This window comes from Eulemur rufifrons, chromosome 15 (assembly GCF_041146395.1).
Source record: "Eulemur rufifrons isolate Redbay chromosome 15, OSU_ERuf_1, whole genome shotgun sequence".
NCBI classification, from domain to species: Eukaryota; Metazoa; Chordata; class Mammalia; order Primates; family Lemuridae; genus Eulemur; species Eulemur rufifrons.
The window spans coordinates 14,848,341-15,393,043 of record NC_090997.1 but is presented as its reverse complement, the minus strand read 5'-3'; the positions used below and the strand labels follow the sequence as shown (position 1 = coordinate 15,393,043).

The following is a 544,703-nucleotide window of genomic DNA, read 5'->3' as shown; positions in this document are numbered from 1 at the left end:
AATAAGATTGTTATACTATATATAATTGAATAAATATTCAGGATATATAAGGAATTTCTACAAATCAATAAGAAAAAGAGAGGGATATGATCTAAGAGGAAAATGGAGAAAATGTATGAATAGAAAATTCACAAGAAAAAACAAATGGCCAAGTTAAAAAGATTTCTAACCTCACAAGTAATCAGAAAATATGTAAATGCAAATAACAATGAAATGCTACTTAAAGCTCAGGTTGGCTAAATGAAAAAGACTGACAATACCAAGTGTCAACAAAAAGATGAGGAAATACGAAATCTCATACACTGGTAGGAAATCTACTGCTGGTAGGACAGCAGTTTGATGCCATGTAATAAAGTTGAAATCTACAGAGTTCATAGGCTACAAACTCTACTTCTAGGTATATATGTTAAGAAACTCACATGTGTACAAAGTACCACATAATACATTCAATGTAGTACTTTTATGTAATAGTAAAGAATGGGAAAATATGTTTATGCTAGGAGAAAAAATAAATTATGGAATATATCCAGTCATACACAAGTAAATGTTTAACAACCAGCTCTCTGAAAAAAAAAGAAAAAAGAAAAAAGCTTTCATTTGTAGTGTTTGCTGATTTCCGTGGTGTAATATTCCCACCATGGTCAACTTTAAGCTACCAGCATAACACCATTGAATGCAGCTGGGAAGAGATGTGCATAAAGGACTCTCTCCACCCCATCACAGTGCTGCACATCTGCATACACCATCCTACTCTTGCGTGCACAGGGCATAAGAATCTTCGGTATCGGAGCAATCCTCAAGGTCTGGAGCCTACATCTCCCCACCTCAGGTCTACGACTGGCAAGGAGGCCAGTCCAGCTGTCAGAAGAGCCTTTCCTGTCACAAGAGCATTTCAGGAGGCAGAGAGAGGCTATAAAATAGGAGCTATGTCACCTGGGTGCCTGCTTCTGATGGGCAGAAGAGGTCTGTGACTGACTTCTGTTTTACCAAAGCCATCGGTGCTTGGTGGGTAAAGGAAATAGAGAGTCATCTCCTACCATTCTCTACCCGCTGAAGCCACTAATTTTTTTTTAAAAAAATAAACAAACAAAATAACTCAAACTTGCTCAACCGCTAAAATGGCTTAAGTCAGCAAATAAAATCTATACAATTTAAAACATGGGTGCGGAGGGACTTGACAAATACCAACTTAGTAAGAATAATTGGCTCTAAGAATCAGGGAGGAAAAACATAGGACACTTTTATTTCTTAAATGTATTGTTTAATTTTTCTCAAATTCTGAAACAATTATGACATAAATATTTGTTAATTCTGGAAACCAGGAAGCAGGAGCTGGTTATTTTGTTTTCCAGAGAAAAAGGCAAAGCTGTTGCTTTGGTACTGTACCCTATTAAATCTCAGGTGTCAGGATTTCAAACAGGCAGTGGTAAGACTGTTTAATTCTCTCCACCTGCCCTTGCTTCCCGCCAGATGTGCTTTGATCTTCCCCTTCCTTCTTAAACGTATCTGGACAACACACTCTAAGGATGACTTTGCAGTCAGAGGGGCAGGAATTTAAATCCCACCTCTACTATTGACAAGCTACAGTAACTTCAGAAGCAGCTCTCCATATATAGAATGGATGGGGGCCCACTTCATGGGGCTGATGCAAAGATTCAATGAGATAGCATATGTAAGCCACAGGTACCAGAAACGTAGCAAGCGCTCAATAAACTGCAGCTCTCTCTACCTAAGCACACTACCTCCTGGCAAAAGACAGGCACTAAGAACACAACTCAGCCCAGTCCTTGCTCAGCAGAACCTCCAGTGATGAGAGCAAGGGTCTTCAGCAGACATAACTTGCCCCTGATGATTTTATGATCTTGAGTGCAGGTGTTAATTAGTTACCAGTTATTTGCAATCCTAGGCACTTCTCGTCATCCCAAAGTATCAAGTGAGTAACGCTGGAGCTGTAAATCCTTGGGTTGAGGGGTTTATGACTTTGCAATCAAAAAGTGGATTATGCACTCTCCAGGCAAGGTCCATGCTTTATTTCCTATATCTGCCCCAGTGTCTGGCACATAGTAGGCAATTAGTTACTGTGTTCGGCAAAAACCAGTAAAATACAATTTTCTCTAAAGGTGTTGGATGGGGTGACTTGCTTTGATCTCAGTGAGGGCATTTTACAAACTGACCAGTTGAGAAAGTGATCTGAAACTTGGAGGACGAAAGCCATTGACGGGTAGACAATGGGAAAACCCTCCCCCGATTATTGCCAGACACTCTCCAGCCTCATAAAAGCCCAGGTCAGGACTGTTCAGGGCTGAGTTAGGAGGCTTGCAAAGTCCTCTCACCCCAAACCCTTCTCAGGATGTTCTCTGCTCTCTGCTTCCTCCTCTTTCTGCTCTCTTGCAAGATGCCAGTCTCTCCTGCTTCACTCACAGAGATATGCCTTCAACCAGCTGTCAGTTCACCTCTAACACAACAGTCCTTGCTGTTTCTCCCAGGGCAGTCGACACACTAACGGGGGTCAAAGGTGTGTAGAGCAAGAGTGGGCAGACTTTGTCTAGAAATAGTCAAAGAGAAAATATCTCAAGCTGTGTGGGCCATACAATCCCTACTGCAGCTATTTCATTCTCCTTTTGTAGCACAAAAGCAGCCATAGACAATAATGTCAGGATATGAGCATGGCTGTGTTTCAATAAAACTTTATTTACAATAACAGCCAAAGGGTCATAGTTTGCTGACCCCTGGGTTTTAGAGAATGACCCTCCCCTACTAGATGGTAGAGATTGAGATGGTGATACAATTGTAACAGAAACAGTAGCAGCAACTGACAAGTACATAGTATATTACCTACCGTAGGTCAGGCACTGTTTTAAGGATCTAAAGGGTAATTATGCATTTAATCCTCATAATAATCCTATGAAAAAGGCACCACTATTATCCCTATTTTATAGACTAAGAAACTAAGACACAGAAAAATTAAGAAAACTGCTCAAAGTCACATAGATCCTGGCCCATGCTCCTAAAATTCCACTGAGAGGCAGCTTTCTCCACCTATGACCGGCTCGTGGCAGCCAGGGGTGAGGCCTCTACCACCAAGCTGCAGCACACCCCTAGTTCTATAGGGTTCCATCGTCAACAGTTTACTAAGACCTAGTCTCTAGGGAAACAGTTCCCAAGATATGGAGTCTTTCAAAACCCTTTGAAAAGCTTGTTAAAGTACAGATTCCTTGGAGTGGAATTTGGAAATTGATTCCAGTCAAAAGATGAGGCCCAGAAATCTGCATTTTTGAGACAAGGTCTCACTCTGTTGCTGGGGCTAGAGTGCAGTGGCATCATCATAGCTCATTGCAACCTCAAACTCCTGGAATCAAGTAATCCTCCCACCTCAGCCTCCTGAGTAGCTGGGACTCCAGGCACTCACCACCGCACCCAGCTAATTTTTCTTATTTTTGTAGAGACAGAGTCTCGTTATGTTGCTCAGGGCAATCTTGAACTCCTGGGCTGAAGTGATCCTCCTGCCTCACCCTCCCAAAGTGCTTGGATTACAGGTTCGAGCCACTGGACCCCACTGGAATGTATATTTTTAATAAGCACCCCTGTGATTCTGATGCAGGTAGTCTACGGAATACACTTTGATGAACGGGGCTCTATGGAATTTGCATCAACTGGATGCTTCCAGGCCGGGTGCGCTGGCTCATGCCTGTAATCCTAGCACTCTGGGAGGCTGAGGCAGGTGGATCGTTTGAGCTTAGGAGTTCGAGACCAGCCTGAGCAAGAGTGAAACCCCGTCTCTACTAAAAGTAGAAAGAAATTATATGGGCAACTAAAAATATATAGAAAAAAATAGCCAGGCCTGGTGGTGCATGCCTGTAGTCCCAGCTACTTGGGAGGCTGAGGCAGGAGGATTGCTTGAGCCCAGGAGTTTGAGGTTGCTGTGAGCTAGGCTGATGCCATGGCACTCTAGCCTGGGCAACAGAGTGAGACTCTGTTTCAAAAAAAAAAAAAAAAAAAAAAAAAAACAGATGCTTCCACTGATTGTGGTTATTGGATACCTTCCCTCTGGCTTTTTATAAGAAAGTCAAAAAATCACAGCAGTCTTCAGTTTTCATAGTGGGGACCTATCAGTAAGAATCAGAGAGATGGTCAACACAGAAATCCACTTCAGGATGCCTCCAGAAACAGCCTCTCTGGGGTGTGGTTTGAGGACCTGTATTTTTAACAAGCTGGGGGTGATTTCTACATAGAAAACGTGAGATCCACTGCCCCTTGCAGGCAACTCGGTTTGGGACTGTGCAAAGACCAAGCCACGGGGCCAGGTAGGCGCACCAAGGGGGACGTCTTACTTAGCTGGGCACCGAGGTCCCTAACAAGCTATTCTCCAGCTGCAGGTGGGCATTCAATGGGTTTGGTTTCAGCCTTTTCTCCTTTACAGAACCCAAAGAACACAGTGTCACTCTTCTCTCGTAGTATGAGAAAGAATCAGACAAGCAGATGACTTTACTTTTTGCCAATTGTCTTCCTACTTAATGAATCCTCATAAAGTATTCGAACTGAAGCCAAGCCAGCTGAGAGTTACAAGGCTGTCCCCTGATTTCAAGAAGAGTCTCTAACCTCAGCTAATTACAGGGTTATTGCTGCCCTGGACACCGGACTGGACCATGGCATCTGGGAGAAAAAACCGAACACGTGGGCATTGTTTAGTGAAGGGAAGACACGGTTGGGCTGCTCTCGTATCTGAAAGGAAACATGATTCTGATGAAGAGGGATAGCTGTTTTCTACTATTTCTGAAGTTAGGGTCCAAGGAAACAGGCTTAAATTGAAAAAGAGTTGCTTAATTGGTAGATGTAAAGACCTTCCTGGTCATCTGAGGATTCTTGGATCCTAAAGTATTTTAAGGAAGGGAACAGTGTTAGTCATAGAAAATCGTGCCAGGCTGGGGATGAGACAAGCACAGGCAGATGACATTCCTCAGAAAGAGACGGTGGTGGAGAAAGATCGGGTGGGGCTTGGTTTGGGTATTTTTTTTTTTGTCCTAGAAAAGTCATTCAGTCAAAAGAGATCTTTTAATGAAAGCAAGATGATGGTAAGTCACACATGTAACTTGATCAAGAGAACAGGAGGTTCGGCTCTCTTAGAAAACAAATGGGATTTGTAATCCCACTTCCCTTTGAAACGGCAAAATTGTTTTTGGTACAGTGGATTCTTTTATGCGAGTGGCCAGCAGCTCTGTTCAAGGCCAATTGCATTGTCCGCCACATCAACAGGAGACTCAGTTGAAGTAACAAAGGGAAGGTGACAAGAGGGCCTGTGGGGGGTGGCATTATTGGAAATTGGAAATTCTCAGGGTAATTGGTCAAAATTGACAGAATGGCAAAGGCGGCTTCCTGAGTTTGTAGCAGGTCAGTTTATATTCACATGCTGAATCAATTTGTATATATAAGTTTACTTTCTAATCACCAATGATGGGAGTGGAAAGACCATCGTGACAGCCACCTTCTAAAACAATGCCACATATAACATACTAAGGAAGACAACTTTTCACAAACATGCAGGCAAAAATGTCAGTCACTGATGACCTCTGAATAGGTGAGTTAAGTTTCTTTACATACCAGGAAAGGAAGAAAGCTAGCCAGCCCTTAGGTTTTCGGTTTCTGGGAATAGCAGTTTGTCAACCCCTTACTGAGTTCCCCAGCTTGAATGACATTTCTTCTTAATGAAATAGTATTCATTATTCTAACAACCAGGTGATATATTAGGCACTTATTACGTGGCAGGCACTGTGTAAAATGCTTTACTTAAGAGATCTCATTTAACTCTCGTAACAGTCACATCAGGTAAGAATTGTTGCCCTCATTTTATAGAAGACTGAGCTTGGAGAGGTTAAGTATAGTGCTCAGAACATGAAAAATATCAAAATAGAGAAAATAGTTAATTATGTCTTTCTCTTCTCAGGCCAGTCTCCATTCTCAGTTGATTAGCTAGAGTGACATATTGCTGCATGTGTTCATTTATTCATGCATTCATCTGTAAAATGACACTCATTTTTATTGAGTGTCTCCTCTTTACCAGCCAGACACTGTCCCTGCCCTCACAGAGCTGAGACAGAGGTGAGCATCATGGGAGGCAACTACTCTCCAGCATTTAATGTGTCCCAAAGTAAAGGAGAATCAACAGGTAAAGAGATAAGCAAATTATGATATATTCATAGATCACAATCCTACTAGAATAAAATATACAATAGAATACTATCACCATGGAATACTACTTAGCAATAAAAATGATTGGACTATTTATACATGCAACAACATGGATGAATCTCAAAAAACATCATGCTAAGAGGCCACACACAAGACCATATGCTTTGGGATTTCACTTATTTAAGATACTAGAAAAGGCAAAACTGTAATACTATTATAGAATCCAGATCAGTGGTTTCCAGGGGCCAGGGGTTGGAGTGGAAGGAGCTTTGACTACAAAGGCAAGGGGAAATGTTTGAGGTGAAGGAAACGTCCTATGTCTTGATCGTGTTGGTGGTTACACATTGTATAAATTTGTCAAAACTCATGGAATTGTACATTTAAAATTGGTGACATTTATCGTGTGTAAGTTACACCTCAATAATGTTGACTTTTAAAAAATTAGGAACCCTGGGGGCCATATCCCACCTCTTTCACTGACCTACCAGATGACATTGGACCAAGCACTGCATCTGTGTTTTGGTTTCTTCTTTTTTAACCTTGGCTAATGAGACCTGTTCTGCCTGTCTTGTTACTAGGTCGAGAGAATTTCAAATGGGCAGGTGAAAGGCTTTGCAAGATATCAGATACTATGCAAATATGTAACTTAATTGTTATTGTTCCCTGAATGAGGACTGTTCTTTTGTGATTCTCAGAGTCCTAGAATAAATTTAATTTGATAGATTTCATAATATATTGGTTTTTGATCTTGGAAGAAGGGCAGCCTCCAAGTCTGAGCCAGGGCTTCGTAGTTCTGGGTCAGCATGTTTTAGGGAAGACCCAACCATCTGCTCTGGATTTGGAACATCGAGTGGCTGAGCAGATGGGAACAACATCTTTTGAAGCTTTCTGCCAATGACCACACATCCCTAAATAACATGTCCCTGTCCCCTGTGTGGCTGGATGAGAGACCAATGTTGAGGGCAATCTGACTAGAGTCTGGTCATGGAAAAAAATGAGCAACTGATGGTTAGCTCTGTGGTTAGAAGAGCTTCTTGATTCTCATCCAGAAACTTAGCCCCTTATTGCTGGCTGTTTTCCTGAAGAAGCAAAAATGGGTCTCAATTTTGAAAGCGATTATTTTCCCCACCAATTTTCATTTGATTTTATTTATTTTAAAGTTTCATATGCCACCAATTTCAAAACTATTCACACTAAGAAGAAACACGAGTAGCACAGATAATCCCTCTTAACATATTAACCACTCAGTCCATATCTGATCTAGGCACCAGCGTGCAATTGGGCTCATGCTGAATACTGACAGGGAAACTAAGAAGTGTATTGCACATTCCTTGTTCTCAAGGCTTTTAAATTTAACTTTTCCTGAGACCTCAGCCTCTTCATTTACTAAGTCAGGGGAAAAAAATGTTATGGCATTAAAACATGTCCATTATGGAATATTTTTATAATTTAAAAATATATTTATAATTAAAAAAGATTTTAATTTACAAACATATAAAGAAGAAAAGAAAAATCACCGTGAATGCCACTGTTGACTTATGGTCCATTTCATTCCAGTTTTTTAAATATTTATATATGCATATTTCATAATAAAATAAATATTTATCCACTTAAATTTTGAACATTAGAGCTTTCAAGGAGTCACTGAATTGGAATGCTACCTATTTTTCTAAATTATCCTTCTCAAGAGCATTCATCAGTGCTCAATCCTCCCCCAACAGGTTTTGACCAATGCAGAGCCCCACTCAAAACACTGGGGGTCCTCAAATGTCTCGCCTTTTTAACAGTCAACTGCCATGTGAGTTGTATTTAATTCATGCTAGTTTTGAGCCTGGGGCCTCGTGAAGCATATGTAATTCACACATCTCTTCATCTTGGGAGCTGTGAGAACTATTTTTCAAGTTGCATATACTCATACACAGAAAAAAAAATAGCAAATCTTTCATTAAATTAGAAAGGGTCAATTTGATTTAGAAGTTTTTATTCTATTTTCCTAATAAAACACCGTGGCCCCAAGGGGAAAAAAAAATTTTCTAGTGTGGCAGTCAATGTGTTAAAAATTAATGTTTATTAAGTTCTTCTGTATTCACAATTAATAGTTAATACAAACAACTGGAAAACACAGTAGGAAAATGCTAACTTTAGTCTCCCTATCCAGAATAACCATTGCTAGCATCTTGGTGTATGTCCTAGATTTTTCTTCCATGCTTATTTTTCTTCACAAAAGTATTAATTCCATTAACCTTCTAGCCTAGCTTGTAAATATTTCTCCATGTTGATAGACATTCTTCAACGACCTGATTTTCAGTGGCTACTTACAATTTCTCTAAGTGAATATGCTGAATTTAACTAACCAAGCATGTGCTGTGAATGCAGAGGTTGTTCCCAGTTGATTTTGCTACAGGAAATATCCTGGGATTTGCAATCTGATGTACCTCTAGTTACAGCCTTAAAACAAATTCCAAGAAGTGAATTGCTGAGTCAAAATGTATTGAGGTTTTTTTTTAAAGAAATGTAATTATAAAAGATCCCCAACTCCCCCACCCTCTGAAAGCACCTCACAGAAAGGTGAAGGCCATCTGAACTTTTTCCTGAGAATTAAAGCATTAACTCTGAGGAGGGAATCAAAGTAATCATATTATGGTTTGGTGGTTTACAAAAAACAACACAACAATGAGGAATATTAGGACTAATAACGTGGACTCAGCAATTCCCATTCTTCCAGTCTTTGTTAGATGCTGTGATACAAGCAATAACATAATTATCAAGAAGGGCAAAATGCAAGGTTCCCATAGTAGATCCTTCAAATGGGATAATAGTTATGAACACAATAGACATGACAGGTCTCTTAAAGGCAAAGGAAGTCAACTTTTGTTATCTATATGCTACATCTAGAATGCAGCCAGGTAGTTAGTACCATTATATCACTGAATCTTCACTGAAGTCCTTTGACATTTGTTATGCACTGAATGTTTGTGGCTCTTCCTTCCCTCAGATTCGTGCGTTGAAGTCCTAATCCCTAGTGGGGCTGTATTTGGAGATGGGGTCTATAAAGAAGTCATCAAGGTTGAATGAGGTCGCAGGGTGGGGCCCTGATCAGATAGAATATGTCCTTATAAGAAGAGACGACAGAGAGCATGCTCCCTCGCCATTGCCCCTCACACACACAGAGGAAAGTCCACATGAAGAAAGAGCGAGAAGGCAGTCATCTACAAACCAGAAAAAGAAGACAGCCCTAACCAGAAACTAAATTTGCTTACACCTTGATCTTGGGTGTTCCAGCCCCTAAAACTGTAAGAAAATAAATTTCTGTTGTTTAAGCCACTTGGTCTGTGGGTTTGTTTTTTTGACAGCAGTCTGAGCAGACTAATACAACATGGGTGTTATCATCACCATCTGCGTTAGAGATGAGAAAAGCTAACAGTCCATTACCAGGTCATGTAGTCCCCTCCCCAGAGGTACAGCCACCTAAAGTTTTCAGAACGTCCCTTTGCCTAATAATCTGGGCTGTGAATAAGGAGACCAACCGGGCCTAACCAGTTGTCCATCAATGCAATCGTGTTGCAAACAAATGTCAAACAAACAGGCTGGAATCAATAAGTAATCATAACTAAAACTAAATGTAATTATTATATAATTTGGGGCTACTTAATTCTATTGTAATTACATCTCACAACTGGGATATTATGGTTTCCTGACAAAAAGATGACAGAGAAGAACAAAGCCTCCATTATGCCCTTGACTTTCTTTGTTTTTGTTTTTTTAGTCTCATCAACACTTCCAAGCCAGCCAAGCATGAACTTTCTCTAATCCCTTTGCTATCAATTAAATATTCTTGCAGACACACTCTCTCTCTCTCCTGTCTCTCTCTCTCTCTTTCACACACACACACACACACACACACACACATTCACACACCTCACATACATACAAGGTTTTAGATTATGTGGCCCAATTCTTTAAAAAAATGCAGTAACACTGCTACTAACTTTTTCGGCCACCATTTATTCATCCAAACCTGCTCTTGCTCCATATTTCCTACCTCAGTTACCATCCACTCAATTGCCCCAAACCAGAAATGTAGGAGCCATTCTTGCCTCTTCATCTCACAGTAGCCAATCTCAGTAAGTTCTGCGGATCCACCTCCATCTAAACTTCCTAAACCATCTGCCTCAGACGCTTCCCCGCCTCATTGCAGGTGGACATCACCACCCCCTGCCACCAGTGCATCAGCCTCCTAACTAGCCTGCCCGCCAGTTTACTCTTATGCAGGGTGAGAAACTTCAAGAATGTTGAAGGAACACAGAACAGTAAGATATTATTAAAAGTTTCTGTATTTGCCATACTACATGTATGTATTAGTATTTCTTCTTAACACATCTCTTTGTGGTCTTTTATGTGCAATCATCATGTTAGTGCTGTTATCACGAAAGATCTTAAATTCTTAGCAGGATCTCAGATTTTTGATGTTTTATGATTTGAGGATGAGTCACTTACCTTCTTTTGAATTTTGGTTTCCTTATCTGTAAAATGATGTTACAACTTGATAATATAGTTCTCAAATTCTAAGGCTCTAGGTTGTCTTGAATAAACTTGTATACTAAGATTTTATTTGCTTTTATAATTCACTTCGGGAGATTCATTGAATAGATTGGTGAGTGTGCGCCACTGTGCTTATAGCCTTGATTAAAATCTGCTTTTCTTTGGTATTATATGTTCCACAAGAGGGCGCCCACTTTCTGACAAATTGGATATTATAGCCGTGATCATTCTCTTAAATTTCAGGTAAATCCCTGAGAGCACAGGATTATAAGCAATTCAAACCACACTTGTAACTTACTTAAATATTTCAAAAGATAATTCTTAGTATAAATTGCTTTCAAGGCTTTCAGAGAGTATCTACACAAATGGAGTGAATTGGTGATTGTTACTTATGATATTGAAGTCATGAAATATGTGACATGTGTATAGAACTAGACTTGGAGTTCTAGTCAACACTACAGAGAACACCCAATTCCGTAAAACTTACCAACTTTCAACTTAATAGCCATCTTCCTAATTATATCTGTGTGGTCTACTTCAGAGGGTTTATGGAGGTTACCGCAAAGTATATGAAAATGCAGGAGGTCATTGAGAAAAAGTCGAGACTCAGGTTGTGTGTCATATTTGTAGGGAAAAGAGGTAAAAGAAAACCATAAAAGATCCAGTTTTTCATCTTGAAATGTCTTTATTGAAATTCCCATCCAATTGATGAAAGGCAGCCACATAAATAGCACGTCCACACTCAATAACATCATACTTTATATGCTACATGGTGCCTTTACCAAAATAAGGTCATTGAGTCAAACATTTTCAATAAAAATAATGTTTTGGTATAATTATTCATAAAAGCAACAAAATACTTTGGAGAGCAAATAAACAGTTTCCAGGAAACATTCTTCTAGCCATTGAGAAAATTTGACTCAAGGATCACATTTACAGGTTTTAGGTAAATTATAACGGGGTTTGGTGAAGGAGATGGTGGTGATGAAGGGAGTGGGCCAAGTTGACAAGGACAAGGGAAGGGAAGAGAAAGGAGTTGGGAGATGGTGGGAGGGGGACAAACACACTGAGAGACCCCATAGGCAGGAAGACATTAGGTCAGCGCTTCACACACCAGACAACAGCTTCTAGGCAAGCTGGTTTTGGGGCTCAGGGAACAATACCCAAAAATGAAGGCCTCAGAAGCAAAAGTTTTTCTCTGACCTGCCCTCCTGTCTCTCAGTCCCATCCTTCCCTGAGGCTAGTCATGAAACTAGAATCCCTCTTTCCCAAGGCCGGTCATGGAAACTAGGACTCCTTTTCCTGAAAGCCAGGCTTAAAACCTAAAAATATTCAGTGTAAAACTGACCATAAAGAAATTATCTGCCCTACCTTGTTTGACTGTAGGTCACAAGACCCCCATTCCATAGAGGGCCCTACCCCATACCCAGAAGGAAGGAAAGCATGCTCAGAGAGGCCAAGAAGAATCTAGACAGACAGGCTTGCTGGGTTTCCCCACTCAGTCAATTAGCATTAGATCATATCCTTTTTGCCCAATCATATTTCTACACGGCTGTCCATACTTTGTTGAACATAAGCATAAAAATGACAATTTCCCCTGTATCTTCATTCTGACGGCTCCTTTGTATACACGTTAGTTAAATAAAGTAGTATCCCTTTTTTCCAATTAATCTAATTTTTGGAGTTGATTTTTCAGTGAAACTTCAGGGAGCCAAGGGCTTTGTCCCCTGCTGTCCACTGTATACCAGGAGGACTCAAAAAGTCACATAAAAGGCAAAGCGGCCACCCAGAAGACTGGCCAGGGCACCAAGAGAAGATGTGAGAGAGGATGTCTACAAGAAGGACTTCTAATGTGAGGTGGTAAAGTTAGTAGAAAGACTATGGGTTTCTCTTTCAATATGGGTTTCAGTGACTTTGACAACGTTAACTAATGTTTCTGAGCTTCAGTTTCTTCAACTTTAAAATGAGGATAATACTACTTACCTCTCAGTGTCATTGTGAAGATTTAATACATATAAAGCCACACATGGTGAGTATTACAAAAAACAGTATCTCTGTCATCACCAACATCATTATCCTCCTCTCCACCCACTATCATCATTTTTATCTGTGTCATCTCATATTGTTATTCTTCTAAGGCTTGGTGATGTAAGTCCTTCAGTGAATGTACCTGGCTAAAAGGCTTTTGTGCCTTCCCATGCATGGCAACTAAATTAAAATCAAGACTCTTACAAAGTTTAACATGCATCTACCTGGTGACCAAGCAATTCCACTGCTCGATGTTTACCAGAGAGACATGAAAATATGTGTAAAGAAAAAGGCATGCACCGAATGTTCATTGTAGTTTTAATTGTAATGTTCTCAAACTGGAAGCAACCCAGATGTCCATCAAGTGGTGAACTGATGAGCAAATTGTGGTATATTCGTCCAGAGAATAAGCTATTGACCCAGTCAATAACTAAGTCTCAAAAACATTAGGTTGACTGACAGAAGCCAGACACAAAAGAATGCATACTAATGATTTCTTACTAAGTTCAATAATAGAATATCTACAGGTACATCTACAGGGACAGAAATCAGAGCAGAAGTCGCACGGCAGAGGAAGGGGCGCAGAGGAGGGAGAGGGACTGGATTGGCAGGGATTGACTGGACAGGTGCGTGGAGGAAATGTCTCAGACTGTGGCAATGGTCTCACCCTGCGCAGGGTGAGGATTTCACAGTGTACACGTTACACTGTTCACTTAAGCTCTGTGCATTTGACATATGTCAGTCATACCCCGATAACGCGTCAGTTCTTTGGAAAAAGAAGACAAAACAAACATGTCTGTGCTCACAAAGTGAAGTTGAGCTACGAAGACCAAGTGTAAGGCGACATGTACAGAGGTAGCTTTCCTGACAAATGGACAGGAGCACACAGTGGTGAATGAAGCAAGAGCAACTTTCAGCAGAGTGGGCATGTCCACGGCTATTCAGGAAAACAATCAGCTGACACGGGCCGCCCAGCAAAAGGTTTCCCTCTGTGAAAGCTGACTCGTCATCAAGCACAACCAAGGCCCGTGGAAAGAGCTGACGGGGCACATCCTGAGCATTTGTCTCCTCTGCTCTCTTGACCAAGTACGTCCATCATCCGGCCACTTCCCACCCCTTTCACTGCAGCCGCTGCCGCCCAATCCGCCATCCTCTCTGGCCTCGTTAGGCAATAGCTTCAGTGACCAGTTTCCCTGCTCCCACCCTGGCCTGTTCCCAGCACGGTAGCCAGAGACACCTAGTTAAGACTCTTCAGGAATTTTCCACGATGCTTAGCACAAAATGCCCAGTGCTTGCCTTGGCCTGCACAGTCCGCGTGAACCTGCTGCTGTCTACTTCTTTACATCCTTTCCTGGGACACTCCCTGCCCCTGCGTGACCCACCCACAGTGATTCCTTACTGCAGCTCAGATATTCTACCTTGTGTCAGGTACAGGGTTCTGTACTTGCTGTGATCTCCATCTGGGACAATCCTCCTCCACAGCCTCTGGCTTTTACTTCAGTTAGGTCACTGTCCAAAGGGCCTCTCCTTAGAGACACCTTCCCTGACCTCCCTTTTAAACCAGCACCCCCAGTTACCACCTTCCCCAGTAACCTGTATGATGGTGAATTTTATATGTCAACCTGACTAGGCCACAGAGAGCCCAGATATTTGGTCAATCGGTGTTCTGGGTGTTTCTGTGTGGGTGTTTTGGGATGAGATTAGCATTGAAATCAGTAGACTGAGAAAAGCATATTGCTCTCCCAATGGGGATGGGCCTCATCCCATCAGCTGAAGGCCTGAATAGAGCAAAAAGCTGACCCTCCCCAGAGTAAGAGAGACTTCTCCTACCTGGTGGCCTTCAAACCGGAACATCAGTTCTTCCTGATTCCACAGCAATCTGCCAGCCTACAGACTCTGCCTGGGACATCAGCTCTACAGATCTGGGACTTTCTCCCCCCATAATCATGTGAGCCAATGCCCTGTAATAAATCTCATATACCATATATATAAAATAAATATTATATATATTACATAAAACATAATATGATATAATATATACAAAAATATATATCTATATATCTTATTGGTTATATATAATATGATATAATGTATAAATATAAAAATATGTATATCTATATCTCCTATTGGTTCTGTTTCTCTGGAGAACCCTAACTGATATAATGTGCTTATCACCACCTGACATACTATATATTTCCTCATTTATTTGTTTACTGCCTGTCCCCTTTGTGTAAGTTTACAAAGGCAGGAACTTGATCTTATTCTCTGTTGTAGATAAGTGCCCAGCACATTGTAGGTGCTCAGTAAATAATTGCAGAATGAATTCTACTCGAAAGATTTCTTCTACTTGAAAGGCTATTTAAGAATACATACAAGGCTTTCTCCCACAATGCCGGACATCTGGAGTAGTGATTCTCCACTTTGGTTACACATGAGAATCAATAAGAAGCTTTTATGTATTTCATTTTATGCATTTAAAACATGAATCTGAGAAGTGATCTATCAGCTTCCCCAGACAGCCAAAGAGTCCATGGTACAAAACGGCTAAGAATTACCCAGCTCAATTAAAATGGCCTGAGGACTGGAATCATGTTTTCATCTTTAGCCCCAGTACTTTATACGTTGCAGATGCACAATAAGTGTTTATTGAACAGAGTGAGAGAGGGCGAGGCCTTGGTGGGCCCCTGCTGCCCGACAGCTTGCCTTTGCTGAGCACCCTCCTGGTGCCAGGCACTGTGTAAATGCTGTACCAGCCTCGTCACTTGATTCTCACAGTAACAAGCCATTGATGAGGGTGTCATTATTCTCCCCAACTCACAGACGAGAGAACTCACCGATGAGAGGTTTAGAGTTATGTTTCGAAGTTAAGCAGTGCTCCCAAAGTGAAAGCAGTGCTCTTTGATGGGACAGCCTGACTGGGAATCCCAGCTCTCACCCGCTGGGCTGTGCTGCCTCCCTGTGGCATCTCTCCCTAGGGCCTCCAGCACTTTCCCAGGGGGTCTCCTTGCCTGTGATTTTGTTCTGTTCCAGTATGTTTGCAATGCCACTATGTCACAACCATCTTTATTTAAAGCTCTTTAGAGGCTTCTTGTTGCCCTCAGTATACCATCCAAGGACACCATACTGTGGCATTTGTGACCTGGCTTCATGCACTCTCCAGCATCATGTCCTCCCCTCCCTGTCCCAGCTTCCTCACACACACCATACTCCAGCCTTGCCCACCTTGCTCTGGTCCCCCAGACTCGGCACGCGTTCTCTGAGTTCCGGGACTCCACAAAGCAGCTCCCTGGCCTAGAGTGGACTCTCCCCTCCTCTTCTGCTTACCTCTGGCCTGCTTAACCCCGGTTTTCTGTCTGGATGCCACTTTCTCCAAGCGGCCTCCCCTGACTCCTGCAGACTGCATGATGAGCTCCAGGTAAGGGCTTCCCTTCCACACCCCATCGCCCTTTGTTGTTTTTGATGGGTTAACTTCCTGCTTTCCCACCTGGACAGGATCTGGTCTGTTTTGCCCACTTTAGGGAAGACACCTAGCACCTCCTGTAGAGCCTGGCACATGATACATGCTTAACATGTATTTATTAAGTGATTAAATAAATGAGTCATAGAGTTATGATTATGTGCTTTTAAGAACTCACCTATCCATTTGCATGAAATGTCCAGAAAAGACAAATCTATAGAGATAGAAAGATTAGTGGCTCCCAGGGGCTGAGAGCAGGAATGGGGAGTTACTGCTAATGGGCAGGAGGGATTTCTTTAGGGTGATAAAATTGTTCTAAAATTGGGTTGTGGTGGAGGTTGCACAACTATGTACTTATACTAAAAATAACTGAATTGTACACTTAAAATGAGAGCATTTTTTGGCATGTAAACTATACTTCAATAAAACTGTTACCCAAAACATAGGCATTATGCCTTCACTTTGGCCAGTTATCCTTTATTTCCACTGGGGAATTTTTTTTCCCCTAGGCCATTAAAATCTTTTACAGCAAAATGAAACAAAACAAAAACAACTCAGAATTTATTCACTCTGCCATGAGCAGAACTCCAAGTACAGTGTCCTAAAAGAGAATAAATCAAGTCCATGGCCCCCCTGCCATAGAGCTTAATTTTACTGTCTGGTTTTGTGCACATGTGTGCATATGCATGTCCTTGTTATTCCATCATATCTATTTGCTTTCATAAACCACTGCCTTTGAACTCAGCTGACAACCTTGGTTGTTTCTTTTGTCTTTCTTCATTTTGTTTTACATGCCATGTTCTTGAAACGGTAGGAAAAGAGAAAGTTCCATGGGGGTGAATGAGTGTGGGTGCAGGCACTTGAGTGCTACGAGATTGCTCCGTCTCTCAAGACCCAAGACTTATTGTCCTCAAGGTATTAGTAAACACAGTCTCTTGTCAACCTGCAAGAGTAGAGGGGTGTTATTTACCAGAAATACCTCAGATGATCCAAAACCCTATCACCATTTGTATTTCAGACTAGTTTTTCCGCCCCCGCTTTCATTTAAATACAGGTGTGTCTGCAGTTATTGGAGCCAGAATACTTTAAATAGGGAAGGCTTATTATGAAAGTGCCTAAATGTTTTGTGCCATGGGTCATTTTGGTCACCTGGTGAAGCCTATGGACCTCTTTCCAGGAAAAGAGTTTCTAAATAAAATAAAATGTAAAAGATTGCAAAGGATACCAATTTTATTAAAATTCAATTATCAAAATATTAAAATAACAATTGTGGCATAATATATTTCTTTATTAATTATTATATAACTAGACTTAAGGATAATTCTAATAGGATAATTTCCAAAAATGATGAGTGTAAATGATATTTCAAGATATCTGAGATATCATCAAAATATTTTATAATCTGAAATAATCATATTCATATAACATTAAAATACCTGAGATGTCTGTGTGCAGCAAAGCCACAGGAACTGCTAATGTATTAGAGTTTTGTTACCCACATTCACCATTGGCAGCAATACTAAATTTCATTTAGGGCTAGTAAAAATAAAGATTTTTCTCCCCAGAGAAATTCCCATACATTCTAAACTCTATGCAGTCACAGGAATGTTTGGTTTGAAAAGGATTTTAGCGGTTATATGGCTCAAGGGTTCTAAATCTAGATGGACATCATTATAATTTAGTGAATATTGAAAAAATAGAAATTCCTAAGACCTAGGCCTGACTTATTAAATTAGACTTCCGAAGTGAAATGCAGGAATCTATTTTTTTAAATAATTTCCAGACATGATTCTGATACACAGCCAATTGGGGAATCTACTAAACTAGCCCCGTATTTTCCAATAATTTCTCTACCAAGATACAACATTTAATATAAATTCCCTTTTCTACTTTCAACTCTCATAGATCTGGTGTTTTAAAAGGCTTTGTCTCACTATATGAGTTATCATTAATTCCTTCCCCCATATTAAAAAAAATGTTTAACATGTACTTTAGACATAGTAAAATTTATACTTTTAGTGTACCATACAGTCACGTAAGCACTACAACTATCAAGATAAAGAACAGTTACATCACCTTAAAAAAATTACCTGTGCCCTCCCCTCTTCTTCCCATCCCCAGTACCTGGAAACAACTGATCTGTTTTCTGCCCTTCTAGTTGTGAATTTTCCAGAATGTCTCATCAATGAGTCATACCATATGTAGCCTTTTGAAACTGACCTGTAAATTTAGCGTAATGAATTTGCGATTCACACATGTTGTATGTGTCAGTAGTTCATTCCTTTTTATTATTAAGTAATATTTTATTGTATTGCTATACAAAGTTCGTTTATCCATTCACCAGTTGAGTACATTTGGAGTGTTCCTAGTTTTTGGCAATTATGAATAAAGCCACTATAAACATTCACATGTAGGTTGCATATAAATGTAAGTTTTTATTTCACTTAAGTACAGATATAAAAGTGAGATTGCTTGGTTACATATAGTAAGTGTATATTTAACTATAAAAAACTCCTAAGCTGTTTCCCAAAGTGGCTATTTAATATATTTTTCACCAGCAAAGTATAGGAGTTCCAATTACTCTGCAGTCTCAGCACTTGGTGAGATCAACTTCAGCTTCTTTTTCTTTTTTTCTTATTCCATTCTAACAGGTATGTAGTGTATCTCATTGTCATTTTAATTTGCATTTCCCTTATGGCTAACAAGGTAGAGCACTTTTTCATGTGCTTATTTGCCATCTGTGTATTTTCTTTGGTGAATTGTCTGTTCAAATCTTTTGCCCATTTTATATATTGTTTTTATTATTGAGTTTTGAACTTTTAAAAAATATATTCTGGATGCAAGTCTTTCAACAGATAATATGCTTTGCAAAGATTTTCTTCAAATTTGTGGCTTGTCTTTTCATTTCCTTAACAGTGTCTTTTGCATAGCAGAAGGTCTTAATTCTCATTTTTTTCTAAGATAAATCATGCTTTTGGTGTCATATCTGAGACATCTTTGCCTAACTCAAAGCCACAAAGAGTTTCCCCTATGTATTTTTTTTCTATAAGTTTTTAAGTTTTATGTTTTATTTTCAAGTCTATGATCTATTATGTGTTAACTTTTATATTTGGTACAAGGTATGGATTAAGGTTCATTATTTTGCTTATGAATATCCAATTCAAACCACTCAAACAAAAAGTTCCTACATCATTTGTTGAAAAGACTTTCCTTCATTGAATTCCTTTGATGCCTTTGTGAAAAAAATATCTATTGACTGTATCTGTGTGGGTCTACTCTTTGATTTTCTATTCTGTTCCATTGATCTATGTGTTTATATTTTTGCCAATACCACACTGCCTCGGTTACTATAAGCTTTGAATTCAGGTAGTGTGATTCATTCAACATTGTTCTTTTTCTAAATTATTTTGGCTATCATAGTTCCTTTATCTTTCCTTATAAATTTTAGAATAAGCTTGTCAGTTTCTAATAAAACACCCTGATGGAAATTTGATTTGAATTGTATTGAATTTACAGAATAATTTGGGAAGAACTAAAATCTTAAAAATATTGAGTCTTCTAACAATGAGCATTTATATCTTTCCATTTATCTAGATCTTTGATTTTTTCATCAGTTTTATAGTTTTCAGTATACAGATCTTGCTCACATTTATATTTATCCCTAAGTATTTCATGTGGATTTGATGCCATTGTAAATGGTACTTTCCACATTGTTCAGTTGCCAATAGTTCATTACTAGTATATGGAAATAGGATTGAATATATATATACATATATATATATATATACACACACATGTATTGACCTTGCATCCTACAACCTTGCTAAACTCACTTATTAGTTCTAATACCTCTTTTTGCAGATTATTTAGAATTTTTAAATAGAATTTTCTAAATCATGTCATCTCTGAACAAAGATAGTTTTGTTTCTTCTTTTTCAGTCAGCATTCCTTTTATTTTTTTTTTCTTGCTTTATTGAATAAGCTAGAACCTTCAGTATAATGTGGAATAAGAATGGTGAAAGAGACGCCCTTATCCTGTTCCCAATCATAGAGGGAAAATATTCAGTCTTTCACCATTAATTATATTAGCTCTCTTAGTTCTCTTAATAGATGGCCCTTGTCAAGTAGGTTTTTCTAGCTTTCTAAGTATTTTTATTTTATTTTACTGAATTTAATCAAATGCTTTTTTCCCATCTATTGAGATGATCGTATGATTTTACAACTTTAGTCTGTTGGTAATGGCAAATTGCACTGAATGATTTCTGAATGTTGAACCAGCCTACCATTCCTGGGAAAAAACTACTTAGTTATAATGCATTATCTTTTTATATATTGCTGGATTTGATTTGTTGCATCTTGTCAAGGATTTTTGCATCTGTGTTCATGAGAAATATTGGTCTGTAGTTTTCTCATAATATTTGTATCTGATTATGTTATCAGGGTAATACTGGCTTCATAAGATGTGTTGGAAGTGTTCCCTCCTAGTCTATTTTCTGGAAGGGTGTATATAGAATTGGTATTATATTTTCCTTAACCGTTTGCTAGAATTTGCTAGTAAAGCCACCTGGGCTTGAAGTTTTCTTTCCTGGACAGTTTTTACCATAAATTCAGTTTTTAAAAATAGCTATAGAACTATTTATTTCTTATACGTGAACTTTGACAAATTGCCTCTTTGAATATATTTTCCCATGTCCTGTAAGTTGTCAAATTATAGACATAGTGTTGTTCATAGTGTTATCTTTTTAGCCTTTTAATGTTTGTAAGTTTCCCCATTTCTATTAATCAAAAAACGGTACCAAATTTGTAGTCACATAGTCAGACTAGTATAAAGAAACCAGGGTTAGTTCACTGGATTGATATAATTCTCAAGCAAAGCAAAAATTAGATGTTTGACTTAGGTCAGTCTTGTAAGAACAATTGATTTATTTTGGTCATTTTGAAATATTACTCTTTTAAGGTCCTCATTGGTATATTTGCAGCCCAGTGTCCTAATTAGCTCTAGTAACTTTTTTTCCCAGATTTTTTGGGATTTTCTATGTAGACAATCAGGTCAGCTATGAATATCATATGCATAAAAAAGAAAATTGAGATCAGAAATGTGAAGTAGTTTGCCCAAGAACATTTTGGATGAAGGTTGAGAACCAAGAACTCAGCTAAATCCAAAAGAAGGCAGCCTTAGAGATCTATAAAACAATGTGCTTAAAATATTGGCCAGGTGTGATGGCCCATGCCTATAATCCTAGCACCTTGGGAGGCTGAGGCGGGAGGATCACTTGAGGATAGGAGTTCAAGACCAGCCTGGGCAATAGCAAGACCCTGTCCCTACAAAAAAATGTTTTAAAAAATTAGCTGGATGTGGTGGCACATGCCTGTAGTCACAGTTACTCGGGAGGCTGAGCCAGGAGGATTGCTTGAGCCCAGGAGTTTGAGGTTGCAGTGAGCTATGATTGCACTTCTGCACTCTAACCTGGGTGACGGAGTGACATCCTGTCTCAAAAAAAGAAAAAAATTATTGAGCACAGCAGGTGGTTTGCAATCCTGCATTAGTAATCTATCGATTGTTTGATTCCAGACAAATGACTGCATTAAACTTCCATTTCTTTATCTGTAAAAATACTTAACTTATTAGGTCAGCATGATGTTTGAAGGGATTGATTCAAAACACCTGGCATATACATGGTCGATGCTTGGTAAGTAGAAGCTTCTGTTATTTGTCATTGCAACCACCTCAGTAACTTGGGTTAAAATTAAACTTGTGCCAGTTTCTTTCTTTCTTTCTTTCTTTTTTTTTTGAGACAGCGTCTCGCTTTGTTGCCTGGGCTAGAGTGAGTGCCGTGGCGGCAGCCTAGCTCACAGCAACCTCAAACTCCTGGGCTGAAGCGATCCTACTGCCTCAGCCTCCCGAGTAGCTGGGACTACAGGCATGTGCCACCATGCCCGGCTAATTTTTTTTTTATATATATATTTTAGTTGGCCAGATAATTTCTTTCTATTTTTAGTAGAGACGGGGTCTCGTTCTCGCTCAGACTGGTCTCGAACTCCTGACCTCGAGCGATCCACCCGCCTCGGCCTCCCAGAGTGCTAGGATTACAGGCGTGAGCCACCGCGCCCGGCCTTGTGCCAGTTTCTAAAGACTAAGCTTGGAAGACAGAAAGGTCAAATTCCTCACCCTTAATTTCTTAAATACTCCACTTAGGTTCTATGAGGATTTTTCAGTTTTGTGGTGGTGGGGGGTGGGGGGAGGGAGGAAAATCCTTCCTTACCTTCATCTAGAAAACACTCAGTGATTCCATTTCAGTGAAGAAATGTATACTGAGCTTACACGTATCTAGCACTGTGCTAAGCTCATTGGGAGAAACCAAAGAAGTATTATGTATGTAGAGCCTCTGCTTTTTACAGAGCTTAAAGCAGAACCAAGCTAAAAGTAGAGGAAAATAATATCTATGAATCAATTAAGAAGAAAGGGAACTATATTGTTATAAAGTTAATTAGAACTCAAAATAGAACTAGATAAAGTAGGCCTTGTACTCTCTGAGAAAGCTTCCTGGTGGAGGTAGACCCTGAAGGAGGAACAGGGTTTGGAGATGCAGGAGGGAAGAGGGAGAATGTCTAGCACAGACAACAGGAACCAGGGCCCAGAGTGACAGGCAGAGTAGCACATGGGTATGAGGCCAAGCTGTGAAGCCAGACCGCATAAGTCCAAGTTCCAGTTCTGTCACTTGCTGGCTGTGTGACCTGGGCAGATGACCTGACCTTATCAACCCCTATGTCCTCACTTACAATAACATCCACCTCAAAGAATCATTGGTGGACATAATAACAAGTGTTGGGAACAGCACTTGGCACATGGTGTAGCAATTACGAGGCAGCAAGCAGCCCAGCTTGGCAGGCACAAGGGGTATACAAAGAGGAGTATTAGGAAGTGAGATTAGGTTAGGGGTTTGGGATCAGATAATAAAAATTCTATAATTATTCATAACTTTTCTTTCTATATTAACTTAATTTTTAAAATCTGCCTTCTCTTTGAAAATTGTAGCCCCATCTATTCAGGACTGTTTTTGATCAAAGTGGCTTTAAGGGTCTCCTTGAGAGATTTTTTAATCCACATTTTAGTCACTTTACCTTTTGAATTTGCCTTCTCTTCACTTAGTAATTGGGGGTGTGGAATTCAGGAGTCAAGATATTATTGTCTCACAAACCAATGGTGTGATAGTAAAAGAAGATGAACTGAATCAATCATTTTAAGTATTACAGAATAATTCAGTGTGAAATATGCTATCTATTTGCATCATTTTTTGTTAGATGCTTTTATTTGCTTTCTCCCATGAAGTTTATCTTCTGGGACTTTTAAGGAAACAATGCCTGCTAAGGGAGTCTATAAGACAGAAACAGAACATAAATAGCTGGCCTTAATTCATAAGGTCAAGAAAAAAGTCAGAAAACTGGTATGAAAAAACTTTAATCATGTTTTTGGCTGAAACCAGGCTATTTGAGATTCTCTTCCAAGGAATGCTAAATAACTAGTATTGTTAAGAAAATAAATCCCACCAACCTTTTTGGTAATATAAATAGTAAACAATAATGTTGTTGCCTACATTTTTCATGTTTCTAACTAGTTGCTTTTATTTCATGGAGATATACCCTGAATGCACTGTTTTGTGGTACAGTTCTTAGAATCCACAGTAAATATTGTTTTTTTAAAATAAGATATAAAAATCTTCCATGGCCAAGAAAAGATTTCCATATAATTCAGTCACTGGCCAAAATTCAAACCTACTTTCTACGCTTAAGGGTCCTGGACATACACAATGCTACTTACCCTCTTGGTAGTATGTTGAAAGTAGCTCTGAACTAAGAGTCACGAGCTTCTGAATTAATTTTCTAGGCCTACCATAACAAAGTACCAAAAACTGGGTGGCTTAAACCAGAAATTCATTGTTTCATAGTCATGGCGGCTAGAAGTTCAAAATCAAGGTGTTGGCAGGGTTGGTTTCTTCTGAGGGCTGTGAGGAAGGGATCTGTTCCAGGCCTCTCTCCTTGGCTTGCAGATGGCCAGCTTCTCCCTGTGTCTCTTCACATCTTCTTCCTTCTGCATGTATCTCTTTTCATAAGGATACCAGTGATATTGGATTAGGGGCTGACTCTACTCCAATATGATCTTAACTAATTACATTTGCAATGACCCCATTTCCAAATAAATTCATATTCTGAGGAACTGAAGATTAGGACTTCAAATATGAATTTGGTGGGGGGCAAAATTCAACCTGTAACAGCTTGCATTGCTCATATATATTGTGTCTTCTAATATTTTCATTGTAACTTGCTGCATTTTCTGTTAGCAAATATTTATAATTGTTTTTCTAAGCAATGGGTACCTAAAGTTAGATAAGTGCCCTCAGGAGCACACAGCCTACTCTGGCCTTATTTATTTGTTGGTTCTCAGAACGAAGCACAGTGCCAAGCACAAAGCGTGACTCTATAAATATTTGGTTTCAGGCAAAAAGAAAAAAAAGGGGGAAGGAAGATTCTCCTTATTTTAGATCTTCTCTAGTGACAAAAAAGCCATTGCTTTTCATTTCCTTAATGAGTTCAAGGCTTTGCATTGGTCCAAAATTAATGATCTTACAAATGTGAATATCTTAATTTAAATATCTAGGTTGGATGTCTGTGTGAATTCATCAGGAACAACATCCTTCTTTATCTTGGTGTCTTGACAGGCTAGGTCAGAGGGTCCCAGACTTATATATGAAATCAGAATTAAATGTGATCTTAATCCAGTTCTACCTTCTGGTTTTACAGGTAAGGGTTCTTATCCCAGCATCACTGCCCACAGTCACATGGCCAGTTCCATGCTGAGTCAAGCCCAGAATGGCCTCTCTGCTCTCCCACTGCCCTTTCTATGACATGGTGCGGCCTTTACCTCCTACACTGTGTAAACAGCTAATTCCTCCCAGCCTGTGAGGTTGGGAGAGAACAGATGAGGATTGCAAATGCCACACCCTCCTCCTGCTCACATCCTCAAATCCATTGAGATTGACTGGCATCACAACAGAGGGAAGGCGGGACGTGGGGAGTTCATCTATTATTTATTACCCATGCACTTTGCCAGGGCTGAGCCTCAGCCCTGAGGCTGCATGGTGGGAAGCTCAACCTCAGGGACAGGAAAACAGGTGGGCACCTGCCTTCAGGGCTTTGATGGGCTTCAGAGAGAATACTGCCCCACAGAACTCTCCCTCAGGACTGATGCTAATACTTCCTAGCAAGCCTTTCTTCTCTGTTACATATCTGGGACACTGAAGGCTGTGAAAAACAATAAGCATCACAACAATTGACATTTAACGACCCCTTACCGTGTGGAGGACATTGTGCTAAGTACTTGACATGTGTAATCTCATTTAATCCTCACCACAATACTATGGCATAGGCACTGGTATTATTCCCAATTTACTAGAAAGTTAAGCAACCTGCCCACGGTCCCAGAGCCTGGAGGGTTAGCATTCCATCCAAGTCCAGTCCCTCTTTAAAGGCTATACAAATATCAGCCAGGTGGCCTAGGGCAAGTCACTCGACCTCTCGGAACTTCAGTTTATGGTGTCAATTGGGGATAATGATACCTGCCTTGCAGGTATGTCATGCAGACTAGATATAATGCATGTAAAGTGCTTAGCACAGAGTCTATCTATATGGCATCAAATTCTTCATACAGATAAGCTCTTTTAGTGTCCTCTTCCTGGTTATTCTCATTTACTATATACAAACTCATGGGAGAAGAAATGTGTCTCCTAATGCCTCCATAAGTATAAGTATGGAAAGAGGGCACAGTGAAGGCACTGGGAGGCCATAGGATTATGGACACAGTAAGAGACCCCCAAGGACACTTTATCCCAGTTTAGGCCAGGTCTGTCATACCAGTGGAAGACAGGTTACTACCCATGTCATAAAACTAGACAAGGGATATTTATTGAGAGCCTCACTTGACCAGTCAAGGGCATTATTCCTGGACCCCATTGGGATTCTCAGGGGAAAACTGAGCTCACTTCTACAGTAATACAATAGTCATGACATGGAGCAGTTAGACTTCACCAATGGCAGCATCTTGCATATTACTGTACATTTCATCCTCACAGCAACCCCAACAAATGGAGATTATTTTGCCTATTTCAATAGAGGAGGATGCAAACTTAAGTCTGCTTTATTTATAAGCCCGTGACCTTAAAATACTGTAAATATTAGAAAAGTCTGGTTTCAAGGGAAAAAAAAATCAATTCAACATACTATAAGTAAAGGGGAAATTTTATTATGAAAATAATATCCCACAGATTCCTGAGTAAGAAACCAGAACTAGGAATAAAAAGTTGTTGTCTATCTATTCATGGGTCTCTATCTCTCCATCTTTTGCATCAGTTTTCTTTTCCTCTTTGTAGAAGACCTCTCTACACTTTCTCAGCCCTATTGTAGAATTAGCCATTCCATACTTCTGAAGTTATCTGCTACTGGTCCAACATCTCATGAAGACTTCTTTTCAAATACCCAGAGAAGAATTCTGTTAGTTCCTCTCAAGTCAGTTGTCTTCCAGTGTTTGTTCTGGTTGGGGACAAGCAAAAACATGGCAAGCAGGATCCATCCTGTGAATTTTGGATAATGGAGAAAGGGATTGATGCTCAGGGGTAGATAAACACTAGAAAAGGTATCCTCTGTAGCTATACTGCTTTCCTATAAGATATTCAAGCATTTTTTGTTTGTTTCAGAACATTCAAACTAAGTATCGTCTGTATTAAACAAGCATTAATTGAACAATGTGTAATAATGATGTTTAGTAGCTAAAGACATTAATTTAGGCAGAGAAATCAGTGAATCTGGAATGTGAAGTAGCCAAGAAAAGTAAAACACACCAGACCAGTCTACTAGTAGCGTTTTTATATGTTGTCTGCGTTCTATAGCAGTGCTGTCTAATAGAGATAGAATGCAAATCACATGAGTAATTTCAAACATTCTAGTAGTCACATGTTTTCAAACATTCTAGTAGTCACATGATATCCAACATATTATTATTTTAACATGTAATCAATATTAAGTATTATTAATGAGACATTTTACATTTTTTTGTACTATGTCTTCAAAATTTAATGTGTATTTTACATCTCAGTTTGGATGCTATATTTTTATTGGGAGTATCTGATCCATATTTACATTTTCAGTTGAAAAAGTAGACCTATAATCATGTTCCGTTATTTTACATTCTATCTCATTAGTTATATGGGATGAAATTAAACTAATTCAAGGGTTGCTAGTTATTTCTCACTGAGCCGGTTTATTGCTCAGACTATTTCTGTGTAGAGATGATTGTGGATAAAAATGTCCATGCTGGGATTGTGGGCTCCCACCCACAAAGGAAAGAATAGCTATTAATAGAAACTGGAAGATACCTTTGTTCACTTCTTTGCTTGGTTTATGCAACAATTTTTTTTTCATAGATTGAACTGACTACATTGAATATTTTTGAGATTTTTGTTTTTACTTTTTTTTTTAACATTGAAAAAAAAAATCAGGTTCCTTAGGAGAATTCTTTCCTTGTCCTCTGAAATTCCATAATTTCAGGGGAAAGAGGGTCAGGAGATGCTGACGGTGCAAATCACTGATGACAAAATGGTAATTTTTGCGGACAGCATTTTTTAGCAAGGAAATAGACGCTATGGAGAGCAACCAGGCGACACTTTCAAACTGAACGACAGTCATGAGCTTCTCTGGCAGGAGCCCGCTGGGTAAGGGGCCATGAGTAAAATCACGCAAAGATCGCAGGCGTCTGCCAGCTCCTCTCACACTCTCCTCTGCTTGGTATTGCTGGCCCTGGTAGGGCCTTGGCTTTTCTTATTCTTTTTATTAGTGTTTCGATTCTGGGAGGGAAGAGACAGCTCCAGCTCCCTTTTCTTGGCGTCCCAGTCTCCGTCCCGCTCATCCAGCGGCAGCCCCCTCTGCAGGGCGGCGCGGCGGTGGTCCCGGCACTCGGGCTCGGCCCTAGGAAAGAAGGGGCGGCTCTGAACGCGGGGAGCAGCGGGGGCCTCTCTTCCTGCGCTGCTCACACGGGGCAGTCCGGCAGCCCAGGAGGAAGCAGGCCACGTGTGAGCATTTCCAGGTGCACACTTGGGGAGGTCTCGCACGCTAACGAAACCACTCGGAGGCAGAGAGAACTGGTGTGACCGCAGTGAGATGTTAATAGACTCAAAGACTGTCACTCGGCTTGAAGAAGATGCTAATTCTTAAAATACTCACATTTATAAAGCAACCTGCCTATGATTGGGAGGCTGTTTTCTTTTGTTTATGTTCAAGTGTATTATTCCTAATTATAAGAATGATGTATGTTCTTTGTATAAAATTTAAAAGTAGAGAAACATATAAGGAAGAAAATAAAAATCACTCGTAATTACATATGTATTATATGTATGGATGGATTATGTAAAAATATAGATAATCATAGATGGATGGATGGATAATAGATAAACAGGTAAACAGATGGACAAATAGATTATCATACACACATAGACAATGGGAAGTTTTGTCTATGAAGCCAAAGGTGAGTATGTGACTTGTTTGAAAACGTTGGTGAAAGTCACTTTGTAGAGATAAAATTTGAACCGATATGAGGACAAATGGGATTTGAGAGGCTAAGTGATGTATGGGCAGGGCAACAGCATCTTGAGTGCAAACCATTAGGAAAAGCACAGTTCATTCAAAGCACATCAAACCTGCTTCTCCCTCACTGCCCCCTCCCCAAGCTGGAAATGACCTTTCAATCTTCAGACCACAGAACGTCCCTCCTCTGCCTTGTCACTCTCTGTCTTGTATTTGTGTTATTTATGTCAACAAGTGATTTCCTCTCCCAGACAGGGAACTTCTTGATGTCCAGCACTGTACCTGACTTATCTTTACATCCTTTTTAGTATCTTACTCAATGACCTGCACATAGCAGGACCCAAAAATATTTGTTGCATGAGTGGTTTATCCCTTAGGGAGGCTGAATCAAAAGTTAAATTGTTCCAGGTGATCCCTAGGATATTCGGAAAATTATTAAATACTGTCTATGCTTCTTTTGAAATTCTCTTATGTCCTTTTTCTTCATCATCCTAGCCTTGCAGCTCACTTACTCACAATGTGAATTGTTAAGAAATTCCTTAAGTGATCTTCTTGCCTGAAGTCTGTCTTCACTTCTACCTACACAGCACCACTGGCACCTCCCGGCTACACAAGTAAATTGCTAAGGGATCTATTCCAGCTCATCGGTCCCCTGCTGAGCTCACACTCATCTGCCTGCCTGGCTCACTATGGTCACCCACCCACTCGCCTGACCTTAACCTCTATTCCTCTCTAGCGTGAATCTCTGCTTAGCCGGGCCACTCATCCCTGCACCGTCCCTCTACCTCCTCACATGTGCACACCACCTGTGTCTTCCCTCCAAATCAACAGTTTTCCTCCCTCCTCCATTAGCCGGGTCTTAGCTATCTTTCAAGGTCCAGACTAATTTCCCCTTAATCAAGGATTCTTCTTTCAAAACCTTTTGTCAGAAGGGAAGTTCCTAGTGGGAGATGCTGATAAGTAGAAATGACCGGCACATGATGTGATTGACCTTTGCTATTTTTGTCTGCTTGTCACTGCCTGGGTACTTTCCGTGGTAATAGCGCTCCCCACTATTTGCGGGGGAGCTAGGCTGAGATCATATAGCATGTTCATCCACCCACAGGTCACTAGGGAGGGGGAGAGATTACTCAGAGAAAGTCAGTAGAGGACAGCCAAGGATGGGACCATGGGGAATTTCAGCATCTAAAAGGCATGCAAGAGTAAATCATGAGATTTATTCTTAGGAAAAGCATGTAAAAAAAATCACAAGACCTGATCAGAGAGGTGAAAGGAAAACTAAAAGAGAGTAGCATCAGATAAAGCAAGGGAGAAGAGTTTCAGGAATACCAAATACTGAATTAAGTAGAGGTAAGATGTGTATTGAGAAGAGGCCATTGGCTTAGCAAGAAGGAGCTTCCTGGTAACTCGGGGGAGAGCTGATTCAGCACAAGGATGGGAAAGAAGTCTGAAAAGAGGGTGAGAGGCGAGAAACAGGAGACAATTGTGCAGATTAATGTGTAAGTAGCTTAGAAATATACGGAAGAGGAAAGATACAGCAGAAGTTAGAGGGTCCTTTAACTTTTTATGTGTTTAATAGAATCTATTTGAACATGTTCACATGCCAAAAGGAAGTGAAGGGAAGGAATAGAAAAAACTAAAAATACAGGAGAAAGAATAAAACTATAACAAAGAACACATGAATGATGGTCTTTTAGAACAGTGGTCCCCAACCTTTTTAGCACCAGGGACTGGTTTCGTGGAAGACAATTTTTCCATGGATTGGGGTCGGGGGATGGTTTGGGGATGATTCAAGTGCATCACATTTATTGTTCAGTCAAACCTCTCTGCTAATGATAATCTGCATTTGCAGCTGCTCCCCAGCACTAGCATCACCGCCTCAGCTCCACCTCAGATCATCAGGCATTAGATTCTCATAAGGAGTGTGCAACCTAGATCCCTCGCACGCGCAGTTTACAGTAGGGCTCATGCTCCTATGAGAAACAAATGCACTGCTGATCTGACAGGAGGCGGAGCTCAGGCGGCGATGTGAACTATGGGGAGCAGCTGTAAATACAGATGAAGCTTCATTCACTCGCCCACCACTCACCTCCTGCTATGTGGCCCAGTTCCTAACAGGCCACTGAGGGGTACTAGTCTGCAGCCCAGGGGTTGGGGACCACAGTTGTAGAAGACATAAAAGATTGGATCAAGGGTCCATATGGAGGAATAACACTTTTCACAGGAGGGACAGGAAGGCAAGAAGGAACCGGTATCAGTGTTTATAAAATCTATAGATGTACAGGTCAAAAAATGTATCCCCCATGGCTTCAATATTCTCTGTGAGGCAGAAGACTTAACCCTCTGAGAAGCTCAGGTGTGATGGGGAATTGTCAAGGAGAGAGTATGACAGGAAGAGAGAGCCAAGCTGCTCTGAGGGCTCTGCTAGAGGTGGAAATCATAACACTTCTGAGGATTTCCATCTACTTATTTATGGGATTGTCTCTAGCTGACCATGCACAGGAGTGGGGAAGACAGAGATTCATCGAAGGTTGGGAAGTCTGAGTTATATGCTACAAAAGGAGCAAGTGTTAGGAAATTAAGACTAGCAGGAAGAGCATGGAAGAAATAGTTTATCATGGTGTCCAGATGGCAGGGAAATTAGTAACACCTTCAGGCAGGTGATAGATTTGGAGATGAAGGAGAAGCTGGATGACAAGAGACCTGCAAAGACCTGTGTGATGACCCAGGGACTGATAAAATGCAGGGAGCTACGGTCACACAGTATGTCAGAGTTTTAAAAAGTTCAGAGAACAATGCTGATGCCGAGGTCCACAGTGGATGGAGATCATGGAACGTGGGGGATAACAGCAGAAATCGGGGAGAAGAGACAGTGTGCAAGTCAGGACTCAAGATTTTGCCTCTTTACTCCCCAAATCACCTCAATTGTGATTTTGGATATTTTTAATGTGAGGCACCTCCTTTAAGAGAAGGTCTCTTGGGTTACTTCTACAGATAACCAATCTCATCACAGGCAAAGATTTCTTTTAGTTTAACATTCTGAAGATAAGTGTATCTTGAAGTTCTTAGGAGGACATTTCACTGTCGCCCTCCTCCCTGACCAGGAACTCTCCCTGCAGATAGACTTGCTGTCTGTCTCACTTGGTTTCCAAGCTGCGATGCCCTCTCTCTGTTACTCTGCTTTTTTTGGTATGAATTACAAGTTGACCCAATCAATTTATAAATTCCTAAATTTTATTTCCATCCCTCTCAAAGATATAACTGTTTTGTACATAATCGGTACTTATTATGTCTGAATGCTCGGTAGAATGAAAAAATGAACAAATGCTAGACAAATTCCTATCTTTGGTGTGTGGATAGGTAGTGGGCTCATAGATGAACATAGAAGTTTAAAAAGATAGAAAGGTCCTGAAAAATAGAAACAGTCTAGTTCACCAGCCTCATTTTAAATATGAGGAGACTAAGGGTCAGGAAGGTCACTTGCCTTGCACAAGGCCACACAGCTAGTGTGAGACCTTTCAGAAAGCTGAAGGTCATGATTCTTGTACCACGTCCCATCTTCAGACTTGATATCTCCACTCTCTTTTCTGAGATCATTTTTGTATAATCTAAAACAATAGGTTTGGCCGGGAGCGGTGGCTCACGCCTGTAATCCTAGCACTCTGGGAGGCCGAGGTGGGCGGATCATTTGAGCTCAGGAGTTCGAGACCAGCCTGAGCAAGAGTGAGACCCCATCTCTACTAAAAATAGAAAGAAATTATATGGACAGCTAAAAATATATATAGAAAAAATTAGCCGGGCATGGTGGTGCATGCCTGTAGTCCCAGCTACTCGGGAGGCTGAGACAGGAGGATGGCTTGAGCTCAGGAGTTTGAGGTTGCTGTGAGCTAGGCTGACGCCACGGCACTCACTCTAGCCTGGGCAACAGAGTGAGACTCTGTCTCAAAAAAAAATAAATAAATAAATAAAACAATAGGTCAATATAGTTTTCACCCACAAACTCATCATTTCAATGAAAAAATTAAATAGCTCAACTAAAAAAAATCAATAAAAACAATTATCCATTGGCTGAATTTTCTCATTTCATTTTTATTGACCTGAGACCACTGTGTCAGCCAAGACCTTGATCATAGACTCTTGTTTCTCTGCCCCTTCTATAGGTGAAAGAAAAAAAAAAATTAAACTTACTTCTCCAGAAATGCCACACAGGCTTTCTGCCCATAGATCTGTGCAATCCTCTTTGGTGTGTCACCGAAGAAGTCTGGGGCGTCAATGGCCGCATGCATTGCATGGAGAGCTCTGAGTACATTCAGATGGCCTGACTCAGCTGCAAAATGAGCGGGGGTCCAGCCCACATCAGTGACCAGGCAGGGCCTGGCTCCATATTCTATCAGGAGGTGCACCACTTCCATTTGCCCTTATAAGGACCAAGAAGAAACAGGATGAGTGTAAGATAAAAATGTCTCTGGTGGCCTGAGGCCGGGGCCAACCTAGGTAACACAATAGAAGGACTCTGAAGAGCCTTTAAGGAGCCTCCAGTTTCCTGTCATCCTCCCCTCCTCCCTTCTGCCCCTTCTTACCAGGATCTCAGGGCCCTACCCTCACCCCACGAACCTTGCCCCAGCCTGAGCCTGCGCCCTCCCAGTGTTCCCTGTACTCCTCCCCTGGCCACTGCCTCAGGCCCTGCTAGGAATCTTGCTTTCTCTCCCAAGTCATACTCTACCTGCCTATTGCAAAGGCTCATTCTGCTTTTGGCAGTCTCAATGCCGACTTCAAAAAACAAACGTTTTAAGTCCCACTTACATTATAGCTAGCACAGGTTAAGAGCACAGGCCTTCTAGTCGACAGATATGAGTTCATATCCTGAGAATACCACTTGCTAACAAGTGGCACCTTGGACAAGAAACAGATGTCTGAGGCTCAGTTTCTTCATCTGTAGATTAAGGACATCACCTTGTTGAATTCTTCTGGAGTGCAAGTGAAATCACAGGCATAGAGTACACAGCGCAGTGCCCAGCACATAGCAAATGCTCACTAAAAGGCACTGTAGTATACTTTGTCCTTAGATTTTTGCAAAAATATCCCAACTAATTTCTTTGCCACCAGTCTTGCTTCCTACCAACCTATTCTCCACACAGGAGTCAAAGCAAACTGGGGGAGGGGATGGGTGCATATATACATAATGAGTGCGATGCGCACTGTCTAGGGGAGGGACACGTTTGAAGCTCTGACTCGGGGGGGGGGGGGGGGGGAGGGGCCAAGGGCAATATACGTAACCTAAACTTTTGTACCCCCACAATATGCTGAAATAAGAAAAAAAATTGTTTTGTTTCCTTCAAAAAAAAAAAAAAAAAAAGCAAGGTTGACTACAACACATTCTTACTTAATGTTCTTCAGTGGTGTTCTATGTCAAAGCCCTCACAAGCCCGTTGCCTGAGTTTTTGCCACTATCCTCCTCCATTTCTATAACTGAGCCATGTTCAGCATGGGGCATTCCATCATGAATGAGACAAAGTCCCTATTCTTCTCCATGATGTTCCATTCCTGGCAGAGCTTTAGAGAGCGAAGGATTAATATTGAGAGTGGACTATATGATAGGCACCGCACACACATTGTCTTTCTGAATCCCCACCACAGGACTCCAAGGTAGCATTCCTGCCCCCATTATAGAGATGAACAAACTGAAGCTCAGAGATGTTTAATCACTTAAGGTGCTACAATTAGTAAGTGGCGGTGTCAGGATTGAAATGTTCCATCTGGTTCCAAAGAAGTGTTCTTTCCACTCTCCTATACGGCCTGCTGACGGCTATCCTCATGAATGGTGGACTCAGAAGGATGCCTCTACCTGGGCATTGTCCACTCACCTCTGATTGCAGCCCAGTGAAGCGGGGTCCGGTCATTCCAGTCCACATCCTTGTAGTTTGGGTCACAGAGACCTTTCTTCAAAATCTTTCTCACTAAATTATAGTCCCCTGCAGCCACAGCTTGGTGGAGCTTTGTCATGTCTGACATTTTGGCCAATTCCATGACAGAAGAGAACTGTGGGAGAGACATGCCACTTGGGAAATGCTATACAATCCTTTAGTTAGTGAGTGATCCCATGGACTTCTGTGTCATTGATTTTCTTTCCCGCCTCATGACTTTGCTTCTCGGGTTGCTTCCTGTGTGTGCTCTGCTGAGTGCGTACTTAGATCTTAGCTGCTGTGGTTAGTACATGCCGGTCTCCTACCCCAAACTATTGATACATACAGAATTATGTCTAAACTCATGGGCTGGCACTCTGCTATCTGGCCTCAAACCACTTTCTGCTGCTGTTTCTGATTTCTACTTCAAAGTACCTTTACGTAGTTGTGTAATTCCATCTTAACTTTCTTATTTGTAGAATAAGTATAATCTGCCAGCGTTGTTGTGAAGATAAGTGTCAATCCACATGAAAAGTTTATACTGGATTCAGAACAGGTGCTCTGTGGAAATTATATACTATTGCTACACCAGTTGGGGAGCTAAAAAGATGCAAACATACAAATAAATAGCTAAAAATAGTTATTAATGTTATGCCATAAACCAGTAGTTCTCAAACTATAGGCTATAGACCCTTAGAGATCCCTGGGGGTCTTTCAGGGGATCCAAACTGCTTTCATTATATTAAAATGTTATTGGCCGTGTTCACTGCGTGGACAATTGTCCTGATGGTTCAAAAGAAATGGTGCAGAAAACAGCTGGTGCCTGGGCACAAAGCAGGGCAGTGACACCAAACTGGACTAGTAGTCATGCTGTTCCCACCCATGCAGAGTTAAAAAAAAAAAAAAAAAAAGCCAGTTTCATAGGAACATCCTAAATGAAACAATTAGAATTATTTTTATTAAATCTCTACGTTTGGTTATATGACTCGATAAATGTTATTTTACAATACTGTATAATGAACTGTGTCAACATTTGAAAAATATTCATCATCCCATGGACCAATATTTTCCATATTACAAGTATAGGACGTTACAAAATCAGGCATGGTAAAGAGATCCATTTGAGATAGACCAATGGATGTTAATTAAACAGCATAGAAAATGCACTGATACCATTTCAGATTCCACATTGCAACTGTAACCACACCAGACCAATCTGGCTCAACTTTTATGCAACAAAATTGTGACTTGTTTTTAGTTGCCATGGACCCCCCCCAGGTTGAAGGTCACATAACATGAGCATGCCCAGATAAACCAAGCAGGCAACCACGGGCAGAACCTCAGTGCTTAGACCAAGGAGTGGGGACTGGCCAGGCGCGGTAGCTCACGCCTGTAATCCTAGCACTCTCGGAGGCCTAGAGAGGAGGATCACTAGAAGTCAGGAGTTCGAGAGCAGCCTGAGCAAGAGTGAGACCCGTCTCTACTAAGAATAGAAAGAAATTAGCTGGACAACTAAAAATATATAGAAAAAATTAGCCAGGCATGGTGGCACATGCCTACAGTCCCAGCTACTCGGGAGGCTGAGGCAGGAGGATCGCTTGAGCCCAGGAGTTTGAGGTTGCTGTGAGCTAGGCAACTCTAGCCTGGGCAACAGAGCGAGGTGCTGTCTCAAAAAAAAAAAAAAAAGGAGTGGGGACTGAATTAAGAAGAGGACAGACACTGCGGGATAGGATCCAATCCAATCACGCATCCTGGCATCACCTCGCTGCAAGATCCAATCAGCTCACACCTCATTACCTTCTGTCTATAAATCCAGCCCAACCTCCTCGTTCAGGGACACACTGTTTTGGGAACTGTCCCTAGTGTTCTCCTTACTTGTGTCAGCTAATAAAACCGCCTTGCTATAATCAACTTGGCTGTGTCTATGGGCCTGATATCTGCCAGACACAAGGTGGCTCTCAGAATCATGGACTCCCACACTGAGATTTCACTGCTTGGTCCTAGCAGTTGCCAACAGCAGAGTCCCCAGTGTGTAGGTGGTGACCAGAAGCGGCCTGGACAGCAGCCAGGCACAGCCGTGGGCTGCAGGACAAGTGCTGGGAGCAGATGGGGTAGCAGGGGCAGAAGGTGCTACCTGGGCTACTTCTGGGAATCTCAGAGCACTAACCCACAGAGACCCAGCTCCTCAGGTACTGGCCTACAAAAACAGGGTAAGGCAGATTTGGTCTGTAGACCATAGTTTACCAACCTCCGGGGTATACAACTCATGGGGGGATCTTAGTAAAAGGCAGATTCTGACTTTGTAGGTCTGGGACGGGGCCTGAGATCCTGCATTTTTACAAGTTCCCATAGCAGCTACTAGTTCCTTCACAACGCTTTGAGTAGCGATCTCTCTTGGGCTGAAAAGTAGGGGATGGCCTGGCAGGCAGCAAGACTGGAGACCTGAGGAGGGAGTCACGATGCAGCAGTTGCTTTCAATGGAGGGGCCACATGAGAATCACCAGCAGATTTTTTAAAATACAGATGCCTGGGCCTCAGCCCAAAAGGAATCAGGATCTTTGGTGTGCAGGACCAGGGTTATACATGTTGTGTGAAGTAGGTGCTCTATGCATACTCTGTTAGGTAACAGAGAAGATAGCACAGACTGCATTTTACTTTTAAAGTATGTTTTAATAGAAAACCCTTACACTGGAGTATGTGCTCAATGATAAACTGGTAAACAAAAATACTAGAGTATTTCTAATTTGAGAATGTCACTAAAAACAAAACCATCTTTAGAATCGGCGTCTGGAAGCCTTTTTGCTTGTCTTTCATACAAGCCTTTAAGCAGGTTTACACTTCCACCAACTGCATTTGTTCCACACTTTGGTTCATACTAAGAGGATTTCACAACTGCCCATGGATGAGCTGCAATGCAAGTAGAAGTTTTCACTGGGCAGCAATATTTATTTCCAGAGAGATGAAAAAGCTGATCCTAAAAAATCATATGGAAATGCAAGGGACCCAGAATAGCCAAAACAATCTTGAAAAAGAACCAAGTTGGAGGACTCACACTTCCTGATTCCAATAAGCATGCCAGGACAATCCAACAGGAAAAGAAGAGTCTTTTCAATAAATGGTGCTGAGACAACTGGACATAATAATGAAGTTGGTTCTCTTCCTCACAAAGATCTACTACTGTGTTTTCCTCCAAGAATTTTATAGTTTTAAGTCTTCTATTTAGGTCTGTGACCCATTAATTTTTAAACATGGCACACTTGTCAAAAAACAATTGAGCATAAACGTCTGGGTTAATTCTAGACCCTCAGTTCTATTCCATTGCTCTGTATATCTGTCCTCCTGCTAGTACCACACAGTCTGGATTCCTGTAGCTTTGTAGTAAGTTTTGAAATGGGAAAATATGAGTCTGTATACCCAAGCGAATGAAAACATATGCTCATATAAAAATATGGACATGAATGTTCATAGTATTCATAATAAGCAAAAAGTGGAAACATCCCAAATGTCCATCAGTGGATTAATGTATAAATAAAATGTGAGACATCCATGTAAAGGAATATTATTTGGCAATAAAAAGGAATGAAGTGCTGATATATACTTCATGGATGAACCTTGAAACATGCTAAGTGAAAGAAGTCAGTCGCAGAAGACCACACATTGTATGCTTCCATTTATGCAAAATGCCCAGAATAGGCAAATCTATAGAGATAGAACGTATGTCTTCTCCCCATTGTTCTGCTATCCCTCTTTTGTCATATATGAAATGTCCAAATGCAATAAATGGTGCTGAGACACCATTTGGTGTGCAGGACCAGGGTTATACATGTTGTGTGAAGTAGGTGCTCTATGCATACTCTGTTAGGTAACAGAGAAGATAGCACAGACTGCATTTTACTTTTAAAGTATGTTATAATAGAAAACTCTTACACTGGAGTATGTGCTCAATGATAAACTGGTAAACAAAAATACTAGAGTATTTCTAATTTGAGAATGTCACTAAAAACAAAACCATCTTTAGGATCGGCGTCTGGAAGCCTTTTTGCTTGTCTTTCATATAAGCCTTTAAGCAGGTTTACACTTCCACCAACTGGTGGTCTGAGTTAGGCATTTTATTCCATTTCTCCTTGTGCCTATCCTTGCACTACTAAACCATGGAATTTTACTTACTATAGCTTTAATCTACTCACAAAAGACAGATACTGTGTGATTGCACTTATATGAGGTACCTAAAGTGATCAAATTTACAGAGCCAAAAAGCAGAATGATGGCTGCCAGAGGCTGGGGGAGTCTTTGATTAATAAATATAAAGGCTCAGTGTGGGATGAGAAAAAGCTCTGGAGATGGATGAGGTGATGGTTGTACAATAATGTGAAGATACTTAATGTCAATGAACTGTACACTTATTAATAAAAATGATTAAAATGGTAAAATTTATGTTATATATATTTCACCATAATAAAAGAATTCTAAGTCTGAAAAAAAAATAGAGACAGAATGTAGATTATTAGTTGCCTAAGGCTGGGTTTGGGGTGGGGAGGTGACCGCTGGTAAATACAGGATTTCTTTTTGGGGTGATGAAATGTTCTCAAATTAGATTGTGGTGGGTGCCAGTTTCACAACTCTAAAATACCCACTGAATTATACATTTTAAATGAATCCAATTTTTTGGTATGTGAATTACTTTAATACAGCTGGTTTTAAAAAATAAACCACTATCATTAGAGGCTTTCTATGAAACAAAACAATTTTTTTTTCCAGAAAATATGTGCAATTCACTAGCCCATCATTGATTGACTACTAAAATTTAGCAAACTTTCCTTTACATGAATCCTTGCTACTTTGGTTAAATTGCACTTGATTTTCTATCTTTCTGGTATATGTGTCTCAATTTGCAAAGTAGTCAGCAAATATAAGTTCTGACAAAGATGAGTGATCTGTAATAACTATAATAAACAAGAGAGAGTAATGTAGCAATACTTACTGTCTCATAGGAAACCCAAGGAGCTGTGTGCTGACAGGCCTCTGAACTGCCTGGAGTGTTGCTGTGTTCACACCATGGAAACAGACCCCTCCTTCCTCATGAAAGCCACCAATCAACTGCAGCTTCCCTAGGTGTCTGGTGGGGTGGCACTGCCTCTCTGTGTCACATCTTAACTCTTCAGCAATTCCAGTCTTCTTCTTTAGCCCAAATATGGTGGTCATTAACAGGTTCTTTCAAATAGCATTTGACGAAAACAAATTAAAATTTAAAAAATAGCCAGTGATGGCCAGTCCACATGATGCTGTGAAGGAGGTAAGGTTAGTAGCCATTTGTACATAGGAGATGTTTGACCTCCATGGAGTGGTGGAGACGGGAGACAGTGCGGGCCCTTCACGTTCAGAAACAGCTGTGAGATCTTGGACAGTTTCTTAATGTTGCAGGGCTGCTTTTTTTCTCACCAATAAAATGAAATTTTAACATCTTTTTCTTAGAGCTATTAAAGAGGATTAGCTGGAATAATTTATAAAGCACGTGGCACAGGTTGGATGCTTAAACAAAAAGAACACCCATAAAAATCCCTAGGTGCTTTCTCCTTGCCTCGTCTTTTTGCCCCTTGCTCTAAGCAAACATGTACCATATTCATGATGATGCTGATCTAAAAAGACCCTCTTTCTTCTTCCTCCTTCTCCTGTTTTCCCCCTCCCTTTCTCTTTCCCTCTCTTCCTTTATCCCTCCTCTATTTCTTTCCCTCTCTCTCTCGCTCTCTCTCTCCTTCTCCCACCCTCACTCTCCATCCATTTCTCTCCCTACCTTTCTTCCCATATATATTTACTAAATACCATATATCTGCCAGACACTGTACTGGGCCCTGTGAAGAACAAGACTCTCATTGTTCCTGTCTTCTTTGAGCTTATAGTCTAGAGAAAAAGACAACATACAAGAAAACAAATAAATGTACCCATGTAAATGCACACCCTGTGCAAGTGCCATGAACAAACAATATGCAGTGGCACAGAACCCAGGAAAGGATTATGGACAACCCAAGCAGGTGACATCTGAGCTGAGACTCGGCATAGGAGAATAAGCCACACATCTGAGGAGCTGGGAGGGTGATCTAGGCAGAGGGAGGGAAGGAGCTTGGCTTACATGAGGAATATGGAAGAGGAGGACACAGCTGGCTTACGAAGTGTGGGCAAGTAGAAGAGGATGAGATTAGTAGGGGAAAGGAATTACAGTTCAGGATCTTCTAGGAGAGTAAGGAGATCCATCTTCTAGGTAAGCTGTTTGGATTTTTATTCTAAGTGCAAAAAGTGGTTTTTGAAAGAAATTTAAACAAGGATGATGATGGTGCAACTTATATTTTCTTTAAAGGTTACTTTGGCTTTTACTTTGGAGAATGGACGGAAGGGAGATGAGCTGAAAGCTGGAAGACCACTGAGGAGGCTACTGCACAAGTCCAGACAAGAATAGAACGGTGGCTTGGAGAACTGTGGCCAGAGAGAGGAGGGAGGAAGAGAAAAGTGTCATTTGGGAGGGACTATTGACACGTGCTGTCAATGGACTAGACTTGAGTAGGGAGGGAAAAAAGGAGGCATCAAGGAGGACCATTGGGTTATTGGTTTGACGAACCTGGTGGAAGGTGGTGGCATTGGTGGTGGCAGTGACGGGTAGGGCCAGATTTGGGTGGGGGAAGCGTAGCACAAATTAGATGTTTGGATGTGTTAAGTTTGAGATACCTGTAAGGCATTCAAATCTCAAGTAGGAATCTAGAGTTCTATGACTTTTGGGCTAAAGATACATATTCTGGAGTCATCAGCATATAGATGATATTTACAGGTATAAGAATGCATAAGATAACCTAAGATAGCAGCTACAGAGAGGAGACCCAAGCCCTCAGGTCCCCAAGATCTAATAGCAAAGAAAGAATTAGCAAAGGCGATTACAAAGCACTACCAGGGAGGTATGAAGGGAACCAGGAGAACGTATCCTCGCAGAAGCCAAGGGAGAAGAGTGTGGTTAGCAGCAGCAGCCAACCATGTCAGAGAGCAGAGTTTAATGAGTGTCTATCACAAGCCAGAAAGAACGTACGTGACACCCCATCCTCATCCTCAAAGAGCTCAATATCTCATCACCGTTTCTAAGCTTCATAACAGTTCCAGTTCAGCTTGATTTCACTGAGCAAATACTTGTCGAGTAACTAGTATGTGCTGAGTGATGCAAGGGTACAAAAACAGGCCCTGCCCTCAAGGAGCTTGCCCTAAGCGACAGCTGGTGAGAAGTTGCTGCAGTTCCCATTAGCAAACTGCATGTATCTGGGGCCTTCACTTCCTTTACACCCTCTTGCATGTTGCCTTCCCCTAACAACAGGTTTCTGATATCTAAGGTCTTGATAAGCCATGAGCTGGCCAGGGAGTGAGGCAACCAAAGGGAAGGGGCCCCAGATTTCTCACAAGTCAAGAGTGAGCTACTTCATTATATTAAATGGAAGAAGAAGAAATGCCCTCCAAAAGGTTCAGAATATTATAGTCTATTCTGAATAAAAAATGTTTGATATAACACACAATGCTATATAGTAATAAAAAACAAGTAAAAATAAATATAAAAACAAGCCAAAATAAATCCTGATCTTATAAAAATATTAATTCTTTGTACTCGACAAGTAGCAGGATCTGCTACTGGGATACTCAACTTGTATGATGAATGTGTTTCAGCGCTGACTGTGTGACCTTGTGACTGGATGAATGTCAAAGATCTATGCTCCGGGGTTTCCCGCTGACCCTGTGATAGGCCACACAGGCCACTTGGGCCACCATTGATGTTTGGTCACATTGGCTCAGGTACTGGGACTAAAATCTCTGGCTGAGGTGGCTTCCATGAAACCTTTTCTCCATAGCATCAAGGCCATTTTTAGATCAGGAAGCGACTCTGGAAATAATGAGCCCCAAACTCATTTTATAGATGAGGACATTGAGAACCACTGACATTAAATTATTTACTTAAAGTAACACTGCTGCTGTGTTTTCATTCATCTCTTGCCACCTCCCCAGCCCCAGCTAAACCCAGCGTGTAGAAACAGATACCCCTGCAGGGACTGAGTAAGTGCGGGCTGGCAGCTTTGCCACCCCCTTGCATATTTCCCCATTGCTGTTGATCGCTGCTCAGGGCACTGTGATGTGATTCTCTCCTACCTCACTCCAGCTCTAAAGAAGATAATAATAACAAACACATACAGGCATTGTTCTGAGCACATTAACACACGTGAACAAATGTAATTGTGTGGGGCAGGTACAATGATTATGCCTACTTTACAGAAGAGAAAACTGAGGCCCATAGTAATCAAGTCACTTGCCTCGGGTCACAGAGCTAGTGGTTGGACAGTCCAGGTAGTTTGGTTGCAGCATCCACGTTCTTATCAACTGTGCTCCACTGCTTCCTGATGTGGTAAGTCAAAGTCACATACAAATGTTATTCAAGTTAAGACTGCTCCACCTGGGAAAGGAGCCAGTTTCAACTTCAAACCGATACTCCTGAAAGAGGCAATGCAGTGAGGTGGACAAAATGGTGACCTGGGAACTGAGAGTGGCAGGAAGGAAATGGAATATTTGTTAAATGCCTTTGTGTTTCAGGCATTGTTCTAGGTATTCTATGGATATTATCTCATCAGTCCTAACACCAAGCCTGAGCTATAGAGAGTTTGCAGGCAAGGAAACTGAGGCTCAGAGGGCTTAAGCATACTCAAAACAAGTCTCTCTACTTCCTTTTGAGAGTTCAGAGTAAGAGTACCGATCAAACTCAGTGCCTGTCTGATGGTGTTGCTATCAGAGTTCAGATCTTGAAAGGTGGTGGTGGGGTCCCAGGGTTCCCTGCATATGGGACAGGGAAGGTAAGAGTCGGGTTCCACTTGGGCTTCTGGATCATTTATTCCCCTCTGTCTATATCCATCTTGCAGGAGCTTTCTCAGGGCCTCCTAGTCAGGGAGAAGGACCTTTGTTGACATCTTGGGCCATCCCTGGATCAGACTGGAGAAGGGGAAGTGCTGGATCTAGGATGTAGCATTGCTGCCGATGAGCACAAGCTGGAGGGGTGTGCCAATCTGTAAAGACGCTTATGAAATCTTGTTCTGCAGAGTTAGGATTTCCAGGTGCACCATGTTTCTTCTAAGATGTTATTTTGCTACCAGAGACCACGTTTAGAGACATAGCTGTGGCTGTCCTCTCAGCCTCTCCTGTGTGCTGCACAACCCGGAGGTGGGTCTATGTAGCTCCTCACATACTGACTTCTGGATGGGGCTTACAGAAGTGCTCTGTATTACTGTCTTGGATGCTCACATCTCTTCCACCTAGCGGGCCTTGTCCAGACATTTCATCTTCTCTAGCCTCTCCTGTGGACCTGTTGTCCCTGGATCAGCTGACTTGAGGAGGTCCCTTTGAGGAATAAATTCACAACAAATATTTTCTGAGAATTTGATCACACATGCAAAAAAGACCATATTTCTATACAAGGAGTTATTAATCTAGTTGAGGAGGTAGATACTGCACAATAAAATGTAACTGAGACTATACTAAATGCCATAAGAGGCACTAAAGCACTTTAAGCCTGGTGTTTAGGAGGCAGTGGGTATGGTGGACATCCATTCGTCTCATCAGATCTACTCTCCATTACTCTGCACCCTGGGAGGCTGAGCTGCATGAACAGCACCCATGGGCTCCAGTGCTGCTGGCTTCCAGTGGGCTTGGACAATTTCCAGCAGGAGATCGGAGGGTGGATGGAGCACGGGGGCAGAATATTTAGTCCCTTGGCTTTCTTGGCTGGCTGCCATGGGTTTGCTGTGAAAGTCACGGCTCCTGTCAGGGGGTCTTCTCCATAGAGTTACCCTCGCCAGGTCCCAGCCACTGCTCTCTCTTCTTGCTCCTTGAAGCCCACAGGTGGTAAGGGCTCTTCGGTGTTATTTGCCCAGAGGCACTGCACTGTGTCTTGTTGAATTCCTACATTCTGCTCCCTATTTTGTCCACAGACCCTTTATTAAACACTCATCAAATAATCCAGTTTGAGCATGCTACATGCTTTCTGCCAGGCCCTGGACCCATAAAGGAGGAATTATACAGGCAAACGGGAGCCACAGCATGAAATCCAGAATGGCTGCACGTAAAGTGAGTTGAATGTGGGAGACCTGAATGAAAAGGAGGTTGCAGCCAGATCCTGGAGGGACACAAATGTCATGTCGGGATGTCTGGACTTTATTTCTCCCTGTGTGCAATGGGAAATACCGACAGTTTCTGAATGGGGAAGTGGAATGATTACAAGGCCATCACTTTTGGAGAAGTAATTCTGCCACAAGAATGTAAAATGCATACTGGGGGTGAAGGACACCCACAGAGGAAAGAGAAAGAGAATGCAAAAAAAAAAAAAATATGCATATGCTCTGACTCAGAAAATTCATTTCTAGGTGTTAATTACAAAGAAGTAATTAAAAACATGCACAGAGATTTAACTGCAAGGATAGTCGCTGAAGTACTATTGCAAAAATTAAAAATTATAAACAACCCAAATTTCCACTAACAAGGAATAAATATCACATAGCCTTTAGAAGTAATGCTGTAGATGTGGATTTATTGGCTTGATAAAATATTAGCATTATACTGCTAAATGAAAACAGAACCTTATAAAAATGACTAATAATTTCAGATATATATACACATTTATGTGGAGTAAAGCTTTTTAAAAGGATATACATTGAATTAGTAATAAACACCATTTTTCCTATAATGAGCATGCATAATTTGTATAAACAAAAGAAACATTGCATAATTGTCAAGGGTAGAGGTTTTGAGGGCCTTGATTAGCATGGTAACAGTAGGAATGGGAGGACAGATTGGATGGCATTGTGCATGTAGAACCAAATAACTCAGCAACTAGATAAAGGACCTGGGTGACTGAATCACAGCACCACTGAGAGAAACGTGGGAGGCTTGGACCTAGCACAATGCCACCTACATCTTGATTGAGGTAAGAAGGGGTGTGATCAATGATTGGGGGAAGGAAAAACGACCTGGAGCCCGGTTTGGCAAGCCAGATAGTAGAAACAAGTTACCGAATGCATACAAACAAGTCGATTGTGACATCCAGGGCTCTAGAGGCCCTAAGTAAACCATGTCCACAAAAGATATTAAGGCACTGCAAATGAGAAATGAACGCTAAGCCTAGCACTGGATAATAAATTTTGGAATTTTCTAAAATATTGAATAAAAGATTCTTTGTCTTCTTTCTACTTCAGAGATTTAGAGGCCCGGCTGTCCTGGACCTGTTGTCCTCTGGAAGTGCTTCACCTCTAAGCTCTTGGACCTCAAATTCCATCCTTTGATCATGACATTCTACCTCCCCACTTCTGTTGCTCCTCCTGAGGGAGGTTCTTTCAACTCACCCAAAACCAGTATTTTTCAGTTCTTCCTAGTTATTCATATACATATTCATATATATATGAATTATCTCTTCTATAGGTATAAATATAGATACATATGTATAATTTATATGCATGTGTTTGGGAAAAACTCAAACCATTTTTTTTGTTTGTTTGTTTGTTGGCTTTTACACCACAATAATCATTGACACAGAAGACTTCTATGACTAAATATGTAGGCATGGAGCTTCCATTCCCTTCCCAGATGTGCCACCCTCCAGGGACCTCCATATGTTCAGCTATCCAGAAGCTCCCCAAACCCTGTCTTTTTGGGTTTTTATGAAGGCTTTATCACATAGACATGATTGACAACCATGTAGAGATGTGATTGGACAAAAAGCACACGATCTAAACCCAGCAAGGCCTGTCTATAGACTTTTCTTGGCCTCTCTGTGCAGCATTCCTTCCTCTAGGATATGGGGCAGGACCCTCTCTGGAATGAAGGTCTTTTGACGCACAATCAGATTAGAGTCCTGCCTTGGGCATGTGAGAGGAGGACAGGAGAAGGTCAGAGAGAGAGAGAGAGAGAGAGAGATTGATTCTGTGTCCAGACCTGCCCTCAAAGCCCACCGCTTTTTTAGGTGTGGTATTGAATCTCCAACTTCTTCATCTGGTCATAAGGTCAAACAGAGGAAGGCCTTAGAGATCTTTGGTAGGGCATATGTATACTTTTTAAGATTAGCATTCAGGGGCCAATTTGTTTCACAGAGAATTAGTCCAAAAAGTACAGGAAAATGTTATTAAACTGATATACCTGTGTTTAAATTTCTAGGTTTAAACAAGGAACCGCTTCTTTAAAGCTATTAGTATTAGATAACCCACATGGAATGACTGTTTCCCACGCGCATAAGGCTCTGTCCTAAGCTTTTCATATGTATTTGCATTTCATTCTCACAAAGTGCCTCTGACTGACTGACTTTGTCCCCATTTTATGGATGAGTAGACTGAGAAGCAGAGATGAGGAAGAACTTGCCCAAGGTCACACTGTTTAAGTGGGAGAAACTACCTACAACCCATTCATGCCTTCTTACTGCAGAGTCCTTGGGTTCAAACTAAATAACATTTCATCTTCAGTTCTGGCCTCTCACCAAGAAACAAACCACTATTTTAAAAAAACATAGACTTTTAATAACACCACACATAGATTTCAAACTACTTTCCTTGAGTGTCTAACTGAAGCTTTAAATGAAGGTTTCTTAATTCATCACGAAGTGGAGGGACTGAGGAGAACGCATTGTAAAACGAAGGAGGGAGTTTTAGTTAAACCCCAAATAACTTTGTGTTAAACTGAACTATAAAAGGGGCCTTTCTAACACCGCTTCCCCCTCAATCCTAAGCGCTATTCCTGATTGTCCTTCATTATATTTCCACGGAAAATGACACTAGCACCGGGCAGGCCTTCCGACCTCGAGCACCGTCCACACGCCTTCTGAATGCGCATTCAGTGCGCAAAGTACTGAAACACTCAACCCACAGAGCGTTTCAGATCATAGACGGACGCGGAGTAATTTAGTGAAGTTAGAGAACATAATGAAACAAGCAAAATGGGCTTGATGTGGGGACAATTCAGCAGGGAACAGATCTGCTCAGAGTCAGGTCTGAGGGCAGGACCTGGGAACACTGCACCATCGAGGCACCATCTGGAGAGGCACCATCTGGATCCACCCGGGGTCGGGCCGCTAAGCTAACCCGCGGGGCCAGGTTGCGGGACCCGGGCCCTGGGGAGGACGCAGGGTGCGCCCGCACGCTCGGGTCGGGAGCCGCCGGGGCTGGTGGGAGGCCGGCGGTCGCATGCTCCTCCCCGGTCCCTCCTCCCGCAGCGCCGGGAGAGGGTCGGGACAGGGCGTTAAGGCCGCGCGGGGCGGGCCCAGGGCACAGCCCACCCACTCGCCGCTAGCCGGAGCTGTCCCGCTGCCCCGCGGCCACCGTGACCGCGGCTGGCCGGAGGCCCACAGTGCCGGCGACGGGGAGCATTCGGGTTTGGCGCGCTCGGGTGGCGTAGGCGCCCGGCGGAACGTGCCCAGAGACCCCGGTTCCCGCGAGCAGGTCAGCGCCAGCGCTGGGGTGAGGAGGGGCGCGGGGCTAAGCTGGAGCGGGAGGACGGGCATGGGGCGCGCTTGGCTCAGGGCACTGTCGCGCGCGCCAGGCCGGGCCCAGGAGGGCGACCGGCCGGAGTGGGCCAGCTGGAGCTGCACCGCTCTCCGGACCATTCCAGGGCTCACCGTCTCGTCCCCTCCGCCCTCAGAAACCGCTGGGATCGTTGCGCAGGGAGGGGATAGAATTCGAACCCAGTTCTCCCAAGCCTTTTCCCCGAGGAAGCAATCCTAAGAACTCGGAAGTAAGGGGCAGAATCAGGCCAGAGCGACAGGGAACACGGCGTTTTCGTATCTATAGGTCTCCTACCGGGACACACGCACACCCTCGCTTTGGAGAGCATTGCTGCTCCTGAAGCCCAGATCCGAGTAGCTCCAGTGGGGACAGATCACAGCAACACCCCTGCCGGGAGCGTCCCCCCTGCTGGCCACATAAGATCATGGCTGTTCTATTTATTCTAAGTCAGGAAGGAGCCCCGGTTTTTTTTTAAAAAGTCAAGTAATATCAGAAAACAGAGAACGTTGTCTACCTCTTCGTCTCCTGGAGCTCCTAATAGAATTTTCTATCGCGAAAAACGAAAAGTTCAGGCTTTCATTCTGGCCTGTGGTTCTTGGGATCCCTGCAGAGGTGGCGAGGGAGGAAGGAGAGGGGTGTGTCGCTCATAAACGGGAGCTTGCTACGTTTAAAGGCACACGGAGTCAGGTTTGGGAGGGACCTGTGAACAAATCAGTCTTGCACACATTACCTTTGACCCCAGTGAGAATGCTGAGCTGGGAGACTCGTGGAGGAGCAGGAGGTGGAGAATGAGTCCTCTGAGGTGCTGGCAGCCCCAAGAGGCCCAGGACCAAATCTTGGGCTGACATTGAATTTGGGGATCTGGGTAGTAAGTATCCGCCTGACCAAGAAGGAGGTGGCCTTCTGGCCAAGAGGCACTGCTGAGTTGCCAGCACCCAGGCAGGTCTCTTCCCAGAGGAGGTTCTGGTGGCCCTGCAGAAGGTGGTGAGAGCCCACTGACTTGGCATTTTCCAGCATGCCTGCTCCTTGCACGCGGGCATTGAGGGTGCTTTCCCTAAACTGCTCCTGGCCACGTGATGATGCTCTTCGTGGAACTGAGCCCTACACACTCCAGGCTGGCACCACAGCCTGTCACCACAGACTGTCACTGGCAGTTATGCCACTGAGACTGAAGGAGCAGCAGAGTGAGGAAGAATGTTAATCTGGTTCAGCCACACATTTTACAGTTGAAAAATCCTCTCTGAGGTGTGGAGGCCTTGCCCAGCACTGCGGGACTTTTCCCTGAAACAGAACCCTGGGCAGCTGGTTCCTCATTCCCTCGCCATTGTTTCTCTGTGCCCTTTGCACTTTAGTCCTGAGGAACAGGCATGGCCCCCACTGCAGTCCCTCACCCCGTCACATTTGCAGAACACAATTTATCACCCTCTGGAGGCTCTCAGCATAGAGCATTAAGAAAAGTGCAAATTGGGTACCCGAGCAACTGGAGTGGGAGCCCTGGGAATGTCAGATGGAGTTTGGGGGTCCATTTAATCTATATTCCTTTCCCTGACACTCGGCAGATGGATCTTTCCTGGAAAGGAAGGTGATCATCGGGTTATTTCTACTGTGATTCATCTTAAGCCTGTTTTTTTTTTTTTTCAAGATCCCTGATAATGAGCCTGACCAAACCCTCAAAACGTTGAGAAATTTCCATAAACGTAAAGCATTGAAGAGAAAGTATTGAGTGAAGAGAAATTGAAGGGGAACACTTTGTTCCAAAAGAACATCATTCCAGAATTCTGGGGATGCTCTGTGGCTCGAGGACATGAGCGGTGGGTTCTTACTGCCTTTCTTTATAAAGCCAGTCACCTGTTACTGTGCTCGATTTTATGGGAGTGACGCATAACACGCTAATAGAAACAGGCTAATCATTATAGGTGTGTCGTTTTTTAAATAAACTTAGTGATTGAGGAGAAAGAAAAAGTCTACTATAATAATAGGTAGTCATTGAATGAACTGGGCTGGCTGACTCCTAGTAGTAGCTATGTTCATTCACTCACTCATTCATTCATTTCAGAAAATATTTATTGTGCAGCTCCTGTGTGTCAGGCACTGAGTGGAGAGTGGTGAGTAAGATAGCTACGTCCTCTGCTGTCATAGAGCTCCCATTCTCGAAGCCAAGGCTGAGCAAGGTGAATTCATATAGTGGGAAATGTTTTGAAGGAGAACAGAAGCATATAGAGTGCTATGGTAGAGTGTTTTATGAGTGTGTGTGTGTGTGTGTGTGTGTTGCACAGGTGGGAGGGGCCCAGCGTTTTGGACTCTCTGAGAGATGGCCTTGAGATGAGACCCCAGGAAGATGGACAGACAGTTCCGGCAGAGGGAATCACAAGCACAGAAGTCCTGGTCCCAGAGACAAGTGGTTTGTTGGAGGCACAGTTGGAGGGCCAGTGTGCCTGGAGTTAGGTGAGGGAGGAGGGGAGTTCGAGGAATGAGGTTGAGGGGCATGGGCTAGGTCAGGCAGAGCCTGTAGGCCAAGCTAAACAGTTTGGATCTTATTCTAAGTGCAGTAGCAAATCAAAAGAGAGTTCAAGGCAGAGGTGTGACACACTAGATTTACATTTTTTGAGAGATTACTGAGTGCCGTGCAGAGAATGGATTATAGGGGAGGAAGAGGGGACATAAGGAAAGAGCTCCAGTTCACTGATGGTCACCTTGTGGAGGGGCAGTAGAGGGGTGTTGGCTATTTCTTGGAGGTAGCCTGGTAAGTTACTTAACGTTTCTCTGTCTCAAATTTCTCCATCTACAAAATGGGGATGACATTGCTACACCTGGCCCACTTGTTAAACCCAGTAAGTTACTGAATAGGCTCAACGGTAATGTAAGATTTTATTACTATAGTTATTTGCTAATATTGTGTCACATTGAATTCCCTGGGCTTTATTTTAAAATTTGTTCCAATAAATTTCAATCTTTTTATTTATTTTATTGCTTTCACTAAACATAATTTATTGTACATAAAAAACATTTTGTTCTGTTCAGAGCACTGGCAACCTTTAGCTAAAAGTTACCAATAAAACACAACATCATAGAATTGCGTTGAAATGAATGCTAAAATAATAGCTGGCTTAATTTTGAAAGTTGAATGTGCTCAGGTAAAATTCAAAAATAAAGTATTTGAAGCTGGAAATTGGAAATTTTTTTTTTTAATTTTTTAAAAAATTTTTAGCTAGATTAGCATTTGTCCTGGACATGGCTGTACAGGTATCTGTAGATCATTGAAAATATGTATGTGACAGCAGAATTTCAGGGGGAGGGCTATAGAGGAGAGTTGAATAGGATTCTTGCTCTCAGTGAGGCATTCTCTCTCAGAGGAAACTCTTGAACTTTTCCTAGTTGATCACTAAGTTTTAGACAGTCAGGAAGAATTTTGAAGTTGTTCATTAACTAGGGTAGGGATGCCCTTTTGAGGGACAGGACAGCTGCCACCATGAAGCAATCCTGTTTCTCTTTCCTGACTCACTTTGTGCAGCTTACTAGAAGATGCCTCTGTTTAAAGGAAGACAGGCCCTTCCTCATTTACACTGTGTGCAGTGGAAACTTCAGCTCCTTGTGGCTTAATAGTCTCTGGGTTATTTTCAGTTGCCAGAGCCCATTAATGATTTATGGGTCGGTGTGTCTGAATTTCAGCTTGAAGTGGCCAGTCTGGTAATTCAAATTACAGACAAAATGTGAGAGTCGTTCTGGAATCGACATGGTTTTTCTTTTGCCATGTCTGCTATCCTAGTGCCTTAGGGTGGCGGGGGGGAGGGAGCGATGGTTGGGACATCTTTAAGGGAGAGGTCACAGTTTCTCCTTGGAGTCACAGATCTGTTTTGTTTGACTCATAAAATGTTTAAAAATGTTGCAATCCTTTAAAAGTCAGAGAATGTTTTCTTGAAAACCATCAGAAGATCTAGTAACATGGAGCTGTGTTTCCTACATGGGAGCAGTCAACTGGAGTAGAGTGGTGGTTGCCTCCTCTTGGATGGTTAGTTTGCCACAGTCCCTGCTAGTCCTTATTCTGTTACCCAGGCCTGTTTGACTCATTTAAGTTACCTGGCTGGCCCTTGAAGACTTTTGGTTTTTAACCTCAGGTTTAGGGCTCTCTCATCCAGCCTGTCCCTCACCCTCATCTGATATAGGACTCCCTATTCCTATACCACTGCTGGTGTCCCCAGACCTGTACTTTTACTGCTCCTCTCATGAAGAAGTTAATGCTAATTGTTGAAAAGCCCCTGTTAATGGAGGTCTACGGTCTGGGTCCACATAGAGCATGTCTAGGACCTTTGAACAGAGCTGTAGCTGTCACACGCCCTCCGGGTTTTCCCCGTAGTAAACGTCCCTCATTTCTTCAGCAGCTCCTTGTGTGACTTGCTGCTGCCTTGTTCCCTCATCATGCTGGTTATTGTTGGGTTATTGTCCCTTTGTATGACTTTGCACTTGTTAAAATCCCTATAGCCCCACCAATTCAATAAGATGTGGTCTAACTGGTGCAGAATATGGTGGGAGGGTGGCCTCCCTCTCTCTAAGATGTTATACTTGTGTTACACAACCTAAGATGTCTTTAGAATTTTCTTGGCCAACCCATTATTTTTTTTTTCTTTTCTTTTTTTCTTTTTCTTTTTCTCTTTTCTTTTTTTTTTTTTTTTTTTTAACTTTTAGGGCTTATTTTCCAGTTAGATTGTCCCTGAGAGTTTATATGAGAACTGTTCAATATATAGTTTGAGAGCAACTGTTTTCAACTGAGGGGGATTTTTGCCATCTCTCCCCCAACCAGGGGACATTTGGCAATATCTGGAGACATACTTGGTTGACACAACTGGGGTGTGCTCCTGATATCTAGTGAGTAGAGGCCAGGGATGCTGTTAAACATTCGGCAGTACACAGGACAGCCCTCACAACCAAGACTCATCAGCCCACAATGTCAGTAGTGCTGAGGTTGAGAATCTTTTTTGTAGAGTCAGGGCCTAGGTTCAGATCCTGGGTTGGCTATTTCCTATCTCTGTGACCTTGGGCATGTTATTTAACCTCTCTGTCTCCATTTTCTCATCTGTATATTGAATAGACCTGAGGACTAAATGAGTTCACTTGTATAAGATGCTTAGAATGGTGGCTGGCACAGAGTAAGCTGTCATTATTGCTAACAGCTGTGTAAACACTATCATCCTTTTTGTCCTCACTTTATTCATTTTAGTTTGTACACAAGACATCAGACGAGTGAGTTGGTCAAGGTTGAGAGATGGTGCTTCATTTCTAACATTGCCCATGGGAGGTGCCCTGGTGCATTTGGATGTCTTAGGGAGCTAACAGCTCTTCCAAGACTGCCTTCCCTCTATGGCCCCATTATCATTTTTCAGACTTTTTTAGTATTTTAATCTGTACTGGGGCATATGTATCAGGTTTAATACTGCAACCCCCATTTGGAGGACATGAACATTGAGTTCCTGTCGAGGAAGAGGATCTAAGCCTATTGCTTGTTCATCCCCAGTTTGCTGTGTCCCCCAGCCTCCTCCACACCCGGTCGCTGTGGCTTGCACCTACACGGCAGACTGGGAGTAATGATGACATTCCTCTAAGGGCTCACATCCCTGTAGCAACTGCATCATCAGGGTTCCTCTTTGACAGATGAGGAAAGGGAAGCAGACAGTGGGCAAACACTTAGCCACCGTCACCAAACCAGTAAGTAGCAGATTCAGGATTCAAACCTTGGCAGCTGGAAACTAGAGCTAGATTTCTAAACCATTTTGTTATTCTACCACAAGGCAGATTTTCTCAAGGAGTATACCCATGACCTTAACCTAACCATCATGTAGCCATTTATGCATACAACTCTCAGCAGATCCAGTTAGTTACTCTTATAAGTAATGTTACATACATGGGGTATGTATGTATGTTTCTTGTGATTCTGCTGTATTTCATTTGTGTATCATTTGATAAGGGTAGGGATTGATTGTGGCTTTAGTTTTTCATAATTCAAGGATTGGTCCCCATAATTAAATTATGGGGACCAATCCTTTAAGGGTGTGGTCCCCAACCCCCGGGTGTGGCCTGGTACAGGTCCACGGCCGTTAAGAACTGGCTGTGCACTACTGCCTGAACTCCGCGCCGATACCCCCACCCATGGAAAAATTATCTTCCATGAAACCGATCCCTGGTGGCAAAAAGATTGGGGACTGCTGCTTTAAGGAGAAGCCACAATTATTCTTTAGGAAAATCATTCTTTAGAAATTTTAAGCTCACTGAAAGCCTGTGGAGAGTACCATAGCTGAGGTGTCAGTGCCAGGTTGGCCTATCTAGGCAGGAGTTGGAGGATTGAATCAAAGAGTAAGATTAGGAACTCCCAGTGTGGCAGCAACCTACCCAGTGATCTTAGATAATTTGTACCCGTTTTTGCCTTTGAACCATATATAGGGCACCAAACATCGGACATTTGCACATTGGATGTAGATAAATTCCAATTTTCAAAATTGGAAGTAGAAGCAATGAATTCTATTTTACTCGCAGCTTTTAAGTACAGTATTTGTACTTATCAATGGCTATGCTGTTAAACTACTTCCACAATAGGGAACTGTTTCTTACTTTGCTTTTTTGACCCTATCTCTTTTCTTACATTGTGAAATGATTATGCAAGAGTTGTATTTACTGTGCCCCAAATAAGAGGATTTAGACACTTCTGCAGAAGTCACTTGAGTGTTGGACATTTGAGATAATGTCCAGATTAAGTTTTGATTCCATTAGCAAATATGGTAAAGAGAATATAATGTTAATAGAGTAGGTATTATCTTTTCTCCTTTTTAGTTTCAATGTTAGCAAGTATTGAGCAGGAAATTTTTTTTGTGGATGGTTTTAAAAAGAATCATATGTCTTAGATAAAGATGAGACCTCAGAGTCCAAACGTCCATACACCCATCCCTTTTTCAGCATCCCTGGCAGGGGCCAGTTAGCAGTGTTTGAATTCTTCTCATGACAGGGAATTCTCTACCTTGTGTGGCAGAAATCACAAATGACCTAATTATCAAAACATTCTTCCTTTTAGTGTCCAGGCATCTGCCTCCTGATAGCATGTTTCAGAATGAACCAAATATTTATTCCTCATTAAACAAGGATAGAGTTGGCCCAGCATTCTCATAGACCAGAGTTTCTCAACCTCCCCATTGTTGACATTTGGGGATAGTTCTGTGTTGCGGGGGATGTCCTGTGCACTACAGAATGTGTAACAGCCTCTACCCACTACATTCCAGTAGCCTCTCCCTCTTGGTGTGACAACAAAAAATATCTCCAGGTATTGCCAGTGTCTTCTGGGGGAGTCACTACCATAGGGTGATATTCTAGCTTTATTCTCCTGCCTCCATCCTATTGTATAATAAGATATCCAAAGTAGAAGATTTTATCTTCTTCATCAATCATTCAGTCTGGTAATGCGTCAATTTTGAGATATTTAAACTACTTTCTTTGACTTTATTTGGTATTCAATTGGCCTATTATTTGTTCTTTAGTCTCATTCTGTCACTTTTTGTGCCCCATATTAGTTTTCTATTGTTGTAATAACAATTTGCTACAACCTTAGTCACTTAAAGCAATACAATTGATTATCTCACAGTTCTATAGGTCAGAAGTCTGACATGAGCTCACTGTGCTAAAATCCAGGTGTTGGCAAGGCTGTGTTCCTTCCTGGGAGAATCTGTCTCCCTACCTTTTCCAGATTCTGCAGACTACCCACATTCCTTGCCTCATGCTCCCTTCCTCCGTCTTCAAAGCCCGCCGTTTAAATGGATTTAAATAGAATGTATTATCACATCATTCAGACCTCCTTTTCTGCCATTCTCTTCCACTTTTAAGGACTGTTGTGATGACATTGTACCCACCCAGATAATCTATGATAATATCCCTATTTTAAGGTGCATTGATTAGCAGAATTAATTCCATCTGCAATCTTAATTCCCCTTTGCCATGTAACATAACATATCCCTATGTTGCAGGGTTTAGAATGTAGACATTCTTTCGTGGGGGTGGGGGCATTATTCAATCTGCCATGCGTTCTCATTCCAAAAGTTAATCAGAAAGCAACTGGCAAAGAGAGTACTGACACTTGTGAAGGAGCGTGTTCTTTTCTGACTCTTTACCAGAAACAAAAGAGCTGAGGCATACCTGCCCTAATCTCTTGCCAGGACTGGGTTTTTTACTTGGATGGTTTGTCAGCTCTTGATAGAAATTCCAGGCTTGAATCTGGACATTTCACCTATTGTTTTGGTTTGTCTTTTGTTTCAAAAATGGAAATTATGCCTGATGAGTATTTAACAGTGACAGATGGGGGAAACCAGGATTAGTGGCAGTCACGGTAGTAATATGGTGATCTCATCCGAGGTTGAAGGACAAGTAGGGAACTGTGATTTCAGTGGGAGACATGAAGTCCACAGAATAGAGGCAGGAAGGTGGTATCAACTTTTAAATGGATTTAAATAGAATATATTACTTAATGCTGTTCTCTTGATTGCCAGGATGATATTCTAAGTAGTGCTCAAGGGGTCAAAACTGAAGAAAATTATTTTTGAGCTTTACAATTTAAAAAATTATTGATTTTTAAAGTAAATATTCCCATTGATTTGCAGTATTGAAATAGAGAAAATGAAAAAGAAGAATAAAAAAATTATCTTTAATTGCTAACTATATAAAACTCTCCAAAAAAGATAAAATTTGTGAACACTTGTTCTTTCTTTATGTTTATTTTGTTGCTGCTGCTGCTTCTTGTTCTTCTCTTTCGTGTATCTGGGATCCTGGATAGTTCTCTTAATTCTCTACATGACATTTTACTTCACACTAAACATAAACACTTTTCACGATCTTAATGAAAAGGGACTTAACTGTCCCTTTTTAAATTATTTATTGGTTAAGGAATGCATTTGCTTGTAAAAAATGTGATACATAATGGGGAAAATGCCGCTAAGTCCATCACCCTTTATATATTAATTCTCTTTTTAGTATGAATTTTTACATGGCAATTTGATATATTTTTTTCAATTAACATTGCATTGTAAAGAGTTTCCTAAACCATGAAGAATTGCTTTGTAAGTATCATGTTAGTAACTGAATAAAATCCCATTGATGATATGCCCTGTCCAATACTTGTGGTGTTTCCACTGTAGATATGTGTATGTGTATGTTTGGTTCTTATAGAGCTGGAATAAATATTGTAGTGCATTAAGTTTTTGCAGTTTTATTTTCCAGTATAAGATATTTTTCTACTAATCCTAAAAATTTAATTAAGAAGTTGATTAAGGGTATGGACAATTTAAAGCTTGCCAAATTGCTCTCCTAAAATCAGTGTATTTATCCATTTATCAACCCATTGGCATTGTTGACTTTGTTTTGATAAACATTGCAGTTTTAAGACATAAGTCCTGTGTTCCTAGGCTTTTGATTTACCAGTTATTGATCTATCTGGCCAGTTACATCTTTCTCAAAGAAAATTTTATATTTTTGGATTGGCCAGTAGTGGTGGCTGTATAGTGGACTTTTATACCATTATGATTATGAAGACTGCTGTGTTAGTGCAGCCACCTTAGATTCTCCAGTTCTAAGAGAATGTCCAAAGGGTCCTACTTCTAAAATGTGAGTACATTTCTGGCTAACTCATATCTTATGGTTGAGAAAAAGGCACTTACATGTGGCAAGAGAATTTTAAGAGTTAAAAAACTTTTGATAAATTGTTCTTCTGTGTTCAGATTCAGAAGCCTCTGTGGTCATCCTCTCAGAGATCTCAATGACCATCAGAAGATAAAAGAATTCAGTGTCCAAGGAAGCCAGGGACTTGGGGCCGTTTATAGTAGTGCTTTGTTCAGAAAAGCAAGAAGAGTTGTTTTCATTGTAGTACCATGGGAAACGTTTAGCAATATTTACTTAAAATGTATGATCCTTCCATAGAGGATTGTAGTCGCTTAAAATAAAATCACATAAAACAATAAAACAGTTCATACAAGGTGTAAAGCTAGAGAAATGGATCAGAAGCCAGAGGAATGTATTGAAATGGGCTCACCAGGTACACAGAACTGTGGGAAATTTAAAAAGATGAAGGGTATTGGATTTAGGGAACGTAAATGGATAAGAAAAGATGTTCAATGTTATAAAGCAACATGTGAATTAAATGAAAAGTAATAGCATGGAGTGAGCATAGTTTGCAGGTGCTGAAGAGGCACTGGGGAAGCTGATATTACCATGAAGGGATCAGATCCCCAGAACATGGGACAGAGAGATGGTTATAGAGAGGAGAGGGTGAGCATTGGTCCAGAACCAAATCAGAGGCAAAGACGAGGGCTTCCAGAGGGAGTGTAACCCCATTGTTCTCTGTTTTCCTTGGAGAAGAATGTTTTCAGGTCTTCAATTATAAGGAATAGGAGGGCAGGTTGCAGCAGGGTCTATCTATTTAAGGAGAGACTTTAACCTGGTAAGGAGAGGTGAGCAAGGGAGTAAGGGGCTGCCATGAAATCAAAGGACACAAATATAGCTTAAGTGCTGCCGTGGGCACAGCTGTGTTCGATGAACATGTTGAGGTTCCAAACCCCCCTACTTTACATTTCCCTTAACCACCAACACACACATATGTACACATGTGCACACAGGTGTGATCAGATTAAGGACACACAGACACCATCTTGCAGTGTAGAAGTCATTCCTGTATTAATACAACAAACAGTCATGGTACATTTGGTGGGTGAAAGGCCTTCACTGCTGGGCGCATGGGGAATATCATTACCTGTGGGATAAAAGTCCCAACTCAAATGCATTGCATGCAAAGTTCCCTGTGTTCTGATCCTGACACTTGCACTTGCCTCCAGCCTCCTTCCTAACAGCTCTCTCCTAACAGCTCCTGCCGCCCATCTTACCAGTTCCTGGCTGCATCACAACACTGCTTTTGCCCCGTTTCCCCCATGTGCATTGCCTCGCTTCTTCTTCCCGTGAACCCAGGTCAGTCTGCTAACACTACGCCTCTTTCACGAGTCAGCTGGAGCATGAGCTGTCCTAGGAGGGCTTTGCATACCTTCTGGCACCACCTACCCCCAGAATCGGCCATTCCTCTTTATGCCCGCACTGAACCCACTTCTATTAAAACATCTCTTACTCCAAAATTATACTTTAAAAAAATTTATGGCTTTTTCCATGCCTTCTCAGCACTTAACCAAAGCAGGACGAAGATGCTTAGAAAGCACAAGCACTGCAAACACTACATCATCGTCATCCTCTACATGTAATTCAAGGATAATACTGTGTAAAAAAAATAAAACTCACATGTATATTGAATGAGAATAACTCATTTCTAGCTGTTTCTGATTAAAATATTTGAACTAAATTCATGGAGGCTGAAATCTTCCCGTAATTTTAGAGTCCTTGCTGCTCTGTTTCCTTACATGGGGTTTAGTGTGCCTAGAAGCCAGCCACGAGTTTAGCACCCAGTGCTTGGCACTTGGATGGTGCTTAGGAAATGTTTGACTGGATGGATTTATCAGTGGATGGCCTGGTGTGTAGGCTATTGTGGTACAATACATTGTGCAAAAAGTAAGCACCATAAGAGGGGAACAAAGACAGTGCTATGGGCTCTGTAGGGAGGGAGGCCTCTGGCGGGGAGATTGGGGGGAGTCTGAGGGGTAAGATCTCCAACCAGACTGACTGGAGAATAAGATGAGAGACAAATGTGGTGATGTGCACTTATCATAAGTTGAATGCATTCATGAAGAATCCACATTTTGTAAACCTAAGAAAAATGAACAAAAACCATCTGTGTATAATGTTAGATAAGCCTACCTGCTTAGCAAGAGGGCTCATGGTTACACTTCTCTTAAAGGCGGTGGTTTTCAACACTATTCCTTTCTGAGTGTTTGGTTTTGTTCCATCTCCCAGGTCAGGTTTATATCCCTGCCTGAACCTGCCTGCCCTTTGTGTAGCTCAGTGATTCTCAACTGGGCAATTTTACCTTCCAGGGGACACTCGACAATGTCTGGAGACATTTTTGTTTTTCATAGCTGGAGTGCGAGATACCAAGTACATGCCAAATATCTGTTTAAAAAAAGATCTGAGCCAGGCCCAGAGAAGACCTCCTTTCCAGACTGCAGGGAACCTTTGTGATCACTGTCCACTGCTCAGGACACAGCTGTCTTGCCATCAGCTTGGGGACAGTCTTGGCAAGCCACTAGCCAGAGGCAGTCAGGGAGGGCGAGGAAGTGTGTGGCACTGGGAAGGTGGAGAGAGGGGAGGGATCTCATTTGGGCCCTTCTATCACTCAGCACACTGGAGTCAAAGAAGCCCTGCCTGCTAGTCCTGCCCATGCCAAAGGCGTGCTGTGTGACCTCAGGTGGGTTGCAAAGCTTTTCTGTGTTTCATTCATCTTCATCTCCCAAAATGAAAAATGGAGCTGCTAAGTTCGTTTCTCTTTATTCCTGCTAATACTTGTAAATAATCTGCTGTAGCCTTGATTATAATTATGTGAAAGTCCCTCTCACTACAGACAAAATCACGTCTGTTTAGAAAATCTTTTTATACCAAACACACTGACTGATACACAGACACTCTTAAAATTGAGAAAATGAATACATGAACAAATGAATGAATAAGTCAGCCAATAACTAAATTATTTAGAAGATTATTACTTTTGAGGATGAGATCAGATATCACCTATGATAGGCCAGTGGAAAAACTCTAAGAAAATGATACTCTTATTCCATTGCAGCACTTTGCAAACACTACTTTCTGGGATTGGCTGTTTCAGAAGCCCCCGGGAGCTACAATGCAGATGGCCAGGCCTGCCTCCTAAGGACAGTAGGTCTGGAGTAGGTCTCAGGAATCAGTGTGTTCAAAGGCTCCCCAAGAACCTCTGTAGCTTGTGCAAGCTCAGGCTGGGAACCCATGCATGCCATTTCACCTGGCCTGCCTTCTGCCCTGCCCTACTATGTGGACTGGAGGTGATGGCCCTGGCACTGGTCTGTTAGGAAACACGGGGAGGGCAGAGCACCCCAGCCCTGCTTGGAGGACGTGGGGAAGCCCTGCCAGCAGTTGGTCTCTAACTCTTTCTGAGGTTATTGATGGGAAAAGTGTGATGAATACCAAAGAGCTGTGGGCAAGCTAACCTTTGGGTTAATGTTCCCCCAAATCACTGTTAATTCCCTTATGTGTTCTTTTTTCTCCTCTTCATCCTCAGCGATCTTCCACATGGGCTGAATGACACTCCCCTTATTCCTTCACAGGCTGTAAACATCAGAGGTGGAATTTTCTAAAGCCCTCTGCTCGTGCTCCTCTAAATACTTTATGCAGATGATGTTATTTGATGAAAAACCAAGTTGTGACAATATAACAGAGAGTTAATCGTGGAAGCTGGTGAGCGCATAGCTTGGCTTCAGGTCAACCTCTTCTATTGCTTATTTGGAAAACGCAGCAGCTATTTCTCTGGATTCATCCAGAGTCCTGTGCAGTTTCCAAGGGTCTCAACGTGTTGCTCCACATATAACATAGGACAAGAACAATGAGACTCCCATCTCTTTAGAGAATAATTTCTAACTCTTCAAGTCATCCTTTCAATCCAGAAAGCAGTTTCTGAATACCTTAGCATCATGATTGTTCTGTTCATTAATTTTAGAAAATTACAGTTTTAGAGCAAACAGAGATTGATACCACTCAGGTTGGTAAGTTTTAGTTAAAGGCAGGGACTCAGACATTCTGGATACAAGCCCTGCCTCTAGCACTTGCTAGCTGTGTGCTTCAGACAGGCCAATTAAACTCTCCTTGCTTCAATTTCCTCATCAATAGAATGGGGATAATTAAACACCCCTCACAGATTGTTTTGGTGATGATTAAATAGGATAATTTTTTCCAGGAACTGTGGAAAATGCTTGGCACATAATAAGCCTCCAAATGTTAGCAATATCATTATTCCTGTAGTGAATGACCTTTTTTTTTGAGCAACTCCTAGTGCCATTTTAAAATAAAAGACAAATTATAGTGCTACGTACTGACATGAAAAGATTTCTACGACATATTATCAAATTCAAAAGCACTTTGAATATATAATATGAAGTTTTATAAACAAATTGTAAAAGTATGTAAGTGTATATATTTATGTGTATTTGTGTTTATGTGGGTATATTGTGTATGTGCATGTATTCAAGCATAGAAATATATCTGGAAAAAAATCTTTCAGCAAGTCATTATCAGTAAAGAAACAAGGCAAGTTTTTATTTACCTTATGCTATTGTGTTTGGGTTTTTGAAATCATATATTAACTTTGTACTAAAATTAAATATAGTACTGAAATAAGATCAAATAAAATCAAACAAAATTATAGATAATCTCGAAGAGTTGCGGTATGCATACTTTTTTTCTGACCAAAATAAAGAAAAGAATAAAGATGTTGAATAAGGAAATATAGTCACTCTGCAAGTAGCCCAAGAAGCTTAGAGCTTCAGTGCCAATTTTCCCAGTTGCCTACCTGGGTTTTATAAACTGTGTGTAAGAGCTGACTGTACTACAGCTCATCTCCTCTGAAATCTTTATCTCTGGATTCCTGTTGCCCTTATAATTTGTCTTATATTGTTTCAGAATTTTAAAAAGTTCCTGCAATTTGCTTTCTCCCTGTATTATATGTGCTAGTCCTATCCCTGAAATCCAACTGTAAGTTCTTTTAGAGCAGGGATTGGGTCAACTTCTCTGGTATTTAGCACATTTGTTTCCATGGCAAAAATTATGTAGAAGGTATAAAGTATTTGCTTAATATATACCCTTTGGGAGAATGACTGCAGATGTGTTGGTAGTCAGAACAGGCCACGTTGTGCTGCAATAATGCAGTAACGACTTAACCTGGAAATTTCAGTGGCTTAACACAACGAAAGTTTATTTCCTAGTCATGAAAGGTCCTATGACTTGGTAGGGGCTCTCTATTCAGTGACTAGGCACCCAGGCTGCCTTCATCTTGAGATTCCATGACGTCACCTGTCACTTCTAAGTTTGCTGTCCTGGGGAAAGGAAGGGATGGAGAAGATGCAGTGACTCTTAAGTGTCTCAGACCACGACTGTTCAAATTTCCATTTCTCATGGGAATTAGTCCCATGGCCTCAGTCCAGCCACAAGAGAGCCCAGGAAATGTAGGGGGGCAGGTAGATACTCAAGAGTACTAATTATCTATGCCACCTTCCTATGTTATATCTTTCTGCAAAATAACTATGCCAGCTAGTTAGCGTCTTAGTATCAGTGGGACCGAATACTCACATGGATCATTAAACTTGGCTCAGTTTGGGTTAGTAACCATATGTGTTAGAAACTACTAGGATTCAGTATTTATCAACTCAACAGGCATTTACTGAGTGCCTACTGTATGCCAGGTACTAATCTAGGTCTTGAGAATACAGTAGGGAGTGGAGGGGACAATCAAATGTCCTTACACTCACAAAATCAAATTTCTAATGGAAGAAGATACACAATTAACAAGGCAAAAAAGTCTTCCTGTAAGAGGGAACATGTGCAAAGACCCCAAGGTGATGATGGTGGATTGGCGCAGAGGACCTGGTGTGTTTGGTGACTGGCAAGGTAGCAAGTGTGGGTGCAGCAGGTGTGCGAGAGGGGACAGTGGCGGGATTGGGAGTCTCCTGAGTACAGACTGCATAGTGCCTTCTGTGCTCCTTTAAGCTCTGTAGCATTGAAGCCCTTTGGGGGTTGAGAGCAGAGGAGTGACAGGATCACTCTGGCTGCTATGTTGGGGACAGACTGCAGAAGCAAGGGCAAAAGCAGGCAAAAGGGCAGGCAGACCAGTTAGAGTTTATTGCCAAAATTCAGATGAGAGATGGTGGTGGCCTGGACCATTTCCATCACCCCCAAAAGCTGGACAGATTTTAAAGGGGGAAATTGATACACAAAGACAAGCTGGTTTTTGCCAGTAAGATGTTAGCATACAGCCTAATTGTAATATAGTTTATTATTACCACAAGTCTGATATTCTGTTGTTTCATTCATTGATTCAACAAACATGTATTCAACACTGACTGCCTGCTAGGCCCTCTGTTAGGCACTTGGACAGCAAATAAGACTTGACCTCTGCTTTTCAGAAGCTTACAGTGTAGTAGGATTATAGCAACCAGCAAAACTATAATATCATTAACACCAAAAAGAACCACAGAAGCAGAAATACAATCACTGTATAATTATGATTATACAGCCAATACTTATTAACTATTTACTATGTGCTAGAAATCCTATAGATATTATGCTGATAGATGTTTGTTATAATTATTATATTTTGTTGCTGTCTTTTATAACCAAACTAGACTGTTATAAAGTTAGAAAACTAGTGACCAGAAACCTAATACAACTATCTAAAATTACTACATCTGTGCTCTACAATCCAGCATTACCAAGGATTTTGCCGCCCTAGTGCTAATCTAAAACCCAGCCCAGAAAATGCATGTTTCATTGTTTTCCAAATGTTACTAGTACTTCTGCTTCTCTGATTTGCCAGACTGTTTAAGTCGTCTTCATTGCATGTTTTTTTTTTTTCTTTTAACCATCTGCTTTGAAGGAGATTAAGCTGAAACCACTGCTCAGCTCCCAAAATGGTGGCACCCAAATTGCATGCGCTTTTCTGCCTCTGCAGCTGCCTTGCACTGGTTCATCCTTTTGACTGGCAAGACCTAAATCCTGTTGCCCATATTAAGTCATCAGGTAAGAGGTATATTTATTTGTTCAAGGCTTAAGCAGCTGCTTGGTCACCAGACTCCAAGTAGCCCCAGAGAAGCTGCACGTCTGTACTTCTTTAAACAAGTCCTCTTAAGAAATGTTCATGGAAACCCTCTGGTCCCCTGGAGTAGAGAAGAGGGCCACGCTTTTCCTCATTTTAGCTAAAACTGAAGAAGCACCTGTATTCTTCAATATCATGACTGCAGGACAGACCGGGATGCGATGTTTTGAGACACAAGCTCAGCTTGCAATCACCGTGGAGAACCTCCTCAGTGCCACCCTGCTGTCCCTCACTTTCTAACCCCCTCCTACCCTAGCACAACTGCCCTGGAGTTCACGCCAAGGCAGCCTCAAAACCTGCCTCCACAAAGGGGAGAAGAGGCAGGGGTCTGGATCAAAAGGCATGGTCCTGGTTAGTAGTGGAGGGTGGTATGAGAAGATTACAATTTAGGATATTGGGATCCAATGAGGAAACAATATCTTCTACTTAATAATGAGGACAAGTCGGGACCCTGAAATGTTCCCCTTACAGGTAAAGTTTAAAAATAAAAAGGTCTCTGGGGAAGTACCTTGAAGTTTGAATTTGCTGGAAGGGAAAGTGGTATGTTCCAGATTAGATCTGCTAAAACTCCTCTGAGGAATTCATTGTGAATTTGGCTAGCAAGAGTTAACTAACTCTGGGGAATGGATAAATAATATCAGTTGTCTGCCTTTTATGTGTACCTTTCTGTGCCAGGTACTTGATCTTCATTAACATTTCACCCTTACAACTGTCCCATTTTATAAATGAAGATCAGAGAGGGGAGTAAATTGCCTAGGCCAGAGTAGGCTTCTAAGAAGTACACCTGAAATAAACTCACCTGGCTCCAATACACCTGAAATAGACTCACCTGTATCCAATACCCAGGGTCCAATACCCAGTAGCCAATACCTGAAATAGACTCACCTGGATCCAATACCCAGGGTCCAATTCCCAATATCCAATAGCTGAAATAGACTTACCTGAATCCAACACCACCTGCCTTCCTGGAACTACTTCCTACCATTTGAGCATGGATTACCAACCTGTGTGTCAGGCCAGGTGGTTTGGTACTTCAGCCCAATGTTTCTTAAACTTTAATGGGTGCACCTTTTCTGACTTGGAGTGGAATTGGAGTGAGGCCTGAGAGCCTGCATTTCCAAGCTCCCGGTGGTGCCAGTGGTGCTGGTCCGTGGACCAGCTGAGTAGTGAGGCCTTATGCATTGACAGGTTTCATCATGGGCAGGTGCTTCACACATGAGTCACCAACGTGGAGGATGTAAATAGGCTTCTTCCCGTGACTCGAAACCTTTCTGGGCAATGCCCACAATATTGATTCAGGTGTCATACCTAACGCAGCTCCTGGAGTCTGACTGGCAGAGGCAGAGTGTGATGGAAAACACAAGAGTCTGTCCAGCAGAGTAAGAACCCCCCACCTTCCAATAGAAGGAAGGGGTGGGCAAGCTGAACGTATCAAGAAAAATGAGAGTCCGGATACATTGATATTTGGGCTCAATATCTTGACATTAAATTTGGATTCGACTGGGGTTTAGAGAGGAAGAGAACAGATAAACTGCCGGTGTGTGGAGGGGTTTTGGTACCAGAGAGAGTTTCAGGAATGGGTGATAAAAGACTGCGTGTGACAAAAGGTTTGAGAGAACAGGAGAGACCAGTGGCAGTTCAGTTAGTTCAGCTCATTTTCACAAATATTTATTGAGCACTGAATAGGTGCCAAACACTCTGTTAAAATCAGAGGATACAAAGACATGGACATGGCTCTTAAGAAATAGCCTGTGTTTAAACAAAAGATGGAAAAATGTGTTAAGTCAAAAAAAAAAAAAAAGAAAGAAATAGCCTAGTGTAGGAGGCAGCATGGAGATACATAATTTTAATATAATGTGATAAGAAGAATGATAAAAATGTATATACGGGGAATCTGTGTGCTACTGAGGATGAAATAATTATGTTTATCTGGGGAATTGGGGAAGGCTTCAGAGAAGACAGGACATTCGATCGAGGTGTTACAGGTTGAATAGGAGTTGGCCCAGGGGATTTTAAGCACAGGTAGTGACATTCACAAAGGTGCAGAGGCATCACACAGCCCAGTGTGTAGCTCAGGAGTGCTCTAGCACAGGAGGGGGATAACTTAGGGGGAAGAGACAGAAGAGTCTGAGACAATGGATGTCGACATCACAGAGGGCCTTTCCTACAGCGCCCAGGAACTTGAGATTTAACCTGTACACCTGTGAGCCTCAACATGTTTCCACCCCTGCTGGAAGGATAGGTCACATTTGTGCCTCAAGGAGCAGAGTATTTGCTTAGGAAGGCACGTGTAGACTTCAATACCTCCTATAAACTGCCCTCTAAAAAGATTCCAATACATTCCCCCTCCAAGTAAAACCACCTGCTGATAGGAGGCCATTGAAGGATTTTATTAATAATTGCCTGGTGAGATTTGTGCTTTAAAGGATGTGTTTGAAGGGGCCAAGAGCCAAGGTGGATAGGACCATTAGTAGAGATGGCAACTGCCTGGTCAAGAGACAGTGAGGGTGAAAATGAGACATTTGAGCTACAAGGTCACAGATACATTGGGGAGATAATTCTAAGCTAAAAAGAAACGTTAGAAATGGAGACTTGGTTGAATGTAGGGGGCTACTGAGAAAGGTAGGATGATTCCCAGGGGTCTGGCGTGGGACGCAGGAGATGGGGGACCCTTGAGTTGCAGGCTGTGTGGTTGGAGGGCGAGGAGGAGGAGTTGGGAAGGGGACATTTAGCTTCATTTTGGACCTTTGGCTTTGACATTTCTGTGGGAGGGACATCAGGTGGACATACCCAGTAAGAAGTTGTTAACACAAATCTGAAATGTGAGATAAAGTTCATGTTTGAAAAAAGCAGAGTTGGGAAGTCATCTTTAATACTCTAGGTAGACGTAGAAGCTGAGGGCAAGGCTGTAAGTATCAGGAGGTAATACTCCTAGGCCTCTTGGGAAAAGGCCTACGTCTACCTCTAGCTTTGTACCTTCCAAACCCCCACACAGTGCTTTGCACCCAGCAGGCCCTCAGTAATTATTGTGTATTTTACCAGTAAAGTTAAGACATGAAGGAGGCCAGGAACTATGGGCAGTAACTTGGTTCCCTTGGAATTCCTTTGCATATTAAAATCTGGAGTGTAACAGGTGACAAATAAGGTAACATTTGCCTATTTTTCAGCATGGATCAATAAAATACAAGGCCTGATGGCTGCAGCAAGCTGTGGCCAAACTAAAATCCCCAGAGGAAATGGACCTTATTCTGTTGGTTGTACAGACTTGATGTTCAATCACACTAAAGAGGTAATGCTTTGATTAAGACCACTTACCCTCACAGTTCAATGTGGACTGTAGCTACAGCCCACCGGAAGGTGTTGAAACCCGACCTTGCCCCCACCTGAGAATAACTCCGTTTGCCATTTGCTTGTTTCTTATGAAGGCATTCCCCAAGTCTTTGCTGTTGTCTGAATGAGTCATCTATAAACTATCTTCATCTTCCCCTTCCTTAATGGCCGAAGCCAGCCTGCTTCCATTTTCTTTTCGCTGAGAAAGCATATTGTTTTATTTCTGTCTTCTTTCATGACCGCATTCCATCAGCACAGCAGCTTATAAAGTTTCTACATCTCTTTGTGAACAACAGCGGTATTTGGGTCCCCACTAATGAAATATGCAAAATAGTTGCTGGAATATGTTTGAGAAGAAACTTTACTGAAAGTACATTCATTTCTTTCCTCCACAGGGCACCTTCTTGCGTTTGTATTATCCATCTCAAGATGATGATCGCCTTAACACCCCGTGGATCCCAAACAAAGAATATTTTTTTGGTCTTAGTAAATTTCTTGGAACACATTGGCTTATGGGCAAAATTTTGGCCTTCTTATTTGGTAAGATTTCTGTTGATTCTACTTTGTAGGCTCTAGTATATAAGAAAACCTTGAAAACAACAAAAATTTCAGGCAAGTAAGACCAAAGTAGATTTTCTGCAGTCTAAATTTCTCCTACGATGGCAAGGAAAGTATTTCTTAAAAGCCTGAGCAATGATAACAGAATCAAGAATTCTCATTTTATCCATTCTTCATGTGATGGGAGTGGCTGAGAACATCAGACTGGCTCTAACATCTTCCCCTGGCTGCTCTTTAGTTTTCCTTCCTGCATCCCGTGGGGGGAGCGAGAATGTGTGAGGTTCTCTGGGGTGACCACTACCCTGCACGCTATGTGCTAAAGTCAGACACAAAGAGAAAGGAAAGAGAAGCCTCCATAACTCTCCAGATCCAAAACAAAGGAGACAAAGCTAATTTCTTACTTGTCATAAATGGAGAGACTCTCCTCTCATTCCCATCACCTACCCCTGAGGGACCAGCCTCTCTCACTAAGACAGTTTGATGTGACTTCATCACCTACTTTGTATCCTAATACAGACTTTTCCTTCCTTGTGTGTTGCACCAGACACTAGTGTTGGGCTGATGTTACCTGTGTCTTCAAATTTCTCCTTCAAAACTGCCTACAACTTTGGAGATTCCTTATAAACATCTCCTTAGAGTTTTCTTAAAAACCACTTTATAAAAGAAATGATGAAAATATCATAACTACACATCTTTAGGGTGCTGAACAACTTATAAAGCACTTCCATAGCAATTGTCACATTCTGTCTTCATGACCACATCTCCATTTTCTGGATGGGAAAGTGAAACACGAGTAATTGTTAATAATAATGAGGACAATAATTGGGAAGAAGTGAAGGAAGAGAAGACAGTATCTTCCCATTTTTGAGCCTCTTACAATGTGACCGGATAGGTGCTTTACATATACTACCCAATTAAATAAAACTCCCACAAAAACCCTATGAAATAACTATCATTTCCTCAGTTTTGCAGAAGAGGGTTCTGCAGCTCAGATGGTGTGAGTAACTTGGCCAAGGTCACTAGCTAGTAAGTGATTGAGCTGCATCCAAGGCCACACTTTAGTATGAAGTCAGTGGTTTCTCCACCTTCCACTGGATCACAACCAAATCATAATGAGAGGAACCTCTGATTCTCAGATTCGGGCTCTCAGTGTAACATTCCTGAGGTTTACTGGGTAGTTTGGTTTCAGAATACTCCCTCTAAACTTTTTCCAAAACCTGGGAATGGTAATAGTAGTAGCCTTTGTGGATACAACCGTAAGTAGAAAAATCTCTCACCTTAAGTGCAGAGCTGGCAGTGGGAACTGATAACGATCCCTCAGTCTGAAGAACTGATAATTAACGATCTTTCTGTCTGAGGAAAGAATGCATGATTGGTGGGTATCTAGTAGCAGACTTTTGAATGAATTTACTATGAATCCATAAAACATGGATATAAATTCCATGGTTCAGGACTTTATGCTAAAGGAGATGTAAGTTAAATTAGCAACATTCAAGCCTGAGAAAACACTAACTGTAACCACCCACTGTTGTCTAGGTTCAATGACAACCCCTGCAAACTGGAATTCCCCTCTGAGGACTGGTGAAAAATATCCACTAATTGTTTTTTCTCATGGTCTTGGAGCATTCAGGTAATGTTTGAGAGGTTGGACAATGTTAGCTTCCTAGGGATCAATGGCTATTTTTTTTTTTTTTTTCAAAAAAGGAATAGCAGATTTTAGAATGTCATGCTGGCCTTTGTCCTGGAGGAGTTGAGATTCCTCAATAATTCACTGTGGTCTATTGGTCGACCTTAGCCCTGTCTTGTCAAGTAGATTTTTCCCTCCTACCAGCTCTTAGGGATTAGCCTCACTGCAGAGAAGAGAGGGCGATGCAGTTTTGCTTGTTGTTCTTCTGTATTATAATATTCATGCTCTCAAAACCATCCTCTGTGCAGTTCAGGTTGTCCAGAAAATGGACACCAAGATTGGATTATCTGTGAAAGCCATTTATGGAGAGAAATAGCTCTGCATGGATGGAGGAGAAGGAGCAGGAAAGGATGGGGAGAGCTCTCAGACCAGGACGCAGGTTGGACGCCTGCAAAGGAGACGGGGAAGGGAGACAGACTGGGGAAGAATAGTCAGACTGCAGCACAGTTCTCAGAAAGATTGGGGGGCCGGTGGAGGGAATGCTTGACCCCAAGTTGCTTGTCAGGAGTCCTGCCTCTCACAGGAACGGGCCTACGTTAGGACCCAGGCTGTGCCAAGTCACAGGGAGCAGCTCACAGGAAGCTTGGCTTCCACTCGGACGTGGTGATGGATCAGGACGGGCAGGGAGGGATGGGGCGTTTAGTAAGCTGTGCTCTCTGTAGCGTGTATCTGAGTAGCCATTTCCATGACAAAAACACCCTCTCCATTTCTACCGTCCTCTAACTGTCCCCCCTTCCTCTACCTCAGGAGATTGTAAGACCTTCAGAAAACAAAAGGTGGCTTTTAGCTGGGAAGAAGTGGGAGAGCACCTGCAATAAAGAATTATCTACAGCACTTTAACTGTAGTGCAGCTACTTACTTGATTTCTACTACACTAGTGATTGGCAAATTAGACTCCAAAAGCCAAATACAGTCCTCTGCCTATTTCTGTAAATAAATTTTACTGAAACATAGCTACACCCATTCATTTTTTACTTTGTCTATGGCTACTTTTGTGCTACAATGGCAGAGTTGAGTAGTTGTGACAAAGACCGTATGGCCCACAAAGCTGGAAATATTTGCTCTCTGGTTTTGACAGAAAAAGTTTGCTGATCCCTACGCTAGACCATTTCCCCCTTCTGAAGATGTCCTGTGTCTTCAGCAGAAGACATGATTCCTAGCCACTTCCTTTTTATTCTCTACGGGTATTTCCACGATATGAGAAGATTGTGTAGAATGAAGACATAGAAGGGGGTATAAATGCAGTTGCTTAGCACATGATTTTTTAACCATTGCACCCAATCCAGTCATTTAAATAACAGCTCATGTGTCACATATTCACCCTGCTTCAGATATAGCTATAAGCACTGAAGATGTATTAACTTACTTGATCCTTACCTGTGAGGTACCACACTATTATAGCATCACCTTTTTACGGACAAGGAACCAAGGCAGAGAAAAGAGAAGGACGTATCCAAGGTACACAGCTAATAAGTGGTGGAACCAGGATTCAAACTCAGTGGTCAGACTGCAGGCCCCATTCTCTTAACTACCATGCTGTATTGCTTTCCTACATATATTATTATATCTTATCAAAACTTCACAACTATCCTAAAGTAGAAGGATTTATTCTTATCCCCATTTTACAGATGATGACAAAAATTCAGTAATTACATGAAATCATATCTCTGGCAAGTGGCAGAACTAAGATGAAACGCCCCCGAATCTCAAAGGCAGTATTTGTAATCACTGCACCAATGTTTCTCAACCTCAGTACTGTTGACGTTTTGGACCAGATGATCTCTTGTTGTGGAGGATTGTCCTGTGCATTATAGGATGTTTAATGGCATTCCTCCACCCACCAGATGCCAGTGGCACCCTCCCCTGCTTCATGATAATAAAAATATTGCCAGACATTGTCAGATATCCCCTATGGGAGTAAATTACCACCCCCACTCGAGACGCACAGCTCTCCACTCTACTGCAAGACACTACCGCAGGGATGTAATGGCCTCCGTGCTCCCACTTTTATTAGTGGACCCAGCCTTGTAATCATGACGCGTAGTTGTAATGCTTCCTTATCTTTGTTTTGAAGGACAATTTATTCTGCTATTGGCATTGACCTGGCATCTCATGGGTTTATAGTTGCTGCTGTAGAACACAGGTATGTTACCTGATGGATAATAACTGGGCTCTTTAGCCAAATACAGGGAATGTGAATGCCTATAACCATGCCTCTAGCTTTCAAAGAAGTTTATAAAAAATGTTGATGGAATTTTCAACTGTGATGACATTAAAAAAAGGAAATCATGTTAGATTGTTAAGACTTTAAAAACAGCTTACATTTCTAGACTCTTTATTGCATGCCATGTACTATATGCTAAGTATTTTTCAGACACCATCTCATTTAGTCTCATAACAATCCTATGAGATGGTTACTATCTTCGTTATTCTAAGGAAGAGGAAAAGGAAAGTGAGAAAGGGTAATTTTCCCCAAGTCACACAGCTAGTAAGTGGCAGTAATGGGGATTTGGTTCCCAAAGGTGAGTTTTCAACGTGGCTAACGTTGCCTCCCAGAACCGTGCAGATAGAGCGGGCTGAGTTTACCCATAACTCTTCAACAATTAACAATAAGGTCTTGTTTCTAGAACTTTCTTTGGGTCCTCTTTAATTAAAAAAAAAAAAGAAAGTAGAGTGGAAGAAGAAAAAGAAGTCAAAAGATCAGAGGAAGTTGAGCAAAGGGTAGAGTTGAGGAACACGGGCCAGATGAGGAAGGGAGGGAGCATGTATAAGTAATGAATTTTGCTTGTGTTATAGAAATGGATCTGCATCTGCAACTTACTACTTCAAGGACCAGTCTGCTGCAGAAATAGGAAACAAGTCCTGGCTCTACTTTAGAACCCTAAAATCAGGTGATGATGTGAAATCTGAACGAAATAAACAGGTACATTGCAGTGAGAGGAGAAGTGGCTTCGTGAGTTAAAAGCATGTACAAAATGATGACATTTGCTAATGTAATTTTACGTATGGCATGGTATGCTACCTCTCCTATTTCCCATTCCCAAAAGATCTGTCCGTAGATTCTCTAAGTAATAAAATTCCCTTAATGAAATACCTGGTTCATAATCAAAACAAAGGTAAACACAAAAATCCTGGGTGATAACAGTGAATATTCGGAATTTTCTTGCATTAAAACCTCGAATTTTAGAATGCCCAAAGTGCTACAAAATAAACTAATAGATTCCCTTTCAGAGGCAATATAAAAAAATCCTACTTTTCGGAGAGGTGGAATACAATAGCATTGAGAGTACAGGCCTTGGGATCCAAGTTTCCGTTTGAATCCTGGCTCCATTGCTTTGCGGAGGGGTGATCTTAGACAAGTTCATCTTTGCACTTCCATGTTTTATCTGTCACTAAATAATGAATAATGACGGTATCTACCTTACAAGGCTATTGGGATGATTAAGTGGCATAAAACACACTGGCTGCTTCATTATCGGGGTGCCTTACGTATGTTATGGCATTTAAGCCTTCCCACGTTTCACTGGAGTAGGCATTATTACACAATAAGTGGAAATTCAGAGAGGTTAAGTAAATCATCTGAAGTCACACAGTAGGTAAGCAACAGGGCCAGGATTTGGACCAGACTATACCGATGTGCAAAGCTGATGCCTGTGTCATTATGCTTGCATGTATTCTAATCACAAACCACTTAGACATTTCCAGTTTATAACCAACCATTTTTCCCACATGCAACTCCTATACAAATTTTAAAATAATTATTGTAACTTTTTTACTTTGGTGTTTCCTTCTTCTAATAATCCTATTAGTTACGTCACAGAGCAAAGGAATGTTCCCAAGCTCTCGATTTGATTCTTGACATTGATCATGGAAAGCCAGTGAAGAATGTATTAGATTTAGAGTTTGATGTGGGACAACTGAAGGTAAGCTTTAAAAAAAAAAGGCCTTTTTTTCCCCTTGTCCTGTAGTTCTTTATTATTCTTTGTTGTCTGATTATCTGCTATATTGCAAGGTACAACATGATGAAGGGCTACAAAAAAAAAAAAAAAAAAAGGATTACAGCAGTGGGGAATGTATTAGGTTGAACTGTACATGAAATTGCCACCAGTCAGTTGTGATCCACAAAAATGGCAGTGTTGTTTGGTTCAACTTTATACCTCCAGTGGAAGTATTATAATTTCTTGGCTGACTCCTATGTGTTTTTGAGCTTGATCTTGAAAAGTTGGTCAAAAGATTTGGACAAACATTTGGGAGAGGGTGGAAGAATATCAGGCAGAGTGTACAGACAGCATGAGCAGAGACTCAGAAATGTGTGTGGCATGTAGAGTGCAGGCAGTAGAGGATGACGTCTGTTCTCCAGGTACAGTGAAGAGTTTGTTACCTGTCACCCATCTCTCTCCTGTATCCATGCCTTGGTACATGTCCCCTTGGCCCGACACACCTTTCCCCTTGACTAGCTCCCACCTAATCTTCAAGACTCCAGTTAGACATCACCTCCTCCAGGAAGCTTCCATGGATCCCACTGCCCACCCCTGGGCTGGGTTTGCTACCTGTCCTATGCGCTTCTTGGCACCCCTGCATTGTATTGCAGCATTGTATCACTTTCTTCCCGGATAGCCTGTGAGCTCACTGAAAGTGAGACTGCGGTGCCTGGCACAGAGCAGGTGCTCCATAAATACTCATGGAATGAACTAGCTAATAATCATGGGGTGGGGGGAGGCAGAACTCAGGATTAATGTCAAAGTTTCAAGTGTGGGTGACTAAGAAGACCATTAAGTTTACTTCTGAACTTTTACATACATGTTATATAAATACAAATATGTTTTATACGTATATATGGTGTATAATAGATATACATATGTGTAAGTGTATGTTCTATTTTATAAGAAATCAAGGTCCTTAAACATGCCCATGAAATGAACAATAATTGTATGATTGACAAAATTGTTTATTCTTCTAACACCATGTGAGACAGTTATGAATTTATATCATGTTTTTTCACATAGGACTCTATTGATAGGAAAAAAGTAGCAATAATTGGACATTCTTTCGGTGGAGCAACAGTTATTCAAGCTCTTAGTGAAGACCAGAGATTCAGGTAAGAGAACAAGACGGATAAAGCAAGAGGGCAGTAAATTATTGGAGGAGAGGCAGTGATAATGCATATGAGATATCATTTTTTATCAGATTCTTAGTGAAGAAGGGATCCTTTGGAGTTTCGAGTCTATTCCTTTGCTTGCATCAAGTGCTCTATATAAATTTTCCTAGGCAGAAACCATCTACTCCTGCTGTTAAAACCTCTCCCTACCCTTATATCTTTTCCCTCATTATTCTTACTTTTTTGCTCAGGGCTTACCATTTTTCCCTTAGAAATAATCTCTATATATGTTTGCTCTGTGACCTACTGATAGTAATAATAACATTGCCATCTTATAGTACTGTCAGGCTTCCCCAATAGGCAGACATTTTTTTAATTTGGTTTTTTTTTTCCCCTTCCATTTTTAAGGTGGAGCTGAATCTAAAATGACACAGTTATTTGTGTAGGAGTGAGGACCAGACCCCAGTTTTCTAAATTGTAGCAACATTTGTTTTCGTGAAGTATTTCATTGCAGACTGATGAGATCATGTAGAAACTGACTATGTAGAAAGTGGGCAGGATCAATTTGTGACATTTCACCCTGAATTTCTTAAAATGTATTTCAATGTAAGGGAATTCTCTTCTTTTATCCATTTAGCAAAAGATAGAGAAACATAGGATAAACTTAAAAAGAAAGTTGTATTTTCAAGTGATGTTTTCTTCAACACCCAGACAGTTTTTCAGGTGAAGCACCTCTAAACGTAAAGTAATGGGTCCACTGTTACTCTGAAAAAGGAATAATCCATACACTACAGAATGCACAAAGCTCTGGAAACACAGGGAAAATGCTGCATTTATTGCACTTTTTCAGATACCCCCATGGTTTTCAAGAAAGCATTACTTATTTTAAAATTTATTTTAAACAATATAACTAAAAAATAAAATTAAAAATGTTAAGGATATATATTTCTAAAGGTTGCAATTCCTAGAGGCCTTCTAAAGAAAATGGTTGTATAATTGCAGGGCTGCTACCTTAGAAAGCTAATCATATCTCCTTTCTACATTGCAGTAGAATATCTCTTGCTCCCAGCAAGATAACCCATAACAAACTGGTGTGGTGCATGCCTATTAATCCACGCATTATTAGAAGGTCCTATATGCTGGCTAGTGTGTAACCAGCCTTCTTTCCTCATTGTCAACAAATGCAGGTGTGGAATTGCCCTGGACGCATGGATGTTTCCAGTGGGTGATGAAGTCTATTCCAGAATTCCTCAGCCTCTCTTTTTTATCAACTCTGAACGGTTCCAATATTTAGATAATATCAAAAAAATGGAACAATGCTACTTGCCAGATAAAGAAAGAAAAATGATTACAATCAGGTCAGTATGAGAGACTTATTTCATCATCTGAAACAGAAACTTGAAACTTGGATAAACATCAACAGATACCATTTGGTAGCCATTAGTGAATTGCTGAGTTGGTTGTTTAGACTTCCAATAAGGAGAATATTAGATAATTCTTATTAGATAATCTCAGTTTCTGAGTACATTTAGACTTAGTCTTTTTAAAATGGAAATGTTTTAGTACTGTTAATGTATGTAGTGCATACACTAGTAATTGATAGTAGCATTATACCACATGCTACTTTTATCTAAACACCCGAACATACCTACACATTTGTAGGGGAAGTATTTCATCATTAGGCTAGGCTAGGAACTCTTTAAAAAAAAAGTCATATCATCTATTGAGACCTGCGATGTATTTACCTGTCCAGTTTCCTTAAGTACTAAGTTTGACAGCTGATATCTCTGACATTTCATTTCACTTTGACACTTCTTGTTTTATTTTTATTGTGAAAGTACATTCTACTTTTTTCAAATGCATGGTTTGGCTTGTGATTATCTTTCAAATGTTTTTTAGAGCAATTTTTGTGAAACCATGGATACGTCAAAAATTCACATTATTTTCAAATATGAGTTCCATCGTGGAATCAATGCAGTGCAGACAGCTCAAAATAACAACAAAGTGTTTGAGAATGATGTGGCTAATACACCATACGTTGATGGTTTGAGAAGTTCTGTTCCAGTGATTTTAATCATGAAAATGAGTCACGTGGGAGACCTGAGACCAAGGTGGATAATGATGAACTGAAAGCTATAGTGGAAGTGAATCCATCTCAACCTACACATGAATTAGCAGCAAGGTTTGACGTTACTATTCCAACAATATTGGACAATTTGAAACAAATTGGCAAGGTAAAGAAGCCGGATAGATGGGTTTCACATGAATCAAATGAGCGTCAGAAGAGAAATCATCTTGAAGTTTGCCTTTCTTTGCTGTCATGACATAAAGGCGATCCATTTCTACACCGAATTGTTACATGTGATGAAAAATGGATTCTTTTTGACCATCACAAGTGTTTGGCACAATGGTTGGATAAAGATGAAGTGCCGAAACACAGTCCAAAGCCAAATATTCATCAAAAAAAGCTAATGGTGTTTGGTGGTCCAGCACTGGTATTATCCACTACAGCTTCAGGAAACCTGGTCAGTTGATTACAGCGGATGTCTACTGCAACCAATTGGACAAAATGATGAGGATGCTTGCGATTAAAAAGCTGAGATCAGTCAATAGAGACAGGCCAATCCTCTTGCAAGACAATGCTCCACCACATGTGGCACAAACAACGCTGCTCAAATTACAGAGGGTGGCCTTGGAAACTCTCTGTCATCCGCTGTTTTCACCAGACCTTGCACCAACTGACTACCACTTCTTCCAGGCTTTGGACCACTTCTTGCAAAGAAAAAAATATTCAATTCTCAACAAGCTGTGGAAAATGCCTTTCATGATTTCACCACCACTTGCTCTCCAGGTTTCTTTGCTGCTGGCATAAACAAGCTACAATTAAGATGCAAAACTGTGTTGATAGTTTAGGCACACACTTTGATTAATTGTACTGCTTGTTTGAGATAAAATAAACTAAAATTGTGATTTTAAATTGGACAAATAGATCTAAGGAGATCAAACTACAAGTTTTATTTCCATGCTTTTGAATAAATAGGCCAACCAGGCCAGTATATTTCCTATACCCTAACTACAAAGATAATTTTATCAAACAATGTGATTTTTTAAATACTACATTTCTCTTTTAGGGGTTCAGTCCATCAGAATTTTGCTGACTTCACTTTTGCAACTGGCAAAATATTTGGATACATATTTTCATTAAAAGGAGATATAGATTCAAATGTAGCTATTGATCTTAGCAACAAAGCTTCATTGGCATTCTTACAAAAGCATTTAGGTAAGAAACTAATGTTCTTTCTTGATAAACCGGAGGAATCTCAGGACAAAATTTTCTATCTTAACACAACTTTAGTCCCATTTAACTGTTTCTAGTTGGTTTACAGTTGAACAAAGCAGTAAATCAATTTGAAAGCAAAACTTGAGAAAGTTCATTGTGCTGCTTTACAGACTATGTATCGTACAAAGCAAGTCTATCTGTTAAAGCTTGTAGTCTTTCTATGAAGCCTGGGGTGGACTTCCACTTGGAGGATTCTGACAGCTGGGGTCCTCCCTCCATTCTCTCATTTGCAGGCAGCTGACACAATACACCTTGCCTCTACAATCATTATATAATTTGTGTAATTTGTAATTCTGTCCCCCAACCCCCAGGTGGCAGACCAGTACTGGTCCATGGCCTGTTAGGGACCGGGTAGTAGAGCTCCACCACTCCCCGCCCCTCATCTGTGGAAAAATTGTCTTCCATGAAACTTGGGAAGGGGGGAGCACACAGCAGGAGGTGGACAAGCTGTGGGCTAGCAAGTGGAGCTTCATTTGTATTTACAGCCGCTCCCCTCCCCATTGCTCAAATCACCGCCTGACCTCCACCTCCCCTGCCACCCCCGTCTATGGAAAAATTGTCTTCCATGAAACCGGTCCCTGGTGCTAAAAAGGTTGGAGACTGCTGACCTAGAGGCACTGAAATGTTTAATGCTATCAAAAGTTTAATATGTTTATTAACATTTATGTTTTTCAGAACTTCATAAAGATTTTGATAAGTGGGACTGTCTGGTTGAAGGAGTTGATAAGAATCTTATTCCGGGGAGCAACATTAACACGACCGACCAACATGCCACTCTACAGAACTCTACGGGAATACGGAAACAGAATTAGGATTAAAAGAACTTTTTAAAAAGTCTTGGTTCAAAACTGTCTAACATTGTGCGTGTATGTGTGAGAGAGATTTTAATGTAGTTTCCCAAAGAACTCATATTTTAAAATGTAGGCTATACTATAATAGTGAGTGAGGCTTGTACTAAGATTTTTTCATTTAAATAAGAAGAAAGAATACAGAATACAAAAATCATACCAGCCTAAAATTTAATTTTACTAAGATATCTTTCTTTTACTGTCAAAGTTAAAAACTGCTTTTATATTACTTTAATAATGGACAAGTATGTTAAAAGAGGCACCATGCCCGTGAAAAATTGTTGGAATGACATAATTATTCCTTAATATATACAGTAAAAACAGATTTTATTGCCTTTTATTCTCTATTATGAACAGTACAATTGAATGTTAGCAACATGATATTCTAGGTAGAATTTGATAGCATTTCTCTCTGACTTTTGGTCATGGTAAGAAAAACTAGATCAAGCTAATATTAATAATAAAGCCGTTGTTTCAGCACAAGATTGGTGATACTGTACAATTTTGATATGATGCCTAAATGGGGATGGGACAAGGGTTAAGGATTTTGGAGACAAGGCAGAGGCAGTGGATATAGTGAGTGAGATTTGAACTAAAAAAAAATTGGCAGTTCTTTTGCATTTTCTTTAATGCTTTATCTCTGATGCATTCTACTTAACTAAAGAAAGTTGCCATTGGATTACAGCATAAAGCAGGGATTCCAGCTATAAAACATTAGTTATTCACCCTAAGTCTGTGAAGGAAAACAAAGGAAACATTCAGAATTACATTTAACTTCTTCATTTTCCAATTAAGTCTATTTAACAGATGTTTTAAATTCTATTTATAGTAGTAAAAGTAGTATTCTTTTATTTAGTATCATTTTATTATTTTATTCCATTTAATTAAATGGAGGTAAAAAGCTTAAAAATGTATAAACTTACACATCTGGGAATCATGGAAAATGACTTTTTTCCTGAGGGATATAAGAATATGCCGATCATTAGTTAAGTATATACTTTAGTCTTAGTTTGATCTTGTTCCTATGAATTTGCCATAATTAATTTAGCCTGTGTGAACAAGGATACTCAGTACTTAGTAAGCAAATCTGGTTAACTGTTTGATCTCTATCTCTTTTGCCCAGTTATTAAGTTTACTGTGTATCCTGGTTTTGTATCTCAGGCCTAGCTTAGTGGTGTAAGGTGCAGAATCGCTCATTCTGAGAAGTTTGACTTCTCTCTCCTACAGCCATTCATATTAAATTTTTCAAAATAGGGAGTTAAACTCAGCTTGAAACTGAAGGCTTTTTACAATCTGACCCTAATGCATCTTCTCTGACATTCTCTCCTGGTAATTCACAATTACATTGTCTATATGAGTGAGTCAAACTAGTCTATTCTTTATCCCAGGAATAAGTAATATATTCATCTACCTCAATTATTTTTAATGCAAAACTCTTTCCTTTCTACTTAGTGAAATTATACTCAGTATTTAAGGTTCTTAGTTTATTTCTGTTAGGTTTCAGGGTCTGATAATGTTTCATACACGTAACATCTTTTCCCCAGTCTCATTTGGCAAAGCTTCTCCTTACTCACTTTAGAAATAGATAAACATTCCAATTGTAATGATGGTCCATTCAAGAACAATTTTTTTTTTTTTTTACAATCCTTTTATGGTGGCATATGCTAATGCTGAATGGAGAAAATAAGTTCCGAAAATATCCAATAAGTTAAGGTTAAAAAAAAATCTAGCATGATACACACTTAATTTTTTCCAGGAAAAAGAAACATTTACCAAATGCCTGCTCCTTTTCAGGTACTTTAAATAAATTATGTCTAATCTTAAAAACACTGTAAAAAAGATGTAAAAATTGTTTTATTATCACCATTTTACAGATGAGGAAGATGAAGGTTCAAAGATACCCCATAACCTGCCCAGGTCATATATAGCTAAGTAGCATGTAGCTAAGATATATAGTCTGCAAAATCATGTTTAAAATCATGGGCTTTGACGCTAGATAGGTGTGGGTTTGATCAAGCCTCTGAGACTCACTAGATATCTGACCATGGGCAAGTTATTTAACTTCTCTAAAAAGCTTCAATTTTCTCACCTATAAAATGTGGATAATATTAATATGTACCTCAAAGATGATGGTTAAAATGATAAAATGTATTTAAAGTACCACTACATAAAAGGGACTGAGTGACGAATGCATAAGAGCTAACATTTACGATTACTACGCTTCCCCCAATCTCTAATTATAGAGGAGAGAAGAACCACAGATATTCAAGAATCCTATTTTCTTTTTAATAAGATGAGACCAGCATGCCATTAAGGATAAACTTTATTCAGATCTCATATCACATTAGAATACTTCCAAATTCAAACAGAATATTAGTCAGATGTTTCATTAGAACGGGAGCCAAAGTTTCAAAATCAAAACAAAAATTCTGAAGGCATTCTTGCTAACAAAGCTACCCTCCTGAGTAGCCTCGTATCATGCACTCGTCATGAACCTATACTTTTCTATTTTAATTTAAACACTGTATTCAAAAGATATCAAAATCATTTTTTTGAAATGTGAATTATGAGTTAGTAAATTGTTTAGCAAAATAAATCCTCTCGACTGATTAGAAACAATACAAAGCAGAGGAAAGACCCCAGATCGATATAGACAGCAATGCCCTTATAGATACACTGCATAGTCAACCTGAGACCTATTTCGTTTTCCACTTATAGCAAAGTGTTTGAAAATGACATCTTCTTAGGGTTACATGCCTTCAATTTCCTCAAATACTCTTTTGGTCTGGGTAAGATGCCACTTATTTAAGAGCAGCTTCTTACTGGCCACATCTATGGATCCACAGTTAAATCTACATCACCTTCAGACTCCTTATCTGAAACGAGAAGAGAAAAACCTCAAGCTGAGAAAGAAATGTAAAAACAAAAAAATTATTTTTTTGTGCTACTATGACAAATTTAATGTCCTCTATAAGGAGGGAAGGGAGACAGATCAGTATTCTAACTATTACAGTGAATTATTCCTACATAAATGTTTTTTTTTTCTTCTTTTTAGTATTTTGGTTCTCACACTGTACCTATCAAGTCTCTACAAGATTATGAAATTAGAATATTATATTTTGCTAGAATGACGCTAACAAGTCTGATAATCAATTAGTTCTTTGCTCTCTTTGATTAGTGTGTATTTTTTCACATAAAATTAAAGTCACCAAGAGCTAATTTCATCCTCAATGTGCCTCAATTCTAATACCCAACATGCTATTTATGAACAATATAAAATAACCAAGAACATCCAACAAGCTAAATCTTATGTAGATAAACTAAAACTTCAGAAATCCTAAGAGATTATTTAACAAAGATCATTTCAATATATAAGCTAATTAACACTAAGAAAATCCTTTAAAATATGAATTTATCAAACTCACCATTTAATTTTCAAGATTAATTCAATCAACAAATTTCCTATGATATATCAAGAAATCCTCCTTTTGGTTATTTATCCTCATAAGCACATTTGAACATTTTTACCTAAAGTGGTTTTTTTTCTCTCCTACTACTAACATCCAGAGAAATTAACCATTTCTGTTTGAGGGATTCAGCATAATGGTATCTCTAAGACTTGGCAATTCTGAGTGATAAAAGTTTTTTGTTTTAAAAACACAAGCTACCTTGAATTGTGGTATCATCCGATGACATGAAGTAAAGATCTTTTCCCACTGTTTGGAGTACAGCCTAACAAAAGGAAACTCTGGGTTACTACCAATTCTTTATTATAAGTACAAAATAGTTTAAATCAGAAATGGGGCCCTAGATAAATCAGAAAAAAGTAAACAATAAGAAGTATTCCCATTAAAATTATGACAATCTAATTTTATAGTGAAGAATCACCTCGAGTGCATTTTCCATTATTCAAATACTCGTTATCTGGATCTCCACTGGAGCCTTCCACACAGGGAGTGAAGTGCCCTTTCTCAATTGCGAGCTCTCAAACCCTCTGACAACTCTGGTTTTTGGTGAAGGAGGGAGGGACATCATTGTGCAACGGGCTGCTATTCAAACACATTATCAGTGGTGAGCCCCAGATCCTTTGAAGACAAGATACAGGGATATATTTCCCCTATATTCTTTTCAATGTGCCTACATGCTGTGATACAGAAACTAATTAGTGAGCTATATTCTTATGGTAAAATGAAATAGCTCAACTAAGAAAACATATACTAAAAAATTATAAGGCCGGGCGCGGTGGCTCACGCCTGTAATCCTAGCACTCTGGGAGGCCGAGGTGGGCGGATCCTTTGAGCTCAGAAGTTCGAGACCAGCCTGAGCAAGAGTGAGACCCCATCTCTACTAAAAATAGAAAGAAATTATATGGACAACTAAAATATATATATACAAAAAATTAGCCGGGCATGGTGGCGCATGCCTGTAGTCCCAGCTACTCGGGAGGCTGAGGCAGGAGGATCGCTTGAGCCCAGGAGTTTGAGGTTGCTGTGAGCTAGGATGACGCCACGGCACTCACTCTAGCCCGGGCAACAGAGTGAGACTCTGTCTCAAAAAAAAAAAAAAAAAAAATTATAAGTAGAAAGCCTCCCAGATCATAGTGACTTGATGGATCATAAAGAAATAGTCACGCATCGTACTCACAATATTCACTTTTTAAAGAAAACTAGCTCATTTGTAGGCAGGCATCTTTACCCAAGAGCTTACTCAAATTTGAGGAATCTTTAACTCCCGTTGGTAATCAAATCAAAAATTGTAAAGCTTTACTAATAAGTAGTTTCTATGTGTCTGCTAATTGGCTTAAAGCCAGAGGTAATTGTGTGTGTATATATATTATTTTATGTCCACATTAAATAGTCCTAAATAGTTTTTTCCTATTTACCACATAATAGGGTACTTTATCCAAATAGAATCCTGTATGTACATATGTATGTATTTGTCTGTGGACTCTTCACAATTAATAGATGGAGACAATCAGAATATAAAAGAAAGTTTCAGTAAATACTGATGTAAAAAAGTATATCAGGCTGTTCTTTTTGACAAGTATCCCAAAAAAGAACTAGCATAAGAAGGTGAAGAGAGATGTTCCATATTTTTAATACTAAAAATTTTAAGTGACCTAAATACCCAACACTATGAGAAATTATTTAATGCATTGTGGTTCATTAATGCCATGAAATATTACGCAGCTATCAAATTGTTTATGGCTTTCTGGTTGCGGCCAAGATGGACTAAGCTTACTGTAACCTCTCTCTCTTTCACTGACTACAACTAAAAATTCTAGACAGAATATATAAAGCAACTACCTGAGGACCCTCAAAAGTAAACAAGAATGGGAAGATTAAGGGCTAAAGTAAAAACTTGAATAGTGACTCACAACAGGGGTGAATTTTACAGGGTTTTTGGTTTTGTTCTTTCTTTATTTCTTTGTCTCCTGGTTTTGACCTTAGGGTAGGCCAAATCAAAACTGCCCAGGTGGGGAAAAATGCAAAACTCTGAGAGAAATCCCCTATATCTAGCCAGAGGATTGGGATAAAGGGCCCCCAAATGCTATAGAGCAGCAGCGGGCCCCAACCTTTTTGGCACCAGGGACTGGTTTCATGGAAGACAATGTTTCCACAGTCGGGTGGCGTGGCGGGGAGGGAGGTGGAGCTCAGGCGGTGAGGCAAGCAATGGGGAGCAGCTGTAAATATAGACAAAGCTTCGCTTGCTCCCCACAGCTCACCTCTTGCCGTGCGGTCGGTTCCTCACTCACCCTGGGGTTCAGGACTGCAGCTATGGAGTAAGGGAAGGGTAGGAAATCCCACTACTATTATATTGTGGCGGTGTTGTCGTGTTGTTTTCTCATTTTTCTTCTGGCCTTGCCCTCAGGGCAGCCCCAGTTACTGCCTGGTGACAGCAATGGCAATGCAGGTACCTAAAAATGTGAGAGAGGACCTGTCTCTCTGGCCAGTGGAATGAGGAAAAGGTCCTTGTTTATCTGAAGAGTAGGAGGAGGAGATTATTTTTGTTCTCTCTTTATCTGCTTCGCTCCACAGGCAGGCTCGGTCAAACAGAACGGCATGACAGAACCTTGAGAAAAACATATTTCTGGCCAGAGAACAGAAAAAGCGGCTATTGGGAGCTGAATAAAGGAGGATCCTAGAAGCCAAAACCATGAAGGAAATCTCAGAGAGGAAAGAAGTTGGAAATCTTTAACCCCCAATATATGAATTAATATAAGTCCCAGGATCACCCCTGAGCTATGCACATGCAGAACAGGTCCAAATAAGCACAGCAAAGTCTTTGATACCTGACTACCATATAAACCACTGACCGAGTCCCAGACTAACCTGAGTGGCTTATATACTGGGCAGACCTGAACAACACAGCAAAAGTTTTGCAAACTAAACTGATATGAGAACCACTAGCTACAGGAGACACATAACTTGTGGTATGAACCTAACCAGGATGATCATCTGCTAAAACAAAAACTTCGACATTGTCTAGATTTTAATGAGACTCAAAGTCTTATAATATTTTAAATGTCCAGGATAGAATCCAAAGTTACTCAACATATAAGAATCAGGAAAAGCTGACCATTTCTCTAAGGAAAAGACAACCATCAGGTACAAACCCTGAGATGACCACACATTGGAACTGTCAGACAAATACTGTGAAATGGAAGTTAAAGAAGCTCAACAAACCCCAAACAGGATAAACTGAAATGACCAGATACTTCATAATGGCATGGGAAGTTGCCCACTACATAGTCTTAAATGAACAACATTAAACTATAGGCCAGGCGTGGTGGCTCACGCCTGTAATCCTAGCACTCTGGGAGGCCGAGGCGGGCGGATCCTTTGAGCTCAGGAGTTTGAGACCAGCCTGAGCAAGAGTGAGACCCCATCTCTTCTAAAAATAGAAAGAAATTACATGGACAGCTAAAAAATATATATAGAAAGAATTAGCCGGGCATGGTGGTGCATGCCTGTAGTCCCAGCTACTCGGGAGGCTGTGGCAGGAGGATGGCTTGAGCCCAGGAGTTTGAGGTTGCTGTGAACTAGGCTGACCCCACGGCACTCTAGCCCGGGCAACAGAGTGAGGCTCTATCTCAAAAAAAAAAAAAAAAAAATTAAATTATATATAAAATGAAATCAATTGTGTCCAAAATATGTAGATTAAATACTTATATTCCATATAAATAAAAAAAATATGGATAAAACCAAACTGATCAACCTGTTTGTCTTTGAATGGGTATATTACAGGTTATCGTTACTTTCTTATTTTTTAATTTTGTCATATTTCCCAGATTTTCCACCTCAAACATGACTTTTATAAGAGTCATGAACACCAATCAATTTTTCATTCTGTTTAAGTGAAAATCAAGGAGTAAAACATTAATTACTGGTTTTCTCAAAGGGATACTTGGCTTAAGTCCAGAAATATTGATTTTGTTACTGCTGTTCTTAACTGTTGTTACAACATTATGATTTCCTCATTTTTTCTAATAGTCTGTTAAATCACCTTTCAAAATTAAGATCAATGCTCTCATTAATTAATTACTATTTATATAATTCCATACCTCAGATGGACCCTTATCCAATTTGGGTATGCCATTCCAGACATTCTCAGGGTTCACTATCTCCTCCATACCATTTGAAAGGTTCAAAACCTATAAGAAAGAACAGAAAATTTTAAAAATTTGGCAACTTCCAAAAACAGTAACTGACTTATGTACCATTGCTATCCTTTTTTAAAATAACATACTTCAAAAGACAATGAATATGATGTTATTAAACTTCAACCATATGTTTCAAACGCAATGCTACTTCAGTTCAACAAACATATATGGAGTATCTATGCCTGGAGATTAGGGATGGGTAAAATTTAAACCTCAAGTAATTCAAAATTTGGTAGAGAAAAGACCTCTGAGCAGATAATTATAATACAATGCAGGAAGTACAGACTTTTGCAGTAGCAGGAATAGGAATATAATACAGGTATAAAGCTATTTGGGGGGCGGGTAAGGAAGGCTTGAGGATAAAGGGAAGTTTAGAAAATAATATCAGTGAGTCAGTGAATGCTTCCTGGAAGGGCCAACAGCTATAGAAATCTTTAAAGATAAATGGGAATGAACTCGTTTGGTAATGGGATGGAATATAGGCAAAAGAGAACTGCATTATTAAATATACCAACGCAGCAAGAAAATTGTGTATATAAAAGAAGTCAAGCCAATAGATGTTCATCTAATCTGAAGTACAAAATATAAAGAATTAAGACCTATGGCTGGAGAGGTACATGTACGCTCAATCCCAGAGGGACTCCTGCATCATGTTAATGACCTTGACTTTTATATTCTAGATCAGTGGTTTGCCAATATTAATGGTAGAAGAATGCACATTCCAGAATCCTAACCCCAGAAATTCTGAATCAACAGGCCAGGCCAAGGCTCAGGAATCCACAATTTAAGAAACACATCAGGTGACTCTGGTACAGGTGGTTTTCAGATCAGAGGAGAAACACAATCGACTGGAAATCCCTAGTAAGTTTCACATAGGAATCACGTTGTCAGATTTGCATTTGACAAACTTCACGCTGGCACAGTGGACAATCAATTTAACGAAGACTAGAAGAAGTAAACCAAATAGAAGGTTATTAGAGTAATGTAGTTGTGAAATGAGGACTCAACTAAGGTAATAAGTGGCATCAGATATAAAAAGTTCCAACTAAGAGAGAATAAGTAGAAAGTGTAGAACTTGATGACTAATAGGATCTTAGGGGTAAGAAAGATAGCTGAAAGAGAGTAGGATGATTTTTTTCTTTTTTGCTAGGATTCTTATATAAGGACATTTCAAATGATTTTTGCACTACAGCAAATTACCAGGGGGAACAAGCAGGTAAATATCTGTTCAGTTGCATTCTCTGGTCTAATAAAGTTTGGTAAAACTTCCTTAACAGTCTGCAAGTACATTTTGAGATAAAGTACTTAAACTTCACTCACCCTTGTGCCTTCCTCAGCTATTTCCAAGATCTTACATTTAGACCACGTGTTTCCTTGACTTGACCAGACAACACATTTGGATCCAACAGTAAAGCCATTCAGAGTGTAGGTGTTCTGTGGCTGAGCTGCCAAATTCAATAGAGTAAGACTCAATGCATACCTCTGAATTCCTTAATGTGAGATGCACAAGCAAAGTATTTTCCTTAGTCTGCATTTACTATTCCTACATAATCAAAATCATGTAATTAGTATTGTTAGTATGTTCTACATCTAACTCCTTACTTCAATTTTATTTTTCTAGTGCCCTCTCCCCATATAATCCCCTACTGCTTTCCTAAAAAAAACCAAAAACAAACCACCATCATACGGATGTGAATCTGATTTCTAACATTGAAAATTTCTACTAAGTGCTGGTACTGTTACAACAAATGGTATTGTCTACAGTAGTTACAGCAGCCATTCCTATAGCAAAGGAGCATGCTGCAAGTGAGCAGATATTCTTATCACAAAGCTAATACTTACTATTATTAAAATGTAACAATGAGGAATAAATATCTAATGCAAGGATAATATTTAAATAAACTATGGTGTGCCCAAAGGATGGCATGCTATGCAATTAAAATATTCTGAAAGTATTTTAAGGGGATTAAAATGCAGGATTCAAAATTGTATGATAGCATAATCTGTATTTAGTTTTTAAAACTGTATATAAACAGTCATACACAAAGAACAAGAAGAAAGTATACCATGGTGTTAACAGTGGTTATCTTGGTGGTAAGAGTATGATTATTTTCATTCTCATTATTCTATTACTTTCTCTATTTTGCACAATGGTTCAAATTTAATAATATAAAAATTGACACTTAAAAAGTATAGCACTGATTATACAAAACTGAAAGTTAGCCATGTAATGTAATGATTAAGCTTCTTTAAGTAGCAAAGAAAATAGCAATAATTTATAAAAAGTTAATATAATAAATATTCTTCAAGATTTACTAACCCTTGTAAAGTGAAAAGTATCAACAAGAAAAAAAAAAGATTTACTCAAAACTTTTCTGATTAATATAGGTTCCCTAAATCTATTTTTTGTTTAAGGGTTTCTAAATGAATGGCAAATGCATGATAAAGTCTGAAAATTTCTGTTAAAATGATCCCTATTAAAAATTTATGCCTACAGTAGTGCTTGGCCATGGAACATGTTTTTTAAAACTTACCAACACATATACCCTCTTGATGATTTATTTACATTTTAAATGTGATTATCTTTTGGAGATATAGATTTTAAGCATTCTATTTTTAAACACAAAAGTGATATTTCAGCCTTTTATCGAGCATATAACATATTATTTTACATTGATTTCACAACTTATTTTCCCCAAGTTTTAAAATGCCCTTCATACAATCCAAATCTGATTCACTTCCTCAGTGTCAATTTTTCTTCCAAAAACTTAATTTTACAAATCCAGTTAAGAATTATTCTTTAAAAAAAAAAATAACAAATAAGAACTTTTGAAAGACACCATGTTAGACTTAAAAAGTGAAAGGAAAAAAATGCACATACCTGAGACATGATCTGGTAAAGCACTACTGTGCTTTCTCCCATCTCTGGATTCTTCTTCAGAGAATAAAGGCATCAGTGATGAAAGGGTGTCCCTGTTTTTATATTCCATAAAGTCTTCTTCATATATATGCATTTCAATCTGCATTTTAGAATCACAATTCTTCCCAGGGAGATGCAACGGCATCGTGTGCTGGTCATCAAAGGGTGCCACACAACCTGGCTTTCTCATGTCCTCGGCGCACAGGGATTCTTGGATTTGCTGACTAACTCTCAAAGACAAAGCATTCAGTTTGTCATCTAGAGATAGCTGGGCTGTAGGGAGTTCTAATTCTGGCTGTTTCTCGGCTTCACAGCTGAAGGGCAGCTGCACCGTGAAAGGTTCCAGGGTTGCTTCTGTGTCACAGCCCTGGGGCAGCGGTGCATTCGGTGGCTCCAGGCCCAGCTCTTCTTTTTCTTCATCCCCCACCAGAGAATGTTGCAGCTCAGTGGATTCCAGTTCTAAGAATTCTTTTGATTCATCATCAGGAGAAAGCGGCACCTCAAGTGAATTTAGTTCTAGTATCTCCTTTGTTTCACTAGCAAGTGGTAATAATGTATCAAATCCTGCAATTTGGTATTTATCCTCAAACTTTGCTTTGTCAACCAAATGGCACTCTTCTTTGCCATCCAGTACCTCAGTACCAATTTTATCTTTGCATGGGTTTTCAAAAGCTTCAAAAACTTTTTCAGTTTTGAGGTCATAGAATTTACTTGGTTTGGTTTCAATAATGTTTAATTCTTTCTCAATGCTTTCAGAGAGCTCATCTGTTGGTGGTTTCACATATAATGTTTCATCTTGCACAGCTTTGTTACTTGGTTTCTTAAGTCCCACATAAGGACTGGGGGATGCATGAGCTTCCTTTATCTCAGAGCCATTTGCTTCACAGGGAAGACTGTTCTTAATATCAATCTTAGAATACTTCTTCATTTTCTCATTGATGCTCTCACCTTTGCTTTTCAAGTCAACAATCGCTAAAGGGATATCACAAACATCCCTTTTGATTTCTAATACTGTTATTTCCAACACATCTTCTGTTACTATTTCATAAAAATAGTCATTTCCCTCTTGAGGGCATACACCTTCTGATATATTAAATCCTAAGAGGCAACATGGAAAGGCTTGCATGGGAACCAACAAAAGTTCAGAAGGAATGTTCCAGAGTGCTTTTGGGTCTACACAGTCTTCAATGTTTCCAAAGTCCACAAGCCTGACAGATACAAGATGATCTTCACAAATATTAGTGATAAGTGCCCTGTAATAGTGTCCATCTTCTCTATATCTTACTATACAAGGATCTCCAATATTCGGACATGGGATATAATTTCTCTGATCTACGACCTGTTCTCCAGCAGTTTGTACTTCTACTTCTAAATATTGAAGTTCCTCAGTATCAGCAAACTGACACCAAAAATACTCAGGTCCATCTATTACAGTGGCATAAGCTCTTACCACCTTCATTTTGGGATTATACCAGTTAAGAAATACTGAAGTGTCATTGTTTGATTTGTTAACAGACCTTGAACAGGTACTTTTAATTATTTGGGTAGAAAGTTCTATTGTTGATTTTTCCCTGAAAGCGTATCTGCTATTCATATCATCTGCTATGACCCCATGTTCATCTGCAAGAATAACTTCCCATTTGTCTTGAAATTTAACAAATTCACATGTTATTTGAGCCTCGTCAGTCCTTCGGGAAAAGAAATGCATCATTTCCTTACAGTTTATGAGGTCAGGAACCCAAAGTCCTGCTAAGGAGCAATGAAGGCATAATCCCGGTACTGCTGCATTAACTAGGTCAAGCCTACCTATTTTGCTAGTATGAACCACAGAAACATTGCCATAATCTATAAACTGTACAGAGAGTAGGTCTTTGGGCTGTTGTTCCTTGACCACAGCACGATACCATAAATTGTCTTCTGGGAAAATGGCACATACCACATCTCCTCTTTGCAAAGGTGGACCTGCATGATATTCAGGCCTTGTTTTAACATCATTCAATCTCTCTGAAAGACAATTAATTTCAGCTTCATCTTCTGTTAGTTGGACATAAAAGTCTGAAAGGTCATTTATGTGAGAAATATATACGGTTGTTTTAAAGCCAGGCATTATATTCTTCTGTGGGAACTCACGAAATTTTAGAGGCAAATCTTTATTACACGAATCTCCTATTTTTCTCTCTGAAACAGTGGCTTCTCTTGTGGCTTTCAAAGGTGGCTCAGCAAAAATTTCTTCTTTCTTTTCTGTTGTTAATGAAAAAACTTCACTATTATTTTTATTTCCTGCAGAGTCCTGATATTGAGTGACTGAGTTAGTCTTTGTTGAACTTTGTAAGCGTCTGAGCTCCTTAAATGCTGCGTTGATCTTAGGTTTGTACGGTTCTTGCAAAATTTCTACACTGCATAACTTGTTCTCTACTGATTTACTTAAATATTCTGTAGATGACAACTTCATATTCTCATTTTTTTCTTCAAGAGTTTCAGGTAAAGAGAGGAGTGCTTTACTTTCGTTTTTCCTTGTTCTACCCTTGCAACCAAGTAGCCCTAACTTCTCATTAATACTGGCATTAATTTGAATATTGTCACTATACAGTTCTATAATCAGTCTTCCATCTGGATCTTTTGCTACAACTAAAGCCTTCAATGACTTATCCAAAATAGTTTCCTGAAACCATGCGGTAACTTCTTCTGGTATATGATCAGGAATATCAGATAATGAGCATTTAACAGCTTGCATGGGCAAAAGTAAGACACTGTATGCATCACTAGGTATTGGAAGCAGATCATCACTTGTTACTACATAAATGTTCCCAAAATCAACAAAGAAGACTTTATTTGGTTCTTTCTCTATTACCATCCCCCTATACCAGTTTCCATCAGTATACCTGGCAAGGCACAAGGTTCCAGGGATCAAGGGAGATGTTTTTAAATTCAGTAAAACTTTACTTAATTGTGTAATACTACATGACAACTGGTCCAAAATATCTGCATTTCTTGCCAGCTGGCAATAAAATGTCCAAGGGTCATCAACATGTGTTATATACACTGATTCTTCACTTCCAATTTTCATATCATGTATAGAATAGTAGAACGAATGTAGCTGAACAGAGGACTCCAGAGGCTTCTGAAGTTTTACTGGTCTTGCAAATCTCTTTTCTACCAAAAAATGGCATGCACTCTGAAAGGGTGTTAGCAAATCCACAACATTAAACAGTTCTTCATCATGTATTGAGGCCAAAGCAAATATCGTGCATTTTAATTCTAGATTGTTTTGCCATGCATTACTTACAAAGTCACTAAAACCTTGTATCGCCTTTTCATCCCAAACAAAGGGATTTGGACCAGTTGGTTGAATTAAATTATAAAGACTGCATCGAAAAGCCTGAGCCTTCACCTTGAGAAACTCTTCACTAATTGAATAAATATTCTTCACAGATACCACTTCTTGGTCTCCATAATCTACAAATATTACTTTGACATGCTCTGAAGATTGTGCCCCACTAATGAGCGCTCTGGACCATTTTCCATCTACTGTTCGTTTTGCCAAACAAGCAGGCGTGGTTCCCTCATAAGGAGCAGCTGTATTTTTACAATAGTCCTGAATATTATACATTAGAGTGTTAAATCCTTGCATGTTCCTGGTCAGCTGGCACCAGAAATAGCCAGGGTTTTCAACATAAGACACTTTAACTTCTACCGTACTTCCAACTTTTAGCTCTCCTTTACAAGAAGAGTCTGGCTTAATTTCCAAGAAATTCTGTATAAGAGGAGAATAAACAGATGTTTGCTTCTCTTTATTCTGCACAACTAGTTCACTTGAAACATTTGTAACAATTGTTGCATCAGTCAAAGCTTCTGAAACAGATGTGGCTTTATTATCTCTCTTGGCTCTCTGCTCTCCTTCTACCCTCTTGGTAGAAGATATTTTGTTATTCTCAGCAGTAAAATGGTTTGAACCATGCCCTGGGGAGTGGGAATTTACTGGGATATTTTCCTTTGTTTCAAATTCCTGATATTTGGCATAACCAGCTTGAGCAATTACCTTACTAATGTTTTCTTCCCCTGTTCTTGATTCATCAAGAATCTCAATAATGTATTGATGATCCTGCTTATCAAGAATATGGATGACTAATTCTTTGTGGAGTACAGTCTTTTTAAAAAAGGAAATTGCCTCCTGGCTCCAAGTTTTTCCCAAAGGCCAGATATCTGCGAGAGTGCACCTCAGAGCCAATATTGGTAGCTGCCTAAACTGAGGAAGCAACATCCTTACATCATACCAGTCCACATTTTCTGAATTGCCTCGGTCAACTAAGAATACATCGACACTCTTGTCACCTAATCTGGTGACTATGGCCCGGTAATAGCCATTTTCTTTCCATTTGACACAGCAAAGGTCATCAGGTTCAGGTTTCAAAACGACACCATCCAGCTTACTGGCTGAGGAATAGAAACTGCACATTCTCCTCATCAGCTTGCTGAAGGTACCATTGTGTTTCCTCAACCTAATCCAAAACTCAGAAGGATTTTTAACAAACTCTACCTGGGCATCATAGAAGGCATTCATCTTTAACCTGATAGATCTTAAGGCTGAAATCTCTTCATCCACTTCTTCAGCAGGAGACTGAGACTGAGAAGCTGTTTCTGGTTCTTCCTCCTCCTCTTCCTCCTCTATTCCTTGGCTCTGAAGGAATCGGTCAGCCAAGCAACAAGACTGTACTCCAAACACACAGTTAAGATTAACCCCGTCTTCTCCATATAGGGTGACATAATACACATGCTCAAAGGAGCAATAAAATTCAATCTTTGCATTCACTGCCTGGCCCAGTATCAGAGCTTTCAGGTCGCCTACTTGTGACCGAGACCAGCCTCTCCCACCGTCCCAGAGTCCATACAAAGCACAAGGGTAGGTCACCACAGGCATTCGAAAATATTCAGGCAGCAAGTACCGAAGGCTACTACAACTCACCAACTCCTTCCTTCCATAGTCTACGTGAAGGACCTGGGCACAGCGCTGCGGCCGAAAAGTCTCAAGCAAGAGTGCCCGGTACCACCGTCCATCCAATCCACAGGATGCACACGGAGAGCCCGGCTTGTCTGGGCTCTCCTCCCTCTCCTCCCAGGTGGCACTGGTAGAGTTCTCATCCCCTGTCCCTGTGGAACCCCGGTATACTTGGGCCATGCCCTCGGAGAGGCGGTGGATCTCCTGCGAGAGGCTCCGGAGCTGGCAGTGAATGCGGTGGGGATGGCACACCTGGGTTATCACTACGGGCTCCGTCACGCCCAGCTGCAGCTGAGGATAGAAATAATCCAGGCCAGGCTGCTCTTGCTTGGGCAGGACTCTCGGGAGAACCGGGACCCCGGGGCCCACGCCAGAAGTGGCCACAGTGAGGTGGCGCTTAAGCAGTGAGTGGAAGAGGCTGTCGGGCACCTGCCGAGCCAGGCCGAGCTCCTGCATCTGCTGGACCAGACTGGGCACCTCCAGAAGGACCAGGCGATGGAGGAGCAGCACGTCTAGGACCCGCCCGTGCACCTCCTTGCCCTGAAGGTTGTTAAGGAAGTCCACGGCGCTGGGCGACCAGTGCTGTGGCTCGCCCCCGCCCGCGCCGCCGCCGCCCGCCGGCACCAGGCCGGCCAGCACGCAGCCCAGCACCTCCGAGGGCAGGTGGAAGAACTCGGGGCGCCCGGGCGCCAGCGAGCCTGCGCCGGCCGTGAGGGTGCGGCCCTCGTCCAGCAGGAAGACGCGGCTGTCCTGCGCCTGCCGGCTGACCACGCGGCAGCGGTGCCACAGGAGCCCGACCTGCACCAGGCACAGCTCTCCCGGTGAGGCCGAGGCGCCGCCCAGCGCCCACGGGCCGCGCGTGGCCGCCGCTTCCTGGATCTCCTGGCTTAGCCGCACGTACTCCTCCCGCCGCTGGCCCACCAGTCCCCATAGCTGCACCGGGATCACCTCGGGAAGCACGTCCACGAAGGACACCCGCAGGGCCAGCAAGGACCCTGGCGTCGGCAGCCCCGGCGTCGAGCACATCTCCATGGCGCAGCGCGGCCCCCTCTCCCGGAGCGGTCAGGGCCGCGCGTCCGGCCGGCGAAAGTCCCCGCGCTGCTGGAAGGAGGGTCCCACCAAACTTAGCTCAAAGGACCCGGAGAATGGGAAGGACCCCTGGCGAGGCGCCCCTTGGGAGAGGCGCCCGACGCAGGGCCTCGGGGACTAGCGCCGACTGGTGAGACCCGGCGGCCTGACCAACCGCCCACAGTTGAGCCGCCGCGCAGGCATTTGCAGCGCGCGGCGCCCCCGCTTCCGGCCGCGGGGAGTGGTCGGCGCAGGGACGAGGCCTGGGGCTGGACTAAGGAAGGCAGACGCTCCGAGGGACGCTCATGAAGCCAAGAGGTGGGAGGACTGGGTCACAACCTGCTTCTCTCTAGAGCGCCCTCGACTCTGGACGACGCAGTGCGCAGGTCTGGCAAAGGGCTATGGTGAGGACCCCACCAGAAAGTTATTTCCTCTTCGCCAACTACCAGTGATTGAGCGCTGTGTGCTAGGCGCGGTGCGCTAGGCGCGGTGCTAGCCATTGCAGTTCCCCACGAAAAGCGAGAGAAATGGAGGCGCCAACGGCCCGTTCCTAGGCGTTGAAGCCCGAACTCTGAGCGGGCCCAGGCGCTGGCCTGCTGGGGCAGAGCAATGCACTTGCGCCCCACGGGGAGGGCATGCTTTAGCTCGCCCAGTGTATCCGTGACCTCTGTTCTATGAACCTGTTTGTTCGTCTGAATTGGTAGATTCGCCATGAGGTTAAAATAAAGTTTGAAAGCATATGGCGACTGTTAATGTTTCCTTCCTCACACTTACCTGGTATGGGTTCCTTTGCCACTTTGTTGCCTAACTCTGGCATCCCACCTTTGAAGGCATTTTTTCATTTACTCAGAGCCAGTACAGAGCTGGACTCCTAAGAGGAGATCAAGAGGAATGGAATGAACGTTCCTTTAAACCCAGGTGTATCTACTATAGTGGAAGGTCTCTTGCCTTTTTTCCATCACCTAGATCTTAACTGGGATAACCCTTTAAAACTAAATTTGTCAAACGTCCAAACCTCCATTTGGAATGGAAAAGTGCAAGCAAACTATGAGACGCTCCCAGGAAATGTCCACATGAGATCTTTGTTCACTCACAAAGTTAGCCACATCCCTGAGGGCTCATCATAGTTTGCTTGTACTTTCCATTTCACTCCACGTTTTGAAATATCATTAAATACAAATACTATAAGGCATTGCTTAATATGACCCTGGCCTAACAGTGTAAATCTCAGAGTCTTCATCCTGTCCTGGTTAGAGGCTACCATGTGCTTCCAGACTGCCCTGTGTTTACTTTTTCAGGCACTTTTCACATTGTGTGGCAATTGATCACTTTGTCTCTCCACCAGCCTACAGGCTCCTTTTGGCAAAGAGCGTTTGTTGTGTTCCTGGAATCTAGCACGGAGTAGAAGCAATGAATATTTGCTGAATGAATGAATGAATTTTGATTTCTCTAAAAGCTTTGATTTTTCCCTGATGACCTCATCCTTGAAAATCTAATTCCATTTTCCAAATTTTCTCTAACTGTTTCATATTCATTATGGAAGAAAAACATTTGATTTAAAAACACCCAGCAATACCTAGCTCAAATGTCTCTTCCTCATGACTCTACTATTCACCCAGGCAGAACAGATTATTCCCTCCTTTTACATACCACTATATTATCTATTATAATTTTCAACTGTTTCTCTTTCTCCTTTCTACCATGGTATGAACATCTTCAAAGCAAGAACCCTTCTCACTTATTTTTACATCCTCAATGCCTAGCACAGTGTTGGATGGTCAGCACAAAATAAATGTTTAACAAAAGAGTAAATAAACTAACACTATGCCCTTACAGTGGAATGAAGGAGTTCATTATAAAAATGGACTAATTTATCACTTGAAATTGTTTTATCATCACATGGAATAATGAAGATTTAAGTCCATCCTCTACTTCAGGTTCAAGCAGTATAACCAAACCCTTAAAGAGACCACAGGTTTGTAGGTGGCTGTGACTTCTTTTTCTATTTAATTTGGCCTCCAACTTGCTTCCACGGCTCAGAGCCTTGATCCTAGAATGTCAGGGTATATATCATGTGGCCATGACAGGCTGAGAAGAAACCTTTCCTCCTGACCTTCCAGATGTTTCTAATGTCCCATCTCTTCTGTATCTGGAGTAGGTAGCTTTACTTTGTTCTTTCTTGCTCTGCTGCTGGACAGGGAATCGGATCGATTTAAAAAATCAGATCATTGCACTGTGAAGAGAAAATTCCTATTATCTATCTCCCCTGCTTTATTAAGCAAAATATCTTGAGTTCTATAAAGAATAAAAAATTTCCCTCCTATTAGTCTTGAGAGGCCCATGGCTTCAGAAAGGAGGGAAAAGGGATAATATCATTACTGTAATACAAATACTTAAGAAATAAAGGACAAAAGGATGAGCCAGGGATGGGATGTGTCTGAGAGGTGTTTGAAGACTGTATTTTGAGCTGTTTTAGTATTTTTTATGAAAACAAGATGCAGGAAAATTGGGAAAAACAGACAAATCACATTTATTCTATGCTGTCTTAGACTTACATATATAGAGTTCTTAGTTTTCTGCTTAGAGTTCTCCATATATAGAGAACTCTAAGCAGAAAAATAGTATACGCTTGAGTCTACAGTTTCCACACCACTAATTAGCTGTTTAAGGATGCTTAGAAAATTACTGTTCATTGAATATTTTAAAAAAATAATTCAAGTAAGAAATACCCTCTTAAGAGAATGAAAAAGCCAAGCCACAGACAAGAAATACTTGCAAACCACATGTCTGACACAGGACTTATATCTATAATATATAAACAACTCTCAAAACTCAATAGTAAAAAATTATATATATAATTTGAAAATGGGCAAAAGAAATGAAGTGACATGTCACCAAAGAGGATATACCAATGACAAAAAAGAACGTGAAAAGAGTTTCAACATGATTAGCTATTAGGGAAAAACAAATTAAAACTATGATGATATATTACTACACACCTATGAAACATTATCAGGGTCTAAGTATCCTATAACTTCGACAATGCATTTTTTCACAATTTCTACATCACTGAATGGCTTCCCTTTCCCCCCAAGTATATAAGCTACTATGCTGCTTCAGTGGCATTATTTCCAGGTCTTATTGATGCTTGAAATAATTGTTTTTTCTTTTGCTTTTCATCTTTTAATTTCTGAAATACAATCTTTTGCACCTCCCCCTCTAATTTAAAATATTTGTGGTCTTCATCAGTGTTATAATGCTGATGAGCCCTGGATTTCTTTAATGTTGATACTGCAGTATTACAAAGCAAGCAAATCATCTTATCTTTAGCAAAAACAAGATAACATTGGCTGGCCAGGTGCAGTGGGTCATGCCTGTAATCCTAGCACTCTGGGAGGCCGAAGCGAGAGGATCACTCGAGGTCAGGAGTTCAAGACTAGCCTGAGCAAGAGCAAGGCCTTGCTCTCTGCTAAAAATAGAAAGAAATTGGCCAAACAACTAAAAATACATAGAAAAAAAATAGCCAGTCGTGGTGGTGCACGCCTGTAGTCCCAGCTACTCAGGAGGCTGAGGTAGAAGGATTGCTTGAGCCCAGGAGTTTAAGGTTGCTGTGAGCTAAGTTGATGCCATGGCACTCTAGCCTGGGCAACACAGCGAGATTCTGTCTCAAAATAAATAAATAAAAGATAATATTGCAATTCCCAATCCTCAATAACAATCTGTTTTCTTCCTTCAGCGTTCTCTTGGTTTTTCTTCAATATGATGGGCTGTTAAGCAGACAGAATTAAAAAATACTGTCGAGTTGTGCAACTATTCACAAATTCCACTTCAAACAGAAACACAATGCACCATTGTCAAAAGCTGATCACAGAGTGGTGTACTTGACTCCCATAAACTCTCGCCAATCAGTCTCGTGGGGTAGTGGCACCAGTCAGGTGGGGGAAGTTAGAACTAAATCATGAGCATAGCAGCCATTGATTTAGCCCTTGTGGTTTACTAATGTTCTAATTATGCTAGTCAATGTGGGAGGATTATTTCATTGAAACTTATTTTATTCTTTCGTATTTTAAATATGTTCATTTTAAAAATAAAATATAAAAGATGAACAAAAATGTATTAATAAAAATATTTTATTATATTTACATACCATATTTTGTTTATCCATTCATCCATGAGTGGACATTTGGGTTGTTTCCACTTTTTGGCTATGTCAATAATGCTGCTATTAAAATTTCTGTGTAAATATCTGTTCAAGTCTCTGCTTTCAGTTCTTTTTGGAACATACCCAGAAGTAGAATTGCTGGATCATATGGTAGTTCTGTTTAATTTTTTCAGGAACTCTTACACTGTTTTGCGTAGCAGCTGTACTATTTTACATTCCCCCCAGCAATACCTAAGGGTTCCAGTTTCTCCCCAATCTCATCAATGCTTGTTATTTTGTTTTTTGATCATAGCCATCCTAATAGGGGTGAAATGGTGCTCATGGATTTTTACATCTATGTTCATAAGAGATATTGGTCTACAGTTTTCTTTTTATAATTGGATTTAAGCATTTTGGATAAATAAGTAACAAAAAACAATGAGATATCAAAAATGACACTGAGGTTTCTTGGCTGAACTACTGAGTATCTAGAGCAACAGAGAGTCCTGGAGAAACAGCAGATTTGAAAGGAAAGCGGAGGAAGGATTGATGCAAAAATATTGATTTAATATTGAGAAATTAGAGCTCACAAGGACTAGGGGTCATCCTTGTTGAGATTTATAGTTGGAAATTGAGAAAACATGACTAAAGCTTGAGAAATTAGTAAGAACCAGAAATATAGATAATGGTAATATCTACCATTTATTGAGTAACTATCATGTATTTGGGAATTGCCAGCCTAAGCGTGGTAGCTAACGTCACAGAAACATGTGGCTCTTTCCAGTGAGAGAGTAAAAATTAAGAAGGGAGCCAAGAACAGAACCTTGAAGAACCAAAATTTAAGGACTTGGCAGCAAAGAAACAGCTAATAGAGACTGATATACAGCAATTAAAGATAGAGGAGGAGAGCCAAGAGGCGTCAAGCTAGAACATGGTATCAAAAAAGAAGGGACTGATTCTCCAATATTTAAAGTAATTCCATTTTATTTTTGTCTTCTATCCTCAGCCAGTGAACATGTCAATCACTGTAATTTTTAGTTATCCATCCTTTTAAATCAGAGAATAACTAGGTTCACAGAGAATCCCCATAAAATAAGAATTATGGTGACAATGTATAAGCATCCTTTTGGCTGATATAAAGACCTCAAACCTGGCCTCCTAAATTAAGCCAGTTTCTAATTTCACCTGTGAAAACTACAGACTAAGATTTTTAAAAAGCTCTAAGTTTATTATTAGCAATTTAACTCCAAACCATACCAGGGCAAAACAAAACCCTTGATAACAGGCAATTAGGCACTTTTAAACATTTATTTTAAAAATCAGAATAACACACTATATTTACTCACATATATTCCTGTTTGTTACCAGATATTTTCAGCAAACAGACATCTTTAAGCATCTTCATCTGCTTTTATCAAACCTTCAAGTGGCTCCTGCTGCTGTTGACAATCACAGCAGCCTGTTGGGGGTAAAGTATGGGGAGAGAAAGATAATCATGTATCCCTCAAAACTCAGAAATAATAAAACACTTGAATGGGTAAAATGTGCATGTGTATGGGATCAGGAAGGCCAGTGATATAATTTCCATACATGCTCTAAAATGAAGAATAATGTAAACACATCACATATTTATTATTCATCTATGAATCAAATTTTATAGTATTTAAAACTATCAAATCCTAGATTTTGTAGAATAGCTATTAAACTGATGAAGATGATACATAAAATTATCATAATGATGTGTTTAAGTACACATGATCTTTTAAAAAGGAAGTTCAGCACTTAACACGGTAAAGAATCTCAAGAAATCGGAAGTGTTATTGACCCAACGTGATTATTCTGAAGGTAGGAACAAAATGAAATATGCCTGAATCATGTGTGTATAAATGTTTTTCTTCCCCCACTCCTAAAAGACTCTCATTTGAACAAATGCCTCCCAAGCGGCTCCTACTTGATGTTTATGAGGGATATAGAGATGTATTACATGGTCCTTGCTTTCAAGCAGTTCGCCCTGTATAAGGGAAACTGACATACACCTGTGTAGGAGGGAAATCAATGGGAGCAAGGAGGCACTGAAGATACTGAAAGCTTCAGAGAGGAAGTAGTGGGTGATCATTTTAGATATTAAAGTAGGATTTAACAAATGAAAATAAAGATGAATGGCTGGTTGTGGTAAGAGGAAAGTTAGGTGGAGGGAACAGAATGAACATTGCATGAGAAAAGCAGCCAAGGACAGAGCATCTCCAGGGAAATAAGCAGAGCAGTGCATTTGCAAGCAGGTAGAGTAGAGGCATGCAGTGAAAGGTAAGAGTTAGAAAGGTGAGCTGGAGTCAGATTGAGAGAGTCTTGAATATAGCATTAAAGATTTTAATTTTTATTATGTGCGTATGAAGGAAAAATTGAAGGTAAGAATGTGGGGTGACATGCCTAGAATTGCCCACAGGAAAATGACTCTGTTTCCCTATGAAGGATGGACTTCAGGGTGAGAGAGTCTAGCCATATAAGAAGCTTTTATTATATTTTAAGATCCAAACAAATTTTTTCCCAATCTTGAAATAAATTAAATCCAGAAAAAAACAAATCCCAGTGAAATTTTTAAATATAATGGTGCCCTTTAAGTATATTCAAGTTAAGATTTTAGAGTTCAATGATTTCATCTTATAAAGAAATGTAAATTCAGAGAAGTGAAGGGACTTGATTCTAGTTACACTACTGTCAGAAGTAGAACCCAAAATAGAGTAAAGATCAGTGGAGTTCAGGATCAGTCTTTTTTCCACATTACCTGTCATTCAATAATAATATATATCTGCTTGGTAATCACCTTTAGAGTCCTGCTTTAACTGGGGAGAAGAGAATTGTTTATTTTCCAAAGAATTTTTTTTAACCATCAAGTATTAAAGTTAAGCATTTTTCATACAGCAGTCCTGAAGGAATGTTTTCCTTAACAGAGAAAAACATGTGTAACTATATCAATTTTAAACAAATGTGCTTAAAACTTGACGACTAAACAGAAAAGTTCTTTTACAGTTAAATCTCCCTGAATTTTTTTATTAGTAAAGTGAAAGAAATTGCAGACTCGTCTTATATGATAGATTCTTAACATAATGAGGATAAAATTGATTGATTCATGTTTTATGTAGCTGTAATCAATTTTTCTTGAGTACCTAACAGCAAAGAAATGGTACTAATGAGAGCAGAGATTCATATAAAAGTGGAAGCCAAAGTCCTACCCACTAGTGGATTACAATCAAATAGGATTTAGAACACTTGAAAAAGATACATTATTTCTTATTGAAAGCAAACTTAAGAAATGCCATCCTTTTAATTAGAGATACATACCAATTCACTTAGATTATAAAGAACAGAGAACTGTATATAATTAAAAATAGGTATATGTACTTTTCAGTAAGAAAAAATCATTTGAGAACAGAAAAAAATGTGAAAGCAAAGCAAAAGAAGCTTAAATGTCAATATTATCAATACTAAACTGAAAAGAAATAGAGAAATATCACATAGAACAGTATTATGATAAGAAACTGAGATTGGAATTGTTAAATCTATGAGTACGGACACAAAATTACGGAAATTTTTATTCCTTTTTATTTACTGTGGATTATTTTAGAAAAGAACAAGATGATTCCAAGTTGGCAAGAACAAAGTATTATACCAAGACTAATGAATATGATTTCAAAAAAAAATTGTGAATGTGAATGGATATATGTTGGATATCCAGGATTTGATCAGATTATGGAGGGTCTTAAAGTTCAAATTAAAGCATGGTGACTCCATTCTAAAGTTTATGCTGGAAGTAATTCAGATTCATTTAAAATGTATAACACATAAAAATACCATAAAGAAAAATCTGTTTTTGGAGGACTCAAGAGCACTGGACTAGGTTGTTGTGAAGATAACATAAGACATTTACTTGGTACCTAATTAGTATACAGTAACTGTCAGTTGTAATAATCATATTAATTAGGAGATCTGTATTTTTATCCTGGCTCTGCTACTAAATAACTTATGAGCATGAACAACTCTACTTCTCTGTACCTCAGTTTCCTAAGATGCAAAATGAGGGATTGAAACCAGATAATCCCAAGGAACCATTTCAGGTTAAAAACTTCAGTTATTCATGTTGAATCAGATACCAAGGGATAGTGTCAGTACTTAAGCAATGCTTTTGTCCCAAGTCCCCCCAAATAATAAAGCTAAATCAAAATTTTCATGGTCCAGTTTGCATGTAATTATTTTGATCCAGTCTTTACTTAATTTTAAAATTACAAAACATAAAAAAAACTATTAATAATTTCCCCAAAGTGGTTCAATGCAGAACACTTGGGAATTTAAGCACATAATAATATATTAAATATATTTAACAACTCATTTACAGATTGACAAATGAAATGGAAAAGTAGACCACTGAAAGATTTGAAGAGATTAAACTTCACATTCTGCAACTAGAAAAATAAGCCACTGCATATTAATACATCACATTAAAGTATATTTTAAAGTATATGTTCCCCTCTTAAAATGGCAGTGATTATACATTAGTGCAACCACAAAGCACCTGTAAATTTTTTCTATTCAATTTCATCCATGTCCATCAGAACAAATTATTTGCTTAGCTCCAAGGTCTTTCTTGGGCTTGAGATTTTGCATTTTCCTATTTTAACAGTTACAGCTTTTACCCATAACCACAGCCATCCATCCAGAAATGCCCACTGTCTGAGGTTGGGGGAGCAGGTGCTACATAGGTGAATCTGAAGAAATCTCTTACCTTTCTAAAATAAGAATAGGGATTTGATTCAAAGATTGGAGACATAACTGTACACCGCAGACAGTTCATACTTATCACTTTTTAGGCAAGAAGCTTTGTCAAACTGAATAAGATTCAGGCTACTGAGAGTTTTAGTGTGATTTCTGAATCCATCTCTCTGTCTCTCTAGAGCCCTTAGTGTTTAGGGAAAGGAGATAAAGGATGCATGTCAGAGTGGGCTAACTTCCTCTCAGCCTTGCTTTTAAAATACCACTGAAAGGCTGATGGCCACAAAGGTGCTTTATAAAGGACATAGACAGCTGAATTTTAATCAAATAAGTTACAATTCTTATATATTAAGATTCTTTTTTTTTTTTTTTTTTTTTGAGACAGAGTCTCACTCTGTTGCCCAGGCTAGAGTGAGTGCCGTGGCGTCAGCCTAGCTCACAGCAACCTCAAACTCCTGAGCTCAAGCGATCCTCCTGTCTCAGCCTCCCGAGTAGCTGGGACTACAGGCATGCGCCACCATGCCCGGCTAATTTTTTCTATATATATTTTTAGCTGTCCATATAATTTCTTTCTATTTTTAGTAGAGATGGGGTCTCGCTCTTGCTCAGGCTGGTCTCGAACTCCTGAGCTCAAACGATCCGCCCACCTCGGCCTCCCAGAGTGCTAGGATTACAGGCGTGAGCCACCGCGCCCGGCCTATATTAAGATTCTTGAGAGCTAGTGACATATCTGAGTTGTAACGGGATATACGGGATATATAACAAGGCAAATTCTCCTCTCTGTTTTCATCAAGATTCAGAGTCTGTGGCTGTCAGGGAAAGTCATTAGCATATGCAGTGCAGTACCAACCAATTAACACAGATCTAACGAGAGGGCACTGACAGATCAGCTTCTTTCCTTGAAATCCAAACATCATCTCAACTTGATTTCTTTTTTTCACCCTCCTTGGCAAGAAAAGGAACATGAACTTCCTTCAACTCTAGAGAAACTCAAAATGTTTATTCGTAACTCATGAATTTCTATTCAGCTCCCTTTAATTTACAATATGTACACTTTAACAACAACAGAAAAATGAATTGTCAAACTTCAATTATAATACTGACATAATAGGTTAAATGTATTTCTTAAGCACTACATATATATTCTTCCACATTCCTATCGTCTACTTCAGATCTGAGATGCTGGCTCCCTCCTGGCACTCCTCCTCTAGGCAGGCTCTTCAGCACAGAATAGCATCTCAAAGGCCAAACCTTCTCGCCCAAGGTGAAAGTGGTCAGGGTTCGATTCTTCTTTAGAAAATGCTGTGCTGGGTCTCATTGGGTGGCCTTGGGGGATCCGACCAGATCACTTTTGGACAAAAAGAGGAGTCAAAGAGAACTCGGGTTTCCAGAGAAAAATAAAGTGCTGCCCCCCTATAAATCACAGTCTCTGTGGAGTACAGTGTCTTCCTAAAGAGGTAGAAATAATAGGGGGGGTGTGTTGCAGATGCCCATATTTCAATAATACTGAACACTGTATCTTTAAGGGCTTAAAATGGACTGACTCCACTCATCTCTCTGATTTTTTCATAAGTAAGCCAGAACACCAGTGACCAAGGGGTCTGAAAGATTAACCAAAGAAGTTAGTGCATATTTCAAAGCAATTATAAATATTCTACATATACGCATACATATCTTGAATGACAAAGTCATTTTGAATCTACTTAAGCTGAAAACAAATATTTTTGCATTTCACTTTGTAAAGCACTTTATAATTTACAAAGCATTTTCATGTTTTATTTATGGCAGGTTTCTCTAGACAACAATTTACAATAGAAAGGTATTACTATCCCTATTTTTTAGATGAGGACACTGAGGCTTAACAGTCAAATACCTATTAGCATGTTGTAGAGCTAGACCACAGGCTTCTGTTTTCCATCCCCAGGGTTCTTTTATGAACCATTAATGGCTAAAGGGCTAGAACTCGGGATGCCTGAATTCCAGGCTGGGCTCCTCTACATGCAGTTTGTAATATGGAGCATGTCAATAAGAAACTTAAGTACTTGAAAGCGAGGAAGGCAAAAGATTACCCTTTGAGAGTTAGGTCATTAAACCAACAACTGATGTCTCACAACATATATATAAAAATTCACATTAAATAGAGAAGAAAGCTTCCAGCTCAGAAAGGCTTGACTTTAACTTGAATGAAGGTGCAACTATATCTAAAAGAATTATAAAAGGATAAGGATTAGAAGAAGATGTAAATACTAAACATATAAACACTAAAGACACAGAGAGATATCACAGGGTAAACACTGGAACAGAGAAATGGTGCCTTGGATCTAATAACAGTTGTCTGGTTCAGTTCTGATCAATACTGATCAGAGAAGGACTCTATCATACTAGAGAAATAAACATAAGCAATCAGAATGTAAGATGTATTTGGTTAGTTTGTAAAGCAATATTTATGTCATATGTGTTTGGAAATATTGAGCATATTATATTAGTAGACTGAGAATTTATTAAATAGTAGATTTAGGAGAACATATCTTGGTTAGTTAAATGAAGACATAATTGAAATAAAGAATATAAAGATAAAGTAAAGATAAACTATATTCTTGTGACAACTAAAATGAAGTGAGCCAAGGATATAGCTGCAGTCAGATCAAGGAGGAAGAGGTCTTAGTTAAGAATGGTTTATGCAATCATTCCTAATTGCTGTAATAATCAGTCTTTTTCCTCATGTTAACAATATTATAGAAAGAGAACCATACGCAAATGAAATAAATATTAATCAGGAACTGAGCAAAGCAAGGCCATACTACCTTGGTACGGAGTTTAGTTTTGAATAAAGAAAGGGCAATAATATAGCCAAAGAACATGGGTAGTATGATAAATGGAATTAACTGATTCTCTATACAGGAGGGCATGTGGGCACTAAGATCACTTGCTGACTTTCTCACTGCCACAGTTGTGACCACTGTAAATGATTAAAGTGCATATGAACCCATGTGGATTCCTCTGATCTGTCTTTTGCCATAAAGGCTGGAAAGAAGCAGAGGCAGAGTCCTTTTCCATGCCTGTTATGGTTGAGGCTGAACACATAAGACCTCTCTTGGGTTGAAGTTCTTAAATACTAGGTTTACAAATAAGCTCTTCCTGTTGTGATTCTGTGTTTAGCAAGTAACTTTTTGATTATTACTTGGGTCCCCAAATAGCTTGAATTTAGGAGGAAACACACTGGCCCGAGGACTTGAGCATTCGGATCATTTGCCCGATGTGTTGTACGATGCGAATAAGCCAGATATTCTGGCCTGATCATCAGTTTCAACGGAATCAGCTGAGGCGAGTTCTGTATTTTTCAAGGCTGATTTACTTGGAAGTGCTGATGAGTCAGATTTCTGAACTCAACGTCACATACTATGGCAAACCAACAAGGAAATAACACGTTTGGTGGTTAGCCAGCCTGTCTCTGATAATACCCCTCTTAACTACAAACTGTCTCTTTTAAAACTTCTGTGACTAGCTGCAGGATCTTGAGCAACTCAGTATTCTGTATTATGAAGGAGCATGGGGTTGTGAGTGGAATAGACCTGCAGTCAATTCCCAGCTCTGCAACATGCTAGCTACGTAAACTTGAGCAAGCTCCTTACACTTTGAGCCATGGTTTCCTCATCCGAAAAAATGAGGGTAACACTACCTGTTTTACTAGGTTCTTATAAAAATTTTAAAATAATTAATGTATGTAGAGCTTGCATGTGTTACGTACTCTTTTTTTGTCATTTATATTATACTTCCTGAGTTTCATGTAGAAAGAGAATGGGTCAGATCAAGTGGTCTCATCCTTTGTATTTGGATATTATCCATGCCCTTCATCCCCACAACCCTGATTTTGTGTTTCAGTAATAGTCTCACCCATCCTCCTAGCCTCCCATACTAGGAACATAAAAGTGTCATTTTCTTTTTTCTGTCCCTCACCTTCCACATATAATGAGTTACTTACCTGTGGAGTTAACTATAAATCTCCCTAAAATCTATCTTCTCTCCATTTCTACAATCATCCAATGGCTAGACCACTGCTAAAACTTACTTTCTTATAACCTAGCTTTCAATGTATCTTCTATACTACTTCCAAAGTAATCTCAATGACAAACAAATCTTGGCACATTGCTCTCATGCTTAAGCAGGTGCTTGCTGACTAGAGGATGAGGACACTGACTACAGGTGACAATAGGGGCTTGCTGACTATAGGGTCACACCGAAACTATTAATACTAAGCTGGGTCCACAAGGTCCTGCCCAACCTGGTCCTTAAGTATTTCTCCAGCCTTGTCTCCTACCACCTCCCCTCTGAGGACCTATTTTCCAGACACACTGAATTTTCAAACATAACAGGCCGACACATGACACGATGCCTATGCTCATGTTGCTCCCTCATATTTCTCTTGACAAATGCCTACCAATGCTTCAAAGTCCAGATCAAATATTGGTACTGTGAAGCCTTTTGTGACTTCCCAAACACAGTTACAGCCATTTTTACTCTACTATCTGTGTTCTCAGAGTATCATTCATACCACTGGCAGAGCACTAATACAACCCCCCTTAGTAAGGCTAAGTTCTCTGGCAACAGGCTGCCTGGATTTGATACCCTGAACCACTAGTTATTATAATAATCACCTTATCCTGCTCAAGTTATTTAGACTCTTTATGCTTTTGTTTCCTCCTCTATAGAAGGATAGGATAGCAACCTACTACACAGATTATCGGGAGAATTCAATGAGTTAAGCCATAAAAGTGATTAGCAGTTTTAGCTATATATCAAGTGATTTAGTAATATTTATTATTTCTGTAATTTTAAATATGTATACGTGTAACTTCTACATCTCACTGTAAGCCCTTCTAGTGCAAAAGTTCTTATTCCTTAGCGTTACCAGCACCTCTAATAGCATTTGGTTCATGCAAGCCAAATCAAAATCTACCTTTCCAGTAAGAAAAAGCCACAGTTTTGACATAATTTTAAGGTATAATCAAGACCATCAAAAATTTTTTTAACTCTGGTACACTTTTGTATCAGATATTGCCAAGGGCTTTGGCCATTAATTTCATGTTAATAAATAAATACCTACTATCCCTTAGTGATATTTATTACCAAAGCTTCAAATACCATCTCTATACAGGCAGTGCTCAAATCTAAATCTTTATTCCTAAATTCTCTCCTAAGATTCAGACCAATGTATTAAGTTAGTCATCTAGACACCTCTACTTGGATGTCTTATGGGTATCCAAAATATCACGTATCCACTTATTTTACCCCCAAATCTTCTTACCTGCAAATGATCCCTATTTAGGAAATTATATCATTATCAGTTGGCTCAGGGCAGGAATCTGGGAATGAAGCCTGACTTTTCCTTATCTTCTCCAACCATTCCCCCGTCCCCATCCAATCAGTCATATTTCTATTTCCTTTCTACCTCCTAAATTTTTTTTTTTATCATCTGTCCCCACATCATACTCTTGTCCAAGTCACCATTATCTCTCATTTATCACTATTCCTGCTCTTTTCCCAATATACATGGCAGCCAGAATGATTTCTCTAAAAATGTGGATGATATCAGGCTGGTGCCATCACTCTTCTGGTTCATATGGCCTTCCCACACTGATGTCTGTCTCTCTCCACCAGGTCTCTGTGCCTTGGCCTGCTGGGTTTCCTTCGGTTCCCTGAACTCATCGTGCTCTCTGTCCACTCCAACTTTCCCTATAAAGAGAATGTTTCTTTCTGTTCTTTTTACCTGGCCAAGTCCTACTCATTCTTCAAATTTCAATTCAAAATCCATTCTCCAGCGAAGTTTTTGTACCTCCCAGCCTAGGCTGTACTTATTTGCTATATGTTTCTATAGCACCATGTACTCGTCCCATAACACTCATCACTTATAGCTTCTTATTCAAAGCTAAGCCCTTAGTGTAGGGCTTTGCATGGCATACTTTCTCAATTAAATATATATATATATAAATATTACATTATATATAACATTATAATATATCACGTTAATTTTTGATTGCTTGAATTTCTAAACCCATAATTCATTATTCTTTCAAATGTTTTCTAACTTACAAAAGACATGAGTCTTTGTTTTTATTTGCTATATTACTTAAATAAGTCCATCTAATTCTATATCTTAGTTCACTTCAATAAAAAATAATACCTAAACCAAATAAAAATGACATAATGGTTTCTTACTAAGCAGAGTTTTGTGGTAATAAGTATTGAAGAGTAATACAACATTTGCCATCAAAGTAACAAATTTTGTTTGAAACAGTAAAATTTTCATAGGAAAGGTCTCTACCGTAAAATTTGTATACCTCTCCCAAACTACTATATTAAAATATAACTAAATAGATTACTAAAAGTTTTACATCACAGAAAATCTATCCACCTATTCATTAGTGGATGTAACTTATTTATTTTACCTTAATCTACCAAGGAAGGAGAGGTAAAAGAAAACAAGAAAAGATTTAAAAAAGAGAGAAAGGGCCTTGATTTTGGGGCCATGCTGCAAACCAGAAGAGAAAAGGGAAAAATACTTACAGATTAAAAGTAATTTAAGTACAAAGAAAAGAAAAAAAAAGGAAGTAAAAAACCTAACTTTACCATTCTCAGCCAAGATGGTAAAAAGCCTTTATATAGACTCATGAATCCTTCACCTTGAACAGCCTGAATCAAGCAGTCTGTTGATGATTTATACAAAAGTCCCCTACAAAGAAAACAAGACAATTTTATTAAATTTCTTCTGTGTAAAAAGATGTATAAATAAAACAAAATGGTCTAAGGAAACTTACTATAAGTTAAATATTTTCTGCTAGTTTAGAACAAATAATATCTGTGGTTCTATAGATATAGTTAATTCTTTTGAGCTTAAAGATATTCTCAAGGTTGACTATTCTGATTCGTCCCATCCTTGGTCTTATACTTAGAATTCACTCCCCCTGATTTCTTCCAGAAAGAACATACTATTTTATACCAAATAAAAGTCTCCATGTTACCTGTAAGTCAGAAGCTTCTGAAGAAAGTGCTCTGTAAATTCTCGGCAGAGTATACTTTCAAAAACTCTTTGAAAACAATAAAGTCACAAGGAATACCTTGTGTCTAACTAATGTAACTGTTAATTAGCTTATTTCCCCAAACACATGGCACTTTTTCATTGGACAAAGAGCAGGTAATTGCATAAAAACAATTTTCTCATTGAACACAAAAATATCAAGAATAGACACAGGAAAGGATCTTTAAAGAACAATATTATTATAGCCACTGAAGCACATGAATATGGAAGACTTTCTATCTACCTTCCTTGTTTATCTCGTGGTTGATTCATTATTCGGCTTTTGATGACATCGGCTGGCGTTCCCAGAATAGAAGCTACTAGTCCAGAACATAAACTATAAATACAAGTAAATGAAATGGAAAGATAAGATGTAGTAGTTTCTATTTTAAGAAAGAGTATTTGATACTTAGAAAGAATACCAAATATATTATTATATATTCTTCGTAATAATGCTCTTTTAGCTTAAAATTAATGCTAAATTAATTCCTTAAAGAGGTAGAACAAAATAAAAACAAAAGGAATGTCAGTCAAACAGTATGCACTGAGCGCCTGCTGGTGCCAGGCATTCTGTCAGGGAGTGAACAGAGGAGGTGAGACCTTGTCCTCGAGGAGCTTATGCTCTACTTGGAGAGAGGTAGAGGAGAAATAAATAATTTCAGATGCTGATAAGGGCTATGAAAAAAAATGGGGAATGTGATAGGGAGAAACTGGGTGACAGGCAGTCAGGGAAAGGCTCTTGGGGTGCCAGCAGAATTGAGTGGTGGAAGGATATGCCTACGTGACGACCTGAGGGGAGAGTATTAGAAGCAGATGGCATAACACGTGCGAAAGCCCTGAGTCAGGAGTATTCTTGGTGTGTTTAAATATCTCCAAATATCATTGATTTGACATTATTAATATACTTTTGAGATTGTCTAAATAGCATAAGGAGGGTTCTAGAATTAAAAACAAGATCAGAAGCTAAATGAAATCACTATAATGTCAAGGATAATGGACATTTATAAAATTATTCTAACAGATAATTTTAAATTGTGTTACAAGGATAGTAAGGTATTGTCCCTTCCTGGCATGTCCTTCTTCTTGTCTCTGTGAAGAGCCAAAGCCCTTCAAAACTCTTATCTAACTCTACTCCTTTTGTGGGTCCTGCCAAGTGGTTATTTTTTCTCCCTCCTCCGAACCCTAGGGTAACCAGTCACTTTCTTTTAGCATTTACTGCACAGTGTTTTAATATTTGGAAAGTTCCATGGGCAGGAGTTGAGTTTACCTCTTTTGTCCCCACTGCAGGGCCCTGAACAGTGCCTTTAACATAAAAGGTGCTCAAACACATCTGTCAAACTGAATTGGAGAGTCGATCATCAGAATCTGTTCCTGGGATGGCCCCATCAAGGTGTAAATATTTGGGAGGTTTATTCTTATATATCCTGCAACTTCATGTATCTCGTATCCATTTTAACTGTAACAAACTTTAAGAAAATCACGCTTTATAAATGTACTATAACCCTTCTCTAACGGTGATATCACTAGATTCCTAATTAAAAGAGCCTAAATGTTAAAATTTATGCCAAATATGGAAGAAAAGGTAATATAGAAAAAAACCAGAAAAAGTCAAACTAAAACAATCACTTACCTTGACAAACCATGAGTCATGATATTGTCCTCCAGTGGTGTATTCAATACCAAGTAGTGTTTCACTGTATCATAAGTGGTTAAATCTGGCAATGGAAAACGAAGGTTTAACTATTCATTCATTCAACAGTAAATGTCTTTTGTGTCAACAATATGCTAGGCTTGGGGCAGGAATGTGTACCAGGATGAAAGATATTACTCTTATTTTTAAGCGGAGGAAAGCAGAGCTACAGATGGAGAGAGAGGAAAAGAGGAAGAGACATTCAACTGTATCATTTGAACACCTGCATACTGCTATGTGTAAAGTCTGCTCAACCCCTGGGCCTTTCATTATTTGAGCTGATAAATTCCTTTTTTAGCCAAAGTTAGGTTGAGTTGAGATCCTGTCACTTATAAACAAAAAGTCCTGACCGTTATTCCACACTGACCCTTTTCTACTTTTTTCTAATGACAATAAAGAGCTATGGGAGGATTTTAAACGGGGGCGGGGGGAACATCACAATGCTGGAGTTCTATAAAGACAACACACACTAAAGTACAGGGAAGTAAACTGCACTGAACCGAGAATGGATAGGTCCATTTGATCATTCACCAAACAAGTGCGTGCATTTATTTGGCACTATCATGGGAACTGCGACAAAATGAACAAACAAGTTCCTGCTCTCTGTTGGGGGATGAGACGATAAATAACGCAAACTACATGGCATTTCAGATGGTACTTGCTCTTAAAGTAAATGCTCTGAAGACAAATAAGGCAAGGAAAGGGGAGAGGGAGTGCCAGAGAGCAGGGAGGAGCAGTGTATAAGAATTTTAAGCAGGATGATCAGGGGAGGCCTCTCAATAGGTATCACTTGGGCAGAGACTAAAAGGAAGCATGAGAAAATAACCTCTGCAGATATCAAAGAGAAAGTGTCTCAGGCAAAAGAACAGTGTGTGATCTAGCCCTGAGGCAAGAGTCAGCTTGGAAGATTAGAGGAACAGCCAGAAAACTGGTCTAGCAGAAACAGAATATGAAAGAAGTAGCAGAGTCCAGATGTTAGAGAGCATCAGAAACCAGGGGAGGGTTTTGAGCAGAAGAGGGACTACCCTGGGGTACTGCTTAATAGGTTCAAATAGTTCTGTTCTGTTAAGAGTAGATGGTAAGGAGACAAGGCAGATTAGATAGGAGACTACTGAAATAATCCTGCCAAGAGATGATGATGGCTTAGATAAGGGAATTGTGGAGCCCTGGTAGGATTCTGGATAACTTCTAAAGGTAGAGAATCAACAGAATTAGCCAGAAGATTGAATATGGAGTGAGAGAAAACATCAAAGATGACTGCAAGGCTTTGAGTGTGAATAATTTAACACAGTAACTGTCATGTGAGTTGTATTTAACTCACACTAGTTTTGAGCCAGGGGCCTCATGAAGTATATATAATTCACATGTCTCTTTACTTTGGGAGCCGCGTGGTACACAGGCAACTCACGCTGCCATGCTATAGCATACATGTTACACGATGGGTGGCCCCCTGGGCAAAATCTTGCAGTTGGTTCGTGAAAATCTTACTTGTTGATATACTTATTGTTATAATTAATACTGACAATTTAATTCTAAACAATAAATTGGTTTAAATGAATAGAAATCAATAAATTTCATTTTTCTATTTATGTTTACTTTAAATTACACTTGAACCTGACAAGTTAGGAAAAACACTTTACCCTTATGAACTATTTTTCAAGTTTTCGCATTACTTTTTACATTACTAATTTTCAAGTTTTTATATTACTTTTTTATTGAAAACACACAGAAAACATAAAATAACAAATTTTTCATTAAATTAGAAAGGATCATATTGTTTTTGAAGTTCTTATTCTATTTTTGTAATAAAACACTGTGGCCCCAAGGAAAAAATTTTTTTCCAGTGTGGCCGTCAACGTGTTAAAGGACAGAGCTGTTATTTATGGAGATGGTAAAGGTGAAAACTCACAGTTTTAAAATATTTTAAATAAGATGATAGGCAATGGTGACCTTGAAAAAACCAGTTTCAAAGGCATGTGGTAGATATGGACAGACCAAAGTTAGGAGGCTTCTGTAATGGTCCAACAGAAGGGGATACAAAATACTTGGACAAAGGAGTACCTCTAGGGATGGAGAGAAGTGTATGAATTTGAGATATGTCTGAAAGATAGAGCTGACTAGACTTGGTGACTGATTGCATATAAGGTGCAAGTTAAAGGAAAGAGTCAAAAATCATGCCTAGGTTTCTGGCTTGTACAACTGAAAGGAAAGTGATGTATTTTGAGATTACAAATAATGGATAAGGAAGTGGTTTGATAGAGGAGTTTGATTTGGACACATTCAAAGTGATCTACTTGAGATATCCAAATGAAGATTCTGAGTAAATAGCTGGAACTTGGAAGAGAAATCCAGGCTGCAATAGATTTTGAAACAACAAATTGAGAAACTACAATCAGAAAGATTTCCTGAAGATCAAAATATCCACCACTATGATGTGGTAGGCTTAGATGGACTGAAATAGCAAAATAGAAAACAGATTTACTTCCTCAGATATTTAAGTGCTATATTTATGGAACCCTTGAAAATGCCATTTGTCAATTTCTTGGAATCATGTAATTGGTCTTAGAAAGGATTCTTTCATTGATTACTTCATCCATCAAATGTTTATTTACTACATATGAAGGACTGGGAAAATAAAGATGAATAACACATAGTCCTTGCCTTCAAAAGGCTCATAATCTAGTGGGAGATATAGGCAGATAGTAGCAGGCAATGAAATGAGATACAAGCAATAGTAGCAATAAACACAAGGGACTACAGAAACACATAAAAGGGCATCTAACACAACAGGATATGGAGAAAGGGATTGTGGCAGGTGCAGGAAAAGTGAATTGGCGAAGAAGAAAACTACATAGAAGAAGAAAGAGGACAAAAGGTACAAAGGGAAGAACAATGTGGTATGTATAGGTGGTGGAACCTTTCCGCTCATGACTTTCTGCTTTGCTCTTTGGAACAGAGTCAATGAATTTCTCAGTTCCCTGAAGGCACAGGCCGGATTTTGTAAACATTCTATGTCATGTTCCAAAATTTTCACTTTATTCTGTGTGTGGTAAGAAGGTAGTGGAGGGCTTTGAGGACACCAGTAACATGTTCAGATCTGTGTTTCAGATAAATCATTCTGGATACAGGGTACATGTTTGAGGATGTAGTAGGAAACCAGTTAGACAGCTGTGGCAGTGGTGTAGATGAGAGGTTTTGGTGGTTGGTATTGTAGAAATAGTCATTTTAAAGATACTAAAGTAGTAGGTATTGAAGGGTGGAAAATGGTTAAGAAGTATTTAGAAGACAGAAGACATTGGTAAGTGAATATGGGAAGTGAGGGGTAGGTATGAGTTAAGGAAACATTCAGGTTTCTAGCCCAGGGTGCTGGGATGTATAAGATGGATTATTTAGGAATAGGAGTAAGGATATAATGACTATTAGATAGTTATATATATCAGTTTTAAATTTAAAGGCAGGTCTGGACTGTGGAGGAGACCTTAGAAAAGTCTAGCCTTGTCCCCTTATTGCCACAATTTGCCTGTCCTATGAAATCCTTTTCATGCATAAAAGTAGAATAAAGTGAAAATGCTCTAAAGAAAATATTCAATTATAATATTACAACATCTATGCAGCCTATCACCAATATACATTCTTAAAAATAATAAAATAAAACTTTTCATTTACCTGACATAAGTGCTTATAATTACAATTATTAAGGCAATTACGACTTCTCAGAATTCAATAAAGTTTCCATTACCTCCCATATTCACCAGCGCTGCTCTTTGTATATTGGGCACCCAGCCTGCCCAAAGCCCACGTACTCCTCCTTCAGCTAAGATTTTTGCAAATGCATGATGCACGCCACGAAATCTAAGAAAAATAACAATAAAATGTGAAAACTCTATGTACTCCTGTGTACAGAATGAAATGTATTGGATAAATGTCACCTATAGCTGTTATAATTTGGATACAATAACATCTTATTTATCCAGAATTATTAGCAATCCATATAAGTCTAATTTCCAGATAAATTTAATAATCCTTTAGGAAAAAAGGCAACATTTGATTTAAACATTGTTAATGAAAATTTTTTATAAATTATCATCCTATTCTTCTCAGCTTATTTAACAGATTAAAATATCTTTCTTGATATTTTATATCATCAGTGCCCATATTAATGATAGGAGGAAACAGTAGTCTGATAACTCAGAGTAGTTATCAGACTTCTGGATTAATTTTACTGGTGATACAGGGGGACCTGCAAATTTTTTAATTTTACCAAAGAACATTATAAAACCATTGACTCTCACATAATCTCATAAAACAAATGATATTTTTAGACTAGTACAAAGGACAATCTTATAAGAGTTCTTAAAATTGAACAAGTTTAGCTTTATGAAAATTTACTTCGCTATCCTTATTTTGCTCATTTTTCTGTAGACAGGTGAGGAATGGTCCTAAAGCAGGAACCTACTATGGAGACCTTTAGCATAAAAGAAAAGTCTGGGCTGTATATAGTCAGAACAACCTGGACTCAGATGCTACCTTTACCACTTACTAGCTGTATGGCTTTTACTCAGCCATTACATTATCTGACTCTCACCAGAAAGATAATATGACAAATTAATTGGACATGAATAATTGTTGTTATGCTACATGGGAAGTTATAATCATGAATGATGATCATTGTAGCTAAAATGTATTAAGCACTTATTAAGTACCAAACATTTCATATACATAAGACATATTTTAATCCTGAAAACTCTATGAGGTATCTATAATATTATTTTTCCAGTTCATATGTGAGGAAACTGAGGCTTAGAATGGTCAAGGAATGTGACCATGATTACAAAGCTAAAATATGGTAAAGGCTGTCTTTGAATTCCAGGCTGTCTGATCCCAAGGTTCATGTTCTTTACTACAACATTAAATACAGTCAAACCAGAAATTTCCAATATTAGGAACAAAGAGAAGGAAAAAAAAAACACTGGGTTATCAGTGGATCCAAAAGTTGGATATTTTTGGATCCTAATAACCAGTTTTCTCCTTCTGTCCAATCAAGGCAGCATCACTTATCCCTGCTACTTATAGATGTTACAAGATGACAAAATGGGCCCTGGGATTCTGCAAACTACTTGGTTACGTCAGGGTGCTGTGCATGTTCTCCCTTTTCTGAAGGCTGAAGGGGAGCCTGGGCTGCAGCAGCCCAGCCTTATTTTTCACTGAGTTAGCTAGAGGAGGTGGGGAGTGGAGAGCAGTGGTCAGTGGTGAACTCCCAAAGATGGCCCCAAACCCTTTGCCCCTGGCTCCCCTGCAAGCCTGTAGCATTCAGAGGACTGTTCAGATCTCTTTGTACCCAGCTCAAGTCATCCTGTACTTTCCCTCTTTCCTGGGAAGGATCTATCAATCTGCAAGATTTTTCTGCTTGGAAATGGGCCAAGTTGTATTTCAGTAAATCGTTAAACATGAAGTCCTTTCAAGAAAGGCAAACTTCAATAATATAGAGTAATGTAATAGGATGATTTTATATCACAAAGCCATTATAAAAAAGTCTCTCACACACTAGGGAAAAAGAAGGCCTCAGGATCTGGAGAAATGGGACTCAATAAGGAAGTGGGAAAAATATACAAGGTTAACTTTGTTGCTACCTTCCTTTTTTCCTGGAGAAAGGGAAAGAAGGCAAGGTTGCTGGCACCAATGAGCCAGGCATGTTAACCATCATGAAAACATTTTGAGGAAGCCTCTTTTAAACATGAAAACACAGAGACCAGAAATGTTAAGCAACTTCAACAACACCAAGCCACAAAAACAAACCTGGGATTCACAACAGGGCAAATTTTAATGATCCAACTCTTTATATTAACCTACAGGAGGGGACAAGTCTAGCTGGCTTGGCTGGGAACAGCAGCAAAGAACTATGTGCACATATAATTTGTCTGGTAGAGAACGTGTACACTTCATCATGCAAAGAAAAGATCCATGCTGGTTATGGTGGCTCACACTTGTAATCCTAGCATTCTGGGAGGCTGAGGAGGGAGGATCGTTTGAGCTCAGGAGTTTGAGACCGGCCTGAGCAAGAGCGAGACTCCATCTCTACTAAAAATAGGAAGAAAGTAGCTGGACAACTAAAAGTATATAGAAAGAATTAGCCGGGCATGGTGGTGCATGCCTGTAGTCCCAGCTACTTGGGAGGCTGAGGCGGGAGGAACACTTTAACCCAGGAGTTTGAGGTTGCTGTGAGTTAGGCTGACGCCATGGCATTCTAGCCCGGGCAACAGAGTGAGACTGTATCAAAAAAAAAAAAGAAAGAAAGAAAGAAAGAAAGAAAAGATCCAGCTTAGTTCTCCTCCTAATGAATGTAACTTCCAAGTTAAAAGAATCAGAATTAATGTCTTTACTAAATATTATATGATAAATCTATTAGGTAAATGTTCAAAATACGATGGTGGCAAAGAGAAAAGGAAAGGTGTCCGTTAACTGGAGAACTTACCGCAGTGGTTTTCCTTCAAGTTTCCTCTTTCCTTCCATTTGCATCTGAACCTTCACTAGGTCGGTTGGATTGGCTAAAAATTGGCCAATAACACCAGCCATCATCCCTCCGATGACTGATTTCCTAATTGTAAAAGAAAATGCTTTTTTAAAAAGTTGCCATTAATTTTATAAATTTTATAGTGAACCAATACTGAGCTGGTACAGGCCCTAAGTAAGAGATTTAAGACAAAGTGAAGAAAAGGATAGACCCAAGTAAGTCACGGAGGAAAGTAGAGGTCTGGCTGTTTACTGATGGAAGGGTTAACGGACCACAAGGAGTTAAAGTCTGGAGTTATGGGCCTAAAAAACAGCATAGATGTAATTAGCCTAACAGACAAAGGCTGAGAAAGTCAGATTTTAAAAACTACTACTTTAGTAGTCTTCCCAGTGAAGGGGGTTTGAAAATATTTCTCTTTGAAAAAATTCTTTTCATTCCTAGACTCATCCTTCTGCCCTCTCAAAGCCAATGGTGAGCAAGACTAGACTTCGACATGCTTTGAAGCCATCTTCTTCTCTCCATTCCTGCGGCTCTTGTCTCAGGCAGACCTCCAATCACCTTTAACCAGATTATTGTAATCGTCTCTTGGGGAAAAGAGGTATTTCCTTTGCCTTTACTACAAAATAATTTGAAGAGATACAAATGGGTATCTCTTCAACAGAAAAAAGGGTCCTTCTGACCCCTACACCTTAGTGCCCCTCTACTGAAGCAATGACAATTACGAGTTTCTTCTATGCTTTCCCAGAAGTAATAATAATGGATTCACTGAAGGTTCATTATGTGTCAGGCACTGTGCTGCGTATTTTAAAAATAACATTTAATTCTCACATCAACTCTATGACATTAACACTGTCATTCCCTCTTTAGAGATGAGGAAACCAAGGCACAGAGCAGTTAAGTGACAGCCCACATCACACAACTAGTGATTGTTACAACCAAGATGTAAATCCAGATAGTCTGAGTGCAGAGGCCACAGTATTAGGCACTTTATTATGATTGATAGTTTGTGCAACACAAATGTGTCTGTGTAAGTATTCCTTTTTAAATGCACAGATGTAGAATGTCAAGTTGTATAGTGTTCTGTACTTTGTTTTCCTAATAGTGTATCTTAAAGGTTACCCCTGTCAGATCATATAGAGCTATTCCATTCATTTTAATATTTTCACAGCATTTCATTTTATGGATATACCATAATTTATTCAACTAGCATAACTTTAAACTAAGAAATCTGAACATTTACATAACATGTGCTAGATCCTGCCAAATTGCCCTCTATAGAACTTACATCAACTTGCACTTCCACCAACCTATGAGAATGCCTGTTACTCCACACAATGATAAGCATAGCACATTATGCATTTTTTTCCTCTTTGAAAATCTCATAACCACTCTCTCCTCTGTTTTTTACATGTGTCTAATTGTTTATTCATCTGTCTCTGTTTCTGTAAGTTGGTGGCAGGACTATGTCTTTTTCATTACTATAACCTCAGTATTAAGTATAAAACTGGCACACCATAATCTAATCATCTGATAAATACTTATCGACTGATTGAATGGTTCTGACTGGGTCAAAAAGACATCAAACCAACCCACCCTGAGAGTATACTTCATAGTGTAATATTTTCTTTGAACTCTTTACCTAGACTTTTCCCTTCTGGAGGAAATTCTAAAAGGCAAGGACTATTAATATTCTATTCCATCATTATTACCTCTGGGAAAGCAATTAGTATATCTTACTACCTTATAATTTTTCAAAAACAGGACCAAGAGATTTTTCCTGGAAGGTGAAGTTCTACTTACTGCCCTTTCCTTATAGTTGTGATTTGGATTTTTATTTTAACTCCAGAAAAGATATTAGGCATTTTTCTATGTTAGTCATATAAAATCTAGCTCATTCTTTCAATAGCTGTGTTGTGCTTCCTTGTATAAATATAACTTACTCAACTACTTCCAAATTGATATTTATTTATTTATTTTTAGATTTGCTACCATCAACACTGCTACAGTCAGTATCTTTGTGTACGTGTGTGTGTGCCTTTATGCACAGGTACAAGTATTTCTGAATGATTATAATCACAAAGAAGGATCTGAGTCCAAGGATTATAACTTTAAAATTTTTAACAGATAATTTATGCTACAAAAAGATTATGGTAACATACCTTTCCACTAACAGTTTGAAGTTAGTTTTAATTAATTCCCCTGATTACTGGTGAGGTTGAACATTTTTATGTGGTTAAGGAACATTTATATTTTTTTTCTTGTGAATGGCCTATTGCTATCCTTTCCTTATTTTTCATTGTGTTCTCCTTATTTTTATTTAAAGGAATCCTATGTATATTATTTATAGTAACATATGTTTTTTCTGTTTCTGTTATAAATATTACAAGCAATATGCACTTACATTCATCATCTCATCTAATCCCACAAAACAAACAGCTGATGGTAGGTATTACCTCTACGCAGAGAAAACTAAAGATAAAAAGGTAAAGCAGTTTTGCCAGGTTACACGGTAGTAGAGCAAAAATTTGAGCCCATCTCTGTTTATACATGTATATACACGTATGTCTGTATACAATGTGCAGTAAATGATCAATTATTTTGGGGTTTATATTATAATTATTTATCATTTTAAGCATATAACTTAAGGTAATTTTAGTACAAATGTATAATTTTACATAAATCTAATGGATAAACATTACAGCTTTGGGGCAATAACATATTATTTTCAAAATAAAACTTACCAAAGGGGATAATGCTTATCTTCACTTTTGCCAAATACAACCTCTCGGAGATGTTCGTAAGTGACCATTCGACCTCCAGAGTACACTGGGAAAAATAAATAAATAAATAAAAATCATTAAAAAGGCAGATTGAGCTACATGTTTAATAAAATAAGAGTACATTCTGACCTGGCCTAGTCAATCTCTAGCTGTGGCTTTCTCTCACGAGCCCTGTGATCCTGATACATGGGCTCCTTGATGTTTCTGGAGGTGGGGCATGCTCTTTTAAGTCTCAGGCTTTCCCATACACTCTCTGATCTTTCTAGAATGGATTCTCCCTTCTCTGCTTTCCTACTTCTTCCTAGTCTTTTGAGACTCAGCTCAATATGTTTTTCAGAAAGTGCTCTCTGGCCTTTTCCTTAACATATTGATTAGAAATTAACTTGTTTTTCTTCCCCATCTTTCCATCAGACCATGAGCTTCTCTAGGCAGGCTCTGTGTGTGTTTTGTTTTTGTTTTGTTTTTATTACTTCAAATGCCCTATTACATACCTTGGTGCACAGCAGACATTTTCATTGAATAAACATATATAACTTTGTTGGAGAATTTATTATATTAATGTAATATTTTCCAGTCAAGTATCAAACATGAATCTTAACTGTAAAACAATATAAGGTGGTCAACAAAATACAAATGAAAATAAGTAAAACTCAAAACAATAATGGGATGCAAAGGAGAAAATATTTAAAAAGAATGGATGACAAAATCATTACAATCAGCATAGTATTCATATAGAAAGCTTTTTTTTAATATTTCAAGACATTAGATGAAATATTTAAGATATTCAAAAAAATGTACAACATGCAAAAACAGTAACATTCTCCATGCACAATTCTGGATAGTTCTCGATGATACACTCTAATTTACTCATCTGAGGAACTTGATCTTTAAAAATATTACATCAGTATGTACTAGAACTGGGCACTTTTCTGATCAAGGGTCACTATATGCTTAAGGAAATTATATGAATATAAAGGAGAAAATGTCACAGCTTTCCTACCTCCTTTTGAAGCCAAGTTTATGTTCTCCTGCCCACAAACTAAAAACTCAACAACTCCTATTGTTGTGAGTGCCACTTTGGAAACGGAGCAGAAAAGTCTTCTCATGGCATAGTTACTACTATCTTCCTTTAAGAGTGACTAAAGATCCACATAGCAAGTTAGGTAGGCTGGGGAACTGGGGCAAAATTCACCTATGTGGCCTTTGCTCTATTGCCAGAGTCGGATTAGGCAGTGCTCCCTGCTCTCTTTCAGAGTAGTCTGGTCTCAGACGTTTGGGACAGAGATTCACAAGATTGGGCATTGTAGCAAATATATTTTAATTTTCAAAAAACATGAAAAATTTAAATCCTGTGTTTAAAGTTTCTGAAGTAGAGAAAATTATTATTCATTTTTTCTTCCAAAACTTTTGTGAAACTTTTTATTAGGGAAAATTTCAAACATATTGAAAAGTAGAGAAAATAATATATAACTCCCTCTAATCTACCATTGAGACTTATCTATTGCTAACATTTTTGCCATATTTGCTTCATTTTTTTTTTTTGCCTAATTATTTTAATGTACTTTACAGATATGACAGTTCATCCCTAAATATGTCAGTATGCATTTCTAAAACTTTAGGACAATTGGTAATCTTTCCCTTCTTAAGAGACTGTAATATTCATTTATCATATCAGTAGAGAAAAAACTAGTTGCTTTTTGGACACAGTTAAACAGAAAAGCAGAGGAGACAAACACAGAACTCATAACAAACTTACCAGCTAGAATCAAGATAAATACCTACGTGTCTGTAAATGGCGGGTGTCACTCCTTGCCAAAGCTTTAGAAAGCCTTCCTCTTGAATGATCCCTAGGGCTGTGCGCACCATGCCCCTATATGGGGCAGATTCTCTTGCACTGTCTCCCAACCGAGCAAGAGCAGCTTCTCCTTGCATTTGGAGTCGAGTTTTTGTGAGATCGAGGGGAAAGGTCGCTAACACAAAAACAAACGAAGGGAAAAACCCACAACATTCAGAGAAACAAATAAAAATCCTAAAATCATAGGACCAATATTTTACCCAGATAGGTGGCTTTCAAATTTTAGAATTTATCAGAATAAGCTAGGGAGATTTTTTTTTTTTAATTACAGATTTCCTAGCCTCATGCCTGTGGATTCTAATCCAATAGGTTGATGAGGGTTTAGAATTAGTTGATTCTCACTCACTCCCAAATTTAAGAATCATTGGACAAGAGCACCCCAGATCACCAGCAAAAAATTAAAAAGTGACAAGCCTTGGGTTCTTTTATTCAGAAATTTCAGTTTAAATCTACTTTAGTCTTTAATTTTCACTTTCCAATGGAAAATAATTTAAAGCATCCATATTCCCTGGCATCCCCTTGACTGTAGCCAGGATTGTTTAAGATCTAACTTCAGAATACTGTATATTCTTATGTACCACGATAAATGCTAGATGAAGCTGGATTCCATAATTTCATGGGTGATATTCACATACACATGAATCACTTACTTGATGTTTGAGATACAGAAGATATAATGGAGTTTACAAAGTTATCTTTTATATACAAGGGTCACACACCAGTACTCTTTCAATTAAGGCATATATTGAATTGCTTTTCCACTACTCATGGCCTCCTTATAAGTACCAAATATATTTGTAAAAAAAAAATGTTTTATTTAAATTTTGAATTGGAGATAGACCTTTTACTTTAAAACAGTTAAGCTAATGGGCCCACATATGGAAGTTCAAGCTCATGAATTTATAATATAAAATGTCCCAAATGATTGAAATAACATTCAGACAAGTTCATGAACATTAATGATATTACATAAGACTTTTCTATGATCACCACCTGATACAAAACCCTAGTATACCTTTTCTAAGAGAAAACAGAGTTGATGGCAGGAGGGAAGAGAATATTAAATCTTACCACTGATCTTCGGAAAAGTTAATATGTTGCTGATAGTTTCTCTAAAACAGAAGTAGCTTGCATATAGAAACTTCAAGCAATGTTTTATTGATATACGAAATCTGAAAAGTCTTAAGAAATAGGAGCCTCTATATTAGCACAGACTATGTTTCTCAAAATAATTTTTGTTTTCTTACAGGCACTTAAATAATTTTTCAGGTTCCTAAATGAATTTGTACTCAAAACCATCCATATTTTGATTCCCCTGCCTCCCATCCCTATGCCCCACACAATTCTCTCCATGAATTTTTAACAGGAGGAATATTCCTGTAAAGAAGCCATTGAGTCACATCAATTGAAAAAAAATGGAAATATATCTAATCATTCAGCAATCTGCTTTTAGATTTTTTTAAAAAAGTTGATGAATTTTATTTCAGTAAAAACAATGAAAAATAAAAATTCTCTATCAGCTTTGAAAGGAGAGAGAGAGAAAAATAGAGGGGCCAAAGGACAAAAATGAAAGAGTAGGGAAAAAAACAGATCATGTGCTTGCTGTGCTAGAGATACAAAATAAACTCATTTAGAATAGGATCGACTAACATTTACAAATGTACATTTACAAATGATAAGGCCTCAGAACTGTTCCTTTTTTCTTATTCTTTGTTTTAAACAGGCAAGAAAATTTATGGGTAATCTTAAATGGACAGTTAAGGCTTCACAGGGAACACATAGGCACTCTACTCACAAAACTCTTGGAATAAACACCACTTGCTCATTCAAGGGCATCGTGATTCCACTCTAGGTGGCCTCTGAAAGTTTTTCTCTGACTCGTTTAAGCAGATGTAACTGTTCTTCTTCCATATTCTATGACACCTAATAATATCTTCATTATAATAAGTATTCCATTGTAATTGTCTTTCTCTGACTATCTCCCCATCAGTCTATAAGAAGGTCAGAACTGGGTCTTTTCAACTATATATCCATAGTCCCTAGTATTGTAGGAATTATAATAATGTCTCAATTAATGGGTGTCCTGCCTTGAGTTTAGCACTTATATATTACTGACTTCTCAGAATCCTACAAGGTAAACACAGTATAGATGTGTTAAGCTCAAAGAGGTCGAGTAATGGGCAGATGTTAGAATAGAATGCTCAATAAGTGATAGGTCCTACAAGGTAGGTCCACAACTTAGACCCAAAAAACAACGACACACTGAGGTTGTGTAATAATATAAATCACAGAGATTCAATAAGGATGAAAACTGGATTGTGTTTTTAAAAAGGTCATCCTCACGAAAGGGAAAATGATTCCTATAGAGGAACGACAGCTCATGAAGCTTCTCAAAGTGCACATTCAAGAACAATGGCACATCCCTGAGGGAGGTATCAGACGAAATTAGAAGGAAAACACCTTAGAAACCTCCAATCCCTTCTCCTCTCAAAACTGGCCTTCCCCAACCCTGCAGCATCCGCTAGGCAGGCGTGGAAGAAGAGGGCGCAACCTCCCGGGATGCGCACAGCCTGGAACCGAGCCGCCCGCGCGTCCCTCCCCCAGCGCAGCGCCACGGCGACTTGCCCGGGAGGCCCTGGCGTGGGCAGCCCAGGCGTGGGCAGCCGGGTACCTAGCTCGGCCACGGTGGCCGCGCAGCCGGACAGTAGGAACTTGCTCGCTCGGGGCCATCTCTGGGCGAGCGGCAAAAGCCTCTCATCCTCCGGGACGGACATTCAGCAGCAGGACAGGACGACAACGCACCCCTCCTCGCCGGTGCACAGCGCCGCAGCTGGCCGCCACCCTGCCAGGGCGGCCCCTGTTCAACCCGCGAGTGGCCGGGCGGGAACCATTTCCCCCGTTCGGCTCGGCCCGGGAAACCCACAGCCTTCCTAGCAGTCTCAGGCTGTAGTGGTCCAGCGGCCCCCTGAAACCCGCCCCAGAGCACGAAAACAAAGCAGAACCCACTAGGCTTCTGGGAAATGTAGTCCGCCGGGCTCAGCGACTTCTCTGATTGGCTGGCATCTGGGCGCTCGCAGCGCCTCCGCCAGTCTCCATGGCAACAGCGCGTGTCCCCGCCCATCGACCCAGCGCGGCGCAGCCCTGAATTTTTTCCGCCGCGTCCAGGACTTTTAGAAGTGGAGGTGGGAGGGAGCAATGATGCAAAAATCAGCAAAAATTTGGGGCGGGGAAAGGAAGCTACAGTTTAGAAGGAGAGCTAGTTGCACAAGTTGCAGCAGAAAGTTTGGGAGGCTGGGCGGGTTCCCTAGACCCAGGAAAGGAGCCAGTGCCAAGGCAGCAGGACTTTTTCAAACTTCTGTGATTCGGCAAAGTGCTGGACAAAAATATGGAACTAATTTCCTCAACAGTGATTGCAATCCTAGGTTGCGTTGCTCTATTCTTATTCCTTCAGTGGAAGAATTTTGGTAGACCTCCGTGCATCAAAGGCTGGATTCCTTGGGTTGGAGCTGGATTTGAGTTTGGAAAAGCCCCTCTAGAATTCATAGAGAAAGCAAGAATCAAGGTATGTAGCCGTGGCAGGCGGGGTTTCCAAAGGAGATAATGTGGTTTTTTTGTTTGTTTTCTTTCTTTGGATCTCAAGTGCACTGTTGAAATAGGGGGAACATGCCTGCTATCCGGACCTAAACGATGTAGTTATTTATTAATTCCTATACTAACAGTCGGCAGCCATGACTTGTGCGAAGTTTTGCCGAAGACATGAAATATAACACAGCTTGCACCTGCCTTTTTGGAAGTAGAGACTAACAAAAGTGCTAGTTACTTCACCGAAGTTAAATTTTAAGTGTATACATATTAAGTAAATGCTTGCAGTAATTGGGAAAGACAGAAGTGTAATACAACTTAAATTTATGAAAATGAGTAATAAATTCGTATCCAAGTTGGAATTAACACGAACTTTGTAAAAATTGCTTGCAAAGTTGGTGTTTATCAATTTAACAGGCACTGTATTTTCAGCTAGTTTTGTTATTTGATAATGATGAGCTCCATTTTTATTGCATCCCAAGGAGACTAGTAATCCGTCTTGTAGTAGATGTTTTGGTCCTTAAAGTACCTTTCAAATGTCTGAGCACTTTAGGGAACAGACCTTTGTTAGCCTTTTAATTTTTATTCAATTTCCCACCAACAAGATTTTATGGGATTTGATTGTCTAATAAGTTTGTATGATATTAATCACCATTATATATTATATTAATAATACTTTCTGTGGTGACTCATTTTTCACCTAGGTTCCTATTTAGTTAGCTCCATTTGTAGAATAATTTTGTACAAAGTAGCATTATATATACCACTGATCATTTACCTTCAGAATCACTGAGATTCCAATTTCATAAAAAACTTAAGAGAATATTGAAGAGAATGAACATGAATATAAAAGTAACCTAGAATATGACACCAGAAATAAATACTGTAAAAATCTAGTGTATTTATATTATTTTGGCCTTTTTTCTATACATTTGCATACTATTCAATAAACAATAAGCTAATATTATAATATTTTGTGTGCTTTTGACTTTAACATGTGAATAATTTTCCCATATTCTTAAATATTTCTCTGAATCTTCTTTTTAATGACTACATATTATCATATGAGGATATAATAGTTTACTTAAATCTCATGAGTTGCGTATATAGGTGGCGGCCAACTTTTTTTCTTTATTTCAACCAATGCTTTAATGAGCATTCTTGCATGGGTGTGCACACACATGCATGTATGTATTGCGCGGTTGTACATTTTGCACTTATCTGATTGTTTCCTCAGGATAAATTACTAGAAATAGAATTGCCAAGTTAAAGGACTTGAGCACTTAAATTGTTTATATTAATGTGTTACCCTTGGAAAGGGATGTAACAATATACATTTTTTATTTTACTTCGAGTGTATGGAATTGTGTAGCTTTTCATATCCTGGGCTACATTAGATGTCATAATTCTTTATAACTTTTGCTAGTCTGATAGATGAAAAATGATATTTCCTTAAGAAATACTCCTTTGTCTCCCACAGCCTTCCTTAGGCATACGAAGGGTCATTGTGGTGATGGAAATATTCTGTATCTTAACCGTATCAATGTCAATAGTCTGGTTGTGATGTTGTACTATAGTTTTACAGGATGTTAATACTGGGGAAACCAGTAATGGGTACATAGGATGTCTCTGTAATATTTCTTACGATTGCATGCTAATCTACAGTTATCTCAAAATAAAAAAATTAATTAAAAAATACACAAGCATCACTTCTACAACACACTGTATGTGCTTGCCTTCATAACACTGAAGCTGCTGACATTGCACAAAATAAAAGAACAAAAGGAAAGTAAATTAAAAAAACCCACTGTTAGCAGAATTTATAACACTATGCGTGACCATTTTTCACTGTCCGGTTGTATTGCCACATGTCAGCAGTTATCTCAACTATTCAATGTGTTTGAACTTCTTGGTCTATACATGTAGCCAGGGTGTGTGTAGATATTGCAAAAGGCCACCTTCCTAATGGAAAATTAAGAATTTTCATTTTAACAAAACTTTAACAAACAATGAAAATGACTCATCTTCTAAGTGTTGATAACAAATAATTGTAGAGAGGGAATACTGGGAAGCAATGTAGGTGTCTGGATCACTACTGTGAGAAAATGGGACTTCCATGACTCTTGGGCCTACGGTTACCTGGTAGTACCCAACAGTATGTGCTCTCTTATAGGGAGAATAGAGATGACTGAAAGATACTGAAGTAGTGATGAGCATAAATGATGTTTTGAGCTATTTATAATAACTGTAATGAGATATGAAACTCTGATGGTTTGTTTTGATGATAGAGTCATGGGTAAGATTGTGGTTTGTTGCCTATGTACACAAGTGAAGAAAATGCTAAATTATAGTTAGAGGTCAATGAAAATGATGACACATTTTCCCCCAACAAGGTCATGGACCCTCTGCAATCAAAACCCTGTGCTAAACTATGTTTGCAGGCTGCTAAGAGTGATCTGATAGAGAGGGGAACATTAATGAAAGAGAGAGAAAGCACGACTGTAGAACAAAGAGAAGGCAGGAGAGCATAGGATCTGTTAATAGGACACAAGTGAAGGGATGTGAGCATTTCACAGGGGCAGCAACTTCCAACTGTGTCAACAGGAGGGAAAGCATGGAGATGGGTTCAAATATGTACCTTGCAAGATTTGGTGGTGACATGAGGCTGCTCTTACTTAATTGCCTCCATTTTTCCAGTGAGTTACAAGGCAGGGACATTATTTCAGAGAGGAAAGGGGTGGGCAAGGTGTTCAGGTAGAATAGTCATTTTGGAAAGAAAGTGAGCATATTAGAAAAGTGTACAGGATTGCAAGACATTTTTGAGTGACTATGAATTTCCTGCATAAACCAGCTAGCAACTTTTTATCTTTTTCTTGAGCAACATTGAGCTATAGGATGCTTGTAAGTCTACTAATATCTTGAAAACAGTGTTCAGATATCACAGAGTTGCTATACATTCTAATTGTTTTTGTAATTATTATTTTCTAATTATTTTATACTATAAGAAAGGAAGGTACAAATAAATAACATGATCGAAAAAACATTACATATTAAGACAGAACAAATTAAGATTAATGTAATTTAGATTTGAGTGAAACAGTCAAAATTTATAATGAATTACCAAATATAATCGTTTTTCTCTTGACTATAATTTCAGCATTGGGGTTCTTGAGGAAAACTGTCTTAATGTAACCCACAGCTTAGAAATGCTTACTAACATGATCTGTGTTTATGTGTTTTATTTCAGTATGGACCAATATTTACAGTCTTTGCTATGGGAAACAGAATGACTTTTGTTACTGAAGAAGAGGGGATTAATGTATTTCTAAAATCCAAAAATATAAATTTTGAACTAGCAGTGGAAAATACTGTCTATCGTACAGGTAAAAGATGTTTTAAGATAGCTCATTTGAAATACAACATTGAAATCCAAGAGTAGTTTTACCTAAAAATTATATACTCTCTCCTCTATCAAGAATGATGGGGGTCCATTACTTTATTCTTGAGGGAAGGTTAGAAGGGAAAAAGAATATATGATGAGTTTGTCTGGTCATTGAAAAGCCAATTATTGGCAGCCTAATACATTTAGATTTTCATTACACATATGAAAGAGGTAAGGTTACCTCACTGATGTTTTCTTTAGAAAATATGGAATCTGTATCATGCTGTAGCTCCCAATTATGGCTAACTCTGTTCTGCTGGTGTGTATACAGTGTTCCACAGGCTACAGCTCTTGGCCTGATTACATGTTACTCTGCTCCCTGAAAGTAGAATTCCACTGCTTAGTAAGCCCTTTACTATGGCATTTCCTGACATATCCCATAGGGCTGTTAAGGTAAGTAGGGGGCTTGGCTTGCCCTTGCACAAATTCTCCATCCTCAAAGACTGCAAGATTGTACTGGTCAGCATGTTTCCCATGTGGCTGTCTGTCTTCATTTCTTCCCAGGATGTGAATGTGTCTGCTGATGCCATTTGTCCTTGTGAGAATGCAGAACTGGTTCATTTTGTGCTTGATTCTTTTCTCTACTTTCATAATATTTGCACTTGCTTCTACTCCCTGTGGCTTCTTTTCTCTCTTTCTTTCTTCTTTGGTTCCTTTGCATGTAGCCTCTTGTGCATTTCTTGCTATTAAGACAAAAAAGTTTGTTTTAAAAGCTAGCAGTGATCAATAGCATGATTTTTTTTTCTTACTTCCAAGAAAATCACATGTTGGTTAAATTCTTTGACTATTTAGTGCTTCTTGATATTTGGACTATGGTTCCAGATCAAATAATACAAATATTTTGAATATTTTTGATCTGTATAGTCACATATCCCTTCAGAAAAAATACACCAACCTACCTATTGGAGGTGTATGGAAATAATCAAGTTATTTCACCTCTACTTCCCCTGGGAACTTTTGTGTTTAAATATTTGTATTTAACAGGTGAAATACGTTAATATTTACTCTTGAGCCACCTTCCAATTTTTCCCATCTATTCCCCCATCATAGAGAAGATGTATGCTCAGGAAATGTAAAAATTACTTTTAATTAACTTGAACAAAATGTAATCTACACATAATAGCATGATGAAATACAAAATAGAAAACTATTTTTTGAAAAAGTTATTTCAAAGATAATAAAATAAGATAAAAGAAAAATGTAAATAAATAAGCTAAAAAAAAAAAAACCCAAACAAACAAAAATACCTCACTTATAGTCTTGCCACCCCCCAACCTAACCAGGAGTCTATATCATGGAAGGAGCATGAACACTAGTATAAAGGAAATGGTGGGGTCAAAACTGTTCACGGGGTTAGGAAAGGCCTCCTGGTAGAAGTTATATTCAAGAAGACACTTAAGGGTAAATAGAAATTAGTAGCTTATGGGTGTGGGGGTGTGGGAGCGGGGGTGGGGGTAGAGATGGGGTGATAAAGTAGAAAATGTTCTGAGCAGACAGAACAGCTTCTGAAAATGCAGGGATATGTAAAATACTGTGTATTTTCAATATACCTGGATTTAGAGGGGGAAGAGCTGGAAATACCAGCCCTCTTAGAATCAACCATTATAGATCATCCCTTAAAGTGAATTACCCCTTAGACTTTTACTATCTCACGGTATACTTTGAATCTTTATCTACTTTTATTCACATGAGGTGATTATATGTGCTTGGAAGACTTTGGCTATAGTCCCTGGTGACCAAATAGTAGTAAAGGTATATTGACTGTATGCTTCAAAGAGTTGTTGCTTATTTTGAAAATAATTTTCTCTGTTTATAGCATCAATCCCAAAGAATATCTTTTTAACACTGCATGAAAAACTCAATGTTATAGTGAAAGGGAAAATGGGGACTGTCAATCTTTATCAATTCCCTGGGCAAGTTTCTGAAGAATTACATGAACAACTGGAGAATTTAGGCACTCATGGGACAATGGACTTGAACAACTTAGTAAGGTAAATAGATAAATAGTTGCATTGGTATGATTTCATCTTGCTTTTTTGGAATAAAGAGATTTTAAACCTTTATATTAGACTTTAAAAATTATCTGTTGGAGTAATGAAATCTGCCTAAGTAGGCTATAGAGAGATTATTTTAATGTTTTAAATTCTAAATAATGGGCAATTTTCAGTTTAGCATTTCTATTTTATGATGAGCAAATAAGCTAGTACAATTATTGTAATACATTTACAGTAATTTCTCTTTAGTCATTCCATACAATTGTGCATACTCTACATAGATTTACCTCTTATAATTGTCATGCATCCATCAGAATTTTGATAAAACATTCAATGCAATCTGTGATTATTAGAACGAGAGGACATTGACAAGACAGGGGAGAGAATGGAATCCTAAAGTGGATGACAAGGTTCCAGGAGATATTTGTGAAATTTAAAAAGAGGCAAAGGCAATGTCAATATGGGCCTCAGAACTGAGCCCCAGGGTCCTCCAAAGAGACAGGGAAGATGGGAAAGAGCAGAGAGAATCAGCCACGTTCTGAAACTTTCTGGAAAAGTTAAGGGCTAGGCAAAGGAGCTATGAGAAAAAATTTCCACAAGCGTAAGGAGATTTGGTAAATTAAAGTTACCCGAGGCATTCTTCCATCTCAGTGGAATCCTGTTCAATAGTTCTGACTCATGAAACAGAATAACATTTAACATTTTATTAAAGGTCCAGAAACTGGAGGAGGTGGGGGATGGGGAGAAGAAACAACCAAATTTAAAAATTTGCTAAAGCACGTGCAATATTCCACAACAAAACAAAGCAAATTCTTGGATATTTTGGAAACTTTGGGGAAGGAGATTCTGAAGGGATGGTAAATAAAAATTAAATAAATAATATTTAGTGTTACTAATCTAGGGCATGTTAATCTTTGATATTTTTCTTATAGCTACCACAGTAATGATTGTATTCACTTACAGTAAAATTTATTGATGATAAGTACTATATTTCAATACACAATAGTTGAATTTATGGAATCCTATGTGAAATTAGGAAATTTGGTGACTAATATTGCCCTTGATTCTTTGATTATTTTTTGTGCTGCTGTCTAAAAGCATGGACTATATCTTAGCTATTGTTATATTTGCCAAGTAAATTCTTTTTGAATTATATTGATTCAATTTATTTCTGTTTATTATCTTATATTTGTTAGGATCTAATATGCTTGCTTAGAAAGCATTTAAAAATCTTCAAATAAATAAGACCATAATTTCAGCTCTCCTTGAATTATCTAGACCATAGTAAGCAAATATTAAAACTTAACAGTGACTTTTTCCCAAGAGAATCTGTCACATATTATCTACCCCTAATATATTAATAGTACTATTAAATAATGTCCTCCTTTGTATCCTGTACCTTTCTTCTTTGGTCTTTGGGTCTGACTTGCTATGTGTTTCTGTCTTTGTAGGCATCTCCTTTATCCAGTCACAGTGAATGTGCTATTTAATAAAGGTTTGTTTCCTACAAATGAGAGGAAAATCAAAGAGTTCTATCAGCATTTTCAAGCTTATGATGAAGGTTTTGAGTATGGGTCCCAGATGCCAGAATATCTCCTAAGGTAGAGAGTTGTATAATAATTCATTGACCAAGTTACTCTGAGAAATTCATACATCCTGTCATTTCTCTGCTCTAAGTAGATACTTTAACAGCAATTTAAGTAGGAGAGAAGCTATTCCTTATGATCTATTTTTTCGGGGGGGAGTGTATGTGAATTGAGGTTAGAACTAAACAAGAGAGGTAAACTTCCTTTTTCTTATTTTGATGAGCAAAGACAGAGAGATGGGATTAAGAATTTATTTTGTGGCCTTTTATACCATTTACAGCTTATTGTTATCACATTCATTACTGCAGTGCTGCAGTTTGGATCCATGCTAAATCACCCAGTGTGAGCAGTCTCAGAGTCAGACATTAGCATCCTCATTCTCTCTGAGGAAGAAGTGGGCGTGATCAAATGTATTTCTCACAGTTGGCTCAGACAAATGTTTGCAAAGTGGTTCACATGCAACATAACTACATGATTTTTAAATTTCTTGGCAGCTTCTCTGAGTCTTACTCCATTTGGGCTGCTATAACAAAGTGCCATAGACTGCATGGCTTATAAACAACAGAAAATTATTCCTCACAGTCCTGGAGGCTGGGAGGTCTGAGATCCGGGTGCCACCATAGTTAGGTTCTGGTGAGGGTCATCTCCAAGGTTGGAGGCTCCCAACTTATCACTGTGTTCTCACATGGGGGAAGGGGCAAACAAGCTTCCATGGCCTCTTTTATAAGACATTAATGCTATTCGTGCGGGCTCCACCCTCTTGACCTAATGACCTCCCAAAGGCCCCACTTCCTTATACCGTCACGTTGGTGGTTAGGATTTTGACATATGGATATTGGCCAGGGGGACACAAATATTCAGATCTTAGCAGTCTACAATGGAGACTGGTGAGAAAAGATTAAAAAGATATATATAGAAAAATTAGCCAGGCATGGTGCGCATGGCTGTAGTCCCAGCTACTCGGGAGGCTGAAGCAGGAAGATCGCTTGAGCCCAGGAGTTTGAGGTTGCTGTGAGCTAGGCTGATGCCACCGCACTCTAGCCCAGGGCAACAGAGTGAGACTCTGTCTCAGAAAAAAAAAAAAAAAAAAGATTATAGCCAATTTGGTCCTGTTGGTCCCTGTGCTGGGTTTTCATCCTCCCACAATTTCCAACAGCCACAGTAAAAGCAGACTAAGCTAGTTGTGGCGCTGTGTGACACTGTTCTCTTATTCAGTGTCAATCCAATAGGAATCCAAACATTTATTTACAAAAGACACTAATAGGTGTTTACCTCGTTCCCTCAATTGTCCTTGTGTGCTAATGATTCAGAAGGTAGACCATTCATGAAATTCTACCTGAAAAGGAAGAAGAAATTTGGAAATTTGGAAATGTAATTCTAATTCCACAGACATTCCCTGCTTTTATGCTGTGACCTATTATTCCTACAGTGCTTTCAAATCAATTTTTACATATTTTTTTCTCATGTAGAAACTGGTCAAAATCTAAAAAATGGTTCCTAGCCCTGTTTGAAAAAAACATTCCAGATATAAAAACATACAAATCTGCAAAAGGTAATTCCATGGTAAGTACTTTTTACCTTTTGTTGCTAAAATATATGAGATGAAGATAATAATAAACTATGATTGTTAAAATATATTTTTGCCAAAAAAAGTAAGATTGATTAGATTCCATTTTTATGCCAAGCACTGTACCAGACATATTTAGATACAATATTTTATTATTACATTCTCACAACACTGAGGTAAGTATTAATCCTATTCTACCTAAGAAAAAAACTGAGACTACAAACACCAAAATAAAACACGATTCTGATATTCTTTATTGATTTATATATTATCATCAATAATGTCAACAGTGACAAATGAGAGTAATGGAAAATTAGGGAAGGAAAATAAAGCTCTACAAAGTAGACTTTATTCTTGATGCCATTCCTGCTATTGTTTGTTTCTTCAAATTCAAGGAGGTAGAATGGTATAATTTTAAAAGCAAGGCACTAGGAGTCAGTGCCTTGCATGTTATTCTAGATCTGTGGTGGTTCAAATGTGGTTCTTAGACCAACAGCATGAGCATCACCTGGGAACCACTCAATTGGGTACTCTAGGGTAGAGCCCAGCCATCTGTGGTCCAACCAGCCTTCCAGGTGGTTCTGATGCTGGCTCGTGAATGGGTCTCAGCCCTGGCTGCCTATTAGTATCACCTCTGGAGGCTTTGAAAATTATCTGCTGCCTGAGTCCACCCTCAGAGACTGGGTTTCACATGGTCTGGACTGCCTGGGCTCAAAGCTGGTCACCACTTGTGTGACCTTGGGCATAGTACCTAACCTCTTGGCCTCAGTTTCCTCACCTACCTCATAAAGTTGTGGGATTAAATGATTTAAGTTTTATAAAGTACTTAGAACATAGTAAGGACTAGATAAGAGCTTATCATTGTTGTTATTTGTAATCTTTTGGTATTTAAAGATGACATCAAAAGTTTTTGTTAGTTTTTAGTTGTACAGCAAGTGTCGTAAACAACTCTGCCTGAAACTAGAAAGAAAGATGGCCTTAGAAAAAAGGAAGATGTGAATGTTTAGGTATCTCCCTCCTGAATAAAGAGAACAGAAAGCTACCCTGAATGCCCTTCATTGACAAACTATGTTTCATCTAACATTTCTGTTTTAAAAACAACCCAGACAAACACACTTTTTTGTTTGCATTATTTTCCAGAATTTAGGGGCATGAACGTATGTGTATAAAATGTATACCCAGACAGATATGTAATCTATGGGCCTAGTAGATAGGGTTTTTAAATCCCCAGCTAAAATTCCCCACTGATAATACCTCCAGAATAACATTTATTTTTCTTACTTTGAAGACATGAGGAATTTTAAATCATAGGTATTCTAACTCCCTGTTTGAGTACAGACAGAATTTGAACTTTGCTGAGGCCAATCCAATGTTTAAGACTTTGAGAGAGAATTCAGCTTGAACATTCATGAGCAGTTTAATTTTCATATTTTGGTATATCACTTCTCTGTTTTCCTCTAGCAGTGTTTACACTGAGCTTACGTTTTTATACCCCATTGTTAAAAAAAAAGTGGGTTAAAAAGAAATTAAGAAGATTTTGTTGTCTTCTGCATAAGTAGATTTCAGTGGCCTAATGAAGCAGAAGACTGAGTAAAGTTGTCTCGTTTTTTTTAAATATGCACATTTTATCACTTAAATGTAAAATGTGATTTCTCCCATGTTATTATAGATATATATTAAACTAATATTTTCATTTAAAATTATGACTGCACCACAACATATCAAAATAACGAAATGAATCTGTAGGATTTTCATGACGTATAAACTTTGTCCTATAACAACGTGCATTGTAAGTATGTTAGAGACCAGCGGTAAATGAAATTCATATCTAAACTATTTTCAATTCTGCTGATTTATTACAACAAAAACAATAACAATGAGACATCAGCTAACATTTATGGGGTGTTTACTCTGTGCCAGGCATAGTTTACACATTTCACAAAGTAATTTCTTATTTTATTTTTCACAATAACTTTAATACCAAAAAAAACCTGGGGATTATTGAACCCAGAAAGCTGGTGAATTACAGTAGTCGATTTCTCTTGAAAAATTACATGCCTTAGTAAGTAACAGCAACGGCCTCTATTTTATCATGTGTTTTATATGCTAGTGTTTTAAAAATTATTTTCTGAGTCATAGGATCTGAAGCAAAAACTACTACATTGTGATACAATGCAGTTCTCTTAATTCCTAATAAGTCAGAATTAAGGTCTGTGTCTCCAATGAGGCAGTATAGCAGAGTGGATAAGGCTGTGGGCTCTGGAGCCAGGGCAAGGCTCATGGGATTGGATCCCAGCTCACCATCTTCAAGTTGTATGTTCATGGCAAAATTCCCTAATTCTTTGTGCTTCAGTTTCCTCATATATAGTGATGAAGGTAATAGTATCTGCTTCTTGGAGTTGTAGTGAGGATTGACATGATTTAAATACTTGTCAAGCACTTGCCCTTAGCAAGCAGTGAATAGATACTAGTTCCCATTATTTTTATCACCTAGACCTGAGTTGTTTAAGATTAAAAGTACACGAGTAACTTAATGAAAATGTTACAGTGTCTGAATTTCTTCTCCCTGATAGAGAGTGAACCATTGGCAAAGGGGAATCTGGGGAAACCTCCCCATGAAGAAATGTCTTAATGGAATTTGTATGGTGACCTGGGAGTACTCATAGTAGATGACCCTGGATGGGCCCTCCTCTGAGCTGCCACATTCAAGTCAAATGTCAATACTCTGCATGGTTTTAGAGTATTGCGGTATTTATAATATATTGCAGTTCTCTCTCTCATGGTGTAGAGGCTGAGAATCTGCATGATGTGTGGGGGTGGGGTTTCTCCTGAATGCTCCAGAGATCTGTGTTTTTATGTTGCTTACATTTTCCTAAGAGCAGAGATTTATTAAAAAGAGGACGGGGTTGGGGAAGAAAGAAAGAGATGAAAACACTGGATTTACCAATACACTTTGGCAAGGCAGAGATCCAAAGTGAATTCTGCCCTCTGAAAGGTTTTGTTTTAAGCACTTTATAGGTCTAACTAATTTAATTCTCACAACAATTCTATGATGTAGGCACTGTACTATGACCATTTTAAAGATGAGGAAACTGAGGCATAGAGAGATTAAAGTAACTTGTTCAAGTCCATCCAGCTCTTAAATATCTGAGTCAGGATTTGAACCAAGGCAGTAAGGCAGTTCAGCTCCAGAATCCATACTCTTGATTACAGTGCTGCTTGTAAGTATGTGAATCCCTGAGCATGCCTCAACTGCAAAGCCCAGGGGTGACAGGAATGATATATTTTGTCTTAAAGGAAAATGCATGATCTTTTGTTTATTAACATTCATCTTTGTCACGTAGTTACGGTTTGACAATATTTCTTTTAAACAGACATTATTTCAGGCTGTGATGGATATTGTAGAGAAGATAACAAATGAACAAAACTGTCCCAATTATGGGCTCTTAATGCTTTGGGCTTCTCTGTCTAATGCTGTTCCTGTAAGTATATTGATAAAAAATGGCTTACGTTGCTGTCTACTGTCCTTTGATTTTTTTTCCCCCTTCATTTTTCTTTCTTTCTTTCTTTTTCTTTTTCTTTTCTTTTCTTTCTTCCTTTCTTTCTTTCTTTCTTTTTTTTTTTTGATAGTCCTTTCACTTACTTATGGAGAAGAATAAAACTATAGTGGATTCAGTTGTGAGATAAAAATCAAAACTGAATACCTGGTTAGGTTGTTACACAAAGGAGGCAAAGCAGAGATCCAGAGTGAATTCTATGTAACAGCTTGAAGGAAAAGCTTGCCTTTTGAAAGGGACCAGTTGTGACAACACCTTTTTATGGAGCAGTTTCTGTGTGTCAGGCAATGTGCTTAGTATTGGTGCTGAAAAAATGAAAAAGGGTTGGTCTCAACCTTTTATTTGAGAGAGAATAGGTAAGTGGATAGTTCCAGGTAGAATCGGTCTTGAATCCAGACATATATCCAGCCATAGCTGTAGAATCTCATGGCGGTAACTTAAAATCTCTCTGCCTTCATTTCCTTATTGGTAAAAAGGGGAAAATGTACACAGAACTCCTAGTATGGTCCTAGGACTTGGGTACTCAATAAATAGTAACTCACATTTCTTCACAAAGTGCATGAAGTAAGACCAGCTGGTACCAATGAACGTTAGCTCTTTCTCTCCCTCAGACCTGTTCTGTGCACCCTTCCCGTTTGCATTACCTGACTTTTTGGTCCTGTAAGCTTCCCCATGAATGGTGCTGGTGAAATTGGCACTCTGAATACTTCTAAAGAGAGCAGAGACTTTTTTTTTTGACTGTTTCTTTTTTTTAAAGCTGTCATGAGCTAGATTAGAGCCATAAGATTTGTCTGCCACTTCATGTTCAATGCATACCAGTTTCTGGGTCAGGAGGTTCTCACGTTAGCCTAAGCTGCTACTTATATATATTATCTGAAATTAAAGGGTAACCTTTTTTTTATATATATATATATATATATATATATATATTTTTTTTTTTTTTTTTCTTTTTTACTAAACAGGAGTGCTCAACCCATTTCTAATGATAAGTGTGGTCATTTTTCTTCCTCTGTCTTATAACAAATAAAAATAAGGAAGAAGTTTTAAGTATTATTTATTTATTCTTCTTAGGCCTAGGTTGTTTTTATTTATTTATTTTTTATTTATTGTCCCAATTTCACCTACAGCTGCAGGCCTGGGTTGTTAAAGACTTTGTAATTACTGATATTCTATTTTCCCTTAACTTGTTGTAAAACTTAGTGGGTAAAGAGCAGAGATAGAAATTCTGGCCTCTCTGCCCAAATGTATGTCAGCCGGTAGAATATGTATTTCATCTGTCATGGTCGAGTAAAAATAGTTTAATCCTATTCCCTTCTCTATGTACCATTAGTGTTATTATCTGACTTTTCTTTAAATAATTTTCTTGGAAACTGATTAAGCTATAGCAAAACTGAAAAGCAAACATCAAAACAACTCCCAAAGCAGCAACAAAACAGCTACTCCTGTCAGAGGATTAATTTTCAAGATCCCACTAGAAACATCCCCCGGAAGAAAGCCACACAAAGCCCTATTGATCTGACACAGGGGAAGTCAGTTCTTTGGAATTTGTTCCTGGCACTGGTCTGAAAGGATTTAAATCATTCATTTCAGGAAGGAAGTGTCCGATGATTAGAGAAAGTTCCATCTCTCTGGCTTTTGTTGGCACTTCCAAGAGGCAGCCTGGTGTGCGGGCAGAGACCCTGGAAAGGTTAGAGTAAGGTCCAGAGCCAATTCCCAGCACTGGGTGACAGTGGGTCAATTGTTTACCTCTCCAAGCCTCAGTGTTCTCATCTGTAAAGTGGGATTAGTGTTTCCTACCTCAAAGGTTAGTTGTTTGGATTATTTTGGTAAGAAATGGAAAGTGGCTAACGTACCTGACTCAGCATAGGTGTTCAATAAATGTTAGTTTTCTTCCCTTACAAAAATTGTCTCCCCAGTTTCAGTCAATTATTACTTTTAATGACACATTAATAATGAACATAGACTATCCTGGCTTGCAAATGCTCAAATGCTCAAATGCTTGACTGCTCAGAGGCCCCTGAGTGAGAGTGTCCACTGCTGTCCTGGGTTTTGTGACCTCCATCACTGCTGAGAGAGCTGCTGAAGCCCTGCAGAGGTGTAGGTGGCGGGACCTGTCCTTTCTTGGAGCCCAGATCCACATCCTTATCTCCTCTCTCCTAATTTTGTACTCTGCCTCAAGGCCTGTGAGACTGAGAGCTCAGGCATCGGATGGGCTTGGTACCAGGTCACTGGAGGCTCCGTTATGGTTTAGGTAAACTTTGGTAGACTGGCCCAAAATGTTAATCATAATTTATGCAGTTATTTCCAGGGGAAAATCATTTCCAAATTCTAAGAAATTTCTGACTGCCAAATGAATTTTTTAGAACATTTCTCCAAACCCATCTCAAAACTGACATTTTGCCTTTTTTATCTGCTTTTTCTCTGAAGTTCTTTCTAAATACTTTCAGTTGTGATCACCCCATTCAGCTCTCAACTCCCACAACACTTGTTGTCTGTAACATGTGTTGACACTTTCACTTTCTTGTACATTTAGCTATTTTTTCTTCCTGTGTGTATTCATATCCCCAACTTAATGTGAAAGCTCTTGGGGCAGAAACTGTTATATGCATATTTGTGTGGACCATGATTGGTGGAAGACCATCTGGCATGTTATGGAGACTCGTTCAGTATTTGTCAAATCTATTTTTGAATGAATAAATTAATGATGTCGAAGAACATGCTCAATTCATCTTCTCTTCGTCACAACAAACACAGAGCTTTTTTCCTTATCCCTTCTCACCTTTGTTTTTACCTCCCAAAACAATGGAAAGGCACTGTGATAGCTGCTTCTGCAGTTCAATGAGCCAGGTGGCTCTCCTTTATTTTGCCCAGCTGTAACCATGGACTTGACCCCTTTGGCAAAATACTAATTGGTATTGCTGGGAGCGGTTTTTAACTCCTTTCCCAAATGTGGTTGCCCAAAGACCTCAAGGTCATTTGTTCTTGTTTATTGACTCAGTAATAAATATAAACTTTTTATTAACTATTCTCTCGTACCTTTTCTTATTTTTAAAAAGTGCCTTAGTTGTTAAATGTAGAAAAATAACAGATTTTTAAAAAGAGAAAGCTGTTAAGAAAAAAGAAGCATTCAAAATGGTAACAACACTATGTACAACCATTTGTAGCTTAGCTCAATTCCTTGTATTTGTCTTAAAAATAAGTATTATCCAATTTTAATGAATCTCTAAAACTATTAATATATTTAGGCACATAAAACTCTGAACCCTCTTTTTTGTAACTGAAAAATCTATGCAGCATCACTAAATTTTTTTTCTTCCAACCTGAACTCTGACTCTTTAACTAAGATGCATTGAATATGCAGTGGTTATTTAATTAAATCCAACAATTCAGCACTTTCATCTATAGATAATAGCAGAAAGGGGACCTGAGTGAGGAGACAGGATAAGAGAGCTCTCTGAGCATCTGTTTAACTGGATACTCTCTGGGGTAAATCTTTCCTAATCTAGATAATGCCCCAGAAAAACGGTCTCTGGATTTTAGGTGTCTTGGTTCTCCCCTTCACCTTGTTTGTGTAAACAGTACCATATTTGTCCTTGCACTATCAATTTAATGTCATAAAAAGGAAAACAATGAATAGTATTGAACTTGTGTGATTTGAGCCCTTTCAGACAATTGCTCTTCTTCTTTTGACCACAGAGGGGAGTATTGGGATTATTTAAAAGTGTATAATGTTACCTCATAAAAGAGACAAAAAGACTTAAGTTACACAAAGTACTGCCAGAGTCATTTCAGGACTGATTTTCCTAGATGAAACTGATTTTGCAATAAATGTTTATAGAAAATAATGAAAGGGAAATCCAAACCTCTTTCAATGATTTTATGCAGGTTTAAAAAATAGAAGCAAAAACATCTGAGTAGAAAGTTAATTTTTAAGATGTATAGCAGTATAATTTTATCTTATAATACCATAATGAGGAGAGATATGAAATAATTTTGTTTGGCCAATAGAGAAAGCATGTAAGTATACTATGTTCAATTAAGATTCCATTGTAAAATGACCTTATTTTTCAAGTTGAGTACTTCCATAATTTAGTTTATGGGGTTTTAGGTATGGTTTCCTGGGTTTATTTAAAGCAGTCATGTTTTATTTGAAGAATATAAAATTTGCTAATCCTTTTATATTTTAAGGATATTAAATCTTTAAAATGTTTTTGTTTTAGATTAATAATCTCGTGTCATAATTTGTTACTTTTGAATATTTAAGGTATGCCTATATAATATTGCATGTTGCTTATTAGTAACATAAACATTTACTTTTCTCATTTTTTAGTGAAGACAGTTTAATCTTTTTAAATAATATAGTTAAGCTATAGTGACAGAATAAAATTATAAATCTGACCTCTTACAAATATGTAACATCTCTACTGTTCATAAAATCTACTTATTATCAAAGATGCTCTTTACTAATCTTCTCTTAACGTTAATTTAAACATTGTCCTTGTTTCTTTTCTATAGTTAATACTAAATATGCTTTTGTTCACCTTCAAAGAAGTTTATATTTTTGATATATGTTTTTCTTTTTAAGGTTGCATTTTGGACACTTGCATTTATCCTTTCTCATTCCAATATCCACAAGGCCATTATGGAAGGCATATCTTCTGTGTTTGGCACAGCAGGTACTGAACCTGAGTTAAGTTACCTAAAAAGACACATCTAATAATGCATGTTTGTCACACACTGGCAAAGTGAAATGCCTATGATTTTACAGAAATTCAACATAATTCACAGTTCAACATAATTTGTTATGTGTTTCAGGACATAAATTGATCAGGTAGAATCCTAGAATTTAATTACTGTCAAGCATTTTAGAGATCATCTAGTACAACTCTCTTATTTTCCAAATGATGAAATAAGTGCTATAGTGATTGTGATTTGCCTAACTTTTGTACTTTAATATATATATGCATGTTTTTTCTTCTAATATCTTGGGTCCCCACCTCAATTGAGCTGCAAGTCCACAGTTTTGGAATTCAGGATTTTCCAGATTTTATAAAAGTAATATAGTATATCTTCCATATAATACGTAACAGCCCTAATGGGAATGTGGAGGTCAGGTAGGTTTTGCCACCAAAGGGTTATTAAAAAACAAACAAACAAAAAATAAAACCCTTACAGTTGTTAGAGATTTGGGGGATTAGGAACTGCAGATAAAGATTGTTGTCTTGAACTTTTTAGTTCAGTTGTGGGCTCTTCATTCATCATCTGTTTTTAAAAGCAGCAATAATCTCAAATGGAGAGGTCTTAACTACCTGTTTATTAAGCATAAATGGACCTGTTTGGGAAATAGATTTTTTAGAAAACTTTAATTGTCAAATTATATATTCAGATCTAAAAACAGTAAGAAATGATTTGATTTTCTGAGAAGAAAACAATATGATACTCTGGCGAAAGGTATGGTGCCAAGTAACCATTGTCCTTCCGCTCCTCCATGATTGCAGAAAATATTTTATTGGAGTTTTTTCTTTATTTTGGATTGTTGCTTTTTGAGTTAAACTAAAAAGGAAACTAGCTTTATCAACATAAATGTCTAAGCAATACTGTCTGAGCCTTGAGTGTGAATCAGCAGATGCCAGACCGTAGAAATGGTGAGTGTTAGAATCATTGAGTGCCAACAGTGCTAACAGGTTAGATTCTGGAAATACACTGGTGAATGTTAAGAGAAGACCACTCGCCTTCGTGGAGCTTGCCTATACAAGGAAAATGGAAATGGACATGCCCACGTGTCTGTAACTGGGAAAAGGGCGTGCATCCTTGATTGTCACGTATTCTCCTTTACTATTTCCTTACTAGAGTCTTTTCCTGTTTTAGGGTTATCCAAATTCATGGTCTTTAGGAAATAAAAGGTTGGAGATATGGATGGTGGGATAACGTGGGGAATCCTCTCTGACCAAAAGGGCACAACAGAAGTGTAGCATTAATCTAAATTTCCACAATGCTTGAATCTGGAACTCTTGAACACAGTAGTGGTGGAGAAAGACAAAACCTTTTCTCTTTTTCTATATTCTTGTTTATTTTCAGAACCCATTGTTCTCTTCTGACAGAAAAATGCTCCTTCAAATAGTAGCACCAGTGTAACAGCTATACTATATTGATGTTTTCAGCCAATAAGACACAGAATTGAAAACCACTTATAAAAAACATCAAACGTTTTTTAACCAGGTTTATACAGAAGCTATTTAGATCAATCCATGCATAAGATGTAGTAGCAGCTCAGAAATTTAGATGTTGTGAGAGGAGACCACAGATCTTTGGAGATTGATATTGAGATATCCATGTGTCCATACAAAGGATCCTGTCAAGGAAAGAGCATTAAAGTACATCATATTAGTCAGGGTTCTCCAGAGAAATAGAACCAGTAGGATGCAAATAAAGAGAGAGGGAGAGAGATTGCAAAAGGGACTAATAATAAGGAACTGGCTGGCGTGATTATGGAGACTGAGAAGTTCCATGATCTGCTGTCTCTGCAGGCCCTGGATAGATTAGATGATGCCCTTACATTGAGGAGGGGGATCTGCTTTCCTGAGTCCACCGATTCAAATGCTAATCTCTTATTCAGAAATACCCTTGCAGAGACACTCAGAAAAATACTTAGTCTGGGTACTCTACAGCCAATCAAGTTGACACAAAATGAACCATCACAGTAGGCATCATCCAATCCATTGAGTTTTGTTTCTCTGAAGAACTCTGAGTAAACATTCCCGTTCACATTGTGGAGGGCAGTCTGCTTTACTCCAGCTACTGATTCAAATGCTAATCTCAACCAGAAGTACCCTTACAGACATACCCAGAGACAATGTTTAGCCAAATATCTGGGCACCCCCGATCCAGTCAAATTAAACATAAAATTAATCATCACATGTGTGGAATAATAATCTGACTCGATATCACAGTTTTTCCATTCTGTGCTCTTATCTATTGCCAGGTCACCATTTTCTTCTTGGGGTTGTCCTTTGGGAAAGTCCAATTGTGTATCTCTCTAATCTCGCCACTCTCTCCTAGATCTCATCTCAAGCACTTTGGCCAACTTTCTTATGTTCATAAAATAAGTCTCAGGGTAAAAAGGTAAGACTCATACCACTTTTATGAAGGCAGTTAGTTCTTTACTTTCACAGCTGCCCCTCAGCCTACTCTCGTCTTTTCTGTTTGTTTACTTTGAAATTGGAACTTTCTTAGGGCTCCCGTATAAAGATGCTTACTTAGCCCCCATTATTTTGGGTGGTTGTTTTCACTATTCTGCTTTCTCTAGCTGATCCTGTATACTTTCCACCTTCTAATATTTCCTCAGTCTTTGTTATCTGCTTCTTCCCTTTCTTCTTTTCTAGCATTACTATGTTTTTATTCGTTAAAATTGCCCTTTTTGTTTTAATGGGACGTTGAGACAGAAGAGGGGGTAGAAATTTGTTCTTAGCCTACCATCTTGAACCATAAGTTTGTATGTACGTAACATACATCCTTTTTTTTGCATTTATATGTAATTCACATATCATAAAATTCACCTCTTTAAAGTATAAAATTTAGTAGGTTTTAGTGTATTTATGAGATTGTACAACCATCAACACTACTAGTTCCAGAACATTTTTATCACTCCTAAAAGAAACCCCATTCCCCTTAGGAGTCACTTTCCATTTTCCTGTACTCTCAGCCCCTGGCAACCACTAATCTACTTACTGTCTTTGCACATTTGCCTTTTCTAGACATTTCACATAAATGGAATCATAACGATATGTGGTCTTTTTGTTTCTGTCTTCTTTCACGTACCATAATGTTTTATTTTATATTACAATGTTTTACATTAATTGATTTTCAGGTGTTGGACCATCCTTGCAATCCTGGGATATATCCTACCTAATCATGGTGTATAATCCTCTTTCTTCATTGCTGGATTCAGTTTGCTAGTATTTTGTTGAGGAATTTTACACCTATATTAATAAGGAATATTGGCCTATAGTGATGTCTTTGTCTGGTTTTGGTATCAAGATAATTTTGGTTGTAAAGAGTAAATTTGGAAGTATTCCCTCCAATTTTTTGGAAGAGTTCATGAAGCATTGATGTTATTTCTTTAAACATATGGTAAAATTCACCAGTGAAGTGATCTGGTCCTGAGATTTTCTTTTTGAGAAGTTTTTTGATTCATTCATTCTTTTTTTTGTTACAGGTCTATTCAGATTATCTGTTTCTTCTTGAGTCAGTTTTGTAGTTTGTATCTTTTTAGGAATTTGTATATTTCATCTAGGTTATCTAATTTGTTAGCATACAATTGTTAGTATTTCCCATAATTCTTTTTATTTCTGTAAGGTCACTAGGAAAGCATATCTTTCATTTCTGATTTTACTAATTTGAGTCCTCTTTCATATTTCTTTGTCATTGTAGCTAAATATCTATGAATTTTGTTTTCAAAGAACTACCTTTTAGGTTCTGGTGATTTTGCTTGATTTTATTTCTTTCTACTGATTTTCTATTCTCTAATTTATTTCTGCTCTAATCTTTATTTACAATTTGTTTATTGATATTCTCTATTTAGTTCTTTAGACATGATTTCTTTAGTTATTTGAATATATTGAAAATATCTGATTTAAAGTCTTTGGTTAGTAAGTCCAGCATCTGGGTTTCTTCAGGGATAATTTCTATTGATTCCTTTTTTCCCTGTGAATGGTCTACACAGATAGTCCCTGACTTAACAGTAGTTTGACTTATGATTTTTTAACTTTATAATGGTATGAAAGTGATATGCATTCAATATTGTGGTTTCTTATTTCTTATTTCATGTTTCTTATGGCATGTTTTATAATTTTTTTGTTGAAAACTGGACATTTTAAAAAATATAATGTGGAAACTCTGAAAATTAGATTCTTTCCCCTCCTCAGGGTTTTTTGTTGCTGCTACTTGTTGTTCTTGTTGTTTGAATGTTTAGTAACTTTCCTTAACCAATTCTGTAATGTTTGTATTCTTTATCGTGGAGGGCCACAGAAGTCTGTGCTCAGTTAGTATAGTGATCAGCTAGTAAATGGACAGAGATTTCTTTACACCAGAATTTATATCTCCCATTCTTTGCCTAGGGGCTCCATGTGCACGCTGGAGCACACCTTCTAGCCAGGCAGTTGACAATTCTGCCTTAGCTTTCACTTCCTGCTTCTTCAAGTTTGGCCATAGGTGAGGGCTTAGGGCCTTCTCATATCTTGCCTGAGCATGAGTACAGCCTGGGCCAATGCATGGTCTTCTACATTTCCAAGAATGCACTGGATGTTTTCAAAGCCACTATCAACATCTCATTCCCTAGCCTTTTATTTTAATCTTTCTGATTTGCCTATTGTTTGCCCAGCAGTTACCTACTGCCTCAGGTAGCTGCAAAGTTAAACAGTTGTCTTTAAAGATTTTCAGTCAACACCCCTGGGGAAAAGGCTTTTCATACTGGATGAGCTTCAAGTCAGGTCAAATAAAGACAGTCTTGCAAGTAGGGTCTTCCAGGGAACTGTCAAGCTTGTCAACTAAAGGGAATTCTCTAGGAATGAGGTTTTGAAAAAGTTCCAACCCTGTTCTGCCCTATCTACTGACTAGTGTGCTGCTGATTTTCACTGTGATTGAAGACTGCTGGTTTTCAAGGCTTCTCTGTACCTATAAAGAGAGGAATGGTAACAGGGCAAGTTAATATGACATTAAGTTTGCTGTTCTTTTCAAGATTTGGCAATTTTTCTTGAATATACATTCCCTGGATTGCTACAAACCTTTGGTTAATCTCCAGCATTCTGGAAGGATTGATTCTTAGAATTTTTACCACATTTCTCAATTGCTTTTAAGGGGGGAATTTTGGGAGATCCTTACTCTGCCATTTTTGCTGACATTACCCTAAACCATAAGTTTTTAACTTTCTTTTAGAAAACTTTTGAGATTTATGTGGATTAATCCTTAATTCATCCATTCATTTACTTGGCCCCCAAACATCTTTTGGGTATTCACCATGTCAAAGCATTGAGTGGATTATCAGGACTATGAAGATGAGGAAAGTGTAGTCCATGCTCTTGAGAAAACTCATGAATAAAACGTGCTTTTTATAAAAAATGAAAGCAGGTTTAGAAGCATCCAGAAGATGTTAGGAGAGAAAAAGGAACACTTACATTGTTTCTTTGGAGACATGTACCTGCTGGTGCATGTGGTTTTCTATGTCTGGAACCCTTTCCCTTATTACTTTTGCTCATCTTCAGTCAGCTTGAATGTTATCTCCTCAGATAGATCTTCTTCTAGACTTACCCTGTGTAAAGTCACTTTCCCTAACTCTGCCCTCATCGATTCTCTAACTTGTCTCATTCTTTATTTCCTCATAAGAATTACTTTTTATTTATTAGTTTATTTATTTATTTATCCACAGTTTCCCCTGCCAGAACATAATCTCTCCAACAACAGGAATTATATCTGTCTTGGTCTCTGTCGTATCCCCAGCTGCCTAGAACCTAAAAATTGCTCAACAAATATTTTCTGAATGAGCTTAATAAACAAATATAAGAATATATGAAGAGTTTTAAGAGATGAGTATTTTGGGCTAGCCTTCATTTGCAACGCTATCACTCATCTCTCATTTGACAGTTTGTATGAAATGAGTGTTTTACATAAAGAATTTTTTGACAGTTTTCTGCACTTAATTTTTGAGTTAACAGAATCCTAGTGTTCTGTGTTCTTTTAGGTGATGGTCAGTCAGGTGGAACCACAAGAGGACATAACAGGAGAGGCATAAGCAAACAAAGTTTATTATACTCACAGGCCCTAGAGACGGGGGTAATAACTACATGCTACTTAGGGTCACAAGAAGTGCCAGGTTTTGGTCAAGTGGCAGAAGATAGCAAGAGGAAAGTCGAGGCAGGAAAAACAGAACAGGGGAGGAGTCAACAGTTTAGCATTGGCTAGTTTGAGTAATTCCTGTGCGCTTTAAGCTGAGGGGGATCCCTAGTGGCCTGCTACCTGGCCCTGGGATGATTAAGGTAGAGGAATATTGCCTCCTGAGGAACTTGGGCCAGCAGGAGGAGGTGTGGCCAGGATTGGTTAGTTTGCATATTAAAGGTAGACTCCAGGCCAAGTTCTGTGCTAGCTCAAAGAATGACTAACCCCAAGAAGGGGAGGGGTAGTCTCTTCCCAGCTGGCAAGGTTCTTTTCTTTTTTAAGATGTCATACATTTAAGAAATATTATTATCAAAAGAATTTACGTACACAAATATCATAATTTATAGAAAATTAAATACATGTATATAATACAGCCAGCCCCAGTGAATTTCTGATCGCTGCTTTGAGACACTGAGTAGTCTTAAGCCCTGTAATCTGTATGAATGGTAACAAATGCTAACATTGACCTAGGGTTTTGATCTCTATAAAGCATTTTCTTGCCTATGATTTTTATTTTGTCCCTTGATCTTGAATTAAACATACATCATCAAATAGTTGATTACCTAATAAAGAATATTTTGCTTTGCTATAGAGTTTAGGGTACAATTCCTAGAAATTAGTCACTTTGTTTTATATTTTAATTTATAAATCTCTACATATTATTTCACTCACTTGCCATGACCTCATAATGTAGCGTGGGCCGTGGGGTCAGATTGCCTGAGTCCAAATTCCCTCTGAGACACTTACAAATAATATTAATATATCCTTACTCAAGTTACCAACTTCTTTAAGCCTGTTTCCTCTTTGGGAAAATGACAAAATAGTAATACTCATCTCGTGAAGTTATTATGAAGATATAGCAAATGTAAAGTAGATAGCACAGTACCTGGCAAAATAATAGTTGCTTTATAAATTTTCACTATTGTCAAAACTAATAAACCATATCAGTTGTATGAAATATTATAATCTTCACATATCATGAAATTAGTGACTATCATAACTGAGTTTTTCTACTTCCAAACATTAGTGTTGTTTTTTGAAATAACATAGTTTTCTTGAATGTTCATAGCAATAAATGAATTATTTTTATAGCAATAAATGAATTATTTTTATAGCAATTAGATGCACTTTTGAAGGTGTTGAAATGCAGCAGCAATATAACATGAGTCTATTTATGTCTAATATTGCCCTAGGGGATAGAAATAATAGCAGCAAAAATATCTAATACTCAGCTAGCACTTACTAAATTCCAGGCCCTATTCTTAGTGCTTTCCTTATTGATTCATTTAATCCACAAATCATCCCTCCTAAATGTTACTATTTATGCCAGTTTACACGTGAGGAAAATGAAGTAGCAATTAGATAACTTACCCAAGACCACCCAGCTAGTAAATGGTAAAATAGTGATTGGAATCCAGTTTGTCTGGCATGAGAGTTGATAACACAAATTAACAAATCTCCTTGTTTTAAAATTTTACTCAGAAGCACTGAATTATGATGCTTAAATCCAATTTCTAGCTGTATTCCATTCCAAGTTGCTTCCATATTAAGCTTCCTAAAGTACAGCTGTGGCCATACTACCTGCATAATCATAAAATATTCCTAAAGTAACTCATACCCTCAAGCCTGATGGTATTGTCTGACTCACCTTTGCATGCAGAGTCACAGTTTAACCAATGTAGACTTTTGAATATTAGCTAAAACTATTCTGTATTTTCTTTCTCCTGTTTGTTACATTTATAATACTAAATGTGATTTGATTCTGATTATAAGACTTTACCCATAAGTAAACTTATAGGCTAGAAAAAATATTTTCTAAACCATGCAACTCATTTTTGATTTAGAAAATATGACCACCATATTTACAGTCCAATTGCTTTCCAAAACAATATGGTGTGTCTGCCAGGACAATAAAATTACGCAAAGAAAAAAAGGACAACTGATAATAAACCCTTTAACCAGAGATAAGATTTGTGGTTTATGTGTGCAATCATTTCTACTTGTCGTGTACATATACCTTGCTCTGACCAAGGCCCCCTGGGCACGTGGATCCCAACCCCTCTACCTCTAAGATTTTGTTCCATTCATCACCAATTCCTTGGTAGGTTCAACTCTTCTTTCTCCTCCTGCTCTTTTTCCTTCATTTGTCAGATCCTGGTACTCTGAGCTCAGCAACATCCGGGGGTCTCACAGCTCGCTCAGAATATATTCTAGAGCTTTCACATGGCCACAGAGGCTCTTTGTCATCTGACTCCTCTCTACCTCAATCACCTCATCTCTGCCCCTTCCCTCTTACTTATTTCACCCCAGCTACATTCATTCCTTCATTCAACAAATATTTGTTGTGCCCCTGTTATATGCCAGGAACTGCTTTAGGAGTTTGGAATATATGAACAAAGCAAAGATTACTTTCCTCTTGGTGCCAACATTCTGGTATAGGAGATAAGACAATTAACAATAAATGTTATGCATAAGTAAACTCTAAAAACATTGGTGATAAATGCTATGTAAAAAGAAAACAGTAAAAAGTACAGAAAATCAGGAGTGCCAGGAGTAGGGGCAGGTGGTAGTATGAAATAGATGAATCAGAGTAAACCTTGTTGGAAAGGGGAAATTTGAGCAAGGATTTCAAGGGGTTAAGAGTTAGACAAGCAGATCTAGAGGAAGAGTTGGTTGGGGTCCTGCGTTTTTCTTTGATGGCAGACTTTTTATTACTGCTTCTGTCTCGTTACTTGTTACCAATTTATTCAGGTTTTGGATTTCTTCCTGGTTCAATCTTGGTAAGTTGTGTGTGTCTAGGAATTTAACCATTTCTTCTAGGTTTTCCAATTTATTGGCATATAGTTGCTCATAGTAGTCCCTAATGATCCTTTGGATTTCAGTAGTATCAGTTGTAATGTCTCTTTTTTTCCTCTCTGATTTTATTTTTTTGGGTCGTCTCTTTTTCTTAGTCTGGTTAATTTTGTCGATTTTGCTTATTTTTTCAAAAAACCAACTTTTTGTTTACTTATGTATTTTTTTTTTTGTTTTAATTTCATTTATTCCTGCTTTGGTCTTTATTATTTCTTTCCTTCTACTAATTTTGGGTTGGGTTTGCTCGTGTTTTTCCAGTTCTTTGAAATATATCATTAGGTTGTTTACTCAAAGCTTTTCTACTTTTTTGATGTTGGCACTTACTGCTATAAACTTTCCTCTTGTTACTGCTTTTGCTGTATCCCATAGGTTTTTATATATTGTGTTTTCATTTTCATTTTTTTCAAGAAATTTTTTAATTCCCCTTTAATCTCTTCATTGACCCACTGGTCATTCAGGAGCAAATTGTTTCATTTCCATGTGTTTGTATAGTTTCCAATGTTTTTCTTGTTATTGATACCTAGTTTTATTCTGTTGCAGTCAGAGAAAATTCTTGGTATGATTTCAATTTTTTTGAAGTTTTAAAGGCTTGTTTATGGCCTCACATATGGTCTGTCCTTGAGAATGATACACAAGTCGAGGAGAAGAATGTATATTCTGTAGCTTTTGGATTAAACGTTCTATAAATATCTAATATGTTCATTTGGTCTATAGTACAGATTGTCCAATTTTTTTTTTTTTTTTATTTTCTGTCTGGATGATCTATCCAATGCTCAGAGAGGAGTGTTGAGGTCTCCAACAGTTACTGTGTTATGGTCTGTCTCTCTCTCCAGCTCTAATGATATTTGCTCTATATATCTGGGTGCTCCAGTTTGGGATGCATATATATTTAGAATTGTTATATTCTCTTGCTGAATTGACCCCTTTATCATTATATAATGACCTTCTTTGTCTCTTTTTACAATTTTTGTCTTGAAATCTATTTTATCTAATAGCAGTAAAGCTACCCCTGCTCTTTTTGGTTTCCATTTGCATGGAATATTTTTCTATCCCTTTATTTTCAGTCCATATGTGTCTTTATAGGTGAAGTGGGTTTTTTGTAGACAACATATAGTTGGATCTTGTTTTTTTCTTTTTATCCATTCGGCCACTTTATGTTTTTTGATTGGAGAATTTACTCCATTCACATTCAGTGTTATTACTGATAGGTAAGGACTTACACTGCTGCCATGTTGTTATTTGATTTCTGGTTTTTTGTGGTCCTCTCTTTCTTATTTCCTTCCTGTCTTCCTTTGTTGGTTTTCTCTGGTAGTGTGTTTTAATTTCTTGCTTTTTATTCTTTGTATATCTGTTGTAGGGTTTTTGATTTGAGGTTACCATGAGGCTTGCAAAAAACATTTTATAACCAGTTATATTAAACATATGACAACTCTGCTTACAAACAAACAAATAAACAAAGAGAAATCTTATATTATTTCTCAAAAAGTTGTAATTATTTTTGGCAGGTTTGTCTTTTAGTCTCCCTACTCAAGACATAAGTGGTTTATACACTAATTATAGCAATACAGGATCCTATGTTTGTGTTATCAGTGAGTTATATACCTTCAGATGATTTCTTAGTATTCATTAATGTCCTTTTCTTTCAGATAGAAGAACTCCTTTTTGCATTTCTTGTAGGACAAGTCTAGTGTTGAGGACATCCTTCAGCTTTCTTTTGTCTGAGAAAGTCTTTATTTCTCCTTCATGTTTTAAGGATATTTTTGCAGGACATAATATTCTAGGGCTAAGGTTTTTTTTTTTGCCTTCAGGACTTTGAATATGTCATGCCACTGTCTCCTGGCCTATAAGGTTTCAACTGAGAAGTCTGCTGCCAGATGTATTGGAGCTTGTTTATATGTTACTGTTTTTTTCTTTCTTCCCTGAGGACCTTTTCTTTATTTATGACCTTTGGGAGCTTGATTATTAAATGCCTTGAAGTAGTCTTGTTTGTATTAAATCTGCTTGGTGTTCTATGACCTTGTTGTACCTAAATATTGATAGCTTTCTCTAGGTTTGGAAAGTTCTCTGTTATTATTTCTTTGAATAAACTTTTTACCCCAGTCTCTCTCTCTACCTCCTCAATAAAGCCAATAACTTAGATTTGACTTTTTGAGGTTATTTTCTGGGTCTTGTGAGTATACTTCATTCTTTTTTGTTCTTTTTTTATTTTTTTCTTTTCTGACTGTATTTTTAAATAGCCCGTCTTCAAGCTCACTAATTCTTTCTTCTGCTTGGTCAATCCTACTGTTGAAAGACTCTGGTGCATTTCTCAGTTTGTCAGTTGAAGTCGTGTGTGTGTGTGTGGTGTGTGTGTCAATTGAATTCTTAGGCTTTGAAATTCTGCTTAATTTTTTATTATTTCAATCTCTTTCTTAAATTTTTCTGATAGACTTCTGAATTCCTTCTCTGTGTTGTCTTGAAGTTCATTGAGCTTCAGGAGAGCTATTTTGAATTCTTTGTCTGAAAGGTCACCTATCTCCATCATTCTGGGATTGGTCACTAGTACCTTATTTAGTTTGTTTGTTGGAGTCATGTTTTCATGGATGTTCTTAATGCTTGTGGATGTTCGTCAATGTCTGGGCATTAAAGAGTTAGGTATTTATTTTAATCTTCGCAGTCTGGGCTTGTTTGAACCCATCCTTCTTGAGAAGGCTTTCCAGATATTCAAAGGGAATTGAGTGTCATGAGCTAAGTCTTTGATCACTGCAGTTGTATCAGCACTAGGGGTGTCCCAAGCCCAGTAATGCTGTGACTCTTACAGACTCCTGGTTGTACGACCTTGGTTGACTTGAGTAAGACCTTGGTTGACTTGGGTAAGATACGGGTGAATTCTATGGATTACTCACTCTCTTCCCCCATTCTCTGTGCTGGGCTGCTGGAATTAGGGGAGGAGTGATGTGGGCACCCCCTGTGGCCCCCAGTGCCAGGTCACACTTGAAGCCAGCCTCTTCTCACCCAAAGCCTGTAATGACTGTTGCCTGGCTACCTCTGATGTTCATTCAAAGCCCAAGTGCTCTTTAGTCAGCAGGTGGTGAATCCTGCCAGGACTGGGTCCTTCCCTTCACGGCAGCATGTTTCCTTTTGGCCAGAAATGCCATCCAGGAACTAAGGCCTGGACTCAGGGGTTTCAGGAGTCTGCTTGTACTATATTTTACTGCAACTGGGCTGGTACTGGAGTTGCAAAACAAAGTCCTCTGAACTTTTCCCTTTCTTTTCCCCAAATGGAAGAAGACTCTCCCTGAGCCACAGTGCCTGTAGTTGGGGGAGGGGTGAAAAAGGCACTGGCTTGGCTGCTGCTGCTCGTGTCTCACTGAGTCACATGTACCCCAAGTCCACTGGCCCCGAGCCAGTGTAGCTGCAGGAATTGCTGAAGGACTGCAGCCTTTGTGGTCCAACTGCTTTACAAATTTAGTTCAGGCTCCAGCAGCCAGAGGTGAGGCTAGCCGGAACTCAGGTTTCATGGTAGACGATTTCCCTCTGGTCTGGCTGGTCTAAATGCTCTCTTGGTGGACACTGGCAGAATTCTGCCCTGTGCTGTGTTCACCTGTGCCAGGGTGGCCCCCAGTTTGAATGCACAGTCCCACAAGCACTTCACTCTCCCTCTCCCAGGCACACAGATTCTCTTTCCCCTGGGCGTGCTAGCACTACCAGCGGATGAAGGAGGGGTAGGGTAGGCAACGCAGGGTTGTCTTGTCTGCCCTCTTAACTGCCTCTTTCCTTGACATAATGTTAAAACCAGGTAATATGATTGCTCACCTGATTTTTGGTTTTCTGAAGGTGCCTGCTAGTGTGGATAGTTGATGAATTTGCTGTTCATGTGGAGGGATTATGGCCGTAGGTTTCTGTTCAGCCATCTTGCTCTGCCCCCTCTCCCTTCTTCTCTTGAGGAGCGGATGCCTAGTCCTTCCTAGTCCATCACCACGAGAACCTGCTAGATTCATGGCTTTCAGGCTTCCTCTTTCACTTGACCTTCTGCCTCCTACAGATGTTTCTGGTGTAAAAATTCCAGTGCACATTGATCACAGCAGAAAATCTGGGTAGCTGTGTCTTCCCGTCTTCATCCTACCCCCTCACACCACCACTGCGAGTACGCCTCCTTCCTGTGTCTCCACTCCTTTTCCCTAATAGCTGTGCCGTCGCTTATGGTTTTTTCTTCAAATTGATCACTCTGATTACTCTTTTTGTATTTTATCAGCAGTAATTGTTAGAGGCAAACAGCAGAACCTAACTCTAGGTGATTTAGTAAAGCTATCTATCTATCTTTCTATCTATATAAAATTTATTAAATGTTTATGAGGTAGTTCACAGAACTTCTAGGAGTGCTGGAAACCAAGGCTTGGAGGGAATCACTCTCCCAATCAGGCTGCAGACCTGGTCTGTCAAGCACAACCCTGCCACTCATGCCAAACACATTGTGGCCACTGGCACAGGATGCTGAATGTCACTGTGTCCCCAGAAATTTCATCCTGCAAAAACTGATGTTGCTGCCAAGGAAACATTTTCAGTCTCCATTTCCTTACTTCACTAACTCTTGATTCAAAGTCTGGGCATTGGTAGATCTGATTGGCAAAGTCTTATTTTCATGGTAACGTCCTAGCTTCGAGGGAGGCAAGGAAAGCAACAATCTGGCATTTTTCTGCTCCATGATGGTGGGCAAGCTTCTGTTGGAACACAGGGTTCAGATTTTGCATAGCCAAAAACTGACATATATCAAGTGTTTGTGTAAATAATATAATACATATTTTTATATATGTATGTGAGTATAAGAAATAAATATTATATATGTATATTTTTATAAATATATTTTATATGTAACTATGTATCTTTTTATAAATAGAAATATATATGTACATATTTATATATCTGTGTGTATATATACACATATACTTCTTATCTTTTCTCAGGTGAGGTGACCCTTTGCTTGCAAACTCCACGAAAGCTGACTGAGTACAGTTATATTTCCCCATATTTTTCATGATACTTCAACTTGTATGAACTATTGACAGTTTTAAAAAACAATGCAGTAATTAATTGAAACACCTATGTGCTAACCAAAACCAAGTGCTCATCCCCTTTATTTTGTTTATTTAAAAATTCACACATTTATAGTTCAATCAAATTTTGTTTTGTATGTTTTGACAAAGAACGAAAAGTTTTTTCCTAAATCTCTTCCTCTTCCTTAGGGTTTTATCTAATTTCAGTATTGTGAACATTGTTGTACACACAGAGCTGAAGGAGAAAATTAGGTTCTCCATCTTTTTACTTTAATGTTAAACTAGATATTATGGCATATATCATTTTATTTAAATATTTACATTTGCATTTCATTAACCTATTATGGTTTACTTTTTTAAAATTAAATTTTTTTTATTGCAGAGTATTACAGGGGTACAAACACTTTGGTTATATAAATTGCTTTTACACCGCCCAACAAGCATGCCCATCCCCCAGACAGTGCACATCTGTTAGGTATGGATTTACCCATCCCCTCCTCCCCCCTCCCACCTGCCTGACACCCTGTGAATGTTACTTCACATATGTGCATGTTAGTGTTGATCAATTAATACCAATTTAATGGTAAGTACATGTGGAGTTTATTTTTCTATTCTTGTGTTACTTCACTTAGAAGAATGAGCTTCAGCTCCATCCAGGATAATACAAAACTAGTTCATCGTTTTTTTTTTATGACTGAGTAGTACTCCATGGTATACATATACCACATTTTGTTAATCCACTCATGTATTGATGGGCACTTGAGTTGTTTCCAAATCTTTGCAATTGTGAATTGTGCTGCTAAAAACATTGGAGTGCATATGTCTTTTTTGTAGAATGTCTCTTTTTCCTTTGGGTAGATACCCAATGGTCTACTTTTTTATTTTAGTTAAAATATAGGAGTACATATTTAGATGCATTTTAGTTTTCTTAGCTTTGTTGTGCTTTTGTTTTCAGTATAACTACCAAAGTAATACTAGATCATAAAAAATTAATCAACAGCATAAGTACTCACATTTATGGGCAACTGACCTAAAGCAATCTGAGGCATTAATATTTAGGTCCTGTATAGACTGTATTATAAAGCAATTTTCATTTCTAACTCAGGACTCCTACCCTGAGAATCTGCCTGTCAGCAGGGGAAAATTCTATCTTAAACAAAAAGCAAGCAAATAAAAATGAACTTCAATTTTTTTCACTGGTTACATTTGGCCCTTTCCACCTGTTCTTTTTAACATAGGGCAGCATTCACAAGCACACTTTTTTTGTTAATCAGTTTTAAATTGTTTAAGAAGTTAATAAACATTTTTCTATTAATTTACAAAGAATAAGATTGATTAGTAGAAATGTACCTACATAGAAACCATTCTATCTTATATAAATGTCATGATTTGTATATCGTAAAAGGTACATACAGAATTTTCATTGGATAGAGAGCCAGAAATTGGATTCATGAATTTCAGTCCTGTCACTCACAAATTATGTGACTTTAGATAAAAGAGAACCCTTACTCAGAGCCAATCAATAATGTTTTTTGGTACCACTGCATTTTGATTTAGCAGCAATCACTATTACTGACATACTGACACTGAAGGGTGGCCAGGGTTTTTTATATGGTGACATTGACTCAGATGGCTACACCTTAGACACTGGTGAGGAAAGATTCTGTCCCTGTTTATAATTATAAACAAGTATAAAAACTAGCAAAGCAATAAGCGAGGATCAGATCCTATGGTGGTATTCTAGATAAACTCCATGTTGTCTGCCTTATTTTAATTAGTTCATTAATTTTACTTCATTGCACTTAAACATTTCCATTTATTCTTGAAACCTTATCTGTTGTTGTGCTTACACATGTTATAACTTGTATTCAGCTTCCTTCCACTTGGATGTGTCCCAGTACCATCTTGCCAACCAATAACAGCAGTCTTGGAGGACTCCATCGTGCCATATCATAGACCTGAGTCCCTTCAGCTAGCTTAAGAAACTCACTCTCATTACCCATCTCCAGCCTGTCGGGGCTCAATGGCTGATAGCCAAAGTTGTGTCCACAATAGATTCTTGGCCCCTTGTGCAGCACATGGCCCAAAATAACAAAGAAAGAGATCAATTGGCAGAGCCAAGGGCACTCTAATGGACTTACGTACAGAGGGAAGTTATTTTATTTTAAAAATTCTCTCCACTCCCACTGGTAACCTGACAGTATGTATCTAATACGGAGATTTTGGAGGCTAGAGCATATCATAAAGGAAATTTCTCAAAGAGCCTCATTTTCCTTTGCTAGCCTAGCTCTTAAAATTCTAGAATGGACCCAGGAAACAGTAAATTATGAAGCAGCTTCTCACAAACTACTTATTGTTCATCAGCCTTGAAGACCACAAGTAGATGACCTAAGAAGTATTTATAAATGCAGGAGATTTCACCCGGAACTATTCTTTTCCACCCCAAATATATAATTTTGTTACCTTCTTTTTTCTTTGGTCTTAAAGACCAGAGTGGTGTCATCTTGGAACTCAAAACTTGTGACTTTCTGGTCCACTAACCCAGCCATAAAGTCCCAGGTAAGACTTGCATGTCTGATATCTGGCCGACAAGAGATTTCCCAGGAGGCTGTGTTTCTTCCACTGTCTTCTGCCTTTAATCCCTGAGGTCGGTCTTGCGATACCTTAGCTCAAGAGATTTTGTGTAAAGTCACTCTCTCCTTTTTTATTGCCTCGCTTCAGTGGCTAAAAGAGATACTTCTGATGGCTGTAGATTATTTGATATCCCTGTTCAAATTGACAAGCTTGGAGATAGGTCGTTCTCTGGAGCTTCTCATTTTATTAAGTCTTTCACTATCTTACTTCAGTGCAGCACTGTTGATCTGCTTTATTAATTCTCTACATTTTTCATTTAGACACAGTTCTTCTTTTCAGAGAATCCTGTTGGAGCATTATTCAGGCTTTAGATAATCTATTTTCATAAACTACTAAGGTAAAAAGTTTTAAAGTCAGGCCGACATCTCTCCAGAGAACACAAGGCAAAAATTTGGAATCAGTGCACCAACTTTAAACATAAGGGGTATTTCTAGATCAAAATTTATTTTACCTTTTATTATCTACCCACTGTTGTCTTGTTCAGGCAATATTCTTTCCCTTTTATTTATTATAGATTGGACTATGTCCTTTATTCCTTGAAAAGATGTCATAATTCTGAAGCAGGTTCCATTTTGTCTTCCAGTAGATAGAGAAACTGATAATATCTTTTTTTTAATATATGAGAGAAATACTTCTGAAGATAACACAAGATATTATTTTTTTCAGAAGAGAATCTTATATGGTTGGCCTGGTATAGTGGCATCGAACTTCTTTTCAAATAGAATGGGATTTGGGATATTTTTGTATGTGCATCTGTTGATAGAAGAAAGTGAGGAAGGTCAGTCTTTCAATTCTCTTTATCTTTCATGAGATTGTAATAACCTGTTCTAAGCAGTGTTGCAGTCCTTGGTATCTTTTTCAGTCCATTGTTATCACTGCCTCTTTCATGCTCAGTCTGCTGTTAGGAATGTCAAACTGAAGCAGCTGAGCAGGGCCTACCTCCAAAAGGTTATTGCTTATACTTTTTTAATAGGAGTTTGTGTCTCTGATAGCAAAATTTTATCCTAAATCCATCAGATGCCAAAAACCCATATGTACTCCTAGAAAGTCAGAACTAGAACTGGAACCCCAGAGATGACTGTGGTGCTCAGAAGACGCTGGTGGCTAGAGGGGGAGAGTTGAAGATGTGGCATGCCAGGTTCTTGCTACAATCCCTAAACTCCCAGCATCCATATGCTCAGAGTCCACGGACAGTCTCTAGGCTTATTCTTTGGTTTTCCCAATATGTATTCACCACAAATACTTTACGCTGCTTTTTAAGCCTTCCTTCCCATTTTACATCTCTCCTTCCTATTCATTTAACTGCTATTTCTCTGGCATAAAGAAAACAGGTTGGGGCAGGACCTGTATGGAGGAAACCATAGCATTTTATAAAAACATATTTTTTTTAAAGGCAACCTAAATAAATAAAAAAGCATGCCGCATTTCTGGATGGGAAGATTTCATATCCTGAAAATGCCAACCCTTTTCAAATTACTATACATTTATGTAATTATAATGAGAATTCCAGTGGGGGTGGTGGGGATTACCTAAATGACTTAAAATTTTGAATGGAAGAATAACTGTAACTATAAATAAAAAATTATTAGAAATATAGATTAGTAAGGCCAGATTTGCCCTAATAAAGGCCAGACTTTAATAAGTTCGTAATGCTTATTATAGAACTGCTGTAAACAAAAGTGCACAATTGGCACGGGAAACACAATTGATCCATATGACCCTTATTTGTTTACCTTTTGTCAACAAAAATCAAATTCATAATCTTTTCTTTCAAAACTAAAAAAAAATCTAGGAAAAATAGCTATTTTTCTACTCTATTTCACATTTTTGAGGAAAAAGTTTCCAAACTATCTACATTCACATTGAATTAATATTCTAGAAACCTGAATGGAGAGACTCTACCCATAAAGAATTTATAGGGAACAGCAGTGAAGTAAAAGACATTTAACTTCATTGCTACCATCTACTTTGTAATCTTTCACCTACTCTCACCCTCTTTTCCTTAAATTTTTTTATAATTTGACTTAATATTTTTCTCACAGATATTATATCTTACAAAACGTGTAAAATAATGCACATGTACAATAACAAAAGAGGTCAATGTTTTGTAAGAAAGAAAACCCAAATAGTATATCTCTTTTCTCTGTTAAAGAAATATTTGGGAGGTAATATAGAATATTGATTTTCATATTGATTTTTTTTTTTTTGAGACACGGTCACACTCTGTCACCCAGGCTGAAGTGCAGTGACACAGTCATAGCTCACTGAAGCCTCGAATTCCTGGGCTCAAGGGATCCTTCTACCTCAGCTTCTTGAGTAGCTGGGACTACAGGTGCACACCGTCATACCTAGCTAATTTTTTTTTATTTTTTCTAGAGACAGAGTCTCGCTATGTTGCCAAAGCTGGCCTTGAACTCTTGGCTTCAAGCAATCCTCCCTTCTCGGCCTCCAAAAGCACTAGGACTATAGGCATGAGCTACTGCACCTGGCCTTGAATTTTTGAAGAGTCTCAGCATAGTAAGCTTACCATTTGCTTGAAATGATAGCAGAAACTTTGTGTTTTCAGGAAGGCTGGAAATCTTTTACATATGTATCCTCACCTCAGGAGCTTCCCTGAGTGGGTGGGACCTTCCTTCATATTCAAAGGTTTCTGTGAGCTATCTGAATGAGGTAACAAGACATAAACTGATCTCCATTCTACTCTTTTTTTAATTAATCAACTTTTTTGTTGTTGTCATTGGGAAAATCACATTTACTCCTTAATTATTTTAGGTGCACAATAAATTCCTATTCTGTGTCTTCAGATGACATAAATCTCATCGCCCCCTACCAAATGCAGAAGGATCTCGCCAAAAAGAGGGAGGAAAGTAGGGAGAAAGAAAAAAGCAAGGAAGTAGTGAGGAAACAAAGAGGAGAAGGGGAAGGACTAGGGGACTGGAAGACTGTCTTTAATGGTAGGCTGGATTTTTAAAAAGCTCAACTCTCCTACACAAAGCAAAACCTCTGTGTTATTCCTTAGGCCTCCTCTCCATTGCTCTGTCCCTTCTTAAAAGCAAAGAAGCCCCTCCCTTTTTTTGATACACTCTTTTGAAACTTCCTTGTTGCTTTCACATCTGCATTATAAATTCAGTTAAATCTGGTTTTTCCTATTTAAAGAAATTTGGTTGTGTGCTCTTTGTCTGGTCTGATCTTACAGCTCATGCTACCTGGGGAAGGTCTAGCCCAAAGCATTATCAGCTACGTTAGGAAAAGACTGTGTCTTTATTATACTGAAAAATTAAGTCCCTCGTAATTTTTCCCTGGTTTAACCAATTTAGTTCTGTGACCTCATATATTCATTAATTATTTGATCATTTTTTTCTCTTCCTGTCATTGCTACTTCTTTTTCTCAATTCTCTATAACCCTGTTCTAGGCATTTCTCTCGCTATCTCTTAGTCCTTAGGAATAGAGGGAAATAAATGTTTAGAGAAGGAAAAGGACATCAGGGTCTTTATCCAACACTTAAAATTAATTTTCCCTTCTAACACTCAACAATCAGTTTCACAATATTTCTTTTTAAAATTGAAAGAATAATTGCAAAAAAGGGTTTATTGTTTTCCCCATTTGGGAAACAAATCAACAAACAAATATCCATCTCACTAAAAATTCCCACAAATCTGTAACCAGTCTATTCTTACTACCTATAAATAACTGTTACAGAGTTATTTATATAAAGTCAATTTAAATGTGTTATCTACTTCAGGACGTTGTATCCAGTGTTATTCTATTTGAGATGTGCTAACCTTTCTCAGTAAATATAGGTTTCTTCTGAAAAGAAAACATCCATTTTGTAAATATAAGAGAATATTTCTGAAATAAAATAGACATGTGATTTTTAAGAATGGAATTCTTGAACATTACTTATATTGAAGTTTTAAAAATGCCTGAAATGAAGGAAGGGATGTAAGATGTTCCTTCCCCTCCCTGTCTCCCAAATACTGTAAATTTTTATTTGCTGTTTCTCTTTAGCTTTATTCTCTAAAAACTTATTTTTTTTTTCCAGGAGCTTATCTTGAGGTCTCTGGTTGAGTAAATAGGGCAGAAATTTAAGTAGTTTTCTGCTCCTCTTCTCTGGCAGCAATTGATATTGCATCATTATTTTTGTAGAAGTTGTAGAAAAGCTATATTTCTTCTAAGCTGTCACACAATTTTCTGAAATGACAGTCTAAAGTACATGCTAACTTTTTATTATTTGATTTTGCTTTTCAAAGAACTCATTATCGTAAAGTTCAGAAAGTACATTTTTTTGACCAAATTTTGGTAGGAGCCATTGCTAAAGGTTATTTATTGTATCACTTTGTTTTTCAAATGTTATCTCATATGTTTTTATGCCAGGTTCATTCCTCTTCATGCCCACTATGACCTTTTGCACACACTTCAACTTTCAATATTTTAAACAAGCTGTTCTGTGAACATGCAAGATAACCTCTCTGAAGGGAAGCTTGCCTCATGACAGGAGCACACGGAATTGAGAATCCATGCTTTCAAAATCCAGGAAAGAGTTGGCGGACCATGTAGGGATGTAATCTCAATTTTCACGGGATTTTATTATTTGCTTTTCTTCCTCTTTCCACACGTCTCTCAGCAGAATTGACAGTTGTCTTTCATTTGTGGGGAAGCACAGAGGCTTCCTCAGTATTCAGCCCCACTTTGCAGTCCCACCTTCTGATTCAGTCTCCTCAAAATTATGTCTCAAGAGGCCTGTGACTCAGCAAATGCCTACATTCCGCTGCTTTCGGTCAAAGCGTGGATATTTGCCCAAAGTTATTAGTTAAATCTTTATGTAATGTTATTTCAAAACTATAGAAACAATTTTTATATATCTTTACTTACTGTGTCTGTCTGTATGGATGTATGTATATGTCTGTGTGTGTGTGTGTGTGTGTGTATATGTGTGTAAGGAGGAAGGGCTTGAAATAGTAAGGAACCGGAGGAGACATCTCTCAAGGAAGGACTTCCTTTAGTGATTCTATTTGACTCATGTTCCTTTTTTAAGTCCAAGAAATCATATTTTTATGATTAATTTTGGAATTTAAGTTAGTTTTCTTTCTGCCTGGGCAACTCCTACCCATTCTTCCAGGCTTAGTTGAAATTTCAGCCCGAGGCCAGAAGGGATGAACTCCACTGACACCTGAATCCTCTCCTATGAAACTTGTATTATAGGTACCTAAATCCAGATACTGTTTTATATCCTTGTGTCCAAGATCCTTTGCGACCGTGGCTTTGTCTTTCTTGTTCCTTTCTTCTCTTTGGGAAAGCAGTGTGGCATAGTAGCAAGGGTGAGGGCTTTCCGTGTAGACAGATGTAGGTTTGAAGGCTGCTCTGACACTTTCAAGCTTACCTCCTGTGACACATCAACTGATCTGAGGCTTGATTAGCTGGCAGGTAGCTATGAGGAATAAATGAGGTGATCCAAAATATTTGTGATATTAGGTGGTCAGTAAGTTAGTTATTGTTATTTTCTTCCTATCTGTTACAGCACCTATGCTTGGGCTAGTGAATAACAGATACATAGCAAATTTACATTGAGTGAATCAATAACTGAAGTCCTAAAATGTTACTAACAAATATAATTTATGGTTATTGTGTCATAATGTTTATCATCATGAATGTGTAATCCCCAAACTATATATAATATTTTAGAAATAGTTTTTGCTAGTTCAGAATGCAAGAATCATCCTTGATTTTATTTGGTTTTAAATACCCTAAGATTTGATTTTATTGCATTTATGCCAAGAGTTAAAACAGATGGTTTCTGAATTTTAGCCCAAATCACCCATAGTTTCTTTCCTCGTCTGTCTTCTGTACTGGTCTCAGCCCCGTTAGGCTAGAGCCCTTTTCATAATTACCTTGGCATTCTTCCAAGTGGAGCCTTCTAATTTTAGAGTCACAATGATGGAAGAACAAACCACAGATGTGCATTGAAATATGCACAGTATGGGTACAGAGCTATTTCTAAGAGTCATAATAAAAAGGTCTTTTATCCTAAATATGTTGTTTGAAAACTTAGTATATTTCCTTTTCTTTTTCTTTGTCTCATCCAAGAATACTGCTTTATTTTTCCCATGTCACGCTGGGACTTGAGAAACTAAAAATATTTTATCAAAACATTTATTTTCCAAGTATAGTCTACGTCTCTCATACATTTATAGGTCGTAAGTTTAAATATTTTCAACTCAAAACAAGTTTTTGTTTCTGCATTATGTAATACAAAACGTTTTTGTACTTTATAATTCAATTAGTCTAATAAGAAAACTTAATATAAAAACTTTTTTTCCCGAAAGAAGATCAAAAACATCACCATTACTAGAATTCAGACTTTTTCAGGGCCCGAATTATGCCTGCCTTATAATAGCAGGGTCACTTTGGAATCTCTCAGATCTGATTTCAAACACTGACTGTTGGTTGCCACTTATCCTTGGTCAAGTAGAAAAATATTTCTTTCTGTATCGTACAGCTGCAGTAAAATAAAATGGAAAAACAAAATAGAAGGATTATTTGGTGAATTTGCCTAACGTAGATGCTCTAAGTATGTATTTAGAGACAGCAAACTTTTTTGAAAGGCAAGATTAAGAATCTAAATTGTAGGTTACTGCTAATTTATCTCTAATGTCCATTTGCCAAGGGCCCCAACTTGCTGGGGCCACTTGGTTTTCAAGATAAAAGTGAAATTGCTGTGCACTCCATCTCAGATTTCTAAGAATCTTTGGAAGGAGAAATGGGAGAGGCGGCAAGAGGTAGAGACTTTATGTGTCCTCTAGCTTTCTCCTCCTTCCTGGTTCCTGCCTTTGTTGATTTCTCAATTTCCGCACTCTTTTCCCTTCTGCACGTTCTGCCTCTTTTCTGCACTGTGTTGCCTCACTGGACATCACCCAGATATTTATTTCCCCAAGTGTTAAATTTGAGTATTATCTGGTTTATTAAAATATTAGAAATATGGGATAAGGAGAGGGAAAATTACATTGCAGACAGAAACAACTTAAAATTAAAAATCCTGAGTGCCAGAAAATTTTCCTTGACTTTCTACTAGATTGTCAGTCCCTTGCCATGTACCTGAGCCCTCTCTCTCTTCTTCTCAGAAATCTCCAGTCGTGTCTTCTTTACCTCACAGACTCTAGACGCCCCAGTTCCCTTCCACTTCCTGTGCGGAGCCACTGACTCTCCCTTTGTCTCACCATGGACATTTAGGGTTTCTACCCAGGGGTTCATCTTCTACTATATGCCATTAGGCAGTAGTTTTCTTTTTTCTTTTCTTTTCTTTTTCTTTCTTTTTCTTTTTTTTTTTTTTTTTTTAATTGAGACAGGGTCTTGCTCTGTCACACAGGCTGGAGAGCAGTGACGTCATCATAACTCACAGCAACCTCAAACTCTTGGGCTCAAGCGATCCTTCTTGCCTCAGCCTCCCCAGTAGCTGGCACTACAGGTGTGCACCACCACACCTGGCTAATTTTTCTATTTTTTTTGTAAAGACAGCAGCTCGCTATGTTGTTCAGGCTGGTCTTGAACTCCTAGGCTCGAGCGATCCTCCTGCCTCAGCCTCCCAAAGTGCTAGGATTACAGACGTGAACCCCTGCACCAGGCCGGCAGAGGTTTCCTTTCTTTCTTTTCTCAAGTACATTCTAAAAGAATTTTGTATCCCCTCGTACCCTTTTAAGTTGATATCTAGTATTTGTTATCCTATGTTTAAATAATTGCCAAGGATGTCATTCCCGATATATTGTCTACATGCTCTTAGTCTATTTAAAATATTTAAGTATCAAAACTTGAAGATTTAGTGCATTCAGTTATGAAAAATGTCTGCCATATAACCTAATTCCCAAAGCCAGTCCTTATGATCAAACTAACCAACCAATTCACCTTATCTTCTGCCAGAAAAAAGATGTCTTAATTTTTTGAATTCAAATAAACATGTTAATATATGTTGCTGTGACACTATCTCATTTTTGAATTCTGATTTTAAGATAGTCAAGTGGACAAACATGGAAACAAATATATGGTTTTGTGAGCAAGGACTCAAATAGATGGAATAAGACATATCTGTTTTCAATATTTTTTTCCTGTGCCTGTTTTAGTCAAGGGCTTTTCCCTTAGGCTCCATGTGTTACCTAATTGCCCTTTTGTTTGGTACCCAAGAGATGTTTATACCTCTTCTGAGGGAAAATGCACTAGAATAAAAATCAAGATGGCTGAGGGAGGCAATGCATTCTATCGTAAAGTGAGGAAAAGGTGATTTGTATTAGGAGAGGTAAGGAAAGAGAATTAGACCATAGCCTTTTCTTAGAGCAGTTTTACAGAAGAGTAAATATGCAAGTTGCGTATCAGGAAATTGATTTCCTTAACATTATTTTTTCCCATGTGCCCTCTGTGTATGTGAAGATAATTTGAAGACCATTATAGTGTATTCTGAACAAGACATTTCTTTTCCTGAGAGATAGTCTATATTTTCCTTCTAAAATAACCATATTTTATGGGGTTTATTTAGATACTCTGCTAGGCATTCTGTACTTGCCTTGCTAAACAATATGTACGGTGAAGACCACATAGACTCTATAGTATTGTAAAATTCAAACACTGGAGTAAAACCTGGACTTCTGAGCATAGGAGGTACAATGAGGAACAAACCAGTAGCGTGTCCCCTTAGTGCCCCTTAGACAGGGACAAACTTTTTTTGTATAAAGTCAGATAGTAAGTATTTTAGGCTTCATGGAACATAAGGTCTCTGTTCCCACTATTCAGCTCAGCTATTATAATGTGAAAACAGCCATAGACAGGATGTAAACAAATGAGTGTTAACTGTTTTCTAATAAAACTTTATTTATAAAATCAGGACGGTGAGCTACCTGTTGACCATAATTTGCCAACACGTGCCCTTAGGTATAGCCTTACCTGGGCAGGAGGAGAATAGGGCCCAGTATTTATAGGTACCTATAAGCTCAAGCCAATGATCTCCAGAAGGCACATTGGCATTCCTGTTCAGGTGAAGATAATACCTATGTAGCTATAAAAATGATATAATTTTGAACTCTTTCCGAAATCCTGGCCAATTAAAAATTAAATCACAGTTAATCATCACATTATCTAGTTTTATGGTCATAAGAAGAAATGAAACTTCTTTCCCGTCTTATCTGTTCAGTCTAATAAAAGCTAGTGGCTTTCAATGTCAATATATCCACTTAGGATTTCTAATTCATATCATAATTTTTATACTTTAAGTACATTTACCTTCATTTTATACAATAGAAGAGATAATTTTAGAACTGTACTAATAACTGCATTAAACTTAGAGTATTTAATAAAGAAAATCCAAGAATATCTTCTACTTATTTTAGTCTAGCACTCCGGTTCTTAAAGTGTGGTCCCGGGACCAGCAGCAGCAATGTCACCTGGGAACTTGCCAGAAATACAGATCCTTGGGCCCCATTGCAAATCTGTTGAATCAGCAACTTTGGGCGCCCTGCAATCTGTGTTTTAGCAAGCCTTCCAGGTGATGCTCATACATACTTAATGTCTGAGAACCACTGGTCTAGTATTAGGTCATCAAATATGAAATGTCCGATTTTAAATCAAAAGTTTGGTTTATTATCTCTCAAACAAGAAGCACTACAATTAATCAAAGTATGCACCTAAACTATCAACACAGTTTTGCCATCTTAACAGTAGCTTGAAGAAGCAGCGAAGAAGCCTAGAGAGCGAGTGATGATGAAATTGCATAAAGCATTTTCCACAGCTGGTTAAGAATTGAATATTTTTCCTTGCAAGAAGTGGTCCAAAACCTGGAAGAAGTAGTAGTCAGTTGGTACAAGGTCTGGTGAATATGGTGGATGACAGTGAGTTCCAAGTCCAGCCTCTGTAGTTTGAGCAGCATTGTTTGTGTGACATGTGGTCGAGTGTCATTTTGCAAGAGGATTGGCCTGTCTCTATTGACCAATCTCAGCTGCTTGATCGAAAGCATCCTCATCATCTCATCCAACTGGGTACAGTAGACATCCACTGTAATCGACTGACCAGATTTCATGAAGCTGTACTGGGTAATACCAGTGCTGGACCACCAAACAGACACCATTAGCTTTTTTTTAATGAATATTCGGTTTTGGACTGTGTTTCAGCACTTCATCTTTATCCAACCATTGTGCCAAATGCTGGTGATTGTTAAAAAGAATCCATTTTTCATCACATGTGATAATATGGTGTAGAGATGGTTCACCTTTGTGTCGTGACAGCAAAGAAAGGCAAGCTTCGAGACGGCTTCTCTTCTGACGCTCATTTAATTCATGAATCTATCCAACTTCTTTACATTGCCAGTTTATTTCAAATGGTCCAATATTGTTGGAATAGTAACATCAAACCTTGCTGCTAATTCATGCTAGGTTAAAATGGATTCGCTTCCACTGTAGCTTTCAGTTCATCATTATCCACCTTGGTCTCAGCTCGCCCATGTGGCTCATTTTGAAGATTAAAATCACCAGAATGGAACTTCTCAAACCATCAATGTATGCTGTGTACATTAGCCATATCCTTCCCAAACACTTTGTTGATATTTTGAGCTGTCTGCACTGCATTAGTTCCATGACGGAACTCATATTTGAAAATAACACACGTTTTTTGCATATCCATGGTTTCACAAAATTGCTCAAAAAAAAAAAAATTAAAAGATAATCACAAGCCAAACCCTGCATTTGAAAGAATGAGGATGTACCTTCACAATAAAAATGAAACAAGAAGTGTCAAAGTGAAATGTTAGAGATATCAACTGTCAAACTCAGTACTTAAGGAAACCGGACATTTCGTACTTAATAACCTAATATCATACAAGGTTTTTACTAAATGCTTTCTTACTTAAAGATTCTTACATTCTCCCTCAGAAATGTCTTTCAGATTTGACTTCTTCTCTGCATACCTCCCATTGCTCCTACACAAACTAAAAGCTTAATTGATCTCATCTTCTACCATTTTAAACATTCATTCATTCAATAAAAACATATGGAGTGCCCACTCTATGCCAGGTGCTATGTTAGATACTGGACATACATCAATGAATAGAAGGAACAAGATTCTGAAAAACATGTAATCACATCCTATTTGGTGGAGCTGAACAATTAACAATGAGCCAAATTATTTTATATATTAATAGGAACTATAAAGATGTAAAATGGCATGACAGTGATCAGGGGGAGGCTAGCTGGAGTGGTCAGGAAGGATTCCCTGAGAAGGAGATATTTTAGCTGAAGCCTTAAGTGTAAGAGAGAGCCAGTCTTTCAAATAGTTGGAAAAGGCAGAGGAAATAATAATAATAATGGGTAACATTTACTGAGTTTTTTCATGTGCCAATTACAGTTGTAAGAGCTTTATATGTGTTAACTCTTTTAATCCTGAAAACAACCCTATATGGCAGATACTTTCAATATTTCCATTTTATAGGTGAGCAAACTGAGGCACAGAGATGTTGGATAATTTAGTAGGTCATAAATGAGATTAGAGGGAGAGAGAGGACTTTATTTGCCAAAGTGAGAATTTTGAATTTAATTCTAAATGGCATTGAAAATGCCATTCAGGGGCCCTATAGAGGGTGCTGACTTGGGCTGATTTGCACAGGGAATGTTAGAAGAGCCAGATGGGAACAAGGAGCACAATGGAGGCTGTACCGTGGACCAGGTGAGAAATGTTGGGGGCTTGTACAATGGACAAATGTTGGTAGCTGTGGAGATGGAGTGATATACATGGTAGTAGGGTTTAGTTTGTGGATAAAGACAAGTTCTGGTGGTTAAGGAAGTAAAAGGGAAAGGGAGGATAAAGGAAAGCTGTTTCTCTACTCACCACACTTATGATCCCCCCGTATGGGTCTTCCACATCAAGCAATTCTCTAATTCTCTTCACACACCAACTAGGTGTCCTAGAATTTAATTCAATTCTGACACTGACTACCTGAAGTTAGCATAGACCCCACAGGTTAAGAGCTAATTCCCACAAGACTACCCCTACTTCAGACATCAATCAAAAGTAGTGGGTTTTCAGGCAGGGTGTGGTGGCTAATGCCTGTAATCCTAGCACTTTGGGAGGCCAAGGCAGGAGGATCGCTTGAAGTCAGAACTTCGAGACCAGCTTGGATCCTGTCTCTACAAAAAATTAGGTGGGCATGGTGGTGTGCTTCTATATTCCTGGCTACTGGGGAGGCTGAGGCAGGAGGACTGCCTGAACCCAAGAGCGTGAGGTTGCAGTGAGCTATGATGATATCACTGCACTCTAGCTTGGGCAACAGAGCAAGGTCCTGCCTCCAGAAAAAAAAAAAAAAAAAAAAAAAGTAGTGAGCCTCTAGGTTACCCAGGCTTCTGTCCAACTTGGCTGCAAATCGGGGGATTTTCACAACCACCTCCTCAGGTTCGATAATTTGCTATAATGCCTCACAGAAGTCAGGGAAACGCTTTACTTACTATTACCAGTTTATTATAAAGGATATTTTTTAAACTATACACATGAATGGCCAGATGAAGTACATAGGGCGAGGTCTGGAAGGGTCGGGAGGGCAGAAATTTCTTTCCCTGAAGTTGGGGTGTGTTGCCCTCCCAGCACATGAATGGGTTCACCAACCCAGAAGCCCTTTGAACCCCCTTGTTTAGAGTCTCCATGGAAGCCCCATTACAAAGGCATGGTTGATTAAAGCACTGGCCGTTGGTGATTAACCCAATCCCCAACCCGTCTCCCTCCCCAGAGGTTGGAGGCTGGGGCTGAAATTTCTAACCCTCTCAGCACATGGTTAGTTCCGCTGACAATTAGCCCCCATCCTCCAAGAGTCACTTCATTAGTATAAAGTCATAGATGACTCTTAGGTTTTGGGCTTGAGCAACTGGGCAAACGTTGTTACCATTTTCTGTGATGTCGAGATCGAGGGAAAAAACGCTTTATTTCAGCAGGGAAAATGAAGAGTTCTGTGTTGGTCAATGTGTGTTCTGAGGTGCTTTTTAAACATGCAAACAGAGCCATCAAGAGGCCAGTTGGATGAAAATAATCTGGAACTCAAGGAAGGTGATCAAGGCAGAAGATATAATTCTGGGCGTCACCAGTCCATTGACAGTATTTTACAAAAAAAGGTTTGTTTGAATCCCCCAGGGGGAGAAGGTAGATAGAGAAGAGCGGAGGGCCCCAAACTGAAACTCGGCACTCCTGTGGCACTTTCAGAGGTTGAATAGAGGGAAAGGAGCCTCCTGTCGTCATCTCTGGCTTCTGCTCCTGTGAGCAGACTGGGACCTCAGTGGAACATCTTCAGAGGGAGAGTGGATCCATTTCCAGCCCAGCAAGAACCAAGTGTGACAGCTTGTTCACACCTTCATCCACAGTTGATTAGGCATTTTCTGCATGGACTCTATTGCACGCCGAATTCCTGTTATCCAAACATGCCCTTTATTTTTGTGTATCTGATTTTTTCTTCAGATTTTATTTCTTCTGAAAAGCCTCTCTGATACCTCTCTTGCCATTTGATCACGGTCACCACTGTGCTCCCATAGTGAGTTGCACACTTTAATGTGATAGCACCTATCACATGTTAATTGCTTTTAGTTGCCTATAGGCCCAGCTACTCTGGAGGCTGAGGCAGGAGTATCACTTGCACCCAGGAGTTGGAGGTTGGAGGTTGCAGTGAGCTATGATGATGCCACAGCACTCTAACCCAGGCGATAGAGCAAGACCCTGTCCCGCTCCCCCCCCCCCCCCCCCCCGCCACCAAAAAAAAAGGCTTCAGGAAAAAGAATAGCTTTATTAGCTATGGAGCAAAAGTAGGTTAGGAAGGTGTGGTTTCTAAAGAGTCATTATTAAATTCATGCTAATCATGGTAATAATAATAACATAAATAGACATCACCTTGTATTGAACAGTCACCACATGCTAGATGCTGCCCTAAGTATGTGTGCCATTCATAAACTAATCCACAAATTGGAACGTCAGAATTTCTCATTTTAACACTATCTGGACAAAGTACTTATCTTTTTTCCAATCTTAGAATTTATAGTCTTTTTGAGGGTAAAGAGGGCCAAAACTTAAATTTCTTGTCTTTCCTGGAATGCTTAGCATTTTTGCTCTCCACTAAATACCAAATAAATATTTGTTTATTTGATTGAGTAATGATATCTGTTGCATATGCAAAAATCTCAGTCACTTTTCAAATAAAGAATTTCTAATTCTAACCATGGCTATCCTAAATTATTTTTCTGAATTAGCTTAGCAAATATTGGGGTAGTTTGGGAAAAATGTAAAGTATGTAAAATTTTTGGTGCCACTGTCTTTCCATGGTGTACTAAGGTAGTTTTCAGCTGGTAGTCCTTTCTCTGGTTCTTGAAAGCTGCTTGTAGATTAGGCTGCATGCATGAAAGACAACAGCATGTGCTGGTAATGCTCAAATTTAAACCAGGGTTTGCTTTTTTGGAGGATTGCCTCAGAATCCATAGCCATTATATGGGTAGTTATCTTTTATGTTCTTGTTAAATAGCTAATGATTTGCTTATGTGGTTAATGGGAGAAGACAGATTCCATGGCCAAAAACGTCTGGGAATATTGGCGTAAATAGCTGTCTTTACTTCAGGATTTCTCAAAGCCTGCAATGCACTAATGTGTCCAGTGAATCACCAGTAGCATTTAGGGTTTCCCATGGCTGGCCATAGAACCCTCTTGCCCCTCCTAACATTTGACATCTTTCAAATATTTCATAGAACACAATTTGGAAAAACTATGCTATTTAGGTTGTGAAGATGCAGAAGGCAAACCTACTATTTTCCAATAATTGTTACAGGAAAGCAAAAGCACACATTTTGTGGGACTATGTCTGTTAAGGGTAAAACAAAAATCCTATAAGGACACTTGTTTCCTTTTAATGTTAGATCAGTTAGGTCTGAGCAAATAAGCAGAAGGTCTTAATTTAATAGAGAATAGTGCTGTATATCACTGTTTCATCATTGAAGTGTTCACCCTCCCTCAGCCCAAGACAGCAAGTCTCCAAATTCTCTAGTCTCCACATTTTACAAATGATGTTGAGGACCATCTGTATTATGGCATTAGTGCATCTCTCACTGTTCCATCACACATATCCCACCTTGTAGGCAAACTAGACCTGTTGCCATTTTCTGAATATATGCATGCTTTCTGCCATCTTCCTTTTGTTTTACCTCTTTCCTTTGTCTAGAATATCCACCCATTCATCTCCCCGTGTTGGAGTTAAACCATGTGTTCATTTGATAACATATTTATTTAGATCGTCTCTATGCTAGGAGCAAATTATACTTGTAGTTTGATAGAAATATTCTCATAGAATATTTTCCTTTTCCTTTGGTTGGACATAAACCCTACCTGCTTTTAACTACCTTTGAATATTTCCCATCTCACAGAATGGTTTCCTTGCCTGTATGGCATACTTTAACTGTAGCTTGTCCCTTACCTCCTGCTAGACTAAGCGTATTGCGAGCAAGAGCTGTGCCTTCATCATGGTAACCCTGGTAGAGCCTACCCCAGCTCCAGGTCCCCATTTGGTACTCAAGAATCTGTTGAATTGATTCTGAATTGAAGTTGAATAGACTGCACAGGCACCCCATGCGTAGGATTAATATACCCTGGTTCTCAGCCTCCACTAACCAAACATGCTTGCTTCTGATTCCTCGGGAATTCTACCTGTGCTGACAGACAAGATCTTCCAGGCAGCACCCAACCAGCCCTCTCCTGCAGAATGGGCTTGCTTCAGAACAAGCCTCATCTAGAGTCGGAGAGCTACATGGCCAGACACCCTGTGTTCCATTTTCACCCACTTATTCCCAATATAGTCACAACGCAAACGTGGAAGGGAGAAATGAGTTGACTTAATTAAACTGACAATATTGTTGCCTTTTATTAAATGATTTCAAAACCAAATTGAAAGCTGAGTCGTTTTAAGTAATTTACAAAATGCACACATTTTACTTGAAATACCATGAACTGAACTGTCTGATTTGACTGAAAATCCCGACTGTACTTTGGATGGTATAAAGATTGACCCGCAATCCTTTTTCAGGTGTCTTCGGTATACATTTTAGATGAAGTATGCACATCACATTAGGAAGGTTTGCTGCACCTGTGTTTAGAGGGCATGCTCACCATTCCAGCTGAGATACACGTGCCCCATTGTACCTTTCCTAATGTTCTTTTTCGGCCTTTTGAAATGAATGATTAAAAACAAAAACAGAAACAAATCAGCAGGTAAAATGTAGAAGAAGAAAGCCAGGTGTCTTCTCATATCTGTTTCTTTGTGCTTTTGATGCCAATCTTTTATTGCTTTTCCTTTAAGTAGAATCATAACTTGGACAAGAAAGAATGAGAGAGTGAAACTTGAACACCTTTCTGACAGGCCTGCCTTAGACATTTGATAGCCAGAGGACTGAGAACTGAAGTTGAATACTGATCCATCACTTTACAGTAATCAACATTGGCTTACTTTTTCATGCCATGCATTTTATCTCCTTAAGAGGAAAGTGATAAAGAAAAAGAGGCAATAAATGACTCAACTTGGTATGCAAAAAGTAACTTTAATAGTAACACTGCTTGCTGTCAGAGGCCATATGTAACCTATGTTGATGAGCTTACATGAAATCACTTTCTGGCCTGTTTAATCCATCTTTTGCCCCCCACATTAAAAAAAAAATTCTTTTTACAGGCAAAGATAAGATTAAAGTATCTGAAGATGAATTGGAGAAACTCCTTCTAATCAAATGGTGTGTTTTGGAAACCATTCGTTTAAGAGCCCCTGGTGTCATTACTAGAAAAGTGATGAAGCCAGTTAAAATTTTGGTAAGCTTTGGTTTTGTTTTTAAATAGTCAACCTTCTAGGGGGAAAAAAAGTACATATTTTGCTTATATATAAATACATATATTGATTGGCATATTATTGATTTCATTTATAACTAGTTTATTTTTTAATTGACAAATAAAAATTTTATATATTTGTTTTGTACAACAGGTTATTTTGAAACACATACATTGTGGAATGGCTAAATCTAGCTAGTTAACATACGCATTATCTCATGTACTTATTGTTTTTGTGGTGAGAACACTTGAAATCTACTCTCAGTGATTTTCAAGAATACAATATATTGTTATTAATAATAGTCACCATGTTGTACAATAGATCTCTTGACTTATTTCCCCTAACTGAAATTTTGTATCCTTTGACTAAAATCTTCCCAAGTACCACCCCCTACCTCCAGACCCTGATAATCTTTCTGTGCCTGGCTTATTTCATTTAATGTTATGTTCACCAAGTTCATCCATGTTGTTACAAATGACAGGATTTCCTTTTTTTAAAGAATGAATGGTACTTTATTATGTAAATATACCACATTTTCTTTATCCATTCATTTATTGATGGACACTTAGGTTGATTCCATATCTTGGCTATTGTGAATAGTGCTGCAGTGAACATGGGAGGGCAGATACCTCTTTGACATTTCATTTTCTTTGGATATATATTCAGTGGTGGGATTTCTGGATCATATTTTAGTTCTATTGCTAATTTTTTGAGGAACCTTCCACACTGTTTTCCGTATGACTGTACTAATTTACATTCCCACCAACAGTGTGCGAGGGTTTTTTTTTCCTACACATCTTCTTCAACATTTGTTATCTTTTGTCTTTTTGATAATAGCCATTCTACCAGGTGTGAGGTGATATCTTACTATGGTTTTAGTTTGCATTTCCCTGACGATAAGTGATGTTGAGCATTGTTTTATATACCTGTTGGCTATTATCATGTCTTCTTTTGAGAAATTTTCATTCAGATCCTTTGCCTATTTTTTGACAAGTTTGTTTTCACACTATTGAGTTTTTTCAGTTCCTTATATATTTTGGTTATTAATTCTTTATCAGAGGTATGGTTTGCAAATATGTTCTCCCATTAGGTTGTCTTCACTCTGTTGATTGTTTCTTTTGCTATGCAAAAGCTTTTTAGTTTTTTGTTATCCCATTTGTTTATTTTTGTACTTGTTGCCTGTGCTTTTGGGTTTATATCCAAAAAATTCTTGCCCAGACCAATGTCATGGAGCTATTCCCTTATATTTTCTTCTAGTAATCTTATAGTTCCAGATCTTACTTTTAATTCTTTAATTTATTTTGCATTGATTTTTGTATATGGTGTGACATAAGGGTCTAATTTTATTCTTCTGCATGTGGATATCCAGTTTTCCCAGAGCCATTTATTGAAGAGACTGTCCTTTCTCCATCTCATGTTCTTGGCACTTTTGTCAAAACTTAATTGACTATAAATGTGTGAATTTATTTCTGGGCTCTCTACTCTGTTGGTTTATGTGTGTATTTATGCCAGTGACATGCTGTTTTGATTATTATAGCTTTGTAGTATATTTTGAAGTCAGATACTATGATGCCTCCAGCTTTGTTCAGCTTTGTTCTTTTTGCTCAAGATTGGGGTCTTTTGTGAATCCATATAAATTTTAAGATTGTTTTTTCTATTTCTATGAGAAGTGTTATTGGAATTTTGATAGTATATGTTGTTATATAATTCCTCAAATTCCATTAAGCACTAAGTGACCTGGAACAAATTACTAATAAGAATTATATATCCCGCAGTCATAGCTTTGAAGAAATTTTAAAAAAGAAAAAAAATTTTAATTTGTTACAGAAATAGATTTTCTTCCCAGATCCAAACCAAAATATATTTCAGATTGCAAACCTTAGGTACATGCCACTTTCCAACCAACATAATACACTTCTTCTGGATTGTTGTGTTCCTTTTGACTTCTGCTCTCCTCACTCTCAATATTCCTATGCCATTCATTTACTTTTTTGCTTTATTATACTTACACTCTAACACTTCTTCCTTCAAATAGATGCTACCTGGTAAGTGTATCCTCTTGCCACACTTGCCACACTGTAATCATCCTCTTACTTTTCTTTTGTCTTTCTTGCCACCTGGAATCTATCTTCTGTGCCCCCCCCCCTTTTTTCCCTTGCAGTGCAGAGGTTTTCCTTTGCAGATGTTAGTTGCATGGTTACTTCATTTTTCTTTTCATTTGAGGACCCTTGAAGATGGCTTAGTTAATTTTTTCCTTCTTCGTATTTTGATTTTACCATAAGGTGTTGGCACAAATGTATTTGCTTTTCAGTATAGAATTTCTATGCAACTCACTTGTTTGCTGATCAAGCTGCAACGCTGGTCCTGGTACAGTCGCTCTGTGTCCTACCACTCCATACGACACCTGAAACCCTACTCCAACCTTAAGTGAGGAGCTTTTAGAGGGGCTTTTAGCCACATATCTTTGTCAGGATTAAATTCTAAAAAAAGGAGTTGTAATTTTTCTTGGGGCTATGAACATGTCATATTTTGTGAAAAGTAATTTTGCTTATTTGACAACTCTACCAGAAGAGAGACCCATGCTCAAACACATGCACGCACATGTACACTCTTGCATGCGCAAACTTCATACAACCTCTTAACCATACTACAACAACCATCTAACATTCTCTTTGTATGACATCAATATAGAAACCCATGTTTCACCATAGGGTCAATATGTCACTTAAAAAAATATTTTAACATTAATTCTTCACTTTTCATGTATTGAGAGAGTTTTTGTATTTTAATGGCCACATAGTAGTCCGTTTTGTTGATAGCATAAATAATTTGCTAGTTATTTGCATCTTTGTGCATAGTACGTTTTCTTTTCTAATGCTTATCCTTGAATTATGTTTTAGTAGTAGATTACCAGTCAAAAGATATACACACATTTATGATTCACTAAATATAACCTTACAAGACCAAACTATTTTATAGAGCCAACCACTCTGGATTCCTAGTAAAAATTTTTGTGATAAAAAATAATAAAATTTCTAAAACAATTCAAGAAATCACTTAAAAAATTAATAATCTCTTACCACCAAGTATTTACACCCACATTTTCTTCCTAGAGAACATGAGGCTTAAATCTATATAGGCTCCTTCCAAGTTTTAGCAGCTGATTATGGCCATCTCATCACAGTGACTGAGCAACCCCAGAACCATGCACTCAGGCTACCATCTTCCAAACATGTTCTAGGATTTTCTTTCATTTTTTTTCAAAATATCTTTTTAATATTTATAAAAGATGCATTGTTTCCTGTACTTACTGTTTCTTTGATAAATAAAATAAACGCAGCCTTTCCTCTAGGGAGGCCAAAACTAATCACTATGAAGTTTTCCTTGCAACATTGAGACTTTAACTTTCAAAATAATAATTTTGCACAGTTTTTTCTTCTTGTTTTATAAGTAAAACGTGATATTGATGGAATGTAAAAGAAACTATAAAAAGAATCTAAGAGAGAAATTAAAAATTACCTAAAATTTTACAAGTCAGAGATACTCACTGTAAACATTTTGGTATTATAATTTCAGATTTTTTTTCCTATAATTTATGCATTTTTAAAAAATTCAGTTGGAATTATACTATGCTAATTGTTTGGTAACCTGCTTTTATTTTATTTAATGATTAAGAAAAGTTTTCTACATCAATAAAATGTATCTACACAATTTTGAATTGCAGCAGATTATCTAATATACAGATAAAGTATAAATTTTTAAACCAGTTCCCTATTCTTAAATACATATATGGCTTCCATTATTATAAACACTGTGAAGATGAACATTGTTATTGCTAAATCTTTGTATACATTATTAATTATTTCCTCAAATTCATGGAATTTGGTTTTTTTAAGATTGATATGTTTTTGAAAACGGGGAATGTCTTTGTGGAACTAAAGTTTACTAATATGTTCTCAGAAATTTGGATTTTAAAACACATTTCACATGGACTCATCTATGTTGAGTAGTAACAGAGGCTCATATTTTCTCTCCTATTGGACAACTGGTCAAAGTTCCTTGCTGTGAATGCTACAAATGTTTTATCACCATCCTTAGGTGGTTTGAATAGGGTCTCTCTGTTTATTTTTGCTTTTGTAGACTTTCCTTTCCATATTCTTTGGAATACATTAAGTTGGACCCTCTTTGTTTTCTTTGATTTACACCATTTCTCTTTATCTTTATTATGCCATTTTTCCAAAACTCTCAATTTCTACCTGTATTTTCTTTTCAGGACTTTATATTTTTGGTACAAAGTTGATCTCCAAGAATATCCAAAAAAGAATAACAAGAAAGCATTGGAAAAAATAAGTAATTATGGGCTATTAATTATCTTCTGGAGGTGTTAAAACATATTATAAAACTACAAGAATTTAAGACGTATGATATTGGTATCAGATCAGATGTTCGGATCAATTGAATAGACTGGACCAATAACAAAGAAACAAACCTTCTTGTACATACAAATTTAATATAGGATAAATTAATCTTTATAAATCAATGAAGAGAAAACAGATTACTATGTGGTTAGAAATGACCAACTAAAAGTGAGTATTTTTTAAACTTCTAAAGCAGAAGTTCTTAAACTTTTTAGTCACAGAATCCTTTACACTCTTCAGAATTATTGAGGATCCTAAAGCGCTTTTGTCTATGTGGATTAAGTCTATTACTATTTGCTGTATTAGAAATTAAAGCTGGCCGGGCGCGGTGGCTCACGCCTGTAATCCTAGCACTCTGGGAGGCCGAGGTGGGCGGATCGTTTGAGCTCAGGAGTTCGAGACCAGCCTGAGCAAGAGCGAGACCCCACCTCTACTAAAAATAGAAAGAAATTATATGGACAGCTAAAAATATATAGAGAAAAAATTAGCCGGGCATGGTGGCGCATGCCTGTAGTCCCAGCTACTCAGGAGGCTGAGACAGGAGGATCGCTTGAGCTCAGGAGTTTGAGGTTGCTGTGAGCTAGGCTGACGCCACGGCACTCACTCTAGCCTGGGCAACAGAGTGAGACTCTGTCTCAAAAAAAAAAAAAAAAAAAAAAGAAATTAAAGCTGAGAAATTGTTAAAATATTTATTTAGTAAGTAATTGAAAATGACAAGAAACATCTTACATGTTAACATAATAGCATGGTTTTATAAAAAATAGCCAAATTTTCCAAAACAAATGAAAATAGTATAAGAATAGCATCATTGTAAGTTTTTACAAATCTCCTTAAAGTCTTGCTAATAGAAGATATCTAGATTTTGCAATCAGTCTGTTGTGATAGATTGTTTTCATTAATGGAAATGAAGAAAATCCAGCCCTACATAGACCTGCAACTGGAAAACAGAACAGTATTTTAATAAACTTTTCAGATATTTGTGGTTATTCTTTGATAGACACATTAACAAATGATAGTTTCTTAAAGATTATTGCAATCTAAAAATATATCCATATTTTTTTTTACTCAGTTACATTAAAATCCATTGGTCTCTCCTATTCTTTGAATGAGTCTTTTACCCAGGAATGATTTTTGACCTATATGTTTCCCTGAAAAGGTCTTGGGGACTCCCACAGGTCCTTAGACCATCCTTGAGAGTACCTTTTGTAAAAAGAAAAGAGTTGACCCAAGCCTAGGATTAATCAATGAAATCTATTCAAAGAAAATGAACGGATTTGAATGTACCATGTCAAAATTTAATGTCTTTTAAAAAAATAACTCAAATGTAAACCAAAATTAAGAAAAAAATGTCAATATAATTACAACACAGGGGTAAATAATTTTAATATTTAAAGAACTCATACAGATCAATAAGTAAAGTACTAATATCACATAGATTAATGCGGGCAGGACATAAGCACAAAAGTTTATAGGATAAAATAACTTAACATGGAAACATTCTCAGCAAAGACATAAAAATTTAAATGACAACCTAAAATAACTGATTAAAAATGTCAGATTAGCAGATAAAATGGCAATGAAATGACATTCTCATAAATTATAGTTAGAAACAATTTGCTACAAAATTTGAGGAAATGGTTGAACAACATTTATATTAGCCTTAAAATATCCATGTCCTGTGTCTTTTTTTATATTAAAAATTTTTTGATTTGTACAAATTTATGGGGTACATGAGAAATTTTGTTACACATATATAGAATGTTTAGTGATCAGGTCAGGGTATTCAAGGTGTCCATTACCTGAGTACAGTACATTCTTAAGTCTAGTCGTTGTATTCTGCTATCAAACACTGAATTTATTCCTTCTGTCTTTGCTGTATGTTTGTACCCTTTATCCCACTTCTTTTCATCCTCCCCACTACCACTCACTTGTTCCAGTCTCTATTATCTATTTTTCCATTCTCTATCACCATGTGTTAAAATTTGTTATTTCTTGAGAATATGTAATTTTTATCCTTTTGTGCCTGGCTTATTTCACTTAAGATAATGACCTCTACTTCTATTCATGTTGCTGCAAATGACATAATTTCATTCTTTTTAATGGCTGAATAGTATTCCGTTGTGTATATATACCTCATTTTCTTTATCCATTCATCTTGATGGATACTTAGGTTGAGTCCATCTCTTTCTTATTGTGCATAGTGCTTTAATAAACATGCAAATGCAGGTATCACTTTGATATATTGATTTCTTTTCCTTTGGGTAAATACCCAGTAGTGGGATTGCTGGATCAAATGGCAATTCTATTTTTAGATTTTTGAGAAATTTCTATACTGTTTTCCATAGTGGCTGTAAATTTCCACCAACAGTGTATAAGAGTTCTGTTTTCTCTGCATCCTTGCCAACATCTGTTATTTTTTGTCTTTTTAGTAATAGCCATTCTGACTGGGGAAAGATGATATCTCATTCTGGTTTTAATTTTCATTTCTTTGATGATTAATAATGTTGAGCATTTTTTCATATACCTGTTAGCCATTTGTATCTCTTCTTTTGTGAAATATCCATTCATGTCATTTGCCTTCTTTGCGTGGGATTCTTTGGTTTTTTTATGTTGAGTTGTTTGAGTTCCTTCTATATTTTGGATATTAGTCCCCTGTCAGACGAGTAATTTGCAAATATTTTTTCCCATTCAACAGGTTGGAGTTTATTAGGAGTTATCTAATAAAATATCTTCCCCTCATAAAGTTGGTGGCTGTCTAGTGATCACACAACTTGGGAGATCTCTTTGCCCTATGGTTCCTGAACATGGTGACGAAAGGGAGACTTTATGAATTGGTTTTTAGTTCTTAGGATAGTTTATGAATCACGAGAACCTATTGTAACATAAATCGGAGAGGATAATATGGGCTCTGCTGCTTGAGGAAACACACTGCTTATCCTCAGTCTCATAACCACTATGACTGCAAACACAAACCAGCCAAGTAAACGTATATTTGCTTTTTCCTATGTCTTCCTGACCAGGCGTCTTCAAATTTTTCTCCCCTAATAGCTGCTTCTGGACTTTAAAAAAAAAAAAAATCAAAAAAGGATCCACTGCCCCTTCCGTGACATCATCATCAGTGTCCCCATGGGTAGGACACCCACTGCCCCTGTCTTCAGTACTACCAAGGTCATTGCCCCTTCTCAGAGTTGGATTTTTCTGTTTTACGATCTGGGGATCCACTGTGTTTCTGTCATCAAGAACACTTGCTACAAACCCCAATATCAAACATCAAAGCTGCATTAGAATAGACCAATACTAGTTTCTAAGATTTTGACATTTCACTAGTATTTCCCTCTATGTAACCAATATATATGTATATGTAAGTAATAACCAGAATTAGAAATCAGACATCGCCTAAGTTGAAAATTGGAAAGGCCTGTCCAATATAAAGTTATATTTTCTTGCCATCAATTATAAAATGGTGTAAGCCTTCACCACAATATAATTGTGGCATTATTTCTTATGACCCAAACTCTCCTTAAAGCATATTTCAAAAAAATGACTTGGAATTGATTTTTTTCTATCATAGAATTACATCATTCCTTCTGGCGACTTGTTGATGTTGTCTCCGTTTTGGCTACATAGAAACCCAAAGTATTTTCCTGAACCTGAACTGTTCAAACCCGTAAGTTATGTCTTGCAATATACAGTATGCTTTTTATGCCAAAAGTATGAATTCAGAAATTAACTAGGACTAAAGCATTAAGCGGTCATTTTTCTCTAGTAACTAAGTACAAAATTTGCTAGAGGGTATAGATTAGATTTGCAACGCAGACAGTACAACATTCACAAACCAGATAGAAAAGTGTTTGGAATAAACTTCCCCAACTTTAAAACAAATTTTATATGAAATCAGAGGGCATGTTAAGGTAAATATACCTAGTTCTGACAGAAGACTTATTTCATATTCCTCAGGCAGTTGCTTCTGTTGGTTTCCAAGGAGTACAAAAAATAAAAATAAAGCAAATTAAAACCATGATCTTCTATTTCTTAGGTTTGGGAAGTTATAGGGCTAAACAGAATCTTAAGAGGTCATTTAGTCCACTCTCTGCCTTTAGCTAAAACTGTCAAAAGTGGCATCCAGATGTATTAATTCTGCATCCCAACCTTTCTCCAACAGGCAGGGCTGTGGGTACCTTATTACTAAATTTATTACCAAGAGCAATTTTATGATGGAGCCTGAGACATTATTATAAATAATCTTTCTCTTCTTAGGTCAATTCTGTGGTTGATTTACATTATCATTTACATTTACCACTTAGCAGAATTCTTTTTAAACCTTTTTATTTATAAGTTCATGTTCCAGTAACACAATTGTGTCTGATATTAATAACAAGTTGGAAAAAATTACCAACAACCCTGCAACTTTATACGCAAGGATTAGCTGTACAAGATCATTTTTAGCCTAGAGAAATAAAGTTAAGCTTATTTATATAAGGCTGATTTGGAAAAAAAAAAAAATGTTTTCTTCCCACAGGAACGTTGGAAAAAGGCAAATTTAAAGAAGCACGCTTTCTTGGACTGTTTCATGGCATTTGGAAATGGGAAGTCCCAGTGTCCTGGAAGGTCAGTGAGACAGCTGGGCCATATTTATTCAAAACGTCTACAGAAAGACGATGGCTCAGAGGGGGAAAGCTTTGGCTTAATCCCTTCTTTTCTTCGTTATCAAACTGCAGGGAAATCCAGGAAAGTGCATTTTGTCTGATTGGCCCTCAGTGTTGTGCAGTGTCTTTGTGGGAATGTCTACAGTGGCTTCTGGTTAGGAGACCTCATGAAAAGAAAATATTGTACTTGCAGATACCTGATAAAAACTGGGTTTATGGCTCAAATGCTGAGCTTTTATATGAGGATAATTGGAAGTGGTTTGAATGCTAACTTTTGCAAAAACAAAGATAGAATAATATTCCTTTACAACATTATCATGGGCATTTTTTGGCATGACAGAACATCTTTAGCTTGGAGCATAGCGGCACCTTTCTGGATGGTTTTTGTTTATTGAAGTCAGTTTGGTTTTGTAAAAACTTTCCTTTGATACCTCTTATAGTTAAATTAATCTGTCACCCAGGATTCCTCTTCAGTGTGGTGCCCTGTCCTTCTGCAAGTGTTCATTATTTAATGAAAGTTATTTTTACGTTTATCTGTTCAAGCAGAAAAATGTTTTTTTTTTTATTTTTCTATTTGTTTTATTTTTTTTTCCCTTTTTTTTTATTTATTTTTTTTTTTTTATTTCATCTTGTTATGGAGGATACAGAATTGCAGGTTACATATGTTGCTCCTGTACCGCCTTTCCCCCCAAGAGAAAAATGTTTTGAACTTCTCACCTGTGCCAGGCAGCACGATGAGAACACTGTGGAAGATGGACATGGTGCCTGACTTATAGAATTTACATTAAGTATGTCCCGTGTCTTTGTTGGGGATGATTTACTTGGGGAATTATCTATACCTATTTGTGACAAAATCTCATTCAATGAATGTACAAATTCTTTAAATTCTTATATCTGAAAAATTACAGTTTTTTTATTTAAGAAGTCAATCATCTTCATTATTTAAACAGTAATACCGTCCATATTTGCAATTATTACTCCACTGCATTCATTTTATCCCTCTTTTTGTGTGTGTTTTAGAGCATCAGTATACTCTTAGTAATTTACACTTCTCCCAAAATGGCATTAGGTAGTCTTAGCCAATCATGGAAATTTTACCCTCCTCTTTAGAAGTTATTCTAGAAACCTAAGCCTGAGCAAATTGTTGCCTTGTGTTTCTTTGGAGATAACTATATGTCCTGGGGTAGATAGTTGACCTAAATTGGCCAATCAGACTGAAAGGAGATTTTTCTTTCATGGTTAGGGGAGAGGCCCCCTTCATCCAGTCCCATTGGATGTGAACAGGGAAGTATATGCTCCCTGTAGTTACTAGCATCAAGTTCAAAAGGAACAAGCCTTAAGCTGGTGCAGAGTCTGTGGATGGCAGACCAGAGATATGGGAAGAACATGGGTCTATGTAGTATCATTGTGTCACTGAGTTCCTTAGTTTTGAGGAGTTCATCTACGTGCTGTTATGTTAGATAATAAATGCCCTTATTTTTAATACAGTTTTAGTTGGGAGTTCCATTGGTTTGAGCTGAAAACATGCTGACATATCCACCATAAAACCCTGAAGTTGAACATTGTAATTGTCAGATACTTTAAGAGCATAGTGTAACACACAACAGCAATAACAATGAAAACCCATCATGCTCCTCTGCCTCTCATTATTTTCACTTTGGAGAAGCAGTTCTTAAGCCAGTAATAAATTCATTGTTTTTGTCACCTGCTAAGTATCAATGTCTTAAGAGTAGCTCCTCTAAAAACAACAAATGTTACTTTTTTCAGGTCCCTTTATGTATATTCCCAATAGCAACTAAAAAATTTATTATAATCGTCTTTGACATTGAGCTAGAAGTATTTTAAACCAAGAACTCAAATATTTTACAACACAGCATATGGTATGGGCCATTAGTCAAGGATTATCTGATAACTTTTGTTTCTAATAGGGGCTATTATACCTTCCATGATAACTTTTGAGAGTAATAGACATTTTTTGAGTTTGAAAGTGATGGGTACAATAAAAGTGACCATGTTGCTGCAATTCAACCAGCAGTATCTCATTTAGACTTAAACTATATATTTTTAGAATGTACTGAGCTCTTAACAATATGCAAGGTAGTATCCTGGGTACTGAGGGGGCTTTGGACATGAGTAAGACATGTTCTCAGCCCTTCTGAAATGACAACTTAGTGGGGGCAAAGAAGACATCGAGCTGATAAATAGCTACAGGGATTGCAGGATGAGAGATGCCCAAGCACCATAGTATAGTGATTCCAGGGAGAGGGTACTTCTGGTCAGGGTGATCTTAGAAGACTTCCTGGGGAAAGTAGCCTTTGAAGGGCTGGAAGAAGTTTTAGCTTGAGGCAACAGAATGAGCAAAGGGTCATTAAGTACAGAGTTATGTATCTTATGGATTTATGGTTTTCCTGTTATTGGGACAAGATTACAGATAGTGATGATAAGTAAGAATGAAAACATAGATTGGCCTAATTGGGAATCCCCCTCAATACCTGGTTTAGGAGTTTATATTCAGTTCAAGTGGCACCCATAATATATGAAAAGGTTGGGGTAGAATGGATTAGTGTGGGGCATGACTTGGGTCATGTGGTTATGCTAATATTCCATGTAAGAGACATGGAGTGGTAGAATCTACCAGATTTGGAAGATGATTAGAAATGGGGATCACTTGAGAAGAATAATTTAAGGTAAACTCTGACTTTGAATCTAGGTGACTGGAAGAGATGGTGGAAATAGAGAAATCAGAAATAGGAGCAAGTTTGGGGGCAAGATCTTAAGTTTTCCTTTGAAAACTCTGAGTCTGATGTGTGGCAAAATTCTATTCTATAACCAGAATCTATAGGTTAAATATGAATGTTGAATACATATGACCTGTTAAAAAAAAAAAAAAAAAAACAAACCTTTAAGTCTGGTTTTCTATTAAGTTTCTATTTTAAAAAGTCCTTAATTTTTCTGTTACTTAAACAGCCAACTCATAACACATTTTGTTTTTAAAGAGAGACAAAATAGAAAATTGTTCAGGAAATGACTTCATTTTAGACAGTATATACCAAGATATATAGTACACCTAGAAATTGAATCCCATAAATCCTTAGTGTAATCCCACCAAAACTGCACCCATTATTAATTTGTATACCAAGAGCCAATTTATTTTCTCATGTACCAACTACTCAGTGAGTCAGTGAAAGTTGCCTATAATGCAGCTGGCAATCAAAATTTGTCATGAACACATACTCTTATGGCCTCACAGCTGTCACTTCTTGGAGTTCAGGCCACTGAGGTGATAGGAGAGACCCTCTCACAAGTAAACGCAGAAAGTTTTGCTGAGTTAAGTTAGTAAACATTTGGTGCTGCCATCGGCTACCAACCAAAAATTAGAATGGAAGAACTGTAGTTCCTCCTCCTAATGGTAGGCTTTCTGAAAATAGGTTTAGAGGAGGAACTCCTTGCTAGGTACTTCCCTGTAGCACAGGAAGGGAAGTCTTCCTTGTAAATCTATTACTGGAGAAGTCTGGTGGTCTTACAGAAAAAGCAGGAAAAACCAGCACAAACTGTCAGACTTTTGCAGAAATAGTAGCTTGTAAAATGAGGAGTCTCATTATAGTGGACCAGTCTCATCTTAAACTATGAGATTTAAAGGGAGGAATAAGAGAGGGGATTTTAAGTGCTGAGGAAAACTTCTTTGTGTGGGTGTCTCTGAGAATTGATGATCTTAGCACAAAGGGACTTGCTTCCTATACCTACGTGCTGAAATGTACACCTAAGCCAACAAGCTTGATTTTCCTTAGTTCCCATTCCTGCAAGAGGGTGCTTGGTTGGGTGTGTCATTGTACAAATTGATATGGGTTAAATTCTTGTGTGAAACAACAACCCTGATCTTTGGCAAGATTAACTGGCTTACAAAGACATGCTTGGATAAGAAGAGGGTGTAATAAGAGTAAGGCTGCAATACTTGAAAGGTAGGGATGAAGCATGAATTTCTCAGAAATAGAAACTGTAATTTCTACTTTTTTTGTGTGTTTGGGTCTTTCACGTATCCTAGGACAGTGCTAGGCCACAAACTCATGGACTTGTCTTGAATAATAATGAAAATCACACAGCTATTAGAAAACTAATTAAAAGCATAGGTCCAGCAAATAGTAGATTAGGTAGTAGCAGTATTCAACCTAACAAACATCTCTTCAGCAACTGGTATTAAAATGATTATTCTTTCACTTAATAACCATTATCAAGTGTATGCGATGTGTCAGGTTACGGTTCTCAGAGTTACCTTGAAAAAAAAAATCAGATGAAGCCCTTTCCCCCAAGGAGCTTTACGTTCTAACTCCAGTCACTTTGTTAAAGACTGGGGAGATTCAAAGACAAATAACATTTCTGAATTGATTATAATGTGGTTTGGGAAATGAAACATAGCAACATGAAAAACAAGCCCCACTTAACAGCTTAAGATGGCACATGAGCAATGCCAAGGACTTGTGTATATAATAACCACCACAGAAATTCAAAGGAAGAGGGATTAGAGAAGGCCTTTGATCTAGATGGAAATAATCAATAAACACCATAGAAGAAATCACAGCTTTCCTGAGGTACAGTGATATCAAACTTTGACAGAATAAAACAAAAATTAAGTGTTCATAGGAATGTAATAAACCTATATGCTGATGATAGTAAGGCAACTATATATTTGGGATCTGTAATGCTTTGAGCACATTTGTTTCTATATGTTCATGTTAAATATAATGTAATTTTAATGCTTGTACCTTATTCAGTAAGGTATCTTTGCACAATCTTGTATTTGAGAAGCATTATAAGTAGCTTTCTCTCTTTTATACTTAGAAATAGCTGATTGCTTTTAAGGAGTGAACAAGTTCAAATCCCCATGGATTTAATGACAAGTTGAAAATCCATTTTATTCTGATGAATTTGTTACATGAACAAATGCATCTCCTCAACTCCAGTTGCTATATATAATTAGATGAACCCTATTTACTTGTTAAGTAAAATTATTTCCTAACATTTTCACTACAGTGTGCATATGTCCTGAAGAATATATTCAAGCGAGTTAGGAATGAGGACGAAAAAGGTTAATGTGGTTAATTCCAAGACGCTGAACCAGCCTGCTAGAATCCTTTAGTAATTTTTAGCCATGCTTCTCTTTTCTTACTGATATACTAGGGATCAGTGACTTGCTCAAAGGAATAAAGAAACCATTAGTAAAATTGCAGTCATTAATTTCCTGGCCATTTCATTTTCATACTTCATTATAAGGCTAAGATTTAAGTCTGTCAAGAACTGAAAAAAACAATTCAAGAGTGATTCTTCATACTTAGGCCAAAGTGCTTCTGAAACAAAACATGTTCATTTCTGAGCAAAAATTTCAGAAAGGATACCCTTTTCCTTTTATTTACAAAATGTATCTCCAGTCTCTTTGTTGTGCACAAAATACCTGGACAGGAGGATATGTGTGTATGGAAAAAAAGAAAGGACACGTAGCGCTGGGTATCTTCTTCTTCTTCTTCTTCTTCTTCTTCTTCTTCTTCTTCTTCTTCTTCTTCTCCTCCTTCTTCTTCTTCTCCTTCTTCCTTCTTCCTTCTTCCCTCTTTTTTGTTGTTTTTATTCCCCCATGGGCTTTCTCACTTCATCAAACTGAATGCTCTTTAAGAAGTTAAGTGTTTTCAGTGTTCAGAAAAAGTATTTTGTTCATAGGAAAAGAATACTGGAATTAAAACTGTACTATATCACAATATTGCCCATAGGTTATTATCTCCTCATCATCTAATACCTTCTTCTTTCTTTCTGATAACCCTAATTTTTATTTGGAGATCCATAGGATTGTGTGGTGCTGATTCTACCCTCAGCTCTATAGGGATGGAGTACTTCCCTAACCAACCAGCACATTCTATTCCTCTCCCCTCCCTCCCTTCCCATAGTGATTGGTTTAGATGTTGGCAGATGTTTTGAGCAGAACAATTAACTACCAGGGTTTCTGTTGAGAATTCTAGATCAAAAATAATCATTTTCTCCAGGATTTAAATAAAGGCATTTGGCCCCAGAAACTGTTGGCAGCTATTTTGAGACTATAAGAACAGACAATATTAGTATGAAGTTGACAACACAGAACAGAGCAGAAGAGGGAAACTGGCTTCATGGTAATATCACTGCACTACTGGAGTGATTTCTTCCTTAGGCCAACACTAGATTTTTTCAGTTACGTAAAGCAGTGCATTCCCATAAGTATAGAAACCAGTCCAATGTGTGTTTTCTGTAACTTATAAACAGAGGCATCATAAGTAATATAATTTCCTCAAAAGTGAATTTTTTATCACGGGAATTATTGAATTCCATGAAATATTGTAGTAGCATATACTAACCACATCATTTAATAGCTTTTTAAAAAGAGTTGGGTTTTGTTTACTTTGAGTATATCACAAAACAAGACTGATCATGCCTGTATCTCAGACACTGATGCCACCCATTGCCATAGTGAATTTGCCTGTGCCCCAGGACCAGTGAATTTGCCTGTGCCACAGAAGTTTTGCTCACCCCTGAACCCAGAACCCTGGCTCTGTTGCTGTTCTGAGCACCTGTGCCCTGAATATCAGCACCACTGCTGCTACAAAAGTGCCTGAGCCCTGGAACACAGTGCTTCCGTGGCTACCAGCATGCCCATGTAACAGATCCGGCACCAAGGAAAATCCCTTTGGCTAGGACTTCTTCCCAAATCCTAAGAGGACCTAAGGAAAAGAATAACAGGAGGACCACAGAAGGCTTTGATGCTGAAGACCCCAAAACCCCTTACCACCACTGTTGCCACCAGAGACATCTACATGTCAGGTCACTAAGGACCTCTGCAGTCCTGCTGACATTGACGTCAGCTGACAGAGCTACACACCCCATATACTCAGAAACCTCACACTTACCCACAAGTGAAAGTCTTTCCCCACCAAAGTTAGTCCTTAAATATTGAAGAGGTGATGGCTTCCTCAAATATGCAGTTATCATTGCAAGGCCACAGGAAACACACACAAAAAAAATAAACAAGGAAACATGACACCACCAAAGGAACAGTGACCTGCCCCAAAGAAATGGAGATCTAATTGCCTGAAAAAGAATTCAAAATAATTATTCTAAGGAAGTTCAGTGAAATATAGAGAATAAAGATAGATAACTCAATAATATCAATTATTGAATATATGAATAAAACAAGAAGTTCAACAAAGGGAAATGATAAAAAGGAAACAAAAGGAATTCTGGAGCTGAAGAATACAGGGAATGAAATGAAAAATTCAGTAGAGAATTTCAACAGCAGACTCAATCAAGCAGAAGAAAGAATCTCTGAACTTGAAGACAAGTCTTTTGAAATTATTCAGTCTGAAGAGAAAAAAAGAAGAAAGAATGGAAAACAGTAAAGAAAGCCTGTGGAACTTGTGGGACACTATTAACTGAACCAATATATGCATTATAGAAGACTCAGAAGGAGGAGGGAGAAAGAGGAAGAAAGCTTATTTAAAAAAACAATGGCTGAAAATTTTCCAAACCTTAGGAGAAATATGGACATCCAGACCTATGAAGCTCAAATGCTCCCAAACAGGCTTAACCCAAAGAGGACTCAGTTGAATATCCATCCAAATATATAGTCAAATATAGAATACTCTAATACAGTAATGGTGGTATATAAAACACTTTTAATGCTAGCAGAAAAAGTTAAAATACGAAAGTATTAAAAATATAGCTACAGTATTTTGTTAAGAGATACACAATATAAAAAGCAGTAAATTGTGGCATCAAAAACATAAAATGTGTTGGTGAGGAGAGGTAAAAGTATAGAGTTTGTGTATGTAATTGAAGGGAAATTGTGTGCACACTAGGATACCTCAACTGGTAGAGTGGAAGACTGGTTTTATCAGGTTGAAATACACTGTTATAACTATGAGATGTTTTCTTTAAGCCTTATGGTAACCACAAAGCAAAAACCTACAGTAGATACACAAGAGATAAAGAAAATTGAATTAAAGCCTACCATGACAAAAATTATCAGCTCACAAAAGAAGACAGCAAGAGAGGAATAAAGAAAAAAGGGAACTACAAAACAGTCAGAAAATTTTCACAAAATGTCAATAGTAAGTCCTTACCTATCAAAAGTTACTTTAAATGTAAATGGATTAAATTATCCAATAAAAAGACACAGAATGCTGAATTGATTAAAAAAAGAAGATGATGACCCAAATTTATGCTGCCTATAAGAGACTCACTTTAGCTTCAAGGATACACATAGGCTAACAGTGAAAGGATAGAAAAAGATATTCCATCCAAATGCAAACCAAAAGAGTACAGGTAGCTGTAATTATGTCAAACAAAATAGACTTTAAGTCACACACTGTAAAAGAGAAAAAGAAGGTCATTATATAATGATAAAGGGATCAATTTATTAAGAGGCTATAACAATTGTAAATATATATGGATCCAGCATCACAGCGCGTAACATATAAAGCAAATATTAATAGATCTGAAGGGAGAAATAAACAGCAATACAATAATGGTAGGGGATTTCAGTACCCCATTTTCAACAATAGATTGATCATACACACAAAATCAGTAAAGAAACATTAGGAATCAATTATATTTAAGAACAAATGGACCTAACATATATGTATAGAACATTTCATCCAGAAGCAGCAGAATACATATTCTTCACAAGTACACATGGAACATTCTCCAGAATAAATTATATAATGGGCTACAAAAAAGTCTTAAAAATTTTAGGAAGGTTAAAATCATACCAAGCACTTTTTCTAACATTAATGATATGAAATTAGAAATCAGTAACAGGAATAAAACTGGAAAATTCACAAATATATGGAAATTAAACAACACATACTGATCAAAAGGTCAAAGAAGAAATCAAAAAAGAAATTTAAAAATGCCTTAAGACAAATGAAAATGGAAATACAACATACTAAAATTTATGGGATGCAGAAAAATCAGTTTTTAAGAAGAAAGTGTATGTGATAAACACCTACATAACAAAAAAAGATAGATCTCAAATGAACAACCTGACTTTACACTTCAAGGAACTAGAAAAAGAAGCACAAATGAAGCACAAAGTTAGCAGAGTTATGGAAATAAAGATCAAACCAGAAATAAATTAGAGAGATAATAGAAAAATAACAGAAAAAATCCACAGAACAGAATTGGTTTTTTTAAAAAGATAAACAAAGTTAGAATGCCTTTAGGTTGACTAAGGAAAAAAGAGAGAAGACAAATAAATAAAATCAGAAATGGAAGAAGAGACATTACAACTGATAGTACAGAAATGCATAGGATCATAAGAGAATATTGTGTACAATTATATGCAATAACTTGGATAACCTAGAAAAAATGAATAGATTTCTAGAAACATACAACCTACCAAGACTGACTCATGAAGAAATATAAAATATGGACAGACAAATAAATAAGGAGATTGAATCAATAATCAAGTGTCTCATCAAAGAAAATCCCAGAACCTGATTGTTTCCCTGCTGAATTTTACAAAATGTTTAAATATGAACTAAAGCAATCCTTTTCAAATTATTCCAAAAAATTAAAGAGTAGCGAATATTTCTAAATTCACTTTACAAGGACAGCATTACCCTGATATCAGAGCCAGACAGGACACTACCGAAAACTAAACTACAGTTCAATATTCCTGATGAACATAGATACAAACATTCTCAACAAAATGCTAGCAAATTGAGTTAAACAACACATTAAAAGGATCATACATGTAGTGAGATTTGTAAGGTTTTTTGGAGTGGCCAGCGCCAGAGAAAGAAAGATGAGCAGAGTTGAAAGGGATAAGTAAAGAGGCTTTATTGGGGCGCTCCTGGGTGGGGGTAACGCGTCCCAAGAGAGGGACCCGGGCGAGCCTCACGGGACCCACGGAGTGGGACCGGAGAAGCCGCCCAGCCCAGAAGTCTGAGTGGGTTTATATAGGTTCTTAGGGCTGGGGGATGGGAGCTTCTTCAGCTAGCAGATGTTGGCGTGAGGAGTAAGGAATTTCTCTGTTTCAGTTTTGGGGTGGGTATTGAGGGATAGGAGGGGCTTCTTCTTTTTTCATTAGGGAAGGGAGGGGTACCTGCCACCAGCCTTACAAGATTTACCCCTGGGATGCAAGGAGATGGTTCAACCTATGCAAATTAAGAAATGTGATGTATCACATTAACAGAATGAAGGACAAATATTATATGATCATCTCAAGAGATGCAGAAAAAAATTGGCAAAATAAACATCTTTTCATGATAAAAATGCTCAACACATTGGGTATAGAAAGAATGTACCTCAACATAATAAAGGCCATATATGACAAGGCCACAGCTAACATTATACTTAATGGTGAGAAACTGAAAGCTTTTCCTCGATGATCACAAACAAAACAAAGATGCCCACTCTTGCTACTTCTGTTCCATCTAGTACTGGAAGTTATAGCCAGAGCAATTAGGGAAAGAAAGAAATAAAATGAATCCAAATTGGAAAGAAAGAAGTAAAATTATCTCTGTTCAAGATGATATGATCTTATATGTAGAAAGCCTTGAAGATTCCACAATAAAAAAATCCAGTTAGAGCTAATAAATGAATTCAACAAAGTAGCAAGATACAAAATCAACCCACAAAAATCAGTTGCATTTCTATACACTAACAATGTACAAGTTGACAAGGAAACTATGAAAACAATTCCATTTATGGTAGCATCAAAAATAAGAAAATACTTAGGAATTAGCCAAACCAAGAAGGTTTAAGACTTATATAATGAAAACTACAAAACATTGTTGAAAGCAATTAAAGAAGACATAAATAAATGGACACATATCCCATGTTTATGGATTGGAAGACTTACTATTGTTAAGATGTCAATGCTACCCACAGCAATCTGCAGATTCATTGTAATCCTTGTCAAAATCCCAATGATGTTTTTTGCAGAAATAGAAAAACCCATTCTAAAATTCCTGTGAATTTCAAGGGACCCCAAGTAGCCAAAACAATCTTGAAAATGAACAAAGCTAGAGGGCTCACACTTCTGATTTCAAAACTTAAATACAAAGCTGCAGTTTTCAAAAATAATGTGGCACTGGCATCAAGATAGAATATATAAACCAATGGAATAGAATAGAGAACCCAGAAATAAGTCCACACATATATGGTAAAATTACTTTTGACAAGGTGCTAAGACCATTCAGTAGGAAAAGGGCAATCTTTTCAACAAATGGCACTGGAAAAACTAGATATCCATATGCAAAAGAATGATGTTGGATCCTTACCTGACACCATATACAAAAATTAACTCAAAATGGAATCAAAACCTAATGTAAGACCTAAAACTATAAAACTATTAAAGTAGAGCAAAAGCTTCATGACATTGGATTTGGCAATGATTTTCAGATATGACACCAAAGGCAAGTCAACAGGAGAAAAATAAATTGGAGTTCATGAAAATTTAAAAATTTTGTGCATCAAAAGACAGTATCAATAGAGTAAAAGGGCAACCCACCAAATGGAAGAAAATATTTGCAAATTATATATCTGAAAAGGTGTTAGTATACAAAATGTAAAAGAACTTCTAAAACTCAACAACAAAACAAGCAATTCAAAAATGAATAAGGGACTTGAATAGACATTTCTTGAGAGAAGACATACAAATGGCCAATACACATGAAAAGATGCTCAGCATCATTAATCACTAGGTAAATGCACATCAGAACTACAATGAGATACCACCTCTTACCTGTGAAAGTTGAGTATACAAAATAAAGTCATTTATGTCATACCCAATTAAAATGGAGTCAAGAAGTCATGGGGAAAAGGTTGCATATAGTTGTTTCAAAAAACTGTCTCACAGTCCCAATACAAAAGTGCTAGGGCCTATAACTCCAAGATTACAAGTCCGCCTAGCAACTGCTGATACCCCCCAGCTCTTGCATTCATAAGACACTGCTAACACCGATGAACTTTCTCTGGAAACAACTTTCATAACCTTCTCTTTTCCCAATAAAATCCTAACTTTTTCCTTTGTTCTCCAGACATACCAGAGGCCACCCTGGTCTGTGCGTATGTCCCAGATTGCAATTCTATTCCTTATATATTCCAATAAAACCTCTTGCTTGGAGAGTCATCTCTATATATTTTTATTTCAAGTTGGCATACTGATTAGGGTGGCTACTATCAACAAACCAGAAACAAAAAGTGTTAGTGAGGATGTGGAGAAATTGGAACCCTTGTGCATGTTGGTAGGAATGTCAAATGGTACAGCTGCTATGGAAAACAGTATGGCAGTCCCTCAAAAAATTAAAAATAGAATTACCATATGATCCCACAATTCTACTTCTGGGTATATAGCCAAAGAAAATGACGTGAGTATCTTGAAGAAATATTTACACTCACATGTTCACTGCAGCATTATTCACAATAGCCAAGATGTGAAAACAACCTGTCGGTTGATGGACAAATAGATAAAGAAAATGTGATGCACCCACACACACACACAGAGGAATATTTTTCAGCCTTAAGAAAAAGGAAATCCTGCCATTTGCCACACCATGGATAAACCTGGAAGACATTATACCAAGTGAAATAAGCCAGACACAAAAAGACAAATACTGCATAAGATCATTTATATGTGGAATCAAAGAAGGTTGAACTCATTGAAACAGAATAGAATGGTGGTTAACAGGAGCTGGGAGGGTGGGGGTAATCGGGAGATATTGGTCAAAGGGTTCACACTTTCAGTTATAAGGTGAGTAAGTTCTGGAAACCTAAGCATGGCAACTATAGTTAATAACAATGTATACTTGAAATTTGCTAAGAGAATAGATTTTAAGTGTTCTCACCACACACACACAAGAGTAACTATGTGAGGTGATGGATATGTTAATTAGCTTGATTTTGGTAATCATTTCACAAAATATATGTATCACAATGTATATCAAATCATCATATTGTATACCTTAAATATATACAATTTTTATTTGTCAATTATACCTCAATAAGCTGGAAATAAAATAAACCATGAGATAATTTCTATTTGGTGAGTACTTAAACTTAATGAAGTCAGTACTATTCCTTTGCCTTTTTTCCTAAATAACGAAGGTTTAAAAAGAGGTACCCAAATTTCTAGCTAGTAGGTCATACATATGGAAGTTTTACTTCTAGGAGGAGTGACTGTAGGATCACCATTAGAACAATCTTGGCTGCAAATCTGGAACATAGTGGCCTCAGAGCATGCACCCCTTGGAGGAGCCAGTTTTAATCTTCCCAATGAAACAGAAAACAATATCTCAAATTACGAAGAGCTGAGGTTCTCCAGTTCTTTCTTCTTTGCTTTCCCACCTGCTATCTCATCTCCTTTTCCACCTTTAAATATGTCCTATTCTCTTCTATTTTTCACGTTTTCTTCTTTTCCTCCTCATCTAACTTACCCTTATCCCATTCTTCTCTTCCCATTTTTTTTTTATTTAACATAAAGCATCTGTCTTCTCACTCTACCAGGTTATGCCCTCACCGTTATTTCCAATCAAAAGTTTGGTACCCAGCCATTGTGTTTCATGTATAACTGTGATAGTCTTTGCAATTTTGACATTGTATGCTAAAATTGAAAGGTTTAATAAACTACATCTGCTAACATGTTTTTCCCCCTTTTCTCCTTGTCAACTTTCTTTAGATCAGCGATTAACATTACCTGGAAACTTGTAATAATGCAAATTCTGGGGCCCTGTCCTGGACCTCCTGAATCAGAAACTTTGGGAGTGGGGCCCAGCAATCCGTATTTTAAAAAGCCCTCCAGGTGATTCTGATGCACACTAAAGTTTGAGAACTACGAGTCTAGATTATTTTGCCTACTGCCATCAAATTGATTTTATTTTCCTAAAAGATTTCTTAGGAGGATGGGGTTGTGGGAAAAGTCCTTCCCCTTTAACTTGAATAGTAGCGCTTCAATGAATGATGCCTGTGAAAGTGTATGCTGCCTTCTCTGAATTCCAGGGCAAGATCATTCTATTTTCATAAGCTGCAGCTGGTAGCAACTAGGAAGAGCCCCTGATCCTGGCATCGGTGACAGTTTTCCAGCCCATGCTGGCATTGCCTGCAATGACTTCTAGGAGGGAAAAGAGGGAGGGAGGTTTTCTCTTTAAAAGTGACAGAGAGATTCAGTCTCAAAACCAAGACTTCCAAAACTCAAATCATTAATTTCCCCCATCCTAGCATTTCTTCAGTACTCTCTATTTCTTTTAGATGTGTCATTATTCTCTTAGACACCTGGGTTTTTGGAATTATCCTTTACTCCTCCCTCCTGGCCTTCCGTGTCCCTTCCCTCCTCCTACACCAGCTCTGCATTGGCTCAGCATCAGGTAGTGCCTGACCCTTCCCCCTGGCTCTATTATCTCTTCTTTCAGTCTGTCTTGTTCACTAAATACGGATTCATTTTCCTTGAATAATAATGTCTCCTTGTCACTCTCTTGTTAAGACTTGACACCACTGCCTGCTGTCCAAGCTCATTAGCCTAGAACTCTGGGCTCTTCATCATGTGACACCAGCTGTACCTCTCTGAACATCTGAGAATGCCCTCCCCAGGGGGTCTACTTGCTGACCCCTAACTCCAGAGCGTCCATTCCTCCCCTTGCTTGTGCTGTCTGCTGGCTCTGGAATGTCCTCAACACAGTCTACTTATTTAAAGCCTGTCCTGCCCTCAGGGTCTAGCTCAAGTTTCACCTCCATGTAAGTCACTCCAGTTTTATAACATTCCCTCCAGACCACAAATTTTGTTTCCCTTGTTTCCACCTTCACTTAATATTGTTACCTTATACTGTTACCTTAAGCTGCTACCTTTCTGTCTCTCCATGTGCCTTTACTAGCAGTGTGTTTTGTAGGACTTTGTGTTCTTAATGCCTGTGTAGCATTCCTTGAACAAATATTTATCTAAAAATGGGGAAAATATACAAGTACTAAGTATTTCAGAAATTTTCAGCATGTTTATATTTTAATTAGGTTTATTTGTAGACATGTAATGTTGTTCTTGTAAGTGTAAAAAATGTTATAAATACTGTGCCTCATTATTTTCACTGTTTTGACAATAGGAAGTATTAAGAAAACATTACTCACACAAACATAGCTCAGCTTGCTTCTAAAGAACTTATGTAAAAATACAAATTTATGAGCCTATTGTCTTTGATATAAAAAGCTTTTAATATCACACACAGGTATGTATATGTCAGTTTCTGGTATTTTAGACATTCAACAAAATTCAATAACATAGTGAAGGCTTAAAAAACAAAACTTTAGTGGCTGGGCACAGCGGCTCACACCTATAATCCCAGCATTTTGGGAGGCTGAGGTGGAAGGATTGCTTGACGCCAGGAATTTGAGACCAGCCTGGGCAACATAGCGAGAGCCCATTTCTACAAAAATTTAAAAATTAGCTGGGTGTGATGGTGCATGCCTGTAGTCCTAGCTACTCAGGAGGCTGAGATAGGAGGATTGCTTGAGCCCAGGAGTTTGAGGCTGCTGTGAGCTATAATCACCCCACTGCACTCCAGCATGGGTGACAGAACAAGACCCTGTCTCTAATAAAAAAATTTAAAAAACTTTAGTGAATAATTCAAGTAATTCTACTAGAGTACCCAAATATTTGGGTTTATATAAAATAAGATTTTCAGCACGTTTTTATTATTGTATTAGTAATTCATTTTTTTCTTTAATATATCAAAATGTTGAGAAGTAATACTCAATGGTATATTAATATTAACTCTATTTTAGTATCTGATATTAATTTAGTAAGTAAACTAATAATACTAAAAATAGAAGAAAATAGTTAAGCCTTACTAATTGAAAATACATAGTATGAGTCGATCAAAACCCTAAATAATAGTTTATCTTTAAGGAAAATGCACTTTTATCATTTTTAAAAGCATCACAGCAACTAAAATTAGTTAATGAAGGCTGCTTTATAGATTGTAGAAGAAAACTATTTTAATAAATTGATAAATATTATTCCTAATTATTCTTTTGAATTTTTCTATCATTCCTTTTTTTTCTCATTCTACTTTATAGATTTCTTCTAATACATATTTTACTTGAAAGTCTTAAAAGTTTATTTATTTTAAATGAGTAAAAATTGTATGTAATCATGGTATGCAGCATGGTGTTTTGATATATGTGTATGTTGTGGAATGGCTAGATCAAGCTATTTAACATGTGCATTATCTCACATACTTATTTTTTGTGGGAAGAACACTTAAAACCTACTCTCTTAGCAGTTTTCAAATACACAATATATTGTTATTAACTGTAGTCACCATGACATACAGTAGATCTCTTGAACTCAGTCCTCCTATCTAACTGAAATTTTGTGTCCTTTGAGTAACATCTCCCCAATCCTCCAACCCCCAGCCTTTGGTAGCCCCTATTTCTAATTATGATTGCGTACCTGACTTTTGGTTCTTCTGAATAGGCGTGCTTGAGTGGATAGTGGTTAAATTAGGTGTTCGTGCAGAGGGACCTGAGGTTTCTATTCAGCCAACTTGCTCACCCACTTCACCTTTCCCATTTCTAATTGTTTCTAGTCAGTGTATACGTGGTCTTCCTAAAATTGTGCTCTTAGCTTACGAACTTTGGTCTTGCTTACCTTGCTCATTGGCTTAGCAAACCCTTTTAGTGATAGGGAAACCCTTTTACTGAGAGCCTCCTGTGTGTAATAATGCTTAAAGGAACCTTGTTTTCACATATAGCTGTCACTTTTCAATAGGTACAGTCTATTCACTGGCTCTGCAGCACTTTCAGGATCAAAATCCCTATGCTGTCACGTGGCACATTGAAACCCCTCCATGAGTCACTCCTCTTGCCTGTCCAGCTCCATCTCTCAGCACCTCACCTCTGCGTGGGGTAAATAACTTGTGGGCCCCTAGGGGTTCCAGGGCCCCTTCTCAGTCTGTGCCTTGGAGCAGGTTATTCCTCTGCCTAGGGTACCTTCTTCACTAGCACGGCCCCCCTCGCTGCCCTTCCAAATCGCTGACTGTCTTCACTGTTGGTTGCAGTGTCGGTGTGCAGACTGGAAGAGTGCCAGGTCCTTTATCCCAGGGTGCTGAGCTCAGAGCAGTGGGAAGTCACTACTCTGGCCTATGACAAGCTAATGTTAGAGAAGGGCTTAAAACGATAATAAAATAGGATTTGCTTGGATAAAATAAGGAACCAACAGAACTGTTCTATAATTCACAATAAAATTAGCCAGTATTTTTCTAGTGCTGCCAAGTAAACACTGACCATGAGGAAGTCACTGCTGATTCTCCTGAACCCACAGTGTCAGCTTGGTTATCTGAAAGAGGGGCATCGTCTAATTTACTTGTAGGAAGGGAGTTAAGTGCTGAGAAGTGGTTGTTTAAGTTGGAACTTTATGTCTAATTTCACATGTTGGTACTTTTTACCACCTTTTCCTTTTGATAGGGTGGCTTTTACCTTCCATGAAACGCTTTCTTCATGGAGCGTCAGAGGCACCACCTTCTTTTTGTTATTCTTCCCTTCTGGCTACTTCTCCTCCATCTCCTTTCCTGACCCCCACATTTTGGAGTATCCCAGGGCTCTCTCCTCAGATTCTTTATCTTTTCTATTTAACTCACTCCCTAAGTGATCTCATACCGTCCCATGGCTTTAAATAATTGTCTGAATAATGGTGACGCCCATATTTATATCCTTTATATCTCCAGCCTGAGTGAATCCTTTCTAAACACTAGGCTCATTTACTGGGCTTCCATTCGCCATCTCCATTGGATGTCTAGAAGGCACTTGCTTGTAGAAACCTTTACTTAACAAGTCCAAAACTGGGCTCCAGATTACAATTCCCTCAGTCTACTCTTCCTTCCCCATTGCTGAGGTAAATAACAGCTGTATCCTTGCATTTCCTCAAGTCAAGAACTTTGGAGTCATCCTAACTCCCTTATGTTCTTTACATCTATAGTGCAAACCATCCTACAGAGTATCTCCAGACTCGAACTATGGCTCACAAATATTTCTCCCATCCTACTCCAAGTCACCACTTTCTGTTGTCTGGAAAACTGTAATGTCTTCCTAATCCGTCTTCATCCCTATCACTCTATATTTTGTTCTCAAAGTAGCAGACGATTCTTTCAGAATTTGTCATATCGTTTAAAACCATTCAATTAGTTCCCATCTCACAGAATACAATGAGATCTCTAACATGCCCCCACAAGGCTCTCTATATCACTAGAATATTTCTCTGGCATTCCCCTCTCTTGACCATTTCTAGTAACACAAGCCTGCTGTTGTTCCTCATTGTCCTACCTCTGGGTTTTTATACCTTTGAATTCTTCTCCATGGAATACTGTATCCCAGGTATTCACTGCGGCTCACCCTCTTACTTTATTCCATTGTCTGCTAAAATGTCACCTCATCCCAGAGGCCTTTCTTATCTAAAATATTTTAGCCCACACCTCCATCGTTCCCTTTCTCTTTGTCTTATTTATTATATTATTAATACTAGTTTGTATTCTACTGGAGTTTAAGCTTCATAAGAACATGAATGTTGTCTTTGTTTACTGGGGTAACTTCAGTGTTAGAAGCATACAAAGCACATAAAAAGACACAATAAATATTGAATGAATGAATGAATAAATGAATGGAGATCTTATTTTATTGTAAGAACTCCTGGTGTGTAATCTAAATATCAGTTCACTGTTCCCATAAAAGTCACTCGCTGACATTCAAACTAAAAGAAAAAGAAAAGTCACTCCCTTTCAGGAGGAGAAGGGAGAAAAGACAGCAATGTGACATTCACGTCCTAGTTACCCATTCGGAATTTGACCCTTGGTGTTCTGCAACCTTTGCTGTACTCCGGCTCCTCCACCTGCTGCCACCCACCTCGCTAAAGATTGGAGGCTGCTGCTCACACCACCGCGGGCAGCGCAGCAGGGTGAAAGTGAGGCCACTCCTGCGTCCTGCCATTTTAGCACTTCTTTAGTCTCCACTGCGCCATCACACAAGGCAGTGCCAGTGCATCAGTTCTGACTGAGTTTTTTTTTTACAGAATAGATAGGGAAATATTAAAATTGTACATGAGCTATTTCTTTTCCATAGTCCCAGAGAAAAGTATTTAAGTTGAGCACTTCACAGAAAGTCACTTATTCCTAACCTTACGTGCCTTTACATGGCACTGTGCTTGTCTCTTTTACAAAATAGCCACAGCCTCATCCCTCCCCTGAGAAGATGATTTCACTCCAAGACCCATCTCCCTTTCTCCACGAGTACATCTCTCAAAGTCTGCGTATAGGATAACATCGTAGCTTTCAGCAGGACTGTCCATGGGTGTCCTTGGGTCTTGAGTTCCTCCAAACAGTCCATGGTGGACACAGGCACACATGTCCTTAAGATCTGTCCAAATGTTAATTCTTCGAATTCTCTGTTGAATGGTTGACTGTCATTTCAACATCTCTCTCCCTTTCACATCTCCCAAAGATAATCGTTTTTCCCTAATACATGGTATAATCTAAATCCTTAAGGAGGAAATTAAATATTTGCTGCAGATTATCCAAGCTGGCCTCTTTCACAGTGGAGTTAGTGCATTATTATAAAGAACCTATTAACTACTTTTCTTTATACCTTGATGGTTTATTTTTTTCTTTCAACACTTTAAACATACTGTTCATTGTCTGCTGGCTTACATAGTTTCTAATGAAAAGTCTGCGTTATCTTTTAATTTTGTTGTTCTTTTTTTATTGTGTCTTCTTTCTCTGGCTACTTTAAAATGTTTTCCTTTATGACTGTTTTTTAGAAATTTGATTATGATTTGCTTGGCATGGTTTTCTTTGTTTCCTTTGCTTGGCATTCATTGAGCTTCTTGGATTTGTAAATTATAGTTTTCAAAAATTTGAAAATGTTTCCTTAAATTCCTTGAAATATTTCCTTAAAATATTTTCCTGCTTGCCCATCCATATCTCCAATTACATTTATGTTAGGCTGCTTTATACTATTTTATAGATCACTGACACTCTGTTCATTTCGTTTACAGTCTTGTTATTCTATGTACTTCATTTTAAATGTTTACCATTGTTATGTTAATTAAATTCCATGATCTTTTCTTTTGCAGTATCTTATCATCTGTTAACCCCATCCAGTATATTTTTTATTTAAGGTATATATTTTTGTTGCTAGAAGGTCAGTTTGGTTATTTTTTTATATCTTCTACTTCTCTCCTCATCATGCTGTTTTCTTCTACCTTTTTGAACATTTGGAGTATATTTAATTAACAGTTCCCAGTATCCATCATCTCTGAGCCTGTTTTTTTGAACAGATTTTCTTACTTTTGAGTCACATTTTCTTATCTCTTCTAGGCCTGGTAATTTTTGAGTAGATGCAAGATGTAAGTGTCATGGATGCTGGCTTTTATGGTATTCTTTTAGTTTTAGACTTTATTACGGCATGTGGTTAGTTGCTTAGAAAAACAAGTTTTCAAAATTTGTTTTAAGCTTTATTAAGGTACTTCCAGAGCGGTATTTAACATAAGATAATATAATACCACTGCTAAGGCAATACCCTTTTAAGGACTCTGTGCAGTGCTCCGTGTGCTAAAAGGTCTTTACACTCTTTCTTGTGGGAACACAAACTTCCACGTCTTGTGTGAGCTGTGGGGCTTATTCAGGTTACTGCTCTTTGACTTTCTTTTCATCATCCTTTTCCAACCTCTGTAATTTCTTCTCACACATGCAGAGATCAGTACTCTGCCAAATATTCAAAAAGACCCGTGTTTAGATCGCTGGAGTACTTTTGCTCTCTCTCTCTGTGAAACTCCCTCGTCTCTGATATTCTCTCCTACAAATTCTAGTCTCTTTTAGCTTGCTTGAACTTTGATCGCCGTCTCCTTAATTAACACTGTCAGGTCTTGGTGGGTTTTCCCTTCCTTGCACTGTGGCCAAGAAACTGTCCTAGGCAGTAAACTAAAGCAATCATAGGATTCACCTCGTTTTCTTTCCTTTCACTTGGGGATCTTTGTCCTACACGGTAGATTTTGCCTGGTTTGGGGGTTATTTAAGGAAGAGGATAACACTGACTTTTGGTACTTTATCATGGCCAGGAATGGAGGTTCTAGTTTGTTAAAACTTTGACAAAATCTTAGTTGTGAGAAATTCTGAACCTGCACACAAATTAGCAAAATTGCTTTTTCTTAGAATCACTGCTTAATTTGATCTGAATCAGTAAATATTGGGTGTGTCCTATTTCATAGACGTTGATACTCTCTTGGAACAAATTATCTTTAGCATTTACCAGAACATAGGATTAAATTTTGCACTATAAATATTGCAGAAGAATTGATGTGGTATTCAAGTGGGTTATAACAACACCTGGAGTACTCCAGGTTTCATTTGAAATAAAATATAGTTAAGATGTTTCAAGAACACCAGTGGGAGAAAAAATCTAATTATTTTATATGAACATCAGATTGTTCAGGGTCATTCATTCACTCATCCAAGCAACAAACATTGAGGATTCAAAGATGAATAAGACATGGTTCCTGCTTTTTGTGAAGACTGTAGTCTATAAGGGGAGACAGATGTTCAAATTCCTAATTGCAATATAATAGGATATAGCAGGATTATGGGTTAAGAACATTAGTTGAGAGATATTTAAAGTGCCACAGAAACAAAGGTAGAAAGGTCAGGAAATTTAATCTGTTTTATGGAAGGCATCACCTTCCATTGTCTATTCATTTATTCAATGAACATTATTAGGCATCATTGTGCACCATGCTAAGGCCAAACAATACAGTTTGTGCTGTAGGAGAGAGATGGCTAATGAGCAATCACAATTCAGTGCAGGAGGATCTACAGCTGAGATGTGAACAGGAAACCAGAGAAATGGAGAGGACAGGCACCTCAGCCCAGAGGCGAGCCATGAGGGAATGTTTCCAGGAGACTGAGCCTCAGACAGGCTAGGGGCTTATAGAACATTGTCATTCCGGAAATGTCATGTAATAGAGTGTGGCAAGAGCATGTATGTCACGTGGGGCTCTGGGAGAGAGGAGGTTGCAGAGGTAAGTCGGGGATGGATCTGCAAGGGCTGGCTGCCTTCTGCTATGGTGTTTGGAAAGGAATGGGAAGCATGGAAAGATCCTGCTTATGTGTATGTGTGTGTAAAATAAGGAAACAGTGATGGTATATGTTTTAGAAAGTTTATTCCAGTGGTGGAGTGGAGGATAGATTGGAGGAAAGTGAAACTGGAAGCAAGAGACCAATATGGAAGCTAAAATGATGAAGTAATCTAGGCAATAATTTAAGAACTACACCAAGGGAGTAGTGCAGGGACTGAAGACAGAGGATATAGGGAGGGATTGGAGAATTATTTAGGAGATCAACAAAAGGCCCTGGTGCCTAGCTGAATGTGAAGTGTGATTGAGAGGATTGAGAATTGATGACTCCCAGTTTTCTGGCCCGTTGGACTAATTGTATTCAATAAGAGCTATGAATCTTAAAGGGGTTACCTACCCTGCAGAGAGATCAAAACAACCCATGGGATACAACAAAAAATAGCAGAATTTCATTTATACTTTTCTTGGTTTTTTAGTTTCTATTTGTATATGTCATAGAAAGTAGGCAATAAACTGGTCACTAGTATGCATACATATTACCCAGCTATTAGAAATAATGGCGATATGGCATCTCTTTGGTTCTCCTGGAGAGAGCTGGAACCCATTCTATTAAGTGAAGTATCCCAAGAATGGAAAAATAAGCACCACATGTACTCACCAGCAAACTGGTTTCCCTGAGTGCACATTTGGGAATAACACCAATTGGGTATCGGACAGAGGTGGGGGCTGGGGAGAAGGGATGGGTGTATACCTACTTGATGAGTGCGATGCGCACTGCCTGGGGAATGGACACGCTTGAAGTTCTGACTGGGGGGGATGGGGTGGGGGGAGGGGATGGGTGCATACCTACATGATGAGTGCGATGTGCACTGTCTAGGGAATGGACACAACTGAAGCTCAGACTCAGGGGGATGGGGAGGCATGGGCAATGTATATAACCTGAACTTTTGTACCCCCATAATGAGCTGAAATAAAAAATATATATATAAATAAATATCAATATATTGTAGGGTATATATTTTATTTTTATTTAATATCAAATATTTTATTATCAGGGGTGTGTGATCAAAAAGCTTGGGCACTCTTGAGACAAGGATTACAAAAGGTAGAGGAGATTTGGAGGTTTGGGGAACGAGGTGCCCATAGGACATTCAGGCAGTAATTTTCAGTGGGTACTGGAGTCTAGACCCAGGCAGGACTGTCCAATAGAGCTTTCTGTTTTCGTGGAAATGTTTTAAATATGCACTGTCTAATGTGGTAGCCAGGAACTACATATGACTATTAAGCACTTGAAATATAGCTAGTGCAACTTTTTATTTTGTTTATTTAATTAAATAGCCACAGTGTTGGAAAGCATAGTTCTAAAACTTAGGGAAGAACTTTCATTTATTGAGTGCTTTCACTGGCGAAGCATTTTACATACATTTTAAAGCAATTTAATCATTATAACTACCCTGTGGAGTGGTGGTATTAATAAAGAACAGTATGTTCTTACTCTGTCCTTTTAATAGTAAAAGATTATATTGCAAAGAAGAGTATTGTGAGACAAGTAACAAATGTGAGAAGTCATGTGTGCTCATTCTGCCTGTCAGAATGGGGCTTTAATTGCACAAAGCCCCTGACTGAGTGACAATGTGCATCTCTCTGGAGGGATGCTTTGAAGAAGAAGAAGGACAGAGCCCACAGCCCCTACATCTCTTTACCTGAGTAACTATATTCTTAAAAGAATATAACAGATAAATGACCCTGGTCCTTGCCTTTTCTTACACATAAGATACTGTCTGCCAAGGTTAGTGGTTATGCCCTTGCAAACTCTAACCAGATACACTCTTATACCTAAACCTTGATGTGATTCTGCTTTAATGTATCTTCTGAGCAGATGTGATGTGATTTTGCACAAACTGAACCTCCACCACCGGTATAAAATGTGAGCTGAAATACTATTTTGGAAGAGTCTGACAGAACTTCTCTGAAAGACTCCTCTTGGGCTGGAGCCTTGGTCTATGGTCCTCAGTAAGACTTCTGAATAAAACTAACTTTAATTCTTTGAAAGCTTTGACATTTTTTTTTTTCATTCAGTCAGCAGTATATTTTCTCTGAAATATGTACACTTTCTAGATATTCTCTGTGGGTAGATATTTATGCATCTTTTGCAATCAATCAAGTAACAATTTTATATTTTTCTTTCAGGTGGTTTGCTCTGTTAGAGATTCAAATATGTATTATCTTAATGCTTTACAAATATGACTGTAGTCTTCTGGACCCATTACCAAAACAGGCAAGTATTTTCAGAATTTTGAATTTCATGATGACTTTCAAATTTGACATAAACTCTAGCCCCTTGGTTTCAATTACTAGAGATGAGCTAACTGATTTCCTCACTTAGGCCTGATCTCAACAGGTGCCTTAGATAGAACCAGATTGAGAAGATACTTGGTCCTCTTAATTCAGGATCTAATCTATGTGTCCCGTCACCACCTGGCCAACATCTAATAGCAGTGTTTCCACCACTCCCAATGTTAGGAGCTCTTCAATTAATTTACTAGTTTGGACCCTTTTCTCTGGGTTAAATAAATGTGGCCTTGACTTTGGCCTTGTTTCCTTAGAAAGGAATGTTTGTAGGTCCAAAAGTGAACCATCGGTTTTGGATGCAAGTCATAGCGTTTGGTCCATTTGGAAAGCAAGCAATGGTGTGGAAGAAAACTAACTCAACAATAAAAATAGTGAACAGAAATGAAGAGGCTTTATTCCTACCACTGACCATTGAATATCCCAATCATTTAATTCCTCTGTAGGTCTGTTCTACTAGACCAGTGGCTCTCAAACTGACATAAGCATAAGGGTCAGCGGGGAACTTGGTAGAACACAGACTGCTGGGCCCCATCCCTAGACTTCCTGATCCAGTAGGAACTGGGGAGGCTTTTGAATTTGCATTTCTAACAATTTCCAGGTGCTGCTGCTGCTGCTGTTAGTCTGGGGGCCACACTTTGAGGACCACTGTTGTGAGAAATAAGGGGAAGTTCAATTGAATTCCAAATGTTGAGAAGTAATTTTGAAAACTGGATAAAAAGTGTTATGAATATTAAAACTGAGGCTGAAGCTCAGAAATTAAGCATTGCAATCTCAGGGCTACTCATACAGCATTTTATGCTTTGATTTACTCTTGATATAATAAGGCTAATGAATGGAGGGTTAAGTAAAACTCTTGGGTGACATTTCAGTAGAAATTATGTAAGTATGTTAGTGACAGAAAATATGTTACTCACAAATATGCACATTTCAGCACTTTCCCTTAATTTCTTTTGCACTTCTATTTTGAGTGCAAGTAATTATCACTGATGAAGAGCTCTCAGAACTCACAATGAAAGGGAACACAAAACACCCTTCACAAAGGTTTTTGGCTTATTGTTGGCAAAGTAAACATTAGGGCCAGACTTTATAGATAAATACTAGTTCCTGGTCCATCAAGTTAGATGGCACGATTTTACCCAGGACTGACTCAACATCCTACAATTCTCCCACCGTTGTCCAGCAGGAGGTCACAGGGATGCCTTTTCAGATTAGAAGGATGATATTTGTCAAAACCGTGGAGATCAGTAATTTTGACCAACTCCTTTGGCAAGATTTTTCCTAGTACTTTCTTCCTAAGAATTCTATTAACTGTATTTAATTACTTATACTATTTTATATACATCTTACATATGTTTTCACACTACTAAGAACATTTTTTTAAAAGAAATGTTATCTCAGTTTGTAAAAAAACACAAGTGAATTCCTGTGATCTCAGCATTTTATTTCACAATTCTTCTAGGAAGAGATCAGTTGAAATTATTTAATTATTGGGCTTGTTTTAATAAATCGTGAAATGAGGTGCTCAAAAAATAACAGGAAATAACCTTCAAATAAACAGACTTCTCTAGGAAATTGAGGGGATGGGTTGTCAAAGCATGTTCTGAGAAGTCAGTGGACTTGGAAACCAACTCCCCCAAAGGAATTGACTTGCTGTGGTAGAAAAAATTAAATCCTAGAATCCCCAATTTTAATTTTGCAACAGCCCAGTGTCTTATTTTGCCTCAAAGGGTCTTTAAGAAATTAATTTGGTGTCAGTTCTTTCCCATTATGAACCAAACAATACAGAAATACTACGAACCTTTTAAGGACCGGTGATTGGGCAGCAGTGTTCTGATGCTGGCAGTGGACACTATTCCATTTCGAGCATTCATGAAAAGACACCTTCAGTTCTCTTGCAAAAGCAAGCACGGTTTGGTTAACATAGTGGGTTTTTATTTGGTTGGTTGGTTGGTTGGTTTTGTTTCATTTTACCTTTTGGGGGATCATAGATTCTTAGAAAATCTCACAAAACTTATAGATCCCCTCTCTAGAAAAGTACGTATTTCTTTATACACACAAAATTGTGTATGCAATTTTGTTGGGATCACGAGAACCCTGCAACTCATTCTAACAACTCTCCTAAGAATCTCCTTGCTAGGGAGCCCATTCTGTGCCCTGTTGCATTCAAACCTGAAAACAGACTGATGATCTAAATGGGATCCACCTCCTCTCTCCTCATTCCTCCTCTCCCTCCAACCTTCAAGATTGACAGAACAGGCTGCTTTTCTTTTTCAAGCCGCCAAGCCTCAAAAATCTTTGTATTATTTACTGTAGGCTAACCTCCCCTCATCCCCACACAGATTCATCCCTCATTCCTAACTAGAGAGAAAAAAAATCAGAACATTTGGAACCCACAAAATATCCTTTTGGAAAGTCTTGGTCATAAGTGCACTGTAACAGTGGTTCATATCACCAACTCCACGTAGTTTTTAAACACCTATATTATATGGCATAGAGATCTCACTCAGCAATTATAAATGAAGTGTCACAGCTTTGGGGCCAGAAATGTAAAAGAGCCTTATTTGTGCTATCCTCTTTAGCCAGAAGGTGGAAGGCAGGCCCATAGCCTTGAGGCGTGTGAAGCTGTGAAGAGATTGTTATTAGAATAAGAGACTTTCCTCCTTTTCTGCTCCTTGAATGGAAGACTAAACTTGATGCTTGACTTTGTGAAATTCATTGATACACACACTTCCCAACCTTAAAAACTTGAACTCTGTACCTCTTAGGGAAAATTACAATTGAATAAACCTTAGGTCTATTAACTGTTGGCGTATGTCTCTTAATTTCTGTATTTCTTGGCATTTTTTTGTTTTCAGAGTTCTCTCCATTTGGTGGGTGTCCCCCAGCCAGAAGGGCAATGCCGAATTGAATATAAACAGAGAATATGACATCTGCTGGGCCTCAAGAGGGCCAGGGCCTTCTGGAGGAGTGACGTCACCCCCATCCGCTAAGCTGGCAGCGCCTAGGCCTGCGCTCTGCTAAAACATGCTGCTTCACTTTGTTTTAGGGCTTAAAGAAAATGTTCAAATGCTGCAGTGTTTGGTGTCTTCAACAGTATACCAGAATCTGATATCACTCTCAGTGATATAGAGACCTGAATATGTGCTTTAGAGAAAATGTTTAATTGATTTAAAAAAAGCATTTTTGAAGAAATTGGGTTTTATGCATAAATATATTAAAACTTTAAATAGAAATAATGTCATTTGGGTGAAAATCTTAGCACACTAAATTCACTGTGAAGGCAACGTACTTAAATTTCTATTTTGAAAAGACAAAGTCTTAGATTCTAAAAAAATTATTAAATCATGAAATGATTTCTAGAGAGTTTCTATTTTTCTCATTATGATTCTCAACTACCATTTGGAATTCTTAAGCTAAAATAATTCTTTATTGTAAACATGTCTGATGCTAAAAATATGAATGCTAAAAGTGTAAATAAAATGATATTTTCTGAGACCTGTGAGGATAAAGATCATGTCTTACGCTGATTTCTGCATCCCATTATGCCCGGGGTAGCACCTTCTCTACAAGGCATATTCAATAAATGCATGTTGATTGATATATTGATTTGTATTTTAATTAAGGTGAAAACAGTCATTTGACTCAAGGTGTTTGCAGTTATAGTTTGGCAGAGATAATATTTGTGCTAATATGTAGAAATACAAATACAATGATGTGCCAAGGCAAATAAATGCAGTGGAATCCATTACTTAAGACTCAATGTGAAATATTTACCATGAAACCTAGAAGAGAAATCCTATCATGTTCAGGGGAAACATATGACACTAATAACAGAGTCAACAGTGATGTCATGATTTATCCTCCAGTATTCAATGCTGCTTGCCTCTTTCAGTTCATAGTAAGTAAGCTTTGTAGTGCATGTTGTTCCTCTCTGGCGTGTTTGCTTCCCTGTGCTAGAATTATCCCATGGGGTTGATAATGATTGCTTAGTCATCCATTTCCTACCAACAAGCACATGACTCCCTGGGAGAAAATTAAGTACTTTGAGGTGCATTAACTCTTCCAAACTACCGTAGTGATTCTGAAGCTCAGCTCGCAGCTCATCACTTAGCTTAGCAGGCTCAGGGATCCGGAATCCGAGGGGCTGCAGAAGCAGTGTACAAGTACACGACTGCTCTGAGAGCCGCAGATCATAACCTGGCCGGTTCTACTAAATATGGCAGGTGTGTTCTGCAGGAAGGCTTGTCCTCCCACACAGCCAAGATTCACAGTGAAGTGCTCTATTTGCCTATCATGTCCACTTCAGCTAAATTTGCAGTCACTCAGAGCTAGTGTTCATCTGTTTATTTTTGCTTAGTAAGGATGAATGTTGGCTGAAAATGTTATGCACTTTAAAAAAGAATGCAGACACAGGAGATCTGTGGAGCTTTGGAATAATGACTAGTTAAGAAAAATATACTTGGAGGTCCCGTATTTCTTTTTATTTCCCTAGCCTGGGGGTTTATATTACATGTAAATATACATTCAGAATACATTCTCAGCTATTAACTGGAATTTTCCTAAAAGCAGAGCCCGAGACAGGACTTGTGTGCAGATAGTTTATTTGGGAGGTTTTACCAGGCAGCAGAAGTGAGGGATTAGGGAAAGAATAAGCCGCTATTAGGGGTGTGTTATTGAGGAAAATGTTGTAGCATTGGGGGCTCAATTTCCCCTTGATCACCTGAGAAGCATATACAGTGCCCCCCATAATTATCCACCTGAGGGGTAGGAAGTAGGAGCAGTTACTGACTTATCCTGTCCTCCACTCATTGATGATTACCCCTGGGGAGGTTAACTCACGTCCAAGCTACACTTGTGTGTGAACTGAGCAAATGTTCGTGGTGTCAGAGAAGCTCTGGGACAGTCAGTGCAAATGAGTCTGAGCTTTCACTGAATTGTTGAATTCTGGGAAATCAGAGTTAGGCTGAGGGTCAATCCTATTTCCATCCCTGTGTTCCCAAACCTGTGTGTTCTAGCTCTTGGGGCATCCTAGCTAATGGGGACAATGCTGGCCATCACAATGACAATGAAATTTCAACACGAGTTTTGGAAGGAACATTCACATGATAGCAGACACATAATGTGTGCTGTAGAACAGAATCCCAACCCCACAGGTATCCCTAAGACAGCACCTTAGCTGCCGCCAGACGATAAGGTAATGTCAATGAGCTCATATTCATGGCTCATTATTGAACTTTTTTTCTCAGAACACCTGTGTTCTGAGATGAGGTGAGAAAAAGCCCATGTTGGAATAGCGGGCATTTTGTAAAACCTCTCATAGTGTTGTCGTGGAAAGCCCTGCAATTAGGACCCATTTTATTATACATGCTGACTTGACCTCTGAAGCCGAGAGGGCTTCAAGTGACATGACAACAAGCTCCCCTCCTTGCTCTGCTCCCACACATAAGGTCCCCTGGCCAAGCAGCTCTGCTTTTCAAGGAAACCAGGCACAGTTTCTGCTTTGTCTCTCAGTAATGGGTTTCAGTTCTCTGCCAGCTCATGGGATTATTCAAACAGGCTAGTCACATGCTCAAGTGGAAACCAGAGGTCATCCTATCCTTTTGATACTACAAAGCCGGCTCCCTACCCCCTGGTTGTTCACTGTGTTCCTGAGTGAAACTCCTATGTGGCCCTATGTGACATATGATGTCCTTCTCCCCCCAGGCTGTGAGTGTATATGATTAATAATCTGCCGTCTGTCTCACGTATCCTGCGTCAGGTATTGTAAGTTCAGCCATCTCCATAACATAAAGCCAGAATCCCTCCCTCACCAAACAGATAAATAAGAAGTGATTAAAATTATTGTGGGCAGAAGCACTGTAGGCAGTAAAAGCAAGCATACATCAGAAGTAGGTGTTAATTCCAGAAAGGATAAATTGCTGCTCTCTTCAGTGTAGAAGAGTTCCAAGTGGCTAGCCCTTCCCTTGAAAGATGGTATCATATTTAGGGCTCAGCATTGCTCTCTGCTCCTTGAAGCTCATGCATTTAGCAGTGGCAGTGACTGTATCAGCTTTGGTAAGAGCATAGCCTGCATCTCTTTGATCGTGGATACAGCATTCATGGGTTCCCTGAGGAAGCAGTGGAGCGGTGGTAGAGAGATAACTACTGGGTGCATCATCCTGTCCTGGTTGTTGAGAACACTCCTTGCAGTGGCCGATCTCTGCTGGACGTTAATGTGAGAGATAAAGCTCCATATGCTTTGTGCTCACTCCCATAAGTCCCTCCACATCTTTGTCTCTGATATTTCAAATCTGACCAAACAGCCAAGCCATTTGTCACTGCCTAAGAGTCTATGTACATTCACACCTCCACACAAAGGAGATGGCCAAGTGTACTGTTCAAATCTCTGCCCAGTGGAGACTTTCCTCTCACCACTGTCCTTTGGGAACACTCTTGAATGTAGCTGAGTAGAGTAGAAGTCCATTTTCAGCTTGCTCCAACATACTAAGCTAACTTATATGTCAACCCAAGATTTTTCCTCCTCTGTCATCTGGTCACACCCAACAGGTCAAGGTGTAAATTGAGAGAGATGTGTCAGTGTAATAGGGGTGACCTGTTTCTGTAACTTACTGATGCTTTCTGGACATGCTCAGACCTGATCCCAAATGTACTATTTTTGTTGTATGATCCCAGGGACTTGAACATCCATCCATGGGCCCACCACCACCCATGGTCATAGTGCTTAAAGTGGAATCAGAGCTCAAAGATGCCACCAGTAAGCTGGCAGTGGGAATACTCCCACTTCCAGATGGTGATCTTCAAGGCTATGTCCTTGCAGGGTGGTTCTGCATGGAGGCACAACATGGCAGAGTCCTTGCTTGGACAGACCTCAAGGAAGTACTCTGATGTTAACGGCTCATCAAGGTCCAGGTAGAAGCTGTTGAAATTGTAGCCCTGCACAATCTTGGGTGAGAGGTTGTCAAAGGTGTAGTAGGTCTGGTTGTACATTTTCCACTTAAAGCCTGTGTTAACATAGTTGAGTGACAGACTTGTAGTTGCAAAAGCAGTATGCTGAAGAGGGGGCAGCAGGAAAGAGATAGACAGGGAACATACTCTGAACAGGTTTGCCTATGAATGGCAGAAAAGGGAGAATAATGTCTGGGAGGGAATGTAGGAGGACTTCTCTTTCCTTCCTCCCTTTCTTCCTTGTTTCCTTTCTTCCTTCATTCCTTCCTTCCATCCTTCTTCCCTCCCTCCTTTTTCTTTCTTTCTTTTTTCTTTCATACAGAAGGGACACCATCATGTTTCAATGTTCACAGGAATAATCCTGTTGAGAGAGAGAGATATTCTAATAACAGGCAAGATATAAGATAATTTTTTGTGCAAGATCTCTCAGATGGGAAGTATTGGGAATGAGAGCCCAAATACAGGAATTTATTATAGATAGGAGGTGGGAAAGCTACATCTTTCACCTTAAAGAAGCAAAGAGAAAGGAATCAGAGTAGGTGCAATAACAGAAAATTCTTATTTGTTGTGTTTTATTTGCCCTGTGAAGAGGACGGTAACTTTTTTTTTTCTGAGAGTGAGGAAATAAAGAAGTGGGGTCAGTAGTGAGGAGAAAGGGGATATTTTGTAAGGACATATCATTATGAAAAGAGAAAAAAATCTTATCAGGAAAATAATTATAGGTAGCACCAAGAACACAGCCGAGGTTGGAGACCAACAATTTTTAAGGACTCTATGTTAGTCCTAATAGACGAATTATACTTCAGTAACAACTCCTCAGCATCAGTAACTTAAAACAATGCAGAGTTGTTTCTTTGTATGCCACGTAGCTATCTCAGGTTGGAAAGAGCTCTGCTCTATGTGTTGTCCCTCATGGATTTAGGCTGATGCAGCCTCTGCCATTTAGACCATCACCAGCCAAAATAAATCACACAGTGCTGCCAACTTCATGGGGGTGGTCTCAAAGCAAGAGAACCAGAATACCTATGAACTGAACTAAAAACTAACATCATAGTTTTGTGTTTGAATTCTCTAGGACATTTCATCAATCTGTAGTAAAGGTGGAAATGTTGGTTAATGCAAATTGTGATTTTGACCATTGGATTGGATAAATGAGTGGCAAGAGAGATAAATGTTGTCAAAGATAAACTATGAAGTATCAGGTGGAAAGGGAAGAAAGTGAAGGGAGAAGGTCTGATAAGAAGAAATAGTCAGTTGGAGGGCTAGGTTCTGTTGATGCTTAAAAGTGTAATGGGTGTAGTGGGAATAAATGAGAGAGCTGGGAGGGTAGAAGGCTGTGGCCAGAAGATAAACTGTCTCAATTTAAAAATTCAAGGACAAACAGCAGTGAGATGATAACGTTCAAGGTGGGAGTATGAGGGATGGCTGCAGTGGTGGTTAGGTGAAGAGAATGAAATTCTGATTGTAGTTTTGATTATATTTTAATACAAATGTGAGATCACCTATACTGCAGAACATTTTTGTGAAGATAAGTCATAGTGGCACTTGTGGTAGTAGAAGTTAACCCTCCTTCTCCTTATCCGAGGGAAAGAAATTGGCATATATTATTTAATTTTTACTTAACTGCCTGAAACAGAAAAGAATTCATGTGTTTACGGGACAGAATTGCAGAAGTCATTGGCAGTGCCATTGGAATTAAAGCAAAAAATGGGGAAGGAAAGGCCATTAAAATTTAAATTAGTGTAAGCATTAAGTCAGAGCTTGCACTGATTTAGAGGCTGATGAGGAAAATTGCAAAAGATGTAAACAAATGGAAAAATGTATCATGCTCCTGGATTGGCAGAATCAACATTGTTAAAATGTCCCTACTACCCAAAATGATTTACAGATTCAGTGAAATCCCCATCAAAATACCAATGTCATATTTCGCAGATCTAGAAAAAATAATTCTACACTTCGTTTGGAACCAGAAAAGAGCCTGAATAGCCAAAGCAAACTTAAGCAAAAGGAACAAATCTGGAGGCATCACTTTACCAGGCTTTACGCTATATTACAAGGCTACAGTAACCAAAACATCATGGTACTGACACAAAAATGGAGACATATGCCAATGGAATAGAAGACTGAACCCAGGTATAAAACCATCCATATATTGCCATCTGATCTTTGACAAAGTAGACAGCAATATACACTGGGGAAAAGAATCCCTATTCAATACATAGTGCTGGGAAAATTGGATAGCCACGTGTAGAAGATTGAAACAGGATTTATATCTCTCACCATTCACTAAAATTAATTCAAGATGGATAATCTTGACATGAAATCATAAGACTTCTCAAAGAGAATGTTGGAAAAACTCTTTTAGATATAGGCCAAGGCAAAGAATTTATGAAGAAGACCCCAACGGCAATCACAGCAACAACAAAAATAAATAAGTGGGACTTGATTAAATTAAAAAGCTTCTGCACAACCAAGGAAACAATCAACAGAGCAAATAGACAACCTACAGAATAGGAGAAAATATTTACATGCTATACATCTCATAAAGGACTAATAACCAGAATATACAAAGAACTTAAGCAAATTAGCAAGAAAAAATCAAAGAACCCCATTAAAAAGTGGGCAAAACACTTTTCAAAAGAAGATAGACTGATGGTCAATAAACATATAAAAAAATGCTCAATGTCACTAATAATCAGAGAAATGCAAATAAAAACCACAATGAGATATCACCTAACCCCAGTGAGAATGGCTTTTATCAAAAAGTCCCAAAACAATACATCCTGGTGTGGATGTGGACAGAAAGGAATACTTAAACATTGTTGGTGTGACTGAAAACTAGTGCAACCCCTATGGAGAATAGTATGGAGATTCCTCAAAGAACTAAAAGTAGACCTAGCATTTGATCCAGAAATCCCACTACTGAGTATTTACCCAAAAGAAAACAAGTCATTTTATGAAAAAGACACTTGCACTTGAATGTTTATTGCAGCACAACTCACAATTGCAAAGATGTGGAATCAAGTCCATTAATACATGAGTGGATTAATAAAATGTGGTATATTTATACCATGGAGTACTACTCAGCCATAAAAAATGAATTAATACCTTTTGCAAAAATCTGGATGGAACTGGAGACCATTCTCCTAAGTGAAGTATTGCAAGAATGGAAAAACAACCACATGTATTCACTATTAAACTGGAACTAACTGATCATCACTCATGTGCACAGATGGAAGTAAAACTCAGCATAAATCATGCAGGTAGACGAGGGGGAAGGAGGTGATTGGGTGAAATCATACCTAATGAGTACAATGTACACTATCTGAGTGATGGACACATTTATGACTTTGACTCAAGCAGTACGAAAGCAATCCATGCATCCAAAACATTTGTACCCCCATAAGATTCTGAAAGAAAATAAGCTAAAACACTTGATGAAAATAGGATCACACGTTTAAAAAAATGAATTGTCCACAGTTGCTTAACTTTTTAAGTGGAGTTCTGGCTAAGTATTTTGCTACAACGAAGGACCCTGGACAGCACTGGCAAATGAGATGAAAGTGAGACTTCTGCTACCAGGGCCCCACCACACCTCTTAACGAAGCAGTTCAGGAGCCTGTGATCGTCTCTGTGAGTATTGCGACTGGATGTGGACCACAATGCCCAGCTTTCACCAGCACAATATCTTTTGCTTTTAAAAAGTTTTTTTGTACAAATGTCTCCATCTTTCTCCATTGATACTGGGTTTGAGTAACTAAAATTAACTCGTTAAAGCTGTGTCATTAGTTTTAAAACCTTATTTTTTGGCATTTTAATAAGTGGCCACAGGTGGTTATTAACAAGGGTACAGCTTGTATAAAACCATTTGTTTTCTTGACAAAATGCCTATTACTTTCTAGAAAATAATAATGCGCCCTGTTATCATTTGAGCAGCAACTATGGGCCAGGTACTTGGCTAAGCTCATTTCATACCACTGCTTATTTAAATCTCATAATAATCCAATGAGTTAGCTTTGTTTCTATTGTTATCCCTGTTTTATAAATGAAAGAATTGGATCTTGGAGAGACTGAGTAACTCATCTGAGGTCACATGACGTGTAAGTGGCAGAGGCAGGGTTTGCACTCAGGGACTCTGGCTCCAGGATATGTCCTCATAACATTAAACAGCACTGCATCTTTCTTAAAGAGAAAAGACTGTCTCCAAGGACAGCACCTTGTTGTCACCATAAGCTACACTTTTGGTTCTTTCTTAACTCTTAAGAAAAAAAGAGGTTAGTTTGTTAGCTGGGCACAATGGTGTAGGCTTATAGTCCCAGCTACTCAGGAAGGTAAGGCAGGAGGATCCCTTGAGCTCAAGAATTCAAATCCAGCCTGGGCAACACAGTGAGACCCCCATCTCTAAAAAAAATTTTTAAGTGGTTTGTTTGTTGTGTAGACTACCTTAAAAAGGGAAGAGAAAAAGGAGTCCTGTTGTATGCTCCTCAGGGTTTCTTTCTCTTTAGCTTTCTTCTCCAGAGCCACCACCCACCACCCACCCACCTGCCACCAAAGAACTGTGCAATAGACTGGCCTAAAACAAGACCTACTGGACGTGGGAAGGAGACATTCTCTGTTAAAAATACATCTTTTTAGTAAGAACATATAAGTAAAAATGTTGAACAAATGGTATAAATTTGAATGCTATATTATAGCATACATTGAGTCTATTAACAGCAATTGGCTTTTTTTTTTTTTTTTTTTGGACTAGTGTTCTACTTTGTTCCTTCACAAAAATAGTCCTGGTCAGTAGAGTCACAACAAGCTAGAGGGTGAGGAAGACTTATAGATTTTCACTTCTAGTGGACACAAAAACTAGAAAAATACAGAATAGCCCTATTTTGAGCTTTGTCTTCAGATGACTTGGAATTTGGGGAGGAATTATGAAAAAGAGACCTAGAAAAGGAGAAATGAAGTCTGCTTCACAATGCATGTGAATTCTCCTGTGATTTTGTTGTTGTTGTTGTTGAAGACAAGCATGTATAGAATCACAATACATAATTAGAGATACCAGCCTAACATTATGGCCTTACTGTGCACTAATGAAGCTAAAATCTAAGTAGGAGAAGTGTCACGTTATGAGACCCTGTAGGGTGTTTAGTGATTGGTGAAGACAACCTTCTGGGTGAGATTATTTAAGTGAATAGTCCACTGAGGACAAAAAAAAAAAAATGGAACTTATGAGTAAATTTCCAACTTCTATTGGCAGCAAGACTTTTCTTCCTGACATACTCATTTATAGATTCTCAATTAAAAAAAAGCACATAAAGGCTGATAAGATCCATTCAGTGATTTTTATGTTCATTATAGACTATACTTCAGTGTTAGCAGAACTGATTACACCCCTCTGCCGAGTCCTAGGGGTCAAAGAAGCACATTTTGAAAGACACTGGACTAGATAAGCTCTGTGTGGCAGAGACATTGGTGCCTCTGAATGGCAGGTGCTTCCTCATATTCTTGGAACTTTGACAGTTATGCCGGGTCATGTGACTAGTTGGGGCCAATGAGCTGTAAGTAGAGGTGACTGTGTCAATCCCAAGCTGAAATGTGGATTTATGGATATAAAGAGACCTTATTCCCTTCTTCCTGTGAGGCCGTAACGAGGGAGTTATGTCACAACATGAAGGCACAGCCTCCGTCAGCCTGGGTCCCTGAGTGAGAGGAAAAGTCCTCTCTCACAACCCACGCCGGACATATACTGTGAAAGAGAGACGCTGATGTTTGCTAACCCAGCATAAACTAGCCGACCTGAACAATCTTGGAAATGACATTTTCTGGTTTCTGTTCTTTTTCTATGCCCTTAGTCCTCTTTTCTCTAATCTGACTTCATTTAGAAGTCAGATTTAGAGGAATAAACAGTTCCAGCATGCTGAACACACCAGCTCAAGGGTGTCAATGTGATTCTACTAAAATGATTTCATGTATATGCTATGCAATAATGTTTTCTAAAGTCATAACATAATATTGCAGTCAAAATTATATGTTGGCTGTTGCACTCTGTTTTCTGAGAAATCGACTGGTTTATTAAATAGAAAAGAATTCCCACATGAAATAATTCCTAAGTGAGTCCCATAGATTATTAACCCATGTAAGGAGACATTCAATAACAACAACAAAAAAACATTAACTCATTCCTTTTCAATCTGTCAACTGGCTACTGTGTATTTAACTAATTTGATTCATAGAGTGCATGAAACATTTTCCATCTTGTCTAATGTAATATTCTTTATCTGGTTATTAACATGAAACTAACCATGGTAGAACTAATTTAGCAGAGCTTATTTTCCTCCACTTTTAAAAGTGAAGAAAATAAAAATTCAAAATAGGAAAAACTTTCTATTTGATATCTAGGTGTTCTGTTGAAAATAGGAGGTAGGGCAGTAACTGTAGTATAGCCGAAAGAATATTGGTTGCGTTATGGGAAGACTCAAGTTCAAATTCTAGCACGGACATTTAGCTTCAGATGATAGTGAGCCAATCACTTTAGTTCTGTGAGTCTCAGTTTCTTCACATATTAAATGAGCATAATACAATCTTAATTCAAAAGACTATTGGGTAGGACAACTGGATATCCACAAGCAAAAGAATTAAATTGGACTCCAACCTTACACCATATTATAAAAATAAACTCAAAAAAAAAAAAAAAGAACTAAAGACACTGGTTTCTTATATACACACCAAAAATATAAGCAACCAAATAGATAAGCTGGATGTCAACAAAATTAAACACTTTCATGCTTCAAAGGACACCATTAAGAATGTGAAAGGACAAACCAAAGGATGGGATAAAACTTCTGTGAATCACAAATCATATATCTGAATACGGACTTGTACCTAGTATTTTATATATATGCATATAATAAGGAATTATTCTGGCTGGGCGCAGTGGCTCATGCCTGTAATCCTAGCACTTTGGGAGGCCAAGGCTGGAGGATCACTTGAGCTCAGGAGTTCAAGACCAGCCTAAGCAAGAGTGAGACCCCATATCCACTAAAAATAGAAAAATTAGCCAGGCAGTCGTGATTTGTGCATGCAGTCCTGCTACTCAGGAGGCTGAGGCAGGAGGATCACTTGAGCCCAGGAGTTTGAGGTTGCAGTGAACTATGATGACACCACTGTACTCTACCCAGGGTGACAGAGCAAGATTCTGTCTCAAAAAAAAAAACAGAATTATTCCAACTCAATATTCAACTCTATAATAAGGAGGCAAGTAACCCAATTTAAAAAAAAAATAGGCAAAGTATCCAAATAGACAATTCTCCAAAGAAAATATACAAATAGCCAATAAGCACATCACATGGAAAGATGCTCAACATAATTAGTTACCGGGGTATTGTAAAGTAAAACTATAATGAGATACCACTTCATATCCACTTGGATGGCCATCATCCAAAAGACAGATAGTAATAAGTGCTGGTGAGGATATGGTGACACTGGAATCCTCATATGTTGATATAAATGTAAAATGATGCAATTGCTTTTGAAAACAGTTTGGCAGTTCCTCAAATGGTTAAGAAGAAATACTATATGATCCAGAAAGTTCATTACTAGGTCTGTCTCAAGAAAATTGTAAACAAGTGTTTGAACAAAAATATTTACACAAATATTTATATTAATATCAGCATTATTCATAATAAGCAAAAAGTAAAAAGAAGCCAGGTGTCCACCAACAGACAAATGGACAGATAAAATGTGGTGTATCTACACAATGGAATAGTATTTGGCAATAAAAAGAAATAAAGGGCAGTGTATGGGAAATCTCTGTACATTCCTCTCGATTTTGCTGGGAACCTAAAATTTCTCTAAAAATAAAGTCAATTAAAAAAAGAAGTAATGTGCTGATAAATGCTACAACATGAGTAAACCTTGAAAACATTATGCTAAGTGAAAGAAGCCACATACAAAGGACCATATATTATATGATTCCATTTATATGAAATATCCAGAAAAGGTAAATCTGCAAAGAGAGAAAGTAGATTGGTAATTGACTACATCTCTGGAGGATGAAATGATTGAGTGGGTAACAGCTGGGGCATATGGTTTCTTTTGGGGGGGCAATAAAATTTTTTGGCTTTGATATATGTATATAGTGTGACAATTGCCACAATCAAGTTAATTAACACAGCCATCACCTCACATAGTTACCTCAGGTTTTTATGTTGGTTTGTTTGTGAGTGTGTGTGTGTGTGTGTGTGTGTGTTGACAACATTTAAGATCTACTCTCTTAGCAATTAACGGTGGTTTCCAGGGACTAGGGAATGGGGAGAATAGGGAGATATGGGTCAAAAGATATAAATTTTCAGTAATAAGATGAATAAATTCTGGAGATCCAATGTACAACATGGTGATTATAGTTAATAATACTGGATTGTTTACTTGAAATTTGCAATGAAAATGTTTTAAATTGATTGTGGTCATGGTTGCACAACTCTGTGAATATACTAAAGGCCATTGAATCTTGCATGTTAAATGAGTGAATTATATGGCACGTCAATTATATCTCCATAAAGCTGTTTAAAAAGGTTGTGGTGAAGAATAAGCAATGTAGTAAGTATGCTCTTATGATACAAGACAGATGTGCAAAAATTATAACGTTTAAAATATTCTATAAAGCATCACAGTTCCTGTTTCTGAGTCCTGTCCTTTTGGGCCAGCTGCAAATTCTCTGAGTAACTAATTCTGAGGGCCCCTCTCCTTCCCAGAATCACAATAGAATTAGGGATGTTACCTGGTGCCTAGAAAGAGGGAGCAGTGCCTCCCTTTGCCAGTGTTTCAAGTCTGCCTCTGGCATCACTGCTGTCCACTGAAATCCCATGATGCCCTGTGGGTTCTGGGCCTTACTCAGCACAGGTAGGAACCCTGGAGCCTATGTTCCCTCTGTCCCAACTCCTTTGGTCTCACAGCTCCATCAGACCTTTCAGGACTCTGGTCTCCAAGGCTCAGCCATCTCACCCCTGGCCAGTCTAGTGGAGGCTCTTTGAAATCTAGGGAGAATCTCTCTTTGCTCCCTCCTTCTCCAAGCTTCACTGTGATGTCCTAGAAACTCAATGCTCCTTATTTTTTAAAAGTTGGTCTTGATGACTCATAAAACCCACAGCCTATCTAAATTACAAGACAGAAATGGATTAAACTTGAAATGTTCCCAGAAAGTAATAGAAATAGTTAATCCCATTCCTCCAGTGCAGCAGAGAACAAACAAAACAATTAAATTGCTGTATTAGAGCATTCTGAATGAAGGTTTATATATCCTGACCTAGTGAGGCCATGAGTTAAAGATATTAATAAGTTAATACTAAACGTTGATTCTTACTTTGTGTTTGGCATGGTATAAGTACATGCTTTACCTTTCTCCTTTCAAGAACAAATAAGAACCATACTTATAAGGAAATAATGATTTTGGTCCTCAGTTTCAAGAAACATGACAAACTGATTCATAAAATAAGCATTCTGAAATTGTTTACAATATTGAGTGACTTTAGGTAAGAAAGCAGGGATTCTTATTTTCTCGTTGCCTACATGAGTAGAAACAGACAATATTTTTTTATTTTTCAATATATTTCTTCATCAGAAGAAATAGAAGCAGATTTTTCACTAAAGACAGCTCTAGGACAATGTTCTTCTTTGTGACACTCAACAGAGACTAGATACTCTCCTGTTGAGAGAGCCCAGGAGAAAGAAGGGAGGCCTCCTTCCTGGACTAAATAGTGGGGCTAAAGGAAAACACTCTCAACCACATTCCTGTAGCACAGCGGAGCCACACCGTATGGACTTTTTCCTCTGTAACACAACAAGGCTGGGTTAGACTAAAGGAGCTCGAAGACCCTCTACATGTCTCTCATCCTATGATTGCTAAACACACATGGTTGTGCAAAAATATTGCATCAGTGGGTGTCCATTGAAGGCAGAATTTGTGGGGTTAAGAAATCACTGTTATAGGTCTTTCTGCATCTTTTGTCATGAAGAGGATGAAGAGTGAAGCAGCTCAAAGCAGTGGAAAGAACACTGAATTCAGACCCAAACCTCTCCATCCTAACTCTGGCTCATCCAGAACTAGCTTGTTTCTACTTCACCTCTCAGCCTATAAAACAGGGATGCCTGCTACCTCGCCCTACTGTTTAGATCAAATCACTTTGGAAACTCTGTTGCCTATCAAATGTCATACGGTTGTAAGATGTAATAGTGATTAAGAACATTTCTGGATCAAATTCCCAGCCCCTCATATTTCCTTGTAAATCAAAGTCCGTATTCACTACAGCTCTCTCAGCACTGTCAGACCCAGGAAACTTCCAGCTGTCATTTTTTTGGAAAGCTATTTGTAGCTGGAAGCACTGCCACTCTGCTTTTCCTGTCCTGGACATCCTGATTCTCAGTCATAGTTTTAGATGAACAAGCTTCTTATCTGAGATTTAGATATTTCACATTCTCCTAAGCCAGTTTGCTATGAATAACTTCAGTTCTTTTCTAACTACATTTTTAGAGGTCGCTAGTTCCTCTGCTGTCTGCTGTGGAGGAGGCCACAATGAATCTTGGAACTGCTTTTTCCATGAAAATGCTCTTTTGGGGGAGAACCAGATCAAAACTAAACATAAATGATGAAAGTGGTGGTTTAGTCCCCAAGTTACATTTTCAGCATTCTTTTCCCATGCTGTGTGAATTTGTCATCTGGCCAAAAGGGGGGGAGGGAAACAAGTAAAAAAATAAAATTAAAGCAAGGCATTACCCCCCCATAGGTCAGGGTCTGAAACATAAATGGACTAAACTTCATAAAAATGTCTCTAGGTGAGCCTCAGAACCACAATCTATTAATTTCTAAGACTCTATACATTGAGATTTGGCTGGGCTCTTTCTGTGTCATAATGTGTCATTCAAGGTGGCTTCATGGAAAGCCAGAGACTATGTTTGAAAACATTCGTTCATTCATTCATTTATTCATCATCTGCAATGAACAAAGAGAGTGTCAGGCCCTGAGTTGAAAGAGGGAGAGACAGAAAGTGTGCCCTGCCCTCAAGGATGTCCCTATTAATGGAGGCTTTAGACTATATCCCTCCCAAGAGACCTTCTAACATCACGTATCTATTACAACTTTTTGAGGGAGGTTTGAACATTATCTCCATTTTTCAAAAGAGGAAACTGAGGCAAGAGAGATTGGGTGACTTGCCTAAAGTCACACAAGTAGTAGACGGTGAGTCAGGGTTCAATTCAGGCATTTTTGCTGCAGAATCTGTGCTCTTAACTTTGCCTTTGCCTCCCTTTGACAGTCACTGTCAGTGCTCTGCCCCCAAGGCGTGAGTCAGACAGATATTTCAGACACTATAATACATTAAAATCTTTCAAATTCCCACATCTCTAAACTCTAAGTAGGCAATTATCTCTTCTAGTAATTTCTAAGCCCAAACATATTTGAGACTTTATAAATATCATGGAGCGGCATTGTCCACCCGGAGGGTGATTTAGTGCACTTTTAGGTTTTACTTTAAAAATCTGTTTTCTCTATGTGTTTTCATACTTTCTACACTGTCATCAGTAACACATTTAATATAATCAGGAAAAAGAGACAAACAGTAATAAGAAGCATTCACTTTGTCTAGCTTGTTAGTCATGTAATCTAGATTCTTCAGTGATTTCACTCTGAAAATATCTGCTGAATTCCATCGACATTCCATTATCTCACAGGACCAAGTTCACAGCTGTGAATTGACATGTAGGAGATGGCAAGTGAAGCAGATGCTACAGAATTTGGATATATTTCCAACAAAACAGCCACCACTAGGCAACAACTAGTGTTTATAATGCTTGATAGTATAGTTGGGGGGAAAAGAGACCATTCAACCTTCCACACATTCTTTAAGACAAATAGTTGCTATGAAATATTGCCATTACTAGAATATTTCGGCTCACTGCCTGCTTCCCTTCTCAATATTCATTCATTATGCCCACCAACACACACACACGTTTCTGGGACTTTCTAAAATATGGGGCACACATCCCTCTCATAAGATTATATGAATAAAATTAAATATGGAAAATACAGCACAAACATCATTAAACACAGAAGATGCTGAAATAAATAAAATATGAGAGTGGCTGAAGAGTTGTGTCACCCATGAGTGCTGGGCGTCAGATCCACACCTTCCAGAATCCAGAGACAGAACTATCATCTGAGTGTGCCCTCAGCTCTTTTCAATGTCACCGCCCACATCTTCTTTCATGCTGGAAAGACAAAAGTAGAAACTGCAGACCCTTTCCTTTGTGCCTTTTCCCTCTCATACAGTGACACTTTCTTCTGTCTCTGGTTTTTCTTTGTTGAGCAAGGAGCCTTTTCTAATCTCTTGAGGTCTCCAGAAACTTTTTCACCATAATGGCTTTCTTTGCCTCTTGGAAATATGGCAGCATTATATTTCCCAGCCTCCTTTGCAGTTAGGGGTGGTCATGAGACTGGGTTCTGACCAATAGAATGTGGGCAAAAGTGATGTATATGACTTCTAGGCCTGGCCCACAAAAAAAGATTTAAAAACCTTCTGTGTACCACTCTGCTTTCTTCTTCCATCTACCAGCAGGATTCAGGGAATCAGTGAGTAGCTCTGAGGCCCCAGGGGATGGTGGAACAACAGATGGACAAAGCGTGGGTCCCGGAATGACTGTATGGAGAAGGGTCATCTCCTCCCAGCACAACCCACATTGAAATGTAAAGATAGTAAATAATAAACTTTTACAACATTAGGTCACTAAAACTTGGAGGTTGTTAGTTCCAGCAGATAGCTTACCCTGTATGTTTACATAAGAGCTGTATAATATAATTTAAGTGCTGTGTTGTCCTTCAGATCAGATTTAAATAAGCTTCAACATCACTTAAAAAATATTAATACTTCGGTTACTATGCCATGAAGAAAACTAAACTGAGTTTTCTCGGTTTGGAGCACAAATACCATAAAGTGAAATGAAACCAAATTAATCTAGACCAGTTTAAAAATTTGACTTGATTTACTATAGTTCATCCATCAATAAATGGCGTGTGGTGAAATATCTTTATTTGTCTTCCAAAATTTTATGTCCTGTTTATATGGGTCTTCAAGTGTTTTGTCCCAGCGAGCTTGTTTTGTAATTCTGAGCTCCTTCGGAAAGTAGCTTCATATTTAATATGTCATGTTTCATTGTTGCTAAGCATCCATTTGGTGCAAATTAATAACAACATAAGCACTAACTTCAAAAGCCATCAACAGGATGGGACTGGGAAGGGGGGTGCTAGCATTACTGCCCTTGGACTTGAAAAAACCAGGAGGTTTCATATGTGAATCTGTACAACAGGTTTTTTCTTTTCTGTTTTGGCTTCCGCTCTGGTAAATAAGAAAGTAAGAGTGCAAAATGGTGATTGTTAAGTGCCCAGAGGTTGATTAGCCCTTCTCTAATACTCACGGTAGGAAAAGGCTCATCTGCAGAAGAGAAGAGCCTGGCAGGTTTAGAAGGATGGTAGATCCAGGACTGAGCTGACTGCAGCATGAAAGGAAAAGAAATGACTCACCATAGTCCCATTAGGCACCGGAACCTGCAAGTGAAGCCGGGGGTCAGTTATTGAAGGGGAGACAAAGATGAAGCAATGGAGGAGTGAGTTCAAGCTTAACAAAGATATGTCTGACCATGGTGATAGTTTAGGGAGAATCTCAGGCTGAAATTGTGTAGCCATGAGAATCCCAAGCCAGAAGGCTCGCCCGGACCGTTAAGCTCCATCCTGCCAGCTTGATGGGTCCTGAGGGCTTCTGAGTGTTGTGACTGGTAGACATGCAGGTGGTGGAGGATAAGGGAGTTATTAACAACTCACACAAGGCAAGTCCAACCTGGCGGAAGCAAAGCTCACATGGAGATCACACCTACTGATTGATAAACAGGCAACACGCTGATTTCATCCTGTGCCTACAGAAAGGAAAGCTGGTGTGGCAGTTGAGCACAGGAAATGTACAGGGCTCACAAGGGCGGGGCCTGGGACAGTAAGTTGCCTCATCTCTGGTCCCTGCCTGTGGCTGGTGGAAGGTATTGATGGAGTAGAGCTGAGCATCTTCCCACACTGGTCTGGCTCCCCTCCCAGTTCCTTCCAGATCGTGCTGCCTCCTCTTTTCTCTTTTCCCTGTGACCTTTCTTCGTTATTGCCCCTTCATCTTTTTCCTCCTTCTGCTAGAGACTCTTTTTCTAATGGAGGGATTGGAGGGAACAGAAGTCTTTCTATTTCTCAAGTTTTATTTTTCTCTCATTTCATTGATTAAGGCAAATCACATGCCAGCCCATTACCAGTGTGGTGAGCACTATGGCCATCTTTTAGGGAACAGCTTTCATCCTACCAGGCCCTCCTTCTCACTCGTCTGCTGTGGGCAGGACTGGACCTGCGGACTGGTGGTCGGCCCATTTACTCCAGATGGAGGGATTAAGAAGGCAGAGAGAAAGGCATTTGATTTGAGGCTGGAAAGAAATATTGTAGCCAGGTGCAAACTTCAGGAAGATTTTGGCCTCAGTGAGGAATGTGAAAAGAAGGCCCATTTGTAAACTTTGGCAGAATATTTAGATTCTTAGTAAGTATTAATTCATAAAATTTAGTTAATAAATGAGCTACTGGTTTAATCAAGTTAACTTAAAAGAGAGAATTTTTACTGGCTCATTATATGCAATAGAAACTTTGAGCCTTAGTTTTATAGATTTCGGTGGAAATCACAGCAGAAAGCAATAATGAAATCTTTGGGGAAAAGTGTATTCAATGAGTAAGGAGTCCCCATAATTACCCAGACTTTAGCAAATATGATTTGAATGTCAGTTAAAGAGTTTCAGTCTATCTTTAAAAGGAATCTGCTCTTTCTTATTGTTGTTGCTGGTGGTTGTTTTTTGTTTATGTTACTGCTGTTCCTCCTCTTCTTCTTCCTCCTCATTTTCCTGCCCCTCTTCCTTCACTCCTCCTCTTTCTCCTCCTCCCTTTCCTTCCCTCCTCCTCTTCTTTTCCTCTTTCTCTTCTTTCCCTTGCTGCTCCCTTCTCCCCTTCATTCTCCTCCTCCTCCTCCCCTTCCTCCTCTTCCTTTTTTTTCTTCCTCCTCCTCTTTTCTTTCCTTCTTCCTTATTATTCTTTTCCTCATCACTATTTATTCTGCCACTTTTTAATTTATTTGGGTGTTTTTTCCAGTTCTCAAGGGATTCTTTCAAACATACCTTTTTAGTACTGAAAATATACACCAATGGAGTCAATCAGGATCACATTTGATTGTATATAATGGAAAAATCCAAAGTAACAGTGATGTAAACATACAAGGGCTCATTATCCCACATTAAAGGAGTCAGAGTTACACAGTCCAGGACTGGTTCGACACGTCATAGTGTCATCAAACTGACACACAGAAGGGCAAAGAGACCTGATAAGGTCATACATTAAGTTAGTGGCAAAAATTGGACTGCTGGAAAACAAGACAAATTTTGCAACCTGAACAATGGAACTCCAAATGATTTCTAAATTTAGCTCATTTTGAACTTGCTGTTATTCTCCTTATCTTCTCTTTTCTTTGATTCCTTTCAAATCCTTTGACGTTTTTATCTTCCCTTTGCAGCACCAACATAATGAAATACACCACTTGGTCTCATTGACCAGTAAGACAGTAGGTGTCAGAAATACAGAAGTCACTACCCTTGAGGTGGTGCAGTCACCTGCTGAGGGCCCTGACAAGATCTGTGGGAGGTACTAAGATGCATTGCCCAGAGCTTGGAAAGGGAGCATATTTATGCAAAACCCAGTTAGAGAAACTTCTCACTATTACAAAATGCAAGAAGCCCATTGACTTAAGTCATTTTTTGGTGCTCCTGGCTTTTTCCCTATCAATAACTATTGGGCTATACTAATATCACAAGTAGGCAGAGGGTGTGGAAGAAAAGGATGTGGGCTTTGATTTCAGATCTACTGGACTTATATTCAGATACAATGTATCTACTAGTGTCTTGTGAAAGGAATTTCCATAACCTCACTTCCATCATGTGTTAAATGGAGGTAACTGTCTCCACTCTGCAGGGTGGTTGTCAGGATTCAATGAAACAAGATACACGACCTTTTGGGGCCTTCAATTTTAAACAAATGACTACAAACTACAAAACAACCCAAGTCATATGAATATTCATATTTGCAAAATTAGATAAATTAGTTACTGATAATTTGAATTTTAAATAATAACCACAATGGTTTAAAATATTCTATCTGCAAAGGGAACACAAAGTCTCCTTTAATTTTTAAGAAATCTAATACACAAGCAATTCAAGGGGTGAACTGACATCTTACTCACTGTTGCATCTAGAACTAGAATGGTTTGGGGTCATGGTAAGTATTCAGTAAATATTTGTTGAATGAATGAATACATATATTAATGAAACTGCTTCCTATTCTATATGTGCTTGGCACCATAGTAGCTGCTGGAAATATAAGATCCAACTTTCATGAATCTTAGATTCTAAGTCTAGACAAACCAATAAAATGATTTCAAATAATGGTTAAGTGCAACGAGGAAAATTAAACAGGATTATATAATAAAAATTGGCCCAAGGAATATAAAGAGGGCAAAATGAGCTTTATATTAGATGGTCAGAGAAGACCTCAGTGACAGGAAAGAGCCAGTCATGGAAAGTTCTAGATTAGTTGAAGATTCCTCAACAAGTACTGTCTAACAATAGAAATCAATTTAGCTTATTTTGAAAGCATTTCCTTCAGTTATTACCTAATCACAGGGTCTACAATTGGAGATGCAGCTCCCATCCTGGATCCTACAAAACTTGGAAATCCTGAGACTTTAGGGTCTCCAAGGAACTAACTTTGAAATTTTTTATAGGGGGCAGTATTTTCTAAAAGATGTCCCAGAAAACATAAGATGGTTATTTATAGTACATGCACTCCTCAAAAAAAAATTCTTTTGTCAAAATACACTTGGGAACCAGTCCATGAACACTGGTATATTAAAGTCTGGGAGAAGTTCTGAAGCAGAGTAACACATATTACATGTATTCCAACGTTTTCTTGACATTTTAAAAATTTCATTTTTTTCCCTGTCTCTGTACACTTAATAACATCAGTTTGGGATGTCATACACTTAATAACAGTTTGGGAAATACTGTTACAGTATAAAAGATGAAGCTTTGGCACAAAGGGAAAAGGAAAAAGATAATCCTTTGACAATAATCCTTGCAATTACAAAATGGACTATTTATACAAACTGACCAGAAACTTAAAATAATTTCTAGATATAATACTGGAGGTTTTCAAAGTTGTTCTGCTCTAACAGTGGGATGTATTTGGGTTTCCTCTATTTTTTTTCTTCCTAAGAGTTAGCAACAGTCAAGCAGATCTGTGTTTTATTTTGTCTTGTTTTGTTTTGTTGGTATAAGGCAAGCAGTGGGATGTGGCAGAAACTTCCTGACCTTGAACATGTAAACACCACACTTAGCTCCATCACTCCATCACTTACTAGAGATGATTTTAGGCAAATTACTCAAACTCTCCAAACTTCACTTTTCTCGTCTGCAAATGAGGGTTGTAATAGACATATCCTACTTTTTGGAGGACAAGTCAAGCTGGCGTAAGGAGCTTGGAGGAGAGTATTATTCTAGCTCCTTTCTGAAATGTTTGCTTGGGGACTATATATTTTTCCCTCTCAAAGTCTTTTTAATCCCCCACTGGAGATTCAGTGGGAAAAACAGAATGTTTACTGTTTGTTTCTACAACAATGACTCATGGAGTGTTTATTTACTGAATCAATTAGTGAAGAAGCAAATTTAGTGTCCCGTGTCATAGATGTGAAACAAGCTATTCAGTCAATGCCATGTACGATATCTGACATTCCGAGCCAGGGTTTATCCAGATACTTTCCTTTGCTGTCTCACTCAAACCAAGCTAACAGGAATCCCTGGCCAATGAAAGAGTCTCTCCCTAGCTCCCTAAAATGTTTTGAAGATGTAAAAAAAATCTCAGCAAGTAATGGCTGAATTCATCACATCAGCTGTATAATAATAACCATGGACAGTCTCCAGCTGTTGTTCCCACCACAGTACCATGGAGAGGAGTCAGCCTGCCTAGGTCTTAGATGATTACACTGTTTCCAGTGGACCACACACAACCAAATGCAACAACAATGTAACTTTGGCAATAACTGATTAAGTTAAGAACACCCTTTTAGATGATTGTTTAACAAAAATATTTTTAGGCCTCCGAGAACATCCATGAAGGATTTTAAGCCCGATTGCACACAGCACTGCCATATCACACAATGTTCTAAGTTCTCAGGAATGGCCTCATGAGTCATTCCTAATATTAACCCAAAGTTGAACTGGTGGTGTGTCCTTTTGGTTTGATTGTTTAGTTTTAATCTTAATGTTGACTTTAGAGCTGTGGAATATAAAAGTGGAACCATACTACTGGCATGCAGAGAGGGAAGCTGTGCATCATGGGAACTAGGGGAGCTGGGCATTCCACTGCACATCTCCCTTCCAGGACGCTTTGCCTCCTGAGAGAAAATGAGTTCAGTTGTTTAATGCATTCTGTTTCATCATAATACTACAGGAAAAATAAGTCATGATCACAGTAGGAAGAATCCCAGACTCCAGAGGCCAGAGACTTGGGTTCTGGTGTTGATTCTGCCACTTACCTACCTTAGGCAAGTCACTCCCTGAGTTTTACTTTGCTCCTCTGTAAAATGATGATTTCATAGATTATTTTTAAGACGTCTTCTAGTTTTCTGATTCTATCATAATCCAAAATCCATGAATTTCTCTCTGTTTTCTAATTTGTCAAGATGTTTAGGTGTCTTATTGTTATGCTACTTCATCAGCAGTGTGCTTTCTGTTAAGTCTTTTACAAGAAAGCCCAGTTATTCCAGCATCTCCAGGGCTTCTGCAGGAGTATCGAGAGACGTTAGTTAGTGTTCATGATGGTAAAGGCAAAACCCCCTTTTCCTGGATCACAAAGATCACCAGTGTTGGTGTTTTTTTTTTTTTTTCTATTCCTACTGCAGGCATGACACTGAGTTCCAATTCCTGGCAAAAGTAAACTTGATCAGTAATTGGTGGCTCTTTCATCAATCAAAATTGTCTTTTACTGTCTTTGTGACCTGAACAATATGCCAGGCATTACTGGGACAGTGAGAGAAATTAAAGACTTTGTCTCTATTATTGAGGTCTTCATCTTTCAGCTAGAGCGGAAAGGCTTGTGCAGAGAACTCGATGATAACATAGACAAGGAGATAGCACGGGTGATCAATTGCGTGGGATTGAAAATAAGTGCAGGAAGACTCCTGTAAGGGAGAGGTTATTGTGGAAAAAATGATTTGGGCAATGCTTCATGGAGAAATTGCTAAACTATGAATAGTGGGAAGAATTAGGTTGGAAATAGCGGATATAATAATGATTGAGGAAAGTCATAAGGAAAAAACTACGAAAAGGCTATGGGTAGGAGACACTGGTTTGCTATTATCTTCTCATCTTGTGAACTGAACCCTGACAAACAGTGGCTCTGAGGACAAAGTACAATCTGCTAGGCAGACATCCAAGAGTGAAGAACTCTCCTGAAACAAAAGGGGAGGGGAATTCACACAGGAAGGTACAATTCTGTCTGAGATTAAAAACTTCAGTGATTCACTGGACTTTCCATTAGCAATTGTAATAGTTGAGTTTATCCCAGGGCCCAAGGAACTTTCAGGTTATAAGAGAAATCCTATTGGCTGCTCTTGCCCGGTTCAAGTTAAGTCTCTTAGACAATGTAGGTTTTTTGTTTGTTTGTTTGTTTTTCCCCTGGGCATGTAGGTTAGTATCCACACCTTCTTTTAGTATCTGAAGATAGTTCAAGTCCCATGAGTCAAGAAAAGTACCAGTCATAGTAATTTTTTTCAAGCTAGAAGGGACACCGAGATTACCAAGGTCTTCATATGGGAGAATAAGGCTCAGAATTGAGGTGACTTATCCAAGGTCATCACAACCATTTACATACGAGAACTTGGGTTACTATCAAGTTCTTTTAATAAAAAATATTGATAGTATTTTTCCTATCCCTCTGTCATAATGTTAAAATGCTTTCCTGATCCTGTCCTAAACATAACTATTTTTTAGCATCTCATGTGTACCCAAATTCTTATGTCCTTAGATACTAATCTGAAAAAAAATTACACAAAGAATATATTTCTTGTGGAACCAATTTTTAAAAATACAGATAAGCACAGAAAGGAAAAATTAAAGTCATCTGCAATTCTGTTCCTAGAGAAAACCATGGGTATATATTCCGTATGTTCCTTTTATACATTATAAACATATTTTAATCTAAAAATGGGATTTTACTATTTTATTATGTGCTATTTTTTCATGTAATAGTTGAAAGCAAGTTTTCATGTGAATGCCTACACTTCTACAGCCTCATTCTTGACTCTGAAAAAAGGAGTTGGAGCCATTCCTGGTGAATGGCTTAAACCCATTCCACAAAATGCAAAGTTTCTCCAAAACTACTGACCTTGCTTGAAAAAAATGCATTTGGCTGTGGATATACAGAAATGTGAAGCTCTTCCCCGTTTAAAATCTGATGGTATTATCAACTCCTATTTTAAGCTTGTTTATGGAACTAGAATAATACCGAACATAGATATATAAAGGTGATTACAGCAGTTCAAATTTGACCTTTGAAAAATCTTTCCCTGTATAAACAAAGTCTGGAATGTTTTAAAACCTCTAAGCTAGTCAATTTCTTTTTTTATTTATCATAAACCCGAGTCAACAAGGAATGTCCATTATATTTAAAGAGTAGGAAATGAAAATGCCTTGGTTCCTTAACCATGTATAAAGGAGAAGTCTTTGGACACCACGGGTTCCTTGCTTCAAACACTCATGGCTCTGCTGGACTCTCAGGGCCCAGCAAACCCGGCCCACCCTACATCCCACCTGACTTCTCTGCACTGGTAGATCTACTCCTTCAGTTCTGCTCAGGCTGTTTCTTCACTGTCCCACACCCATTCTGATCTCATTCCCACTTCCATATTTTTATACTGATAAGGTTTTCCATCCTCTCCTTTTCCACCCCCAACCTTATTTCCAGGCCCAACTTCCCAGTTCCCCCAGTGAAGCCCTCCTGGTGAATCATCCCACACCTTATACCTTTCTCTGGAACTCGCTGGCTCTGAAAGTAAGCCTGGTGTGGGGTAGCATGTCTACGTTTTCTGTTCCTGGGTTTGTATCTCCTCTAAGCCTGCTGGGTCCTTTTGGCAGAGGCTGTGTTTTAGCTTTCATTTATCTTTTGCACAGCACTGGGTGCATATTACACATTAAATACTCAGGAAATGTTTGCTGAGTTATGAATGATTGAGGGAGGGAGGAGAATCCTATTTCTGCCTGTTTCTTCTTAGTTGTTAGACCTTGGAAAAGTTCCTTAACCTCTGAGATTCTTTCCACTCCTGGGAATAAAGTGAAACCACCAACCCTATATGGTTGTCATAAAAGAGAAATAGATTCATTGTGAGGGGCATGGGATACAAATGGACTCAACAAATGACAGCCACCATCAGAATGATCAGTGGGCTGCTTTCACTTTATTAAAGGCCAACAAAACTGACATATGACCCAGACCCTGAAATTGTTATAAATCCTAACCCTCAGGACTATGTCCCAGCATTCTCAAAAGTAAATATATATACTTATATATAGTATGTGTACATATACTTACATATAAGTTTATATATAGTATATTTATAACGTATAGTATATATAAAAGATGGCTTTATATATATATGTTGTTGCCATAGCCCATAGCCTACTCCTCAAACTGGAAATAAGTATGTTCCCTTAAATATTCTAGACTTTCTTTGCCCCTAAACTTTATACTCACACACACACATATTTTCATATCTGTGTAAATATTCTTGTGTTCTACACAGTTTGAATGGTATATATTTATGCATGTGTTATATGCTCACATGAAGATAAGTGTACATAATTATACATAGCATTATACAGCATATATCTAACTCAGTGAAAACTTTTTGGTTGCAAGTGACATTAACGCACTCAGACTGACTTTAAGAGAAAAAAGGAAAATCTTGGATCAGGTAGGTATCTATATTAGGATGAGATTTAGCCACATATCATCTTAAATTTTACAGAATAATTTTTTAAACAAAATATGAATATATTTTTCTATCATATAAGAGAAGTCCTGAAATAGGCAGTGGCAGTGTCCCCAGGGCATCAGGGAGGGAGGTTCCTCCCTGTTGCTTCACCATCATGAGCACAAAAAGTTCCACAAAAAGTTAAAAGTGGAGCCACATGATTCAGTCATCCACTTCTAAGTATATGAATGAAACTAAATGAAAGAAACGAAATCAGTATCTTGAAGAGGTATCTGCACCTCCCATATTCATTATGGTATTATTCACCATAGCCAAGATATGGAATGGAATGGAATCAACCTAAGCGTACATCAACAGATGAATGCATCAAGAAAATGTGATATACAAATATAAATATAGAGAGTGTAATATTATTCAACCTTAATAAAAAGAAGGAAATTCTGCCATGTGTAACAACATGGATGATCTGGAGAACATTATGCAAAGTAAAATAAGTCAGATATAGAAAGACAAATACAACATGAGATTGCTTATATGTGGAATCTAAAAAAGTTGAACTAATATATGCAGAGAGTACAATAGTAGTTGCCGAGAGCTGGGGGCAGGGGAAGCGAAGAGATGTTGGCCAAAGGGTACAAATTTACAATTATGAGACAAATAAGTTCTGGGGCTCTAATGTACAGCATGGTAACTATAGTTATATACTGTATTGTATACTTTAAATTTGCTGATGGGATAGATCTTAAATGTTCTCCCTATAACAAAATGGTAACTACGTGAGGGGATGGATATATTATCAATAACTAGCTCGGTTGTGATAATCATTTCACAATGTATACATATACCAAATCATCACTTTGTTCACCTTAAATAAATCATCATTTTGTTCAACAGTTTTTATTTGTTGATTATACCTCATTAGAGGTGGGAAGGAAGAAAACATGTGTCTGTTAGATATATAGAAAAATAGATGATGGATATATGTAAAGACAGATAGATACATAGATAGATGGATACACAATCAGGTAGATGGGGGCAGAGAGAGATGGGGAGGGAGAGAGAAAGTTCTATAAATGAGCATTCTGTCTTCTCAGGGAAACTGTAAACTAAACATTCAAAGTATATGAGTGGACTGCCTAATCCACATTAAGTTAAGGCTGGTTAAGAGAGAGAGAACTAAAACTAAATACACTAAAATCAACAATAGTGGGTACCTCTGAATGGTAAGGTTATGGTGATCTTTGTTTTCTTCATGCTTTTCCGTGTGTTCTAATCTTTCTGATTTCTTTGGTAATGAACAGAAATTTGTTATATATATTTATATGTGAATATATGTATTTAAAATCAGATCAGACCCACAGTCTACTCATCTCAGGCAACTGAATTTATCTAGGGCACCAAGGGCTGTATGTAACAGTCCTGCAGTTTTGGATGAGACAGTGCCCAGACTGGCAATTATTTTTGCACTAGAAAATTTTAGTGGCAAATGGCTCACTGGGATGGTATCCATCATAGAACAATTGGGCAGCTATATGCAGAGAAAACTTCTATATCAGTTTTAAGATATATGTTAAAGCTGTTTTTTAAAAAAATTTAATCTTTTTCTTTGAATAATAAATAATGAATGTCCTGTTTTGAAAGCCCAGTTGCCATCAACAGCCATGAGATTTATCTAACCTTCTTTCCCTACAGTGACCTCTCTGGTTTCTGTGGCCAAGTCTCAGCCTCCTCCTCCTGAAGGTCCCTGGACACCCCCCCATGTCCTCCTCCTCTGACCCTGAAGCACTTACATTTGGAACTTGGCATCCACTGCTCTGTGATGTTCATTGCCTTTTTATAGCTGAGTGTTCTGCTTCTCAGAGAAATTATAAGCTAAGTACCCAGGATATATGAGTGGATTGCCTGACCAACGTTAGGTTATGGCTGGTTCCAGGTCAAAAGACTTTAACCAAAAAATTGAAGCAGAGAACAGAGGGGTCCACATCTTCCTATGGTAGGACAGTGCAAGCAGATACAGCCAAGTGGCGACTTCTTACTTCATTAAGCCCTGACACCAAAGTGGTTCAGAGCACAGGTCTGAAACCCAGCTGCCTGGCTCTGTGGAAGCAGTCTCTGCCTCAGTTTCCTCATATGTAAAATGAAGATAATAACACTGTTCATGTCAAAGAGTCTATGTGAGAATTAAATCAAATTAATCATGTAAAGCTCTTAGAATAATGTCCAGCCCTCAATAAATATTAGTTGTTAGTTCTTATTATAAAGAATAGTATGGTTTTTTTCTCATTGTAAAAGTAACTCAGATAATTTAGAAAATTTATATGAGGAAAACAAGGAATTAAAAATCTCCCATATTCTCAAGTTTCAGATATAAAATTCTTAATTATAATTGTTGTTAATATTCTGATTTTTTCAGTTTGATTATCTGTCTTCTTTTCTGTATTATTCATATATATTTTAGCTCTTTTTACCAAAAAAAGACATCATATCATATAGAACTTTATAGCTTGTTTTTTGTACTTACAATATGGTGAACATTTTTCATGTAATTAAGTCTTTATATGAACATTTATAAATGTTCTAGAATTATTTGGAAAACAACTAAACCAACAAGGGCAGATTTGGCAGTTTGAAGTATTAAATGTCTTTCAAATGAGTCAATAAAGAGAATGAAAACATGAGAATAATGTAATTTTCTATTCTAAATATCCAAACAGTAAAATTAGGAAATGTCAAGAGATTGTGTATAGAGCTTTTAAAGTACTAAAAATAGTATTTAGAACGTTTACAAATCTGGCCATGTTCTTCTTTTAGGAGGAATTTGATTACTTAATTTTATAAAATAAAGTATTAAATTATTTTTCCTCATTTTTAATTTCATGTATATTTATAGAAAAAGAAATAGTTGTACTTTATTCCAAGACCAAAAAGATTTTGAACTCGTGCTTTAAATAGTTTTACAAATTTAGCCATGATCCGACCATGCAAATGTGTTCCTCCGGCTCTTAGGGAGTCTGAGACCAACCCAGCTCAGGTTTGCTCTTGCCAGGCGAGGGAGTGGACAGTCAGTCGCCCACCACAGAGGAAGCGCTTCTGAGGGGCATCTGCCAGGGAGGGAGAGCATGGTGTGGATGACCCTATGGAGAAGGGTGGCACCAACGGGTTGAAACACCCATGGTGTGGATTTCGGCTCCACGCACCTCTCAGGAGCCATGCGCATGGGGTCCAATCCTGCCGCTTTACCAACTCTGTAACCTCAGACGAGTCATTACGTTGTGGGTGCCTCAGTTTCCTCCCGATTGTACCTCCCTCATAGAGTTCAGTGAATGACACTGGGCTACGTGTAAAGCGCTTGGAACAAGGCTGGCATACTCTGAGTATGCACTCAATGAAGGTTAACACTGTCATATCAACATCAATTATTCATTATTACTGTTTTTATGATTTTCCGAGGCTCAGACCTCCTTGCTCAGCTCTGACGATTATCCCTAGATGAAAAAGGAAGTCAGCAGGTAGGGAGGTCCTACCTAGGCCATCTCCAGGTGTGTGTGTCAGGGGAGAGACCTGAAGAAAAGCAGCTTGCACTGACACCTCCCATGCAAGCCCCTGCCTTCTGTTGAACACTTATGTGGGCTCCCCTGGAAATTAAAATTAGAATACCTTAAATGGCAAAAGACGATTGCCTGTTATGGAAAGAAGGTTTGTGTTCCCCTCAAAATTTGTATGTTGAAGCCCTAACTCCCAATGTGGTGCTATTTGGGTGTGGGACCTTTGTGAAGCAGGTTGAGATGAGGTCATGAGAATGGGAACCCCATGGTGGGATTAGTGTCTTCACAAGAAGAAGAGAGCCCTCGCCAGAACCCAGTGATGCTGGTACCCTGATCTCAGACTTCCTGGCCTCTAGCACTGTGAGAAATAGACTTCTGTTGTGTAAGCCACTACGGCATTTTGTTCCGGCAGCCCAGGGGACTAAGACAGTGCCTAGACCTACTGGGGTATGCAGATGAAGCAAAGGATTTTATTCACACCAACTCCTTGAGCGTCTTCTCACGTTGCCTCCCTGAGTCATTTCCTAGCAGCCCGGATCCTTGAAAATACCCCCACTTTCTGCACCCTGGGATACAGAGGACGGAGGATGTTTCAGCTGAGGGAAGGAGCCAGGTAAAGGGCAAGAGGCCTGATATTCCAATTTCCTGCAGAAAAAAAAATATATGGGAGATATTATATGTAACATATATGGGAGAGTTATATAAAAAACATCAAAATATGCTAGAAATGTCAACATTGATGAAATCAGCTACTTAAATTCTAATCCATAAATCAAATGAATTTACACTTTGGTCATGTGAAAAGTGCATATTTTGTGTGGAGACTATGTTCAAGACATACGTGGCCTTTCTCCCATACTTTGATGATACTGCTGTCAGAATATTTGTATGTGTTCAGTGCTTCCCCTGAAAAATTGCTTAGACTGGAGGCAGGTGTTAGCAAGGGCCGCTCATATTTGGCTCACTTCCTCCCATCTGAAGGGGAACGCACTGAGGACTCATTGGGGACCTTTGAGATGTGTGCCCAAGTGAGGACACACTACCTGACTACAGGACCAAATACCTTAAAAATATAAGGTTCTAGGGATTACATTTAAATAAGGAAATGAAATCAGCATTCTGACCATTGGAGCAAATTCCCAGTGCTATCTAAGCCTGGGCATTATTGTTTTCTCGGCTGTACTGATGCTCTAACCTCTCGTTTAACAGAATGTGAGCTCTCTGAGCCCTGACCCCAAAGGTGTGTTGAGAGCATTTCCGGGCTTCTATGCAGATATGGTTCATGTACCTTGAGCTGATTTTGATATCTGGAAGATCTCACAATGGAAGATTACTTTGGGGAAACTGAGGCATATTAACCATTTGGGGAAACTGAGGCAGATTAACCATTGGCAGTCTTGCTTCTTCTCTCTTCCTGAAGGCTGACTGGCATTAACTTTCCCTGTCTTTATAGCCTGCACTTGGATGGCTGTCATCTATCCTGAGCCTCGTCAGAAGAAGACAGGACCCCTGGGTCTCAAGGGCACATGGAGGTTGCCTGACCTAAACTTCGACCTGCAATAGGCCGCCATATGGTTTCTGCATGAAGACTTCTCATAAAAGTAGAACTTTCCAATGCATAAAGCAGCCCACTGTTGGATAAATTGGTATTTTTTTTAAATCCCTCTTTCATGTCAAAGTGGAGTCTCCCTGGTACCTTCCCTGCTTTCTGCATTGACACTGGATAAGCAGTGCCTTGACCCATTTTGTATGTCCCAGTGCTGAAGACAGCTATCACGTGTCTCTTGGGTTTTTCTAAAGAAGTCCAAGCTAAAAATGTCCATTTTCTCTCAACTGTTCCTCATATAACTGGACTTCTAGATTCCTTCTATGTTGGTTTCCCAGCAGCAAACACTTTCTAGTTTATTATTTTCTCCAGTAAAATGTAGAGGATGTTCCAGCTGAGGCCTGACCCATGCCAAGCACTGCGAGGTTCCTGCTCCCAGTGATCTGTTAGGGTTTTGTTTTGTTTTGTTTTGTTTTCTAGCTGCTGTGTCATGGACTTGGCTCACACTGAGCCCGACTTCAATAAAACCCTTGGATCTTTTCACAGGACTCCGGCCAAGCCACAACTCCTCCCACAATATTTGTGGAATTGATACTTTTAAAAATAACATTCACATTTTCTCATATGATAAAAGCAATACACAATAATTGTAAGAAATTTAGAAAACGCTGTTAGGTACACAGTTTTAAAAATCAGCAACAATCCTGCTATCCGGAGGGATCTGCAGCTGATACTTCGGTGATTATCAGGGGTAGCGAACTGAAATACCAGCAGGGGCCAGACAGGTGTGATAAATGAATGAAGAAGGCTAGAGGATGGGTGGGGGGGCGGCAGGCGGGGTATGGGCAGGCATGTCACCCAGTAAAGATGCCAGTCATTATTCAGCTCCTGGTTATCTATCTATTGCTCTCTAGAAGTGAAGGCTCCAAAAAGCTAACAACAGATATTCTACATTTTTTTCAAGAGACACTATCAATGCACCATTTTATGAGAAACCTCCTTATTTAGCATTGCCATTGAGTTTATGTTGACCAAGGAATTCTTGTCTTTAGATCTGCCTGGGTCCTCAAGCTGCTAGTAGCATGGCCCCTCTCGTGTATACACTTCCACCTTGTTTTCTCTCTTCTCTCCATCTCTCAGCAAAAATGGGCTCACCCTCTATATTGTGTAACAACTGGCCATGACTTGTGATTGCCAGGGTTAACTTTGCACAACCGACTGCTGCTTTTTGGACCCCCTTTCATTGTCTCTCCACCTCTTTCCTGTCCTCCACACACCTTGCTCACTTCCGCTGCAGAGCCTGTGCTGGGTTAGATCCCTATCTGAGCTTCACTCCCTTTTCACATCCATCGCCCCATGATTTGGTCCAAAACACTCCCCTTTTTGCTGTACTCACCACTCTCAGGCTGTGGAAAAGCTCAGCCTTCACAGTCCAAACGGCACATGTTCAAACCCAGCTCTGCTCTTTCCTAGCAGTACAACCCGGAGGAAAATTGCTTTGACCTCTCTGAAACATAGTTTCCACAGCCATAATGTTGGAAATCATGACACTTACCTTGAAAAATAGTTTAGAGGAGTAATAATAATCTATGTGAAGTATCTAGGGAAATCATAGCTGTTGTGACAATATTATACTTGGTTTTAATAATCTATGAGTGCTTATAATTGTTCTCCCCAACTTGATTGGGAAATAGTAGCCACCTTGAAATATTCATTGACTAAATGAATACATTTTAAAAATGAGTAAATGAATAAATAAAAAATCTACAAGCAGGCTGGAGGATACGAGTTATTCTTAGAGATATAAGGAAGCACTCCAAACTGAGAAAGGAAGAAAAGGGCTTACACTAAGTAACTGTTTCTTTCCTATCTGACGCTGACTTTTTATGTTCCAAAGAAATGTTAGCATCAAAACAAGTGTCTCCTCAAACTGGTATTGGTCTTACTCATTAATTACTAAATAGCTTGTGAACTCTGTGATTTTTCAAGTATGTTGGAAACAAAATTCTCAACTCAGCCTTCTTGGAAATGTTTTATCTTACTAGAGACTTGTCCCTAACTTATCTAGTGGCCAACCTTTCCATGAACACCTAAAAATATACACATTGGAGTGCCAGCTTCCAGAGAGGTGCTTGCCTTGCTCTGCCCACTGGAAGCTCTGCCCAAGCCCTGAAGCCAGGAAATGCTACAGGATCTCTAAGGGTGTTCTCTAGAATGAATAGATATTTTTTAAATTAATGGATAGACCAAAAAAATGTTCAATGGAAAGGGATAAAAATATCTTTTATTCACCCCCTTCTTCCTGTCTGTACTTTACTAGCTATATAACCCTGTTCAAAATGAGTTTAATATCTCTGAAACTTAGTATCCTCACCTATAATCCTGGGAATAATGACACCTACCTCTCACTCTCTGTGACTTCCAATATTAGTTAGGTTGCTTTTGGCTTTAGGTGAAAGAAAATCTGACTAAAAGTAACTTAAACAATAAAGGCATTTATTATCTCACACAAAAAAGTGTCCAGAGACAGATGGTTGAGCAGCTTGTTGGTGTCTGGGCTCTAAGGCAGCTCTCTGTGGTTCTCTGGGCTACTTCCATGGTCCTACAATGGCAGTCATCACACCCCCTTGTGACAGCACAGCATTCAACATGGGAAGAAAAAGGCTCTCCCCATAGAATTTTGTTTAATTTAAGGAGGAAAAGCTTTCCTGAAACTAACAGCAGATTTCCCCTCAAGTTCCACTGGCCAGACTTCAACCACATACCCATGCCTACACTAGGACAGAAGAAGGGATTGTTATGATTGGTTTATACCAATCATGGTTTATCCTCTGGGGCTGGAGGAAAGAGTGCCCCTCCCTGAGCACCTTGTATCCCTATATCTGAACAAAATAGGGCGTTGAACATCTAGGAAAAAGAGGAAGTGGTCATTGAATAATAGTGATGCTATTATATATTGCAGGCTAGCCATGTGCCAAGCACTGTTCTAGGGACATTATGTATGTGAATGCCTTATAACATATGTCTATGAGGTAGGTGCTGTTGTTCACATTTTACAGATAAGGAAACACAGCACTGAGAGGTTAAATCAATTTCCCAGTGTCACATAGGTAGCAAGCTGATGAGCAGAAAGGCCAGGATTTAAATCCAAGCAGACTGGCTCCAAAGCCTACGTGATTAAGCCCTAATCTGCGCCAGCCTCCCCCACTGGGGTTTGCCCCCCTCTCCACTTGGCAAAGACAGTCCTGGACTCTTCAAAGTAAAGTCTTAGATATGTGAAATGAGTCCTTGAAAACTGGATAAGTACTTGACAGTGGTTGCCAGGGCACATACCTAGTGGATAATTTCTAATGATAACATTGATAATGCAATGCCTATAAAAACCCAATTTTTTTTTTCACAGAATTAGAAAAAAAACCTTAAAATTCATATGGAACCAAAAAACAGCATGAATAGCCAAAGCAATCCTAAGCAAGAAAAAATCTGAGGGCATCACTTTACCTAACTTCAAATTATATTATACTTCAAGGCAATAGTAAACAAAACAGCATGGTACTGGCATAAAAGTAGATGCTTAGATCAATGGAACAGAATAAAGAACCCAGAAATAAAGCCAAATACCTACAACCAACTGATCTTCAACAAAGCAGACAAAAGCATACACTGGGTGGGGAAAGGACACCCTATTCAATAATGGTACTGGGCACATTGGATAGCCACATGCAGAAGAATGAAACTAGATCCTTATCTCCCACCACACATAAATATTAACTCAAGATGGATAAAATACTTAAATGTAAGACCTGAAACCATAAAAATATTAGAAGAAAACCTAGAAAAAACAATCCTCGACATTGGCCAAGGTAAAGAATTTATGACTAAGATCCCAAAAGCAAATACAATAAAAACAAAAATAAATAATAATTAACTAAAAGGCTTATGCATATCAAAAGATATAATCAACAGAGTAAACAGACAACCTACAGAATGGGAGAAAATATTTGCAAGCTATACATCTGACAAAGGCCTAATATCCACAATCTATAAGGAACTCAAACAAATCAGCAATAAAAAACAAATAACGCCATTAAAAATGTGTACAAAACCTTTTTTGTGAACATTTTTCAAAAGAAAAGAAGCAAATAGCCAACAAACATGAAAAACTACTTAACATCACTAATCATTAGAGAAATGAAAATTAAAATGACAATGAGAAACCAACAGATTCTGGTGCAGATACAGTGAAAAGGCAATACTTACACACTGCTGGTGGGAGTATAAATTAGTACAACCTCTATGGAAAACAGCCTGGAGATTTTTCAATAAAAATAAAAGTGGATCTAACATTGGATCCAGCAATCCCATTACTGGGGATCTACTCAAAGGAAAAGAAGTCATTTTATAAAAAAGACACCTGCACCTGTATGTTTATTGCAGCACAATTCACAATTGCAAAGATATGGAACCAACCTAAGTGTCCACCAGCTGATGAGTGGATAAAGAAAATGTGGCATGTGTCTATATAATGGAATACTACTCAGATATTAAAGAGAATGAAATAATGTCTTTTGTAGCAATTTGGATGGAACTGGAGGCCATTATCCTAAGTGAAGTAACCCAGGAACAAAAAACCAAATACCACATGTACTCACTTATAAGGGAGCAAAGCAATGAGTATGCATGGTCATACAGAGTGACTTGATGGATATTGGAGACCTAGAAATGGGGAAGGAGGGCAAGGGGTACAGGAAGAAAATTTACCTATTGGATAAAATGTAATATACCCATCACTATTCAGGTGATGGGTATATTAAAAGCCTACACTTCATTGCTATGCAATTCATCCATGTAACATAAAACCATTTGTATCCCTAAACCTAGTAACAATAAAAATAAACAAATAATAAAACCTACCTATTGTAGGCCAGGGGTCCTTATGACATCATCTCATCTGATCATTATAACAGCCAGCAAGGGTACTATCCTTTCCCCATTTTAAAATAGAAAATGAGGCTCAATTAACTTGCCCAAGGAGGTGAGAACCTAGATTTAATCTCAATTTTGCTTGATTCCAACATCCATGTTCTATTTCCTGTACCCCTCAGCCTATTTTATAAGGTAATAAATGAATAAAGTTTATATTTACATTAGTCAGGAATCAGCAGCTCCAGTGTAGAGGGAATGCCACTACCGAAATACCGACCAGGCAGAGTAAGAGCCTAAGGAGGCAGGAATTGTGGAGCTGTGTTAATTAATTAACCAGAGGATGTAATCATGGATTAAAAGGGTATTTATGTAGTCGATCCTTAATTTAAGGCTGACAAAAGGTTTTTTCTACTTCTGTTAAGACATTTATTACATTCTACCCAGTTTATAGTAAGTTAGTTGGTGCCCTGTTCTCACTTTGACACTCTAAGTTCCCTGAGGACCAAGCCATTTTTCCCTTCTCTCTTGATTTTCCACAGTGTCTAGCACAACTTTGTAGTTGTTACATGCTCAAAAACTACCTATGGCATTTTTTAAAATAACATTTTAGTTTTGGAATAATTTTAGATTTACTGCAATGTCACAATGGTCCAGGGAGTTCCTGCACACTCTTCACTCAGTTTTCCTCGTTAACGTTCTACATAACCTACATACATTTGTCAAAAGTAAGAACTTAACACTGGTTCTTAGTTAACTAAAGTGCAGACTTTATTCAGACGTCACCAGTTTTTCCACTAACACCCTTTTCTGTTCCAGGATCCAATCTAGGCTATCACGTTACACAGCATGTGTAGCATTTTATTTTGAAGATCTTTCGTTACTTTAAGTGTCTAAAGGCGGTAAGAAAGGAATCATATATGTATATACAGTTCTTGTGTATAAATAAAAATAATCTTAAAAATAGCCAGCATTTACTCAGCTCTTACTATGCAGCAGCCACAATTCTGAGAGGTTTATATGTATTATTCCATTTTTTTCTCCCAAAATTCTATGAGGCAGGTATTATTATTAGCTGCATTTTAAGGATAAGAAAGTAAGGTGGGAGGCATTCGTGTTTCTTAGCCAGTAGATGCCATAATTAGAACCCAGACAGTCAGATACGTTATATCTAAACGTACCATTTTAGAATAAGTTGCAAAGATGTGAAAGGATTATAAAGTGGCTTTTTTACCTACTGTGTCACAGTGAAAGGTAAGACTGGGAAGTTGCTATTCTTTTCAGACTGATTTTTCAGGGGTTTTGGTTTTCCTTCCACCTTGTATGAATAGAGGAAGGACAGCATGCAGGGGCCGTGTGATTTTGCTAAGACAGAACTGAAGGTCCTGACACTTTCTCTCAAACTCCCTTCCTGTCTCATGTACTGGAGTGTCACGTCCAAGCCTGGGATATAAATGATAAATGAATGTGGTTGGTCATCATTTTTCCCTATCATAAACCTTGCCCAAGTACTCTCACGCTGGAAGAGCAGAGGTGTTGAAAGAAAGAATGGCGGGACTGGCAGAATACCACGGGGAGGCTCAAAGGGCAGGCTGGCTTCTCCCTGGTGCAGAACGTTCTCAGCTGCAGCCACTCAAGCTCCATTTAATCTACGATGGGAAAACTAATAAAATATTAGCCATGAACAACAACAACAACAACAAATTCTTCAAATGCGCAGAACTAATCTAGTATCCTTTGAGCTCATAATTTTTCTCTTTCCTCTTACTATTCAACACAATAGTCTATAGAATCACTTCTCATTTGAAAATTCCTGTTGTGAGCAAAGAGATTTATTGTCGTAGGTTTATAGCTATGGCTAGTGGCTGATAAATTATTGCATAAATGAGCTCTCTTTTTTTTTTTTTTATTAATTATGGCAGCAGGGCCAAGGAGTTAAAAGGAGAATGACAGGCTGTAAAAATAGCTCATAACAAGATTCATCCATCCATTTGTTACTCATTCAACAAACAACACTGAATCCCTATATGTGCCAGACACGGGCCATGTCCCCTCTATCTATTAATAGAAGGGAAGAGAGACGTGAAACTAAATCATCAATCTAGTGTTATCATTCCCCTATAAGAAATATCTACATACAGGGCTTTACAAATTGTCTGTCACAACCCGTAAGTGTCATCTAAATTAATTCTGCAAGTTGCAGAAAGCAATACATGAAAATAGAACAATGTAATGTTGGAAATATCTGAGTTCATCTCACATACTAAATAAAAGTATTCTTTCATGAAACTTTCGTTTCAGCAATATATAGGTTGCATGTGTGTGTGTAGGAGAGAGAGAGACAGCGAAATATATTTCTTAGCATGGATTTTAGTTACAGAAGCTTTCAACAGCTTTGTTCTGATCTGCAGTCAGGAAACAAAGGTGGAAGTGGGGAATCTCCCTCTGGAATGGGAAGAGGAAGACAGGAAGAATCTCCACGATGCTTGAGTTGAGTCTTGAGTAATGGCTCTCACCAGGTAGATTATAAGATGAAGACATTCTAAACTAACAACAGAATGGGAAAGGCACAAAGAGACCCACAGCCTGGCATATCATGAACACTACAAGTTCTGCCTTTCTCCTGAAATCTGAGAGCTAACGAGGCTCCCGGCCTATATAGTCAGAGAGCCAGAGAGAATTGCTACCCTGCCTGTGCCTGAGAACAGAACTTTTCAAATTTAACGTGCCCACGAATCACCTGGGGATCTTGTTAAAACGTGCGATCTGATGCAGGAGGTCTAAGGTGGTCCTGACACTGCATTCTATCAAGTGCCCAGGTGAGGCTGATCCAGGCGGGACTGCACTTTGAGAATCAAGGCCTATTCTTATAGAATAAGAATGAATTGTTTCCAGTGTTCTGATTTTGTCCTTGGGATGTATAGGATCCCTGTGATGTAGGCAGCCTTCTGGTGTGTGGGAACACGGGGAGTTGCAGGACCAGGTAAAAATGCTGACAGTCACTGAATACTATTAATACCACCTGGCAGGTGCTGTTTTAAGTCCGTTATGGGTAGGTTCTCATTGGAAACTATAAAAAGACTAAAATGCAGGCACTAATATTATCCAATTTTGTATATAAGGAAACTGAGTAATTTCCTTGAGGTCATAGGACATGGTAGAGCAAGAATTCAAATCTCAGATTCTTACCAGTAGAGGTATACTGGGGCTGTTTGAGTGATTGGGGCTGCGGTACATTCAGTTCTTTTTGGGGGGGCATATTTGCCCATTCTCTCCCCAGTTTTTTCTACTACAAATGGGAGTATAAGTGCTTACTAAACAAAGTGGAAGTAATTAACACATACTTCACTAGGTTGTTCTGATGGTTATATAAATAATGCATGTAAAACACTTAGCATTGTGTCTGACAATGGGAGGCCTATAAAACATTATCATTTAGATTAAATTGTTGGTTCTGAGACAGGAAATGTTGGAAGTTCTAGAATCAGACTTCCTTTTTCTCCCCACCCTAAACAATTCTCCAGTATTCTTACATAGTTAGCTAGGAAGATGTCAGCAGGGCTTGGGCGATGATTTTTGTTGTATATTGTTTGGGATAATTTTTGCTTTTGTTTTGTTTGTTTGGGTTTGGCTTTGGGTTGTCTTTAAGGGAGTGGAAGCGAAAGTTTCTTTTCTTATCCTGACTAGAGAACTGAATTCCATTTAAGATATGTGGCAGTGGAAACTAATTGCACCTTCTTGAAGTTCCTGATGCCAACTCCAGGCATGTCCTCAGCACATTACAGGGACATATTAGTCTAACAGTTGAAATGGAGTGCCTGGCTTTAAATTCTGTCAGATACCACCAATGCAAATTCATAACTGGTTGCTAGTAACCTCATTTTGTCATTCCTTTCCTCTAGAAAGTATTACCTTTAGGGTAGTCCTATCAAAGAAAATATATTTTGCTCTTAGTCTATAATGGTACATGTTAAGATTAAGTGTACTGATTCCATTGAAAAGTTTCTTTCTGAAATAACTTCAAATTCTCCTAGATTCTTTTATTCCTTTCCTCTTTTTTCCTTCCATACCAAAATTCTGATAAATTATTATTATTAATATTATTATTTTGCCACATCCATCCTTAACTTGCTGTGTGCCAAGAAATGTCTCATTGAGTACAGGACTTAAACTTACTGAGCTACTGCCCAGATGAAGTTGGCTTTGGGGGAAGAAGAATTGAATGAAATAAAATTTAACTTAAGAATGAAATGAAACTGTAACATACTAGCCTTGGTGTGTCTTTGGGCCTGAGTGAGATGAAGTTTCAGTATTTTGGAGAATAGTTAGCTGACTGGCAAATCTTTTCACCAGGAAGTAGAGGGAACTATTGTTATTCAATTTTATATTATTAGATCTAGAAAACACTGTTATAGGTTATATAAACTACTCCCCTTCCCCAACATTTTACAAATGAGAAAACTGAGGCCCAGGGAAGTTAGTTTGATGTCACACAGCTAATTAATTGATAGCCAAGGAAAACTAGACATTTCATTTTCTTTTCCACTTTATCGGTGCAGTTTTATTTATGCCACTTATTCCACATTCATCTCTAAACTAATATACTAGTAAACTAGGAAACGTGGTCGCTGTTGCTCTGAAGTTGAGACCACCAATTGTGTAATGTTTCCAAACTTCAGGTAAGGGGATATCAGAGATTAGGGTATAGAATTTTTGGTGATCTATTCCTGATCTGTGGAACTCTGAGCTACAGGTCTGGGGCAGCTCCTGACTGTACAAGTGAAGGGAAGAAAGGTTTCATTGGAACCCAAGTAGTCTTCCTTGAACAGCAAGTCTCTCTGTGATGTGACCAGTAGCCACCAAGTGAGTGAGTGTGCGTGTCTGTGTGTGTGTATGTGTGTGTTTTGAGGGAGGGAGGAAAACCAAGGCATGTCCCTGATGCTGGCGCAGCGCAGTCTTGCAGAGAAAGCACAGTGCTCCCATAACCCCCAGCTCCAAGTTGGGTGGGTCTCAGGCACATTTCCCATGGACATCCCTGTAGCCTATCTGAAATGCTATTTCAGAGACAGAGTGTTCTAAATCAGGTTTTGTATCTTGGCAGAGGAATGGAACCCTCTTTTCTAATATTACTTCTGTGGGAAAGTGTTTTCTGAGCTCCAAACAACTCAACTTACAAAAGCATTTTTGGAATATGACCCATTTATATGCTGAGGACTGCCTGTTCCAGGGGGAAAACAAGCTTCCCATGTGTAGCTTGGTGGAACCAACTGCAGGCATTTCTTATATTGATCTTATTCAGGAAATATTATATAAGGTGCTTGAAATCTGCTGCACATTCAAGCTTTGTTCCTGGAAGTGCTGTCTACAGGGTAAGCAGCTCCCCCATGGGGTTGAATTTAAGGATCAAAAGAGCCCCCAATTTTCCCTCGATGCCCTCAACTTGGTCTAATCAAGCTATCTGAAATTGTCAGTGCCAATTAAGGCAGGAGTTCCATATGTGCAGAATCAGGATGTTGAGCACAACTATTTCTTAAACGCAGATTCTTCTTTCTATTTTCACTTTTTAAAATACAGATTCCCAGACTCTTATTAGGTAAGTGAAAGATGGGATTCTATAACCTGTATTTTTTTAAAGCTCTCCAGACAATTCTGATCAAGTTACTTCTGCATCAAGATATTTATTGATTCACTGATCAATTAATTTAATTGTTCTTTCTTTCATCATATACCTAAGCTTGTTCATTGCAACGTAGATACTGGGAGCTGGTGATAGAAAGACAAGAAAACCACATGCATCATGAGGGAAAAAAGTGATATGGGAGCTTCTGACTGATGAGATTTGAGTGATTGGAATCGCAAGTCTTTCCAGAAGCATTTATTTGAGAGGTAACAGCTGAGTAGTAGAGCATCCACATTCTTGAACTACACAGCCTAGATTCAAAGCCCAACGCTACTCTTTTCCAGCTTGGAACCACTGTCAGGTTGTTTAAACTTTCTGTATCTCAGTTTTCTCATCTGTAAAATGAAGGTAATCTTAGTACCTACCTCAGAGGACTGTTTTGAAGATTAAATATGCTGATGTAGGTAAAATCTTAGCACAGTGGTCTCAAGCTCTAGCTTGCGTCAGAATCCCCTGGAAATCTTGGTAAAACAGGTTTCTGGGTCCCCACCCCAAGTTTCTGAGTCAATAGACCTAGGACAGCCCTGAGAATTTGCATTTCTAACAATTTCCCAGGCAGAGGGAACTGCCAGTACATGGCAAGGAAGACAGAAAGCAGAGCACAGGAACAAGAAGAGGGAGATGCTGGTGGAGAAACAGGATGGACTATGGCCCCTAGAGTCTGAAGAGCCTGGCCCCATTTAAGCATAGATGTTATCTAAGAGTAACCAGAGATCCTATTATCAGCCATTAGCACCTCAGCTCAAATTATCAGAGTAGTCTGTCAGCTTGTCAAATCCTGGAGGAATCTGACTCATGCCTTGATTTTGATGGCCCCAGTAGGTCGGTGTTCCTTCTTTGGAAAATCAGCCCACACCAGTGAGTCACAGGCATCTGTGGGCGCTCAGTATAATGCAGACCCCTGTCGTGGGACCTGCAGATTCGTGATCACACCTGGAATCGCCTATCTGCATTTGCATACTCAGACTCCCAATCCATCCCCAAACACATCTTGCTTTTATCTGCAGACTTAAAACAATGCAATAACATCAAATGGCTTACAATATTGTACTTATCTATTTTTCTATGAATGTTTTCCATGCTTGGAAGCACAAAAAACTTATCTGTATACACGTTTTCCACTCCATAAACTGTCAGAAGAACATTAAAAACAAAACACAACATATTCATCTTTTTGGTTTGCTTGTTTGGTGATTTTCCCCCCTTTTGGACAAATCAAGTAATTTATAAGTTTTACTTTAGTAAACAATTTCTGAATTGTGGCTCCTTGCAAATTTTTGTATCTATGAAAGAAACACAGGTCACCTTAGCTGCCCTGTGGCTGTTCCTGTGCATGTCATTCTACTAGCACTTTAACTGTACTAATTTACACACTCAAGACACTCCTAGCCAAGTAAGATCCAATATGGCAGCAGTGGCTTTCATCCTGGCATGGGGAACATGGGCCACTGTGAAGGGAGGTTGGAGTATTTTGGGCCTGGCATGCTATACCAAAAGGAAAAAGAGAAATCAGACAGGCAGTTTTCCTTTGCCATCTGAACAATAATAAGGATGTGTCATGATAAAAGGAAGAGGGAGAGTCACACACAGGGAAATTGCTCTTACTGCTACATCAAAATTGAAGGAGGAGGTGGAGGTTGGCGGTGTGGAGAAATCATATAATGGGAGAAAATGCTCTGGTAGGTAGAATTTACAGGCAGAAAACCCAGTGACTGCAGCTTCTTTACCAACAATAGCTTTAGCCTAGCTTCATTCCTCCTGACTTATGTTACTGAAAGTTCAGCACTTGTCCCAAGGCTGCAGCAGAATGAGGACAAGTAGTTTGAGGAGAAGGAAAGAGAAGTTTATTACTTTGCCGGCAAAGAAGGAAAATGGCAAACTATCACCTCAAAATCCAAATTCCTGTTCATAAGAAGAAATACAGAGTTTATAAAGGGTGGGCCCTCAGTTCTAGGCTATTGCTGTTTAACTACAAGTAATGATTCTAATCGTCCCATTTCTGCTGAAGACAAAGCCTGTGACCTCCGTCTGCCTGGGAGGCCCACCCAGACCTCTGCCGGCCAGGTGTTGGGATAGAGCCACAGTTTAGCTGAGCTATCTCCTGTAACACGAAGAACAAAAGACATTCCCCTGCCCCTCCTGACCACCTCTCTGAGGCAAGGATGCAGGCCTCAGTTCCCAAAAAGAGTGGGGGAAGTTTTAAAGAGACAGAAAACATCTTTTGCTGTTTTTTTTTTTTTCTAGGCCATTCCCTCTGTTACAATTATAGATAAGATTTATTAACACACTCAAGCAAGGAATTACCCCTGCTTTCTACACATCCAATTGAGAGCAAAGCACTTCTTCCTTGAACTCTACCCCAAATCACTTAAGACAAATTCAAATCTGATAGTAAGTCCTTTCTGATATCCTCTTACCATGATGCCCCACCATCCTCATGGTGTATGTTCACATAAAAAAAGAGAAAAAAAAAGAAACATATATCTTTTGCATATGGCATTACAACTAATCTGAATCTATTAGGAACATCCTGAAATTTAGATAGGCTACAGGGTACTTTCCTAGTAGTAAATGTGACACCAGGTGGGTCAGCTTAATATAGGAAAACAATCAACTACTTGACTGAAACTCAGAAGACTGTACTTTTAGCCTGAGTTTGCCACAAACCATCACTTTGATCTTGGAAAAGCCATATTCCCTGAGCCTAAATTCTCTATCAACAGTTAAACATTTATTGAAAACCTATTCCATACCACATAGTAGGATAAGTTGCTAATTCCATTCCTCAAGTAATTTGCAAATAATATAATGTGGGAAGCATTATATTGAGCAAGGCAAAAAATAAAAATAAAATTAAAATTAAAAAAATTAAAAAGCACTAAAGAAGCACTGAGAAGGAAGGCCTAACTCATCCCGCATAGTCACTGAAAATGTCTTCTTTTCTTTCTTTCATTTTTTTTTTTTTTTTGACAGGGTCTCATCCTGTTGTCCAAGCTGGAGTACAGTGGTGAAATCATAGCTCACTGTAACCTCCAGTTCCTGAGCTCAAGTGATCCTCCTGCTTCAACCTCCCAGATAGCTAGTACTACAGGGGCATGCCACCATGTCCGGCTAATTTTTTTTATTTTGGGTAGAGACAGGGTCTGTCTATGTTGACCATGCTGGCCTTGAACTCCTGGCCTCAACTGATTCTCTTGCCTCAGCCTCCCAAAGTGCTGGGATTACAGGTGTGAGCTACTGCGCCTGGCTGTTAGCTGCATTTTCTTATGCACAAGAGACCCCAGCGTCTCAAACCAGGCTACTTAGATTCTACTCTGGCTCAATTTACCAGGGTTGGACAATTTATTTGTGCCTTGGTTTCTTGATCTGTAAAATGGAAATAATAATTGTACCTATCTCATCAGGTATTATCCAGATTACATTAATTTATATATACAACCTGCAGAAAACATTGACTGGCAGTTAGTAACCACTCAAAAAACATATTTAATATTGTTGTGATTATTTCTGATAGTAATAATAGATAATCTGCAAATTTTCTGACAAATCCAAACCCCTATAATTTCTTCTAGTGAGGAAACAAATAGTCTAAAGTCCTCTCTTTGAAATATCTGAGTACGTATCTTTGGAAAACATAAAATCCCTCAAGGGTCACAAGTAACTTTTAATAAAATCTATATTTTATTAATTTTTTAAATTAATTTTCCTCTAAGTCAAGAATAATGAAGCAGGCAAACCTACAAGAAAGATATTTCACTCAAAATTATAAGTTCCATAAGAGCAAGAACTTTTTCTTATTCATTGCTGTATCCCTAGCACCCACAGCAATATCTAACACATAGTGGATAATCAACAAATATTTGTTGAATGAATAAATGAATGTTTGGCATATAAAGACAAATACATATTTGTATTCTTTTCTGTTACTTTGAACTTTCTGTAAATAAAGAGTTCTGATTTAATAGAGTAATTCTCAACCTATTTTCTCCCATAGACCTAAGAGATGATGTACTTATATTAATAATGTCAATTACAAGAGCATTTAGATCCAACTCAGAGTAGGAGGGCAAAGGAGGAGAAGCAGGGATATCTTGGGAACATATTACAATCACAGGAGGGAATATGTATTGTGGAGCAGTCCCGAGGGATTCAGATTCATTCATAGTAAGACCTCCAACTGCCCTTTGACAATCACTGACATTGATGGAAGTCTCAAGTGGTGATCCCCAAGCTCCAATTGCGTTCAATTTTATCAATGACTTGGATAAAGATATAGGCAGCATACTTAGAAAATTTGTCAATGACACAAATCTGGATAGGATAACAGATATTTAACACACTGAAGGAAAAAATTAAAATCTGAAAGATCTCAGCTTGTGAGATCATAGGATCATTCTAACAAGAAGAAAATATTTACAAAAGACATGTCTAAGAAAGAACTATTATCCAAAATATAAAAGTAACTCTTAAAACAATAACAGTAGGAAAGAAGAACAATAACAAGAAAATAAACAACCTGATTTAAAAGTGGGCAAAAGATATGAACAGACACTTCACCAAAGAACATACACAGATAACAAATAAGCATATAAAAAAGTTCTCCACATTATGTTAATAGAGATCTTCAAATTAAAACAACAAGATACGTGCCTATTAAAATGGTGAAAATTCAAAACACTGACAACACCAAATACTGGCAAGGATGTGGAGCAACAGTAACTCTCATTCATTGCCGGGGGGCATGCCAAATGGTATAGCTATTTTGGCAGACTGTTCGGTAGTTTCTTTCAAAACTAAATATACTCATACCATGTGATGCAGTAATCACACTCCCTAATATTTACCCAAACAAGTTGAAAATTCATGTAGTCACACAAAAATTGCACACAGATGTTTAGAGCAGATTTTTCATAATTGCCCAAACTTGGATGAACCTAAGTTGTCTTTAGTAGGAAAATGGATAAATAAACTATGGTACATCCAGACAATAGAATATTATTCAGCAAAATATTCAGTGCTAAAAAGAAATGAGCTATTGAGCCATGAGAAGACCATGGAAGAAACTTACATGCATATTATCAAGTGAAAGAAGCTAATCTGAAATGATTGTATGATCTCAAGTATATGACATTCTGGAAAAGGCAAAATTATGGAGGCAGTTAAAAGATCAGGGGTTATCAGAGGTTAGTGGGGAATGGGGGCTCCATCAGTAGAGCACAATGGATTTTTAGGGCAGTGAAGCTATGCTGTATGCTGCTATAATGGTGGATACATGTCTTTATACACTTGTCAAAATTCCAAATATGTACAACACCAAGAGTGAACCCTAATGTAAACTATGGACTTTGGTTGATAATGATGTGTCCATGTAGGTTCATCCATTGTAACAAACGTACTACTCTTGTGTGGGACTTTGATAGTGGGGGAGGCTGTGTTCATGCGGTGTCAGGAAGTATATGGAAACTCTCTGTACTTTCTGCTCAACTTTTCTATGAACCTGTAACTTCTCTAAAAAATAAAATTTATTTTAAAAAATAAGCAAAGGACTTGAATAGACCTTTCCCCAAAGAAGACATACAAGTGTCCAGTAAAAACATGAAAAAATATTCAACATCATCTGTCATCAGGGAAATTCAAATTAAAATCACAATGCGATACCGCTTTGCACCATTAGAATGGCTATAATTTTTTTAAAAGGAAAATAAAAAGCATTGGAGATGATATGGAGAAATTGGAACCCTCATACATGGCTGACGAGAATGTAAAATGGTACAGCTATAGTTTGGCAGTTCATCAAAAAGTTAAACATAAAATTACCATAATGACCCAGCACTTCCAATCCCAGTAGATGGCCAAGAGAATTGAACACAGGTGTTCAAAAAGAAAAAAAAAACCTTGTACATGAGTGTTCATAGAAGCATTATTCATAACAGCCAAATGTCTATCAACTGATGAAGGTATAAAAAATATGATATACCTGTACAATAAAATATTATTCAGGCATGAAAAGGAATGGAGTACTGACACATGCTACACCATGAATGGACCTTGAAAACACACTAAGGGAAAGAAACCAGACACAAGAGGTCACATATTATATGGGTCCATGTATATAAAATATTCAGAATAGGCAAATCCAGAAAGACAGAAATCAGATTAATGGAATTGGTGTAGAGGTAGGGAATGGGGAGTGACTGTTTAGTGGGTGTGGAGTTTTGTTGGGGAAGTGATGAAAATGTAGAATCTGAGTGATGATGCTTGTACAATATTGTGTATGTACTAAAAACTACTGAATTGTACACTTTAAAATGATTAAAATGGTGAATTTTATGTTACGTGAATTTTACTTCAATTTAAAAAATTTTTTAAAAGTTGAAACTAATGACATGAGAAAGTATTTACTCATAAAAACCAGTCAAATACAATGTGTATAATAATTCAAGTTTATTAGAAATAAAGCAGTTATCTATTGATAATTATATTAATAGATGCATGTAACCTTGTAAAATCAAGTTGCCTTGGGAGCCAGTTTCAGGAAAGTGTTACAAACAGCTGTAGAAATAAAACAGTAATCTAGTCTCAAAATGATAGAAAAGTATTTTTAAAAAACTAAATTTTATTGTGTATGTTTGAGGTTTACAACATGATATTATAGGATACATATAGAGAGTAGAATAGTTACTATAGTGAAGCACATTAACTTATCTATTATCTTATAGTTACTTTTTTGTGACAAGAACAGCTAAACTCTATTTAACAAAAATCCCTAATACAATTTTATTAACTTTAGTCCTCATGTTATACATTAGATCTCTAGACTTGTTCATCCTACATATCTGTTATTGTGTATGTTTGACCTATATCTCCCCATTTCCTCTCCCCACCCCACCACCCATGGTAACCACTATTCTTGACCTCCATGTATTTGAGATCCTTTTTTTTTTTTTTATATTCTATGTATAAGTGAGATAATGCAATATTTTTCTTTCTGTGTCGGGCTTATTTTACCTTGTATAATATCCTCCAGATCCATACATGTCCTACTAATGGCAGGATCTTCTTTTTTAACACTGAATAATATTCCATTGTGTGTGTGTGTATATATAGATAGATAGATAGATAGATATAGCACATTTTGTTTATCCATTCATCTGTCAATGGGCATTTAGGTTGTTTCCATATCTTGGCTATTATGAATAATGCTGCCATGAACATGGGAGAACAGATATCTTTATGAGGTAGTGATTTCATTCCTTCGGGTATATAACCAGAAGAGGGATTGCTGGATCATATGGTAGTTCCATTTTTAATTTCTTTAGAAACCTACAAACTGTTTTACATAATAGCTGTACCAATTACATTCCCACCAACAGTGCACTAAGGTGCCCTTTTTCCCATAGCCTTGGTAACATTTGTTATTGCTTGTGTTTTTGAGAATAGCCATCTGCATATAGTGAGGTGATACCCCAGAGTGGTTTTAATTTGCATTTTCCTTATGATTAGTGAGGTTGGACACCTAGAAAATAATTTTTAATCTTATAATCCCTTAAAATGTTAAAAGAAGTTTACATTAATAATGTAATATATAGCATTGAGAGGCAATCTGTTTAGTAGGGGCTTCAATGACAGATTGTCTGTATTTGAATTCATCTCTTCCACGTGTTAGCTTGGCAAGTCATTTATTTAATCTTCCTGTGACTTCTTTTCTATAGGATAATTATAGTATCTACCTAATAAATTTGCTGTGAGGGTTAAGTGAGTTAAAGTATAAAAGTTGCTTGGCATGGAGCCTAGCCTATAGTAAGTGCTTAATAAATACTAGCAAAGGAAACTTATAATCTTTTTTAACTTTTATGCTTAATTATTATGAGAACATAGTAGTTGTAGATCTTTACAGGGTACATGTGATGTTTTGATACAGGCATACAATGTGAATTAATCAAATCAGGGCAACTGGGGTATCAGTCACCTTAGGCATTTATCATTTCTTTGTGTTAGGAACATTCCAGTTCCACTCTTTCGGTTATTTTAAAGTATACCCTGAGGGGAGGGAGCCAAGATGGCCAAATAGAGACATGGCTTGTTGGACTGTGCTGGCTGAAGGGTAAAAGGTTGGACTGAGGAGAGAAGAGATCAGTTGCAGCTCAGATGTGGATCACAGGGAGAGACAGCAGAGATGTCCGGGGACCCCACTGAGAAGGGTTGCAAAGCTGAGAAGGAGGAAAAGAGAAAAGAGAGGACAGTGGCACAGACTGAATCCAGTGAGGCCTGGAGGCCAGTGAAAGGGTAAGAGGGGGGCTCCCCTCCCCCACTTGGGTGACTTCAGTGAGCAGGACACAAAACTCTAACCCCCAGGAGAGTGCCACAAGAGACCAGAGGGCTGGCGTTCTTATGCCTAGACACCTCCTCTGTACCTCCTCCATTCCTGGCACCATAGAAAGTAATTGTGGCTCATGCCAGCTTGCAGCCACGGCCCCTCTCCCCAATAGCAACTTTGAGTATGCTCTGTGCTGCAAAATCTGTTTCTCTGCAGTGGGGGCATATTAACGGCTGAGCCTGCCACTGAGAGTGATGCCTCAGCCGTGGCATTTTGAGAGATTGCCCACTGGTGGCTTGGACAGAAGGGCAGGATTGGTGCCCCTAGAATACAAGAGCAGTGCAGGGAAATCATGGCCCCTCCCCCAAATAGCAACTACAAAAGTGCTTGGTGCTGAGAAGCCTGTTTCTCTGCAGCGAGGGTAGGTTCCTGGCCAAGCCTGACACTGGGAGAAGAGCTGCTGCAGCAGCATTTTGTGGGATCACCTGTTGGTGGCTTAGACAGGTAGACAGGACCTGGTGTCCCCAGGACACGAGAGTGGTGCAGGGAGATCACAGTCTCTCCCTCCCATAGTAATCATGAGAGTGCTCAGTGTGGAGAGGCCTATTTCACTGAGGAGAGGGCTTGTTCCTGGCAGATCCTGCCACTGAGAGCAGAGCCACCACAGTGGCATAACCCAAGAGGTTCATCAAACCTCCTAAAGCACCCTAAAGGCAACTCAGAACCAGAACTCCTCTCCCTGGCATGGTCAGGGACTGATCTTCTGGGACATAGAGACAGGTCCATAAGCCAGTCTTAGCACTCTCAGCTATAGATTGAGAGGCCAGATGAGAAGGAATCAGTAAAAGAGCTCCAGAAATACAAAAAACCAAAGTGAAAGGACGTGCCCAAAAGAAAACAATAACTCCTTACCAATGGATACCAACCTAAACAAAAAGATCAAAATGACAGATGAAGAATTTTGAACATGGATTGTAAGGAAGCTCAATGAAATACAAGAGAAAATAGAAACCCAACACTAAGAAATCACAAAAATAATGTAGAAAATGTATTAAAAATTCTCTAAAGAAATCAAATTATTAAAGAAAAACAAACAGAACTTCTGGAAATGAAAAATTCATTCAAGGAATTACAAATTCATGGAATTACAAAGGCTTTCAAGTGAAAAGCCTTAAGAATAGGCTAGATCAGGCAGAAGAAAGAATTTTAGAGTTTGAAGATAACAACTTTGAGTTAAACAAGTCAGTCACAGAAAAAGAAGAGGAGTGAACAAAGCCTTCAAGAAATGTGGGATTATATAAAGAGACCAAACATAAGAATCATATGCATCCCTGAGGATGAAGAAAATACACAAGGGTTGAAAAATCTATATGAAGTAATAATCAAGGAAAATTTTTCTGGCCTTGCTGGAAATCTAGATATCCAGATACAATAAGTCCAAAGGACTCCTGGGAGATTCATTGCAAACAGGAAGACACCACAACACATAGTCATCAGACTGGCCAAAGTAAACACAAAAGAAGCACTGATATGAGCAGTAAGACAAAAAAAAATAAAAAATAAAAAAAATAATCAGGCAACTTACAAATGAAAACCTACCAGACTAACTGCAGACTTCTCAGCTGAGGCCTTACAAGCCAGAAGAGACTGGAACCTCATTCTCAGTCTTCTCAAACAGAATAATGGCCAACCTAGAATTCTGTATCCCAAAAAACTAAGTGTCTTATGTAAGGAAGAAACAAAGGCCTTCTTAGACGAGAAAACACTGAGGGAATTTGTCAAGACCAGACCTACCCTGCAAGAAATACTCAGAACTGCATTACACACAGATCAACACAATAAATACCTACCAGAGTAAAATCACCCAAAAGGTAAAGGTCAGAGCCCAGATACCAAAATGGCTCAAGAGGTGAAACAACAATAAAGTTCTACTCAACAGGAAGAACAGAAATTCACCCACCCTACTTATCAATTTTCTCAATAAATGTGAATGGCTTAAACTTCCCACTCTAAAAGACATAGGCTGGCTGAATGGATAAAAAAAATATAAGTCAAGTATCTGCTGTCTCCAAGAAACACATCTAACCCGTAAGGACTCATTCAGACTCAAGGTGAAGGGCTGGGACACAATATTCCATGAAAACGAAAACCAAAAGAAAGCTGGTGCAGCCATTATGATATCAGATAAAATAGACTTCAAATCAACAAAAGTAAAGAAAGAAAAAGGTGGTCATTATATAATAGTAAAGGGAAAAATTCAACAAAGAGACATACAATTGTAAATATTTATGCACCTAACAGGAGCACCCATAAAGAAAACCCTACTTGATCTAAACAAAATGATAAACAGCAGTACTGTAATAGCTGGGAACTCCAACACCCGCTGACAGAATGGGACAGATCCTCCAAAGAGAACATAAAGAAACAATGGACTTAAACAGAATTCTAGAACAAATGGGCCTAACAGACATTTATAGAACATTCTACCTAAAACCATTGAGTATGCATTCTTCTCATCAGCTCTTGGAAAATGCTCTAAGGCTGATGACATCCTAGGCCACAAAACATATCTCAACAAATTTTGAAAAATAGAAATTATACCATGTATCTTCTCAGACCACAGTGAAATAAAATTAGAAATCAACTCCAACAGAAAGACTCATCTACACAGAAAGTCATGGAAACTAAACAACCTACTGCTAAATGATACCTGGGTCAAGGAGGAAATTAAGATGGAAATCAAAAGAGTCTTTGAACTAAATGATAAAGGGGACACAAGTCATCAAAATCTATGGAATACAGCTAAAGCAGTCCTGAGAGGAAAATTCATAGATCTAAATGCCTACATCTAAAAGACAGACCACAAATCAATAATTTAATGAATCATCTCAAGGAAGTGGAAAAGGATGAGCAAACCAATCCTAAACCCAGCAGAAGAAAAGAAATAACCCAGATCAGAGCAGAACTAAATGAAATCGTTAACAAAAGAATTACATAGAACATTAATGAAACAAAAAGTTGGTTCTTTGAAAAGATAAACAAAATTGACAGGCCCCTCACTAGATTAACCAGAAGCAGAAAAGAAAGGACTCTAATAAGCTCAATCAAAAATGAAAAAGGAGAAATCACAACTGATACCATGGAAATATAAAATATTATCTCTGAATACTATAAACATCTCTGTGCACATAAACTGGAAAATGTGAAAGAAATGAACAAATTCTTGGAAACACACAACTTCCCTAGGCTCAATCAGGAAGAAATAAAATTCCTCAAGAGATCAATATTAAGTATCAAAATTAAAGCAGCAATAAAAAATCTTCCCCCAAAATTTCCCTGACCAGATGGTTTCACACTCAAATTTTACCAGACTTTCAAAGAAAAACTGGTTCCTGTACTGCAGAAATTATTCCATAACATCAAGAAGGAAGGAATGAGCCCCAAACTTGTTCTATGAAGCCAATATTGCCTTGATACCAAAGCCAGGAAAGGATACAATAAAAAAAGAAAACTATAGGCCAATATCCCTTATGAATATATATGCAAATATTCTCAATAAAATACTAGCAAACTGAATTCAGTTTCATACCAAAAAAATAATTTCAGCCTCACCATGGCCAAGGAGGCTTCATACAAGAGATGCAAGTATGGTTCAACATGTACAAATCTATAAATGTAATTCACCACATAAATGGAAACAAAAACAAAGACCATATGATTCTCTCAATAGATGCAGAAAAAAAATTGACAAAACCCAGCATCCTTTTATGATAAGAACACTTAACACAATAGGCACAGATGGGACTAACCTCAAAATTACAAAAGCCATATATGACAAACCCACAGCCAACATCATACTGAATGGTGAAAAATTGAAAGCTTTCACACTTAGAACTGGAACCAGACAAGGTTGCCGACTATCACTACTTCTCTTCAATATAGTGCTAGAAGTCCTAGCTAGAGTTATCAGACAAGAGAAGGAAATCAAGGGCAACCAAATGGGGAAAGAAGAGGTCAAACTATCACTCTTTGCTGATGATATGATCTTATATCTACAAAATCCCAAAGACTCTGCTAAGAGACTCCTGGAATTGATAAACAAATTCAGCAACGTTTCAGGTTACAAAATCAATGTACACAAATCAGTAACATTCAGATACGCCAACAACTGTCAAACTGAGAATCATATCAAAGATTCAATACTTTTCACAATAGCAACAAAGAAAATAAAATACCTGGGAATATATTTAACTAAGGAGGTGAATGACCTCTACAGGGAGAACTAGGAAACACTGAGGAAGGAAATAGCAGAGGCCATAAACAGATGGAAAAACATCATGCTCATGGATTAGCAGAATCAACATTGTTAAAATGTCTGTATTACTCAAAGTGATTTTCAGATTCAGTGTAATCCCTATTAAAATACCAACATCATTTTTCACAGATCTAAGAAAAATAGTTCTTCACTTCGTATGGAACCAGAAAAGACCTCAAATAGTCAAAGCAAACTTAAGCAATAAGAACAAATCAGGAGGCATCACTTTACCAAACTTCAAGCTATATTACAAAGCTACCATAACCCAAACAGCATGGTACTTGCACAAAAACAGAGACATAAACCTATAGATCAGAACAGAGAACCCTGATATAAAACCAGCCTCATATTGCCATCTGATCTTTGACAAAGCAGACAAAAAAATACAATGGGGAAAAGAATCTCTATGCAATAAATGGTCCTGGGAAAATTGGATAGACACATGTAGAAGACTGAAATGTGAACCATACCTCTCAGCACTCACAAAAATTAATTCATGATGGATAATAGACTTAAACCTAAGACATGAAACTATGAGAATTCTAGAAAAAAAAAATGTTGGAAAAACTCTTTTAGATATTGGCCTAGGCAAAGAATTTATGAAGAAGACCCCAAAGGTAATCACAGCAACAACAAAATCAAATGGAATAACGAGATTTGATTAAACTAAAAAGCTTCTGTAGAGCCAAGGAAACAATCAATAGAGTGAATAGATAACCTACAGAATGGGAAAAAATATTTGCATGCTATACATCCAATAAAGGGCTGATAACCAGAATCTATAAAGAACTCAAATAAATAAACAAAAAAAAATCAAACAACCCTGTTTCGGCTGCTTATCACTCCTGAGCTTGGTAGAGAAGGAATGAATAATTACTCGAAACAAGGGGATAGGCCAAAGTCTGAAGGAGAAAATGGTCTCTTCAGCTAAGTTCCTCCCGTATTTATTTCCAAGGACAACTGCAAAGGGTCAGGGCCATTTGCTAATTTCTTTGATAACTTCCATACAGGTCAGCTGTTTTCAGCTGACCTTTGCACTCAGCAAACAAGCAGCTTTGGGCAGGCGTTTTCACCTGACCCTTCATTCACTCTGCTCACGTTCCATCCATTCATCCATCCATCCTTTCTTCTAAGCCCAGCTCCCACACAACCCCTTTAAAAAGTGGGCAAAAGACATGAACAGAACCTTTTCAAAAGAAGATAGACTATAATGGCCAAGAAACATATGAAAAAAATGTTCAATGCCTCTAATCATCAGGGAAATGCAAATGAAAACCAGAATGAGAAAGCACCTAACTCCAGTGAGAATGGCTTTTATCAAAAACTCCCAAAACAACAAATGCTGGCATGGATGTGAAGAGAAAGGAAGCCTTACACACTGTTGGTGAAACTGCAAACTAGTACAACCTCTATGGAAAGTAGTATGGAGATACCTCACCTCAAAGAACTAAAAGTAGATCTCCCATTTGATTCAGCAATCCCACTATTGAGTATATAACCAAAGGAAAAAAAGACATTTTATCAAAAAAACACTTGCACTAGACTGTTTATTGTAGCACAATTCACAATCTCAAAGATGTGACATCAACCCAAGTGCCCATCAGTACATGAGTAGATTAAAAAATGTGGTCTATGTTTACTATGGAGTACTATGCAGCCATAAAAAATGATGAACTAATACCTTTTGTAACAACCTGGGTGGAACTGGAGACCATTCTTCTAAGCGCAGTATTGCAAGAATGGAAAAACAAACACCATATGTACTCACTATTAAATTGTAACTAATCGATCAACAGCATGTACATATATGGTAGTAAAACTCAACGGAAACCAAATAAGTGGGGATGGTTAGGAGGGGACGGGTAAATTTACACCCAACGGGTACAATACACGCTACCTCGATGATGGGCACACTTATAACATTGACTCAAACTGCACAAGAGCAAATCATGTAATCAAAACATTTGAACTCTGCTAATATTCTAAAATAAAAAATGTGAAAGATAAAAAATGAAATATATCCTAACTTGTTGATTATAGTCACTTTGTTGTGCTATCAAATATTGTTCATTCTATCTAGTTATCAAACTATATTTTTGCACCCATATTTGCACCCCCACTTTATTCCCCCTCCCTGCTACCCATCCCAGTCTCTGGTAACCATCATTCTACTTTCTGTCTCCATGAGATCAGTTGAAACTTCTAATCTTGTTTACCATTATCCTTAATATTAGCTACCCTCTAGTACTCCTTCAGGTCCTCAAATTCCACTCCAAACTGAGCCCACCCCCCAGAACTATTTTCCTCTATTTTCTTTTTGCCATTAACATTTGCTTTGCTAGTAACATTTTGTTCTTTCCAAGATAAACCACACGAGGCTGGTTTGGTCTCTCTTCATTCTCTCTCATTTTTTATTCTCCATTCTTCACACAAACTAACAAACCCAGAATTTCCCTTAGCAGTAAAAGCAGGAATGCGTGGGTGTGAGAACCCAGAAAAAGCATCTAGAAAAGTAAAAATACTATATCTGGTGGTAGGAATATGGCCATCTTCACTTCTGTAACAGCTAACATATATTGAGTGTCGCTGCGTGGTATTGTGCTAAGTGCTTTACATATATTAGCTCTTTTAATTTTCACATTAAATCTTGCTTTTTTCCAACTTTTAAAAATTTCTACAATGAATATATTACTTCTACAAGCAGAAAATTTTATTTGGAAATGTATATTCACAAAATAAATAAACCCTGTTAAAGTGAAAGTCATCAGATTGGATGAAGATTCTAGGAACGCCTGCAAGTAAGATGTTTAGAGCTAAGGATGTTTTACCTGGAAAGGGGAAGGGGAACATGGAGTTACACATCCTAGCTGTCTTCCCGTATTCAAAAGATAGTCACTTGGAAGAGGAATCAGACTTGGTCTCTCTGGCTTTAAAAAGTGAGCTAGAACCAATGAGAGAAAATTCTAGGGAGGTAAGTTTTTGCTCAATGTAAGACTATTTTTATCCCCAACAGTAATTCATCTAAATCAACGAATATTTATGGGTTTATGCATCCAGAAGAAGGTTGGACATGGAGAAGTCTAAGGTCATTTTTGACTCTGAAATTCTGTTTTAATTTGTATTAATGCAGATTAACCAGAGAGAAGAGCCAAGGTCTACCTTTGTCGTAAAATTTAAAAAAGGATGTGAGTCTATATCAACCTTGGAAAAAACAATGTAGTGTCTGGGTAACTAAATAAATGTAAAGCTTATGGATTGCTTCAATGCAATTGTAATATTGTTATGACGAAACAGAAAGGCAGAATCAGCAAAAAGAAACGGCCTGTGTTGCAATTAGAAAGATAATAGGACACAAAACTGATTTAAATCTGTTATTTACTTCCTCCCTTAGGTGGTCTGCACCCCTCTTCCTTTAATTTCCCCCACTTTCTCTACAATAATCTTTTGCATAATTGACATTCGCTAGCCATGAGACTCAGCCCTGTTCATACCTGTGATGCTGTAAGCCACAGGCTTCCTCGCCCCTCTGAATTGCAATTGCTTTTTTTTTTTTTTTTTTTTAAATTTTGTAAAGCTGAGACTTCAGCCGGGGTCAACTTTGTTGAGCAACAGATCTACCCTAGATTCTGCTTCACCTTCAGCCCCGCTTGCTGTACTGCTGTATGATAGTGGCCTCCCACTCCTGGTGTCACGGGCTCTCACACAATAGGAGTCCTTGAAGCCGGAGCCCTTCTGTCCCCAGGTCTGATGGCTGCGAATCCTGGCAAAGCTGTGAAGCCCGCGCAGGGAGGGCACCTTCAGCGCCCCGGGCTGGGCCGGGCGCAGGGCCCCAGCCAGAGGGCGCCAGCGCCTACCAAGCTCAGGAGCCCAGCAGGGGCTCCCCGACACGTCCTCGGTTAGCCGGAGTCGGGGGCTCCCTCCTCTTGCAAGAAGAGCCTCTCTCCCAGTACTCCCCACCGGCAGTTTGCTTCTCTGCCAGCTTCTTCCTGGCTGTGGCTGCCCACTCACTCTTGGCTTCAGAATCGGCCCCCTCCGCACCTCGACCCCCAAGGAGGCCCCCACCCCAGCTACGACCCCAAGGAGCCTCTCCCCGCTGGGGCCGGGGCCCCTGCCGACTGGCTCCCGCGTTCTGTCCCCAAAGGGTTCTAGCCGCTCCCCAGCACCTGGAGTGGAGGCGGGGGTGTGTGGGACTGAGGGCCGGGTGAGAGCCCGGGAGGTGGGGTGGGTGGGGGACCGGGAAGGGCACGGGGTCAGGAGGGAGGAGATGAGAGGAGGCCAGACAGGGGCTTTCGGTTTCCCGGGGTCTGATTGGAGGTTGGCCCGATGAGTCGGAGCTGGGGACGCGCCCATCTCCGCTGGCTTCTGCTAGAGCCGCCGGCTGGGCCCCTCCCCGGAGCCGCTTTGTCCCGGGTGACGGCGGCGGAGGTTGCGGGGAGGAGCGGGGAGGAGGCAGAGACCCGCGGGAGCACGGACCGGAGACCAGGAGGCGGGGCGCGCCGCGCACTGCCCCACGCCCAGGCCCGCGGGCACCGCGCCCGCCCCCACACGCGCTCGCACCGGCTGGCAGGTGAGCAGGCAGCGCCGCGCCCGCAGTCGCCGGCCCCCGCTGACCGCCCGAGCCGCCGCCTCCGCCTGCACCGGCCCATCGCGGACGCCCAGCAGGTCGGTTATGTAACCGCGCCGGCCCCGCTCGCCCCTGCACCCTGTCCCGCCAGGGCTGAGCGCGGTGTCCTGGTCGTGCCAGGGGACCGCGGCGGGGGGCGGGCAAACCAGGCCGGGTCTGGGAGCTGAGTAGGGGCGGCGTGGAGGTGTGGTGGGGTGCCTCCTGATCCAGCGGTCAGTCCCGGTGGCGGCCGTGGGGACAGAGGTGTCCCAAGACCCCCCTCTAGGGGGCGCGGGTCTCAAGGAGCCCCTTCCCCATTCCTAGTGGCCCAAGGGTTCGCCTTCCCAGTAGCAGCAGCAGGTGCATGAGCGAAGAAGCGAGACTGACGCCTGTGATCCCTGGAACTGAGGCTTAGACAGGGAGTAAAGGAGGCTGACTGGACGCAGAAAGCAAAGGAGAAAACGGAGAGACCCCCTTTCTTCCTAGTGCTTAACCGAAAGCGCTGCGGAGGGGGAAGGTGCTTTGAGGTGCAGCGGGCTGCAAATTGTCCTGCTTGGGATTAGCGGGCTTGGGTCATCTAAAAATAACTTCAAGTTTGAAAAGTGAAATGGACGGGAGCGCAGTGTGCCGGGTTCGTCCTGCCTGTGGGATGCTTCGCTCCAGAAGTCACCAGAGGGAACGGGCAAATCCCAGCTGCCTGATCCCTCAGCTGCCTCCCCGTCTCGCTGGTTTCCAGGGTGCGTTGGTTTGACTTTTAGTTAATGATTTATTCTTCAAGGCACTGCGGTCTCTTTCTTATCCCAAAATGAATTATAACAGTGCCTCATGCTTTGAATCTTTCCTGTTTGTTACATTGGAATAGAGGTGTTCAATGGACATCTGAGTCCACTGTCAAAGCAATTTTTTTTAAAGTCTGAGTTTAGTAAAAACAAAAAAGTTTCTGGGCTCCGTTTAATATGCAGTCCCACAATTTTCCACAGTTGAAGAGCAAAGGGTGTTACGGCATTCCAGCTCACACTTCTCCCTTCCTTCAGCCAGAATCTCACTTACCCTATCATACAGAAGGGAGGCTTTAAGGCAAATAGGATGTTTTAAACAATGCAACTCAACTTTCACGCCTTCATGGTCCTTTGTTACACCAACTTCAAAACGTAGAACAGATGTGACACAGGCACAGGGCAGCACTTGCTGACTGGCCCCCTCCATTCTGGGAGGACACTGAAGTTGGAAATGCCCCGGAAGCTGGGAAGGATCAAGAGGCAGGTCAGCCCTGACTGTGGAACCGGGCAGGGGAGTGAACATTTGGCTGCTTTTCAGTCTACTCATTGATTTTCTTTAGCCTTGGAGCTATTATATGAAGTACGATCAGTCATTGAGTTCAATTAGTCTAAAATGTGAGTTGCACATTGCTTTCAAATCCACTGCAATCGCATCAGCATTTATTGAGTACCTACTACCTGAGTCCAGGATTTTGTGAGGGAAAGTGCCCTCAGCCAAAGCTACAGGATTCCAAGAGCCTTCAAAATACCTAGTGTTTGCAGGTCCTGCAGATTCCATCTAAATCTGGGAGGATGGGACTCTCTCTCCGGTGATGAACATTTAACAGACATAAGTGGGAACTTGAGAGCATTCTCATTTGCAAGTGCACATCACACTCTTTTAAAAACCACTTGCATAATCATTTGCAGATAGTCATATATGTTACAGAAACTAGCATTCTCTTTGTTGAAACCAACCTTGACGGTCACTGAGGTCTCATTTTCTTATTGCTTTTGCTTTCTGTACCATCTACTCAAAATTGATTCAACAGTCATTTGTTAAGTGCCTATTGTGTGCTATGTAGGCCCTGTGCCAGAGGCTAAAAGAATGAGGTCTGTGCCTCCCAGAAGTCAATCTAGCAGAAAAGAGGGATAAGAAGATAAATGAGAATGATTCAACATGGTGAGTATTTAATGGAGATAGGAATAAGTTCAGTGGGAGCCAAGGGACAGAAGAGTGGAAGGAATATGGGAGAGTTTTCAGAAGAGTTCACATTTGAACTGGATCCCAGTAGGTGGTAGGAATTCTCTAGAGAAGGGCTAGGGGCTCCACATTGAAGGAACAGCATACTCACATGGCAGAAAGGTCACATTCAAAGGACGCCTAAATGTTCTGACGTAAGGGGGTGGCAGGAGAGTCTTAGAGAGGTTGCAGTGAGCCTGGGTTGTGAATATACTCTGCCAAGGAAGAGAAACCATGCAGCCTTTAATGGGAGAAATGATTTAATCTAACTTATATTTTGCAAAAGTGGCTTTGGAGGGAGTGAGGAGGTGGGATTGCAGAGAGTAATGAGCTCAGATTTTAGAACATTGGAATGGTCAAGGCAAAAAAAGAAAAAAAAAAAAAACATAAAATGAAATGTGCCTGAACCAGATGGCATGGGGGCAAGAGATCCACAGAGAGCCATTTCAGAGGGAAAATCAGTGGTGCTTGGTCACCAAGGGGGCGGTGGTACTGAAGGAAAAGGTTAGATGTCTAGGTGGATGTTCAGGCTTTTAACTGAGTTGAGGAGTAAATGAGAAAGAGCAGGTTTGAGAAAGATAGCAAATTTTTATTTTGAACAACCACATGAAAATGCTCAGTAGGCACTTTTATTTTCAAAGGTGATTTCTTTATTCCTGGTGCTAATCTTCTACTGATCTCACTTGCCTTCATTCCTGAAACTATCTAGGGCTGCCTTTGGAGAAGAGGGAGGTGAACTTGATAGTGGGAAGTTGTCTCTGACTTTATCCCCAAAAGTGAAAGTATGAACTCAGTTATTTGAACTACTACAGTGGTAATAGTAATAATAATGATAGTAATAATGTCTACCATTTATTCAATGCTGAGCACAAAGAAGTTAAAACTGTACTATCACATTTGATCCTCCCATCAACTTTATGAGGCAGGTGCTATATTATGCTCACATAATTAACAATAAAGCCAAGACAAAGAGAGGATGACTTGTCTAGGTCACAATTAGTGAGAGGTGCAGCCAAGGTTGAAGCCCAGGCTGTGATCAACATTCTGAATGGCCAGTATGAATTAATATGCCAAAACAATTCCCATTTAACCTGGAATGTTTTTTTTATCCTAGGTTTGAATATTTGTGGCTGATGCCATAAAGGAGAATTGGACTGAGTCAGGAGTTCTGGCTTTTAACTGGGCTCTGCACCTGATTTGCTGTGTGACTTTCATCTCAGACTTTAGTTATTTTAAATCTGTGTATTAGTGGGAGAAGAGTTTGGTCAGGTGCCCTCTCAGGAGTCCTGGCATTCTGAAGTCCTGCTGTCTTGCCTCAAATTCTACTGCTAGCACTATTGATTTGGTTAAGATTGTACCTGTCTGGTCACTTTTAGAATATGAACACCTCCAAGAGGATTAACTCAAATGGGTGGCTTGTCCTTAACAGGTTGGTGTCATCTAGTCCATCATACAGAGCTAATGGGGGTTCCTGATGTTGGGGGAGCCCAGTTCAGGAAGAGGAGCCCTGCATGAGCACTAAAGTAGAGGAATCTCTCTGGTCACTAATCACTGTCTTTACTTTAGACATGTTACTTAAATGCTATAAAAGTTTCCTCCTCTCTGTAAAACTGGAGTGATTAAGACACATGTTGTAAGGTTGGTGTAAGGATTAAGCCGGGCACTACACATAAGCCAGCATCGTTGAAGATGATCAGGGAATGGAGGTCTCCATGCCTTTCCCCCTGAGTAGCAGACATGTTGAAAGAGTGCTTCTGAAGACAGACTTCCCTACTGCATACTTTTGATAGGGGCCACCCCTTAGTTGAGTATCATCTATCTATCTAAGAAAGATGTACATATTGGTAATATGAAAACACACACAACCTTACATGTCTTTCAACGCATGAACCTCTCAAGTATACATTAATAAATTACCCTCTTAAATATAAAGAAGCTTCAACATCTCAGAACACAGAGGTTTTAATTCTTTTGCCAGCTTATAAGGAGGCCAAGATTGCTGTAAAGAAATAGTATCACCTAGGAGGAATTCTCTCATTATGGCTTAGAACATAGGGGGGTGGAATGGCTTCCTATTCCATGTGTCTTTGTGCACACACTTGCGTTTCTATTTTCCTGAAGGGCTTCTTGCCTTTGCCTGTAAAACGTTCCCTGTCCTTGTGTCTTTTCGCTTGTTCCCAACTGTCAGGTGTCACATATTGTAGGTTAAATTAATCTTGTTGAGAAATTTTTTTTAAAAAGGTGGAAGCAGCTTTAAACTCAACTGAAACTGTTTTTAAATCCCTTAAAAAAATAATAAAGTGTGTGACCATGAATGGTACTTTCTAGAAATTAAAGAAATGCTTCCAAAAATAGCACAAACTTCCTGCAGTTCAGAATGCCCACAAAAATATTTTCTATAGTAGGGATGAGAAGGGTCTTATTTTCTTATCTGATCTCTGATACTCAACGTACTTTAAAATGAGGCATGGAATGTCGGGCTCCTAAGCTTTGGAATGTCTGCATAACAACACCTTTTAATGGTAGCTATCGAACAAAAGAATTGTACAATTTTACATCTGGGTCCTAGTTTTTATTACTGTTGCCTTAGTTCTTTGTGGGAATAACTGCTTTAGTGTTTCATGTAATTGAGCTTTGCCTGCTACAAAATATTATTAGGAAGTTCTTTGAGGCCATGGGCCTTGCCTTAATGCTTCTCTTACAGTGTTGAGAATGATGTATAACAAGCATGGACTTGGCATCAAAAGGTCTGGATTCCAATCCTGGTGCTGTCACTTCCCAGCTATGTGACCTTGAGCTTCCCATTGACCTAACAGTCATAGGAACTGGCATTTGTTGAATGCTGCCCCTGTTCCGGACACTTTGCTCAGCACCCTGTATACATTATCTCATTTAATCCTTACAACTACTCCACGAGGGGGGTGTTATCATCACTGTTTACAGATGACCACACCCTGAGGATCAGGGAGTATAAGCCACTCAGTGCCCGGTCTCTGAGTTGCAATTTTTTTACCTGTACAATTAGGAAAATAATACTTAATCTCCCCACCTTTCAGAGGTGTGAAGGTGACATGCTCTGTGTTCATGAATGTGCACTGAAAAATGGAATGCTCTGCGCACATGTCAAGGACGACTGTCACAATAGGGACCTCCCAGAAGATCAGCTGTAGTTGGGCCTGGTGTAGTACCATGGCAGTGAGGGGAGAGAGCTCCACTGTATATAAAATACAATTGTATAATATGTTAATAATACTGTATTTCCTTGGCCTGTTCTTTGGTACCCTTTCGTTTTCTTTAAAGAATATTTGTTGTCAGTAGCAAGTGTGAGCTGGACCAGACCAGGGCAGGCCAGGATGAGCAGATCAGGACATGAAACTGGGTCTAACTGGTGAAGGGGAAGGAGACCATGGTTTGCAGAGAAGAGGGACCTGCCAGGGGGGTGTTTTAGTATAAACGGAGAAGGCTAAAGATCAAAGCCTAAAAGGATAGGCATGATGTGGAGTGCAAGAAGTCATCACCAGGGTTTACACCAAGTGTGACTGACAGACAGGACATAGGTCTGCTCAAGAAAGGTAGAAATATTTCCCAGTGTCTGATGAGGTCTGTCTATTCAGCAGGAAAATTAGAGACCCTCTGCCATGATTTTTTAGTGTTTTTTTCTTTTTTTTTTTTGACATATGTACTTTCTATAAAAATTTTGGAAAATGCAGGGAAGTATAAAAAGAAAATTAAAATCACACATATTACCATGAGTAAAGGATAATTACTATTAACATTTTGGTGTATTTCTTTTCAGTCTTTTTTTTCCAATATGCATATCTTTATAGAATTGGGATCATAACTGTATAGAACTTTGCATCCTATGTATGTCACCAAACATTTTAAATAACTTTTCATGTGAGGTCAATAATCTTTTGAACATGGTTTTCAATAGCTGCATAGCATTCTCCTGTATACTTTTACCATAATTCATTTATACTCTCCCCTAGTGTTGAACATTCAGATAGTTTCCAATTATTCAAAATATCATAAATAATACTTTGATAAACATCTTTGAGCACAATCTTTTTCTATGTTTTGGATTATTCCCCTAGGATAGGTTGTTAAAAGTGGAATTATTGGCTCAAATAGATGGACATTCTTAAGGCTTTCTCTATATATTCACGTTGCTTTTGATTGCTTTTCCAGGAGGTTGTACTAATTAACATTCCCACAAGCAGTGGATGAGAATGCGGGTCTCTGTCCTGCTTCTAAGCACTCTTTTTGGTGAAGATAAGGGCTGGATATTATTAGTGTTTTTCAGAGATAACACCCACTCTGGAAATATTCATGCATAAGGATAGGTTCAAGGAGGTTAGGCTTTCTTTTGGGGCATTGAGGATGGGTAGGTGGGGACCTAGTAGATTTAACATGCATTAGGGTTTGTGTGAAAGTTGATTTTCGTGGATTAGCTTCTCTCCTGATGGTTCTGTTATCAGCAGCCTGGCACACGGATGCAGTGGCCTGAGTGAGGCCTGACTGTTGACAGCTGTCATCGCAGCCTGTCGAGCTGCTAAGGGTGGTTTAAAATATTACTAAGTAGAAAAAGCAATCTCTGGTTAAGTGGGAACTGGTTCAGTTTGCTTCCTCTGGCTCCTTTGTTCAGCAAAACAGAGTTTTCAAATCCTGAAAATGTTGACAGCAAATATGGGCATTTATTTGCATTAGTCTTATTGTTGCTTAGTTGGTTTTGGCTGGCTCCCCTTCCACTTTTGGGCAAACTTCAGTCGGGCACGTCTTTTTTTACCTTCCACTCAGTGAGACACAATGCAGAGTAGGCCAGTTTGAATAAATAACTAGGATAACCAGTTAGAATCTTCTTAAAAATCTTAATGGTCTTGAGTGGTCAAGAATATCCAATTCCTAAATGGTCATTCTGGAATTTTTAATTGATGACTAATCAAATTAGTCTTTCCAAAAAAGGTCTCTGCATTCTCTATTAGGCTACCCTATTAACTACAGTATTTGATTGTATTGACCAATTTATTGAGGTAAACAGCCAATTTGAATTATTTTCCCCATAAAATTATCTGAAAGATTAATACAATTTATTTTTTATTTTGACTTCTGTAACTATTAAAGCTAAAAGCCCAGTCAGTACCTGACTAAGACAAATCAATGTTCAATTTATACTCCTCTTTTTTTTTTTTTTTTTTTTTTTTGAGACAGAGTCTTACTCTGTTGCCCCAGCTAGAGTGCTGTGGTGTCAGCCTAGCTCACAGCAACCTCAAACTCCTGGGCTCAAGCAATCTTCCTGCCTCACCCTCCCAAGTAGCTGGGACTACAGGAATGTGCCACCGCACCTGTCTAATTTTTTCTCTATGTAGTTGCCCGGCTAAGTTTTTCTATTTTCAGTGGAGATGGGGGGTCTTACTCTTGCTCAGGCTGGTCTCGAACTCCTGACTTCAAGCGATCCTCCTGCCTTGGCCTTCCAGAGTGCTAGGACTACAGGCGTGAGCCACCATGCCCAGCCTTATATTTCTCTTTTGAGGTTTAATAATTTTTCAAGAGAGAAGGTATCTGCACATGAAGTTTGAAATAGAAGACGGTAAATTCGGATAAGTTAATGGTAGTTCAAACAAAATTCTGTTTGTTCAAGAGCAAAATCTCTTAGCCTTGACAAGTGAAAACAAAGTACTAATTCATGAATATGTTAATTTTTCCTGCTGTGGGCATTAATGATACTCATTTGATCTTTTATGTTGTACAAACGACGATTTATTTTAAAAAGGGTTAAATTTTATTCAGGGAAGATATTCAGCAACTGGCATATCACAAAATGTGTTTATTTGGTATCCTTTATTTTATGATTTCTATATCTCTTGGTGATTTCTGTTCAACACACAGCTGTTGTTTAGCATTAAACTTCAGATTTGACAAGGGGACATTTAGGTGAAGCTCTGAGTTGAAATATTTGCTCCCTCAGATTTTCAAGGGCTTATCCTCTGACCTCGTGTCTAAGTGCCTCAGCACATGAAGACTCCATGGGAATTTTTGGCTTGTATCCTGGACTTTGGTTTGGTTTCAGCCTCCTGAGATGTCATGGATGGGGGGGAGAGGAGAATTCCTTCTCATTCTGTTTCCAACCCTACTGGGCTGTCTGGTGTCTTTTGTTCTGGAAGGTTAGGAAGGCTTTCACAGCCCCCACATGTGGGTAGACCAATTTGGAAAGGTCAGCTCCAGGTGGAGGTGAGACTGAATGGGAAACCTGAAGAGCCCCCCCTCCACTCCCCTGAATCCAAATTACCTTAATTCAAGCCAACAACTGCTTCAGTTAGCCTGTATGTAAACTGCTCAGATGATTAAAGTGGAAACTGGGGACATTGAAAAATTTAGGCTGGCTCTAGATGGGCCCAGTTATGTTCTAGTGAAATCATGAATAGCTTACCTGGGACATAAGGCTGTCCATAGTGGCCCTGTGGGGAAACCCAGGTGTGTGGTCTCACCTGGGTGGCCCTCTGCTCCTTCCTGCTTCTGTTTATTAACCTAACCAGCTCCCAGGAGGCCCTATGGCAAGCACTGAAGGGAATGACCATGTCAGTATGTTGGAAGGACCTTTAGGGTCTCCCAGTGTAGAAATCCCCAAATGTGGTAGCTCCTCGTGATGTTTCTAGTTTTGTTTTTTAAAATAGCTCCTAAAAATGTCACAGTTATACAAGTATAACTGTATGTATCAAAAAGGCTTCTGTCTTGGGTGATGAGAACCAAACATATGCTGCACTCTCAGTGTCTCTTTTTACCCTTCATTCAACCTCTTCCTCTTGGCTCAACCATTATGATGTCTTCACTGCCACTCCTGGCTATTGTCTTACAATTCAAGCCAAGGTGTGATATTATGAGAAGGTTATTTTATCTGAACAAAATTAGAAATATCTTAATGGATATGCATGAAAACCAATCCTAGGTATTTTTATGACAGTATAAATTTCAAGGGCATGTCTTACAGGAAAGAAAATCCAAAGAATAATAAAGGTTAGAGATCTTTAGCTAACTGGTGTTCAGGACCCATTTCTGTATATCCGGGAGCCTAACATTCTGGATGTCCCATCAGATCACAAGGGCATCCCTCCACCCCTCAATTTCCCCCATTGACCATGATTCTCTTTGAATTATTCCATTTCTGGAGACATGAGCCCAGATCATGGCAGAATCTGCCTATGACTGTTCAGGGACTTTCTCTTTAGCTTCTGTCTCCATTCTTCTTCTCACACCTCATCCCAGTGATCCTAAGGCTTGGAAAAGCTAAACTCATGCCTCCTCTTCTCAAAAGAATGGAAAAATGAAGACAAAGATGTAGACATTCTTCTTCCTCCAAGAAAGAGGAGTGATGTTCAGATGTTAGAATCTAAACAGTTAACTGAAGGATAATTTTTTAGCAGTAAAAAAAAATAACCTAGTAGTCATTTGAGGCCAGTTAATGAGCATCTAACCTTGATTCATTATCTAGAAATGGTTCATTATCTAGTTTGGTGACAGCTCATCACTAAGAGAATAGGTTTTTTTTTTTTTCCAAATATTTTTTTATTCAGTTTTAACTATTCTTTTTTTGATCAGGCCAGTCCTTTTAGTGATTTTCCAAAGTATCAACAAAATTATGCCTCTTCTTTCTTTGGACTTTTATTATATGCATCCTTTATAGTATCCTAATCATTACTTAAACACACCATTTTTATACCTCTTTCCTCATCCTAGGATTGGTAATGGTTTATTTTTAAGACAATATGCTAATATGATGAAGTTATTCTTACATTGTAGGATTTCTGTCAGTCATGTCTGTTGTCAATCATGGCAAATGTAAATGCTGCCAAATATACACATTTGTTTTCCTAATTGCGAATTGACTTTTTATGGCTACTTATTAGACAACCCCAGGAGACCAATAGTAATAATTGAGACACAGCTGCTAGAGACCAGATATTATTTCTTCAGCTTCCTATTCTAATAAATAATGAACCACCACGTTGTTTATAAATAAATCAAAAGTCTTTGTAATAAATAACAAACTAAGAAGCAATTGCATACAATTTGCAGAAATAGAGTTATAGAAACGCTAGATATAATAATAATCAGAATGAGAATTGTTTTATCAATGAGAACCAATTTAGAGAACACTGCAACTGTATAAAATTATAATTGGACACTCTCTCATCTGTTTCTTGAAATTCTAGTCTTCCTTCAAATTCCATCTCCTCTATATTTTCTCAATTCCTATGCCGTCAAAGGAGCCATTATTCTTTGTTGAACCTATATGTATGGCACATACATAGTCTAACCTATAAATTCTATTTACTCATGTATTTCATTAATTCATTTACCCCTACCATGAACCAAATACTGTGCTAGCCACTAGGATATAAAAACCAGTAGAATGTAATTCCCACCTTTAGTGAAATTAGAGCCCAGTAGACTTTAAGCATCTTACTTGTTTACCTACATGTCCCCTTAGACAGTAAGTGCCCTAAGGATGAAAACCCTGCTGACTCATTTATTCAGCCTGGCCCTGGCTGCAATCATCACATGGCTTGCCATTGGTGGGCACTCAGCTGGTGGCAAAATGAACTACCCATTATATCCATTCTATTAATAAATAATTCAGGAACACCACCTTGAAGATATCCACACCTTTAAATGTCTTTAAAGCCTTTGTTCTCCTTACACAATTGTTAACTATAAAAATAAGTAACTCTACATTAGGTTTGCCTACTTTCACTTTGTGTGCGTGAATAGGCCTCTTCTTTCCAGAATATCACCTAATATCACATCTCTATTACGTAACAAAGCACCAAATATGATTGATAGCATATGAATTTCCTGCAGGCAGGCATGTGAAAGGCTTCTTCTGTGTCAAATTCAAATTATTTTGAAGTGCTTCTGTTTTGGTAAAACAGTGTATCCTTTCCTCTTTTGTGAAACTTGGAGGTAAAGCAACCAAGTAGGAATAACTGTGGGTATTTATTGAGCACCTATTGAGCACCAGGCACTGGGCTAAGGACTTTCCACGTGTTGTCACACATAGTCTTCTCAAACCCTATGAGGTAGGTTCTATTTTTATCCCAATGTTATAGATAAGGAGCCTGAGGCTCAGGGAGGTTGAGTCACTTGCTTATGGTTGTACAGGTAATAAATGGGGAAGCCAGGGCCCACCAATGGTCTCTGTCTTCACAGCCCTCCATGCCTTGTCACAGTGATTTGTGACAGATTTGCAGAGGCATTTGGGAGGGGAAGGCACAGGACTTCCATAGGGTGACTCTTAAATTTTGCTGTTTTTATTTCAGTGCTAATCTAAACTCATATTAGCATATTCTGGGTCATCCAGATGCCCACTTTGTAATGAATAATGCTGCTGCATGTTTGTGTTACATGAATTTGTGTTGTTTATTTACAATCAAGTTGGTGCCAATGCTATTTTAGTTGCCATGGGTTTATGGGAATGAACAGTGGACTTATTATGTAACTAGCCTCAAGTGAAGACCATGCGACTGTGTGGTCCACTGGTCCAGTGAATACTATGTTTTCCTACCAATGAGGAAATGGTGGGGAGGGCACTACTGTGTGGAGGTGGCAGGAGCATTCTCAACTCCAAAACACCTACATTGTAGTTTTCAGGATCACTGACATCATAATGAGGATGGAGGGTGACTTTTAGTAAAAGATCATCATCTGAATGATGTTATTAATCTGAATTGAATTGGTGATACAATTTTGTTTAGAACATTTAGAACATTTAGCGGGCGTTTGATGGTTTTAGAGGAGATGAAACTATAACTTAGTTTTATGTTTGTACATATTTAAGTGTCATCACAATAAAAACTGCTTAAGTCAAAAATTTAGAGGGGAAGCAGTATCATTTTTTCCCCTAAAGTAGTCCATACATTTTTCAAAATTGAGCCTACTGAATTATTCTGCAATACATAATGAAAACCTTCCACTAAAAAATGCCCCCACACCCACTAGGGGACTGGCCTGTCCACTCTAAGTCTTTCTTGAGGGATAAAACGTTGACATTTTCTGTCAACCTGTAAATATTATCTGGGACGGTTAAGGTCTGACCTTGGGTGAAACTCTCCTTTGCTGTGGTTCTCTGGTGCACCTCTGACTAGCCCTGTCAATCAAGGTGCTTTTAGATTCTTTGTCCCTCCTTGTCCTGATTCTGATAACTGACAGTTGTGTATGCACATCACCCATGGTTATAATCATTTCCTTATCACCACCGTAAAGATTTGTGAATTTGGGCTAGGAAGTAGCACCAGCTCCACCTAAACAGAAAAGATAATGATGGTGCATTAGAATTTTAAAAGCTTCTGGTTTAAAAGGTCTCTGAGTCTGTCCAAAATGACATTAGTTACTTTTGACTAAAGAAAAAGCAAGCCCTTGTTAAATGCAGACACTCAGAGAGGAGGTGATACCTGATGGCATATTTATCCTTAGCTCTTTGGTATTGCTTATGATTAATTCCTTGTAAGACTTTGGGGCATTAGAATAGAGGACAGTGAGTTCTGACGGAAAGACAGGAGAGGCTAATTTTATAGCCTGTGGACATCTAGGGGTGGGAAGCTGGGAAGTAAAGGCTGGTGTAAGGCAGTGCCAACCTTGGGTAGCCTAGGGCCATCCTGTAAAAGAGGGGACTTTTTTTTTTTCTTCTGTGTATAACTCACTGTCCTCCACTTACTCAAAATTTTAATAAAGTTTTTCTATTTTAATAAAATGTATAGAAATGTGCTATATGTGTTTATTATTATTATCATTATGATTATTTCCTGACAGCCTGCTCGGTGCAGAGAGAATACTGTAGGGTTCACAGAGTGGAGAATCCACAGGGCTGGGCTTTCGTCCTGGGTCAGCTGTGATTTCCCTGTGAGGGATGGGGCCTTTCCTTAGCAACCTTTGGGTTTCCTAGTTTATGTCAGTAAGGGGTTGGGCAAAATAATCACTGAAGTTGCTCTCAGCTCTTTAATCCATTATATATTCTAGTCTTTGCAATAGATCATTATAGTATCCTTAGAGCTTGTGTTTCATGAAAATGACCACTGGTAGTTATTATCATTATTATTTTAATGCTTATCTTCAAAGTCGGGGCTGTTCTGAAGCAGGGACTGTGGGAATTCTTACTTTTGTCATCTCTAATGATAGAGGTATTCAGTAGCTTTTCAGGACATCCTCAGGAAGAGCTTGAACCACCAGCTCATCAAGCATTTCCATATACTTAGAGTTAGCCACTTTATGGTAGGAGCTGTTCCGTTCCTTTCTCTGGGCTTATTTTTAACTTTCTTCTGCAAGGGTGCTCCCATCCTAAGGATAGCATGATAGATAGGTTCTACTTCTCAGCCAGGTCTTTACCTGACTGAAGGGAGAAAAAGATAGTACCGATTTTGTAGGAATTGTTAACTTTACCTTATTTTCATACTTTGTTACAGTTCTGAGTCCGTTGTTTGGCAAATCTCTTCAGTAGAGAATATTTGTATTAATTAGGTAACACTTATCTAGATCTTACATGCAAGGTGTTACTTTAAGGCTTTTGGCGATAACTCAACATTTGATCCTCAAGGCATCTTCATCCACATTTGACAGATGAGGAAACTGAGGCACAAAGAAGTTAAATAACCTGCCCAAGGACACACAGCTGAGAAGTGGCACAGCCGCAGTTCAAAAGCAGACAGCAGCACTCAGCATCTGTGGTTTTAACACTATTTGATACTAGCTTTTATGTGTGTTACACAAAAATGTTATGGACTCAATTTTATCATTTTAATAAATTGAGCCTTGGAGAGCTCACCAATAATTTTATCAGAAAAGGGATCTACTCATATTTTTGCCCCTCCCTCCTTTCCTGTTTTTGACTTTCTGTGTCTGGTAAATAAGCTATTAGGAACCAAGAGAGTCCATGTAGCATTAAGTACCAGAGTTGGAAGGGAGAAGGGAAGGATTCTACAGGACACAGAAGAGTTACCAGATGAAGACAAACACAGAGTGAGGTTCAGAAGGGTGCCGAAGGCCGGAGTTTCTGTCCCCGTGGAGGTGGGGTGTGTCACCCGTGGAAGTGTTCAGCCACCTGGAAATGCTCCAAATCTTGTCCTTTTATGTTTTTATGGAAGATCCATCATTCGGGTCTGATTGACTACATCATCGACCATTGGTGATCAACTCAGCCTTCAGCCTCTGTCCCCTCCCTGGAAGGTGGGTGGTGGGTGCTGAACCTTTCAACTCTCCAGTCACATGGTTCGTTTTCCTGGCATGGCAGCCAGTCCTCCATCTTGTGGTTATCTAGGGGCTTTCCAAAAAATCCCCTTATTAACATAAACTAAGGTGTGGTTGAAAAGGACTTGTTACGAATAACAGAAGACACTTTCACCTTTATCACTCTGGAGCTGTTCCAGCCGTTTCAGAAACCTAGGATGAAGGACCAAATATTTTAACAAAAGATACTTCTATTGCTCCTATCACTCTAATCACTTAGGCAATCACAAGGGTCTCAGGAGCTGTGAGCCAGGAACCTTGGACGAATACCAAAATATATGTTCCTTATTATATCACAATACCACAGCATGATACCAAGCACCGTCCACCTTCAGGATTCAATCTGCGAGGCTGGCATTTGGTGACTCACCACTAAGTCCTCCATGACTGAGCATCTTGCACGTGAGAAGCACTCATGAGGTATTATTAGAATTTTTGGATAGATTAGATGACTGCTAATAGCATTTCAATTATGTTATTAATATTCACTGGGTTGTTTTCTACCTAATCATTAAAATAATGTTTCATAGCTTCACGGATTATTTGTTTGACTTTATGCATTCCAATGTACCAAAAAATGTTGGGATTTTTTTCCCCCTCATTATTTTGGGCTGGCAAGATGGAAAGATCAAGATTCAGGGGATCTTCATTCTAGCCCTGATTCTGCTATTCCAGCTATAAGGCCCTGAGCAACTGAGCCTTAGTTTCCTACTTTGTAAAATGGGCATTACAGTAAGTTCCCTGTGATCTCATAAGGTGTGGGGGTCAGGGGGCACAAGAGCTTTGGTGACGGCAGATGGAAAGTGTTATTGTTTTCAGCATCACCCACCAGCAATTTCTCATTATCCACTCCTCGTTCTTTACCAACATCACTTAGCTCGTCTTTATGTCTCATCTTTGGCTTCCAATTTTAAAATGGAGTTAATGAGAACACTTGTTAGATGAACACTAGAAAAGAGAAAGAAGACCCCTTTTGGAGATTGATGACATCCCCACTGGACTCCAAAAGCTATGAAGGCAGGGATCACGGCCGTTCACTTTGCTTCGTTTTTGTCCGTCAAGCACATGGTAGGCCCTCAATAATTGTTTGTTGAATGAGTAAACATAACTCCCAACCTCCAGTATGAGATCAGAGAGTCAAGTAGCCAATTGGCTCTCCACAGGGCTGGAAGCAACAGTCATCATCGGACCTCAGAGAGAGTGTAGTGTTTCAACTACTCTGCGTTAACGTAATTACAGAAACCACCCTGCGCAAAAGGAGAGAAGTGATGAGAGTGAAATGAATTTGAAATTGAAATAGCTAAGGAATGTCTGAGTTACAGTTTTTCTGCTCATGTGGAGAAACATGGAGCCTTGAAAATCACCCTTCACTTCTCTTCCAGTGGCTGGACACTGCCGAAGCCGGGAGGAGCAGCTCGGCTTCCTGTGACCTGCTTCTGTCTCCTTCCCACAGAAGGACTTTCCTCCCCGAGTCCTCCCTGTTTCTGTCTCCTTCCCACAGAATCACATGCCTCCCCACATCCCCCCTGCAATGGGCATAGCAATTTACTGCCTACCTTAAGTTGGAAATAAAATTGATGCTCCGTATTGTCAAGAAAATAGTCAACCTGGGCAGAACATGACTTTCAACTACCTGAAGCTTGCTCAAGTGGGCATTTCTGGAAAAGAGCAGAGAGATTCTCTGACAACCTTCTGATGGTGTTTTACTCTTGGTTTCTGTTGTGGAAGTAGAGGAAGGCAACGTTCAGCTGTTAGGAGACTTCTTTCCTCCTTAACTAGTAGTCAGAGAGCCTTAGGAGAGTCTGCAGCCAGGTGCAGAAGGACCTCACCCTCAATCTGATTTCCAAGTGACCAGGGACCAATGGGTGGTCACTGACCTCTCTCTATGATGTGTACTGGTTCTCGGGGATGAAATGTGGGCCCAAAAGGTGTTCATCCCACACCCAGGATGAGTAATTTACCTTGGAGTTAAACATCTTCGGTATCTTCTCTGTTGCCTGGCTGAGCACTGGGGAATGCGGTGGGGAGGGGCACAGAGAGATTTGACAGGGGCCTCTTCTTGTCAGGATACGGATTGAGTAGAGGTAAAGAAATATTTAGAACAAAAATACTTGGAAGATAATGATACTGGGGGAAATGCTCAAGCCAAGAGCTACCCTGCACTCTCAGGCGGGTCGTGAGATACTCAACGCTGAACGACACAAATGCTTGTTGGGGCTGCCTGAGGATTTTTTGAATATTGCTTTAACTTCAACTGTAATGAAATAAAGCAGTTTCAGATATTTACCTGGACTAAGAGGAAAACATTTCAAGAGCTTCTGGGAGATCCTTTTACAGAAGAACAGCAAACTCATTTTATCTCGTATTTGTCAACAATAGAACACTGTCACAAAATACCTCAATTTGGAAATCCCCAACAAAGCCTAAAAGAACTTCCTGATTTATGAGAAAAAAAAATCTGAGTATTAAAACAATAAGACAGATGATGTTCACCTAGAGAAAAATAAGCCTTGACTTTTTCCTAAGAATGTGGCAGGACATTGGCGTATCACTTCTTGAAAGTTCTACAGCTCTGCTGCCTATGTTTGTTTCCCAGCTACTCACTCCTTAATCCTGTTCCATTTATCTTTTGCTCCTCCTCTTTGAAACTGCACTTTTGAAGGTTGAGGAACTCCAATATGGAATAATATTCAAAAGTTAAAATACTATCTCTGTTTTATAAATTTAGTCTCATTCCTTTCATGAGGGATTATGTAAAGAGTCCCCTTAAAGAACAACATTACAGAAAAAAGTGGTTTAATATCTATGGATATTTATAATAAATTATTCAGACCTGAATGGTAACCAGCGGTCTTTTCTTATCCAGTCCATGGCCCGGGGATTGGGGACCGCAAATCTATGATATCCTCCTCTCTCCTGAATTCTGGACTCATGGAACCACCTGTTGATTACTTAGATAAATATAGGAGTCTTCGACTTAACATGTCCTAAACTGAACTTCTATTTCCATCTCTCCAAACTTGCTCCTCCCACAGTCTACTCCCTCTTAGTAAATGGCAGCTTTGTTGCTTCTAGGTACTCGGGCCAAAACCTTGGCATTACCCTTGAGTCTTCTCCTATAGCATATCTAATCCATCAACAAATATTGTCAGTACATTAAAAATACTCAGACTCCTACTGCTTCTCATTATTTCTGCTGCTACCTCTTCAGTCTGTATCACCATCATCTCCTGCCTGTATTACTGCAGTAGTTTCATAACAGCTCCCCTACTTCCATTCTTGTTCCATTGATCTATTCTCCAAATACCAGCCAGATAAATTATTTTAAAACGTAAGTCCATTCAGAATCCTCCAGTGGGGTCCCATCTCAGAGAAAAGCTAAGTCCTTCCCACAGCCTGTAAGACCACATGTCCTGGCCTCTTGTTTTCCCTCCAAACTTATTTCATACACTCTCTTCCTTATTGGCCTCCCTTCTTCCTCACTGATCAGAGAAAGAGTCCTGACCAGCCATATATAAAATAGCAAATGCCCTATACAACCACACTACATGGGTTTTCATGGACTGATAGAAATACTCTGAAAGGTATCTGTGCCTTCCAGTGAAGAGGAGAATGAAGGGAGGTGAGTTTACCAGGAGGGAAGCCAATGAAGACTGAGAGCCACGCATGGTGAAGGCAGACTTCATCCTCTCCACGTCTAAGCCAAGGGCAAACCATGTTTATGTGCTCAGTTAGACTAGCTTTCCTTTTCTCTTGTCTTAAGTACTTCCCAAGTCATCTTTTTTAGGACTCATTCCCTTTAGGTTATTAAATATGCAATGTCCAATTTCCAATCAAAAGTCTGGTTTATTACATCTCATCAAAGTATACACCTGAACTATCAACATAGTTTTGCCATCATAATGGTAGCTTGTTTATGCCAGTAATGAAGAAGCCTGGAGAGCAAGTGGCAATGAAATCGCAAAAGATGTTTTCCATAGCTTGTTGAGAATTGAATGTTTTTCCTTGCAAGAAGTGGTCCAAAGCCTGGAAGAAGTGGTAGTCAGTTGGTGCAAGGTCTGTTGAATACAGATGGATAACAGAGAGTTTCCAAGTCCAGCCTCTGTAGTTTGAGCAGCATTGTTTGTGCCACATGTGGTCAAGATTTGTATTGCAAGAGGTTTGGCCTGTCTCTGTTGATCAATCTCAGCTTCTTAATCACAAGCATCCTCATCATTTCATCCAAATGGTTGCAGTAGACATCCACTGTAATCCATCGACCAGGTTTCCTGAAGCTTTAGTGGAGAATACCAGTGCTGGACCACCAAACAGACACCATTAGCTTTTTTTGATGAATACTTGGCTTTGAACTGTGTTTTGGCACTTCATCTTTATTCAATCATTGTGCCAAATGCTTGCAATTATCAAAAAGAATCCATTTTTTATCAAACGTAACAATTCGGTGTAGAAATGGATCGCCTTTGGTTGTGACAGCAAAGAAAGTTAAACTTCAAGACATTTCTCTTCTGATGCTCATTTAATTCATGCAGAACCCATCTATCCAGCTTCTTTACCTTGCCGATTTGTTTCAAATGGTCCAATATTGTTGGAATAGTAACATCAAACCTTGCTGCTAATTCATGCTTAGGTTGAGAAGGATTCACTTCCACTACAGCTTTCAGCTCATCATTATCCACGTTGGTCTCAGGTCACCTACCTCCCTCATTTCCAAGATTAGTATCATCAGAATGGAACTTCTCAAACCATTGACATACCATGTGTTCATTAGCCACATCCTTCCCAAACACTGTGTTGATATTTTGAGCTGTCTGCACTGCATTGGTTCCATGATGGAACTCATATTCAAAAATACCTTATCCATAGTTTCACAAAAATTGCTCTGAAAAATATTTTTTGACAATCACAAGCCAAACCATGCATTTGAAAGACTGAGGATGTACCTTCACAATAAAAATAAAACAAGAAGTGTCAAAGTGAAATGTCAGTGATATCAATTGTCAAACTTGGTACTTAAGGAAATCGGACATTTTATACTTAATAACCTAATACTATTCAGAGTACTTGTACATTATAAGTGAAAAGGTAATAGTTCTGTTTGAGAGAAGAAGAATAATAAAACCAATTTTAAGAAAATGAGAAACAGTAAGTGAACTAGTGGAGAGAGGGTAAATAAAGAACTGGCTTGATTTATGTAATGAGCATTTTTGAGCATCTGCTATGTGCCAGACACTGTCATCTGAAAGGTAGGACTATTAGGTAACTGTATAAAGAGACAAATAGCCATAATCCCTCAAAAAGACAGGCAAGCCTAAAATAATGTTTCTTGTCCTTCCTACCAGCCAGTCCTGGCACTGAGCTAGGTTTTAGGAATGCAGTGGTGAACACTGATCTCTGACGTCTTCATCAGGAGCTTCGATTTTGTTGGCTGTTTTTCCAGTTAAACATATGGGGTGGTGATTAGAAAAACAAGAAGGTGAAAGCACATCCAAGGTCATGTTGGAGTTCTGGGCGGGCCCTTCACACTGTTCTTGTTGTGTTTGTCAGGAGTCTGTAGGCTGCAGTAGTGAAGCCACCATCTTGATTCTTAGTTATCATGATGTCCACCGTGATGGTTTCAGCTCATTAAAGTTATAAGTTGTCTTAGTCTGCTTTGTGCAGCTCTAACAAAATACCTGAGACTGAGCAACTTATAAAGAGCAGAAATTAATTTTCTCACAGTTCTGAAGGCTGGGAAGTCCAAGATCAAGGTGTCAGCATGTTTGGTTGTCTGGTGAGGGCTGCTCTCTGCTTCCAAGATGGCACCTTGTTGCTATGTCCTCCAGAGAGAGGAGCACTTCGTCCCCACATGGCAGAAGGCATGCAAGCCCATTGTTACATGAAGCGTCTTTTATAAGGACCTTAATCCCATCCACGAGGGGTGGAGCCCTCATGACCTAGTCACTTCTTAAAGGCTCCATCTCTTAATACCAGCGCATTGGCCATTAGGTTTCAACACCTGGATATTGGAGGGGACACATTCAAACCACAGCACAAGTGTTCCATCTGCTCTACTGGACAAGTAGAAGGATGATATACATCCTCTTCCCACCTCATTTTTAGCATGGTCTTTTGTGTAAAGCAGTACAGAGTCCAGGACAGTTAAGTTATAAGACTAGTTCTCAAAAGGTGGATTAGTGACTATGCTCAGTCTCTCTTCCCAGACCTTCTGTGGGTCTTCTCAAGAAACCTTAGTTCCATCCTCCACAAGCCCTGGCCCCTGATCAGTTGCTGGAGGGGGTGAGAGACCAGGTGAGCTGGTATCAGTTTCAGTAGGCCAGGAGGGACTTGAATAAAGGTTTCAGTTTGTTTTTTTCTAGGCTAAAATCTGGGTCAGCTCTTTCTTGTAAACAACACATGGCACCAGAAGTGGGAGACTAATTATGAATCATCCTGAATTGTGACTTTCTGACAATGGAGAGGGAGACTAGGAGTCATTTACACAACTGCCCAGCCTGTGTCAGTGTCTCAGGTGGGGCCCCTGGCTGAACAGGCCAAGGGAAGACAGCTCCCTCTGGACAGGAGGTTGCAGTGCAGAAGTCCAATCAGCATTTGCTTCTGTAGGATATTTGCTTCTAAAGGATATTACAATTGTAGACATGAGAGACAGAGAGAGGGAATAGAAACTGTCTTCAGCCAAAGGATATTAAAAAAAAAAAAAAAGGAAGGATTTTAAAAGTGACCTGAAGCAGCCAGGGCAGCCACTTACTTTCAGATGAAGAGCGCATTGTGCTAGCAATGAAAGGTAAGGAAGACAGGATGAGAACACTCAGCCTTCTGGATTCAACACAGCAGGAGACAATGAGAATCTGTGAGACTCAGGAAGTCACTGAGGTGAGACAGTAGTAATCAAAGGTGAGAGCAAGGCTCTGGGACAGCTTTTAGTAATGAGAGAGAGAGAGAGAAAGAGAGAGAGGGAGTAGCTGTGGGTAGAGTTTGGTGGTGTTACATGCCATTTGTCTCACCAGCACGGGGAACCAGGAACCTTGCTGGGTGCCAGCCATTACAGGAAGAAGCAAGAATGCTCAACATATGGGAGGAGATGTAAAAACGTCAATAAATGAGTTCATGTTGCCAAATGTTGTAAATAACAACACATGTGCAGACAGGAGGGCAGAAGGGAGGAGCCGGGCAGCGCTTCCTGGCTGGAGGATGCTTTGTTGGTGTTGGCAAGGCTGGCTGGCTGCGGTGGGGTCCGAGCCTTCCTGTCAAGTATCCTGAGCCTCTAGTGGGGTCCCTGCAGCATTTTTATCTAAGCTAGAAAATGGTGCTGAAAGGAATGAGGACTGTAAGTAAAACTGAAGCACGGGACTTGTGTTAGAAAGCTAATTCAGGTTACGCTTTGATTGAAAATGGGCTGATAAAACTAAGGCATTTAAACAGCAGTTCTGATTCTTATCCTAAAGTCATGTCAAACCCTGGATCTAATACAAATTATGCCTTTCCTAGAAAGTGAAGCGATTACTGGAGAACAGATAAGTAGTTAAAGGTGCAAGCTGCAGTCAGATTAACAGGTGCAAGTGATTAGAGCAAATGCTGACATTTCATGAGTGACTTTGGCTGCTGGGCTCTGGGCTAAATTCTTTACCAAGATTATCTCATTTGGATCTCTCAATAGTCCCAATTTATAGCCATGGAAACTGAGGCTTAGTGGGTGAAACTAACTTGCCTAAAAGCACAAAGTAAAATTGTTGTGGAAGGAAGATTCAGACCAGACTCCAGGGCCAGCTGCAACTATCACTCCTTCTTCTCCCAACCGACAGTCACAAATGGATAGGGAGCTGGGGTTTAAATCTGGGTCTGTCTGACTTCAAATGCTCTTGCATTTCTCACTGTGGAAGGAGGATCTCTTCTAAAGAGCTGAAGAATAGAGTGCCCAAGGGGAATTTTGGGATTTGGGGTCAGGGGAGGGAGAAGAATCGTAAGGTATGCAACATTTAATCCATGCAACAACCCCACAAAGTCAGTACTGTATGGTCCCCACATTACATACAGTGCCCTGAGATGTTCAGGAACACATCCGAGGTCACACAGCTAGAAAGTGGCAGTGCCAAAATTCAAACCTGACAGACCAACTTGAAAGTCCACACCTGACTACTCTACTCTACCACATCTCCATAGATAAAAGAGAGGAAGAGCTCCTGTGTCGTGTGCAAAGATGGTTGGAGAGTTGTTCTGGGAGAACTAAGGTGGTTAATACTAATAATGGTTCACATTTATTGAGCACTCATGGTGTGTTCCAGTCATTATTCTAAGTGCCGTGCATGCGTTAAATGTCAAATCCTCAACACAGCAACGCTCCCTATTACCCCTACTTTATAAGTGAGAAGACTGAACACAGAGATTGCATGGCTTGCCCAAGGCAAGTTGAAGAGGTGAGAGTCAAATTCAGAACTCCTTGCAATCTATTCAATGCAGGGAATGTCAGTGGCTACCTTCTAAGTGTAAGGTCCTGTTTAGTAGCTACAAGGGTTATACAGGTGGCTAAGACCCAGCTCCTGCCCTGAACGCTGGGTGCAAGGTAAGAATAAATAAGTACAAAGAGAGACAAAACAGAGTAGGTGTCCTGAGGGGTACAAACACAGGACAACCGCAGTCAGTGATAGGGGGATCTAATCTCAGCCAGGCTAGGCTCAGAGTGGGGCATAAAGGCAGTGACCCCAAACATGGCTTTGAGTACGAGGGGATGTTGATAGGTAGGTTGATGGCCAAGGCTGCACCGCTGTCTATAAGTTAGATACAGGTAAAGCCCTTAGGACAGAGTCAGCACTCGAGGATTGCTGCTGTTATTTTAATTGTTGACAGAGCTGGAACTTGAAGCTGACACCTGTGATTGTTTTCCCAGCACTGATGAGGCCATAGATGAGTCTAGGTAGGAAAACTGTCATCTTGTGGCTGTCCTGGTTCACTGGGCTCATGAACTGTTTTCATTTAATTTGGTAGATCTTAGGGAGTTATGGAAGATTTTTAATGTGGAAATGACATGAACATGTAGCTGTATTTCAGGGAAAAATTAGCATACTGTATGCTGAGTGTTGAGATAGGAGTATTTCTTCTTCCGCCTTCCTTTCCCCCTCAAATTAAAGGGACCTTACCTTAAGTTCTCCATCACCTACCAGTCCTATCAGAGGGAGTGTGACCTGCCCCCTTGGCCTCCTACTGAGTCTGAGCAGCCCTCCACCCCCCAGGCAGCCTCCTAGTCCATCTATTCTTTTCTCCTGGAAGGAGGTCTGAATAGCACAGACCCTTTTTGGCTGGAGTTTTCCTCAAAGCTGTAGTGTCTCTCACTCCTTGCCTTTTTTTCTTTTTACTCTGTTTCTCCCCAGCGCTCCGTGACCCATCCGAGAGCTGAAGGTGAAGGATGACAGGATAAATCTGATTTTGGCTACCATAGCAACCTTCACCTGTTTTGCTGCTCACTTTTGAAGTGCCACCCTCCTGTGAAAAGTTATTTTGCATATAATTGCTTGGCTCATCCAGAGGCTTTGGGCTTTCTTTTCGTTTCTTTTAAGCAATAATGAAAGGATGGTCTTCTGCCTCCAGGAGGGCTCCTGAACACATCTTCCCCAGTGGGGCTAGTGTTCTCTACTATATAGGGAACTTATCTCTGTTCACGCTTTTGTTTCTAAGAAAAATGCAGCCAGAGATGGTCAGTTTACAAATGACTCAGCTTTAAAATTTTAAAATTTCAAGTTCTACTGAAATTAACCCATGAACTGTCCAGACTACTACCCATTCATGAAGACTGTACCAGATATCTTCATTTGATCCCAAAGAGCCTCTCTCCACCCTGTCCCACCCTGCACTGTGGCCCTGTGCCCCAGAGCCAAGCCCATGTTCTCCATGTCCATGGCTCCTTTGTTTTCTGGCTTCCAGTTGGGTTTGACGAATGGGAGGTGCCAGCAGGAGATCAGAGAAACAGGGCAAGGTGGGGATATTTATTCTTCCGGTACCCTCTTTGTGGTGCCACCATGGATTGATCCCATTCCTCAATGGAAGATCTGTCAGGGGGCCACTCCACACAGCCCTCTGTTCTCTCCATATTTTCCAGAATCTCTCCAGGTTCTGGAAACCCCACACCTCGTCAGGTCTAGGGAGAACTCTAGCCCAGGCTTTTGCACTACCTGTTGTGGTTTCCCTATACCCTGCCCACACCTTTGTAAACAGTCCCTTTATTAAACTCTTTTCAAATTATCGAATTTGAGCGTGCCATCTGTTTCCTGCTGGGACCTTGACTAATACAATGTCCCAACCTCTTCTGCTTTGGGCGAGTGCTTATTTTGTTTAATAAATCTATGAGTCATTGTAGGTCATTCTTTGTAGAAGCAGATTTTTCTGTCTTTAGGAACAACTTCCTCACTCTCCTACCCCTCATAAAAGGTGGTGTCTCTTTTCAGTGACTCTCTTATCTTGCAGGAAACCTGTTTGAAACACATTTTCTTAGTGTCAGTTAGGTTTGTGGGAATGGAATACAAATGCCCTCCCTGCTTGTTCCATATGACCCTGGGTAAATGTGAGGTTCTTCCTTCCCTTTTTATTATGTTCATTGAAAGAAAACACAGGATCTGCAAATCCTTTTGGGAGACCATGAATATTAAGACCCTACAGGTACACAGACATTATGATGGGCAAGTTTGTTGTCATCACTGATGTAGAGTCTAGTGCAAAGGAAGAAGATGGAAATGACTCACTTTTTTAAACTCCATGAAAATTAATGAGATGCTGATTCCATAGGGAATTGAAGTAATTGAATTATTGTCTAGTGGGAGATTAAGATAGAACAGTGACTCCAGAAGGTGTCCTGAAGAGAGCCATGAATGAGGAATGTGGATGATTTCCTTTGAAAACCATGAGTTGGAAACTGCATGCTCCTGATTCTTTCAAGACCAATCCCAAATGGTATAAAGAATAGCATGAGGTTCACACAGCTCTGCAGGTGTGAAATTCTGCAGCTGAATTATATAGGTTCCATTATATTTCAGAAAGAGCTCTAATGGGTTTCTATGGAGTGTAGCCTAAGAATATCATGTCTCTCCTTTGTATCTCAGGATGCCTGGTATGGTTTGTTGTTACTAATATTATACTTCAATCTCCCTGTAAGACGGACAAAAATAAGCAAAAGGCCTGTCTTATCCCTAGGAGGATCTCTATATTAAAATACCAAAAGGGTGAATCAAAAGGACCTCACCTATAAGGCCAGACCAAAAATGAAACCTGAGGATATAATTTAATTGTAAAATTATTATTATATTTTATACATAATTTTCTCCTAATGAGCTCATTTTGTCCCAGATATCATTAAAGAATCACTTAGTTTTAGAGATGAAAGAATTTTAAATACTGTGAAACTGAAAGTTTAGGTTTCTACTCTTTAAAATTTTGAATTGGGTGCATTTAACCTTATATTCAACTTTATTTACTTATTTATTTATTTTTAGAGATGAAGTCTCACTTTGTCACCCAGGCTGGAGTGCAGTGGCATGAGCATGGCTAACTGCAGCCTTGAACTCCTGGGCTCAAGTGATCCTCCTGCCTCAGTCTCCCACTGAGACTATACGCATGAGGCTCCCAGCTAACCTGATATTCAACTTTAAAAGAGCTATAGGCATTTCTTATTTACTACTTATTAATGCAACATTGTATTCCCAGATTTTATCATTAATATTCAAGCTGACATTGTCCTCTTTAAATTCTTCTAAACTAACAAATCTCCCATAATCCATTTACTTGTTTTTCAATCAAGACTGAACTTGAAGTCAGAATGAATAATTCATTAATCATTTTCATTTATCCTGTTTCCTTATTTATCCTCCTCAACCGGCCATAACTTGGAATCAAGGCATATGTTTTTCTATCTGTTGCCCTTATTGCAAAAAGATTTATATATTTCTGTTCTTAAATTTTAAAAGCTAAAGAGTTGAATCTTTAACATTATTTTTGTCTCAGAAAAAATAAATTTAAATGTTAGTTGCTTTTTGTATGTCTTGCTCATTTTTCTTCTATTGTGGATTGTTATTTTCTGTTAAAAAAAATTCTTGCCTTCTAATTTGAGTAACTTGGGTGAGGAAAAATTCATGCAGGTTACATTATAAGCATCCAAATTGAAGGTTTAAACACTGGAGAAAGCTTTTGTTAAAAGTTCTAATTTCTCCTTTCTTGAGTATCTTTAAGCCCATAGATAAACATCTGTCTTTTTCTTGTGTATTTTCTTCCAATCATGGAAAGGTAAAATTCTCAAAGAGCCCTTAAAGGAAACATCAGCCACCCATCTGGGACATCTGCTATGTGAAGCTTACTTATTGGATAGCTCCAATGCAAGGAGTTCACTAAGACATGAATGAGGCAGGACATTCTGTTGTAACCGGAATTTTTAAAAGATTAATGGCTCCTTATATTAAATTAAAACTTTTTCCCCGGTTTGACTTCTATTATACTTTCTTACACAAAAATTCTATTTTCTCTTTCAGAATTTGAAGGCAATCATGATTTTGCTCAAGACTTATTTCCTATACTTCCTTATGCTGTTTCTTCCCATGCCCCTGTCTCTTAGATGACATGAATTTGAGCCCCTCTGTGGGACTGAATTGTTTCCTCTGGAGGAATTCCAGTGTTTCTGTAGTGCATGGTACCCAGAATTGGCCATGATGTTCTCTCAGTGTTGAGGGGACTCGAGATGAATTTATCACCCCCCCCCCACCCCCCGCTCCCCTTCTGGTCACACATCACACGACTGAGTGACTTTATCTGCTAGTATAAGGATCTCCATGGATGTTTACTACTTTATTTTTTTTTCCCATGGCTCCTCAGTTGTTCTCATTTGTGATTAACCCCCTCCTTTCAGACCCAGTTTAAGGCTTTCTAGACCAGAACTCACGTGGGCAAATTCATGGCTCCCCATTCTCCTGAGTTACACTTGATTTCTAAAAAGCTGGAATTTTTTTAGGATTCTGCAATTCAGAAATCTGACTCTCATGCACATTGATAACTCTGTGATAATGATGATATCCAACAGAACTGGATACCTCCTTACGGTCTCTCCCCTGGGTTTAATCATACCATATAATTGTTTGTTAGGAATGAAATCAGGGAGTTTTGGAAAGATTGATTCCCTTATGTAGAAACTCAGTAACTATCATCCAAGTTTATTGGGGGAGAGGGAACGTATTCACTTATACACAAAACAAACATTTATTTAGTGGCTACTTCTGTCAGAAGGATAGGTATCTGTAAGTTTCAGGTGGCTAGTCTTCCGAGTAGGAAGAATACTGTCTTCCTTTTAGGTCTTTTACCATTTAATTAATAAATGCTATCAGGTTATTTGAAAATCTTGAATGAAAATTATTTTCATATATTAGCAAAATCATGAAATGGTGCAAATTATCCTCTCTTAGGCTTCCTACTCCATTAAAATGAGTCAAATTCAATCATATTCTCATTGTCCCTAACTTTTTAATATTTAAATAAAACTGTCATTTTGTTGTTGGTAGTGTTTTTTTCAGGGGGGTGGTTTTATTTATTTTTTTAAATTATCTTCCTTTGCCTTACAAATATTTTTCCATCTTAATGGGGTCTCCAACCAAACTCCCAACAAATATTCAGGCAGCTTTGCTGCTTGTTTCTCACTGTAAGGACCTGGGCTTCACCCTCATGGACATACACTGGAAATTTGAAAATTGTTCACACACTCAACAGTAGGAGACAATGGCCACTTCTGTAGTGCTAGGTTCCTCTGCCATTGACTTGATTGATAAGCCTAAAAGTAGTAATAAATACCTTTCATTCATGTTATTTTGGGGGCTTCAGAAGACTTTAATGTAGACCTGTAAGGTAGACAAGGCCATGCTATTTTTTCATTTTTCCAACAAGAAATCCACATCCCAGAAGTCCCCCTACTTACAGCAAAAAGCTGGCATTGAGGCGTTCCCTTGGGTCTCATACCAGTATTTCATACAGATGTTTCTTCTCTGCGTCTAGAGAAGTTTTGAGATTGTCCTATAGGAGGCTTTGTATTGTAATAGTGGATAGTGGTTTTTCTTTTCCAGATGCATGTGACGGTGGAAATTTCTGCTTTCCAAATGTCAAACAACAGGAGAATGATTAAATAAATTATGCCAGATCCATACACTGAGATACAATGTGGCTATGAAAATTAATGTTTTCAAAGAATATGTAATCATATGGGGGACTGCTCTTGATTACATCAGTGTTGCAAGCAAGAAGTGGGAACTAAACAGTAGGATCCTAATTTTGTTTAAAAATTTTTACATGTAAAAAAAACCCTGGAACTAAATATACCAAAATGTTAGCAGGAGTTTACTCTGGATAGTAGGATTATATATTACTTTATTTTCTTCTTTATACATTCCTGAATTTCTAGTTTTTTTTTTAGTGAACCCATGTAATTAAAAACATAAATGCTATTTTTCCTGTACCCTACAGATTTTTTATTTTAGCGAGAGGAATTTTTTGAGTGATTCTTCCTTTCATTTATACAATTACATTTGATAAACCAAACCTTACATTTAGATGAGAGGATTGTTTCATTATTAGTCTATACAATTGAAATAATATTATTTCAATGATAATAGTATTATTAGTGTGTATTTCAGTAATAATAGTATCATTATTAGTGCATACATTTTAAGTTGGCCGTTATAACCCGTTTGCTAGTCTGTTATTTCCAGAAAATGACTTCTTTTTACGTAAGTCATTAATTCAGCCAAACATCATTTCGAAGATACACAGATGAAGATAGTCCAAGTTCTGCTCTAAAGAAATACCAGTCTGGGTTGAGATGTAGACTAGTAAGTGAGTCACACCAGTGGAAGATGATGTCGTGAGAAGGCTATGCAGGGTGCTCAGGGAGCTCAGAGAAAGAACACAGCATCCAAGGGCCATGGGTGAGGCTGGAAAGTCCTGCCGGACGAGTTGTCTCTGAGCCGAAGGCAGCTCTGCCCTGATGACCAACCTCAGCTTTAGCGATAAGGACACCAACATGTACAATGGTTGCCTCAAAGTTTTCTTACAATAGTTAAGAATTTTGAAACTATTAATAATGTAAAAAGACAAACCAGTTAACTTGGGCTCTGGGGCCTTTACATTTCTTTATTAGGAAGTTCTTTTAATCTTCAGAGTTCTCCTTTCTTTCTGTTTATTTGGGTTTACCAAGGCAAAGTTGACACTAAAGCATAATTGCCTTGCTCTGAGATTGTCATAATGATGGTTTTATAGTATTTCATATTCTGTGTCCTTTTAGATAGTGGTTAACACTGATTTTGATTGCTTCCTGTGTCATTCCTCTGCCTCCCCCTACACTGCTGAGGGAGGCAGAGGGATGTTTCTGTTCCCATTTTGTAAGGCTTGGCTCAGCCACAGGGTGATCACTTGGCTTCTCCAAATTATGAGGTGAGTCAGTAATGGAACTGGAAAGAGAAATTAGGGCTCCTTTGTTCAAAGCTCTGACTTCTAAAGTATTTCTCCATATAAGTAGAATAGGGTGTTTGCCAAAAATGCATTCACCCCTTAAATCTTTACTGAAAGTAATGAGCTTAAAATAAAGTCTCACGAAGATAATCATTTTGTTGCAGCTTAGAACAGAAATTAAGGCTATTTGAGTAGATTAAAATAAGTCCTGAGTGAGGCTTAATATTTGGTCTATTTAATTAATTTGTTCAGCAATGGATTTGAGTTTCTTTTTGGAAAAAGAATAATTGAAATATTCTCAGAACACAGCTAAGACCATTTTGGAATCAGTTTTGATTCATCTAAAAATTTTTAAATAATAGGGACAGAATTCAAAATAAAATCAGAATTGTACTTAATATCTATTTTTCATGCTATTGGGTGATTATGATTTCATTATCAAAAAGTTTTCCTGGCATTATTTGATGAAAATAATACTGTTTTGATGCCTTTAGTAATCATATTTACTAGTAAAATAAGGTACTCTAATAACAATAAATGATAGTCATCATGTATTTTACAGTAAAATATCTGAAACAACAGTATACATCAATATAAAAGAAAATAAATGCATATAAGTGTTTTATTGAAGATGTCTAGCAGTTGAATTTCCATTATATTAATATTATAAGATGTTTTCTTTCTAATTGAAAATATTCATACATTTTGGAATATGTATTCTAAACTTACAGAATAAAACATGTACCATAATTTTATATAAAATAAATATTTTGTTGATGTGAATGCAGAAAATCTTGCACTAGAGTTTTAAGAACTTTAGAATATAGGAATGGATTTATTATATTTTATATAGAATAAAATTTTTATCTGCCACAATTACAGTGATTTGCTTTTAGAGTTATTACTCAAATTTTTTAATTTTTAGCTCCTGTCTCAATCAGGCCTAAGATTTTATATGTAATGCATTACTGCTTATCAAACTCTCATGGGGGCTTTTCTAGGAAAAATGAAAACAAAAGATAAAACCTCATCACCATGATACATTCACAGTTCAAGAGGTATAAGCAGAAACTCATATTTTGCTGGGAAATCCAGAATTTGTGTCTAACTAAACTTCATGAAGGCAGAGTGATGTTCAGCGGTGCCCATCTTTCTGTCCTTTACTCTGAGGCTCTGTGACTGTGGGATTGAAGAAAATGGAGCTTCCTGAAGATGACTTGGCAGCCCTGTCATAAGTGTCAGTCTAGCCTGTGTAACTGCGCACAAGGGATCTCACCCTCTGGGCTTCTAACTATTGAGCTTTGAGGAATATAGGCATGAAATAGATTTAAAAAAAAAAAAAAAGTAGATACCATCCTTGAAATATCTGGGGTGACTAACAAAATCCACTAAATTATATAACAGTATCAAAAAATGGAAAAACTCTATAGTTCCGTAAATTATGAATATAAGGTATGAGAAACTAATAGAAGGATTGAACATGGCTAAGATAAAATTAATACTAGAAAGCTTCATGGGGGCTCTGAGGGAGAGGAATCTATATACCATGGATTAGTCAAGATAGATCCTGATTTTTCAGGATCTAGACTTGGTTCACAAATCACTTGAAATAATTATCCTAAGCAAAACTGGGAATATATGTGGGGGGTGTGTATGTATTTTCATTGTGGATAAACTATTAACTATTAGAGTTACTATAATCAGGATTCAGGTGATGATGAAGTAGATCATACTTCCCTATAGATTTCTACTAGTTTTGATCTGCTTCAGTCCTATGATATAGGAGAGTCAGCTCTGTCACCAACCTCCCTGGGTTTGAATCCTAGCCCTGCCATTTTGTCAGTGACCTTGTAAAAGTTGCTGAATTGCTTTGTTCCTCTGTCTTCCCATCTGTAAAATGGGGATAATATGGTAATGCCGTCATAGACTACTGTGGAGATTAAATAGGTTAAAGTATGAAAATCATTTAGAACATTGCCTGGAACTCCATATCTGATAGGCAATATTAGTAGTGCTGATGGTGGTGATCTCCAACGCCTATCCTTGGGTTTATGGTTTGTTTGTTTTATCATAGCACTTACTGGATTCTTGCCCAGAAGCAGAGCTGTATGGTGAATTCTGATTTGGAGATCAAGGAGACAATGTGAACTTGCTGGGTCTTCTCCCTTCCAATATTCTCTGCTTTCCCCCTAATCACACTCCCCTGTGCTGCCCCAGAGAGTCCGAAACTGTGACCCGAATGCCTAGTTTTAAGGAAGTTGTTCTGCTGTAACACGTGTCTGTCTTTGTATCCTCAGGAATGAGGGGAGAATCATACTTCATCGGAATGAGGAGCCCGGGGCAGCAGGGGCACATTCCAGAAGATGGAGGACTTTTCTTACTCTGCTGCATAGACAGAGACTGGGCTGTCACTCGGTGCCTTGCAGAAGAAGCCTTCCAAGCAATTACCGACTTCAATGACCTTCCCAACTCGTTGTTTGCATGCAATGTTCACCAGTCAGTGTTCGAAGGAGAGGAGAGCAAGGTAAGAAGTCTCCTTTGTTCCTGAAACATGGGAAGATGTGGCATTATCTCAACATAATCCTGTTGTGCATTTGTGGTTGATGTTTTGAAGTTTTTTGACATGTTTAATTGGCTCTGTTTTTGGCGTGCGTAGCAGGATGAAAAAAGCCTGTTCTATTATCAGCTAACATTGGAAATTCACCTGACAAGGTTGTAGATGAGACTGTGTTGAATTAAATTGAGTCCTCTGTGACTTGTAAGTCTGTCTAACAAAACAAGTGGTGTTAAGAATATGGATTGTAAGAAATACCCCTTGGACTAGGAAGCTTAAACTCCTGAAAGTTTCTGTTTCCCCTATTCTGCCAAAAACATAATTTGCCTTTCTCAGAACAGCACAAGCTCTCTTTCACCCCTACCTGCAGTTTGATGAATGTTCTAAAAATGGCTTTTTAAGTAGTTATTACAAGTCTCTCACTAGTTATTACAGAGAGTAAGTTGGTTGGTATTTGAGTCCTTCTTTGCTCAGTGCTACTGTGGTGGTATTGCTGTGTGTGTGTTGTAAGAATTCAAATGACAGTAGTAAATCCTTGATTTGAAATGATTGGGGAATGAGGCTCTCTATGTATAAACATTTCTCAGCTTCCCATTTTAAGAAACAAACTTAGTGTAAATGTTCTTGGCAATCGCAGTAAATATTCCATTTGGAGATCTTTCCAAAGTTTATTTCAGATTTCTCTGATCTTTTAAATGGGATTTCTGAATGGATCAAACCTTCCCTCATGGATAGAGGTTCCTAACTGTAAATATCCACTATTACACTGTGTTAGGAAACATGCATGAAATTTGGGAGGGGGAAACGCCTTTTTCTCAACCAAATTATGTAGCTATGTGTGCTATATAAGAGTAAGATTTATGGTTGCTATTTCACAAATTTTAGCTCTTTCTGCCAATTGCTGAAGTCCAAACTTTTTTGTCTGAGCACAATTACTGGAAATCTAATTTCTGGATTTATTGATTTTCTAAACAATCCTGATAGCCACAGAGAAAACTATCTCAGAGGATTAGGAATTATTTCAAGCTATTTAAAGATATTTTTATAACAATATTATTTTGGAGTTGAACAATTAAAATGATGGGCTGAAAATAGCTTTAAAAGCAAGGAATTATATATAATTAGAACCTTCAGTGCTGTGATCACCAGACTATTTAAAGTAAGAAAGTGGCACATGCCAGTTTCTTCTTTGAAAGAAACTGGGCAATTTTGTTCTTGGATTAGATCCAGGTTATCATAGATTATAATTTACTCAGGGCAAGTAGTTTCCCCTGAAATATACCTGCCATAAACTATTAAGCAAGGGTGCATGTTTTCTCATTTTATCATGTGTTTACCTAAACATCACAATTAAAAGGATTTTCCTTCAAGGTTTAATGGGGGTTTTGATTCTTTCCAGACTATGTATTTCCCAGTAGATCAAAACAGTAAGACCTAGGAAGGTGCTGATCTCATTTAGGAGTGCTCTCAAGAATAGCTGATCAACTCAACCAGAACTGGGGACACAGGAGGATAGAGGGCTGGGGAGAGTTCATGGGGGTCTGCCCACATCTATTTTGATAGTTGATATGTGATTGAATCATAGATTGTATAATATTCTCATCTAATTCGTATAGTTGGTGCATTGCAGCATGAGAAATAGTATTCGGTTTTAAAAGGACCTTGATAAAAATATTGAGGCAAAATAAACAAGATGTAGTTCAATGGAACCAGTTTCAAATTATTTAGATGACATTTTTATAGCCAAGAAGGTAAATTTTATAATTGGCCAAAGTCTATGCAGTTAAAATTATTAAATCAGACAGAAATTCTTCAAACTGTGCTACAATTTGCAATTTTAGAGTCCCCATTCCTAGAGTGCCTCTAGGATATAAAATAATATGATATAGATTCAGTTTTGATTTAATTGTGTATCCATGGTTTAAACGTGACAAAGCAGGATAATCAGATACCAGATAATCAGATACCAGATCACTGGGAATTTAGGAAAAAAAGCATTTTTCTTGAAGGTCCAGAACTTCATAGTCTTCCCTTTCACCTGCATTTTTTTCTATTATGTTAATAAAGTCACTTGTCTTGTATCCCATTCTCTCAGGATATTCTTTCCACAAGGTTCAGATTTCATGAATCTGAACCGTGAAGTCTGACGGTGGGTATCTTTCCCAAAGGGTGGACATTTTAGCCACTGGTCTAAGTTGGGAGCTATTTTTAGGCAGAGGGGAAAGAAGAAAGAAGTGTTTCCGGCACCTCTTGTATTTGCCTTTGGGCAGGGCTGGCCATGGTCATTGTCTTTATTTTTGGTTTTGGGAAGATGTATTCAGCAGCCTGGAATTATATTAGGAGGATGAGATATCAGAAATGATGCTTAACCTTCATTTCTAAGGTCCAGGTGGGTAGGTGGTTTTCATATATAACTTGTTTTGGCAGAGTTATTTATTTATTTTTTGTCACAAACTACTTCCGAATCATTGTGTCCTGATATTGATGGATTTGAGTTTAGCTTACGTCTTGCAATTTTTATAAAGTATATATTTTAACTTCCTTAGTTGGATAGGAATTATAGCTTTTGCTTTCTGACTGTCATGAATAAATCTTGCAGAAATCTATTCTCTATTTTCCCACACGTCTGAAATACTTTTCTTAAGCCCTTTTCCTTTTTGAGGAAATTTGGAGGATACTGAATTGGACTGCTGATAATGTAGATAATAGCTCAGGATATGATCTATGTTTGTTTCTGCTTATTAAAGTGATAAATATTCTGATAGGCTCGTTTGTGCTGCTTTATTTAAATTCTAAGTTCCGACACTTAAAGTACATTTTTTAAATAGCTTTGTGAAGTCCGTGATGTTCACTCCAATTTTCAGTTAGGCAGAATTCTGTGAGGTTGTATTTTGATTTGATGCTTTTGCGATGAGCGAGCACATACCTCAGAGTGGCTTGTTGTGGTCCAGATGGTTGAGATTTGTTTATATAACACAAAGGAGAACTGGAGCTGGAGGAAATTGGCATCTGAAACCAATAAATGCAGATTGCTATTTGCATGCTACAGCTTGAAGTATAAATATTTTTCTATGAAACACATTTAGAACTGAGATTTGTACAGCATCAAACACCTAGAAGTTACTAGGGTTCATTTCCCTTTGGACTGCTCTTCTAGATGTCCCCTTCTGGATTTAGCTGGACTATAGAAGTCGTCTTGAGACAGGTGAGGCTGGAGAGGGTGTTCTTCCAGCTGCCTGTGTCTATGCTGAAGATAGATAAAGGTCTCCTTGATAAGATGTTGGCACTTACTGGTCACTAAACGAGAACAGTGAAACAGCCAGTATGAACTATTTAGCCAAATTCATTTGAATAGAGAGAAGCCTGAAAGGTGTCTTTATAATGGCCTCCAAAATATGAGTCTATTCAGTTTAATAATAATAATCATAGCAGTAGCAGGCACCTATATAGCGCATAGTGAGGTGCCAGGTGCTTTTTCAAGTGCTTTATAAACATCGGGTCCTTTAATTGTCATGACAACCCCATAGTATCTTTCTGCCTCTCCAACTGCTGGGCACATGGCAGGATTGTATTCCCTGGACCCCACTAGCTAGTTCTGTCCTGTATACGCCAAGCATTCAATTACCAATATTGTGCCCTGAAGGATGTTCCTTTTTATCTGCTAAGGAAACTGGCATTGTGCCAGGTAGTGCCTGCTTGGACACTTTGGGTCTTGGAGTGAAGACTATGATGATACGGGGCAGAATCCTGGCCAACCTGTGACGACATGTAATGCATCAAGAAAAAACAAACAAACGAATGAAAAACTTTTGTTACTTTAGGTCGCTGGGGTTTGGGGGTCTGTTATTATAGTGTAAGTTAGTCCATCTAGGTTGATACAGTAAGTATCATAATCCCCATTTGTCAGATGAGGACACTGAGGCATGAGACTTTGCCCATGGTCCCAAAGCTAGCAGTGACTGATCTGTGATTCAAATCTAGGTTACCAAGCTATAGGATCCATGCCCTTGAACATTATGCAATGCTGCCTCTTGATGTACAAATATTTCATGAAAATAGGTACAACATTTGTCTCTGGGGATGCAATGGTGAATAAAATAGGTTTAAACTCATTTAACTTACAATCTACCATGAGAGATCAATTCAAAATAAGCAAACAAGGAACATAATAAATGCTGACAGTGATACAAATCAAAAGGGCATTTAACATATTTTCAACTGCATTCATTGCCTTACACACACGCTCATACACATGCTCACTCACAAACATATGCATGGGCTGGTTTGTTTTTAAATAAGGGGAAATTTATGCCACCATTAAAGAGTATCTTCTACCAAAATGGGCATGAGGCCAGAGACCTGGCTCTACTGGTCTCTCAGTCTCTGTGCTTCTCAGAAATGGATCATTTCAATGCATTGCAAGTGGCTAACATGATTCTAATATTCAAAGGTATATATTTCCATTCAACATGGCCACTACATATGAACTAATTCCTTTTTCTGGAGCTCAGCTGAGGAAACACTGATCTAGTATAACACTGTAGGCATTATGAAGGCATCCTAAAGGATTTTCCGAGCTAAATCTGATTATTTGTAGTTTTTACTTTATTCCCCAGGTAAGCGTTACCCCCACTCTAGTTTGTAGGGGAATATGGATGTTCACTTTGTACTTTACAACTGCAGTTCCACAATCCAGTATTTGTGGTACTGAAATCTGAAATGTCTGAAAACTGAAAACTTTCTCATAATCCATTTAGAGACAAAACCTCACTTTGTTCAAAATCTGACTTGAACTGATAAGAAGTTCTTTATAGTATGAATATTCATCCTTTTTTCTGCAGGAATATTCCTGTCTTTAATTGCCAGGGGCTGCCCCAGAACTTACTGGAGCATTACGCAACATGAGGCGTATGCATTACATTTCCAAATTCCAAAATTCAGAACCTCAAACACATCAGGCCCCAAGGGTTTTAGGCAGTGTTTTGTAGTTATGTAAAGTATGAAAATGAACCTACATCCCATGTTCAAAAAGAAGAATGAATTCATTCCTGAAACCTGAAATGCCATCAAGATGAGCAATTAAATGTATTTTGCCCATAAGATGTTCATGTCTATTATTTCAGTTTTTTTTTGAACAATTTATTTTTTAATTGACAAATATAATTGTATGTATTTATTTTGTACAACATGTTTTGAAATATGTACACATTGTGTAAGGGCTAACTAACTAATTAACATATACATAACCTCACATTCTTATCAGTTTTCTGGGGCAAACACTTAAAATCGACCTTCTGAACAATTTTAAAAAAATGCAGTATATTGTCTTTAACTAAAGTCACCATGTTTTACAATAGGTCTCTTAAACTCATTCCTCCTGTCTAAACAAAACTTTGTATCCTTTGATCAACATCTTCCCACCCCCTTCCCCAGACCCTGGTAACTACCATTGTACTCTGCTTCTATGAGTTTAACTTTTTCAGATTCTACATGTAAATGAGGTCATGTGGTATTTGTCTTTCTGTGCCTGGCATATTTCACTTAACATAATATCCTCCAGGTTCAATCCATGTTGTCACAAATGTCAGGATTTCCTTTTTTAAGGCTGAATAGTATTCCACTGTGTATATACACCACATTTTCTTTATCCATTCACCTGATGATGGACACTTAGGTCGATTCTACATCTTGGCTATTGTGAATAATGCTGCAGTGAATATGAGAGTGCAGATATCTATTCGACATACTGGTTTCATTTTCTTTGGATATATACCCGGTAGTGGAATTGCTGGATCATAAGGTAGTTGTATTTTCAAATTTTTTGTGGAACCTCCATACCGTTTTCCATAATGGTTGTACCAATTTACATTTACACTAACAATGTGCAAGGGTTCCCTTTTCTCTACATCCTTACCAACACTTAGTATCTTTCATCTTTTCATGATAGCCATCCTAACAGATCTGAAGTGATTTCTCTTTGTGGTACTGGCCTAATGATTAGTGATATTGAGCATTTTTTCATATACCTCTTGGTCATTTGTATGTCTTTTCTTGAGAACTGTCTTTTCAGGTCCTTTGACCATTTATTTTTTAATCAGGTTATTTGTTTTCTTGCTGTTGAGTTGAGTTCTTTATATATTTTGAGTGTTAGCCCCTTGTAAGATTTGCACATATTTTCTCTCATTCCATAGGTTATACCTTCACTCAGTTTTTTAATGGAGTCTATAGGATTTTCTAAACATAAGACCATGTCATCTGCAAACAAGTTCAGTTTGACTTCCTTCTTTCCAACTTGGATGACTTTTATTTCTTTCTCTTGCCTAATTGCTTTTATTTCTTTCTCTTTTGCAATTGCTTCCAGTACTATGTTGAATAGATGTGGTGAGAGTAGTCATCCTTGTCTTGTTCCTGATCTTAGAGAAACTTTGTTCACTTTTTCATCACTGAGTATGATGCTCACTGCGAGTTTGTCATATATGGCCTTTATTGTGTTGAGGCACATTCCTTTCACATCTAATTTGTTGACAATTTTTATCATGAAAGGATGTTGAATTTTGTCAAATGCTTTTTCTGCATCTTTTGAGATGACCATATGGTATTTACCCTTCATTCTGTTAATGTGGTGTATCACATTTATAGATTAGTGTTTGTTAAATCATCCTTGCCTTCCTGTGATAAATCCCACTTGATTGTGGTTAACAATTTTTTCAATGTGCTATTGAGTTTAGTTTGCTGAGGAGTTTTGCATATCTTTTCATTAGGGATATTGGCTTGTAATATTCTTTTCTTATAGTGCCCTTGCACTGCTGGCCATGTAAAATGTAGTTGGAAGTGTTCTCTTTTCTTCAATTTTTTGGAAGAGTTTGAGATGGATAGGTATTAGTTCTTTAAGTGTTTGGTGAAATTCAGCAGTGAAGCCATTAGGTCCTGGGCTTTTCTTTAATAGCAGCATTTTTATTACTGATTCAATTTTCTTCCTTAGTATTGGTCTGTTCTGATTTTCTTTTTTTCTTCAGGATTCAGTCTTGGGTATGTTGTATGTGTCTAGAAATTTATCTGTTTCTCTAAATTATACAACTTGTTGGCCTATATTTGTTTATAATAATCTCTTAGGATTGTATGTATTTCTGTGATATCAGTTGTAATGTCTCCTCTTTCATTTCTGATTTTATTTATTTGAATCTTCTCTCATTTTCCTTTGTTTAGCTAGAGACCTGTTGATTTTGTTTATCTTTTCAAAAAACTCTCCGTTTTGTTGATCTTTTTAATTTTTCTAGTCTCTCTTTTATTTATTTATCCTCTGCTCTTAATAATTTCTTTCATTTTACTTAACTTTGGGCTTAATTTGTTCTTCTCTTTTTAATTCCCATGATATAACATAAGGTTTTTAATTTGAGATACTTTTTTCTTTTTTGATGTGGTATATATTGCTGTAACATTTCTTTTTTTTTTCCATTTTATTTATTTATTTTTTTAAATTTTTATTTATTTATTTATTTTTATTTCAGCTTATTATGAGGGTACAAAAGTTCAGGTTATATATATTGCCCATGTCCCACCCATCCCCCCGAGTCAGAACTTCAAGCGTGTCCATTCCCCAGACAGTGCGCATTGCACTCATCATGTAGTTATACCCCCATCCCCTCCCCTCAACCCCCATCCCCCCGAGTCAGAACATTCAAGCGTGACCATTCCCCAGATGGTGCGCAACGCATTCATCATGTAGGTATACACCCATCCCCTCTCCCCACCCCCCACCTCAGTCCAATACCCAATTGGTATTATTCCCAAACGTGCACTTAGGTGATGATCAGGGAAACCAATTTGCTGGTGAGTACATGTGGTGCTTGTTTTTCCATTCTTGGGATACTTCACTTAATAGAATGGGTTCCAACTCTATCCAGGAGAACAAAAGGGATTCTATATCACTGTTATTTCTTATAGCTGAGTAATACTCCATGGTATACATATACCACAATTTACTAATCTACTCATGAATTGATGGGCATTTGGGTTGTTTCCGCATCTTTGCAATTGTGAATTGTGCTGCTATAAACATTTGGGTACAGGTGTCTTTTTTATAGAATGACTTTTGTTCATTTGAGTAGATGTCCAATAATGGGATTGCTGGATCGAATGGTAGGTCTACTTGAATCTGTTTAAGGTATCTCCATATTACTTTCCACAGGGATTGCACTAGTTTGCAGTCCCACCAGCAGTGTATGAGTGTTCCTGTCTCTCCGCATCCACGCCAACATGTGTTCTTTTGGGACTTTTTGATAAAGGCCATTCTCACTGGAGTTAAGTGATATCTCATTGTGGTTTTGATTTGCATTTCCCTGATGATTATGGATGTTGAGCATTTTTTCATATGTTTGTTAGCCATTCTTATATCTTCTTTTGAAAAAAATGTCTATTCATGTCGTTTGCCCACTTTTTGATAAGGTTGTTTGATTTTTTCTTACTGATTTTCCTGAGTTTTAAATAGATTCTTGTTATCAGTCCTTTATCTGATGTGTAGTATGCAAAATTTTTTCCCCATTCTGTAGGTTGTCTGTTTATTCTCGTGACTGTTTCTTTGGCTGTGCAGAAGCTTTTTAATTTAATCAGGTCCCATTCATTTATTTTTGTTGTTGCTGTGATTGCCTTAGGGGTCTTCTTCATAAATTCTTTGCCTAGGCCAATGTCTGTAAGAGTCTTTCCTACATTCTCTTCTAGAATTCTAATCGTTTCACACCCTCGTCTTAGAACTGCTTTTGCTACATCCCATGGTATGTTATGAGTCTATTTTCATTTGTCTCAAGATATTTTTAAATTTCTTCTTTGACCCATTGGTTGTTTAGGAGCACTTTGTTTAATTTAAATGTATTTGTGAATTTTCCAAAATTCCTTCTCTTATTATATATTTTCTAGTTTCATACCATTGTGTTTGAAAAAGATAATTGATATGATTTCAATCTTCTTAAATTTGTTCAGATTTGTTTTGTGGCCTAACATGATCTATTCTGGAGAATGTTCTTTGTGCACTTGATGAGATGTATATTCTGCTGCTGTTGGATTGAATGTTTCATATATGTCTTTTAGGTCCATTTGTTCTAATGGGTAGTTTAATTTCAATATTTACTTGTTGATCTTCTGTCTGGATGCCCTGCCCACTGCTAAAAGTGAGGTATTTAGGTCCCATACTGTTATTGTATTATAGTCTACCTCTCCCTACAGATCTATTAATATTTGCTTTATATTTTTAAGTGCTCCAATGTTGGGTACATGTATATTTATTTATAGCCTCTTGATAGATTTGCCCCTTTATCATTATATAATGATCTTCTTTGTGTCTTTTGACATTTTTTGACTCAAAGTCTATCTTATCCAATATAAGTATAGCTATCTTTGCTCTCTTTTGATTTTCATTTATATAAAACATCTTTTTCCCTCCCTTAACTTACATTCTATTTGTATCGTTAAGGGTGGAGTGAGTCTATTGTAGGCAGCATATAGTTAGGTCTTGTTTTTGTTTTGTTAAATCCATTCAATCACTGTCTTTTGATTGGAACAATTAATCCATTTACATCCAAGGTAATTATTGATAGGTAAGGACTTATAATTGCCATTCTGTTAATTGTTTTCTGGTTGTTTTAAAGATCTTTTGTTTATTTCTTCCTCTCTTTCTATGAGACAAATTATGACTAGATTTTTTTTTTGTTGTTCTAATGGTATGCTTTGATTCCTTACTTTTTTATGTTCTTTGTACCTACTATAGGTTTTTGATTTGTGATTATCATAGACTTACATAAAATATCTTATTATAATAGGCTATGTTAATCTGGTAACAACTGTGATCACTTAAAAAAACTGAACATTTGTACTTCCCTCCCCACATTTTATGTCTTTGATGTAACAGTTTACCTCTTTTTACATTATTTATCCCTTAATAAATTATTGTAGGTATTATAATTTTTAATAGTTTTTAATCTTAATACTAAAGATATAATGATTTATACACCACCGTTACAGTATTAGAGTATTCTGAATTTGACCTTGTATTAGCTTTAACCAGTGAAGTTTATACTTTCATATGTGTTTGTGTTACTAATTAGCATCGTTTTCTTTTAGCTTGAAGATTTCCTTTAGCATTTTTTATATGATAGGTCTAGAGGTGATAAACTCCCTCAGCTTTTCTTGTCTGGGAAAGTCTTTTTCTCTCCTTCCTTTCTGAAGGGCAGTTTTGATGGATAAACATTCATGGTTGGAACTTTTTTTTCTTTTCGTTGCTTTAACTGTATCATCCTACTCTCTTCTGTAAGCTGTCTGCTGAGAAGTCTGCTGTTAGCTTTATTGGAACTCCATTATATGTGATGTGCTTTTTTTCTGCTTTCTCTTTATCTTTAATTTTTGGCAGTTTGATTATAATATGTCTTGGCATAGTTTTATTTGGATTGAATCTGAATGAAGACCTTACTGTACCTGAGTATTTATACCTTTCCCTAGATTTGGAAAATTTTCTGCTACTATTTCCTTAAATGAGTTTTCTGCCCCTGTATCTCTCTCTTCTCCTTTTTCTAACTTTATAATTTGAATATTTGCTCTTTTGATGCTGTTTCATAAGTCCCATAAGCATTCTGCCTTCCTTTTCACTCTTTTTAATTTTTTTCCTCTGGCTGCATATTGTTAAATAACCTGTTTTTGAGCTCACAGATTCTTTCTTTTGCTTGATCAATTCTGTTGTTGACAATCTTTACTGTATTTTTCATTTTGATCATTATATTTTCCACCTCCAGAATTTCTGGGGAGGGGGTGTGTAATTTCAATATCTATATCTCTGTTAAATGTCTCATTTTGGTTGTTTATTGTTTTTCTGATTTTGTTGAATTGTTTCTCTGTATTTAAAGTTGGCAAGGTTCCTTAAAACAATTATTTTTAACTCTTTGTCAGGCAGTTCATAAATCTCCATTTTTACAGTGGTAACTGGTACTTTATTTTGTTCCTTTGGTGATGTCATTTCCCTGATTCTTCTTGATCCTCGTGGCTGTGCATTGGGTCTGTGCATTTGAAGAAATAGGGATTTATTCCAGTCTTTGTAGACTGGCTTTGTCCAGAGAAGTCCTTTATTAGTCAGCTCATCCAGAGATTCTGGGCAGCTTGTCTGCCATGGTCTATGAGTGGGCTTGTTGCTAGAATCCTCAGGTAGGCTAGCCTGGTGCCTAGATCAGCAGGGAGGCAGACATGGTGCTTGGGTCCATGAGGTTGGGCCTGGAGCCTGAATTTACTGGAGTGGACCTGTTGATTAGGTCTAGCAGGGTGGACTGGGAGCCTGGGTCCACGAAGACCGGTTTAGAATCTGAATCCATAGAAGCTATCCCAAATCCTGGGTTCACAGGGCCTGGCCCTGCACTAAGGTGGTTCTTGGCTCTGAGTCTATAGGGCCTGGCAAGATGCTGATATGGGCCTGGTCCCTAGGCTCAATCAGATGTGCCTGTAGTCTGAGTCCACAGGGGATGGCTAAGCATTGGAGTAATCCTGAAGCTAGAATCTATGCAGTAGTCCAGGGGTCTCGGTCCATGGGCCTGACCTGGCACTGGGGTCTATTGAAGTACGCCCAGACTTTGGTTCTACTGGAGCCTGTATCCACTAAAACTAGCCTAGGGCCTGGGGCTGGCCTGGTAATAGGACAAGTATAGGTCCTGGATCTGTAGGACCCATCCTGAAGGTTGGGTATGTGGGTGCTGGCCTGGGTCCTGGGCCTATGGGGGCTGCCTTGGTATACCTGGGGCCACAGGGATAGTCCTGTAGCCTAGTTCTGTGAGGGCCATCCTGGAACTGGGGTCATCTGGGATGGGCTTGGCCCCTGGCCCCTGCTGGAGCAGACCTGGACCATGGATCTGCTAGAACATGGGGCTGTCCTGGAGGGTGGGGCTACAGGGACCAGCCTGGCACTGGTTAAGCCCTGGAGCCTGAGTCTGTGGGTGCCAGTCTGGTGACTGAGGCAAGGGGTGCCAACCTGGCAAAGGGGTGGTCCTGAACCCCAGGGCCATGTGGGCCAACCTGGCTCTGGGCTGGTCTGGAACCTGAGGTAGCCCTGGCGTCTGGAGCCACAGGGGCTGGCCTGATGACTAGAGCCATAGGGGGCTCACGTCTATTGGAAATAAAGGACACATTGAAGCCAAGATGAGCATTGTGCATTGATATATCTGTGTGGACTTCTCCAAGCCAAACTCTGACACTTGCTGAGTCTCTACAGTTGAAAGCCTTTGACCTGCTGTCACTACTTGTGCTGTTTCCAGCCCTTCACCCTTGCTCCTGACTAATGGTCTGGTCTGGGTCCATAGGAGAGTCTCCTAGCTCACCAGGTAGATAGTTAATGCTCCATGCACACATTAGTCTTGTCTCAGGGAACATATTGTAAAACCTTTTGTATCAACCATCCACACATATTTGGCTTCTTTTCATTTGCATTTTCCTCTCGAGACCCTGAAGTCCTTGAAGGCAGACAAAATTTGTATTATAAGTTGTATTTATAGCACCTTGCACAGAGCCTGACACACAGTAGGTGCTCAGTCAATATTGAGTTGAACTTCTACTTTAACAGTGATCAAATTAAGATGCAGAGAGATGGATTTCCCAGGATTGGCTGATAATTTAGAGATAGGGGAAAGCGTAGAGTCCAGTTCATTACCCACCATGTCTCACTGTCTCTGAATTCCACTGTGGAAAACAGGTTCTGGAGGCAAAGTTGGCTATCCATCAGCATGAAATTTCAGGTAAAAGAATATAAGGCAGAAAGAACTCAGGTGATTCAACAACAAGACTCAAGTCAAGTGTAAATACATTGAATCCAAATCACTCTGGTAGGTAACATGTGACACTTGTGAATAAACCTGTTTTATATGTCAATTTATAGTTATGTGATGTTTAAAGTGGCTAGAGGTGACTGACTCAGTAAGCCAAGTGAGTAAAAAATCAAAAGTGTCTTAAGCACATTTGTTTTCATAGCTACTCCCAGGAGAAGAAAAGGGAGAGGAAGAAAAAGAGACAAAAGGTAGTGGTGAAAACTGACATCTGGTGCTTGGAAGATCTTAGAAAACATATATTGGGGATGATTTAAGGCCGGTTAAAAATTTCACACTAACGATAGATAGCAACAGATGAACACAAAGATAATTATTGTAGTTTAAATATTACTGAATATAGGTTGAAAAATGAAGTAAACTATGGCAGGAAAATTATGACCAGGTATCAGTTTTGAATATTAAAGCAGGGAATAGTTAAATTGGACATCAGATATTTAAGGAATACTTAGGAGTTTCACTGTTTCTCTTGTGTTCATTCCTTATAGGTAAATGTGACCTTCACAGTTGCGTTTGTTTTTTTAAAGAATGTTTAAAGTGTAAAAATATAGTGCCGATCATTGTACTCCATAGGTTAGTTCTGTTTTCTTTTTTCTTTGAACAGTGACTAGGAACCATAATTAGTCACTGCTGATCACTTGGGAGCACCTGCCAGATGAGAGGCCCAGTGTGGGGCAGATTTGAGAGCTGCTGTATGACATTCCCTGGAACCTTAACTTTTCTTGAAGTGATGAAAATATATTTAGTGTCTTGCCTCTCCACAGTACTGAGTGACCCCCTGGGGCCCGAGAGCCTGACAAGCTACTCTAAATATCCCACTTAACTACTGGAAATAATGGAGGCAGCGGAAAGAATTAAACCCGATGCACACAGAATTGAGAGTATTCGATTTCTGTGCCAAAGAGTGGGTGAACACATATTCTTGATGACACCTGGTGAAAAACAACTGCCATGTTCCATTTAGTCTGTGGTAATATTAAAGAGGGGCAGAGAGCTTCTCCCCAGCTTATGGAAAAATAAAGGAATGGAATTCACTTCATGTGGTTTCCATCAGAGCTGCTTCTAGCCTTTAAGTGACTCTTTGAATTATTAAAAGGTGCCCCTATGAGCAGAAGCAGTCTTAGGATACACTACCTGGGGTAAGGAAGGGGACTGTAAAAATGGCGCCCTGTTCTCTGGTCTGATGGGGTGGATGCAGCCCTGGGCAGGAATGGATGGCCTGGCTGGTGGAAGACAGGCCAGATTTCATCCCCCTGGCCCAGGAGCCCTTAAGCAGTGCACAAAGGCACAGCCATCATGGTGCCCTGGTTAAAATGAGAGAATTTTGAATTATTTCAAATTTAAAAAATACGTAAATGCAAAGATACCTATTGAGTTCTGTTGTCTCAGAACATTTCTTCTTAAGAGGCAATTTCAGCGATGGAGCCCAGGGATAGGATAATTTTTATTATTATTATTTTCCTCAGTCTCAACAGCTGAAAGTGGCATGGACTTCACCCTGCCTTTCTTAGCTTCCCCTGATTCTGGTCTCAGTTTGGTGGTCATGAGATTCTTGATTGACTCAGAGATAACCAGAGAAAGTCTGAGAGTTTTGATGTGAACTTTACAACTCCACCAAGGTAACCATCACAGCAGGCCTGACATGTAGCTCCATGGATGAGGTCAGTGTGATAGAGATGGGTTGAGAGCCAACTCCGTTAATAACATGCGATATTTACTCTGTGAGAGTGAGGTTATCAGTGTGCTGCACAGGTTTCCTTATTACCAGCTCACTGATAATTTTATGCATACAGTGCTCAGCCTAAGGAGAATAAGTATATAGGAACAGAACACAGGTAGTTTATTTTTTTTTAAGCTTGATCAGTATCTGGTAATGTTTTGGTAATGTTCAGTTGTACTGGGAATGTTGTATCATACAGCATCATTATCATTTTAAACATAAACACGGTATTCTCTATCAGTATTTTGAGAGGGAGACTCACTGATCAGATACGTGACACAGTTAAGATTTTCATCTAGCATGTTGAAATGTCATACCTCATACTTTGTTCAAAACCTACATTCCGCCCCTGCCAAATTTGTAGCTATTATTAACTCCAAATTATTTAATATACTATGCTATTTATACATGGAGTGCACTGCGTAATATGATGGTCACATTCTAACTGGAGGTTGGTAGAGCAGGCTCATCATACTTCTGTGTCCCACGTGTCTAACACATCTATCTGGACACGATGTGGGCACTAAGGCAGGCAGAAGAGCCCAGAGAAAGGGCTTTGGATTCACGACCACTTGGGTTCACATCCTGCCTGGGCTATGTACTAGGTGTGTCATCTTGGCCAACACCTCTTTTATAAGATGGAGTTAACAATACCTTCTGTGATTAAATGAGGTGCAGTGGGCAGAAGAGGGAGCACAATGTTTACCTTCTTGGTAAACACTGGTTCCCTTCCTCGTTCTCCTTCATTCCCCTCTCTATGACCCAAATCTGTGACTATCTATCCCTGGTTCAAGGAAAGAAGGAAGGAGTGTTTCTAAAAACCAGGTGCTTTTCTAAAAACATGTAGACCTAGATAATACATGTGCTGTGGAAATTGGAAGGAAGACGTAGGCAGATCCTTGTAGAATTATAACAAAGTTGTGCTTTTATATCAAAGCCTTGGGCTTTAAGGAAGTTTAATCTCAGTCTTTACCATGTGAAAAGTGTTTCTGCATCTGTTGTGGGGTACTTGTTCACTGCTCCCCACATAATGTTCATTTGATACTTTCCTTTTAGAGCTAGTGCCAGGAAAATTTTGTTTCCTCTGGAGAACTGGTATTTTTTCTCACTAGGAGAATTATGTAATTTATGTGTTTCTCTTTTTCCCTGGCCTCTAGGAAGCTCAAATTAAAAATTAACACTCACATAGCAAGTCTATTCTTACTGGTCTTGATATTTTATTTCCCTTGTATTAACCTAATTATGTAATGTAAGACATTTACCTGAATTAGGTCATCAAACTTTGCTCATATTTTGATGAGGACTTTAACAATCATCTTTTAACATGGAAAGTGGCTGCCAGTGGTCATTAAGGATGTATTTTGCAGATGTTTTTAAATTCCATTGTGAGTAGGAACAAAATCACCCAATTTAGTAGATTATGTGATATTTTTAGAATAACATGCATGCAAACATTTTTTTACCATAACTGATATTATTTAGAAGAATAGATTTTAAATATCTTCAAATAAAAAGTATAACTTGGCAATCACAATCAATAATAATATCTTCCACGAACATGCACGATCTAGGTCTACATGTTTTTAGAAAAGCACTGGGTGGTTTATACCTTAAGTTTGAATCTTAAATCCAATCATTATTCTAATATTGATTTGTGATAAAATTAACACATATAACCCATTTGAATATATGTATATTTACATTTGTCCTTATCATAAATCAGTCTGATTTTGAACTCTAAAGGCTTAGAGCCCAATTATTTCATGGGAAGATGCTGTAATTTCAATACCTGACAGTTAAGAGTTTTATGCTTTCCCTCAAATAGATGATTTTCTTCCTTGGTATTATGTTCTATCAAGCTGCAAAACTTGGAACAGAAGTCCACTTAAAAATCATCACTGTGTAGCTGAAGTTCAAGGCTTTGCAAGGAGCATAAGAGAGGAAAGGAGTTTGGCTCTTCAGTTAGTGTCTTTTGAAAATTTCAGGGAACAAGTCTTTAGGGTCAGAAATCTGGCACTGCTGGCCAGTTTTCATTAAATTTGCTTCTTACAGATAGTCTTGTTCTAAATGTGGGAGTAAGGAGGGTCTGGACGTGGTAATCTAGAAAGGAGAGGAGAAAGTCTGTACACATTGGCTTCTCAGCCACGGCTTTGCCCAGCTTCCTGTGGACAACTGAGATTTCAACCTCAGTGAGGCTGTCTTTCCTCCTCAGACATTTCCAAATTCACATATCTAAGTGGGTACAGTCCTTTTCAAAGGGACTCCTCTTTTGGCATCACTGACAGCACATTCTTTGCAATAGTTTGAGGACTGCAAGGTTTTTGTATTTAGGGTAGTTTTGAATCTGTGGAAACAAGCCATTTAGAGTTAAGTACGGTGACTCAAGTTGGTAACCTACCCAAGTAAAATAACTTTTAATTAAAAGCAACATGCACAGAAACACCATAATGAGAAATAGCTACAAAATAATAAGAAAGATTTTCATTGGCAGCTTGGGAACTGACTTTTGAGAATTCCAAAAATGCACAGGGAAAGCATTGCTACAAGAACATATTTTTGAAAAAGAAATAGTTGTACATGTGAAACCTAATGTTTTCCATCAGATGCAGTTTTTCTTTATTATGCTTTATTTATAATGCATCCAGCTTTGACTGTCAGACCCATGTTTCTCGCTTTGTTTTTAGCTAAATAGAGCAAGCCTTAAGAACAACAACAACAAAAAAAATAGATGGGCTCTGTGGTGTGAGGAACATCCAGTCGCCAGGTATCTCCTACAGTGCTCTAGAATCTCTTGGAACTTAAAAGCTATTTGCTGATTAACAGTATTCTTTTTAATGAACATACCCCCTAGGAGATATTATATTCTCAGATATACCTGAAATATATCCTAAGATATACAATATAAGCACCCAGGGAAGAACGGTGACTCCTAAATACACTAACCAGGGGAAAGAATATCGCAGCAATCAATTGATCAATCCAGCCATCAATTGTTTAATAATTATCAAAACTCTGCCATGTCCCAAGTATTGCTCTTGGCACTGGGAGTACAAAGATGAATGAGATGCAAACCCTCATGTAGCTTATTGTTTACTGGGGTCTGATAATTATAGCACAAGTTAGGTGAAATGAGCGATCGGGGTGGATAGAGCATATAGAGAATGGGCACCTAAGCGGGGAGAGAGAAGGCTCTGGAATTTTTTTTCTATAGAGACTGTATCATGTACAGAGCAAGCAGGGAGGGGGGCTCAGTGCTTGGCAGCCTCTTTGCTCATGGAGGTCAGTGTGTTCGTTGTTCAGCTCCTCTCGCTTCCCCCTGGCATGGATGTGTGTCCTCACCCTCTTCTTGGTGAACTCGACAGCCCTCTTGTCCTTGGCGACCTTGAGCAGCCCCATGGTGTGGTGCTTATGTGGGGTGAAGCCACACACTTCTTGGATGGTGTCCCACTTAAACTTGGCGTGGTTGGTGAGGTGCCCACTGTGGCAGCTGGGACTTGGCCTGTTCATGGTGCTGGTCACCGTGTGGCCCTTGTTGAGGCCCATGGCTGTGGAGCAGCATGGAGCCACGGCCGCTGCTCTTCAGTGGCTGTGTTGCAGGAGCTCTGGGGTGTGTTTTTGTTCCAGACCCTGCACCTGTACACAGTCTCCAAATGGGCCCATCCCGTGCCATGAGATGTGCTAGCTGCGGGCCACTTGAGGCCAGGATTTTTCAGGCCCTCCTCTTGTGTAATCAGCATTGTTGTCCTATCGCACAGGACCCGTTTTGGAAGGATGACTGATGAGTGAGGGTGGCAGGGAAAGAGCTGCTACCTTTGGCAAGGGCTGCTTCTCCAACAAGCAAACCCAGCCACGGTGACAGGCGATGCACGGATGGAACATTTTTATCTGCGACCCACGTGTCCTAATTTTCTCCTTCAGCGTGTGAAATTTTTGCTTTCCTCAGAAGGTGAGCTGTGAGCTTGCTTATTTTAAAAACTGCAACCTGTGAGGAGAGAGGGTGTTCTTTGACAACATTACATCATTGAAGCTTCTAGGTGTTGAGTCATCATTATTTTTAGGCAGCTCCATGCTTTTTTTGGTTTTCTAAGAATAGACCCTGTGTCTGGACTCTACAGAAAGTCACCTCGGTAAAGATCCTGTCACCACTCAGCAGCTGGGATAGAATGCCTTCTTAATGTCTGGGTTCAAGGCACATGTTTTGGAATTTTACCTCCAAACATTCTGCCTGTTTAGGTTTTCTGTAGTCAACATGATGGCTTTGCCAGGTGCTGTCATCTGGAGCTGTTTAACCCTTTGTCAAATGTACTTATTGCTGTAAACAATAAAAACAACTATAACAGCAACAAAGTTCAAAGCCCTCGCTAGTAATGGGCTCCTTATTGTCTGTACTCAGTGTCCATTTGGTTTGTGATCACCTTTGTCGGTGACTTTGCCCAATTGTTAAACATTTCAAGACATACATTCATGCCTGTGTTTTATTAAGCAACTCCATATCTCTCACGGTTGGATATGGGGTAGGGGGTGATGTTGTTGGAATCTATGCAGGATCAACTAAAAGCATCCAAAACAAATGTTATCATACCCTGTTAAACTAAATAAGCATATAAATTGTAAACTGAGTTTGAACTTGATGACAGGGCATTAAAAAGGATGGAGCAAGCCTAGAAATGGAACTTCATGGGTCAATGTGGAGGCTGGTTCTCCCATTGCCCACTCGGAGCGTATGCCCAAATATGATCAATTTGTTTTATGTGGCACTTTTAAGCCCATAGAAGTACTAATGTTTTGTGAGCATAACCAAACACTTTTCTAACTGCAGTATAAATGGAGGAAGCATATGCTTGGAATAAAATGAGATAGCTGTTTAATATTCCACCATAGTACGTCTTTTGTGTCTGCAGGTGACAGAAGAACTGTCACGTGATCTGTGTCTCAGTGTGACCAAAAGGACCCGTGCACACTGGGAGGCTGAGCTTGGCTCTGAGTATGGTACTCTGGAAGGGTTGGTTCTGCTTTTACCCTTTAAGTGCTCAAACCTCGTCCCCGCCCACGTCCTTTTTTTCTCCACTTTTGTCTCTAATTAGGGAAATGATACAGCATGGTGACTATAAGAGAGGGCTCTAGCATCTATCAATCCAAGTCTGAAACCAATTTTCACTGCTTAATAGTTGTGTGACCATAGGCAGTTTATTTAACCTTTCCAAACTTTAGTTTCCACACCTGTAAAAGAGCATCAAGAAAAAAGTATTTACCTCATAGAGTTCCTGTGAGGACCTAAATGATAGAACCCAGGTGCCTTGATCATAGGAACTGCACATGCTGGCTAGCGATGATGATCATTTCTGCCCTCCAGTCTGATCTTTTGCATTTTGCATCATTTGAAACTCATGGGCCTCTTTTGCTTTCCTTACCTATGGTTGCTGCACAGCTCACCAAAGAGTAGCACACTGGTCGGTTCCCACTGTCTGTTCTCACTACCCTCAGAAGAACAGCTAAATCGAGATGGGGGCCGAGTGATAAGCCAGATGACCACCTTTTGAAACCTGGACAAATACATTTATTTACAAGAGCCAGTCCAGGGGAAAGTCCTTTCTCTGTCTCTCCTGTGTATAGTAAGTATCTTGGATAGCCACACATTTCTCTCTCTCTTTTTTTTAATTTTAAAATATTACCGGGGTACAAATGTTTGGTTACATAAATTGCTTTTGCACTATTTGGGTCAAACTTATAGGTGTGCCCATCACACAGATAGTGTGCATTGTACCCGTCCCCTCCTCCCCCGCCCACCTGTTTGATTTCTGATGAATGTTATTTCTATATGTGCACATAAGTGTTGATGGATTAGTTCCAGTTTAATGGTACGTACATTTGGTGCTTGTTTTTCCATTCTTGTGATACTTCATTCAGAAGAATGGGCTCCGGTTCCATCCAAGTTAATATAAGAGGTATTAATTCACCGTTTTTTATGGCTGGATATTACTCTGTGGTATACATATACCACATTTTATTAATCCACTCATGGATTGATGGGCACTTGGGTTGTTTGCATATCTTTGAAATTGTGAATTGTGCTGCTATAAACATTCAAGTGCAGGTGTCTTTTTTATAGCATGTCTTTTTTTCCTTTGGTTAAATACTCAGTAGTGGAATTGCTGGATCAAATGGTAGTTCTACTTTTAGTTCTTTGAGGTATCCCCATACTGCTTTCCATAGCGGTTGTACTAGTTTGCAGTCCCATCAACAGTGTATGAGTGTTCTTATCTCTCCGCATCCACGCCAGCATTTATTGTTTTGGGACTTTCTGATAAAAGCCATACTCACTGGAGTTAAGTGTTATCTCATTGTAGTTTTGATTTGCATTTCCCTGATGATTAGAGATGTTGAGCATTATTTCATGTTTTTTGGTCATTAGTCTATCTTAAAGAGGATAGCTACATATGTCTTTACTGCACCAGTGAATTGCCATTCTCCTGTCTTCATCCCCCCAGTGCTCACTAGAATGCTCTGGTTTCCTTTATATTGAGTGTAAAGTTATAAAGACTAATTATCGTCATTTGGCAATCCCATTCATATTCTTCCAAGTGAAGCCTGATCATGTATTGGACTTATGTTACAGTTGGAACAGCATCCTTAGAAGTTTTCTGAAAAGACAGGTCAATTTTTCCTTCTTATTTTGCTTTTCATTCTAACTTCCGATCAGTTTCTAAAGAAAACTGAATTGGTTGACCAAGCCTTCTTTGTGAGTAATTAAAGGCACTTCAAATTTTAATTTTGGGAAACAAAAGTCTACTGAACACAAGATGCTTTTCTCTGCTGGTGTTTCATCCTTGCTAGTGGCAAATTTTGAGCATGTGTTAATTGTGATTGGCAACTTAAACAGGTCTAATTACTTTAGAAGGAATTAACATTTACATTAGAAAGAGAAGGTACATGAGAACAGAGCCTTTTAAAATCTGAATATGATTTTTTTGTATTCATTAAGCACTTTAAGAGTTTTACTTAGAAGATTCTTCACTTAATCCAAGCTAATTTTTCTGAAGACATGGCATGGGCAACGGCAGAATAGCCAGATGAAAAGTGACATTTCTCTGGAAGAGGATTTGAATTCATAAGAATGACTTTATTTATTACACTTAAATATTTCAAATGATTAAAGAAGCGATTTAAAGAAAATAATAATAAACAAATGAAATAAATTAATTAATTAAAAATAATTCTTTAGAGATTCCTATATAATCGGTATAGACAGAATAATAGCTAATGCCATAAATGGTAACCTTTCAAAATCTCCTTTGGCACAGGTTGTCATTTGTGTGCAATACTAATTATTGCTGGGCACAAAGTGCGAGGATTTATATTCCGACCTATATAGAAATGTCATCATTAATAAATAATGCATTGCAACAACATATTTAATTATCAGAGACTTTGTTGCCAGGAATAGAAATAAAATGAGAGGCATAGACCTCTCATGGCATGATCTCTTCAGGGTTTCTCAACTTCAGAACTATTGACATTTTGGGCTGATAATTCTTTGTGTGGGGGCTGCCCTGTGTGTTATAGGATGGTTACTAGCATCCCTGGCCTCCACCTGCTAGAAGACAATAGTATCACCCTGTTCCGGGTTATTATAACCAAAAATGTCCCTAGACGTTGCCAGATGTCCCCTGGGGGGCACAATCACCGTGGTTGACAATCACTGGCCTAGTTGATAGTTTTGAACCACAGATTAGAGGAGTTGCCTCAGTATTTCTTAATGCCTATTGTGGGAGCTCATCTTACTGGATGAGACTCTCCCAGGGTGGGTCTCTGGAAGCAGCCCTAAAAAAAGAAGAAATATTATAATAAACTTATAATCCAGTTCTTTACATCTCATTCTGAGTTCTTTTCTTCCCTACATTCCTAATGAGGAGGCTAAAATTCTTCAAGTTCTGTCTTTATAAGCTTCTTTGGGGGCAGTCTCTGCTTAGTGCCATGGTGGCTCTCTGAATAGTCCTTCCTTGTTGCCAAAAATACTGTCTTGTAAAATCTCCCGAGAGTGTTTCTCCACAGGCCTCAGGGGACCCATTCTTGAGCTGGCTTCACAAACTCCTCCCCCTCCACTGACCCCACACACAGGACACCAGAAATTGCGGATTCAGGCCAATGAAGTTTTGTTCCGAAAGACTTGGTTCACTGAGTTATTACTGGACTAAGCACTAACGTGGTTAGGCTCAATGCTTTTATCATCTTGGTGGTATTTGGTATCCCAGCAAGAGCAACTGTCTTTGTCAGGTATGTAGTGTGAATGAGGCCTGAAGAAAGGTGACACCAGGATAAAGGCTAATGAGCACCCTGGTCAGTTGGAGGAAATTTTAAAGGACTGAAGTTTGATTAATGACCATATAGAATCACAGGGAAGTCTCGTGTCAGGTTTTTCTAGGTGGCCTGTGTTATTAGTGCCATTTTGTAGTTATACCCAGCAATACGTTGAAGTGGGCTTTTACCAGCTCAGCCAATGGTGTGCAGTATTTAAAAGCCTGGCTTAAAATTGGCCACGGGAGTATTTACACCGTGGAAATGAGCAAACTCTATAAATCAGACTTGTTTGTTTACCAAGAGTATTAGCTTCCTATCACTTTTGGAAAAAATGACCACAAACTTAGTGGCTTAAAGCAACACGAATTTATTATCTCAGAGTTCTGGAGGTTGGAAGTCCTAAAATCAAGGTGTCACCAGTGCCGTGTTCCTTCTGGAGTCTCTTGGGGAGAATCCGTTTCCTTGTCTTTTCCAGCTTCTAGAGTTGTCTGTATTCCTTGACTCACAGCGCCTTCCTCCAGCTTCAAAGCCTGCACTGCAGTGCGTATCTTCAACTCTCTCTCTCGTCACACCTCCCTCTCTGACCCTGATCCTTCTACCTGCTTTCCTAAGTAGTGTGATTATATTGGGCCCACCTGGATAATCCAGGCTAATCTCCTCATCCTAAAGTCCTTAACGTAATTGGATCTGCAGTGTCCCTTTTGTCATGTAAGTTAACATATTGACAGGTTTCAGGGATCAGGACACAGATATCGTTGGGGTGATTGCATTATTCTGTCTACCACACCTCGAGCGTTGCTAACCAGTGTACCACGGCTTACACTATGCTGTATAGTGGAGATTCTCTGGATTTGGGAGTAGTGGCCAATCTGAGGACTGCATATGGATCACACCTTTCCTCTTCCACAGTTTCTATCCCACCCCATGATTTCAGCATTCTAAAAAAGAACGCTAAAATCTAGTATTATGTCCCTGATTATTATTGTTGTAACCTAATTTTTTATGACATACAGAGGTACAGAAGTTAGTTACTCACCCAAAGCCATGCAGAGCGTGCTCATAAAATTTTTATTGGTGAGGCTTCCCCACCACCACCACCACCACCACCACCACCACCAAGCTAAAATAACACATGTACTTAAAAATCAGGGACAATTTTGCTCAAAATGTTACAAAAACATTCCTAGGTTTTCCGGTTTGTAATAAACTTCTTTACTATTGGTAGAGCGGAATGAAATATACATCCCACTTTCTCATGAGTAGGTGGTAAAGCCTCAAAATTAGATGAGGCCCCTCAACCAAGTTGTTTATTATGACAAATAAGGATTCGTGAATTGCTAATATCTTCAGGATGTATTAATTGCTTAATTATGATGTCAGTTGACAGTCAATGCACATGGTGGCCAAGTTTGCTGGTAATTGGTTATTTTCATGTTTCATGTTTAGAAACAGCATTGTTTCTAAAGACATTGATGGCTTTTGATGCAGCACACAAAATAAGTAGCATTAGATAGAATAAAGCTTACACAAAATAGTTATTATGGTAAATTAGACCTTCATAAGCTGATATAAAATGCAGTTAAAGTTTGTAACTGCAGCTTATAAATTACCTTAAAGAACAGTGTGTAATTCATTAATAGGAAAATGGGGCATCAGTAACAGAATTTACTATAAGCCTTCTACCTCAGTCATGACATTTTCGTCTCCATGTTTGATAGTCCATATATCTAACTTTGAACAGGATTGCCATGATTTTGACATATAAATGTACAGGTGTAGTTTATAATGCAGAATCAGTAAACCTCAGGGTCCCCCCCCATTTTAATTTGAAATGAAATAAAATTGTTCTAATACTGTGAAGGCAGAAATTCCTCATAGTGCTAATCCCTCTTTTAAATATCAGATGGAATACTGATCCATGTAAACCAATGAATACTCTATAGCATGTTTTTTTTTTTTTCTTTCTAACTTTAATTTTTGAATAAATGATAAATGTTAGGTTAAAATGAAAGAAGGCCAGTTAATAAATGGTTTGTTGTGGTTTTATTTATGTGAAGACTTTTATGTGTGTACTTCCTGTGGATTTAGAGAACAATTTTAATAGTGCCACATGAGTCCTTTGGATCATCTCTAGAAACAAATATTTCTAAATTGTTCTAATACCTGAGAACACCATGAAAGCATTAAAATCACCTTCTGCATTCCTTGTAGTTGAGTGCTAACCAGGACAATGAGTTGATTTTCTTTGATTGTTTTTCCCTGAGTGAATTTATTAAGGACTGATATGTATTAAATGATTACTGTGGTATAGTGTTTTGTTTTTTTTTTCCCTCTAGAGGGTCTCATTAGCACTTAAAAGCAAGTTTTTAAAATTAAAATAGAAATCTTGTATGATATGTTAAATTCAACCAGGGAAATAAAAGTGTATACATACATACACACACAAACACACACACAATGCCGAGAAGATAATGAGAAGAAATCATTTAGTTGTTGCTTGAACTTTCCAGCAGAAAGTTCCTCCAAGCGCTCCTCCTGCTTGCATATTCTGCTTCTGTCTTCATTCATTAATTATTTACACCACCATATTCTTCTCTGCCAGAGATCATTTTCCTGATTGATAGCATCTGGAGCTCTCTATACAAAAGTATTTTAAAGGCTGTATCAGGGAAAATCATTTTTTTCTTTCTCCTCCTCCCTCAATTTTTAATAACTCTTAGAACCTACGGCTAATAGCCTCCCTTAGTTCCCTTCCTTGCCGGTTGTTTCTTATTTTATATTCTTGATACAGATGTGCTGGGAATTTGCTATGGCACATCCCTTTGAAGAAAGCAATCTTTTATTTCTCAGTGAGAATGAACAAAAATGAAGTCATACCTATTGGGTGATGGAGGGCTGCAACTCCAAACTCCCTATGAGAAGGCAAATTAGAGAACTTGGAGGATTGAATTAAACTCTAAATGTGAGTGCATTCTCACTCTCATATTCCTTTTATCTCTCTCTTCATTCTTCTCCTAAGCAATTTCACCCAAGCTTTTAATTGCTACCTATATACTATTAATAATAACTATTAATACGAACATCCAATCCCTGATCTAAACCAGCCTCTCTGAGTAGGCATCTGACATCTCTTTCCGATGTCTCATGAGGCAGCAACTCATCAAGTTCAAAACTGGACTCTAGCTCTTTCCTGCTAGGCAGGTCTCCTTCCAGTGTTCGCTAACTCTTAAACTGAACTACCCTATACTCACTTCTGCAAATCAGAAACCCCTTTTCTGCCTCCCCTACACCATCTATAGCTAGTCCTGATGAGGTTACCTCCAAAAATCTCCCCTATGTGACCATTCTCTTTTTCCTCCCGCTCCAAGCTTCAGAAATCTCTCATCTGGACGATTGCCATTGCCTCTGTCCTGGTCACCAACTGGTCCACTCTTGCTGTCCTCCGATCCATTTCACTTTGTAGACTGAATGCTTTGGTTCTTAGGTTTCGAAGCTCAAATCTGATGTGTGTAAAACCCACCGAAGGTTTCCAGTTCCTTTCAGGGTAAAGGTCAGTGTGCTTAGCCTGGCCCTCAAGAACCACCCTCCTCAAAGCTTTTCCCTCACGTCGTAGCCCTGGGTCCTCTGCATGCAGCCACACTAACCTTCTCTACTTCTCTCAGTTTACAGGTGTTGTGGTGTCCCCAGGGCCTTTGCATGTGCTGTTTCTTCTGCCAGCTTCTGCCATATACACCCCTATCCTCACCCCTCCTGTGCCAGCACCAGACCTTGTTAGTTCCTCTTTCACAGAGCTCTACTTTCACAGAGCTTTGCTCATTTCCTTCAGAGTGCTCATCTCAGCATGCCTGATCCATTTCTTTATGGGATTGTTCATTAAAATCATCACATTAGACTCTAGGGTGCACGAGAGCAGGAATGTATCTGCCTTACCAACCATTCTCCAGCACCTAGCACAGTGTCTGGCATATACATCTGTTGCAGAAATGAATGTGTGATACCTTTTATTGGCTCCTCTAGAGCCTACTTGTATTGATAGAGACATTTCACATGAAACCCATTTATTTCTTTCAGGAATTAAAACTTGGATTAATCTCAAGATAATATTTTCCTTCTGCAGTGTAATAACAGAAAACTCTGAAACGGGCTCTGCAGTCTGCCAAGAGCTTTACGAGTCATTTCATTTGACCCTTCTAGCAATGTGTGAGGTAAAAGACTTGAAGTTCTCCAGTAATTTGCCGATATTCACATAGGTCTGTCATACTCAGGACTTGAATCTATATGTCTTTTGGCTCCAAGTTCAGATGCCTCCATTGTTGTGCTAAGCTACCTCTTGAAAGGCAAGGCCAGAGTTTACCCCATAGAAGTGTTTTTACAGTTCTGTCATTCATTTATACTTAGCATACTGTGCTCCCCTGTATTAAATGGGATACTTAGGTGTAGTTCTATAACAGAGCTGGGTTTCCATAATCCTGGATCTTCCTATTGGCTCCTACCACTCACACCGTGGTTTATCTTTTAAAATAATTATACCTATAATTTATATCAAAGTATAAGCTTTTACTTAATTGATTGCCTGATATTATCTCTGAGGCTGGGGTCATCTGCATTTACCTTCTAAATACTTTTGTTCTTTTTTGTTTGGAGATGACACACTGACCATGTGAATTTACCCACTCTCATTCTTAACAGTAAAGATACAATAAGGCATGATGTGCATGGTAGAGGAGAGGAGAGAGAAGGAATCACCTGTCCAGAGGTTTCAACACATTTTGAGAAGAAAGCAGATGGAGGGATGGTAACTGATTCAGTAGAGTAGAGGCAGCTATCAGCGAAAGGGCCTCCATGAGGGACAACTTACTAAAAAGCAAGCCCACAGAAGTTCTGAGAGCTCTGGGTGTCAGGTGCAGGGAAGGTCAGATACAGGGAAGGTCAGGTACAGGGAAGGAAAGGTACAGAGAAGGTGAGCTGCAGGAAAGAGGGAGATAAAGTGAAAGTTGAACCACCCTTTCTTGTCTTGGGCCCTGAATATCCACAGCTTGGTGATTACTTTCCGGGCCAGAGAGTGAAGATTCTTCTCTGGAAATTGCAAACTGTTGCTCCAGAGAAAAATGCCAGTCAGATCATTTATTTATTCATTTAGTCAACAATTTTTTTTGGTGGAGGGGATGGGGTTTCACTCTGTTGCCCAGACTGGAGTGCAGTGGTGCAATCACAGCAAGCTCCAACTCCCAGGCTCAAGCAATCCTCCCAGCTCAGTCACCCGAATATCTAGGACTGCAAGCACATACCACCATGCCTGGCTAATTTTTAATTTTATTTTTTTGTAGAGATGGATTCTTGCTATGTTGCCCAGGTTAGTCTCAAACTCCTGGGCTCAAGCAGTCCTTCTGCCTTACCTCCCAAAGTGCTGAAATTACAGGCATGAGCCACCATGCCTGACCTTCATCAACAAATATTTATTGAGTTCCGACTATGTTCTAGTCATTGTTCAAAGTACTATGAGTAAGACGTAAACTATACCATAACTCATGGAGTTTACCTTCTAGTGGAGAGAGATGATGAATACATAAAGACATGTTAATACATAATATGATTTTCAATGGGGATAAATGCTCCCAGTTGGGTATGGAGAGAGACCCTTTCCTTGCATCGCTGTTCTCCTCTTCAGTCAGGGAGTAAAAATCTTTGCCCAAACCACGCCCCTATCCCCAGGGGGCCTCTACTTACCTCTCAGTGGCCAGTACTTCTATACAATAGATGCAAAGGAGGTTGGAAAAACAAGCACCTATCAAAAAGGAATGGGATAGCCAGGCCCAGCTTAGCCCTAGCAGATTTATCCTGTAGCTCAGTTGTGTTCTCGAGTAATTCAGGGCTCTTTTTAAGGGGGAAGAAAGGAATGGCTTATGTGGAATCAACAGATAATGTCTGCCATGAACTTGTGCTTGGATTGCTTGCAATTTTGAATTGTCCATTTGTTGGGTTCTCTCATTTCTCTGAAAATCCAGAGCCATAGATCAATAGATCTATATTGGTTGTAGATCAGTATAGACACATTGCATTCAAGGTCATGTGTCTTGGAATCTGGGTTGAAGAAGTAGGATATTAGAAAGCATGCAGAATATATACTGTTGTATTCATCTAATGGGTATGTCATCCTTTATTTACAAAATACGCATTTTTACCCAGTCCTGATATATACCAAGCCCTTGAGAAACAATGTAATGAAAAATAATTGTTAATAATTATTGACTTCTTACCATGTGCCTGCCACTATTTTAATTATTTTACACGTATAATCTCATTTAACTTTAATAACAATGCAATGGGGGAAGGTCCTACTATTTATCCCTATGTACTAATGAGGAAATCGAGGGTCAATAACTAGTCCAAGGCCATGTAGGGATGTGGCCCTAACGAGTCTGGCTCTAAAGCCCATGCACACAACCAGTAAGCTGGACTACTGAGAAAGACAAGTAGCAATTCTATGGCATGCTAAATGAACAAGGTAGTAGCTGATAATGTGGTTTAAAAAAGGCATTAACTGTATAATTTTTGTAATTATTTATTTAATTTCCACGAAATTTTGGGTTGCATGATTCATTTCTAAATTCAAGTTATTCAAAACATTTTAAATTATTTCAGGGGCTCAGGAAACCATCCTGGTAATAGAGTCCCCCCTAACCCTTCTAATAAGACTCTTCCTTCCATAATATTCCCAGTGATCCTACATGGGAGGGATCATGGATTGTTTCTCCATTCCATTTAGAGAAGTGACTTTCCCAAGGTTACATAGTGAATAAGTGGTGGCAAAAGGACTCACACACACAGCTTTGCTAACTCATACCCTTTGCTTTACTTGTTCAAAGTCTGTCAGAGTTCAAGTCCCATCTCTACCACTTACTGTGTGACCCTGAGCAAGTTACTTAACCTCTCTGTGCTTCAGTTTCCTCATTTATAAAGAATATGAGAATAGATAAGTGTGAAGATTGAATGAAATAAATTGCATAAAGTACATAGGATGTGACCTGTTTACACAGTAGGTATTCAATAAGCAGTATCTCCTTGTGCTATCCACAGATTTATTTATTTTCTTTTTCCTTCCAGGATGCTAGATGGGTTTTGTACTGAGGAGGAATTTTAGCTTTCCATTCTGAGCTTTAGAGCTCATTCATTTACCTGTAAATATTTGCATAGGTAGCTGCTCTTCTTATTCAAGACTGTCTATGAATTATAGAAGGTTCAGCTGCCTACTGTATTCCCATACAGAGTAATTAAAGTGATAGGTACTAAAAGTGGTAAAACTGATTGTCTTTTAAAAAACTGCTTGGTGATGAAAAGAACTATAGTTACAAAAAGAATCCTGTTGTCTTTAGTAACAATTATCTTATAGCAATATGGAAAATAAAACTTAGAGAGGTCTTTTAAGCATAGGGAAATGCAATTATGAAATAATTTTATCTATGTTTAGAAACACTCTGAAGAATTTTATTCATTTAAAATAGCAATAAAATAACAATAACATTTCTGTGGGAAGGAAATGTAACATACCGTTAAAAGAAGTAATCAGTCTCTATCGGAACCAACTTCCAGAGTTCAAGCTAATGCTAAGTGAACTACTGAGAAATAGTTAATGTATAATCTCTACTTGAGAAGTAAATTTTATTTCATAAGGATGGCTGTGCTTCTGAAGATCAAGAATTAAAGTTTTGATATATGCTTGTATTTTTAAAGTTGAGTAGGCATATAAATGTATGACTCAAGAAACTAATCATAGGTATTCACACTTTATATAGTTCAAACTGTAATTTAACTTTTTTCAGCTTCTGATTGTAGAAATTAAGCAAGAAGACATCAGCAGGGGTAAAGAATAAAAATATCTTTTCTTAAAAGCTGTCACCAGTCTAAATATATTTTCAATAGAGCACAGTTGTCAAAGTATAGTCTGAGGACCCCTGAGGGTTGCCAAGACCCCATTAGGGGTCTGCAGGGCCAACCACAATGCTAAGACATTTTGACCTTTTTCGCTCACATTCTTGCACAAGTGAGCAGTGGAGTTTTCTAGAGGATGTGTGATGTGGGATGATGCCATCACTCTGAGGACAAATGGAAGGTGCTTGTGTGGATTCTTATTTTAAAATATTGTTCTCCTTTTTAATACGGTAAACATAGACCGATAAAATCCACACAAACAGAAGCCCTTTGGTGTCCTCAGTGATTTTTAAAAGTATGATAGGTCCCTAAAACCAAAAAGTTTGAGAACCACTGCTCTAGATAAAGATAGTTTCTGACAGATGAGGGGATCATTTTGCAAATGCTGCTGACATGCAGATAGTTAAATATTGGGAATTTAGAAGTTTAGTTTGCTTTGTCAGGATCATTACTTGATACGTATCATATAATTATTTGTTCCTGGATGTTGTATCATTCTCCCTGGCTAGAACAACAGCTCTGCGAGGGTCAGGGCTTTTGACTGCTTTATTCACCACTGTATCCCACTGTATACAATAGTATCCAGTGGGCCCCAATATGTATTTGTTGACTGCATTGATTTAAATTCAAAATATTGAAATATTACTAGCTGTTTACTATGTGCTAATCTCATTATGTACATTGCCTATAATATTCCCGGCATCCCTGTGTAAAAGGTCCTGTTGTTCTCTCCATTCTGTTTAGGGAAGTGAAGTAACTTGCCCCAGGTCACATGGCAAGTCTGGGGCAGCCAAAGGACTTACACACAGGTCTGCTGGCCTCATTGCCATTGCCGTCTCTCTGCCTGGACAGCTCTGGCACATTGGCCCCTGATTAGGGCTAGGTACATAGGGATGTGTGTATGTATCGCAAAACTAAAGAGTTCCGTACAGAGAGGCCAACTCCTTTAGGAAGACAACAGCAATACATTCTAGGTGCAGGTGGCAGGCAGGATCTAGTGTCAAGGAGGTCAGGGTCACAGAAGCAGCACTGGAGGGTGGATTGGTACAGAGTCCATGACCAAGGCAGGCCACTTTCTGTCTTGTTTTATGCCCTTTGCTTGGGAGGCAGGACATTATAGTGATTAAGAAGGGAAGACCCTGGAGGTTGCCTGCTGAGATTTGAGTCCCACTTCTACTCCTTGTTTGCTGTGTAACCTCAGCCGAGTTGCTTAAGCTTTCTGTGCTTTAGTTTTCTCACATGTAAAGTGAGTGTGATGATGATAGTCCCACCTACCTTGTGAGATTGTTTTGAGATTAAATTAACTAATATATGGCTCTTAAGATAGTGCTTTGCACTTAGTAAGTTCTGCATAAGTCTATGTAAGTGTGAGAAATTTTTTTATCGGAGATTGTCTGGGGCCCATAAAAGTTGATTGTGAGTGAAAGGGAGGAACCCAGGTTCCAGCAGCATCAGAGGCAGGGCTATTGGAAGGATGTTGCAGAGTGGGTAGCTGGCCCACTCTGGAACCAGACTCTCGCCACTAATTGGCTGTACTATCAAAAAGGTACCTTCCCTTTTTGTACCTTAGCTTCCTCCTTTGGAAAATAGAGAAGATAAGAGTGCTCACCTCATTGAATTATGTGAAATAGTGAGTTAATGAATATAAACCATTTAGAAAAGCACCTGAACCACAGTAGGTGCAATACCCAATATAGTTCATACTGCATAATCAACTTATGCCTTCAGTCACTAGAGAAGGAAGTTCAGTATAATCTCAAAAATCAATCAAGGAGGTGGCAAAAACTGTAGCTGTCTAAGACAATAGAATTTTAAATAAGGTAATTCAATTACAGTGACAATAATGAAACAGTAAGGCACCCACAATTGAATTAGAAAACGTATGAGGAAGTAGATAAAAAATATATAAACAAGTAGATTTAAAAATGTATAAGGAGGGGCCAGGCATGGTGGCTCTTGCCTGTAATCCTAGCACTCTGGGAGGCCAAGGTGGGAGGATCTCTAGAGGTCAGGAGTTCAAGACCAGCCTGAGAAAGAATGAGACCCCATCTCTACTAAGAATAGAAAAAATTAGCAGGACATGGTGGCACACACCTGTAGTCCCAGCTACTCGGGAGGCTGAGAAAGGAGGGCCGCTTGAGTTCAGGAGTTTGAGGTTGCTGTGAGCTATGATGACACCATGGCATTCTAGCCCAGGTGACAGAGCAAGACTCTGTCTCAGAAAAAAAAAAAAAAAGTATAAGGAGGGTACTTGAGTACTGATTGCAGAGAGGAAGGGTCGGTCTTGCCCTTTGGCCAGTGGCTCCATAGTACACCGAGGACGAGAAAGGGCTCAGCTAGAGCTGTGGATAAAAGGCCAGGTCTTCAGTTGGAGGAGAAAGAGCTTGGTCTCCTCTTGTCTCTTTTCCTTTCTTTTATGTCTTTTTCTTTCCCTTCTCCCCGACAAGACTGAAAACTGTCAAACACAAACGCTATAGTGCTGATCATCTGGAGACCGGGGTTCTAGTCTCGGCCTGGTCTGCCGTAACCCACAGCGTGACCCTAGACAAGCCCCTTGACCTCTTGGGACCCCCGTCTCCTCCTTTGGCAGTAAGAAGGCCACATTATTTTAAGTTCCTTCTTAGGCTGATTCTGGGAATTAAACTATCCAGAAATACGAGGACTTTCTGGAATGAAATTAGGAATTCAGATGGTCTAGCACGGATGCTTAGACCCACTCCTTCAGCCAGGCACTAGGCAACCGCAGTGAAACATCTGGACATCCCCGGGAACCAAGGTCCTCTGAATCCTCCGGCCTGGCAGCCTGGCCGTCTGTGTGGCCCTAGAGTAATGCAAACTCACCCAGAAGTCGCTTACCTTGACATAGTCATCATTCCCTGTGAAAAATGCCCTTGAGAGCTTCGTTTATCCTCTTCACCTCCTCATCGGTAGCACTGTGCTAATGTTCCTGTTATTCATCATGCTTTAAAATTAGCTTCTTAATCCTCTTAATATTTTCAACTTCTCTGCCTTGAGATATGCACCCAGCCTGAACTTGGTTGTGTGCAGCCTTTGTACAGCATATAAATAACAAGAATAGATTGTTCCCATATCCTTGGCTTCTTCACCAATTAAGTGCTTTTACTCATTGCTCTTATTTTTGTTCTTGGTGGAATAAACCTGAATTTTGTCAACTAAGTTTAGCTTTGAAAGTCAGTGGTTTATTATTTATCTCCATTCACTTAGACATCAGAGCCTTTTTCAGTCTTTGACTGGAGTGTGTTCTCCTTCATCAGGAACAGCATCCATCTTCTGTGAGGCTTTGGCTCATCTATTTTTCCTTTTATTGGCATTTCTTTCTTCTTTACTCTCTGTCTTAGTCTGTTTGTGTTGCTATAAAGGAATACCTGAGACTGGGCAATTTATAAAGAAAAGAGAATTTTGGCTCACAGTTCTGCAGGCTGTACAAGAAGCATGGTGCCAGCATCTGCTTCTGGGGAGGGCTTCAGGAAGCTTCCACTCGTGGTGGGAGGTGAAAGGGTACCAGCATGTGCAGAGATCACATGGTGAGAGAGGAGGCGAGAGAGAGAGAGAGAGAGAGAGAGAGAGAGAAAGGTGCTAGACTCTTATTAACAAGCAGTTCTTGGGAAAACTCTCATAGGAACTAATAGAGGGAGAACTCAGTCAGGTCCCCGACCCCAACTCCCAGGGAGGTCATTGATCTATTCATGAGGGATCTGCCCTCATGACCCAGACACCTCCTGTTAAGCCCCACCTCCAACACTGGGGATCAAATTTCAACATAAGATTTGGAGAGGTCAAACAAACCAAACTATAGAACTCCCTAAGGAATCTATCCCCATGCTCCTTTACTTAGCTCACTTCTTATTTCTAAATAAGTCTCTTCCTTGGAAATTGTATTCACTAACAGCTTCATAGCTCCTTTAGACAGATGACTTTTATATTTTGATATTTAGATTGTTTATCTATCAGCTAGTTACTTCCATCATTCATTAGCCATGTATCAAGCACCTGTTATGAATTGTCTTGTACTGTTCTGGTGCTAAGGATATAAAGATAGGTGAATTTCTCTACCTTCAAATAATTCTAATAGAGTCTAATTGAAGTGACAGACACAGAGTCAGGTAATGCCAGCCCAATATAACATCTGCTAAAATAGAGTATTAAACAAACTGCTTTGGGAACCTAGAGAAGTAGGTAAGTAACTCTGTGATGGCTAGCAAGGAAAGGCTTCCTGGAAGAGAGCACATTGGAGTTGGGTATCAACGGTTGAATAGGAGTTTGAGTTGTGATAGCGCCCAACTTCCTACTGTTCTGTTTACTCTGATATTCTGGTGTCACCACGAATTCAAAATGTTAGAAGTCAAATTCTTCCTCTTTCTCCCTAAATTACTTCACCCACTTGACTTTACTGTTTCATTATTCCCCAATCATCCGGGGAATACATTTTCAGCATTTTTGTCTCTTTCCTCTCTTTTGTCCCTACAGTCAGACACGAAGACATCTATATTCTTCCTTCTTTTTGTTCAGTTGTTCCCACTGCCCTGGTCACTTCATACTCTGCCACCTCCTGTCTGGGTTATTACAGTCGACTCCTAGCTGATTAATCTGGCTAAATTTACTTTCCCTGATTAATCTGTTTTGTACCTCATTGCCACATTAATCTTTTTTGAACATGAATTTGATTTTGTCACTCACCTACTGAGAAATAATGGCACACTGACATTTGTTCGATGCTTAGAAGGTTTGTGAAGCACTTTTCTTTATGTTATCTCACTTAATTATCAAAACAAGCTTGTAAAAGAAACACTGTACCTTCCTGAATATCTTCTAAATTTACAATCCAGTAGATTATGAGCTCCAGGAAATCAGGAATGACATTTTGTTAATCTCAGCATCCCCCAGTGCTTAGCACAGTGCTGGTTCATAAATGATGTCTAATATGTATTGTATTATGTTTTTGTTCCCCCTCTGGTGTCTGTACATCTGCATGGGCCCAGTAAAAAATTAGTTGTTCAGAAGACATTAAAATTGAATTATAAAAAAAGACAGGACAGTTTTCCTAAATATTTCACATGCTTATGCTGTTATTCTACACCCTGCTCAGCCATGAAAGAATCACTTCTCTATGCTGTGATTGCTGCTGTTTCTGAACAGCTCCAAAGCCTCAAGATTCCTAATAGATTCTTACCATTTGGTGCTATGTAGATACAGAACCGCTCCTTGTAAATGGCTTTCCTTAATTATGCAACCAAGACCTGTGCGCTCGGTAGTCTGTTTGTATTATTCTTAAAATCAGACTCAATTTAATTTTCTTGCATGGATTTCAGTGATGTTATGATGATTAAATTATTTGTATAAATGCTCTAGTCTTTCAAGTTTTTCTTTTTAATGTAGGAGTTCTGTGGCTTATCTGTATTCTTTGTTTATCTACCTGTCTTAACTCCTGAATTTATAAGAAAACTGGTTATAGAAGGAATAATATAGAAAACATTTAAAAATATTAATGAAGTAAAATAATTTAAATCTGCCCTGTGAGAATTTGAAATTTTTAAACCTGGCAACGCAGTGAAAAGGATTTGGCTACTCTTGTCAGGCAGAACCAATTTGCATAAAAAGACTAAGTGACTTTTTTGGTTGTTATTGTTTTTATGCAACCATAGAACATAATCTATCCTGAATTTTAAAAGGCAGTTTGCTGACACGAAGAATACGATGAACCAGCAAACTATTTAGAAATGTGCTTGACTTTGCAATAACAACTTATGCTCTTTCTCAGCCAAAATGGTTTGAAGCAGCGAAGCGTTCTTTCCAAGAGTTCCTGCTGCCATCTGCTGGTTCTTGTAGTTCAGCAGCGAACTTCTAAATGGAGAACGTGGTTCATGAAGATGTGATTTTCAGGAAAAACAAATATATTTTGTAATTTTACTACGTTTTTAAAATTGACATAAATACTAAAATGAGATTAAGTAAACAACTTATTTAGAAAAATCTCTTTTTATAGAATCTTGGACATAAATTTAACACAGGGACTGATCATGGGTCCTAGGAAAAGTCTTAGCTTCCGTTTAGAACACGTACTTCCATGGGTAAAATCAGGTTGTTTGAAGCTGAGGTAGATTTCAAGTGAATCAGGCCCCAAACTCAGCACTCTGTGTGTGGATGAGGGAGAAGTTGGGACAGTGGAGGGAGGAGGGTCCTCGGTGAGGAGAGACAGGTAGGTTAGGCCTTCTAAGCCAGGGGTTCTCAAACTCTAGCTGTATCAGAAGCACCTGGAAGGCCTGTTTGAACAAAGATTGTTGGGCCTCACCCAGTGATATGCTGGTAAATTCTTCACAACTGGATCGTTGGAAAAAAGACCCTGATTTGTAGCATTTGCTGATTTCCATGCTGTAAATGCCCCCACTGTGGCTGGTCTCAAGCTATCAACATGGCGTCACCCGACGTGGAGTTGAGCAGAGATGCACGGTAGCCCACCATCATGCAGCTCCTACCCCACACCTACAGTAGATGCACGTAAACTCACGAGCACAGAGAATAATGAAATGAAGCACTTTTTAAAAGGCAGTGTTGAACTTTGAATACTTAATTTAATTTATTTACTTGCAAGTTTATAAAATTTAAGTTTTAGTGATGGTTGTATTTAACAACCAGCTTGTAAAATTCCTGGAAATTTAACAGTCGGTTTCCCAGAGTGGGTAGGAGCTGGCTCCCAGCCCAGGACGGGCTCCCCGCGTAGAGTGTCTGGATGGATTCGGTGGGTCCTGGGACACTGAAGCTGGTGAGATGAGAACGATGGAGAAAGAGGTCCATGCGGTCACCAGGGTGTTTGCAAGGCACTGATTGGAATGGTGGAATACGGAATCTGAATTCTATAAGGAATTGAGGATGTGGGCTTGGCTCCTTTGATTCTGGATAGTGGAAGAGCGAGAGCCTTAATGGTTGGAGAGCAAAATGAAGTGTAAGGATTGTTGGAAAGGTCAGAGAGAGGAATCCTTGAAGTGTTTACTTTAAAAACTCAGGTTATTTTTCTCTGATTTCATCATAATTAACATTAGTCAGCTAAGATATTAAGATATTTTGTTGAGATAATGCTAAATTACTATATTTTCATAATTTTCGTTTCTTGAAGTTCAAGTAAGGATCATGATAAGAAATTTTCTCACATATAATTAATGTCAAATGACATACAAAACAAGGCTGGGATTTGTGTGAGAGAGCACTGGCGTTAGCACTACACAGTTGGATTTGAGTGTCAGATTGTTTCTTTAATAGCTGTGTGACTTCAGGCAGAACAAAAATCTCTCTGAGCCTCAGTTTTCTTATCAGTGAAATGGGTCTAATAGTTTCTGCAATGAAGCGTTAGAAGAATTAATTGTGTATGTAAATCACCTGGTATAGTGCCTGGCTCTTAGGAAATGGCAGCTTTATTCTGGTAGCATTAGACCTTGAATACAAGTACTTAGGAAAGAGTTTTAGCTTGTTTCTCTTAAATACGCTACCCCCAAATGAAACTGAATATGTTGGATTATGTCAAAAAATTATATATATACACATACATGTGTATATATAAGGAATCAGAGAAAATTGGTGCATCAGTATTTTACCTACCCTGGCACCTGTGATGGATTGGGGAACAGAGACTTCAGAAAATGGCCAGAGGGATTAATGACAACTGAATGGGAGATGGAATTTTCCCTGTAGTTCTTGGTTATCCTAAAGGAACGTCTTCTTTCCCTTTGCCCAAATTGATATGACCCTCCATTGGTTTTATGAAACTAAATTTTAATCTGAGTTCATTTCCATAATCTTTCTTCATCAATTTGTTTCTACCTTTTTAATCAGGAGGCTTAGAAACAAATCAGAGCTCTTAAAGAAGAAATCTTACGTGAGAGCTCTTTGAGGTAAGATATGCAAATGAAAACACCAATGAGATATTGTGTTTATCTCTCAAATATGCAAAGTGAATGAAAGTAATAATAGGGGAGAACATCTTTGCATGAAGGGTTATAAATTGGTCTGATCTTTCTGGAAAATGGTTTGATAATACAACAAGAGTCATAAAAGTGCCCATATGTTTGACACAGCAATTCCTGATCTAAGCATATAGTCTAAGGAAATAGTAAAGCAGTATTGGACAAATATTTAGGAACAAATATATTCATTGCAATGAAAGTAGCAAAAGAACTAAAAATGAGATTAAAAGTCTAGCAATGAGAGAATGGTTTAAAAATGATGGGTATATCCATACAATGACAAATGCTATAAGACTAGATTTTTTAAAAATAAGATGTGAACCTAAATGTTTTGCATAATCCCAGTTCTATAAATAATAAGCACCAAAAAATTTACTGGAAGATCTATCAAAACCATTAACCATTGTTATTTCAGTACAGTAAAAACATCAGATAATTTTTATTTTGTCCTTTTTTAAAAACCTCTCTATTTTCCAAATATTCTACAATAACAATGTTTATTTTTATATTAAAAACAAAACTTTCAGACACTGATTATAATGGTGGAATATGGAATCTGAATTTTATAAGGAATTGAGGATGTGGGATTGGTTAAACTTATGGAGAAAAAGGAACCATACTAGATCCTTCCACTTTTGACCCTCTCACTCCTTACTCCCAACAACTGGATTTCTGCCATCCCTGCACTGCTAGAACTGCTCCTTTAGAAGGAATTGGTGGTTTACATGGTCAACTCCAATGGCCTCTTCTCAAGCCCTCAGCTTACTTAATTTCTGCATCATCTAACGCAAGTAATTGCCTCTTTATTCTTTTTTAATAGCAGCTTCACTGAGATACAATTCCTATGCAGCCAGCCCTCAGTATCTGTGGGCTCTGAATCCATGGATCCAACCAATATGGATTGAAAATATTTTCAACACATGGATGGTTTTGTCTATATTGAACAAGTACAGACCTTTTTCTTGTCGTTATTATCTAAACAATATAGTATAACAACTGTTTACATAGCATTTATGTTGTATTAGGTGCTATAAGTATTGTAGCAATGATTTAAAGCATGCGAGAAGATGTACGTAGGATATGCAAATACTACATTTTATATCGAGGACTTGAGCGTCCGTGGATTTTGATATCCATGGGGGGTCCTGGAACCAATCCCTCATGGATGCTGGAGGACAAATGTATATTAAAATTCACTCTTTTAAAATGTATAATCACTGTTTTATCCTTGAAATGCTCATCTTTTTAAACTTCTGTGGCTGGGGCACTACCCTGGTTTATTAATTCATTTTTTAAAAAATAGTTATTATGTGTGACCTATTGCACTACTATTTCTCCTCCTAACTCTCCTTCTTAGTCTTCTCTGCTAAGTCCTCTTCCTCTACCCAGTCCTCAAATATCAACATCCTTCAACTCTATTCCTCTGTTCCCCCGCTAGTTTGTCTGTGCAAATGGTTCTCAGTCACCTTACCTGGGATGGCTCCCGAATCCATTCACTCACATGTACTGTTACTGCCCGAAAGCTCACAGGTCTGAGTCTGCAACTGAACTTACACTCTGTGTCCCCTGTGTACAGCTTCATTCCTGTTTTTTCCCCTTCTGTATTCCTCATCTTATTTTTAGTGTCACAGTCCTGAAAGTCAATCATGTAGCAGTTTTACACATTCGATTCAGAGTATTTTCTTGTACCACCCTGTCTTTTGAGGGTGTCTTACTGATTTTAAATATCTTGATCCTGTATCTTGAACCCATTCCTACAACCAGTACTTTGGTTTTGCCCTCACCAGCTCTGCACTTCTCATGTAGATAGTGCAGTGGCATCTGGCGTCCTGTCTCTATCCTCCACAGTTGCCAGAGCCATCTTCCTTGTGGTAGCCCTGATTATATCACTCTTCTGCTCTAAAACCTTTCTACAGAATAAAGCTCAAACCCTTTGGCTCAATAATCAAAGACATGCCTGATCTAGCCCCAACCTGCCTTTCCAGGCCTGTGTACCACTGTGGAGCCCTGTGATACCCGTGCAGTCCTGCAGCATTAGAGGATGTGCAATCCATAGACATGTCCCTTTCACTGGTGCATTTATTTCCATCATTTACTTTCTCCTCTTTCTCTCCTAATTAAAATATGGGCCATCATATTAGTCACAGTTCTCTAGGAAACAGAAGCTATAGGATGAATACATATGTGTGTATGTGTGTGTGTGTGTGTGTGTGTGTGTGTATAGAGAGAGAGAGAGAGAGATTTGTTTTAAGGAATTGGCTCATGGGATTGTGGAGGTTGGCAAGTCCAAAACCTGTGGGGTATGCCAGCAGCTATAGACCCAGGAAGAATTGCAGTTCTACTCCAAGGGCAGTCTGCTGGCAGAATTTCCTCTTCCTTTGGGGAAGTCAATCTTTTTGCTATTAAGGCCTTCAACTGACTGGATGCCCAAAGTCTACTGGTTTAAGTACCAGTCTCATCTTAAAAAATACCTTCACAAAAACATCTAGGATGGTGTTTTACCAAATATCTGAGTACTGTGAGCTAGTCAAGTTGACACATAAACTTAACCATCACAGCCATCTGTCAAGACTAGTTCAAAAGACCCAGCTTCAGAGAAGTTCTCTGTCATTTCTTTTTTTTCTTTTTTGGCAGAGACTGGGGTCTCACTGTGTTTCCCAGGCTGGTCTCAAACTCCTGTCCTCAAGCAGTTCTCCCATCTCGGCCTCCCAAAGTGCTGAGATTATAGGTGTTAGCCACTGTGCCCAGCCTCTGTCATTTCTCTAACCACCTCTAACCTTCCCACCTTTGCACTCCCATACCCATTGGTCTGGAAACTTTGATCACGTACCACACTCTCTAAGGCCTTTGCAATTTGTGTCCATCTGTCTCCCACTTATACTAATGGCAGTGATGACGCCTCATTTATCGTTGAATAATTCATGATATCTGCATAGGGTTCTATGCAAAATAGATACTTAATAAATATATTTAGAATAGAAAATTAATTTTAAGAGTCCCATTTACAGGACCTCAGTCTCCTGACTGGCCAACACATTGGCATTTTAATCACTAACTTATCCCTAGTACTGAAGTTCGGAGTCTCCGCCAATTGGCAGGTCACTCCTGCCTCCTTGCCATCTTTTAATACCTCTAAAATGTTGTTAAATCTAAACAAGCACTTTATTACTCATTCTGAGGGCCAGGTGGTGGGGGCTCCTGGCCTTGGTATCAGAGCGAAACTGATAGGGTAGAAAACTCTAGGACTAGTCACCTAGCTTTGTCTTGGCCCCATTCCTCACTCCATTCCACCAGTGGTATCAGGGAGCACTTCTCCCATTCAAGGAAGCCCCGTGTGTCAGTGCACTAGGGGTTGGTTTGCCCAGTTTAGTGAGTAGGAGTAGTTCATAACTGTGTGTTCTGCTCTGTAACCATAAAGAGACTTCATTGCCCAGGACTTTCCCATGTGAGCATCCTCGGCAGATAGCAAAGACATCAGGCAGGAATATTCGGTGTTCACCACTGGAGTCAGCTCTGATCTAAGGGATCCATAAACCCATAGGAAATCTTGTATTTTTAAGATCATATATTCTTAAAGGCTTTTTTTAAACCCAAAGTCAAAGAAACTCATATACATGAAATTGCATTTATACTATTGTTCCATCCTAATGATTTCCTTCAATGATATCTTCCAAATGAGCTAATCCACAAATATCAAGAGAACTTAACTGCACAACAGAATTGGAGGGAATTTTACATTAAAAAAATCTTGGCAGAAAATCTTTCAACAGAACTGCCTGCAGTTCCTAACTTAATTAGCCTAATTAATAGATTTAAGTACCAACTAATTATCATCGTGTTTCCAGGATGTAATCTGTTCTTTAAAAGACACACACTTCTGCTCTTGTTTTATTTTCATTCAGTTTGTCTCTGAGAACCTTCCATCAAATGCTGCCTCAGGTTTCAAATGCTGCTTCTGTCCTCCTAGGTTGAATTTTTTTTTAATATAATAAATTTTTTTATTTCTCTTTTTCTATTTATAAATTCCTGCCAGTATCAGGGAAGGTGCTTTTCTTCAGTAGAAGTTAAATCTTCAGTGCTACCCAGTTTATTCATTGTATCTTCTAATATTACAGCAACAATTTTTGTTAAATAGAATTATTTTTAATATGAAGAAAAGAGATGAAAAGTAAACATAAGAACCCAAAGTTAAGAGATTGTTTCATAATTCATTCTTGCCTCATTTGGCTCTAAGTTAACTAGAAATTTGAAAAGAAATGCCTAAAATTAAGTGGACTGAATAACTTGATCAGCTTCTCTTGATAACTGCGTGGGCTAAATTTGAATCAAGGGAATGAGTTGTAACATCAGCTGGGTGTGGAAAGGGCTTGGTAATGGACTAGAAAAAGCCCAAGTTTTTTTCCCATTCTCTTGAGCTCTTAAGCTGCTCATTGATAACATAAGACTTAGCAATTCTTGAATGCCTCAGGTCCTTTAGCATAGACCTCCTCCCTTTATATGTCCTCACTACGCTCCTTATCATCTTAAAGATAGTGGCCCACCATTATAATTACTTTCTTCAGAATGCCCTGAATATTCTTGAAATCTTTATTGCACTTTCTTGGAAGAGGCCTCCCCTGGCTTAATCCAGTTATCTGCCTACATGGGTCTGACCCTGAACAGTTGCACAAGAGGACACACCTGGCTGGCCGTTCTCATTTACATTCAATATAACAAATCACAATTGAACATTAAATACTGCCTGACATTCCTACTGTAGAGGTTCACTTCTTCGTTCTCCAAAATGATTGCTTCGCACTTTGGCATTGTCCAAACCCAGTCTCAGATGATGACATTGCCTTCGTTCAGAATACAGAAATAAGCAGAAACTCTCTTCACCCTCATCTTCCCACCACTAAGTCTGCAGCCCAATGTCACGTTAACGTGCACCCTCTGCCCTCCTCCTCTGGCAGGGGCTGTCGTTCTCTCTGCTCCTAGCAAAGGCCTGATGCCTCCCCTGGGCTCAGAGTCACAACCCTTCTTGCCTCCCAAATTCTTCGTGCCTACGGTGAGCCGTCTCTTCTACATGGTGAATTGCTTTCTCTCCCCTATGTCATCCCTGTCAGCATGTGAAGGTACCTCCAACTTTAAAACAAAACAAAACAGTCCCATCCCTTCCCTGTGTCTCCTTCCAACTAGTTTTCTTATCCACTTCACTGAAAATCTTGAAAAAGTTTTCTGTAATCACCGTCTCTGCACCTTACACTGATTCCTCAACCCACCCCAATCAGGCTTCCCTCCCTGATCTTCCACTAAGACAGTTCTTGCCAAAGCAATCAGATCATGACCTTCATGTCGCCAGGCCAGTAGTCATCTTTTTATGTCCTTATCCTTCTTGACCGCTCAATACTTGACCAAATTAACCAACACTTCCTTCTCAAACTCTTGACTTCCATGACACTGTGATCTCTATTCTCTCCTTCCTCACTGATGACTTCTTCTCAATGTCCTATTCTCCTACTTTTCCTCTGCTGAATTTGGAGTGGCTTTGTGGGCAGGTCATTGTCCACCTTCTGTTTTCTGTTTATACATCTTCCATAGCTGATCTCATTCAGCCCCGTAGTTTAATGCCATCTCAATCCCAGTGACCCCTTCCATCTCTACCTCTAGTCTCAACTATACCTTAGAACTCCAGACTCACTGATTTAATTGTCTACTAAACATTCCCATGTAAGTTGGAACTTTTCCTTCTCAAACTTAACAAAGACAAAACGGATTTCTCTATACCCACCAGAAAGCTTGTTTGCTCTACCCCATCTCAGGAAATGCTTCCCCCACCCTCTGAGTTACTCAAGCCAAAAATCTAGAAAATATTTGTTATTTCCCCCTTTCCTTCTCCTTAATTTATAATCCATGTGCAAGTCCTGTGAGATCTACCTCTTAAGAAATCCTGGAATGGACTTCTTCACTCTGTCTCCACCACTGCCATTTTGGATCAAGCCTCCATCCTGTCTTGCCTGCAGTAGTCCCTGGCTGGTATTCCTCCTTCCTCTGCTGGGCTGTCTACCCAGGCTCTTCACAGCAGCCGGAGAGACCTTTATAAAACACAGACCTGATGATTATGTCAATTCTTTAAAGCTCCCAAATCACTTCCCGTCATACTTAGAGTACAATTTGAACTCCTACTCTGATCATGTCCTGCCAATCTCTCAAGCCTCCTCTCCTACTCTTCTCCTTGCCCATTATGTTTCCATAACAAAAATCTCTTTTTTTGTTCTTTGAACCAGTTGCTCTTTTTTCCTGGAATACCCTTCCTCTTGATCTTTATAGAATTAGATTCTTCTTTTAATTCAGATTTTAGCTTCAATATCTCACCCTTAGAGATGCAACTGATTCTAACATCCCTCCTTCTTCATCTTCTACTTGGCAATGATCTGATTTAAAAAAAAATAGCTTATCTTATCAATTGGTTGGTGGGTTGGTTGATTCATTTCTCTTTCTCCCAAAAAGCTTCATGAGAGAAGAACCTTGTCTACACTGTTTTCTGCTCTATTCCCTGTGCCTCTGACCATTTTGTTGATGGATGAATAAATAAGCCAATACACAGAAATGAGAATGTTCTCAGAAGACTTAGCAACGGTCAATAAAAAAATGGTTTGATACAAGAAACAATGAAAACTATACCAGCGTCTTACATGTTAGGTTCAAGAGCTTAAAATTCATAAAGTAACAACAATAATACGTCATTTTGAATTACTGAGTAAGTGGGGGAGGGGGTTGATATGATGAAAACCACCCTGAAATAGCTGTTTGCATTCTGGAAGCTTAAATGTAATTTAATATTTTCCCTGTCATAGCGGAAGGGCCAAAGAACAATGAAATGTCCTAAGCAGAAACCATGAACTGACGTAACCCACAAATGAAATTATCAGCCCTTAAAAAATTGAGAATTTATTGTTCTACAATTTCTAAAAATTTTTCCTGTAACTTTGTTTGCTCCCTGTTGCAACCATCAGCTTGTTGAACATCAGAGTGGGTTGAACATCAGGTGCAGGTACCTGAGCAGAGCTTCTTACCTATACTGTCTCTTGAAGGGTGTCCAGAAAGATGCCACTGTCCTGAAGGAGGAGTGGGGGCCCAGTGATGGCCCACTGCTTCCTGGCTGATTGTCTTTCTAAGGGCAGACCCACCGTTGTTCCTGGGTTGACTGAGTCACTCACATACTTCTTGAACATGCTGCACGTTGCAGGCACTACACTAGGCACTGCTGCTGCCTTTGCTTCCTGTCCAGTTGCTTCATCTTCTTCAGCCTCCCAGCCACTGTCACCTTTGAGACAACTTTGTCCCTGAGCAAGGGCTTCAGTATGTAATATGTTTCCAAACTAAAAATATGCCCAAGACTATAATTTAATTCATTGATTATTTATGGAGGTGGCTGTTCGTGGCCTGTATTGATCAGTACTTTCTTGCAATAAGCTTTTCATTTAGCTGTGTGGAGTTGATTGATCAATTCCACCAGCGTTTCTTTAGTAAGTGCCAGGCACTGAGTGAAATTCATGGATGCGGAGAGCAAAAGGAGTCTGTTTTTGCTTTCTGTAACTAAAGTCTAGTGCGGAAAATCGTGTTTCCCCTTAACTTCTAACCAGCTATCTTTTGAACACTAGGGGATGAGCCGACTCCTACACTGAAAAACTAGGGCAGATCCAGCAGATCATTGCAGTCTTTGGAGACAGGCAGACTTGGGTTCAAAACCCAGCTCTGCCACGCAGTAACTGTGTGACCATTGCAATACTTCAACATCTCTGACCCTTGGTCCTTCAAATATCAGGAAAGTTAGAACGTAGGAAAATTACACAGAATAAGTGTTCAATAAATAATAGCTAATATTGAAATAAGAAATAACTGTTATTTAATATTCTTATCTAAATATCAGAAGGTCAAGGGTTCTTTAAACAGACAACATGGGACATAAATGAGTATTAATAAAATTATAACAAACCCCTTTTAGTGCTTGTTTGTTGGGTTGCTATGTATGTATGGAGGCAATTATGTCTGTAATTTAGGTCTTCTGAGGTTTTCACTTACCATTATATATAGTAAGTAGAATGCTGCAATGCAGTTAATGGGAACTTCAAATGACTAAGGACTTTGCTGAACATCCTATTTTTTTTTATTTCATCTTATTATTATGGGGGATACAGAATTGCAGGTTACATACGTTGCCCATTTAAACCCTGTCAGCACTGTACCAAAGTGAGGTTTTGGCCCCTCGAATAAATGCTGTGGGGAAAGCCCTGCTTCCCTCCACTCTGCTCTTCACCACCTTCCAATCTCTCCAACACCAGCCTTTGCAGAAAGCAACACTGTTTCCTGATATACCAGGGAAAACACTCAAAATCTACTCAGGGCCCTGCTCTCTTCATGCAACCTAGTCTGGCTTATTACTATGGATGGTTTTTTAAATCTTTTAATCCTAGTCTATGACTAAGTGAGAATCGTAGAACTCTATACTGTAGTTTGAGCCATCGCCTGGGCTCAGCCGATCACTTTGTCATTTGAAAACTTGAGCTATTATATATGGCAGAGGGGGGTGCCAGGCAAATACTGGATAGTAGGATAATATTGTGGTTTATTATATATATGGGTCAGAGGCTTGGTGCTGGAAACCGTTTACCTACATTAAAAATCTATCTCACCTAAAGCAAAGCTATAACAAGCAATAGAAAACACATTCTTTCCAAATTCACCAGACAGCTTAAAACTTGCCTTTAGTTGGCCTGAGCCCGATATGTTTTCTTAGGTATCATATCCTACATCAGGATGCAAGCTGCTGGACAGTTTCTAAACATTAAAAACTCCAACAGAAATGCACAGCTCAGTTAGTTCAGTGGAAGGGTTCTGGTGACAGCTTTGCCACAGATGGTAGCCTTAGACTCATTATTTAAAAATCCCAATCTTAGTTTCGTTGCTTGTTAAATGATCATAGCAGTGAAGTGGAAGAGAGTTATTATAGCTTCTCGGAGCTCCTATTCATTGACACCTACCACGAGCCAAGTATCTCTCTATGAACGTTTTATTTTATTGTGACAAAATACACATATCGTAAAATTTACCACTTTAACCATTTTTAAGTATACGGGTCAGTGGCATTAAATATGTCCACCTTGTTGTGCAATAATCACCATCACTCACTCACCTGCAGAACTTTTTCATCTTCCCAGACTGAAATTCTGCACCCATTAAGCAGTGACTCCCCATCCCCCCATGGCCCTATGCCCTGGAAACCACTGTTATATTTTCTTTCTCTGTAAATTTAACTATTCTAGGCACCACATATAAGTTGAATTATATGATACTTGTCCTTTTGTGTCTGGCCTGTGCACTTAAAAATTTCTTCAGGGGCCGGGCGCGGTGGCTCACGCCTGTAATCCTAGCACTCTGGGAGGCCGAGGTGGGCGGATCGTTTGAGCTCAGGAGTTCGAGACCAGCCTGAGCAAGAGCGAGACCCCACCTCTACTAAAAATAGAAAGAAATTATATGAACAGCTAAAAATATATATATAGAAAAAAATTAGCCGGGCATGGTGGCGCATGCCTGTAGTCCCAGCTACTCGGGAGGCTGAGACAGGAGGATCGCTTGAGCTCAGGAGTTTGAGGTTGCTGTGAGCTAGGCTGATGCCACGGCACTCACTCTAGCCTGGGCAACAGAGTGAGACTCTGTCTCAAAAAAAAAAAAAAAAAAAAAAAAAAAAAAATTTCTTCAGGGTTCATCCATGTTGAGCATGTGTCAGAGCCTCCTTCCTCTTAAGGCTGAGTAATGTTCCATTGTATGCATGTGCCACACTGTGCCTGTGCATTTGTCCCCTGGATGGAATCTGTATACTCTAAAATGGGCTATTATATGTGATCTTCCCTGGAACAATAAGCTCTTCTCTTACTATGTGATATTTGAAGTAAATTGGGGCTTCAGAGGCTAAGGTACTTGTTCAAGGTCACATGGCTGAGAAATGAGTGGCTGATGGGCAAACTGAGCCCCGCCTCTCCCCGACGCCCGTGATTTCCCGGCTGCGCTCAGCTTCCTGCACGCACCAGCTACCCTTCCGTCTCTTGTGAGGATAACCAAAATCATGGAGGAGAAAGGATTTTGAAATTGATAAATAGCTTAAGATTATATCATCTTGTTAACGCTGAGTATTTTCCAAATAACATCATTAATTAATGTGCTTTTGAATAGTTCAAAGGAGATTTTTTCACAAAAGAATAAAATCCTATTTCCTACAGGCTGTTGTTATGGGTCAGCTTCTTATCTGAAACCTCACCTGAACTAGGCATTCAGCAAATATTAGAGTGCTGCAGTAACAGGCAGAAGGTTCCCATTTTAAGATCTGGTCTGTTTGCAGATGTAGTTGTGTAACTATTTCTCAGACATGCTTTTATGCCTTGTGGCCAGAAGGTGGAGACAGATAATGTCAAATACTTCATGTGCTGTTCCCTCTGGGCTGGATTTTTCTCACCCAATACTGTTCAGCTTTTTTAGCATGTCCTTCAAATATGCCATTGAGAATAGAGTCTATTATTGATATGCACTAGTGAATGTCCTCTGGAGATTCAGAACTGATAGGAAAGAGAGAGAAACAGACAAACAGACATAAAAGGGGATTTATTAGGGAAACTGGCTCATGTGATTGTGGAGGCTGAGAAGTCTCAACTTCGGCAGCAGTTCAATTCATGTATTCAATTGACTTCTTATGTTTGTAAGCTGGAGACCTTGGGGTGCTAAAAGCATGACTCAGTCCAAGTCCGAAGGCCCCAGAACCAGAAAAGGTGATGTTGTAACTCTTAGTCTAAGGTCAAAGGCCTGAGGACCTGGGGAGCTGCTGGTGCAAGTCCCAGAGTCCAAAGGCCAGAAACATTAGAGTTCTCATTGTCTAAGGGCAGGAGAAGAAGAGTGTTTCAGCTCTAGGAGCAAGAGAAGGAAAGGAAATTGCCCTTCCTCTGACTTTTTGTTTTATCTAGGCCATCAGCCAATTGGAAGGTGCCTGCCCACATTGGTGAGGGCACACCTTCCTTACCGAGCATACTGATTCAATGGAATCATATCTTTCAGATGAGGATTAAAAAATAATAATGATAAGCCTACTGGTTCAAATGCCAGTCTTTTCCAGAAACACTCTCGCTGACATACCCAGGAATAATTCCTTACCAGCTATCTGAGCATCCCTTAATTCAGTCAAGTTGACACCTAAAATTAGCCATCACATAATATATCTCACGTCAATCACATATGTCAACACTTTGATCAAAAGTATTTTAGAAACTTTTACATAGAAAAAAATTCAAAGAATTTATGAGAGAAGGGATAGAAAAATATTGGCATAGTTCCTGGCACACAACCGGCAGTCTATAAATAATGAAAGAAAGAATGAATGAATGGTGTATTAAAGAGCCTATTATAGGTGAACTGATATTGGAAGAAATGATCTGGTACTTTCACGGCTGTAAACTGCAGTCCACCTTTCTTGGCCTCTACTCTCTTGACAGTGTGGAATGAACATGTAGAGTCTAGTTGTGTACACCTACAGTATGCGTATTAGAACTATAACACCACAGAAATCAATATATGAATTTAATTGCTGCTCAAGTTGATTAAGTGGCATTTAGAGCTTATGAAGGAATTAAGAAACCTTTGAAAAGTGAATAATAATGTAAAAACATTCTGTTAAAATATTTCTGATTTCATTATATAACTCTTGTACTTACTAAATGTGATTTTTAGTTAGTGCATTCATATACACTTGTACAATTGCATACACAAGAAAGTTAATCTAAAGGACTCTGGTTGGATGAGAACCTTGAGAAATCATTTCACACCATTCCCTTTCTTTGCATAGAATTTTATATATATATATGAGATATATATATGAGATATATATGAGATATATGAGATATATATGATATACATGATATATATGATATATATGAGATATATATAATATACATGATATATATGATATATATATCATCTCCTCTGTTCCTGAAGACTCCCAAAGGAAAGACAACTTTCTTCTTCAAATAAATCAGCATAAAGGGAATTGATTTTATTAGTATAATTTGAAAAGACATCTTAGATAGTAGCAAATGGTCTTGGTTTGGGTTTTTGAAGTTTGCTATTTCCCTGTGAAATTTATTGACTCTGAAATGCCGCCCAGGACCTAGGATTTTATTTAATGATTGGCCCTTCCTTATCTCCTCCTTGACCCTGACATATAAGTGCACAGGAGTAAACATGACCCCAGGCATCCTTAGGAGGATGGCATTTTTCTTGGCCGAACTATCTCCCGTTGGAAAAAGCAACAACAAAACAGGTAGAAATTTTTATTTCATTAAAGAGCCTCTGACCAATCCTTTTTGTATTCCTTAGGGGATAAGGAATAAGGAATAAGGCAGAGGCCAAGGAGCCGGGCCCCATCTCCTCATGGGCTGGCAGCTTTCCTCTGTTTTGTACCCTAATCTTGGTCACTGCACTAAGACTCCTAGTGGCAGTACCAGCATCAATCTTTCACCATTACTGGAAAACAGGAACAGTGCTGGGAACATTCAAGTTCTACATGCTTTATTCCTAGCAGCAGTGTAGAGAATCTTCTATATGCAGAGGGCAACATATCCATCTCTTCTTTTGCAATAGAGGGAGGCCAGGCTGAAGTACTTAGCTAATTAGTCCGCAGCATCCAAAGCAGGACAGAGAGAACCTGTGCTGCAGTCTGAGCAGCTCCCGGTTGCTACAGCAGGTTGCCACAAAGAGCCTGCAGTCATCACAGCCTTTTAGCTCCGTATTGAATGACTCTAAACATGTAAACAGGGACATGGGCAAAATTATGTAGAGCTGAGCAGTGTGAGGCCCCCTGCGGGAAAGTAATAGCATTGTCAAAGGACTTTAGAAGGCTCTCTCCTAGAGGTATCTGATGGAGGCAGCCTCGGGAACATAAAACATTTGTGATTCTGGAAGGACTCTGAGCAGAAAATCCTCAAAGTTGTTTTGTAAACAGCTTCCTTCCTGAAAGAATAATCATGGATTTTGAAATTATCTATACCTCAACATATTGATGACCCTGAAAAATTAAAGCGGCTTCTTTCCAGATGAGCAATTTCAGTGCTGGCTAGCATTTGAACCTCCAGCTACTTGTTTTGTTTATAATCCTTCGGGACCTGCCAAGGTTTTAATTTTTATGTCGTCCTCAATCAATCTTTTTCTTTTTTCTCTCTCTTTCTTTAGAGGTATACTTCTAAAGATCTGCCTCTCTAAAAGATTAGGTAATCTTACCTTTATTTTTATTTAGTATTAAATTATTCATACATCTGAAATTCTCTTCCCTTGAAGAGGTACTTTGATCTCTCTGTGGGCCAATGATTCTAAACCTCATCTTCATCACACTCATTCAATAAATGGTGCTGGGAAAATTGTATAGCCACACACAGAAGAATGAAACAGGATCCCTATCTCTTGCCATCTACAAAAATTAACTCAAGATGGATTAAAGACCTAAATGTAAGACCTGAAACCATAAAAATTCTGGAAGAAATCATAGGCAAAACTCTCCTAGACATCGGCCTAGGCAAAGAATTTATGACTAAGACCCCAAAGGCAAATATAGCAACAACAAAAATAAATAAATAAGATGATTAAATTAAAGTTTCTGCATAGCAAAGAAAATAATCAACAGAGTAAATAGACAACCTACAGAATGGGAGAAAATATTCACAAACTATACATCTACAAAGGGCTAATATCCAGAATCTACAAGGAACTCAAACAACTCAGCAAGCAAAAACCAAATAACCCCATTAAAAAGTGGGCAAAAGACATGAACAGAGTTTTTTCAAAAAAAGATATATAAGTGGCCAACAGACATATGAAAAAATGTTCAACATCACTAATCATCAGGGAAGTGCAAATTAAAACCATGATGAGATACCACTTTACCCCTATCAGAATGGCTATTATTAAAAAATAAAAAAACAATAGATGTTGGCATGTTGCGGTGAAAAAGGAATGCTTATAACTGTTGGTGGGACTGTAAATTAGCACAACCTCTATGGAGAACAGTATGGAGATTCCTCAAATAACTAAAAGTAGACCTAGCATTCTATCCAGCAATCCCGCTACAGGATATCTACCCGAAGGTAAAGAAGTCATTGCATCAAAAAGACACCTGAACTCGAATGTTTATTGCAGCACAATTCACAATTGGATAAAGAAAATGTCGCATATATATACCATGGCGTACTACTCAGCCATAAAAAAGGAATGAAATAACGTCATTTGCAGCAACTGGAACTGAAGAACATTATCCTTAGTGAAGTATCTTAGGAATGGAAAAACAAACACCACTTGTTCTCACAAATAAGTGGGAGGTAAACAATGGGTACTTATGGTCATAAAATGGTGTAAAGGACATTGGAAACTAAGAAGGGAGGAGGGTGGGAGAGGAGTGGGGGATAAAACTTACCTATCGTGTACAATGTATACTATTCTGGTGACGGGCACACTAAAAGCTTTGATTTTAGCATTATATAATTCATCCATCTAACAAGAACTCCTGGACCCCCTAATATTTTGAAATAAAAATTATAAAACAAAGGGAAAAAAAAAAACACAGATTGCCAGTCCCCACCCCAGGGGATATGATTGAGTAGGGCGTGAACATTTGCACGTCTAGCAAGTTCTCCAGATGCTGATTCTGAAGTTGCTGGTCCAGGGACCACACTTTGAAAACCACAGCTGTGGGCCAAAGTATGGGCTTCCAAACTTGAACATAAAACCATCATGATAACTTGCCTAAATACAAATTTCCTTACTTTGTCACAAAATAGGATATCGACTTACACAAAATAAAGATGGTATACAATTACGAATTTTGAAATGGATTCCCTTCTCTCAACCCCATCTATATATTTTATATCCTTATCCTTCAAGATGTGCTCCCTCCATGACACAGTTGCCCACGGTCAAGGGAGCTCATTCATGCTTCCAAACAGTGTGTTCTTCTGCTCTTACTACTGCTATTTGAACATTTTAAAGATGAAGGCTTTGCCTGACTCGTCTTGGAATTCTTCTTGGGGACTTAGGCAACTGTTTAAAAATGTTTAAATCACCACTTTCTCATGAGAAATAAAGACTTCATTTGCAGTAAGATATTCGTATGAGTGGTTGCTACCTGTATAGCAAAGATGTTTTTAAAAATAGCAGTGTGTACTGCTATTAACCCTGGACTGCCTTAGCTTTGTACCTTGTTTCTTCTCAATGTAATTACACGGAAGGTACTAACCGGGGACTCTCCTTGTGTTCTGTTCTGTTTGCTGAACTTAATCTCCTTTGGTGCCCACCCCTCTTCTCTACCCCCATGCCAGGCTGTGGCTACTTTACCGCATAGTTCAGTGATGGGAGCTGACTGGGAAAATAGTCCCCGAATGCCTTCCAGGAACTGAAATACAATAAGAGTCTTATATCCAAGCCTCAGCAGCTCAGACTTCGGGGTGTTAGAGTCAACTTAGAGGTCTCTGTCACCTTTATTAGACAAAGTCTGGAGGGACCCCATTTGGGGGTAGTTGTTGCGGAATCTCCCAGCACCTCGTTGTGTGCCTGGTCTCCAACTGAAATACTAGAATTGTTATCTTGTCTAAGTTTTTTGCCTTACCATCTGATACTTGTCTAAGTTTTTGTAGCATAAAGTAATGAGAATAAACCATAGAATGTCAGGAATTACTGGGCTGTGTTTACAGTGAAAGGTCCCGGACACTTTATAGCTAAGCCATTCAAGGAAATAGCCTCTAGAAGCACAAAATGTCTTTCAGCCAACTTATGTTAAAGCAAAGGGTTTCTGAAAAGCAGGGTGATGAGACCTGTTTCTCATTTTGAGTTATTTGTAAGCATAAAAAAAAAAAAAAGAGCTGACAGAACCTTTGCTTTAAATTGCCCTAAAACTCAAATAACTGTCCTGGGTCTCTGATCAAAATCGTTAATGCTGTGAAGGCTGAGCAATCAGTGAGGGATGAGCCAGAGATTTTTTGCTTTGAAAAACACATTTGAAGCCTAAGAAAGAAGTGAAAACAAAACAAAAAATGAAAACAGACCAAAGAATTTAAATAGATTTGGAGGAGTGACTTTATTTGGGAAAATTAGATAATATATCTATTTATTACATTGAATATGCATGGAGACCCTTTAATTAAGTTCCCCAAACCTGTTATAAGATGGCAGTGTATTTGCAGATTACAATTTGTTGAGAGGCCACATTTTATTGCAAAATGGTTTGCGTTCAGCTATTGTTTCCTCTTTGCAATACACCTAGGAAAACATAATTAGTTTTCTTCAGAAGAAAGAATTACCCCAAATTTTGGAAACTGCTTTTACCGTGGTATGTAGAGGAAGAAATAAGAACTGTGGCACAGTCATATATGGGTTATTTCCTTTTTCTATAGATTTCCATGGGGAAGATGACATAGCAATGTGTTAATAAATCTGCTGAGGGTCATACAAATCAGATTTCCTGGACTCTGGCCTTCATTTGTCTACCAGGTTAGCATTTTTCCTCTTTGGAAACATTTAGCTTCCAACAATCGGTTTTACATTTAAAACAACAATTTGTATTACATTTTAAAAGGAATTGGTAAATACAAAATCAATATATTTAGTACATACCAAAAAATGCACTTCTAAACTGTATCAAAGGAATACATATTTTGTGGTTTCTATTCAATTTCTAGAATAATTTTTATTCCAATTCACATTTAAGAATGCAATATGTAACTAGTAAGGTACTCTAGACCTGACTTGGAGATGAATGTTAACAAGAGTAGGATTTAAAAACAACTTTAATAAGAAGGTACTCAATAACATAAACAAAATATATTTAGGTACTTATTTTACCTATAACAAATTACTTTTATACAGCACCATAGTTGTAAACATTTGGTGGTTATGAAATTACAAAGATTAACATATCAAGCCATTATGGTCTGTGATCAAAAGAGTACTCGTTTCCCTCTTCAAAATCACCTGTTCTAAGCTTCCACACCCCCCACCCTACCTCCACGATACAGATGAACACTCTGTAATTATCCAAGGAGGTTTTGGTAAAACTTTTTTTGATAAAACTTTTTTTAAAAAACTATTAATAACTCACTTTGTGTGGAGATTTATTTTAAACAGTGGGAGCAGGTTAAGGGTAGCTAGGAATGGAAAATATTTTCTAGAGTCCATCCTTCATTGGCACATTCTACTAACCTGAATCTAGCCAACAGGCTTTAAAAAACCTAAACACCCAAGGTCAAGAATCATGCAACAGTTTTGGCTTGCAGAGTTATTTTTTTATTACATATAACATAGCAAGCAAGTAAGTGTTTACACACAACACACACACACACACACACACTTATACACATGTATATATGCTTCCCTGGACATACAACACAGCAATATTTTTTAAATAGCACATAAGTGCCCAGTGACTCATGTCAGTTGTTAAGCTGAATCTAGCTCTTTCAGGTTTCTGTTTCTTATATTTAAACTTCTGTTGCTTCAGTTTTCCAGATGTATGCATTCTTAATATTAAGTGGCAACATTACCTGTTTTCCCAAATAACAAGCACTATTTTCTAGAAATGTCGCATGCATTTATTTATATGTACCTCTGCACACATTCTCAGACATCCTGTGCTGGTATTTTTCCTGCTGACCTGCCTTAATAGGGGTTTTGCATCCTTAGGCTGAGATCATAAGCTACGTGATGGAGCCTCTGCCCTGCCTTTCACAAACTTCCTCTTCCTGGAGCTTCACTGGCTGCACTGGGGGAATTTCAGGTAGTTTCCACCTCATTATGAAGGGAGAAGCTCAACTGTCTTATTTCTCTGGGGCTCTCATGGAAATGAAAGGAAAGCACTTGGTTTTACTGTTAGTGTTTTCATTGCCCAGTGGGTTACTATATTTATGGTTTAGAATTAGTTTGCCACGTAACTAAAGATGTACTGACAGTTGTGAAGGATTTAGAAAGCTTCAGGGAAATGTGAGGGTTGAAATTAAATTAGCAGGCCAGGCGTGGTGGCTCACGCCTATAATCCTAGCACTCTGGGAGGCCAAGGTGGGAGGATCACTTGAGGTCAGGAGTTCAAGACCAGCCTGAGCAAGAGTGAGACCCTGTCTCTACTAAAAAAATAGAAAAAATTAGCCAGGTGTGGTGATGCACACCTGTAGTCCCAGCTACTCGGGAGGCTGAGGCAGGAGGATTGCTTGAGCCCAGGAGTTTGAGGTTGTTGTGAGCTAGGCTGACGCCACAGCACTCCAGCCCGGGCAACAGAGCAAGACTCTGTCTCAAAATAAATAAATAAATAAATAAATAAAAATAGAAATTAAGTTAGCCCTAGCTACCTCCACCCTCCATCTGTACAGTTTACAAGTTACCTCAAAACAGACTTGAACATACTCAAATTGAGGGGCACCTTGGGCTAGCCCCTCTTATTGTATAAAGTCGAGCAGACACACTTTCTTCTGGGGAAAGGGTTTGGATCTTTTGCTGTGCTTTTTTACTCTTTAAATATCTCAATTGCTTTGATAATTAGAGCTCTGAAGAGGATTCTTTGGATGCACAGTGAATTCAAGGATACTGTGTGGGGAAGACACCCAGATCTCTACCGTCTCACCCAAATTCAAACTGTAAGGAGACTCCTGTGTGCTCTCACAAAGACTCAGTGGTGGAGCTCAGCACAAGGTCCCCAGAAAAAGGCAGAAGGAGACAAGAGGATGGACTGGTCCCTGCCCAAGTTGGAAGGACAGAGAGGGACAGGTGCTTCTGGGTCCACGAGGTTCTGATCCAAACCTATGAGTAAACTTGTGCTCCAGGAAAGGATTTTGTGAGTGAACAGAAGAAACAGTAACTTTATCAGAATGTTCAACCCACTGTGGACATTGAGCAACTTGACTGAGGCTAACTGACCTCTAGGAACATGACTGTACTTTGTACCATCTGGATTATACTAGACTGGTGGTTCTCAGAATTTAGTGTGTATGAGAATCACTAGGAAACTTCCTTAAAAACTACCCAGACCTATGTCCTTTCCCAGAGCTTCTAATATATTGTCCTGGAATGGAGCCCAGAAATACACGTTTAGCAACTTTTACAGGTGTTTCTCATTCGGGTAGTCTGTGGAGGGTGTATTTTAAGAAGCACCTTCCTGCCATAAGGAACAGAGACCAAGGCAGAGAGCAGCCAATCTTTTCTTAGAGATTTTAGGACTATCAATGGTACCGCCTTTTACCCTGCTGCTGTTGGGTAGTGGCCACTGGAGCTCTGGGCCAGGTCTCTCCCACCTGGGATTTCTGGGCCAGTGGAGCAGATGCTGATGCTGGGGAGGGGACAAGGAAAAGAGCCACAAAAAGTATCAGAAGTCTGGGACTAATGAGAGACACTGATTGGTAGGCAGGGCTGTGTGCCTTCACCTCTAAGGACAACCAGCAGTGTCTCCCCGGTGTTCAGTCTCTGGTCCAAGACAAATGGTGGTTTGAGGAAACAGGCTGAGGGAGGGGCTGGGGAATGAGCTTTCCAGGAAGCCTGGATCAGGTGGGCTTGAGTAAGTGCAAAGGAGAGAGGAAGATCACATCAGGCAGAGAAATTGGAGAGACCTGGGTTCTCCCTCCACCCCACAGTAGAAGTGATCATCTGCACGGGCAAGGCAGAGGAGGAGGAATCCAGTTTGGGACAGAGTACAGGAATGTGGGAAACCAAAGACTAGAGGTAGAAACCAGAGGTGAGATCCAGAGCCTGGAGGATTCTGTAGATATAGGACGTTTGTTTCTGGTTTCCCACATTCTTAAGCGAGGTGATCATGTGTGGGATATAGGAGTGCTGAGCCGCATCACGGATCCCATGTACAGGAAAGTTCACTTTACACTTACTCTTGTGTATCTGACTGCCCCAAAGATCTATCCACCCATAACCTGTGAAGGTGACCTTATTTGGAAAAAGGTTCATTGCAGATGTAATTAAGGTAAAGATCTCAAGGTAAGATCGTCCTGGATTAGGGTGACCCCTAAATCTAGTAACTAGTGTGTTGTCCTGAGAAGAGATGAGTAGAGAAGTGGAGAAACACAGACGAGAAGGTGATATGGAAACGGAGGCAGAGGTTGGAGTGATGCATCTACAAGCCAAGGAACACCAAGGATTGCTGGCAGCCACCAGGGGAAAAGGGAGAAGGGTGAGGCCTGGAAGAATTCTCCCCTCAGGTTTCCAGAAAGAACCAACCCTGCTGCCACCTTGATTTCAGACTTCAGCCTCCAGAACCATGAGAGGATATGTTTTTATTGTCCTAAACCACCAAATTTGTAGTCATTGATTCAGGAAGCCCAGAGAAACTAGCCCACCTCACCTTCGATGCCCACCACCCCCCCATTACAAGTTTAGGCTACCTGGCACTCTCCTTTGAAAATACAAATGCCTCCGGGAAAACGAAGTGCTTATTAGCCATTCAAAGCAACTTCCATTAATTTAAAATAGTTTTCCCCCAATGACCTAGGAAATAGAAATAGTTGTGATTATTGGGGATTGGAGGAGGAAGATCAGAGAACTTGGACTTAAACATTTCCGCTTTAGTCCTATTTTGTTACTAGCTGTTTTACTGTGGGAAAGGTATTTAACTTCTCTGAAACTTAGTTTCAACATCTATAAAATTTGAATTATAATGCTCATTTAACAAGCAGTTGTAATATGAAGCTGAAGATCAGCTGTGTGAGGTGCTTTGTAAATTTGGGGGGCTTATGAGTGTATGAGAGTGTTTATTTTGCAGCAGAGAATACTTGTAGAGGGGAGATTTGCTTAGGTGTGGGGAAGAGGTGGGTGGAATGAAGAAGAAGGCAAAAGCTGAGAGACTGAAACCGCTGCGGTAAAATGTTCCCTCGTCTAATGAAAGGAGAAGGAAACACTCGTGTTTTAAAATGTCCTCTTATTCCCAGGACACATAGTTATTCCTGGTCCAGGGACATTTTATTTTATTTTATTGCTGTTGTTTTTTTAAGGCTGGTCAAGTGAAGCAGTGGGAGTAAAGGAACAAAGGAATCTGTAACTGGTTGTGATCAATTAGTTGTAAACACCACTGCACTCAGACCAACCAAGGGACATTTTATATTAGAAGGGCTTTGGTCAACTGGTCAGAGAGCCTAACACAATTTTTAATATAAAATATGTGTTTGAGGTTCCAAATAATCAATTTAGCAACAAACTCTTGGAACACGCTCCACTTATCTGTTGGTGACATCCTGTTAAGAAGTTCAGTGCACAAGATTAAATGACATCTAAGTGCCCTGAAAGAGTTTATGTAGCTTCCGAAGGTACTTTATCCATGCTTAGGAAACAGTGTTGGTTCTAGAACAGTGTTTCTCAAACTTGAGGAATGTGCAGACACTGTGAAAAGGAAAAAGATTTTCGACAACTTCAGTTGATTTAGTATTTTTAACAGTAAGCTGCTTAAATGAGTACAACACAAAACTAAATAGGCACACACTCCCTACACTTACTGCTTTTATATATCTATACGACCAAAACAAATGTACAAATTAAATACAGTAAACACTAAAAACAAACACTGTAAAACACCGATTAATTCAGTGTGACTGATGATACGCTTTGCTAAAGTTAACTCCCCGATCACACTGTGGCTTGGGTACTGACAGCTGAGGGCACGTTGTGTTGAGTTTGGCATGCCTGGCATTCTCTACAACTTTCTCTACTGGAAATTCAGCAAGCCTTCATTTATGCAGTGGGCTGTCGCCTTTATTAGCCAGGAATACATTGTCTGCTACATTTAGCTCTCTTTTTTCTCATGGATCCTTAAGAATTAGAGCAGTAGTGCTTGCCAACCTGGCAGGCATTAAAAATAAATGCGAATATGGGCAGTAGCCATCTCTGATATCCTACTGTGATCGTGCAGACGATGCAGAACGTGGCTGTTTGGTCAGTTTGGGAATGTTACATAAATAAAGTCATACTAGAGTATTTATTGTCAAACACAGTAGCTTCAGCAGACCTAGATGTTAGATTACTGTTTACTATTTGGCTACCAAGATGGTTGTTACGGGGATAAGAGTAGATGTCCCTTTGAAACCATGAAAACAAACAAACAAGCCCTGGAAGACAGAAATGTATTCTATTTACTTTAGCATCTCTAGCATCATGGGTAATATTCATAATTTTTAACAATGCTTATGGAACAATTACTGACCAAGCAGAATAGACACCAGCTGCACATTTCCAGCACAGCCATGCTAGCGGGCACAGCTGGATCTCAACCCTGCCCGGCACCTAGCACACTGCCAGGCAAACAGTAGGTGATAAATAAATGTCTTTTGAATGCATGAGGTGTATCCATCCTCCTTTATGGGTCCTCTGCCCTCATCTCTGAGCCTGTAGCTCTTCTCACAGGGAAGCAAGAGTAGGTCCTGCAGAGTTCTGAGCACCGGTCTATTGATAACACACCCGAGGGCAGCGGCCCTCAGCGTTCAGCACTGGAATAAAGAATCCACCCTGTGCTTGGTCCCATTGCTTCCACATACCTTACATTCACTCTTCTGTTGTCAATAAATATGATTCTAGAGTTATGGTCAAGACTCAGACAAGAAAAATACGAAAAGATTACAGAATTCAATCAGGTGGCAGAGATATTAGTTGAATCTAATTAAGGGGTGAAAAAAATGAGCTGCAACTTGGGTAAAGGTGCAGAATTCCATCTACCTAAATTAGGTGATAAAATGTTGAAATAAGGTTATGATAAAAATTGGTAGAAGATGAAACTTGAACTATATTCTAGGATGTGTGTCGTGAAGGTTTGTGAAACTAAATTCCAGCTGGAAGAAACAGGCATGGAGTTCGCTGCTGACACAGAACTCAACAATTGGAAAGGGGGCAGCTTATTCACCTAGAATTTGGGGAGAATCAGCTTTGAGATGGGTAGTGCCCAGATCTCATATTTTGGTATCGAATTTGACAGATAAATAAGAGTATCCCAGTCCCGATATGTGACCTAGGTGATGTGGCACCATTGATAGGGTAAATGTTTCTACCTGGATTGGGAAGGGGACTTTACAACCCATGGAAGCAGAGAGATGATAAAATGAGCCCACCCTTGTAGCCTTAATGCTTTTCTGCTGTGTTTAGGAATGCATCTCATAATCATTAGTTTTATTTGTGGTTATTCGTTATTAAAGGTTTTTGAAACAATCTGACATATTAGAGCAATTAGCCTGACAAATTAGCCTTGAGATTTTGATTTGAAATGGGTAATTAATATTACATGTGTTATTTTATTTTGAAAGGAGTAAAAGAATTTGATTACATTTGTAAATTGGTTTTGGGTATTTAAGAGAGCAGGCTTGGACATACAAATCATTCCCTCCTTCAGATGAAACATTTCTTCATCTGGTTCTTGGGACTCTGCCTCACTCCTGGCTCCCCCTTGCTCCTTTGTTGATTTCTCCTCTTTTCCCCAACATCAAGTTGAAGTGCCCAGGACTTAGCTTTGGACCTTATCTTTTCTTCCTCTCCAATCCCATCCCATCTCATGGCTTTAAACACCATAGATGCCCTGATGACTCCCTGCATGTTTCTGGCCCAGGTGGTTCCCCTGAACTCCCGACTGGGATCTCCATCTGTTATTGACATGCCTACTTCGTGTCAAGGTATCTCAAACTTGACATGTCAAAAGCCAAATTCATAATCTGTCCCTATCACTACCCCTGGCAACTTATTTCTCTTAAGTCTTCCCCATCTCAGGAAATAGAAACTCTTCCCTCTGGTTGCTCAGGTTAAAAATTTTGTAGTGATCTACTAGTACTGTTCCATGGTGGGCAGGTCTATGCAAACCTACTCCCAAAGTCCGAGGAAGCTAAAAGGCCAAAGAAAGAGGCAGACATATCCAGTTTCTCAGAATGAAACATTTAATAGGGACTTAGGAACAGAAGCCATGTCTTGGGTGGCAGCAAACCAAATGGTGGGTCTCTGTGTCATTGCCCCCCAGCCCCAGGGCTTATCTGCCACAGGGCAGGAATGTGTAGGACAATCGAAGTCAACCCCTCGGGGCAAGGCAAGAATGCTACGTGAAGCTGCTTAAGGACAGGATTTGTGGTCAAGGTTTTTTTGACCTAAGGGACAGGATTTATGGGAGCAGTAGATAAAATAGAAATCTTAGAGGCATTCCCAGAACAGGGGTTAATCAGAAGTCAGTATGGCGGATTAACATCCATAATGGAGTTGATTTAACCTCCACAGGTACTCATGTCTTTTATTACAGTGTCCATCAATAAATTCATTTAGTGCTTCCTTCAAAATATACGATTCCTTCTTTTTTTCCCTATCTCCACTGCTTCCACCCTGGTTGCGCCAAGCCACTATCATCTCTCACCTGTATTATTGCAACAGACTATTAATTGGTCTTCCTTCTTTGCCCTGAGCTCCACAGAGCAGTGAGAGGGATTGTTAAAAGGTAAGGCAGCTCTTGTTTCCCCTTTGCTCAAAACCCTCTAATCACTGCCATCTCATTAAGGGCAAAAGCAGAAGGCCTTACAATAGCCCACAAGGCCCATGTGATACACTTTTTATATAGAAAATTTAAAAGGTAAAAAAAAATAGAGGGCATGAAGAAAAGTTATAGCAATATCTCTGTCAGGGAAGAACTTCTATTTATATATTAAGATCCTGAGAAGTTGCTAAGACATCACCCATGAGAAGTCTTCAACAGGAGACTTCTGAATGCCCTGCCTTTTGGACCAGTTCTTTATCATTCTACCATGTTCAATAATGACAGCTCTCTCCACTTCTATTCCTCTAGCATGCCCAGCCACATTTTAAACTCGTAAGTCACAAATGCAGAACTGGCAGAGGCAGTAATGAAAGGTAATTCAGGACTTACTCAGCACATCTTAGTTCACGCAAATGCCAAATCACAGGAGCACCTCTGACGTCTCTCAGTTAAGACCTTCGTACAAAGACCTTATTTCAGCACCTTTTTGTCCAGATTTACTGCTGCTGAAGAATAGAGTTCTTGAATTCTAGGGTGCTTAGCACCTGTCCAGGGCTTAAATCCGATCACAGCTAATGACATCACAGTATCACTTCTTGACCACAGGAGAGAAGCATTAGCTGTAGTTAGAACAATGCGTTCTTTTGAATAGACACGGCTGGGCATTGTCACAAAGGATGAGCCTGGAGGGCTGACTGCTGCTCAGCTTTCAAACATCGTCATTTTTCAGCTTCATCATTGCTTTGGCATTCAGACTGGAAATCACAGGCCCAAGGGCATAAGTGTCCACAGCACTTGGACACCTTCTATTACCTGGTAGAGAAATGGAGCAGGGTTTGTTGCTATTAATGTCAAAGGTTCTTGTTTACACTCTAAACATTTGCTGCAAGTGTTGGTCAGGTTGGCAGTGGCAGGCAGAGTCGGAGAGGGTAGGGGGAAGCAGCACCCTTGGTAGAATGGCAAGCAAGCAGGCAGATGGAAGAGAAAACAGAGGGGGCTCCAGGAAGTAAGAGAAAAAGCTGTAGGTGGGTGGCCATTCTACGGAGCAGTGGGTACCAGAGAAGGCAGGTAACAGAAGGGAGAAGTGGGAGCCTAGGAAAATGAATAATATAGGGTAAAAGTATTGCATGCTAAATAAAGTCATCAATTCCTCTGTGGGCAATGAGAGCATTAAGAAAATGGTGTGTACCATACCATTCATTATCCATAAGAAATTTCCTTTGGGGTAGAAGGTCTGACAGAGTGGGAGTGGTTATCATTTTTATTGAACATTTACTACATCCCACTCCCCATGGTGAGTGCTTCATTTGCATTGTCTCAGTGAATTCTTACAGCACCATGAGTCAGTAATATTATCCCCATATCACAGGAATAAAAACTGAGGCTCAGAGAAGTTAAATAACTTGCCCATAGCTACTTTGAGCCTTGGCTTTAAATTCATGGACTCCAACTCCAAAACCACACATTTAAACAGTATACTAAACGTTAATCATACATAAACACTTAAAAAATATGGGGAAGAACTTAAAGGTGGTCTGGTTTTGTTTTAAAATTCCAGTCTCTGGACTATTTCAGGCCCGTAATGAAATATTTGATGGTCTGTTGCAAAATTTAAAAAGTACGGCCAATGTTAGGAAATTTTCATATAACCAAATTTACTTAACCCAAAGGACTTTTTGTTCTGATACTATGTTATTCTTTCTTTGTAGGTCCCTAAGAAATGACCTTTATTTAGTGAAATGATGTTAATGTAGTTAGTAGGTTTTCTGTTAGTGTACTTAGAAATATAAAAACTCGGCAACCCTATGTTGGCACCTACCATTTTTTAATTAATATTTGTTTATAAAATCCGAAGCTCTTGGAACCACTGATTCAGTTCCACCTCCAAGTCAGCAATTCTCCACAACTGTCCCAAAAGATGGCCAAGCAGGTTTTGTTTTTAACATTTCCAGTGACAGAGTTCACTACTTTTTGATTGAGCCCAGGCTGCGTTGGGAGAAAATTCCTCCTTTTATTGAGTTATAATCTGTCTTTATCTAATTAACACAGCAACAAAGAATACTTATATTCCAGTAGGAAAAATGTGTGAGTTCCATCCTTCCACTGTCAGAAACTGTTTTCTTTGCTTACTCGTCACTGGCTCTCTGCCTTGTCTGTGAAGTGTCAGCTTCATGAGGGCAGTGGCCTTATCCCAGTATCCAGGAGAGTGCTTGGCGTGGAATAGGTGGACAATTGATATTTGTGAAATGAGTAAATGAGCACTTTGTGAACAGCAGACATTATTCAATAAATATTTAATAAGTTTAATAAGGCTAATTCATTTTCTACATGGAGGTGCTTCAGATATTTAAATGTTTGAAGTCAGCTCTCATGTCCTCAGGAAGTCTTCTTTCTTGTTCCAGATGAGGGCTGATCAGTCCCTTGACTTGCTTTCCCTGTGATACAGCTTTCCTGCTCGTGGGGGTCCTCCTCTGCGTCTGCTCCCTGAAACTGAAGACTTAGCCATGGTCAACCCCAGAGGAGCTATCTCCTCTCTGGATTTAATAACATGGCTTAAGGCTACATTTTTTTAAGTCACATCACCTGGTTGCCTATTAAATTTGTAATTGATGGCATTTTATACATCTTTGTGCCATCTCTGTCAGGCAAAAATCTCCGCCATTTGGCAAAACTTGACATTGATCCTCTTTACAGCACATCTTGACTTTAACCTATCGTTTAGCTTAAATAAAGCTTTATAAATCTTGATTTTTCTTTCATTCTTTCATTCAGCCTATCATTGCTGGGCATCTACTGTGTGCCAGGCCCCAGCTTCTAGCCTTCCCTCCTGGCACCTTTGTGTCGCCGGTGACTATAATAAACACACTCTGTGTTGCCATCCCACTGACCTGCTACAATCCTCCAAGTTGTCATTTCTACTAATCAATAATGTGTGATGGGTAGTTTAATCAGCTATGAATCCCCTAACTTCCACTATCATCCAGCCTACAGCGGACCCTAGGGTAGAATAGAGTCATGGTTCATGGTTTTGCTAGCTCTTGCTCTCAAGATTTGAAATATAGCTCTGGGGAGCACAGCGCAGATTGTCCACTAAAGGAGGAAATAAGTGGCAATGTCCTCTGCTACTCATGGCAGCCCCTAAGCAAAGATTCCTGCCTTATATGTGTGCAGCTTCCAATAAACCAAGCCAGGCACCCTAACTCCTCCCAGACACTGGGCTGAGCACATCACTCCTGGCTCCCCGTCCTAGCCCTGTCCCTCTGCCTAACAGCTGCGGTGAAGCAGCAACATGTTTTGAGAGCTCATTATGTGCCAGACATTTTCCTTTCACGATCTCAATCAGTCCTCATAACAGCTTCATGACATGTAGCTACTATTACAATCTGAATTTCACTAATGGGGAAACTGAGGCACGGGGCAGTTGTATAACTTGCCCAAGTCCCAGAGTTAGGGAAAGTGAAGCTGGGATATGAACCGGGCTGCTTGACCCACAGAACACACCTCTCCCTTGTGACACAGGAACTGCATTTTCCAGACCTGACTGATTTGCCTCAACTTCCTTTGTTTGCCCAGGCATGCCTTGAAATACCCTGATCCCCACTGCCACTCATTGGGCTGCTGTGACATCCAGATAGTCTGCTGGGCACTTTGCATTCATTCTCTCACTCAGCCTCGTACAGGGGAGTCATTATCTCCATTTTATGTGTCAGGAAACTGAGAGAGAAAGCAACTTTCCCGAGATGAACATACTATCAAAAATGACTCTCCAGGTCCCAATTTCACTCTGATCTTCCTACTTCTTGATTCCCATTGTGAAGTTATTCCCAATATTCTGCTTATAGCATTCTTTTATAGTCCAAGTAATCCTACAGAAATGAGGTTAATGTGACTCAACTGGAGTTTTGTAAAGCAGTGAAAGTTTGTAGTAATCACAGTTTGTAGTAGTTACAGTTTGCTTGCTTGATTGATTTTTAATAATAACAGGTAACTAGTGGAACGGAAATGCATTATGTAAAAAGTAAAAGAAGATAGAAAAGTTCCCAATGTTACATTCCATAGAGAACCGACTTACACTTATGTTTCATGCAAAGCAAAGTAAAAAGACTTTGGATTTTGTATTTGGAAAGGCTCAGCCTTGGATTTTGAATCTGTAGTAAAAAGACCACAAGTACAATGGGAACAATATCCCACTCAGATAGTATATTTGGTGCTCCATTCATCTATGGGATATAGACCATTAATAACTGTGAACAAAGTTGTCAGATGGGACTTGGAACAATTTCAGAATCAGTGGCACAAACTTCACCATCTCTTCCCAGCCTGGATTCTCTTCAAGATTCTTCTGCTTCAAGAAAAATAATTCTCTGATACTAAACACCTTGAAAATCAATCTCCTCTTGTTTTCTTTCCTGTGATTATATGAAAATCATTTTGCTTGTGACATCATGCAAACATTTAATATTTAAATATTTTAACTGGGATTATTTCAAAGAAAGTAACCTGGTGAATTTTCAGGGTTTTTTTTTTTTCGGTCTCAAATAGTGATGTTATTTCTTCCCCATTTCTCTTTGTTCTTGTTATTTCATTAGATAAAGGATCATCACTGAGGTGAGTGTTTGGCAAAACTGCTTTTTATTATGTGAGAGAGGAATTTTGCCAGCATCTCCTTAGCCCCCATTCCAAAGTGGTCTAACATGGCAGTTAGAGGCTCTTTGGAAATCTCACTATCGACTTGAAACACCTCTCCATCAGAACTCAGCAACCTGCTTGAAGGCCTGGCTCTTGGCCGCGGTGGAGACAGTAGGTAGGGGACATGGATGAGCAGCCCAAGGAAGGCTATAAGGCCACTGTCACTGTATTTTCTTTGTATTCACAAGCCACATAGAATAAGCAGCTCCAGAACACCTGTCTAACAGTCCAGCAAACACTTACTTGTGTCTGCAGGGTACTAAGTAAGCACTGATAGTACTGGGAGTGCAGAGAGGACCAGCACATGACCTAGCCCTGGAGGAGCTGATGGCCAAGAGGGGATGCTGGTGCCCAAGCAGGTGATGTCACTATCATCAGTATTGTAGGAGCATCGATCATGGCCTGAAGTTCTGGGGGCCCTTCCTGGAGGAGGTAATTCCTTAGCTGAGTCTGGAAGAATAAACAGGAAAGAGGAGAAGGACATTCTAGTGAGAGGGAACAGCATGAAGAAGACAAGGAGGCCTAAAACAGCAGGTTGTACACAGGTAGCTGCAAAAAATCTGCCATCACCAGAGTGTAAAGGAGGAGCCAGGAGTGATGGGAGATCAAACCACAGCTCACAGCAAACCTCTGATGGACTCTAGACTTTACCCTGTGGTCACAAGGAGCCTTTGAACTTTTTTTTTTTTTTTTTAAATAATTAGGATAGTTATTTGCCTGACCTCAGTGTTCTGGCTCTTTTTCCCTCCAAAGTTGCCCAGGGATTACCATGTAATTTTCTGCCTCTAGACTTTTGATTCATTTACATGTCTTCATAGGTTTGCATTTCAACTTCTAACCTAATTGGACTCTGCCCCTTTCAGCCTGAATATTATGTATAGTGATAGAAAGATGCGGATTTGGAGCAGGGTGATGGCGCGTCATCTCTCTTGTGCAGTTCCTCGGCATCCTGTAGGATGCCGCTTGCTCTCCGCTGGGCTACCCAGGTCCCTCTTGCACATCTCTGCCTCTCCGGCATTTTCCTAGGGCTGGAGTCGTCCTCCTGTGTTTGCATCGACTTTAAAATTGTTTGAAGCACAGTGGCTGGTGAAAAGAGCATAAGCCTTGAAATCAAGTAGGCCTAGAGGCTCTTTTTATGATTTTTAAAAACTTTTTATCGTGGAAAATTTCAAACATGAACAAAGTAAACAGAATAAGGATAAGGAGCCTCTCATAGCCATCACCCGGCTTCTACGATGATCTGAGTTCTGCCATTCCTGTGTCACTCATAACTCCACTCTCTTTCCATGTTCCACTAGGTTTTTGTTTTTGTTTTTTCTTTTTCTTTTACACTGCAAGGTAAAATTTACATACATTGCAATGTATAATCTTAACTGTATAATTTTGACAAATATATGCAGCTGTGTGTCCCATACCCCTTTCACTACAGAAAACATTTCCATTTCTCCAGAAAGGTCCCTTGTATCACTTCCAAGCCATCTTCTCCTCCCCCAGACACAAGCACACTTTTGACATACTTCACCTTAGGTAAGTTTTAACTGTTCTAGAATTTCACGTAAATGGAATCACGCGGTACGTCCTATTTTTGTGCAAGGCTCCATTTTTGTTCAGCGTTTTGGCTTTGACTTTCTATTCTTTGTATCTATCGGCTGTTGGATGAGTTATGTAGCCTCTTTGAGACCCAGTTCCCTTCTCTAGAAACTGGAAGAATAACGGAAATAAAAGTCAACAAAAATTAAATGGGCCTTAGGATAATGGAAATGTCTTCTCTAACCCAAATTGTGTTTCACCTGAGATGTGGGAATATGAACACCATCAAGATTTACTTCTCATCTGAAAGAATATTCCATTTGCTAATGTTCTACTGATAATGGCTAGTCTTCAAGTGTGATAACTGGATGTGTACAATATATTGGTAAGGGTTCAGTCAGAAAAAGAGATCTTATACCAGGCAGTGCAATAGAAGGAATTTAATACTGCAAACAAATTAAAAGTTCCTGGAAGAGCTGAGAAGCCCAACAGTCAATGGGGAAGCAAATGAGAGATTAACAACAGCAGGAAGCCACCCATGCCCCTTGGGCTGGAGGGCTGTGGGGAAGAGAGAATGTTCCCAGAGCCCAGCGGCAGCAAGGGCCACTGGTAGGTGCTAGAACCTCAAGGAGGCTGCTGGGAACATGGAGGAGATGCAGCCACTGCCAGGGATAACTCCTGGCTGGGGGAGGAGTGTGTGGAGTTAGACCCCGTCCTTCCTCCTGCACCCAGTCTCCTGCTAACACATCCAGTGTCCGGGGAGCCTGGGAAACAGCAGCAGGAGTCAGTGGACCACAGAACAGAGTGGGGGAAGGCAAAGATCAATGAGTAAATGATTATTAAAAAAAAAGATACATACACAGAAATAGTCAAGAAAATTGAACTCAATAATAATTAGCATGTGAGATAATTCTTACCTTCTTGAATGGTGCTAACAGAACTCTATGTGATGATGGAACTATTCTCTATCTGTGCTGTCCAGTATGGTAGCCACTAGCCACCGGTGACAATTGAGCACTTGAAATGTGGCTGGTGCAGCTGAGGAACTGAATTTTTAAATGTTTCATTTTAAATAATTTGAATTTAAATAAATGGCTTATGCCATATTGCGGCCTGTAGAACATCATCAATTCATCGATAATTCATATGTAGATTTCGGCAAACATTCTATGAGCACTTAGCACGACACAGATACCATATGAGAAGCCGAGCATGTCCTGATGACTAGAATTATGCTTCTAATCTTCATATCTTTCTTGTCCAACAAAAAAAGATTAGAGAAGTAGTATCAGAAGAGCTATCTCTCTTAGGAGGAATAAAGGCTGGGGAAAGAGGGAACAGAAAATTGCCTACCTATCTGCCTTTACCTACGCTGTTCCTGACTCCTGGATACCCTTCCTTCTCCACTTCTGTCATTCCAGTTACCCAAATTCTACTTGTCCTTCAAGGCACACTTTCAATGCCTCTTCCCTCTTCCTACACTCTTCCCCTAACCCTTCCCACGTTGCTCCTCCCAGCATCCATGCACTCACCACGCCCACTGCCCAGGCTGCACGAATCTCTCCCTTCCTTTGAATTCCCTTGGTGTTTAATCTCCACCCTCATCCCTTTTATTACTTTCTCCTTTATGTTGACTTTCTTCATCTAAATTTATGTCTCTCTCTTACTAGACTGTAGACTGCTACCTAAGGGAAGGATTTAAGTTGGTTCTGTGCTTTGTCCCATACAATATTTAGCACCAAGTACTGCATATAATAGATTCTTTGTACTGTTTGAAAGCTGTGCTGGGGAATGAGTCTTCAACGTCTGCACTTGTAGCTATCTATTGGGTGCGCAAACTACCCCACAAACCAAGGGCTACCATCTATGGATGAGCAAATTACCCTACAAGCTGAAGGTCGCCATCTAGTGGCCGTAGCAAGTAACTTCATGCTGGACCGGTCAAGGACAAAGGTTTGTTTTTCTCAGGCTACGGTTTCCAGGAAGCAATTACAATTTTAAAAATTTACTTTCCATTCCCATTCTAAACACAGAGTATTCTAGTCATCTACATTAAATTTTGTCTTGACCTAACATTCTAGATCTAGACTAATTTCTATGTGATCTCATTTTACTTAAAAAACACAGAAATCTTATAAAAACACAAGATAACTATCACAGTATTTAAACCAAATCATGCACTGGAGCACTTTTATTAATAGAACCACCCGAGATATGCAGTGTGGTTTTTCTAAACTCACCTGGAGTTTGTTTTGCTGGGTTTGCACAGTTTGCACATGTGCCACTGTATTTGGTTGAGTTCCGTGAAGTACAAATCGAATTATTTTTATTCTCCTGGGAATTGTGATTTTTCTATCGTTCAAGGAGGAATATTTCTGTCCCAACGTGGCTTCTTGAGAGTTCCAGGACTTGATTGAATGTGGTTTCCGTTATTACTCAACAGAGAGAGTAGCGGGAAGACGAGCATCACACTTCGATTGAGAGCTCTTACCCTGTGCAAAGTACTGACCTAGGCAGTGTTCTGGGTACTGAACAAAGAGCAATTGTTCAGTACTCTCAATAACCCTATGAGAAAACACCTATTAGCATTCCCATTCTACAGATGTGCAAATCATAGCACACAGAAGTTAAAGGAATTATTCAAGCGGTAAATAACTACCAGAAGACGAGATGGGATTCTAGTCCTCAGGCAGTCTGATGCCTCCCACAGTGGCACATACAAATTGGAAACCATGAAAGGGAAGGCGTGTTATATTACTTAGGGACCAGTTTTTCAATTGCCAGATAACCCCTTGTGTTCTGAGTATGACGGTGCTTCTAAGAGCTTTTGATCTATGGACATAATGGAAACCACAGGCCCAGGTGAATGTAAGCCAGTGCCTCTGGGGGGCTGTTTACCCTGTGGCCAGTTGCTCCAGCCAGGAAGTCCTTGAAGGCATGGCTTTGCCAGAGAAGGTAAAAAGTGCCAGAATGGGTTTGGGTAGAACAGGTCTACGCTATCACCTCTGATCCAAAGTGAGCAAGTAGGACAGGATGCAGTGACCACAGCTAAAATTTAAGCATTGGGCTATGGCCAAAATAGAGAGGAGAATTTCTATATGGACTAAGCCTTCTCTGGGGAGACTTTTTAATAGTAACAATAGCCTTTGTAGTAAACTAATTGTGAATAAAACTCTTTGCCTAGGGGAGCCAGAATGTCTAGTGGGATTACTGTTTGAAGGCTCCATACCCTAAAACACAACTCAGCTTGTACTTCTGTTCTCTGCCTGGGTTTGTAAAAGGGAAGACAGCTCATCTCCTGTTCATTCTCAGTGGATCCGTGAATTGTCATGTGTGCCCTCAGCTTATAGCATCTGATTTCAGGAACTGGGAAAACAAACCGTGGATAAGAGAACTGAGCTAGAAGAACAGTGCTTAGAGCTGAAAGCTGATGCCCAGAGAAGCTAACGTGACTTGCCCAAGGTCACACAGTTAATTAGTGGTGGAGCTGGGATTAAAATTCAGGTTTCCTGATTCTTCCTTCAAGGATGTTTCCATTGTATCATCTGTCTCCCCAGATTGTTCTTTTTGTTGTTCATAGCACAGAAATCCGAATGGCAGAACATATCATGTATTTTTCAACATTATTTACATCTTTGCTGGAATGAGATGGGGTAGGGAATATAAAAATGCATTCATATATGTACTTCCCTGAATGTGTCAGTCTGTTTGCATGTTGTCTGATTGAGAACGTGACTCTGGGTCTCCCAGAGACAGGAAACCGGAGATAGATAACATTGTGAGTTTGTTCTTCCCATAGAGCTTTTGTAGGCACAGAGGTGCCATTTCACATTTTGAATTTATTTACTTTCTCTTATTATAGAGCATTGATCTGCTAATTAACATTTGTTCCATTTAATAATGATGTTATTTTATTCTCATATAAAAATTTTATTAAAAATCTGCATAATTATCCTACAAAATGAAAAGGGAAGGTAGAATCAATCCCCATGTTGAAGACTGGAAGTCAAATTAATAAGAAATTATGCATCACAGCTAGTAACAAGGACTCAGGTCTCTTTACTCTTAGCCCAGTGTTTATTCTTGAACCTCTCTAGTAGTGGTTCTCAGCTTGCAGTAGGTTTTTAGAATCCTCTGGAAGACTTGCTAAGCACAGATTGCTAGGCCCTCCCCTCCAGAGCCTCTGAATCAATACACCTGGAGTGGGGTCTGAGAATTTGCATTTCTAACATGTTCCAGGTGATTCTGATGCTGCTGGTCTGGGGACCCACTTTGAGAATCACTAATCTACAGCTTTGCCAAAACATCTTTGAACATTTGGCAGGTAATCAATCCCTCATCTGCAATACTGAAATCCCCAAAGCTCTGAAAGCTGAACCATTTTTTCCTAAAGATTGGTACAAGCTCATTTGGCAGCAGAGCCTGACCTGAACTGAGGTGAGACTATTTATAGTCTTTCTTGGTCCCTTGGTGTGACTGTTCATACAGTTTGCTGCAGAAGCGTCAATGTGTTGGATTACAGGGGGTTCCCCAGACCTTTCTGGTGGGGGGTTGTTTTACAACAGATACACTGTAATTCCTTTTGGAATCTGAAAAACTCTGATATCTAAAACATATCTAATGCCAAAGATTTCAGATAAGGGACTGTAAATTTGTACTAACCTGACAAAAGGGATTGTGTTCTTTGCTTTTGATGCTGCAAAAAAAAAAAAAAAAAAAAAAGCCATTTTTAAGTAGCCACAAAAGTGTATACATTTGAACTCAATCTATGCCTTTTGAGACATCTTTTTGGATGATTTTTCAAAAGCTCTGTCCTTCAGCTGCAGAAATGCTGAACTGCACGAAAAAGTGTTGAGTGGTCCTTCCCAGGTTACCTGGGCAAATCCCAAGGACACAGTGATGTGAAATGAATATTTCCTGAAGGTCAGTCACATTTACTAGGGATGTGGTCAAGAAATGACATTCACACTCTTGACCATGCTCCCCGCAAAGCTTTGATTCTGCACCTGGGGATGAGATGCCATGAAGACTGCAGATGGAGGGATTGAGGGAAGGAGAAGAAAGCTTAGTATTTTTATTTAATAATGAGTCAGGCTTAAATCATGAGATGATTGTTCATCTCCGCCAACATCATTTCATTTAAATGAGAATGCTTCTTAGAGCTATTACAAAACCATCAAAAGCATATTCATCAGGAAACACTAACACATATTATGACTGGATTACATGAAATTGCCTGGGCTAAAATGAGTTACAGAGAAAAAATATTTTAAAAACGTTCCCAATTCATTTAACTGGAGGGAGCATGCCATTTTGTGTTCACTTCCTAGAATTGTTGAGGTTCACTGCCTTTGAACTGGTGTAGCCGTGTTCCCTAATGCTTTCAAAACCCTCACTCCTGGATGGTGCTTCAGAGACCCAGAGCACTTAATCACTTTCAGAAATTGGTATGTCACGTGCAGAGAGTGACTTGCCTAGAAAGAGTCAGACCTTCCTTCCCAACAGCAAAGAGGCTCTTTGTTTCTCATGTTAGAGGCCCAGCAGATTTTATGTTCCCACATATTCAGCAAACTCCCTCCATCCCCACCCCAGGAGACCTAATTTCTCCCAGCTTTATAATTCTCACTCATCTGCCTTCTATTTTCTAGATCCATAGACACTCCTCAACTAGGACCAGAACTCATTTGATTGACTAATCATATCAAATGTATACAGCTTCTTGTGTCCCCATTTGGCTACAGTACTCTGGGAGTCCTGTTTTGCATAGTAGGCTATTATTCTATTCAAATAATTTGATTCAATGTGCATGTGAGGTTCAAAACCCTCTAGATGGACCAAAAGCATAATCTATCCAAATTTCCAAAAACAGTAACTCTCTGAATCCATCAGTACCTCAAGCCAATTAGTTTGCCAAATATCTCCTCAAAATTTATGCCAACTTCGTTCTTAAGAAATTTCTGTTCTGGATTTAGTGTCTGCAGTGAGGAACAAGAAGGTTACAGTAGATACTCTATAGTTAAAACACTGCTTAGCAGGGCTTCTGTAGCATCAATTTGTACACTCCATAACCATAGCAGCATCCTGGTCCATGGGACTAGTTCCCCTAAGTCTTCTGCAGTGTATAACATGCACAACTGAATGTTGCAGCTCTTTTTAGTGTCTCACATTATAAAAGAATACAGGGCTTGCTGAACCATCATCAGGTCCATGCATGTCAAGATGTATGGGATTTACAAAAATCTCAAACTATTAATATGCTGATGAACCCTGCATTTCTCTCTGGACAGGATCACTACGCCAGAAGACCAGATCTCAAGCTCAAGCAGTAGAATAATGACAATAACACCTACCATCTTTTGAGTGGCTTAGGCATTGGGCCAGGTATTCAATAGCTTTGCTGAGCAGCCTCTAGCTCAAGTTGAGTAATGGTTTACTCAAATTACTCAAGCTGAGTAGTGCTTTTTAAGCTGTCTTTCATCACATTCTGTTCCCTTTCTCCTGTTTACTGACTCATAAGAAGCTGTTTATAAATGACAAGCCTTGACTATTTATCAACAAATCACGAAAACCATAACATCTGTGCTATGCATCTCAGCCTCTCTGAACTGGCACCATGATTAGCAAATGAATGGCCATCATCTTAATTGCAAGAAATTAGCTAATCAATCAGCAAATATTTAGTTAGTGCCTACTGTATGCAGCTGCTATGATAGATACTGTGGGATACAAATAATTGTGAGAGCAGCTGACATTGTCTGGTGCTTATGTATTATGCATGCAGTGATCTTTTAATCCTGCAACAAGTTTTTGAGGTCACTGTCATTGTCTGTATTTTGTAGATGAGGAAACAGGTACACAGGGGATAGCATCACCCAACTTGATGTAATTAATAAGTGTTTTCATGTGGGTTTGAACTCAGGTCTTTCTGACTCCACATTTTGCACTCTGACCCCTATGTTTCTTTCCTCCCTGACCTCCCAGGCTGGTCAAGATTTAGCCTCCATCTTTATAATTTGTACCATAAAGGACTGATACTATTTTAAATAAAGTAGATGCAAATGCTTTCTACTTTAAAAGCAGGAAGTAATAACCTTATTTAAGCCAGCTAAATAGTATCAGTAGCACAAATAGGGAGGGACCTCAAGAAGCAATCTATTTAGAACTCAGGAAAATCAGCAAGAAAAAATCAAACAACCCTATCAAAAACTGGGCAAAGGACATGAATAGAAATTTTTCAAAAGAAGACAGAAGAATGGCCAACAAACATATGAAAAAATGCTCAACATCTCTAATCATCAGGGAACTACAAATCAAAACCACAATGAGATATCACTTATCTCCTGTGAGAATGGTGTTTATCAAAAAGTCCCAAAACAATAAATGTTGGCATGGATGCGGAGAGATAGGAATACTCATACACTGCTGGTGGGACTGCAAACTAGTGCAACCTCTGTGGAAAGCAATATGGAGATAAACACACACAAGTAGACCTACCATTTGATCCAGCAATCCCATTATTGGACATCTACCCAAAAGAACAAAAGACATTCTATAAAAAAGACATCTGCACTAGAATGTTTATAGAAGCACAATTCACAATTGCAAAGATGTGGAAACAACCCAAGTGCCCATCAATTCATGAGTGGATTAATAAAATGTGGTATATGTATACCATGGAGTACTACTCAGCTATAAGAAACAATGGTGATATAGCACCTCTTGTATTTTCCTGGATAGAGCTGGAACCCATTCTACTAAGTGAAGTATCCCAAGAATGGAAAAATAAGCACCACAGGTACTCACCATCAGATTGGTTTCACTGATCATCACCTAAGAGCACATTTAGGAATAACATTAATCAGGTGTCAGGCAGATGTTGGGGGGGAGGGGATGGGTGTATACATACATAATGAGTGCGATGCGCACAGTCTAGGGGATGGACACACTTGAAGCTCTGATTCGGGGGAGGGGGGAGGGAGGGGCAAGGGCAATATACATACCCTAAAGTTTTGTACCCCATAATATGCCGAAATAAAAAAAAAATTTAGCCAGGCATAGTAGCACATGCACGTAGTCTCAGCTATTTGGGAGACTGAGGCAGGAGGATCATTTGAGAAAAAAAAAAAAGAAGTAGCCGTCTGCTCTGTTAGCTAACATCTGCCAGAAAAAGGCAGCTGTATCCTTGGCTTTTTCAGTTGGTTAATGATAAATAACTCCGTACACCAAGTCCCTTGTTCTTTTACTTAGGGCCACACTTCACAGCTGACTCACCCTGGTATTTCCACTGGGAATTATGCTCCCTTTATTTGTTCACATAAGAAAGTATTATCGAAGTTTCCCAACTGCCAGGATGGGGCACTGCCCACGCCCACTCTGACCGTCTTCCAAGTTAAAGCTGCTTCCAGTAGGCTCTTTGGAGACGGTCTATGGGGTCTTGATTAAATTCTTGAAGCAGTGCTTGAGAGGCATGCAGGCTTCCCTTGGGCACACCAGCGACTTTAGGAGCGGGTTTCCCTGGGCGTCCAGCGGGGAGAAAGCATGTTTTGGACCCTCCATTTTCCCTTTTCACTCTGGCTGAAAGGAGGCTCCTAGCCCAGTCTTAATAATGGCATCAGTCCTTATGGTCTGGTCACCCCAGCTTTTAGTTCTCTAGTTCCATTTCATTATCAATACTCTAGATGGGGTTTGGGAAGAAACAAGGAATAGATTTTTATTAGATAAGCATTTATTGGGTGTTGACTCTGTGCTAGGTATTTTATTTTTATTTTATTTTTTTTGTGCTAGGTATTTTAAAGTGGGGTGTGGGGAGGGGCAACGATGTTCATGCAGAGTTGAGTTCGATGTGGGATCACAGCGAATCATGAAATAGTGCGCTCATAAATCACGACAGCCAAAGCAGACTGTGTCTGGTACCTTGTTGGGGACATAACCAAAAAGTTCTGGATTGCAGAAAGGAAGAGGCATGGAATCACCTCTGAAAGTAACTGGTACATATTCCAGGCAGCATGTGGCATTTGAGTTGACATTGGACAATGAAAAGGAATTCAGAGGTGAGATGCAAAGGAAGATACAGCAGAGGGACCATGTGCAATGTCATGAACAGAGATTGGCAAACTGCAGCTTGAGGGCTGAATCTGTCCCGTAGCCTCATTGTGCATGGTCTAGGAGCTAAGAATGATTAGTACGTTTTTCAATGATTGGGGGAAAAAAAATCAGAAGTGTATTTCATGACTTTTGAAAATTATATGAAATTCAAGTTTCTGTTTTCATAAACAAAGTTGTATCAGAACAGAGCCACAGCCATCCTTTTATGTGCCGTCTACGGTTGCTTCTGTGCTATGACAGAGTTGTGTAGTAGTGACAGAGACCGCATGGCCTGCAAAGCCTGCAATACTGACTCCCTGTCCTCTTATAGAAAAAATTTTGCTGACCCCTGACACAAAAGCATAAATATAGAGGCTCATTTTCCTGGAATGGCAAATTGGCTGACAAAATTGGTGCATGGGGCAGAGAAAATGCTGGAAAGGTAAACCAAGGCAGCATTCAAGAGGGTTTCAAGAGGCCTGTTGGACTTTGGTTTAAAGTGAGGGTTACCACTGGAGGATTCTGAGCAGGGGAAAGATGTGATCCCAGGGAATAAACATGATCATATCTGGGGAGAAAACACTAGAGGCTAAGAGAGGGCAGGATTGGAAGAGGAGGCCAAGTGTAAGTGACAAGTGTAGGAAGAATATTTCTCCACCAGCTTTATTTTCCAAGTAACCCTGTGGGAACGTTCATGGAATCTCATATATTGAACTTTAAAGTGTGAGTAACAGAAGTGGGATATTTTTTCCTCCCTTGCCAGCAAAGGTGTTTTCTTCCATCTTTCTGCAACTGAGCTATTTCAAAAATATGCACTGCATTGCTATGTCTTCAAAATCGTATGCTTAACAAATATGACTTGATAAAGAAAATGCTGGGCTGTGTAGAGCCAGCAGAAGCAGGCTTGATGAGTTTATGTTTAAAATAGGAAGGCTGAAATTTTCACATTGGTTTTATTTATTTTCATTTGTCAAAATGTAGGCTTCTTTAAAGTGTTAGACCTATGGAATCTAGAAATCACTTTTTACCAGATCCCAGATTCACAGGGCTGCAAATAGTTGTGAGTGTTTCGTCTGTCAGCCTCATATTTTAACCATTCATTTGTATAACAAATATCAAACATCACAATATTAATATAATTATATTAGACACTGTAGAATAGGCTACTAAAGAAATATATTAAAAAAATGATTTTCTGTTCAAGGGCAAGAGAGAAATATTAACATAATAGTGTAAAATAGAAGTTGATTGTGTTGCACAGAAAAGAGGGAGGAAGCAATCAGAGAGGTCTAAAATGGAGTCTAGGAAGATGGAAAGATTTGTTTACTGTGAAAATCCAGGTGGAAGTATTCTGGCAGGAGGCATTGCATGTGAAAAATAAAAGGGCTTTTGATGTAATAGGTGCTGGGTGAGCCATAGCAGGTTGTGGACTGTGCACGTAACCAACAATTTAATAAATGTGTTCTGTGGACTAAGCGCTGTGCTATACTATGGGGAAATCAACATGGACAAGACATGGTCCCTGCCCTAAAGGAGCAGAGCTATAAAATCTCTTAGAGGAAATGTACAGTTAAATACAAGGGCTGTCTGGAAAGTATCCAGCCGTGTAAACTGTTCTCATTATATGAACAATGGCTGGATATTTTCCAGGTAGCCCTCGTAAGTGCAGTATACACTGAGGTCTATAAATCAGGCAATATCAAAGTGCTGGGTTGACATGGTGGAAGTAGTTTTAAGAATGTTTTTTGATGACATCTGTTGGCTGCAACATTAGGGGATCAATTATCCCCTTCAAGACTTCCCCTGAAGCCTCCAGGACAGGTCTGGGGGTGGTTGCAGGGGGGCGGGAGAGGGAGACAGGTGTAGGGCTGGAAGACAGAGACAGAGACTGATTCATCTTCTCATATATCAATAAGTAATCTTCATTGGTTAATTACTTAAAAATAAAAATGTGGGGGCAAAGTATTGATACCTTTCCCCCTGATTAAGGACTAACTAATTCTTACTTTGTGGAAAATAAAATACCAACCCAATAAAACCAGGAGATTCTCAGGTTTTATGTTTCTTAGCCCTGTAGCTTAACTTTAGTTTATCTGCCAGCAAGCATACTTCCTATCAAACAACAAAAATAATTAGCAGTAATTCCTTAGAAACCCAGAGAAAGCAATCTTCATGACAAAACACTGAATTTTCCGTCGACCTTACTGTAGCTTACTGCTGGGATGTGTCCGTGGCTCTGATTTACAGAGTGAATCCTGACCTAGCAATAGGATGCTGACCCCAGCCCCTCTATTCACTTGGAATGTGATTTGAGAAAGGGACTTCCTTTCTCTGAGACTCATTTTCCTTCGACTTCATGATCTCTAATTCCCCTTCCAGATCTGAAATATCATTTTGTTTTTATTTTCCTGTACCATATCCTTGGGACAAATGTTATTTTCCTTATTTTACAAATGGAACAAATGAGATTTCTGATAAAGGATCCAGCAGGATGTTGGCAGAGACTTATAACAACTTAGCGTTTCTTTTGACGGCTGGTAGTTGGCATGTCTTTTGGGGAGTTGTTTTCTGGGCTGGCAAATGACCAGGGGAGTCTGGGGCAGGTTTTGCTCCCAACTGGAAGGGCTCTACCTGTAGGTGTAACACACCAAATCCTTGGCCTCATTTTGCAGACGCCAAGACCCAAAAACAATTGACAAGGGCACTTTCTGGACTAGCACATTTCAAATAATTCTGAGCACATAGCGATTTATATGACACGTGGGGCCTAGAGATCTTGTCTAGGAAAAGGAATCCTTTAGAATTTATGACTTTGTGGTAGAGGGATGATTGGAGAAGATAAGAGTCCCTTAGTTGATCTTGGTTTATGTCCACAACTCTTAGTTTGGGAGCTGTGACAACCCGTGGTTACAGGCTGCTTGGGCAACATGCTTCATCTCTAAGCTTCAATTTCCTTGTCTGTAATTTGGGGAAATAATACCTAGCTCATAGAATTGTTGCAATGTTTAAATTTCAATGTCTAGCACAGAGCCTGGCACAAATGAAGTGCTCAATAAAAGATAGTTGCTTCTGCTATTGCCACGATGACCAGCTTGTTCCATTCCATCTGTTCTGCATCTCCAGGCCCAGCTGACTGCTAGGAAACACGATTACTGCAGCCATGGACTAGTCCTCAGCATTATATTTTCCCCGGGTACTAAGAAACAACCTTGGGCATGCTGCCCGGAAGATCATTCTCCCTTTGGTTGCATTCCATGTAGTTCCTGCAAATTAAGTTTCCATTAGCGTGGAAAGGGGTCTCTGTCCAACCCCAGTTCTAGGCCATGTAGATGACAGTTCAGTCCATTTGGTTTTTATTCAACACATGTTTAAAAACATGTTTATTGAATATCTGTATTCTGTTCCCTGTTGATGAGATTCAAGAGATCAACGCTAGATCTTCATGATAGACTCAAATGCTATTTGTATAGGAACTGCAGTCAAAAAAAGAGGAACAACTTTAAACATTGCAACTGTATTGGACATTGTCAGTTGCCCACCACCCACTCTCCTTCTCTTTCTAAGAGAACCCTATTTTTTTCAGGTATGTCCACTGTTCCCAGGTTTAGTCCATGTGCCTCTGGAAAGCCAACGGCATCTTGACACCTGATTAGTCTAAGAATAATCCTGTCCCTCTTGTCAGTGATTGGCTGACCATGGGCAATTGGGCTTCAAGTTATATAAACAAAGCAATCTATATACGGTTCATACCAGCTTCAGTTTTCTGTTATTTGAAGCCAGAAGTATCCTGATACCCCTGCTTAGCATGAATCAATTCTGTTTATAAATGTAAAGGAGTTTTGCACTTAGCGTTTTTATTCCTCTCACAAGTTGCTCTCAATATTGAGTGGTGAATGGCTGTTGAGTAGAACAGGCCTGGAGGTGCTGTGAGATAGGATGGCGGGAGCCTGACACGGAGGCACAGGTGCGGCCGGAAGACCTGTGCTCATACAGGTGGCACCTGACAGGTATTATGTGATGTAACTTAAAATCTTATATAGCTTGGGACAAGGAGTAGGAAAAAATAGTATCATTTGTTAGTGTAGAATTTTCCTGCCTCTCTCTACCTCTCTACTTACCCCTGAGGCGGTGGAGTGACATAGCTGAGTGGTAAATTTGGGAAGAAAAAGTAGACATACATAGCTCAGTGCATCATTTTCTTCTTCCTCTTGGGATTGAACCTGCCTACAGGAAGCAGGAATTCTCTCCTATGTCTGAGCCTCCCCCTACCCCCCCCCCCCACCCACTGTGCCTCTCACCTGGACACGCCCATCATGGAAAAGTCTACCCTGGCCCAGCTTTGCTGGTAATCGGATGAGTAAGTCTGGCCAGCCATCCCCTACCCTCAATTTGGCCCTCACACTAAGCTAGCTCTATAATTAATAAAGGTAACATTTTGGCTGCTATTTTTGCTTGTTTTGTTCCCCAAATTGTTTAGAACTAAGGCTATTTTTTGGACCCTCAACAGAGTTGGTTGATTCTCATTATAAATAGGGAATTATCAGAAATCACTGCCTAGGGTGAAAACACTGTAAGAGTCATGCATCACTAACCAGAATGTTACAGTCAGTCTCAACTTGCATCTGTTCCTTTCCATCTTTAGTCTAAATTAATTCTTAGCCATTTAGGTCATAGGTCCTTTGAGAAGGTGATGAACACTATGGGCCCCCTCCCGGGAAAAATGCACATACACACTATACAGTGTCAGGGTATACACAGTCCCTCCTTGCCCCCTAAAATCTACCCACATAACTTATGGATCCTTGTATCTCAGGTTACGACCTCTGAGTTAAATACCCGGAAGATAGCTCCCTGAACACTGAGTATAAATTGAAGAGAGAAGCCTGCAAAGGACAGGAGTGTGATGCTGACTGAAGGTGACTTCTCGTGGTGCCCTGGGCAAGTACATCCAGTGAGGAGCCTACAGTATGCACTGGATTTGGGAGTGCTGCAAAGGTGAAAGGTCAGGGCATCCATCAATTAAAATTCCAGCAGGGAACAAAATCACTCAGAAGATCTAAACAAAGAGCCTTTAATGAAGACACCACCTGCTGAAGTGCAGGCAGAGTGAAGACAACAAACCAGGGGGTTGGGCATCCAGAGATTGGCAACAGCTGGAAAGGCTTTGCAGCCCGTGGGCTGCAGGAGGGGAGGGAATATAGTGTCACCAGGCCTAGTGAGAGCTGGGATGGTCTACCAGGAGGAAGCTGGAGTCACACAGGAATGCAAAAAGACCCCTGACTCTTTCCCTGCCCACTGGTCTCCTGCTGGTGCCTCCCATTAGCTGAATTTAACTAGAAGCCAGAAGACAGGGCACTGGGGTGGGGGAGGGGTGCATTCCAGAGTGCAGATTCCTGGGACCCAGAGCAGGACAGAGAAGGGTAGAGAGTGAATATAGAAGGCACTCAGAGAATACCCAGTGCACACATAGGGGATCAGGCAAAACTGAAGAAACAGCAAGGTTAGGGGTCTGAATGGTGCACCTGGGTGCAGAGGAGGCCTGGTGGATGCTCAGCCAAGGTGTTATATATAGATTAGATGCTGAGAAGGAAAGTACAGAGGAAAGTCATCGAACGTGGAAGAACAAAGTCCTCAGAGGGCAGGGAGTTTAGACTAGAACTCGCCAGGGAAGAGTGCTCTAACCTCCTGGGCAGCCAGGTAGAAACTGAGGCCCACTATGGTCAGTTAACAGCTGTTAACAGCAGGCCCAAGATCACCCGCCCCTGTGCGGTTACAGTGGGCTTCCACGGCCAGCCAAGCAGAGCTAAAGCAGTGTTCACCAAGCCCTCTGGACTGCTTGCTGTCAGGCTGTGGGACACCCAATCCTTTAAGATTCCAAGTGTTGGTCATTTCTTTTGGTTTGGACAGATGGCAGACTGGAGGAGATGAAAGGAAAAGCCAGTGGAAAAGTGACTAGCTGCTCTTGCCTTTAGAAAACAAAAGATTCATAGTTTGTTTTCCAATTTTAATCTGCACAACATGAATGACTTAAAACCATTTCTATCTAAGAACTGAGTTTTATGTCAGTGACTTATTTTTATCACTTATTTGATGCATTGCTACCTTTAGAAGCATTTCTTCTCTAAGCCTTAAATAAATATATGAAATGGAAGATGTCCTGCAATTGCAAATGTAGCAAACTAGTACAGTCATGTGCTGCATAACGATGTTTCTGTCAACAGCGGACAGCATGTGCAATGGTGGTCCCATAATGTTATAACAGAACTGAAAAATTCCTACTGCCTGGTGATGGCATAGTCATCCTAGTGTTGTAGCACGAGACACTACTCATGTGTTTGTGATGCTGGTATAAACAAACCTGCTTTGCCAGCCGTATAAAAGTGTAGGACATAAAGTGTGTACAGTACCATAATACTTGGTAATAAATGACTAGATTACTGGTTTATGTATTTATTTTATTATATTTCTAATCACAATTTTAAGGTATACTCCTTCTACTTATAAGGAAAAAAAAGATGTAAAACAGTCTCAGGAATGTCCTGCAAGAGATATTCCAGAAGAAGGCATCATTATCATAGGAGATGACAGTTCCATGTGTGTTATTGCCCCTCAAGACCTACCAGTGGGGCAAGATGTGGAGCGGAAGACAGTGATATTGATGATCCTGACCCTGTGTAGGCCTAGGCTAATGTGTGTGCTTGCGTCTTAGTTTTTAACAAAGAAGATTTAAAAAGTAAAATAAAGAATAAAAACTTTTAAAAATAGAAATAAGCTTATAGAATAAGAATATAAAGAAAACATTTTTGTACAGCAATGCGATGTGTTTAAGCTGTGTTACAACAAGAGTTAAAAAAGTTTCACAAAGTTAAAAAGTTTATAACGTTAAAAAGTTATAGTAAGCTAATTTATTATGGAAGAAGGAAAAATATTTTTTAATAAATTTAGTGTAGCCTACATGTATAATACACAGCCAGAAGTGTTTATAAAGTTTACAACAGTGTACAGTAATGTCCTAGGCTTTCACCTTCACTCACCACTCACTCACTGACCCACCCAGAGCAACTTCCAGTCCTGCAAGCTCCGTTCATGGTAGGTGCTCCATACAGGTGTACATTTCTTTATCTTTTGTACTGTACTTTTACTATACTAAACTATGTTTAGATAAAGAAATACTTACCATCATTTAGATATAGATACCATAGTGGTATAATTGCCTGCAGTATTCAGGACAGTAACACACTAGGCTATACCATATAGCCTAGACGTGTAGAGGCTGTACCATCGAGGTTTGTGGAAGTGTGCTCTATGATGTTTGCACAGGGACAAAATGCCTAATGAGACACTTCTTAGAGCATACCCCATTATTAAGCAGTGCATGACTGTGTGTTTAATGCTGGTAGGGGAGAGCAATGTATATTTTTGTGACTTGTCTAAGCAGAGCTGTAGTATTGGGGCTCGAAAGCTCAGCATGCAGAGTCGGTTGCTTGGACATATGCTACCACAAAGGTATTAATAGTATAGTGCAACAGTAAAGCACATGGAGCTATTATTTCCTAAAATTTTAAAATGGAAACACCACTTTGCAGAAAAGTATGTATAAGAAGTAAACTCTCAGTCACTGTCTGTTTTTGTACATCAAGGTTCATTGGAACAGAGACTCACCCATTCATTTATATATCATCTATGGCTGCCTTTGCCCTATAATGGTGAAGTTGAGTAGTTGCCACAGAGACAATATGCTCCACAACACCTAAAATAATTACTGTCTGGCTTTTTACAGAAAAAGTTTGCCAACCCTGGCTCTAGGCTGAAAGATAAACAGATCCTAAATGATACAGCTGGCTATTATATGCAATTTAGAGCAAACAATAGAGAAAAGTTTGTTGGAGCCAGTTGAATTTGAAGAGGAATTTAGGAGAATGCAAACCAAGAAATACTTTTTTAAATTATAATTTTCCTCACATACACATATTTCAAAATACTAGACTTAATTGCCATCCATGCAAACAAAAATGAAAAATTAAACATAGCATTCAAAGAAAAGTAGGGGAGAAAAACATCAGCATGCATGTAATTTATTTTTATAATCTTAAAATCTGAGATGATATGTATTTCAAGAATAAGAAAAATTAAGTCAATAATAAAAATCCTCCTACTTAGTTTAAAAGATGGTATGTGGAGATTATCTGTTACCATTGATAAGAGATCCAGCAGTATGAAAAAGAAAAGAAAAGAATGACTCTCCATCTTGACTGAAAATAATAGGTCAGCATAATTAAATGATCTAACTTGATCTTGAACTGACATTTCAAATTCATCTTACCCAGCCAAGCCTTTGAAGTTCCACTGTGGCATAATTTTAATACTGGGGCTTTCAAGAGCTTTCTAAATAGGCCAACATCTCTTATAATCTTTAGGCTGCCACTGGATATTTAGGATATTTGTTGGGAAGAGCAGGTGTTCTTTTGAACCTTCTCCTTTGAAAAACAAAAACAAAAAACAAACAGTAATTCCACCTGATGGTGTAATATGACAAGCCTAGAATTATCAATGGCTTATGAAGAAAAATAACCAAATGGAATGCACTCTTGATGGGACTTTTCAGTCCATTCAGTCAGGACTTTTTCATTTCTTACACCATCTTTAAACCATAACAATAATAATTTACATGTTGAGATGGTGGCTTTTCTCCAACTGGGACACCCCCTTGTGATATAAACAGAAGTCCCCTTACATGTTGTACTTAAATGTGTATGTACTTCCATAATGATTGGACCATCAGCCAGGAGACATATATCCAAGGTAACTAAAAAGAAAAGAAAAGAGACAATTCCTTCCAGTGGGCGTGGAGGTGGGCTGATGTTATGGAAAAAAATTATTCATGACACTTGTCAAAGACAGTAAGAAAGACTTCACTCAAGTGGTGATTACTGTGATAGATACAGGAACCACTGCAGTGGGGTCTTGCAGTTGGGGAGAGCGACCGGGATCAACTCTGAATACACCATGGGGGATATTCAGTGGGAATTCATAGCTAAGGAGAAGGGTAGAAATCCATGGATGGAACATTAGAGAGAGGGAGGAATTCTGGCTAAACCGACCTAACCGATTCTTGCTAAAGGCAAGCCAGGGTGATCAGACACGCCTGAAAGGGATGGTGGAAGAAGGATGTCTGGATACTTCAAGCAGCTTGAATTTAGGAATTTTTGCTTGAAAAAGTTTTACATTTCATATTAAGTTCAGAAAATAGGAAAGAAAAGAAAGTGGGCTTCTTGGAGCAGTAGCCAAAGGTGCACATTGAGAAGGAAACACACTGTATTGATTCTAGGTGATTGCTTTGGCCCTAGGACATAGTTATAATCCCAGACTCTTGAATCAAATGACCCAAGTTCAAATCCTGGCTTGACACATTCTAGCTGTATAATCTTGAGCAATTTACTTAAGCACCCCGAACCTCATTTCTTTATGCATAAACTGGGAACAGTAATAGTACCAACCTGGGGTGGTTGTTCTGAAAGTTAAGTCAAATATTGCAAGCAGAGCACCTAGCTAGCACAATGCCCAACACAGAGAAAGTCATCAATACTGTTAGCATCATCTAACATGTGCTTATGTATAGCCTGTACTCTGGGCTTCCTTAAACTGTAGTCAACCAGTCATTCACCCATCAAACAACTAGCTATGTGCAACATCTCTGATGACTTCCAATTAAGGAAGGGAAGTGAAGAACAATTAAATATGGGGAGCTTAAGGCAGAGAATTTTAGCCTATAAAGTGAGATCTTAAATTCTTAGATAAGGAAGTAGAAAGAGATCATTAGGAGAAGTTGACAGTTTCCTGTTGAGGTTCACCAGGATTTTGTCAAGTGCCTTGTAGCAAAAATTTAAAAAATGCTTAAGATTCTTATCTGTATTTAGACAAACCAGTGCTGTGGGCGCTGGGCTGGTGGGTTGACAGAAGGTGCCTCCTGGGAGGAGTTGTGGGGGTGGCCTGCCTTCTGTGCCCACCAGCCCAGCGCCCACAGCTTAGCTCACAGCTCTTTGGGGAAGGAGAAGCTGTAGACACTGAAGAAGCTGATTTTATGGGAGAATGTTCCTTCACACATACACATACACACACACACTCACACGCACACACACACACACACACACACACACTCTCTCACATAACATTGTGCAACAATGAACAAAAACTCTTGCCTTCGTGTAGATTACATAGTAATCAAGGAAGTCAGACCAGAAATAAATGTGTACTATGTAAGACTGTGATAAATGCCAAGGAGAAAAATAAGCCAGCAAAGGGATAGGAAATATCATGGTGGGATAAGGATTGCCATTGTAGGAACCGTGGCCAGGGAGGGCTTCATGGAGAAGGTGACATTTGAGTAAAGACATGTAGGAGATGAGGGAGCAGTTCACGTGGGTGCTTGCAGACTGAGTGTTCCAGGCAGAGGGAACAGGCTGGAGAGTAGCTGGCAGGTTCAAAGAACAGTAAGAAGGCCAGTGTGGCTTGTGCAGAGTGAGCGATGAGGTCATTTCTTCCCAGAACCTTGGCATGCCAAAGACTCCAGGAAACCTGGGGTCTTCCTGCCTCTGAGGGTCAGCAGTTTGGGAAGCACATGGTGATAGCACCTTTGGCAGGGGCATCAGAACTCTCTGGGTGGGTGCCACTGGCAGGTACCCTCCAGGGACACTAATGGGTAGGTTTGTGAGATAATGTCTAGAATCTCCGGCCAAACTGGGTGAGGCTAAGCAGGCAGTTCAAGTTCAAGTTCCCCTAAGCACCTGGAAGTGAGTTTGGGCCACTCAGTTACCCACAGGCTTGTGAGTGTTGGACAACCTGGACATATATCAGATTATGCAATTGACTGCTAACCCTGTCTATTAATTTCAAAGATCAGTTTGCCTTTTCAAGCCTTTCTTCTTTCCTTATCTGTGTATTTTTGGAAGTGACGTTGAAAAGGCCAGGCCAATTGTGGTTGTAATATCACAATAAAATCAAGAAGGAAATCTACATTGTGCAAGTGTGATCTGCTTTGGCATGTCACACCTTGGTCCCTCACCCTTTTATTTGGTTCTCTGTGAAGGTTAACCAACATAAAGGGAAGAGATTTATGAAATAAGCCTATATACTGTAGGAAAAAATTGTGAAACACTTTGAAATGAACCAAAAAAATGATAGGGTGTCTTCAGTGAACACTAGGAGTTGTCTAACATACCCTTCCAGGTTATCTGATTCCATGGGGTCTCTAGGTCTTTCTGAGCTATTTTAAGATTCAGTGAATTTTTTTCTGGTGCAGATTCAATTTTTCTTCCTACGCTACTATGAAAGAAGCCAGTTTTTCATGTATTAACCAAATTCATTTCAACATTCCTAATGGCCTACATTTGTGTCTGCTTTTTGGACTCTCCTTTAACTTGGTTTTAATAACTTACTCATTCCTTTATTAATTAATGAGGTAAATAAAACCTTTCATTTTATATTTCATGAGAACATGATTTTACATTTTAAAAATACTTATCTTTTAACCATACTTTATAATTATACATCTATATAACCTAAATGATAGAGAAAATCCCCAAAGATAATAAACAAATCACAAAATTAAATCTAGTCATTTTCCTGCTGCACTAAGTCACTCGTTTCTGTGGTTTCAGGGGTGAGCTCTCAGATGGTTTCATAACTAAGAGGATATAAATAATAAATTATATGTCATACCCATCCTTTCAGCTAAATTTCTATTCATGTGTCTTTAGAATTTTCTTTTTGCATTTCAGTGTTTTTAATTGATTATCTTAGCTTTTTTCCCTCTGTGTGTGTGTGTGTGTGTGTGTGTTTACCAGTCACACAGAATTAACTTAGTTTCTTGATGTGATCATGGTTTAGCTTTTTTCTTGTAAGAACAATGTGTTACGCTGAAATTCATTTAATTGAAAATTTGAAGGTAGAAATGATGTGTTTCTCTCCAAAGTCCCTAAAGGTACTAGATTGCTCAAGTATCATGCATTATACTACAGTCTTCTGCTCAGCCAACTCATACTACCACATGTTATAGAACCTAGATATATGATCTATAATACATGCAAGAAGGGAAAGTCAAATGAACAGCACAGACACTGGTAGTGTTCTTCACTATTCTAAAAAAATGACGAATTCTTCACTTCTGCAGTTTGGTTCTCATAGCAATTTGAATTTCCTACTCCTTCCCACTTTATGCTACTGGATTTCTTTTTCTGAGAGAATTCATTAGTCTCTTATTTCAAAAAGGCATACTTCTTATCACATGCCATTGAATAGGAGGCCAATTCCTCAAAAAGTGTCCATTTTAAAAGCCTTAATTGCTGCATCACACAACAGGGGTACCAGGTATAAGAAATAAATGATTGGTCAAAATCTGCAAATCATCAGTGCCTTATACCCTGATAGGAAGAGTAGGTTAAAGCAGGCTTCGTTGGGTTTTCCATGGGTATACATGACAGTAGGGTGCCACGAATACATTTTGGCATAAAGAAATGTATTTCTCCCTTTAAAGGAGGAAATTACTGCAAAGTAAATTGTCTTCTCTCTGTGATAATTAAGAAATTATCAGCTGGGTCCATGCGTGATCATCCTGTCTTTCCTAAGATTATTTGGACTTGTCCTCTGAAAGCCAAGTTATAGTTAGAGAAGGGAAAAAATATGAAATACAGTTAGAGAAGGAAATGCAGAGCAATGATATAATCAAATTGCTCGTGTACATATAGGCTCTAACAAAGGAAATGCTCAACCTCCTGCATAAAGCGTTTGGGGTAATGTAAGGTTGCCACATCTTTGAAGATTTATTTGGTTTCTCATCCCATTGATTAACATTTTCTTAAAGTGAATACATGACTTGCCTTATAATGAAGGGGAAATCGTGTGGCATTTACAATTTGCAGAAAATTCTGGTTGGTCTATTTATTTTCTCTAAAATAAATCTATGTTACTTGGATTCACTCCTCTAGAGCAGGAAAAAAAAAAGATCATAATTTTTTTCCCTATTTAAGCATAAATCTGTTAGTCTCTTAGGTTCCAGAAATGGGTGAACATCCGTGGCATGTGTATTGTCACTATCCTAAGTTGGGCTCATGGCAAATGTCACTTTTCAACCATGGTGCTGTTTGATGCTAGACCGTAGAATCCTTCTGAACACAGTAGTCTGTATGAATTTATCAGAGTTGGTTTGTGAGATGAAACTTGTTTCCAATTCCAAGGCTTGAATCAAGATTTAAGTTTCAAATCCCTTGCCTATTGATGTTTTTCTCTGTCTCTTAAAACTTTATCTCTGCTGAAATCCTCTAAACCGTGATGATAGGTGTTTGAAAATATCTAATCCAGCTAAAGAAAAATGACCATGGGATTAACCATAAACCCCTCTTTAGGCACCAGTAGTATCCCAAATCTTTCTAATCTCTGAAATAAAACCTTTAGCAGCAGGAACTCTATAATAGCAAACAACCTCCTGGCATCGCTTCTGCCAAGAAAATTCAAACTTATCCAAATATCAATATCTAAATATCCAAATATCAATAAATCTAGGTGTCACTTCACCCTATGAAAAATGGGCCCCCAGTTCTTAAATAAATCATGCTATAAAAAGTGTTTATTTACCAAACTTAAAAAAAGATCATGCCCTTTCATTAAGCAGACATGGCATTTTGTTTAACTACAATCTGGATATATGTTCAGGTTCCCTTGGTTAAGTCAAGAGCCCAAGGCAGCATCCACATAACTTTTAAATCACTTGTCCAATCTGTTATTTCAGATAATAGCAATAGACAAATTCGTTTTTTTCCTAAAGACAACAGAAAACAAACAAACAAAACCCAGAGGATTGAATTTTTTATGTTTTACCTGGAGTTGTAGCATTGTGGAAACCCAATGTGAACTGTAAGTCAGGGAGCCAGGCTGAAACCTGTAGAGCTCTCTATTAATTAAAAGTCAAGCTCCTATCAAATCGCTCCCTGTTCCTTTATATTCCTACAGACTGTCCATCTCCAGCTACTCCCTTTGGCTCCTTGTCCACAGAGATTTCAGCTTATTCCACTTTGATTTCCAGTCTCATTACAGGTACCCCCTCCTTTCTCTCACCCTTCCCCCAGGCTAGAGTTCTCCCCTTCACTTCTTATGTTCTGGGCCTATTGTGCAGCCAAATTGATTTTCACTTTACCATGTCAGGGCTGCAATCCATATGGAGCCTCTAGAAGCACAGAGGTGTTTGGGAAACACTGGCATTGGTTTGGAACAACATCTAGCCTAAAGCCACTTTGTGATTTAAGGAGCATCCAGATGTTTTGACATAAAACCCTCTTGCTGTGTATGGTTGGATTGTTTTTCTGAAAATCCAAGTCAAGTTTTACACACCCATGGGGGTAAGGGGGAGGCCTGCTGGTTATACCATCATTCTTCAAACACCACCGTACAAAATTCATGAGCATTTTAAAACATACATTAGAACAATATTTAAGAGTCTGGTTCTCCCTCCATTATCAACAGGTAAGCCACCTTTCTAGATTCTTCCCTACTGCAGCAAGGTGAAACTTCATCAGATCAAACCAATACAGATTTTGGTTCATTTGGCTATGGGGGGGCCAAACAGATGGTTGATTTACCAGTTAAAAACAAAATGTTGCCGTTGTTTTTGTACTTTGTAAGCCCAACCTCTGCTCCCTTTTATCCTTGAGTTCTTAGAACAAGGATGTCTTCTTCAAAGTAGTTCCTCGGCAAGTTTTTTGTCTCCCTCTCTTATTTACATCAATCAGCCTGAAGACTCTTAGAACAAATTTTAAAAAATTAAAAAAAATACATCAAACTCTCTTTAAACCCAGGTCTCCTAAGACCTTGGTATAAGAAGTGTGGTTCACGGACCCACAGCACCTGCATTACCTGGAGCTGATCTGAAGTGCAGACTCATGGGCCCTATCCCAGCATTTGCATTTTGGCAAGATCCCCTGGGGGAATCTTATCACATTAAAGTTGGAGAAACACTAGATGTAGGAAGGCTAGCGATTTTCCAGAGTCTGTTAGTAGGTAAAAGAAAGAGTTCAGACTTGTGTGTGGCATGAAGGGCAAGAGAGAGAGTGGAAAGTGCCTGGGCTTTGGAGGCAGACACACCCAGATTCAGATCCTGGGTCGTGTTTCTCTAGCTCTGGGAATTTAGATAAATGATTTGAGATTTCACTGTAGCATCTGTATATGGTAACTTATCAAACTCTTTTTTTCTGGTGAGAATTATTAATAAATAGGATATTCTCACCCAGGGCTAATGCTTAACACATGTTAATCTCCTCATCCATCACCTACCATGTGCCTCTTCTTCATTCTTGATGTTTTTGTCTTTTGAGCATCCCAAGTCATTCAGAGCGTGATTATGTGCTTTTTACATATTCAGACGTGGTTTCAACGTTTCTAAATATATATGTCCAGAAAAAATAATATAAATAACCCAGTTCATAAAAATATAAATAGTTTAAAGATATTGATGAAATACACTGGAGAGTTCTGATAGAATTGGAAAGAAATTATTGATGAAATCAGCACATGCTCCAATATTTCTGCCTTCCTGTGACTTAAGTCACAAATAGCTCTAGGCTTTAGGCCAAATGTTGACAGAGATGAAGCCTATCTTTGCTGTCTTCTCACTTCTCAGGCCATCATCATCTTTGCATTTCAGAGCCCAATCACTGCCTCTATATCACACTTCCGCTGTCCAGAAGCTGCTTGGGGGGCTGATTCTGACAGCCCTGGGCTATTATTTTTCTCCATCTGATTATTTCTCACCAGCAAAAATTACTTGTTCTTAATTCTGTACTGGCCGATGTCAAAGTCAGGTGCTCATTATGCCTTAGGGCAGTGGTTTCCAGAATATGATTTCTGATCACCCATAGCATCCGCTGGAACTTGTTAGACGTGCAAATTCCCATTCCCTACGCTAGATAGACCTGAAGAATCAAAACCTCCAGGGAGAGTGCCCAGAAGTTTGTGTTTTAATAAGCCCTCCAGATGATTCTGGTGTCCTCAGGCATGGGAACCCACTGCATTAGAACTAACTGGAAGAGACTGTGGGACTGTAAACACAGCAGGACTTTCCAGCTGTAATAATCCCCTAGACATCACCTGGTTTAGTGGTTCTCCACCATGGCTGCACATTGGAATCACCTGACAGTTTTAAAAGCTACTGATGTTTAGGTCTCACCCCTGGAGATTAGGATTTCATGGGCCTGGGGTGTAGCCTGGGCATTAGGATTTCTCTCATCCCCCAGGTGATTCTAAAGCACAGCTGGAGCTGAGAACCGCTGATCAAGACCACCCCTGGCAGCATATTCAAATCACTGGGAGCTCTATTGATACCACAGTACCCATACCTGGACTCTATCCAAAACCAATTAAAACCAAATCTCATGGGGCCTGATCATTTGTAGATTGTAAAAAGTCATCTTCCCTGATACACGAGGAAGTAGAGAATCATTTGTCAAGTTTAATGCCCTTGCTTTATAGATGAGGAAACGTCAAAAACTCCTCCGCAAAAGTCCATGCTCAGGGGTCAGTGCCTGCTGATGTTCCTACTCCTCCTGGGCATTCACAGTTAAACTGGGGACATGTCAAACAAGGCTAGAGAAGCTGGAGAGGGGGAGAATCCCAGGTTCTTCATAGCCTTCGGAGATACATGGGGACTTGGCACCTTCCCCCACTAAGCTAAGTGTCTTCCCTTCCTCTGCCTCCATCCTGCCCTGAGCGAGCTGCCACAGGGAAGCCCTTATAAATTGTGCTCATGATAGTTAGTGGGCAGGAGCCCCCAAACACACAATATGATCATTTCTGGATCATATTTTCCATTGATTTGATACATTTTGTTTTACCCCATAGGATTTACACAAGTAGGAGAAAGGATTTCTGCAACAGGGTCTAATGCGGCTTTAAAATGCCACAACCATCGTTCGTAGGACCACAAAAGTGTTTTTGCCTAGATAAATGTCATCCTAGACCTAGGGCATCACCGGGATTATAACGTTATTGAATTTTCCATCTGCACCTCTAATTTGCATGTTGTAAAAATAAACTAAAGATTTTATACAAAAATTAGTTCTGAGGTGACCGGATAGATTTTTCCAGTTCACATTAAGCCAGTGTGTCCTCTGCTGAGGGAAAGGAAAGATAATATCTTGCCTGGAAGCTGGAAGAGACATCACCTGCATCTCTCCCTGCCCCGGACAAGGTGAAAGCAGAACTGCACTGAATAAATGTTTCCTTGTCCTCGCTGCCTCTTTATGTTGTCTTCAGATCCCAAGCAATTTGCAATTCCCATTGCTAACTCCTGCCAGGGTTTTGGTACCCAAGTTAAAAAGTTCTTATGAACATTTAAAACCATCCCACTTCAACACTTACTAGCTGTGTGACATTGAACATATCAACCTCTCTGGGCTTCTGCTTCCGAATCTCTAAAACAGGGAGAACACTAGCATTTCCATTATAGAGTTCTTGGGCAGACTGCATGAGTGGTCATGAATTTTAAAGCACTAGGGCCTGGCCCGCAGTGAGCAATATATAAATGTGTGATGTTTTATTGCTGTCAAACACATTTCCTATTGCCGTCTTCTCCAAACATATGGAAAACAACTGACCAGTAGTGGCCCCTTCACTAAAAAATAAAACAGGAAACCTATTCTATATTACAATCATTAACTAAATGTTACTGGTTAGTAACTAACCCCGCAACTAGAGACCTAGTTTCCATTTCATTAATTATCTTAATGATTCTTTGGATCATCTCTAAATTTCCATATGAATTTTAATGGCATAATCAGAAGCAGGCACTTTTTTGGGGTCTGATTAATGTCTGTGCTAGTGGGAAACTCCAGATCTAGCCCTCTGAACTCCAGATTTAGTTGCCTGAGGTTTGTCTTCTGCTAGGGTGGCCAACCATCCTGGTTTGCCTGGAACTGAGGGCTAACAGTTTTTCACCTGCCTCCAGCCCGTGGCCAGCTGGGCCCTCATTTCTTGGCAGAGGCAGCTTAGCGTGGCAGCCTGCTCTACTAAAGATCCTTAATACCGAGGTGCCCAAATACCTGGCAATGACCAGCCCACATAGCAAGAGAAGGTCAAATTCACTACAACAGAATGACAAGAACTGAATGGGCGAAGACTGGCCTCAGGAAGAAAATATGGGGAAAACAGGAGTGTTCTCTCTAATTATCTAGCTTTTGAACTTAGATCCCTTAACCCATCTGAGTTTCAGTTTTCTTATTTGGTAAAATGGGTATAAGATAACGTTCATGTCACAGGGCAGGTGAGAGGACTGATCTGGACAACGTATAAGGAAGCAACATGTGTTCCTCTGTGAGCGCTCATTGCAGACAGGTCCCGAGTTAGAATCCCATTTCTCCCATTTCCTCATTTCTTTGGCCTTTGGCAAATCTCCTTCCCTCTCAGAATCTCCCTTTTCTCATGAATGAAAACGGGAATCACAGCATCTCCCTGGCAGAGCTGCTCCAGCCCACCTGAGGCCCAGACCTGTGCAGGTACTCATGTTCGCCATGCCTCAGCCCTGGCCACACGGATTGCATCTATATTTGAGAGGAGGTATTTCCCCCAGGAGATTTCTAGTGGGCTGGAAAAGAAGTTCTCAGCCTTGGATGCGCATTAGAATCATTTGAGGAAACTTAGGAAAAAATACCACAACATAGGACAGGCTTCATTCCAGAACAAGGAAATCCAAATCTCAGGCGGTAGCCCTGGTATCACTTTTTTAAGTTTTCACTGGATCCTTTTGTAGTTCCTAAGTGTGATGATTGGGTTTTCACACTCACGTGTGAGACGTGCCTCCCTCAAACCTCGTTAAGATATTGGCATATGACCGGTCTGACGTGAGAGGGAAGAAAAAGCTTTCATGGGCTGGAGGGAGGGCGCACCGCTGCCCCAAAGAGCAGGCATCAAGAGAGGCAGCGACTGCATTGGCTCCAGTCCCATATGTGAAGATCAGAGGAGGAATCCTAGTCACACCCTAGCCTTTTGTATCTGCCAGTTCAGCCCACTGATGTGTGAAGAGGAGCTTAGGCTGCTCCCTATTCTCCATGCATTCCACTTCTTCAGTAAGACACCAACTCATTGACTCAGTTTCCAAAAGCACCTTGTGAAGGAAGAAGGCCTTTTCTTCACCCCAGGATGGCTCATACCTGCGTCTTTATGAACAGATGTTCTGAAATTACCCTGTAACCTCCCCCTTCCTAAGGACACCCTTTGGAGGCACCAGCTGGGTCCGTAGGAAGGGCTCGACCAGCCCAGACACGGAGCAGCACTCTGACCTCTCGGCTGCTCAGGCCAGGCCTGGAAATATTCATATTAATTCCTCACTTTGATTTTCAAGCAATTTAACCAGAGGACTTTCTTAGGGTGGATCCACCTCAATCAGTCCAGGCTTCATGGGAGCCACAACTTGTTGCTCAACACTTTTTTCATCCTCTGCCTTCTTTGGCACTCTCGAAAGTGACTAGTTTCTTAGGTAACCCAGTGAACAATGGAAATGGTAAAATTGAACATTTTCCAAAGCTTTCTCAAAGGCTGGCCACTTTGTGATACTGGGCTTTGGGTGACATGTTGACTATTTGGAGAATCAGTGATTTTCAAAGAATTTTAGGCTGTAAGGTGGAGTGGGCCTTGGTTTAATCATGACCTCTTAGCAGTGGTCCCCAACCAGGAAACGTTTTCATGGAAGACGATTTTTCCACGGACCGAGGGCAGGGGGTGGGGGGGATGGTTCTGGGATGATTCAAGCACATTACATTTATTGTGTACTTTATTTATATTATTACTACATTGTAATAGATAATGAAATAATTATACAACTCACCATAGGCTGGGGACCCCTATCTTAAAGGGAAAGAGGCCACGGACATCATTACAAACAACTTATAAAAGAGGATGTCAAGGGCTGCCATGGGGAAGCTGCTAGCCTGAGTGGCTGGCCTGATTGACTGGTGGAGCCAGAGCCTCATTCCTGGCCTCCTGTTCAGGGTCCAGAGTGGCTTCGGCTAAACAACGCAGCCTCTATTAAAGGCCTTCTAAAACTTACTAGGGATCCAGGAGCCACTTGTTTCTGTGTCTTCCTATGGGAGAAGACACTGTAGCTTCATCATATTCTCAATGTGGTCTTTGATCCAAAATAGGTAAATAAGCAGTTTTCAAGCCCTTTGAAATATAAGTTTACTTTAAGATTCTATTCATAATAATTAGTAGACATGTTTGTGGGGCATTAAAGAGATAATTATTATATTACTGTGCCAATTCTGTGAGTCAAAAGTATGACATGTTGAGTAATTATTAAAGTCTTTATGCCATAATGTGTTGTATTTCTGCCACGATGAACAATTGCTGGGAAATTCTCAGGGCTAGCTAACTAGATTCCAATACAATCTAGTAGTTATTTACAAAGTTAACATAACATTCCACCTGACACATGTATAATCTTTCCCCTGAGAAGTCTCTACATCTCCTAGAGTATTAGAAAATTCATAATAAATATTTTGGTCAGTAAGTGAAATGTGCTTTATTACTATTAATATAGTAAGCTATGCATGAGGAGATTGTGACACATTTAAACATTGGGTGGCTAGTTGGATGAGATCAGGGACTATCTACCTTGGCCTCACTCTGCTATCACCCAGAAGGTTTAAAAAACACTGATTCTAGAGTCCTACCCCTGGAGATTCTGATTTAATTGGTCCAGAGTATGGTCTGTGCACCAGCATTTCTTAAAACTTTTTATTTTGAAGTAATTATAGACTTCACAGGCAGTTGCAGAGATAATACAGAGAGGTCCCTTGTACCCTCTCCCCAACTTTCCCCAGTGGTAATATCTCATGTAACTATAGCCCAACATCACAGCCAAGAAATGGATACGGAAATAATAATGTTAACTAGAAGACCACAGAACTTACTTAGATTTCACCAGTTTGAGCTTCAGGACTTTTTAAAGCTCCCCAGGAGATTGTGCTAAATAGTCAGTGCTGGAAACCTCTGCCCAAAGTGCTCTTTAAGTTTCCTTCTAACCATGATTCAGGGATTCTGTACACACATAGTAAAACAACAACACATAGTACATATATACACATGTGTGCAAGTGTAGACTATATCATACATACACATCGTAAAAACTTGAGACTTTCAATAACAGATTACAGGGTTAAAGTGACTGACATTTAAAAGCAAACTTAACTGCCGGAAAACTGCACTTCACGATTGTACAAACTATATCCTGGTTTAGATCCTATGTCAAACAAAAGATGTCTGCCATACCCGAGAAAGTAAACTGGGGTTTATGACTCCCAGAATTAAAGTCCATATCGTTAGTGAGAAGAAAATTCCGTGGGTTTTTTAAATGTCATTTATAGACACAATTTGGGTTTTAAAGTCTGATAACATGGTAAGATACTTCTTGCATGAATAATTATGTATATAAAACTCCCATTTATCATGCTCCAAATGCATGTAAACAGCTGCTGTTCTCTGTAAATAAATCAGTGTTTCCTCCTCTGCCACCTGGGAAATTAAACACTGTCCTGGGCAAATTTCCATACTTTTTCTCTTTAAAAGGAGTTGAAGTAGGTATTAATCAGGGAAGCAGTGGAAGTAATGAATAACCCTTACATGTTATCCTAGCGTCTCCTCTCCGATATTAATGGTGAGGTTAAATAGGGACATTTGTAACCATAACAATCTCCATGCTGAACTTGAGTCAGGGTACAAAAACTTGCCCTCACCTTATACAAAAAGTACATTTCTCCATAGTTGGGATGAAACTTTCATCAAGATAATGGAGAAAACTTGTCTATAGTCTTCTGGGATTTATTTACTAAGGGTTGTCTGTTCATGATCCATCAGATTCCATCTGTTCCCACCTGCACTGTATCTATGCACCCATATTGTAAGATCCTTGAGATATTCAGAAAGCAGAACATGCCTGGAAGTTTCAGGTGTTGAACGGGTGACCCTTGTCTCCAGAGGCCTCCCCGGACTCCCTTTCTCCATGTCTTCTTCCTTTTCAGTGACAGAGCCTCTTTCTCCCTGATCCCTCCAAGGTACTCAGTGTCCCCAGGTTACCCTGACAACTTCCTGTTCCTGGCCGGGAGCCTGGATCTCCCAGGGGAATTTTACTTGGATGAGTCCCATAAAGTTATAGAGCACAGCGAATGTTTGAGTCAGAGTTTTGAGAATATTCTTTCCACTTACCATTCTGGGCAGAGGTTCGGGTTTGGAATGGCATTTACAGGAGCCCAGCAAAGCTGCTGATGTCCCTGGGGAGGGGCTACTGTAGCCTCCTCCTCCTGGTTAGGTAACTTCCCTGCTCTGGTCGCGGACTCCTGCAGTCAGTCCTGGGAAGGGAAGGAGGACAGGATGGGGTGGAGGGAAAGAGGCCATTCCCAGAGATTTTGGTACAAATAATCATTCTCTTCTCTTTATTCCATCTATTGATTTTTTTTTAAACTTAATTAGCTGTGAACTCGTAGAACTCTGAGTCATTTGGACATGTTGATTATCATAGATTAACCAGGTTAAAACAACAATATTTTGGGTGTTCACCACATCAAGTCTTTGCTGTGTGTAGAGAAGATGATAGACTAATTAGCACGATTTCAGAGATCCCAGGAGAGGCCTCCCTGAGAATTTCCTTAGCCCACTGGGGGAGTGCCTTAATGGAACACCTTAATGTACACCTTTGTGCTCATGGCTTACACTGGGGGGGAGCTGTTGGAATCCATCTATATTCTGAGATAGGTAACATTATTTTAAAGGTAAGATTCCTACATGTACAGCTTAATAGGAGGTATCTGACCTTTCTAGAAGCAAGCATTGAACCAGGGGGAGAGGTAAAGGGCAAAGATCACTCTAAGTGCACTGAGTTCCTAAGTACATAGGGAACTCTGGGGGCTGCAGCCACAGGAAAATGTCACCCTCCTCTCAATGTCCTGGCTTTCCAACTACCCCACCCTAATTATAAAAATAAACAATCTAAAACTGTGGTCCCCAAGCCCCAGGCTGAGGCCTGGTATGGGTCCATGGCCTGTTAGGAACTGGGCCACTCATTACTGCCTAAGCTCTACGCTCCCCTCAACCCTCCACCACATCCATGGAAAAACTGTCTTCCATGAAATCCATCTCTGGTGCCAAAAGGGTTGGGAACCGCTGATCTAACCCATCAGCTCCTTGGACCGTCTAGGATTGCATGCAGGTGTACTTTGTTTTGTTCATCCATCATTGCCAGTGCTATTTATTATCTGGGTTTCACTGAATCACTTATTTTCCTGCCCGCGAGCTGGCCTATTTTGCCAGCTTGGCGATGTGTGCTGTTGACTAGAGGAGCTATTAAGTTTCTCACCTGCGTATCTTATGAGAGCTGCGGCTAGAAGATAAAGCTCCTTGGAGTGTGGAGCATCGGTATGCGAGAGAATTTCAAGGACGTGGCTTCCTTCAAACCCCTGCCACAGAGTCTAGATTGGAATCAGAATGAAACCTCCACACTAGCTGCCCTTGTAGGTTTCAGCAGTCCACCACAAGACAAATTCCAGGCTTGAAACATTTTGACTAGGATGCTAGATCATTAACAGGTTCTATGTGCCGAATTAAAACTCAGATATCACAAAGAAATGCCTGAAAGGGAACAGAAAGCTTCAGCTGTGAATTGTCAAGTGCTGGAAGGATTCTGTACGCTGGAAACAGCTGACAGTAGCTAGCCAGGGTGTAAGAAATGAGCTTTGGGGCCAAACCTAGCTGGGTTAATATCCTGGCCTCATTTACCTCATTTGGGTGACTCTAGGAGAGTGCTTAAACCTCTGCATTGTATTTAGTATTTAATAACTCCACTGCCAAGTATTGATCCTACAGATATACTGATAATAACTAGGATGTATGCCAGGCCCTTTTTGGGTCACTTTACCTATGTTAGCTCCTTTAAGCCTCCCAAGAATCCTAGAAGGCAATACTATTACTACTCACAGGAAACTGAGGCACACAGAGGATGACTTGCCCAAGGTCAGGTCAGTATTCTCGTAAGAGGCAGTGTAGTACATCCATGGTTAAGTGGATGGACTCTAGTCAAACTTTTTGGGTTTGACTCCCAGCTCTACTGTTAACTAGCTGTGTAAAGGGCTTAGAATAGTGTCTGATACATAAAAACTCCTAAGTCGTATTTTACTCTACGGGAAATAGAATCGTTCCTCCTGTTATGGATGCAGGCAGCGTCTGCTGATTTCCAAGTAATTTCTAATTGCAGAAACAAGAGCTGTTTCTACTCAATTCCTTCAGCAGCAATGACTCCTATATATCCTTTTCAGTGGCTTTATTCAGCCCCTAGCTTGCCTCAGCATGTAAAGAATTAGATCAGTTTTACCATTTCTATTCTTGGAATAGAGAGTCGAATGCCCAGAAATAATGTGATTTATATCAGATGGTTCTCCTCAATTGCTGTGTCTCCAGGATCACTCACTCCTCTCCCACTGTGCAGCTCGTGGATTTGCCTGCCCCAGACCCGGAAGGACCTGTCTCCATCATGACGCAGCCCCTCCACCGTCTACTCTCCAGACACGTCTGTCTGGTCTTCTCATAAACCAAGCAAAGTCTCTTACATCAACCATTGCCCTGGAAGAGAATCTAGAAATTAGATATACACAATACAATACATTATCCCTTGGTCTTGTTTATATCAGGTTTTTGCTCCAATTTCTAGCTCTCCTTGACTTCATTATTCATCAGATATTTATTGAGGGGCTACTATGTGCCATACACTTTTACAGATGGGGCAGATGCAGCCTGGAAGCAACCACTGATGTTCCTGCCCTTGTGGATCTTACATTCTAATAGAGAAAACCCATGAAACAGTAAATAAATATATGATGTGATAGGTGGTTATAAGTCCCATTGGGAGAAATAATGCAGGGTGAGGCATCAGCGAGTGGGCTGATGGCGTCACGTGGGGGGCCGGGGCCAGATGAAGAAGGTTGTTACAGCCCACAATGAAAATTTGGGATCTTGTTCTCAGTGTAATAGGAAGCCACTGGGAGACTGAGGGCAGGGAATGATGTGAACCGATTGGCTTTTTAAAAGGCGTATTGTCCTGGCTTCTGTGTGGGAATAGATGGTATGGAAACCAGAGGGGAAAGTGGGAAAGTAGTCAGGAGGCTCTGGCATCAGTCCAGGCGAGAGAAGATGGCAGTCTGAACCAGGGCGATATAGGGGAAGAGGCCAGAATGGTCAGGTCTGAGACAGACTTGGACAGTTCAGAGACCAGGACTTGCGGATGGGTTGGATGTGAGTGGGAGAAAAGAGAAGAACCAAGGAAGACTCCAGGGTGAACAGTGCTGCCCCTCCCTGAGACGGACATTTGCTCACTTGTGCTATCTGTGGATAGCTTGCTTTCCTACTGGATTTAAAATTCCTTTGAGATCAGGAATTCTTAGCTATTCTGTTGTCCTCTCGTCTTTTTCTTCTCTTGCTAGAGACTCTCATGCTATTTACGTGTAGTAAGTGCACAAAAAAGGCTGTGGAACAAGTAAGTATAATGTATAAGATGTTTATTAGTGAATAAATGTCCCTAAACTTTAACATTTGTTCTGGATTTGCTGTCTGGCTTAGGGAAAATGGCTCACTTTCTGACTCAGTTGTCCTGTTGTGAAATAGGATTCATCATGCCTTCGGAATGGAAATGCAGTTATCTACATACTTAATGGTGGGTGGCAAACAGCTTGGGGATGTGGGATGGACAGTCCTCAGTTATATGCAGTCACGGAGAAAGCAGAATGGGAATAATTTGGGGAAAATGTCTTCCTGAGGTGTCATTTAATATCATGCATGTCAGACTTGGAAGGCGTGTTGTCCCCACCCGCTCATGCCACCGGCAGACACTGCGGACTGTTCTCCCCTGGGAGGTCTGGAAATGGCCTCAGAGCCTTTCTCACCGTAGCATGCCAAGGTGCCGCTCCTGCCTGACCCAATCCCCTCCTCTGACAGTGGAGGAAATTACAGCCCAGAGATAATAAATGACCGTTAAGTTCAGCGAGCAGTGGGGACAAAACCAGAGCCTGAACCTGAAACCTGATTCCCAGTGACAGAATGATCAGGCCTCCAGCAGCAGGTTCTGCTGATGTGACCATGTGACAATGCGAGGGGAGGAGGCTGTAGGGGCAGGAAAAGGGTGGGCGGGAGTGGGGCTCCAGGGTCAGCAGGGAGGCAGGGAAGCTCCTCAGAACCCAGAACCGGCTTGGAAGAGAGAGGGGGCCCGAAGCCCACTGCCTCAGTGGGTGTTTCCTGTACCGCAGACAGAAGGCTGGCTATCGTCTAGCATTTTTGGTTCTTATGACAATTTAAGGATGAAGGTCATACGCGATTAAATCATGGAAGCTGTGATCTGACATACTAATCCTGCTCTTGATTGTGGATTTCCCCCCTTTATTAAATACTTGAAGAATTCAAAAGCACTCTCTCATTGCCTGCTGAATCTGGGTTCAGTCACCTTAGATACGCCGCAGAATGGCTGTTTAACTTCCTCAACACAGAAAGTGACACTACCTTTATTTCAGTTGTTTTACTAGAGGCGCCATCGCTGGAAATCCAGTCTTTATTGTTAAAAAATGATGGCGGCTTCAATTTAAATCACAATATAGTATTCTGCTCAGGTCCTACACATGGCCAAGCTATCCCCTCCAGACTTTGAACAATAAAAGGTCTTGCTTATTTATTCTCACAGAGGCTTGATTTACTCATTAATATGCCAAGAAAGAAATACGGCTTTTGTTCTCTGAACAAGTTTCTGGTAAACAGGTAATCTCTTAGTGAGTCAACCCAAATGTTGGATGTGAGAATGATCTTTACGCTGAACTTTCCCCTGGTTGAAACCTGGACATTTTGAACAATGACTCGTTTTCTTTTCTTTCTTTTTTTTTTTTTTTTTTGCCAGAATTCTTTGATAGACCATTAAGCATTTCTATGAAGTTAATAATTCTAATTTTAGCAGGTTGTCTTACCTGGAGATTTTAGTGAATTAGAATATTTTAGATAACAAGGAAAATATTATTAAAATTAAGATAAGAAAAATTCATCTCCTTATAAAATACATGGAAGATACTTATCCATTATGTTTTTGTTGAGATTGTTAATAGTATATTTTTAAACATAATTTTGAATACTTTACATTTGAATTTATGGCTTAACCCAGAGTAAATCTGGGCTCTCAGGCCTAAAAGCAGTGACTCAGGCTGAAGAATTACCATATACCTAACACCAATGCCATTTTCCTCATGTTGTGACCTAATGTGAAGGGTGTGGTATTGGGAGGAGGGTGATAAAGATTCTGGGCATAATTCTGTCACTAACTTGATGCACGTCCACCCAGGAGGAGACGGAACTCAATTTTCCCATCTGTCAAATGCAGGTACAGGATCGATTAATTTCAAATATTCTCCAGAGAAATATCATTGTGTGAACTATGGAATTGTATTATCCAAATTTTTCTTTAAACAACTGATTGGGATTTTTTCCACCATTATTAAAGTGACACAATTACATTGCAAATGATTTGGAAAATACAAAAGAAAAAAAGAAAAGCAAAATTACTGGCATCACTCCAATGCAAAACTACTAATATTTTGGTGCATTTCTTTACAGGTTTTTTATATGTATGTGTGTTACATATAATAATGGGATCTGACTATATTCATAATTTACTAAAAGTATGTCTTTTTCCATGACATTAATTCCTTTGAGAATATACTTTTAATAGATGCATAATATCTCATCCCATAGATTTATCATAATTTATTTAATTCATCCCTAATGACTGGACAAATATTTTATTAGCATTTTTTACTATTATAATTCTTGCACATGAATATTTATCTACATTGCTATTGATTTGTTTGAAGATATTTCTACATTTATTACCAGTGAAAGAGTATGCATTTATTTTAATGTCTTTATCAAATTTTGACATCAGGATTATGCTACCCTCATAAAATGAGTTGGGAAGTGTTTCTTCTTTCTTTGTTTCCTGAAAGAGTTTGCAAAATTGGTGCATAATTCATTGATATTACATTCTCCTACTTTTCAATATAGATATTTAAAGCTATAAGTTTCCCTTGGAGCACTGTTTTAGCTGGATCCCACAGATTTTGATATATTGTTTCATTATAATATGATTTAAAATATTTTTTTAAATTTCCTTTTAGATTTCTTATGTGAAGAGTAAAGTTTTATTTCCAAATGCCTGTGGTTTCTAGATTTCTTATTTTTATTGATTTTTAACTTAATTCCCTTGTGACCAGAGAATATATTTTTTATCAGCGATTATCAACATTTTTGGTCATACCACCTTTGCACCATTAAAAATTATTGAAAACCTCAAGAGCCTTTTTTATGTGGATTACATAATTTTTATTTACCATATTAGAAATTAAAGCTGAGAGATTTGAAAAAGTCAACTTATATTAAAATAGCATGTTAATACAAATAACATTATTCTGGAAACAGCTATATGTTCTAAAACAAACAAAAAAATAGTAAAAAGAATGACAAACCTTTTTAATGTCTGACTTGATTCAAAAACAACTGGATTTTCACATTTGCTTCTTCACTCAATCTGTTGTGCTATCATATGTCACTCAGTCTCTGGAAAATTCCGCTGTGCACTCATGAAAGAATGAGCATGAAAAAGGTAAATAATGTCTCACTGTTTTGAAAATAGTTTTGAACTTGTGGACCTCCTGAAAATGTTTCAGGGACCCCCATAGGTTCCCTGGATCATGTTTTGGGAAATGCTGATTTGCATGATTTTTCAGTCTTTTTCAATCCATTGAGACTTGTTATACAGTCCAATATATACTCTATCATGGCAAATGTACATCTGAAAAAAATGTACATCCTGCAGTTGTTGGATACAGTGTTTTATAAATGTCAATTACATCAAGTTGGTTTGTAGAGTTGTTCAAATCTTCTTTATCTTTGATTTTTAATTTTTTTATCAATTTCTGAGAGGCTAGTGTTAAAATATCCAACTGTGATTGTAGATCTGTATTTCTCTCTTTAGTTCTGTCAAATTCTGCTTCATGTATTTTGCATTTTTGTTATTAGGTGCATTCACATGCAAGATTATTAGATTAATATTTTCTTGATTTGAAAATTATAAAATATTTATATCTTTATCTCTGGTGATTCTCTTTGTCTTAAAGTCTACTTTGATAATATAGACACACTAAGTTTTTTCTTATGTTTACTATTTGCATGGTTTATATTTTACTAATTTTTACTTTTAATCAGTCCATGTCTTTAGATTCAAAAATATGTTTATATATGTTAATATTTACATAGATATTGTATATATTATACAATATTTTATCACTTAAGTATCTCTATTAATATATATATTAGAGAGAGAGAGAATGAGAAAGATTCTTGTTTTTTATCCAATCTGATAATTTCTGCCTTTTAATTAAAATGTTTACAATCCATTTACATTTAAAGTAATTATCAATATGGTTGAGTTTAAGTCTATCATTTGGTATTTGTTTTCTTCTTGTTCCATCTGGTCTGTATTCCTTTCTTTCTCCTTTTCTGCCTTCTTCTGGGTAAATTTTTTTTTTTTTTTTTTTTTGTCCCTTCTTTGGACTTTTTAGCTAGCCCTTTGTTATTTTTTAATGGTTGCTCTAGTCTCGAGACTACAATAGACATCTTTAACATGTCATAGTTTACCTTTAACTGCTATTATGTTACTTCACAAAGGGAGAATGTCACAACGGTATAATTTCATCCACCCCCCATATTTGTGCTCTTAGTGTCACATATTTTATTTGTACATATGCTGTAAGCCTCACAATTCATTATTATTATTTTGCTTTGAATGATTGATAGTCTTTTAAAGAATTTTAAAATAAATATAATAAGAAGGTCCTGTCTATTCACTCATGAAATTACCCCTCTGGTACTCTTCATCTCTTCCATCACTCTTGGTTTCCATTGGGTATTATTCCCTTCAGTCTAAAGAGTACTTTAAAAAAAAAATTATTTCTAGTAGTTCAGATGTAGAATAGGTGATTTCTTTCAGCTTGTTTTTTTCCTGTTGAAAATATTTATTTTGTCTTTACATTGTTTCATAACGTTATTGAGGCACAAATTAAATATCATGAAATCTATCCATGGTAAGTATACAATTCAATGATTACTAGTAAGTTTGAAGAATTGTACAACCATCATCACAATCCAGTTTTAGAATAATTTCATTCCCTAAAAGGTCCCTCATGCCCTTTTGTAGGCAATTACCTTTTTCACTCCCAGTTTAGAGCAACCATTTTTCTACTTTCATGGACATTTCATGTAAATGGAATCTTGCAATCTGTGGTCCTTTGCTTCTTTTAGCATAATGTTTTTGAGGTTCACCCATATTATAGCATGTCTATAGTTTATTCCTGTTTATTGGTGAATATAGTAAGTATCTCATTGTATGAATAAACTACATTTTGATTATCTATTCACCAGGTGATGGGCATTTGTATTTGTTTCTACATTTTGGCTGTTATAGTAGTGCTGCTGTGAACGTTTACAAGTCTTTGTGTCAACCAAAATATGTCTTCATTTTTCTTGCGTAGATACCTAGTAGTGGAATTCCTGGGTCATATGTTAAAATTATGTTTAATTTTTTAAGATACTATCAAACCGTTTTCTAAAGCATCTGCACCATTTTACATTCTCACCGGAAATATATGAGAGTTTGGCTCCATATTCAAAGGTCAACTTTTACTAGATATAGAAATCTGGGTTGATAGTTTATCTTTTTTCTTTCTTGACTTCAAATGTGATGTTTTATTGTATCCTGGCCACCGTTGTTTCTCATAAGAAGTCAGTCATAATTCTAATTGTTGTTCTTCTGTATGTAATGCTTTTTTCTTTTCCTGCTTTTTAATATTTTCTCTTTAATTTTGAATTTTAGGAGTTTATGACACATCTAGGTGTGGTTATCTCGGGGTTTGGTGACCTTCTTGGATTTATACATTGATATCTTTAATTAATTTGAGGAAACTCTTGGCTATTATTTCTTCGTATATTAATATTTCTTCTGCATCACACTCTCTCCCTTCTACTTTTAGGACACTAATTATACATATTTAGAATATTTCATGTTGTCCCACAGATCCCTTTTTCTCTATTTTAAGGTTGATCTAAAGTATTGGTTCTACAGACTTGCTTTTTGGCTGTGAATCTTGGGATTCTAATCCACTATTCTAGCCCACATGAAACCATGAAAGTTTTCTATGAGTTCATCTGGTTTCTCCTTAGACCTGTCTATGGTGGTTCTTCTTTCTCTCCCAACTACACCAAGGATGAAAGTAAACATATACATCTTCCCTCATGGGAAGGGCTCATTGCTTTATATCATTTAGTTCCTTTAGGTTTCTCTTTCATCAGCTTTGGGGGCGAGGTGTTAAAAAAAAATCTACGTTTGTATAGTTTGAATGGCTAATTCTTGTTGAGAGAGTTGTACAATGGTTCCTGTAACTTTCTACATTTAAATGAAAGTGGAAGTCTCTCTCTCTCTCTCTCTCTCTCTCTCTCTGTTTTAAGGCTCTTGTGTTCTAGAAAGGCTGTTCCAAGTTACATTTTCCCCAACAGGATATTGAAAGGTGCATTTATGTTCCACTAAAAATAACAACAAAAATGATTTAAATGCATATCTCAGAGCCATGCTTATTAAAAACTTCCTCCTTGATAAGCTGATTTATGATTCCACTGGGATTCTACATCTTTTTCCACCTTGCCTTCCATATCGGGTGTCCCAGTGACACCACACAAGGAAATCTGCAGCCAAAGGTACAATATTAATACTTTTATAGAGAATTTCTCTCAAGACTCTTTCTTCTTACCTATTCCTGTGCCAAGGCTGGCTCACCTGGAAAGTAACCTGATAGTATCTTTATTCTCTTGAGCCCAGAGCCAGTCTTCCATAGCCAGATTTTTTGACACCTGACCACTATGGAACCACTCCAAAGACACAGGAATATCTCAAAGAAAAAGTGTGATTCCTCAAAGCTCCAGAATTTCTGAATGTGCCCCCCATACCCAACAAGACGCCCCCAACCCAGATCCCAACATAAGTGATGTGAATCAGCCTGCCATTTTATACCAGGAACTGCCCTTTTGTGCATTTCCATGTGGCTTCTTACCTTTCCTTCTTCACTTTCTTCTGTTCTAGCTTTGTGATTTACCATAACTCCTCCCTGAAAAAAAAAAAAGAGTAAATTAAAGAAGACACAAGATTGACATTTACATTTATACATGCCTTTTAAGGATGGCCCTCAAGTGGTTAGAAATATAGAGCAAGTCAATTGATGTCCCTACCTGTCATTTTTAGGCAGGTGGATTTTCTTACAGTGCAGGGCATTAGCAGTTGGCAGCTTGACAACATCCAGAGATAGAATATATTTCTAATTATTTCTGATTTATGTTTTTTAACATAATGCTGCTGATTTATTTATTTGAATTCTTACCAGTCATAATCAATGTCTATTACTAATTCAGCTTTTTAAAGAATTATGAACTTTACTACAAAATGTTTTCTGACCTCATTCATTTTACCTTTTTGGCTTTCCTGTTCTTTTCTCAAGCTCCATTTTCTCCCTTGGTCTCTGTCTTGACACATGCTACATATCAAACAATGATATGGCTACATGCTCATTTGCTAACTTAAGACGTGCAAATTATATTTTAAATAAAAAGTTTTCCCTTGAGGATTCATTCAAGGATTAAATCCTCTTGCTTCTGGTTCTGTCCCCATTTGGCTTTTGATTCTATATGAGATTGGATTTTGCATTCACAACAACATACTTCAACACATGCACACATACACACACGAGCTGTATTAATTAAGGTCATGCTGTCTGCTGTACCAGATATACCCTAAAATCTCAAGGGCTTACCAGGGAAGAGGCTTATTTCCCACTCATGTAATACCCCATTGACAGTGTGATGAAAGAGGAGGTTGGGGGAAATAGGTGTGTCCTCCACACAGTCATTCAGAGACTTTGGCTGACAGAGGCTCTGCCAGCTTGAGCACTTCACTCTCAAGGTCAGTTTGAAGAATAGAAATGAGGACCCTAAAGGGGGTTCTTATGGCTGAAAGTAGCATACCTTTTTTCTGTTCCCACTCCCTTGGCCAGAACTCAGTCGCAGAACTCAGTCACTTGAGCCTGGTCACACTGATTGGGAAAGCACTTTTCAGAAACAACTCTATGCTACACAGGGAGGTGGACACTCAGTCATCTCTCTTTACACATAGAAATACATCTGAGGCTTCATGGTTATGCTTCTTAGTTCTTCCAGTATAAATCTCCTGGAGTCTCAACGCTTGAGGAATTAAGAAGTAGGGTAGTGGAGTAGGAAACTTCATGCTAAGCACCAAAGACTAAAGCATATGGTGCTGTTCCTAGGGTAGAAATAGCTCAGAAATAATCTGTCCATGAAAGGAGGTGAGGATGGTATGAGCTGGTCTTGTCATTCACTCATGCATTTATCAGACATCATCTTTATTATTTACTTTATGCCAGCAAGTGCTGAGGATATGCAGACAAACATAGCATTTAAACCATCCAGTGAAGGAAGAGCTACAGTGGATTTATGTGCATTATGTATGTGGAAGTAACGTACGTTATTTTAGTGGAGAAGGATGGCCGTCGGTTAAGGTAGCCTGGGAAATTCCCAGAACAGTCTCAGAGGCCTATTTTCTTGTTGGATTTCTAGCATTTCTTTTCTACAATCCTTTTCATATATGAAGCCCCTGGTTCCAACTTTGTGCTCTACTCTCATGGACAGTAATGTGAGCATATTTACTTAGTGCAAAGATCCCTCTAGCCACAAATTGCTTGCAGAATGGATTAAAACAAAGTGAAATTGGAGGCAGGGAGAGTCAGTTTCCAAAGGAGCAAAATTTAAATTCCTACCCATAACTCACAAAGCTCTCATAGGCCACTGTCTAACAGTCTAGTCCATGGCTTCCTACTCCTAACCCCCAATGCCACCCGGGCAGTTCTACAGTATTGGGCTATTCATAGCTTTTCATACTATAGTACCTCATCCCGTGCCCCTGCACACACATACAATGTCATCTCTCCACTTGTCTGCCCAATTATTAATAGAAAACTATTAATAAAATGCCAATTACTTTTCAAGGTCCAGCAAAATGCAGCTTCTTTAGCGAAACCTTCTTAATTCCCTTCCCCACACTAAACTCCTTCTCCTATGCTCATACTACACTTTGTATTCACATCTTTTATGGCAAATATAGCATATTATATTACATTATATCACATCACATCACATCATATTAAATTGTAATTTTTCATTCCCTTTTACCAAGACCTCCTTGAAAAAAGGAATCGTGACTTGTCATCTTTCTATGAACAGTGCCTAGTTTTATACTAAGCACATAGTATATTTAATAAATAGTCATTGTGTGGATGGATGGATGAATGGGTGGATGGAGTCCAGTTGTAGGAAACAACCCAAGCAAAGTAGAGGGCTTTTAATAATATGGCATGTAAGAGAAGCTCAGTTTGTTTGGAGAATAGGCTGTGTGCAGAGGAGCAGTTGGAAAGACATAGTTGGAGAGGTAGATTGATAGCACGGTATGAAGAAACCCTTTAAATAACTTTTCATTCTACCCACAATGAAAAAGCAATGAAGGTATTTGAGCCAGGGGAGTGATTTGATCAGAACTAGTTCACACAAAGACAAATCTGGAGGTACTGAGTCAGAGATAGGACGGGCAGGGAAGCAGAGTGACTAGGAGACTGAGAGTGGACCTTTGTTACTTCTGAGCTTCCCCACATCCTGACACACTTTCTACATTGGGGAAATCTCTATGGTGGGGTGACCACCTGCCACAAAGAGCCCATGAAGACTAAAATCTCCCTAACCAGGTTTTCTGGCAGTTGAGGTTGGGGCACATGACTCGGGCTTGACCAACTGGACACCACACCCAGAACTTTCACTCCAGGGAGTATGATGCAAAGTCACAGGGGCAGTTAGAGATCATTATAGCTGCAATGGAAGAGTGATCAGTCCAGCAGTTGGGGGCTTCCAGTGGTGGTGTCCTAGCTGCACTGTTGTCTATAGCATCCCCTGGACTATTGTCTGCTGTATCTTAGACCTTCTTGGTCCCTACCTAGTTTCTGTACAAGATTCTTGTACATTCTGTAAGAGCCATCTGATAATCCCCAATATATTATATTTCTGCTAGTTAGCCAAAGACAGTTCTGTCATTTTTATCCACGAGCTCTGACAGGTATAAGAATTGAAACAGTGGTGGACATTGGTCCTGCCCAGCATCCATTCCCCTCCTAACCCAGATTTTGACTTGCATCTCCTTCCGTTCCTATGCAACTCATGGACTTCAAGGAAAACTGATACCACTCTTCAGTCTAGGGGTGTGTCCAAGTTGGCAAAAGCCAATCAGTACATTCCCTACCCCAGCCACAGTCATGTTCAGATGTGAACAGGTGACCTAAATGTTTCAGTTTTGGAATAAATAAAAGCAGAGATTACTACTGGCAGCCATCTTGGGCATCAGCTTTAGAATGACTCTGACCTTCAGGAGACAGAGCCAGAGAACTCAAGCTCTATGATAACTTCATTGAGCCTCTGGACCAACCAGCCCTGGACCCCAGTCAAGCAATGGATGGCCAAAATAAGAAATAAAAGATGACTGAAGCTATGATACAGGGTGACTGGGGTGGGAGGTGTTGTTATAATCAAAACAAGGAAGAGAGTAGGCTTGGTGAGAAGATTAGATGTTCAGGTCCAAAAATGGTACAGTTGCTTTTCCAAAAGTATTTTTGTACTTTCAAATTCTTTAAATTCAAATAAAGAGTAAGACTCACCAAATAATTCCACATGTTTACACCTCAAGCTAAAATGTGGGCATTTAAAAAAGAGTAAAAATAGCTGCAAAGAAGGAATTCTGTTCTTAGGCTTGTGCGTTGTTTTTCTCACACTAGATTTTAACATGAGAAGGAGAGCAGTGGTAGGGTGAAGAGGGATGTTTCTAGAGTGTGACTAGTCAGAATTATAACAGTATTGCAATCATGTCCTTCCCTATTTAGTACCAGTAAAGACAATTATCTATTATCACTGTAAGCAGCAATCTCAGTTTTTATCCTTCTCCTTTTTTGCTTTTTTTTTTTGTTAATGTAAAGATTGATGATATTAGCTAGAGATTGAAATGAACAAATGTGTATGCATATCTTATCATCATGGTTGTATAAAACTGATCACAATTTACTTTGTTACTTATATAACTAAATTATTTCAGATAAAGGTACCACAGTCTACCCAGGCTTAGAACTTTAGAATCTCCTTCACACATTTCTCCCTGCCTTATTTTGCTACCTCAGACCTGCTTCCCTCATCACTTCATTCCCCATCCCTAAGCCATTATCTTGACAGCCAAAATTGTTTAATTCCAAGGTTTCACATTCTATTTGCATGGTGTTTCTCACACCCATTCCTCTTCTTATATTACAATTGCATCTCCATAATCTAGCCCCTTATTGCCTCTGGGGAGAGTTTTGGAATCACCAACATTTACGATCCTTCTCCACTCCAGTTTGACCTAATATACAGATCTTTTCATAAGCCTTTATACACTGTACCTTACTAAGTGAAATATACTCACTTTTTGCCCTGACATTCAAAATCCTCATCTATGTGGCCACAACCCTCCCTTCCAATCTTATTATAACCTGCCATTGCCATGCTCAGACTTTCCATTCTAACTAAATGAGCTGTCTGCTGGGCTTTAAACAAGCCCTAACTCTGCTAAGACCTTGATCCGTCTTAGTTCTGCCCAGCATCCGTATCAAATTCCCTTCTCTTTCACTGAAGCCTTTCTTGACTCTGTCAGTAGATGGGACCTTTCATCTTGTTAACAAAATCATCAAGAGACCTGCAAAAGAAGGAAAAAGGAGAAAACTTTATTTTCAGATCAGGGAATGGGGAACGTAACCTCCAGGGGAACCATAAACATGTGTTCCACCCAAGGGAAGGAAACAGTGGCATTTAAGCCTTCCCCAGTTTGTTTTACATGTATATTCATCAGGTTGGGGGAATGTCTATGAATATTTATGAAGAAAGTGTGGGGCATGCACAGAGAGTTGACGTATATGTGACATACATCCCATGTTCACTTTGGAGCAAGGTTTTAACATTAAAATGTGGTAGAATTCAGCTCTTTGTGTCAAAAGGTGAACTATAAGGCACCAAGACATTTTGTATGCAGTCTCTGTAAGTGGGCTGGAACTGGCTTAGGGTCTGTAGCTTTTTATCAGGAGTGTTTGTAAGGCTGGTCTCCTAACTAGTCAGTGCTTATGGCAGGACCCTCAAGGCAGGGGTGTTCCCAATTCACTGGTGTCAGTTGGGCAATGTTTCTCTAGAACAGATTTCTACCTAGCTGCAGGAGGAAAACTTTATGGCAGTTAACAAACCTTGTATTAGTAGTAGTTAGCAATGCAGGGATATGTGACCAGTCCTTTTCCCTGCTGTGGCTGCTTAGTTTTCTCTCGAGGGTCTCATCTGAGTCATAGAGTCTATCTCATCTGTCAGCTGGGAGTGCAATGTTGACAATCTCTTTAAGGAACTTGCCCTATCCCTGGCACCATCTTCCCCTTGGAGATTAGACTTTGAAACCTTAACTATATAGTACCTTCCTTTCTGTCTGTGACAACCACCTCCTCCAGTCTAGTCACTGAGTTCTCTTTTATATTTCTACAGTGTCTACAGCATTGCTCATTGCTACTTAAAGAATTCAGTAAAAAAATTTAGCCAAGTTTATTTCTATCCTGCTGAAGTTACTTTGAGATGCCAATTTCCTTCCCTCCTACCTTTGCTGATTTCCAATCCAACCTTCACATCATCGCTGGAATTCTTTCCAAAGTGCAGATGCATTCATATTCTCTCTTCCAGAATGTTAACATTTGTATAGCAGAGAAGTTTAGAGTTCATGCTCTGGAGACAAGCCATTTGGATTTAATCTAGTTCAACCACTGTCTAGCTATCTGACTTTGGACAAATTATTTCATCTCTAAATGGGGACTACTGTGAAGTTTCAATACCTTAATGCCATGAATGTTTCTAGAATGCCTTCACCGAGTTAGCCCTAAGAAAATGATAGCGTGATAGGATGATAAATTCCAAGTTTCAACAGAGGCACTATAAAATAATAAACATGACAGAGGTAGATATAACACCAAAATGCAAATGTTCAAAGCAGGTGGCCCAAAAACTATTTTGAAAGCTCTAAACCCTGAAAGGGAGATTAGCAAGATGAAAGGGATGGAGATGGAAAGAAGATTCTGTGCTCAAGTTTTCTTTGCAGAAATCCATGCTGGGACTCCTGCTGTTCCCTCCAGAGGGAGGTTTGGGATGATGCCAGTTCCCTCCCCTCAGGACTGATTGGGAAGAGGAGGGACCTTCCACTCCATGAGCCATTTGGTGACCTTAATATCTAGTTCCCGATGACTGAGTCCTACTTTATTGTCCTCTGTTATTTAATCTAGGGCTGTCAGTGACTGTGCTTTGGCCAAGGCTGTTTTTTGTTGGCATTGGTTGGGATAATACTAGAATATTAAAATAACCAAGGAAAGAGTCGAATAACGAGACCCATGGAAGGGCAGGGTGCCACTGGCCTCCAGAGCAACTGAAAATGAAGATTCTGATGTGTCTAGAATTTCCTTTTTCCACATTTCTTTCTGCTTCTGACTGAATTTAGCTTCATGCAAAGGCAAGGGTGAAAAACACGCCAGCAACAGTCCCAACCTTCTGGCACCGCAGGGCACGGTGCTCTTGACCCAGTTTGGGTTTGTAAAATCCTCGTGCGAGGTCTGCTTGGCCTGGTCTGGTCAGGGCCTCCTTCAACCAATCCAGTGTGGGAGGGGGAGCAGGAGCTGTTCCCCCAGAACATGATGCCCAGAGACGGGGTGCTGAGTGAACACCCCATTTATTTTCATCCCTGTAATTTTTCAAGTGTGTCAGCTTCTTATCACAGTGCTGCCCAGGGTGACTGTACCATCTGATTCTGATATTGAGGATGAAAAGGGGGAAATATGTCTTTCTAAAGAATGAATCAAGGCAGAGAGAAGACCCTTGGACCAGGGGAGGAAGGTAAGGCAGACAAGAAATGACAGTGGCTTCTTAGGAGTGCCACTCACGGATCAGCTGTGAGTGAGATATCTGTGAGGTCTCCACAGAAGTAGGTGCTAACCGGGCAGTGGCAGAATAAAGACAGTCCCTGAGTCTGCCCAAGGGTATCGCAGCTGCCATTCAGCACGGCCCTTCCGCAGACTGGGGGAAGGGGGATTGCATTTTGTGTCCTTCTCCTTTCTCAGCATCGCTCTTACTTCTCATGGGCCTCCCCTGCCTCCATGTCACCATCCCCATGGCCCCATGACCTGAGTCACCTTCCTTTGCCTCGACCTCCCTTCTCAGGTCCACTCTCTTTTATAGGGACTTACTTTATAGACTTAGTCCTCAGTGGTACCTGTTCTCAGCTGGCTTTCAGAGCACAGGAATTCCACTCATTCATTTGTTCCTTCATCCAGCACAAGCACTGAACCCTGACTGCACGGCAGGCCCTGTTGTGGGCACTTGGGGATACAGCAGTGGACAGAACAAAGGATCCCTGTCCTCGTGCAGCTGACATTCCCATGGGGGAGATAGATAGCAACTATGCAAATAAATATATGGTGTCCCTTAGTGGTAAGTGCTTGGAAGAAAAATAAAGCAGGCCAAGGAGACAGTGAGAGGGATGCTACTCAGGTAGGCAGAGCAGGGCAGGCCTCTCGAGGAGGGGCATTTGAGCTGAATGCTGTGGAAGGGTGGGCCCTGCTAAGATGGGGGAAATAGTGTTCTAGGCAGAGGGAACACCAAGCACAAAAGCCCTACAGTGAGAAGGTGTTTGGCGTGTGATGAATAGACCAAAGTGAGTTATCATAGAAGAAGAAATACAAATGACTTGTAGCCATATGAACAAACACTCCAGTTTGCTCTTAGTAAGAGTAATGCAAACTAAAAAACTCATTGAGAACTGTAGTGTGTGTTTAGGAGTTCTTGCTTGTTAGTGTCAGAACCAAAATCTAAATTAGCTGGAGAAAAGATAGGGAGGCATTGATTGGGAAAATGCTGGATGGGTTCACATGTGGAAATATCCTTATGTGTGCCTATAGGAAGAGAAATGCAAATCAGAGCTTCATTGAGATAACCACATCTTACCCACCAGATGGGCAAATGTCCAATACATTCTGCAACACATGCTGTGGGGAAACAAACTTTCTCATAAATTGCTGGTGGGAAAGCAAATTGGTGCAATTCCTATGATGGACAATTTGGAGCTAGCAAAATTATATATGCATTTGCCTTTTAAGCCAGCATATCCACTTTTAAAATCTACTCTGAAGATATAATGGCAAAATATGAAAAAGGCATGAGCACAATCTATCCTTTGCTGCATTATTTAATATAGCAAACAACTGGAAATAACCTAAATGCCCACCAGTAGGGAACTAGTCACCCCAAATTTGGTAAATTCATATAGTGGAATACAAAATAGCTGTAAAAAAGAAAAGGACAATGTCTACATATTACTAATAGATACATCTCCAGGGTCATGTTTTTTAGTGATAAAAGCAAGACACAGAAAAGTGTGCAAAGTATGCTATCATTTATCTAAAAAAGGAAGGGAAAAAATATACATATATGTTAGAATGTTTTTAAATGAGAGAAAGGATAAACAGTAAGGATGTGTGGAAGGAAGAGAGGGAATGTGGTTGAGGACCCAGGAATAGGAGGTAGACTTCTTTGTGTATTTGTAATTTTGACTTTTGAACCATGTAAATATTTTATATAATTATAAAACAAAATTAACTATAAAGGAAATGCAATCCTTGAGAATCAAAAGTAAAATGAAACAAATGAAGCTAACTTGATATCTAGTTGGCGGACTGGAGAAACTATTCTAAATGACTATAAAACATAATAATTTGTGCACCTTTTTTGAGATATACCCTAAAGACAGAAAGAACTAGAAAAAAATCTGAAACTCTTTCTGGTAGCGTTAATATTGTGATCCTGAGGCTATTGCGCATGTAGAATAGAATAAGTCAACCCAACTCATTGCAGAGAGCACCTCTAAGTATAGAGATTGTGATCTTAAAATATGTTAAGATACTAAATGGAACCAGGGTTCCTTGGAGAAATGCCTGACTCCTTATCTAAGGCAGGAAATGAACAAGACGAGCCTGGAACATCTTGTCATACCAGAAGTTGAGGCAGCTCTCAAAGACTGGGGATTGTCAAAGGACTCGGGAGCCAACCTGATAAGACTCCCACTAGCCAAAGATGGGCAATTTGGGCATCACTAAGGTAAAACTACAATGGATGGAAACCCATCAGATATGTTTAATCCATGAGTTCCTAATGTTATTTTAAAAAGAAAAAAAAATCTCAATGATCTTCTTTGGAGGATAATAGAGAAGCAAGTCATTAAAAAAATTAATTAATAAGGGAAAAGAATCAAGAGTTTATTTTGCCTGTCTTACAAAAACTCTGGCTTAGGGTAACTCAATAGTAGATGAGAACTACCTCTTAATGAACTATTCCGTGAATAAACGAATATTCCGTGAATAAACGAAGAAGGAATATCATCATTTTGCTACTCCTAATGAATGAATGCACATAGGCAATGAGCACAAAAGGCACTAATGTCACAACAGACAGACAGCCAGACACTGTGTACTCACTGGTAGCGGTACACAGCTCCATGTAGGAAGAAGGCTCACCAACCCTGAATCTCTTAAACCTCAGGATATAACAAATGACCTACGTACAACAGAGAAATCAGTTAAATTACACGATAGGGAGTACATCAAGAACATCCAGACTGGGGGAAGTTCCAGAGGACAAGTAACATGGTTTCATCACCAACAACAAACTGCAGGGAAGGAACAGAGAAGAGATGGAGGAGAACTCCATAGATTAAAAGAGACATGAGAGAGACAATGGTTTGGATCCCAATTTAAGAAAGGAAGTTGTTAAAGAGGAAAGAAGAAAGAGACAGGACACCGGGATGGGACCCAGGAGGTGGGGTGAAGGATGGGAGATGAGAGGACATCGTAGCACAGTTGGAGAAATGTGAGCACTGGCAGGACACTTGGTGATACCTGCAATTAGTCTTGCTTTCTGAGGTGTGCGATGCTAGATATTGTGATTTCAAAAGAGGAATCCTTTGTCTTTTAGAGATACACCATGAAATATTTATAGATGAAATGACATGTCAGGCATCTGCTTGAAAATAATCTGGAGGGAGTATGGAAATGGGTGGGGACAGGAAGCAGTAGTTCTCAGACTTGAGTTTGCATCAGAATCACCTGGAGTGTTTGTTAAAATACAGATACTGGCCTCACCTTCAGAGTGTCAGATTCAGTCTTAGGTGGGGCCCAGGAATCTGCCTTTCTAACAAGTTCCAAGTGATGCTGATGCTATTGGCCTGGGGACCACACTCTGAGCACCACTGGCAGAGAGGAAGCAAGATTGGCCCCATGTTAATTATTCTTGCACCTGAGTTAGTGGGTATATGAAGGCTCATTTTTGTATTCTCTCTATTTCTAAGTATGTCTAAAATTCTCTATAATAAACATTAAAAACAAACTTAATGATCCAGAAGGACAGACAGAAGGAGCAAAGCCTTTGACAGCCCATAGCTGTAATGGGAACTTCTATGCTCATTAGCAAAACAGATTTGGCGGCTGCTGCCACAGCCACCTCTGGGATTGGAAGGTGCACATGTCCTCCTGCCCAGGTGGAGGTGAGTGCATCATCTCAGCTGTCAATCCTTTCACAGAATTGCCTTGCCTGAGAGTAGGGGAGATGGCCTCTGTCCAAGGGGGTCTGTACATATTGTATCCTTTTCCTCAATGTGGTCCTTCATTGGAAGAGCAGTGGTTTGGATGAATCCCAAGAGTTTCTGGATCCTTCAGCCGGAAAGGACAATCCTGAGCAGATCTGTGCCAGGACTCAGCAGTCAGGGATCTGAGGGTATCGCAAAACTCACATGGTCTTGCATCCCCCTGCAAGACCTCCTGGCAACTCTTAGGTCAAGAAGAGGAGGCACCTCTGTTGGTGTGAGTCCCTCTGCTTGCCTTTTCAGAGCTATTCATGGATGTATGCATTCATCCTTCGGATATTTCTCAGAGTACCTCCTAAGTGTCAGGCATTCTTCTGGCCCCTGGGCACATAGCAGGGAACAGAACAGGCCAAAACCTCTGCTTTTATGGAGATTAAGTTCTAGTTGAGTAGCCAAGCAACAGAAAAATAAAGAAATAAATGAACAGGATAATTTCAGGTAGTATAAAGTGCTATGACTAAAGTTAAAATGAAGATGCCAGGATAGTGATTGACTCTGTGTGTGTGTGTGTGTGTGTGTGTGTGTGTGTTTATGCACATGCACAAATATTTTATTTTAGCTGACTGGGGAAGACTTTTCCAAGGAGATGTTGTCTGAAATGAGATCTAGATGGGAAGAAGGAGCAAGCCATGAGAGATCTGGATAATTTCAGACAGCGAGAATAGAAAGTGCAAAGGGCCCAAAGTGAGAAAGAGCTTGGCTATTTTATTTTATTTTATTTCTTTTTTGTTTTTTGCCACTGGGGCTGAGACATCAAGAGTAAAGGTGAGAATGGTATGGGATGGAGAGGGAGACTAGTCAGAGGCCAGTGTTTATAGGGCCTTATGACCATTAGCAGGGGTGTGTCCATACTCCAGACACCCCCAAGGCGGCCAGTCATCCCCCAGCTATGAAGAGCACATTCTCTCTAGAGAAACAAGACACTATTTTAACAGGGAAGCCCCCTAGGGTCTCTGGTCTATAGGAAAATGGCCATATTGTATAGACAATTGAATTGTATTATCTAAGCAATTTGTTGAACCAGCCTATTAAAAACCTCATAATTTTATTTCAGAGTCACTGACAAGTTCCTTTGCCCCACAAACCGTCTGCTCTTGATGCCTGTAAATCCACCCTAAAAACACTATTTACTCAACTTAAGATTCTCTCCCCTATTAAAATACGGATTCTTCTGGAATGGATAATACTATGAGTTCATAGTCATTCATTGCTAATATACATGAGCTGAGAACTGTGTCCTTGAAAAGATATTTTAAGGGAGGAAAGCATAAAGTTCGTGGGTGCCTGAGTAGCAGGAAGGAATCTCTAGGGCAGAATCAAATCAGAAAGGGAAGGCTGAGGATGTGTCAGAAAAAACTGCCTAGTTTACAATTTGGAGTAGGGCTTTTCTTCCTGGATAAACTAATGTCATCTGGCCAAGACTTGTCACAACAAGCCTTTTTTCTTGAAATAGCACATGTGTATCCTTAACAGCTTTTTGCTAAACACAAAGTGTGAAATAATTCATAGAGCCCTTAAATAAACAGAGGATGATCAGAACGTGTTGCTCCTACTGTTGCTCCTTGATCGTCTCTGGACGGCCACGGTGGACTTTACCTGGATGGATGAACCACCACCGCTAAGGCGTAACGTGTATATGAGCGTGAAACAGCAATGAGCTGGAACAGCCACGGTGAACAGATTATACACACCTCTTCCCAACTTTGCATCCAGTGACTTCACATTGATTGCCTGAAATCAGCCATGATGAGAATATTTATGCCACAGAAATCAACGAATGCTACAGATTGGAATTTTTCTTTTCAGGGAGCTGATTGTTAGATATTTACCAGCATGCCTCTGCTGTGAAACTTAAAAAGCAAATTTTAGGATATGCCATGGCATGCGAAAAGAATATTCATTTCCTTGTTTTGCCTCTTGAGCAGATGCCAGTGGTATTCAAAGTCTTATTCATTTTCATATGCACTTTACATTTTAGCTACATTTATGCATGTAAAGACCCCATTTACCTTTTCAAAAGCTTTGCCTGGCACTCCATGGTTGGCAAGATAGATGCTAAGGGCCCTCAGGTTTTGCATCATCTGGCTCTTGCTGCCTTGTCTATTTGAGGCCCCAGTCAAATCTAACCCTCATTGTGTATTGCTCCCAAATACCTTATTCTTTCATTCCTCTGGCCATTTCTAGTCTTCTCTTCCCTAGCTGGAAGGGAAGAGAATATCCTCTCACTTCCCTGCCCACCAGAGTCATGCCCATGTTTCAAGTTCAGAGCAGAGGTCTTGTCCTCCTCCTCGATGTCCATCTGCCGCTCTAACGTGGTATCTAACATTCAGCATCCATTGCTCTTTCTCCAGTGCTCCCACCAAGCACAGTCTATACCTCTCCAGCCACCATCATCACTGCCTTGTAATCAGTGTTTGCTCCATGTCTCATCTCCTCCCCTGCATTTTAAGCCCCTTGAAGATAGTGCAGTTTATTCTTTCATCATTTTATCCTTAAGAGCATCTGGTGCAGAACTTTGCACATAGTCTTCACTCAGTAAGTGTTAATTGAATTGTATGCATATATGACTTCATGTTCCCCACAGTGCCCTGGACAACATAGTAGGTGCCACTTAAGCACACACACACACACGCCTGTATACACCCACACAATTTCATCAGTCTAAATACTTGTATTTGTGGACTGATTACCTTTTGCATGGAAAATACCTTCTTGAAGGTAAACACTGGCCTCAGATGTGGTCCAATGAGGACCAACTGCAAAACTTCTACCCTCAGTCTGAAATGTCACCTTTCTCTTCTGCATGTAAAATTGGAAGGCTTTGTCCAAGCATGTGTTAGAAAAGTAGCAATCCATTATAAATTATGATGTTTCACTCACCACTGAAGATGCAACAGACCTCCTACTCAGAATAGATCCTGGTACAATGTTGGTGAGTTTTACTGGGACTTGTCTAACTAATGATAAAACAAAAACCAATCTGGAATTTTTCCTTTGCTCACTGGTACTGTGAAAGGCTATTCCTGTTTGGTTGATTTATTCATTAAACAAATATCATCTTCTTGTGTCAGGCACTCTGCTAAAGGTTCAAGATATAAAGGTGAATTGTCCCTGGCCCTGCACTTCAGGGATTCACAATCAGGAAAAGGGACGTGTTCAGAGTCTCAGGCGATGTAGAGCCCTAGGGATCTGACAATGACCCACATCAGTGAGTTTGTCCATTAGACCCAGCCATCTGTCCCCGCGCGAGACATTTTCTGTAACTCCTTTTCACAGACCGCTTTCGGTTTGAATGACCTTGGAGACGGCCTGAAATCCCGAGCTTGGAAGGGTGCTTTTAGACTTACTGGTCTGCACTTATGCGCTTCAAATAGAATTTCCACAAACCTCTAATTATCTCCTCTTACCATGCTGCCTAAATGACTGACGACCAGCTCTTTAGTCACTTCAAGAACGGATTTCTATTCAGCCCATGCCCGGGATGCATTAGGATGCCCAGAACATGTGTGGCTGCTCTGAGTGGCACAGAGCAATTAACAGGAGCCAAGCAATTTGCAAAATGCCTCAACTTCCTGCTCATCTCTGAGGCAGAAAATTGTCAAACCTTAACCTCAGGAGGCTCATCTGCAGAATTACACCTCCCCCCTCCCTCCATCAAAGCAGAACCTCCTCTGGTGTCAGGTTCCCCGCCACTCCCCCCCCCCTTTTTGCAAACATAAGCACTCGGCTGCAACAACAGGGATGACTCAGTTCCTAGCTAACGCTGCCTGAATTGATTTAGTCTGAGTTCAGATTTAGCACATAATCATGTTCAATTTGCTCCACTGCACTGCCTAGAGATAAAAGGCTTGGAGAAAAAAAAAATAGCTTCAGCTTGTGTCAGTCTTTGTGGTGATGTCATTGCCATGAGCGAGCCGGGCCGTTCGTTACTCTGCTGTGCTGCCTCAGACGCCAGGGCTGCGTGCGGGCTCCGGGAGCCCCAGCCTCCAGCTGTCCCCAGAGCAAGGCAGCCCCCGGGCCTGGCCACTGCAATATCATTCTGGAGGCTCTTCCCTTCACTCACAACTCTGAGGTTGCCTAACTCTCTATTAAAAATTCAGAAGGGGGAATGCCAGCCCCTAGCATGGACTGTGATGTTTCCACTCTGGTTGCCTGTGTGGTGGATGTCGAGGTCTTTACCAATCAGGAGGTTAAGGTATGCACCTGCAATCCTATTTCTCATTGTTGCTGTTACTGAAGCTGCTTGGCAGAGCCTTTTTAGTGTAAGGAAATAGGACTTTGGTTAATAGTTTTCAGCTCAAAGTCTGTGCTAGAAATGCGTGCGGTGAGTGCATGGCTACGTTGCATAGAATAAGTTAGAAGAGGGAACAGCATATTATTTTTGAATGTGATAAGGTTTGCCATTGTCTGTTTTTTCTTGTCTTTTCTATTCTGTAATCCCCGGTCAGTTCTTTCCCAGTAGACATGTTTTCATATTCTCTTATGTTTGTTCATAAGGAGAATTTGCCAGTCCTTACTGTTGAGTGGGGTTTTGAATCAATGATGAAATGAAGAAAGCGCACATAATAAACGGCGCATCCAGGACACCCAGACAGTGGGACAATAACCTCTTCCTGGCATGTCACTTAAATAGCCTGCGATGTGGTCTTCAAATTGAACAAAAGCTGCCCTACAGATGGCAGTTTCAATCTCCAGCTCTCTGGAAATTGAAGTTGGTGAGCAGCTGCCTAAATTTTCTTTGTCAGCCAAAGGAAGCAAGTCATTTTCCTTGAATAGTTGTCCATAAAGAAAGTTCAGGCATAAATGAATTTTGCATCTTAAGACTTCGCATTACACACACTGGTCCTCGCTGATTGCCTGCAGCAGTTGTTGAATTGTCATAGGTAATTGTCCTCTGGTGATATTCATTCTCTTTTTTTCTATTCGGTTTCATACGATGAAAAAGATTTCACACTTATAAAATGGGAATGTTTATTTCTTCCCTTGATTTAATAAAAGAAGCTTCTTATTTAAACAGTTCACACACGTACACAGAAGGACAGTTGTTTGTTGTGTGGCAGGAGGAATAAAAGGGGAATTACGTTGCATAATCATTTACCGTCTGTGCCTTCATCTTTCCTTAAAGGAAGTCCCTGAATTCCTTATTGTTGGGTGCACAGGTGACACCCTGGTGTCTCGCAGGTGGGGATTTATGTGCCACTAGCATAATGCATGGCTATGTCATTCCTGATTGCGGCTTTTAACAATCTTTTGAAATGGATTCAATAATCTAGTTTCTTGTTCTTGCATATTTTAAGTCTGTGGCCCTGTATTTACTAATTCTTGTGCCCGTGCTGTGGAAGTGTCTACCACCTGTCACATGAAGGTTCAGAAAATAAGAATAGAAAGGTTTGGTATTGCCTGTGGTTGCATCTAGAATGGAAACATGCACGCAGAGACCCACGGTCCTGCCAGTTGTACCTGCCAAAAGCACTCCCAGAAGAGAGAGCAGTCCTCAAAGCCCCTCCAGTTTAAAGCCAACTTAGAGTCCAGTGTGGGTAACTGGGCAAACAGGCATCTTCCAGCAACCACTGGAACAGGATTTCTTACATGGAGAGTAAAACTTCCCAGTTCCCTACTGTCCTCCACAGTTCTCTGTTGTTTACAGTCTTACCTTGAGAATGTCATAAGATACTCTAAACTTCTGTGGTTTAAGAAACAATAGTGAGAAAATGTGTATTAGAGATCTGCAATGTGCCAGGCATTGTGCTTATATAGGAAAGAGTTTAAAATGTGCTTATATGATATATTTATCAATGGCATAGGCATAAAAATAACCACTTGCCCAAGATTTCTTAAAGACGGAGAATTAAGGGGATGCAGCATTCTTACGGCTGGTTATATTTGAGTGGTTGGGATGGCTTCATGGAAAAAATGGTACTTGAACTTAAAGATGGGTAGATTTTATACAGCAAAAGGGAAGGGTTACCATTTTGCAGTCTAGTGAGTCAACCCTTTTCACTGCAGTAGGTTCTCTGGGAGAGATTAGAGGAAGCAGGGAAAGGAGGTGAGTCAGGGCCAGATTATGAGCAGCTGATGCTGTTCCTCATCAATTTCTGGGATTTTTCAGGGAAGACTCCCACCAGAAAGGTGCATTACATGTCCTTACTGTTCATAGCTCTGAATCCTGATGGATTTGTTTCTTTTGGATGGGCAACCTGGTCCTTCTGTGCCTTAGTTATCTTATCTGTAATGTGGGGATAGGAGTAATTCCTATTTTATTGGTTTAGTAGAAGGATTAAAGAAAATTGTACATGTGGAGTAATGAACACAGTGCCTGACTCATATTTAGTGCTCAGTAAATGTTAGCTGTCACCATCATCATCATTGTCATCCTTTTAGACATTCTCTGCAGGTGATAGGTTACTTTTGCCAGTTTATTGGGGAATGTCCTAACTCCAGCTGAGTTTACAACAGCAATCCAGGCCCCAGAAAGTGTTTTCCCTCCCACTCCACCCCTAAAACACACACACACACACACACACACACACACACGCAGACACACCCTAGCCACCTAGAAACCATGGCCTTCCATTTCAGACTTAAATCATTTAATGTAAAGCAGTGACATTATTATTAAGCAGAAATCTACTTTGTGCTTTTTAAAATGAGGGAAAAATGAGTGAATGAAGGTGGGCCAAAGAGGTGTGTTACAAAAACGTACATGCTCCTTGTTCAAAACTGACCATAATTTATTGTCATGAAGTAAGATTCAAATGTAAAATTCTGGGCACCAAACAGAGTTTCCCCAAGGGTAGTCGTCTTCCTCATTAATTGCTAATAACAGATAAACTGTGCAGCCAGGAGTTCCTTTCTTCAAAGTCTTTATTTGCTGTCAGAGAAAAGGGAGGCATGTAATGAGCATCATACCTGCCTGCATCCAGCTCACTTGATCTCAGGCTTGTTCATTTTTTTTTTTTTTTAACAGACCTGCCCTTTGTACAGGTAGCCCCCATGGGAAAGCAGCCACCTCAGGGAGAAGCAAGCAGCCACCGCTTCACCAGCACTGTGGTTTATTTGAAAGGGATGGGGGCATATGCAAATCCAGTTTCTCATAATGAGGTAGAAAGCCTCATCCTCCAAGGTGGGTCTCAGACAGTTGCATCAGGGCCCTTCAGATGCCAATTTCCTAAATTTTGTCAAAGGTCCTAGAGCCATAGTACTATAATAAAAAGAGGGGAAAACCAGACAGATGGAGTTCTGCCATATTTGTCTTTCTCCAGAAATTTCACTGGTGGTGTCAGGAACCTAGCTGTCTGTTTTGTAGCATGAGAGTAGTCAGAAAGATCTAGAAATTCGAAGCACTCGAGAGAAGGAAAATCATAGGACAAACTGCAGAGTTTGTGCATGTATGATTGTGCAAGGTTGATTTTCTCCAGTGTTCTCCTATTTCTCAAAATAGTCTTCCCAATCCACAAGGAGCCAAACCTTTGGGAAAATGAAAGAGATCCAAAGATGGGTAGTGAAATTTACATTTCACTTTAGTCCAGTGGTTCTTAAACCTGATTGCACATTGGTATACCCTGGAGAGCTTTTAAAAATATTGGTTCTGCCCAGGCCCCACGCCCAGAACTTTTAACATAACTTGGTCTGAATGGAGCCCAGGCATCTTAGAGACCCAGCAACTTATCTCTTCTAGCCACAGACAGGTATAGGTGAGGTCAGCCAAGAATTGTGTAGAGTAACCTCTGCTTAAACACTTTGATCCTTATCTCCCAAATGAAGACTTGATGCATGCAGTCTTAGAAGCAATATCTCAGAGCTGTCAGAAATGTTGAGTCTCACCCGACACTTCTTGACCAGTTCACCACACCTGCAGTTTCTCCACCTGATTCTGAGCCAACAGTAAATGCTCTGCTCTTCTGCTAGCAGCGATGGGCAGCCTTCTCAGAGCTGGAGCAGAGCACCCCTACTCCTGCAGGGGACATCCAAACCTGGGGCTCCTTCTTCTCTGCAGTAGTGGCTTCCTGCACAGAGGAAGGAGTAGGTACCTGATTCATGTCCCAGGTGTCCAGCCTTGTCTCTGTGGGCATCCGTATAGGAGACAGAAGACTCACAAAGCTCCCCTCTGCACTTTAGAACAGGCAGGAAACGTGACAAGTCTTACAAGAAGTGTAGAAGTTTCAAAGACCCTTAACGCTTACGAGATTTGTTCCTTCATTCATTCAAAATTTGTGCGGAGCACTTTTAATGCTCTGTTCACTACGAGTTGGGCAAGACAGAGATCCCTGCCCACATGAAGCATACACTCTAACGTGGGAGGCAGACAATGAACTAGTAGACACAGAAACATACTCTGTGATTTCAGGTAGTGATGAGAGCTATGAAGAAGAACACAGCAGAAGGAGGGATGACGTGTTGTTGGGGAAGAATGGTCACTTTTGAATAGACTGCTAGTGGAAGCATCTCTGGGGAGGTGACAGTTTATTAAATGTCATTGTTCCAATGTCATTCAGAGATCTAAATGAAGTGAGAGAGCTATGTATAAATCTTAGGAAAAATCATTCCATGTAGAGGGAATAGTAGGTGGAAAGAGACACCATCATATCTATTCTTACCCACCTCCCCCTTTATTTAACCTGTTTTAATCATTTATTCATTTAGGTACCTGCCGAGACTGTCACCGTCTTGTGCTATAATTCATTTTTTTAAGGATGTGCCTTTTCAGAAAATTGTATTTAACCTAATTCCTTCATGCTACATTATAAGCCCAATGGCTCTCTTGGAGGAACAGAGAAATATATTAACAAGTAGACGTTTTCTGCATAGTATTTCTTCGTGTTCTTGGAATCTAAGGGTTGCCACAGGCCAGATCTTTTCTCTCCTGAAAGGCCAAGTCCTTTTTAAGGTTACTCTTCAGTCCTATTTTTTCTCCTCTGCTTTTCAGAATTTCCCAATATCCTCCCAATCCGTGTGACCTTGGACAAGTTTCTTAACCTTTCTGGACACGTGAAAATCCTGCTGAGAAGAATCCTCTGCTGCTTTGTGCATTTTATTTTCCTTTTTATACATTAGTATCTGGGGCTGACTCACAGTCTGTTTGTGTCTTATTGTTGTGTGAGTTATAAAAGACCAGCGCATTGTGGCCACTGAGAACAATGAAATCTCTGTCATTGGAACCACTGGAAATTGCAAATCACTTGTTTTGTTTGGTGAGAATGGTAGGAGGGAAGGATGGGGCAGAGTTGGTAGGATACACTTTGTACTCTGCTTTGGGGAGAGACAAGTGACATAAATGAATACGTGGGTATTGGGTGTCGGGAATTGTTTTAGAAGAGAAACTTCTGGGTGTTTGTCAGGAAAACTGGTTGAGTTTCATGTCATTTCTTAAGGCTTTTGTGAGTGCTAGGCTAAGGATTTGGGTGTAACCATAACTCTATGGCTCTGTAGAACACTAAGGCTCTTTCAGAACCTTCAAAAACTATTGTGTCCACTCAGTCACTTAGAAGAGTTTGAGTTGTATATGATTTAATTTTCAGGAATTGAAAACCCTCGAGAGATATTTAAAATAACCAACTTCGGTGACCAAAATGTTAAGTTAACTGAAATGTTCATTCCCTATTCAATGATTATAATGGTAACCAATATTTTGTTACACATCTCCCAACCACCTTTAGTTTATGAAAATGAAAAGAGAGTGGGAGGAGGGATGGCATGTGTATAACAAGGTCTAACCCTCTAGCAAACAAAAGCTTGCTATTTCTCTGATAAAATCATGGACTAGAATTGAGGCCATTTTGAAAATAAATGAATTAATGCAAAACTGAAAGTTAAAATTAATTATCCCTGAAAAAAAAATATTTTAGGAAACTTAACATTCTTAAATATGCAATACTGAGCATTTTCTTGCCTCTGAAGAAAGTAGCAAACATCTTTCAGAGAGTGGGGAGAAATGACTTTATGCAAGTGATGGATGCTTCCTGACAATGTTAAGAGGCAGATTTCTCAGCCCCCTTTCACGTTAGGGAAAGACGTAGATCGTTTTCAACTAATGACATTGTTGAGCAAGAAAGTCAACTAAAAACTTGTTTATCTGTTTAAAAAGTCTTTTAACTGTTGGGGAGTAACTGATACACTGACAGTTGCTACCTCCAACCTGAGTGTCAGATTTATTAAAAAATAAAACAAAACACAGCATCTTCATTAAAATTGTTCTCCTAAAGAAACATTTTGTGCAAAACTCTGAGTACCATTTGCATCCTCAGTGATTCTGTTTTAGTACAACTATAAGTAATTTATAATGACCTGTTTAGGCATTTTCTGATGAAGCTTAGAATTTGACACATAAGAAAGAAAATGATACTTGAAACATTTATAATCACTTTACGTGTTTAGATTGTAAGTTTAATAGGCTTCACAGACATTGCGATTTTGTGGTGAATAGCCCAGCTTTCCAAGGAAGTCATAAACTTTCCGGCCACACGTGACCTAGAATTTCCTTATGGAAAGGGACTGTATCCCTTCCCAGCTCTGAATCTAAGCTTATTCCAAAATACAATTTTAAAAACACTTGGAGAGAGAATTTCAAATGGGGATTTCAAGCAGATACAAAGTTACATTTTCTCCATTTTATCTGGAGTGGAGAATTTATCTTTAAAGTATTTGAAAATAAAATGTCTACCAAGTTAAAGCTTCCCTAGAAAATATTCAATATATGTGCTTTCATATTCTTTTTGGATAAGTGTATCTGAGGAAAGCATGTGTGTGTGTTTTGCACACATACACAAATGTATACGTATATACTGTATATTTCTTTTATTTTTCACCCTCCACGACCCCTGGAAGGTTTTTCTTGATGCTCTACCTATTCTGCAATGGTATATCAAACCAGTTATTAGAAACTGCATGCTCCTAACCATGTCAAGGGATTAAGAGCCCAAAGAAGGTTCCTGGCCAAAAAGTTGAACAGAAGCCCAGAGACTTGTTAAAAAATTCCTCTGGGGGGAAAAAACTAGGAAACTAATTGTCTTTTGTTTTTATTGTTATATACCAAAGGGATGTTTATATCCTTACAGTCTAGTAGTACAACAATTACTCTCACCAGAATCTAACGTACAACTATGAACTGTGAACATTTTTAGAACAGGTTTACAAAAAGGTCTCAACCCTTTAGCTTCCAGAAAGATGACCTTAACAAATATCTACCCTTCTATTAGATTGGACTATAGATCAACTTTCATCTCCCCAAACAGCATCTTCCTTAGTATTCTATTTCTCCCGACAATAGGGTAGTCTGCTGCTTAGTCGTAAGATTTTCCCCCCATCTCTGGTGGTTCTACAGGAATGTGTGAGCAGTGTTCATGTTGTCCCCCAAACATTTAACCTCAGGTGACCATGTGCTACGTTGAGTATTAAACATCCTACATGATGACAAATGTAAACCCCAGAGATATTTGTCTTCATAGATCAATGTTATATGTTACCAAGATGGACAATTAAAAAAATTCTAACTATTCTTCCCATTCACTAAATACTTCTAAGTACCAGGCACACGGCACACAACAGGTACTCCCTATAATCCCCGTAATAGCCCAAAGCATCAGTTTTTCTGCCCCATTATAAAAAGGTTCCTGATGTTCAGAGAAATTAAATTTTTACACAAGATCACACAGCTATTAATTGACAAAAGTGGGACTCAAAATGTTCATTCCACTACTGAAATATCCCTGAGGATTAATTAATAAGCCATTAATCAATTGAGCTGTAGATCTTGGAGGATAAGACATTGAACCGACATGTACTATTTCCTCTGGTCTTCAAAACACTGTTTTTGTCTTATATGAGGCGCCTCTTATACGAGGTGGTATACTACTTTTACATAAATCAGCAGTTGAGATCATTTTAGTTTTTCTCGATAAATCTAACGTTGTGGCAATTGTAGGCATAGCATCTGTTCTGGGTATTCCTTTAGGATCTATTTCAAAATCTAATTATGCCATCTAGTTGGGGAAAAAATTGCTAGAAAACGCAGGGGCTCACCAAGAACTTGATACACCTGCTTTGACAGCTCCTCTCTACTTCTTTGCTTATGGCACTGAGCACTTGCCATCGACTCGGTGACGGGTGATCTGTGAAGAATTGTGGAGCAGAGACGGTAGAAGCAATAATAATGACACTTTACTTTTGAACAGTGCATTCCAAATTATACAACACTCAGCTTTTTCACAAGAAGCCTCCAAGGTAAACAAAACCACACAACTCATACGGTAGAAACTTGGACTGGAATTTTGTTCATGGCAGAACACAAGTTCTCTTGGTATATTATTATAGCGTGCATCAATAGAGCATCTAATAGAATCGATTTCATCTTCTTTGACTTCACTGTGCCTTTAGGTATTGACTAAGAAAAGCATCTCAGACTACCTTTCCTAGAACAGGATACATAAGCACTGAGCAAACTTAAAAATAGCAACAATGTATTGATCACTTACTATTTGTCAAGCACTAAACAAGCGCCTTCATTCACTCATTCATTCATCCATCCATCAAATATGTATTGAGTGCCTTCCATAGGCAACGCCTCAGACTAGGCTGTGCAGACACAGAGATGAATAGTCCCGTTGGATACGAAAGCCTCTGCAGGGCTGGCCTGTATTCCACTCAGTTCCATTTGCCCCCAAAAGGACGATGCTGTTTTGACCCTGAAGAGCCCTCCTTTGCTGACATAGGGTATGTGAGAAGGAAGCAAGCCCAGCTTCCAGAGTCAGACATGCTGGTTAGAATCCTCTATGAGCCACTTGGCCACTTATTAACAGTGTGGCCTTGACCAAAGAACCTTTCCGCTCTGTGCCTCAGTTTCCTCAACTACAAAATGACAAAAATAATGGTGTCTACCTCACAGGTTGGTGGTGAGGCTAAGTACGTTTGAGTATGCAAAAAAACTTAACATAGTGACTGGCAGACAGAACATGCACAAGCTATGTTATACTCATCATCATAATCATGGTTATCATTAGTAGACTTCTTACGTGGAGTTTTGAGTTTTCTCGCCAGAGCACTCTACCTTTTTTGCCTCTCATTATATCAGACTCTTCCCCTGCAGTTTTCAACTTGTCTTTGCACAAGGGCAGCAGTGCCCTCACCTTAGGGACACCTGAGGTGACAGAACCATGGAGTGGGAAGTGATTGGCTCAGCATGGGAGTGAGGAACTACAGGCTCAGACAGGGGGCAGGGATGCTGCAGTTTTTCTCAGGATGTGTCTCTTCCCTTGTTTTTGATTTTCTTGTCTGTTCCAAACCTCCCTGAGTAAGGATCCCCTTTAGAGTAGGAGGCAGCAGGAATTGAGGGGTCTGGGTGTGCAGGAAGTGTCCGTATTCTGAAGGGGGTGTCATGAAATGAAGCCTCAAGGAAGTTGCTGATGTTGACTGAGTTAATGGAAAGGGAAGCAGCCTGCATGGAAAAGCAGGTGTAGACCCCTTACCCACCCTGCCAGAATTCAGAGACTCAGGGTCTCCCACTGCATTCAATAAAGCCCAGTCCTTGCTATTGTCTCCAAGGCCCATCACACTTTGCTGACCTCATCTCCTCCACGTCTTTCTACCTTTCACTCGGCCCTGACCCCCCTCGCCCTGCCCGTGCCAAGCATCCCTCTGACCTTACCTTTGCTGTGCCCTCTGCCTGGAATGCTCTTCCTCCTGGCGGCGTCCACCTGGCCTCCCTCCTCACCTATCATAGAGCTGTTCCTTGACCACCAAATCTAAAATAGCACAGCCTGCTGGCCACTCTCCACCCCTCCCCTTGCCGTGTCATTCAGCACAATCACAAGGTGACCTATTGTGTATTCGTGTATCCGCTCATTGTCTGTCTCCCCCCACCAGAATGCAAGCTTCATGAGGGCAGGGGCTTTTTTCTGTGTCCGCTGCTGAGTCCACTTCTGAGTCCCTAGAGACTGGCATGTGGTGACATGGAGAAAATAAGCGTTGACAAATGAATGATAGAGTCCAATGCTCAGTACCCTAGAATGTGCTGTTAGGCCACCTTCTTTGAAAAGGATAGCCTAGATTTTCAGATCCAAAGCCAGTTTTAATAAGCATTCATAGGGAGAGGTGTGCATGGCAGGATACAGAGGTTTTAAGGCAAAATGCCCATTAAGGAAAAGAGAGGTTGAGCTCAGAACCCATTTCTTCAAAATATATTTAAACACCTCTCTCTGAGCAGAAATTTTAAATGGAGTTACAGACTGTTTTCACCACTGTCATGCTAAACTATAATTGTAATGCTTACAATATTGACCTTCGTTTTCCATTTCTAGTTTAAAACTGTGGAGATAGGTAGAAATTAGATTAATTACTCAAGCTGAGTTCAATTGCTTTTTTGCTGAATAGGCATCTTGCCCTAAAAAAAACCCTCCATATTGTGCCATGTACACCTCCCTCTAACTGCTTATTAGTGTGTACCATACAACTGGCAAACAATTCTGATACTTAAAAGCAAAAATTGAACAAAAAGCCCTACTATTCATTGCCTGAATAAATAAGCAGTAGACCTGAGTTATTAATGAAAGAGATAACAGATGGTATGTTTTATATTCTCACTTTATAAGGAAGTGCTCCATTTGCAGTGCTCAGCAAATAATATTCTATATTTAAACAACTCTTAGCATCTTATTAACAATGAACATTTATGTTGCCTCGGAAGACTTGAACTCTTTGAGCAAATGCTTCCTCATGACACTGCTTTGACATAGTCAGGTAGTATCATTCTGTCAATGAGAAATTTCGGCCAGAAGCGTTCCCTAAATTATGTAACAAATCAATAAAAGATTAAAGTTTGCTCATTTTTATTTCACATTCTTATTGCAGAGTTCTTGAAGGTGGAACCAAGAAGCGATTGTTGTAATGGTATGATGGAAAGCAACTTGGTCTTCAGAGGCAGAAAAACCTGAGTTCATGATAGCTTTTATTTATGACTTTCCTCATATATAAAAAGAAGATAACAATTTAGGTTAAAGGCTGTTAGGATGTAGGCGATCAGTGAATAGGAGCCCTTGTTACTGATGCCTTTGTATAGCATTCATTAGGCATCCACCGAGCACTCAGTAAGTGATAGGTGCTGCTTCCCTGCATAGGAATTCAGGAATGAGAGGCATGCCTCCTGCCCTCAAGGCGTTCCGAGGCTGGTGGAGGACTGAAGGTAACTAAATACTTAGAGATTAGAAAATGCTGTGTTCTGAGTAAGCGCAGTGCACTATGGAAGCCTGAAAGAGGGTGGTTTGGAAGGATGAGGGAAGGCTTCCCCCAAGGAGGTAATTCTTGAGTTCCTGCTTGGTAGGTTAAGTAGGTGTTCACCAGGTAAAGGAAAGATGGGAAAAGAAGGAGCCTGCACCAAAGCAGAAATGCCAGGGAGAGTGGTGAATTCTAGGAGGGAGCGCCCTTGTGGATGTGGGATTATATAGAAGCCAGGGTCACATTGCGCAGGGGGTTGGACTTGATGCTCAAGTCCAGGGCGATTGGGCCATGGGCAGCATCTTCAGCAGAGGAGTGGCCCATCCATCTAGTCTGGCTGCACGTCCTCTCTGGTTGCGTCATGAGCTGTGGCTGTACCAAGGCCAACATGCCAAGAGGGGAGCAGAGAGGGGGCGGCCACAGCATCCCAGCCAGACAGGATGAGGGTCTGCCAGACTTGGCCACAGAGTTCCAGTATCCTTGAATCATGTTGACTGCCTTCTAGTTATTCCTCTTTCTTTTCTTTTTAAAGAGGAAAGAAGTCAAAATAGAAAAGAAATCATCTTGAGGATGTTGATTAGGTTGTCATTCAACAAGGTCAAGGTTTTGGGGGGAGGGATATGTTTTTTGGCACAACACCTAAAATATTCATGAAGCACATTCAGTTCAGCATGCATATTTAATTGATTGTCTTCTAGGGCCAGAGTGTGAAATCAGTCATCTAAACCCTGGTCCCTTCCCTGGGAAATCACTTAATCTATGGGCAAGGGAGACATAATCTTAGACAGACATCCTTTAACTATTCTGCCCTCATGCTTCCTCAGATTTTTAATAACTTGGAAGTAGAAATACAGTGATGTCAAATGTCAGACCTAGAATATTCTGATCATCTCCTGAGAGCAAATACACATGCCCACCACAGGAAAAAAATCTCAATATTATTGCTATTAACAAAATGTTTTCATTGGGGCTAAAATTCCCAGAATTGACCATATGCCAAGCAAAGAGAAAGAAAAGTTTGATGCCATGTCCTTGACTGTTGCCATGATGCCACCTGCTTTGCCTCAGCACAGTGGTCTACATGTAGTAGGTGCTGAATAAAGGTTGGATGGGGGCAGCAGAATGGAGAAAGAAGGTGGGGAATAGAGGAGCCCCTCTGTCTGCAAGGGCAGGCTCCAAAGTTGCGCATATCACTTCCTCTTAGATTCAACTGGACAGAACGTTGGCCTATGGATCCATCTGGATGCAAGAGGGGCTGAGAATATCACCTTTTTCCTGGGTGGCCCTATGCCCAGCTGTAAGTCAAGATTCTATTATAACTAGAAGAGTAAGTTGGATATTGAGAGACAAGTTGCAATCTCTAGCGTAAGTGACAAATGCACCCTTTAAATAAATGACTTGAACTCAAGTCTTAGGATTCACATATGCTAAAGAGCAATCTAAAGAGAGTTAATGAGTCCTCAAAACACACAGTCTCAGGAGAAGTTCGTTAAGATTTCATGAAATGGAGGCCGGGCGCGGTGGCTCACGCCTGTAATCCTAGCACTCTGGGAGGCCGAGGCGGGTGGATCGCTCAAGGTCAGGAGTTCGAGACCAGCCTGAGCAAGAGCGAGACCCCGTCTCTACTAAAAATAGAAAGAAATTATCTGGCCCACTAAAATATATATATACAAAAAATTAGCCGGGCATGGTGGCACATGCCTGTAGTCCCAGCTACTTGGGAGGCTGAGGCAGTAGGATCGCTTAAGTCCAGGAGTTTGAGGTTGCTGTGAACTAGGCTGACGCCACGGCACTCACTGTAGCCCGGGTAACAAAGCGAGACTCTGTCTCAAAAAAAAAAAAAAAAAAAGATTTCATGAAATGGGTAAGCTTTGATCAGGGGTTTAAAACACGTGGCAGGTTCAAGGCACTCTCCAATCTGACCACTTCTTTCTAGGTCAGCTGGGGAGATGACAGCCCAGTAGGCTGCCTCTCCAGTCCCACTCCCATGCCTTAGCACTTGTCGTTCTTCCGTGCTAACCGGGCGTCCCACACGCTTACCCTGCTTTATGCACTGCTACCATCCACTTGGATAGTTCTGTTTGTTTGCAGAAAGATCTTTGTTAGCAGATGACAAGGCCATTTCTGATCAGATCCAGGGTATCATTCAGATCCTTTGCAGCCATTGGATAGGGCTAGAATTATGTAGAATAAGCCAGCCAGCCAGTTTCTGCCCATGTGAGAGCTAAGACATCTTTTGCCTTCCTCCGCCCTTTGGAGATGCAACAGAGCCCAGGGCATGGCCAGGGATTGTGGGGAGCCAGAAGGAGGGCTGAACCACGAGGTGGAGCACTAGGTGTAGTCTTCAGACTGCTCACTTTGGGCAAGTAGTTTAGTCTCTGGCAGTCCAGTGGGATGAAAGGTCTCTAGAAGAGCAGTGGGCAGCATGGAGAAGGAATGGGATTTGGAGCCAGACCAGCCAGGGCTGGAACCCTGGCCCTAATGTTTACAAAGTTTTGCAGTCTTGGGACATTTTCTTTGTCTCTAATTCACAGTTTTCTCCTCTGTAAAGTGGATATAATAATGCTACTCTACAGGGTGTTGTAACTGGAATGAGAATGTACTGAAAGCATATAGGCACTCAATAAATGGCTGTTATTTTTCTTGCCTCTTTCCTCTCTAAACTTTGATAATGAATTCCACTGAGTCAATTAATGAGATTCAGCTTTGTTAAAGACATAGCAGTTCTGCTATATTGAGGATTACTTACTAGCTCCATCCGCAAAATTATATGTTATTTTTATGAAATCTATGCAATTTCTGAATAACTTTCCTATACAGAGAATTATGCATTTTTGTTAATAAATAAAATAAAAATCCATCAAGTCTTTCCAGACTGAAAAAAATAGTAACTCTTAGGCAAATCTTCGCATGAGGTCACTAATATTGAAGATGGCAGTTGCTTCCTTTGGGTCAACACTGTGGGAAAAATTGAAAATGGTTAAGAGCAACTGTTTATTTGCCAGTACTAAGGAGAAATAAGCCAGCAGCAATCCTGTGTTAGGTCAACTAAGGGGTTTCTTTGGAGGAAATATGAATTCGTCTTGATTCTTTTTCACAAATATTGGAAAGCAAAGTTTCTCTGCTGAGTACATTGGACCAGGATGGTACTTGCTTCTCATGCATAATCTCCTTCTAATTCATGCTATAGAACAGAAGATCTGAGCGTGAAAGTTTTATAATGACTTCCTGATGGTGTTCTGGCTCCAGAGTCTTTCTTGTGCATGGAAGTGAGATATACTCAAGAGTGCTGTAAGCTCTTTAATTCTGAATGAGCACAATGTATTACACCCTGAATGCCTCAACTTTCCCTTGAAGCTTCTGCTTGATCCACCTACACAGTTATTCCGGGCAATCATTGTCATTACCCAGGCTTGGAATCTGAAACCATCTTTACCCATCAACCCTTTTTACTTACTTCATATTTAAGCAGAGCCCAATCTCTTCAGATCTTTTCCTACTAAGTCCAAATTCAAAAACTATTTCTAAGAACCTCATATGAGTGGAGCACTGTGTAACCCCCAAAGGATAGAAACTCCTTACCTCAAAATCTTATAGTATAAGTACAGGGCCTAATAGTATAAGCACCACGACAAAGGTGCAATTTCAGTAATATGGGGCTTCCTCATTTCCCCTCAGAGTTGGACAAATGAGGATCAGCTTCATCTAAAAGGTACTATTTTTAGATCAGAAGTTGCAAAATGTCCACCTGCACACCAGATCCATAGGTGGATTTTATTTGTCCTGTACAGTGGTGTTTATTAAATTGAATTCCTTGCTAGACTTTAAATATTATGGAGATTTTACATTAAAATCTATATCCCAGCTTCTCTTAAAAGATTGGTAGAGCTGGCATCACTGGGTCTCCTGTCCCACAGCTAAAATTGGCTCAACATGAGCTGGGTCTGCCCTTTTCAGTAGAGCAAGCACTCTCCAGTCCCCACCACTCCCTACTGTCCTACACTGGACCCACTGTAGCTACCCCAGGTATGTGCAGGGAGTAGTGGGAGAAAACGCTGTAGAGTGAGGATAGGTCCTGCTATGGATGACCTTGAGCACGAACCAAAGCATTTGCAGTTAATTCAGTGACCATGGGGGAATCATCAGAGTGTTAAGAGCCATAATTTAGGAAGATCGTGGTACCCCAGGAGTCTAGCCTAGAGAGACGAAAGGAGAAAATGAAGGTGGGTGGATCAGTGAAGGAGGCTGTTACAATTTATTAAATAACCATGTCTCCATTTTTATCTCTCTTTCTTAAAAGTACATAAAAATTCTGTAGGGTGACCTGAAAAGAATGCTTGACTAAAAGTCAGAAAACTAGGCCCAAGTCACAGGTCTGCCTTTTTTTTTTTTTTTTCCTACTTTGAGTTGCTGTTTTAAGATCTTCCCTTGTTAGCAAAATGCACGGGCAGGGCTCAAACTTTCTAGGCCTTTCTTTGCTCAACTATGAAATAGCAATGAGGGTAACATGGAACTCCCAGGATTATGGTGAGAATTAGGTGAGTTAATTGGACAGTCTTTGTGGACAGTATTATCATTACCTCCTGGCTTCATCTCTACAAACTTCTCCCGAACAGCAGGCTCACCCCCATCACTTTTCTTTTCTTTTCTTTTCTTTTTTTAATTTTAGCTTATTAAGGGGGTATAAAAGTTCAGGTTATGTATATTGCCCATGCCCCCCCATCCCACCGAGTCAGAGCTTCAAGCGTGTCCATTCCCCAGACAGTGCGCATCGCACCCATTATGCAGGTATACACCATCCTCTCCCCCCGCCCCCCACCTCTGTCCAACACCCAGTTGGTGTTATTCCCAAATGTGCACTTAGGTGATTGACTCAAGTTATTTCCAAGCTTAGAGTCCCCCAGGGCTTCCTGTTTTATTTGGCCTCCTTAGTTGAGGTTTCAAGCCAGGATTTCAGAGTTGGAAAGGACTTTAGAGATAGCTAGGGGCCTCCTCCTTGATGTACAATCTCCTCTCCAGTATTCCAGCCTCGAGGACTCCATCACCGAACCCCCTCAGCGATGGAGTCCTCCCTCCTTACTGAGACCATTTCCATAATTATTCAATTTTCTTCCTGAAACCCTATCACTTCAACCCACCGGTCCTAGTAGCACTGTGCTTACACAAACAGAGCAAGTCTGCTCTTTCTTTGCCAGAAAAATACATTTGGTCTTGGAAGACAGCTATTTAGTCCTCACCCTATTCGCAGGTCTTCTTCTCCAGACTAAATAAGAGGTTTCTCCAGCTTATTCTTTCTATGATATGGTCGCAAGTTCCTGCCTCCTATCCGGTACGTCTGCCCAAGTTGCAGTGTATTTCGTGTGATCATCCAGCCGTCCCGCGCAGTCTTCCTCCACCCCAGACGGTGCTCAAACAGCATCCTTGGACCTGCCCAGCCATATTCACCTCTCCCTTCCCTTAACTCAAACTTCTCACATTTTGTACTACAAAATAGGCCAATTTGCCTAAGATAAGAGTTCATGCTTTTTAGGACTCCTGGTGAAAGATCTTAATAACTTACATGTCAGAAGTCCATATTTGGCTGTCCTAACAGTGAGCATTGAGCATTTACTCCTTGCCAGCCCCTGAATGATGTTCTTTCTATACCATCCCATTGAATCTTCACACTCCCATATACAGTAAGGGCTGTTATCATTGTCCCTGTTTCACCATTGCAAAAGATGAGGCTTTGTGACACGAAGGAACTGCCCTCATCAGACAGCCAGCAGGTGGCAGGGCTGGGATCCCAGGCCAGGTAGCCAGGCTCAGAGCCTGCGCTCCTAATCACAGCACCCGGCCTTCCCAATAGCATCCTTATCTGATGCCTGTTCCTGAGGGTCCTTGCATTTGTTTATTTGTTGGATAATTACTCTAGGACTTTCACAGGATTCAGTACAAAGTGTAATTACTGTTATAAATACTGTCATACATGAAGGCTCCTGTCCTTCCTCCGGCTTGTTTTCACAAAGCCTTTAAAACTGCGGGTGGGCCATTACCATCTTCAGGAAGATTTCCGACAGAGAGGTGGCTACTCGAACCCTAAGCATCGCAGCGCGTTCATTCTCTCGACAAGCCTCATTCTCCTTCCTTGCTCTCTTGTTGTCCATTGCACTTATTGTCTAATATATAATTCATTTATCTATTTTATTTACCTGTCTCCTCTCACTAGAATGCAATCTCCATGAAGGCACAAAATTGTGTCTGTTTTGTTTATGGCTGAATCCCCCAATCACAGAATAGGAACACAACAAATACGTGCAGAATGAATGAATGAATGAATGACAACAATAAAGCAATGCCATCACCTTTTGGACACAGGCGTTCAAGCTTTGAGGTTCATTTTCCTTGCCCAACACCATGACCCTCTACCTCCTTCACCTTCCCCTCTCACACACTCTCCGGCTAATGTCCACTCAGCCTGGAAGCCTCAGCTCCCCAGGGCTTTGATCCCTGCAAGAGCTTTGCTGTTCCTTGAGGCACATATGTTCCTCCTCTGTGTTTCCTTAATACCTTGTGTTGGTCTCTAACATTGTACTGACAACATTGTATTATATTATATTAGGTCATTACATATGCAATGTCTGATTTCAAATCAAACGTGTAGTTTATTATATCTCAAACAAGAAGCAGTAAAGTTAATCAAAGTATGCGCCTAAACTATTGACATAGTTTTGCCATCTTAATGGTAGCTTGTTTATGCCAACAGTGAAGAAGCCTGGAGAGCAGGTGGCAATGAAATAACACAAGGCGTTTTCCACAGCTTGTGGAGAATTGAATATTTTTCCTTGTGACAAGTGGTCCAAAGCCTGGAAGAAGTGGTAGTCAGTGTGTAAGGTATGGTGAATACAATGGATGACAGTGAGTTTCCGAGTCCAGCCTGTGTAGTTTGAGCAGCATTGTTTGTGTGACATGTAGTGGAGTGTTATCTTGCCAGAGGGTCTCCATTGACCAATCTTGGCTGTTTAATTATAAACATCCGCATCACTTAGCCCAACTGGTTGCAGTAGACATCTGCTGTAATCGATTGACCAGGTTTTATGAAGCTGTAGTAGATAATACCAGTGCTGGACCACCAAAGAGACACCATTAGCTTTTTTTGATGAATATTCAGTTTTGGACTATGTTTTGGCACTTCTTCTTTACCCAACCATTGTGCTGAATGATTGCAATTGTCAGATAGAATCCATTTTTCATCACACATAACAATATGGTATAGAAATGGTTTGTCTTTATGTCGTCACAGCAAAGAAAGGCAAGCTTCAAGACGGTTTCTCTTCTGACACTTGTTTAATTCATGAAAAACCCATCTATCCAACTTCTTTACCTTGCCCATTTATTTCAAATGGTCCAATATTGTTGGAATAGTAATGTCAAACCTTGCCGCTAATTCGTGTGTAGGTTGAGATGGATTCACTTCCACTATAGCTTTCAGTTCATCATCATCTACCTTGGTCTCAGGTCGCCCACGTGGCTCATATTCAAGATTAAAATCACCAGAACAGAACTTCTCAAACCATCAACGTCTGGTGTGTTCATTAGCCACATCCTTCCCAAATACTTCGTTGATATATCGAGCTGTCTGTGCTGCATTGATTCCACGGTGGAACTCATATTCAAAAATAACACGAATTTTTAACTTATCCGTAGCTTTAAAAAAATTTCTCTAAAAAATTTTTGAAAGATAATCACAAGCCAAACCATGCATTTGAAAGACTGAGGATGTACTTTCACAATAAAAATAAAACAGGAAGTGTCAGAGATATCACCTGTCAAACTTAGTACTTAAGGGAATCAGACATTTCATACTTAATAACCTAACCAGTAGCTCATGATTATAAATGTCTCCCCCACTGGCCCTAAGCTCTTTGCAGGCAGGGACCCTGCCTTCTTTGTGTTTGTTTCCCCAGCACTGAGCACAGTACCTGGTATAGTGCTCAATAAATAGTTCATCAACGAATGAACAATACTATGAAAGGGGATTTGGAACCACAAGGGTAGACACAAGCTAGCTCTGAGTGGGTTTTAGAAATAGAAATTGTCATTTGGGGATGCAAGTTCTTTATTCAATAAGTATTGACTGAGTGCTCATTATATGCCAGGTGCTGTTCTAGATAAAGGGAGACATCAGCAAACAAAACAGTCAAAAATACTTGCCACAGAACATTCTAGTGGGAGGAGAGAGATGATAAGCAAAATAACAAATAAATAGATAGTATGCTTGGAGTAGTATGTGCTAGAAAAAGCAGAAGCAGGATGAGGGGGCTTATGAGTAGGGGCAGAAGTTGTCATTTTCAATAGGGTGGCCAGCGTAGGCCCACTGAGAAGGCAGCATTTTAGCAAAGACTTAAGAAGCCTTCCAGAAGTCTTGACTGGGTTCCTTTAGCGAGTGAGGCACTGTGCTGAGGCCTGAGAATTCCAAAATAGAGCTCACACTCTGGCGAGAAGACTGTCATGTCAACCAGAGTGTGATAAATGTGAGAGCAGCCGAAATAAAACGGGATACCGGTAAGCCATGTGCTGGAGAGAGCTGACTTTCAAAATGCTATGTAAATGTCGCCGTCGCCATCCTCCTCCTCGTTTCTCTGCAGCTCTCCCCATGCCCTTTTCCACGCTGCCTCCTAGCCTTTAAAATGCCTGGAGCACTAGGGGGACGATGACTCTGGAGCGTGTGCAGTATTCAGGGGAGGTATAAGGTATAATTCCTGAGGAACTTGGCACTGTGACATGACAGCATTGGTCTAGAAGTGTCGGTGGGCCTTGTCCACTCAGGAATGCACGCTGCCATGGTGGAGCTGGGGCTTCTGGAGGAGAAATGTACCCAGCAGGCCAGCAAGAACGTGGTTTCAGTGCAGCCCTCTGTTGACAGCTCTCATCGTTTGGCTCTTTGGCATAGACACAAGCCAATCTTGGGGCCACACAGCCCCTCCGATGCCACACTGTTGTTGACCTGCAGCATGCTTCTCACCACGTTCCCTTTCATCAGTGGCATTTTGCACACAACAGCTCTGCTCTGCAGCACACTGGCTGGGCACACAGTACCTTTCATCACTGCCTCCAGCGGTGCCTATAAAGGCTCCCTGTGGTCCACCTTGGCAACACGTACTAAGCACCTCGGCTCACCAGGAGTGGGGCCAGGCACACAAAGTGGTGATCAGGACCAAAAAGGCCTCCAGTTGAGAAGAAGACTATGCCCTGATTATGCAAGCCAGTGACATGTCCACATTTCCAGGACAGGCAGCTTCTTAGTATATTTCTCACATACTGAATTTGTCTAAGTAAGTTCAATGTCTTGATGAGCTCATGAACCAACATAAATTTTGATGCCGGTCTTGGTTCCCCTCCAAGAGCTGTCTAAGGAGAAGTGTTTTCAGTTCTGTAGCTAACAGAAAATCACAGTAATTCTTGAATAAATTCCCCATGTAGCTAACTTGTGTAGCTGATTGGTTGAATTTAATTCACAATGACACCTTCTGTAGACCAGGTATGAGTCTTCCTTTGAAGTTGTACAAGTGTAAAATTGACCCACATTTGAAACCTGCTGAAATAAAAATCAATCAAACAGAAGTCTTATTCAGTGCCACCTTAGCCTGGGTTTCCCAGAAAGCAGAGTCTGAGAAGAAAGCTCAAGCGCAAGTTCTTTAATAGTGACGGGGAGCCAAGAAGCAGGAGTGGGGGCCAAGCAGAGTGAAGCAGGGGCGGAAGGGACCCAGTCAAAGATGGATGACGGAGCAGGCCCCTGGGAGGGCGATGGTTGCTGGATTCCATAGATAGCCCGAGGAGCTGCCTGAAGTATAGTGTAGAACCTTCTGTCTAGGCAAAGAAATGCATTGGCTCCCAACCACCATGAGTCAAAGTTTCTCCCCACAGATTGTGAACTCCATGGGCTGTGCAGGTATGACTACCAAACAGGTTCTTGGGGTGCCTGCCTCTGTGTCAGCAGAGAAGCCTGGGGTGGAAAGAGGCAGGCACTGAGGTGAAGTGAGGCTCTCAGGTTGCAAACTGCATGCAGCATCAAGACCTGCACAGAACTGGTTACTGCAGCAGTGGCTGGACTACAAGACAGGCAGGGCCAAGAAACTGTAAAGTGATACACTGGAAGTATCCAATAATTGCTGGATACTTCTGACCATTTAACTACTTATGTGTAGTCCACCATATTCCAAGAAAGGCATAGGGAGTTTGCACACCTATCATTTGTGCAGTGCCCTGCTGGGGCCCCCATTCTAAACTTGGTCCATAAATTGTAGCAATTGCTCAGTGAAGTATTGAATGCTGTCTTTATCCAAAGCATGGGATTGATATAGGTCAGACTTGTTTTATGGTTGCTACTGTTATTTTCTCTCAAGAAATTCCCCCTACCAACCCCAATAATAGATCCTTGATTAGTGCCTCCTCTCCCCCCTGCCTTACTCCCTAAAACTACCAGGGCAACCTATAAGTTTCCACCTGCCTCAGCACCACTGTGCTGCTTTCCTTCCGACCTCTCAACATCTTTACTCTCCTATCCTTGAAAAAAGTACTCTTGTTCTTAATTGTCAGCATTTTCTAAACCTTTCAAATAAACACACAACTTCTAAATGACTTCTAAGATCCCTGAGTTTAAAGAGGTAATATTTGAAGCAGGCAAAGATTTCTTAAACAAGACACAAAACACTAAGTATAATAGAAAGATGGATACATTGGACTTTATTAAAAATTAAGAACTCTTAATTATCAAAAGGCACCACTCAGAGAATAAAAAGGAAAACCACAGACTGGGAGAAGATATTCACAATACATTTAGCTGACAAAGGAATTGTTTCCAGAATGTATAAAGAAATCATAAAAATCAGTAAGAGAAAGACAAACAATCTAATTAAAAATGAGCAAAATGCTTGAACAGACATTTCAAAAAAGATATCCAAATGGCAAGAACCATTAGTCAATTAGTCATCATGGAAATTAAAACCATAATGAGACACCTTTATACAGCCAACAGAGTGGCTAAAAGCAAAAAGACAGTCAATGCCAAGGGTTGGCAAGAATGTGTAACAACCAGAACTCATACACATTGCCAGTGGGAGGGCAAATTATTACAAAGACTTTGGAAAACTGCTCGTAGTGTCTTCTAGAACTAAATATATGTCTACCCTATGATCCAGTAATTCTAATTCTCAAGATAAATGGGTATATATGTCCACCAGAAGATACTCACAAAAATGTTTATAGCAAACTTATTCATAATGGCCCCAAAGTGGAAAATACCCAAATGTCCATACCAGGAGAACAGCTTAATAAGTTTAGGTATATTCACACAATGGAATGCTACACAGTAATATAAAAGAGCAAGCTACTATATGCAACGTGGATGATTCACAAATATAATGTAGAGCAAAAGAAGACATTTCAAAAATACATAATTATTATTTCATTTATACAAAGTTTAGGAACAGGCAAAACTAATCTGTGGCAACAGAAGTCAGGATAGTGGCTACCCTGGGGGTTGGGGGAGGTGGCTATTGACTGGAAAGGGCAAAAGGGAGCCTTCTAAGTTGCTGGAAATATTTTGTATTGGGAGCTTGGTGGTGATTACACTAATGGTGGTTATATTAATACTATAAAAATTCATCAAGCTGTACACTTAAGCTTGTGCATTTTATGTATGTACCATATATTATACCTTAATAAAAATAAATTTAGAAGGGACAAGGTTAAAAACGTAAAGTTGATGACACATCTCACTAGGAAAGTCTCCAAGACCTCATTGCCAAGGGGAGGTAGCACCATAATGAGATTGGAAATCATTGAATTTAGACATAGACTTAAGAAACCCGGCCTTAAAATGTTAATTCTTTACTAATTAGTCCTGTAATCCTGAAAAGCAACTTTTTTTAAACCTCAGTTTCCCAATCTGTAAAATGGCTAACTGCTGAGGATGTCTGCTGTCCTCCCAAATCACACGATCCCAGCCACTGCCTCCCTACTCAGGGCCCACGTGGAGATACATGCCTTGTGTTGGTTCTGCCCTGCTGCATGACACTGAAGAACACAAGACCTTGGGCTAAAGAGGGGATAGAGCCTAGAACATTCTATTTAGCCTATACATTCTATTTAGAGCCCGGCGGATTGTGTGATGGCCGGCAGTGCAGTGAACCCAGAAAGGAGGTTGCTGTAGTCTCTGTAACCACCACTGCCATGTGAATCATCTCCCGTCGTGGCAAGGAAAACCTGCTCCCATTGTGGTGCAGTGTTAGCTGACACACTTGGGGGTCAGCCTGATGTGGGTTTGAAACTCAGCTCTAACACCTGATGTCCTTGTGACCTTAGACAGCTCATGTAAGCCCCTTGAGCCTCAGTTTTCTCATCTGTAAAATGGAGTAGTCACCACCACTTCAGAGGTTGTTGTAAGGACCAAATGACATAACATGTGTAACAGCCCTTAGCACCACACCTCCCTCATAGCCAGTGCTCAGTAAGTACAGCGTTATCCTTAGTGTGGCCAGGTTCTCCTGTGCCCGCCATCAATGCCCTATTTCAGGTGATACCATGTTTAGTGACAAAATCACTTCTTAGTTTCCTAAAGTAGTAAAGCAGGAAACAATCCTAAAAATGATATCATTAAACACCAAGAATTTGTTTAGGTCCTTTTGAGTGGCAAAAAAAATAGAGACCAAAAAGCTAGCTTATGCAAAAAGGGTAATTTTCTGAAAGGATGCAGGAGTAGCTAATGCAATCACAGCAAAATCCAAACAACAAAACTGCAGAAGGGCAGAAATCAGGGCCACCCTGGTGACCTGGGCATCACTGTTAGTGTGACTTAGCTCTACTGTCTCCCGGTACTGGGACCCAACACGTCACTTGAAGTCTAATACAGCATTCATACTTAACCTGTTCAAAACAGAACTTTGGTGTTTTCCCCCAATAAATCTACTCGTCCCACCATCCTCTCCAGTTCGGGAAATCGTACTATCGGCCACCCAGGCTCTGAGGCCACAAACACAGCAGTCGTCCTCGGCTGCCCTCTTTCCCACGCCGTCCACATCAGCAAGGCCTATTGGTTTCACATCCGAACTCCTCTTCTCGCCAGCCCTCCTCCGACTTGGTCCCCTCACCACCCTTCTAGACGCTGCAGGGGTTTCCTAAAAGCTCCCCTCACTTCCACACTTGTCCCTCTATAATCCAGTCCCAGCAGCCAAAGTGATCTTTCGAAAACACAAAGTGGGTCATGTTACTCTATACACAGATTCTCCACTGCCTCCCTGTTGCACTTACGATAAATTCCAAACACTGACCATGGCCTACAAGGCCCTACGTGATTCAATCTATTTATCCAAAATCTCCACAAGCTCACCCTCTTATTGGTCTATGCTTCAGGGCACATTGGTCTCTTTTCTGTTCCTGCCTGGCACGATCTTCCCTAGATGTGCTCTGTGGCCGGCCCCCTCTCACGACCTCTGCAGAGAAGTCGTTCTCACCACCCAACTGAAGTAGCTGTTCCTGACTCAACTACTCCTCATCACTTCGCTATTCTTACATTTTCACTGTTGCATGGGATCCAATATATTCTTATTTGTTTGTCTGTTGTCTATATCCACCAACAGAATGTGAGCTCCAGGAGGATACCAGCTTTATCAGTCTTGTTCAACAGAGGCTAGAACAGTGCCTTGGGTAGGCACTCAATAGTTATCTGTTAAATGGATGAATGTGTTAAGTTGGTTACGAAATGTTAAATACTAGGGAGAATCTGGTTATCCTAGCTTAGGGGATGTTTACTCCTGGATCATTCACCTCTGGCCAAAGTCTCAGGGTCCCTGAGCCCAGGCACAGCTATCTGGAGGGCCATCCCAGTATACCTTTGCAGTCCTAACAGCCATCCTGAGACAGCTTAGTCTCCATTCTACAGATGCAGACACTGAGGCCCAGACTGAATAAGAGCCATGCTCAATTATTGAGTCTGTCATTTTTTTGTTAGTGGAGCATGTTTCATCTATTCTTGTTGAAACATCTTCCGCATCTCTGTCTTTAAAACCCAATGGTGTTAACTGCATGTTGATAAATATTTTCCTTCATCTACACCTACTCTATGTTAACACTAGTGCTGGAATTCTCATTTCCTCCTACAAGAAAGAAATATGGCCCAGATTTTTATTGTGGGACAAGATGTTTCAGCTTTCCCACGCCAATTTTTTTGTTGTTGGTTTTGGGGGCTTGGGGGGGGCACATATGATTTTTTTGAATAACAATAGAGTCTTGCTATCTTGAGTTACTAAAATCTTAGTTAAAATAGCCTATCTTTGTTTTGTTTTGTTTTTTGTTTTGTTTTTTTAATTAAGGCCTAGCACTTGCTGATGAATTCTGGAAATAGGTTTCCATTTTAGTTTCTTCTTCTAGCTAAATGAAATCTTCTGAATGTGGTTATTTAATAGTGAAATATGTACCTAATCAGTGGCAAGAATTCAAACCTATTTTTAGCTAGTTAGGATTCATATACAGCTTTCAGTTGAATATTCTTGCTCACTTATTATTCTATTTTTGCTGAACTCCATCTAAGGAAATAACTGCCATAGCATATGCTTTCAAAGAATAAAATTAAAAGGTGTTAATAAATTTGGTTAAGCAGCTCTATAGTATATGAGGCAAAATACAAAAAAAGACTAATTCAGTTTTATTTCCTAGTCTTATGTCTCAGGAATCTGTGAGTTATTTAATAGGGAGATGATAAAGAAATTTAGAGATAATTATGGTTATTGTATATTTTAAATTTTTATGTATTATATAATAAAACTTTAATATAGTCAATCCAGCTTTTTCTGATTAGTGTTTGCATGTTATATCTTTTCCCATTCTTTGACTTTACACCTATAATGGCTTTGTATTTAAGATGAATTTCTTGTCAAGGGAATATAGTTGAGTGTTGCTTTTTTAACCAATTTGACAATCTTTGCCTTTTAATTCAGTTGTTTAGATCACTTATATTTAATGTAATTACTGGTGTGGTTGGATTAAAGTCTACTACATTTTTCATTATTTTTTGTTTCGTTTGTTTTTATTCCATTTTTCTTCTAGTTTTTTGCTCACTTTTGTATTAATTGAGCATTTTGTTTATTTCATTTTACCTTAACTATTGGTTTCTTCTAATATCTATTTTAAAATTTTTTATCAGTTGCCCTAGTGTTTACAATATACATGCAATATATACCTTTAATTAATTAGTTTATTTTCATGTATATGATAAAAATTTAATATAATTAGATTCTAAATCATTGGTACAATCACCTTATAACCAATTTAGTACTGAAGCTGTCTTTCAGTTCCTATGTTTATATTTTTTAATAATTATATTTATAATTATAGTAATAAATAACAGTTACTGAGCATTTATTGTGCTCATTATTGTAAAAACTTTTACATTTATTGACTCACTTACTTAATCCTCACAGCAACCCAATGAAGGCAGATCCTATACATTTATTGCCATTTTACAGATGACAAAAATGAGGCAGAGAGAAGTCAAATAACTTGACCCAGGTTTCAAGGCAATAAGTGGCAATATTACTGTTATTTTAGGAGAAAAGAACAGGATAGGATTTAATCCATAAATGGGGGGGAGGGGAAGGGAATACAGGCTTCTTAGTAACTCAAGTTTTCATGCAAGAAAAAGAGGAAAACCTATATTTTCAGGACAGGATGGTAGTAGTGAGCCACACGCAAACAATCCTATGTAAAGAGGCCGGTATCCAATTAGCACTGTGGACTGCTGCTGATTTGAACTGCACCGGTTTTGCAGTTTGTATCTAATTTGAACATTTGTTTTATAATTTATAAGAGCTTTAAGAATAAGGTGGTTATAGCTAGTTCTACATTCATGCATATTTAAATAACATTAAAATAAAAATAAGTTAAGTCAACACTAGGGATCATTGTATGTGATCTATGGTACTCTTCAGTTCAAAGGCACACTGGCCTCCTGAATGTGGTAAGATTGTCACAGGTACCTTGATGTTGCTCGCATGTAGATGAGTGGTTTAAATGCTTCTCAACTTTAAATTGTAAGCTTAATGCAGAGATCCTTGAGAAGACTGATGAATTGATGACATCTGTCTATGTTTTGTTCAGGTAACTTTGCTCTAGTGTTTTGAGACATTCTATGGAGTCCAGCCAGGAGGACTCTGGTTCCAGTCCTGAACCTATAGCAAGTCTCCTACCATCTTTCTGAGACTCGCTTTTCTCATCTATTAAATTGGGCTGGGGCCTACCCTGCAGGGTTATTGTGATTTTGAGTGAGATAATGCAAATTATATATTTGATACAAAGGAGATAACCAAACAGTAACATTAATATTGTTATTATTGTTATTGCTGCTGCCACTGCCATGAATCAGTCATCTCTGCTGAGAGCAACCTCGTACCAACTTCTGTGTCATAAGCTACAAGTCCCAAACTGGGTGTGGTGGCATGCACCTGTAGTCCCAGCTACTTGGGAGGCTGAGGCAGTAGTATTGCTTTAGCCCAGGAGTTCAAGTCCAGTCTGGGCAACATAGCAAGACCCCATCTCAAAAAAAATAAATAAATAACTTCAAGTTCTAAAAATGTTTGTATTGGAGGGACCACCAGTACTGGTGCCCTCTGGAGCCATATGCATTGATGGTATGACCCTGAGAATCTACCCTTCAGAACTTCATGGTCAGATAATATTTTAGCTTCTACTCTTTTAAGTCGGGTAATTTTTTTAAACCAAGAATCTCTAACTGTAATTAGTTTTATGCTATTTACCAAAGTGAGGGAGAATCTTTTGGCCCATGATAATATTAAGGTTTACCAAAATCAGAAAAATTACTGGTTTAGCATAAGTGCTGGTAATACTGCATTGTAAAAATTAGGCCATTAGCAGAGAATGCAGTTTAAATTCGACAAGCCTAAGCCAGACCTCTGAGAGTGCAGCACCTGGTTTGCTCGATGTTGCCATCACCAGTACACCCAGCCCTACAGCATTATTTTTAATTTGAACATAGACATGATGCTACACTGAGTAACATCTATGACCTCATATCAAATTAATCGTATTTACAACTGGGAGCAAATATTGGCTGTGTTGGGAAGGCATGTAAAATACCCCACAGTATTGAAGGACGTGTATTTCTTATAAATTATTTAATTATTTTTGGTATTTTTATTTCCTTCTAAGCTGCTGAGAAGATAATTGCATTTTAGAAACCACGACATTAATATTAGGCATGCTGTCACTGAGCAATAGAATAGACTTTGTAATGCAATTTACATAAATTAATGACTCCCCTCTGGTGTATGTTGGATCTTCAGGACTTAACTAAAGCTTTCAAGCCAGTTTGATGTTCGGCAGAATATTAAGCAGGTGAAATTTGTTTCAAGGTGTTCCAGTTCCATTTTCACTCACTTTGTACCTCATTTGGGGGGAAGTTCTCACCTCAGACTGTTCTTTTTCTTCCCATTCTCTCTATAAAATGTTGGGGGGCTTAATTAAAGAATTACATCCTAGTGATATTCACAGCAAACTAGAATTTATTCTTTTATGTTAATTACTTTTAGCTGGAAACATTCTGAAAATGTGTTACATATTTTTCTGTCTTAGTAAATAGAATAAATGAAAAGAATGGAGTTTCCTTAGTAACTCAAAGAATGAGAGACTGTTACTCTTTATTTCCACCAGAATGATTAGATCCATCCAGGGGTGGGGAACCTGTGGCCTTCTGATATCAAGATTGTTCTTTTTAAGCACCAAAGGAGATTTAAAAAAAAAAAAAAAGCTTCATCTTTCTCTGCTTCACCCTTTTAATAAAAGGATTTGTTCTGTAGAAGTTGGATTCAGTCAAAAGGCTGCACTTATGGACCTAGAAGGCCACATGTAGCCTATGTTCTGCCCCTCTGCCTGTGGGAAATCCTAGGACTTCTTAACATTTCTGTTTTGGGGAGACAGCGGTTGATTCTACCTGTCTGGACTGTGCAGTGGTTGTCATTTCACTAACAACTCAGACTTCAGGTTGGTCAGCACTTCTGCACCCTCTGGGAGGTACAGGAGAGGCATTGGTGACATAGGACCCTCTCACCATACCAGGGCTAGGAAGCTGTACTCTGATTGCTCCCTTTCTGAGAGTAGCCTCACTTCCTCCCTCCCTCTGAAGTGACAAGAGCCTGCATCTTCTCATCTCACTGGCCTGGCAGAGCCCATGCTGAGCTAATCAGCGTCTGCAGAACCTTTTGCACTAAAATCCTTTCTTGCAAAAATTGGATGCCCCACTGGGGTGCCTGCTGCAGTGAAGGGCTGCCAGTTCTGCAGAGCTGTGCAAGTTCAAGATCAGGCCCTTGAAATATAATAAAGAGACCCTACAAGTAGTATGGAGCCTTGATCAGGAAGTTCTCCTGAAGGGATTTCGTTTGCACTGTAAGGAAAGAAAGTGAAGAAGGAATTTTAGAGTGTGTTTTGTGGATGCCCCTGGGTATAATGGAAAGAGACAGGGTCTGACCTTTTCGAAGCCTGGCTCTAAACCACTGTGTGACTTCCTGCCTGTGTGGCTACTCCATCCAAAGCAGAGACTGACAGCGGGAGAAATCTACAAGAGAACCTTTTTTTAAAACTTATTGGATAAGAAGGCGGCTCAGTGTGGGAATGAATCTTGTCATAGGTGATTGATAACTCTTTTATGCCATTTATCTTTTCCTGGAGATTTCTGGAACATCATAGACACTTGTTTAGGAAATATTTGTATCCAAATAAGAAGCTAAATGATGGGTCAGATGGCCTCTGGGTATTCTATAACTTTATCCCATGCTGCCATTCCTCCCTTCATTATGATGGAATTTTCAATTATTTATAGGGAAGATAAATTATTTTAAATTTTAAACATGTGTAATAAAATATGAAATTAAATGACATACAAAGAATTACAAACTAAATAAATGCAACCTTTAGGAAAGAAAGAGAAACATAAGTGTTTATTTGTTTATTTGTTTATTAGGTATCTTCAAAGTCAGATGGGACATACTAAGGATTAATTAAACCCTCTACCTAACATAATTATTTTTAAGTCAGAAGGGAATGTGTGATGCCAAAATATGTCACCAGGGTAAGCGACAAGATGTGTCCTAGGGGACATTGCATTGGTGAAATCTTTACAGTCCAGTGAATGACCCTCCACTTTTTTGACTTAGAAACCTGGTATTATCCATATTCCAAAAGTGGCTCAATCTCCACTTACCACACGCATGCTAAGCACACGCAGAAGAGACTGATTGTGGAAACCAGAAGGCCATTTTCCTAACATGCAGTGAGAAATCTAACCACCAAAAAAACTAGACAATTCACATGATCTGACCAGCTTTCCCTGTAGGGAAATCAACATGGCAGAGCAAAGATCTCACACACACACACACACACACACACACACATATGCACACGGAGATACTGGACTGCAAACCCACACAGGCTGGCTCTCCAACACTCTTTACCATTGCACAAAAGGTACCCTGGTAGTCAATGAGTATTGTTGTTTTAAAAAAATTGTCCCATTTCTTTTTCTTATCCTACTTCCCTACTTCCTTCCCTCCTGTTTCACTGAAAAAAGTTTTTATCCTTTGGCCTGAGAGAACACCTGTGTCTGGATCCTCCCTCCTGCTGCCTCCCCAGGTTGATCAGCTCTCCCCCTCTTATCCCTGAATCTTCAAACCTCCTCTCCCCTGGCTCCTTCCTCTCAATTAGCAAACTTGCTCAGGTTTCTCTCATCCTAGCAACCGATGCTCTTTTGATGCCGTAGTCCCTCCAGCAACTTCCCATCTTTTTGCCTTCTCTTAACTACTAAGGGTCTCTAAATAGTAGACTGTGTTTCCTCTGCGTGCTTGTCTCCCCTCTGTCAGCTGCAGTCCTTCCTTCACCCCTGGCCTGCAAAACTGCCTTAGCTTCCTGCCAACTCTGATGGACACTCCGCTTCTCAGTCTCAATCTGCCCCCCTCCTCAGCCTTTGACACAGGCGAGCCCTCTCTACTTCATGAAACGAATTTCTCCCTGGGCTTCTGTGGGGCTCTCCTTTTCTGGTGTTCTCCTCTTCTCCAGCTACTCCTCTTCTCCATCCTAATCTTCCCTTCCTTCATCCCTCTCTCCAACGCCAGCCTTCCTGGTTCTGTCCTTAGCCATCAGCTCATCTCTCAGTCTCTCTTACCCAATTCTGACTTCAGGTTCCACATGTTCCAGGAAGCCGATGGCTTCCCTGTCTGCCTGAGGCCAAGCTCTGTCTCCTAAAGCCCCTATCTGTGCGGGAACTGTGGGCTGGACATCTCCACTTGGACGTTCCAAAGGCACAACGAACACACCGTGTCTGGGGTGGAATATCTCCTGTGTTCATTGCTGCACATCAGCTGCTCCCCCAGATTCACAGAGAGTCTGGGGGCCACCCGGCTCCTCCTTCCTCCTGTGCCCCTTTTCCATGGATTTTCCCTGCTTTGAAGTCTTTTCTTTTCCATCCTTCTGCTACCAACTTGGCCCAGGTCCACACGTTTTCTCTTTTGATCACTGCAGCAGTCCCTAAATGCGGCCTTTCTGTCTTCACTCTCTCCCCTCCGGTTCAGCCTGCACATCACAGATAAATTACTATTGCCCTTTTAAAAAAACAACTTTAAAATATGAAAGTGATACATGCTCCTGCTATTTTCTTAAGCCTTGGAAAATGCCAAGGAAAATAAAAGTTTCCATTACCTTAAAATTCAGATATAATTATGGTAAACCTAGTGATGCATGTCCCTCCCGTTTTAAAAGAAATACATGCATATTTTTTCTAATCACCATTGGGATTATGCGCCATATATCGCTTTGTTGCTTGATTTCCTCACACAACACATAGGGCATTATTCCATATCACTAGAATTTATTTTAAAATATGATTTTAATGACTATCTCCTAGTTTAGAAAATGAAATGCATGAGCCATAATTTAACCACTCCTCTATTGTTGAGCATTTGGGTTGTGTCCATTTTTGTTTAAATCATTTTAATTAACAGTAAGTGAATAACTTGTGCTTAAATCTTTAACTCCTCCTTCTCACTATTTCCCTGGGATCAATTGCTAGCAGTGGAACTACTGGGTTAAAGAATATGAGCATATTTGAGTTTTTTGATATATTTTTTGCTCAGTTGCTTTCCAGAAAAGAGATAACAAATCATTGCCTTTGTAATGCGTGAGACTTGATGTCTCACTCACATGTATAATTGAATATTCACGTTTAAATAATATATTTTCTGATTCAGTAATTGGAGAATAAAACCTTGATATTTTCTAAATGAAGTTAAGCATGTTTTCACATTTATTAGCAATTTGTTATTCTGCAATTGCCTGTTCTTGTTTTCAATTTGTCTTTATAGTAAGGTTTTAGTTATTCTAGTAGTAGTAGTAGCTGACATGAGTGAGCAGTCATGCTGAAATTCAAGCCTTGCTAAAAAATCCTTTACTGTTCCCTCTAACTCTCAGGGTAAGGTTGAACCCCCTTAACTGGACACACGGTGCCCCCTATTACTGTGCCCTTGACTGTCTGTCTGCCCTTGCTGCGCCAAGATGCGCAAATACACTGCAGGCTATTCTGAACTATTTCCAGCTCTCAAAATAATGTATTTGTTCTTCATGCCTCATGCCTTTGCAACGTGCTCTTTTTTCTGCCCAAATCACCGCTGTCCACCTGCCCCCGGCTTTGCCTCCCTGACTCCCACTCACCTCCCGCTAGCTTGAGAGTTACCCACCTAGGGTGGGAACTGCTCTGGACCTGTTAGTCTGAAGGATGTGTCCCCCACCTATGCTTTCAGAGCATCTGGGCAAGCCTCTCTCACACCCCTCGCCACACTGTATTGTCTGTCCTCATGAAGGAGGCGAGTGTTTTGTTTCTGCTTCCCCAGGGACTCACAATAGCCAACAGATGGTGGATATTCAATAAATGTTCAAGAAAGAGGGCGAAGAATGAATGAAGCTGTCATTCTTCATCTAAAAATAGCTGTACTTGCCCTTGGAAGTTTATCCCAATTTGCATTTCTTATTTGGATATTATAATAATATGTGCTGGCCCAAGTAGGTAGAGCTGTAGTATTTTGCTAATCTATTCAAGTCCCTGTATATAGAATGTACGGTTGCCATACAGCTAGTATCTGTACTCACCCTTCAAGTTGTACAAAAAGAATTCTTTGGCATGAATTAGATTTCTCCAAAATTCATTTATTATTACGAACAAAAAAGTAGAAATTATAAGTTTATGAGGTCAGCTATCACGGCATTTGATTTCTCAGCTTAATTCTAAGGACAACACAGTGAGGTGCTAAGAACATAGAGAACGGCAGGATGGATGGGTGGATGGTAAATAAACCTAAAAGTTCACTTGTCAAGTAGAAAACAGATTAATTTGGAAAAGATAAATTTGTCTGTTATCTAAGAATGCTTCTGTGTAATTTTACATCTAAGAATGCTTTTGTATCATTTCTGCGGACCATATGAGTTTCAATTAAATTACATACTAAAAATTTAAAAAATGTGAAGCTCTAAAAGGGAAACTGGCAAAATTTTACTTTGCAAAATTTTAGGACAAAATAAGAAAAAAAAAAATTCCCAAGAATCTGGCAAGTAAGATAGCATAGTAAGAATATACCCAAATCTGTTCATTATATTAGGAATCCAAGATTAAATTTTGAAACACATTGGTCTTGAAGAAAGTTGAAATAATAACTGCATGCCTGTAATTTACTTGGTCAATTTGCTTAATTTGAGGGCCAACCAATCCTCTCAAGTACCATGAGCCAAGTCTGTCAGTGTCCGTACCCTCCCCTCTTGGTAGCTTTCCCAGCAGTGCTGGGGTATCTTTTCCTCCCTGTAGAACAGGAGATAACTGATGTTGGTGTTGTACTAGTTGCCCCACTGAATAATTACAAGTTAGTGTAAGAAGTTAGCTGACCAGGCAGTTTCAAGGGGTATCTGCATTTGAAGCCTATTAATTCCAGTTGCAGAGTGTAAGAAATTTTAGGCATCAATAAGCAACTAGAAAGATGGCGCTATTAGTGCTGGTGGCTGAATGCTGTCTGCTCCTTCATGCTTCTGTGCTTTTGCCAGTGCTAGGCTGGCACTAATGATGCCTAAAACATCATTCACCCCTTCAGATTCCCTCCCCATCAGCCAGGGACTCCTAGCAGACCAAGGAAGTCCGTGCGCCACTTGGTAATGAGGGTTCCTTCCTAGGCGTGCCTGGTGCACCACCAAACTGCACTTCAGGGGCAGGTGTGTCCTCAGAAGACACTGATGCAGGGACAAGCTGCAGAATCACAGAACATTGTGTTTAGAAAATGTTTTGTCCTAAGTAAAGGCGACCTTGTCTGTGAGGAGAAAAATAGAATTTAAGGGGCATATTTGGATGAATTTTTTTTTTTTTTTTTGTTATCAAGAAAAAGACACTAAAAAAAGGAAAGAAAGAAAAAGACACTGCAAATATCATCTGGTTTCCTAAAGCACTCTCCACTCTGAACTTTGCATCAAACACTGCAGCGCCCAGAGGGGGAACTCCTTGAAGCTAAAGGCACCGGATGCCACTGGCGCTGTAGGCGACCTTTGCTCCCACTGGGGCCCTGGTGTCACTCACAGCCTCACGTCACACTCCTGTCACGCAGCAGCATTCTTTCCCCTCCGTGCCCTACCCCACTTTTTCTTCTTCCCACCCTTCTTGCTTTCCTTTAAAAAGCAAAAATAACAGCAGTGACAAAACTGGTATTTTATATATTTTTTTTTTAAATCTTTTGGTTCCGCTGAATTCAACTTTTGTTTTAAACTCTGTCATTGAGTTTTCAAGATATAAACGAAAGACCTCTTAGAAACACAGTGATTAAATCTCTCCTTATTTCATACCTAAAGCCCCTCTTCTCCTCTTCCACCCTTTTCTAGACCTCAGCAAAGTGCCTTCACCTCCCCTGAACTTTTAACTCCTCCTACTCGAACTCCAGCTTCCCGTTAGGTATGGGTTGTAACAGGCCGCAGTTACTGCACAGTGCTCTGTGGGCCAGTCCTGGTTGTGCTACTCTTAGGCTTTTATGCCAGGGATTGTGAGGAGACAGTATAATACCAATTTTCCTCTTTCCCATGAGTTTTAATCAGACTCTGAAATTCCACATAGAAATTTCATAATTTCTCCAAAGTAATTTTACTGCAACCCTATGGTCCTGATGTTGCTACTGTATTTCCAAATACTTACGTTGACTGGATAAGATACAATTTTTCTTTCAGGCTTCCGTCTTCATGATTTTAATCACATATCTTTGGTTCCTATTAACTTGACAGCATGATATTAATACGGCACTAGTGATTCATTTATGCTTTTCCTGAATTTTCAAGATAGATATTTTTCTATTTTGTTTTTTTCTTTATTATTTTAGGCACAATGATGTACTGATATGTAAAATTCTTCTGGGAACAATAATTCATAGAAAATATAAGGGTGATCGTTATGAGAGAAGAAAGAGTTCAAATAAAGTTCAGATGCTACAGGGTTCCATTTATCATTGAACAGAACAATAAACTAAGAATAGACAGAGTGGCTTCCTATGAAGTTCATTCCAATTAGTCTTTTTGTATTTTTCTCCTTCTCATCATTTAATATCTCAGCACTGATTTATAATGTTGTTCATTGTGTTTACTGCACAAGATATGATAGTTGTTGATTCTATCTGTAAAATTAGTTCTTTCCTAATTTGCAATAATACACGATTTTCTATATTTTTCCTGCATATCCCAAGAGTACTGAATGGATAAAATTCTGTATTTAGAGTACAAGCTAAGCCACTTCGGCAGGAGACCTGAAGATGCAGGGGCTTACCTAAGGAGGAAACACGTTTTTTTGCATCACAATTCCAAGGCAGCTGGCAGTCCATGGTGGGTCAGTAGCTTTGCTCCACGGTGTCATTCAGGGATCCTGGCAGCAAGCCCTATCATACTCTGTCCATGGTTCTGTCTGTGGGTGTGGATCTCAGATAGCTGCTTCAGTTACCTCTGTTTCCCAGCCTTAGGGAAGGAAAGACATGAAGTAGAGGACAACCAGGTTTCTTTAAAAATGAGATTGAGAAGTTTCATGCTTCACATCCACTTGCATCCCAGTAGCTCAAACTTGGTCATTTGCCCATGTTTAGCCGCAGAGGAGGTTGGGAAATGTAGTCTCTAGACGAGCAGCCATGTTCCCTGGGAAGCTTATGGAACTGCGAGCTTCCCACGTATGTAGCCCAGTGACAGAAATACGATAGTTCTGCTTTAAATAGGCAAGCCTCACATATGTGTTCTCTGTACAATTGCAAAAGTAGAAGAAACGACGTTAACAAGCCCAAGCTTGATGTTACACTTACTTCACACATATTTTTTGAGTTTACTCCCTGTTGGACATCGTGCCAGGCACTGAGAATACAGTGACATCTGTGTTGGCCTCTGACCTTGTGGAGCTTTCGGTCTAGCAAGCTGACAGGCACTGATCAGAGGACCACAGAGATATGTTATTAGAACTGGGATAAGGAAGGACACTAAGCAAAGGGCACCCTGCCCAAGGTCACCTTTGTGAGCCAAAAGATAACTTCGGGGTTGAAAGTGGAAATCTAGGAATAAATAACTGGATCAGGATTTTGGGAAACTTTCCTTCACTCCCCATTTCTGCTTTTTCTGTTTCCTGAGAAATGCAGATAACTTCTCCAGCATGTTTAGGTACGAGGGGAAAATAACACCAGTCTGTTCAACCTCTAATCATCCATAGGTTGAGGATGCTGACTTGTATTAGAATTCTCAAAAGGGGTCCACAGAGGGGGTATAGAAGGTGGTATAGACCTGCTTTACAGGTATAAGGGTGTTATGGAAACCACAAGGAGGCTGTTTGCCACACAAAGATCCAATTATTGAGACAACAGGACTGCCAAGGAAGAAAGGAATTTTTTTTTCTCTTTTTTTTCATTCTTTTTTGTTTTAAGATTAGTCAAGTGCAGTAGTGAGAAGGGGGAAAAGCAGCAGAACAAGGAGTTCAATCTGCCACTGACTGTGAATGATGTCTTTTCAGGAGAATGGGAGAAGCTGCCTCAAATCCATCTCCCACTGAAAGAGGCCATGGGCTTTTTGAGGAGGGGCCACGTGCATTGGGGCAGGTTGTGGTGTAACTAACAGGGGCCCCTATGTGTTGGGACAGGTTGTGGGGATGCTGAGTCTTTGGTATCAGGAAGTCTGCCCAGAGGCCTTCAGAATCTGGCTCCCTTGTCTTGCAGAAATTCTGCCACTTCTGGGAAATAACTCAGAAAGGTCAAGTACTTAGTTAAATGTTGCAGGGTTCTGGTCATCATGCCCTACTGGCCTAACAGTCTAAATCATGAGAGGGAAAGGATTATAAAAAACATATAGGGCTCATTGAAATTTGTTCACAGAGCCAGTTACAGAGGCAGCCACCTGGGGGTCATAACCAGGCATCCAGTGAGCACCCCTCTTTCCATGTTCACCCCACTCCTTGCTTGGTGGCGCCTGGGATTTCTTAAATGGGAAGGATTCCTCAAGACAGAGAAAGCTTCAGTACGGAGAAAGCTCATTGACTCTCCAAAAGCCACCGCCATGTTTACTTATTTCTTTTAATGGTTTAATTTTAGCTGACTAGTTCTTATTATTTTTTCATAACTGCTTTTTATGGCACATGCAGTTCCTCTGGGAATTCCCTGTTGCTGCAACTTGAGAGTGAAGGGCAGAGAGAGGGAGCCCTGGGGCAGAGGGATTGCCTGTGCCCTTTGCCAATTCTCGAAGAGGAGGAACTCTCAGGAGTATGTTCATATCTTCATACGATGAATGAGCATAAGACCCTCCCTCCCTGTAAGAAGAAAAGAGAGAGTGGGATTCGGGGTGAGGGAGGATAAACATTCATGTCCCTAATTTGCATTGTGCTCTGCCATTCACAGAGCACTTTCATACGGGATGCCCTTTCTGACTAGCACACTAACTCAGCCATGTAGGAAGGCCAATGTCATCTCCAGCTCATAGATAGGGAAAGTGGTATCTAAGAACAGCTATTTGCTTACAGAATCCACTGCCTCTTCCAGGAGTTCCATACTCCTTCCAGAACATTTATAAAAAGAGGCCCTAAACCAGGACCTGGGGAAAATTTCACGCTTTGGCCTCACAATTTGGCTTTGAGTCTTCTCTAAAGAGGTTAAATTTACGGCAATGAAAGCCTATTCAATGTGTTTGTACTTAAGCATCATGAGTATTTTACTTCTGTGAAAGGTTTTGAGTCTGAAATTCAATCAAACAACATTAGATGAGCAGGGACCCATGATGAAAGTCATGCCTCTGCTAATGACATCACAGGACAGAGGGATTCGTTTAGTGGAAGGTTCACTGTAATCTAAGAGTGGAGGATGTGTGCATATTTTGGGGAGGCGGGTGGCATAGCAAGAAAGGAAAAGGTGTGTGTAAGCATTGAACCCTCCCAGGGTAGGGGCCTGTCTGATCCATCCTCCTCCACAGAGAGCCCAGCACAGTCCAGAACTGGGCCCCATAAATGCTTGTGTAACTGAACAGAAAAATTTAACAAGCTAAATAAAACCCACTTCTGCTGTGATACCAGCAGAGTGTGGTCACTGAGAGCTGCTACCTGTGGAGTCACTCTGTGTGTAAGTCAAAGTCGGTGGTGCTGGGTGTGCTCTCATCTGTTAACCTCCTTCTCGGGGAAACTTGTGTCCACACAAAAGGGCTCCTCCCAGTCACTGTCGTGCCACGATAGAAGGTTCTGCAGCCATTTCCTTCCTAGATAACCACACATAGTAAGGGTTCTTTGCCTGGTTATGTAACTGCCTAGGCATGTCTATTCTTCGTCAGCCCCCAGAGAGAAATTGTTGGAGTATCCTATGGCTCCCATAAGTCCTGTACATGTCTTTAGTTTCTTAAAGATCATGCCAATCCCACCATACCAGCCTGGAGGATCCATCTTTGTTCTGGCCAAAACGGAATGTGATGCCTTTCACTTTTCCTTTCTATCGTATACTTCTGCTAGCTGTCCTTGGAAAATTGTATTGTTGTGTACAGATACTACATTTGTGGGGAATTTTATATCTGTATTTTCCAGCAACAAGAAGAAATGCATACTATATTATAGCTATTAATATTTACAATAACTACTCCTTGTTAATAACAGTCTATATGCCAGGAGCTTCACACAGCTCATCTTTAATTCTCACAATGACCATGTGAGGTAATCATTATTATACCATTTTACCCAAAGAATGAGCTCCTTACCTAATATCTGTGAAAATGGCACAGCTAGAATTCAAGTCCGTCTAACTCCAGAGCTGCCTCTACAAAAAGTAGGTAAGGAAGACATTTTCCATAGTCAAATTCAGGTTGTGGTTATCTTCAAGTGGAACAACTTACCAATACATGCTTGTGGGCACCTACTAGGATGGTCTTCCTCAAATTTGACCCCTAGATCACCGGCGTCTGGGCCCCATCCCAGAAACACAACATTAGAACCTCTGTGTTTACAACTTTGGAATTGGCATTGTTAACAGCTCTCCAGGTAATCTTTACATTCCCAGAGACTGTACTAGGCCCAAAGCCTAGAGCAGTGTTTCTCAAAGTGTGATATTGGGCCACTTCCATAAGATCATTTAGAGTGATTGTGTAAAATGCAGGGTCTCAGGCTCCATCCATGGAAACAGGATGGAGCCCAAGTTTGATTTATATTTTTAAATATGTATTTTATTAATCATTACATGTTAGCATTATGTACAGTTTTACATATACACACAGAACTAGGGATTCAATGGGGTTCTCAGTTGTGTGTGTGTGTGTGTGTGTGCGCGCGCCTAGGTATAGTTAAAGAAATTAAGACCCGGTCTCCATTAGTGAACTAATAAGTATTTGAGAAAGCAAGGCAAACACATATTGATCAACAACTAGACACTATAAGAGAGCATATAATCAAATGCTAACTGTGTGGTATAGAATCTGACTCCAGTAGGAGCAGATAAGAGAAAAATTAATGAGGGTTACAAGAATCAGGGCTCTTTTTATGTCTCAGGACATATCTTACTGGCTGGGTATTTAATACTTTCTCTAATCCAATAATTCATGAGGACTGCAATGACATACGGTTTTTCCCAAATAAACTGCAGGAAAGAACTGTGTCAGCTCCTCAGAGTCCGAGTTGCGGGAAAGCGGTAACCAGGAGGTGCTGGCACTGATGTGACGCAGGCTGCGGGTGCCACGTGGCTGGCTCTCTACCTGGGTGACTCACTCAGGCACCGGCCTTTTGGCCTTTCGTCACTCCTGACTCAGGCTCCTCCCTCAGCAAAAAAGCTGCAGGGCTGCTCAGGAATAGTCAGGACCCAAACGTCAGTTCCTCCTGTACCAAACGTCTGCTGCAGCGGTACCAAATCTGACTAATGAGCGCGTCACCTGGGGAGCTCCTGCAAACTAACATTCTGGTCTCTTGAGCTTTATTAAAATGAGTGGTTTTTCTTCCCTTTACCAATTTTAGATTTTATGTTTGCGAGTCACTCCCTTCTAGCCATCATGACACTCTTTCTTCCAGGCCAGGAGGAACACTGGAGTGTCCTCTCTGGCTGGGTCATTTACCACCATTGCACTCATGCCCCCACGGCCCCAAGTCCCAGAGTGGGACAGTGACACCCACTCTGCCAGGACTCAGTGTCCCTACCCTACCCTAATGGCCACCTTTGGACTCCTAAGCCTGTCAACTAAATATTCAACATTTATTATAAACAAATGCACATTTCTTTCACACTTGACAGTTTATAAAGTAACAACTATGGTTAATGCAACCGTCCTTCCTACCCCCAAACTTTAGTCAAGAACTTCTTTTAACTCTCCTTAGAGAATTCTAGATTTGAGTCCAAAGTGCTCAGGAGTGTGGAGATAACTTTGGTTGGAGGCCACTGATGATCAGCTCCTTCCCAATGCAGCTCTAGTTACTTCAGATTCAAGATCTTTCCTGCAAAGACTACAGCTGAACCACCCTCCCTCCCACCACCCCCCCCCCCATGCCTGTGCTGACCTCCTAATGGAGACAGTTCAAGCTATTCCTCAATTATATAGAAAAACAAGGACATATTCTCATGCTGTAACCAAGTTTACCAGAACATAATTTTAAATATATATATAAGTCACATTTCCCCATTTTTCTAAATCATCACCTGGCACCTGCAGAAAGATTTCTGAACACTTTGAGCATCACCCTAGCTCTGGAATAAGGATATCTTAACTCTGAAGTGAAGGCTTAGATTAGACAGCCCTAACTCTGATATCCTGAGGTTTCATTTTGTACATTTAATATTTAGAGGAAAAGAAAGACTTGACTTGGAGCCAGAACTCTGTCTTTGCCTCTGGAATTGGCTTTTGGAAAAGGGTGTGAAACTCTGTTTGCATTGAAGGCCAGGAAGGACCTCAAAGCAGTTCTCTGCCAAATTGATCTGCACATTTGGCCATCAATAACTGCAAGTGTAAGATTACTTATGGCGCCATCGTTGAATCATAAAGATGGATTGCCGTTCCTGCACTCTAGCTCAGCGGTCCATAAGAAGGCTTTGGTTTCACAGTGTGATTTAGAAAGCGAACACAAACATTTTCAGTAGATGAAGATAAGGTCTTTTTTCAGAGAAATTAAGGATTAAAACAGCATCATTGGGTCTTCACAAATCTGTGTGACCTATTTTTGAGCTATCAGTAACCACAGTAATAGACCAGGAACCCAAGTTGTTTGTTGGGTATTTGAATGTTTTTTTTTTTCGATAAGTATATAAATCATTGGGAGAAATGTGAATTATTCTAAAATATATATCATTACATTTTCTCTTTTATGTAATTAGAAAATTGTATTTGGGCAGTTGAGGACTTTGCTAGGCCCTGAGAAGATAGATATGAACAAGACAAAAACGGCCCCTCACCTCATTGTACTTCCAGGGTATTTGGTCCTCGGTGAAAGGAAGTTGTCATTAATGATAACAGTGGGAAGCAGATCAGCACAGTGGTTAATGGTGCAGGTGCTGGAGAAAAGCTGCTCCTTTTTAACTATGTGACCTTGGGCAAAGAAATTACTTAACCTCTCTGAGCCTTAGTCTCCTTGTCTATAAAATGGGGGCAATATTTACCTTATGAGTCTATTAACAAAATCAGAAAGATGATGCCTTGTAACATCTTTGGAATAACGCCTTTGCAGTGACCATTCAACATGAGATATCCCTGCTTATAAATAAATTAGAATAACTAATAAGAATGAACAGAAAAATAATAAAATAAGAGAAAAATATTTAGCTCAGTTCTCTTCCTCAAGATCCTTTCAGAGCACAGAGGAAACCATTTTTTACATGCTAATTGAAACTGAAAGCTGTTCCATTACTGCCAGCCTTTCCCTCTCTCTGATTAAATAATTTAGATCTCTCTTTTCACTTGCTTTAAAGCCATGCCTTCTTTCTGAACCACTAGCAGCTTCTTAGCCTTTGAATTCACTTTTGCAAGAGTAACTCAAAACCTATAGCTCCTTAAGCATCACTTGGGAAGTTTGTTTAAAACACACATTCCCATCGCTTCTCGGCCTTTTGGCTAAGATCATGTGTAGTATCTGTTCTTATCAGTTTAAAACACACATTCCCAGATGGCAACTCCGGGAATCTGTGTTTCTGGTATGCAAATCAAGGGATTTTCACGCACAGACCAACTGTGGTCACAGTTTGAGAAACTCTGTTCTTGAGAGCTGGCCTTGCAAACCTATAAAATAAAGGCAGATGCCATAAAATGGACATACATCCAGGGCTGTTAGTGGCCAGCACATACCTGTTAAAATGCCAAGCTAATTCCCTCCTAAGGTTCCTAAATAGCTGCGGCCTGGAGTCCCTGAATGTTCCTCTGCTCCTCCTCCCCCTCCCTCCCTCCACCCCAAACCTCAGCTGCCTGACCCTCCCAACCAACCAGCAACTAAAGAGGTAACAGCTAGCACAGCACGGGCCTCTGCTGTCGGGATATGGCCAATGTCTGCTCTAGAACTGTATGGATTGGTAAATATTTTTAATGCTGCCTTTGAAAATGACTGATTTTAGGGAAAAGATGACAGCTCTGTTCCTGGATAAAAAAGCTACACACACCCCCTTATGTACATGCCCCACATGTATGCACATGCGTGTGTGCTCGCACACCTCCCTGAGGCATCTGCAGCTTGCTAACCACTTTACTAAGAGTTCCTCAGTGTAATTAACACCCAACTTCTTACTGAAGAGGAAAAGGAATGGATGGCAGGGGCAGCCAACCCACTGGTTATGATGAATGAACTTCTCTTGCCTATTATTTTATAAGAAGCTACAGCCACTTGGCAGTAGAAGCAATTCTCCAAGACTCCATTGGAGCCAACAGAATCCCCTCTAAAATACAGCTCTGTAGGGAGAGCAAACCCTCTTAGTTCTTTACTTTAGAGCATGGTTATTGGGTGCCTGGGGATGCCTGCTATTTGCTCTTAGGAATTTAATTTACCTTGATGTGCACTTTTGCTTTTTTTTTTTTTTTTTTTTTTTGGTGTTCTTCTAACTTGCGGTGTTCATTTTTACTATGTTCATCTGTCTATGTCCTCAGCAAAGTCCTTTCAACTGTTAAGAGTTGACATCTTGTTAAGGTGCCATGTTCTGGTGTGCCAGTTCTTGGCTTAAAGAGATTAAAGTATTCATAATACTTTTCTGTTCCCTTTTTAAAAAATTATTTTCAGGGATAGTACATAAGGGATTCTGTGCCTTTAAATACTCCCTTGAACTGCATTAGTTCTGACTTCTCCAATTTAAAATGATTAATCACCTCACCTACACTGCCAAGTCCTGACTATTACAGCATTGTCCAGAGCTAGCCTAGCCAGGAGTTTCATCTTCCCTGGAATTGTCCTTGATATTTCAAAGCTTCTTGTGGGGTAAAGAGCATGCCACTGGGGGTACTAAGGCACGGGTTCCATTCCCAGTTCTACCATTAACCTGCTCTATGATCTGGGCCAAGACTGAATCACTCTGTGCCACAATTTCTTCACTAACCGTAAAGTGACAGTGTCTGAGAACATTTTTTATTGTCATGATTAGAGGGCACTACTTGCATTTAGTGGATAGAGGCCAGGGCTGGCATTAAACATCCTACAGTGCACACAACAAAGAATTATCTGACCCCAGATGTCAACCATACTGAGATTGAAATGAACCTCTCTACGACAAGGCTACTCTGCTGTGTATCTCCAAAGAGGGAGACAATTGGGCATTCTTTTGGTGTTGCTTGGTTGCTAAGGTACCCACATATGTCCATTAGGTTATAAAGCATTAAAACTATCAGGTGTGGGGTAGAGTGAGGACCAACAGCTCTCCTTGCCAGCAAACAAGACTTTGGCTTTTATTAATCAAGATGGGTAGAATGGAAAGGTTTCTAACTGTGCAAATTCTTACATTCCACTGAGAACACTTAGTACCTAATTCAAAGGGAAAAACAGATAAACAAAATCCCTGGCTTTACATTAAAATTACCTGGAAAGCTTTTAAAAATACCAATGCTCAGGCCTCAACCCAAGAGATTCTGGTTAACTTGGTGTGGCCTAGGTATTAATAGTTTCCACGCATAGCCAAAGTTGAGAGTCAGTGACTGTGTTTGGTGAGTAATTAATGAGTGGAATGAGTAGAATTGGTAGGAAGCAGCAGCTTTAGGGATGAGTTGATTAAAAAATAAGCAACCAGCACAGGGAACTTTCAAATACCTGCAATAGCTTTCCAGAGATGTATTATCTGAATCTAATCATGAGGAAACAGCAAGCAAATTTAAACTGAGGGACATTCTATAAAATACCTGGCCTGTATACTTCAAAAATATCAATATCAAAGACTGAGGAATGTTCCAAACTAAAGGAGACTAGAGAGGTGATAACTGTTCCACATATCATATGGGACTTTCTTTTACTATAAAGGACATTAATGGGACCATTGGCAAAAACCGAAAGTGGTTTTTAGATTATAATATTGTACCAGTGTCCATTTCCTGATTTGGGTAACTGTATAGTGGTTATATAAGGGAATGTCCTTGGTTTTAATAAAATATATTTTAAAACTTTGTGAGGTAAAAGGGCATTCTATCTGCAACTTTTCTCAGATGACTGAGAAATAAAGTTGCATGTGTGTAAGGCTGGGAGGGAGGAAAGGATAGAGCAAATGCATGATAATACGATGCCAGCATTTGGGGAATCTGGGTGGAGGGTACGTAGGAATTCTCTGTTTGACTCTATTCTTGCAACTTCTCTGTAAATCTTGAAATTATGCCAAAACACAAAGTTGAAGCAAAATACTTCAGAGGTTGATAGAAGGATCCTGTCTCTGGAGTCCTTTGGGGCAAAGATACTCGTCCACCTTTTAAGGATGACTTAGGTGACATCTTTTGTGCAAAGAAGAGGGAATGGAGAGAATGGGCAGGAAGTGCAGTGAAAGTTACCAGGCATTTTTTTTTTTATCATCATCATGATTATATTATAACCAGGGAAAATCCACTGTGACTGCTAAGCTAGGCGATCCCCCTAAACTGGACTCCTGATAGAGCTAAGTTGCCTCTGCAGATGGCCTCCCTCTTTGACCCTCAAATGTCAAATCAAGTTCACTAAGTCAGACTAGTCACCAGAAGTGCTGCAGCTACTTTTAGCTACCTTTGTCTCTACCATCCTCCTCTTTCTAAATCCTTCCATCATAAGGTAGGGTGGGAGGATGGCAGGAGTAGCTACTCAGGAAGAAATAGATTAAATTGTCAGTTGAATGTAACCCTCCAGAACACTTCCCTTCCCCACACCTGCCCCATCTGCGCCTCGCTTTGGCATAAATAAAAAATATTTAGGTGCAGAAAGAGGGTGCAGGGACTGTTCTTTCTTTATAGACAAAAAAAGTGAAGAAAATTAAAAACTACTCTCTAGAAAGTTTTCAAAAGTAAAGTAAATGAGTGTTTATGGGCACAGAAGTCCATTGTCTATTTTGGAGAAAGTGACTTATTTTTACACTGCTCTTTATGATCCATTGATAAGGCAACCACACCTCCCAATTTGCCCAGGGCAGTTCCAGCAGGTACCAGTGCTCCTAGCATAATTATCCACACTTCCTTTTAGACTCAAAAATGTCTGCGTTTGGATACAAAATCTGTAGTCATCTACCTATAGGAAAAGCTATTTCCCCTCCTATGGGAGAACAATTTACACGAAGAGTGGTATTGTACCCAGGTCACTGGGCTTCACAATAGGAAAATTAACCAGATCTGGGTAGAGAACCATGTGGAAATCCGAGCCCATTTGGGATGGAGCAGAGCTGGCTGTACGAATGGAAAGCAAACGTGGTCTACAAATGAAACAGTGAAAGACTTGAGAACAGAAAGTCAGTTGAAAAGGACAGCTTTGCTGGTCTTTCTTTTTTCCTTAACCACCATTCTAAATTGGTTTTCTGATAGAACAAAGCTGTGTTTCTTCCTTGCCCTCGCAGGCAGAGCCTTGCACCCTCAGCGCGCATTTGTGCGCCATTTCCACAAAAGGGCCCTGATGGTATCTGCTTAAGGACTTAATGAAACTCACGTCTAGTCTCAGGGGAAGCCAAACCAGGTATCTGTTGGAGGCTGCCGCTCACCTCTGTCCCTGTCTAGCTCGCAAAGTGACACACACACTCGCTGCTCTGTTCCCCTCATCTGGGAAGCAAAGCCTCCATCAGGATGAAATAAAGTGTAGCTGATGCACAGCCCGAAAGATGATTTAACACAGTCCAGAGAGTTGTCAGTGCAATTTCAGCTCCCAGGCTTGAGCGTTGAAAAAGTGTGACTGCAGCTTAAATTCCTTATTTATGAGAGCATGGGATGGCTTCTTTCAAACACAGACAGGCTTTTGTGTTTAAAGTGTTCCCCAAAGTAGCATTTCATGGGAAAGATTGTATTTAACTCCTAAGATCTGAGAGAAGGACAGTTTGATCATGACTCAATAAAAGTTTAAACTCATTCTTCTTGCTTCAGCTGACCTAGATGGACAGGTCTCATGGATGCCTCTTTTGATGGAGAGACATTCAAATCCCGGGGCCACAGAGCCCCTACCTATTGGCCACACCTTATATGCTCCTGGACGCAGTTGCCGGTTCTCGTGGTGGGGGCTGGTTTCTCTCCCCAGCAGTTGTGCTTTGGCAAAGTCTGCTTTGCGATGGGTACTGCTGCTGCCCATAACTGAAGGCAGATGCTACAAGGAAACTCTTGTGGTATCATATATTGAGATATCCACTGGAATTCTATACACCAAACCTTGACCCTACATTTTCTTTCTCTCAAACATTCTTCATTTGGGAGAAGAAACCAGCTCACTGAAATGGTAATGACCTCATAGCGGATGTTCCTCCACTGTTGTTACAACTGGGGAACATCTTCCATATTTTAGGGAATATTTCCATTCCCATCTGACTATTTTGTATGTGTCATTTGCATGGATGGAGCATGAGAAATTGACCAGGCTCTAAGAATGGTGGAGAAGAGCCCGTGTCCTAGCTCTGTGGTCATTCCACAAGCACTTTGTCATCACCAGCCTCTGACAACAAAATGGCTTTTTCTTCCTCAGGCAAAACAAGGTAGGTGATGCTTATGCCAAGCTAACAAAAAAACTAGGATTTTTAGTGACACGCCATTAAAAGAACAACAGTGATTTTCTGTGCCATTTCAGTGGCTTAGCAGTCTCTGTGTGGGAAAAGGTGGTGGAGCCAAGTTCAGTCTTGACAAACTGACCCATGGTTGTGCACTGTGATTGCATTCTCATCGGGAGCTTTAGTGGGGCACGGAGGCTACAGACTTCATGGGCCGTAGACTCAAGCATAGAAAAGCAATAATGCCGTTTATTGTTTGCAGCAAAAAAATAATATCTACTGTAAAACCCTAGACAGCTGATTGTAAAAATATAATCTTAGCTATTTCTGGTTTTTCTCTTAGTAAGTACAGGGATTTCTCAGTCAATTCAGACCACTCTCAAGCAGATATTGAATTTAAAACGCTTGTATATTGTCACAGCGTTGAGACATGGTTATTGCTCCCAGTAAGGGCAGCCTTGTTTAAATTTAGCCAATCAAACATCCACTGATGGCTGGGTGCGGTGGCTCACACCTGTAATCCTAGCACTCTGGGAGGCCGAGGCAGGAGGATTGTTTGCACTCAGGAGTTCGAGACCAGCCTAAGCAAGAGTGAGACCCCATTTCTACTAAAAATAGAAAGAAATTATATGGACAGCTAAAATATATATATAGAAAAATTAGCCAGGCGTGGTGGTACATGCCTGCAGTCCCAGCTACTAGGTAGGCTGAGGCAGGAGGATTGCTTGAGCCCAGGAGTTTGAGGTTGCTGTGAGCTAGGCTGATGCCACGGCACTCTAGCCCGGGCAACAGAGTGAGACTCTGTCTCAAAAAAGAAAAACAAACAAAAAAAATCATCCACTGCTGTGTCCTCAGGCTGCTGGCCCCTAGTCATCTGCGTCTGTGCCTCCTGGCAGGAAGAGCCCATGTGTCCATCTGATCCCCTATTGAGAGGCCATGAGGTCTCTATCTTTCTTGTTCTGGCCACAGTTCCCATGGATCTCCTCTCTTTGCATCTTTGCTACTCTTGGAAGAATTCAAAAAGTGCTTGGTGGCTCTTTTATTGTACTCTAGAGCTCCGGGAAATCCACCAAGGCTGTCTTGGGGCCTCTCTCACTGGACTGCCACACAACCATATCCACTCAGCTGTTCCTGTGCAAAATAGGGCATGGGAGTGGCTCTGGGGACTTGCTGCCCTCCTGGCCACTCCTCCCCCTCCAGGAAGTGAGGCCTGGGGGCTGTCTGTCTCAGAGTTCTCAACTCAGGTGGATTCTAGAATTCTACCTGACCTTTGGAGGTTTGACCAAGATTGGGGTGGGATGCAGAGCCCACACTCAGAGACCCAGATCAGCATGTAAGTTTATTGCTTCCCTCTCTTTCCCTAGCCTAGAGAACTTTTATCTTCTCTCTGATGAGAACAACTGGCTCTGGAAATATACCTCCAAACATTTTTTTTATATATACTGGCAGCTGGACCTCAGCTTTTGAACTCAAAAACCAAGAATCTGACCCTTTGGTTTTCTGAGTCACAGCTGAGGCAGGAGATGACCTGCACTTAGCTATTTGCATAGAAGAATGGGGTTCAGTGAAAGAAACCATCAGTTAATACATCCCTCTGCAACTGGAAACAGCATTCCAAAAGCAGAAGTTCTCTAAAACACTATGCCTTTATCAAAGGTTTGCAGGTTGAACACCTTCTTGTTTGAACTAAGCTTTGTGTTAATCTTTGAATCACAAGCAGGAAAGCAGCTAAAATGCTGCTGGAAAGTACATGGTAAAATAGGCACAGTCCAGTTTTTTGCTTGCTGTGTGATCCACAGTTAACCTCCGTGCTGCGTCCCATTTGGCTGAAATTCTCCTCAGCTCTTTCATGCATCTCATGCATCCAGCCTCTCAGAGAGCCAATTACAGGCCAGCTTTGCCCTAAGAACCAAATGCAGGGTGCAGGCTTGTTCACAAAAGAAGCACACAAGTTATGATTTTCTTTTTCTTTCCTTTTGCCACATTCTTACAGCTCTCTAAAGAGGAGATGATCATGATTAGTACAACAGCTACATTTCCTAGAGAACATACCCACGACATAGATGGACACAGCCATTCAGCAAAGTCAATGTTGATTAATCTCTTCTGCATTATATATGGGAAAAGATACCTTAATAGTCCTGAGATATGTATCATCCCATTGACATATGTTTATGTATATTAATTCATGCATTTTTTAAATGTTGCACAAGATATTTTTCTCATGTGATCAAAGACCAACGGTAGTAACTTTTAGTTATTCCAACTAGAATGAAGAGATTAACTTCAGCGAAAGAAAATCATTTAAGCTCCTTAAGTCTTATTTTCTTTATCTGAAAAGTGGTAATAGTAATGCTTCCCCTACGTAACTCAGAGGGTTGTGAACATCGATGATATAATCAGCATAGAATGTAGGTAGCATATGTAAAAGCAATGTGGAAACCATGAAGTGCTACACAACACCCTGATGTCAATGTTGTCATCATCATTAGTAGTAATAGTACACAAAATATGTTTTCATGGATGAGACAGAGAGAGCAGAGAAATTGTGATTTCTATGCCCTCATCCTTCATGTAAGGAAAAACAAATGTTTGAAAGTCTATTGGCCCAGTGGCTCTGGTGGCAGAAAAGTCGGCTTGATGTTGGTACCAGCAGGAAGAGCTCTGGGAAAAATAGTGTGAGCACGAGCTAGTCCTGTCCGACACTGTAGAACACCAGCTCCCAAAATAAATAATAACACAGCTCTGGTTGCCATTCCTTGAGAAAAACATAGCAAAGGTCTATAAAGGCATAAAGCCAGACAGGTAAATATTCAAACATATTTTTAAGGATTAGGCACCTTTAAACTCAAACGAAAAATGCTGCAATGAAAGATGCTTACCTAGGGGGACCTAGATAGAGTGAATGTGGGACTTATTCATAACATCTTGAAACCTCCACTTAAAACTTGCAAAATCCAAACTCAGAACCCCCACTCCACCAAAAAAGGAAAGACCTTATACATTTACAGCAGAAGTAACTACTGAATCTGGAATAAACTTATGGAACCAATTCCTGGTTTTTGTTTGTTTGTTTTGGATTATTCAAAGCCTTGCATCATTCACCAGGTCAAAATGTCTCAGGAAAGATTCTTGATTTTAGAAGTTGCTGTAATGTCTTTGGGTTTTGTGCGCCTGTACATTCAAGGCCCAAATTCTAGTGCAGTTCTGTCTCCGACTAATGTTGGGGACCTGGGCTTGTCACCGCCTGCTCTGTGCTTTTCATCTTTCAACTTTCAAGCAAAGGGGTTGAAATCAGTCACCTCCCTTCTAAGAACAGAAGTTAAAGCCATGGTAGAAAGAAAGCTTGATCGCTGGGAACCTTTGGTAAAATGTAGTTAACACTGAGTGAGATAAGGAAGTCTGATGTTTCTATTCATGCTGCAAGCCTGAGGATGGTATCGTTCTGATGTATGTACTGCTTGGTCTCCAATATACCATGACTGTACAACACTAAGAAGAAATAAATTGTCCTGGGGATACTCATAGGCAGATTGTGGTTCACAGTATTGAGCAGCTCAGGCCAAAACTTGGACCATTTGAATATTTCTTCATGTCTTCTTCTTCATTTGCTCATGGGAGCTTCCATCACAGTGCCCCACCTCCCAAAGGGTTCCCTCTTTGTAGTGGGAAAAGAATCCACTGAAAACAAAGAACTTGCAAAGAGCAATATAATGATCAAAGTAAAAATAATGTAGTGATTGTAAGAACAAAGCAATCAACAGCAGCAATTACTCACCATAATTCTACGAATTATTAATTAATGAAGAACTGAAAACCACTATCGCCCAAGGACAGGACTAGTAATTCTCAATAGCACAATTATATAAGTCAGTGTATTCACTCAGTCAGAAAGAGCTTAAGTCTCAAATGATCCACCATGTCTTCTAAGGTGGTACTTTTCAAACTTAAATGGAATGCTGATTTTCTGGGGATCTTGTTGAAATGCAGATTCTGAATCAGCAACTCTAAGGGCTGGGGACCTGAGGTAGTGCTTATTTGATAAGCTTCCAGAGGATGTGGCTGCTGTGTCTGTGTGTCTGTATCTGTGTCTGTGGTCCGTAGGTTGGACGGTAAGGATGTAAAGCCCTTGGAACAGTGTCTGCATGCAGGGAGGTCTCGGTGAATGTCAGTGATTATTATTATTTCTAAGAGGTGCGGGAATTCCAACTCTCTGTGTGCTCATGCATAGTGGTACACAGAGTTGCACAGCAACAGCTAGATAGTTTAGTTTAATGTGTAACTTGAATCTTTTTATAAACTCATTTATGAATTTTAGTCACCCCTAAAAATTCATTTTATAACTCTTATTAGTATTAGGTCCAGAGCCAAGAAGGAGACACCTGAAGCCTCAGGTATAGGAAAATGCCATTTATTTGAGCATCTGGGTGCAGATGGGTGGAGGCCAAAAAAAGCATCCACCAAGAGAAAGGGGAAAGCCTTGGGTTTTATAGAGGGTTTTTCCAGGGGGGGGTGACCAACACCTGCAGAGATATGGGAGAGGGGTATCTTCATCCTTATCAGGAGGGATAGGAATGCCAGCATCGCTGCAGCTGTCTGTGGTTGGAGTTAGATTTACAACCTCTGGACTCTCCAGACTCCTGCAGCTTTTGTTCCACAGGCTTTATGATCACTGTCTAAGTTTTCCATTAACCGCATTATGTCCTGTACATACTTTTTGGGTTTCCACCCTAAGCCAACCTAACAATTAGATTACTAATAAGTAGCTCTTAGTAGAAAGCACATCTGTGGAATGTGTGTGATTTGCTGCTGAGAACTGCAGAGAAGGCGTGCACGTTTGAACAGATTCTAACCACCAACAGGACCTTCCTGTCTCTCCAGTGGGCGGAGGAACATGGTTTTGGAATCACTGATTCTGGGGACCATCCAATCGCTGACCACATATCGAGTGTTTCCTGAGGTCACAGCATAGTTAATAACACTCTCCTCTTCCAAGTGTCCTAGCTCAGACAATACATTATAGTCATCCTGATGATAGTTGACACTGACTATAAGTTACTGGCTTCACCCACCTTCCCTACCTCTCCCAAACTTTTATTTCTACCACATGTAGAAAAGGAAATTCTCAGTTAAATCATCTTGCTTGGCTGGCAATGGTCTTGGCCCTAAATGACACTTAAACGTTCAACAATCCTGAACTTTTTTGTGCAACACACACACACACACACACACACACATGTAGTTTCATCAATATGGCGTAATTTGCAGGTGCTTCCAGTCTGAGCTGCCTATGGGAAGCTCTCATCCTTTTGACAGAAGCAGCTCCTTTTTGGTTTTTGACCATTTCTCCTAGGATTATACAAGAGTTCTTCACACTGCTGCTGGTCTAGGAGATGTGCATGAGCAAAACTGAAGACAAACAATGTGTCCATCCCAATGGGTGAGATGTACCAAAAGGGATGAAGCCATACTTACCCAGTTTTCCTCTGCCATAGATGACTCTGAGGGTGGGGGTGGGGGAATTGGGAATCTGCATTGTGTCACCCTCTAGCTGACCAGTTTAGGCAAATTGTTTAATCTCTTCCAACCTGGTTCTTCCTCTGCCTCCCATTGTGAGAATGAAATCAGTTAGCATATGTAAGGGCCTGGGGAGGGCTTGGCACATAGAAAGCACTGCACCTTAGCCATCATTAGTCCTACCTGCAGCACTTATTATCTCATAAATGCCCAAGTCAAAATTCAGCGACTGTGCAAAATTGCAATCTAAAATTCTGCTCAGGGTTAGCAACGGCTGTAGAGTCAGTTTTGTTTTTGGTAAATCCACTTCACCCATGATAGGTGTTAACTGTTGTGTTTCAATTTGGAAAGACCTTCTTTTAGGTCTCTTGTGTCCTGCATTTGTCATGGGTTGAAACGATTGTTTTCATTTCAAAGCTCAAAGGATTTGAACATGAGAGATTTAATTTTATGTAAGGTTTTATCATCAATGAGAATTCTTTCTTTGTGCCATTATAGAAAGAACAGAGAAAACAGACCCTAAATCACAGAGAAAAGTTGAAATGGAAGAAGGAAAAAGGACAATAGGAGACTATGAGGAGCATGACACTGTGCACTTTCTTTTTGGATTTAATGATTGAATCATAAGAAGTTGCTCATATCTGCATCTTAAAAGAATGCAAATGCAATTTCAATTTCATGAGGAAAATAAGTTAAAGGCTACCATGCTGCCTTTGAAAAGCTTACTTTGATCATATGCCAAATGGCAAAATGAATAGATTAAATTTTAAATTGCCTATCTTCAGAAGGACGTGATATGGAACATGTTTAGGATTTAGCCTTTTAATTTAACATTAAACTTACTAAAAACATCCTCATCCATTATTAACAGCCTGATATTAAAACATAGGCTTCCCCTCAATCTTGAGAAGCTAGAACTACTTGTTTTTAGGAGTACATTTTCTGCCTCTTTTCATGACAACACTGTGTAGCATTCTGGAAAGGAGTAATTTCCTAAATTAGTCTCCAAGCTGGTGAGCAGTTTTCCCTGTCTGTGTCTGCTGGCTTATGACCCATGCTTGAGAATTCAAAGGAAATGTATTCAGTGAAGCATCTTGCTATGAAAATCAATGTTGTAAGAAACATGTAAGTGCTGACGGTTAGAATAACAAAATCTCCAATCTCATTTATTTTGCATTTCTTACGATTCTGTACATATTTAATAACAGATGTTATTGTGCAACAAGGCCATTCCGAGGGAAATATGGCTTAGGACCAACTACTATTTTTATCCTCTTCTTCCTCAACTCCCCAAAATACCTTTGTTAGAGATGATATCAGATTAATATGAATATAAAAATCCTTTGATAGTGCTGCTCTCCTGCTGGGGGCAAAAGCTTCCTCTGTAGTCTCCCACTGCCTCGCATTTCCACGCATCCGAATTCTCTCTGTCTCTTACAGACCGTTTCTTCCCTGAAGTCTTTTTGATACCTCCCCCCAATACACACACACACACACACACACACACACACACATTCCTCTGTGATGGCACATTATTCTGAAAAGAGATTCAGAATATTTTAAGTACTCCAAGGAAGTGGAAATTGAACCTGGTTGGAGGAAGGGTATGTGGTAGGGGAGGGGTCAAGAAAGATTTCAGGAAAGAAATATGTAAAATTTGATTTTGGCTTCCCTATCACATTATGGTATGGAGAATCATAATCCATTTGTTCAGTATGTATTTGTTGATTTGATTGAAGGATAGCTTTGAGGAGAAGAACAGATTCACCAAAGGGAAGTGTGTGGGAAGGTAGACTGTTCTTTCCACATTGCCTTGTTCATTTCATTACCAAGGGAGCCCTTTCCATAGTGCAGGCATCCTGCATGGTATACAGTTGGCACTCAACAATCAATACATAAGCAAAGAACAAAAAGACAAAAATGACACCATTCCTGCCCTCAAAGCTCTTGCAGTCCAGTTAATGAGTGCAAGATTTAGATGCCCTAGCAAAAAAATTGGCTTTAGGGCCATTAAGTTTTAAGGCACCTATTGGATATCTCAGAGCAAAACAGTTGAATACTTGGCACAGAGTCCTGGAGATGAGTTCGTCTAAAAGATAGCTGCAGTGTGTTGAAGGGAGAGGAAGGGACTTGAGATAGTATAAGGACAGGACTTGGGCCTCACTTCTGACCAAGGGAGAAGGCATGGAGCAGCACGACCCAGCCTAATTAACTGTAGAAGAACATAAACCAATGACCTCCCAGCCACTGGAATTCTGCCCATACCCATATGAGGAGGGGACCAAACCATGTGTCTCTTGAGTAATGTTTTCTGAGACCACTAAAGCAAGATGCTGACACTAGCCCATAAGGAACCTGGCTACAGAGAAACCAGACCTATCCACATATAACTGCTTCAAGCCAAAGAAGACCCCACACTGACCTTACCCTGACTTTTCCCTGATTATAATCTCATTTTAATGCTAAAAGTCATGCCGAAGGGTAGAGATTTAACATGCTAATGAGATATCCACATGAAAAAGCATGAAATATTAATAAAACCACACAGGTGCAAAATATCTCCACCTTTACATGGTTACACACCACCCTTTCCCCCTCTAAGCCTCTTTAGCACATTAACTGCCATGTGAGTTGTATTTAACTCATGCTAGTTTTGAGCCCGGGGCCTCATGAGGCATATGTAACTCATGGCTCTTCACCTTGGGAGCCGCGAGAACTATATTTTGGCATACAACTCAAGTTGCATATAACTCACACACAGAAAAGAATAAAAAATAACAAATTTTTCATTAAATTAGAAAGGATCATTTTGTTTTTGAATAAAAAAACACTGTGGCCCCAAGGAGAAAAAATTTTTTTCTAGTGTGGCAGTCAATGCGTTAAAATTCTCCCCAGACTCCCATCAGAGTGCCGGCCTGAGCGTTTTTCCCTTGTGCTGTCTCTGTTATGTTAGAACACAGCCCCAATAAATAGCCTCGCCTGTGACTCTGGTTCCCTGCTGGCTAATTCCTATTGCAGAGAGAGCCAAAGGGCCTGTGCAGGTTACAGACTCTGGTAGGAGGGGCTTAACTAATCTGTATGTGAGCATCAGATATTTTCGATGGTGGTTGGCATCTTTCTCCTTTGCTCGCTGCCTCTCTGAGCCACAGCCCCTGCTAATGGTGCAAGATCCCCAAAGGGAAAGATTGAAGGCAATTACCCAGTCGATTTCCTCCTTAGAATTATTTAATTCACCGTGTTGTTTTGCAAAGGATACGTTTAAACCTTTGAAGACAAGAAAGAAATCTTGTGGTTATTTGGGCTCTACATATTAAGTAGATAATAACATCAATAAAATCAAGTTAGTATAATTAGAGTTAATTTTATGTGAGATATTATGCTGGCATTCCTATAATTGCTCTTTATAATCTTTAAGGATTATATACAGGTACAAGTGTAGATATAAATACAGATAGATTTATACATAGGTATAGTATTCTTGTATCTGGAGATAGGGAGATTTGTACAGTTAGAGCTAATGTGCCAAATTAGCTCAAATATAGCCAAATAAAACATGTAAACAAAAGTGTTGTTTATCCTCCAATCTGGGATCAGTAATAACAGTTTATAGACACTAACTGTGCTCAGCACCTTTTTAAGTGACTTAAATATACTAATTTACTCAATGCTCGAGACACCCCTAGGAGGCAGATACTGTTATTATCCCCATTGTATAGATAAGGAAGCTGAGGCATCAGTGGGTAAGTACATTGCTCAAGATTGCACAGCTGTGGCCAGAATTTGAACTAGGTAGTGTAGCTCTAGAGTCTGCTACTAACATGACTTTCTACTGCCTCTTCTCACTTATACCTAATAGATAAATCAATATTTAAGTGAATTTAAAATGCAGTTCCTGTCCTCTTATGAGATTGGATAAGCACTGTAAAAGAGGTTGTGCGTTTCATCAATTACACATGCACAATTAGAGCCTGTATCTAATCAGGGCTGATGACAGCCACAGACGTTCTTGCAGATTAATGATCAGAGAAGAGGAGTTGATGGGCCGGAGAAGGATGAAGCTGTCATTAGCCCTGAGGAAATGCCCTGAGCCAAGGCAGCCATTGATGTTACAAACTGAAATGTGGCAGCTATAAAAGGACTGTCAGGTCCCTCCTTTGCATAAAAACTATTTATTACCCTGCAGAGAAGTCCAATTTTGTGGCACATAACAGAGATCTGGGTTCATAACTATTCATACTTTCTCAGAGGTCTTAAATTTGCCTGGTCCACCTTCCTGCCCACCCGGGGTACATGTGGCAGAGTCCCTCCCTGCTACTCCCTATGTTTTCAGAGACCCCCTGGGGGGCTCACATGGATGCCGGCAAGCTTTCTGGGGCAGGCAGGAAGCCTGCAGGCATCCAGGAATGGTGTCCTGCTTGGCACAGCCAGGCGCCATACTCCTTGCACAGTCTGGGCTGGGGCAGGCTGACCCACCAGAATAAGCCCTGGGTTGGGGTGATGGGAGGGTCTCACTCACCCAAAAGCTGGGCAGTCACTGCACGGAGTCAGGACCAGCAAGGTGCTAGGCATGCAAACTGTGCCACCTGTTGGCTCCTCTGCTGGTCCACTCAGCTGATGCTTGTGATCCCTATTGGACAGCTGCCAGGGCAGGTTCCAATCAGTGCCCTTACTCGCTCAGTCCTCCACCCTGGGTACTCCAGGAAGGAAGGGACAGACTCAGCCATCTATAATATAATGCATTGACCAAAACTTTGAGGCTTCAAGTTTCTTGGCTCTCATTCTGGTGATTAAACCTCTTAGGGAAATGACCCTCCTCAGCCAAGAGTATAACATTATGAATATAATAAGAAATATCTAGTTTTGTCTTCCTCTCTGTTTCCTAGCACACAGCTCCCAGAACCCTTGGAATCTCGGAAGGGATAAGTATCTTTTTATATGCTAATGAGATAGCTAGGGGCCCTGGGTAGCCTCAGAATGGGAGCTTGTTACCAAGGGAACCAATGATGTGATTAGAGGGTTAGAACTTTGGACCTTTCAGCCCACCCTTATCTCTGGGAGTCAGAACCATCAAGGTGCTAGGTGTGGAAACCATGCCACCCGTTGGCTCCTCTCTTGGTCCACTCAGCTGATGCTTAATATCCCCATTGGACAGCTGCCAGGGCAGGTTCATCCACAAAAACCCAGAAGGACAGGGTTTAGGGAGCTTCCGGGTTGCTGAACACATGCATGTGCTGCAGGTGGCGTGCCCAGAGGGGGCGTGGAGGCCCGGTGCCCCTTCTCACGTACCTTGCCCCATGCACCTCTTCCGTATGGCTGTTACTGAGTTGGAACCTTTATAATAAATGGAGAAACGTAAGTAAGTGCTTCCCTGAGTTCTGTGAGCCATTCTAGCAAATGAGCAAACCTGAGTAGGGGGTTATGGGAACTTCCAGTTATCCCCAGCGTGTCAGCAGCACAACTGGACTTGCAGTTGGGGTCTGAAGTGGGGCAGTCTTTTGGGATCTGGCGCTACCTCCAGGTAAATAGAGTCAGAATCGAGTTAAATCATAGGATGCCCAGCTGGTGTCTGTAGAGAAGGGGAATTGCTTGGTGTGGGAAAAACCCCATATTTGGATGACCAGAAATGAGATAGGGTAATAGTATAGAATACATTAGGGTGATACAAACACTGTCCTTGTTTTAGCTGTTCTGAAAACCTGGACTCCAGACCACTTTGCGATGACTCGGTCTACTTCTCGCTCCCTTAGACGTGTATCCTGGAAGGCCAACGAAGCTTCTGCTGTGGGGCTCCAAGACCTTAGTGGAGCCCCAGCAGTGCGTTCACATGGTCGTGTTCACAGGGTCACATTTTTGTAAAATTTGCAATGTTTATTTCTTATGATTTTTTGTTCTCATTCTTTAAAAAAAAAAAAAACACTTTTGTGCCTAGTTTTGTATTATTTTGCTTAAAAAGGGCTCCCCAAATTGTGAAAACTTCAGCTCCACGATACTTGGCTTCACCACTCCGCTATCCCCATTTAAGGGTCATTCTGATTTATAGCCCCTGCATATTTTTTTTTTTTTTTTTTTGGTTTTGGAGGCATTTGAGGTTTTGTCGTTGTTTATTTGTTTGCTTGAATCTTTTATCCAGTTCTAAATGTATAGGTGATGGCTCAGTAGAATCAGGGAAATGGACACCTCCTTAACTAAAGAGAACTAAGCAATGTTATCCAGCCACAGTGAACTTGAGAGCCGCTACTGGGAATGAGAGAATAGAATGGAGAGCAGACCACAGAAAGTGCTCCTCTGAGACAAGTGTGTGATGAATCCATGAGGTTTTAGGACACAGTGGCCCCTTTTAGAGGTTGGGGTTGAATTTTGGATCTCTGTCGCACGAGGACTTCAGAGAGGAAGGATAAAGGCCTTTGTACCTTTACCAGCGTCTTTTCTCAAATTGACACAAGGTCTGTCCACTTCTCTGACTAGTGAAGGGTTGCAGTCTTCCTTTTCATATGATTTTTCTGTTTAGGTAGCATCAGGACCACAGATGGAACAAAGCATGATTTCATACCAGCCTGGCTGGCCTAAGAAACTCTGGTAGGGTAAAATGCAGATGTGAGAACGCCCACATGCAGGCTGGTCACTCCCTTGGCAGAAGAAGTCCTGAAGGTTTACAGTAGCAGTCCTTTTTGCAGGAGGCCCATCACATCCGGTACGATCCTTCAACATGGGATTTGCACATGACTTATCAACGGTATCCATTGAGAGGTGATAAACTAAAATGAATTGTTTCATTCTCTGGCAGTTTCTAGGAGGTATTATCTGACAGATGAGAGCCTTGTGATTTTGACAGAAGCTGAATGTCTTATTAAGATAATTTATACCCAAAGGACTCCTAAGTGTAAAAGTTGAAAAACACATACAGGCACAGGGCATCATTTGCAATGCAGACAAAGGCGCCCTTGAACTTCTCCAGCAGCTCTTTCTTCAAGGACAGCCCTGCTCTTTTAGACTGGCAAGGAAAGCCGGTTGTCTTGTTTCTGTTTTGGGGACTTCTCCTCTAAACGTATCAATGACATTTACGTCATATAAATAACTTGAGCTTACTAGTTTTGGTTTTGCTAGCTGGCTGATTGTGTGACTTTGTACATAGCTGATTCACTTCTCTGGCTCTCAGTTGCTTCCTGTGTTACGTAAGGATGGTAATTTCAACTCCCCTACAAAGGGTTTACTGGAGATTCAATGAGATAATACATCAGAAGTTATTTTTCATCTGCCGCCTCTCTGGTTTAGAAATGGTAATTTCTAAAATATACTTAAGGGTTTTGTATGAGCCCATCAATTAGAATATATTGAGCACTTCCTAAACACTAAGAACACTGCTAAGGCTGTTGATTGTAGAAATAATACTTGCTTATGTGCTGAATGGGAAGGATACTGGGTCGCCTGATGCTGCTTGGTTCATGTTCTGTAGCTACTGGGGACGGTGCTCTTCCTGTCACAGTATCTCTGGACAGGGTCTTCTGCCCAGTTTTTAGATAAGGCCCACGGGAATTGTGTCACTGTTAGTTTTGAGAAAAGATGAACGGCGAAATGTTGGCCCACCCATGGCAAATGCTCAAAGCGCTATGAGAAGCTTCTCAGCCTTTCTGAACAGACCTCTGCCTTGGCTCTAATTTATGTTTCTATCCTTGCTTCCCCCTTTTTCTCTACTCAATTTCCACTTCCTTTATTTCATTTTGTTCTAACATACCTTTATACGCCATGGTGGAGTCGTTCTGTTAAATGCGGGGCACAAAAAATAAATAAATAAATATAGCAGAGGTGAAATAAGATTGAAGAAAAACCTCAGTGAGCCTGTCTCCAAGACGGCAATAAACACCTGTCTCCACACTCTTCAAACCACTCAAGAAAAATCAAATACCTCTAAAGGTAGAAACTTTAAAATCCCAAAGTGTTCATATTTGACACCATAGAATGACTTTATTTCCAACACGGCCTGGGCTGGGCTTGGGTCTGTTATTTGGTGAGCAGACATGTACAGATTGCCAGCCGCACTCCCTAGAGCGTCTTTACGTATACCTGGTCGTTCTTGCTCTGTGAAAGACGCAGCTCATAAAAATTGAAGAGGGTAAAAAATATCAAATTACCTCTTGGACCCCAAGTGCCCCCAGACCCATGTGGCCTCAGCCCCATCCCACCAGGTGGCCCTTGGCCGAATCCGTCCCACCTTCCTGATCCCTTTGTCACATCCATCTTTTCTGCCCTGCTGAGGGTGGGGGCTGCTCTGACGTCCTCCATTTATCCAGATCCTCCCGTGTTCGTCTCCTCCTCCTGCCCCACTCTCCACCCCTGTCCCGTCCTCTCCTGCCAACCCCTCCTCCAACCTCTCCCACTTTCCTTTCTAGAGCCCCGTGTTGACTTTTCTCAGAGCACAACTGTGTTCTAGAATAATCATTCCACTCCCTGTCCCTATGAGCCCTGCATTGCTCCCGGCATTGCTCACTCCCTAGCGATCTCAGGGCTGGGACCTCTCTCCAGTCCCTGCTCAAGTCCCCGCTGCTGCGAGGCTTGGCACTCCCTGACCTCCCCTGGTGCTTCCAGACTGTTGTTCCATTGCTTTTCATAAATGACCTCCTCCACAACCTGCCCTCCAGGTGAACTCTGTTGTCCCCATCTCTGTTCCCCGTCCCCCCTGGCGTTCCAGGTCTCTTCTTCCTGTTTCTCCCGCAGCCCATCACCCGCCTCACGGTGGTCCCCTCGACTCTGTTTCCTGCCCTCGCCCTGCGTTGGCAGTGACTGTCGATGCTCTCCTCGCTATTCTTTGGCCTCCACTCCCATCTTTACCTTGGCATACATACATGAACCCCTTCATGTGCCTTATGTTGGACCGTAGGGAATCTAATACTGAAAAACTTCTGAAACCTTAAATTTAGCAAATTCTCTTCTGGGTCCACAATATTCTCCTTCTCCCACAGTGTCACACCTACTGAGCATACTCTTCAGAGTATGCTAATCGGGAACCTCAAATGCACACGTCTCCCCATTCTGTCAGCCTGACGTGACTCTCCGCTTCCCTTCCTTCCCTCGCGTCCTCCCGGGGCCAGTCATCCCAGTTTCCTACTTGCCAGCCCTTTCACCCTTGCGAGTTACTCCTTCCTCCTTCCTTGTTCCACTCTCTCCTCCTACACACACACTTACACACACGTACACACGCCCACCCGTCTTGCTCACATCACCCTGGAACGACCTAAATATCCACTTCCTGCTCTCCCCGGGGGAAAATGGCATAATTGTCTTAGCTGGCTCTATTAAAACTGTATCTTTTCCAGGTTGAGTGAGTTCGTTGGTGCTGTATAACTGCCTGTATTTTTGTCTTAGGGCTATTGTAACAAAGTACCACAAACTGAGTGGCTTAAAACAACAGAAGTGTATCATCTCATAATTCTGGAGGCTGGAAACCAAGATCAAGGTATCAGCAGCACCGTGCTGCCTCTGAATCCTGTAGAAGATTCCCTTCTTGCCTCTTGCTGGCCTCTGGTGGGTTGCTGGCAATATCTAGCATTCCTTGGCTTGCAGATGCCTCACTCCCCTCCTCTGTCTTCACCTGGTGCTCTCCCTGGGTTTGGGTCTTCATAGGGCTGTATTCTTATAAAGGTACCAGGCATCTTGGATTAGGGTCCCACCCCACTCCCATATGACCTAATCTTAACTAATTATATCTCCAATGACCCTATTTCCAAATAAGGTCATATTCTGAGGGACTGGGGGTTAGGATGTCAACATATCCTTCTGGGGGGGACATATTTCAAACCATCTCACTGTCTTTTGACCCACCTGTGTTGGCTCTCTCTACCCCTGACCACAGCAGCTGTTCTAAATCTTCCTCGTGCTCCACAAGCCCCCAGGCCCCCTTCACCTCCCCTGCTCTGAACAGAGGACTTCACCTCCTACTTCCCTTAGACAAGAGTCATTTTCAGTTTTGCTGGTTCCACTTCCACCCTCAACCCTCCTTAACTCATCCCCTCTTATCTCTCAGGAAGAAATGCCGTCAAACTTAGATGGTATAACCTACTACACACCCAAGCTATCCGGTACAGCCAATTGCTCCTGAGCTACAAACCTTACAGCATGTCACTGCACTGAATACTGTAGGCAATTGTAGCTCAGTGGTAAATATTTGTGTATATAACCATATCCAAACATAGAAAAGGTACAGTAAAAATGCGGTATTATAATCTTATGGAACCACGGTCGTATATGCAGTCCATCATTGACCAAAATGTTGTTCTGCATTGCACAACTATATTTGTATTCTTCACAGCCACATATAGTCTAAATAGAAAAGGAAAAAGAAAGCAAATGCCAATTTTACTTAAAAATGTCCTTGATGAAGCACTAAATTTACTCATTTTATTACCTCTTTATCCTTGAGCATATGCCTTCTTAAAAGTCTCAATAGCCCAATAGAAATACACATCGGAAGCACTTCTGTGACATCCCAAAATACTCTGTTGGACTGGGGGAAATGTTCTAAGCTGTTCCACGCTGCCCTAGGCACTTACTTTTCTCAGGGAACACTATTTTTACTTAAGAAACAACTGACAGACAAACTATAGTTATGCAGACTTAGGTATTTGGCAGACATTTTCTCAACAATGAATAAAGTAAAATCTGTTACTTTAAGGAAAATAACTGACAGTATTTGTCCCAATGATAAAGAATGAGCTTTCAAGCAAAAATTAGAATTTTGAAACACTTGCATCTACCAATATGAATTTGACAGCTTCCCAAGATCTGAAGACTTTTTGATAAGTGGCAACATTAATGAATGTGATTTTTAATATTGCGTAATAAAATTGGTCAATTTGAAAAAACTGCATAACTCAAGGAACCAATATTTTCCAAATAACTAATGTACACTATTGCAAAATCATGTTTGGGTACAAAATCCATTCAAAGTGCAAAATAAATAAATGGATTTTAATATGATCAAATAAAAAATGTCATTTTATTATGGCTTCAGATTCAACATCGCAGTACACTTTAAGAAGCCACCACTTCCTGAGTTTTGATGAAGTTTCAAGGAAGAATATTCACAATTATCCAATAGGCTATTAACATTCTCTTCCCTTTTCTGAACACGTATTCGGATGAGGCCAGCTTTTCTTCAAACCCTTCAGTCAAAACAGCACAGTGTGACAGATGCAATACAGAAGCAGATATGAAATGCCAGGTGTCTTCTAAGTCAGAAATTAAAGAGATTTTCAAAAACATAAAACAATATCAGTCCTCTCACTACATATCTTTTTGTTTTGGAAAACATTTTTCATAAAAAGATTATGTTAACGTATAATGGGTTTACTCTTACTCCTTTTAAATGGATTTATAACTAAGTGTTTTTATATTTCTCAGGTTTAATTTCTAGTACAGTACACATTGCTAAATAAGACCCACAGTAACAAAAGTTCTGAAAGATCCTCAATAATTTTTAAGAGTGTAAATAAGTCCTGAAACCAAAGAGCTTGAGGTCGTGTTTGTAGAGCTTCATTGAAACCAGAGGCTACAAAGAGAACTAACGATCGAGGAAATGAGGAGTTTATTGGGTTTGTGGGATACCAGACGGGAGAGAACTGGCAGCCAGAACACGACGAAATATTACTGTCTACCTGGTGGGGACGGGGCATCCAAAGCGTAGAAGGTCTGCTGTAACGGCAGGTGAGAACTCCTGCAGCCAGCTCTCTCCACAGCACAGTTTTGTCTCAGGGTTCACCTGGTGGGTTCACTGAGCTGGATCTGCCTCTCACCAATTTGGTCTGGTGTCCCGTTGCCTCAGCAAATGAAGCGTTCGTAATGTCACTAATAGAAACAAAAATAGAGATGGCCAGCAAGTCCCCAGTTCTTGGCCAGCTGTCACCCACTACAACTGCAAGTTCCCAAAAGACCTGTACAGAGAGGACATGCTGTTTATTATTATTATTATCATTACAGACTTTAGCCCCCATAGGGTCCAGTAAAAATCCTGGCCCCTGAGCTCTGGGCTACACCCAGGCTTGGAGCAAGAGCTCTTTTTTGCTTGTTGGCCTAAGCCCTAAACAAGGGGTATCAGAGAGGTTTGTGTCAATGGACCAACATGATAGTAATAATTGCCTGGAAACCTCTGTTGAGGGTCAGTGGTGACCGGACTGGGATCAGTTCTTGACGTCTCCCTAGGCCTCACGACAGGGGCTGCACATAGGCCGTTTGCTGTCGGCCCTTCCTAACCCTAAAACCGGGACTCCTTGGTTCCTTGCTTATAATGCAGGCTCTTGTGGCCCAACAGCTCTGATGAACTGAGGCATAAAGAAGAAATATAAATTGAGGAGCCAGGAATTAGACGCAAAGGAAAACAGCACCCCCCTCCCACCCAAAGGCTAGCCTTAACTGTCCATGCTTGGGCCCTGGAGAGGTGATGGGAAGGTAGAACCCCCAAACTAGAATTGGAAAAGCATACCAGCCAAAAGAAGACCCAAGGATTCTGTCCTAAAAAATATTACACTCTACATAGAACAAGAGTTTTTAATCTCTTAATTCCTCCAGTTCCTTGAAAACTCCCCAAACTAATCAAACCACCAGCTGTGATTTGACTGGCTCTGAGTAGTCTCATTGTGAAGAAACAGAAAGCATTTTATTCATCCAGATTCCTGTTCAGGAAAACACAGTATTGTCAGGAAAGAATTTCATAACAAGCCCACTTGGAGTCACAGCAGAAGCCCCAGGCCTGGGAGCTGGCTAATTCCAAGCTTGAGAGGTGAGGACAAAAACTGCCCTGCTTAAGACAAGGAATGATTCCTGTTTTGCTCTTGATAGGGAAAGGAGAATAAGAAAAGAGCCTGAAAAGGAAAAAAAGAACCCTTGAAATCTCCATAAGTGTCATGAAACAAAGCAAAAGTTTTGACTCTATTCGTTGGGGTTCTTGCACTGGACTGATATATTGATATGAAAACGAAAGGGTGTGGCAGACACAGGACTCAGAAATGAGAGGAGCCACAGAGAGCCACAGCCTCGGAGTCCTCAGAAACGGGCCGCAGGGTTTGGGAGGACCACAAACACGGCCTTGAGGTCTGAGACAAGTGCATCTGGGTGTCCAGCAGCCTCAGAAGTCAGTGGTTTTACACGCCCCCGATGGCCATGCTGAGTCTCTTAGACGTCGTCACGCTTTGCTCGGGGTCAGCTTACTTCTCTCCATCTCTTGCTTTCCCTGTCAATCCAGTAGTGTGATTCTTTATATAGGTGACAGTATCTCTGCAGTCAGGGTCACTAGGACTTTGGCCTGGTCGTGGCTCTGCCCTGAGTGTCCGTGTGCCCATGGCTGGGTCCTTCTCTCCGCAGACCTCAGGGTCCTGACTTGTGAAACGGTGGCTGGGAGGAGGGAAAGGTTGAATTAATCATCTCTTAGTCCATTCCTAGTTAAAATTCCATGAATCTTGCAGTATGAATCTTTCATGCAGCATCTCCATTCCCACTCGTACTCATTCTTATGACAAAATATCTTTTACAGTTAAAAGAATCAGGTTGGTTTTTTTAAAAAAAAAAATATATATATATAGAAGTTATTTCCTTAGTGGCAATTTCTCCATTAAGAACACACAGTTGCTTAATATGCATTAGTTTTCTTAGAATAAAGATTTTTTTTTGAGGCTAAGAGGAACCAGACAGATGGTATTAATTTATATATACATATGTTTTTAAATTCTCTAATTTTCCTTTTATTCCTTTCCCCAGCTTTCTGGGTGTTCTCTTATTTGTGTCTGTGTGTGCCTCTCATGTTAGATTGTTAGACCATCGAGGGTCAGAACAATATGATATTCATCTTTGTATCCTCCGAAGCCTAGAAAGATACCACACCTTGTACAAAGTGAGCACTTAATAGATATTTGTTCAGTTGAATTGAAATTGTGTATTGAATTTAAATTATTAAATTATTGCTTTATATTGTGATAGGCTCGGCCATGCTGCAAGAATAAAATAATCCCCAGATCTCAGTGGTTTAATGCAATAGAGGGCTATTTTTTTTCCTTGCCAAAGCAAAGTTGGCTGTAGGATGGGGTGGGCATAGGGAGAAAGCTGCTTCTGTTCCACACAGTCACTCAGGGACCCAGGGTGAGGGGAACCCTGTTTCTGACACCTGTACCATTTGGAACACGTAGACTCACAGAGGAAGAAACTAAGAAACTGAGAAATTATTCAAGGGCTTTTTTCTGCCTTCTATACACATTTCATTGACGAGGACTCATCACACAGTGCTGCCTGACTAGGATTTTGGGTGGTGTGGGGTCCCATGTTTTTAGGCAAGAAAAGTACCCCTAAGATTGATAATCACTAATGTTTTACCACGTGCTTTACTTAGTAGCTTTAATATTTGGGAGATAATGATCTCCTTTGAGAACCTGATGACAATTATGATCCCTGTCCCCAACAGAAACACTCAACATTTTGCATAATTTTCCATGGGTTTAATGCACTTTGAACCCTATTCTCTGGTTCTTTACAGAGGCCCAGACCCAGGTTATCAATCCTTCAGCTGAATCTACAGGCATTTTTAGCTCTGGGCAACAAACCAACAGATGAAAAAATACATTACTGGTGTTCTATTTTAAGGATATATTATAAACAGCCTGTTTAGTTACTTGTTGTTATCAGATCTGGCATCATACAAGACACATGACTAATGGATCCTCCTCTGTGTTTGTTTTTATCAGGAAAAATTCGAGGGACTATTCCGCACTTATGATGACTGTGTGACGTTCCAGCTATTTAAGAGTTTCAGACGTGTCCGAATAAACTTCAGCAATCCTAAATCTGCAGCCCGAGCCCGGATAGAGCTTCATGAAACTCAGTTCAGAGGGAAAAAGTTAAAACTCTACTTTGCACAGGTAAGGTAATTCTTTACCAAAGTTACTCCTTTTGCCCTACATTATTTTTTTTTAACCTTTCTAAAATGTAAGTGGAGCCCTCCAGCTTCCAGATGGGTTTGTAGTTTATAAATTAGTTCACTGCAAAATAGACCCATATCATGATCCCTGGACAGGAACTGCTTAATGGTTTAGAAAGCAGGCTTAGGCTTCGAGAGCTGGCGGCCTGGGCTCTAACCTGGGCAAGTTACATAACCTCACTGGGGCTCAGTTTCCCATCAGCAAAGTAGGGATGATGATGCTAGACACCCCCTAGTGTTGTTATGAGGATTAAATGAATTATTGCATGTTAAAGTGTCTGGCATTTGGTAAATGCACAATAAATGCCAGCTAGTAGGCGTAATAAGAAAGATCTAATTACGACTACTCCTAACCTTCCTGTCAAGGTTATAATTAAAAACATAAATTGTGTGACAGTTTTAGTGGACTGTATAACCTTTCCAATGATTCATATTCATGAGAAAAGGTTACAAATATATGGAAATTAATTTGATGTTTTGTTTCATCCAAAAATAAATTCTAGTTATTCCAGAAGCGCATGGGTAATTCTTGGCAATGCTCATAGAGTCCACACCAATAGAAAATCAATATCCATAATGCTCCATTAGCTCCCTCACCTCATCACTAGATACCTTGACCCATCTTTTAAGTGATCTGTAAGTATCATTTCCACTTTGGCTTCTACAGAGATGGCACAGTGAAAAGAACACACATTTTGGCCTCACATCCATGTTCAAATCCCACCACTGCTACTAATTTGTGTGACTTGGACAAACCTCAGTTTTATCATCTTTTAAAACCTCACTTGGCTCCGTAAAAAGTTAAACATTGAATTACCATCTGACCCAGCAATTCCACTCCTAGGTATTAAAAACAGGTATTTAAACAAATGCATGTACATGCATGTTCGTAGCAGCACTATTCACAATAGACAAAAGGTGGAAACAACTCAAATGTCCATCTGTGGATGAATGGATAAACAAATTGCAGTATGTGCATACGATGGAGTAATATTCAGCCATAAAAAGAAGAATAAAATACAGATACATGCTACAATGTGGATGAACCTTGAAAACATTTTACTTTGTGAAAGAAGCCAGACACAAAAGATCACATATTCTATATTTCCACTTATATGAAACATCCAGCACAGATAAATCCATAGAGACAGAAGGCAGCCTGGTGGTTGCCAGGGGCTAGCGGGAAACAGCAATCTATTAACTGTTTAATGGGTGTGGGGTTTCCTTTAACGTGATGAAAATGGCTTGGATCTGGATACAGATGGTAGTTGTGCAACACTGGGAATGTACTACCTGCCACTGGATTGCTCATTTGAAAGTAGTTAGTTTTATATTATGTGAATTTTACCTCAATGGGAAGGAAGGGAAGGAGGAGGGAAGGGAGAGAGGAAGGGAGAGAGGAAGGGAGGGAGGGAAAAGAGAGAAAGAAAGAGAGAGAGAGGGAGAGGGAGGAAGGAAGGAAAGAAGGGAGGGAGGAAGAGAGGGAGGAAAAAGGAAAGGAAGGGGCAGGAAAGGAGAAAGGAAAGGGAAGGAGAGGGGAGGGGAGGGAAGGGAAGGGAAGGAAAAAGAGAAAGAAAAAGAATGAGAGAAAGAGGAAGGAAGGGAGGGAGGGAGGGAGGACGGGAGGGAAAGAGAGGACAGAAAGAAACGTCTGGCAAGTCTGTGGTCGGGCAGCGGACCAGCAGCATGAGCCTGCCCTGGGCACTTGTTAGACATGCAGACCCTCAGGCCCCATCCCAGACCCCCTGAATCCGAAAGGCCAGGGGTGGGGCACAGAGATCTGTGTCTTAGTAAGGCCTCCAGGTGATTCTAATGCATGTTAAAGGTTGAGATCCGCTGTTTTAAGGACAAAATAAGAAAACTGAGCACGTGGTATGTGGTAAGTAGCAATTATTATTACAGTTGGGTTCATTGGTTCATCTGTCACAGTCTGAAAATAAACTGCGCATCTTAGTGTACCAACATGGCACCTCTGAAGCCATAATGAATAACGCGTCTTCATTTCTGCTCTGTCTGAAAGGTGCAGACTCCAGAGACTGATGGAGACAAACTGCATCTGGCTCCGCCACAGCCTGCCAAGCAGTTTCTCATCTCACCCCCGTCCTCTCCGCCTGTGGGCTGGCAGCCCATCAGCGATGCCACGCCAGTCCTCAACTATGACCTCCTCTATGCCGTGGCCAAACTAGGACCAGGTAAGCTCTGTGGCCCATTTTAAAAATAAACATTTGTCAGCAACCTAGAAAAGCCAAACAAGATTAACAAGCTTGACATCCTGGGCTCACACTAACATCTGCATTTCTAATGGGTTCATTGCTCTCTGTGGATGGTGAGAGGGAATGATGAACGAGAACACAGCTTCAGACTTTGCACTTGTTTAAAAGCGATGCCCTTCAAGAACCTGGCTGAAATGATGTTGTTCCATGTGACTTCTGGATTGCAATGCAGTGATTTTAACATCCAATAGTGCTACGTAATTCTTAGGGGATTTCTTTCTGTACCTCGAGGAAGTTGTTGCCTAAGAACAGGTAAAATGAGCTCTACCAGCTGGCAGGAGGTGTCTGTGCTGTGCAACTCAGTTTTAACACTGCTACGGGTGTTAGCACACACCTAGAGACCTTCTGCTACAAGATAACCTGCCTGCCAAAGCGAAACCTCCAAGTCCCCAAGAAGTCAGTCACAGTAGCCTCTGACTTTAGAAAGATCTTATGCTCATGTTGTTCTGATGTTGGCCTACGTAGCCCTGATGCACTCATTCTCACTGCAGTATAGTATTCCAATGTGTGCGTGTACCGCCACACTTTATCCACCCTCCTGTTGGTGGACATTTAAATCGGCTTGCAGGTATTTGCTGTCACAGTCAAAGCTACAGTTGGCCTTCTTGTACATAGCTCTTTACGCACTTGTCCAAAAGTTCCTTTAGGTTTTATATCTAGAAGGGATAGTGTCCTTGATTCCAGCAGATGAGGCTACCTTGCCCTCCAAAGTATTTTTCTATTGTATCAGGACAGGAAATGATGCAAATTGGAGGGGCTGAACCCGGGTGGCACTGAGATATTTAGCAGTATGGATCCAGTGGTAACTGACAGCCATCAGTTGTGTCTGCTCTATCTACGGGGGGTTCTCTTGGAGTGGGAGGGAACTTTAAAAGTAGAATCTGAATGCCCTGTCCCCACCCCAAGAGATTCTAATTTAATTGATCAGGGGTGGAGTCCAAAGTCCTTACCAGGATTTCTCAGTGTGGTCAGGAAAACATTTGCCCCAGAATTACTTACCCCTCTGGAAATCTGCAGTTTTAATAATTACACATGTTGTTTCTTCTATCCATGTTCTTAGGTGAAATGTGAGAACCTGGAATTATGGTGACTGACCGTCCTGGTTTGCCTAGGACTGAGGAGTTCCTTGGCCACAGGACTTTTGGTGCTAAAACCAGGAAATTTCCCAGCCATGCCGAGAGAGCGGGTCACCTTACTGGGCACTCAGATTAAGATGAGGCTGATTTGATTAATAAGCACTCCCTGCAAGAGAATTGCTGGCTGTCACATGCGTGGCGTGAAAGTTAAATTGCCACATGCTAAGAGCAAGCTCCTAGGGGTTTCTTTGTAATCACCATCAAATCACTCAGCTTCTCTGCCCTTTGAAATGGCCGTAGGTTTCACCCTCACAGAGCCATTGTGAGAACCAGGGGGTGTCTGACTAAGATGGGCTGACGAAAGAAGCAATATAATAATATGGGAGATGCTGGTCAAACACGATTTCCTTGAAGGTCTAGTTCACATCCAAGAATCCTGAGCTTACGCACTCCCCCTTCAAAGAAAGCTGTATGTGGTAGGCTTAAACATTGTATAGCTGCAGTCCCACCCCCTGGACTGCAGACCAGTACCAGTCTGTGGCCTGTTAGCTGGGGAGTGGCTGCAAATACAGACTATCATTAGCGGGGAGGTTTGACTGCACAGAGACCATAATAAATCAATTGCTTGCAGACTCATATCAAAACCATATCAGTGAGTGGCAAGTGACAATGTGATAATAATAGAAATAAAGTGCACAATAAATGTAACGTACTTGAATCATCCTGAAACCATCCCCCGCACCCCAGTCCATGGAAAAATTTTCCTCCATGAAACCTGTCTTGGTGCTAAAAAGGTTGGGGACCACTGTTGTATAGCATATAAAATAAATCTAGTCTGCTCAAGTCAAGCCCTGTGAAGCCATTTCCCACAGTAATTCAGGACATTTTGGAAGCAGGCAAGCACACCCCTCCCCCAGGACCAATTAGAGCCAAGGTCCTTGGAGCTGCCAGTTTGACCCCTATGCATGGATATTAATTAACAAGAACACACTTGCACACTTTGTAGCATTGTTGTGAATATCAGCAGACAGAGCTCTCCTAGACTCACTAAGGTCTTGGCTGGAGGACCTAGGAGTCACTGGCTGGCCTGCATTTTCCAAAACAGGAAGCTGAGGCCCAGAGCCGGGCTGGGGGAAGGGAGGTGACCTGCCAGTGAAAGGACCGGGCTTCCAGTGCTGTGCGTTTCCTGTGTCACTTTGTATAAAGGAGGCTCAGGCTAAGTTAGACTCTCCGACCACCAGAAAGTGGAACCAGCTGGCCTCAGGTTCACTCACTCAGACCTGATAATCCAGTAAAATTCAAATCACTTTGTATTGAGACTGCGAAAGAGCATTCACTTGCAGTCTGTGTTCACAAAGTGTAATGCAGAGAGAAGGAAAGGGCGAGTCTCAGACACCCTCACTGGCTCACAGAGCTGAGTCCCAGCGCTGGAAGGTGCTGCCAGGGCCAAGTGTGACCTGGGGTGGGCAGGGGCAGAAGGGACAGATTCGGCGGGAATTAGGCCCTGGAAGGGACGCCCACAGAGCCTGGCAAGAGCCAGCGAAGAGGTGGGAAAGAAATTGTCTTGAAGAGGCAGAGGGAAAAAAAGAAAGTTCTTTTTAGAATTGTAAATAACTTATCAATAGTGTTAAAAATGCATGCCTTTTACCTTCACTGCTGACCTATAACATTCGCCTTCCCTTATCGCAATAAATGTACTGTCTACCATTTTTAAAGTGCCCTGCTATATGATAAACACAGAGATAGGAAATATTATTATCCCCATTTTACAGATCAGGAAACAGAGCTGTAGAAAGATGTATGAACTTTCCCAAGGGATGGTGACAAAGGCAAATTTCAGACCTGGCTCCTCTGACTATAGGGAATGAGCTTCATCACTAGGCCAGATGGCTTTCTGTTAGGGACACCAGCTGCCTTGGCTGACGTTAGACCTCCTCTGACACTGGCCCAACTCTGAATCAATAATTCTTTCTAACACCACTCTAAACTTCCAGAAAGCCTAACCTAGTGTCCGGTGAGTGTGCAGATGAAGACCTGTGCATTGTTGTGTGCAAGAGCAAATATTGAAGGTTTCCTGGTTTTTACGGATGACTGATACTGTGCCCACGGAGCAGCTGCAATGTGGATGTATTTTCTGGGGTATCTTTCTCTCCATCCCTTGCCAACAATCTGAAGCTGTTTATCTTTATTTGATTATCCATTTATCCCTTTCCTGTGTCCTTAAAGCTTCCTCACTCACACAGATGAGTGATTTGTATCCAACAATTGAGTTGAGAACATCACAGAGGTTATATCAGAGGCTGCTGCAGCTGCAACAGTGAAAGAACAGAGCCACCCCTTGCATCTGTCCCACCCACATCTCTGCCTCCTCACCAACAAGGTGCCAGGGCAAGAAGTCACTCCTTCAGTCTCTGAGTGGCACTTTACACAAATGCTCACTAAGTCTTCTTGTGGTAACTTTCTATTGTTCAACTTACTGTCTTCTCTACTTTTTGAGTGGAGAATGCGTGTTTATTTTGGTATTCCCAGCACCTGACAGCACCTGGCACATAGTAGATGCTCAATAAATATTGGCTGGCTGAATGAATGCTTGAATGAGTGAATAGATCAGAGCTGTTAGCCCGCCTAGAGATAGTTTCTTCACTGGCAAAAATTGTTGCTTTCTTATGGCTTTAGCCAGACTGAGCCAGGCAGCATTAAATTAATGTTTTCTATAATGAGAAGACTTCTAGCATTTCTATTTGGGGAAAAAAAGTGATTTAGTAAAATTCATTTTTAAGCCTTTGGCAGAAAAATTTCACTAGCAAATTATAACTAATTCCATGTTAAGGGATGTCTATCTACCTCAGATCTAGAAGTAGAGAAACAAATTAGGATGAGAGCAGAGAAAAGCAACTCAAATGATCAAAGAAACTGAGTTTTGCTTCAGAAAATGATTAACAATGCTAAATCAGTGGAACAGGGTGACTGAGAAGATACTAGAAATCTGAAGCTGCTGGGGAGAAGTCAGTCCCAAGAAAGAGCATCATGGAGCCAGGATGCAGAGTGGGGCGGGACTCAGGCTAAGACCCTCTGCAGTCAGCTGACTGGCTGCCCCCAGAGGCAATGACACACCTCGATAGGCCCCTTTCACAGGGCACAGGTGGGAGGGTGAGGACACAGGCCTCAGCTCAGACAAGCTAGGGGGGAAACAGAGTCCCGTTCCTTAAGGGGTCCCCGTGACCCTCTTTCAGAGAGGGACAAGTCAGGTTCTAGAAAATTCCAGAGAGGTCCTAGAAACAAGCAGGAAAAGAACAGCGTAGTAAGAAAGGAACCACGATCAAACCCAAACCCCTCGGGTTTCCACTGAAATCATATGAAATACTTAACAAGATGTTACAACAGGAGACGGGAGCCATATAATATTCCAGAAACATCTCTCAGTTCTGTTTATTATAGTGAAAGCAAGTGAATGTCCTGGAAATTATGAGAGTTACAGTTTTAAACATTCTTAATCATGGTCTCCATGACTGTATATTCTATCTTTGATCCAGAAAGTGAAATAGTTAAATTTTTAAAACATTAAATAATAAAAACAATGGCTTAAAATTATATATAGGGCTTACCATACGTCAGGGACTATTCTAAATACCTTACTATATTATCTCATTTAATGCTCCCAGGCAACACCAGATATTATTATTGTCCTCGTTTATACAGCCGGGGAAGGTGAGGCTCCGAGTGATCAAGTTGCTTGCACAAGGCTGCACAGCTAGTAAGTTAAGATATGTCCCCCTGCCATTGGAAAGAAGAAAGGACAGATTGAGCCAGCACCCTTACCCTGGGCAAGGGAAAGTTTTTCTCTAGTAGAAATTCAAGATTGTTGTAAAGGAAATTTTTAAAAATTACAAAATAACTGATACATTTTCTTCACTCACATTTCATTACTCTGCTTATTGGCACCCCCTAAACCACACCCCCTGCATCAATTCTTTCCGGCACATTCCGTGCTTTCCTCTAATGTGCACTGGGATGTGCAGCTCAAAATCTGCCTCCCTCTGCTCCCTTTAAGGGGCCGTTATCGTCTCTATGAGGCAGAGGCCTTGTGTGTTCCTCTTTGTCCCCCCGGTGAATTTGTAGAAGCCCATCAGTTAACAGTGACCCGGACAAAATAAGATGGGCTCTGACCTTGATGTGGATAATGAATTGAATACTTATTTTTATTTATTTTATAATACCTGTTGTTCCTGACTCTAGAAGCAGTACAGTGCTGTGTCCTTTTGTGGATGTGAAACAAAACAGGACAAATAAAAACCCAGCCTGGCAAAACAGCTTATCCATAGCAATCAGCAAAACTGGCAGGAGAGAGACCACATCATACTAAACGGGCAGTAAATCAGAGGTGGGAAGTGAAATGCCAGCCTTTATTCTGCTCTCTAGGATGGCTCTGGAAGGTCATGTTCATTGTCACTGAAAATGCCTGCAGGGAGGGATATGAAAAGTCATTGTCTATTCTTTTTTTTCCTCCTGCTATTTTTAGCTCTTGTTGGGGAGATCAATTTGAGTTAACTGCAGAAGAGGGTTTAGAACGGTGCTTGAGTTTTAAGTTGCGTGTCTCTGCTATATTTAGATGTTTTTCCAAATTCTTCTCTAACAAAACATGCCACAGTAAAGCAGTTTTGCTGGTATTGCTGCTTAGCGTACGGTGTTTCCCCTGATGACCCAAATAATAAGTGACTGAGACGAGAGTCACAATCAGTTGAGAGGTTTATTAAGCCAAAGGTTGAGAATGTGTCCCGGAAAAGCACAAACCGCAGAAGCACCCGTGACCTGTGCTCTCCAAAGAGGGGTCTGGGGGACTCAGTATTTCAGGGGAGAGCACTGGCAGAAGGAAAAAGGAGGAGGGTGGGCAGTAGTGACATTCCAGTGAGGCTCTGATTGGTGCTCAGTAAATCTACATTTTACATAAGAGAAGGTGAACATTTTTAAAAAGTCAAAAAGGGCATGGAGGAAAAAGTCAATTCTGTAGCTGTCTCAGGGTAGGCAGAGGAGTGATTGATCTGGTCTTGTCGTTGTTCTCCATCGGTGGAGATAAAGTTGCGGTCCACATTGCCAGTGCGAGACTCAACAGAACCCAGGTTTAAGAATTTACTTAGGTTGCAGTCCTGAGGTTATAACTGGCATGCACTTGTTTTATGGTGGGCTGTATATCTGTAAAAGGTTTAGGGGCTCACGAGGAATTTCCTTATAAATGATCTGTGAGGACAAGGCCATCTGAGAGGCAAAAGGCCTTTGTCATAGTGGGAACCTGGTTAGTGCATAAGGATTTGACACAGGGCTGTGAAATCACGACTAGTCCTTTGGGGAAAAGGTGGCAGGGCTGCAGGTCTCAGTTCCCAGGTTTAACTCTCCTTTTGGCATCATGAATTTGGGGGTCCTGAGATTTTATTTTTCCTTTACATGGAAAATATATTTTATTAATTAACATAACCTATAAGGAAGAAACATTTTCTATTCCAGGCTCTGATTCAAAGTTAGAGAAAATGCAGTTTTTAAAATATAAGTGAGCACCTATATTTTTGGTGCACGTGGTATGGATGCTATAGAAAGCCACAGTTCTTGCTCCACAATTGCTATATTGTGGTCACAGATATGGAAAGCAAATAAGACACCCAGAACCCGGTGTTCCTGCAAGCGAAGTCTCTATGTGTCGTTCTCCACACAAGGGACTCAGCTTTGTAATCTGAGAACACGTGTTCATAATTTTCCATTTCTCTTCGAAGAATTTTCCCTGGAAAAAAAATTTTTTAAAGGCTTTTCTTCTCAGCGTATACTTCACAGTTTATCTTTAACCACTATTGAGTAGCAACATAAAATACTTCCTTTTCTAATTTCACAGGTAACATGTGCACATTATAGAAAAACAAAAAAGATACATGACCAGAAAATGGGAAGAGATGAACAAGTCCTACCACCCCCAAATAAGTACTTTAAAAGAGAATCATTGTGGTGTTTGTCCTTCAGTTTTTTCTTACGGATGTGTGTGTGTGCACCTGTGCCTGTCTCTATAGCTGCTATGGGGGCCGGGCCCCTAATATCAGGGAAGGTAGAACACCTGGTCTATTCCCAGAGAGGAAAATGGCAGGACTCTGGCCAGGCACACAGGGGGCTCTCCCACAAGCCCCTCCTTTCTCCATCTCCCCCACTTTCCTCTCCCCCCATGGAGGGGGCCCCTTTTCTCTGGTCTTCTTCCCTCCCTGTCTTCCCACCCCTTCTCCCTCTGTAGTTCTCTTCGTCTCTCTTGCCTGTACTTTCCCTCAAGGCTTCTACTTCTTTGTCCGGACCATTAATTCAGGCCCGGAGTCAGTCAGCTGACCCCATGAAGTATTTAGCTCCTAAATGTCTCAGGAGGGAATGAAGATAAATGGCCACCTAATCCAGCATTAGAAACTTCCAGAATAAGCACATTTTCTTATATTGAAATATAGCTCCCTTATAACAAAACTACAGAGTATTCTCTCTTTCCCTCTCCCTCCACTGTCTCTCTCTCCCACTCCCTCCCTCCCCCATCATACCAAGGACCCCCTCTTCTCTCTGACCTTGACATGGGTCAGAACTGAGGAGGGGAGGCAGGGAAGGAGAACCCCAATTGTTCCGTTGATAATATTTTCTTACAATGAGCCCAGACCAGTCCCACTGAGGCAGGGAAGTCAGCCTACAGCGCTGGTGTTGTTCCCGCACCCTGCGGACCTTTCCCTGGAATCCAGGCGGCAACACGGTGGTTATGCTTCAGCACCCAGCAGACCTGGGCTGGAGCCCACTGCTCCTCTCTGGGGTCCACCAAAATGAAATATGACCTCATGGAAACACAAAGGAATCAGAGAGAAAACATCTGCAAAGGACTGAATTCCCTGGAGTACTTTTTTTAATTCTAGAGCCTTCTTTCCACTTCTACTTAGAAAACAAGTTCTTTCTCCACTTCTGGGTTGATCTCATGCATAAGCAGCTACGAAGTAGCTGTGATTTTTTAAAGTTTCCATAAGTCCCTCTGCCCCAGAACATCTTTTAATTTTTAGCTTTAAATGAAGATCCAACACAAAGAGAGGCTTTTCTATTGCTTTAGGATGATGATTAAAACTTAGGACGTGAGTGTGAATCTGGGCTCCACCTTTTATTAGCTACCTTGAGCAAGTTTCTTACTTCTTTGTGACTCATCTCCCTCAATAGTAAAGTCAGGCTGTGGCAAGCATCAAATGAGATAATCCACATAAATCCATGTGTCCAGCATTGAACACAGTAAGGGCTCAGTGTATGTTACCTATTTATTGTCACTTGATTTTCAGACCATTGCTTAGTCTCCTATGAAAATGTAAGTGCCTATATTAAGCTCCTAGCTCAGTGTTTTGCTGCCACCCAACCGGGTTGTATTGCCTGCTGGACAGAGAAGAGCCAGTACACTGAGGCAGTCAGGATTGCAACGGAAAAAGGGTTTAATTCCCCAGAGCGCTAAGCAGGGAGACAAGAGGAATTTCTCAAATCTGCCTCCCTGAGAATTTGAGAGATGGGGTTTTTAAGGATAGTTTGGTGGGCAAAGGATTAGGCAATTTGGTTTGCTAATTGTTTAGGTTCAGGGAAAAATTATAGGGGTATAGAAATCATCTTCTTGTGTTGAGTCAGTTCCTGGGTTGGGGTCACAATTCCAGCTGAGTCAGTTTCTTGGTCTGGGCCGCTGGTCTGGGTGGGTCAGCCAGGCCACTGGAATGTGGGGCCTGGAATACACCTCAGAAACTACCTTTAGGTTTCAAAAAGGTGATGTTATCTGCAGAGAGAGTTAAGAATCTTCATGACCACCAGCTGTGTGACTCCAGAGTAGCAATTATAGAGAAGCAAACATGAGGACAGTGACTGATTATTATCTTTATTTTTAGCTAGGACTGTGTCTTCCCAGAGTTTTAGGCCCTTGCCACGGTTCTTACCTTGCACCCCTTTGTTGATTTCTAAAGGGTGATTTCAGTTTCTCAATGTGAAAGCTGTGGTATTTTGGAGCTGACTGTCCTACACATTGCAGTGCACTTAGCATCCTTGGGCCTCACCTAGTACAGTATCCACCCCCAACCCACAACTTGTATGATTAAAAAAACATCTATTTTCAGACACCACTGGGTATAGCATTCTCAGTGAGTTCCACAGTAAGTACACTTTCTCGAAGGAAACAAAGAGTTGTCAGAGACATAGAGGCAGGGAGTGCCTAGCAAGGGGTCAGAAGTGCCAGTGTGGAGGCCAAGAAAAGAGCAGAAGAGAGGGGAGACACAGAGGGACAGAGAGGTGGCACCTGCCTCCCAGCTTTGCTCACTCTCTTCCCCCTTCCCAGACACACACACACACACACACACCCCTTTTTTCCCTTCCCATTGGAAAATTAGGGGAAGACAAGATTGCCAGCAGATACCTTTACAATACCGTTCAAAAGCACATCTGGATGAGGAGGATGGGTGGTGCAGCTTTGGAAAACTTCCTGATGTTTTTCCCTACAATTCAGTCCTTCTACTTAGCCCCACTAGGACTGAGAGAGAGTTAAACACTCAAATGCTGACCAATGCCTGGGGTGGAGGGAAGGCAGTGCGAGTCACCCTTCACCCCTTCTCCTGCTCTGGCACGTCAGCTGGGCTGGGTCAGTGGCAGACACCTCTGTCTCCGCAGTTGGCAAGGGAACAATGAACTGGGACTTGGCGGCCTGGTGGGCCTTCCCTCTTTGCTGAACTGAATCAGGTCCTAAACCTAACACTGGAAAGGAAATCTGAATGTGAACACCTTCCAAGCACATTTCAGATTATTTTGAACTCTGCCCTCGGTCTCCGTTTTCAGTCGCCCCAGGAGGCAGGTGTGTTCAGTGAAGCTAGCACACGTAAAGATGCCATCTGAATTATTCCACAGATCAAGACTGATACTTCCTACTTCGTCTTTGAAAATAATTACATTTACAATAAAAACATTGGGGTAGAGAAATGCAATGCCTTTTAAACATGACTGAGTCTCTATATTTTCCTGAAATGATTTTAATATTGGAATCTTCATTCTTCTTCTCAAATATAATGGGCTTTTAATCCAAATTAAAGTTTAGCACTTAGCACATAACCCAGCCTGGTTCTGTATTCGAGTCCTGTTGGCAGTGTTCTTAGCGCTTTAATAAGCCGTCATCCATTTTTTAAATTCAGTATGGATTAAAAACTGACACCAGCTTTTGCTCTATTTGGTTTGGAACCATTCTGTCTAGATAAGAAGACAGATGGGAATTTTTAAATGCCAGCTTTGTTTTTGATTAAAGGCTGAAGTTGAGAATGCAGCTTTTAGCAGAGCCATGACCAGGGCTTCCTAGTGCTGAAAGCCCCACAGACACGCTCACCTGTCGCAGAGCTGGAGAGCGTCAGCTGCCCCCAGCACAGAACAGAGCAGAGCACAAGCTCTCTGCAGGCAGGGAAGGCCCAGAGAGAAAGCTGGGAGAGGGTGAGCCAGGCATTCCCAGTTCTGTTTCCCAAAGGTACCCATCAAGCTGAGCAGAGAAGGAGAGGGGGCACAGCGGGAGGTCCTGGTGACAGGCTAATGGAGCTCCCTCCACGTGAAGGAACCACTGGGACTGCTGATGCATCCACTCTAACGCAGCCCTGGAGCAGGGGAAAGAGGAACAAACACCAAATGGCACTTAACTTCAACTCCACTATAGTGGCTTAGCTTGCTTTTGGACAAAAAGAGAATTTATAGGGCCCGTGATCTACTTATCAATTAAATTGCTACATAATACCCCCAAAATGTAGGGCTTACAACAACAATCATTTATTTTGCTCACAAATCTGCACTTTGGGCAAGGCTCATCTCTGCCCCATGCAGTGTTGAACTGAGGACCAGCAAATCCCCCTTGAAGATGGTTCACTCGCGTGGCTAGCAAGGTGGTGCTGGCTGTTGGCTGAGTGCTCAGACGGACTCTGGGACAGGGCCCCGGTCCCTCGCTATGTGGGCCTCTTCGTAGACTGCCTGGGCTTCCTTACAACTTGGAGGTGGAGTTCCAAGAGTGCACATTCTGCCAGAAGTGTGTGGCACTTTTGTGACCTAACTCAGAAGTCACACTGGCTACTTCTGCCATGAAGGTTGAGTATCCCTTATCTGAAGTGCTTGGGACCAGAGGTACTTTTGGATCTGGGACGTTTTCAGATTAGGGATACTCAGCCTGTACTGTATTTGTCAAGGCAGCCATCAAGGCCTGCCCGGGTTTGAGGGGAGAGACCACTCCTCGACGGAGGAATGTCAGGGTTCTCACGGGGGGGGGGGTGGGAGATAGCATCACCATCTTTGGAAAACACAGTCTGCTTTCCCCTTTCATATGAGAGATAATAAAGTTAAAGAGCCAGAGAAATATGGGGGATTTTCTTCTAGAATCTGAATCTTCCATAGAGATGCAAATGAACTCAGTCTAAGATTTATAGTCCTTTTCTTCTCATACTTTATTGAATGTTGCCCTTTGAGAAGATTCATTGTCAAAGAGACTACATCTATAATAACTAGCAATTGGCCAAAATAAAATGACACAGTTTCAGAAGGAATAAATAATCTATCTTTAGCTAGAGGACAAATACTAAAAATATGAGTTGCCTGGAAAATGGATTAAAATATAAAATGAAGCTTCCTTCTAGCCGTGTCTCTTGCAGACAATGAAAACGGGGAATAATGAGAGTCAGGGCTGGGGAATGATTATGAGCATGTTCTTTGAAGTCAAGCAAGCCTGAGTTTGAATCCCGGCTCTGCCATTCGCTACCTGTGTGATCTCAATTTCCTCCCGTATAACTTGACATTATGAAACCCACACTACAGAGCAGTTGTTATAATAACTACCTATTTCATGTGAAGTATTTAAAGAGTTAGAGCTGTGGTGAGCCTTTAGTAAGTGCTCAATAAACAGCTGTCATTTTGTTTAAGGAACGTGGCAAATTTCTACAACACCTACCATGTGCTAGCATCGATAATAGGATAGATACCTGCCTGTAAGGAGTTTTCAGCTTAGTTGAAAAGCTAAAACTGGTCCGGGTGCAGTGGCTCACACCTGTAATCCTAGCACTTTGGGAGGCCGAGGCAGGAGGATCGCTTGAGATCAGGAGTTCGAGACCAGCCTGAGCAAGAGTGAAACCCCCGTCTCTACTAAAAATAGAAAAAATTAGCCAGGCATGGTGGCATGCACCTGTACTCCCAGCTGCTCAGGAGGCTGAGGCAGGAGGGTCACTTGAGCCCAGGAGTTTGAGGTTGCTGTAAGCTAGGCTGATGCCACAGCACTCTAGCCCGGGCAACAGAGCGAGACTCTGTCTCAAAGAAAAAAAAAAGAAGAAAAGGAAAAGCTAAAACCTACACAAGTTGAACTACAAGAAGAAAATGCACATGTATTCCGATACATACTGGCTATCACACAAGTATGTGATTAATGTGTGCTTGATACCCTCATAAATCAATCATGGATTCATTGAGCGCTTGCGTGTGCTGTAAGCTGCAACAGTCACAAAAGCAGCTTAAATCCTGACTTCAGTGGTTGGGAATATAAAACATCACTAGATGAAATAACTAGTGAATAATACAAAAGGTGATATAATTAAGCATTATAAATAAGTGGTTCAGACTATTTCAGAAAAAGAAAATCAGAGAGCTCATAAAAACAGCAACTTAAGGTTTTCCATCTCATGGGAACAGAGGTATTCAAATGGGCAGGAAGAGATGGGGGGAAAGAGAGAAAATTGCCAATGAGGAGACAGAGAAGGGGAAGAGGTGGATGGGAGAGACAGGATAGGTCCGTTTTGAGAATCAGATTACGTGATCCATGGCTGTTCATTTGGGACGTGAACATGTGGGACCAGCAGGTTTCATTGACCTCTTACTGCTCTTTGCCGCAGTGACTGCACTGAGTTAAAAGCTCTTTGCAACTCTTCAGCTCTTAATTCTTTATTATGGGATATGACTAGATCGGTTCATCACATCGGAAACCAGAAATTATTTGGGGACAAGAGTGGGCAAAATACTGTCACCCTAAATAATCATATCATGCATGTCGGGAAGGCTTTATAAAATATTTGACACATATTTCTTTAGTATCCCGGTGACGTGGGTGTTATTTCCGTTTTGTTGATGAGGAAAACTGAGGCTCAGAAATGTTAGGTAACTTTCTCAGAGTCTCATTGCCAGTATGTGATGAGATGAAGTCTCCAAATGTTGTTTTAGGAAGCTGATTCTGGCAGGGAAGGTTGGTTCCTGTGGTGGAGAAACCAGCTGAGAGTGTTCTGGGTGGGAGGAGGTGAGTCGTGGGCAGGGTTATTATAAGGGTGTAGGGAGGGAGCGCGCAGGGGAAGGTGTCAAAGCAGCGCTCAGTAGCACTTGGTGACTGAATGGCTACAAATGATGACAGAGATAGGAAATGCAAGGATGACCGACTCTAAGGATTTGCATCTAGAAGGCTGGGAGAGTGACGGCACCTCTAAGAAGTGTGATAGCTTCTGGGAAGGGAGCGTAGATTGACAGGGGACATAAATGATTCTGCTTTAGAAACGTGAGTTTGGAAAAGAGTAGGCGACTTATATAGAGATGTCGGTAAGTCGGGATGCAGGTGTGAGGTCAGGCCTGGGCACGTAGCTCCTCACACAGGCAGGAATCGGTAGCTCATGTTGATCTAGAGAAATAATGTTCCAAGAACAGCAGCAGATGCTGAGGAACACAGCAAAGCTTGGCCTTGTGCCCCTTAGACTTTGCTGTACTTTGAAAGCCTCTAGTGCAGGGATTCTGTCTGTTCCTTGGCAGAACACATGCAGGGGCTTGTCCCAGGACGCACTGAAGTTTTAGGTAGATTTCCCCTTCCCTCCATCACAAAACTTTTGTCATCAGGAATCCGAACAATCAGTCTCAAACACTGCCTTAATACACGTACGTACAGCTCTGTGTCACGTCCCCACCCTTAACACGTAGGAATTATGCTGATTTTTACACACTGTGAATAATCACACAGATTATTCTATTAATAGAAAGAATTTAAGAAGAGGCCAACTCACAGCCCATAAGCCAAGGTGGCGTGATGGGGAGTTTCAGTGGCACTTGGACTGGCAGCTACCGGTACAATTCTTTGCCACTGTGCCAGAACCACGTCCCCACATCCCCCAGCACCTGGTCAGCACAGGGACTCGACCTCCTCCCTCTGGAGAATGAGAAGTAGCTCATGGACACCTTCACTCCCCCCTCCAGCCTTACAGGAATTGGGACATTGTCACCAACCTGTCTCCACGGGCTTGGGAAAAAAGGAGACAGCACTTTGGCATCTATTTTGAACCCTGGCCAAGCCTCAGTCAGTTCCAAAGGGCTGAATGAAAATTTAACTTTTAATCATGGGCTAGAGGATTTTGCTCTTGCTTGGCTGGGGATTTCTTTCACGGGGGTAAGTGGAATACTGTTTGATGCATTTTTTGGTGGCTTTCGGTACCGGCCTCCTTTCTGGGCACAGGGGAAGGACAGTTTGAATACCAGTAGAGGCGCGAGCATGTGACAGATGAACCCTCTGCTTGTCCTTTAGAAGAAATGCTTCAATTGGTCTGTTGTCACCGCACCATGTAGGACCTGCCCCCACCCGGCGTGGGTAGGGCCCAATAGGATCCTTGTCCCCAACGAAGCCTAGCCGGTCCCCGTGCATGGTGACAGCATTGACGTCAGCCCTGGTGGTGGAAGAATTAGCTGAAGCCCAAAGGGAAAAAGAGGCCAAAAAAAGAAAAATTCAATCCAGAGAGACCAAAGCCATTTCTTTTTATTTTGTAGGCTCTCAGCAGCTGTTAAGCTTTGTTGGATTTTGATAGTAAGAAAGTTTCCAAAAATAGAACAGTGAAATGTCAGAGTTAATGGGATCACAGCAATAAGATATCTGTACTAGCAGGAATCTGACTTTATTAACTTGACGTGGAAGTTGCTTTGCCCCCCACACACAGAAGCCCCCCCTGTGCTTGCCCCCCAACCTGGGTGTGCCCCCCCCCCAGCACCTGTTCCGAGAGGAAAGCAACCACTTTCCAAGTGGCAAACACAGTGCAACAAGAGGTGTCTCCAAGGGAATGTTCTTTATCCAAGCCAGGCAAACACAAGGTTTAATCAAAAGGCTAGCTTTGTGGTGTGTGTTTTAGTACTTTTTTTTTAAAGGCTAGCTTCTTGCTAACAGCTGAGGAAAGGGGCAGGTGTCTGGCGGGTCCCCTGGCCTTTGTCCCTGCCTGCACCTCAGCCCCAGGTCCCACACGCTCTGCGGTGGCAGCTTCCTTGCTGTCTCCTCATCTGAGGATGATGGATGCCGTCCTGCCTTCATCCCTGCACTCACGGTCAGCAGAGCAACGAGCGGGATGACAGCGGCTACTCGCGTTTCTTCAAAGGGGGCATCTGCTCCAAATAGGAGAACTTGAAAGAAATTTTATATACAAAATATCAACACTTCATTTCATTACTCTGCGGTCATTTCTCTCCCTGTCTCTCACGGGAGGGTGCCTTTTATTTAGAATTGTAAAGAGTTTCCGAAGGAAAGACAAAATTTTAGAAATCCGGGGTGCAGTGAACTGGGTGGTTGTTCACTGTGGAGCTGTGAGTGGCCCCGGCTGTCCCGCGAGCGAGGAGGGGGCGCCCCAGGGCTGTGGGATCCCTCCCCCCCTCCCTTCCTGCGTCCTCAGCTTCCCTCCCCCACTGCCCTCCACCTGCGTTATTGCCATTTGCCAGTGAAAATGTTCGATGCAGGGTGGAGGAAGGAAGGGGGCACGTTATGTGTGTGCCAGTGCCCTCACGGGGCACTGCTGTCACACAAAGCTGGGTAACTGAGGCCACCTGGACACAGAAAGCACCTAGGTGCTGGGCACGAATGTAGATTGCACTGAATCAGAATCGCAGGGTTGCATCCCCCACGGGGGCCCTAGTCTTAACAAGCACCTCAGTAAACCCTCGGATACTCGGGAACCCCTGCTCACCGAGATGCCACCAGCCAGGGCTGCCCACCCGGCCCACAGCCTTTATGCAACTCTCAGATAAAGCCGGTTTCACGTAGGTTCCATTCTTTAGCAATATCTGCAGATTACCTTTTTACCTCTGGACTTTGATAAAAACGACAAAATACCGTAGGGAGAACAGAACTGACTTTACACAGCGTCAATGTGTACACCACACCACCAGGTATATGTAGTGTCATAACTTCTGAGCGGATTACAATGCGGTCAGGCTAGCGCCAGCTATTGATTCCTGCTCCCCACGGCGGAGACAAACCGCGGCATGAGTGGTCAGCAGGCATGTCCTTCCCGGCTCTGCCCCTCATCCCTGCTCAGCCACTGGGCTCGCCTGCGTCAAACCGGGCCACATCAGGGTGCTGCGTTAGAAATTTAATGCTTGTCGATGCAATCCTCTCTACCTACAATTTCACCAGATCTAGACTTTGAAGTACAGAGTCTTCATCACCCATGTTTTGGTGGCTCTGGCTGGTTGTGTCCCTCTCTGCTACTACCAATATCCAGGGAAATTCTGCGGTTGTAACACTCATGTTTGTGAAATATTTCTGGGTGAAATACAGCAAGATGGCAGGGCAGAGGTGTCCAATGAAGACTTCTCCAACTCTTAACCAAAAGAGAACATTTTTAGCAGGGAATGGCTGTATTCGATCGCTAGGGCTGCCATAACAAAGTATCACAAACTTAGTGGCTTGTACAACAAAAACTTATTGACTCACAGTTCTGGAGGTTAGAAGTCCAAGATCAAGGTTTACACAGGGTCATGCTCCCTCGGAAGACCCTGGGGAAGGGTCTGTTCTGGTGGCTCCTTGGCTCATGTCAGCATAACTCCAGTCTTTCACGTGGCCTTCCCTCCCTGTGTGTGTCTGTGTCCAAAATTCCCCTTTTACTGAGGGCGCAAGTCATATTGACATAGGGCCCACCCTAATGACCTCATCTTAACTTAATTATCCGCAAAGACCTTATTTCCAAATAAGGTCACATTCACCGGTACTGGAGGTTAGGACCTCAGTGTCTTTTGAAGAGATATAATTTAGCCAGTAGCAGAGGCCAGCTCTGAACATTTCCATCCTTCCCAGCATCGCTTAGAAAAGCTTTGATATTTTTTGCATTATCAATGCTCCTCATTCCCTAATGTCAGTACCTAGAATTTATAACTGTACCTTGCAGGAGTTTGCTGTTTGCACTGACATCGCACAGTGGTAGGTACTGAGAGCCCTGTCACTGGAGCTGACAGTACTTGCTCTAGCCATCCAGGAGAGGCACTTGCCACTAAAGACCGAGGGTAGCAGGTGAGAGTCCTGGACTGGGTGGTGTCTGTCCTTGATCCTAGAAGACGGGCAGGACTTAGGGAACTCTCAGGGAGAGGTGGACTATGCCAAGTAAAAGTAGCTAGTTCAGTGCAAATAAGAACATAGCTATCATGATTAAGGGCCAACAGGTAGGCCAGTTTGACCAAAGAACAAAGAGGGAATCAATGAAGGTAATGTTGGAAACGATTAGTGAGAGATTATGCAGATCTTCTATACTGGTCTGAGAAATTTGTGCTCGATCTTGTGAGACCTGGGGCCACTTACTGGGAGGATGTCTAGGAGATACTGTTTTTAGAATATGTTTCTGTTGATTTGTGTAGGGTAAGATGTCAGGAGAAGATTAAGATGAGAATGTTGGCGGTGAAACTGAGAAACTACAAGCATGCAGATTGAGAATGCCCCCTCTTCTTGCCCCACCACCTGGAGGTCTTCTACTTGTATATAAACCCAGGTCAACTGCCACCTCCATTTGGAAGCCTTTCGAGTTACTTGCTCCTTACTATTTGGTACCATATTGCTCTTAACATATATTGCCACCCTGGTGCTCACCATGCTATACTGTGATACTTTCTGTTTCCACATGCCCCCCCTGGACTGTGCTCTCATGAAAGGCACAAATATTTTTTATTGTGCTTTGCAGCCTTTATGACTAGCAAAGGGCACGTCCAGGGGAGCTACTCAATAAACACCTACTAAAATGAAACAGACATAGACAGAAAGCCAGTTGGCAAACAGCAATTTCACTGTAAAATGAGCCAGTCAAGAGTTATAGACTCTTGGGACTGGAGAAGGTCTTAATGGTCATCTAACCCAGTTACTGAGTAAATGCCACAAATCCTGGACAAGCAATGATCTCGCCTGATGCCATCCTGGGGCAGCTCTGGCTGTACAAAGTGTTCAACTGCAAGGGAACATAGAGACTACCTTATTCAAAAGATGAAGAAGTGAAGTGATTGGCTCAAGGTTACTCAGCAGTTAGCAGCAAGGTTGGGAAATAGAAGAGAAACTAACATGACAAACCCCAGGCCCATTCATTCCTCACCACAATCCTATGGAGTGGAGGTCTTGCCATTTTGAAATTTACAGTTGAGGATGCTGAGGCTGAGAGGGGGCAAGTGGCTTGTTCAGGATTGCACAGTTGATAGGTAATAGAGGCAGGTACAATGATAGATTGATCTCATTCCATTTTCTAACACCTCATGCCATCCCTGGAGAAGATCCCAGGTTTCCCGAGATACCGTAAAACGCTCTTCTCACTTCCTAAGCAGACCTTGCCACAGGGTCTGTTTTGAAATCCTCCCCCCTTTTGTTATCATCCAACCAGGTTCTTTGCCCACTGCTCAAGAGGAAGCCAATACGCTGAGACAGCAGGGTTACAGCAGAGAAAGGGTTTAATTCCATGTACCACTAAGCAGGGAGACTAGAGGAATTTCTCAAATCTGCCTCTCTGAGAATTGGGGAGACAGGGTTTTTAAGGATAGTTTGGCAGACCAAGGATTAGGCAATTAGGTTTGCTAATTGGCTAGGTTCAGGGCAAAATTATAGGGGCGTAGTAATCTTGTGTTGTTTCGGTTCCTTGGGTCACAGTTCCAGTTGAGTCAGTTTCTTGGTATGGGTCACTAGTCCGGGTGAGTCAACCAATCCGCTAGAACACAGACCCGGAAGACATGTCAGAAACTACCCCTAGGTTTCCAAAGGGTGCTGTTATCTATGGAGAGGGTTAAGAATCTCTATGACTACCAGCTGTGGAATTTCGGAGTAGTATGGACAGTGACTAATTATGATCATTATTTTTAGCTAGGTCTGTTCCTTCACAGCATTTTGGAGCCCTTACCCCAGTTCTCACCTTGTACCCCTTTATCGATTTGCATAAAGGGTGGTTTCACTTTCTCACCTCCATTTTGCTTGCTTTTCAGGAGAGAAGTATGAGCTCCATGCAGGGACTGAGTCCACCCCAAGTGTTGTCGTGCACGTGTGTGACAGTGACATAGAGGAAGAAGAAGACCCAAAGACTTCCCCAAAGCCAAAAATCATCCAAACCCGGCGTCCCGGCCTGCCACCCTCCGTGTCCAACTGAGCTTCCTGCTCTGCCTCGACAATAATAGCCGTCTCCTCTTTATCATGCTTTTTTTTCCCCGTTGTTTGTCAAAAAAAAAAAAATTGCCTTTAAATCCCTGGGTGTTTGGTTGTTTGAGATTCCTTCCTTGTAATCAAGCCTCTCGGACAAAAGGGCTAGGAAAAGGTGATATGTCTCCTGATCATATCATACCCATTAAGTATAATCCATAATTTAGAAGGTTCTAGGAAAAAGTAGTATTTTCTTATTAACACCACAGCCTGTATCTTTGTTCTCTCATGTTGATCCAAGCCAGAGACATCAGTAACAAATAGCACCTGTGTTGTTTGTGAGCTGTTTCAATCCCAGTCCTGATGTGTGTGCGTTGTTTTTTCCTGGCCACTTAAATAGGACCATATGTAAACTTGACTTTGACTGCATGAGATATCCCTGTCTGGTCTCACTCAGTCCTTGCATCCCGACATTCCCAGGACATGCATGATCACCAGCATTTATTTTCATGATTTGAGGATATCCTATAACTCACAGATTGTCAGCATCCAGCCATGTCCTCTCTAGATTAGGAAAATTGTCAGCATCATCCAGCTCAACAAATCTGGGTATATTCACTATTTTGAGTCAATAACTCCATAGCTCTGTTAAAATTTCTGGAGGCAAAACTGAGACTGGCCCCAAAGGTATTCCTCAATAGATTTTGAACACCACATCCACGTAGAACTTTCCCAGCCTCACTGGGGAGGCTTGTCCAGAGTGATAGAGACCGATTTCAGACAAACCTATTTATTACAAAAGTTTCATGGTGTCTGAATGATTGTTTTTCTCTCTTTGTATATTTGTACAAATGTTTCAGCTGTGCTTTTAAAATCTGGATGTTTTTTATTTAGTGATTGTTCAACTGTTAGCTGCTTAAAAACATACTATGTGCATTGCTTATGAATGCATTCATATACTAATGCAGATAATCTGATAATATTACACTCTATTAATGGATAATGCTGAATTTTGAAAGGGCACAAAACGTGTCATGCCAATACATCAATGATTAGCCGACATCTTTGCTACCCAGACCACTTGTTTTTAAATAAAGATGCAAGTGTCAGTTGTAGACGATTGGGATGAAGCGAAATCTCCAGAATGTAGCAGCAGCTGAGCATATGAAGATGGGGAAGGATGGTAGACACACGTACGACAGTCCTACTCATGCCGTGCCCGTATGCTCAAAGGCGTTGTTTTCATTACATGTGATTTTTCTATTTCTCTAGCCCAAAGTGCATTACAGAAGATACACCTATAGAACCATTACCTTCTGCTGTATGTGCCAGGCCTCATCTACTCCTGTACATTAATGAATTACTTTAGCTGCAAATACACATTACGAAGGAGTGGGGAAGTACTTTCTTTACCCAAGCCTCAGAAAAACACACGAGAACAATAACACAGCCAACCGATGGAAGGACCGTTGTGGTTTTTGACTAAGGTGTATGTTAGTTTCATCAGAAACTTCAAACATAGACTGATCACTCAGAAATTAAAGTCCGTTCTACTGTGAATATAGCAATATAGTACTGGACACAGTACAGGTGAAACTGAGGAGAGCATTGCTTGTCAAATCCTGAGTTTCCGTAAGAAAAATGAAGACTCCTTTCAAAAATAAAATCTGAGGAGTGTATAATAAGCAAATGCTTTGACTTTCCTTTGCCGTGGAGGTTTTTGATTTTTTTCTTGCCAGGTGAGACTACAGACCTAGTCGTTGAGAAATGCTGCCCTCTAGTGGAAGAAATATCGCACTCGGCTGTTTAGACGCACAGAGGCTGCCGCAGGCAGCGACTTGGGGCTGAGTCTCCTCTCGGCCATCTGCGGGTCATTTGACTTTTTAAGCTACCCTGAATTTTCAGAATGCAGGCTGTGAGGAGATCTAGATAAGAGAAAATGTTTGGAAATGATCTGTAAATGTCTCAAATGCATCAGACAATGGGTAAAAGTTGAAATGGCCGTTCTGTGCAGTCATGAAAGAAAAACAGTGAAATGTGTGACCTACGTGGTTAGTCTTAGTAAAACTTGTTGCCACGTGTCAATGATCACCTGTCTCAGATCAAGTAATTCTTTCACCAGGTTTGACGTGGGGAGGGAGGGACAGGGGCTGTTCCCAGGAGAGCGGTGGACAACGGGAAGACTCCTGGAAGTGTTTCGCTGGAACCTCCTAGCACTGTGAAAGTCAGAACCGCCTCAGCATGTCCGTGACGCACATTATGCAAACCTCTTGAGCACTATTTTAAGTTTGAAAAGTTTAAAACTGAAGGGGAAGATTTCCACCAACTGAATCATTTGTGCACGTGTATAGCTCAAAGAGCTTAGACTTCAAATATATCTGGTGAATGACTCTTTGTGCCTGTGGTGTGATTTCTCTGTTGTCTACCTGGGTGTTCTTGAGGGGTAACTGCGGAGGAGTGCAATTCAGCCTAGAGTCTGTCTAAGAAGGTATGGGATTCGCCCACCCATCTAGGTTCTTCCTGCCGCAGTGGGGGAAGCTGGCTGGCAGCCATTTCTCCAAGGAAGAGGAATCTGGGCACAGCCTGGGGGGATGGGCTGGCCTCTGAGCCAGGCAATGGGAGAACTTCCTGTTTTATGGCCACATCGCAACCATTTTGGTCCTAAAAAGCCATGTCAAGTGTAAGAACCTCCTTTAACATCTCCCCACTCTATTCTTTAGTTTAAAACACTATAAGAGACCTGAGTTGCCAAAAATCTAGTATTCAGAACACAAAAAGCACTGTTATAATCTCAAAGATTAATCTATTTGATTTTATTTAAATTAAGAGATTTTGTTCATCAAATGACATCATAAGAAGAATGAGGATGAAAGCTTCAGATGGGAGAAGATATTTGAGATACATGTAGTTCTGAAAGAACTCATATTCAAAACGTAGAAAGAACAGCAAATCAGAAAGAAAAAGACAGACAATCCATTTGCTCATTAAATGGTCAAATTACTTTAACAGGCACTTCACATATACAGGCAATTCGCACATACACAGACATATGCAAATGCCCAAATGACCCACAAACATTAAAAAGAAGCTCAACTCTATTTCTTGTCAAACAAAGGCAAATTAAAATCTCAAAGAGTTACATTACATATCCATCAGAATGGCTAAAATTAAGTATGGGGAAACATTAGGTTCTGGTAAGGCTATGAAGGAAGGGGGGACTCTCCTACCCCGCAGATGGGAGTGTGAATTTTACTGTGACTTAGGAACACTGGTGGTGTCTGCTAGAGCTACACATATGCCTATGTGGGAGCGACTCACTCCGGTGCATGCACCCAGCAGGTGTGAGTGCTCACACCTATCAAAATACCTATAGAATATTGTCCCCAGCAGAGCTGCTCATAGTAGCTATCAACAGGATACAATCCAAGTGTCCTTCAACTGTAGAATGGATAAATAACTGTATCCTCACACAAAGGAATATTACAAAGCAATAAAAAATTACTGATGTATATAGAAACATAAATGGATCTCAAAACCATGCTTTTGAGAAAAAAAACCTAGACATGAAAGAATACATAGTACATAATGTATGACTTCATTTATGAAGCTAAGAAATGGTCGAAACTGGCCTATATTGATAGAAATTATAATAGCAGCTACCTTTGGGAGGATATTGAATGAGAGGAGACGTGGGACTTTCTGGGGTGCTGCAAACATTCTACATCTCGATCTGGATCTCCATGGATACATATATACATAAAATTCAGTTAAAATCTGTGCGATACACTATAGTAAGTTATATCTCAACCAAAACGAAACCACTATGAGAACAGGGAGGAAGGAGCTATTATTAGTCATGACGAGGGTTTGAAATGTTCTCATACTAAAGACATACATCTTCTATCTTACGTTCCATGAGATATTTCCGTATATACGATGCCTTTAAAATCTTTACTTTTTTGTTTTTTTTAATAAATAGCACAAGACTTAAGCACTGAGTAAGGCACTGTTCATTCCAGTACAAATCAACTGCCTGCCTGACACTGGGTTTTCAGTGGCGAACAAAGTAGCTGTCGTCCCTGCCAGGTTCCGTGTGGGAAAGAGACAAGAAACAAATAAACAAGCCAGTGATAATCACAAATTCCGACAGTGAGTACAGTGAAGAAAAGCAAGAGCACACTCTGAGAATAGAGAATAAAAGGGAATGAGGGTCATAGGCAGGGAAGGCGTCTCTGAAGAGACGACATTTAAGCTGAACTGGAGAAGCAACCGGCCAGAGAAATGCTGAGGGAAGAGCGTCCCAAGCAGCAGGGGTGAATGGCGTGGATCTGGAAAGACCTTGCCATGCTGGGGAACCTCGAGGCTGTCGTCAGTGTGTGGAGCAGGGTGAAGGAGGGTGAGCACAGCCCCAGGTGACGTCAGGAAGGCAGGCAGGTCCCAGGCGCTGGAGAACCTGGCAGGCCAGGCCAGGGGACTTGGAGTTCGTATTAAGTACGGCAAGAAGAATTTTCAGTGAGGGAATCATACGACCAGATTCATCTCGTGAATTCCAACACAAATAGAAGAAATTTCCTAACACAAAGCCACATCCCAGAATGTCTAGACACTCTGGACTTTAGGCCTGAAGACAGCTTTGGAAAGCCTGGTGTTCCTCCCTGCAGCGTGATGCACCACCTGAATTCTTAGTGCCCAGCGTCAGCACGCGGTGTCTTATCACGGTTCTGAAAAGTTGTTTTTTTTTTTTTCTTCCTTCCCTTCCCCAAGTCATTTAGAAGGCCTCGGTGCAGGAAAGGAGGGACAGAGCAGGTGATAAAGAATGATAAGTCAGTGATTCGGGAAAACATTCATTGAGCTGCCGGTACAGAGTGTCCCTGCCAGAAGCCGCCATGCAGAGCATCATTGAACACTTGGCAGGCTTCCCCCTTGAATTTATGCAATCCGAGAAAGGGAAAATTTCAAGCAAAAAGTTTTCTGTCAAACTCATTCATCTGCACCTTTCAAAGATAGTCTGGGGAAATGTTATTGGAGTTGACTCAGGAGCTTTTTATATTTCTAAAACGAAGCCAAATCCAAGGTTAGTTGTGTGTGTGTGTGTGTGTGTGTACGCAAGCGCATTTAGTATAGGTTGGAAATAGGAAACCCAAAATAGGCTGAAATGGATGAAACACTGTGTGCTAGAAAATTTCACACACAATACTTCCTTGGCTCTTTTGCATTATTTTCCATTCTCAATAATCGAGTTCAAAAACCTTTAGAGTTGGGCAGGACTGTGGGGCCTCCTCAACTAGTTGGAATCATTAATAAAATCATTATTGTTCCCCAAACAGTCTTTGGATTTGCCCATGGGGTATTTTATTCTTAAAGCAAGATTTATAGTTGTCCCTGCTGTATTGCCAAGTTCAACACCCTGGTAATCCACGTGGTGTGCTATAGTGGATGCAGGCCCCCCGATACTGGGGGCGCTGGTGGGTCACGACCTGCTGCTGAGTGAGCAGGCTTTGCACTCAGCCAGAAAGATACTCCCACCCAAGGTCTCACCCCTCCCTGGGGACCTGTGCCCAGGGACTAGTCCACGTGACAGTAGGAAGGCCCTCCCTTGGACCACTCCAGCTCCACAGCTGTCCCTCTAGGATATAGGCTGAGGCCTCCCCATCTCTGTTTAACTCTTCCCTCTTTAAACCCACTTCCTTTATCCCCCACAGGTGTGGACCTAAAGGCTCCCCAGCAAACTTCCTGCGTGCACACCTAGTCTCAGAGCCTGTGTCCTGGAGAAACTAACCTAACACTCACATCCTCAATAGCTTTCCCCCCTCACTCTGCGCTCTCTGGAATTGTACAGCTCTTCTCCATCGATCGTCGCCTTTGCATTCCTAGCATGGATCAGTTATACTAGGGGTTAGTAGCTTTTCTAAAAGTAATACAGCAAAGTTCTTCCCGCTTTCTTTGTGTTGTCCTGCTGCATTCAGGTAGGGATAGGTGGGGTGGAAGTGCAGGTAACCTGGGACAAAATTCCACAGTGAGGGCTTCTCCCAGTTGTCCCCATGGCATGAGGTGAACAAAGGATGCCTGTGTAGCTGTTGTCAGGAGCCTTCATGAAAAACACAGAGGGGTCTGTAGCAGGGAGGGTAGGACCCAAATTCTGGCCTGTGTGCCACCCTCAGCCCACCTCCAAAGGTGTCCTCACCTCCCTGTCAGCCTTGTATATGAGAAAGGGATAGGGATTGTGTATGTGACTCTAGACAAGTTGCTGAAGTCCTTGCAACTCAGCTTCCTCTCCTGTAAAATAGGTTTAAAAATTGACCTTTGTCGTGAGGACTTAGTAAGATAATAAGAGCAGCAATTATTATTGGAGGGCAGTTTAACGGCAGCTAAATTCACAAGTTTTGCTGTCACATGACCTGGATTTAAACCCTGGCTCTGCAAACGGGTAGTCTTGGGCACGTTTCTTAATTTGTAAGTCTCGGTTTGCGCATCTTCTAAACAGGAAGGACGATGGTATCGAGCTTCCCGAGTTAGGAAGATTAGATGAGAAAGCGCGTCAAGCGCTGGGTACAGAGGACGTCCTCAGCCAATGCTCTCTGTGTGCCAGGCCCCGCAGGAAGGACTTCGCTTTGGTCCTCTCACTCTCTCCATGCTGATGTGTTCGTTGTTCCCATCCCTCATAAATAGTAGTCGTCACGTACTGAGTGCTTACTCTGTGGCAGGGGCTCTGCTAAGTTCTTTACACTCTAATTTGACTCTCAGTGACGTCATGAGGAAGGTACTGATGTCCCCATTTTACAAGTGAGGCAACTAAAGCCCGGGAAAGTTAAGTCCTTGACACTCCAGGCACGTTCCGTGCGCTGCCAGCAGCCGCATTGGCATCCCCAGGGAGCGGGTCAGAGAGGCAGAGTCTCTAGTCCTACCCCTGCCACTGAAACAGAACCTGCCTCTTAACAAGACCCTCCCGGCATAATTCCTAGCACTTTAAAGTTTAGGAAGCACTTACGATCAAGGGCCTAATATCCCCCAGCAGAGCTATGATTGCAGAGCACACACTCTAACTGCCTCTATGTATATAGCACCCATTCAAAAAAGTGCTCAAAGTCTGTAATTTCTCTTCCCGTGGTAATTATTACTGCGACCGAGCTGCCGTCTCTGTTCCTGCCCAGAGTCCCTCCCTACCCACTGTGCTGGCCTTGCTGCTTTGATTAGAACCCCCAGGTGGTGCTGCCACACTCCAGGTTCAGATAAAGCTCTGGCCTTGGCCATTCCAATGATCTCTAGTACAAGTGCTTCTGAATGCACCGCAATGTGATTTCCAGAAGGGCGATGACCCCAGGAGCACATCAGTTTTCTGAGAACCAGCCACTCGCAGCATTACTGGGAATAGGGGATGGTCGCAGGCAGGTGTGAGTGCAGAAGCTACCATGGGGGTCGTCTTGCTCTGAGCACGAAGGCAATCGAGAGACAAGAAGAGCTGAAAGGTTGAAAGAAAAGGAGAGGGATGGGAGGAGAAATTAATAATATTTGAGCACCTGGACCAAACTATGACTGAAGCTAAAATCCTCTGGACTTTTCAGATGCGTGCACCAACAGATTTCCCTTGTCCTTAAACCAGTTTAAGTGGGGTTTGTTCACTTTCCACTGAGTGACCAGTTGAAAACTAAAGAAAGCGTGATAGGCATAAATGTAAAGTCCTATATTTAACTGCTTAAAAAATGCACATGTAAAGGGAGGAAGAGATCAACTCGGCAAAGAGATAATATAATAAATATTTGGGGGCCTTAGTTGATCAGCAACTCAATACATGTCAATGTAGGGGAAGGAAAAATCTGCTACTTATGAATCTTTGTGTTTCAAATGGCAGGTGATGCCAGATGTTTATTGCCCATCCAATCTTCAGAAATCTCTTGGAAATTATAGAAGAATCATCAAAGGAAATATACAGAATAGCTCTGGAACCCAACAGAGGGTACCAACAGTTGTCCAGAAAATCTGAGTCACTTCTGGAATGCAGAAGGCAGAAGGCAGTCTAACAGGGAAACCAGACTTGAAAAGGCACAACAGAAAGCACACAAGTGAGGGCTACAGCGGATGTGGGAGCCAGTCTTTCCAGTTGACTCTAAGAGACAATTCAAGGTCAGAGTCAACGAATATAAAACGAAGTGGGCAGGAAATTAAAGAGGTGCATTTGGAAGAGCTGGGCCAGTCAAGCCCCTCCATCACTGTCGCTGGCCACATTTGCAGAAGTGCCCCAAGGCCAAATTCCCAAGGCTTGCCTCACCTGGCAAGGACGCCTAATGGGGTCTGGCAGAGCCGCCTTAATCATCCCTGACCTGCACTGAACATATGGATGGGAAAAAGAGTGTACTCCCTAGGTTTGACACAGCATATTTTCCAGGATCTTCACTGACGAGAAGAGCATGGAAGGTCAATTTTACAAGACTTTTCATGTCTGAAAATATCTTTATTGCACCTTCACACTTGAATGATAGTTTGGCTTGTTCGAATTCCGTCAGGATTTTGATGACATCGCTCCATTGCTTTCCAGCTTCTAGAAGCCCCAGGTGGTTCTGAATCCTGACTCTTTCGGACAACCTCCAATTCCTCCCTGGAAACTTTTAGGACTGACTGCCTTGTCCCAACTGTCCTGAATTTCATGTACTGGGTTCCTAGGAGTCCTTCCCAGCTAGAAACTCATATCTTTCCATTATGGACATTTTTTTGATTATTTGAAATTTCCTCCCCAATATCTCCTCTGTTCTCCCCTTAGATCTTCCAAAGTTATGTGCCAATTATTTTTTTCTTCCTCTATAATTTTCTATCTCTTTGACTTTTTACTTTATTTTTCTGGGAAATTTCTTCAACTTTATCTTTCAATGCTTTTCTTTCTGTTGACACATATTTAATTTCTGAAAGGATTTTTCATTCCTGGAATGTTTCTTTTCTATTGCTTCTTGCTCCTATTTTAGGAATACAATATCTTCTCTTATCAATCTGGAGTTTTGGAGGTTCATTTTTTTCCCCTATTTCTTGCACATTCTTTTTTTTCCTATTTCCTTTTTTTCCTGTTCTCTCTCTCTCTCTCTCTCTCTCTCCCCTCAATAGGGAGAGATTTTGCTCCCAGAGAGCAAGTCTAGAGACATTGTTAGTCGTCACAGCTGGGGGTTTGTGCTACTGACACCTGGCAGGGCCAGGCACAGCCCCACAGCAGAGAGTACCCGGCCCCCAATATTAATAGCGCTGACGCTGGAAATCTCCAGTTTAGAGGCTTTTCTCAAATATCTTGTGATCTTTGGTTCTTTGCTTATATTTTGGGGAAACATTGAAAAATGTGATCGGGTTGATTGTGTGGTTATGAGTGGAGCTCATTGACTGTGAACTTCACTGGAGGTTGATCTGAATATGAACGTTCATGGTGGGACTTCTAACTCTCTGTATGTTTATAGCCTTCTTCTTTGGCTAATCAGTTTATTCGGAGAAGAGTTGTCCAATCTCCTGCCTGGAGGGTTGAAGTCAGCAGCCAGTATTCTAGGAGCTCACAGAGAAGGCAGCCATTCAACGTGCAGAGTGTCCTCAGTAGAGTCTCACACCCACCCCCACCCACTGTACTGGGTACCCCTGATACCCAGTTCTTTCCAGTTCAGGAATGCCTGGCCTTGCCAGGGAGTCTGGCCTCTCCTCATCTTCCCCGGTGGAAAAGGGGCAGGGAGGGTGATCTAGGATTCTAATTGCCTCTTATTACATGTCCCTTATAATCTTCCTATTTTTAGCCCCATTTGCACCCCTGCTTTCAGAGATACCTGGTACCCAAAATTACTGGAGTTCTTCCCTGTGCATCGGCCTCCTGCATTGCCTCCACCACCTGCTTAGGCTTCAGCTCCCTAACCTGTGAAGTAAGTAGCCAAGCTTTCTTCAGCTTCTAGCTTCCGAAATTTTGTTGTTATTCTCTTTTCCCATTCTCTTTGTCCTTGCCGGCTTATAACGTACTTTCTTTTTCTAATAACATTTTGAAAAGAATAGAAATAAACTTATGAGCGTAACTGACCATGTGCAGCTAGAAATGAGTGACTTTCTCTTACAGCCATTTTCTTCACCAGAAGATGTTGTTGAGATCTCTTAGACTGCCTGAGGGCTCAGAGTCCTCTTGAGAGGAACATTCTAATTCATAGTCATTCGTACCTTCTCTTTTCTGCAGAATTACAAAATTCTTGAAAAGGAGACTTGAGGTGCTTCTCTCAATTGGGCATGTCACAGTAAGAAATGTGTCAGGGATGAGACAATCCAATGTAGATTTTAATTCTCTAACAATTTCCCACATACGGTAACAGTGCTGGAAGAAAGTTTTCTAACAGCCTGTATTTTTCTCAACGTCTTACACATGATACCCTTAGGGCAATGATCTCCCCCAACCTACAGAAGTACATTGTCTATTTTGTTGTTTTGTTACACTTCCTCATCACTAGATAGCTCTCATTTGGGCCTTTAGCTAGACCATTGCAGTCTACCAATGGAGCCAAGACGACATGTTGAAAAACACAGCATATAAAAGAAAGCAAAGAAAAGTTAGCACCCAGCTCCATTCACATGAAGAAGAATAACATTTCTAACATTTTCATTGGATGCTCTGTTCCCAGTGCTGTCCTTTACATGAATTTTTCCCAATTAAACCTCATGACCATCTCGTAGAGTGGATTCCCATTATTATTCCGCCATTTTGCAGATGAGGAAGCCTAGATGAACAAATGTTAAATAAATATCCCAGAGTTCTGGACTTCAGGCTCAGGCAGTCTGAGTTCAGAGCCTGCAGTTTTAAATACTACACTGCACCCCACACTAGTGTGAGGGGACAGTGGCAGTAGCCACAGCCAGCCCATACATTGTCACTGCACCTCAGGGTTGACAAAGTGCTATCACACTGGTTGTAGTATTTGAACTCCTTTAATATCACAGCAAACTAGCTCATGCCAAGAGTGAAATATGCTACCGCAAATGGCTTGGCATAGAAAAAGTACGAAGGCTCCAGAAGAGTGACAGGAATGTTTAGGCATTGCCGTTCATTCCCGTCCTGGTATAAGCCCTAGAGGCACAGTGTCTGTTGCCAGCACAGTGATTTCCAGCACAGTGCACAGTCTTGGTTTGTGTGTAACATTGTTTCTGTTCCTGCAAGGGGAGGCAGACCTTTCCAGGAGTGACACGCTCAGGTAAGGCGAGCTCGGATCCTTGTTACTTCTTGCCATGCTCCGTTCCTGGAATCGGACAGTGGAAGTTGGCAATGGGACCCCTGATGCACAGATCCGTGGGCAAAGAAAAATGCGAGAAAGACTGCGGTTGTCTCCTAGGCTCAGACAGGACCATCTCCGATCTATTTAGGGCCCATGGGTAGCTAACCAAGTCATAAATACTGGGAAGGAATCTTAACAAAGTAAGTGGGATCCAAAAACTACAAATGTGCAAAACGTGGGTCCCATTATTTTAAGATGAAGGAGTGACTGGGAAGGGCAAGCAGTGAGCCAGCCCTGTTCTGCAAGTCTGGTTGTGAGCTGATGCCACCTGGTGGCGATGGGTGTCTTCTCCAGCTTAAATATCAGTAGGGACAATTCTGGGGCTGTCCAGAATTCCCAGGACAGCAGCAAAGATTCAAGGAATCTCCTTGTAGTTGTTGGCCCAATCTGGGAAGATGAGGCGGAGAGAATTCTAAGAACATGGAGACCCACCCTCCCCTCCCCTGCTCCTGGGGACAGGGTGCCTGCCCTTCCCCATGGGGCCTCCCCCTCTGCCCTGCCCTGCCCTCCTGTCTCTCTTCCTGCACCCTTGAAGATAGAGTTTGCACCTGCTCCTGTTTGTGTACTTCTCCCTTGGCAGAAGATGGAAGCCAATCACCAAATGCTCACTTCACATTATCTCACAGTGGAGTTTCACTGTCACCAGCTTTAAAGTGCTTCTTAAGCTTACCCGAGCTGCTTCTATCAATTCTTTAAACAACTCTGCATAAAGGAATCTTCACCTTTTACCCAGTAGGTATCCACACTGATTTATATAGGACTGCATTCTCTTATTAGTCCTCAGGGAAGGCAAGCATGATCTTTTCAATGATTCTTTTATAGATATTATAATCATGTGGTTACATAACAGCTTCCTGCGTTGACCACATCCTCAGCAAGCACGTGACAGATGCTTTGAGAAGAAGGATGATGGCTCACCCTTCCTAGTTTGACCCACAGCACCTGACTCTGTGCTGAGCGCCTATCAGGTGTCCAGTAAATCTTTGATGGAAGAAATGAGTGAATAAACGAGATGATTTGAAATCCAAGTGATATTTGTAAGCCTTATAATAAAACTGAACACGATTTTCTACAAGACTACATAAAAACTGTCCACATTTTATTAAAAAAAAAATACCTGGTTACTTGACCTGTTTTTACAGACTTCTCAACCTCAGAGTATCTGGGAGAAGAGGAGGACATCATTCATTCATTCAACAAACATTTATTGAGGACCTACTATGTGCCCGACACTATAATAGGACTTGGAAAGACAAGATTTCTTGGTGAAAGACACAGCTCAAGTCCTTGCCCTAATTGAGTTTACTTTTTATGGGCATTCAGTGGTTGGAAATTATTACGGACTGAATTGTGTCCTCCCTCTAAAAAATGTATATGTTGAAGCCCTAACCCCAGTGTAACTGTATTTGGAGATAGGGCCTTTAGGGAGGTAATTAATGTTAAATGAGGTCATAAGTGTGGGGCCCTAACCTGATAGAACTGATATCATTATAAGAAGAGGAAGAGACACCTGAGCCCTCTCTCGCAGAAACAGTGAGGAGGCAACTTGTGCAAGCCAGGAAGAAAGGTCTCACCAGAGTCCAACCCTGATGGCACCTTGATCTTGGACTTCTGGCCTACATAACTGTGAGAAAATAAATTCTGTTGTTTAAGTCACCCAGCCTGTGGTATTTTGTCACACAAGCCCGAGCAGACTAATGCAGAAAGCATCAATGGTTACTGTATAAAGACAGGAGAAGAGGAAGGAAAGAAAGAAAATTGCTCACAGAATAAGAATACTGAGTGATTTTACTCATCAATTAGAACTTTTTCCATTTATTTAACAAGATCATTCCTTTTTTTATGGAATCCAGCAGAGGAAAATCCATAATTTCTCTTGATATGCCCCTTGATGATTACGTGGCTGTGTCAAGGCTGTCCAGAGCCTTTTGCTGCATGGCTATGTCTGACGTGCATCTACCTGCCAGGGCTCATCTACTGCTCCCACAGGAAGTCTTGGCCTGTTCACACGCCAGCTGCCGCTGCTCAGGGGCCGGGCTAAATATAGCTGCAGCCTTCTCAGGGTTTTCTCATTTCTCCAGTGAACCAAACGCTCTGATTCTCAGTTCTGGTTTTAATTGGCCAAGGGAGTAATTTATTTCCATATATAAGCAATCTCTCTTCGTATTTCTGAATCAACAAAGACAGTCTGCCCTTCCTTGACTCTTACAACTAGGTGTGCACACATCCCAGCTAACTGCCACACGCATGGGATCCCTGCTCCCTCAGCTGAACTCTGGGTGCTTGTATTTGTTAGCTATTGCTATTTATAGATTACCACAAAGTTAATGGTTTAAACAGCACATATTCCTGATCTCTGTATCTGTGGGTCAGGAATCCAGCCGAGCTGGGTTCTCAACTTCAGGGTCTCTCACAAAGCTACAGTCAAGTTGCTGACCGGGGCTGGGGTCTCATCTGAAAGCCTGGCTGGGGAAGGAGCCACTTCCAAGCTTGCCCAGATTTTTGGCAGAATTCTGTCCCTTAGGGGCTGCTGGACTGGAGCCCTCAGTGCCTTGCTAGCTGTTGGCCAGTGGCCACCTTAAGTTCCTTGCTACATGGGCCTCTCCAACATGACTATTTCCTTCACTGCCAAAGCATGTAAACCAAAAGGCAAAATCCCACCACCTTTGCTGTTATCCTATTAGTTAGAAGCAAGTCACTAGGTCCAGACTGCTCGAGGGGGTGTGGGTTGATTATTATTCAAGGATATGATATCAGGGGCAGGAAGCATTAGAAACCACCTTCCACAGTGTTGGTGAGCAGAAAAGAAGCCACTCAGATCCATCAGTCATCTCTACATCTCTTCTGCATCCCTGGAGGGTACACAGGGATATCTTCTTGTTTCTTGAGAAAAGGAAGCATAGGAAGGTGATGCTGGTTTGGCTATGATCATCAATCTCTTAGAAGTCAGGTCAAATCTGCAAACTTTCTCCTCCTGCACTCCAGACACCTGTTACCATCAGCCACCTGGATGCCGGATCGGTACCAACTACTAAACCCATCCAAGGTATGACTTATAGAATGTCTGCCAACAACTGCTCTTCCTGTCTCAGAAAACGGATCATGAGATTCCAATTTCTCAAGCCAGAAACTAAGAAGTTACCCCTGACTCCTTCCTCTCCCTCACTCTGCCTTTATGGGATACAATATTAAACAAGTATTTCTAAAAAGTACACTAAGGCATGTGGAAGGGGATCTACATGGCAATGGGGTGGCTATTTGGTGAGGAGGGAGATGGGGTAGAATAACGGAAATCCCATGTGATTTGGGTAAATTAATTGACCTCTGGAAGATCTAGTTTTCTCAACTAAAAAACAGGGGATAATAACAGGAGACACACATTAAAGGTTGGCGTGAGGATCAAATGAGATAATACCTGTAAAACGCTGAGTATATCTATATCTTTTCAGCGTTTGCTCACGAACTCAACAGAGAGCCTCTTGTCTCTTACAGTCTCCACTTCACAGGCCAAAAAGCTAACTCTGCATTTCCCCAGCCTCCTTTATAGCTAATGCTTTTTGTTTTGCTGAAAAGAACTTCTTCCTTGAACAAGGATTCAGTGTCTGCAATATCAGCAGCCATTTGTGTCCATGAAGCAAGAAGCATTCAGTTAAACACCGACGCACTAAGGGTGGTGGAGTGGAAAATGTTTGTGTTTCTGATGACAGTGTTGAAAAGCAGAACCGATGCCAAAATCCAGCTACCTTCAGGTTTCTTGTCACCTCAGAAAAAGAAACCTCTACATGTTTAAGCTACTGTTTATCAGGTAATTCTGTTATCTACAGCCGAAAGGACTCCTAACAGATACCTGTTTCAGTAATGTGGCAGTCAAATATCTGAAATTTTAGGCCAGAAATCTTGGCCAAGGTCACAACCTCTATCAAATCGAGGTTTGAAATCCTGTCTTTTTTCCATAACTTCTTATAGATAGTGTAAATGCAGGAAAATCGTGTGACTTTTATAATATGCTCTAATTGTGCTTCTTATTAATTTATCACATTTACCTAAAAGCGATATCCCTGACAATGAAAAGAGCGCCACATATTCAAGGCTCCAATATTATGTTAAAGAAGCAGTAAGGAGAACAGGAAACTAAAAAGAGGCAGAATGTCAGAAAGAGACAACAAACAAAAGCAAAAGGAGAGAAATAAATATAATGATATAACCACATACAGCATCAGCCGTTGGTTTCCAAAATTTTCAGTCACCCTCAAGTGTAAATTGATCATGTGACATTTTCCCACATCTGTCTCTTCCTGAGAGTTCGCAAGATCATATTTCAGGATCATAAGAGACATATATATATATATATATATATATATATATATAGACATCAGAGAGACAATTTGCAAAGTAGACACATGCCTACTCAGTGTGAGTTCAAGGCCCAGTAAGGACTTAACTGCTACAAACATCTAGTCTTCCCTCCTGCCTAGAAGTGCCAATACGCGGCTGGGAATGCTATCTCGAGACTTACTAAAGTGCAGATGATGTAGCAAAGAGACTGGCTCTAGAACAGCAACAGCCACTGGCCACCTGCAGTCATTGAACCCTTGAAATGTAGCCAGTGCCATACGTTGAAATTATAATATGTTATATATACTGAGCTAAATAAAATATATTTCTAAAATTGATTTCACTTGTTTCTTTTCATTTCAATATGGCTACTAGGACTCTTTAAATTATACATGTGGTTCTCACTGTATTTTTTATTAGACAGCACTGCTCTCTAGAACATGACAGCTTCCGTTAGCACAGCAGCCCGACCGCATGTCCCAGAATGAAAGAACTGACCTCTAGACACTAACCATAGGATGTGGGCATTTCCACGTGGAGGATAGAAAGGTTGAAAAGGATGAGTCTTGGCAGAAAGTGGGCATGAGTCTGACAAGGCAAGAGCAGGCTTAATGGGGTTTCTGAGAGGCTGGGGGAAGTGGAAGAAAAGAGGAAGTCTTCAAAGAAGACAGTTGGCTCCAAAACCATGTTTAGGCTGCGGTACAATCCACCTGGAGCCCATTCCATTTGCCTTGTCTGGCTATTCTCTTGTGCTTCTTGTGCCATTTGTCCACACTTCAGTCACTTTCTCAGGGACGTTTGGTCTCCCATGAGCTATTTTACTTGGCTGCTCCTTCCAGCCCCTTCCGTGCCTCCTAGTGTGATAAAGGGCTTTAATGCCCTGGGGGCCACTGTTAATGGCACTCTAGTTGCAGAGACCTAGTGTTTGCAGTTAACTCAGACACAGACCCACCGAACTACATTCTTGAAATGAGCTCTGTGCGGGCAGAGAATCTTTTCCATCTTCTGCTTAAAGCCTTCAAGGCCTCCATCCCCTGTGACATATCGTCAGTTTCCATTCAGACCTGACATCCCACAGCACTTTCTCTCTGGAAAGCATTGGCCGTACTGGACAAGCCCGTGAAATGAACAAGTCAGCAGAGCTTCAATAAACAATCAGATTAACAACCCAGTAGGAGAGTTACAATCCCATAAGTAATAGATTTAAAGCCCCGCTGGTCCCAAGTTGTGGGTCAGCAGAAGCATTTGCCTGTGAATGTTTTTTGGGCAAAGAGCCATTACATTACCTGGTGGTCTCTGTGTGGGTTCCTTTTAAATTTAGTCCGATTTGAGAGTAGCAGAAAAAGGGCATTTTCCAGATGACAAAACTTTGTGTTTTATAATGCTCTGGGAGCCAAACCCAAAACCTTCCACATTTTTAAAATTAATGAAGCGAAAGAAAAAAAATTACATTTACTTGAGGGTAGCGCTGCTAGTCAGATCTGAAGGATGTTTAGCTCCAATAAATGCCCTAGGTATAGGGGTCTCCTAGCAAGGGCTTCTCCCTACCCCCACAGCAGAAGCTGAGCTATTCCAGGGCCTTCGACCAGCTCAGTCAGTAGGAAAGAGAGACAATAACCACACAAGCACCAACACCTGAATGCAAGAAGAACGATTCCCCTCCTCCCCCTAAATCAGTTGGTGCATAGCCACCAGAAAGCCACCTAGATGACTCTACCTGTGTATGAGTTGGAAATTTGGAAAGCCACCCAGAGAGGAATATAAAGCCAGGAATACACCTCCATTGCATGTGGACAGCATCACAGAAGACAGAACCAAGAGTTAGATGACAGAATGTCATGGCTCCCCGTTGCTAAGGAAACTTACCTACCTCAAGAAGAAAGCTTTCTCTTGCCTGTGTGCTGTCATGGGGAGGTCAGCCACGCCATGCCTCGGTAAGAACATACCCCTGGGAAAAGTGGCCTGTTTCTTTGGCAGTGTCTCTCTCTCTACTTTCTCATAGAACAACACTGACTTGCCTGGCAAGAAGAACAGTGTGATACCCTGATGCGGGGGAGGCTGTTCATTTGAAGAGTTCAGTCAACACTTAGATGCTTCAGATACCAATGCCTGACTTTGGGATCTGGCTGGGACAGTGTGCTCCAGTTCTATGTCCCTTCTACTCTGTGTGAATCGATCACTCTACCAACATGACAGACCCAATTGGCTGCTTTTCCCCAAACTATTACACCATACTTTTTCCTCACTAGCAGAGCATTACAGAGGCTAAAACTGCCAGATACTTATTCTCTAAGCATTCTTGAAACTAGAACTTAGTTAATAGGACCTGAGGGGAAGTCTACAGTGTGTTTTCCGGGAAATGTTTTCTCTCTGTAAAAGGAAACATACGAGAAGAAATGCCCCTTTTATTTCCTGTGTTAGTTTCTGATGGCAAATTACACAAACTTGGTGGCTTAAACCAACAGAAATGTATGCTGTCACAGTTCTGGAGGACAGAAGTCCAAAGTCAGTATCACTGGGTCTAAAGAAAGGTGCTGGCAGGGACACACCCCCTCTGGGGTTTTGGGGGGAGAAACCATTTCTTGCCCTTTCCAGCTTCTGCTGTCTGTTGGCGTTCCTTAGTGCCTGTCCACATCACTCCAGTTTCTGCCTCTGTGGTCGTATCACCTTCTCCTCTTTTGTGTATGTCAAATCTCCTAAGGATACCTGTGTGTATGTCGAATCTCCTAAGGATAGCATTTAGGATCCACTCAGATAATCCAGGGTAATTTCCCCATCTCAAGAGCCTTAATTTATTCACACCTGCAAAATCCTTTTTTGCCACATAAAATAACAGTCACAGGTTCCAGGGATTAGAATGTGGATATCTTATTTTTAGGGACAGTAAGGGGGGGGGTGCAGGGACATTATTCGGCCTACCACACTCTCTATGGAAGTGGAGGAAGGATGAGATGCTGGAGCTGCGGCAGCCAACAATCACAATCACAGGGGTACAAGCCTGAGGATGCCAGAACAGAAAGAAGGAGCACAGCTGGCTTCTTGATGACATAGTGTGCTCCTGACATAACCAAATCTGGAATCCTCTACCCTGGGCCTTTTTTTTTTTTTTTTTGAGACAGAGTCTCACTCCATCACCCTGGCTAGAGTGTGGTGGTATCATCATAGCTCACTGCAACCTCCAACTCCTGGGCTTAAGTGATCCTCCTGCCTCAGCCTCCCAAGTAGCTGGGACTACAGGCTGGCACTACCTTGCCCAGATAATTTTTCTATTTTTAGTAGAGACGGGTCTTGCTCTTGCTCAGGTTGGTCTTGAACTCCTGGCCTCAAGCGATCCTCCTGCCTCAGCCTCCCAGAGTGCTAGGATTACAGGCCTGAGCCACCGTGCCCAGCCTCCAGGGCTTACTTTTGAGTGAGATAACAAATCCCATTGTTTAAGCTACCTTGAGTTGAGTACAGTGTTACTTGTAGCCTAATATTTCCTAATGGGACACAACTACTGATTTAAAACAAAATAAAACAAAACAAGGAAAACCCTGAGAAGATGGTTATGAAAGTGACATACAGCTAAAGGCAAATGAGTCACTCTTGCCATTGTTCTTATAAAAGATTTACTGATTCACAAAGTTTGTCTTTCGATTATATTCCCTTTAATAATGTTCTATACTCTAATTGTTTTTCTGCATATGTCTAATTACTCTAACAAAATAGGAAGCTTGATGTGAATAGGAATGTTGAACCCCTTGACTCTTACCTATCACACACTGCTGGGACAAAGGAAACTCTCATTAAGTTACATTATATTATCTGTGGATTTCAAATGCAAATAATAATGTAGATTCCTATAAGAATAATTAATAGTAACTACACTGTGTTCGGATTATTCATAATATAGTTATTATTGTTTTCTTGAGTATGTATAGTGCTCCAAGTACTATACCAGGCACATATTAATAGCATTTCTCATTCTTCTCTCTCTCTCTATTGTATACATACTCACACATACATATTTCTCATGTAATTCTTACATCATTCTTCCAAAATATTATCTCAAGCTTACAGATTAGGAACCTGGGCACATATTGGCTAAATAACATACCCAGGATCACAAAGCTGATAAAAACCAGAGCCTAAATTCATAACTATACCCATCCGATTCCAATTCCATGAGCTAATTCTCATACATGCTGCCTCCCATCACGCTATACTGTTTCTATGAGGTGATCCAAGATTTATCACAGAAAGAGTTGGGAAAAATGGATTTAGCAAAAGGAAAATAAATATAAATAAATAAAATACCAGTTGGGTTGATCACCTTACCCCTCACTTAAAGTATAGATTAAAAGGAAAGGTGGGGAAGACAGTGTGGGAAGCACAGAGGAAGTCAGAGAAAAAGAACATAAACAGGGAGGAGGTCTCCAACCCTTGGAGACCTGATCCTTTAAAATAAGAGCCGTGGGATCTATGAGCACTCACTGTAGTGGGAATCACCAGTGTCCATCTACAAAGTTTATTTGTAACTGAACACCCCTCAACAACCAACATTTCAGAACTAAGGCTGAATTTGCCACTGAAAGTCACCACGGAAATGTCAACAACAAGCAGAATAGTCATAGGTTCTGCCAAACCTTCATCCCGTGCACAGGAGGATAATCCCCAGTGATGAAGATGAAAAGGGTGATAGGAGAGAAGGATAAAATTGTTTACTGATTTCATCGTAAGTTCTGCCTCTTCAAAATACTGACTGCTTATATGAATACATAAAATTATATATTTTTATATATTTATACATATTTTATATGTAGCTATATATCTATATACTATATTTTATATAATTATGTATGGTTTATATGTTTTGTATCTCCCAAAACATTATTAACTCATAAAAAGCAATCTGTAGAATAATACATACAATGTAAATATCACTATGTTAAAACTCTAGAATATTTTTATCTTGATTTTCTTTACAAATGTCTAATTTACTAATTTTAATTAAACAACCTAATCCCAATTGCAAATATTCTTTTTCTTTCACATTTTTCTTCCACCCAGTTTTTAAGATACTCTAGTAGTATCTGATAGCACATTATTAATGACTCTAACTTTCCAAAAATACTAGGCAGGATGGAAATTAACTATAAAATGAATCTGAAGAATTTATGTCTAGAGATACTGTGTCAGCAACTTCTCAATGACCAAAGTAAACTTTTTTTATCCATGAGTCAACATGCTTAATTATTTGTTCCAGAAAAGTATTGCCCAGCAAAATAAGGCTGCAGCCAATAACTGCTTGATTGTTTGTGTCAATTGCTGCAAACCTGTTTGTCTGGACAAAGAGGTTGCTTAAATGGAGAAGCTGTTCTCCCTCTGAGACAACAGATTGCCCACCCCGGAACCAGCTCATTAACCAACCAGCAATTCACTTTCAAGATTCACTTCAAAACTCATACTTTGTTGCAGCTCCCAGTCCAAAATATATGACACCATAAACTCTGTCCAATTCTCAATCAGTTCTCTGTCTTGCAAGACTCACCTTAAACCACTTGACCCCAAACAACAAAACTCTACCAATACCCCTCCCTGCCCTCCAACCTCCCCACAAGGACACTGCTGAGACTGTCAAACTGGTGTTTCTGCTTTACTGCAGTGGATCTAATAAACTTAGCTTTCCTTGACTAATAGGTTTTCTGGCGGTCTTTGGGGGATTTGACAGCCAACACCTGTACCAGTCTGTGAGTTAAATTTGTTTCCTTAAATAAGATTTATTAAGTTCAAATTCTGGTCTGGACCATGAGGAAGGCATTTGCGGGGGGGGGGGGTGGTTCTCAAATGGTTGCTTGCTCTCACCTGACATGTTCTTTTTCCACTTCCTGGAGGCCATTCTAGGAGTTCCCACTTCCACTTTGATTTCAAGGAGAGGCTCTTCCTAACTGTGGAGAAGGAAGTTACTGGGAAGTTAGAGAATTGCCCCAACAAGGAGCTATTCTAAGAGTCTTGTTTATTTTGCACTCCTGGTGCCTGTTATACTGCCTGTTTTTCTGTTGTCTGAAAAACACATTGAAGGCCCAATTCTGAAAATAACAGGCGAGAAGCACCCTTACATTCAAAAGCAAGGTACTTAGGCACATTCCTTATGGGACA

General features: G+C 40.0%; 6 protein-coding genes, 1 non-coding gene and 1 pseudogene across 17 annotated transcripts; 5 read left to right on the top strand and 3 right to left on the bottom strand.

Moving 5' to 3' along the window:
• Positions 1-28,029: 28,029 nt before the first annotated feature.
• ANKRD66 (ankyrin repeat domain 66) lies at positions 28,030-48,904 on the bottom strand. Of its 2 annotated transcripts, none has more exons than XM_069487285.1 (4): positions 48,808-48,904; positions 34,708-34,882; positions 33,032-33,260; positions 28,030-28,228 (listed from the first exon to the last, which is right to left on the bottom strand). In XM_069487285.1, the coding sequence occupies exons 2-4, from the start codon at positions 34,868-34,870 to the stop codon at positions 28,030-28,032; spliced, it is 591 nt and encodes a 196-aa protein (XP_069343386.1). In that variant the 5' UTR covers positions 34,871-34,882; positions 48,808-48,904. The 2 variants fall into 2 exon arrangements, with proteins under 2 accessions (XP_069343386.1, XP_069343385.1); XM_069487284.1 differs by lacking the exon at positions 48,808-48,904 and adding an exon at positions 39,728-39,771.
• On the top strand, positions 48,040-80,488 carry PLA2G7 (phospholipase A2 group VII). 5 transcript variants are annotated; one of them, XM_069487279.1, is made up of 15 exons: positions 48,042-48,230; positions 49,936-50,104; positions 59,176-59,276; positions 61,501-61,676; positions 64,864-65,006; positions 68,250-68,371; positions 68,808-68,952; positions 70,507-70,600; positions 72,732-72,800; positions 73,454-73,580; positions 74,467-74,580; positions 75,664-75,755; positions 76,943-77,113; positions 78,887-79,035; positions 79,771-80,486. In XM_069487279.1, exons 5-15 carry the CDS (start codon positions 64,898-64,900, stop codon positions 79,905-79,907), a joined length of 1,329 nt encoding a protein of 442 aa, XP_069343380.1. In that variant the 5' UTR covers positions 48,042-48,230; positions 49,936-50,104; positions 59,176-59,276; positions 61,501-61,676; positions 64,864-64,897; the 3' UTR covers positions 79,908-80,486. The 5 variants fall into 5 exon arrangements, with proteins under 5 accessions (XP_069343384.1, XP_069343383.1, XP_069343380.1 ...); XM_069487282.1 differs by lacking the exon at positions 61,501-61,676 and having other exon boundaries at positions 48,041-48,230; XM_069487280.1 differs by lacking the exon at positions 59,176-59,276.
• A 2,307-nt stretch (positions 80,489-82,795) lies between these two features.
• On the bottom strand, positions 82,796-96,548 carry TDRD6 (tudor domain containing 6). The gene is made up of 4 exons (XM_069489055.1): positions 90,488-96,548; positions 88,927-89,051; positions 87,508-87,597; positions 82,796-82,819 (listed from the first exon to the last, which is right to left on the bottom strand). The coding sequence occupies exons 1-4, from the start codon at positions 96,546-96,548 to the stop codon at positions 82,796-82,798; spliced, it is 6,300 nt and encodes a 2,099-aa protein (XP_069345156.1).
• Positions 96,549-106,566: 10,018 nt separating this feature from the next.
• Positions 106,567-128,363, bottom strand: SLC25A27 (solute carrier family 25 member 27). 4 transcript variants are annotated; one of them, XM_069488193.1, is made up of 9 exons: positions 128,078-128,363; positions 125,330-125,521; positions 123,513-123,597; positions 120,733-120,855; positions 118,000-118,112; positions 114,201-114,285; positions 112,815-112,907; positions 112,118-112,225; positions 106,567-106,843 (listed from the first exon to the last, which is right to left on the bottom strand). In XM_069488193.1, exons 1-9 carry the CDS (start codon positions 128,178-128,180, stop codon positions 106,810-106,812), a joined length of 936 nt encoding a protein of 311 aa, XP_069344294.1. In that variant the 5' UTR covers positions 128,181-128,363; the 3' UTR covers positions 106,567-106,809. The 4 variants fall into 4 exon arrangements, with proteins under 4 accessions (XP_069344294.1, XP_069344295.1, XP_069344296.1 ...); XM_069488194.1 differs by having other exon boundaries at positions 106,567-106,944; positions 112,123-112,225; XM_069488191.1 differs by lacking the exon at positions 106,567-106,843 and adding an exon at positions 106,900-107,096 and having other exon boundaries at positions 112,123-112,225.
• A 217-nt stretch (positions 128,364-128,580) lies between these two features.
• On the top strand, positions 128,581-216,695 carry CYP39A1 (cytochrome P450 family 39 subfamily A member 1). 2 transcript variants are annotated; one of them, XM_069487873.1, is made up of 12 exons: positions 128,581-128,968; positions 132,236-132,371; positions 134,307-134,421; positions 135,876-136,025; positions 137,480-137,573; positions 140,952-141,059; positions 145,720-145,810; positions 179,287-179,420; positions 187,426-187,521; positions 188,374-188,462; positions 212,808-212,895; positions 215,825-216,695. In XM_069487873.1, exons 1-12 carry the CDS (start codon positions 128,792-128,794, stop codon positions 215,894-215,896), a joined length of 1,350 nt encoding a protein of 449 aa, XP_069343974.1. In that variant the 5' UTR covers positions 128,581-128,791; the 3' UTR covers positions 215,897-216,695. The 2 variants fall into 2 exon arrangements, with proteins under 2 accessions (XP_069343974.1, XP_069343973.1); XM_069487872.1 differs by having other exon boundaries at positions 134,247-134,421.
• Positions 216,696-274,774: 58,079 nt separating this feature from the next.
• On the top strand, positions 274,775-525,353 carry RCAN2 (regulator of calcineurin 2). 2 transcript variants are annotated; one of them, XM_069489214.1, is made up of 5 exons: positions 274,775-275,044; positions 307,016-307,242; positions 500,988-501,161; positions 503,241-503,412; positions 522,813-525,353. In XM_069489214.1, the coding sequence occupies exons 2-5, from the start codon at positions 307,018-307,020 to the stop codon at positions 522,971-522,973; spliced, it is 732 nt and encodes a 243-aa protein (XP_069345315.1). In that variant the 5' UTR covers positions 274,775-275,044; positions 307,016-307,017; the 3' UTR covers positions 522,974-525,353. The 2 variants fall into 2 exon arrangements, with proteins under 2 accessions (XP_069345315.1, XP_069345316.1); XM_069489215.1 differs by lacking the exons at positions 274,775-275,044; positions 307,016-307,242 and adding an exon at positions 432,822-433,070.
• LOC138396209 (small nucleolar RNA U13) lies at positions 404,657-404,760 on the top strand. Its single transcript, XR_011235673.1, has one exon. It is a non-coding gene; the product is annotated as a small nucleolar RNA U13 (small nucleolar RNA).
• Positions 475,686-475,822, top strand: LOC138396075 (U2 spliceosomal RNA; annotated as a pseudogene).
• Positions 525,354-544,703: the final 19,350 nt, after the last annotated feature.

What these genes read in the sequence shown, in the direction of transcription:
- ANKRD66 (XM_069487285.1), bottom strand. Translation starts at nt 34,870, where the DNA reads ATGGAATTGGCCAAAATGTCAGACATGACAAAGCTCCACCAAGCTGTG. An exon ending in TCACTGGGCTGCAATCAGAG is followed by an intron (nt 33,261 to 34,707) that starts GTGAGTGGACAA and finishes GGTCCTTATAAG; the next exon opens with GGCAAATGGAAGTGGTGCAC. An exon ending in TGTGTGGCATTTCTGGAGAA is followed by an intron (nt 28,229 to 33,031) that starts GTAAGTTTAATT and finishes CTTCTTTCCTAG; the next exon opens with GGCCGAGCCCGAGTGCCGGG.
- PLA2G7 (XM_069487282.1), top strand. Translation starts at nt 64,898, where the DNA reads ATGGTGGCACCCAAATTGCATGCGCTTTTCTGCCTCTGCAGCTGCCTT. An exon ending in TGCCCATATTAAGTCATCAG is followed by an intron (nt 65,007 to 68,249) that starts GTAAGAGGTATA and finishes CCTATTTTTCAG; the next exon opens with CATGGATCAATAAAATACAA. An exon ending in AGAAAAATGATTACAATCAG is followed by an intron (nt 77,114 to 78,886) that starts GTCAGTATGAGA and finishes TTTCTCTTTTAG; the next exon opens with GGGTTCAGTCCATCAGAATT.
- TDRD6 (XM_069489055.1), bottom strand. Translation starts at nt 96,548, where the DNA reads ATGTGCTCGACGCCGGGGCTGCCGACGCCAGGGTCCTTGCTGGCCCTG. An exon ending in TTTACCAGATCATGTCTCAG is followed by an intron (nt 89,052 to 90,487) that starts GTATGTGCATTT and finishes TGAATTTGGCAG; the next exon opens with CTCAGCCACAGAACACCTAC. An exon ending in TGGATAAGGGTCCATCTGAG is followed by an intron (nt 82,820 to 87,507) that starts GTATGGAATTAT and finishes TTCTCGTTTCAG; the next exon opens with ATAAGGAGTCTGAAGGTGAT.
- SLC25A27 (XM_069488191.1), bottom strand. Translation starts at nt 128,180, where the DNA reads ATGTCCGTCCCGGAGGATGAGAGGCTTTTGCCGCTCGCCCAGAGATGG. An exon ending in CGCCATTTACAGACACGTAG is followed by an intron (nt 123,598 to 125,329) that starts GTATTTATCTTG and finishes TATTTTTCCCAG; the next exon opens with TGTACTCTGGAGGTCGAATG. An exon ending in CTTGAAGGAAAACCACTGCG is followed by an intron (nt 118,113 to 120,732) that starts GTAAGTTCTCCA and finishes TATTTTTCTTAG; the next exon opens with ATTTCGTGGCGTGCATCATG.
- CYP39A1 (XM_069487872.1), top strand. Translation starts at nt 128,792, where the DNA reads ATGGAACTAATTTCCTCAACAGTGATTGCAATCCTAGGTTGCGTTGCT. An exon ending in ATGCCAGAATATCTCCTAAG is followed by an intron (nt 136,026 to 137,479) that starts GTAGAGAGTTGT and finishes TTTCTCATGTAG; the next exon opens with AAACTGGTCAAAATCTAAAA. An exon ending in CTGCAAAAGGTAATTCCATG is followed by an intron (nt 137,574 to 140,951) that starts GTAAGTACTTTT and finishes TCTTTTAAACAG; the next exon opens with ACATTATTTCAGGCTGTGAT.
- RCAN2 (XM_069489214.1), top strand. Translation starts at nt 307,018, where the DNA reads ATGAGGGGAGAATCATACTTCATCGGAATGAGGAGCCCGGGGCAGCAG. An exon ending in TCGAAGGAGAGGAGAGCAAG is followed by an intron (nt 307,243 to 500,987) that starts GTAAGAAGTCTC and finishes TGTTTTTATCAG; the next exon opens with GAAAAATTCGAGGGACTATT. An exon ending in CGTGGCCAAACTAGGACCAG is followed by an intron (nt 503,413 to 522,812) that starts GTAAGCTCTGTG and finishes CTTGCTTTTCAG; the next exon opens with GAGAGAAGTATGAGCTCCAT.